General features: G+C 32.3%; 6 protein-coding genes across 11 annotated transcripts; 5 read left to right on the forward strand and 1 right to left on the reverse strand.

The window, feature by feature from the left end:
- The first annotated feature begins 59236 nt into the window (after nt 1–59236).
- Nucleotides 59237–457097, forward strand: LOC114338464 (zinc finger protein 252-like). 6 transcript variants are annotated; one of them, XM_050646922.1, is made up of 11 exons: nt 59237–59513; nt 138864–139978; nt 307777–308002; nt 383949–384142; nt 433510–433660; nt 440795–440962; nt 442974–443138; nt 445852–446007; nt 446612–446799; nt 449110–449428; nt 455363–457097. In XM_050646922.1, the coding sequence occupies exons 2-11, from the start codon at nt 139286–139288 to the stop codon at nt 455530–455532; spliced, it is 2430 nt and encodes an 809-aa protein (XP_050502879.1). In that variant the 5' UTR covers nt 59237–59513; nt 138864–139285; the 3' UTR covers nt 455533–457097. The 6 variants fall into 6 exon arrangements, with proteins under 6 accessions (XP_050502879.1, XP_050502881.1, XP_050502880.1 ...); XM_050646924.1 differs by having other exon boundaries at nt 445864–446007; XM_050646923.1 differs by having other exon boundaries at nt 383949–384133.
- Nucleotides 457098–489790: 32693 nt separating this feature from the next.
- On the reverse strand, nt 489791–494246 carry LOC126882579 (probable WRKY transcription factor protein 1). The gene is made up of 2 exons (XM_050647552.1): nt 494062–494246; nt 489791–490631 (listed from the first exon to the last, which is right to left on the reverse strand). Exons 1-2 carry the CDS (start codon nt 494244–494246, stop codon nt 489791–489793), a joined length of 1026 nt encoding a protein of 341 aa, XP_050503509.1.
- Nucleotides 494247–536408: 42162 nt separating this feature from the next.
- LOC126882580 (uncharacterized) lies at nt 536409–550637 on the forward strand. The gene is made up of 6 exons (XM_050647553.1): nt 536409–536488; nt 536766–536949; nt 540639–540968; nt 543601–543930; nt 546563–546837; nt 550619–550637. The coding sequence occupies exons 1-6, from the start codon at nt 536409–536411 to the stop codon at nt 550635–550637; spliced, it is 1218 nt and encodes a 405-aa protein (XP_050503510.1).
- A 6669-nt stretch (nt 550638–557306) lies between these two features.
- Nucleotides 557307–562561, forward strand: LOC126882091 (uncharacterized). The gene is made up of 2 exons (XM_050646930.1): nt 557307–557439; nt 561183–562561. Exon 2 carries the CDS (start codon nt 561183–561185, stop codon nt 561780–561782), a length of 600 nt encoding a protein of 199 aa, XP_050502887.1. The 5' UTR covers nt 557307–557439; the 3' UTR covers nt 561783–562561.
- Nucleotides 559204–561168, forward strand: LOC126882581 (uncharacterized). Its single transcript, XM_050647554.1, has 2 exons — nt 559204–560211; nt 560290–561168. Exons 1-2 carry the CDS (start codon nt 559204–559206, stop codon nt 561166–561168), a joined length of 1887 nt encoding a protein of 628 aa, XP_050503511.1.
- Nucleotides 562562–569316: 6755 nt separating the features above from the next.
- Nucleotides 569317–570579, forward strand: LOC126882582 (uncharacterized). Its single transcript, XM_050647555.1, has one exon. The coding sequence runs from the start codon at nt 569317–569319 to the stop codon at nt 570577–570579; it is 1263 nt and encodes a 420-aa protein (XP_050503512.1).
- Nucleotides 570580–576716: the final 6137 nt, after the last annotated feature.

Consider the following 576716-nt stretch of genomic DNA (forward strand, 5'->3'; position numbering starts at 1 on the left):
TGTACCGTAAATGTTTTATACCATCGTATAATCTCGGGCTTCTTATTAATACAATATTTCACAAAGTTCAGTTACTCCTCTCTCGCGCGTTCCCACTTTAAAAAAATGTAGATACGAGCTAGACTGCATAAGAACTATTTTATATATACTCATGCACTTATTGTGCATCCTTATCCCGAGCATTGCAATTTCAATGCAGCTCCTCCATGCAATTTCGCTGTTCTTACCCCCTCTCACTCACAGCCGCCTTCGTACATAGCTTTCTTATACATACTACTAAGATTCAACTGTTTGAAACTGAAATCATAGATATCTATGGGTTTAAAATGACCATAATAATCAAAGTTTTTTATTACCTACACGAAATATTGAAAATTATCTAACAGGAGTGGTAGCGATTGATGTCAGTATCAGAGTCAGTCAGTTTTGTGGATGATAACTTTAATTTTTGTGAGGTTAGAAGTGTTTGTGATTGTTTTGCCACCCCCGAAAAAGTGTGCGGTGCGCGTTCAGTGATCTCTTCAGTGCTTAAAAATAACCCCGAAAGTTCTTGCGCTTTCTTCCCAACCAAATAAATATCTACGATTGAATTCATATAAAATTTAATTCATGTTATACCCCATTAATTATCCACAAATTATTTAGGCAAAACTGTTTTAATTAAATATATTAAATTTAATTTAAATGAACAATTATCTAGACAGTCAAAAAATTAAAATGTTGCTTAAAAAATTAAGTATTTGCAAATAGTAAAACAGACAGATATTTTTATATAGTATACTCAAGTGTTTGCAGTAGTATATCGAGGTTTTCAGATAAAAATAGACTATTTGTACAGCCATCTTGTTTTTTATATCAACACCGAAAAAAAATATAGCCAACCATTTTTACGGATGATCTTTGTCGCCTCCCATTTATATTTTTGAAATGTTTACTTATCAGTTATCTATAAGCGAGTAAATTGTTAGATATAAATACTTCAGTCAAAATAAAAAAAAATACATAGACTTTTTATTTTTTAGTTTCTTGTTATTGCAATTTTTATAGATTTTTCCTTGGCAGAACACTTTGGGGTTATTTTTAGAAAAATTCTCGTTTACAATTTAAAATTTCGTTTATTTTCCCGAACTACACCAATAGTGTATTGGAGGAAGAATCGAGAAGGATTTTTTTGTATGGAAACTACTTCATTTTTCTGTAAGTTTTCTTTTGATTTTTATAAACTAAACTAAACTAAACTAAATTCATTATTTATTTACTTGCATGGTACCTATTACAACCATATACTAATTTGTTATCAAACAGCTAGGTTCATTTTAGAATATTTGTTGTAAACTAGAATAAATTATTTAATCATGAGTGATTGTGCGGGTATTCCCACATTTACCACAAACAAATTATTTAATATATCGTTTCTTGGACTAAAAGTTTAATGAACATAAATATAAAATATATAACAGTAGTTTAAAATATTATTTCTAATACTTTTTTCGTTAAAATCTATAGGAGTTAATAGGAAATAAAATTATATTATTATGTTAAAATACTTTTGCTAGAAGAAGTATCATAGTTTTTCATTTGATTATCTGTAATAGATCATTGACACAAAAGCATAACAGAAATTATCAAACTGACAGTCAAGAACGTAATAAAAAAGTATATTTTGTTGCTTACTTGAGTGAATACAAATGTAGGTATTTCTTTTTCTGCGTATTGTTCTTCATTCGTATCTATGTACTTTTGTTATACTTGGTATTATTTCCATTTTGTTCTTTAGTTTTTTAACTCCACCAATTTACTATTACTATTAGTATGAATTATTAATTATCGAATTATTAATAAACGTCATTTTGTATGCTTGATACATTAGTTTATATCTTTGTCTATTTTATCGATACATTCTTTGGTATTCATAGGGTACATGGTACATGTTGGTCAGCAGGATGGTCGGTTGTTTCTTGCACATAAGATACACAAGAAGATAACTAACAGTACCTACCTTGCTACCATTCAATCGTTCATTATTGTCCATGCTTTAACTCAAGATATTCATTTTACTCAGGCTGAGTAAACCAAGAATTTATTTTGTTTAATTGTCGGCCTTTGGGACTGATGCCAAAATTCCATCGAATCAGGAATTTCCAAGTGATAATCACATATACATCTCAGATTCCATCCTTGCACAGATAATTAGAAATTGAAATAAGTTCATTAATTTAGAGATAACATGAGAATATACTAGTTTAAATTATTAATTTTCTTGTTATGCGTTTGCTTCTTTATTTGATTTTGTTTCTTGTTCTCCAATCAAGTTTTTATTTGTTGTTGTCTGACATTGGTTGCCATGGATATATCTGAATAAACAAAGCGCACTAATCAGTCCAATGTTTTGATGATCGCCATTTTGTCTGTTAGCCATCCAACTTTTTATATGGCGCTTTTCTGTTGTACAATGTCTAAATATATTCATGAGATATGTATTCCCAGATTTCTTAAACTTTCGAGTCTCGTTATTTTACATACGTTTTCAAAAAATTTTTTCCCCCAACAATTTCAATATTCACAAAGTTTTAAACGATAAATCATGATCATCATCTTTCCCTTTGCCTTCATCCTTATGAGGGCTCGAATTCTCTAATTACATTCCTCCATACCTTTGTATCTTGGATCATATCCCCTTTATGTCCATATCCCCTACATGTCCTGCCCCTGCCTTATCGTCTCTCCCAGGTCTTCTTTAATCTTCCCCCATACTTGTCTGCGGGGACGACATATCATCAATGCATCATCAATTCTTCGTATTGGGTCAATACCGTCTCCAAGTTAAACATGACAAAACCATGCATCCGTTGTTTTGTTCCCCTTTATTTTTAACTGCCCAAAATTCAGTTTCATACATCATAGCTGGCTTTATGACAGTCTTATAGCAATTTTCCTTCAGCTTCATTAAATCTGTTAATCAGCCTTTCATAAAGCCAAACTGGTTATAGGGTATTTCTACTTTCCACTTTCACAATTCTATTAAATAAACCTGTTAGCCAACTTGTTCCTGGTTTTCCTAATGCTGTCCACACTTCATCAGGAATAAAATCTGATCCAATTACTTTTCCTTTCTTTATCATTTAAAGTGCTTGAATCACTTCCTCGTTTGTTATTTTGGTGAGTATTGCTGTTAACGTCTCCTCTAACTCAACTGCTTTTCTGCCAAATTCTTTTTCTTTCCCTTTTTGACACCCTTTTCGTGAACTTGTATTTTATTGTATTGTATTTCACTCGAGCACATATAATTTGATTAAAATCTTTTATTTTCTTTGCTTTATGGTATTTCCCTGGTATAAGTTGATTGTATAGACTTGTATACGCTTCTGCTTTAGCTTTTGCTACTACTGCTGCTGTTGCTTATTTTCTGACGACCATATTAGATTTGAAGATCTGTGTCTGACTTATTTCCTTGCCATTTTTATATAATTTTCTTTTCTCTTTTCGTTGAACTTCGTTTGAGCATTACGAGGTGTCTTTAGCTTCAAACTTTCATTTCTGACGTTTTTCCAATTATTTTCATAGCAGTATATCTAATAAAACTGGCATATTTAAAATCTGACATCTAAATCTAAATCTGAATCTAAAAGGCTGACATTTCAAAGCTTAAATTATTTTAGATGTTGTTTCGGTAAGAGTCCATGCTTCCATATCATAGAATATAATGCTGAAGATATAAAAACATAATAACCAAATTGTTAAGGGAATTCTTAGCGCTCTATTGGTTAATATATTATTCATCTTCTTAAAGGATGTTCTGGCTTATTCTATTCTGCTTTTAATTTCCTGAGATAAGTCCCATTTTTCATTTACCCAAGAGCTCAAATATTTTTATGTTTCCCTATTCATCGTGAGGTTAGTTAAATTAGCTAGATTTTTGTTTTTCTGATGACTAGCCACATGGGCTTCTTATTAAAAAGTGTATGTACATAAGTTATCTTTATTCTCGGCATCTCAGTATATACGAAACCGGATGCTAAATAACGTCTCCCTTGTATTGAAACCACTTTGGAAAATTGTGATTTTGCCAATATTTTCCTCACAATTAGTAAATCTTCTGGAGTGAATAATTTATAAAATGAACTTTAGTACTTACATTTTTAAACTAATTCTTCTGTATTATACTCCAGCTTTGAAAGTTTTGTAGATATGTTTCAAACGTAGTAGTATAAACTTCAAAGGGCAGATTAACAGAAACACATGACTTATAACAAAAGTTTTATAAATGTATTTACCGAAGAGAGAATCAACATAATTTTTATACTTTAAAATAATTAGGTACTTTTCTACATGCACATGACATAAGCAAAGATGAAGAAGAAAAAATAGACAGAAACATAAGGAAGCATACAATAAATTAAGGAAAGAATGCAAGGAAAAAATAAGGAAAATTAAACAAACTTGGTTAAATAATAAGATAATTTAAATAGGAAAAAAAAAGGACAAAACAGAAGCACAAAAGCATTCTGTAAGAAAATTAGAGAGCAGAACAAAATCTTTCGAATAAAGATAAAAAACATAAAGGATCTTCTTCTTCTAGTTTCATGACAGTTATCTAGCGTTGGGTATCATGTGACTTTATTGACAGCAGCTCTGAATAATGATGTAATCGATTTTCCGCATAAGGGATAGAAATGGAAAACTATGAGAAAATGACGGAGTTTAAAGAAATCTGAACTGGTAATTTTTAAAGAATTACAGAACAAGAGGACCAAAATCTAAATGAAAATGTGGAAGAAGAGATTTAGGAAACCTGCTGGAAAAACCAACAAAAGAAGAAGTTCAGAAAATTATAAATAGTAGCCGAAACGGTAAAAGCTCCAGGTACAGACGCCATAAATTCATATGGGACGAAGAAAAAATGGCTGAAGAATGGTGCAAACGAGAAATTATTCTTCTTCTTCTTTTGCCCTTTAATTCGTCCAATTTTGAACATAGGCTTCCCCCAGTTTCCTCCATTCGCTTCTGTTTAGTGCTTTCTGTTTCCAGTGCGTTCCTCCTATCTTTTTAATGTCGTCTCCCCATCTCATCTGGGGTCGTCCTCTTGCTCTCTTTCCTGTCCATGGTCTCCATTGTTGTATCATGCTATTCCACCTATTGTCCGTTTGTCTAGCGTTATGACCTGCGGAGCTCCATTTTAGCCTGGCTATATGTTGGCCTGCGTCTTTGACTTTTGTTCTATTTCTGACCCAGTTGTTTTGCTTTTTGTCTGTCAATTTTACTCTTAACATTGCTCTCTCCATGGCTCTTTGTGTCTTCATTATTTTATCCATGTTTGCCTTGGTCAAGGTCCATGTTTGGCATGCGTATGTGAGAATTGGGAGTATGCACTGGTCAAACACTCTTGTTTTTAAGTATTGTTGTATTTTTTTATTCTTTAGGACCCATTTTAATTTTCCAAATCCTGCCCAGGCCAATCTGACCCTTCTTTTTACCTCCGCTGTTTGGTTTTCCTTATTTATTTTTATCATCTGTCCCAAATATATATAATCATTAACCGCTTCTATTGTGGTGTCGTTTAGTATTACGTTTCTATTGTCTTGTGTGTTTGTCATTGTTTTTGTTTTGGCAAAATTCATTTTTAGACCTATTTGTTCGGATTCATTTGCTAGTTCGGTTAGCATGGTTTGTAGTTCTTCAAAACTTGATGCTATGACTACTACATCGTCTGCATATCTTAGGTGGTTTAGTTTCTTTCCATTTATGTTTATTCCCATGTTTGTCCATTCCATTGTTTTGAAAACATCTTCCAGTGCTAATGTAAATAGTTTAGGAGAAATAACATCTCCCTGTCGCACTCCTCTGTTAATTGGTATGGGTTTTGTGGTTTCTTCCAATTGTACTGTCATTGTTGCTTTCTTATATATATGAGAAATTATTACGATACATAAAAAGACCAAAATTGTGTAGTAGGTAATTACAGAGGACTAACACTAACACATCACATAAAATCGTGTCGCTCTTAATATAAGGAAAGCTGGCCGAAGAGACCTTAATATATTAATATAGTATCAATGCGGATTTATGCTGATTCAATGCTGATAAAAGAAATTAAAGAAGATAGGATTTGTTAGATAAAATAGCAAAAAACAAAATAAATGGAGATCAGAACCAACTACGTCAATATTCTCAATATTAGAATGGACATCAGCTAAAAAAACGTGGAATAGCAAGATCTACATTGTTGCAAGAAGTAACCAATGATCTCAACAGGGCGGATGTACGGCAATGGAGAGTAAAATCCAGACAGATAACTGTGGAGAAAAATAGCTGATAAATTTAAATAAAGAAAATGAGGACTGAACTAACTCAGAACACAGATCTAGAGGCAGCAGTGTAATCCCTAATGGGATGTTTAGCCGAGATCGTATTATTATGATTGTTACTCTTGCTTACCTATTACCTATCTAGTGGTACCTATTGTAGGGTGACCAAATCATAAACTTGAAAAAACTGAACACATCCAAAGAGAGTTTGGGGGCGATAGTCTTCAAGGGCCCCTATCGAGACGTAATCGTTGAAATATGCTCTTTTTAGCTAATTTGAGACATCAACCCTCTTCAATTTCATCTTCATCAATTTCATGCAATTTTTCAGCTTAAAAAACGGGATGTTGGTCAAAATAATACTGATTAACTTTTGGAGTACCTTCTTCTTCTAAAAGTGCCTATCTTCTGGAGATTTTGGCGACCACATTGACCCATCTTATTCTATTTACGGCAGCTCGAAATAGATCAGTTGACGTTAGACCAGTCCACTTCCTAAGATTGGCCAGCCAGGATATACGTCTACGTCCAGGGCCTCTCCTGCCCTCAATCTTGCCTTGTAGAATCAACTGCAGCAGTCGGTATTTTTCATTACGCATAATGTGGCCGAAGTAAGCCAATTTTCTGTTCTTTACGGTGTTAATTATTTCTTTGTCTTTTCCTAGCCTCTGGAGAATAGTTATATTAGTTGTGTGGTGTATATATGAGACCCTCAACATATGTCGGTAGCGCCACATTTCAAACGCCTCTAACCGTTTTATGGCATCTTCTGTCAGGCTCCAGCTTTCAACTCCGTATAGGAGGACACTAAAGACGTAGCATCTAAGATTTCTTATGCGTATATTGATACTTAGAGACAAGTTGCAGAGAATTTTCTTAAGACTGTTAAAAGAGCTTCTGGCTTTTTCAATACGAGTTTTTATTTCGTAGCTATGATCCCAAGTATCCTTAATGTTGCAGCCCAGGTAGCATATTTTCTGTACTCTCTCTAGAGGTGTATTGTTTACTGTAATTTGGGCGTTTATGTTGATGTTTTTACTAATAATCATTATTTTTGTCTTCTTACAGTTTAGTTTTAGGCCGTATTTGTTACATGCTTGTACAACATTATCCATGATCCTTTGGAGCACCTGCGCACTATCTGCCAGCAATACTGTATCGTCTGCATATCTAATATTATTTATAAGTTGTCCATTTACTGCACTACCATCTTCTGATTCGTCCAAGGCCTCTCTAAAGATGTTTTCAGAGTATATGTTAAATAATGTTGGTGACAGTATGCAACCCTGTCTGACTCCTTTTTCAACCGTGAAGATTTCGGACAGTTCATTTTCGAATCGAACTGTTGCTTTTTGTTGGAGATATAAGTTTGAAACGAGTCTTATATCCTTACCATCGAGTCCTGATGTTTTTAGGATATCGATTAATTTTCCATGTGGGACTTTATCAAATGTCTTCTCGAAATCTATGAAACATGCATACACATCGCAATTGACATCCCTGGCTCTCTGTATTAGAACTTGCAAGCTGAAAAGTGCTTCCCTCGTTCCGAGTACTGATCTAAATCCAAATTGAACTTCACTCAGCTGTTCTTCTAATTTGTTGTATATGCGCGAGTGAATGATAGTAAGGAGTACTTTAAGTACATGGCTCATCAAACTAATTAATCTATGTTCTTCACATTTTCTAGCGTTGGCTTTTTTGGGAAGTGGAATGAATATTGATAGTAGCCAGTCTTTTGGTAAGTAACCAGTCTCGTATATGTTGTTGAATAACTTCGTAAGAGCTGTAATTTGTTGTGCCTCTAATAGCTTTAAAATTTCACCATGTACCTCATCAGGTCCTGGTGATTTCCCATCTTTAATCCGCTTAATGGCCATAGTTCCTTCTTCGTTGGTTATTTCTGGGCCATAGGGATTGTCTATTTCATACGGACTTCGTGCAGAATCTTCGAATAATTCTTGCATATATTCTTTCCATCTTCTTAATTTATCTTCAATTGTAGTCAAAATTTGACCTTCGACGTCTACGACTATGCCTATATTGCGTTGTTTTCTGATGTTCTGTACTTCTTTAATCTTTTTGTGCATATGGAAATCGTCATGTTTGCGTTGTAGTGTTTCAATTTCTGTACATTTCTCCATCAGCCATGCTTCTTTTGCCCCTTTTATTTCTCTTAGTATACTCTAATGCAACTACTGGAGTACCTACTGAACATTAAGCAATAGGCAAATGACATAAATCATAATAAAATAAATAAAATCATAAATAAAAATAATCCCTTACATTTTTCGTTACTTGATAAACAACAATAATATAAATGTTGAATAGGTTGCATAATGCGAGTTCATTTTGAATGAAGTAAAAAACAGAGGTATTCGCAATCGTTTATTGTTTAATTCCGACGACCGGTTTGTATCTCTAAAATATTCAGATCATCATCAGGTCAACGGTTACAAGTAAAATAGATGCTACGAATAAAGAAAAACCCAGAGTTAGAACATTGTTTGGTATCAAGCCAATATTTGAAAAAATATAAATTAAAACCACAGACAATACATACAGTGTGTCAATTTGAAAAGTTGCCACCCCCTATAATTTGGTCCCTATAGAAAATCTAAAATTATGCAAAAACACGTCAAATTTATTTGTGAGGGGGACATTTTGTAGACCAGTTTTCAACTAAATTACATCGACCCTCTAGGGGAGGCGGACACTACCCCCAAAATCTTTAATGAAAAGGGGGGGCGTTGAGTGATACATCATTTTAAAGGTCATTCAATTACCTTTTCAAAAATACCACATACCTTATATTTCTTTTCAGTACTTTTGGAAAAATCTTAGACTCAATACTAAAATACTAAAATACAAATTTTGGAACTATGAACTCGATACTAATATCTTTACGGATTTACGTGATTTTCCCAAAAATACTCCAAAAAAATACTCTAAACACTCCAATACCCAAAAAAAATTCAATTTGGAGTTCAATACTCCAAAAAAAGTTTTGGAGTTCTGAAATCGATACTTAATATCTGTATGGTTTCACGATTTTTCCAAAAGTACTGAAAATATGTAAATAATATAATGTATGGTATTTTTGAAAAGGTAATCAAACCATCTTTAAAATTTCCCATTAAAGATTTTGGGGGTTGTGTCCGCCCCCGTTAGAGGGTTAGGGCCCCGGTGAATTCGTAACTATTTTAATCCCCCATCCTAATTACAGGCCAATTGGTAACTCTAACCCTCAGATAATTTTTCGGTAACCAATCAAGTACCGGTGAATTCGTAACCAAATTAAGGTATAATCTTTTAGACTTCAAATAAACATATGGAAAATCTCTTTGCTCTTAAATTATCAGATGGATTTAAATAATTTATCATTACTAAACATCTAAATATTGAATTTACAATTACTTGATAAAAACCAAGCTCGTGTAGAGCTATACTTGATGGAAATAATATTTATAACACGTGTTAATGAAACACTATAATACTGTTTCAATTATTTTATTAAGATATTTCAATTTTGGCTATTTTTTATATGTACATTTGTAATATAATACAAATACATATAATGTTTTTAAGCAAACCAAGAAACATTCGGTTTAGATTTAAGGTATTAGATTTAATCAATGGTTTCGAATTCACCTGAAGAAAGTTTTGAGTTGGCAGGTCAGGTAATAGAAAAGTTACAAATTGCCCGGTGTACATTTTGATTTGAAAATTTTTGTCATCAAAAGTTACGAGTTGGCGCGTGTCCGAGGGTTAATGTGATTAGCTGAAAACTAGTCCACAAAATGTCCCCCTCACAAATAAATTTGACGTGTTTTTTTATATTTTTAGATTTTCTATAGAGACCAAATTATAGGGGGTGACCACTTTTCAAATTGACACCCTATATGTATGCACACCTATCAGTAAAAACATAGATAGTGAATATGTGTATAGTGTTTTAGAAATAGTGTTCTAAAGTTGTAATAGTTGCAAGGAATGAGTTGTACATTCATCAATAACATGATTTCTTACTTAAATTATGCTTAAATAAAAACAGGACAAAAAAGGACTGGATAGACGGACAATGTTGTTTAGGTTAAAAAGGTAAATGAGCAGGTTCTTGAGGGTATAGAGAAACTATTTTGTTTCTCTCTACCCTCTATTATGTTTCTCTCTACCCTCAAGAACTTACCCATTTATCTTTTTAACCTAAACAGCATTGTCCGTCTATCCAGCCCTTTTTTGTCCTGTTAAGATAATTTGAGCAAGAAATCTTGTTATTAATGACTTTACAACTCATTCCTTGCAATTGCATGTAAGTAGAACACTATTTCATTACACAGTCATAGACCCCATACATTTGCATATGTTTGCGGGCCTGTAAGTATTTGTTTTTACTGATAGGGATAGGTGTGCATAATGTACTTGTCTGTGGTTTTATTTATATATTTTCGAATATTAGCTTAATTTTATAGCATCTTTTGTTAAAACCAGACAATGTTCTAACTCTAGTTTTTTCGTTATTTGTAGCATTTAGTTTACTTGTAACTGTTGACCTGATGATGATCTGAATATTGTAGAGATCGAAACCGATCGTCGGAATTAAGCAATAAATGATTGCGACTACTTCTGTGTTTTACTTCATTTAAACAATAATATAAATCGCTTTAAGCGTTGATATTGTTAAAAAACTGACAGAAATTTATTACTGCTGTTGAAGGGTAGATCATTAAACCATAATGTAGTTTATGCTCGCAATATGGCAACTTTCTAAAATTAAGTTCCTTTGACAATTAACCAATAGATCCTTAGTGATTTCCTGCAGCCATTGTTTTCTTTTTTTCATTTAAATGCTTCGTTAAGCTCATTATGTTATTACCATTTGGATTACATTTATTATATTGTCTCTAACGGATATAGAGTCTAGTTATATCGATTCTGAATTAGTAGCTACAATGCACAATACATTTATTGAATACTTTTTGATTTAAAAGGATAACACTCTGATTAAGAAAATAAGTTGCTTGGTTTGTTGTTATGTTATTGAATTTCTTATTACTGTTACATTTTAATTGAAAAATGTTTTCCAGTATTTTAAGAGGCCCATATTAAATTTGATGTATTCGACCGTTATTTGATGGAAATTCATTTTATTTAATAACAAAATACTGAAAATTTTATTCTCAATATTTCCACAAAATTTATTAAAAATTAATGTCACTACAGTTGTTTCGGCAAAGAGGGCCTTTCTCAAGTGATGAGTTTTTACAATGCGTCTACACTTTCAAGGGTCAAACTGAATAGGTTGAGGAGTGCAGGGCTGTTTGTCTCAAGTTGGTCATTCAGAATTATATCCGTATTTTTTAATTTATTAATTTCCATAGATTCTAATAAAGATAGCTTAAGGCCTTTATTTTGAATATGGAGAATTTGATACTATTCATTAGAAGAATGAATGATTATGATCTAGAAGGTGAAGTGCGTACGTATCTTCTAGTTTTTTATAATTGAAAGCCCTTTCGTGTTCTGTTATGCGTTTGTCAAAGGTTCTGCCAGTTTGACCGATGTAAGTTTTTGGACAGTCACCACGTGTCAGTTTGTATATGTTATAGTCAAAGCCCGAATTTCAGGCACTCCTAGGTTTGACTAGGCAATCCTCAGGTCTGACTGACGGTCTTAGTCAAAGCCCGAAATAAATTACAGTTTCGGCCTTTGACTAGTCAAACCTAGGAGAGACTAAGTTGGTCAGGCAAAGGTCGAAATTTAATTTTGTGAAATCGGCGTTTGACTAGTCACTAGTCAAACCCCGATTAGCTATTAAAATGTCGTAATTTGTTAGATTAGGTTTAACTAAACGTCATTTTTTAATTATAGTGTTTATTATTTTTATATTGTTGTAATTAAAATTAGTGTTTATTCTTACATGTTGATGCATTATGGCATTTAGAGTTGCTGAATACGTTAGACCTTTTACACTTACATAATTTTGAAGAGCATTTCTTATTGCAGTAGCGTTTTATAAAATCTTGACCTCCAAATTTAGGATCTTTTGTACTAATTTCTCTTAGAGACAGCTTAACGTCTGGAACATCTTCGAAATTAAGAAAATTCTCTTTGCATTCTCTTATTTGATTTCTCGAAAAAGTGTGTGTATTGTTCCGTATTTCGTACCAACTCTATATAAACCGTCAGTCAATTGTTTTATCTTGTATGATACCCAAAATACTTCAAGCATCTCCTTTGGATCTATCTAAATAAAGAAAGGAAAGGCGATTGAAGGTCTTCATGCCCAGGCTAATGCCACAGTATAAATAGGGACAGTAAAACCACTTCTCTGTCGGCACTTTGATCTCAAGAAGTAATACCGGCAGTACGCAATTGATAATTCACCAGAGGTGGATGTGGGTTTTCCCTGTTAAAACCCGTACGTTTCTATGCGACTAGCAATGTGAGAGTGGGGCAAAAGCGACTAAGAACATTGCGCGGTCGCCATGCGCGACTACAGATTTTACTTCCAATTTTTCGGAGAGTGGTTCTACTGTCCCTCTTTATACTGTGCTAATGCTATGAAACAATTAAGTGAAAAAAAATGTCCTCCAATTTCGATCGGAAAAACTGTAACAATACCTACTTATCCCCAGCTTTGATAGAGCCAAAGGAGATGCTCGAAATATTTTGGGAATCATACAAGATAAAATAATTGATGGTTTATATAGAGTTGATATGAAGTACGGAACAATAAACACACTTTTTTCAAGAAATCAAATAAGAGAATGTAAAGAGAATTTTCTTAATTTCGAAGATGCTCCAGACGTTAAGCTGCCTCTAAGAGAAATTAGTAGGTACAAAAGATTGTAAATTTGGAGGACACAGCTTTATAAAATGCTACTGCAATAAAAAAATGCTCTTGAAAATTATGTAAGTGTAAAAGTTCTAACGTATTGTGCAACTCTCTAAATGCCATAATGCCTCAACATGTGAGAATAAACACTATTTTTTTAATTTAATTACGACATATAAAAATAATTAATATTGAAATTAAAAAATGACGTTTTATTAATCCTAATATATCAAATTACAACATTTTAATAGCTGATCGAAGTTTGACTAGTCAAACCCCGATTTCATAAAATTAAATTTCGACCTTTGCCTGACCAACTTAGTCTCTCCTAGGTTTGACTATAGTCAAAGGCCGAAACTGTAATTTATTTCGGGCTTTGACTAAGACCGTCAGTCAGACCTGAGGATTGCCTAGTCAAACCTAGGAGTGCCTGAAATTCGGGCTTTGACTGTAACATATACACCACTCTGTAATTGTTTTTTTCTTATGGCTCTTATTGTTTTTAATGTATTTGCATAAGTTGTTATTATTTTGAAAAGCTGGTGTTATTCCTTTCTTTCTTATGTGTTTGGCTATTTTTGTTTAATGATCTTGCCTGTATATGTGATAGAGCAGATTTAAAATTTTGTTATGGTTTGTTCGTTGTACCCATTCATGTTCAGGCGTTCATTGAGGAGGCACATATTTATTTTTAATATTATGTTTCTTTTGTCCGACGAGTACACCTACGATGGCTTCTCATTGTCCTTTTATCACCATATCTTTCTATTGTTCTTTAGTTCTTAGCATCAATGTTTTTTTTATTTTTCGTTTATTACATCTGCTGTCGTAGGTGTTAGCTGCTAATGATATATCCAGAATTTTTCTTCTTTCCAACGGTATTTCATTATTTTATTTGGTATTTAATTCATTATCATGTATTTATACGCACACGGATTCTTATTAATCTTGGAGGAGAGGTAGATAAATATTGAGGAAAAAGTGCGTATTATTTTTTCAAGTGTTATTCGATAAAATTGAACAAAATTGAAAGAATAACAATCTGGATTCCTCGACAATATATTTATCATGGAGATAAGTCATCGAGTCATCGAGGAAAACAATAAAAAAACATTGAAAAAAAAAACGTAAAATTTATAATGTATCAATATAAAACAAGTAATGGAAATAAAATATTTTGGAATTACATTGTCCAGCTACGAAGACCTGGACAAAGAAGTGAAGAATCAAGTACAAAAAGTAAGTAGACTAGCAGAATGCCTAAATAATACCATATGGCGAAACCGATATATTATTAACAATGAGATGAAGTCAAGAATTTATAGAGCCAGTGTAAAACCAATAATGACATACGCATCAAAAGCAAGACCTTTTACAGCCACCACACAAAGACTACTGAAAGCAGCAGAGATTAGAATACAGAGAAGTATTACCGGAAATACGAAATACGCCTGAGAGATCGAAAGAGGGGTGAAGACATTAGAAGAAAATAAGAACGTAGAGTGTATAAACGAATGGACACTAAATAGAAAAAAGAATGGAGTAAGCAGGATGGTGAAGACCCATTTGGTCAAAATAGCAAAAGATAAATCACCAATCGGTAGAAGAAGTATCGGCAGGGCCGCCGAGAGGGATGAGCGGGCCCCGGTAAAAAGTGGAGGGCGGGCCCCAGGCAAAAAGTGAAGAGCGAAATGTTTCATTTTTATAGAAATAAAATTATTAATAATAAATAATAAGAAACATTTCAAATATACATTTTATTAAATTTTGGTTATATCTATAATAGAGAAATTATTTATAATACAGCTGCTTTTTCGAGTTTTCTGATTGGCAAAAATGTCTCTAATTTTCGAAAAATCGCATGATTTTGCCAAATGATTCTCAATTTACAAAGTTGATAGGCATCTAACAGATCCTGTTTCATCATTACCTCATAGTATTTTTTATGCGAAAAAGAAAACTAAAGGATCTTTCTGCTTCTGCGACTGTGACTGGTAATGTGCAAAATATTATTAACGCAATAACGATTCAAATTTGAGATATTTAATTTTATTAAGCAAAAATTTGATCTATTAATTCTTCACTGATGTCTTCTTTATAAAACTCGCGCTCTCGCGCAATACATAATTATATCAATATTTTTCTTAATATTGTCATCTTCATCTCGGAATATCCATAAAATGTTAAATAGCGAATGAATTTTATTTTCCGCATTAAATATTCTGGTTAAATTGCTTATTATATGACAATACTAAATATTTCCCAGCGAAATATTGAGTCGGGCTCAAAACTATCAGTCGCATCACTACTAGGTCCAGACAAATCATCAAAAAATCTCGCAGGCTTTTTGAGCCGTTTTTCTTTATTTGATGTAAATTCTGGATTTGTTCCATAATTTCTGGTAACTAATTTAGATTCTTCAACTTAGATTCTTCTGATTTTTTGTAAATCTTCTAGAAGCCCTGACATATTTTTAATCTCCATATCCATACCATACTTTTATCTTACTGCACTGTAGTATTTGACTCCTGTGATTTATTGCTGTTAAAATTTTAAACCAAATCGATTAAAGGTCATAATATTAAATATAGCCGAGTATTAATTAAACGCATTATGGACATAAAATAAAGAGCAAAAAAAAAACGGGAAAAATTACGTCTTTGGTCTGGTCGACGCCGGGCCCCTTACATCGCCGGGCCACGGTAAAATGTACCGGCTGTACCGCCCTCTCGGCGGCCCTGACTATCGGTACTTCTGAATATGTCACTCCATACCGCGCAAAAGATGGAGTGACACCCTTCCACAGAGGAATCAATCAGCAAATGAAGCAGCACAATTGACTATAAAGCGGAAGAAGAAGAATTAAACTGTACGAGATGTTTGCAAATTTCCAGAAGATACATAGTAATGACTGAGGAAATGTGGAACTAGATGGAAGTAGATTGCTTAATAGTAAAATTTAGAAAAAACACTGATACGTTCATGTTCCAAGAATGCCAGGTCATAGTTGACCAAAAATATTATTGGAATGAGAACCTCCATGAAGAAGACAGTAGCAGCAGTATGCAAAGTACAGATTGTCATGATGGTAGCCAACATCCGAAATGATAGGCACTACAAGAAGCTTAAGAAGAAGGAGAAGAAGACCAGCTCTGAGATGGAAAACATGTATGTATAGGAAATGCGATGATGGAGAGAGATCCCAGAGAAAGTGACTGGGAGGATAGGAAACTGTGAAATCTTAAAAAGGCAAACTTATAATGGTAGGAGATATAATTGATTAATGCTATACTTATTATAATCTCCTCCTCATCATGGTGTTTAATAACTCGCAATTGCTCATTTTAGGTATAAAACTTTACATATTTTTTATGTTTGACAATATTTCTAATAATTTCAGTACATCTAGTCATTTTTTGTATGGAAATGTTTCTATAATTCTGATAATACAGAAACGGGCAACCAATACAAAACAAAGGGAACCTATATTAGCGACATAGACATAGTTCATCAATACAAGTAATTTAAAATAGTTTCTCACTTGGGAATTTATTCTTCATCAACATTACACAGGTTGTAAAAACAGCCGCGTTAAGTACCTTTTTACGAGTATCTTTATTTTCTGTGTAATACAAAAAAGAATTATTATAATGATTTTACGTAAAAAAAGTGCTCTTCTCATAATTTCATAATGACTTAAACTGAATTAATAGGCTAGTTTTATTAAACACCAAAGTTTAATACGGGCGTATATTGGTGTTGATTAAGAAAAAAAAATATAGCTAGTGTTATTGGAGATACTATAATTGAAATTTTTGGAAAAACCTTAGAATAGAAGCTTGACTGACAACAATTCGTGGTTGTCCAACTTAGTTTCACAAATTTTAAAAAGGCGACTGTATAGAAGTATAGAGTATAGCAAAAAAGTAGATACGATACGTCTTCAAAACTATGAGGTCGCTATAAACTGAAAGTAGCAGTCGCAAAACCTTAAGCAGAATCGTATGAAGTAGTAGACAACACAATAAATGACTTTATTCAGAATAGATCTATTCGAGATAAAAATAATAACATGTCTTTCCACATTCTCTATTTCATCTGTTTTATTTTAGAATTGTAATGAAAAATTATATATTCTATTTGGAAAATGTAAAATGTTCGATTCACACAAGTTGATTTCCACGAAAATTTCCACCAATCTTTATCTAACTTTATCTAATGTTTTATTTTTTTCTCTATATTTTGTTGTATTTTAATATTTTAATTCCACAAAAATCAAACTAATTTGATTATTGTTTATTTAACATTATTTAAATAATTGCATATGTTTAAAAATAATAAAATTTTATTCTCTAAGTTAAAATACCGGGTGTCCACTTATATTTTCCCCCATTTTAACTGCCAATAACTTCTAAACGGCTCAAGATAGAAATATGCGGTTTTTGCTGAAATGTTTTATTTTAGTAAAAGTTTTGTCTGAATGGACTGAATTTTTTATATCGCTTTCAAATACGAAAAGAAAAATGGCGGATTTTTGAAAAAAAACGTTGTTGACTTTTTTTAATGGAACACCCAGTATATTTTTTGTAAATTGAAAGAAAGGTCATTCACCTATCCAGCGATATAAAGTTTTTCAAAATCGGTTGTCAAATCACTGAGTAATTAATTTTTAAAATGAAAGGTGCAACGTGGATATCACATACCTAAATAACATAACTAAGCAAATTGATATTATGTTATGTGATTTCCACATTGCATCTCTCATTTTAAAAATGAATTGCTCAGTCATTTGACCACCGATTTTAAAAAAATTTATATCGTTGGATAGAGAAATGACCGTTTTTTTCAAGTTTTTAGGTAAATGACCATTTTTTATGTCGCTTTTAAATAAAAAATGGCGGATTTTTGGAAAAAAAAAAATTGTTGACTTTTTTTATTGAAACACCCGGTATATTTTTTTGTAGCTTGAAAAAACGGTCATTTACCTATCCAGCGATATTAAATTTTTAAAAATCGGTTGTCAAATGACTGAGAAAATAATTTTTAAAATGAAAGATGCAATGTGGAAATCACATAACATAGTATCATTTTGCTTAGTTATGTTATTTAGGTATGTGATATCCACGTTGCACCGCTCATTTTAAAAATTAATTACTCAGTGATTTGACAACCGATTTTGAAAAGCTTTATATCGCTGGATAGGTGAATGACCTTTCTTTCAATTTACTGGGTGTTACATTAAAAAAAAGTCAACAACGTTTTTTTCAAAAATCCGCATTTTTCTTTTCGTATTTGAAAGCGATATAAAAAATGCAATCCATTCAGACAAAACTTTTACTAAAATAAAACATTTCATCGAAAACCGCATATTTCTATCTTAAGCCGTTTAGAAGTTGTAGGCAGTTAAAATGGGGGAAAATATAAGTGGACACCCGGTATATGAACAAAGAAAATTTTTGCTAGAAAAATAATTATTTCAAAGAACAAAGTATGTGTTTTTATGTTGGAATAAACAAATTTATTTATTTATAGCGAAATGTACTAAAAATTAAAATTTAAAAATTATTATCAAAGGTCATTGGAATGCCCAATCAGAGCAAACGTATCCGCTGTTCTGCTCGTAGCACCAAAAATTAATGTTTATTTTAAAAAATTCCTGACGCTGTGTTAGTTAACCGATTTTAATTTTGCAAATTGCAAACAGTATTTTTCTATATGTAAAAAAAATTCAACTTGCTATCTGCTCTATTTTCAGTTTTGCAACATTTTGAAAAAATGCATTTTTTTATGCGAAAGCTGTATTTCCAAATATTATTTTGCAAAATCTATTTTACCGATCGTGATGAAATTTACAGTATTTTTTATTATATCATAAAGTTTTTTTGGGCAAAAATATAAAGGTTCTAAATGTAGCATAAATGGTTAAAAAACGTAAAATGCAAATACTTGTTTTTTTATTTATGTTTTTTTCGCAATTATTGCTATTTTGCAACAAGGTTGACAATTATTAAAATTTTCAACCAACCCTATATTGTAGAAAATTTAATTACGCAACTTTTATGTTAGTGCAACTTTTCTTGTAAATGAATACTTTTAAAGTTATAATCAAAAAACGAAGAAAAAAATCGTATTTTTCCTTCAATTTTTGACATTTTCATCATTTAAACAATGTTCCGGATCTTTTTGAGTGGGAGAGTAACTCAATTATTATTATATGGGTTAATTCCAAGCAATTTCTGCAAAAAAATATGAGTCACCTCTCAACGTCCATCTCAAAACAGATGCGCCTTGGACTAATAATTGTTTTAAGTAACATTCTGTAGAATAATTATACCTACCTATACCTATGCATTAAAACATGATTTTTGTTGGCTCAACTTGAGCAAGTAAAAGTAAAGAAACGCATAATCAATTTCCGATGGGAAACATCATAATGTAACACCTTTACCTGATTGAGAATAATTATTAAATCAATGATATTATTTCAATAAACTTGCCATGTAAGGGTAAAAAGAAAGAAAGAATCAATTTCCGTTAGGAAACGATATAAGACACATTAAACTGATTAAGAAAAAGTAAATTGATGAATTTATTTCAATGAACTTGCTATATTAGTGGAGAAAGAACTGTAAAAATAGACCGGTTCCTAATGCCAAGTAGCTTAGAAATGCAGCCCTTTTGTCGTGGGAAAGAAACTTTCTTCTTCGCACAGTTATTCAGAGCGAATGCCATATAAAACAACAACTGAGTATCTTGCTAATTAATTAGATTTTATAATTTATTCAAATTAAAATTGCAATTTTCTCCGATAGAAATCTCTAATAAATAATCTCAAACCAAGCGTGGAATAAAAATGATTATATAACGCATGAGTAGTAGAAACACGAAACGAAAAAAAGCGAGAATAGGTAAAACTAGTTTGGCCAGTCGATGTTATCTTGCAAATTTCTGTTGGAGTCGAAAAGCTTTTATACGTATATGCTGATTTATTTAAATAAACTCGTAAAGAAACAGTTATCGGTTAGATTTGAAGTGGGATTTGAGCGTGACTCTCATTGGTTTATTGCGGAAAAACTGCAACAAATGTATTCTTTTAATTACTTCCTACAAAACCTTAAATAAATCAATTTTACGTTGTACTAAATCATCTATTTTGTGGTTGTAATTGCAGAAACGAATTGAGCACCTAAGGTGTCCATTACATATATCATAAACCTGCAATAGAGCAACAAAACATGTCGGGACATATACCAGATCTTTTAAATTTAAATTCTTTGAACTAGTTTGTGAAATTTCTTTAAAAATGTTCGCCATATGGTAAAAATTAATAAGCACCTATTTGTGACGATCAATAAGAAAATACAAGCATATTCCACGAATAATTCTATAAAAGTATGAAAGTTAAACTAATAAAAGTGTGGGATAAATACAAAGGCTAGAAAAAAGGTCAAGTAGAAAGGATACATTTTAAAATATGTATTTTTATTTTTTTACTTTTTATATAACATAATCATAAGATTAACTAGTTACCATTATTTTAAACAAAACTCAAACTTGTATACAGGGTGTTTCGTAAAGAATGGGCCATAGCTTAACCTTAGATTCCTGAGGTTAAAATAGGTCGATTTAAGCTAACTTACCTTAGTATGAAAGTTGATAATAACCGAAATACAGGGTGTCAAAGTTAAACTTTTATTTTATTTATTCTTGAATATTTCCTAACAGGCATGGGATAATAACACGAAAATTGGTAAGCAGGGGTTTTTTGGGACGAGAAATTTAAATTCGGTACCAAAAATGATGTATTACCCAGAGGGCGCCACATACGCCTTTCAGGGCTCATTTAATATATTCAATTTTTTTTATTACCCACTCTACGTTCTTTTTAAAACAAAATTTCTATTCTACTAATAATTTTACTTAAAAAAGGTATACCACATTCATTTCGCTAAACTTAACTGTTTTTGAGATAAACGCATTTTAAATCTGCGAGGCACCATAATTTTTTGCATAATATCATTGTAGTTACACCCGAAAAATAACTCAAAACCATAAAAATTTACAAAAATGTATCGCAAATTTCTTTAAATGGAATTTGCCATGCGATGACATAAACATGAGAACTGGCACAATGATTATGGTTTCAAGTTTATTTTTCGGGTCTAACTACAATGATATTATGCAAAAAATTATGTTGTATCGCAGATTTAAAATGCGTTTATCTCGAAAACTGTTGAGTTTAGCGAGATAAATGTGGTATACGCTGTGAGCTCGTACGTAGAGGGGATATTTACAAATTCGCGAACGCCAGTAGTGACAAGTTTGTAAACGTTTACCGGAAATTTGACATAAATGTCAAAGTGATTAATTTAAAATTAAAATTAAAAACATTAATTATAAACAATATTAGTTGGTCAAAGCTGTGGTATATATTTTTACCTTAAATATACTTACGTTTTAAATACTGAATTTAAGTTTTTTTAATATTCCGTAATATCTAATTATCAATAATCTATTATAATCTTAGCGCCATCTACACGATTATTGTCAAAGTATCCGAAGTAAGAAATTGATATTTTATCAATAGAACGTCAAAATGATTAGAAAAATCTTTAAAAAATCGATTACAATTTAATTACTTTTTTGCGTTGTAAATATTAAGCGATAACAATTAAATAATAAATTTAAAAATTACCAGTAAAAGTTGAATTAGTAACCGCTAGGAGCGACACCAGCGAAGCTCACAGCGTATACCTTTTTTAAGTAGAAATATTAAGATAATAAAAATTTTGATTCAAAAAGTATGTAGAGTGGGGATAAAAAATTTGAACGTATTAAATGACCGCTGAAAGACGTATGTGGCGCCCTCTGGGTAATACATAATTTTTGGTGGCCAATTTAGATTTCTCATCCAAAAAAACCCCCACTTACCAAATGTCGTGTTGTTATCCCATGCCTGTCAGGAAATATTCAAGAATAAATAAAATAAAAATTTATTTTGACACCCTGTATTTCGGTTATTATCAGTGGTGGATTTAGGGGGGGGCTAGAGGTGCTGTAGCACCGGGCCCCCAGGTTGAAGGGGCCCCCAGAAGACCTACACATTTGTCTAAAATTACGTATTTGGCATTCTGACGCGCCGTCGTACTTACCCTAACAAACTCCTCTTATTTATTGTAAAAATTACTTTGAAATTATTGTTGTATTGACAATTTCATATAATCTATTTTCTGAGAGAAAAGGAAAGGAACGACCGATAACCACCCTTTTATGACATGACATAAATGGCAACAGATTAGCAGGTATACTTTTACATCTCCTTTTCCGAAATCTTACAATACAATGCTTTTAAATCGCTCTGAAAGTTAAAGGTGTTTGACAAAAATAGATGTCTTTCAATGGGTGCCAGGTGCCATAAAGTTAAGAAATGAAATATAAAATATACCTACTTTACCCTTTAAGCTTAAGGTTACGGCTCCACGGGCGAGAAATTGACGCTAGCAGTAGCAGTAAAATGAACTTAAGGTTCCGCGGAACGGAATGGGAATAGCCGAACTGAACCGACTACGCACAAGTCCGGTAGTCGGTACAGTTCGGCTATTCCTATTTCGTTCCGCGGAACCTTAAGTTCATTTTACTGCTACTGCTAGCGTCAATTTCTCGCCCGTGGAGCCGTAGCCTAACAACAAGTAAAGCTTTTGTTTACAACCAAGTAAAGTACCGGAAGAACGTCAAAGACGACAATAATTAGTAATTCATACCTACTTGTGTTGACGTTAGCTTTTAGTCATTTATCATTAGACTGTGAATCGTGAGTTGATGCTGGTAAATTTGAAACTGCTTTTTTTACCGTATTTTGGAACGAAATTTTAAAACAACTTGGAACAGTTAGTACCATTCTTCAAAAACTTGGTCTGGATCTAAACACTGGCACACTTCTACTACAAGGACTACACAGTAATATACAAAAACACCGTGAAAATTTTGAATACTTTGAAGAAAAAGCAAAAAAATTGAGTGTATACGTTAAATTTGATTATTCAAAAAAACGAGTTGATTCAAAAAAAAATTTCCAGACGGGCCCTTTTCACATTTAGAAGGTTCAAACAAATTTAAAGTCGAAACATTTTATTTATCGATCGATACATTAGTGACAGAGTTAGACAAGCGACGTGAAGCATACGGTTATGTATCTAATCTTTTTGCATTTTTTGGAAATTTTCGCACTATTGAAGGTGAAACATTAAAAAAATATGCGCGAAATCTTATCGAAACGTACCCGCTTGATATAGATCAGGCATTTATCGAAGAGATTATATTTTTTCAAAATTTTATTTTATCTCTTCCTAATTCCGAGAATTCTGTAGTAACACCTAAAGACATATTGGATATTATTATCGAAAAAGACCTTGTTTCAGTGTTTGCAAATACCTATATTGTTTTAAGAATATATTTAACTATACCTATCACGAACTGCGAATCCGAAAGATCATTTTCAAAATTAAGCTTTATTAAAAATAAATTAAGGTCATCAATGGGCGAGAACAGATTAGTTTCGTTATCGATCTGCTCTATTGAGAATGACGTATTGGGGGAAATTGATTTTGAAATTGTCATAAAAGCATTTGTTGAAAATAAACAAAGAAAAAAAGCGTTACTTTGTCTTAGCCTTGTATCTTCTGCATAATTTTAAATGTAGGTACTGAAGTTTACATTGTTTTAATTTTTAAAGTGCCTTGTCAAAAAAGAGTTGGGTAGGGCCCTCTACAAGAATTAGCACCGGGCCCACTAATGAATAAATCCGCCCCTGGTTATTATCAACTTTCGTACTAAGGTAAGTTGGCTCAAATCCACCTATTTTAAGCTCAGGAATCTAAGGTTAAGCTATGGCCCATTCTTTACCAAACACACTGTACAGTGCTAGTCAAAAGTCCGTCCCATCCCCCCTCGTACCTTTTGACCGGTTATAAGTACTTAATATGATAGTGAAATTTGGAGGGAGGAAATAAGCGGAGGTAGGCTTTTCAACTAGTCATAACAGGTGACGTAATGGTTACAGATGACGTTACAGAGCCACTAATCAGTCAAAATACCTAATCAGTCATACTAATTTTTTGGGTCTAAGTTGATTTTGATTTTAGTGAATAAATTAAATAAATATAACAATGTAGTTTCGCATTTAATTAAAAAAAATGCAAATGTCCGCCTATGGTATTTTTGTCAAAAAAGTTAACGTTTTTCAGTTCTCTAGTAGTTTTTATGTCAACGTCAACCTTTTTGACTAGTAACCATAGGCGGAAGTTTGAATTTTTAGTTAGTAAATACGAAACTACAATTTAATATTTATTTTATTTATTCATTAAAATAAGCTTATTCTCAAACAAAATAAGTATGAATGAATAGGTATCTTGAATACCTTTCAAACGAGGTATCACTTGCCATAAGGTCCCATTTATAATTATCTGTCACAGTGGCGCTGTAAAGTCATCTGTCACTATTACGTCACCTGTCATGACTAGTTGAGAATCATACGTTCGTTTATTTCCTCCCTCCACATTTCACTATTATAAGTATAACCGTTCAAAAGATACGAGGGGGTGGGGACTTTTGACTAGCACTGTATACAAAATTCTTAACTACTCTGAAGGACCTAATGAACAAGATTTTTTTATTCACTTCTATTTTGTGCTTTTCTTTTTCATTTCCTCACCTTTATTCTCTTTTCCATTTTCATCGGATACTAAGTACACCCAGGTATTCAAAATTTTCCACCCTTTTAAAACTATAGCTTTTACCATCCTACAGACCTCACACCAAAGACTTCTTTTTTTTCTTCTGTCCCTCCCATGATCATATATTTGGTTTTCTCTTCATTTAGCTCTAATCCGAATTTCTATGCTTCTTCAATAATCTTTTTCACTACTTTTCTTAATTCTTTCGCGGTTCTTGCTAGAATCGTTAAGTCATCAGCAAATGCGAACCACCCGTGCTCATTTTTCATGATTGTTTCTTCCATCTTCTTGCCGCATTTTCTGATTACAGTTTCTAAGATTAAGTTGAATAAGGTATTGGATAAAGGATCTCCCTGTCTCAAGCCTTTCGCAACCGTAAATTGCTCCGAAATGCGACCCTGTTAAGCAATTTAACAAGTAGAGTAATTTCGAATTTCGTAATATGATAGAGTCGATAGAGTCAAAATGTATCGAGCAGTGAAACATTTGGATATACCAAAGAAACTGATCAGGCTAGTTAAAATGACACGAAATTACTGTGCTTGTTAAATTGCTTGGCAGGGTCGCATTTCAGAGCAATTTACGGTTGCAAAAGGCTTGAGACAGGAAAAAAGCATATTATGCTTGCCTAGAATCCGTACAAACTAAACATTCAGGGCAACATTACTTTCATAACACGTTTTCTGTATCTCCTTTCTTTCTCCTAACTTTGTTTTCTGATATGTGAAAGCAGTAAATTGTATTTTGAATTAAATAAATTACATATATTCTTCTTTTTTTGTCAAATAATTTAATTTAATGAAAATTTTTTGGACACCCTGTATAAATAATTATGTAAATGTTTACATTATTGAATAGAGAATTGAAGAACCTTTCAAATGAGCTAGCGCACGACCCCTATTCTCATTTAAAAAAATCATCGATTACGTCATCACGCCCAGATGGATGACGTCACTAGTATAACATATATGCAACAATATCATAAATTAAAAATAAAAATCGACCTGTTTCGGGATTTTTCCTTGAAGTCGCTGGTTTACGAAATAACGAATTTATTCCTTTCATTTGCACCACACTGTATACACAGGGTGGAACGAAAAAGGTCAAAAAAATAAAAGAAAAGAAAAATTCTTGTGGCTATCGTTTAAAAGTTGTGTCAGGTGATGAAAACAGTTGGTGCGAGAGCATTTTGATATAAAAAAATATCTTGAGGTTCCATATTGGATTTGAAAATTGAAAAAACAAAAAAAATATTTTTGTCGAAAAAATCAATATGGCTCTGATCAAATTTTAATGATCGTGTTTTACCATCTAAGTGTGACATTCTAAAGTGCTTTCTATTTATTCGTAATGAACTTAGTTGGCAAATAATAATAAAGATCCATGTATCGCCGACGTCTTGAATGCCGCTGCAACTAAAGTAGAACAAATATGAATAAAAGCTTCTATTCCAACATTATCGCATAAGTGCATTCAAGATATGATTAAAAATATTTATACAGAGTATCAAAATGTTAAGCGATAGGTACACAAAAACTCAGCAAAGCAGCTGATTCATAAATAGAAAAGTTTTGCCAGTTTCGAAAGGAATGTAAAAGTTATTTTATATCGCGGCTTGCAAGTGCAACATGACTGGAACTGTGTGTGTACTTGTGATAACAAATCAAGAAAGTACCACAAAATGAGCGAATTTTTCTTCAAGATCATCGATCCTGTCGAAAAATGGCAATTGGACCGGTGGATATTGCAGCATCTGCAGCAATAAGGAAGAAAATGGAAAGAACCATGAAGGCAAAGGCAAGTTCTCAAAAATATAATACTGACGAAATTGTTCTTAAAGCATGTACCGTTGATTCCTCTAATCCTTCCATTAGTAGCAGCTTGTCTGACTCAATTTCCTCTAATGCAGATGATCATGAAAAAGAATTCATTGCTCCTTTGTCAACAGTTACAGTCCAACCATCTACGTCACAAATACTGCGGCACTTCAATGGCTAGTATGCTTATTTCATTGCAATGAGCTACCTCTACGTCATTTAATTCAACAGTTAGATGGACGCACCAGTGGACCACTTCGTTTTTCAGGGCCAATAGGGAAACTTCTGGAACGCTGTGAAGAGAAGACTCTTGTCGATTTTGTCGCAATAGAAAATAACCTAGCAATATTATTAGAAACAACAGACCTTAGTACCGATTAGAAGTACTTGTACCAAATCAATCAAGCAGTTGCTGCGGGAAAATGTCCTAATGCTTTGAGCCTTAAAAAACCTGGGAAAATATCACACGCAAGGTGGCTGACAGTTGATAATCGGTTGCTTCGATTGTATGTTGGAACTGAATGTCCCAGCCCCCAATTAATTATGTTAGTAAGTTTCATTAAAAAAGTGTATGCACCAGTTTGGTTTTATATAAAACTGTATCCTAGCTGTTCTGATGGTTCAAAACATTTATGGCGAATGATCCATTATTCACGATTTCTGTCAGTTGACCAAAGAAAAATTGTCGATGCCATTATCCAAAGTAATGCTTATTTTGCCCATCCCGAAAATGGATTACTCGGTATGATGAAAGATGAACGAAAATATATTACGGGGTCTAGGACTACGCAGAGTGCCGAAAGCTAGAGAAAGTCAGAAAGAAAAAAAGATTCGGAGATTCAAAATATGTACCAACATTAAATTTTAGTGCTGCAGATTATAATGACTTAATTTCTATTTCTGGATTCAAAGTTACGGCTCCTCCTTTGCTAAAAGATATTTCCAATAAAGATGTAAGGGATATGGTTGCTTCTGGGAATTACAAAAACATAGAGGTCTTAAACTGCCCTTGTCATACAAAATCCGTGGAAAGAACTGTCAAGTTAGTAACTGAAGCATCAGCTGCTGTTTGTGGACCAGAATCAAGGGATGGCTTATTCGTTCAAGAATGCAGTCTAGAAATATTATGCCGTTTTTTAACACAACATCAGACTACCAATCTTAAAATTTATATTGTATCATAAAACAATTATTTAGATTCGAAGAACTGATAAAAAAGTAAATTTTTAAAATTTTATTTTTTTTTGTTATTCCCAAAAATTTAAATTGAATATGGAACCTGAAGATAGGGTCCAATACAAAAAAGATTTCTTACAGTTTTATTATACATCAAAACACAACTTTTTCGCACTAGCCCCATAAAGAATAATGACTTCGAATTTTTCGTTCCACCCTAAACACATGCAAGGCGAACAGTGGAAAATAGTGTCGCGCACGCTTGATTAGCAATTAAAAAACAAAGGAGTTTTGAATATTGTATAGCAAAAAACTCTTCGGGATTTCATCAATCGATGTTTAAAGAATATCTATCTACCTTGGCAACATTCAAATTTTCAGTTTTTCACATAGTTTTTGAGGGTTAAAAATGGCGAATTTTTCAATTTTTAATCGCTTATATGTCAAAAACTATCAACTTTAGAGAAAAGTCGCTAAAGACCTTTTCTGTTTGGAATGATCCAAAAAACCTAAAAAATACTTTATTCCATGCAAAAAAAAATAATTTTAGGAAAAAAACAAAAAAAAACATTTAAAAAATTTTTGACCCACTTTTGGTCCTGGCAACATGCAAATTTGTTAAAAGAGGTTCTTTTTGAGTAAGATTGTGCAAAAAATCCGAATCGGGATATTTTTCCTAGCGGATGCGCAGTGGCTTTCTGGACTAAATGTGTATCTGAATATTGTTATACTTTAATCTGTGCTCTTTGATATCAGAATATATTTAATAAGGATTATGTTTTGTGATTTAACTAATATTAATTAGTCTATGAGGTAAAAATAATTGTTTTTATTTTGGGTGCAAGAAATTCATTATTTATAGTCTAAGGTGCCACTTCAGAATCATTACGTTCATAAGTTAGTTAATTCAAATCATATTTTTATATAAATTTAGGAATAGGAGAATACATGGATAACAGGTTGCTAGACAAGAAAGGACTGCAAATAGTTTTAATTAAATTAATAGTACTTCATTTTTGAAAAAAATTCGTTCATGACGTAGATGCATATTTTTTATACCAAATTAAAATTAGGTTTTTTAATACGACGATATAAGATTGTCGGCAGGGTGGCCAGCTGTTAAAAACGCGAAGTATCAGAGATAAAATGAAAGAAATCTAGCACGCAACGCCACTAGTTTGATAAATTTGACAATATTTGATAGCGAGTGTGAGTTGTTAAAGCGGTCATCTTGTCAAACCAGTGGCGTCATGCGCTAACTTTCTTTTACTTTATCTCTGATACCTCGCAACCTCAAAACATTTAACAGTTGGCAACCCTAATTTGCGCCAATTTTTCACAGCAAACTTATATGTTCGTATTGGAAAAAATAGCTTTAATTTTATATAAATAAAACATGCACCTACGTCATGAACGAAATTTTGTTTTAAAAATGAATTAGTTAAGTAAATACTATTAATTTATCTATCAATTTACGGGTAAAATTATGTTACAATAAATATTTAATTGTTAACAGCATCTTGCCGTATTCCCGTCATCCTTTGCCAAACGTCTTTGTCCAAGGCATCGTCTGCTTGTAAATTGCGGTCATACATTAATCTCCTGACGCTCTCATTCCACGACCTTCGCTGTCTACCCCACTTTCTACTTCCTGGTGGTCTCCATTGAAATATTTGTTTAGGCCGAGGTTCTTCAGGCATTCTTAATAGGTGTCCAAACCATTTCAATGATCTTCTTTCTATTCTATCTACTACCGTTTACTCAGTGTTCATTCTTGTTCTTACTTCTTCGTTTTTCCTTTCCCATCTTGAAATTCTTGCACTTCTTCTTATATATTCCATTTCTGCAGCTAGTGGCTTTCTTTTTAGATCTACGTTGAAAGTCCATACTTCCTAGCCATTACAATACCGATTCCACAATTGCTCTGCCCTCCATTTTCTTGTTTTTATTAGAGATATTCTTATCCCACCAAAATGAATTCAAGCTTCCCACAATTTGCCTGCCTTTCCGGATTCTCTGCTTTATCTCTGCTCCCCCCAATCCGGTCTTATCAAACAATGCTCCCAGGTAGTTAAATGCTTCCACCTGATTAATGTTAACGTCATCATTGACAAGGACTTGAAACCGAGCCTCGCTGTTTACTACCAAATACCCTGTTTTTGTTAGACTCACTTGCAGTCCCCAGTTTTGATACTCATGGTTCAACCTTTTAGATCGAAAGCATCCTAAGCTATCACGACCTGATAATCTGCAAAACTAAGAGAGAAAATTAATTTAATTAAAACTATTTGCGGCCACTTTTTGACTGGCTACCTTTTATCAATGTATTCTTCTATTCTTAAATTTTTATAAAAATGATATTTTTAACTAACTTATGAACGCAGTAGTTCTGCAGTGGGATCTCGTACTATTATCTATCAAAATTTATTAAACCAAACTATTTTATTGTGAATGTTAAACTTAAAAACCGTAAACTTTCAATTAACACCAACATTCGAATAATAGATTATGACGTAATGTGAAAACGCATGTTCGGACGATAATATATGGATGATCATTTTTATAACAGTCAAATTCCCTGAACACACAATTGACTCACTGACTTAAATATTTTTGTTGTAAGGCATAAATTTTTTGGATGTGTAACGTTTGAACGATTGGTAAAGCATGGTATTAAGAAAAATATCAGTAGATACTAGTTTTATGGAAATAACTACATAAAAGGAGGAAGGCAATCGTAAATACATATTTCTGGCTATTTACTCGTCATCAGTAGGGTGCAGCCATGTTAGAATAGAAAAAAATCACTTGGGAAAGGATCAATACAGGAGCCATGTAAGCATTCTCTGGTATAACAAAACCGATTTTCTTAATGAAAAATTATCTTTGTATTAATAATTTACATTCTGCGTTTTTTTTATTGAAGAAAAAATGTTTGTCTCGTGAACAATACTACGTAGAAAAATTTGGATTCTGTTCAAATATTTTCTCATGTTTTCACAAAACACAATGTATTGTTATTTTTCTATATTTGATTATCCTGACTTGTAGGTACATCGTGATAGAGCCAATATCCGTTAATTATTCGTATTTCCTAAACGATCGTCAGTTTAGTCCTTGAAGGCGTATCACCTCAGCAACATACATAGTAAGGATTCTGGTGCCATCTACGCGACGGAGGTCGGGGAATCATCATAGCTATTCAGACTTTAGAGACGGCTGCTCTGAAAAATTCATTTGATGTATTTAAGATTTTCATTTCTTTATTCATCTTTCTCAGAACCTCTTTACGTGTTCTGTCCATGATATTTTCAGAATTCTTCTGAACACCCAGAATGATTCTAATTTTTTCATTTATGCTGCATTCAAGGTCCAAGCTTCCATTCCATAAAACAAAGTCGAGAAAACATAGCACCCAGCCAATCTAACTCTTAGCTAGTGTTGCCCAAATGCAAGACCAAGACGAGACTTGGACAGTCTTGGTCTTGGTCTTGCACCAGTACACCTGGTCTTGGTCTTGGTCTTGGTATTGCACTCCCAGTCTTGGTCTTGGTCTTGGTCTTGCAGCAAGAGTCTTGCAAGTCTCGCAGTTACCCACTAGCATATTGCTATTTATTAATAAACAACTCACATTAGGTGGGTTTGAACCCACGATCTAAACTATCCCTGCCTATACTCTAACTAACTGGGCTATCTACCGTGTCCCACGGGAGTCAGTCTGTTTCTTAATAAACGTTTGCATTTAATAACCTGACATGTGCTAAAACATGGTGAAAACACAAAAAATCAAACAAATGACATAAACTTATCTAGACTGTATTTTAAAGAACATTATCTGTCTAGAAAGGGATTGATGGACTCTCACATTAGGTATATGAAATGAAATGAAATAAAAGAGTTCTACAATTTTCCATTTATTCAAATAAAAAATAAAAAAAATACAAATTAAATTACAACACAGTACGCAATAGCTTTGACACTATTATTAGTTGAAAATTTTTGTTTGCTATTAGTTGAAAATTTTAAGATTGACTTTTTTTAACAAGAATTAATACAAAGTAATACACGCAGTTTAATTATATAACATTTATACAGAGTGAGTTTTATGTATGGAACGCCTCAAATATCTCGGAAACGACTTGAACGATTTTTATAGAATTTGGTGAGTAAAGGTCTTCTAATGCGGCCGATATTATAGTGGTAATTACAGATTGTTACCAGATCTTGCGTTTTTTTGAAAATATAATGAACTTTAGTATTTCGAATAGAACACCCAGTATATTTTTGCATTTTGAACCATAATAACTACTAATTAATTTTCATGTAATATTTCCTATACCGAAATGCCGTAATTTCTGAGTTATTTCTATATTTATTTAAAAAAAAATTAAACAAATTATAAAAATCAATTGTTTCAGCCCTGGCAGACTTATTTTAGGTTCTTTGAATCATATGGAACAAAAAAGGTCTTTTGTAGTTTTTGTCTACAGTTATTCGTTTCCGAGTTATAAACAATTTAAAACTGAAAAAAATCGACAAATGACGATATTCAAGGCTCAAAAACACAAGTAATAGCTATTTGTATAACAAGGGAGGAAAGTGCTACTTTTCCTCCCGAGAATGAAGTTTACTGCCCGACGCGTAGCGGAGGGCAGTAATCATCCAAGGGAGGAAAAGGCACTTTACTCCCATGTTATCCATATGGTTTTTCCACCTTCCTCAAATAACAAGTCATTTTTTCATTTTTACTTAATTTATTTTATGTAACCGGGGGCCGGCGTAGCCGAGTGGTAGTGTGCTAGGCTAGCGTGCCGGTGGTCCGGAGTTCAAATCCTACCGCCGGCAAGAACAACTAGGCATTTTTAAAATGTTTATAGGCCCCAGGTCGACTCAGCCTGAATAAAATGAGTACCTTGGGTAAAACCAGGGGTAATAATAGGCGGTTGAGCTGTTGCGTCAAGATCTTGAGGAATGGCAAGGTGGAGCAACAGTATTGTTCTTGTAGTGCTTATCCGTTTCGAATGTTGGCGACCATCATGGTAATCTGTACTACTGCTGTTCTGATTTGTGGATGTTGTGTTGATACACGTACGTACATTTTCCTCTTACCTTCCTTGTATACCGTAGGCCCTAGATATAGCAGACTACCCTGCTATACTCCCAAAGCCACGTGAGCGGTATAAAACGGGAGACTATTATTATTATAACTAACCAACAAAATTTATTAGAACTAAATCGAACAAGTAGGTACAATATAACTGTCAACTGTCAAATATAAGTCAAATTATTAATGTAAACATTGTTAAATCAAAATAACAATTTACTGTTTTTTACCATTCTGCAAAATACAGAGTGTTTTATAAATAAATGTTAAAATGTATAGATACTTACGTAATAGAAAATAGATATTATACGGGGCGTCAATAAGTTATATTTCATGAATGACATATGACGTTACTTTTACTTCTCCTCCCTAGGGAGGAAAAGTACAACTTTGCTCCCTACAATCAGATCCGGAAAAGTATACTTTCGGTAGAGGTAGGTGGAAAAAAATATTATTTTCAAAATCTCGAAGTGCCTAAACTGAAGTTTAAACTTTATGTATCAGTTGTCGATAAGTAATTTGTTTATTTCATTTTAAAAAACATTGTTTTTTAGTTTTTAATGCAGCCCGATCACCCATCCTCTCATAAGTTCTTCATTAACAATAAAAAAACAATGGCCAAATCACACAGCGGCCAATATCTCTTTTTATATAATAATAAGTATCTCTTTTTTTGAAATTTGAAGGATTTTTAACATTTTACCGTGCGCGAATGGGCTATACATGGTAGCCAGGCATTATCTTATCTAGAGCTTTTTCAGCAAAAAATTTTGTTTGGCCGATTGATCTAATATCTAATTGCACACCCTGCAAAAAGTAGGACGTTTAGTCTTTACGATATGGATAAGGAAAAACAATTGAGTGGTTGTCCGTAACAGTGAATATGGTATTCGTATTATATTTTTATCACCTTATAGGCGACATACTTCTTTAAAAGTTTCAATGCGATATTGTTATACACACAACACAAGAAGATTATTTTATGAAAGGTTGCTATTCTCAAAATCTAGACAATTACTCCATTGTAATTAATTTCGGAGCGAAGGCGTCGTCTGATATTAGGAAAGAATGAAATATTTTATTTTTACATTGCATAATAATTTATTATGACCTCTGAGTACGTATCCAATAAATAAGTGTTAATATTTTTAATTCGGTATGTATGTTCATCGTATTGTTCATAACGCGGATAAATCCATTTTTCCAAATTTTTGTTACATATTTTTTTGTATCTCATAGTCTCTAAGCATATACCCGAACTAATATACAGGGTTTAACAAAAATACAGGTCATAAATTAAATCACCTATTCTAGGACCAAAAATAGTTCTAATGGACCTAACTTACCTTAGTACAAATATGCATATAAAAAAGTTACAGCCCTTTGAAGTTACAAAATGAAAATCGATTTTTTCCAATATATCGAAAACTATTAGAGATTTTTTATTGAAAATGGACATGTGGCATTTTTATGGCAGGAATATCTTAAAGAAAAATTATAGTGAAATTTGTGCACCCCATAAAAATGTTACGGGGGTTTTATTCCCTTAAACCCACCCAAACTTTTGTGTACTTTCCAATTAAATTATTATTGTGATACTATTAGTTAAATTCAATATTTTTAAAACTTTTTTGGTTCTTAGTATTTTTTCGACAAGGCAGTTTTTATCGAGTTGCGGCTTCTTTTCTAATATATTTACGTAGAGATTTTATGGGGGTTTTGTTCCTTTAAACCTCCCAAATGGTTGTGTACGTTCCAATTAAACTATTACTGCGATACCATAGTTAAACACAGTGTTTTTAAAACTTTTTTGCTTCTGTGTATTTTTTCGATAAGGCACATTTTATCGAGATGTGACTTCTTTTTTAATATGGTTTAAAATATACCTAAATATGTAAATCATAAATAAATTTGCCTATTATTATCAAGTCTCCATAATCGTACTTAGCCATATCACAGATGAACATGAACATAACATATATGTGGCCATATACAAATGTGTGGTGGATTTGACAAATAATATGCAAATATTTCGACAAATACTGACTTTTCGAAAAAGTACCAAGAGGCAAAGAAGTTTTTAAAGCATTGTGTTTAACTAATGGTACTACAATTATAATCAAATTGAAACGTACACAAAAGTTTGGGGGGTTTAAAGGAACCAAACCCCCATAAAATTTTTATCGGGTGTCTAAATTTCACTATAATTTTTTCTTAAGATACTACTGCCTTAAGAATGCCACATGTTCATTTTCAATAAAAAATTTCCAATAGTTTTCGATATATTGGAAAAAATCGATTTTCATTTTGTAACTTCAAAGGGCTGTAACTTTTTTTATGTGCACATTTGTACTAAGGTAAGTTAGGTTCAATCGAACTAGTTTTGATCCCAAAATATGTGATTAAATTTATGACCCGTATTTTTGTTACACCCTGTATTATTCCATAAAACGACACTCAAACTGCAAGACGCAAGAGTCTCGCAGGCTTGGTCTTGTTCTTGCTCAAGTCTTGCACGGTCGGTCTTGGTCTTGGTCTTGCTAAAATAAGGCGGTCTTGGTCTTACTAAAACGCAAGAACAAGACCAAGACTGCAAGACCAAGACCGATTTTGGGCAACACTACTCTTAGCGCCAACTTCAAATCTCTCGTGCAGAGCACTTTTCTCATTTTCTTAAAATCTGCTGTAGCCTTTCCTATTCTGATTTTGATTTCCTGGAAGTAATCATCTGTGGAGTTGATCATTGTTCAATAATGCATGTTCTAATAACTGCATTCGAAGATGAAATGTCACGCCTGCCACAGCTAGTGGAAACCGAAAATAATATATGTGGTTTCGACATCTGATTTTTTTTTATTTAGCTTCGGCAACTAAGATCATTGCCACGGTACAGATGATTTATACAATTATTCAAAAATTACGAAACAAACGACGTAGGAAAATATGAATGACGACAAATGCTTTCAATCGATTATTAAAACTATGGAAAAAAGATCTCTGTTAAAGAACAGTAAAATGAGGTTCTTACGTGCCTTAATTTTTCCTGTATTCTGTTACAGGTCCAAAATGTAGACAATGAAATAGGACGGTATAACAGAAAATGAGGTCTTCATGATCTGGTGCTTGAAGAGAATGCTTCGGATCTCGTGGACAAAGCACAGAACAAATCACTCAATCCTCTAAAATCTTAACATTCAAATTCGACTTTCCCCTATTTGTCTGGCAAAGATTCTGTGTCTGGAAAGATTTATAATTTCGACAAACGTTGAAGTTTGCAAAGCAGAGGTCTCTTACCCACTCGATGGATATATCAAGTGTAGATAGACAGTGGCAAGGCATTCTTTGAGAGTTCATGAGGGCAACCCAGGATAGAATCCGATGGAAGGAGGTAGTTGCTCGTATAGTAGGAAATCACAACAGTCAGTGCCTAATAAAGAAATTAATAGAGAGAGAAAAAGAGAGCGGAAATACCTAATATTGGTGTCCTTTTATTTACTTCTTAAGTTTTAGTTAGTGTTAGTTTTATATTAGTAATCAACTATTTTTAATGGGAAATAAGCGACAATTTTACCAAAAAAATGATTTTATTAACCTTTTTATTGTATTGTTAATAGATTTTTCTTTATGTTTTATAACGCTTTTATATTTTGCACACTTTTATTGCTATGAATTTAAAAGGGTGTTAATAAATATACCTATTGTAATACAATATTAAATTTGTATATACTATTTAGGCCACCCTGTATAAAACAACCCAACACAAACGTAACCATTTTGCAGTGACTAGGTCAGTGCATTGAAGGTCCGATCTGACATTACAACTTTATTAAGAGAGATAAGTTCCCCAGCCATGTTTACATTAGCACATAAGGTAAATCAAATTTATAGACGAGAATGTACTATATTCACTAACAAACCACTTACGTAAGTAGGTACAGAGAGTTGTTTGTGCTATTTATTTCCTGATATTATTTAATATAGAGTGTAGTTCTTTAATGAGACTGATGGAAGCTCTCGAAGACACAATAATTTAAGGATGGTCAATAATAGAGGGAAAAGTAATTAGATTAGTAAAGATTCACATGGGGTTGAATAAATAATATGAATTGATAGCAGTATTTAATGACATACAGTGATGAACGCAACCGGCAAAATAACGCAACGACAACCGGCAAAATACCGCAAAAGATGGCAAACATCTTACATATTAAGTTGTGGGATAAAAAGAGACGAAACTAGTAGAGGTAGGAAATTTAGCGATAAAAACCTCTAAATGTAGATTAAATTGATTGTTTCCCACCTTTAGATGTATCAGAGGAGTATGTCAACTAAAACTGTCACTGTCACAGTGGTAGTTGCCAAACTCGTCTGATACGTCTAAAGGTGGGAAACAATCAACACAATGCAAATTTATAGGTTTCTATCGCTAGTTTCCTCATTTCTAATATTTTCGTCTTTCGTCTCTTTTTATCTCACCACTTAATATGGTTTCCATCTCTTTATTAAGTTAATAATTCAAAATGAAATGAGCAATTCAAAATCGCTAAGCTATATGCTTTTATCTTTTCTTTTTTAACTATAATATACTTCTTATTCTTCTTTTCGGCCTTCTATCGTCAATTTGTTCTGGCTATTCTTTTTATGTCATTTACCCATCACATCGTTGGTCTTCTTCTTGGTAGTCTACTTCTGTAAGGTCATCAATTTGTACTGTGGCATTCCAAAGTAGGTCTGTTTGTTTAGCAATATGGCCTGTGAAGCTCCATTTGAGTTTGGCAGTTTTTGTTGTTATATTCTCGACTTTTATTATTGATCTTAGCCAGTCGTTCCTCTTTTTATCTAACAGTCGTATTGCGAAAATTTCTCTTTCCATTGCCCTTTCTTTTTTTTTATTTAAAAAGACAAAGTGGCATCCACCCGAAGGTTTTTAGCGACATTCCTGTAACATGTGTAACAATATTAAATTTAACATTTGTAGCAATCAATCATTCTAACAATTAATAACAATTTGTGAACAATTAAACATTTGTAACAATTAATTAAGTTAAATTTTGCGTAATATATTTATACATTTAAGTAACCCAATAAATTGTCCGGAACTAAATTTTTGTTGAGGAGTGCTTTCAGGTTATTTGGAAAACTGTAAAACTGCCTTTGATTTACCTATTTAGGACAGTCCATCAAGAAGTGCTCTATACTTATACTGTCTACTGTATTGCATGTTTCGCCTTTTGGAGGTTGACTATTTGAGACGAGATAGACGTGATTATATCTACAGTGTCCAAGTCGTAGACGTGTAATAATAGTTTGGCATCTTCTACTTCCGGCAGTGGACTTCCATGAAAAAATGTCACTTTTGATGGGTCTGAGTTTAGAAATAGAATCATTCCACTCCCGATTCTACGCACCTTATTTTTGAAACACCTTATTTTTGAAATAAACTTTTAGATCGCCTGTGACACTCTGTTTCTGATGCCTATTCCACTGAAGTAGAGACTTGAATTTTAATGTTGGCTTAATTGATATGTGTCACTTTCCGCGTCCGATGCCTCACTGCCAAGATAATTATGAATTTTTTCCTTATGGACGTGAATTTACGTTTTATGGATCTTCCCTTTAAATGGGGGTAAACTTGACTGAGCATGTGGGACAAAGCTGATATGTCTGTGGTATATTCTTAAATCGTGCTTATAGGATCTGTTGATCCCGTGATATTCATTAGGAGCATGTTAAGTTGATCAAAGTTTAGAGGGAAAGGTAGAGGATGATTTTCTATGAAGTTTTTAGCAGGGTCAAGTAAGAGAGAAAATGAGTAATTTTAGCTTTTTGAGGTTTTGCTTGGACTTTAGGTGATGGAAAATATAACATTATTTTGAAGATAGATCTGCTTCAGGTGAAATAATTTCATCAAAGCTAGGTTTGGTTGATTAATTATGTGACTATCATTATTTGATGCATCTCCTTTGTTCGGTATCTCCGGGGCATTAGAAATAGACATTTGTTCACATTGAGAAGGGTTTGTATCATTGAGTTCTTGCAAAGATATCTTTGTTGCGCTGGATACCGATGTTTAATTGTTTTGGTTGGGGATTAATTGAGCTAGTGGTTCGGAGCACTATGATGCAATGTGACCTGACTTCTTGCAGCTAAAGCAAACTAAACTGTCTTGAGAAATGGATATTCTATATGGCGTGTTGTCAAAAACAAGAGTAAATGATTCTGGAAGTGTTAGACTGTGAGGGCTGATATAGATTTGTCTTCTAAAACTGTGACTGTACTCAGACATAGAAGCACTAATTTTGAAGAATGTCATGGGGGAGATAAGAGCTATGAAGATTCTCTGTAACTCATTGATTAGCAAGTCGTGTGGACATACGTTGGAGAGCACAAGTCGTTCTGCTGGTGTAACTAATCTTCTTGCTCTGACAATTTCACCTTGTATTTATATTTGACCATGATTATTCATAAAATCATCCACCATTTGTTTATTGGATAAATACATACATATGCGATTATTAAGTAAATACTATGGGCTAATTAGCAAAATACAAGGAAAAGTTATTTACCAGCAATTTTATTGCTGGAATCGAATCTTATTATTGTATGTATTAATAATATAGGTATGCAAAGTCCGCAGATAGTGTGCTACTTTTTTTATAAACAAAATGGCGCCCAAAAATCGTGTTTTTTTCAATTTTTGCTCTATAACTCCAAAGATTTTAACTTTACCCCAAAAACTCTCAAAATAAAATTGACCGCAATCAAATTCTGCACAGAGACGTGCTTTTCCCGATTTAGTTCGACGAAAACTTTCCCCGGAAAAAGCGGGTTTTTCCAACAAAATCTTTAATTTTCAACTACAATTTTAGATAAGTAATTGTTAATCAATATCTAAATAACTTGGTACTGGAAAAGCCCTTTTCGTATAGAATATAATTCCAGAAGCCCATAGAAATTGAATAAACAGTTTAGCAACAATTGAATTGTTAATTAAAAATTTACGGTCGCTATAATAACGACAATAATTATGATAATTAAGAATAGCTATGATTTTTTCATAAAAAGACACTATACCTATCTAATGTACTTTACAGAATTGAAATTGCGCTATTTAAGCGGCCTCAGGAATATTTTAAAATTATAAACAATTTTTTGGCTTATAAACAAATAGAATATCACGGGAAATGTTAAACTAAATTAAATTATGAAAACGGTATTCGAAAGACAGTGGCAGGACGGTTCTATAAAAGAAAAAACGTTTAATTATGACGAGTGGTTCCTGAGATACAACTGGTCAAAGTTGACCGACATTTACGGCAAAGATATAAACAATAGGATCATAATTTTCAAACCACCACCTTTTTATTTTTGTCCTCTTTCTCCACACCAATTTTCATATATTTAGAATGCTCATAACATATATTATTATAATAAAAACTATCGATAATACGTGTGAAAATTGCCAAACATAGCAAAATTCCAATCAAAAATTAGGTTGGAGAAAATGTAACCCTCAAAGTTCAAAATCGGTATACGTTAAAAAAAATACATTTTCTCGGCTTCCCATGGAGCAATTTCCTTCATTCTTTTTTTGTTCCCTAATAACTCGAGTAGAGCCATCGAACTAATGCATTATTAAATGTCAAACTTGCTTTTGTTTTGTTATAATAGATTAATTTATTTATAAGAACAGAAAACTACATATTTTTTCCAGTTGTAGGCTTTTTTTTAGATAAACTTACTACAAATGTACCTTTTAAAGTTAAAAACATAAATATTCTCATTTGAAAGCTGTATAATTATTTAAACAATTTTTATTTAAACAAATAAAAATTTTGTGTTATAATAAATAAATTAATTTATTATAACAAAAAAAGCAAGTTTGACATTTAATAATGCGTTAGTTCGATGGCTCTACTCGAATTACTTGGGAACAAAAAAAGAATGAAGGAAATTGCTCCATGAGAAGCCGAGAAAATGCATTTTTTTAACGTATACCGATTTTGAACTTTGAGGGTTACATTTTCTCCAACCTAATTTTTGATTGGAACTTTGCTATTTTTGGCAATTTTCACATGTATTATCGATAGTTTTTATTATAATAATATATGTTGTGAGTATTTTAAGGATATGAAAATTGGTGTAAAAAAATAGGACAAAAATAAAAAGGTGCTGATTTTAAAATTATGATCCTATTGTTTATATCTTTGCCGTAAATTCCGGTCAACTTTGACCAGTTGTATCTCAGGAACTATTCATCATAATTAAACGTTTTTTCTTTTAAAAGAAGTGTCCTGTCGCTGTTTTTCGAATACCGTTTTTATAATTTAATTTAGTTTAATATTTCCCAAGATATTCTATTTGTTTATAAGCCAAAAAATTCTTTATAATTTTAAAATATTCCTGAGGCCGCTTAAATAGTCCAATTTTAATTCTGTAAAGTACATTAGATAGGTATAGTGTCTTTTTATGAAAAAATCATAGTTATTCTTATGCATCATAATTATTGTCGTTATTATAGCGACCGTAAATTTTTAATTAACAATTCAATTGTTGCTAAACTGTTTGTTCAATTTCCATCGGCTTCTGAAATTATAATCTATACGAAAAGGGCTTTTACATTACCAAGTTATTTAATTATTGATTAACAATTACTTATCTAAAAGTTTAGTTGAAAATTAAAGATTTTGTTGGAGAAACCCGCTTTTTCCGGGGAAAGTTTTCATCGAAGTAAATCGAAAAAACACGTCTCTATGCAGAATGTAATTGCGGTGAATTTTTATTTGAGTGTTTTTGGTGTAAAGTTAAAATCTTTGGAGTTATAGAGCAAAAATTGAAAAAAACACGATTTTCAGGCGCCATTTTGTTTATAAAAAAAAGTAGCACACTATCTGCGGACTTTGTATACCTATATTATTAATATATATATATACAATCATAAGATTCGATTTCAGCAATAAAATTGCTGGTAAATAATTTTTCCCCAAAATGGCCTATTCTCCGATATTTTTCGGTTGAATTTTATTTCCAAGTAGGAGAAGGTAGTCTTGAAGTATGGTGTTTTCTAATGCACTAAAAATAATTGCCTGCTGTTTGCAAGGGAATTACATTTTCGACGCTGCCAAAGAATATGATTGTGATGAGTTTATTTGACTTTGATGGTCTTGAATTGTAGAACTGTTGTGTGATTTCATGTTTGAATTCGTTTCGATAAATGTTAAGTGAAAAGTAAGTCGACCCTGTACACCTGCTAAAACAGGTATATGGGTATTTACTAAAAGTGGATATTTTGCTGATAAAACTGGATTTGTTTATTGACAACAATAACATATAATTGCAATTAGCTGACTTTAATGTTAATTTAACTGGATATTATGTAAAGAGTTTGTACACTTACAGTTTATTTCATAATATCACTTAGAGTCACAATTTATAACTTATATTAAAACTTTGTAAATATTAAAAATTTCGGAGCCCACATTAAACAAAACATTATAGTTATCGATGCAGAACCTAACTCCCATTGCCCTTTCTGTTGCGGCATCCATATGTCATAATAGGAAGGATGCACTGGTGGAACACTCTGCTCCTTAAATATTGAGGTATTTTGCAGTTTTACTCTTTTAGGGATTCCCGCACTATGGTTCTCTTTGTCAAGTTTCGGAATTTGGCCTAGGTAGATATATTCATTGCCTGATTCTATCTCACTGCCATTTATAGTTATACATCTGGGTTGGTCATTTGTTTTGTTTTTGTCATATTCAGTTTTAGGCCGAGGCGATGTTTTGGGAGCGTTTCTCCGATCTGCGAGTTTCTCCATCGTATATGAATATCTTTCATAAATTGTGCTCCTGTGTACCAACTTTAGCAACTTCTATCACTATAATCATCAGCCAGATTGTTCTAGCACTGCTAAATACACCTAACCAGTTTTGAAGAATTTCAAATTTCTTCACAATTTTTTATGTTATTTCTTCTGACAATTCTGTTTCACTTAGCTCGGGCTATGTCTTTGGATCTATACAATTATTTTTACACCACTAGTATCCAATGACTTCACACATCATTTTTTTTTTAATTTTAGGTACTATTTTTGTAAAATATATTATCAATCTTTCAGTTTTCACCATATGCAAATTAATTTTGCTAATCTTTCCTATTTATTCTCTATCTTGCTTAATATTTTTTGTGTCTTTGCATCCTTTTATAATGTATTCGTTTATTATTTATTGAAATCTGTCAAAAATTCAAGTTTTTCTCATTATTTTTCTTCAATAAAAATCTATGCAATGTGTTCCATTATTTGAAAACTCTTGAGTGATATTCCTAAAATCATGTTCGATTTTGTGGCACTGTTTCAACATAGCGATCGTTGAAATGTTCGGTTTAAATCTAAATATATGTCCAAAACTCAAATTCTGCTATTTTCAAAGACACCAATATACATACATTTGTATGTCAAGGGACAAACTTTAGAACAAGTAAGTTATATAAATATTTTGGTCCAACTGCATTTCATTTCTTTAGTCTTTGAAGTGCTTGAACCACTTGAACTTGTTAGCCAACTTGCTCCTGTCTCTTCCCCAGGAATTACTCATATCATTTTATCCAACTGTGTTTCATTTCTTTATTTTTTGAAGTGCTTAAACCATATTTTGGTTGTTATTCTGGTGATCATTTTTGTTGCTCTCTCCTTTAACTTAACTGGTTTTCTGTCAAATTCTTTATTTAATAAACTATCAAAGTACTTTATATATCTCTTGTTGACGTCCTCTTTGTGAATTATTTAGTATTTTATTATTTTCATATCGGATACATTGAGTTGATCGTATAAATTTGTATCTATATGCTTCTGCTTTAGCTTTTGCTACTGTCACTTCCGCTTCCTTTTAATGACTGTGTAGTTCGAAGATCTGTGTTGGACCTATTTTCTTGCTACTATTTATATAATTATCAGTTTTTAAAAATGCCGTTTTATTTTCTGTTCTTTTTTTAACTCCGTTAGACCACCACCAGGTTTTTCTCTTTCTTTCCTAACGTTTTTCCAAGTAATTCAATAGAGTACCTACCTCTAATGATACTGGTATATTATTATATGTACAATGCCCATGACGTCAGCAACACTATAAGACACAAGTATGTACGTTGTGTTTATTACTTTTACATTCTTCATTAATTTTGAACACTCATAGGTATTACTACTGCAACCTGCAACATTAGGATCCTCCAATACTTCTTAGAATAAATATTCTACTCGTTTCGTGTCGTGATTCATATCGTTTATTGTAAATGTTTAAGTAAGATTTTTTGAATAGAGTTCTTTTTATTATTCTTATATGTTATTACATCCCATGTCGAAGTTCTTTGGATACTATTTTCATGGTGAATAATTTCATATTTTCTTTTTTTGCTCCTCATAGTCTTGTGTAATTTTAAAGTTATATTAATTTTTGCTCGTAATCGTAATTTGTTTTACATATTCATCGAAGTGATTCATATTCATCATGGACGATTTACGAAAAACAGCCAGACAGTATAGGATAGAGAACAGTGCAAGAAGATGGAGGTGTTAATCACGGATCTGCTCGCGCACATTGTAACGGTCCACCCGTTATATTATCATTTTTAGCGCTGTAATTATTTTTAAAAAAATAATTATTTTCTCTTGACCTCCCATTTAAATTCTTTAATTTATCGTAAAGGACTTCTCATGTGACGTCACACTGTACGGAACATAGTTGTTGAACCGTTCCTTGTCGTTTAATTCGTGTTCCGTGAGAGTTTGACGTTTTCCTCGCTGACTGTGGGAGGAATGAGAGGCACTTGGCCGGTGGCTGCGAGGTTGACAGGTTGGTGTTGGTGGTTAGTACCGTAAATGGCGGTTAATTTCTTCGAAATTAATTTTTATTTCAACTAAGTTTGGAAGTATAGTAAAAAGTTACCACCACTTGTTTCCTGGAGTACGGGTTTCCTGGAGTAAGGATGGGAGTACCATCAGTGGAAGAGGAATAAAAAATTAACCGCCATTTGGAAGAAAACTAACCCTCATGTGATGTCGTACCCACCTTGACTACCTAGGGAAGCCACCTTGACCTTATTGCAGCTACCGCCAAGTCAAACTGGGAGTATGTTTTGGGAACAAGCTTTTTGGGGGACATTCCAGCTCCTTTTCGTCCTGCCACCTGGGCCTACGGGGGGGCATGGAGGTGCATCATAGTGATGCTCATTTTCTAGGATGCAACCGCAACCTCGTTTGGGAACATTTAGTGAGGAGTTTTAGTAACTATTGGTTTTTTTTATATTTCAGACTATCTGTTAAATACACTATGTTTTTTTTCCAGATTTAGGTTACCTCTGTTTTTTTTTGACATATGTATTTGTATATTAGATTATTTGGTTCCCAAACTTTGTATCTACGGTAACTTCTTGTGCACAGGAATAAGCCTAGAGAAAATTAGGTTTTTAATACTTTATTATTGCTTTGATATTGGTTTATGTAATTCGGGTAAATTTATTTTGTAACATTACTTGCTTGTTTCCCAAATATTGTATTTATTCGCTTTATTTCGTTTGTTCGGTTACTTCGTCGTTACTTTATTTCATTGCATTTGCTCGGTTAATTTAGGTCATTTTGTCGGTATTTTTCTTAACTTCACTTCTATAACGTTTATTCATTTGTATATTTAATTTTGCTTTATTCAGTATTGTATTTTCTCTTAGTGAGGCTTGGGCCTATTTATTTGTATTATTTTCATCTTCGTCGGTTTCCTTTAGTTGTACGTAGCAGGCGTACTATAACCATTTGGTAGAAGACTTATGTAATTTTGTACCCTATATGTTAGTAAGAGGTACTTATATTTAAGTTTGTAACAGATAACATTATTGTTGTTATCTTTAAAATATATATATCTTCTTGTATAACTTATGTCATTTTAGAGTCACAGCATAATATGAACTTGCTTAACTCAGAGATTGTTAAAAATCTGGTAGTTATTTTTAATAAATATGTTTATGTATTTTGTATATCATTTATTTTTATTATTCCTTTATGTTCATTATTATAGGTTTGATATATTTAATATCTGACAGCAGTATAAGATACCTGGGAGAATGATCGAAGATCATTTTCATGGCGCCCATGATTTGTTAGATTTATTTATCTTGTTCGTCTTTAGAAATTATTCATCTTCATTCCTCTTCAGTACATTATTCTTATTTTATTATTTCATATTTTAGTCATTATTACTATCTACATAGAGCTACTGTTCTTCGACAGGCATGCAAACGAGCCGTATCCATCCTTGAGTGTCAAGTTGCTCTCTTGCATCTATAGCTAGCCAACTCTATTCAGTTTGCCTCTGTCTCTTCCCACGTCTACTTATTATCCCTTCTAATTCCCCTTTCTTCAGTACTACTGCAAAGTAGTATTTTTTTATTTTTCCTACTTCGGCTCAACCGCTGAAGTCCCTTCATTTTTATTTTCATAAGAGGCCCCAACTAGTTACCTTAGTCTTTTCTTTTCTTCTTTTTTTTCCTTACTTCTGTTGGAGTATATCTTTCTTTTTACTTTCACTCCAACAGAAGTTTTCTTATTTTTGTTACACTGGCGCCCAACGTGGGGCCAACCGTTTATGGTTCTAAGACAGTAGTTCTTTTAGTTCAATTTTCTTTTATTGGAATTTTCTGTTTTATTAACTTTTTGATATCTTTGTATACATGTTACTTCTGATTTATTTTTGGTCTTTAAAACTTTACGAATACTAAACAGGTAGACTTATGCTGCTTTTGGTTTTGATTAGTTTATTTCGATACCTCATTTTTAGTTTTAGTGGTACAGCTCATATGTTAGTTTGGATTTTGTATTTTTATTGGAAACTTATTTATGTATTTAGATTGAGTATACATAACTGACATTATGTTCTATTAGTTAAATTTTTATTCCTTCTACCAATGGTAGTACGTTTGCGCGTACAATTAATCGTTGAATATATGCATACATTTTTTTCTAGTATGGTTATATTTTATACATAACTAGAAATCATTTTCAGTATTTAGGTATTTTATTTACGCTATTGATTTGATTATTTATATATTTTGCTGGCATTTTGATTTGTTGGTGTGTCGCTAATATTTTCTCCATATGTATCTTTGTCTTATAAACTTTAGATTATATTTTATATTTGTTATTTTTGATATTTGGGTTGTTTGGTAAGACAGGCACACACCACAAAGCAATATCAGTCCAGACATTAGTTTCTATACATGATACGTTGAATTCGCATGGTTCGGATGGTTACAGATGGTCATCCAAACTATTTTTCTTTAATTGGTAGTGTTAAACATAACAATTATAATTATTGTATAGTAAAGTAGTTCCATTACCCATCTCAGTTTCTAGTTTTATTATTGTTGATAATAATATTATATCAATGTGGGTACCATAATATAATGCTCATAGAAATCAGATACTTTAGGTTGAGATTTAAATATAAATTCTTTATTAGTTAGGAAACATTGATACTATTTTCCTACTAAGTTATAGAACAGTCTTCAGAAGAAGATTACCTTAACAGTGTTGTTCAAGCTAATCTCTTCTTCTGTTTGTCTTTAGCTTAGCTCAATCTTTAGTATGGTTAGAACTTTTAGTCTGATATTTTTTTTGTCATCTGATAATGCAGGTACCTACATACATTGCTTGATTTCATCTTTGGCTTTGTTGTTGATGACTTTTAATTTATTACTTATTAATTTAATTATTATGTAGTACTTTATGTATGAGTTTAACTTTTTTTTTGGTATTAGGCATGGTGCATTGTAATTATTATTATGAGTCAATGTTATTAATTGCTAATCCTGTCAGTAGGATTATACAATTAATCAGAACTTCACTTGTATTTTTGTTTAGTTTTTGCACACCTAACCCCTTAAGTTAGAAGGGTTGTTGAATTATTATATATTTATATACTTATTTGGACAGGTAAGCTCATACAAGTAGGTACTCTTGTTTAATATGGATATTATTATGGAACTGTATGTTATGCACTACTTATCTCAGGTTATGTGTTATATTATTTGGAATATTTGATTACTTACTAATTTTTTTTTGATCATATTTATATCTTATTATTGAATTTGCCATATTGGAAAGATGTGGTTTTTAATTTGTTATTGGGTTACTCTATTAACATTATTTGTCTCCAATATCTTAAACACTTTATAATAATTTATATCCTTCTATCCTACACAGTATGATTCTGGAATTAGTTTGGAATTTTGATGTAAGTATGTATGAATTCTTGAGTCTTTCATATTTCTTCTTAGAAACTACTTAGTCTGTTGATGCTCAAAGTTGGTGAATACGTGGGTTCGAAATTCAGCAACTGATCACTGCTGTCCGGTTTCGTAATCTATGTCCTCATGGCAGAGTAGGCAGATGTCTTTTCATCATTACATTTCCTAAACATTTTTCTGTAATCAGTTTACTTATTTCAGTTTTTTTTACAATTTAATAGGGAAGTATTTAGTTCATATTAGGCCTTTTGCTTCATAGTATGTTTGTACTTTGAGTTGATGAGTAAACATGGATAAATATCTTGCGCACTTGTTTATAAATCAATGCTTAGGCCATCCCTATACATAGTAGGTTCGTTAAGTCAGTATTTGGAGTGTTTAGACAGATGAGTTGTTCATTTGAATATATTCCCACTTCTTTTCGTAGGCATTAGTTTTGTTATTCAGATTCTGGAATATTTCCTGAATAATTCTATGTACGTATGTGAGAACGCATGAATTTGCAGTTTTATTTAAAATTGTGCTCGTTCTCGTCAATTTTTTTTCCCTATCACTTATCATATTTTTTTTTTTTTTTTTTTCTTCCTATTATTTATCATAGTGCCATAGACCTTGTAAGTTCACTATTCATTCTGTTTTCTTTCTTACTTATTCTTATATTAGTACCTTATCTGTGTCTGGTTATTCTCATACATCTGTTGTAGCAACATGCTATAGTTCGCGAATACCAGCATGAATTAAGTTATGTATTTTCTAGAATACTTTAGTCAATACACTTTAGGTATTTATCTTACCTTTGATTTAGTTTGGTTACATCTCTGTTACTTAGTCTGTTAGTAATTTTTTTCTGACTTATTTTGGATTACTTAGTTCAGATAGGTTCATATTACCGGATGAGGGTGTATGTAGACCTAATTTATTTATTTTGTTCAGTATTAGTTACCATTGGATCCAATAATTTAGTTTATTTAGTATTAGTAAGAATTGGTCCATAAATTTGCCTGATCGTTCTTCTTTGGATATACTCCTATATAAATCTGGTGTCCATTGATAGTCCGATTCTGGATAAGTGTCCGATTCTTCATTTATTTTGTGTATTTAGTTGGATAGGTTCGTATTACCGGATGTGGGTGTACGTAGACCTGATCTGTTATATGGTTTAGTATTGGTGTGAATTGGTCCATAAATTTGCCTGGTCGTTCTTCTTTGGATATGCCTTTTATGAATCTGGTGTCCACTGATAGTTCGACTTTGGATTAAGTGTCCGATTCCACATTTATTTTGGTTATTGAGTTTTGGATTCCTTTGGTATGTTTATTATTGGTATTATTTGACATTAGTGAGAATTGTTCCATAAATCTTCCTGATTGTTCTTCTCTGGATATACTATTATGAATCTGGTGTCCATTGTTAGTTCAGTTTTGGATAAAGTGTTCAATTCTTTACCTATTTTAGTTACTGATTTTTTTTATTCACTTTGGTACATTTACTTTTGATATGGTTCGAATTGGCTCACACCTTTTCCTGGTTGTTCCGTTCTTGGATATACCCTTTATAAATCTGATGTCCATGGATAGTTCAATTTTGGTTTTAGTGCCCAATTCGACACTCAGTTATTATTATGAACTTAAGTACAATATTTAGTTTTGTTTTGACTTTTGAGCAATATATGTTAATATTTGGTAGCAGAGAGTAACATAGTAACATTTTAGTATGAGTTTGAGTCATGTATTGATTTATTTTTCCTTGACCATTAGTTTATATTTAGAAGTAATCTTGCGAATCAACGTGGATTGTTAGACTATTGTAAATTTAGTTGTTAATATTTTGAAGTTTAAAAAAAAAAATTTTTTTTGGTTAAAAAATTTTTTTTTCCCGAGTAGGAGGGGATTGTAACGGTCCACCCGTTATATTATCATTTTTAGCGCTGTAATTATTTTTAAAAAAATAATTATTTTCTCTTGACCTCCCATTTAAATTCTTTAATTTATCGTAAAGGACTTCTCATGTGACGTCACACTGTACGGAACATAGTTGTTGAACCGTTCCTTGTCGTTTAATTCGTGTTCCGTGAGAGTTTGACGTTTTCCTCGCTGACTGTGGGAGGAATGAGAGGCACTTGGCCGGTGGCTGCGAGGTTGACAGGTTGGTGTTGGTGGTTAGTACCGTAAATGGCGGTTAATTTCTTCGAAATTAATTTTTATTTCAACTAAGTTTGGAAGTATAGTAAAAAGTTACCACCACTTGTTTCCTGGAGTACGGGTTTCCTGGAGTAAGGATGGGAGTACCATCAGTGGAAGAGGAATAAAAAATTAACCGCCATTTGGAAGAAAACTAACCCTCATGTGATGTCGTACCCACCTTGACTACCTAGGGAAGCCACCTTGACCTTATTGCAGCTACCGCCAAGTCAAACTGGGAGTATGTTTTGGGAACAAGCTTTTTGGGGGACATTCCAGCTCCTTTTCGTCCTGCCACCTGGGCCTACGGGGGGGCATGGAGGTGCATCATAGTGATGCTCATTTTCTAGGATGCAACCGCAACCTCGTTTGGGAACATTTAGTGAGGAGTTTTAGTAACTATTGGTTTTTTTTATATTTCAGACTATCTGTTAAATACACTATGTTTTTTTTCCAGATTTAGGTTACCTCTGTTTTTTTTTTGACATATGTATTTGTATATTAGATTATTTGGTTCCCAAACTTTGTATCTACGGTAACTTCTTGTGCACAGGAATAAGCCTAGAGAAAATTAGGTTTTTAATACTTTATTATTGCTTTGATATTGGTTTATGTAATTCGGGTAAATTTATTTTGTAACATTACTTGCTTGTTTCCCAAATATTGTATTTATTCGCTTTATTTCGTTTGTTCGGTTACTTCGTCGTTACTTTATTTCATTGCATTTGCTCGGTTAATTTAGGTCATTTTGTCGGTATTTTTCTTAACTTCACTTCTATAACGTTTATTCATTTGTATATTTAATTTTGCTTTATTCAGTATTGTATTTTCTCTTAGTGAGGCTTGGGCCTATTTATTTGTATTATTTTCATCTTCGTCGGTTTCCTTTAGTTGTACGTAGCAGGCGTACTATAACCATTTGGTAGAAGACTTATGTAATTTTGTACCCTATATGTTAGTAAGAGGTACTTATATTTAAGTTTGTAACAGATAACATTATTGTTGTTATCTTTAAAATATATATATCTTCTTGTATAACTTATGTCATTTTAGAGTCACAGCATAATATGAACTTGCTTAACTCAGAGATTGTTAAAAATCTGGTAGTTATTTTTAATAAATATGTTTATGTATTTTGTATATCATTTATTTTTATTATTCCTTTATGTTCATTATTATAGGTTTGATATATTTAATATCTGACAGCAGTATAAGATACCTGGGAGAATGATCGAAGATCATTTTCATGGCGCCCATGATTTGTTAGATTTATTTATCTTGTTCGTCTTTAGAAATTATTCATCTTCATTCCTCTTCAGTACATTATTCTTATTTTATTATTTCATATTTTAGTCATTATTACTATCTACATAGAGCTACTGTTCTTCGACAGGCATGCAAACGAGCCGTATCCATCCTTGAGTGTCAAGTTGCTCTCTTGCATCTATAGCTAGCCAACTCTATTCAGTTTGCCTCTGTCTCTTCCCACGTCTACTTATTATCCCTTCTAATTCCCCTTTCTTCAGTACTACTGCAAAGTAGTATTTTTTTATTTTTCCTACTTCGGCTCAACCGCTGAAGTCCCTTCATTTTTATTTTCATAAGAGGCCCCAACTAGTTACCTTAGTCTTTTCTTTTCTTCTTTTTTTTCTTTACTTCTGTTGGAGTATATCTTTCTTTTTACTTTCACTCCAACAGAAGTTTTCTTATTTTTGTTACAACATGTGAAATTTTTTACATTTCTGTCCAAATAATAGCTGCTCCAATTCTGCATAGTCTCACTGATTTGAACCATACCATATAGCATGCGGTTTAACTGCATTTAAAAAAAATACAAATCTTTAATATTTTTAAATTAATTCCAATTGGCACATTCAAGTTATACCCTATTTCTTGAAAATATAGACATATTTAACCAATTCTTCGAAATTACAAAGTTTGTTTATCTACGGTTAATCGTAAAATACGCAGTTTGCAGACGTTAACTGCAATACAAACAAACACGAACGTTGAACTGAATACTCTCAATGTCAAGTTCATTTTTCGGAAAAAGATTCTATACTCGCTTATCAATAAAAGCCTAGAAATAAAATAACGGCAGGACTATTAGAAATTACTAATCTATTTATTGATTTTCTACGCAGGGCTTGAATGTAATTAGTATTAGACTTTTTTTATTAGATTTTTTAGTATTAGATTTTTTTTTTTTTTTTTTTTTTTTTTTTTATTTTTTTTTTTTTTTTTTTTTTTTTTTTTTTTTTTTTTTTTTTGTAATTAGTATTAGTTTAAGAGGAATGTTCTAATACCCTAACGTATTATATCGGTAAGTAAGTCCCGGTCCTCATTAGTTAAACGACATTTCTTTTACAAAATTTTTTCTTTATTCATCCAAATAATCTCCTTTAGCGGCCATTTAATCATCCCTACGCTGTTCTAATTTTTCGATGCCGATCTTGTAAAACGATACATGTTTGCCCTTCAAAAAAATAGACTTCAGTTTCGACAATGACTTCCTTATCGGAGCGATACCACTTGCAACGAAATATTTTTTAGATCGGAAAATATGTGGTAATCGCTGGGGGTCAGATCTGGAATATACGGTGGGTACGGAAGCAATTTAATGCGTAATTCGTGAATTTTGTTATTTTTTTTTCATCGACTTGTGACAAGAAACAACAATGACACAACATAAAACAACAATTTGGTTTCAATAAATGAGGCTTTTTCTGTGCGATTTCGGTCTTCCAACACTCCATTAAACTAGCTCCAATAACTCCTAAACTCCAAGCACATAAAAATCGCTGTTGATTGTTTCTCCATGTTTCAAATAGTCATCGAAAATAATTCCTTGTGAATTCCAAAATGGAGAGGCCTTTTCGCAAACTTCTCCCGCTGTTTGTTGCGTCTTTGGTCGCTTTGGGCGACTTTCTCCAGATGCTGTCCACTCAGATGACTGCGGATTTGATTTCGGAGTGAAGTCTTCTTTCATGACTCTCTATCTGGGACATTTTGCATCCATTTTGACCTGGCGTGTTTCTTTAGGTCATATGACCATCGCATTTGTGGATTTTTTCATCCTTTTGCCTTAGGGTATATCCAGCGAACTTCCATTTAAGCTTTGCTACTTGGGTTGAGACAACTCTCATTTTTATTTTGATACGTATCCATCCATTCGTTTTTTATTTGTCTGTTACACATCTGCTGTATCATAACGATGTAAAACTCCGACTTATTGATATTAAACATGTCCAAGGATAGCATCGAGATTCATCAATTCGTTGTTGATTGGTGTGAGAAAACGCGGCACCCTTTGGAAAACGCTACTCTTTGGTAACTTTAAAGTGTCAGTTATCTTTTGCAACTTCACTTATCGGTTGTCAATAATAATTTACGACCGTACGCGGTCGTATTTATCGTACGCGGTCCGTACGACCGCGTTTGAATTTAACAAAAAACAAACCATCGGTTAATGGTTCGATGTTGCAGAGTCATGGTAACATTTGTTGAGCTATTAGTTTGGACGGCAGTTTGTCTCATTAAAACACATTAATACATCAACACATGCATTGTTTGAATGAATCCATTTTTTTTTTATAAAACTCACAAAAATGTCACGTCACTTGAATCACTGTAACTCGGTACAAACAAATATGTAGCAGTACTTATACAACCTTATAATCTAACTCCCTGAAATTAAAAAAAACAAACGTAGAGTTTATATCTCGGTGTGGGAAAAGAAAACACAATACTAAATAAATGAGCAATTTTTCAGTTCGAATTTTCATTTCCGGAGAAATAAAACATCTAATGAGGCCAAGTTTCTGATTACGCCTTCGTGGTTTCTATTACTTGCAAACCAAGGAAATGCTGAATAAAAGAAGACACGGGGAGGTCTATAATTTGCGCCTCACTTCCCCCTTACTATTCAGTGTTAGAAAATTCCAACGAAAACTTGGCCTCGATACTTAGTTAGGAGTTAAACTAATATAGAAGAATTCGCCGTAAAACTCTTTAAAATTTACTCCTAACTGACAATCGATATCAAGTTTTCGTTGGAATTTTGTCACACTGAATATGCAGGTGAGGTGCAAATTAAAGACCTCCCCGTATCTTCTTTTATTCAGCATTCGTTTGGTTTGCAAGTAACAGAAACCAGGAAGGCGTAACCAGAAACTAAGAGATTTTATTTCTCCTGAAAAAAACTTCTAATTGTTTTAGGCAGATAGTACTGTCGCCAGGGGGGGGGTACAACGGCCTCCTTAATTCAGATGGACTTACCCAAGTTTTTTATGTATTTTGACCCGTAGAACACGAATTTTTTGGGTAACAGTTGATCCGGATGCCGATAAGATTTTTATAAACAAAGAACTTGAGGAATCACATAACAGCGATTTTTCGAAAACAGAACATTTTTTTGAATATTTTGGGTGATTCTCAGCAAAAAATGTTTTTACAAGTTTTTTCGTAGGATGCATAGTTTTCGAGATAAACGCGGTTGAACGTTCAAAAAATCGAAAAAGTGCAATTTTTGATCCCGAATAAGTTTTGATTAAAAATAAAATAGCAATTCTGCTTACTGCATTTGAAAGTTCAAGTCAAATTCTATCGGTTTTAATTATGTGCATTGCTAAAAATGAATTTCTTTATTGTTAAACAATGCTATAAACACATAGTGTTTCCCTTGCCCAATGCATGCGTTTTAATGTACATAATCTACATAGAAATTGTCTGTATGCCCGCCTACTCTTTCGATTTCAAATGAGAAACACTCAAAAAATTTAGTTCGTAATATTGATTAACAGTGATTATTGAATGGTATTTCGTTGTCACAACAATTTAATTTGTTGTTTCAACGAACTTTTATACATTGACGAATGTACTTGGTTATTGTGACAATGATTGAATAATAATTGTGAGAATAACTAGAGTACATTAATCAATAACACTCAATTTATTCAGCCAATAACTTAGTTTCGTATATTTAATAAATACTGTTAATTGTGGCAGCAACTCACGTTCTTGATTTCGTAGATGACAAGCAATTACCTTGGTTTATCGTGACAACGTACAGATTTCATTAAAACAATGTACAAAAGTTGTTAATATAGAGTAATATATGATTATTGAATAGATGTACACTGATTGTTGTGCCAACGAATGCATTAATCAATCTACTACTGCCTTTAATTCCCACAATCAATGCGTTAATTGTGACAATAATCGTGGTTGTTGAGACAATAAATGTTTTGCTTGACCATTTGAAATGTAACGGCTTTTCCTTATCGTGATACCCCTAGCTTCTCTGTGTTACCATTGTTTAAAAAAGAGTTCTTTGTTAAACAATGCTGTTACCTCTACCGAAGTGCCGAATAATAATTTTGCATTTTGTTTCCAAGTGTAGTCCGTAGTAGAAGGAAGATAAGGATAAGATATTAGTTATTTTTTATATTTGAATAAAAGTAAGTTTTTTCTGATAAGGTAAATACGGGAGAACATTCTAATTAAAAATAAACTTGTCAGTGTCTTATGTTTGTAAGTGTTTACTTTTAATATTGTCTTGTGATGTTATTTATAAGATGAACTGAAAATGAATTTTCGAATCCTGAATGAAAAAAATAATTAGTATTTTTGAAAATTTAAACGCAGAATAAAATATTACAGTATTAGCGAGGGTCTGACGTCCCTGAGAACTTCTATAATGATTATTTTAATAAGTCACAGGGGTGAAAAAGAGAAAATTTAGTATGACTTTTTTATTTCAAATATACTATTCAAAAGAAACTTTTTGTTTATTCTAAGGGACTTTCAGCCCTCAGTAATAATGTAGTCTTTTATTCTGCGGTTAAATTTTTCAAAAATACTTATTAGTTTTCTCAGGATTCCAAAAAAATGAATGCGTTTAAAAATAATTCGATCGAAATTTTGCCCCTGCGCTCTCAAAAATGATTAAAGTGTTATACATTTTTGAAATCACCATTTCAAACACTTTTAAATGAGCTGTCACATGATGTACTTTCCCATTAAAAAAAATCAAAGTTACGCCTGTCACCTGAAGAGGGATCGTGTAAAGTTCGAAAAATTGATGTTATAATATACTTTGATAATTTTAAAAATCGACTTGTCTGAGCGTTTTGCTTATGTGCTAAAAATAAATAAGTTAATAAAGGGGGGGGGGAGTGTAACACTTACTCCAGTGCACTGTATAAGCGATATAATAATTATGAGAAATCACACAGTGTAAAGGGGGGGGGGGGGGAGTGTAACACTTATTTCAGTGCACTGTATAAGCGATATAATAGTTATGAGAAATCACACAGTGTAAAGTCCTAAAGGTTAAGGACAAAAAAGGGGATTTAAAAAATTATTATTAATGTAAGAATAACCGTATTTATTGTACCAATGAACGGAATTATTTGTAACAATAAACGGAAATAATTGTAGAAATAAACGAAATACGTTAGGAGAAATGTTACAGGAGAAAAAACACTGTTATTGGCACAACGAATGGTCTTCGTCGGTCAATTAACGACGTTGTTGTTTCAATAAATAGTGTTCGTTGACTCAATGAACAGAGTTCGTAATATCAATAAAGTGAGATTATGGTATACATAATGAAAGTTCATTGTTTCAATAAATAGTGTTCGTTGACTCAATGAACTGAGTTCGTAATATCAATAAAGTAATATTATGGTATACATAATGAATGTTCCTCCATTCAATAAACGTAATACATTGGCTCAACTAACGAAAATAATGAATTGATGAACATCGCTTTGTTGTGCCAATAAAACCAAGAATTGGACAAATTTTAAGAATTGCGTTTGTTGTCTGAATTAACATTTTTATTGATATTACGTACCTTTTTCGTTGAGTGAATGCATTGAAAACATCATTCAAGCACTATGTGTTTATAGCTTTGTTTAACAATAAAAAATACATTTTTAGCAATGAAAATAATCAAGACCGATAGAATTTGACTTGAACTTTCAAATGCGGTAAGCAGAATTGCTATTTTATTTTTCAATCAAAAGTTATTTGGGTTCAAAAATTGCAATTTTTCGAAAGTTCAACCGCGTTTATGTCGAAAACTATGCATCCTACGAAAAAACTTGTAAAAGCATTTTTTGCTTAGAATGACTCAAAAAATACAAAAAAATGTTCTGTTTTGCGAAAAATCGCTGTTATGTGATTCCTCAAGTTCTTTGTTTATAACAATCTTATCGACATCCGGATCAACTGTTACCCAAAAAATTCGTGTTCTACGGGTCAAAATACATAAAAAAAACTTGGGTAAGTCCATCTGAATTAAGAAGGCCGTTGTACCCCCACTGGTGACAGGACTAAGATGTCGGCATCCATATCAACCTATTTTGTCGAGATTCGGTACTAGGAGGTTTGGTTTGTTTCAGTTCGTTCATATAGCAATAAATACACTCTCTGATGATCTTTAATAAGAGTGAAACTAGTAAGGGTGTTTATGGCACTCTCTGAACGCACTGAAATATAATACGTCTCTTGATTTTGTGTTACGGCGAATTCTTCTGATTTTGCATTTATTTTAAGCTTCATATACTTACAATTTATTGTGAAATTTTCACTAAATGTCTACACTGCAGCTAAATTTGCTGCTTGTCTTGTTTGAACAAGTATATTATTACATATCATGATAATATTAATCTTTTCACATTATATGATTCAACCTACGTATTCATAGATCCTCTTTTGTTTCATGTACTGAATATCTTCATACTCTTCAGCAAAACTAATGTCTTCATCAGCAAAGCTCAAAATCTTCGAAATTAAAATAATTATATAAACAGCGGGTCAAAAGCTGTAAGGCTCAACTGGCTGGCTGATTCACTTTGAGGTGTTAAGTTTATTAGGTTCATGGTAAAAATAATAGGCTAGAGAAAGAAATATTTCCGATACCCGTTCGCCACTCCTCTCTGTCCGCACATTGATCTACTTGCGGACCTCTTTCATCCATGGCTTTGTTTCCTTCCTCCCAACTTTTCGTCGGTCCAGCTCTTCTTCTTCTACCTTGCGGTTTCCAGTATTGTACTTGTTTTGGGATTCTGTCATCATTGCATTCTTTGTACGTGATGGTTTGGTCACGTACAAAAAATAAACAGCATAGCTACATATATTATACTCTGTGCTTCTGTATGACTTGACTATCATCATATTCAAATGTCTTCGATATACTGGTATTCAAAAAATATTGAATACCTATACCTATAAAAAAATTTTGCTGGTTTCAAAATTTTACGTAACTATAAACTTATATCGGATAAATGAATATCATCATTATTATCAATCAGTCTGTGATATCAACTCTTGGAGATCCGTCTTAGTTCGGGCCTTTTATTGAATCCCCTTTCTAATTGCCAATCGGGTGCAGAAAAATATGGCAAAATGAACTGCTGACCTTCATTTACATTCTGTTTCATTCATTTAAAAATATATCTTACCTCACATCTATAATCACGTATGTATCTTGAATTTTATCTTTCCTGTTTCGTCCAAAATTCTCAGCTAAATCAGCTAAATCAGCCATATCAGCTAAAATCCATAAATTTCCTGGAAATAAATATTTTTACCTAAAAAAGCGCTAGATCGTTGCCAATGAACACGGTAGTCTACTTGATAAAGGTCATGAAAGCCTTATCACCTCCTAGTTATCTAACAAAAATAGGGATGATTTTTATTCGCTGCCTTATCTCTGATAAGGCGGTACTAAGTTCAGCGATTCGATTACGAAAAATCACAAAAAAATTTAGTCTTAGTGCGAGTGTGTAACGAATAGGATTTTTTCCCATTGCTTCTATCTGGAAATTGTGTTGTTAGTTATTTTTTTTTGTATAAAAATATTTATTTCGTAATGTCTCAGGTTACACCAATACAAACTTATCAACCAGCTGCCTTCTCAGTGTGTAGGTCATGATTCGCTAAATGGATACTGGGGGATAACAATGACTTCAAAATATTTAAACAATATGGTTTTTTACGTAGATACAAATACGAGATAACCTATTAAGATTTTGGATATGGATATTTGGTAGTATATCAGGTGAGATATTTGATTCTACTCATTATTTTATAGATAAAATATCTTATATACAATAGTGTTTATTATCTATTTCTTACTTCTAATTGTAAGGCCTTTTATGTTCATTTATTTGGACATTTAGGGATTTGTGTGTTTCAACCAAATACCTTAGCTCAGGCCTCAGGGGCCCCTGTTCCGTTCCAATTGCATGTTAGTCGAAAAGACCAATTTCCCCAGTGAAAAATTAAAACTTTTTGTTGAGATCTAGGGTGCCCCTGTAAGGTCATTTTAAAATTGTGACATTTGAAAACAATTTCGTTTAGATCGACTTTTAAAATACATATTTTTATTTTCCTCGTCAAAAGTTATACACTGCCAACCAAACGTGGACCCTTGAGGGGCCCCCCTTGGTCGGGGGACCCGGTTGTCCCAATGGTAGTTACGTCCCTGAAAGGCGGGTTTTAAAGCTTTTACTCTGATAAATATAAAAATATAAAGCACAATTTTAACACAAAGTGTACAACCACAAAAAGATTCAAAATATAATACCGGTATTAAACTTATACTCGTAAATAACAAAATAATAGAACAAGCGATGGAAACGGAATACTTGGGAATAAAACTGTCACCCGCGGAAAAGTGGAAGAAGAAGTACAAAAATAAGTTAACATGACGAACAAAGCAGCAGGATGTCTCAACATCACAATCTGGAGAAATAAATACCTCACAACGAAAACGAAAACCATGATATATAAATTAACAATAAGACCGATAATGACGTTATTTATATTTTTATTAAGCGCAACAGGCCTTGCAGGCCTAGGGCCAAAATGTTTACATTTCTGATTACATAAATAATATAATAAATAACTTAATATAACTTACATAACTTATAAAACTTATACATTTTATTTAATTACACTTCAGTCTTTTTATACACTCCTTCACCACCTCTCTCCATCTCCTCCTGTCCAATGCTAGTTCTTTCCATCTCTCAAAGTTACTTTTCTTCAAGTCTTCATACACACTGTCCTTCCATCTTTTCCTTGGCCTGCCTTTCCTCCTCTTTTGTATTGGTCTTCGTGAGAGTACCATTTTTGGCATTCGTTTACTTCCCATTCTCTCGATGTGCCCCAAGTATCGTATTCTCTGTGCTTTGATCGTCGTCGTGATCGTTGGCTCTTGATATAGTTCTTCCAATTCTTTATTTGTTCTTCTTCTCCACTGACCTTCTATTTTCACACCTCCATATATTGCTCTTTGCATTTTTCTCTCCCATTTTTCTAAAAGGTCTGTTTCTGACTCTTTGAGCACCCATGTTTCGCATGCGTATGCTACTGTAGGTCTGATAACAGTCTTATAAATTCTTATTTTTGTTTTTCTTGATACGTATTTGGATTTCAATAATGTGCGTAATGCTCCATATTTTTTATTTCCTTTAGCTATTCTTGCCTTTATCTCCCCTTCTTCATGACCATTTTCATCTATTTTGGCTCCCAGGTCCGATAATGACGTACACAGCGAAAACAAGAGCAGATACGGCGAAAATATAAGGCGCGTTCCAAGTGACATGAAAACCGTCCTTCGTACTGCCCTCGTCATGCGCATTATAAAAAATGCGTTCCAAGCGAACATGAACGATGATTCGTATCGTACACTTACTGTGTTACTACTTAACTGTGTTGTTCCAAGCGATCCATGTACCGCTTCGAAATCGGTAACTGAACGGTCCTTTTGACTCATGGCTCCAGTACACGTTGGGCCAACTAGTTGGCCAATGAGTTGGGCCAATAAGTTGGGCCAAGTAAGAACAGTGAATACATGGTGATTACACGTTGGTGGAGTTATCAGTCTGCATTAACCTTTCTTAGTGGATAAACAAAAAACAAACTCTGATTATGGATATGGATGTGGAGACTGTAGCAGCTGCCGCAATTAATTTGTACAATGCGTTCAATGCTTATAGAAAAGTGTACCAAACAAGAGTGATTAAAAAACAATGGCGCAAACGACGGTGCTTTTACACCAAAAAAAGTATTCATATTAAAACACAACCTTTTGGCAGATCGCGCAAGTCCCAAAAATCCTTTGATTTGTGCACCAAATACCGACAAGATTCGGTTTGTAGACCAACGCTGACCGCCAATCGCAAACTCATGCCAAGTGGTCCTATACACGTTGGCCCAACTCCTTGGCCCAACTGATTGGCCCAACGTGTACTAGCCCCATTATACATGCCTTCAAACAGAAACTATTTGTACTGACTTGCGCAGTTAGGATTGTTTTCATTTTTAGTGGTCACTGCTATGAGATCAGCTGATGATTCAATAATATAATAATCCACAATTTACGCTATTAGTACCTGTGAATCTTGATTTCCGTTTAAATAATTATTAATTCTTTTTTTTTTTTCAAATTAATCTTAAAAATATGGATAATTTATTTTTTTTTCATAGAAGACAACGATTTTATGTAAGATATCGATTCTGAGGAAGATTTTGAAGTTGAAGTGATGTTTAATGAACATGTTAGAAATATTAATTTATAACCATCTAGCAAACTACTAATAGCGGTTCTGTGGTACTCGTACTGAAAATGGCTCAGGCGCAACTCGAACTTGAAATGGTACACAAATACGTTCCAAGAGGGTTACGTACCGGTAATCGGTTCGGGATCGAAAGAAAACCGTTCAAGGGCGATTCTGCGCATTAAAACAGTCCAATCGATTTCGTGGCGGTTCAAGGGATCGTACAGTACAAATGTGTCGTCTTGGAACGAACCTATAAACACTGCTATGGAAACAGCAGAAATGAGAGTCTTATGCCCGCACTTCACTCTCGCCGAAGTCGATCGAGGTTCAACAAGTACGAGAGTTTAGACGGCCACCTTGTGTAACTTTGCCTCACTTCGTTCTACTTCCATTCTCCGCTCTTTGTCGGTATCACACTTCCTCGCGAAGTAGAACGAGTGTGTAGAGAGGGTACTTCGGACTTCGGTCAACTTTGGCGAAGTAACTTCGCCGAGAGTGTGGAGCCAGCTTTACGAAAAATAACAAACCAAACTCTAAGAGACAGAGAAAGAATTGAGGAAATAGGAGCGAAATGTGGTATAGAATAAATAAACATGTGGACCAAAAGAAGAAAAACAGAATGGAATCATCACATAGTAAGAATGATAGAAAATAGAATAGTACGAATAACAAGACAAATCGCCAAATGGAAGAAGGTCATTGAGACGATCGAGAAAAAGATGGTCAGACAACGTCAATTGAGACTAAAAACCGAAGTAAAACATGCATTGAGCCTATTTATAAAGTAGGAAGAAGAAGAAGAACTTATACTCAAGCTATGAAATTATACACTGTGAGCTCGTAGGTAGAGGGGAGAATTACAAATTCGCGAGCGCCAGTAGTGACAAGTTTGTAAACCTTTACTGGAAATTTGCTTTTTGACGTTCTGCATTAAGAGTTGCATATTATAGCTTTCAAATGTCTCGCGAAAGTTGTGTATTAGAGAGTGTCGAAATACTGGTTACAATAGTAACTGTGTATTCTACAACTTTCCTGTCGCTAAGCATAAGGTGATTCAACGATAAAAATGGATTGATGCAATTAGAAAAAAGTAAGTAAACACAATTTTAATTTTAAAACGGTAGAAAAATTTGAGCTAAAGGATCAGTTAGCACACTCTCGAATTTTGACGGTTTCAATTTTACAATCCAATCCTGAAACAAAATTTGAATGCGTGAAGATAACGACCAATCACAGCAAACGTAGGATGCCGTTAACTGTCATTCATAAGTTAATATTTAAGAAGTATTTTACTATAATTATATTTTATATTAAACTATTATACTTTTTGGCAGAATAGATTTTTTCTAATATTAGTTGTCAACATAAACGTCAAAACGATAAGCAAAATCTTAAAAATAATCATAATGAATAATAAATTCTGTACTTACTGCTACAGGAGTTTACTCCTCCTCTACAAAACTTATTAGAACCTTTAAAAAATTAAAATTTAGTAGGTATCGTTAAAAACACATACTGAAAAAGAACTGATTTGTAAAGTTAAACCTAGAAAACTGTCATATTGGTCATTTAATAAGAAACCGTAGGTATCACATTCTTCATATAATCTAAGGTAAATTAAAATAAATAATCGGCTCAAATAGACGACGACTTTTGGGATTGAAAAATTACGAACAAACTTACGTGAATCAGAAAGTTTACCACTGTTGCTGGACGAAGTTGAGATTCTCCATAACAAAAACTATACTGAAATGATGTCATCTCCTGGTGTAAAGTGTTCTGGAAGCAAACACAGCCTCCGTTCGGTAGTAGTCTTAGAGACAGATTGTAGTTAGTAGATATGTTTAAAAGAAGTAGGATACAAATTGCTTGCATTCAAGAAACGAATTAAAGAGGAAAAAGGGCGAAAGAGCTAGGTGAAGAATACAAATTGCGATATACAGGAATAGCAATATTATGAACGGAGTTGGTGTAATTGCTGATAGTGGAAGGAAAGGTAACCAAGTATAATGAAATTTGTACTCAATAACGAATTTATTGAATGTGTGTATATGCTCCTTAAATCGGTTTGAGTAAGAATGAAAGCAAATATATGATCAATTTAGTATAAAATCAGTGGCGACCATAGCTCGGCGGCTAAGATACTGGCCTATAATATCTTCACTAATATAATTCAATTATTCTCGGCTCCAACAACGAAATTTTAAATTTTAAAAAATTATACGAGCTCTCACCGTGCTTCGGAGGGCAGGTAAAGACTTCAGTGCCGACTATGTAAGTGGTTTTTGGTATGTTAGAGGCGCTTTCGAGACTAAAAACCCTAACATCAGACCTTAGCCAAAAGTTCACACTAACTTTACTGTTTTTGTAATCAATTATGAGACACACTGAGCGAAATACTACCAGAAACGAGTCATTATATGAGGTGATGTTATTGCACGCGTGACCCAATCCAAGAGAGGGTATGAAGCAATACATGGGGGATTAGGCTTTGGAACTAGCAACAAAGCTGGAGAAGATATGCTGTAATTAGTAACAGCATTAATATGGCGATTTTTGACACATTCTTTCAAAAGAAAAAAGTAAACATCTAACATACAAAAATTGACAAAATCACTCTCAAATAGGTTATTTTGGGGTAAGAAAACAAAGAAATTTATTTGTGAATGTAAGGACTGCAAGATGCAATAGATGGTGAGATTGTGACAACACCATAATTTGCTTGTGCTGGACATTAACGCTAAGTGCGAAAGAAAACCAAAATATCGGAGAGAACCACAACAAATCAAGTGGACGATGGGAAACAAGGTCTATTGAGAAAAAAATAGTAGAACAAATGTCCTTAAAAATCAAACGGTGAAGCACTTCTTCACTATTACCGACGGGTTAGAAATTTCTTGAATGCGAATTTTCCAAAGTGATGGATGCATAGACTGGGGCCCGTTCTCCGCACCTTAATCGGTTAGATTATTTTCTTTGGGGTTATCTAAAATTACGTCTTTACATTAGGCGATCAACGTGTTTGTGGAATTTGAAGAAAAGAATTATTGATGAATGTTAAGTAACATGTGGAGAAGTCTTGGAAAGAGTGACTCAAGTAGAGTAGTAATCAAAAATATGGTGTCTGATGCATTATGTGTCATTGTACTCGCATGCAAAGTTTCATGAATGGCATCTTCAGATTTATTTTTAGATGGTTCCATAATTCATCACATCCCTGTATAATACATTTGTTTATTAAAACAGATAATTGTGAAGTTTGATTGAGAAAAGACAACATTCATATGTCCCTATTAATTTAATGACTCAGGATGTATTAACTTTTTTTACTGTAAAGAACTGGCCCTATATACTTTTTTTCTCAAAATCAATTAGCCTCAGGCCAAAACGAATCCACCGACGAACTGCAAATAATGAATTCAACAAACAGTATCAAAAGGTGTACACATGTGTGTACGTTTATATAAATGATCAAAATCGTGATATTTGATAAACATTACCCATTTCAAGTGTTAAAAGTTACGTAACCCGTGCAGGTGTTGGTTGAAAAATTTCAGATGGAATTTCTGGACTTATAAGCCTTCACTAATTATGACATTTTTAAAATAGCGTGATGAACAATATTATTTGTCGAGCACTCATTCTATAGGTGAAAATATTTTAACGGTTGTCGTGACTCATCCAACGCTAACAAAAATAGATTAATTACAATATTTGCACCTGTAATCATTAATTAATTGCATATTTTTTTGGTTATAAATTCACTTATGGTTTCTTAAAGAATTTGGTGTTGTCCTTTGCTTTATTTACCACTTATTTAAACAAGTTTTAACAGTTTCAAATTATTTTCAAAAGCTTACGAGTTATTGAAAAAGAAATAGAAAAATAAAAAAGAAACCAAGAAAGCGACTAATTACAAAAGAGGGACTAGACAAACCAGTGGCGGATCTACGGGGGGAAATGGAGAAATTCCCCACCAACAAGGTCCAAAAATGAAGAAAAACATTGTTGAAACATAAAAATATATTAGCCGACACGAAACTTAAACCATAGACAGATACATTCAACCATTGATTATAGACACCATCCGTGTCTATAATCAATGATTCAACTCACTATACCCGCTAGCTAGGAAAATTAAGGAACATTAAGGAAAATTACGGAAAATTAAGGAAAATTAAAGAAAATTAAGGAAAATCAAGGAAAATCAAGGAAAATTAAGACAGTAGAAGAGAATTTAAGAAAAATTAGAGAAAATTAAGGAACATTGGGAAAAATAATAAAAACAAGGAAATTTAGGAAAATTAATAAAATCTTTTGGTTGGTGTTTCACAGGAAATCTATCCTCACTCCCCCTCCGTTGTTTTGCTTCCGAGAATAAGTAACTAGTTATGTCCATTATTTGGTCTGACCATCGTGCTGGAGATCTTCTTCTGGATCAACTATCATTTTTTCCATGTCTTCAATAACACCTTCAATTAGTACACCACAACTACAATTATTACAAGTTTTCATCGATATAGCGTTAAGAAAAAATCCTTGGTATATTTGGCCTAATCGAATCTCGAATGAAAGCCTTTGGAACCACACCAACCAAGAAAATGTTATAAAGCAATACCTTAAGAAAGTCATATTTACGACAGCACCAGGAGGTCTGGGCGTCATGATTGTTAACTATCTTTACTTCCTCTCAATCTTTTCCAATTGACCTGGGATCACTTTCTAACAAACAGCGCAGATTTTAATGATTTATAAGGAAGCTACTTAGATATGATTAGTAACTTGGTTTTCTTTAACATTACTTCTAAACTATGTATTTAATTATAAGCCCCCCGCCATCTATAAGGTAAATAAAAGCTCTACAGTCTTTTTTATTTTTAAGTATATTAAAAAAGATTATAAGCCTCATTGTGTCATTCAATGAGTTCATTCCGCTGATTCAGCTAAAAAAATCGTTTATCACTTGTACTCAATAAATATTATTTAATCAGTTTTAAATAACATTCATTAAAGTGCCAGGCTCGTCAAATGACCAATTCATATCTCAATTAATAATTTTTATTAAGACGCAATTAAACAAAATGTCCGAGATAAAAATTCCGCCATTAGGGTTCTTGAAAATGTAAACAATTGATAGACGTTTCAACACGGCTTTATATTCAGTAGTAATAACCCAAGGACATTGATAATTGTTCGAAAAAATTTTATAACAGATTTCGAAAGCTTGTTGCTTGGAAACAGACCGACGCCGTAGGCGGAGGTCTGTTGCCTGTAAGCAACAAGCTTGAGAAAGTTGTTAAAAAATTTTTGAGCATTTATCAATGTTCGAGGGTTATTCGGATAGAAAATTTTTTGCTGGTTATGAAAAAAAAAATACAGAGCAGAAACAATTTATTTAAATGTGCAATTAACAAAGGAACAATTAGAAAAATTTAATGAAGATCCAGACATGTTAGTTTCATTGCAAAAATCCATAAACGCTTTCCATACAATTTTTTTTCTGTAAACAGTATTCTTTGGTATATTTGATTCGATAATTTCATTAACATTCTCATCAGTATTACAACCAAATCGTGACATTTTGAAATATTGAATATTTGAAATGTCAAAATCGAAATGAAACGAAATGTAGGTATCCATAGCTACATGATTGAGTGAAAACAGCCCATGGGATCTGTTTTCAGTATAATGTTGGTTTTATTGGTTGTATTCAACCAGATGACCACAAATTAATTGATTTCATTGGATTTCTAATTGAGCAAAAAATTTTCTATGAAATAAAATTTTATTGGAAATTTTAATGGAAGTTTATTAATATGTATGTAAATAGAATCGCAATAAGAAAGTTTAAATTAAAAGTCTTCTCTATTAACAACAATATGGCTTAGTTACTTGACGATAGAGGGGAAACCAAACACAAGGAAGAGTTAAACAGTTTACTTTGCACACTGCTACTCTGGAAAGATTGGTGGTTGTTGTATTGAACCACGTACGTAGATTTTTCTGCCAGGAAATCCTTCGCCTTCCTGGTCTTAGTTTTCCTTCTTATTTTTTCTGTAAGATTAGTTGCACCATTCCATATCTCTCGCTGTTTCTCAAGATGTGTCCGTGGTATTCGATTTTGGTTGTTTTTGTTGTGGTTAAAAGGTCTTTTTCTTTTTGCATTCTTAACAAAACTCCTTGATTAGTGATCGGTATGAGATATATTCAGAATTTGACGATAAAGCCATATTTTGAAAGCCTCTTTCTGCCTCTTTAGCCTATTTTTCTTGAAGGTGGCGTCTGTGAAAATCCACAACTCACCACTCCTTATAAGGGATCATCCATAAACTACGTCGTAACAATTTTGGAGTTTTTAATACCGTCCACCCCTACCGTCGTAAAGCGTCGTTTAGAGTTGACCTCCTCCCCTCATACCGACGTCGCAATTGCGACTCACAACCTTTTTAAATTTTGTTAAAATTCAATGTTATTTCTGGATTTTTTAAAGTTCGCTCTCCAAGTTTATTTGCGAATGTATCCAAATCAGTATTACTATGTAGCTCATTAATATCCGGGTACTTTTTCTCTCAATTAACTGTATCATATAAATCTTAATATTTATTTTGTTTTGATTTCAATGTCATTTCTTTTATTAAGTATAAATAGATACAATATACATACTAACTAAATAGAATAGAATATTTTATTTCTATTCATTCTTGTAGAATTGTTTCACACAGAGTATTCAGTAAATAATTGAACAGTTTAATATTTATTGCTTCCAGACGTTGTTCTGAAAAGAAGCGTTTGTGTAAAGACATAGAACAAAGTTTTATTGTTTGTTAGTCTGTATAAAACTGCTAACAATATTATTAAGGCTGTGATTGATAAAAACAAAATGAAAAGTATGCGATAAAAATAATATACTAATTTTTTTTAATTCTAAAATAGGATATATTTTTTATATTCGTGAACTTCAAACGACGTCGGATTTGCACTCATGGCCCCCTCCCCCCTGTCGTATACCGTCGTAATAAGCAAAATCCCCTCTCCCTCTTTTCAACGACGTAGTTTATGGATGTTCCCTAACAGTATAGAAAAGATATAACATAGCAGTAGCCTGATATCAGCTTAGCCATTTTTTAAAATGCAGGTGTTTTTACTCTTTCTATATTTTTTGACCGTTCTCGTTCACACTAATTCGTCCAAATTGCTGCTCCTTCTTAATGATCATCATACATTTTGTTTTCTTTGTATTTAGTGCAAGTCCATATCTCTGACTTTCTTCTGTGATTCTATTCATTAACACCTGGATGGCTTCAGAACTGTCAGCGAATACCAACGTGTCGTCTGCGGATTTAATGGTGTTAATACATTCTCCTTTCCGTTTCGTCGAATTCCGGCTTCAACATCACCCACTGCTTCTTAAAGGATTTCCTCAACGTAGGTATATGTATGTTGAACAGTGAACAATAGTTGTGATAGTATACATTCCTGACGGACCCCACGTTTGATTTTGATATCGTTGGATTCTCCTGCCTCGGTCCACATGGACGATGTTTGATTCCAGTACAGACTGCTAGTAATTCTTAGATCACAGGTCTTTATCTAAACAATGGTTCATATCTCTATCAGCTTGTCGTACTTTACTGTATGGAACGCTTTATGGTAATCAATGAAGCATGCATAAATATCGCGATTTACGTCTCTAATTCGTTGAAATAGCACTTAAAGTTGAAAATTAGTTAAACTTAATTAACATTTTATTATATTTATCTTCTTTTTATTCTTCCTATTTATAAGCAATTCTGCTTGTTTACCTATTGGCGGATTGATACCTCTATGGAAGGTTGTCATTCCATCTTTTGAGAGGTCGACCAATATTTCTTCTACCGATTGGTTATTACATTCTTTTTTTTTTCTAGTTAGTGGCCATTCGTTTATACACTGTACATTTTAATGTTTTAATATATTTTAATTTTAATATAATTTTAATGTACATTTTAACATTTTCTTATAATGTCTTCACTCCTCTTTCGATCTCACAGTGTATTTCCTGTAATTCTTCTTAGTACTCTCATCTCTGCTGTTTCCAGTAGTATTTGTGTATTTGTTGTACCGGGTCTGGTTTCTGATGCATATGTCATTATTAACATATTAAGAGGAAATTGTCATATCAAATTATTTTGTTCTTATATAAAATCTGTGGACTAATCTTTGAAAGAAAATCTTCATCTTGAGCTGTCAATATTGCGTCGTATGCGTAACAGAGTATTTTTACTTTTTTGTTTCCCATCTGTAGGTATCCTCTTAATTTGTTGACGCTTTTGATGACTTTTGTCATATTTATCAATTTTTGTGGAAAACCATACTCTTTCATTATCCTCAGTAATTTTTTTTTTGATAATGTTATAGGCTTGTTGAACGTCCACGAATACATTGAGGAAATGCAGTTTATAATCCCAAATTTTCTCCGAGATTTCCTTGATGTTAAATATTTTATGTGTGGTTTGCCTATTTTTCTGAAACCACATTGGTATTCGCCAATGTTTTCTTCGGCGTATGGTACTAATTTTTTAATAATGATTTGTGGAGGCTTTGTAAAGCTATTATGGAGTGATATTATGTTTCGTTGTCCTATATAACGCAGCATTTGCATCTCCTAATAGGTACTATATCGTGCTTTGGTGTTCTGTCCAATATCGTTTCCACTTCCATATAGAAATCTTCCTTGGAATTATCTTGATATAATGTAAGAATATTAATTAAAAATTAGGCATTCTCTACATTTTTCGGACATTTATAACACAAACCAAATTTTAAAATGAAAGTATGTGATAGGCAAATTTACTCCTATTCATTTTTATCAGTTAATATAACCCTATCAATGTTTAACCAATGAGCATTCATTTTTTTCGTCAAATCAACAAACAAGGTCAAATAATCTGACATCAAAATTTAAATATAGAAAAATGACTCCGCCTTATAGCCCAGTAAATAAAATAATATTAAGGAAACAATTTGATCTCATAGAACAAAAAGGCGTGGTCATGGCAAATTATTGTTTGTTCTCAAAGTAGGTACACTGATATATAGAATCTCTTGAGAGGTTATTATTTATCTACATAATATTACTAGACATTTTGATAACATATAAGATAAATATGTAAGATAAAGTAAATATAATTTTAAATACCACATATCGTCGGCTTACTGCCAAAACCAACTAACTCCACTTTTTAAAGTTTTGAGGAATCAATGTTTTAAACTTTAATTTGAAATGAAAAATCGTTTGAATTTAAAAATGATTTAATGACTGAAAAATATTAAAGTAAATAACATTATAAACGAAACATTTTGTTAAAAAATTATTAAAATGAAGTGAAAGTTAAAAAAAAAGTACAAAAAACATTTTTTTGGCACTTGTCGGATTTTGGCTGTACAAAGTTAGTCAACTTCTAGGTAACTTTGAACATCACTGTCCTCCATATCAGGCACTTGTCTTGTTTTGGCAGAACTAGAATATTGTAAATGATAAAATACTACTTTATTTAAACAGAGATGTGCAGACAACTGCACATATCTGTTTTTGGTTTTTCTGGTTTTTCCCACATTTAAAATCTGCTTTGAAGTGTCTGGTTTTATCAGTACATTCTTTGATAGTTATTAAGTACAAAGGAGTACTTAACTCAGAATCGACAAAAAGTGGAGTTAGTTGGTTTTGGCAGTAAGCCGACGATATGATTATTGTTATGTAGTTATGGTTTTTTGCATCATCAACTTCCACGTATCATGATATCTTTTGTTACAGTTTTTAGTCTGGAGCTTTTAAATTAATAGACCTGGATCCTGCGTACTGTACCAAAAAAAGTTTATTAATAGCAAGCTGAAAATTTGTTAATAGCTTAACGGTGTCTAGTCGGACAAACTTTGATGTACGGGAACACTGGAACAGGGGAAGTTTTAATTGTGGAACAGGTTACAGGTCTCGAACGTCAGACTACGAAAACGTGCCATGTATTTTGTCGGACAGAACTTCCAATTAATTTGTTACCTTGTCATTAAAATCTCATGCAAAAATCAGACTGCTATTTTTATCAGTAACATAATTCCTGTCATTTGACATGTTCTACGTGTCGGACTTATTAAAATGCCCAACATATTTGTCGGACAAACATTTGTTCATATATAATATAAAATTTACCATTGAATCAACTAAAAACAACCTGCTAGTTCTCACAATCATAAACTTGTCAGTATATCACGTTCCACAATTAAAATCACGTTCCACAATTAAAACTTTCCCTGTTCCAGTGTTCCCATATATCAAGGTTTGTTCGACTAGACACCTTTAAGCTATTAACAAATTTTGAGCGTGCTATTAATATACTTTTTTTGGTACACGAGGCCTATAACTATTTACAGTGTTACTTTCTGTAGTTAGCTGTAGGTTTTGTCTCGTATAACTTTTGGTTAGAATATGACTTTCCAAATTTCTAGTATCAACTAGATTTAATAAGCCAACTATGTACCTAGATTATCATCCATAATAATTGTATTTTCACTTCTTTGTTTGTGTTCACTTAAATTTTCTTTATTGCCGATTTCATTCTTAGTATCTTTATCAAACTTCTTATAAAACATCTTGACGCCACTGGAATGTACCTATTAGATCTGTCAATGTTTAAGAATTGACTTGAGTAGAATTGAAAGTACCTACTAATACTATCGGTACCAGATGATTGATCCATAAATTGTAGCCTTTTTTGAAGTATCAGTATTTTGTACTGAGGTTTGTTTCTTAAAGTTTGCAGTAAAGACGAATAAATTAAGAGAACATGATAAAGAAGGTAGCAAAACTAGAGAGGACATGGACTAGTCATCATTATATCTCTTTAGTGTATGCCATTCTCTGCCTTATTGTTTTCACCCATTTTACAAAATTTAAATGTGAAAAGCTTGAATTAACCATGTTTGTCTGTCCGTCCGTAAACACAACTTCTTCATTATTAGAACAGATAGAGTGAGAAATGAGCTGTCGAATGAAAGATTATAACCCAAAAATAATATAGCGATATATTATTCGACGTACCTCAGCAAGGCGAACACAAGTAGATATGTCCGGTTTCATGCCTGTTTGCCCGTGAACAAAACTACTCCGTTATTAGAACAGATAGAACTACAAATGAGGTATTGAATGAGGGCTTACAACCCCAATAATATGATATTAAAGGTAAGAAATTTGACCTCAGACTTTCTGTTCCAGAGTTGCAATCGGAAATACTGTTTTAAAGTCGCCGAAAAAGTACAAGTGCAATATATACGCTGCGATTAAAGGACGTGTTAGAAATAATGCGAGAAAAAGAGCTAAACCACAGGCTAGTTAACCTAGTACACGATATTAACAAACAATGTAAAACAAAAATAAGAGTAGGACATTTTACAACAGAAGACCTAGTTATAAACACAAGAATCCATTAAGGCAATTCACTGAGTCCTTTCATATTTAATTTAATAATGGACAAAATAATAGAATATCTTTCCAGAACAGCTGGATTTAAGATGGGCAATACATTCTTTAGAGTCCTTTGCTACGCTGACGATGCAGTCCTTATCGCCGATTGTGAAGACAATCTCCAAAAACTACTGCATGCATTTAATACTAAAGCTAAAGAACTAAATGTGCTCATCAACACCGAGAAGATTAAGTGCCAATTAACAAAGAACCGATAAGATACAAATTAGAAATTGACTCCAAAACGAAAATAACATGCTAGGTAAATCTCTCAAAAGAGATCAGAGAACAGTTGAAATGAGAACACTAAGGAAAATACAAGGCAACACCCTACGTGACAAAATACGAAGTGAAGACATCAGACAAAATTGTGGAATACAGGACATGGGAAGGTGGGTCAGATAGAGATGAAGATATTGGAACAAACGTATAAAGAAAAGCGCAAAAACGAATAGCCCAGTAGGTAAAAGACCACAGGGTAGACCACCAAAACTATGGCGAGAATGCTCGACCTCATCGTCCGGGGAAGACTTGATGGCAATGAACAGGCAGTAGCGTACTAGCACGATCGATCATGCTAGAAAGAAGAGGAAGAAGAAGATAATTTTGGTTTTTATATCACTTCCGCTTAAAAAGTTGCAACTGAAAGTGCCACATTATGGTTTATAGTAGCACTATGTATAATTTGTGTACGATTTCTGAGATGTGATATCATTTCAGGTTAAAAAGTTATGACCGAAATTTTGGCAAAAAGCACTGAAAATGAGTGAAATTGTATATCAATAGACGCAAAGTTACACGACGGGTTCAGCTATTAACTTCTGGTTCTACTTCTGGTTATGTTGGGAGGGAACTTAGGACTTACCGGCCTAGGCAGCAACTAGTGCTGAAGTCCAGCGATATGGACTGCAGATCATAGAGGAGTATGATAAACACAGTATTAGATAAACTAAAAAAGTGGATGCAATCGTTCATAAGTGTTTATACATAAATGTTTATATGTAAGGTACATAAATAATATGCAAGCGGAATTAAGTGATAAGGCATTTCTAAAAAGTTAAAATTTACAGTAAATTATAATAAAATACATAAATAAAAAGAAGGGGCATGCTTTCATATTCTATTTAGACAAGTAAACATTCTAAAATAGGGTATAACCAGTTTTAAATCGAGGGATAATTAACGTATTCGTTCGGAAAATTCATGTTTATAATATGTTTTAATTGAAGTGATTAAAAGTAAGATAATGTGCAGAATTAAAATTGATGTTATGAAACGAAAAAGGTGTGGTTTTGGCAAACATAAGTATCGCTAGTTACACTAATAAATATAATATATTAATTATTTATATAGGCCTTGATCCCGCGTACCAAAAAAAATTTGATTAATAGCAAGCTGAAAATTTGTTAATAGCCGAACTGTGTCTAGCCGGACAAACCTTGATGTACTGGAACGCTAGAAAAGGGGAAGCTTTAATTGTGGAACTGTGGAACAGGTTACAGGTTTCGAACGTCAGACTACGAAAACATCCCACGTATTGTCGGACAGAACTTACAATTTATTTGTTACCCGTTCATTAAACTGTCATACAAAAATCAGACTGCTATTTAGCACCAATATTATTCCTGTCATTTGACATGTTCTACGTGTCGGACTTATTAAAATCCCGACATGTTTGTCCGACAAACCCTTTTTTCATATATTATACATATAAAGTTTGCTATTGAATAAACTTAAAAACGACCTGCTAGTTTCCACAATCATAAACCTGTCAGAATGACACGTTCCACAATTAAAACTTCCCCTGTTCCAGTGTTCCCATACATAAAAGTTTGTCCGACTAGACACCGTTAAGCTATTAGCAAATTTTTAGCTTGCTATTAATCAAATTTTATTTGTACGCGGGATCCAGGCCTAATAGCACAGAAGTGCTATTATTATTATTCCGATTTATATAAAGATAAAAAATAGATAATAGTAGTTGTTATAGTAATGGTAATACTATTTATGTATGTTTGAACAATTTTTTAACGTGGAGATCTAAACCAATAAATTTTCACTAATCCTTCATCATATTCATCATTAATTTTATTACTCATTATTATTTAATAATTTTGCTTTATTTTCGTTCCGTTGTAGCCTCATTCTTTCTCCTATGGAAATCGCAGTTTCTTGAAGATTTTTCTTATACCTGTAGCTTTTTCCTTCTTTAGTTTTTAAAGTATGTTTTTACTTCATGCTGGGTTATGTAAACTTCTTCATTTTTAATACTTCATTTATATAATGTCAAATGTTTAAGTAAGTTTATTGTCAAATTCATAGTCAACTAGGTAGACCATTGTATGTTTTTATTAATATTTTACGCACCAACATTCTTAACTACGTAGGTATTTTAATATATACCTAATTTTATCAAAAAATTCTTTTTGATTAGAAATTTTCACGGCCACGTAAATTCATATTTATCCATATATGTTTTATCCAATATTAATAAATTAGGGATCAATATAAATCAATACAATATATTCTTTTTCTCATGATCATCTTTCAGTGCGTCACAGTTTTTCGATTTCTTTCTAACGCATTAAATTGTATGTGACAGAAAAAAAGGCACGTCAGTGATTACATTTCGTCGGTGACATTTATAACATTTATTCTAGTTATTCTAGTTGTCGATAGATGGCGCCATAATAAAAAAAATAATTTTTTTTTAATTAGATAATAATATTACAAATATAATCTGTAGAATTTATAAGACTATACAAATCAAAGAAAATACCATTTTATAAATGCAAGAAACACATTTGATTTGTTTTTATTCCAAATTGAAAATAAAATGTGACAACTGTCAGATTTAACTAAAATGTCATGTTAGAATAAATGTCATAAATGTATATTATCACGGACTTACCCTTTTTTCCTATCAGTTGTTACGCACTGAAAAATGCTCATGAAAAGGACAATACCTAATTTTATCAAAAAATGCTTTTTGATTAAAAATTTTCACGGCCATGTTCCAATTCCACGTCCACGTAACTTTTGGTTGCAATAAATCTTAACTCAAAAATTAAAGTATTTAGGTGAAGGGAATGCTTAATAAATAAAAAAAATACCATATATCATTTCATTATAATTAAAAATACACGGTGTTCTGTTTAAAGAAAAAACCAATTCAGAGCTTCGACTAACCTTGTATACTAAAATTAAACAATTCGCTATATTAATCATTTTTAACAATAGTAGACGATATTAAAATCATTTGTATAAATAGTATACATAAATATAGTACACATAGATATTTGATGACAAATCACTGCACTTCTACAGGGTGTGAATATTGCTAAGAAATTAATAAAAAAACGTAATTATTATTTATTAAACTATCTGGTATAACCTTACAAAACCTTATATTTTGAGAAAAAAAAAACATCGAAAAAAATCCAATATTGTAAAAATATTCTTTTTACGGGTGCCTGTCCGTTCCTAACGTTGGCGATCATTCTGGCTATGATGATTTTGTGTTGAGGTCTTTCTATACCATGCTCTCAGGTTAACAAGTCAGGATATTCTTATTCGTCCTGGGAACCCTTTTTCCTTAATTTTACCTTGCAAAATGCATTGAAGTAGCTCGCATCTGCCTTCATTTCTCATAAAATGTCCCAAGTACTGCAGCTTACGGCCCTTCACGATGTTGACCAAATCTGCGGTTGTGTTCATCCTCCGCAGTATTTCTTCATTGGTGATTTTGTCTGTCCATGGTATCTTCAGGATCCTTCTGTATAACCATACTCAAAAGCCTGAAGATTTGATAGAGTAAAAGTATACAGGTGAACAACCTGTAAAAAGCAACAAGCAAAAAACCAGTTTGTGTCACCCTGTCAATAGGGGTGGCCCTGTATATTTGCAAATTTCTAAAAATTATGTTCATATCTACACCCCAACTTTTACAATAATCTTCTTCAATGTTTGGATTTGATTAGAAGATATACCTTTATCCGAATACACTTCGCATGACGCCAACCCATCAAAAATTTCTTAATTTTTTATGCAACAAAATACCGTACGATGATTTCTAGCGTTTACCTTATCGGCCGACAACATGCTGCTACATATTAATACATTCATAAATCAAGTACCTATATGGCCATAAAAATTGAAAACCCAGCCCCAGACCGAACGAAAAAATATATCTGCATAGTAGTGCATAAAATAGGGCCGAAACCTTGTTATTATAAAATTATACAAACGTTTTTGCGTAGGGGTGATACTATCGCAAAGTAAGACATAAATTAGTTAGGTCTTTCGTTTTTTGGTAGAATACTTAGTTAGATATACAAAACAGATAGCGGTCTGATACCACACATTGCTAAACTGTATTAATTTTTGCTAATGGTGGATTTCCTGTTACCTTCAAAAGAAACAAAGATCTTAGATATCGTAGAAAATTTTACTCTATGCGTTATATTAATTGTCTTGTGTTTAAAAATAGAAACTCAACTATTAAATTTTTACATAACTATTTTTTAAAAATACATATGTTTTTATCCACTTATTCGTATTTCAAATCTCAAATTCACATTTTTAATAGGAAGAGTAGTACCTACCTACCACATTATATCCAAATAAATTTATATTCAGTGCTGCAGCAGTAATGTCGAATAAAAAATAAGGTCGGCAAAACTGACAGAAAAATATTGATATGATTAAAATCGATAAAAAAATATAGCAGCGATTGACTATGAACAAAACGTTCACAAATGTAAAAATACAATGACAATACCAACAACAAAAAACAAATATCGAACTAAAAATCCACGATTTGATTAATGTAACAGTAAAATTATTATATTTACACCTGCAGCATAATATATTAATATTATGTACAAAATAAGCTTTAAAACAAGTTGTTCCAATTGCTGAATATACACTGCTCCACAAAATTCCAAATTTTTCTCCTTTTAGTTTTGTTGCATTACGTTGTATAATAATTAAATAGACTTATCAAAATATAAGTTGACTTTGACAACTCATGAAGGGGCCTTTTTCCAGGAGTGGATACAAACAGGCTGAAGAATAAAAAGAAGAAAGTTGCCATAAAAAGGGGTTGAATCCCTCTAATTGGCTATATACCATAGTAAAAATTACTTAAGAAGTAAAAATCTTCCTCTGTAGATGGTATCTTTAGAGGAAAGACTTTATCCCTTCGTTTTTTAAAACTTTGTCATTATTTGCGGCTGAAAAGCCAGTTTATGTTAAGATGCTCTAGAGTCTAGAGAAATCGAGTATTTACTTTAGTGTTGCCTAAATGCAAGACAAAGACGAGACTTAGACAGTCTTGCTCTTGGTCTTGCACCAGTACACCTGGTCTTGGTCTTGGTCTTAATATTGCGCTCCAGGTCTTGGTCTTGGTCTTGGTCTTGGTTTTGCAGCAAGAGGCTTGCAAGTCCCGCAGTTTGCCCATTAGCCTATTACATATCTTAGAACAACGTAACAGAGTAGGTAAATTTTAAGCTTGAATTATTTATTCGTTAACAATATCGCTGTAATAATATTGTTGCTAGAAGGTAAATTGTCGTTGTACCTATAAGTACTGGATACCGTACCGGTACCAATGAGTGTACCAACCAAACTGTGTTTTTTTCTCAAAGTTCGCATCATCCTGTGGAATATTCTAGCCTTTATAAAATACTTAAATTAAAACCCTACTACAGTCTGATATTTTCTTAACATTCTGTTTTTTATTCATTCGCTTGGATAACAAAAAGTTAGGTATTTTAATAACTAGCCATGTTTTTCATCAATACACGCTGTTTTGAAATAAGTATGGCAAATTTTAAGGGGTAATTCTAAACAAACCGGTTACACGTAGGTATGCGCCACTGCTGAATATTAAAATCTTAATTGTATGTCAAAGATGCGTAAAACTACCTCTTAAAACCTACCAAATTTCATTCGCATATCTCAACCGGTTTTAGAGCAATAAATAAATCGTCAGTGTGTAAGAACAATTTTAACATCCCCTATTTCGGAAACGAAGCATTTGCGAACATACGTTTAAAAGTAAACTGTCATTACTTTTTCGTGCAGAGTAATTACCCCTTAAAGTTTGCCATACTTATTTAAAAACACGTAAAAAAGTACGTAACTTTTTATTCTCCAACATAAGCGAATGAATCAAAAAACAAAATGTTAAGAAAATATGAGGCTATAGTTGGGTTTTAATTTTAATATTTTATAAGCTAGATTCCATAGGGTGATGCGAACTTTGAGAAAAAAACACAGTTTCATTGTTACACCCGGTATACAATAACAATTTACCTGCCTAGCAATAGTATTATTAGAGCGATATTGTTAAAGAATAAGGCTATAACATATTAAAAAAAATCACTTCAATCTGACAACAGGTTTAGGAAATTCAAGACATAAAAAATGACCGGTTTTTAAGGTGGTGCGTTAATTTCTTGGAGTAGTGTATATCACCAAACAAAAAGAATAACAAAAAAAACGTCGATTGATAAAACAAATGACCAATTTAATTTAACTACAAAAAAAACTGCTATAAATGTGCTTTTGTCTTGCATACATTTCACTGTAATATTTCTTTGTTCAATGCCTCGTTAGACAGTATATCGTTATTAAATATTTCGTTATTTTGTTTACACGGTATGTATAGCCGACATTATCTGCATTAATGTGTCTCGTTATTAATACTTTTAACTATTAGCCGACATGCATAGCATGACAGTTTCAACCTCCACAAGAAACTTAAATATACCTCCGGAATTAGAAAACAGAAAAATGCTCACGTACTTAAAACCGCAGACGGAAAAATTTGTGATCACGAACAACAGTGCAAAGAATGGGAGAGACACATCAGTGACCTTTTTGACGATGCTTCTCGAGAAAATGCTCCAAATACTACCTGTGACAACCAATTAGACAGAGGTCCCAGTATACTGAAGTCAGAAGTCATAAAAGCAATACAACAAGCCAAAAACAATAAAGCACCTGGACCAGATCAAATCCCTGTTGAGCTACTTAAACTTTTGGATGAGGAAAACATTACCTACTTGACTACTTTCTCTAACAAAATTTACAACGAAGGAAAAATACCAGATGATTGGTTGGAGTCACTGTTTATAACATTACCAAAAAAAAGCAGGCCCACCAAATGCAGCGATTTTAGACTAATCAGTTTGATGAGTCACACACTTAAGATACTTTTACGTATTATACAAAATCGAGTATTCCTTCTGTGCGAAACTAGAATGGGTAATAAGCAATTTGGATTTAGAAATGGTCTAGGAACTAGAGAAGCACTATTTTGTATGCGCGTTCTATTACAAAAAGGTTGTGAATTCCGAAAGAACGTTTATGTTTGTTTCATCGACTTCGAGAAGGCATTCGACCGAGTACAACATGATACACTTTTCGATTGCCTGCAGGCAGCAGGACTTGAGCACTACGATATAAGACTGCTGAAATATTTATATTACAATCAAGTAGCCTCTATTAAAATTGGAGACAGTCGTATTGAAAAACTGCCGATAAAACGTGGAGTACGACAAGGTTGTGTTTTATCACCCACTCTTTTTAATCTGTACTCTGAAGAAATCTTTACGGAGGCTTTGGATGACAGACAAGAGGGAGTAAGGCTAGGCGGAGAAGTAATCAACAATATTAGATACGCTGACGATACAGCCATTCTTGCTGAAAATTTACAAGATCTTCAGACACTACTAAATCTAGTCAGTGAAGCAAGCTATCGGAGAGGCCTTAAAATCAACATTTCAAAAACAAAGTGGATGGCAGTTGGAAAGATTAATATAGATCAAGGTCAGCTTTCTCTTGATGGAGAGGAGTTAGAACGGGTAAATCATTTCAAGTACCTTGACAGCTGGTTAAATGTAAATTGTGACTCTGATGAAGAGATAATAACTAGGATCGAAATATCACGGAAGGCTTTTATGACCTGGAAACCAGTTTTATGTAATAGAAACCTGTCGATGAATATTCGAAAGAAGGTGCTGAAATGTTATGTGTGGTCTATCCTATTGTATGGTTGTGAGACATGGACGTTAAAAACCACAATGCTAAACAAAATAGAAGCATTCGAATAATTGTGGTGCTATTGACGAATCCTAAAGATATCGTGGGTTTCGCACACTTCCAGTGAAGATGTTCTTCAAATGATGAATTCGGAACGTCTGCTCATAAGCATCATAAAGAGGAGAAAAACAGAATACTTCGGCCATATAATTAGAGGACCTAAATACCATCTGCTTCGCCTTATAATACAAGGAAAAGTGGAGGGAAAGAGATGGATTGGTCGAAAGAAACTTTCATGGCTGCGTAATATTAGACAATGGTGTGGCTGCACAGTAGAAGAATTATTTCGCGCAGCAGCCGATAGAGAGATTTCAGGAAATTGTAAACATGATGACGGCCAACGTCTGAATACAGACACGGCACCTAAAAAAGAAGATTAGCCGCATTCTTTCAGCAAATTTTGTCTAACTGAATGAGGTCATTGCACAATCAACAGAAAAAATATACATAATAGTCTTACTATTCTATATACCGATAAGATGTAATAGGTATATTTTTTATCAACTACAGATTTTTAACGACATTATTGTAGGCATCGCAAGGTCGCAACGCAAGAATATTAATTTATGAATAAAGGCCGGCTATTCCCAAAACCTGGACAATTAATTTCAGAGCGAAGATGTCGTCTGCTGGGAAAGTATGTAAAAATATTTTATTTTTGTATTGTAATAATGATCTCTGAGTACGTGTCAAATGTGTCAAGTGTTATTTTAATCGATATTTTGATTCGCTATGTATGTTTGTGGTATTGTTCGTAATGCGCATAAGTAAATTTTCCAAATTTTTGTTAAAAATTTTTTTGCCTCTCAGAGTATCTAAGAATGTACCCGAACTAATTTAAACGACCCTCAGTTCTAACTGCAAGACGCAAGACCATCAAAAACGATCGACTAACCCACCCTAACAGCGTTGTGTGCTGTCACCTCTCTTCAATGCATACTCTGAAGAAATTTTGAGTAAGACTTTTGATGGAGACACTGTTGGAATCAAGGCCGATGAAAGACCAATTTACAACATTAGGTATAGGTATGCTGATAATACTGATATTTGGTCAAAATAAATTGAAGGAAAACAAATAAACTAACTTTTGCGTTCAAATACGAAACTTATCCTTATTTGGGGTTATCGTACGTGCAAAAGGGAATTTTTTTTTATTATTAGAAATAACCCGCATCAACCATAAAAGGTTATTAGCGGTGGTACAATGATACATATTAATTTGATACAAAATATAAACTATTTTACAAAGTTTTTTTTACAGAGTTTTTACAAAGTTGATTTTAATTTATGATCGTTCTGAAACGTAGCACTCATATTTGGTTATATAATTTAGTTTCCTATAAAAACCTAATGATGTTGTCACAATCCGCACTGTTTAACGCACACTTTATATCACATGGTAGTCCAGTAGCTTGTCTTTGCAGATGATATAATGGACAGTCTATAACAATGTGACCTACAGTTATATTGGTGTCACAGGCGTAGCACATTTATTGATTTTTTTAATTGAAGTTTTCTTGGGAAACATCTGTATCTTCGGAGTTATCATTTTCAGTTTGATCTAGATTTAGTTGACGACGTATTTTCCTCCTTATTCGTGTAATTCTAGATTTAATGCGTCTGTCTTCGAGTTTGGGGTAGATTTCTGTTAGCTTGGTAATAGTCCTGTTATGTTTTTCGTGTATTCTTGTGCGATACTTAATGGATTGGGGGAATCGTGTGCATCATCCAGAAAGCTGACTATCTCTGTATAGTTTAATTCAAACAGGGTTGAAGCTTCATCAATAAATTCCTTTGCAGGTTGGATAAGTGATTCAGTAGAAACTGTTTCTTCAGTTTTTGTATCAGATGTAGTGACTCTTGGCTTTTTTGTTGATCTTGCTTTAGGTTCTGTAAAATCTATTTCTGTGTTTTCTACCGGTGGTGTATTAACTGGAGACGATATTTAAGAATGAGAACGTTTCGGTATAGTAATTTCTGTAGGGAGTTCTTGGAAATCCATTACTTCACCAGTGTTTTCTATCTGATTCTGGACAGAGTGATTTTGTCTTCAGCTGTTGCATTACAGGAAGAAATAGAGTCTTGGTTAGTTTGGGATGTAGGTATGGACGGATTTGACTGGAAGGCCGTATAGGTACATGTTGAGGCGATGTGACTAGATTGATGACAAAGATAGCAAGTGGATCATCAGGATAGCATCAGAAAGAAAGATTCGGTAAGATGTATTATCGAAGTCAATGAGAATTGATTCAGGAATAACAAGATTGTCGACAGGTGTATAGTGTATAGTACACTTCGCGTCAAAAAAAACTGGTACACTTTTTTTTCCCAATGTAAACCTGTGTTCAGACTGGACACAATATTGGCTCGTGAATCACGGCGTTGTTGCCAGCGCAGATAATGGAATTGCACTAAATCTAAATACAAAAAATAACGTTCAAAAATCATGGCGGTGAATCGTAAAACGGGCCATAGGTAACTTAATGTAAAATTCTAAACTGTTAAATTACTGCTTCCCTAATCATTTTACAACAAAAATCATCAGAAGCTATTTGTATGGGATTAAAATCTGTATTAAAAACAAAAGCTAAAATTGTTCTAGGATTTAAACACATTCCAACATTTTGAAAAATACCTACATTTGCCACAGTAGGCATGTGTGTAAAAGTTAGGCCCACGTTATTATTTACCTTATTGTTCGCACACTATTGACTAAATAAAACATCTTTATTATTATTACTTTCTCCTCAACTGAGGCTATCTTATCAATTTTATTATTTTTTAAACAAGAAATGATAAAATAAAAATTTTGACAGTTCAAATTGTCAATATTTATAATAACTTCACTGTGACGGAACGCAACCGATACACATTATGGTAATGTGTGTGGCCTAACTTTGGCCTATTTCTGTAAAAAATTCTTATTATATTTCTCATGATTCGAAAAAAAAATGAATACATTTAATAAAACACATTGAACATTTTGACAGGCGACATTTTCCACCTATGTGCTTAATATTTCAGCAGTTTCGAATTTTATTGTAATACATAATATTTAAGTTCCACAATTATTCACTGTAAAAGTTATTCATTTTGTATTAATTTCAAATTTTAATTTTTCCAGTGTGTTTTATTTATTAGTATCCCACAACTTTACGAGAAACCCTTCACATTTCTCGATTTTAAATTAAACATAATAATTTAATGTCGAGTGAGGTATATTTAAATCCGCTCCGCAAAAAACTTCAAATACTGAAACTTTGCGAGCAGAAAAATCACCAAATTATTTGCAAAGTGTAAATAAGTGAGTTAAGAAACTTACAGTGTAAATTTAAAAAGAATATTGAAAGTAAGATCCATACATTATTAATCTAACCTAGTTTTAATAAAATTATATTTTAACTACTAACAGTAAAATAATTACAGTCATAGTCAAGTTTTTGGCACTGATAAGAAGTCAAGGTCCTATGGGTGGACTAGCCGAAGCTGCTTTCAGCAGTGGTAATTACTAATAAATTGATTTAATTATAATTAAGGTACTTCGGTATCTATCAATCGAAAAATACAGAGTCGGCTTTCTGAACGAAAACAAGAAGATATTGAAGAATAAGAAGATATTGAAGAATAAGAAGATATCGAAGAATAAGAAGATATTGAAGATAAGAAGAAGACATTGTTGATAAATCTAATTTATTCAAGTGAACATTAATTGTTGATATAAATAAATAAATAAGATATTAAATGGTATTTAAATAGTTTCATAATTAAAGTAAAAAATTGAATAATATATAAATATTTTGTAATTAAAGTAAAAAATTTAATTAATTTGATTTAATCAAGTAGGTTTAATTTGATTTAATATTTGTATTTATAAATACATACCTACTTTAATAATTTGAATAGGAAGAAAGATGGCGGATGGTAATGATAGCATTAATGAGGACGGTAAAAGAAAAAGCAAAGAGGAGCCAGATATATTTAGCAGGAGTAGAAAAGTGAACCGAACACCAGACAGGTCGAAACCATCAACGAATGAAACCAGCAGCCAGAACGAAATGATGGAACTAATGAGAAAATTAGCAAGCGATAACAAAAAGAAAAACAAGGACCTGGAAGATATAAAAAATACAATGGGTAATATGATTGAGGAACTAAAAGAAATTAGGAAGGAAAATAATGAATACAAATTGCAAATGAAAGAAATAATAAGAGAAAATGAAAATCTAAAGAAAGAAATGGCTACGATGAAACACAAAATAGATAAAATAGAAATAACCCTGGAAGCATGTCAGAAAGAAAAGAAGAAAAATAACCTAATAATGAGAGGCTTACCACTAGACACAATAGGAACAGAGCAAATAGAGAACTTCATAGAAGCAAAAATGGGAGTAAAATCAGAAATAAATAGGGTACAAAAGATAAATGAAACAATGTGTGTTATAGAATGTAAAAAATTCGAAGATAAAATGAAAATACTGAAAGCCAAGGGTAAACTAATGAGCTATAAACAACATAGAGTATATATAGAATGTGACCTAACATTAAAAGAGATAGAAATACAAAGAAACCTTAGGAAGATAGCAGCAGAGGAAAAGACTAATGGGAAAAGGACAAAAATTGGATATGGATTCATAATTATTGAAGGCATTAAGTGGAAATGGAACCAAAAAACAAGCCGGATAGAAAAAGTAACATACAATACAGAACCAACTTGTTCAAAAAACTAGCTGTAGAAAACACAATGATGGACCGAGAAACAAAACAGGCAAAGAACAGGGACATGACCAGATTTAAAGATAATAACACAAACGTAAGGAAAAACAAACTGAAGTACAACTTAAACATAGAAAAGAACAGAACAATTTTGAAAATGGCATCATGGAATGTAAGAGGTATAAATGGGAAAGAAATAGAACTGGGGGAAGAAATTAGAGATAAGAACATTGAAATAGTAGCTATAACAGAGACAAAGAAAAAAGGAAGAGGATCAATAATATTAGAAAACGGAATGTTACTAATATACAGTGGAGTGGAAGAAACGAAGAGAGCTCAGGCAGGAGTAGCGTGCCTGATTAAGAAGGAGAGTATCAACAAAGTAAAAAATTGGATATATTACAACGAACGTATACTAAGAGTAGACATATATATGGATACAGAGGAAACCAATACAAACCTAATCATATGCTATGGACCAGATGAAGACGCAACAAAAAACGAAAAGAATGAGTTCTGGGACAAATTACAAGAAGTGATAAATGATTGTACAGAGAAAATGGTGATCACAGGAGACATGAACAGTAGAGTGGGGAAAGAAGCAGAAAAATGGAACAATGTCATCGGACCGTATGGGGAGGAAAAAATAAACAAAAATGGAAAATTACTACTTGAATTCTGTCTAGACAATAACCTGGTGATTATGAACACACACTTCCAACATAAAAGGATACACAAGATCACAAGAGAAGTCAAATCAAGAGACGAACAATCAATTATAGACTATACTATAGTGCAAAAAACAGAGAAGAACTGGATAAGAGACGTAAGGGTGAAAAGGATTTATGAAATTGGTAGTGACCACTATCTACTAGAAACCACATTCAAAAGCAAAAGAAAAGAAATAAAAAGAAATGAGAACATAAACAGAGAACACAAAGAAATAATAAAAATTTATAAACTAAGGGAAGAAACAACGAAAATAAGATACACAGAAGGGCTAGAGAAAGAAATAGACAATGAACATATAATAACAGAAACAATAGAAGAAGAATGGGGAAAATTTAAAAATGCGATGATAAAAACAGCTAAATCAACATGTGGAACCACAAGAAATAACAACAGAGGGAAACGAACGTCTTGGTGGAACGATGAGGTGAAAAGAGAAATAAAAGAAAAGAAGAAATTATGGAGAAGAGGAAGGCCCATCAAAGAATGGAACAGTGACATTTCGCAGATACTGCAGAGTAAGGGTAAGACTTGGCAGGAAGCAACACAGATGGCATCCAATAGGAAGGAATGGAGAAAGTTCTTTAAGAGCTAGGACAATTCAGAAGATTGTAAAATATTGTAATTTATTGAATTGTAATTTAATGAATTGTATTATAAATGACCCTACACCGAAAGGTACTAATGGGTCTACTGATTAAGTAAGTATTTAATGTCATGTCTAGAGTTATTATCGGTCATTCATGTCATATCTGTCATAAATTATAATAGAACACGAATTAATTTATGGGTACTTAATTGAGATGATGGAACATTACAAAATTAATAAGAGAATTTTTTAGGATGCATGTTTAAATAAATGTGACTGACTAATTGAGAATGCTCGATGTTGTTTTAATTTTTAGTAAACCTACTAAAAACTTGCGGTCTGCCGCACAGCCCTGCTTTTACCTGGTTTGATATAATATTCTAGTTGAACTGGCAACGTTGCCTAGAAATAAGAATGACATATGTGACAAGACCAATTTACACAACTAGAAAAACACGATTTTCGGTTATAAGACTTGTACCAGTTTTTTTTGACGCGAAGTGTACAACTGCCTACGAAAGCTTAATACGTGACTATATTGAGGATCTTGAATTCCCGCTCTTAAGAAAGACATCGGTGAAAGAAGATGAAAGCCCTTCTCGGCAAGATATTTTTCGAGGATGTGATGAGGAATAGGCGGACAGACACTAGACAGGAGTAACCTATTAGCAGGAGTGACTAGTCTTCTTGCTCTGATAACATTATCTCCTATTTTTATACCTCCGTGGTCTTTTAAAAAAGTGTCAACAACTTCTTTGTTGGAAAGGTAGATGCAGATTCAGCCGTTAGAAATTAGTGATGAAAAAAGTACATTTTTGGGTTGTACTAGTAATCCTATTGCTGTAACGTAGTCTTCTAATTTTAGTGTGTCTACTGCTGGGATAATAATGGCTTGTAGTTTCGAAGGGAATGTAGCTGCTTTATGTTGGGTAATTGTAGAGTAAGATGGTGTTTTGTTGATCGGGTAACATTGGAGGACCCCTGTAGTCAGAAGTACCAGCCATCGGATAAAATTGTTAAATACTTTTTATTTTAATTTTCTTATTTCGTTTCATTATATTGTAATTGGGTCAGTACGACTCTGTCAATTACAAAGTATTTAACTTATCGAAGATAAGCCAAAAACAAGTTTTTGTTAAACACCTTTGAATTTACAAAACTGTATGACTGGATTGAAATTCTATAAGATTTTCATGTAGCCGTAAATATATTGACAAAAGTACTTACGGCAATCAAATCACAACTAATAACTAAACTACTGGTTATGTTTCTTATAATTAATTTAAAGATTTACTATGGTAAAGCGATGAAAAACTTCGAGACTAAATTTAGGTGTACTTAATCAACTATGTTCAGGACCGTACTCGCAAAAGGTAAATATTATTGGTCTTGTGAAGCATACAATGTCTGAGAGAGACATAGCTGCACTTTATAGGCTTAACACAGGGAGTTGGATCAGAAACCTATGCTAGGTATTAGGAATCAAGAAATCTTAAAAATGTGTGTGTGTCGAGAGAGAGAGAGAGAGAGAGAGAGAGAGAGAGAGAGAGAGAGAGAGAGAGAGAGAGAGAGAGAGAGAGAGAGAGAGAGAAAGATCTTACAAATAGAGTAAGACAAAGTCGCCAAAAAGTAACAACGGTTCGCCACGATCAACAAGCAACTTTAACAGCTCACAGGTATTTCAATTTGGTCCTATAGTCTGTAGTTAGGCTCGGGAGAAATGCAATGGAAGAGACTTTAATTATTTTCATACATGTAAATACACCTCCACATACTAGCAGAGTGACTAGACGTTCTTGAAGGAGAAGATAACACTGTTCTGGAGTGGCCTGCTTGCTCAACGAACCTTAACCCTATACAGCATTTGTGGCATATACACGGCTAGACAAGCTCCTTGAAGAATGGAACAACCTACCACAATAAAATGTTTGATTAGGACAAACATGACAATTTGATTAGGAGCGTACCCACCCAACTAAAGTTTGCATAAGGGCAGTGGCGAATCCGGGGGGGTCACGGCGGTTATGACCCCCCCCCTCTAGACAAAAATAAATATAAACTCAATATACCTAGAAAAAGAAAAACCGAGAGCCGTCAACCAAAAAAAAAATTAGGCACATCCAAAAAATAATTGAAAATCCACGTATCCTGGGGGGCGGGCGGGGGGTAAGACTAAGTGACCTTGCATCAGGCCAGATATAAGTAATTAAATCACCCACAAGATCCATGACATGACCCCATCCCTAAAAAAAATTTCCGCCACTGCATAAGGTCTAAGCGTGATAACACTGACTACTAAAGAAAAATTAATAAAAACCATTTAAGCATTACCTATTCGTCTTATATAGAAATTTTTTATCTATCGACTTTAAAACCAATCAATTTATTATTTCAAGACCCTATTGTTTTCTTTAATTTTTATGTATTGGTGATTAGGTTGCTTTAAAATAAATATTGGTTTGTAACGGTCCACCCGTTATAATATCATTTTTAGCGCTTTAATTATTTTTTTTAATTATTTTCTCGTGATCGCGCAATTAAATCCTCTAATTTTGTCGTAATTAAATATTTACGTGACGTCACATTCTATACGGAACATTCTACGCCTCTGTTTGTGAATTTAATTCGTGTTCCGTGGTCGTTGACGTTCTGATCGTTCTGAAAATTTGACAAAGCGATCTTCCGTTTTCCGTTACTTGGCTGTGAAGTGTGCTAGGATTCGGTCGACGAACTTGGTTCCATAATGGCGGAAGGTTTCATTTCTTAAGCCATTCTATTTGAAAAAAAATGCAGTCCCACTGAAGTAAAAATGGTATCCCGTGGTTTTCCCAGAATCCATCCAGAGTTTCTAGAGGGACAGTAAATGAACAACTGACCTATCCGGTAAATAACTTTTTGACATATAAAGGTTAGGGGATATTACATAAATTTTCTTTTAAAATATTCTTTCTCAATTTGGTTTCTCTTAATCACTCCACTGTATGTAATATGTGTTCGGAGAAAATTCTCATAGTCGTAATTTTTTGGAGTAGTGTTAGTCCACACCCAATATTTCATAAATTGTGAATAAAAAAATATAATGCTATGCTCATATCACACTGGCAATATAATTATCCTATAATCTTTTGTTCTCAATATCATATTCTGTACTTAAATACTACATCAAGGTCACACACAGTATCTTCTTACATCTGATAAGCCTTGCTAATTGATGTTTTTTATTGCTGTTCATTCTAAAAACCTCTTCTTCATTACTTCTTCTGTTGTTTTTTTATTCACACATGCTCGAGTGAAAAAAATAAACTAAAACTGGGAATGTTTTTTAGCCATTTGGGGAGAAATATTAGAACCTACCATGTAAATCCTTCAACCACCTGGAAGGCGTCGATTCCAGCCACGACCACAGCCAAGTCACTATTGGGGTTTTGGGAACAAGCTTTTTGGGGGACATTCCAGCTCCTTTTCTTCCTGCCACCTGGGCCTACGGAGGGCATGGGGCGCATCATCGTGATGCTCATTTTCTAGGATGCAACCGCAATCTCGTTTGGGAACGTTTAGTGTTGTGCATTAAGTAACTTTTGGTTTTTATATTTCAGACATTTGATTTAATGCACTATGTTAATTAATTTTTTTTTTCCAGATTTAGTTTACCTCTGGTTTTTTTTTAATATGACATATTTGTATATTATTGTATTTGGTTCCCAAACTTTGTATCTACGGTAACTTCTTGTGCACAGGAATAAGCCTAGAGAAAATTAGGTTTTTAATACTTTATTATTGCTTTGATACTGGTTTATGTAATTCGGGTAAATTTATTTTGTAATATTACTTGCTTGTTTCCCAAATATTTTCTTGTTATTCGCTTTATTTCGATTGTTCGGTTAATTCGTCGTTACTTTATTTCATTGCATTTTCTCGGTTAATTTAGGTCATCGTTTCGGTATTAATTACTTCATTACTATAACTTTATTCATTTGTATATTTAACTTTATTTATTCATTATGGTATTTTCTCTTAGTGAGGCTTGGGCCTATTTATTTGTAGTATTTTCATCTTTGTCAGTTTCATTTAGTTGTACGTAGCAAGCGTACTATAACCATTTGGTAGAAGACTTATGTGAGTTGTACCCTCTATGTTACTGATAGGTACTTATACCTGTAATTTTGTAACAGATAACAGATAATAATGTTGTTATCTTAGATAACTTCTGTATAACTTTTGTCATGTTAGAGTCACGGTATATGTTTTGTGTAACTCAGAGATTGTCAAAAATCTAGTAGTTATTTTTAATAAATATTTATTTATTTTGTATATCAATTATTTTATTACTCTTTTATGTTCATTATTACAGATTTAATATAATTTAATATTTGACAGCAGTATAAGATACCTGGGAAAATGATCGAAGATCATTTTCATGGCGCCCATGATTTGTTAGATTGATTCATCTTGTTTGTCTTTAGAAATTATTCATCTTCATTCCTTTTCAATACATTATTCTTATTTTATTATTTCACCTTTTAGTCATCATTACTATCTACATAGAGCTACTGTTCTTCGACAGGCATGCAAACGAGCCGTATCCATCCTTGAGTGTCAAGTGGTTTTCTTGCATCTCTTGCTAGCCAACTCTATTCAGTTTGCCTCTGTCTCTTCCCACTTCTACTTCTATCCCTTCTAATTCCCCTTTCTTCAGTAATACTGCAAAGTAGTATTTTTTATTTTTTCCCTACTTCGGCTTCAATGGAGAAGCCCCTTTTATTTTCATAAGAGCCCCAACTATTTAACTATTTAGTTATATTTAGTTACCTTTTCTTTTTTTTCCTTACTTCTGTTGGAGTATATCTTTCTTTTTACTTTCACTCCAACAGAAGTTTTTTTTATTTTTGTTGCAGCTTGATTTCGGATGTTTTTTTTTAATTCGCTTGAAATAATAACAACTATCAGATGATTCCTTATAAGTTTGATAGTGTGTATATTCATGCCGTAGGACTAGAAAAACACAAATGTGATTAATTTAAACTACTAATAGTCTAAGAGCTACTGAGCCATCCGAGAAACGGTCTTCCTGTAAGGCTAGAAATGTGTATAGTGATAATTCAGCACACAGTAAAATGTGTATATAGCACACCAAGGTTAAAAACCAGAGGCGTAACAGAGGGCCTCGCATCATGAAGTTTGCGGGGGGGCCCCAATCGCTTAAGGGCCCCATCTTGTCATCTGATATTATGTAAAAATCTGTTATTGTTATATTATTTTTACGTTGTCTATTTAAATTTAAAAACGTAAAAATTTCTAACTAGACGTATTTTCCAAGTGAATCATCTCATAATATCTAGAAATTTATTCCCTTCCGGCCTACCGAAATTTTATGACAGCGACAATAAACTATATAATGGTTTGTACGTGACTATTGAAAGATATTAGAATTGCAATTTGCCGAATTTAAGAACAATATTTTTAAATCCAAAAATGGGTTTTCTTTCTCTCTGTTCTTTACCTGCTTTTAGTATTTCGATACAATATTATCGCCAGTAATTTCATATTGGTTGTTTGCATTGAATGTTATTTATGTTTGTGTTGTTTTACGGTTATAGTTGCATCAGTTTGGTACGCATTTATTTAACAATTATTGACGACTTTTCTTGAGTAATCATTGGACAATCTCTTAACAGATAAACGGTAAGATAAGGAAATTATAACACTTACGCTTTAGGGAAGTCAATGTAGAAAAACTTGCATTGTTTCGGTTTCGGAAAAAATCAAACAAGCTTATATTTTTCTAAAACATTTTTTGTTAGTTTATAATATATCTTATCTTAAAGTGAAAAGTTCTACTCACAGATGCCTCTAATTGTTTATTAATTATTTAAACAATAAAATTGTTTTATATTAAATAATTTTAAAAGATATCGGTGAATTCATCATTTTACTTTGTTCAAAAATGTTTCTATTTGCTTTTTGATTATGCTGAATTCGAATATGTCATTAAATCAGGGCCATAAGTACGATGTTGGGGGCCCCGGGGCAAACGTGATCTGGGGCCCCCTACCGGGGGGTCTGGGGTTAATCACCCAGCAGAAGGAGTCCGGGAAAATTGATATTTGACCACTTGAAAACGCATTTTAATGTACTCTATGACTGAAGTTTCCTACATATTGCTATTTTAGTTGACCAACACAAAAAAAATTTGAAATCACATTATTTTAAGCTAAATATTTACCATCAATGTAACATCTTTTCTGTTTTCATAAAAAATATAATGGCTTCGGCTATAATGTAGGTTTTTAATCGCGTTATATTGCCTATAGGCAGTATAACGCGATTACAATCGCGGAGCCCCCTTCGCCGGGGGTCCCGAGGCACTGCCCCGGTTGCCCCAATGGTAGTTACGGCCCTGTCAGACATTATAATTTGAAAATTCAAAATAAATTTTTTTGAGCACTTATACAGTATGTCTGCGTGGCTTCGAACCATATGGGAAACATTTTAATTATCAATTTTACAAAAAAAGTTATTCTTCATGAAATGCTCTGAATGGTCTTAATTAAATCTGAGATACAAAATAAGCCAGATAAACCATCAGATATCAAAGCTTATCAATTTTATACGAGGTAAGTCAAAAAATAGGAATTTAACTCAAGGATAAAGTACTTTTATATTTAACAGTATACGATTTTAATTTTAATATGTAATTACATCCTTGTAAATAAAAAATTTATTTTTTCAAATATTTCTCTAATTACCGATAACCAAGATCATTTTATTACAATTATAATAACTATTTTATTATTAATTTTTTAATTTTACGAAAAAATTCTTTATAAAATTCTTATCAGATTCTTTATAAAAAGCTCTGCATTATCTCAAAACGAAGATTCAATCGTAATATATCACATTTTACCAACTTTATACGAGGTATGTGTTCATAGTTCACAATATTTCAACTGGAATGATATAATTGCATATTTAAAAATAGTTTTTAATTGCGAAGAAGTTTTTATAATAAAATTTTTCAATATTGTAAAATATAAAGGTGGTACCTATAGATACTATTGAGCAAAATTAATATTTTTTGATATCCCTCGTATAAAATCAATAAAATTTAATATATGATTATTGCAACTTAAGTTTTATACCATGCAGAGCATTTTATGAAGAATAACTTTTTTTTCGTAATATAGATAGGTATGTAATAAAAAAAGTTTCCCATAGTTTCCAAGCTACGCAAACACACTGTATAAGAAATCAAGAAAGAATTGCTTTAACATTTACTATTTTTAAAGCTGGTTATTAAATGTATTGTAGGTAAGTTGTACAGAAAACAACAAAAGAAGTTGTTTATTTGGAATGGGTCTGTATACCAATAAAGATGAGAAATGTAAGTTGTTGTGAACAGTGAATGATAACGCTAACACAAAAAAGTTTTTGTTAAATAAGTCGTATTTAGTAATTGTTTAACGCGGGAGCAGTCGCGCTCACTTCTGTCACGTAAGCAGTCGCGCGTAGAACAAAATCTAACAATACGAATTTAAAACAAAGTTTAATCTTATAATATTTTTGTTTGCTTGTTATGTTAAATATCTATTTCTAACAATTTTAAAACTAATTGGTTCCCACCAAAGCCATAAATTCCACAAAAAAAAAATAAAAATAAAATTAAAAAATTAAAAAAAAAATCCTACGCATTACTACAATCTTCTTCGAGGCACTTACAAGTGGAAAGTTATGTTGCAAAATTTTTCATTAAGTTATCACGGAAAATGATAAAAAGTCGGATTTTTTCTAACGGCCCGACTGCTCCCGGGTTAAAAGGGGCCCCATTTCAAATTCTGCGGGGGGCCCCGACGGAGTTTGTTACGCCACTGTTAAAAACCATGACCTGACAGGCATCAGTCCTGCACGTGTACCTACCAGGTGAATCGAAAAGTGCAAAGTTTAGGGGTAAAATAAACTTTCTCCTGTAAAGTTTAAATGTAAGTACCTATGTGTTTGAGTAAGTCATTTAGAAGAAATGTGTACAATGACAGGCGATTCTGAACAGCATAAGACCTTGCCAGGCGGGGGGAAAGATTAGGGCTTTTTCCTAAAATTATTATTTTTTGCATCCAACAAAGTTTTTTTAGGTTTTTTGAATCATACCAAACAGAAAAGGTCTCCAGTGACTTTTCTCTTAGATTAATAGTTTTTGACATATAAGCGATTAGAAATTTAAAAATTGCGAAATTGGCCATTTTTAACCCTGAATCGGACATTTAACTGAAAATTTCAATGTTGCCAAGGTAGGTAGATATTCTTTAAACATCGATTGATGAAATCCCAAAGAGTTTTTTATATTAATGTTTATATTACTGAATAGAAAATTAAATTACCTTTCAAATGAGCTATCACACAACCCATACTCTCATTTAAAAAAATCATCGATTACGTCATCACACCCAGATGGATGACGTCACTAGTATTATATATCTGCCAAAAAGTCCTAATTTAAAAATAAAAATCGACCTATCTGAGAATTTCTCTTCAAATTGACCCATTCTCGAGATAATGAGTTATACTACATTCTGCATTCACTTATACTACAGTGTCGCGCCCGCTTGATTAGCAATTAAAAAACAAAGGAGTTTTCGATATTGTATTGCAAAAAACTCTTTCGGATTTCATCAATCGATTTAAAGAATATCTACCTACCTTGGCAACATTGAAATTTTCAGTTAAATGTCCGATTAAGGGTTAAAAATGGCTAATTTCGCAATTTTTAATCGCTTATATGTCAATAACTATTAACCTAAGAGGAAAGTCATTAAAGACCTTTTCTTTTTGGAATGATTCAAAAAACCTAAAAAAAACTTTGTTCGATGCAAAAAAATAATTTTAGGAAAAAAAACAAAAAAAACCCTAATCTTTCCCCTCGCCTGGCAAAGTCTTATGCTGTTCAGAACCGCCTATTATTGTACACATTTTTTCTTTTAAATAATAATAATAATAATAATAATATAATAAAGGACTTTATTTAGGGGAAAAAATTACAATCAGTTACAATAAAAAAATGTTCCCTATCATGTCCTGGTTTGGCACAAGTCTAGCTCAAGGCTACTCAACTGAACCAAACCAGAACCCTAATGCATTTCTATTTTTTGTCACTTAAAAGATAGGTTACACAAAGGCTTTTATGTTAATTTATACTGATAAAAGGAAATTACGGATTTACAATTAATAATAATATTGAATAAATATTTTATTTGGTCTACAAATTAGCAAATAAATTATAATTTAATAATTTAGTTGATTTTTTAAGATTTAAGAACTGTTTACTTATTATGACGTATTTAACAGGTATTTTTTATATTTTACTTTAAAGGTATTTATATTTAATTGGAGGAAATGATTAGGAATAGAATTAAAAATTTTAACAGCATTTTTGAGAAAGATATCTGAAATATAGCGGTGCTATGTTGAGGCATTGTTAGTTAGTTAGTTTAATCCTGTTTCTGATGTTAAGGTTATGTATATCGTTACGAAATATATAAGGCGTTCCTTAAGCGTAATTGGTGAAGTAGGATTATTTATTATATTTAATAAAAAGGTAGCAAAATGAAGAGTCCTTCGGTCATTCATTTTAAGCCAATTAACATCCTTATATAAATGTGATATATGATCAAATTTGCGCAAACCATAAACAAGCCTGATACACACATTCTGGACTTTCTGTATACGGTTTCTACTGTCACTGTCTAAACAAAAACCATAAATAAAATCACAGTAATTAGAATTAGATAAGACGAGAGCTTCACATAAATTTTTTCTTAATTTTTTGTTTAGGACATGTCTATTATTATATAATATTTTCAGAGAACAAAATTATTTTTAAACTAATTTTTTTACATGTTCTTTAAATCTAAGCTGTTCATCTAAAATAACGCCCAAGTTTTTGTTTTTCTCTACAAAGTTTAGTTTGGATTTAATAATTGAAATTTTTTTTAAGAAACTCTGTTTTACTTTGATTACCAAAAATCATAACGCACGATTTGTCAGGATTTAGCTTTAAATTATGATCCAAAGAAAGCTGATAAATCGTTTGAAGATCCTGATTAAGGATGACTTAAATGACTTACTCAAACACATACTTAAATTTAAACTTTACAGAAGAAAGTTTATTTTACCCCTAAACTATGCACTTTTCGATTCACCTGGTAGATACACGTGCAGGGCTGATGCCTGCCAGGTTATGGTTTTTAGCCTTAGTGTGCTATGAATTATCACTATACAAACTGGTTGGATAGGTAAGGGATGCATGGAAGTATAGATACCATCTAGTGTTGGAATATAACTATTAGACTCATGACATTCTATTCGTTTTCTTCGTGTATTGTGCCTCTTCACCAGTTCTTAACCGATTTTGAGCTTGTATTCACGACATTCTAATAGGTAAAATTTAATCTATACTTATCAATTAATGAGTGACCTTTTATTATTTATTAAATCTTAATTAATATTTAATTGAATTGTGTTTAATATGTTTATTTTAGTACATAATACTTTATAAAATTTCATTATGTATTCTGGTGCCTGGTGTAAGCTTATCCCAGCTAAGGAATTTCACTGGAAACTAAGATAGTTATAATTTTTTTCATAGTCATTAGTTATATTCTTTATTAATTATTGTTAATTTTATTGTTATTTATAGAAAAAAAAATGTTGATTTATATTTTGGCCAACCCCCCAGACGACCAATGGTCATGGGGGAAAATGTTTTATTAGGAGAGCATTACTTTAAGCATTACTGTATTTAAAAGCAATAAACATTTCTGAATCGAAATCTGAATCTAAATACAAATTTCTATCCTTACAACTGGAAGACCGTTACTCGAACGGTTCAATAGCTCTTAGACTATAATTCTATTGCATTTTATTTATAAAATACTTTTCTTTTTGGTTATTCTTTTAAGCCTATTTTTATTAACAAAAGTATTTTTAACGATGTAAAATTATATTTAAATCGTATCTATTTAATTTAAATACATATATATGTGTGCATAATTTTGGTTCTCGGTTTACATAGTTTACATTGACATACATATTTTTGAGTGCATATTTTAAAATTTTATAAATAATTTAAGAATTTACTTCCTTCAGGTATAATAAATAATAAAATATGAAATATAAAAAAGTAATGAAAGTAATGATTAAAACATAAAACAAACATTATAATAATTATAAATAAATTTTACCTGCATTCACAGCAATAAAACAGTTTATAATTACAGAGATAATGTAGTGGTAACATAGCCTGACCTATCCCAACTTAACCATTATTGTATCTTACAACCTCGCTTCTGACGTTGTTATATGCCTACCAATAAAAAATATGTGAAATGTATTTCTTTCTTCCCCATTAACATTTTGACCACATTGTTAAGACAATTTAAATACAAAGCTCAGACCATATGGTGCAGTTTCTTCCTCAGACTGTACCTACTACTCGAAAAAGGCCTCTAGTATAGGGCACATTCCTATTTAGTCACCCTATTAGAAGCAGCTGGAAAAAAGCGGGCAGGCCATTCTCTTTATTAGGGAGGGATTTAAAAAAGTTTCCGGGAGGGGTGGGTGGTACATTTTTCTAAAAGATAAGACGATAGGGGCGGTAGGAGGAATTAGGGCAAAGTGGGGACAAGGTCAAGGGTGGGAGAAAAAAGGAAAAAAAATGGCGGGGAAGTTGTTGAGGTGATTCATGAAAACAGTTAGGGGGTGTAGTGGGTCGTGTGGTGAGTGTATGTGTTCGTTATTTTTTTAAAGAGGGTGGATTATTTTTTAGGGAGTTTTTGGCATAGGGTAAGTTGTGAAGAGTTTTGCTTTAGGTATATTTCAGTTTTTTAATAAGTTCATGCATTTTAGCACACATTGAAAATATCTATTACGCAGTAAATTAACTTATTCATACTTTCATGAATTTGTTGTATTTTATAATTTACCTACAATATTTAATGTTTTTCCATATTGATCCTTTAATTATTTACGATTTAGTGTGAAGGGGGAGCCATGCGTTATAATCTAGCATGTTTGCAAAGTAGATAGTTTTCCATGTTTGGGCAGTTGTTGATGAAATCATGTCTTTGACATTTTCTTTTCAAGTGTTTTTTAATACTTTTTATCTTTATGTACTTCGTGTAGGAGCTACCTACCTTGGAGCTATTTATTAATTCTGAAACAAATTCCCTCTCATTTGTCATTTTTTTCTTAGAGAGTTTTCTGGTTATATCTTGGGTTTCTTTAATTTTATTTTATCGACCACCGTGTGGAGTTTAGGTTATTGTGGTATTGTTTCCTTCGTTTGTTCTATTTCCTTTTAAATTTCTGTATCCCAATAATAAAGCTTATTGGTGTTTTTTAGTTTTTTTGACCTACGGTTTCTTCTGCTGCTGTAGGTATGAGATATATGATGTATTAGTATTGTTCTTCTATACTTCCAAATTATATTCTACTTAATTTGTCATCTAACCTGTTTTGATAATTTCATTACATTATATTACTCAGTAATTTTGCTCATACCACACGGCTTCTCAGCATGCAGTCTATCTATCTGCAGTCGTTTATTCCTTTTTGATGAATCGCCTTTTTGGTTGCTTTGTATGAGGTTGGCGAATTTGTGCAATGCGGTCAAACTTATCAGCCATAGGGCCGGTATTTCCAACCTCACTTAAGCCAAACCTTACTTTAAGCATTTGCTTAAGCTTAGATGCCTGTATTTCCACTTCAATTTGAGGCTTAAGCCTAGGCTTAAACCAAATAATTTTTAGCTCGCGCGGGAGTTGGTTTAAGCCTTTGCTTAAAATTTGTTTTCTGTTTTTTGAGGTTATTCCTATAGATTATTAATTATAGAGTTGTTTTGAAAACCAACTTTTAAGTAATAACGTTATTATTGAATTATTAAATAATCTATTAATTTATGAATCGTAATAACGATTATTAAAATTCTTACTACTTTTGGAAGGTGTAGGCACATGAAAATTGTTTATTTCTACAATGCTTGGTAGGTATATTTATTTTACAAAAATAAACTTACATTCCAATTTGACATTTTAAGGAATATATGCAATAAACAAAATTACAAAGACGGATCTATTGCTTATGCAAAATAAGAATAAAAATATAACCAGAGAAAATATAGACAATAAACTAAAACCACATGTACCATATACATAAAATTAAGTGAAGTAAAAATAACATTGATACAGATGACAAGATAAAATTAAATGTCAACAGTAGTGGTTTTTACATCAGAACAGTTAACTCTGGCACTTTGACGTATTCAGAGGTACCAAACCAATTAACTTTACAGCTGAGCATCAGTTTAGTTAAGAGAATGATGGAAATACGGCACCCAGCTTAAGCTTCTCCTTAACTTTTGACACAGGCTTAGCTAAGCAAAAGCTTAAGTAGCTATTGAATTACCGGCCCTTAGAGGTAAGTCGGTTTGTCTCTTGCGAGCCGAGCTTCGAGCCTAGCCGAGCTTTCCTTATCGAGCTTGTCAGTATTTTAACTAATAGGTACTCTAATACCTACTTTTTTAATTCATTTATTTCTACTGTACCTGATACTTTTGTTTGATTATAAGTAATTCAAGCTATAAATATGTATTTCCAATAGGTATACAGTGTGGCCGTAAAATATGGAATAAATTCCAGCCGAGTCCGGCTCGGCTCGGCTCGAAATATTCGAGTCAAGCCGACACGAGCTAAGCGCTCAACCTGCAGCTCGAAGTTCAAGCCGAGCTTTTATCTCGAACTCAACTCGAAATTTCAGAAATAGCTTCAGAACAATGTTAATGATAATTTACATATAGTCCAGTTTGCTTCTATGTAATAAATATAATATTATTTACATAGTATCAGTTTTGTTTTAGTTTCGGAAATGTTTTTCTTATTGAGTGGCTTTAAAACTCGGGGTGAGTCTTCTCTGCATCCACTAGGGCCCTCCATCTTCTACTATTTTGAGCTTCCATTTCCCATTATTGTGTCCCAATCCTAGATAAATCCTTCTATAAAAATAAACATCATCCTTCTATATTTTTCTGGGAGGCATATCTTCTACCGTCTGGTCTCTCAAAAAATATTGTCTTTAACACTTTGTCTTCCTCTGATCTTACCAGATGACATGGCCCTCTTATCCGGTTAGCTTTTATATAATATGTCTAACGATGTTTTCAGTACCGTACTGTCACCAATTCAGATTTACGGCGCGTGGCGTCTTCTCCACTCTTCTGCCACTGCATCTCTTTCAGGTTCAAATATCATTATAAAATCCTTTCTTTCAACTGCCAGCAGCTTATTTATTTTCCGCTGATGTTTCGCCACCATATGTAACAACTGGGCCAATATTGACATGTACAGACTTAATTTATCTTTTTTTGTCAGCTTAGATCTTAATAATGATGATTATAAGGGACAGTATAAATGACAATAAGGGAGTACCTATAATGCTCTATTCCCCGCAACTAAACTTGCTGAGACCTCTTTTTTCTATATAGATGTCTCTGTGATTACCGCCCTGTGATTAATAGTTATGTTATGCCTAATTCTTTGTCTTGGATTTTTTGTTACGAGCATGTATTTTGTCTTCTCTCCATTTACTCGAAGGTCCAAACTACCTGTTTCTTCCTCTAGTTCCGAAAACACCTCTCTCACGTCTCTTGTAGAATGAGCGACTGCTTCTAGATCATCAGCAAAGACCAACAATAGTTTTGATTCTCAAAAAAGCCCAGACAATATTGATATCGCAGAGATCTCAAAAAAAATACATTTCGAAAAAAAAATTTAAATAGGTAAAAAATTCCAACGTAAATGGATGTAATTGCATATAGTCCTATCGCCAGGGGGGGGGGTACAACGGCCTCCTGTATTCAGATGGACTTACCCAAGTTTTTATTATGTATTTTGGCCCTTAGAACACGAATTTTTTGGGTAACAGTTGATCCGGATGTCGATAAGATTGTTATAAACAAAGAAGTTGAGGAATTACATAACAGCGATTTCTCGCAAAACAAAACCTGTTTTTGTATTTTTTGGGCCATTCTAACCAAAAAATGTTCCTACAAGTTTTTTGGTAGGATGCATAGTTTTCAAGAAAAACGCGGTTGAACTTTCAAAAAATCGAAAAATTGCAATTTTTGAACCCGAATAACTTTTGATTAAAAAATAAAATAGCAATTCTGCTTACCGCATTTGAAAGTTCAAGTCAAATTCTATCGGTTTCTAATATATACATTGCTAAAAATTTATGTGTTTATTGCTAAAAAAGCTATAAACACATAGTGTTTCCCGTGCCTAATACATGCGTTTACATGCATGCTACGTAGAAATAGCCTCGCTTGCACTTGTACCTACTCTATCTACTCGTTCGATTTTAAATGAGAAATCATTGAAAACATCACTCCAGCACTAGATGTTTATACTTTTGTTTAACAATAACTTAATAAATATATAAATATATAATAAAATAATAAATTTTTAGCAATGCAAATAACTAAAACCGATATACTTTGACTTGAACTTTCAAATGCGGTAAGCAGAATTTCTATTTTATTTTTTAATCAAAAGTTATTCGGGTACAAAAATTGCAATTTTTCGATTTTTTGAAAGTTCCACCGCGTTTATCTCGAAAACTATGCATCCTACAAAAAAATTTGTAGGAACACTTTTTGGTTAGAATGGCCCAAAAAATACAAAAACATGTTTTGTTTTGCGAGAAATCGCTGTTATGTAATTCCTCAACTTCTTTGTTTATAACAATCTTATCGACATCCGGATCAACTGTTACCCAAAAAATTCGTGTTCTACGGGTCAAAATACATAAAAAAAACTTGGGTAAGTCCATCTGAATACAGGAGGCCGTTGTACCCCCCCCCTGGCGACAGGACTAATATTTCGATTTCGAAGTAATTATTGGTTATGCCATCATTGTTAATAACTATTTTCGACATTAAAAAAACATTACTTCATTTTGCGGAGCCTTCTAACATTATTTTTTCTTAAATTAATAAAGAATTTATTATATACAAAACTACACACAACCAAACGCATATGGAATCATCTGATATTTCTTATTATTTCGTGCGAATTTAAAAAAACGAACACACGAAGTCAAACATAATTTATTTTAAAGCAGTTTAATAACAAATACGTAACAATTAAATAAAACAATAAAGTACTTAACAAACAAATTGAAACTGGTTTCAATGTTAATGTTACAATTTAACACCACATTGTACACTGTATATTTCTTGTACTGATACTGATAATGTTTAAATTGTTATTATTTATTTTTTTATTTTTTTAGAGTCAGTGTTATATCCTCTAGTCCTATGCAAGCTTCAGTTTGCGTAGTCAAGCTCTTAATCAAATTATCAACATTTTGTTGTTGTAGGGTAGGCTGCATTCTTCAAGAGCACCTTATATTAACCGCGAGGTGTTTTGTGGATTATCCCGGCGAGCTCTAATTTTTCTTTTAAGCATATCCGACAATTACTCTATAGTAGTCTATAGGGCTGAGCAAGCAGTCCACTCCAAACAAGGGATACCTTCTGCTTCAATGATGTCTCTAGTTACTCTTAGGCAAGCCGCACACCAACGAAACATGAAACGAAAAACATGAAACATGAAACGTAAAACACGTTTCATGAAAATTAAACACGGCTAAACAAATCTTGAAGTCCGCCTACCAATGAAACGAGTGTGATTCATGCTCATAACACATTTTTATTTTCGGAAAGTTTCATAAATGGCCGGACGTCTATTTGTTTAGCAGTGTTTTATTTCCATGAAACGCGATTTACGTTTCATGTTTCTTTGATGTGCGGCCTGCCTAATGGTATGTGGAGGTCCATTATCATGCATGAGAATTAAATTTTCTGTATCTAATACAGATAAAACAAAATACCTGCCAATAGGTACCGAACTATCGAACATCACATTAGAAAATAATGAAATCATCATGCCCTGCGACCATTACACATATATAGGAATCGTTTTTGACACAACGGGGAAAGATGATGAAGAAATAAAGAGAAGAATAACACAATCCAGAAAAACAATAGGTTGTCTAAACAGCGTACTGTGGAATCATGAAATAGGAAAAAGAAGAAAACACAATATCTACGAATCTCTTATTAAAAGCAGTCTATTGTACGGAGCAGAAACTTGGCGGATAACCGAAAACAACAGAAGAAAACTGGAGGCAGTAGAAATGGACGCTTTTAGAAGATCAGTAGGAGTGTCACGCAGAGAGAGAATACGTAATGATGAGATAAGACAGCGAATGGGGGTTGACGGCTCTCTAACAACAGACATAGAAAGAAAACAGCTGATATGGTACGGACACGTCCAGAGGATGGATAACTCAAGACTCCCTAAAATAATTATGCAATGGGTACCACCAAACCGCAGAAAGAGAGGAAGACCCAAGAAATCTTGGAGAGAGGGAGTAACGAAGGCGATGAGCGCAAGAGATCTTAGAGAGGGCCAATGGGATGATAGAGTGTCATGGAAATTAGGCATCGGACAACGTCGCAAGACGTTTTAAAACCGATTGATAGATAGAATTAAATTTTCTCCTGTTGCATCTCTCCAGAGCCTAACTACAGGTTATCAATAGACATGTGAGCAGTTAAAAGTTGATTGGATAAAAATTAAAAGAGTTTTTTTACGGATCACAGTTTCTCTCCAGAACATTATACTTCTTGTATATCTGTGAATAGCTCTGACAGTTTTCGTTCTTACTTGTCTTCTTCGACCTCTAAGTACACGATTTCGTGGGTCATCTGATTTTACACCAATCCTGACTTTTTCTGAAAATAGCACATTCTTCAAGCGCTCCTTATATTAACCGTGAGGTGTTTTGTGGATTATCCCGGCGAGCTCTAATTTTTCTTTTAAGCATATCCGACAAATACTCTATAGTAGTCTATAGGGCTGAGCAAGCAGTCCACTCCAAACAAGGGATACCTTCTGCTTCAATGATGTCTCTAGTTACTCTTAGGCCTGCCTAATGGTATGTGGAGGTCCATTATCATGCATGAGAATTAAATTTTCTCCTGTTGCATCTCTCCAGAGCATAACTACAGGTTATCAATAGACCTGTGAGCAGTTAAAAGTTGATTGGATAAAAATTAAAAGAGTTTTTTACGGATCACAGTTTCTCTCCAGAACATTATACTTCTTGTATATTTGTGAATAGCTCTGACAGTTTTCGTTCTTACTTGTCTTCTTCGACCTCTAAGTACACGATTTCGTGGGTCATCTGATTTTACACCAATCCTGACTTTTTCTGAAAATAGCACATTTTGTCAATTCCCAATGTTCCAGTTTTGGTGGTGAAGACACCAATTTAGGCGATCAATCTAGTGCTGCCTGGATAACTCGGGAACTCATAACTATTTCCTACTGTATACTTCGTGGCACGAACTCTTCTTCTTATCGTTTCAACTGAAACAGTTACACCTGTTTCAATTAAAGATCGTGGTGAGCCGGTATTACTTTTTGGCGACTTGCCCTTGCTTAATTTTTAAGCTTTCCTAGTTCGTGTTACCTAGCATAGGTTTGGGACAGAACGCACTGTTTTACGCATAGCTCTATAGCTATGTCCCTCTGAGAACATTACTTTCTTCACAAGACCAATATCTTTCCCCTTTGTCAGTTCTATAACCCCACATGAGGCATATTTTCGTTTTTGGACGCAAAAGTTAGTTTATTTATTTTCTTTCAATTTTAAACTCAAGCAAATAACCTATAGCGTATCGAGCTGTACTATCTGATTGTCTTATCGATTTGTTTATTTTCGATCAAAACCTTTATTCTTCGCAACAATAACAAGTTTTTTCAAAAGAAATAAATATTGTTTTGAGATACATGGTGATTCCATATAAGTTTGGTTGTGTGTATTTAATGGCTCCAACATATTGCCGAATATCAGTCGGTCGAAAGGCATTTTACATATTTATGGTTGCCTTCCGTCTTTTTCCATCAACACTTAAATTATTTTTGCTCATATAAGTATAAGTGTCTTGTATACAAACAAATAATACTATGCACAAAATGACTACAAAAAATATTTATATCAAAACACCATGGTTATTAAAAGAGGTAACGAACCAAGAAGTAGCATGTTTACCGTAAAAAAACAGATAAGTATTTTAATTGCTACGTTATAGCCTTGATTATTTTACATAGTTTCAGAAATTATTATTTGCTTATCTCCCTTCACACTTTTGCGTATCATTATCAGATTTTTAACAAAACAACTGTTCTTTGTAACAATCTAAATTAACAGCTTACACCAAAAATAAAATCTTCACATTTTTCGTTTCTGCTACATCTATCTCGGCGGAAAAACGACGAGAGCACTTAAATTATTTCTGAAATAAAGCTCATAATGCAAAAACTGCATTTTTAATTTAAATTGGCAATAGACGTTTTTATATTTTTAGTACTTTTCAGATTTGAAATTCTGCCAAGAAAAATATATAAGAGGAGGATAAACCGTTGTCTTCCTAGTAAATATTAGAGCATTATTATACATGTTGTCCTATATTCTTGTCTCATGTTTACGTGATGTTTAAGTGATCTTACGATCAGTGCGATTAATTATTGTAAAGAATTTGTCGTTTTAAAATTTTGACTTGTTTATTGTTGAATTAGTAGGGAAAATTACCCTTGAAGGATAGCTGACGATTTAAAACTTACGACACTGATTATTTCATTCCTAGGATATTCTGACCAATAGAAAGCTACAGAAATAAAAATTAAAGTGATAATTTTTGATAATATCCCGTCATCAAGTATATTACGTCAGATGCAGGCGCGGATCCAGAGGGGGGTCAACGTGTCCATGGACCCCCCTATTGTATTTAGTCTATAACTATTTTTTTTATTATTTATTATTTTTTTCTGTCAACCAGAGCTCAATTCTTTTGATACCGTAGGTACCTATATGACTGAATTTTATCCTTAGAGTAAGCGTGAGTCGTATGGCTAAATCTGAACAATAAAATATTTGCGGTACGTCTGATTATCCCCCTATTATGAATTTCCAGATCCGCTCCTGGTCAGATGCCTCTCGTTGCTACGAAAAAATACATTCAGTGACATTAATGAAAATTACTGTTTTAAAAGTTATAAAAGTGATGACTTTCAACCGTCAAATATTTATAACAACTGTGTGTTTAATTGTACTAATTTGTACTTACATAAATAAATTACAATAAAATTTTGGTTTTGAACACTTTTATTCATGAAATAATCGCAGCAAATTGCACTCGATCTCTAAAATTATTATCGAATTCTTTCCCTCGTGCCACTTTGACATAATTTCACTCCCCTTCGGGTCGTGAAATTAAAATTGTCAAAGTGTCACTCGGGAAAAATTCGATAATTTTAGAGCTCTTGTGCAATTACTACTGATAACATCATTATATTATAGGTAAGGCAATGAAGCAATACACCTACCAATTTTTTACAGTTTAATGAATCTCAATGAAGCTTTTTTCATTCGATCTGTAAGAGCGTCAGGAAATTTTGTGAACTAAAGTGATGATATGAAAATAAAAACTGTATCTATTATTGAACAAGGAAATAAATTTTTCAAAGTGCATTTAGAAGTGATGAAATATAATAAATTTGTAATTCGGAAATACTTGACGGAAATAAGTTCAGTAGTACTACTCAGGGGGTACTACCTTATGGGGTTTTTGGGGTCGCTGAATACGAATATCGTGACGGGGTTAGTCTCCGAGGCACGTGGTGCCCAGGATGGGAGTCTGGAGTTTTATCGGAATTCGATACAAAATCAATGCAAACTACATGTTTACTCAGAAGTTTTTAAGGGTCGCTGTTCACGAATATTATGTTGACGATGGTCTCAAAAGGATCTTTTGCCCAGGAGAGGACTGGTTTCCTGAATTTTTATGGAAATTTGATTATATGTGTGAATTGAAAATTAGTTCCTACTGGGTACCAGGTGCTTCGGAGGCCATCGCCGACATGATATTCATATTCAGCGATCCCAAAAACCCCGTTGTAACGAGCTTGCACTGATTTTGCATCGAATTTCCACGAAACTCCAGCAGACGAGACCCGTTCTGTCGCCAGGTAGCTCGTAGATCGTCGCCGTCATTATATTCGTATTCAGCGGCTTCAAAAACCCTTGATTAAGGAGCTTGCACTGATTTTGAATTGAATTTTATAAAACTCTAGCAAACCAGTCACGTTCTCATCACCGAGTGGCACTGAGACTATCGCCGTCATGATATTCGTGATCAGCGACCCCAAAGACCCCACGAGTAAGGAGTTTGCAATCCTTAAGAAGATTGCATTGCACTGTAAAAATTTGACCCATTAGCGAACTGTAGGTGTTCAAAGAGACAACAAAATATTTAACAAAACAATAATTTGTGGATAATAGGTTCCACATTTATATCTTTTCGGAAAGATGTATTCATTCAAAAGTTGACATAGTTGAAAAGTTCCATGGTACTATTTCCGTCAACTGGCTGACCATTCAACTGAGGTTGCCTAAACTTAATAATATTATTATTAATGCAATGTATGTCTTATGGAAGAACATAAAATGACTAGCGCTACATAATTATCAGGAGCGGTTGGTGATCATTTTTTCAGGAGGGACTAATTCGAGGATACATGCAATTAAATAGGTATTTACCAAAAGCCTACTTCTTAAAATAAAACTCAATTCTTCTGGGTTTTTTTGAGATGAACCTTTCCATTACTTGTTTGATGAAGTTAACAAAATTTCCAACTAAAGTGTTTTCGATGGATAACATGGCAAGTGCCGTCACGTCAGTCTAGTCTCTCTTTCGACATTGTATTCCTTAAAAAAGTCTTGATCAATTTCAAAGTAGAGAAATATTTTTCAGTTACTACAGCTGCCATTTGCATCGTTTTTAGAACCATCAAAATTTTACGTATTACATCTCTAATTTCAATTATCATACTGAATGACTGAGAAAAGTATTTTTGAAGGGTGTAAAATTTATTAATTCCTAGCTGAGCGCTTTTAGCTTACAAGCCATCTTTAGAGTTATGGTCAAATAAGTAGGTACCATTAAAAAAAGGGATTCCACTTTTTGTGTTGAAAAATTTTTTGAAAAAAATGCCTTATGTATTTTTAAGCAAAGGAGGTGGAATTTGTCTATTAAAAATTATTAAAAAAAGGTTAAAAACATTTATAACAGCACATGTGACTTTCACAAACACACATTCAATTTTTTTATCAATCCCACACAAAACCCACCATCTTGAGATTAGGCAACTAGCAGAATTCTGCCACAATTCAGAATAAAGTTTCAGCAGAATAATAAATGAAGTTTTAACAATAAAGAGTAAATATAAAATGTGAAATACAATGAATTATTTGTACATAATTTTTCTAGGGAGAGTACGACCCCTAGCCCTCCCTTACCAGCTCACAATGATTATTGTTATAGAGGATCGCTGATTACTTAGATATTATGAGGAAGAGATAAATTAAAACATCACTGTTTTTATAATTGTCCTATTGTTTGTATATCTTACCATTTCTTAGAATAGAAATAAACCATATCTTTTTTTCGATTCAAATCTGCCAGCATTTTGGTCTCGTATCAAGAAGATGAATGAATAAAAAAATTGTAATTAAAGTCCTAGGTTTTCACCCAAAGTGACCTAAAGTAGAACCGGAAGTCGATATTTGAACTCTTCGTGTAACTTTGCGTCGATTGATGTACGATTTCACTAATTTTGAGTAATTTTTACTAAGCTTTCGGTCATAACTGTTTAAAAGGAAATGACTTCAAAATAGGAACTAAAGATTCAAGCTTGACTTTTCAATACGCTTCGATTGATATGTCACATGTGCTATTTCTGCGACTATAATATGGCACTTCTGGTAAGAACTTTTTAACCAGAAATATAAAAATCAAAAGTATACATTTGTTCTCATTTTGTTAGGGAGCGTCGACTAATATATCGTTTATACTATTTTGGTGACTTTGAAACGGTGCTTCCGATTGCAAATCTAAAACCGAAAGTCCAAGGTCAAATTTCTGATCTTTAATACCATCTTTGGGTTATAAGCTTTCATTCGACACTTCATTTGTGATTATATCTGTATTATTAACGGAAAAGTTATATTCGCGGACAGACGGACCGACAGGCACGAAAACGGAAGTATATATCTATTTGCTCTCGTCTTTCTAAGGCGCGTCGAATAATATATCGTTTGTATTATTCCGGCGACTTTAAAACAGTACTTTCGCTTCCTACTCTAAAACCGAAAGTTCTAGATCAAATTTAATACCATCCTTGGATCACAAGCTCTCATTCGACACCTCATTTGTCATTCTATCTGGTATACTTACGGAGGAGTTGTGTTTGCGGACTGACAGACAGATGTAGATAATTCAACGTTTTCACATTTTTTCAAAATTGGGTGAAAACAAAATCGTTTAACTTATTTTCGAGCTACTCTTCAAGGTGTTGGTTATACAAGTCATAATTTCTTTTCGAAATAAAAGACAGAAAGGTCAAAGAAATAAAATTCTAAATTTTGATCAAATATTTTACAATTATTTTGATTGCATCCTTGTACCAGAAATAGAAAATACCTATCAAAAAGCACTTTGATTAACGTGTAGTAAATAAGTAAAATACTTTTGTTACTTAATTTTGTCTAGGTAATAAAAACATAAGAAATGTAACTATAAAACCGTGCACTACATAATTTTAATGTGTTTATGTATTTACTATTTTGAGAACCGCAATTGTTTGGTCGAATAAATATAACCAGGTGAATTGGGACATTTTGGCATTTAATATAGGTAATACAAAAAAAAAACGATACGTAAAAAATTTGAAATAATTAAAATCATGGCATAGAAGTAGTTACGTTCTAAGGAGTATCTTACAGGTCTTTCCACTTTATACAATATTTATTAATCCTATAACCACTAGTTATTGGAAATGTGAGGCTAAAGTCATATTGTATCACCATGCAATCACATATTATCACTTATTGGAATACCATGGAAATAAAAAGACAAAACGAAACAAACAAAACTGAAACAGTAGTCAAATACAATAGTCAATAATTGCTAGGGAAAGAATTTCATTATGGGAAAATTAAAAAAAGCTGATGTTCATCGATATAGGCGGCAATCTGTATTAACAAATAAATCAATACAGATTGCCGTCTATGCCGATGACATCAGCATTATATCTCGGAGAGCGGAAGAGGCAACAAAAATATATTCACAATTAAAAATGGTGACAAAAGAGACAGGAATCTAAATAAATATTCAAAAGTTAAAAAGGTAACACAGGCAAGAGCTAAGAGAAACAGACTCGCAGTTGAATTAGAAGTCGATATTGAAACGAGAACTTGAATTAAGCTCGTACGAGACGGAAGAACCAGGAATTCAGAGAAGAATAATAAAGGGAAACAAAGCTCATTATTTTCTCGCCAGGCTGTACAAAACTACTATCACACCAATAGTAGGTATGTTATGGAGGCAAGGCATGAGTGATGACAGAAAACACAAAAAGAAAGCTAAAAATCTTAGAAAGAAAAGTCCTAGATAACTCTACCAATTGTTCAAGGAGCCGGATGGGCTTGTAGTAAGAATGGAGCCAAAAGATTTCCGAAAAGTGCCCTACACAGTAAAATACAAGGAGCAGGACCAAAAGGAAGAGCACGGAAAATGTGGAAGGATGAAGTGGCATTTGAAGAAGAAAAATAGGCGTGAAAACTTAAAAAAGATCAGTGCGGAACCGACAAGGTTAGAGGTATAATTTGAATTAAGGCTCGATTTGAGCTGGAGTTGCATTTGAGAGAGAGAGAGAGAGAGAGAGAGAGAGAGAGAGAGAGAGAGAGAAAATCTGAATGGTCGCTGTGTGCAAGTACTTGGAGGGGATACGAGAAACGATCGTGCGCAAGTAGCTGAAACATCATGCAACTTTCTTAACATATTTCTTAAATAATTCATATTGTTAATTGAAATTGTCAAATTGAGGTTTATTTCATACCTACTGTCATTGAAGAAAACGGGATTTCATAAATGATGTGTTATACATTGGAAAAATTATATGTTGCTCCACAATATTGACATGATATGAAAAGTGAATTTAATTAATGGTATTTTGCTTGTAATAGGTACAATGTTTACCTTTTAATAACAAAACCCCAATCCTATTTTTTTTCTTATTATTTTTTAGGCCATGGTCTTGACAATTATCCAGTAACCAGGACTAATATAATTGGTTAATATAATTAAAAGTGCTAAAAATGTTGCTGAGCTATGAAATCAGGTGTCTTTCTTCCAAACTTGCATGGTCCCAATTCGTGCTGTGACTTAACAGTATCGCCACACTTTTAAACTAGTACTACTAATGGATATTAATTTTTTACAGTACTAATTTTTTTTCAATTTCTATCGTTATTTTATCCCTATATAAGATAAAACCTTTGTATCCAAAAGATTAATAGAGATAAAACTGTGTTCCCAGTTTCTGTTAGTAGTTAACAGTAGCAGTAGTACTTTTACCATTTTGTATTGATATTAGTTAAACGTTTGTGCTTTTTTATTACCTGTTTATAACTTTGGTTAATTTCTGTACATTTTCTGCATTCTAGGTGTACCTACTAGGTATCAGTCTCCTAGTAAATCTTATATCACATTGCCCTTTTTGTGGCTGCTATTGTCCGTCTTGTTACTATTTAGAGCTCCAGAGAGTTACCTATATCTATCTTTGGTTGACTGCATATTTATCTAATATACCTACGTTTTCATTTATTCCAGTAATATTTTTGTTCTTCTTTCTCTGTTGAAATGACTGTCTCTGTATTTCAATGTGACTTAAGTGAGTTGTGGTTCCATCATTTTCGAGATCTTCCCACTGATCATCTTGCTATTGCAGAACCGTCTTTACTTCTTTATTTGTTGTCATTGTAACAACTAACACTTACATCGATCATATATTTGAAGAGTTCAGCCAGTCTCGTAAACCAAATGACTTAACACTTATTTAAGTAGGAAAAGAAGAGAATATCTTGAATGTTCATATAAAGCGAGTTACTTACTATAAAAAATAAGATGGCAACGTTATATGGGAAAATAATTGTAAAAATAGCATTAGGTATCTGGCAATCGGTAGATAGCAATAGAAAAAAAGGAGAGAGTATAAGTTAACATGGTTAGGGCATCTTAAGCATCGAAATGAGATCTCAACTGTCGAGGGCATCTCAAGCATCGAAATGAGACGTGTGTCCAAAACACGATATGTTTTAGACATATAATGTTTTGGATTTATTTTTTAATATTATTATTGTTTGTATGAATCAATGTAGAAACTTATGGAAAACTGTAATTAGCGAGAAGAATCCATTTAGAGATAATCAGTAGTAATTGTACAAGAGCAATAAAATTATCGAACTTTTCCCGAGTGACACTTTGACAGTTTTAATTTCACGACCCGAAGGGGAAATTATGTCAAAGTGTCACGAGGGCAAAAATTCGATAATAATTTTAGAGATCGAGTGCAATTTGTTGCGATTATGTCATGAATAAAACTGTTCAAAACCAAAATTTTATTGTAATTTATTTATGTAAGTACAAATTAGTACAATTAAACACACAGTTGTTATAAATATTTGACGGTTGAAAGTCATCACTTTTATAATTTTTAAAACATTAATTGCCATTAATGTCACTGAATGTATTTTTTCGTAGCAACGAAGGGCATCTGACGTAATATACTTGACGACGGTATATTATCAAAAATTATCGGGTATAATATCACAAGAGAGTGAGAATAAATTGAAAATATTGCGACAGTTTTTCGAAAATTTGTTGTCTGGCAATAGACACGAGAGCCCGCAGGGCTCGAGTGGTTATTGCCCAATGACAACAAATTTGAGTAAAAATGAAGCATTATTTTCTTACTTATTCTTACTGTCGTGTGATATTCGTAAGATTATTTTTTAATACGTATATTATGGATCTTTTCTTAAATGTGACAGTTGTCAAAATTAGGAAACTGGTTGCCATTAAACAGAAACAATCTACTTAAAAAAATTCTATCGGTAATTTTCTACAGTAGATAATTCTCAGTATAATTTTAATCTGATTGGACAGAATTAAATGATCAAATATTTTACTATACGATTGGAAGTTAAAATCAATAAAAAATAATCGTGTATAATATCACAAGAGAGTGAGAATAAATTGAAAATAATGCGACAGTTTTTCGAAAATTTGTTGTCTGGCAATAAACAAGAGAGCCCGCAGGGCTCGAGTGGCTATTGCCCAATGACAACAAATTTGAGTAAAAATGAAGCAATAATTTCTTATTTATTCTTACTGTCGTGTGATATTTGTAAGATTATTTTTTAATACGTATATTATGGATATTTTCTTAAATGTGACAGTTGTCAAAACTAGGAAACTGGTTGCCATTAAACAGAAACAATCTACTTAAAACAATCTACAATGACAAGAAATTTGAGTAAAAATGAAGCATTATTTTCTTACTTATTCTTACTGTCGTGTGATATTCGTTATATTATTTTTTAATACGTATATTATGTATATTTTCTTAAATGTGACAGTTGTCAAATCTAGGAAACTGGTTGCCATTAAACAGAAACAATCTACTTAAAAAGATTCTATCGGTAATTTTCTACACTAGACAATTCTCAGTATAATTTTAATCTGATTGGACAGAATTAAACACGTGATCAAATATCTTACTATTCGATTGGAAGTTAAAATCATTAAAAAAATCAGTAATTTTTATTTCTATAGCTTTCTATTGGTCAGAATCTCCTATGAATGAAATAATCAAAAGAAATTCCTAGGGTATTAAAGAATCTTGAAAAAGAAATTGCTTAAGAAAAACATAAAATATTCGCTATAAAATCACTAAAACTATATTTGACAATTATTCAGGAACAAAGAGTGTGCAACACAAAAGATTCACACAAAGAATAATTATATATTTTTAGACTTATAGACTCGTATCTCCTATTACATCAAAAATAATATTAATTCACCTTTTATCTTATCACACTCTCAAAATAACTTAAAGTATTGTATTAAATCATAATTTTAGAAATATAATTTTCTGTAGGTATGTATAATCTTGTAGATGAACTAGGAAAATGTTATATTAAAAACTTCGTATTATATTAGGCCACTTGGGACATGTTCTTCACCGAATTTGAGCTTGTATTCATTGCTGTGATTTTGACTGCGTGCTATATTGCCAGCTTTTAAAGGGTCTTCCTGTTGGTCTTTTGTCTGTTGGTTTTGAATCTTTTGCTATTCGGGCTATTCTCTCACTGTCCATTCTCGTGGTCTCCACAATTCTATGACTGATGAATATCTTTTTCGCAGTATATGACTAGAAAACCTTGGTATTTTGAGAAGCTCCTTCTTCTATTTACCAGTAAAAACTTAAAAGAAAACTCGTCTGTTTTAAAAAATTTTAATACAGTCGAACCCGCTTATTGGAATAACCTTGGCTCCAAGCCAAAGTATTCCTATAATCGGGTTATTCTAATAACCGATCATTGCTTGCTAGTAGAAACGTTTGGGGACCTCAAATTTCTATTCCTTAAACCGGGATATTCCTATAACAGGTATTCTAATAAGCGGGTTCGACTGTATTAAGTTAAAAACAGTGTTAATATTAGATATTGTTGAATATTCTATTATATTTCTCTATCAGAAATTACAAACAAGCTCTAAATGTTACTCATTCCCTTATATCGAAAGTAGTCATTCATCTTCTTCTTTAAGTGCTGTCTGCCAATCGGAGGTTGGATATCATCATCGATATCGTAACTCTATGTACCGCTGCTCTGAAGAGTTTTATGGAATTGTATTTAAACCTTCCTAGGAAGGCGTTCTATATCCTACTCAGAGAAAATTGTGGGTAATAGTACCTATATATACATATAATAGTAACAGAAATAGTAGAAAACACGAATTGGCAAAGCACAGACAGCACGCTATACGTTAAATATTATATGGAAATCTAATGAGATAAAACTGGACACCAAACTAATAATCTTCAATAGTAGTATAAAGGTAATACTATTATATGGATCACAAATTTGGAGAATAACAAAACACAACATTGGAAAGATGCAATCCTTCATTACTATTAGTAAATGCTTAAGAAAAATTCTAAGAATATTTTTGCCTAACCGGATCACACACTCAAACTTATGGAAAATAAAATACACAAGAACCAATACATAAAGAAATAAGAAAGAGAACATCGACATGGTTGTGCCATACTCTGCAGAAACTGGAAACAGATATAACAAAACAAGCATTGGACTGCCAACCTCCAGAAATACTGAAGCAAGCGAGGCCGAAATACATGGAAAAAAACAATTATTAAAGACGTAGATAGCGTCGTCATAACCTGGAAAGAAGTCAGAGAAAAAGCACAAGATAGGCAAAAATGGACATTGACAGTAGATGTCCTATGTTCCAGTGAGAACGAAGAGGATAAGTAAGTAAGTATTTAAACCAGTCCCTTAAATTCTTCAATCGTGACACTGTCCTTGTTCCCTTACTCTTTCCTTCTCTTATCTTTTCACGCTATTCTAATCTTCCTTATGTAACACCACATTTCAAATAACTGTAGCTTGTTTATGTGTTCTTGCTGCAGTGTCCAGTTTACAAGTCCAAGTTGTAACATCTGAGAGCTTTTACTTTCAATTCTAGTCTAAGGTCTAATTTCTTCCTCTAACAGTAAACATTCTTTCGTACGAGGTAATACGAGAATATGAGATAATGACCGAAACTTAAGTGTAATAAACTCTATTGATTAAAGAGTTATTTTCATTCCTTTTTAATAATTTTATTAACACTTGTTAATGTAATACTTCTAATGGTGTAATACTTCTTCTTCTTCCAGTGACGACTTCACTAATGAAGGTTGGCTATAACCATTGGGAATTCGTCTCTATCTTTTGCTTTTCTAAAAAGCATTTGTGTGTTTAACCCGGTCTAGTCGCGAATGTTTTTCAGACAAGATATTTGTCGACTACCAGGACAATTTTTTCCTTCGATTTTACCCTTCATAATCAGCTGTAATAACTCGTACTTCTCATTTCTAAGTATGTGCCCAAATATGCTGTTTTTCTCTTTTTAATGGTGGTCAAAAGTTCTCTTTCTCTCCCCATTCTGTGTAACACCATTTCGTTCGTAATGTAATCGGTCCACGATATTTTCAAAATTCTTTAACTAAAAAGCCACATCCCAAGAGCTTCTAGCTTTCTCTTTTTCATTAAGTCAACAAGTCCAAGCTACATCATAAAGAAGACCATACAATTATATAGGGTGAGGCAGATAACTGGCCTATTAGAAATATATCGAGAACTAATGGCAACAGAATTATGAAAATTGGAGTGAAGGGGTTTTGAAGAGTGATCTATTTAATGAAAATATTTTCACCTATTTGCTACTTCCGGTCATACAGGAAGTTGCTTATAACTTCGTTTTTTTAAATTGGACACCCTGTATATTTTTACATTTTTTCGATTCTTCTCGATGTCTTCTTTCTTAAAATATGAGGTTTTGTAATATGTATTATACACACAGGGTAGTTTAAAAGATAATTACATTTTTTTCTAAATTTCGTAGCAACATTCACACCCTGTAGAATATTAGCAGTTTGACAACAAAAACTCTGTTTATGTTTAAATGGTTTTTAAAAATAACCGAGATAGAAACGTTTAAATCTTAAATTTTGCTGTGGGAACCATGCAACCGGGGTCATTTAACCTTTTATTTTTTAAAAAGTGAGGGGTTTAAAAGATTAAGTTTAAGGTGCTTAAATAGCACTTGTAATTAGCTTTCAAACAGTTTTTAGATGGACCTGATATCGTAAACACTAACGAAGTTATTAAAAAAAAAAACAATAACATTTTTTGGAAAAAATTTTAAAAGATTTTTGAAAAAATTTTGGAGCATAAATTTTAACGCTATCAACATGTTCGGGGGCTCATTTGATAGATATTTTTAAGTACTTTAACAAATGTTTAATAAGTTTATGTTATAAAATGCATCGAGTTCCCGTTATTTCAGCTTGAATACTTAGGCTAAGGCTCCACGGGCGACAAATTTATGCTAGCAGTAGCCGTAAAACGAACTTAAGGTTCAGCGGAACGGAATAGGAATAGCCGAACTAAACGGACTACAGGACTTGTGCGTAGTCGGTTCAGTTCGGCTATTCCTATTCCGTTCCGCGGAACCTTAAGTTCATTTTACGGCTACTGCTAGCGTAAAATTTTTTGCTCGCCGAAAAAATATACATTTAATTCATACCTATAACTCACTTTTATTTAACATTAAAAGGTTTTTCTAGTAAGGGGTTTATTTCATTTTTTATTACCTTTAATTTTGATACTAATAACTTTTTTGTAAAAACTTACACTTTTTGAGTTATTGATGAAAAATTGGTTAAAAACATGCATTTTTCTCAAGAAAAATTAAAATCTTTGATCTTTAATAACTCAAAAAGTTTTGATTTATTTTAATAACTTTATATAACAAAGTTTGCTTGAAATTTGTCCCTCTATCGAATTATGGGGTTAGTTTTAATAAAAATAATTTTCACCTCCGAGAAGTGTGGCATCCACCCCCAGCGTAAAAGAGCAAGTTGGCACCATGTCACCTTTGTTCCTTGAGATATCCTCTAACCACTCACCAATTTTCATGCAAATCGATGGAGGTTCAACGAAATCGGAGGTAATAGCTCATACCCACCTTCAGTGACTCCACTAATTGTTAAGAACTGTTAGTATAGCTAATTTTTTAATTTTAGTATACAGGGTTGGTCGAAACTCGGAAAGAGTATTCTCTGAGTTTTCTTAAATGGAACACCCTATATTTTAGTATTGTAATGAAATGATATTTTATGATACTTTTTTATTTATTAAGCATTCCCTATAGGTACCTAACTTCTTTTATTCGTGCTTAATTGTTAATTGAACCAAGAATCTTAATTACGTAGTTATTTTGATAGCTCAACCATTATTGCTAATTTTAACCCGGCACCTGCCACGTGGCTTTGCAAGGCGCCAACTGCCACGTGGGGTGCTCACAGCACCCCATAAAAATTTTCTGTGATCTACTTATTTAAAAAACAAAATAATGTGTTGAGCAACACAAGAATATAAAAAACATGTTTTATTGACTTATTAGCCACTAATATGTTACAAAAGTTAAAAAATAAAATGAAAAAGGTGTTGTAAGAAAATTAGCAAGTATCAAGTCATAATAAATGAAGTCAAGTAAAATATCTAAAAAAATTAAGATTTAGTGAGTATGGAGTCTATATTAATAATTTAAATCAGTTATTTCAATAAAACATGTAAATTTGACATGTTTATCAAAAATACAAAAAAAATTTAAAACTTAGAGTGCCAGATGATGACACCCCAATTCGATTTTAGAGCTATAAGTTCAGAGTGACACTAAATAACCACTTCAAACACTAACACATCTATGCTATATAATATTATAGAAAGCTACTATGACACACAGCTCCGTTACCAAACTTGAAATACCAAATATTTGATAAAAATATGTTATGGGGTGCTGGTAGCACCCCACGTGGCAGGTGCCGCGTTCAAGATCAGTCTAGATTAATATGTATTCATTTCCGAAAAATTATTTGTGATTGAATATTTTCACCGCCAACCTAATAAAATTTCACGTATTTTTTGTTACAATTAATATTTGGCTTGAATCACCCATAACTCACAATTTAAACCAGTTAGGTATAGGGAATGCTTAAGAAATAAAAAAGTACCATAAAATATAATTCCCTTACAATACTAAAATACAGGGTGTTCCATTTAAGAAGACTCAGAAAATACTCATTCCGAGTTTCGCCCAACCCTGTATACTAAAAGTAAAAAATTAGCTATACTAACAATTAATAACAATAATAGACTATTATTAAAAACCATTTGAACGTAAATAGAGTTTTTGATGTCAAACTAATACAATTCTACAGGTTGTGAATATTGCTACGAAATTAAGAGAAAAACGTAATTATCTTTTAAACTAGCCTGTATAATATTACAAAACCCAACATTTTAAGAAAGAAGACATCGAGGAGAATCCAAAAATGTAAAAATATACAGGGTGCCCCATTTAAAAAAAACGAAGTTATAAGCAACTTCCAGTATAACAGGAAATAGCAAATAAATGACAATATTTTCATTGAATAGATCACTTTTCAAAACCCCTTTATTCCAATTTTCATAATCCCGTTGCCTTTAGTTATTGAGATATTTCTAATAGGACTTTTATCTGCCTCACCCTCTATATCCAGTGGATATATCATTTTACCATGCGATATCGGATTTGCAGATTTAGTCTTTGATTACTCAGAAATTTCCTCATCTTCAAAAACGCTGTTCTTGATGTTTAATACTTGGATGGCAATAATCCAGTGTTCAAAATTTATTATAGGATTGACATAAAGTTAAAAATTCTCTTAATGAAATATAAATGAACACGTTACATAAAACAAGAATATCTTATTCAGCACCAAACAAAAATAATAAACGAAATGTTGAAAACCTGACGTAATCTGACCACCCAACCTCGTATAGTTATCCTCCCGCACTCCACCTCGCATTTTCTCCTCAACCGGTTCTCTGTTTACCTTATTCCAATACAATCAATTTAATCGCGAAATAAAACAAACAGTCCGATTGAAATGCAACGTAAACTCGTGTGCATTTTGTCCCTTCCAAACACACCTTCGAAATCCGAATCCATAACCATGATCGTTTTTGTGAGTTAAATAAAAACGGTATTTACCTTGAAAATCCCAAAACGACAAGCAAAATACATTTTCACAAAAAACCTATTATTATAATTCAACGTCTCTAACAAAAAAAATTTTTAGTGTACAGGATGTTATACCATATTGGTAAAGGTCTGAATAAAAAAAAATAGTACGCCACTGATACATTTCAATTTAAACATAATTTTTGAATTCCCGTTCAATTTTTGACAAAAAAATCTATCTTTTTTTTTCATATGATGCGACGTTTTTATACAAAAAATAAAACATCTTACAAAGTATCTTTGAAATAAGTACCTATCATCATCATTCTCTTTGCCTTATCCCTATGCGGGGTCGACTTCCCTAATTGCATTTCTCCATACAATTCTATCTTGGGTCATATCAATATTAATCCCCTTTACGCACATGTCCGGCCTAATCGTCTCCCCCCAGGTCTTCTTTGGTCTTCCTCTCCTACTCCTTCCAGGAATTTGCACTTCAGCAATTCTTCGTATTGGGTGATGACCAAACCATCTCAACCTATGCTCTCTCATTTTGGTATCTGCCGCACCTGGACTTCTCCTAATATACTCATTTTTAATTTTATCCTATTTTGTCACTCCATTCATCCATCTAAGCATTCTCATTTCCGCCACATGCATTCGTTGTTTATATATTTTTTTACACTGGCCAACATTCAGTTCCGTACATCGTAGCCGGTCTTATGGCTGTTTTATAGAATTTTCCCTTCAGCCTCACTGGATTTTTTCTGTCTAACAACACACTACTTGCTTTCTTCCACTTCATCCATCCAGCCCTAATTCTACTGCATGCATCTCCATCCATTTCTCCATTACTCTCAATACCGATCCCAAGTACTTAAACTATTGCTTTTCACAATCATTTCACCATCCAAAGATACCATTTTATTTGTAGTAACTCCATCTTTAAATGAACATTGAAAGTAGAAATAGAAATAAGTTTATATATGTATAGAATATACAGGGTGTAACAAAAAGACAGGTCATAAATTAAATCACATATTCTGGGACTAAAAATAGTTTGTTGAACCTAACTTACCTTAGTACAAATGTGCACATAAAAAAAGTTGAAGTTACAAAATGAAGATCGATTTTTTTCCAATACATAATATCGAAAACTTATTAAGATATTTTTTTATTGAAATGGACATATCGCATTCTTATGGCAGGAACATCTTAAAAAAATTGAAAATTGAAACTGTGAAATTTTTGCAACCCATAAAATGTGAGAAAATTTTATGTGAGTTCTGTTCCCATAAATGCCCCGCCCCCCTCCCCCCCGAAGATATGTGTACGTTCCAATTAAATAATTATTTATTTATTTTAATTAATTACTTATTTTAAATAAGTAGATCACAGAAAATTTTTATGGGGTGCTGTGAGCACCCCACGTGGCAGTTGGCGCCTTGCAAAGCCACGTGGCAGGTGCCGGGTTAAAATTAGCAATAATGGTTGAGCTATCAAAATAACTACGTAATTAAGATTCTTGGTTCAATTAACAATTAAGCACGAATAAAAGAAGTTAGATACCTATAGGGAATGCTTAAGAAATAAAAAAGTACCATAAAATATAATTCCCTTACAATACTAAAATACAGGGTGTTCCATTTAAGAAGACTCAGAAAATACTCATTCCGAGTTTCGCCCAACCCTGTATACTAAAAGTAAAAAATTAGCTATACTAACAATTAATAACAATAATAGACTATTATTAAAAACCATTTGAACGTAAATAGAGTTTTTGATGTCAAACTAATACAATTCTACAGGTTGTGAATATTGCTACGAAATTAAGAGAAAAACGTAATTATCTTTTAAACTAGCCTGTATAATATTACAAAACCCAACATTTTAAGAAAGAAGACATCGAGGAGAATCCAAAAATGTAAAAATATACAGGGTGCCCCATTTAAAAAAACGAAGTTATAAGCAACTTCCAGTATAACAGGAAATAGCAAATAAATGACAATATTTTCATTGAATAGATCACTTTTCAAAACCCCTTTATTCCAATTTTCATAATCCCGTTGCCTTTAGTTATTGAGATATTTCTAATAGGACTTTTATCTGCCTCACCCTCTATATCCAGTGGATATATCATTTTACCATGCGATATCGGATTTGCAGATTTAGTCTTTGATTACTCAGAAATTTCCTCATCTTCAAAAACGCTGTTCTTGATGTTTAATACTTGGATGGCAATAATCCAGTGTTCAAAATTTATTATAGGATTGACATAAAGTTAAAAATTCTCTTAATGAAATATAAATGAACACGTTACATAAAACAAGAATATCTTATTCAGCACCAAACAAAAATAATAAACGAAATGTTGAAAACCTGACGTAATCTGACCACCCAACCTCGTATAGTTATCCTCCCGCACTCCACCTCGCATTTTCTCCTCAACCGGTTCTCTGTTTACCTTATTCCAATACAATCAATTTAATCGCGAAATAAAACAAACAGTCCGATTGAAATGCAACGTAAACTCGTGTGCATTTTGTCCCTTCCAAACACACCTTCGAAATCCGAATCCATAACCATGATCGTTTTTGTGAGTTAAATAAAAACGGTATTTACCTTGAAAATCCCAAAACGACAAGCAAAATACATTTTCACAAAAAACCTATTATTATAATTCAACGTCTCTAACAAAAAAAATTTTTAGTGTACAGGATGTTATACCATATTGGTAAAGGTCTGAATAAAAAAAAATAGTACGCCACTGATACATTTCAATTTAAACATAATTTTTGAATTCCCGTTCAATTTTTGACAAAAAAATCTATCTTTTTTTTTCATATGATGCGACGTTTTTATACAAAAAATAAAACATCTTACAAAGTATCTTTGAAATAAGTACCTATCATCATCATTCTCTTTGCCTTATCCCTATGAGGGGTCGACTTCCCTAATTGCATTTCTCCATACAATTCTATCTTGGGTCATATCAATATTAATCCCCTTTACGCACATGTCCGGCCTAATCGTCTCCCCCCAGGTCTTCTTTGGTCTTCCTCTCCTACTCCTTCCAGGAATTTGCACTTCAGCAATTCTTCGTATTGGGTGATGACCAAACCATCTCAACCTATGCTCTCTCATTTTGGTATCTGCCGCACCTGGACTTCTCCTAATATACTCATTTTTAATTTTATCCTATTTTGTCACTCCATTCATCCATCTAAGCATTCTCATTTCCGCCACATGCATTCGTTGTTTATATATTTCTTTACACTGGCCAACATTCAGTTCCGTACATCGTAGCCGGTCTTATGGCTGTTTTATAGAATTTTCCCTTCAGCCTCACTGGATTTTTTCTGTCTAACAACACACTACTTGCTTTCTTCCACTTCATCCATCCAGCCCTAATTCTACTGCATGCATCTCCATCCATTTCTCCATTACTCTCAATACCGATCCCAAGTACTTAAACTATTGCTTTTCACAATCATTTCACCATCCAAAGATACCATTTTATTTGTAGTAACTCCATCTTTAAATGAACATTGAAAGTAGAAATAGAAATAAGTTTATATATGTATAGAATATACAGGGTGTAACAAAAAGACAGGTCATAAATTAAATCACATATTCTGGGACTAAAAATAGTTTGTTGAACCTAACTTACCTTAGTACAAATGTGCACATAAAAAAAGTTGAAGTTACAAAATGAAGATCGATTTTTTCCAATACATAATATCGAAAACTTATTAAGATATTTTTTTATTGAAATGGACATATCGCATTCTTATGGCAGGAACATCTTAAAAAAATTGAAAATTGAAACTGTGAAATTTTTGCAACCCATAAAATGTGAGAAAATTTTATGTGAGTTCTGTTCCCATAAATGCCCCGCCCCCTCCCCCCCGAAGATATGTGTACGTTCCAATTAAATTATTATTGAGGCACCATGAGTGAAACACAGTGTTTTAAAAAAATTTTGCCTGTTAGTATTTTTTCTATAAGTCACTTTTTATCGAGATGCGGCTGCTTTTTTTATAGGTTTCAAAATATACCTAAAAAATGTAAATTATAAATAAATTTTCATATTATTATATTATTATCAGGTCTCTATAATCTTACTTAACCATTATGGATATTAAAAATGTTTAAAAAATTCGCCAAAAACTAGCTTATCCAAAACGTACTAAGAGATAAAACAGTTTAAAAATCATTATGTTTAACTAATGGTACCACAAAAAAAATTTAATTGGAACGTACACAAAAGTTTAGGGGAGTTTAAAGGAACAAAAAAATTTCACTATTATTTTTTTAAGATGTTCCTGCCATAAGAACGCCATGAGTCCATTCTGAATAAAAAATCTCTAATAGTCTTCGATATATTGGAAAAAATCGATTTTTATTTTGTAACTTCAAAGGGCTGTAACTTTTTTTATGTGCATACTTGTACTAAGGTAAGTTAGGTTTATTAGAACTATTTTTGATCTTAAAATATGTGATTTAATTTATGACCTGTCTTTTTGTTATACTCTGTACATATATTGAATAATTTGTAAGCGTTCAGGTGTTTTATTTTTAGCATAAAACGGGCGCCTCATATTAAAAAAGGGAAGTTAAATTTTGTTTACAAATTGAACGAGGAATTCAAAAATCATTTTTAATTTAAAATCTCTTAGTGGTCTTATAATTTTTTTTTAATTTAGATCACATTACCCGTATGAGCGCCAATGCTGAATACAAAATTCTTAATTGTATGTCAAAAAATGCGCAATAACTACCTTTTAAGACCCACCAAATTTCATTTCCATATATCAACGAGTTTTAGGTAATATACAGGGTGATTCATTAAGATTGTCCAATCTCTGAGTTGTAGATTCTAGACCTCAAAGTATTAAGAATTAACCCAAATCACTTAAATAAAATGTGGCTCGTTACTGAGTTACAGGGTGGTGTTTTATTTAAAAATTTAATAACTATTTTTACCCATTACTTTAAAACTATTTCACGTATCCTTATCATACTTGGCAGAAATTGAAGGTACTATACACCCTATTAAATTATGATAAACAAACGTTTCTGCCTACTACCAGAGGCGTACGACAGGGGATATTGAATGGTTGACCCTTCCCAAATTCTAAGCCACTGGCGGAATTGCTATTTTAGCGCAATATTTAGATACTCTATTACTTTCTATATAAATAATATACTTTTCATTAGTAACGATGAAGCCATTAGTTTTCGAGATATTTGAAGTTGAAAATGAAACGGCATAGCTATTTTGATTTAATATGTTGTGCCTCTTCATTTTTAACTTAAAATATCTCGAAAACTAAGGATATTATCGTTACAAATGAAAAGTATATTATTTACATGGAAAGTATTGGAGAATCTAAAAATTATGCTAAAATAGCAATACCATCAGTGGCGTGGAATTTGGGAAGGGTCAACAGTTCACTTCCCCCTGTCGTACGCATCTGGTAGTAGCGAGAAACATCTATTTAACATAATTTAGCAGGGTGCACAGTGCTTACACTTATTGTCAAGTATGATAAGGAAATGTCAAATACTTTTAAAGTACTGGGTACAAACGAGTAATTTTTAAACTTTTAAATCAAACATCCTGTTACTGAGGAAGGAGCCACATTTTATTTAAGTGATTTGGATTAAATATTAACTATTTGTAGGTAGTCTACCCACTACTACATTATGTTAAATAAACGTTTCTGGCTATTACCAGTGGTGTACGACAGGGGAGATTGAATTGTTGACCCTTCCCACATTCTACGCCACTGACGGAATGACTATTTTAGCGTAATTTTTCGATTCGTGAATACTTTATATGAAAAGAATGTACTGTTCATTCGTAATGATAAAATCATTAGTTTTCGAGATATTTGAAGTTAAAAATGAAGGGGCTCAATGCATAGCACACAATTGCTGTGCCGTTTCATTTTCAACTTCAAATATCTCGAAAACTAATGACTTTATCGTTACGAATGAAGAGTATGTGTTATTTACATATAAAGTATTGGAGAATCCCAATATTGCCTTAAATATTAATTCCGCCAGTGGCGTAGAATTTGGGAAGATCAACCATTCACTATCCCCTGTCGTACGCCTCTGATAGTAGCCAAAAACGTTTGTTTATCACAATTTCGTAGGGTGTGCAGAACCTACACTTTCTGCTAAGTATGGCGAGGATATTTCAAATAGTTTTAAAGTTCTGGGTAAAAATATCTAGTTATTAAAGTTTTAAATAAAACACCCTGTAACTCACTGACGAGCCACATTTTATTTAAGTGATTTGGGTTAAATCCTAATATTTTAAGGTATAAAATCTACAACTCAGAGATTGGACATTCTTAATGAATCACCCTGTATAAATCGTCAATTTGTGGAAAACATTTCAGTACCCGGTATCACGGAAACGAAACATTTGCAGACATACGTTTATAAAGCAAACTGTCAATATTTTTTCATGCAGAATTACCCCTTAAAGTTTGTCACACGTAGTTACGAACACCCTGTATATTTTACAAGCATTTGATTGAATTACCCTTACTAGCTTACATAATAATTTATGAAAAATATTGTTAATACTATTTTCTTGTCATATTTTGGTTTTTAAATGAATTATGAATATTAATGTTATGTAAATTTGATTTACTATTGTTATTGGGAATTAACAACAATTCCAGTTCAAATACGTTTCTTTTACGTTTTGAATTTCACTTCGGATATCGTTCTCAAAATATAAATTAAACAAATTTTGTTTTGCTATTTGGTAATACAAAAAATGAAAATAACAATTTAGTACTTATGTACATCGAATATACACTACATCAAGTCAAGTATACGACTACCGGAATAAACAGAAAAAATCAGCTTAGATTTAGGACTAAGACAAGGAGACAATATTTCACCAAAATTGTTCACGGCAGCTCTATAGTCAATATTTAAGAGCACTCAGTGGCAAGATATGGGCATCAATATAGATGAAGAAAGATTCAAAATCATCTGAGGTTTGCGGATGATGTATTAATCACAGATAACTTACAGGATACAGTTTCTATTACACATTCGCTTAAAGCTCTGTCTGAGAGAGCAGGATTAAAAATAAACTTTGAGAACACTAAAATTATGACAAATCTCGTAATGAATGGAAACATAATACCAATTACAACAAACAGAAATTTACAAATATCTGGGACACGAGATCAAAATAAGCAGAGACAATCAAACACATGAAATACAGAGGCGAATGGCCTGAAATGGGCAGCATTAGACAAACTAAGCCATATTTTAAAAAGTTTCCAAGCCAATTCCCATGTGTCTTAAGCGAAAGGTTTACAACCAATGTGTTTTTCCTGTACAAACTTATGGAGCAGAGACTATAACACTGAAAAAATCCGCAAATAAACTCAGAGTTACACAACGACCAGTGGAACGTGCAATGCTGTACGTTCGCCTTCGAGATCACATAACAAATAAACAAATCAGGCAACGATCAGGAGTTCAAGAAGTCATCGAAAGAGCTACGACGCTTAAGTGGAACTGGGCGGGACACTTAGCTAGAACACAAGATGGACGGTGGACAAGACGAATCATGGAATGGAGGCCCAGAAACTACAAAAGAAGCCGAGGACGACCACCGACTAGATGGACCGACGATATAAAAAGAGTAGCGGGAAACTGAGGGAGGCCTATTTTCAGCAGTGGACGCGATTGGCTGATTGATGATGATGTACATTGAAAACAGACTTTAAAAATCTACATTAAAAATGATTTAAACATTTGATTACCACAAATTATTTTTTATATGTAGATACTTCAAATGTTCGTAATTCGTCATATCCTCATATCTTTAAGAATACCTCTTAACAAAACACATAGTCATCAAGGTGGATGCGGCTGTACTTTCTAAATAAAAAAAAAATAAATATTAAAACAAACATAAGTGAAGTTATGACGTCCAGACTAAACAAGTGGGAAAACAAAAAAGATGTTAGACAAATGCTAAACGTAATGGGATATTAGAAACAAGCTAGGACAAGCAAAAAGCAAGGATACTGAAATCGAAAATATACGTAACCACAATTCATAAGAAGGGAAGTAAGATAAGGGAGATTTATCTTCTTCTTTTGCCATCTCCGCGACGAAGGTTGGCACTCATCATTGCTATTCTAACTTTTGACACTACAGCCCGAAAGAGTTCAGTTGAGCTGCATCCAAATCATTCTCTGAGATTTCTCAGCCAGCACATTTTTCTTCTACCTATGCTGCGCCTTCCTTAAATCTTTCCCTGCATTATTAATTTTAGTTCATATCTGTCACTACGTGTTATATGACCCAAGTATTGCAGATTTCTAATTTTGATGGAATCCAGTATCTCCCTGCTGTTCTCTATTCTTCTCTAGAGATTTATAGAACAACTGAAATTCTTAGTACAATTTCAATAGTATATGGGGATTTTTTTAAATAAACCTATAAATATGGAGTTTCTTGAAAAGAAAACAATGGAACAAGCAGGATTTGGAGAGGGACGGTCAACAATATATCGTTTATTTTCCATATCCCAAATAATAGATAAAAGTATGAAAAGAAAACAGGAATCTCAGTTTGTGTGGATATGTGGACCTCAAAAAAGTATATGGCCTAAGCCATCAATAAAAACTTCGAGAATCGCTCCACAAAACGTATATAAATACCACCTTATAATAGTTGTCAATAAACAAAAAACTAAAGCAAGAATGTTGTTTGACATCGAGCATCTTCATCTATCTAGAAAAAACTTTAAAAATTTGGAAACAGAAATGTAAAAATATGTGTTAATACACCGGTGTACAGTGTACACATTAGACTTTGCAGATGACCAGAAAGTACTTGAATATGATTATGATGATGCTGAATATATGATGCGAAAATTAATAGAACAATACAAAAATTGGGACTGAGGTAAATATCGAAATCAAAATCGGGGCATGTATATTACGAATGATTATGTGAATCTATTAAATACAGAAATACCGAAGGAAGAAGAGGAATGAATAAGACAGCTGAAAGCATATTGAGTAATAGAAATATCACAAAAGAAAATAAACACAAAATAAATAATATATAAAAACGTTATAATATTAGTGGGGTGTGGCCGATGGAAGAAAGACCTTAAAACCTTAAAGGCAAACGATGGATTTTTGGAGATGTGCCGCTGGTTAGATAGGGTTTGGAATAATAAAATTCGAGAAATTATGAATATCAGGCATACAATTACCAAAGAAATTAGAATGAACCAACTAAGATGGTGCGGTCACGAGCAGAGAATGAGAGAGGATCGTTTATTTTATGTTTGGGATCGGTTAAACAGATCCTATATTGGGCACCACAAGATAAAAGGAAGAGAGGAAGACCTAGACTAAGTTGTAGACAAGGTATTAACAGACAGATAAGAGAAATAGACGTCAACTTGTGAAAGGTGTCGTTATCGGAATACGTTAAAGAACGTTTTAACTCGAGAACTTATTGCAGTGATATCGAACAAGCACAACCACAGTTTTCAGACAAGGTTTAGACGAAGTCCATCATATGGCAATGGTGATTTCCAATGTTCAATACAACATAACACGCAAAGAATAATAGGAAAAAAATTATTAAACCCATAATAAAAATCAAATAATATAGCCCGAATTTTAGCGATGATTATTATTTAATATGATTGTTATCAGTCAATTTAAAATTTCGTCTTGTAATTAACTGATTTTTATTTTAAAATTAAAAATGTATTTATAACAGTTTACTTAAAATAGAAGAACTTTGCATTATGACAAATAAGACAAAATATGAAAAGTATTGAACAATGTGCGTACAAACAATTAAAATAATCTTTTATACTATACTATTTTAATAGAAAGTAAATAATTAATAATGTAAATGTTTAATAATTTATATTTAACGAATGCAAAAGCATCACAAATTGATTTATAATTAAATTTAAATTGTTACTTCATAAATAATGTCAAATCTTATTTTTAATTCCTTACTTCTAATTTATATAATTTTAAGACACAGAAGACATAAGTTTAAAAACCGAGACATAAGGCTAGATAGAACATTCCATAATTTTCTTCCGTTTAGATAATATTTTGGGCATTATTGTATGTACCTATATAAAATAATAAATTGTTCAAGACAGATGTTTCTCTCAATTTATATATTATTTAAATTGCAAAATACTCTAAAACAACAATAAAAAACACCAATTTAAAATCTTGAATAGGTCCTTAGTATAGTTAGGTCCTATAATAAATAATCAGACAATAAAAATTTCAATAAATGTCAGTACATGACAAACAGTATTAAATATAATAATGAAAATGTAAATACCACTAGCTGGATAGATTTCAACTCTAATAATAAATGTTAGAAGCCACATGTGTACTAGATTTACATAATAGTAAAAGTTTTATAAGTAGCTGAAAATGTAATTCATTCATTAATTATATTATCTATTTATAAAACTGTCTTTATATATTAAATGTTAATACCAAGTTTCATATATAAAAATAAAAAAACAACAAAAATGTATTTAATTTTTTTTAATAAACAAACAAACAAAGAAAGATTTATAAAGAAATGTGTGTTGACCACCCGACCACGTGTTTATTGTCAGTGCACTGAGCGCGCCGAGCGAACCCCCTCAACCGGTCCTCGACCTACCTACATCAAACACAATAACGATAACCGCTTGAACAAAGTGAATCACCCCGTAGAAACGCAACAATCAAACGCACGCATAAAAACCCAAACAAACCATGTGCATCTTGCACGTAACTCACCCTCGCCTCCTAACAACTCCAAACTGGCACGCTGTCCACTCGAACCGTCCAACTCCCGCTAGAAAAACTCCCTCGCACACACTAGCCGGTACTCCCCTAGGTGGAGGGGCGCGCGAAAAAATGACAAGGAGCATTTTTTCTCAACCCTCCTGGTGGGGATAGAAAACGCTACTCCTTACAAGCCAACGCATGCGTGGCAATAAGATGAAGTTCTAAGGTTCTCCGTTCTCACTCCCCCACGTTCTTCTTGTGTAAACTTCTCTCGCTTTCAACCCTTGCGAGTGTTTCCTTTCTCGCTTCGAAATATTAAACTTGCATATTTAGGTCTTTGTCTTATTTCGCGACTATTTTTCCTCGCTCTCCTTCGCTCCCGTTGCACTTGTATAAGTCTGTCCCTCTCGGCGAGATTTTACCCTTATATTCTTAGTAACAAGGCGTCGCTTTTAGACGCTGGACGTCTTTTGGAGACGGCGACGCGTTTCTTAGTTATCTACGGACTTTCTTATAGCTAGGACGCTCGCGACGAACATAACTCTAACGCGGAGTGCCGGTTTTTATATCTGATCCAAAAAAAAAATCAAATTGTTCCCAAACATCTTAAAAATAATTAATAAAAATTGTAAACGCGCGACATATCCTTGTGCTTATCGGCGACATTCTTTTTTGAAACTTTTGGCGCGAACTTGGCAGTGATAAGAGTCCTTGGCTCAGGTGTTGAGTATTGGGCAAGTGCAATATTTTATCGAAATATGTGAGTAGAATTCTTTGTTTACATAGTTAATCAGGATCATTTCGTTCAACTATACCATTCCCTCAATATTATTTACGACTGTCACATTAAAAATACCACATTTGTCAACAACTTATAAACTTTTTTATATTCTTTTCTAAACTTTCTTGAATGCACATACAACTTCTGACAAAATATCTGTTTAAATATCATAGATATACTAAAAATTAGTTTAGAACATTAAAACTTTAAAATCATTCATTCAGGATAGGTTAAAATAATAACGTGGAACTGGATCATCTGGTTTTAACTTTTGTTTATCAAATAACTAAACTACCAAGCCTAAAATTGTTCTCAAAATAATCCTTAAACATGTCACAAATAGTGATATTGCTATCTATGAAAGAAATTATTAGGTTAGAATGGAACCACAATTTCAAGTAGTGTCATTGGTCTAATATATCTATTTTGTATGCTATTTCTTTATATGCTATATGATATTGGTATTTAATCTACTGTGTACATTAGTTAAAAAACAAATAATAAAAACATCCAAGACCATAATTATAATTATTCAAACAACAACCAAATATAAATACATCTTCATTGACAGGCAAAGAAAGTATTAAAAATTGTTGTAACATCATGTAATAACATCATGTTTTCATAAAACAAATAGAGTAGTTATTGTTATTATGTAAGTTAAAAATTATTTTTGCAAAGGTTGTCATTTTTGGCGGAAGTAATAAGAATCATCTATGGCCTATGGAACACATTAAAATATATAGTAACTTTTAACTGATACTTCAATATATTTAATATTGTTTTGTTTTGAAGTATATAAACTGAACACATATGTTCGGTATTGAAAATACCATTCTATATTTTGACCAGATAACTTTAATGTCCTGTTTTGAAAATCAAAACGCAACAGAAAAAATATTTTTTACTATTTTTTTATTTTTCGGAAAAATCATGTTACACTAAATTGTTTATGTTGGTGGCCCTTTTTAAATCTAGTTGTATTTATAACATTACAAGTGACACATTTTCTTTATAGAGATACAATAATATACAGGGTGTTCCGTTAAACTTTTCTAATTTCTTTTAGAAAGTAACAATTTTCATTGCCAAAAACTAACAAGTAATCATTCATTCGGAGCAAAGTATTTGAATGCTGTTTTGATTTTCTCGATATATTTATAAAATGTTAACATTACCTTTACTTCATGCTTCAGTTTTTAAATAATCTGTTTTTTAATTTATTCCAATTTGTTGAGCTCAAAATCTAACATTTCTTGATGTAAAATTGGCTTGGATACTCTGCTAAATTCGTTAGCTAACATTTTGGTTCTAAATATTGAAAATTGTACTTGTTTATCTTGGAGAAAATTACACAAAGAATATGCAAAATGTTAAATTGGTTTGCAACATCATCATTTTGAACTATTTACCGATTGTAGAATTCAAATTTGTATAAAAATCGTTCATTTTAAAAACCCAATGTTAAAAATGGCTAATAATAATATATATAACATATTCTTCAAAAACTATTTTTTTAATGGTGGTGGCTTAGCATGTCAAGCCTGTAAGAATAACCTAACCTTGTTTTTTATCTTTGTCAACATTTAAATTTTAACTTTGTCTTCACTAATTATGGTTTTATGTACTTATTTTACTGTGAAAACATTCTGTTATATTTGTAGCCCCTTTTTAGGGTTTTTTTCAAATAAATATATCTTTTATAAGGAACATTTTTCATCAATTTTTTTTATTTTTTTAATATTTTCCAAAACAAACTCAGGAATTTTTGATTTACTGATCGGCTTTTGGAATATTTTTATTTCCACACAATTTTTTTTAACAAACTATTGTTGTGAAAATTGATTTTTGTAATCAACTATTCTATGGGAAATAAGCCACAATTTAACTAAAAAAAATATTTTATTAACGTTTCGACGTCCAAATCGGATGTCGTTGTGAAAATAAAAAATATTATAATATTTTGTATTTTGTAATATTATAATTATATATTTGTAATATTAAAATTATATTAAATTTTGTACAAATGTTAATAAAATCATTTTTTAGTTAAATTATGGCGTATTACCCATAGAAAAGTTAATTACAAAAATGCCACAAGGAAATAGCTTCAGAACAACAATAGATTTTTGAGCTCATTCTTTTTGGATTTGTTCTTAATGGGGGATTTTGCTCTGTCAGACCAATATAGGTTTTTTTTACTAAGGAAGTAAAACTTCACTTGTAGGCAGATGGTATATAAATTTATTAAAATTTTTTTATATATAAATTTATATACCTACAAGTGAAGTTTTACTTCCTTAGTAAGTTTTTTATTATGGTATGCAGCCAATGAGAGGAATCTTTTCCTTTATATAATATAGGTTTTGTTGTAATATTTTTGCAGTCTATTATATTTTATGTTATTTCTGTTTTATAATATTATATTTCAAAATGACATTTTACATGTAATATCCCCGGATACAAGTATATCTAATAGATATGATTGATTTTCAAATATTGTCTATTATTATTGTGTATTTGTCATCATCTGTCATAATTTGTCATCCATTATTTTATATTTGTCATTTTATTTTTGGGAAGGTCTACATTTTTTGTTAGTAATAATTTGAGAATGTCGTATTCATATTATATGTTTTTTGTTACTTAAGAAGGTGACATTATTTGGATTACATTACGTTTTTTCTTTACTTTTTCTGCTTTTCACTACTTCTTGTATTCTACCTGATCATCGTAGCAACTTTTGTATTTTCTCGACGTAGTCTTTTGTTTTTTCTATTGTATTTCTTCTTTTTATTATTGCATAGATACCTACTATAAAAACACATATAACTAGTGTAAAATGTTGTTACCTATATCTTTTTAATACTTATACATAATATTATGTTTTGAAAACCTGATGAAATTCTGCATTATTAATGTGAAAATTGGGAAAAATTCTTATTTTATGGTGTTTTTGAGTTCATAAATGTTGAATTTTTTGTAACTTGGTTTTGCACATACCTCTTCTATATTCTTCTTTGCTTTATGAAAATTTCCCTCCACAAGCCTAATATTGACCAATTATTATTCATGTAATGAAATATTTACTTCTAAAATAAAACAAATATTGTCTTCTTCTTATGGTGCCATGCACTTATAAGTGTGTTGGCAAATTATCTTAAGGTCAGATGGCATGCAAAAGTTCGCCAGTGTTATTTATGCCTGTCCAGTTCTTTATATTTCGCATCCACGACATTTGTTTGCGACCTGTTCCTCTCTTACCCTCAATCTTTCCTTGGATTATTAGTTCAGGGATTGCGTGATTTTTCCCTCTCGGGGTATGGACCAGATATCCAATTTTTCGTGTCTTGATCGAATTGACCAATTATCTCTCAGTACTTGCTCTTCTTAAGAGTTTCTCGTTTCTCACCCTATCTCTCCATGTTATGCGGAACATTCTTCGCAAGGTGCACATTTCGAAGGCCTCCAACTTATTACTGGAAGATATTTTCAACGCCCATGTCTCCATGCTGTATAAAAATATGGAACATACATAGTACTTATCCATTTTGTAACGGAGATTGAAGGAAAGATTGCGGTTACAAAGTCGCGGTTTAAGTTTAATATAAGCTTGTCTTGCTTGTTCGGTACGGCATTTTATTTCTTGTTGAGGATCTCATTGGTGTATTTTTCTCTACAGTTGTATATATAAGTGATAGTTTTGTTATACCAAGATTATACCAAATTAGGAGAGTTATACGACTCTTGATTTCTGAAATTAAAAAAATCACTCTTTCAAATACTTACGATTAAAAGAATAGCCAACAAATTTTCTAACGCCTTTAAACGTCTTGTGAATTAGTTCTTTTTGTATGGCTTTATGAAAATGTTTACTAAGAGCTCTGGTTGATGTTCTCGAGGTGGATCTTCGGAATAGCACTAGTGGTTAAGGGGATCATAGGTACGCTTGAGTACCTTTCTAACGCCTTTAAACGTCTTGTGAATTAGTTCTTTTTGTATGGCTTTATGAAAATGTTTACTAAGAGCTCTGGTTGATGTTCTCGAGGTGGATCTTCGGAATAGCACTAGTGGTTAAGGGGATCATAGGTACTCTTGAGTACCTTTTATTCTCCATTCGCTCCATAATTTTATCTCGAGATCCCTATAATGGGCGATTTTTCGTTGTAACTAACGCGCATGTTGTTGTCGTTTTGTTGTTAGGTATCACGATAAAGGGGAGTTGTTTGTCTGCTGTTTTTTTGCAGTAGTGACATATTTTTATAATTGAGGATATGGTTTGTTTATCGAAGTCCTCGTATATTAGCTAGCTCTTCATTAAGTCTCTTTCTACGCACCACACACTGATACTATTTAGCTGACTCTCGGTAGTCTATGATTCAGACTTTTATTATTTATAAAGTTATAAACATTTGTCATACATGAGCATTTAACATTTGCTTTACCATTATTACTGTAAACTTCTTTTCTAACTGTGATATTTCCTTATTTTGACCTTGTTCTAGAGTAGGTATTTTGTCTTTCTATTTTTCTGTATCCTCTGTTTTATCATTTTCTTCAGCTTTATTTACAGAAATATCAAATAAATTATACCGATTATTTCATTCATAGGAGATTCTGACCAATAGAAAGCTACAAAAATCTGAATTAAATCGACAATTTTTGATAAATGCCCGTCGTTGAGTATATTACTTCAGATGCCCTTCGTTGCTACGAAAAAATACATTCAGTGACATTAATGACAATTAATGTTTTAAAAATTATAAAAGTGATGACTTTCAATCGTCAAATATTTATAAAAACTCTGTGTTTAATTGTACTAATTTGTACTTACATCAATAAATTACAATAAAATTTTGGTTTTGAACAGTTTTATTCATGAAATAATCGCAACAAATTGCACTGGAACTCTAAAATTAATATAGAATTTTAGAGCTCTTGTGCAATTAGGTACTACTGATAATTTTAAGGCTACATTTTCGTGGATAATTTCTCAATATCATAGTATACTACTTCATACTAGTATATTACTTCATTTATTAATTATTTAAAAATAAGTCTCTGCATTTTCAATGATACTTCATAGGTAAAATTTTTCATTGTTTTTACAGCTAAGATAAACACAAAACTACAAAACAACAATATATTTTGCTGTACATTCTGATATTCTATACTTATTCACGTTAAGATTAGTAATAAGTATTTGGCTGAAGAATTTGCTACAATAATAAATTTATCTTAAAATAAATCTATATTTAATTGAATTGTCAGCAATTATTAAGAAGATTTTCAACAACTTAACAATAGTCCAGATCAAAAGAAATATTTTTCTAACACTTAATAAATTACAATGCTATTAAATTTGCAAATAATCGAAATGTGTGATTAATGTATAAGTTTAAATTTTCTATAAAAGTAATATGTTTTCACGAAAAACAAAGTTTTTTGCTAAAAAATATATTTAGATAAAAATTCTGTTTATTTTTCATCGTATTGAAAGACATTAAAAGTGTTTTTAAAATTGGCCAGAGTTGCATTTGTTTTAAATCAAACAATTTATTTTTAATAAGATATTTTAAAATCACCTTTCCATCTACACTTCAATATTTAAAACGAATCAGTTGCATGCACACACGATCCTCAATTTCAAATCTAATTTAAAATGAACGTAGTGTCGACATAAAACGCATGTTGAAATATCATTTTACTTACGAGCGTATTGTTTTCAGATCTATCTACAATTATACTAACCTACGAAGGGTCAACCATAGAACATCTGCTAGTTAACAATCGAAACAAGAGAAACGAGAGAGAAAAAAGATCAACCCTTCGCTGCTTTACACAGTATTTACTCACACATATCTCAGTCGATTTTCAGTAAAGTAATCGCTGAGATTGAGGTGCAATAATTACAAGAAAAATTAGTACAAATATCAACGACGTGACGTTAGCCGTTCAAGTAACGGCATTTTTTACAATCGGTTTTAAATAACCTGTCAAAATTTTCACAACGGAGGAACAAAACATACTTAGTAATTTAAAAGTTGAACATGAGAATCTTGTAGCAAAGTGGCTGCAAAATTCTTTCAAATTACAAGAAAATACCGCCCTTGACCTCAGGGCGACACCGCTAACACCTCTTCAAATACCAATGGCGGAGGTAAACAATAGACCAGTCTTTAAGATGAACAATGACTTCTGGAACCAGGCGCGAGGACCACCTCAGAATCTGCCTCAGAATCTATCTAATTCGAATCAAAATTCGCCAGTACCAGGGTCTACCAATTCCATACCTGCACATTCACCGAGTCAACAAAGTAACAGTAGTCAGATTCACGTTGTTACGCCAGGAGCTTTGGCTCTGCAACAAGCCAATCAGCAAACGCAACAAAATAATCAAGCACATGCGCAGCAACAAGCACAACAACAACAGCAGCAAGCGCAGCACAATGCGCAACAGCAAGCGCAACAACAACAAAACGCACAACAGGTGCAGCAACAAGCTCAACAGCAAGCGCAGCAACAGGCTCAGCAACAGGCGCAGCAGCAACAACAGCAGCAACAACAGCAGCAACAGCAACAGAATGCACAGATGAACCAACAACAACAACTTAATCCACAGCAACAACCACAAACTAATGGACCTAACCAGCAACAAAATCAGCAGTCTCAATTATCACCGCATATGGGGAGTCCTAACCCACACGCACAAGCAGCTCATGCTCATGCATTGGCTCAAGTCGCTCAGCAGCAGCAGCAAATGGTCAACATGCACCAGCAATTGACCAGTGGTCAATCATCTCCTGACAAACTGATGACAGAGAAGATCGTGAATGAATTACAGGTAGGTTTTGGAAACTTTTATTCTTTGGCATGTTGTGAATGTGTTTTAATAAAATGGAGAATTTGCTTGTTTGATAATAAAAGAAACCGACTCTTATTACAGCTATAATAAAAGAATAAGTACACAATTAATTTATATACAACTTGGACAAGTAATAACGAATTTTGTTCATAAAGATTTTAATTGCTTCTTTTTAGATATCTAAGCGACGAAAATTTTATAATTTTTAATTACTATCAATGCGATTTTATGAATATTACATGAATAAATGAGATATTACGTGCAATATTTCTATCATAGTAGATTTTCTGTCAAATATTTTTATGATCAATTAAAGATATTGTAGTCGTTTGCATTTAGACAGTTTGTGTACAGTTTTCTATAAAGTTTACATTATTTTGTAACATCATTTCAATTTTTTTATATTCCACTAATAAATTGTAATAATTTTACTGATTTCATGTACCTAATTATGTGGGTTTTTTATGTCTTCCTATTAAATAGTTTCCGTTATCACCAGTCTCTCTAATATATTTCTTCAGATTTAATTTTTTAAAGGGTTTAAAAAAACTGAAGCTTTTCTTTTTGCGTTCATTTTTCAGCATTATTTGTAATCATTGTCATCATAAAAATTTGTATTTTTTATTATTTATAAACATGTGAACTCAAGAGCAAAATAAAAGGTTTATTGAATTCTCCGAATTCTTTAAATCAATAAACAAACCAGCAAAACTCCTGTTACTGTTTATTTTATTTTATTTTATTTTGTTTTATTTCGTTTGTTACATGAATATACCAGGAACTGTTTAGCATTTGATAAGACAATATTGCATTTCTAACCTCAACCTTGCCAATGAAATCATAAAATCAATTTGGCACCTATCTAACCAGGTAAACATTTATATTGTGTAATTGAACTAGACGAGTTAAGATAAAGTGTGCTAAGGTAATGGTACATAAAAAGTACATACAGTGTGTCCCCCAATTAATTAATGAATTATAGGATGTAATTTCTACAAATTTAAAAATTTGTAGATCTATTTGTCCTTTCGGATTCTTAAATCTGTTTGACGTTTTATTTTGAATTTTGTTTTGGATTTTTAGCTATGAATATTTGGTTTTGAATGATTTCATTTATAAAGCTTTGTGAGAATTTAAACCATATCAATTTTGGCAAATAAATGTAAGTAATATTTATTTATTATCTACATTATCTACATATACAGGTCTTTCACGAAAAAACTACTTTTATTTAAAAAATATAGTTGGTGGGAATTTTTAAAGGTTTTAAAGCTTAGTTTAAAGTTTCAGTTAAGCTTAAGAGTTGCTTTAAGCTCAGCTTACGAAACATACGCGTTGCACCATTGAGTCTTAGATCAATTTTCAGCTTGCCACAATGGATTGCCACGTGGATTTCTTAGATAAGAATCGAAAATTATGGTGCAATATAAGTGAAAAATTATGGCGGCTCTATCTATAAGCTGATCTGGGCTAACCTCGAGCTTAAGATTTGTTGGTGCAACCCGGCATTAGTTCATATTGAAAACATTATTTCTAAACATTTATTGAAAATATCTTTTTTAATTTTATCAGCTTTCCCCACAAGGTATTCCTAAATGGCTTTCTTTTTTTTTCATTTAACTAATATTATTGTTACATACTGGTACACAGGTATACAAACTTACAATACCACATATATTTAACCATAAAAGTGTCTTCCTACAATTTACCCTGGTGTCTTCTTCCTGGTTGTCTGCAATATACGTGATATTCTTATAGCATTTGCATGGTTTTCTTAATAAATGTCCATAAACCTCCAAATACTTTAAGGAAAATTGTTCTTGTTTCCACCATTGTTTCTTCTGCTTTCATTTAAGTTCTTACCTCCTCATTACCTATCCTTTTTATTTTTAATATTCTTACTCTTCTTCTTATGCCATTCAACACTGCAGACATTTTCATGTCTACATTAAGAGTCCACATTTGTAATATATATTTATAACTAATAGCGCGAAACTGATTCCACCATGTCTATGTCACTGTTTTTATTTTCATTTAACATATTTTTATCTTACCAGAATGACATAAGACTTCCAGAATGAATAATGTATTACTGTTTTTCTCAATCTGTTCATATCAAAATATGCTCTACTTGAATTATTTATAGTTCTCTACTAGATTTATGTTTAGAGCATTGTTAATGAGTAGTTGAAATCTAGAGTAGCTGTTTACTACCAGGGACTTTGTTTTCCTCAGAGTCATTTGAGTCCTGAATTAACACAACTGAAAAAATCGTATTATTGTTATTTGTAAGTAATCCTATTCCACCACATCGTGTTTTTCAATCTTTAAGCGCAACTTCTATATAATCTATTATTCATATTAAATAGGAAATGAGACATACTACAGCCCTTTCAATCTCTTGGTGATATTTATGGATTGTGAGATTACTAATCCTTTTTTATTTATAGTTGCTGTCCCTTTATATTTATCTAATAATCAGTAACAGATTCCCATTAATGTTCAGTTTTTTAAGGCTTCCCACAACTTTAATATCTAAATATTATCGTAAGCTTTTAAGTCCATATAGGCCAAATGTAATTCCTTGTGGTACGTTGTAAGTAAATAAGGTGACTATATACTGCATCTACAGCTGTAAAACCGTTTTGGTCTTCACCACTTCTATGACCGACGTTCCGTCTTATTTTATCATTAATAACGTTACTGAAGAGTCTGAATTGTAATAATTGGTATTTATTCTGTTTATTTCTTAAAAAAATTCTCTTTGATCTAGTTCTATCTGATCTTTGAGTAGTTCTATCTGATCTGGTTCTAAAAACACAATCTGCAAAAAGAATTGGAGGCATTCGAAATGTGGCTATATAGGCGTATTCTGAAAATTCCTTGGACTGCAAAAGTGTCAAACGAAGAAGTGTTAAGAAGAATTGGACACGGCAGGAAGCTTATGAACACAATTAAAATAAGAAAAACATTGTATCTGCGCCACATACTTCGTAACGACAAATACTCTCTGCTACACGTCATCACGCAAGGAGGGGTAGAGGGGGAAAAAGGCTTGGGAAGAAAGAAGAAATCTTGGCTGAGGAATATCAGAGATTGGACTAACCTCAGTGTTGAACAGATATTTCACGTTGCAAAAGACAGAGAAGCGTTTAAAAAAGTGATCGCCAACCTTCGTTAGAAGACGGCATAAGAAGAAGAAGAATCTGATCTGGTTTCAGACTGGTTTCTCCTCCATTGTCTTACATTCACAGTTTGGAGGTCGTCTTCCACGTCATATAACCCTCTCGTTTTGGGTCTTCCTTTTTTCGTCTTACTGTTGGTATCCATTGTAATATTGTTATGCTGTTTTTGCATCTTCTTGTCTCTGGACATGTCCCAGACCCCAGACATGGCCGTCTTTGACTTATAACCTCATCATTTCTCCGGATTCTCCATGTGCCGTCTTCCTCTTGCACCCGGGCCATATATTTTTCTCGAAATTTTTCTCTCGAATGTCCTGAGTTGGGTTTTATCTTTTTGGTGATTACTCAGGTTTTACAACCATAGGTTACTACGGGTCTAATCAATGTTCTATAGATAGCCATTTTGGTTTTTTGTCTAAAATTTCGATGTCATCAATCCTTTATTAGCATACTATATATGATTCCCAATGGAAATACGTGCATTAATTTAGCTACTTGCGGAATTCTTCTGATTAATTTATATGCCCAGATATGTAAAGGCATCCACACGTCCAATGGTATAGTTGTCTATAGCTCAATCATTTGAGATTCGCAGATGATATCGTCCTTATAGCCGATCGTATGGATGATGCAATAATGTTGAACAAATTATATCACGCTTCCTTAGAGGTCGGAATAAAGGTTAACATCAATAAGACACAAATAATGAGTAATTTGGTGCTAAATCGTAATATTGTTGTTGATGGAATGAATATTGAGCAGACTGCATCTTATAAGTACTTGAGACATGAAATTCGGTTGGGAAGAGAATTAGCCTGGGTAGCGTTTGGTAAACTGAACTATGTATTTAAATCGGATTTACCCATATACCCGAAACGGAAATTCTTTGACCAGTGTGTGTTGCCTGTACTCACTTATGGAGCGGAAACAAAAAAGCTAGTGAACAAGATTCGCGTAACTCAGAGGGTTATGGAGAGCCAAATGTTGGGTGTCTCCCTAAGGGATCGAATTCCAAACGAAGAAGTACGTTGTAGAACAAAAACAACAGACGCGGTCTAAAAAATCGCTTCGCTAAAGTGGAATTGGGCAGGACACGTCGCCAGATTGTCACACAACCGATGGACAAAACGTATTGTCGAGTGGAGGCCTCGAGAAGAAGCACTACGGAGCAGAGGACGCCCACCAACCAGATGGGCCGACGATCTGAAGCATTTTATCGGTAACTGGATGCAAGCCGTACAAAATAGAGACAGATGGAAAAAACTGAGGGAGACCTATGTCCAGCGTACGGGTTGATGATGGTGATGATGACGATGAGACTGTATTAATATATTTGTCAAAGATCCACTGTCTATCAAAAGCAATATTTTATTTTATTGAAATCATTATTACCATTTTTTAACAGATTGTTGGTTTCGTTAAGTAGAAAAATAATTTTTGTTGCCGAAAAAAAACTGACCCCAAGTAGAACCCCCAAAATGCGTAGGAAGTTGTACATTTTTTGAAACAGGAAATGCAAATGTAACAAAATTATCGACATTATGCGGCAAGCCATTTGTCACAGGAACAAACCTGATACCATAATGTATGGCTTTCGTCAAACTAAATATACGTTCAAGTTGTGCACTGTATGTAAAAAGATGCTACGGTCGAAAGCGATCATTACCCGAAGATTAATTGTAGGTAATATGAAGATAATAACGTTTAGAAATAAGAAAAAATTCAGTTAATTCCAAACAAGCCGCCACCGACATCTGGCCATAACATATGCGGTTAAAAAAGTTTAAATCTAATCGTCGTCCGACCAAGGAGGCAGTACAGAAGGCAGTGTAAAAAAATAATATAACCCTTTTTTCAAGTAATTTTTTCACAATTTACTGTAATAGCGGTTATTAATATCACGATATGCCTGAACGAACGGTGAATAGAAAATCTTTTATATTAAGCAAAAAAACTAATAAAAATGTTGAGGAAAATTATTAAATAATTCTCTTAAATTAAAAAAAATACAGTACCTACGTAGATTGATTTTTATCATTTAACCTCTTTTAACGCATTATTTATAACAAAACAACAATGAGTATGTAAATTTATTCATAATAAATACACTATCAAACTAGTCCAACAGAATCAAACGGGAGAAATAATTAGAAGAATCCCAATGACTTAGTAGGCATCAGTAGGAAGACTCAGTGATATGTTTAAAAACAAAAAGAGGCCAATAAATCTAAAGAAAAGAGTATTCAACAGTTGTATTTTACCAGTTAGGACCTATGGAATGAAGATGATGACACTTACAGAGGTATCAGCCAATAGATTGAGAATGACACAGAGGGCGATCGAACGAGCTATGTTGGAATATCTCTGAGGGAACATATACGAAATGAGGACATGCGAAGCAGGACGAAGGTGGAAGATGTAAATGGAAGAATTGCGCAAATAAAATGGAACTGGTTATGACAAGTGGTACGACAAAACATAGAAAGGTGGACGAGAAACCAGGGCCGTAACTACCATTAGGGCAACCGGGGCAAAGCCCCGGGGCCCCCGACCAAGAGGGGCCCTGAAGGGGCCCCTTTTGGTTGGCCGTGCATAGATTTTAACAAGTAAAATAAAAAAGTTTGTATGTTAAAATCCGATCCCAACGAAATATTTTCAAATGACACAATTTTAAAAAGACCTTACAGGGGCACCCTAGACCTCAATATAAAGTTTTAATTCTTCACCGGGAAAATTAGTCTTTTCGACTAAAATGCAATTGGAATATATCAGTACCCAGTCCCCCGTGACCTTACCAAAAAAAATTTTCACTAGTAATACCACTAGAGGTCAAATTATTTCCGGAAATTTTTTTGAGATCATGAATATTTTGAAAATTTCCCGAGTCGCAGACGAGGGAAATTTTCTAAAAATATTCATGATCAAAAAAAAATTTCCGGATATTAATTTGACTTCGCGTGGTATTCGGTAAGAAAATTCCACACCAAATTTGCATTTGAAAATCCAAAGCTGCATGAACAGATTAATAGCGCGCCATAGCTTTGTCAGCAATTATTTAGGCTTTCAAATTCGTAATTTCTACTCATTGTAGTTGCATGGGAATACCATTTCAAGATAGAAAATAGTATATTCTTCAATTTTACATAAGTTTTGAGTAACTACAAGTGATAGAAAATGAATCAAAACTAAATTATGTAAACAAATAAAAACCAGTCTGTCAAAAATGTTCTGTTATTGTAAACGTCAAAAAATTTCCACTATAATTCGCTGTTGGGTACCCCACGAGCAAAAAATTTCCGATAAAATACCTCCGTTGCCATGGTGATCTGTCAAAATAACGTATTTTGATTGGTTCAAAATTACAGGTGTGGAATTTTCATTATTATTTACGAAATTAGTTATTTCGGCGTAATAAAACCTAAAATGCCATTGGAAGAAGGGGACCGGGCTAAGATGGGGCCCCGATACATTTCGTAAATATATAAATTGTTACTGAGGAAAATAGTTATTTGGGCGAAATAAAAATTAAAATGCAACCGGAATAGGGGACCCCGATACCAGCTACTTTGTCTTAAGCAATTTACCCCAGACCACATCTTGGTACTTATGTGAAAGGAACCACATGTTACCAAATATTGAAAAGAAAGGTAAGAATAAGATGGAATCAGCACATTAGGATCAGTCCCATCAGGGACCAGCCACACATTAGGATCAATTTTTCTTCCACCTTTTCAATTTTCTGTATCTTCTCAGCAATCTGTTTACCTCTTCCTGCATTTTCTTCAAATAAACCTTCATATCATCAAATTTTCCATTCGGTTTTGAAGTTTCAAGAAATTTTCTTCTTATTGTTACTTTATAATATGATGTATCACATTTTGTTTTATCATCTGTTCATTTTGTTGTTTTTCTTTTAAATTCTTTAAAGCAGTTTCTTGTCTTTCTCCTAATAGCCTTTATCTTCCATTTGTCGTTTATTTTATTCTTTTATTGCTTGTATTTGACTTGTTTGTCTTCAATCCGTTATACTGTCTATAGTCAATATAACGCGATCATAAATCTAGATTGAAGCCGAACAATATACAGTTGAGTCCGGGAAATTGAAATTTACTAAACGCAACAGCAAGTCACTTACTGTCACTTGCTGCTGCGTTTAGTAAATTTCAATTTCTGACTTATCATCGACTTATTTCGTATGCTTTAAATGATGATGCACGGGTAAAGATTCCCGGACTCAACTGTAATTAACTTGCAAAATTATTTAGCTTAAAATAAGGTGATATCAATTTTTTTTTGTATCGGTCAACTAAAATAGCAAGATGTAGATGCAAGAAACTTCAGTCATGGAATGCATTAAAACGCTTTTTCAAGGGGTTAAATATTAAATATTTTTCAGGACCCCCTTCCCAGACCCCCGGCAGGGGGCCCCAGATCACGTTTGCCCCGGGGGCCCCAACATCGTACTTACGGCCCTGCGAGAAACATTGTACATTGGAGACCCCGCGAGCACAGTCATAGTAGAGGAAGACCACAAAAACGAAGGCTCTCCACAAAATAAACTCCTAAAAACGAAGCAAAAATGGGGAAAAACTGGCACCAAATAGCACAAAACAGAGAGGAATAGAGAACTGCCTTTGTCTACTCTGAACTTACTACAGGTTGAACAGATTCTTGAATTTCACTGATAATTATAATAATACACACAGTAAATTACATACCATTCATAACTCTTTTGAATATATACTTATGCGGGACTAGATTTATAAACACAATTATTATAAGACAGTAACGTGAAAGGTCTAGGAACAAAATAGATGCCCTATTCAGTATGCAAGTGCTATTCCAGAGATATGAAATGTATATGCCTGCTTCATTGATTATCAAAAGTTATTTGACAAAGTTCAACATAACAAAATGATGAAAGTCCTGCAAAATAGTGGAATTGACGGCAAGGATCTGCTTGTAATAAGAAATTTATACCTGAATTAATCAGCTTATTTTAAAGTCAACAACAGATAAAACAAAGAAAGTAAAAATGAAACAACTTGCCTTGATAAGGTAAGTTGGTCATCCAACATAATCGTTCCAAACAGTTGAGGAGGTGTTGTTAAGATCTTTTTTTCGTCTACTACACCTTTTTTTATACTTTGTGTCTCCATTTAGTGTTGAATTTTGCCGAAGGCTTTCTCAAACTCATCTAGACATAGGGATACGAAACAACTGACATCTCGACACCGTTGTATGAGTGTTTCTACAGTACCTAAATAATACCTACATCTCTAGTGCCAATGCCTTTTCCAAATCCCAGTTGGTTGTTTGTTGTTATATCGTCTAGATTTTTATAGACACGCTCATATATCACTCGCAAGAAGACTTTTAAAACATGGTTCATCAAGCTGACCGTTCTACATCCTTCACATTTCATTGTGTTGAGTTGTTTGTCAGGAAGTTGTTTCTATTTCTCTGTTTCTATCCACAACAATTTCCTGAAGTTGTTCCCACGTTATGTGTCCTCAATATGAATGAAGTCTATAGATGTTGATTTTCATTCTTATAATGATAAACCTTTCTAAATCCATAATATATTTACATAATAATATAGGCACTGGTGGATCCAGGGAGGTGTCACGGGGGTCATGACACTCATGACCCCCCTCATAATTGTAAATCACCTTATCCTAGAGATGGTAAGACTAAGTGATCTTGCATCAGAGAGAAGTAATTAAATCACTATCAAGACCCATGACCCACCCCCAAAAATTTCTGGATTCGCCACTGAATATTGGTACGTTTTTAGTTTAATCCCTTTTTTTTAAATTTTTTTAAAGTTTTTTAAATTTTCAATAGTATCTTCAATTGCCTTTCTACATCCATTAGTTTAAAAATAATTAAAGTTGTTAATCCAGACTCCACGTTTATAATAAATAAGGAGGCATAAAAGTGATTTATTGTTAACAGAAATATTGGCTTTTTATGATCTAAGTCAGCTTTAACGACCATTTCACTTTGATGGGAATATACGTCTCCGACTGATGAAATGGACAAAATAAGCAATATAAAAACGAACTAATTACTTTTTATTTGCTAAAACAATTCTCTTACAAATTGGTTAAAAGGTATAATTTTACTTACGATGAGAAATTCAGTAGCACTGCAAAGCAACACAAAAAGATATTGTTACTCTACGGTAATTATGGTATGTTAATAAGATTCAGTAAAATTACTTTATAATTAACCAGAGATATGACTCATATTGTTCTTACAATGGTAAGAAAATCTTAATATTGATTTAAATATGCTGCGAAATATGTCAAGTAATAAGACAGAAAACATAAGATCAGATTTTACTAGTATAAACAAGACTATTAATAAAATTAGAAATAATTATAATTACATACGAAACAGGATACTAAATGAAGAAAACTAAAATTTAGATCAAATAAGGCATTTAAAGAAAGTCATGAGCGAGATGTAACAGTTATGTTAGCAAATAGACTAAGGACTAACTGGTCAAAATATAAATAAAGAAGACCTAAAAGAAATAGACGCATACTGGACTACAGTAAAAGAAGTGATTTTATTAGCAGCAGAAGATCATCATCAGTAGCTCGACAACCTTTTTTGGGTCCTGGGTTGTTCTAGGATTTTCCTCCATTCTGTTCTGTTCCTTGCTTTCTTTTTCCAGTTGATAATCTTAAGTGTTTTCAGATCTTGTTCCACTTGTTCCATGTATCTAAGTTTGGGTCTTCCCTTTGACCTTCTCAGCGGCAGAAGATAAGATATGAATAAAAACTTATGCCCGAAAAAACTAGTCGTTTGACGATTAATGCAAGAATGCAACGCAGAAAAAAAGATGAAGCAAACCGAAAAATGCTCATCAAATAAATTAGAATCACAGTCTAGAATCTAGAAATCAATGAAAAATAGATAAAAAGAAGCAAAACGAAACCGATCTTAAATATCTGTAATTATTCACGTGTAAGAGGGCTTTTTATGCACAGTCATTTGTTTCGAGCTTCTGTCATTAAGATATCTACGTCATACGTCTTTTGTTTGTATCATTGGTATATACCAATAACGTATGAATGACGTAGATATATTTATATTAGACGACACATGACAGAAAGCTCGATACAAATGGCAATCGATGAAAAACCCTATATATTCGATATATTTCATTTTTAAATATCTATAAAAAAATGAATTCAGAACATTCTATGGACGTTTCACCAACCGAACAGGAATCAAGGCAGCGTCAACGAAAGACGTATTAAATGTATCATGAGTACCTTAGATAAAATAAAAAACTTAAAGAACTATGTAGAGACAAATGTTGCTGATATAATTATGAGACAAAATGAAAAAATAAATGAGCAAGGAGCAAAACTAAAACAGCACACGCAATCGAGGAAGTCGATATGATGAAAGAAATGAAGAGGAATCAAGGAAATTTTATGCTAGAGGTCAAAAACTGTAGAAGGATTAGAAGAAGATAATTAGAAGACTAACAAAAAAAAGTAGAAAAATAAATAGCTTGAATGACGGAAAATATAAAAAGCAAGGAAAATTATCGCAATTCATCAGCCCAGCCAAAAAAACACTCCTGATTGTAATAACTCATACGCCAGAAATCAACCATTCTCATTGATGTGACTTGGATTAATCAGTTTCCAGTCTTTCCATAGTTTCTTCATCAAATATAAATTTGAGAGGTTCTTAACATTTCTAGGTTGAGATAAGGAACATCTATTTTACACACCAATACCGATACCTTTTTGAGTATCTAGGCTTTCTATCCTTCTTTGCACAGAATTAAAAATACAAAGTGTAGTGATCCAGTATTTACCATGCATCTTTATCCTACTGGAATTTTCACTCTAAATTTGATTTTTTCTGAGTATTTAAAGTACTTTTCTATTCTAGACATCAAAACATTGTGCTATTGAGTATACAGGGTGTCCCGGAAAATAGTGCGCTCCTTTAAGGTATGGATAGTATACACAATTTAGAACAAAAAAGTCCTATACCATTTTTTTCTAAAGTTAACCGTTTCCAAAAAAAAGATTACATTGGTTTCGATATACCAATATACAAAATTAAATAATCTGGCAACATGTTACGCACTGGTGAATAAGAACTCGTTTGTGTCTTACAGTATTTAAAATAATCCAACCTAATACTTACTATTTTTGTTTACTATAATTTTTTTAAAATGTAGTTGAAATATGACATAATTTTAAACGAATTATACTTACATATTTTAAGATGAAAACACATGTTTTAAATGAACCACCACTTTTGCGAACACATGAATTCATAGAGTAACATGCACTCATACGACGAGAAATTCCAGCAAAACATTTTGAAAGAATTTTAGTAGGTATTATGCCTCTCCATTTATTGATCTGCCATAAATAAACAACATAATATCATAATATTACTCATGAACACACGATTCAAAAACATTTTCGGCGTTGACACTAAACAGGATTCTTCCAAATTATCTGTTTACTAAACATGGGACTATTTACGTTTAGATTTTTGTACTTCACAGAGTTGCCAGATTTGAATTTGCGTTCCAAAATGTTTTATAGTTTTTTGGTCAAACGGTTGAATTTAGAAAAAAATGTTATAAGAGTTTTTTGTTCTACATGGTGCCTTCTACCTATACCTTTAAGGAACGCACTATTTTCCGGGACACCCTGAATAAATTGTAGGGGAGCAAAGTATGCTAAATGTGCAGTCACTCGAGCGCTTTAGGGACGTATTGGGTTGTGAAGAGTAGGTTCTAAAACCAAAAAAAGTTAAGTAAAGTTTTCCTTTTTAGTGGGGACTTTCCATTTTTTAATTTAATTTTCCATTTCGAGCAATCGTTTATTCCGATTATAGCGCTATCTATCCATAATTCGAATAAATGTCTCAAATAAAAGTTAATTATTTTTACGTAAGGAATCTAAATCTGCTATAAAAAAATGGGGGTTCTCATTTAAGATTTTAAAGTAACTCCCACCCCGCCTCCTTGGGGGGTCGTGTTTAGTGCAATTCGATAGATTTTTCAAAAATATTGAATAAGTGTATTTTGCAGTTTTTCGATCTGATGTTCATTTCGCGAAATATTGCTGGATTCGTATTTAAAATATTAAATTTACCCCCCAGCCCTCTACGTGGGCAGTCATGTTTGTTATCATTCGATAGATTTTTGAAAAATATTTAAATATTTAAGTATTTTTTATCTTTTTGATCTGTCATTCATCTCGCGAAATATTCGCTTTTTTCTTGTGAAACTTTGGGACTCACTCATTTCCTTACGCCCCGCTCAAATCGTCAGATTTTTGAAATATACACTGTTTTGCATGTATTTAACTAACCCTATCTAAATCTGACGATTTCGAGTTTTTCTAAGGATAGATTTTTTTTCGGCCCTCCTCCTTAACCAACTCCCTAACTGCATTTAGAGCCAATATATGGTAGAGGTACATTTTCAGGTACAAGGTTTCTCCCATGTTACCATGTAATAATCTGACGTGCTCGAGTAACTGCAAAAATCCCCGCTTGGGCTTCCCTACCATAATGAAAATGAACAATTTTTTATTCCTCTTCCAAATTTTATTATTTTTTTTAATTCTATAAATTTCGACACATGAATTAAGAGGAAACAGTAGCAATCAACAGGTAGCAAAAACGCGTTCCAAGATTGCGGCTGTAATTTTGAATATTTTTTCGAGATATTTGGCACACGTATTCGTAATATAATAAAGAATGGCGGTACAGAGCCCAATTTGAAAAATATATTAATATGTGGAAATTACTCTGAAATTAAATACAATATTAAAAAAACGAGCCTGTACCGCCATTAAGAAGAACAAAAAAATACACTTTCTTCAAATAAACTTTTTTATCCGATGCCTAGATTTTGTGTCATTTTGGAACTACTAAAATTTTTTATTTCATTAGTAGTTCCAAAATGACACAAAATCTAGGCATCGCATAAAAACGTTTATTTGAAGAAAGTGTATTTTTTGTTCTTCTTAATGGCGGTACAGACTCGTTTTTTTAATATTGTATTTAGTTACAGAGTAATTTCCACATATTAATATATTTTTCAAATTGGGCTCTGTACCGCCATTCTTTATTATATTACGAATACGTGTGCCAAATATCTCGAAAAAATATTCAAAATTACAGCCGCAATCTTGGAACGCGTTTTCGCTACCTGTTGATCGCTACTGTTTCACCGTAAGTAATACGTGACGGTAATTACCAATGATCTCTGTTCTTTTTCTAAATTTTCTTACGCCTGCGATTTTTATTAACAGTTTTCAAAGTAGACTATTAGATATTTACCCCTAATAGTCGTCACCGTTTAAGAAAATCATCCCAACATGATAATTTAATCTTCGCTACGTGTTAAGTATCAACAGAAAACTTCGTCAACTCCGGAAGTTTCCCAAACCACTTTTTCACTTAGCAATTAAAAAATTAAAGTGATTAGGTAAATTTTCTTTTTTTACCTTTTCAACGATTTCATAAATAATTCCTCTCTTTAGCATCTCACGCCATCTATCAGGGAACGCCTTGAACTACAGACAGCGACGGAGACCTTCAGCTGTTACGAGACGTCTCGACCAACCTCAGGACGCTAGGTGTGCGTCTAAGATCTAAAAATTCGTGGGGGTGATCGGAGTCAAATATCGGTGAGGTTCGAGAAGTTATAAATTGGCATAAAAATATTTTCAATGACAACTGACAACTCTCGTTTACAAATGCAATATTTCAGTATTATAGGAAAAAATGTATTAAGACAAAAATTTGTGAGTGGTTAGAAAAAAATTAACATGTAATATACAATTTTATAATTTACCTTTGCACCAATACTAAATAATCTTCTAAAATATTTTTTTATTAATTAATTATGTTATAATTACTATAATGTATTAAAATACTAATATTTCACTTTCCATTTAAACTTTTTCCCGTAGGGGACATTACATGAAATAGCTAAGCGATAGAATATTGATATATTTTTCTCCTAACTTTGAAAAGCAGAATTTCCTCTCTAATAAAATAAATAAAAATTAAACAATAAGCATTGGACATATTACAATAAACATATTTTGTACCAAAAACAGGTTCTAAAGTAAAAAGCACCTCAAATTACTTACGAAAACGTTTTCGGTTTATTCTATTATTACTGCAACTTTAGAGGGTTGTTGGACTACTTCTTTTGTTTTTTTGCTATTTTTTGAATACATTTTAATTCACCATTTTTAATGTTAGCCTCTAGCTTGGCCTGGAGCTTAGGTAATTGAGGGATTGTTTCCTTTTTTGTTCTATTTCCTTTTCATAGTTCAATAATACTTATTGGTATTTTTTTGTTTTTCATTTTCATATATAGAATTTTTGACGCATTCGCGTTGTTCTTCTAAACTCCTAAATTCTGTTTTATTTACATAATTTATTATCTAACCTGTTGTGATGTAATTTCCGCATTCTTGTTATAAGTTTTTTATACTGTATCTATTTACTCTTTTCAGCTCTTTAGTGCTGTCTTGTTTGTCAGATACTTTTTTTTCCATTGTCTTCTAGTTATTGGCGTCATTATTTTTGCCTTCAGAAAATAATGGTCACTTTCATATGACATACCTCTATATGGACTCCTGGAATGGGATGCGAAAATATTGTCTACTTCTTATTAGGTCTATATTGGTTTTATAACCTCTTGCTGGTTGTGTCCATGTATATTTCTTATGTCTGAAGAACCCATTTAAGTCAGTTGGTTCTGTTTAATGTATTAGTCTTTGGCTATTTGTCATTCAAGGTAGCTTCTTTAAATTTTCCAACCACCGTGTCGTTTGTTCTTTTTATTATTATTATTGAATTAAAATCACTGCACAAAATGATTTCTCTTCTCATAACAATTCTTCATATTTCTATAACTTAAAGAAAGTATCCCTGTGGTGTACCAATCCATTATCATTTATGTCATATATTCCTAATGGACTAACTGTATCCAATATTGATAGGTTAGTTTTTATTACACGCTCACTGATTAGTTCCCAAGTTGTTATGTATTTTCTAAACTCCACTATATAAGTAATAATATTTTTAAACTTTCTGATCTTCTATCTTGTTTCTCTGATCTTCTATCTTGTTTCTCTTGGTTTTTGGGTTTTCTCACTTTATTTATGTTCTTTGGGATGCCGTGTACATTCCATGTTCCATATTTCCTATTACCTTTTCGTAGTTTAGTATGTAGTGTTAAAGTTTCCTGTCTGGTCCGAGGCTTTTGATTAGATTGTTTAGCAATTTTTTTACACAGAACAGGGATGGCCTATCGATATAACCATTCTTCTTTATCCGAACTTGATCCACACAAAAACAATTCCAGTTGGTGTTGTATTACTTTCTAACAACATCGATTGAGTCCTCTTCCTCTTATAACTATGTTTGGTTTCTTATTTATTTTTGTAGCGTCGTATAAATATAAATTGTACATTATTTCTCTTACATACAACATATCTTTTTTTGGAAAAACCATTAAACTAATACCACAAGTATATCTTGTTTAGCTTGTGGTATTCAGCAGTAAAATAATAAAAAATTTAGCAGTTTCCCACAGGTTTAAATAAAAGTTATAGATTCTGAGACCAGTTTAATATGTAATATATGTACTAAATGTATGTAGATAAAAATAAAATGTATTATATTTTAAAATTAAAGATAACCTAGTTTACACATCTGATGATAATTAACGGATTTACAACAGAATGATTGTTATGTGGATTATTATTATTAAACAAATGTGAAAAAGCGATATCATACCACAGAACTGCGTGACTTGGAGATATACAGTGCGTCCATAAAGTAACGCATAAATTCGTTATTTCGTAAACCGGCGCCTTTAAGGAAAAATCCCGAAACAGGTCGATTTTTGTTTTTAAATTACGATTTTTTGGCATATATATTATACTAGTTATGTCATCCATCTGGGCGTGATGACGTAATCGATGATTTTTTTAAATGAGAATAGGGGTTATATGATAGCTCATTTGAAAGGGTATTCAATTCTCTATCCAATAATATAAACATTAGCATAATTATTTATACAAGGTGTTCATTTTTTAATTAAAATAAGTGAGACAAAAAGAAGAATATATGTAATTTATTTAATTCACAATACATTTTACTACTGTCAGAAAACAGAAAGAAAATTATTTGACAAATAAACATTGATTTTCGCTTAAACGAAATGTTCAAACTGCCAAGAGACAGGTGGGTGGCAGCTTTAACATTGAATTTAAGCGAAAAACATATTTATTTGTCAAATAAACATTTTTTTCCTGTTTTGTGACAACCGTAAAACGTATTTTGAATTAAGTAAATTACATAGGTACATTCTTCTTTTTGTCTCAATTATTTTAATTTAAAAAATGTTTTTTGAACACCTTGTATAAATAATTATGTTAATGTTTATATTATTGAATAGAGAATTGAATACCCTTTCAAATGAGCTATCACATGACCCCTATTCTCATTTAAAAAAATCATCGATTACGTCATCATGCCCAGATGGATGACGTCACTGGCATGATATATATGCCAAAAAATCGGAATTTAAAAATAAAAATCGAACTGTTTCGGGATTTTTCCTTAATGTCGCTGGTTTATGAAATAATGAATTTATGCGTTACTTTATGGACGCACTGTAGTTTAGAGTTTATTAGCAAGTATTGGGATTTAGATAAGAATAACTCCAAAAAGGTAATTAAAAACTACAGTTTACCCACGATACACTAAACACCGGTATGTGCAGGCGCATATCGAGTGTGACGTCACTTGCGAAGTAGAATTTGAAACTGACTGTAACGTGAATGTTAATTATTGTAAATACAAATTAATAATACGAGTTTAAACTCATGTGTAATCTGTAAAAATTGTATTTGTATTTACCGAAAGTAATGAATTTGTTAAATATTTCCTGTAGGTATGTTATGAATTTCTAAGAAAAACGTAAATATAATCAAATACTATGGACTGTCCACAAATACAAATGTAAATAAATATAATCAAATACAGTCCATAGTATAATGCATAATGCACCTAAAGCTGTCAACATGGCATTAAATAAAAATAATAACGAATTAACACAAATATCACATCACAATCTATGTAAACAGAACGTAAATAAAGCGAATTGCTTCGCACGTTACGCCATGCGCAAAACTGACCAGTTTTTGATGGGCTATCGAGCATACCGGTGTTAGTGTATCGTGAGTTTACCTGTAATAACCAAACAAGAAATAGATAGCTAAACAGAAATACTGAATTAATCGTTAAATTCCATTTTTATGAGATAGAAGAAATCATAAAAGCAACCAAAATTCAAGTAATGTAAAATTTCAATAAGATAAGTTTTATAATATCAGCTCGAACCAATGAACTGTCAATACGGATGGAATAGGTACGAAGAAAATTAATGCGGCCCCGATACAAGAGAGAGGTCCTAGAGAGAGACAGAAAATGTGCTGGAAAATTTGACAGGCCGTGTAATTTCAGTTGCCTATATCAACTTAAATCGGGGAAATGGACCTCATATTTTTTAAATTTTATTAACTTAACTTAATTTTTAAATACTGCCTATCAGCCCTGATACCAAGTTAAAAAAAATGAGGTCCATTTCCCCGATTTAAGTTGATATAGGCAACTGAAATTACACTGCCTGTCAAATTTTCCAGCACATTCTCTGTCTCTCTCTAGGACCTCTCTCTTATATGTTGGTGGCAATCTCGCTTCACTATTTGAATGGGACAGGGCCATTCTATCCGTATTGACAGTTTATTGGCTCGAACACACTGAATACTTTGATATGACAGTTGGTGACCTTTATCCCACGTCATTCAGATTAAAATTTAGACATTTGGGACTTTTTATTTTATGGCTTTGACCATACAACTAATCACTGTTACCAATTTAGTGTTGTAGTTGGTTAAAATAGGACATCGTTAAGATAGGATTTTGGTAAATAGAGGAGCACACTGTATAGTATAATAAAGCTACCGTAATATTTCCAGATAATTGATAAACTCTTTTATAACATCACCCGGGATATAAGTTGTTCCATGCTGTTCCAAGGTTAGGTTAGAATAATCACTGTTACCAATTTAGTGTTGTAGTTGGTTAAGATAGGACATCATTAAGATAGGATTTTGATAAAAGGAGGAGCACACTGTATAGTATAATAAAGCTACGATAATATTTCCAGATAATTGATAAACTCTTTATAATAACATACCCGGGATTTAAGTTGTTCCAGGCTGTTCCAAGGTTAGGTTAGGTTAGTACCCCACAAATGGTGACGGTCAATTCATGACGCCGTCAACGGCGACACTTCGTAACTATACCTATTCGTAACGCTATAATTCGTAACGTAGCAATTGAATTTTTATGTTTATTTTTGTTCACGTAGAAACCAACTTTTATTACAGTTCCAATTAAAATTACGTTTATCAATTCAACGAACCCTCATCAGGATAAACATTTTTAGCACATTTCATACTTCGTGAAGAAATATATTTTGAAATTTGTGTAAACTAAATAATATATTCTACTTGTAACAGTAGTTTTACTACTTTAAAGTGATAATTCAAGTTAAAATATTTTAAAATATATAATATATTTAAATAAATACAATAATTTTAAACATATTTACAAAAATATATTCAAAAATATGTGTGAAATGTATTAATTAAAGAGAAGTGGTCTTAAAAAAAGTATTAAGTACTACTTTTAGTGTAGGAAAGTATACAAAATACATTCATTGTATGCATTGAGTCATGCTAAATTTGCTAAAAAAACTAATTTTTGACGTTACGAATTATACCGTTACGAATAGGTAAGTTACAAACTGTTGCCGTTACGAATTGTCGGCGTTACGAACTGACGGCGTTACGAATTGACGTTACCATTTGTGGGGTTACAAACTGTCGCGTTACGAGATGTTATGGAACCATATTAATCCTAAACTTTTATACATTTCAAATGGTCAAATGGAATTGTTAGATTTTGTCCCATGCGTTCCTTTAGTTGTTAACTTGTTGCAGTTGTTAACTGACTAAAATTTGTATCATTTTGTTGATCTTAGGTAATACTTTGCTAGCCTAATGATTATACATATAATATAACTTATTGATCTTTTAGCATGGATCACTTGACCAAAGTATGTTTTCATTGAAATACAATGTTCTCATGGGTCAATAATGACCTACGGTAATAATGGGTAAAAATTTAGGACTCTTTGTTGTTCTCTATTTAGTGTTGTAGTTAGTTAGGACATTATAATATTTAGATAGGATTTTGATAAAAAGGGGATCACACTGTATAGAATAAACAAAGCTACCATAATATTTCGAGATAGTTGACTAGCTCTTCATAATAACATCACCCGGGGTATATAAAAATCCTCGGCCAATAAACAATAATCAAATAATAAATTATTGGTACATGTTTAAAAGGAAAAGTTACGTTAACGAAATAGCGTACCTATTATTAGTACGGAAACAATTGCTTGGAGCACTCCGAGGATAAATTATTTATAGAAAATAATAAAACATTGATTTATACTGACTTTTTAATGAGCGCAAGTGTCAACTTTCGAAATAATTCGTCCGCACAGAGATTTTCAATAAAATTACAACACGAAGCAAACGTTATGTTCCTGCGTATATGAAACGGTTTATGTGCACTTTTTCGTTTTGGATTCCTTTATTTTACTGTTTGAATTTTCAGCATGTGACGTGACCATAAATCATTCCAGGGATTCTCAAAAACGGTGTATGTCTAAAATATTTCAACCTTTATACACATAGTTTCTAAAGTTATGCATCACCCAAAAAGTATGGTCATTTTCATAGTTGATTTTTTCGTGAACAAATTAACGCATACCGCGAATTTACGTTGGGCAAACGTTGGCAAACAAACGTCGGGCAACAAACGTTGGGCAAACGTTTACTCAAACTTCTTTTTTGAACTTAGAGGTCTGGATCCCGCATAAGAAAAAGAAGTTGATTAATAGCAAGCTGAAAATTTGTTAATAGTTTAATGGTGTCTAGTCCGACAAACTTTGATATAATGGAACACTAGAACAGGAGAAGTTTTAATGGTGGAACAGGTTAAAAATTTGGAACGTCAGACTACGAAAACGTCAGATGTATTTTGTCTGACAGAACATCAAATTAAGTTGTTGCCCATTCATTAAACTCTCATGCCAAAATCAGACTGGTGTGTATCACTAACTGGGCATTTTAATGAGTGGAACACGAAGAACATGTCAAATGACAGAAATCATGTTGGTTAGTAATAGCAGTCTGATTTTTGCATGAGAGTTTAATGAAAGGGTAATAAATCAATTGGAAGTTCTGTCGGACAAAATACATCTGACTATCTAACGTTTTCGTAGTCTGACGTTCCAAATTTTTAACCTGTTCCACAATTAAAACTTCCCCTGTTCCAGTGTTCCAATATATCAAAGTTTGTTCGACTAGACACCCTTAAGCTTTTAACAAATTTTCAGCTTGCTCTTAATCAACTTTTTTTTGGTACGCGGGATCCAGACCTATATACCGGGTGGAAGAAAAAAATTTTTTTCTTATGTTAAGATTGAGACCTTCTTATGTTAAGTTCCTGTAAGGAGGACGAGGTATAAGAATGGGTATACATCGAAATAATACTGTAGTCTTATGTTTTGTGAACATTTTGTTTTTTGAATGTCCCTGATATCTTTAGAAACAAAGAAAATGTACGCTTTTATTCGTTAACATAAAGTGTTTTAACTGAGTTAAAAATTAAATTAATAATAAAAAAAAACAGTTAACAATACTTTAAAAACGAAAAGGCATATAACGTTAACATTCTTTTCGACACCTTAAGAGTTATTGTTGACCAAGTCAGTGGTATGCACAGCGCAACATAATAGAGACGAGATTGTATAATGGATGCTAAGTGATGTTTTGGGGTGGAATTTACTTGAGAGTAAGTACGGATTTGGTGTCTACGTAGAGGCTCCTTAACCTTCGTCAGGCGGCATAGGTATAATTGTAACTTTTGAGTTTTTAAATTGTAATAACTTTTTTTTGTTAAGGATATAGAGACTTGAACTTTTGTGACATCTCTACATTTATCCAATAGATAATGTGAGCCAAATATAACAAAGAAATCTTCATTCAGTTCCCAGCAGGGGGCTTAAATTTTTCCTACCCCCATAAACGACGGTATAAGTACATTTGTACCTTGTATTTTTTTAATAAATGTTCTAAAAAATCAGTACATTTTGTATTTAAATGATAGTTTATTTGAAACAAAAATCAAAAGTGAACGTGAGTGTGTATTTTCGCAACATACATGTCGTTTTAGACAAAGAATGTTCGTCACACACAGGTAGAAAACATGCTACACAACTTTTTCTCGTTTTAAGGCGGAAATACATATCCGCGCCGCGAACTCCGCGCCGTGTGAGCGCCGCGCGTTCGTGGCGCGGTTAATGTTCGTTAAAATTTTTCATTTTGACGAACCTTCCGCGATCCAGAGGAAACTTACGAACATTTAGTAATTGTAGATAATTAGTACTAAATGTGGGTGCCTACATTGGATCTGATTTCCTCCGATCAGATCAGATCCGATATCGGCCGACGCCGACGTCGGGAGTAGCTTCTCCTATTCTCATCGAGAAGTGTTTGGTTTCATTCTGATTGGTTGCAAGTTGAGTTGCAAGTTGGTTGCAAGTTGGTTGCAAATTGGTTGCAAGTTGGTTGCAAATTGGTTGCAAGTTGGTTGCAAGTTGGTTGCAAATTGGTTGCAAGATGGTTGCAAGTTGGTTACAAGTTGGGGGTTGCAAGCTTACATGTTTAAATATATTTAATGTCATCATCTCATTTTCACTTTCCACGGTAAACATCAATAAGTTTGATATTTCGTTCCTAACACTCCATTACTAACAAATATTCAACTCAGGCGCCCCAAAACCAACAAACCACTCGCAAACCCGTCCAAATACGTATTGCGAACCATCAAAGCATTTGTTGAAAAGCCGACAGAAGTTAGATCGTGGTGCGCCGTGTGCGAGCCGTTTGTGTGCCACTTGAAAACACGTACTAATCTAACAAATATGCTGCGCGCGAGGGGTTCGCACACCGAGCAGAGCGCATATGTATACCCGCCTTTAGGCTCTTTTTTCCGTTCGTTTCGACAAACATGGTAATTTTAGGTTACTGAAGTAGATCCACGAATGCTGTGAGATACTTGAGGAGGAGTATCTACAGCAAGACAAAGATCTTTAGAAAGATCCTTTAAAAACTTGCGTTGTTCCTTTTTTGTAATTGATTGTGGTCTCGATATAATGTAGGATGCTAAGCCAGTGACGTCAATCATATTACAAAAAAGGTCAAGTATCAACTCAATGTTCGAAGCTTGAGCGTACATTTAACCAGCATTTTATCCATCGTGTTAACCTCCCTTTAGTTTTACTCTAATTCTTAATCATTTCAGGCTATTTGTCCTGTCATATTATGCATGGACGAGAGTAACACTACTGCTTTGTTTTTCTTTAGCAAATAACAACATATGGCAGCACCATGATTGTATGCCAGATTTGTGGGAAAACAGCTCTTTCCTTGCTTGCTTTCATATTGGTGAGCAAAAATCTCTTATTTTTTTTTAAATGGGACCACGAGCGTCATATGACACGAATTCTAAACTTTAGCGAGTTCAAAACTGGTAAAAAGATATCTGTGGTAACCTTTCGCCCAGAACCTTTATAAGATGTGACCAGATCCAAAACTGTTCGTTTGCCAACGGTAACTTGTCGGGAACCATATTCTGTTTTTGAAATATACAGATGAATTTGTATGGAATAAGGTGTTTGATGCATTACAAACCCAAAATACCATGTTTAGTGTGTTTGGAAGATATATGTTGTGTACATTTTGTAGGTATGGCCTCTAAACGGAAACAATTGTTCATCTATGGTTATGCATTGGGATGAATTGTAGTCTTGTTGCACATTTTTATTCAGCATTGTCCAGATATCTCATATGTGTGCAGCCTTACCAGCTTTTTCGCGTTATTGACGGGTATTTTCTTTGTCAAATCTTAAAAATATTAGCATAGTGTTGAGATGATCACGAGACATAGCTGCACGTATGAGTGGCAGAGGCTCCATATTCCCCGTCTCACACAAGTTGTCTTCGTTGATTCTATTTATACCTCTTTTGTCGGCATTTTGGTAAACTAGATGTAGAATCATTAATACTAATGATAATTTTCAGGTATACATATATTGACAAACACCAAACAACTAAATGTGGATGAAATCTATGGTTCCAGTTGAAATACAATACAATGCTACTCTTCCTAGAATTTGTTTACGACCACTATTTCCAAAAGTTTATTGTTGCAGTAATTTCAATAATTTATGATAGATAACAGGGATCACTTAAAAGCAGCTTTCAATCTTTGTTTGTAAATCCATACAAGAACAAATTACCGAATATTATTATTTATTTATTGCAATATTAATCAATTTTTTACCAGTTATGCTAGCAATCAATAATATTATCTTAAAACTAACAAATATTACCTTTAGATTAAGGAATTTTTAAGAAAATAAATGTTATTGATACAATTGTACCCATGCCGTCTGTTACCGGTATAAAATTATGCCGCTCGACAAAGGTTAAATAGCCAGAGGTAGAGGTACATTGCGCAGATTTTCTTTCTTTGAACACTTTGTTCCTTTCGCACTATGATATATGATATAATTTCTTCTTAGTGTATGATAAGACATGCAATCCTCAGGTATCGCATGTTGTCAGTTAAAATACAAATTATAGAGTAAAACCCTCTAAAAGTTTAGTTTCTTTGTTATTTAAGATATCAGAGAAACTAAAAAAATAAAATGTTCACAAAATATGAGATTATTTCGATGTATTAGGTACTATACCTTTGTACCAGTTCCTCCCTACAAGGTGTCTTAAAATTTTGTTTCAATTAAAACACAGACAAAGAAAAAAAGGAAATGTTCACAAAATTTAAGACTATAATACGATTTCGATGTATACTCACACCTGTACCTTGTCGTTCCTACAGAGTGTCTCAAACTTAACATAAGAAAAACATTTCTTTCCTTTCACCCGGCATAAGCACAAAAAAGAAGTTTGAGTAAACATTTGCCAAAGTGTGGAAACACCAAACGAAAATCTAAAACAATAAAAAAAATTAGCAGAATTTGTTCATTTGTTCATGAAAAAATCAACTATGAAAATGAGCATATTTTAGGTGATGCATAACTTATGAAACTATGTTTATATGTACATGTTAAAACTTTAAAAATAATATCCCAAACCATAATAATAAAAATGAAAATTAACTCTGATAAAATTTGATACCAATATACTCTCATGGTCAAAAAATCTGGACACTTGCATTTTGTATGTTTTAATTTCGTCAGTGTATTTGGGGTTTAATAGAGAGAAAGCAAACATTAATAAAAAATGTTCATTTATTTAATATTTTTAAATGATTGAGGTCACCATAGAAACAAAATCTTTACATTTGGCAAAAAATGATACTTTATCTTGTTTACTAGATTTATTAGATACTAGATAATGCATATTGTTTGCATTTTTTTTATTGCATTTAGGATAAGTTTCACGTTTATTCTGATAAATTCAGATCACTGTTCATTAGTGTTTTCAAATCGTATTATGATCTGTTTTTAAACTAAGAGGAATAATTCAAATTTACCGGGCCGTAATGCTTGTTTGCAATTGGTCCAGCCTCAGACAACCTTACTTCACTGTTATGACATGTTAACACTACTGGCATTTCATAGGTTCTATTCAGTTATATCATAAAGGTAATGAGAAAAGTAATCGCTGATCGAACAGGTATCAGGTGGAACCTATTCAAGCAGTTGGAAGATCTCGAATTTGCAGACGACATCTGCCTGTTAACTGAACACCGAAATCATATGCAAGCTAAAATTCACAAATTGGCATAGTACTCTGACACGAGAGAGAGAGAGAGAGAGAGAGAGAGAGAGAGAGAGAGAGAGAGAGAGAGAGAGAGAGAGAGAGAGAGAGAGAGAGAGAGAGAGAGAGAGAGAGAGAGAGACAGAGAGAGAGAGAGAGAGAGAGAGACAGAGAGAGAGAGAGAGAGAGAGAGAGAGAGAGAGAGAGAGAGAGAGAGAGAGAGATTAAGTTATATCGGTGATTTTTGTGTTTTCTGTATCATTCCTTTAATTTTTACTACATAAATAAAGTCGGTATTCCCATTTTGGATTGGTCCGCTTGTAGTACTGACATGAATCCATTAGAATATTTATGGGACATTTTAGGGAAAAAATATTAAAAAGAGGCAAGCAAGAGCTGAAAATGGAATTGAATGAAGAATGTGAACGTATACTCTAAGAACAGATTCAGCAACTTATTGCTGGTATGACTAGGTGTATTGAAATCCTCGGCAGACGTACTGAAGGAAATATCCGATACTAAACCTCTAAAGCACAGCCAACCGTGGGCAATTAAAATTTTATTTTTTTTTCTTTTGTTTAATTTTTGAAACATGCCAATGGCCATTACTTGTTTGGCAATAAACTAAATAAAAAAATATGGAACAATATTAATTTCTTGCCATATCTACTTTATTGTGCGTTACTTATTTTTCCTATTATTACTTTTTTAAATAAACAATTTCTGTTATTAATGTTTACTTCCTCCTCATTTAAACCACCTAACATCTATAGAATTTAACACATTGCAAGGAAGACATTTCGTTTCTTCTCCCTAATAAAATATCCACATCAATAAGTGATCCACATCACTAAGTAATCAAGTCTTGATTTGTTAAAATATAATTGTTACTTATATTTTAATGATGAATAATTGTGCCAGGTACGATCAGTATTAAGAAATATATCATACCACAGAATATAAAAATTTTTTTCTGAGAAACTGGTAACCTGATCACAGACTCGTTTATCGTGTCTTAAGTTTACTAGAAAATTGAGAAAAAACATTTTGGTAGGGGAGCCCAAGCGGGGATTTTTGCAGTTAATCGAGCGCGTCAGATTATCACATGGGGGTACCTTGTACCCTGTAAATGTACCTATACCGTATATTGGCTCTTAATACAGGGGAGTTCGTTAAGGGGGGTCCGAAAAAAAATCTATCCTTAGAAAAACTCGAAATCATCAGATTAAGATAAGGTAAGTTAAGTACATGCAAAACAGTGTATATTTTAAAAATCTGACTATTTGAGTAAGGAAATGGGTGAGTCACAAATTTTCACAAAAAAAGCGAATATTTCGCGAAATGAACGTCAGGTCCAAAAACAAAAAAATACGTGTTCAATATTTTTTAAAAATCTATCGAATGATACCATACACGACCCCATACGGAGAGGGGTGGAGTATAAATTAAAAATTTTAAATACGAACCCCGCGATATTTCGCAAAATAGACATCGTATCGAAATATCGACCCCCCACGGAGATGGGGGGTTACTTCTTTACGTAAAAATAAGCAACTTTTATTCGAGACATTTTTTCGAATTAAGTATGAATAGATGGCGCTATAATAAAATGACTGTTGGAAATGGAAAATTAAATTTAAAAAATCCCCACTAAAATGGAAAACTACTTAACTTTTTTTGGTTTTAGGACCTACTCTTTACAACTCAACAGGTCCCCATAACGCTCGAGTAACTGCAAATTTAGCATACTTGACTCCCCTACTATTTTGAATTATTTAAAATATCGAAGACTGTAGTATCAATAGTGAAAGTCGCATTCTAATAATTTGAACATGAACACAAAGGGTGAAATTTTAGCCATACAATTGTTGAGTTAATTACTTTTGATTTAATATATTATTATGTAACAGTACTATTGGTAAAAAGGTAAAAACATAATAACATACATTGTTTCATTTATTAGTAAAGAGGTCTTTCGCATCTGTCCAATATTTACTCGTTCGTCAAAATAAGGTTATTAATATTTCTGTGTTTAATTAGTTTCGCGTTATTGTCTGCTTTTTTCATTTCCTCTATTTAAATTCTTGTTCATCTAGAGTCACTTTGGCGTTATAGCCGTAATATCTCAAATCTTTAATTTTGTATGGTTTCTGTTCAAGTCGTCCTTATTTGAATATGACTAAAAATATAATATATCCACTCAAACTTCAGCCTACAAAGCTTTCTAGTTCCCATTGAATGCATCGGCCCTAATGTTACACCATTTCAGCTTTTTGTAATTTCCCTCTTCAAAGCCTTTCGTATTTTTGTTCTAATTATTATTATGTCGATAATTAATCAGTCAAATCATTTCGAAAAGATTTTTCAATGTGAATATATTATTTCCATATCTTTTTCAAGAGTTTTTTCAAGTAATTCCTTTTACTTTTTTAACATATTTTGTGATCTTATTCAATTATTATCAACCTTATTATTAACTGTTATAAACATAAACTCTTATAATCTATAATTCTACTATTGTTTATTGTTTATTATATTTCTACGCCTACCTATATATACGCTCTATATCTTTTACCAATATTTTGTTTATATTATGTACCTATATCCCTTTTGTAATTTGTCTAATAGTTGTCGTAAAGGAAAATGAAAAAGATAGGCAAGTTGCCCTCACACCCAGAAATCATTTTTTTTTTATTTTTTTGCATTTTATGCGATTAAAAATTAAGAATTAATGCAATGTCAGCCCACCACCCACCTTCCCCTTCCCCCTGTAGAGGAAAATGCCATTTTTGGTTTCATTTTTTTGGGTTGCAGTCAAGTTAAACATTTCGAAAAATTTACACGCATAGATGAGGCTTTTACAAGACATGCCTAATCTCTATTAATCCTTGAATTGAGTGTACATAACCTTAAAATGCATTTTTTATTTGATGGCACACCTTAGGGAAAATCAGTAAAAAATCAGAGATATATTTTTTAACAAAATACACAAAATAAAAAATAATTGGGCCTGCAGCCCCCTCCAAAAAAAACTATGGATCCATAAAAGTAGGCTCACTAGGATTTGTAACCTCACCCATGGGTGTGAAATTTTTGAAATTTTCAAATTGATTACAACCCATCGAAATAAAAAGAAAACAAAAAAATAACAAAATGACGTTTTAGGGGTAGAGGGGTGGCCGGCTAAAATTGCGGTGAGTCTTATTTTTTATTCACATAGAATGTAAAAAAATAAAAAAAAATAATTATGGGAGTGAAGGCATCTCGCCGGAGAGGATTATAACGGAGGGTACCTACTTTTTGATATAGTTGATGATCTCGTATGGATCAACAGGTATTATTTGTATTATAAATACCTAAATTTATCTTAAATATATTGTAACATAATAGATTCTCTCTGTTTTATTTTGTTTAGTAAATACATTTCAAACATCATTTTAATACTTTAACTGGAGGAAATACCGTAATTTTTTTTCTATTATTTTCGTTTCTTTTGTTTGGTAGCCTATTGCATGTTAAGTGTCTCATAAATTTTCTTGTTCGAAATGTTACTAATCCATACTAAACAGTTACTTTCCCAACTAACGCTGCCGGATTTCCAACTGCAGAGGAACTCTTCCGCAATCTCCGAAAGGACTTTGGAGGAATGCTGGACGACGCTGCAGCGTGTGAGTTGGCTTCTTTTCAACCGTGTATAGTACTCTTCCATGCTTTCGTATAAATGACACCCTGCTAAGCAGTATCCTTAAAGACCGCTTTTGCTAAATCTTGGTTTTTAGAGTTAAAAGTATTTCTTTTCCGGTAACGATTACTAAACTTGTAAAATGATTATTTGTGGAACTGAAATTTAACTTTAAAAATTAATTGATTTTTGAAGATAGGTCTTCAAGTAAATAGAATTTTTAAGTTTGATGTTACAGTTAATACAAAATAAAAAACTAAAAAATTTATAAAAATATGATTATACTTACGTTGAAGAAAATAATAGAAATATATATAACAAGAGACTCATAAAAGCACAGGAATGCTTATTTACAGTAGGTATAGAGTTTAATGAACAAAACATTATTAAAATTTATTGCAAAGGATTTATTTCAAAAGTCTTCCAACCGAGTGACAGAAACAAAGATTAGATAGTATCTTGCTTGAGCCAAGAAGAAGGAGAATATAACATACTTCTGAACCTATTTATTCTGATTTATAAACGTACCTATACAGTGAAGACCAAGCTAACCTTAAACGGGGCGATTTAGGTATTTTGCCGGTTTGAACTCTGAGGATCGTGATTTCTTTCAATATTCCTAACAATGTTTCTCCATTGATCTCTATCTTCAGCTGCTCTAAGAGCTTCGCAGAATGAGTTTCCAACTGAATGCCTTATTTGGTCAGACCATCTAGTTGGTGATCGTCCTCTTGATCTTCTCCCCGGAAGGTTTTCTCCCCAGAAACAATTAATCTCTCCAAACTTTCGTCACCTCTGCGAACCACGTGATCAAATAATTGCAGAATTCGTTGCAGACATATCGTGGACAGCCTTTTTTTAATATTGAGTTGGTTTAGAATGGAAACGTTTGCCCTATGAGCTGTCCAAGGTATGCGCAGCATTCTTCTCCAGCACCACATCTCAAAGGCATCAATTTTTTAGCGCTCGCATGCTCGAAGAGTCCAAGTCTCTGCTCCGTATAGAAATATTGAGAATACAAGAGCATTCACCAGTCTCATCTTGATATTTTGAGAGATAGATCTGTCTTTCCAAACTAGTTAGGCGACTCATCGCATTTTTTGCCATACCAATACGTCTCCGGACTTCTGTTACCATCGTTAGTTATACTAGGCCCGAGATAGATAAAGGTGTTTACTATCTGGTATTCCTGTAACATGTTAGTCAGTTGAATAGTGTCGAATCTGTCGACCACCATTATTCTTGTCTTAGCTTTATTGATTTTCAGACCAACTTTATTGCTTTCGTACTCAACTCTTCGCAGGAGATCAAACATTTCTTGATAATTTGCTGCTATTATAAGTATAGTGTCATCAGCAAATCTTAAATTGGAGATTTTCCTACCAGCTACTGTTACTCCACCGGCCCATCCTTCTAAAACCGAGTAATCTAAAAGCGAGTAATAATACATACTAACTTCTAAACAACAAGGGAAAATATATTCATTTGCTCTTACTTGCTAAAATCGAGTTACAGGATATATTTCCCAAAAAATAATTAAAACTTCTAAGGAACCAGAGCAGACAATGGTGTGATCCAGTTTTGATGTAAAGCATAATAGACCGTCAGATTTTCGACGAAGCTCAAACCCAATTTTATCCCTTATGCCTTTGAGAGTAGCGAAAGATGAAATCGTATCATCCTAGGGAATTTTCCTAGGAAAATTGAATTTTTTTGTAAAGAAAATCACATGTGCTGCTTTAATTTTCTCGCTTATACCAGTTTAACGAATCGATAGATGAATATGCATCCCATTTTAAACATTTTTACATCAGGGCCACTGGTGCCCTAAGAGTGTTAATTGCGACCTAAACATGTAATGTTAATAGGTCAGTGGTATCGTTCATGCCACTTGAGAATTTGCTAGTTTTTACGATAGGAAACCTGCAAAAATGGCTTGACGACATGTGAAGACACAAAATGATATCTTGGAAAAGTTGCGGAAAATAAAGAATAGGAAAACGCACCCTGGTTCAATCTACATTTCCTCTTTTTGGTGTGTCATATATGACATTTCCAGTACACAAAAGTACATCACGGAAAAATCGTTGTTGAACTTCGTATTAAAATCCGACTATCCTATTCTTCGACAATATCTCAGTTAACATTACCCAGTATTGTTAACTTCGAGTGGGTACTTGAACATTTATATAAAAAACTAAATATATTTCTATGATTGCAATTTAAATTTTTGAGTATTTGTTTAAACAGTATTATCATTATATAAAAGAGAAAACAATGCTAAAAAAGGAGACTGTGTCAAATAGTTATTCGAATTCACATGCCTATTGAGACTAAGACAGAAACAGACAGAAATTATTTAATTATCAATGAGTTTAATCTATTACCTCTTCTATTTTAAAGAATAATATACCAGAATATCCAACCAATGAGTAACATTAAAATAAAAATACTATTTACTGTAGTTTTTTACGTCATAGTTTTTTTTGTTTTTTTTTATACCATAGTTTAACATGCCAGATCAATTATTGGCATACTATATAGTATTATATCATATAACATTCAATTTAAAACCCTATTAATATTTATTAATATCTTCATAAAAGTTGATCGTGTAAGAAACAAAAGATTTTAAATTTAATGATTTTTAAAGTGATTTTACATTTTATAGGTTAACTACTAAATTAATTGCTATCAAAATTAATTTTTGAACATTTTTAAATACGTACACCTAATTTTTAAAATATGCCTTTTTATTTCATTTCGTTTCTATATTTTTGTCTGCATAGATGTCCACAAAACCACACCATCTTATTTTATTTTTGCATGACTACCTTAGAAATTTCCCAATATCTTGTGCATGTATGAATACGTGATGCATTTATTATATTTAAATTAATTGAACGACATGATCTGGGGTATTGGAAATAACATGTCAATAGTTTTGGTAAGTATTTTTTTAAATTTTCCAACAATACACTCAAACACTATATACTCTATTTTTATGTTATAAAAAATTAATTTTAACTAATATTTAAATAACTGAATATATTGGGTATTATATAATTACAAGAGCAATTTTTATCTACTCTATCTCTATGTATAAGTTTTTAGTTTGTGAAAACTCTCATTATAGATAGCAGTACGTGAAGGATTTAAAGTGAGCGTGTAGTAACAATGTATTTTAAATGGGATTTACTTTTTCGCACTGTTTTTGACACACTTTCATATATAATTAAATATCCGAAATAACTTTCGCGTTGTCATGGTGATGACATGTGAGCAAGAAATTACAACAAAAGTTTTGACAGTTTTGTGGTTTGAAAGAAGTTTGAATTTTTAAATGTCAAAGTTCTAAAAATTGTAGAATAGAAATGTATTCCAGTGAAGAAGAGTTGCAGATTTTTATTTGTTTATCGTAGAAAAAAATATTGTATGAAACTGTGTGTGAAGTACTTTTGCGCACTTACGCGATATATAGCACTCGCGCCGCTCGTGTTCTAAACATCGCGTGCGTGCGCAAAAAGCATACTTCACGAATTGTTTCATAATAGTTATTTATGAAACAGTTCGTGAAGTATGCTTTTTGCGAACGCATGCGATTTTTAGAGCACGAGCGACAACGGAGCGAGTGCTATACACCTCGTAAGTTTGCAAAAAGTACTTCACGCACAGTTTTATACAATATTTTATCTACGATAACCAAATAAAAAAACTATAACTTTTCGTCACTTGAATTCATTTCTATTCTACAATTTTTAGAACTTTGACATTGAAAAATCCTAACTACTTTCAAACCACAAAACTGTCAAAAATTTTGTTGTAAGTCATTGCTCATATTGTCATCACCATGACAACGCAAAAGTTAAGGATATTTGATTATATGAAAGTGTGCCAAAAAAACCCATTGAAAGTGTGCGAAAAAGTAAATCCCATTTAAAATACATTGTTACTTCACGCACACTTTAAACCCTTCACGCACTGCTATCTATAATAACAGTTTTCACAAACTAAAAACTTATACATAATATGACATAGAGTAGATAAATAACTATTTTTGACAATGAAATAAATTAATAAAGAAAATATTTTATTCATCGCTTTTAAATAATCATAAAACAGGGAAATATTTTGTCGCATATGATTGAGTCACATATATTATTATTGGCCTGACCCCCAACTTCGTGTAAGGAATCATTTAACTCCTAGAAAGCTTTAAACATATATGCAGCACCACAAAAAAGTGCCCTTCTCTTAGATCAATTCTAAAAAGTCACGTAACGTACTATTCTGATTATTATTCTTTATTATTCTAGAAGTCTATTCAATATTCATAATAAAAACATTAACAATGATACAGAAAGTGCTTGTAATCCCGAAAAAACTTCACCCCTTTATTAGCTTTTAAACAGGGGGAGTTTTTACAGCTTCTCGGCCCGATTTAAACGGCTACAATACCTTACAAATTTTATTAAACCAAATTAAATTAATACGCGATTTTTCCCGCCGAGCATTTTTTTTTAAAATCACTTCTATCTGGATTAGACGAGACGCGACGGTGCGAAAAATAAACAAAACGGGTTTTGAAAAATAATTTTACGCCCTTTATTTGAACTGGAACAAAATTAAAAAGCATTCGAGTGCGAAAATATTGGATTTTATTCCGAGAATATTATTCGGCTGTTTTTTGTATTCTTTTGCGTCTCGAGATACACTGCTTTAAGAATATAAAGTCCATTATGTTGTCCAAGTTGCTTATTCATATTTCATTCTGTGTGCTAAATATATATGTGTTGAAAAACGTACTCCAAGAAAATGGTATTTAAAAAAAATAGGAATCGACGAAATAACAAAAAATTAGAAAGCAGTACGGGACACAAGTGTTAGTCATCACGTGGAAACATGCACGATACTAGCTAAAATTGTTCTAAAATATATACTAACCATTAACGACATATAACCGTCATACTAATCGTCAAAATTGCAGATATTGATCTAGGGAAAGTCCTCCCCATTACCGAGGCGACGATCGATGAAATTGCCAGCACGATCCCCTGAACTGATTTTATTAGATTTGTGGATATTGGGTCATGTCAAAAGTACTATATACCAATCTAAACCCGTTAATTAGCTGACTTAAGACAAATAACAGTTCAGTTACTCCTGAGATGTTAACACGCCACATTTATTTGTAATCGAATTTATTCCATTTGGCTGATACACCTCCTATTCTATATTTTCTCATTCGTAAAGATGTAGTAGCTTCATGTAATTTGTTTGACTATTTACTGTTCTCTCTCCTGTGCGTGTCGCTTTGCTTCGGAGAATAAATAACCAGTTATGTTCTTTATTTGGTCTGACCAGCATACTGGAGATCTTCCTTTTGTCCGATACCATTCGCAATCATTCGTTCCATGCTTTCTGTTCTCCTAGTTATGTGTCCAAAATAGCTTAGTACCTGCTTATACCTATATTTTGATTGATATGTGTGGTGAGTCTAGTTTTTATGTTATTCTAGTATTGAATTTTTGGTGCGAGTTGCGGTCCATGGTATGCGCAAAATTCCACTGTAGACCCACATTTCAAATGGCATTATACGCTTCGAATTGGCTTTTTTGATGGTCCATATTTCTGAAGCGACTATAGAATACTAATGCACGAACAGTGCGTAATTTAGTGTTTTTTGTAAGGTCAGTGTTCGTCCATATTTTTGTGAGTTTGACTGCTGCCTATTGAATTTCATATAGTCGGAAAAATTAAAGAATGCTCATGAACGAACATATAAAACACGCTGTATTTTCCTGTCACCGTGTCACAAAGAAAATTGCCCAGCGCAAGTAGGTACGTGTAATAATAATTATTACATGTACTTGCGCTGGCCAATTTTTTGTATGACACGGTGACAGGAAAATACAGCGTATTTTATATGTTCGTTCATGGGTATTCTTTCATTTTTCCTACTGTAATTGACTTACATTACATGCTTATGGAAGATAGCTGCCATATAGACTGTTATGAAATAATTGAACCTGAGACCAGCTTTGACATCTTTATCACTGTTACTGGAACTTAGTTATTAAAAAACATTAATGTACTGATGTGATCTTGATTATTGATATGAGATAATAATTTTATATGTCATTTAATTTAATCAATGCTTTAATAATAATCTAATTAATTTACCAGATCATATATCAATATGTTTTCAATCTCAGGGCTTTTTATAAAATTAAGTACTTACATACGTGGCTTCTAAGTATTTCTTAATGGTTCCTAATCGGGATAGGAAAGAAAAGAGTAAAATAATAACACATATGGGTTACAATTGTAATCAAAATATTGTTTATTTTATTTAAATGGCAATCACTGCTTAATATTTGCTATATCTTATTATTCTTAAACATAACATTTACACATGGGAATCTTATTTCCTTTTTGTTTCCAATTGAAAGTTTTTATTAACATTTAACTATTATGATTTATTAGCAACAATGCTGTTTAAGTTTGATGAAGCTTTTCTGATATTATTGATTATGTTTCTTCAATTTTAAATGTGGTATTTAATACGCAAAACCCATACATTCATGTCCAAACAAATGAGACTGACCTTTTTCTGGTGAACTGAGAATGTCTTCACACAAGACCCGTTTCCTGCTATCCTTGGCTGCAATCAAAACCTCGTCCTGGCTTCCAGTAATGTTCTCCTCTGAAACTAGCTCGTATAGCTCTCGCTTCCTGCTTCTGTCGTGATGCTGTGTTCTACCTTTTTCGAAACTGCAATCAGCTACCGGGAACTCTTGGCTCAAGGAGGTTCTTTTACTCTCAACCTGGCCTACCTCTCGTTCTACGATAGATACTCCACACTCACGGAACTACACCGGCTTTATCACTCTCCGTACACTACCGTCTACTACTCGACTTCACTTCTCGACAGCTCAAAACATTCTGATCTCTATTTGTCATTCATTCCCCTACTTTCTAAATATCCCTTCCAGATTCACAAATCAAACTTCCACCACCAACTCTCATTCGCAGTATTCCTCAAAACCAATTTTTAAACTTTCTAAATATGCTTAATGGATTTCAAAGAAAATAGTTAATTCCCATTCTAAAATTACTTTCTACTATATACAAATTTTAATGACCTATTCTCTATTTCCACTTAGTCTTATTTAGCATCGGCTAATGACCGATCCTTCCGCGAACAACGATAATGACCTATTCTCGATTTCACTTGAGTCTTATTTAATCACTTCTTAAAATTAAATATAACAATTTGTTGTATACAGGTTGTTCTAAATTTATATGCCCGTGGTTGAGAAAATTGAAAATATTTTATATTAAATTGAATTCTGTTTATAATTATCACAATTTAATTTTCATATCAAATAGAAATATAACAAATCCCCGCCTTGTATTCGATAAAATTTATCTGCATTTTTAAATAAATTTTCTCGAGGCAAAACCAACTCCCTGTATATTTCCTTACTTTAATCTACGTCTTATACCCCTTCTTCTTGTATTACTCTAATTAGTCCCACCTGTAGAGTAATTGTTTCCTTATTTTCAGTGTCCTCATCCTGTGTTAGAGTGTCGGCTATTATGTTGTCTTTCCCTTTTTCCCATATCAATCTTCTGTCTTTTTCCTCAGATTTTTCACATACTTTTACCGTGTATTCTGCATCCTCGTTTTCATATGCCTCCTCTTCAAATGCCACTGTTTCGATCATATCTTTTTCGCTTTCATTTGTTAGCTTTATTTCTTCTTCTCCTGAGCTCATCTCTTCTTTTGAGGAATCCCAGTTTTCTTTTGCTTTTGATACTCTCAATTTTTCTTCTTCTGGGCTCAACTCTTCTTTTGAGGAGCCACAGGTTTCATTTTCTTTTGTCTTTTTCTGACTTTTTCTCCCTTTTCTTCTTTGTCCTTGCTTCGTTGCCAAATTCATTTCCACTGTTTGTTCTTTACCTGATTCGTCCGTATTTTGTTTCTCCTGTTCCTTGTTCTGTTCTTCTTCTTTTTCTTCTGTTAGATTCATCGTATTATTTTTAAAATCTATCACTACATATTTTTCTGCCAATTCGTCAACTCCTACTATCATGTCATGTGACATGTTTGGCATTATTACACATTGTAGTGCATACATCTTCTTACCCAGTCGTACCATTACTCGTATGCCTTCATTTATAGTTGCCAATGTCCGTTTGTTTGCGCCCACTAAATTTACCCTAGGTATTTTGTAAATTAAATTTGTTAAGTTAACTTCTTCTATTAGTTTTCTGTTGACCAATGTTATTTCAGATCCAGTGTCTATCATAATTTTAATTGGTTTCTCGTTGATAAATCCATCCACAAATTTTAAATTAACTCCATTTTTCTTTTCGTTGTTTCTTGCCAATTTAATAAACTCCTTGGGGTTACAAAAGATTCCTGTTTGATTTTTGGTTTTTAGTGAGCGCCGTCGTGAAAAAACGCCGGTTGCTCATCGTAGTTTATATTTTCGTCATAATGTCTCTCTCCGTCATATTCATCTGTCTGGGTATTATTTACTTCTCTTCTATTTTCTCTTGGTCTGTCGGATCTGTTTCGGTTTTCTCGATATCCCTGTTCATTTTGTCTACCATTATTTCTGTTTTCTTGATTTGCGAGTGTGGTGTTTCTATTCTGGTATTCTCGATTTCTGTCCTCATTCCATTGCCTATTTCTTTGTTCATAATTTCCTCTTCCGTTGTCTCTATTTTCGTTTTCCCTTCTGGGATTAAATTCTCGTCTTGTATAGTCCCTCCTATTTTGATTTCTATCTCTGTAATCCTGTGTTTCTCGGAGCCTGTAATCTTCTCGCGACCTTCTTGATTTTCTTTCTCTTAAACGTGATTCTCTTATTTGTAGGAATTGGCATAAACTATCTATGTCTTTGTAGTTTTGCAATGTGATATGGTCTTCCAGCGTTTCTTCGAAATGTCTTGCAATCAGTTCGACTAATTGTTCCGATGAGTAATTATATTGTAGATGTTTTGCGTTATAGTAAATTTGTAATGCATATGTCCTTTCTGATATACCCATCCTATCATTGTATTTCCCATTTTGCAATTCCTTGTTAATTTCCAATTGTTGGACTTTTCCCCAGAAATAATTCAAAAATTTTTGTTCAAATTGTTGCCAACTGTCAAATTCTTCTTCTTTGCAATCGAACCATAGGCTTGCTTCATATTTTAGATGGTTTCTGATAGTTTCTTTTGCTGTTTCGAAATTTCCGATGTGCTGTATTTTCTTTTTCAGGCTATTTATGAACGGCACTGGGTGTAATCTTCTTACATCCCCGCCAAACCTTATCTTCACGTCATCTGTGCTATGTATAACATTTTCTCTTCTTTCTCCGACATTCTGTTGCGTCCTGTTTTCGGTGACTTGTTTTTCTATTTCTGTGATTCTTTTTTCCACTTCTTCTCTGTCTACTTGAATAGCATTTTCTAACGTATTTTCCAAATTTTCTAGTTCCTTTTTCTGACCATTCGTTAACTCCTCCATTTTGTTTTGAATTATCATTTCTTGTTCTTTCATGTGGTCCTTCATTCTAATTTCTTGTTCTTGCATGTGATCTTTAATTTTCATTTCTTGCTGTTCTATCTCGTTTTTCATTGTTGTCAAACATCCTTTTATTTCCTTTTCATACTTTTCTATGCGTTCCTCTATTTTCTTATTGTTCTCTTCTATTGCTTGTTTTGTTTCCTTTTGATTGTCATCCATTTTTTGCTGTGTTTCATCCATTTTTTGATCCACTTTATCCATTTTCTTTGATGTTTCTTCCTGATTTTTCTCCATTGTCCTTTTTGCTTCATCCATTGCTAGTTTTGTTTCTCTTTGATTGTCATCCAGTTTTTGTGACTGGAGTTGCATCAGTTGTAATAGTTTATCTATTCCTGATAATTCTTGCTGTTCTGATGCCATGATTGTCGTGTCTAAAATATCTTCTTGGTCTGAATGTTCTTTTTGTTTTTTGTTGTCCTTGCTTTGGCTTCTTGTCACAGACATTTGTTTTCAAGAAGTACTGTCCCCGCCAAATATGAAATTTTACTAGTATGTTACCAAGACGACTTTTTCTCACCCAAATATTATAAATTGTCAATAAATATATCAAATGTAAATATCGTAAAAATAAAATATTAAATCAGTTATGTAAAATTTGTACCTAAAGAGATCTAAAATTTTATGTTATCAAATGTAAGTATCTCACTTTTTACCACAGGCATATAAATTTTCAAATACCGGCTTTACTCTTTCTATCCTTCAAATTTGCCACTAGAAATACTTAACAATGCTTTCCACGTTGGACGACAGTTGATGTGATCTTGATTATTGATATGAGATAATAATTTTATATGTCATTTAATTTAATCAATGCTTTAATAATAATCTAATTAATTTACCAGATCATATATCAATATGTTTTCAATCTCAGGGCTTTTTATAAAATTAAGTACTTACATACGTGGCTTCTAAGTATTTCTTAATGGTTCCTAATCGGGATAGGAAAGAAAAGAGTAAAATAATAACACATATGGGTTACAATTGTAATCAAAATATTGTTTATTTTATTTAAATGGCAATCACTGCTTAATATTTGCTATATCTTATTATTCTTAAACATAACATTTACACATGGGAATCTTATTTCCTTTTTGTTTCCAATTGAAAGTTTTTATTAACATTTAACTATTATGATTTATTAGCAACAATGCTGTTTAAGCTTGATGAAGCTTTTCTGATATTATTGATTATGTTTCTTCAATTTTAAATGTGGTATTTAATACGCAAAACCCATACATTCATGTCCAAACAAATGAGACTGACCTTTTTCTGGTGAACTGAGAATGTCTTCACACAAGACCCGTTTCCTGCTATCCTTGGCTGCAATCAAAACCTCGTCCTGGCTTCCAGTAATGTTCTCCTCTGAAACTAGCTCGTATATCTCTCGCTTCCTGCTTCTGTCGTGATGCTGTGTTCTACCTTTTTCGAAACTGCAATCAGCTACCTGGAACTCTTGGCTCAAGGAGGTTCTTTTACTCTCAACCTGGCCTACCTCTCGTTCTACGATAGATACTCCACACTCACGGAACTACACCGGCTTTATCACTCTCCGTACACTACCGTCTACTACTCGACTTCACTTCTCGACAGCTCAAAACATTCTGATCTCTATTTGTCATTCATTCCCCTACTTTCTAAATATCCCTTCCAGATTCACAAATCAAACTTCCACCACCAACTCTCATTCGCAGTATTCCTCAAAACCAATTTTTAAACTTTCTAAATATGCTTAATGGATTTCAAAGAAAATAGTTAATTCCCATTCTAAAATTACTTTCTACTATATACAAATTTTAATGACCTATTCTCTATTTCCACTTAGTCTTATTTAGCATCGGCTAATGACCGATCCTTCCGCGAACAACGATAATGACCTATTCTCGATTTCACTTGAGTCTTATTTAATCACTTCTTAAAATTAAATATAACAATTTGTTGTATACAGGTTGTTCTAAATTTATATGCCCGTGGTTGAGAAAATTGAAAATATTTTATATTAAATTGAATTCTGTTTATAATTATCACAATTTAATTTTCATATCAAATAGAAATATAACAGTACATACAGTATGCGGTAAAATAAACAGTACTGGAATGTTTATAATTATTTATATTTTTAGTAGGTATACATGACATTATGACATAGACCTGCAAACATTATTCACGACGACGTTCCCGGTAAAACACATGTTAAAGATCTTTAATTCTAGTCCGCAATTCCAGAATGTCAGAGGTGGATCAGTCTACCTCCTTCAGCATTCCACATATGTAAGCATCAGGTGACGTTAGATCTGGTGAGTGCGCTGGGTATGGAAAATCACTGCCAAGAGAAATAAAGGGCTCCCTGGCCGTGTGACAGGTTGCAGTGAAATCCTGCTGAAACCATTGTGGATTTTAAGTATGGACCACTCTCGCGGCCTCTTCCGTATGACCCAAAATAGTACTCCACGATAATTTTTTTTGCAAAACTGAGAACCATCTTGAAGCAATTAACATTAACACGATATTCACATATATGTTATAACGACGTTCGAAAATCACTCAGTATGTTTCGGTTCATGACACATACAAGTTTGAGACATCCGCGTTTTAGTACCTACTGTTTATTTTGCCACATATCGTACTTCAGTAGTTGACAATACTGAAGTCAAAAGCTTAGGGTAACAATTACATGGGCAAAAAGAAATAAGTAAATGGTAGATTAACAACAAATAAAGAGTATTTAAATAAGAGGAGGGATCTGAGAAAAGCTTGCACTAACAAAATTAGTGTTGCACAAAGTAAGAGGAAGAGATTACAAAAAAGATAAGAAACGATGAAAGATAGAGAGGTTAAGTAGTAAAATTGTACCAAAACTTTTAGATGATTAATAATTTTTTCTTAAAATAAATAACGGAAATGTTTAACTACTAAATCAATTTTGCACGATATTATTTATATTTTATATTATCAATATGCGACATCCGGAGATACAATAATTATAGTCTTATTGTATTTTACATTTAAAGCTTAATACCTAAATGAAAGATTAAAAAAATATTTCGTTTCTGTAATGATCTTATAGAAACGAATCTAAAATTACACTAAACGCTTTAAAGACGGTTTAAAACATCTCTACTAATTATTTGCCTCATTTTGGAAACTTATTCCAGTCTTAAATTTCGGCGTGTAGTGTACGCCACCTCAAGACCCCGCGACTTTGTATATTTATGTTCTGAGATGTAACGTGTTGATCCGAACTGAAAGGGTAAAATACGACCGGAAGCGGAAGTTTGGCGGGAAAGACACCCCAAAAACCGAGGATGAAAATTCTTATGAATTCCTTAAAGCCATTTATTAAGTAATAAGGACACCCCGGTTACCTTTATCTTTCTAATGTGTGTCGTCCTCGTTGTTGTAGTCGCATACCTATTTGTATTTATTCTTTTGTCTAATTTTCTATTTGTTTTTTGTACAAATGTTAGTAATTTATAACCAGACTTTGGTACTTTTGTGAGTAAGCGAGATTGCTTTTACTAATTAGTGTTTTATTTTCAATAAAATGGCTTTCCCTAGTATAATATAATTAAATCGTTCAAACAATAATTAAATATTATCCTTGACTTACTAAATAGCCACTATGTACTTACAAGAGGGTACCAATGCTTAAAATGAGAATATAATTACTGTTGAAAGATTCAGTAAAAGTTAGCATTAAAAAGGATACCCTCCAAGGTTCAGTGGTAAGAGAGCCTACCTTTGGATCCAAGGGTTGTGAGTTATGAAGGTTGGCTATAACCATTGCAAATTCGTCTCTATCTTCTGCTTCTCTCTTACCACTGAACCTCCTCCTTCCTTTGGATCCAAGGGATCTGTGTTATGAAGGTTGGCTATAACCTTTGCAAGTTCATATATATATCTTCTGCTTTTCTTAAAAGCGTTTGTGTATTTAAGCCGGTTCAGTCGCTAGCAATTTAATATATAAAAGAATTTCTATGTTTGTGGGATCGGTACTCTCCGAAGGGAGTACCCCACAAGTTTTTTATGAAAATATTGCATTTTCGCATATATGTGACAACATCGTATGTGAGTACATTTTTGTGAGATATAACTGGTGACGAACAGTTTGGTTTACGAAACGGTATAGGTACTTGGGAAGTTTGTATGCGAATAATTCTGCAAAGAGCACTGAGTTTATGAAAAATATTTACGTATCCTTTAGATTTCGAAAAAGCTTTTGATAGAGTACCACATACAACACTATTTCAATGCTTGGACTTCGTTGGCTTGGACAAGTACGACATTTGATTGCAACAATATTTACTACAATGAGACCGCTTGTATTAAGGTGGATCAAGAAATTTCAGGTTAAGTTTCCATTAAATGTGGTGTCAAATAGGGACGTGATATGTCATCAACATTGTTTAATGTCTACACTGAACCAATTTTGTGGGAAAGCATTAAATATTCGTCGCAAAGGTGTTAAAATCGGTGGTGAAATTACTAATAACATCAGATACGCAGATGATACTGTCATAATGGCAGAGAGCCTATAGAAGGCCTTCAAATCCTGTTGAACACTGTAAACAACGAAATTACTGCAGGGTTTAACAATCAACGAAAAGAAAACAAAATGAATGGTGGTCGGAAAAATTAATATCGAAAACTCAGTACTAAAACTAGATAACAAAAACCTGGAGAGGGTGGAATAGCTGGCGTTCTGTATTGCACAGGAGAAATCTATCAGTGACTACACGTCTAAGAGTATTGAGGTGCTACGTCTGGTCCATTTTGTTCTATAGATGTGAAACCTGGACAACAAAAATAAAAGATCTTAACAAATTAGAACCGTTCCAGTTGTGGTGTTATCGTCGCATGCTCAGAATCCCATGAAGAGCACACATATCTAACAACGTGTACTAGAGACCATGCACAAAACGCAAGAATTTATCAACATCATAAAAATAGGGGTTCAATACTTCAGTCATATAATGAGAGGACCTAAATATCGCTTACACGGGTTGATCACTGAGAACAAAATCGAAAGAAAATGCTGGATCGGAAAAAACAACTATCCTGGCTACGTAACATTAAACGACGGACCGGTCGAACTGTCGAAGAATTGTTTTATATAGCTGTAGGCAGAGAAACATTTCATCAGCTTAGCCAACGCTTGATAGAAAACGCTTGAAAGCAAGCACGGTACACAAAGAAGATCTATTATATATTGGTCACGTAAATAACAATGAAGGAAATAATTGAATTGACGATAATAAGATGGTAAAAAAATCAGCTATTTTAATGGTCCCCGAGACTATTGTGCATATTTTTAACTTAATTTATTCGTACCAATACTAATTACTGCATAAATTTGTTAGACCAGGCGCAAATCACGGCCCATTTTGGCACTCCATTAAACAAAACTTCTAAAGACAGTAATCGAGTGAATTCGTCCATATTTTTTCCCTATACAAATTGAACACAATTCAATAACTCTTATACTTTCGGCGAATGGGGTGTTACCGATTGCTAGGGGTGAATATTAAGGGTGTCAATAAGTATCGGTTCGGAATATGGGGGAAAAAATCACCCTTCACACGTTTCGGATGAAGATGAAAATTCGTGAATGAAATGTGTTCTCGTTCGGAGTTCGTTATTAAAAGGTGAAAAAACTTTCATATTTGCTAAGACTTGCGAAAGTACGGGTGAACATAAAAACTAGACTTTTTAAATAAGGTCTTAACTTTTTCTTATTGAAAACCACTTCTTAAATAATAATATTTATAAGTCGGTAGAGTTTTATAAAACTTCTTTATCACTCACGCAGAGTTGTATAAAACAAAAAACTTGCTGAACTACCTTAAAGGTTTCTCAACCTGAAAATATTTTTTCTGCTTTTGTCAAATTTTTCCCCTTATCTATAAATGTTTATAATATTTTTAAGAATATATTTGTATTTTACTGTTGCTATCTATTGCATCTGTAATTTGATTTATTGTGTTGTATGTCAGATTTCAAATCTTTTTTCTTCTCTCAAACATATTATTTAGACGAAACTCTGCAGAAGGTTTTTCTTTTGAAGTAAAATAACAAATAGAATATAGTCATTCATTAATATCTCTGTTTAAGAAAGGAGCCGTCAATAATTATTATAAATTGGAGTGTTTAGACGTAGTGTTATTGTCGTATCTGTATGGTCTATAGATTGTAAGACTATCAAAGCACCCAGTCTAAAATCTCTACATCAAATCTAGAAATCTTTATGCCAACAAGTAACTAGCTTGAAAAATCTAGGTTATGTCGGATGCAACAAACCACGACAGGAATTGTTCAAATGATTCGATCAAGAATTGTTAGAAGAAAAGTATTTCCCTGCCTTTAAAAACTTGACAATATCAAGCAAAAGAAGTGACAAATTAATTGATTAACATAATCATTACCTAGTCGTTTATGTTTTGTGGCATATTTATCTTTCATAGACCTTAAAAAGGCATTTGACAGAAACGTTCGAAAATATCTACCAGAAAAATACAATAAAAGTAAAAGTAGAAGAAGAACTGACCCAATTGAAGCCAGTGGCGGATCCAGAATTTTTTTGTGGCGATAATGGATCTTGAGGGGAATTTAATTACTTTTCTCTGATGCAAGGTCACTTAGTTTTACCACTCCTAGGATAAGTGGATTTTCAATTATTTTTTGGATGGGTTTAATTTTTTTTTTTTTTTGTTTGGCAGCTCTCGGATTTTTTTAGAATTATTGAATTGATAATTATTTACGTTTGGGGGGTCATGACAATGGGATAAGACAGAGGTATTCCCTGAGTCCTCTATTGTGCAACCTGATTATCGATAAAATACTGAATAAAAAAATCCGAACTAAAAAAGGATACCAAATGGGAGCAAAACAACTTAAAATAATCTGCTACGCAGACGACGCAATATCATCTGAATTTCAAAGTGAAGATGATTTACAACGTATGCTGCACCAATTTAATATAACCGCCAGAAAATTGGTTAATTTCCCCAAAAAAGACCAAATGCATAGTCATAACAGCAAGATGTAAATTAGAGCTGGACAGTCAGATAATACAAGTTATGGAGTTTAAATATCTAGGCATCACACTATCTAGCTACGGACCGCTCGAAATAAAAGTGAAAGATCAAGTTAATAAAGAAAACAGAGACGCGTTGCCTGAATGAAACAATAGGGAGATATAAAAACATCGGAAAAGAAATGAAAGGCAGAATTTCAACATCCAGATGACATGTAAGCAGCCTATTAAAGTCTATTAAAATGTAGCCAGAATATGAACGACATGAATAATGAAATATCAAATTTAATTTTATATATTATTTTAACCCTTCGTACAGGTTCTTATAATAAAAATTTCGTTAATAGTAGTGCCATATTAAACCACTGCAGATAAAACTGAAGGACAACAAAAGCTTCTGTAAAAAAATTATACTTGCTTTTAGCCCGACAATAAAAATCCCATTCTCATTTTATATCCATTCATTAAACTAGTCATTGGAAACTGGTCCAACCACTTTATACAGTGACACATCCAAAACTATCATTTCGACAAAAAAGATTCACACGGAAGTAAACTAAAACAAAAAACTCTTAAAATATGCGTATCATTCCATAGCCCCTTCGGAAGTGTTGAAGGGTTGGGAGACCCCGTTGGCACTCAATTGTTTCAAGCAAAAAATTAACCCCAAATTATTTCCCTATGTAAATTAGGACAGGTAAAAATAGCTCTCCGTGTAAAGAATAATATCGTGTAAGGAGAGACTATACCTGTGCTACTGCTGAGGATGCTGTGTCGCATTCTCACGAAAAAAATTCTTTAAACTTTTTTTATTGAGAGAGTTGGATCTTTTAATTGTGTCTTAGAACAAACAAAAGATGTTTTGATGGGTAAATGTATGTGAGAAAGAGCTCTAGTTTCATCCCCATATAGCCAGACGATCGTTAGCAATTTTATAATATCACGAGTAGTAATAATACTCTCAAGACATATTATGATGAGAGATTGTTTATTGTCACACTCATTACATAATATTTTTGTAAATTCCAAGTTTTCTTTTTTCTGTTTTGGTAGAAAAAAGAGAATATATTTACTAAAAAGGGGTAGTTCCCTGGATTGGCTGTATACCTTATAGTTAAGCAAACTGGAACATGAAGTAAAAACCACTTCTATGTAAAAGGTATATTTACTAAAAATTTTTTAGAATCCCAATGGATTCAATAAAATGAGTTCATCAGAACGTTTTCAAACCTATCGGTCCATCATCAGTGAATCTAAAATCAAATAAGTAATCCCACTATTAAAATTGAAAAGATGGTTGAAATTGTGAAAGTTAAAAATGTGGTTATGATTACTTACTTGAATACTTGCAAAATAGCCCCAGAACCAAACAATGGTTGTGATTATAAATAAATCTACATTATGTTGAAATAAATTTAAAATGGCTAAACGCCGATGTTCAGGGATTAAACCTCTGGGAACATGGTGAAACTCTACCCGAGGACCCAATCAACCATCTTCGGTCAACGATGACTACTAAGTGTCAAAGCTATGTAAGGAAATGCTTGATGTGACATCAGAATATATTTGTTTACTCCAATCAAATTAAATATATAAAATATGCTCTAATGGTTTTATGTTTAACAAAATATTAGGTATGTCATAAAGTCAATCAATTTTGAGACATCATCGTAATGTATGTCCCTTTGAAAATAATATCGGAAATGAAGTTACGAACATGTTAAGTATTGTGTAGTCGGATGAAGAGACACTCGCACTAAGCACACTCACACATAACAGCGGAGTGGGGGCATGACGACATTACAAAGGTTATGTTATTTGCCGTCACTGCATATGACTTGGTGGTACCTTTGAACTGTCGCTTTAATCTATATGTCGGTTTTAAGTGTACAAGCTCGTCCGATAGGGATCTGTGGAGTGAGCTACACCGAGCCGCAAGCCCCCATATCTTTTCGTACTGCTCATCCTCAAGTCGATCCGATTCACCAGCATATTCTAGTTCAAGTAGCAGATCAATTTAGAATTGTTAACTACTATATTAGAATTTTTGTTTTCTAGCCAGTTTTCCGAAACATCGACATCTGGATCATTCACAGTGAACTGAATTTGGCTGTAAAGCATCGATACATTATAAGCTTATTTGGTCTGGTTCTATATTTTTTTATTCTTGTGAAATATTGTGTATCCAGATTCATACCCAACTCAATTGTATTTGAAAATATATTCCGTTTCAACCTAATTGCCTTCGGGGTTTGCTGTCCTTTTGGCCCACCCGTATCTGGAACTATCTCAACGTTTCAATACACTTTCAGTATCTTCTTTAGATAAAGAGCAGGGTCTTGGTCACGAAAACCCAAGAATTTAACTTTCTCATGGGCAAAAATCAACAGCTAAGATGGGCATTAACGCAGAGTAACGCATCATATTATAGGTCTTTTTATTTAAGTGTCATCTCCGCGACGGAGGTCGGCAATCATCATAGCTATTCGGATTTCATAGACGGCTGCTCTGAAAAGTTCATTTGATTATTTGATGTACATTCGTACCATTCTCTAAGGTTGCGCACCCACGATATTCTGCGTCTCCCTATGCTTCTTTTTTCTTTAATATTTCCCTGTATAATCAATTGGAGCAAATTGTATCTCTCTCCACGTGTAATATGTCCCAAATATTCCAATGTTCTTGTTTTGATGGTATTTAAAATTTCCATTTCTTTATTCACTTTTCGCAGAACCTCTTTGTTTGTGACGTGTTCTGTCCACGATATTTTCAAAATTCTTCTGTACACCCAGAATGATTCTAATTTTTTAATTGATGCAGCATTCAAGGTCCAAGCTTCCCTTCCATAAAACAAAGTCGAGAAAACGTAGCACCTAGCCAACCTATCTTTTAGCTCCAACTTCAAATCTCTTATGTAGAACATAATATAGAAGTGAAAATGTGAATCAGATGATATTCTGTTTTTTATTGTTACTCCATTAAAATGTTACATTTTTTAAGCCGTACCTTGCATTTGTTAGAGGAGTCAATTTTACTTCTTTAATGTGTAGGGGGATCAGTAGAAACTTAAGTTTAAGTTTTTCGGGTCGCCACCCTTGTCCCCCGGCCGCCATCTTGGAAATGGTGTGCAAAGGGGTTTCGCGCTATATCTGGTAAACTACCAACCCTACGGAAAATCTAATGAAACATAAAATGTAGCAAATTAAATTTTCTACAATTTTATTTATATTACTTTTTACCGTCAAGTGACGAACAAAAAATATAGGTATAAACAAAAATATGTAAAAAATTTTTAACAAGATTCCTTTTGGAGGTTATAACTTTTTTTCAGTTCATTTTAAAAGAAAATAACGTAATAGCAATTTTGTAGAGGGTTTTTCATCGAACAATTTCCACTATAAATTTGTTTAATTCTATTTATTTATATAGGTGTTACAGCGCTCCAAACTTGACCAGATTCTCGGATGCTCATAGGGATATAATAAAACCAAAAGTTAGGCTTACTTTTCTATCTATATATATTTTTTATTCATACAATTTATTATGATTTTAACATTCCTATGCTATTATTAATCTGTTTTTGACCTTTCTCCCCACTATAAAACTTATAACCCGAAGCATATATAGAAACGGCCCAAGAAGTTGTTTGAGGACAAATTCGCCGGTTCAGAAGAAGAATGACGCAACCGCATATTGTAAAATTCTTAAGAAGAGCAAAAAACGAATTTTTGGTATCAAAATCATAAAGTATGATCAAGATATAAGCGTTTTTTGGGGTGTGCCGCTTGTTTATGAAGTAACATAACTTTTTTCCTATTGTATATTTTGACTTAAAATTTTCCAAAAAACTTCTTCATGAATTATATTTTATTGTTGTGTTGGTTAAAATTATAAACTAAAAAGTTTGTCACTCAACTTTTTTAAGTAAACATGAAACTAACGAAATATGATGACAACATGTTTAAAAACTAACAACTCCTTTTTTAATGTATTTAAATATTTAGGACAAATTCCATTGTTCTCTACATACTTCAGAGATTAAACAGTAAAATTTTCAAAAGGAAATATTTACAGCGACCAAAGATACAGCGAGGTAAATCTGAAAAATCATCAAAATTGATTTTCGGCATTATTGTATAAAATTTGATTTTTGAACATGTTCCACCAAATCTAGATAAAAATAAACTTCATATTCGGATTCAGCGACCTCGAAAACATAAAAGCAGACCAAAATTGGCCATTCACCTTAAATTTAATTTTCGTGGTCGGCATAAAGATTGCTGCCGCTCGACTAATAGAAAAGTATTTTGTTTTTATTGTATTCCTATGAGAATTCGAGAATCTGGTCAAGATTGGAGCGCTGTAAAACCTAGATAATAAATAAAATTAAACAACTTTATAGCGAAAATTATTCATTGAAAAATCCTCTACAAAATCGCTATGATGGTATTTTATTGTGAAATGAACGGAAAAAAAGTTATAACCTCCAAAAGGAAACTTCTTACAAAATTTTCTCATATTTTTATTTATAACTTTTTTGTTGGTCACTTGACGATAAAAAGTAATAGATATAAAAATGTATAAAATTTAATTTGCTACATTTTATGTGTAATTAAATTTTCTGTAGGATTGCTAGTTTAGAAGATACAGTGAGAAAACCTTTTGCACCCCTTTTTCCAATATGGCGGCCGGGAGGCAAGGGTGGCGACCCCAAAAACTTGAACTTAAGCTTCTACTGAACCCCCCTACACATTAAAAAAAAATAAAATTGACTCCTCTAAGAAATGCAACCTAAATGTAACATTTTAATGGACTATGTAGGATATTGAGAAACTTTTTAAACTAAATTACAAAATATATGAGAAATTGTGACATTGGTAGTCTGTAGTTGCTGTAAAAATATAAAGTATGGTAAAAAGTTGATTATAATGATAAACAGTGAAAAATATAAACAAAAATAAATGTATATTTATCATATTTTCACAAGAACGTAAACTCTTCCATCGACCCACCCAACTCTCTTTAAAATTTTAATAATATTCGTGATTTGAAGTAATTTTCGAGTGGTTTCAAATAATTTCGAATGATTATGAACCCAAATTTACACCAAGCTCAGCAATTTTCTAAATAATTCCGTAGTAAAACAAACTTTAATGTTGGATTAATGCTACTCTTCAAACCACCCAAAAGCACGACACAGCAGCGGAGTGGATGCATAAAAAAACAGAAAACAATTTGTAGGTGTGCGCAAATTCCACAATGCGTGTTGAGAGGTCGATTGTGAATGATCATTACAAGCAATGGGGTATTTCGAAGGATTTTTATACTGGTTTTAAAACAAAAAAGGAAATGACTCAATTTGAAGTGTTTTGTCCTTTGGTATAGTATGGTTAAAGTAGTACAAACTTATTATACGTTTTGTGAATAAGCGGATTTAATTTTTTTGATTCGACAAGACGTACGTTTTGCTGTTTTCACGCTACGTCTTATTGTACGTTTTGTGTGATAGGACAAATCCTATCACACAAAACGTACAATAAGACGTAGCGTGAAAACAAGCCTTTTGTTTCTTATTTTGAATATTTTTTAAGACCATATATAAGTATGTTGTTACAAATATAGAGAGTTAATAAATATGCAAGGCAATAATTTATATATAAAAAAACATTTTAAAACATAATGGAATTACAATATAAAAAGCATAAGCTTAGGTTCCTCACATAATACAAATACACGGATTTTTTACCTTCCTTTGCCATTGGATTGATTTTATGTCTGCCACATTTAGATCAGTGTTTACTTTAATCATCATTCACGTCTCTCGATAATATTGCATTAAGCATAAGTATAAAACAGAAATTGAAACTTCAAAACAAAGACGTTTTGATTCAGCAAAAACGTTATAAAAAGGTCGTGTGAGGAAAACAGCTTTATTTGAGACACAAATCATTGTTAGTAAGAAAAACAAAGGTAGATCCGTAGGAGGCATCCACAAAAAGATCAAAGTCACTTCTAAAGCCAACAAAAAAATATGGACGTTTATAAGATAAAAGAAAAGTGATGTGACATAAAAAAAGATGAGTGTATCTATAATTCACAAATATGTTCAAAAAAGAACCGGAAAATATTTGCCTAAAATATCAAATTTATAACTACTGGTGAAAGAACATAATGTAATAGAGCAAGAGAAAATTTATAAAATTGTGATTAGAGAAGGATGTCTGAAAGGAAATATATTATCAGGATGCCTTAACAACACTATATTATGACGTTACCGACACATTAACTGTGAGTTGCAATCAACAATCTATAAGGCCAGTATAGGACTAATAATGACGTACGCATCAGACACAAGACCCAACAGCCAAAACACAGACTATGTATGTGCAAATAGCAGAAATGTAATACTCAGAAAGAATAATTGCAGGAAACACGTTGAGAGACCAAATAAGGAGTGACGAGATCAGAGCAAAATGTAATGGACCGGGTATAAAATAGTCGAAACTAAATAGAAAAAAAGAATAGAACGTCTTCTTCTTCTTCTTCTTCTTCCTTCCTTCCTTATGTGGGCTTTAAAGCCTGTTTCTTTTTCAACATTAGCCTCCTAAATTATTTAAGTTATCGCACCATCAGAAACGTCCAATTCAGGATATGAAATTTTCATCATTTGCACCCTACAGTCATTTTTCCAAAAAAAGGACTTAAACGCAAAGGGTTTTAAATTCTGTAATGGGCGGAGTGCGTTTAGAATTTAATTTAATGCGAACAAAAAAAGGACAAAAATCACAAAGAAAGTGCTGGGGTGCAGGTGCACCCCGCACCGCCTTACGAAGGTTAAGGGATCCCGCCGCTTTACTTGCTTTTAAGCTTTGTTGTCCGTACTTCATCTTCAACATCTCCGTAACTGGTTATATCTATTCCCAGATATCTAAACCTTGCTTCCTGCTTTATTATTTTCCCATCAATTTCGATTTTACATCGTAGTGGGTATTTAGATGTTGTCATACATTTGGTTTTTTTTTTGCTGATATTATCATAATGTATTTCTTGGCACGTTATTGATTAAATTAGCAAGGGGCAAATCACCACGCGACAGAAGAAGTATCGACCGACCGCATAAGAGATTGAATGACAATTTTCCATAAGGGTCACCACCAGCCAATGAACAAGCAAAATTGTTTATGTAAAGGAAGAAGAAAATGATGAACTTGTATTTATGCCTGAAGATTAAAATAGGAAGAAGACGAGTCTTTCTGTACCTAGATAATATCTTTGTCTTTCTCTTCTATTCTAGTTTTGGTACTTAATAAAATTTGCTTTTTCTAATGAAGACTTCTTCTGGGCATAAGACTGTGTATGCTCTAACCTTTGTTTAATAAAGATACTGCACTATATTATATTCTATTATTGTTGGCATACTTATTATTGGCATACAACATATTATTGTTGTTACTTTTGCTAGGTTTCACTATCCTTCGCGTTTCCTTTAACCGTATTAACATTTCAGGCCCGTGCAAATGACTTTATTTGCTCTTTATTTAAGATTGGTGTGCTATTGGAAATTTTATATTTTGAGATTTTAGACTTTATTTCTTGTGATATTTGCTAGTTGGTTTTACATGCTTGGCATATATCTTTTCGCGTTGTAAAGGGCATTTTTTTATTTGGATCCGACTATCTTAATGCGTTATCTCAATAGCCAATTTTTGATTTTATATAAATATTCATAATTTCAAGTGCGATGAAGAGGAAAGTGGATAATTATTAGATAGCAGAATGACAGGATGGTAAGAAATGAATGCAACTATTTAGGACTTTTAAGTTGATAGATCTGCGGTGTAGTTATTGAAGTCACTAGTAAATATCATGAAACCTATTTTCTAATTTGTCAGTAATATACCTAATATCTATTTAATAATTTCTATATAAATTGAGATTAGAAAATTAAAAACGAATATCAGCGAACAGTTTATGTTAATTTATTAAATTACTGTTATAGTATCTAAATAATAGACATACGTTCTCCATGTGTGTATTTCCTATTTCCAGTTTCATGTAGGTCAGGGAAACGCTTTGCATGTTGCCAATTTTCGTTTGTCATAAAACAAAACACACGTATTAAAACTTTTGCTATGTTCCCATACAATAAAGTTTTAAAGGGCGATTAAAACATTCGATTGAGCATTTCGTTACAAAAATGATAAAAGGCGATATGGGTTTATGTCAAAAGAGCAAGAAGAAACGTTCACGCACAAATCTAGTTGGCACAGTGAAGAGAGAGAAGGCAAATGTAGGGTAAAAACGTATCGAAAAGAGATCTAAAAGATGCAATGGTTTTATCGTCGAGTGATACGCATGTTTCTCTTGTACCACTTCGTACCAACGTGTAAGGTAAAACAAATGCAGAGCGTTCGATATGTACAAAATTTTACATAAGGGTTTGTTTTCAAGTGACAAGTCGTACACATCCCCTAGCACGAAACCCTGTATTACACAATCATTTTTATTACATGTATTTAAACCTCCTACCATATACAGATAGTTTCAAAAATTACAGATACTTAATCGTTTTTATTTTAGACTTTGGTAATGTAACCTGCTTTGCGAAATAATAATCCATTCTGAAAGCAGATCTGTTTTCTAATCATACAGGGTGATTGATTGGTGGGCTAAAGCTCAATAGATCCGCTATAGTATTAGATAGCAATAAAAGTTAATAACAAAAATTGTAGCCAACTTTGAGCTTCACATTACAAAATTAGTTACAATGTTAGAGGTTGTTCGATAACACAGTGGCAGACCAAACTTATGTTTTTTTTAATGGAACACCCTATATTTTATTTTATATTAGAAATCCTGTTAACTTCTCCATCAGAAAAATATAAATGTTTGTTATGTTATACAGGGTATTTACAAAGTTATAACCAATTTTGTATGAAAATCATAACAAGTTCAACTCCCTGTATAAATAAAAATAAGCACAACAACAATGGTTTATTAATGCCATATTTTGTTATTTATTGTCTTTTAAAAATCATTGACATTGCTAATTTTCTTTATAACAAATACAGGGTGAGTCAAAACGCAAGTACATTATTTTCTCAGTAATGTTAAATGGAACACCCTGTATTTTATATCATTATTGAAAAGTAACATTACCGTACTTCAATTTTTATATAAGACTCCCAATGTACAAATTTACTAGTTTTCGAGATATTTTCATTTTTCAGAGCAAATTATTATTATTATAAATTTAGGTGTCTAAATTTATCTAAATTCTAAGTAAGCCATGACTGAATTGACAATAATTGACGATTACTGATTATAAATCCGGTAATCAATGTTACAATGTAGCAAATAAGGAAATAAAAATAATTTATTAGTAATACATTTTACAAAGAAAACATAACTACAACATGCAACATTTTTGAAACAATTAAAAACTACTTTTTTATGTAAATGTAACAAATAAAGAAAGAAAATTAGTAATAAATTTTACAAAAAAACACACAAACACAAAATACAACATTTTGTGAAGACAATTAAACCCTACTTTTGTATATAAATATAACAATGTAACAAATAAAGAACAAAAAATAATTTATCAGTTATACATTTTGCAAAAATACATGTTTGAAAAAATTAGAAGCTACTTTTAATAAAATATTTTATTTATTTAATTATATAAGGTGTTCAAAATTACCTCCTAACACATTTATAAACGCCTAAAAACGATCATTGAATGAGCTACTTACTCTACGAAGCATTTGTAAATTAACACATCGAAATACACTTTGTATTCTAGTTTTCATCTCATCCCTTGTTGTTGGAGGTATTTTATTAACTTCATTATTCACGTAACCCCAAAAAAATCAGTCCAGTTTATTAAATTCTGATGATTTGGGTGGTCACGCTACTGGTCCATTTAAAAATGAAAATATCTTGAAAACTAATAAATTTAGACAGGGAATGTTATCTAAAAATTAAAGTACGGTAATGTTACTTTTTAATAATGATATAAAATACAGGGTGTTCCATTTAACATTACTGAGAAAATAATGTAATTGCGTTTTGATTCACCCTGTATTTGATATAAAGAAAATTAGCAATATCAAACATTCTTGAAAATTTTGACAATTCCCCAAAAAAATATGGCATTAATAAACCGTTGGCTTATTTTTATTTATACAGGGAGTTGAACTTGTTACGATTTTCATATAAAATTGGTTATAACTTTGTAAATACGCTGTATAACATAACAAACCTTTACATTTTTGTGATGGAGGAGTTAACAGGATTTCGAATTTAAAATAAAATATAGGGTGTTCTTTAAAAAAAAACATAAGTTTGGTCTGACATTGTGTTATCGAACACCCTGTAACATTGTGTGTGTGTGTGTGTGTGTGTGTGTGTGTGTGTGTGTGTGTGTGTGTGTGTGTGTGTGTGTGTGTGTGGTTGAAAAAAAAATGACTGCGGATTACTGGATCCATTCGCCTAACCAGTTTTTATATTTTGAGCTCATGAATTGCTGCTCTTCATAATTTCTTTTTCATTTTTTTTGTGGTTAACCAAAGGTGTTTGGTTTTATATATATTTTTTTATGTATATATTTGTTTTAATCAATTGGCGCCAAAAGTATCCACAAGTCAACCTTTCAGATGGATAACTTCTACCTATTGATATATTTTTTTTAATTCTATTTTTTTGTAATTCTATTTTTTTTATTATTCTATTTTTTTTATTCTATTTTTTTTCTATTTTTTTATTCTACTTTTTTTTATTCTTTTTCCCCAAATATATACATATATTTTACAATTTTAAACCTATATTACAAATGTGTTTATACAGCGTTTTATGTAACACCCTGTAACATTCTAACTAATTTTGTAATGTGAAGCTCAAAGGTGGCTAAAATTTTTGTTATCAACTTTTATTGCTATCTATTACTATAGCGGATCTATTGGGCTTTACCCCACTAATTAATCACCCTGTATAATAAAAGATTTTTCGAAAATCAATATAAATCTAAAACGGGATAGTTCTTAGGAGTTGGAGGTATACCATATAGTTAAAAAACTTTAACATCGAAGTAAAAGCTCCTGTTGTAATTGGTATAATTTAATTAAAAATTAAAAATCCAAATGGATTACATTAATGTTCAGAACAAACGTTTTTGAACATATCAGACCATCTTCAGTGAACCTAAATATATGTGAACAGCTTTTCGGCAACACAAGGTCCCTACTCAAAAAGTCAGTTTACATGTATATCTTGTATTCTTGTTCTCATGATCATTTTTCAGTGCGTCACAGTTTTTCGATTTCTCTCTAATGCATTAAGTTAGATGAGACGGAAAAAGCGGTAGCTCCGTGATTAAACACAAAAATAATGCAGCATTACAATGGTTATATACATAAGATGTCTATTCCTAACCTACGTTTGATTCGTTGATATTTAGAATGCGCGTTTTTTCTAGCCAATCAAATACACGTATTACGAACATTTGACGAAAACTTCGTCCATTTTGGCCATTTTTAGAAGTGTCAAAGAGTCAAGTGACGGTTATTATTCAGGTCAGTATTTTGTGTACCTGTCATTTTGAAATTTCGAATTCGACTTCACTTGTGTTTCACAACGTCTTTGTGCATTATTTTGTGTTTTGGTTTAGAATTTAGTTCGTTAAAAGTTAGTCATTGGCGTGAGGAGACTAGAGACATTCGAGATGTACCGAAGAGTGCTAAATATCTCGTGAGTAGATAGAATAGCCAACGTGGAGGTAATGAGACTTACGCATAAGGAACGAGAACTAACAAATAAGAAGAAAACTGAGATATATGGGACATGTGATGAGAGATGGATATCTAATACTCCAGGTCATTATGCAAGTAAGGAGACGTAACTCATGGCTGAAGAACCTTAGGAACTGGTTTGGATGTAATACCAATGAATTATTTAGAGCCGCGGTTTCAGAAATAAAGATCGCTCTGATGATTACCGACTTTTGAAGCGGAGACAGCACCTAGAGAAGAAGATAAAAACACAGTTTATGGATAGTTTTGTGTCATTTTTTAATGTTTCCATATTTATAAATTTAATTAACAATATTGTTTACTTTTTAATTTTATTCCCCTTTATAAAAAATACCTACATGTTAACATATTGTGTAAAAATCAAATCTACTAAATTACTAATTAGTTTAATTCCACAAGCTTTTCACCTATGGCTAAGTACGATTGTGGCATCTGTCAGATTCGTCAATAATTACATGAAATAAGTCTCGACCCACCCAATACAGTATATGACGTCATAATTAATGACGCACTGAAAAATGATCATGAGAACAAGAATACCTGGAAAGCCAGCCAACTGAGTCTAAACGCCAAAAGGCCGAGCGACGTGATATTCCAGCAAAGAAGATCCAGAAGTTCATTTCCGTGCCTAGAATTGTTTTTCTGTTTTGATTTTTAGCTTCTGAACCATATGTGATAATACCTTAGTCTAGTATATCCTTTTTCTTTTCTTTTCTTTTCTTTGGAGATATTTTTGTCCCATAGAACTCCGTTTATTATATTTTAGGGAAGTGCATATAGATTTTCACTTCGGAAAAATCAAGCAAGATAGATAGAACTTTTTGTAATTTCATTAAGAAATGTTTAATAAACAACATATCAAAAAGTTCTACTCGAGAAGTGGGTGCTTCATTTTTTATTAAACAAATGAACTACGAAGTTTGATGTTTTTTTTAAATAACTCCGCAAATATAAATTTTAGAACAAAATTGACAATTGAGAATTGAAAAATTCAGAAAATTTTACAAAAAAACCTTATATAAAGAATTTTCTAAAGTTAAATCTCACAAACATTGGCGCACTGTAAACTAGCGTACGGTGAAGTGGACGGTTGAGTTATTTTAATGAAATTCTTTAACTAATGGATTAAATGAAAATTTACAAATTGAACCTAAAAGAAGAATAATTAAGCTATCTTATGGTTATAATAAAAAAAATAAAATGTTTGGGCATAAGTACGGTGGGGGCGGAAAGTTAGCCTTACATGAATTTTGTTTAAAAATTATTTAAAAATGTGTAACTAATACAATTTTTCTTATAAAACCCTCAATTTTGCACAACTTACCTTTCAAACATCGTACTAAATGATGTTTCATTAAAAAAAAAATTTCGAAAATTTAATTCAAATGATATGACGTCTTAAAAAATGTAATTTTGAAATCTTCGTAGTTTTATAGAATTACCACCACATTAAGACGATATTACTCAAGTTTAAACAGATATATTACAATTTTATAAGTGCTTTTTTAAAGCTTAGGATGTAGTCTTTAAAATTCACGATTTTACTTTAGAAATAAACTAGACTATTTCTTTTTGAGAAAATTAAGAAAGATAACAAAATTTGAGAAAATTAAGAAAGATAACAAAAATGCAATACAAAAACCGAAAATTACCAGCTAAAAAAATGTTTATTTAAAGTGATCAAACCTTTTTTCTGTAAAACTTACCTAAAATACGTTTAATATTAAACTTCAACAATAATAAATGTTCAGCAAAAAATTTTTTTAGCTCTTATACAGTATGTCTGCGTAACGTGGAGATTTTTTATTATCAGTTTTACGAAAAAAAGTTATTTTTTAGAAAATACTCTGCATCGTATATAATCTAAGATGCAATCATCTAATATTAAATTTAATAAATTTTATACGAGGTATGTCAAAAACTATGAATTTAACTCAAGAATAAAGTATCGTTAAATTTCACAATACCGAAAATTGTTATTAAGAAAAGTTGTTTGGAATAAAAAAATTTGTTTTAGTGTTCAATTACATCCTTCTAATTAAAATATTGTGAATAATAAAGGCACTTACAGTCGGAAAAATGAAAAAATACCCATGAACAATCACATCAATCACTTTTGTATTTGCTGTCTTTTTTTATAAATAACAAAGGTTTGTTATAGAAAAAGATAGCAAATACAAAATTCCCGATTGATGTGATCGTTCATGCGTATTCTTTCATTTTTCCGACTGTAGCTCTTAAGAAAAATTTATATTTTTACATACGTCGTATAAAATTAAAAAAGTTTAATACCTGATGGTTGTATCTTAGATTTTAGACCAGGGAGAGCATTTTATGAAGAATAACTTTTTTTCGTAATAGTGATAACAAATAGTTATCATAATTGTAATAAAATGATGATGAGTATCCGTAATTTGAGAAAAAATTGAAAAAATTTTTTCGATTAGAATAATGTAATTGTATTTTTAAACATAGTTTTTAATTTCAAACAACTTTTCCTAATAGAATTTTTTGATATTCTGAAATATAAAGGTACTTTACTCTTTTAACGAAATTCATATTTTTGACATAACTCGTATAAAATTGATAAAATTTGATATCTGATGGTTGAGTTTTAGATTTTTGACTATCCAGAGCATTTTATGAAGAATAACTTTTTTTCGTAAGTTTGATAATAAAAATGTTTTCTATGTGGTACCTAGCTACACAGACATACTGTATAAGAGCTTATGTATAAGAATTTTCAAATTGCAATGCCATATTCGGATTCAGTTTAATCAAAAACAAAATAGAAACATATTTGATCAAAGTAAAATGATGAATTTAACGATATTTTTTAAATTATTAATACAAAACAATTGTTATTGTTTAAACAATTAATAAACAATTAGCGGCCAAATCCGCGAGTAGAACTTTTTACTTTAACATGTATATAAACTAACAAAAAAGGTTTTAGAAAAATATAAGCTTGTTTGAATTTTTCCGAAACAATACATGTTTTCGTTCTAATTGCACTCCCCTATTTATGACTTTGTTCTTGCATATTTCTGTCTCTTACTTTTTAATCCAGGGTTCCATCATCTGTCAATTTCACGCAGGGGCGTCATTTGGGCTTCCAGGGGGGGGGGCATTTGCCCCCCCCCTGGCCCTGAAAATGATTGAAATTTACAGAAAATACATCAATATTCATCATAACATCATATATAATGCATTGTATATATAGTGCTTGCCCCCCCCCCAAACAAAATTTCAAATGAAGCTCCTGATTTCACGCCTACATATTTATACGTTTGGTTATATTGTACCTATAATGTTCTTTATCATTAATTATCAGGTCTTCTCTTCTTTCACCTACACAAATATATTCAGTTTTGTTCATTATTACCTCCGGTACCATTTTTTTTGTATTCTGCGACTAGTTTGCGTCCTGGTCAGATATTCTAGGTCCTAATGCTCTTGGGATAATACCACTTTCCATCCACTAAACATAGTGTATATATGTAGTATATTGTTTTCTGTTAATGGAATTATCATACTTTTACAATCCGTTTTCCAGAGTTTTAAGGTATTTTCCAAATATATTTTAAATGGAGTAGGTGATAGGCAACATCCTCGTTTCAGACCTTTGTTTAGATAACTTAAATAGATTTTGACAAGCTATTTGTCTTTTTTATTTTTATAATGGTGTTTCTGGTAAAACTCTTTACGGAATTTATTAGCATAATCGTTACTTCGTACTTTATAAGACTTTCCACAGTTTTGTTTGAAGGCAACCTCATCTTCGGATAAACAAATAAAATGTGTATTTCTTGATTAAATGCTCTTTTCTTTTTCACTGTTTGGGTAATATGTAGTAAAAAAGGAGATCGACATTTAAATCTTCCTGATCTAAAATCTGACTATTATGCATTCATGACCTTATATTCTACTTGTATCTTATTTTTCAAAAATTTGCCATATATTTTGCGGATCGTACCTCGTTCCTCGATAGTTTCGAGATATCGACATTAGGTCTTCCTGCTCCAAAACCTGCCTGTTATTCTGCTTCCATGTCCATATATTCTGCTTCTATCTTATTTTTCAAAACCTTATCACATTTCTGCTGATAGTACTTGATCCTGTAATTCCTCGATAGTTCTGACAATCTGCTTCGCTTTCCTTTTTATGAATGGTTGATGGATATAACATGATAGATGATATACTTATAGGAGATAAATAAGAAAGCTTTATTTTTACTCAATGATTTTTAATTATTGAAAAGTCATTATTTTACTAAGTAATAAAAACGTGCGTCTATTAATTACAAATAATGTCCATATTCCGTAGTTATAGTCAACCCTTGCGGATAGTGAAAAAAATGAAGCAAAGAAAATTTTATAGGTACCCACCTGGTCATAAACTAAATAATAAATGTCATAGAGAGAATGTTTGCTAATAAACAACGCACTATCAGAACATGATTTGAAATTCAAAGATTTTTATTGCATATTCGTTCTGTGCGGTTTTACTTTCAATCTACAATCTTCGGACGTAAATTTCAGCGTGTCTTCTTAGAATTTTATATTTTTATTTTATGGCTTTGAGTGTTTGATTATTAATTGCATTTCGCTCGGACATTTTGGCAAAGAAAATCACAAATATAATTTTCATGATCAGAAAAATTATCCACTGTATTACTAGTTGGTCTGATTAGTAACCTTTGAAATAAAAAAACATGTTGTCCTGCAAATTTTTTTATTTTATTTGACGTTCTTTCCTGTTAGCACAATACAACGATTAGAGTGATTTTTCAACTTCTTTATGCCGTTAGAATAATACGATTCGGGAAGCTCTGCAAAATATGTGTTTTGTTTGGTCAATTTTCTCTTTGTTCGAGTTGAATTTTTAATTTATGAGCTATCTCTTCAGAGTTGGGAACACGTCATAATCTTAGGGGGTCAAATTAGAAGAATAAGTCGGATGAGAAAGCAATTCTAGGCTCAACTCATGAATTTTTGCCATTGTCATAAAGCTTTTGCATTGCTCAGTCTGTATGGGTGAATTTTCTTGGAAAAACAATACTATTTCTTCTGCATATGGGGCCGTTTCTCACTAAGTTCGTGCTTCAGTTTGTCTAATGATGCACAATAATGTTGCCTTTTGATAGTTTTACCTGTTTCAAGTTAATCAATAAAAATTATGCCTATTTGCACTCCCGAAATATAGTCGCTATGATCCTTTCAACCATTGATTGACTCTTGGCTGCTTTGGAGCTCTTTTACTCCGCATGTGTGTAGTGATGGATCCATGTTTCATCAACGGTTACCAATCGATGCCAAAAGTCCAACGAATTGCGCTTCATAAAATCCAAACACTGTTAAGAAATAGTCACACGACCATATTTTTGGTCAATGTTAAGCATAAAATCCAAACACTGCTGAGAAGTAGTCACACGATCATGTTTTTGGTCAATGGTCAGCAGACGCGGCACCCATCGGCAGAATATCTTTTTCATATTCAAAACTTCGTTCAAAATATGAGAGTGCGCTCTTTATTAATTCTTGTGGCCTCTAACAATTCACGCACCTTCACTTTACTACCAGTTAGAATCATTTCGTGGGCTATCTTCACATTTTCTGGTGTAACTGCATTGGTGCTCCGTCTAGTACGTGGTTTTCCCATATATTTCCCCATATAGGTAATTTTTGCAAACACGCCAACTTTATGCAGCTGTCAAAATACACTAATGACCGCATCGCGCTAAACTTGAGATATGTCTAAAAAAGGTTAGACTTTAGCACTAAAGTTTTTTTGAAATCGCAGCATCCTATTCCATGAAGAAGGTTGCGTATCAGACTACCAGATATATGTGGATAACAAAGTATATATATACACCGGTATTTATGCGTCAACGCCCTTCCGGAAGGGATCTATGGAGGAGTATCACTGAGCCGCAAAGCTTTATCCCTTGTCGTACTGTTCCGTCATAGGCCGATCAGATGCCCGCATATTTCAGCCGAAGCTTCAAATTCTTATGAATTTTAAACTGACGCGTTAACCTTTTTCTTTCCTGTTCACCGGCTGGGGATTGAACTCGCATTCATTAGGGCGAAGTGACGTGTGGCCAACCGCTCGTCCCACTAGGCTATCCGATCGACATACGATGCGACATCCAATAACAAAGAAATTTAAAAAATAGCATGGAGCATAATTCGTCACAGAGATTATACACATGGCGCAGCCCAGATGGACGAACAAGAAATCAAATAGACTACATCCTAATATGTAAAATCAAGATGGAAGTCGTCGTCCATCAACTGTAAAACATATCCTGACGCAGACTGTGGAAGCGATTATCAACTCCTTGTATTGAACGTTCGACTTCGTTTTAAAGTCCCCAAAAGAAGACCCCAGAGAAAATTCATATCTCTAAATCTATCAAAAATCAATGACTTCCAACAAAACCTAGAAGAAGCTCTTTCTTTAGACCAAGTAGATAGTGACCCTGAAAGAACTTGGATCTATCTCAAAGATAAGGTAATCGAGATTGCAAAAGACTGTGAGGCAGCGGTTTCTACTGGCCGTAAGCAATGAATATCCGATAATACGTGGACTATAATTCAACGCAGAAAATAACATAAAACTAGATATGGAACAAACGATGAATACAGAGCGTTATCGAGAGAAATCAGAAAACAGTGCCGCAAAGATAAAGCTAATGACATCTCTCAAATATGCAGAGAGACAGAGGAACATAGCTGTCAAAATGAACCGAGGGACTTATTCCAGAAGATCAAACTCCTTACCAGAGAATTTAAACCTCAGACGTGGTCTGTAATAGATAAGGAAGGTAATTTAAAGGCCGATACTGATGAAATATTGGAAACATGGCGAAACTACTGTGGCGAGCTATATAAAAATAACGAGGTATCAGCAGAAAATCAGTGGCCTTCCGACTACCCTAGAGAACCAACTAGATGGTCTGACCAAATAAAGCATTCAGCTGGAAACTCATTCTGCGAAGCTTTTAGATCAGCTGAAGATAGAGACCAATGGAGAAACATTGATAGGAATATTGGAATAAATCACGATCCTCAGTAATAAGGAAACGACAAGAGAGAGAGAGAGAGAGAGAGAGAGAGAGAGAGAGAGAGAGAGAGAGAGAGATAATTCGTCAAACCTTCCGGGTCTGAATCGGTATGAATAGATTGCTATAACGTTATTTCTGCATCCCCGCTTCGTCAGACACACCGGCTGATATAAATTCACAAACGGACCGGCCAGCGAATGTCTCCTGCTTATTTCCACTTTAAGTGGTTAGCCACAAAAAAAGGCCATCTACACTAATAGCTGTAAACGAGAACTATTTGATAATATCCTAATTTTTGCAAATTTTGTATAGCTCCAAAGAGAGAAAAATCAAATCGTTTCCGAATATGGCCATCAAAGTTGATGGCACTTTTGTAGCTTTAAGAAGACATTCGCTGGCCGTTACGTTTGTCGATGTGTATCAGCCCAAGTTTCTGACGAAGCAGGGATACAGAAATAATGTTATAACACTCTATTGATATCGATTCAAATCAAGAAAGTTTGACGAATTGTGCTCCACGGGCCATATAAAGCACCACGTTTTGGCCATATTGCAAACCGTTGTTCAGAGCTATTTGAAAAAACTGAGACACCACAAGCAAGCAGTTTTGAGCAATATTTTTCACACTTTGCGTTAAATATATTCTCATTTTACAGTTGACAAAATACATAAGTGATTGACTGGTTTTGTAATAGTTTTATAATCTTTATTTAACGGAAAAATAAAATATTTGTTTTCGATTAGAGCTTGAGATTCGGTCAGAATGGACAGCTAACGTGAAAACGAATACATAAAGTTTATAAATATATAAACTAAATATAAATAAAATTTTATTTTTCATAATTTTGTGGTGTCGTTCTTTACAAAAACTATAGGAAGAGATAAAGAAAAGAAATAAATTCAAAAAAGACTGCTAGAGCATGATTGGACGATGACTCAGTATATAATTTCTTACCACTTCGTATTTCCCTTTAACGTGAGCTTTCCTTAGAAGTAATCGGAACTTAATTGCAAGATATAAAAAGAATAGTAAGAAAAAGAAGTAGTTTCGAAATAGGCCACTATTTAAAATAGGTATACAGATATAGACCAGGGCGCATCTGTAAAAATATTAGTACATTTGGACGTTGAGAGGTGACTCAAATTTTTTTGCAGAAATTGCTTGAAAATAACTCAAATAATAATATTTGAGTTATCCTCCCTCTCAAAAAGGTCCGGAACATTGTTTGAATAATCAAAATGTCAAAAAATTAAAGAAAAATTCGATTTTTTATTATTATTATATTTTTTTCTTCGTTTTTTGATTATAATTTTAAAAGTATTCATTTTTGAGAAAAGTTGTACTAACATAAAAGTTGCGTAATTAAATTTACTACAATATGTAATTGGTTGAAAATTTAAAAAATTGTCACCATTGTTGCAAAATAGCAATAATTGCGAAAAAACCATACAAAAACAAGTATTCGCATTTTACGTTTTTATGCTATACTTAGGACCTTCATATTTCACTCAGAAAAACTTTATGATACAGTACAACAAAACTGTAAATTTCATTAAGATCAGTTTAATAGATTTTGCAAAATAAATTTTGCATTCCAGCTTTCGCAAAAAAAATTTATTTTTTCAAAATGTTACAGTACTGAAAATAAAGCAGATATCAAATTGAATTTTTTTTGCGAATAGAAATGTACTGTACCTTTTATTTGCAATTTGCAAAATTTAAATCAATTAACTAAAACGGTGTCAGTTTTTTTTTTAAATAAACATTAATTATTGGTGCTACGCGCAGGACAGCGGATAGTTTGCTCTGATTGGGCATGCCAATGACCTTTGATAATGATTGATACATTTTAAGTTTTATTACATTTCGATATAAATAAATAAATTTGTTTATTGCAACAGAAATACACATACTCTATCCTTTGAACTAACACTTTATTTAGCAAAAACTTTCTTTGTTCATATATTTTAACTAAGAGAATAAAAATTTATTATTTTTAAACATATGCAATTGTTTAAACAATATTTCACAAACAATAATAAAATTAGTTTGAGTTTTTTGGAATTAAAATATTAAAATACAACAAAATATAGTGTAAGAAAATAATATATTAGATAAAGATTGGAAGAAATTTTGATGGAAATCAACTTGTGTGAATCGAACACCGCTGTCCTGCGCGTAGCACCAACAATTAATGTTTATTTAAAAAATTTCCTGACGCCGTGGTAATTAATCGATTTTAATTTTGCAAATTGCAAATTAAAGGTACAGTACACTTCTATAAGCAAAAAAAATTCAACTTGCTATCTGCTTTATTTTCAGTCCTGCTACATTTTAAAAAAATAAATTTTTTTGCGAAAGCTGGATTGCAAAATTTATTTTGCAAAATATATTAAACCGATCTTAATGAAAATTACACTGTTGTTTTACTATATCATAAAGTTTTTCTGGGTAAAATATGAAGGTCCTAAGTGTAGCATATATGGTTGAAAAACGTAAAATGCGAATACTTGTTTTTGTATGTTTTTTTTTTCGCAATTATTGCTATTTTGCAACAACGGTGACTATTTTTTAAACTTTTAACCAATTCTATATTGTAGTAAATTTAATTACGCAACTTTTATTTTAGTACAACTTTTCTCAGAAATAATTAGTTTTAAAGTTATAATCAAAAAACCAATAAAAAAATCTAATTTTTCCTTCATATTTTGATATTTTAATTATTTAAACAATGTTCCGGACCATTTTGAGTAGGAGGATAACTCAAATATTATTATTTGAGTTATTTTTAAGCAATTTCTGCAAAAAAAATTGAGTCATCTCTCAACGTCCATCTGAAAACAGATGCGCCATGGACTAATAGGTACCTACCAGCCTGCTATTGACAAGGACATCATATACGTATTGATAAAAGTGTGTAAATAATGAGTGACTGACTTCAAAAGTTACTAAAATTGATTTTATTTTCTTACGCTTCGATGTAAAATGTTGGTTTTTATAGTAGCTGACTTCTTTCATGACTTCAAAGATATGTTTTATAGTTAATAAAGTGAGTGGTTTATTTTAAAAAAGCAGCCGTATACTCCAACGACGACCTAGGATAACCTCATAAAACGCGCGAAAGTTAAACAAAATACAATCCAAGCAACACAACTCGGGCCTACTGTACTGTGAGCTCAATGACTCCAAATATAAACATTCGCCGCATAAAGAAATACCGAAGTGGTGCATGCAGACTTTTTTAACGTGAATAGTAGAGCGGTTGATAAAAATAATAAAACATTACTGACCTGCACAATATAAAATTGCTAGGCCGAGTCGCTAAAGTCAATGTCTGAACTGAAAAAGCCAGCAGTAAAAAACCGGTTGGTACACAGTGCACACACTAAAAATCAGTCTCTTCTACCTACGGCTGAAAAAAAGAGAATCGAAAATCTTGAATATATGTGCGGGGCACCGCCAACCATGGTCGGGTACCATGGTTTGTGGTTCCATTTTTTTATTATAAAAAAATAGCTGAAACTTTAATTCACAAAGAATCAGAATCACAATCCCATAGTACTGTTGAGAAATCTGCCAAAATGGTTCGAAAAGTGAACATGAAATCCAATTGCAAGAAAAAATTTATTGGATCTCATATTAACAAGAATAATTTCCGCACACAAGTAGGAGAGAAGATTGTTTGCCATAAAACACGAAGTTGTTTCAAAAAGCAAACCAAAAGAGCATTTTATGGCCAAAAATGCATTCTTCATATTCCAGTTTATAGCCATTCTACATCGACTGCTGATTTCTAATCTCCATTGCTCATTATGTTTCCCCATGGTTCCTTTATCGTATCTCTTTGTCGGCAAATTCTCTCCACAGTTAGTTAGGTCTTCCTCTTCCTCTTCCTCGAGTTTCATGTGTTTCCATTTTAGAAATTGTTTTGGTAGTCATTCCCTCACCATTTTTATCAATGGCCAAACTAGAGTTATTATAAGATAAATGCAGATTTTTGTTTATAGTCGGTTCAGATTTGGACCACCATCTCCATATAGCCATTTCAGCATCCTCATGCCTCATCAGTGAAGCTATGCAGTCACAAATTCCTCTTAATAGTTATTATCTTCTATTAGTTTTTGATGCCCTGTACCTGTCTTAGGTTGCGCTTTTTCACTCACTTTGGCGTAGATTTTTCAACAATATCATGGGAATCTCTTTAGGTTAATATATAAGGTAAATCAATACGCTCCTTGACTTGTTTGGTTTGGTCTATATTTAATATTATCTACGCTCCCAAGAATTTATAGATATCCATCCACAAAATTATAACATTTTCAATGACCAATTGGATATTTACAACTTCTGATTTAGTAATGAACATACTTACACGTAGTTTTCTTTAAGTTAATCTTAAGAATATGCGACAGTATAAACTGAGATGTTGCATTGCTTCTGTAACTCATTAATGGTATCCGTTATTATTACTGCATGGTCTCCAAAACTGACATTGTTGAAACTGCATCCTGTGATAAATATATTGAATCTGACGACGCTTCTTCAATCTACTAAGTGGACTTCTGTCTAAATTTCGACGTCTACAGCGGTCCAGAATTGCAAACTATCTATTTTATTTTTAACACGTCTACAGGCTTTTTATTTTGACCTTTAAAAAATGTAATTTCAAGTCTACGAAACAATGGGCCAATACATTCATACCAAATAAACCAAAGTAAAAAACATTTTTGTGCTCTTATGAATATGTATTTACCTAAGCCCCTTCTAACCTTTTTAAAGAACTAAAATAGTCAAACTTTATTACATTAGATTTGACATTAAATTTTTCGTTTTTTTTTTAGATTGTATTTCCAGTTATTTAATGTTATCACTCCAACTTTTCCGCATATATACAAAACCTTTGATACTATCAATCTAACAATAAATTTATCTATCCTTATGTAATTCATTTTCTTGTCTCTATCTTCTTTTATCTTATTTGAACCAGAAAATACATTTTTACTTGAGAAGCAAGGTGTTCAACCAGTGTATCCTTCCTATCATGACATAAGGATACCAAATCTGGACCCTACCCAAGGCTAATCTGAACAAATTAGACACAATAGAAAGAGTAACGAAAAGAGCAATGCTAGGTAGACGACTGTCAGATAAAAAAAAAGAATGAATGGGTAAGATCAAAAACGGAGGTCGAAGATATCACAACAATAATTGCCAAACTCAAATTAAGCTTTGCAGGTGACACTGCTGTCACTGCTAGACAAAAAGACCAACGTTGAAACGCCACAATACAACATTGGAGACCTTACACAGATAAACGACAAAGAGAAAGACCACAAGAAAATGGGTAGTTGACATAAAAACATTAGCCGGAAAAAATTGGAGGTATGTTGCTCAGGATAGAGATTGATAGAAGGATTTGGGAGAGGCCTATGTCCAAAATTAGACGATAGAAAGCTAAGAAAAAGAAGAAGATATTATTTATCGTCTTTATCATGTTGAAATTAAAGAGAGGTGGGCTTAAGTAATCGTCCTATGTGTCATCTACTTGCATCGATTTATTGATTTTAGACTTACATTATTTTTTGGTGAATGATAAATTTGTTATTTCCATCTTTAGCTATTTAATAGCTTAAAGGACCAATCCATTACTGTCTGTTTGTTGTCAAACCACAAATCTCAACTTTGTTTTAAATAAAAAATCGAATATTTTGCGTGGGTGGTCAACTAACATTTCCCTTTTTATCGACTGAAGTACGACCATGTCTTTAACTTAACCTGACAATTCTTACATGCGTTGATCATCTTACAACAGGTCGTTCTCTGCTTTCTTACCAGCTACATACATATTTTCTTTGACTTATTCTCTATGTAATTTATCTTAAATCAAAAGCAGTACATAATTACGTTTAATGAATATTAGAAAAGTGTACAGTTTTGAATGGCCGGTTATGACGATGGTGTTTTCGTACGAAATAATTGGTTTTGGATATATGAACACGGTGTTTGGTTCTTCCTTAAAATATTATAAATTATTGTTATGAAAGATTATAACTTTCATAAAAATAGATAGGAAATCATTTTTTTGGACGAGCTAAGAAAAATGATCTCTTTACAGCATTCAAATTTACTAGTAAGACCGGATGTATATGAACATTAAACGAGGAAAAACAAAATTATGTGTCTATCATCTAAGTTTAAGACTGTAATAAAATATAGCTTTTTAATGTCACTTAAAAACTATTTTGCATGCAAGCCGTGTTTTTCACTTATTTTCATATATTTTCAATTCACTATAAAGTTATGTTATGAAGTATTGAATACAACTTTGCGTTTTGTTACGCACTGCGTATTCCTGTTCAATGGCGACTGTTTTTGAGCCACGACATCTGCTCCTTCCAATTCCTCTGCGCCTCCGATTTTACCTTTCATAAGAAACTAGAGTTTCACGATATTCGATAAAAATATCGATATTGTATTGATATCCTATCGAAAACCAATACGATACCGATACAATACATACCTTAGCAATATTAATGTCGATACAATACTCATTATCTGAAATCAATACAATACTCTTGTATTGTCGATACGCTTGCCTCGATATTATTGAAAATATCGATATCCAGAAAAAAAAAATAAAACGCCACAGTTGTTTGATTATATTTTGTGGAATAGGTATTTAGATCATAATTATTTATTACATAAAAGTTGAAGTGATCTGCAACCCAAACATCAGCTGTTATAATATTTTACACTTGAGTGCAAGAACTTTAATTTCTTGAGAGTGAGTAAATGTCTGTTATGATTGCACTGTTTATATCATGTGGCATTTGTGACAATATTATGGAAGTAAGTGATGATGACTCAAAAATAATTTTTAACAAATACTGAATTGCGATTTATTCCGAATTTCCCTATATTTTCAAAAGTAGTTTTTAAACAATACAGAATTAGTAAGTATTTGTCGACTTTCAAAGAAGCATTCAGCCATATTCAATCTTTATAAAAATATACGTATAAGTTATAAGCAAATTCGTAATATTTTTAGAATAATGTCCATTTGCCAAGCATGCAAAAGTGGGCTTAAAGGGCCTACACGGCTCAGATGTATAATCCTTTTTATGTCGATATTTTATCGAGTATTGCATCGATATCGTATCGAAATCAATATCAATACGATATTTTTATAAGAAAGTATTGCCGATATTGATACTAGATACGATACTTCATTGGCATACAATTCTCAATACTTAAAAAGTATCGATATTGTATCGTATCGTGAAAGCTCTATAATAAACTGAAGCTGAAATGCATGAATGGTGTCTTCAACCAGTGTATCCTTCCTATCATTGCATATGGATGTCAAACATGGACCATAACCAAGGACAATATGAAGAAAATAGCCACAACAGAAAGGGCAATGGAAAGAGCAATGCTGGATATCCAACTGTGAGATATAAAATGAATGACTGGGTAAGATCGTAAACAAATTCAAAGATATCACAATAAAAATTGTCAAACTCAAATAGAGCTTCGCAGGCCACACTGCTAGACAAAAAATCAACGTTGGAAGGCGGAATATAACATTGAAGACCTTACCAAGGTAGACGATCAAGAACAAGACCACAGATGAGATGGGTAGATGACATAAAATCAGTAGCCGGACCAAATTGGAATTATGTTGCTCTGGATAGAGATTAATGGAAATATTCGGGGAGGTCTATGTCCATAAATGTATGATAGGCTAATAAAAATAAGCTGAAGGATTCTGTACCTACCGGTTTCCTCTAAGAACGTGTCCTAAGCATATATTTTTTGTTTTAATAGGTTTCAATAACTTACAAAGGGCATTTGTCCTATTTAACTCAGCTTAATACGTGTTCTATTTAGAGCATTCTTCTATGCAATGACATCTCAAATGCTTCTAGGTGATTAATCGTTCCCAGCCTTCAGAATCCAATCTCGGTACCATGTAATAATACTGACCTAATATAGCCTTTGATTTTTCTCTAATGTAATTTCGGTTTAAGCTGTGGTTACCGAAGAGAATAATTTTATTTTTAGAAACGTGCGAGCTGCTTCAATTCTGCATTTGATCTCTTTACTTGGGTCTAGTAGGTCTGTAATGTCTGTAATATATCTCAGATATTTAAAGTGAGTAACTCTCTCAATATTTTGTTGATCTATCTATAGGTAGGTTAGCGATTACACTCATCACAATCTGTCTCTGCCCAATGCGGTTCTCAACAAAGTCTCGTGATATTTTTAAGCTAATGATCGGTGGCGCGAGGCGGTGTTTTCGTTTCTCATTATGTGTCCTAGGTAGCTAACTTTTCTAACTTTAATGATATTTAGCAGTCTATCTGTACCTATTCTCTTCAGGACATTTTCGTTAATGGTCTGGGTTGTCAAAGGTATTTTCCAGATCCCAAAACCAGAACTCAAATGGTTCTAACTTGTTCAGACTAACTTGTTCTAACTAATCAGAGTTATGTTGAGCGTCCGGGCTTCCGTTTCATACAATATTATTGACCATAAAATGATGTAGAAAACGACATCTAAAGTTGGTGACTAAATATCATAAATTTTGTCACAGCAGCATTTATTTTTAGACCGATTTCTCTTGCTGTCACGTTTAGGCAATTCAATAACTCTTGAAAAGCCTGGAGACTATCGCTTAAGAGAGTAACAGTGTCGTCAGCGTATATTTGCTTTTAATATTTGCTTATTAAATCAACAGATATTTTATATTTTCAGTCCTGTAAAGTATATTAGAGTCAGTGACAAAACCGAGACCAATTTGTAATAAAGAAAGATTTAACGACCTAGTATGTGTAACTATAATCTTTAAAATAATCGTTTCATTAAAGAATTACACGTGAGAAATTGATTTTTCTCCACATGTAATTAACTAATACCGACCACTGAGAAAGTACTCGTACACTTATGCATAATGAGATAAGACGAGCTCATCACATCAAAGTAAATGGCGCAGGATCGACTTCCTTTTCATTTTTTATTTATTACGGCATTCCTATTTTATAGCCATTGAGTTTTAATATTTAATTAATCATATTCAGCCGTGCCTGTCATGGTTGACCTCTCCTGCGTTTAGAATATGTACCATTATTTTTGTTGTTTCTGGAAATAAATTAAAGAAACGAACGATTAAGACTATAGGGAGTGTAGAAATATAAACATAATTACAAAATAAACAATATTCAGTTTATTTATTTATCCAGTAGTTATCCAGTTTCATCGGTTTAAGACGTTTCAATTTTACAAATTAATAACGTAAATTTCATATCAAATCCAATCACTCTTGGTTCTGGGGCTATTTAGCAAGTAACATAAGTTCACTGAGGATGGAGTCATTGTCATGATCATCATACAGCCTCTTCTGTCCACTGCTGGACATAGGGATCTCCCATTTTTCGCCACTCTCCACGGTTTTGTGCGTTTTGTTGCCATTTCTTCTGAGACTGGACTGATGAGCCCGAAAACGTTTTGAATATTTATGTAATCCATTTGGATTTTTTTTAAATTTTGATTCTTAAATCTTTGAAAGCTGATGACGCCTAAGAACGTCATACCGTTATTACTGTCGAGTGCCCATGATGTCTTCAGGCGTCATATGCAGATATGCAAAACAATCGTTTAGTTATAGGATAGTATTTGAAGGATGAAGGAATTCCAGGGCCATCTCGACCAAAACAGTAAAATGTAAATGCAGCGAAACATCGACTTAGCACCCAGGTCAGATTAAGTATATTTCGTCAGCAATGAAAGGGTTAATTAAAATGATACCTATTACAAAAAGAGTTTTTACTTGGATGTTAAAAGTTACTTATATTTAAAAAACGTACATTTAAATTTAAAAGTTGACGTGTCCCCCAGCGTTTTTATAATTTTCTAAAACAAGGAAACAAACAAGTTTAGTCCAAAAGTGTTTTCAACAATTTTAATTTCAAAATTTCACCGTGTAATATTCATAATACACCCCACGTGATATAGTTCGTCGGGGTTGGGTTATTAAGGACCTTTTAAAATTATAAAAATATACAGGGTGTTCCATTAAAAATAAATCTTATGAACCATGTTAGGCTTACATGGATCACCATGTACATTTAGAGTTATGTTTAAAAAACGCATATTTACTTATGAAAACCGACGCGCTTCAGCGTTTTTTTATAATTAAAAAAAGGATAGAAATAATTATATTCCATGAGTTCCACCCTGTATATCGTATATAACAATGTTTAAATTCCTCTGTTTATTCGATATTTATTCCGCTAATTAAATAATAGTAGTAATTATTTTTATTTAATACACAGATATTAAATAATAATATATCTGGTATAAAATAATCAAATAAAAATATTTAAAAACTTAAAAATCTTACTTTAAATAAATAGAAATATCAGCAAGTTTTCTTAAGGATCTTAATCAGCCAACAATGCTTTGATAAAAAAAATAACCTAATAAACGATCCCGAGCTTGAGGTTTGAAATATTCAAAACTTTCGTTTATCTTCCACTTAAAGAAAGAAAACTCGGATTAAAAACAAAAGAAGTATTTAAGTGGCAAGTCCAAAGAATAAAAGAAAGAGCACTTAAGGTAATTCAATTACAAAACATTTCTGTGGCTCTCGCTCTTCTTTTAGTCTGCGTTTTTGAAAGCCATCGAAGTTGTCGATAGAAAAAAGGCCAACATGAAATTGCGGCAGTGACAATTTACCTAAACAACTGTTCAGGCTTAGGCTTACATAAAAATATTTGAATTATTTACTTACATTAAGTTATTAGTACGTGTGTTTTATTCAATTACTCTAATGCTCATACATAATCATAACTATAAGAAATGATCAGATACAGTTGATACATTATTTATTTTGTCTTTGCTAATTTGCTAATTTACTTTAAAGAGTTCTTAAACTGATTTCTTCTGTAAAACAACAATTTTAAAATTACATTTTCTAAATTGTTTGACGTTTCGATTTCCAATCAGGAAATATAAAAAGAATATTTTAAAAAATAGTGAGCTGTTATCTTTTAGGCAAATAGCTATGTTATTAATAGAAAATTCTGAGTGTGGTGTGTGTACTATTATCAGTTCTGAATTATTTGTAATTTTAAAAAAATTGACTCGGAAATTTTGAAATTTTTTTCTGTTGTTTAACTTGGATTGATACAGATTTTATTTTTTGTTTATCTATCTTAGTATTGTATACCATGATATTAAAAAAATTGTAATAGAGGTATTAAAGTCACTTTGATTCATTTCCGCTGTCACATTTTTGATTACATAATATATCAAAAAAATTAGAATCGCTCGAACTGTTGTTTTCACGTCATTCCAGAATAAATCGTAAGTTATGAACTAAAATTAGAATGACATGATTATAATTGAAACTATATGTATAAAAAGCCATCAATAACGAGCAAACTTCAAATATCTACATCCGTGAGCTCACGCAACGAAACTTTTTCGTAAACCAGGAACACGAATCGTGAAAATACTTTTCGTTCTTCATTTTTGTAAAACAACTAAAATTAAAATATAACTGGTAATAAAAACGAATTTATGATTGTTTCCAGGTCCGGACCTATGCGCTTTCTTGTAGGCGTCGCGTCGTGTTGATTTTGTACTTTTGTATATTGATAAAAAACTCTCAGACAATTTGATTAGGGATGGACTCGAGCCCAGCCCAGCCGCGCTTTTGACAAGCTTGATAGACCAAGAGGCAGCGCTGAAAAATCTCTTTGAATTTACTAAAGCTAGATTTTTCACAGTTGATTACTGTGAGTGTGTAGAGAAACATACTGCGGTCTGTCAAGCGAAACGTAGAACAGGGTTTACTGAGAGGGTATCAAAGTTGCTTTTCTACGAAGGTAATTAAATCCATTTACTAAGACTGAAAATCAGTACACACATTCTAAATTAAATATAAATTAAAGTTATTATAGTCGGTCAGCTGTATGACGTGACAGAGCCGGTCGGTCGGCCCCAATAGTCGATTGAGGAAATTAAGTATTTTGGCTCGCAATTTTTTCATCCAGCATGGACTTACTTGAAATTTTCACAGAAGGTATGGAATAGTCCCAGGATCATTTTCTATATTATGCCGCTATCATACGCTAAAACCTTGGGGGTGATTGCCACCCCATCTCAGGGGTGAGAATTTTTTATTACATTTTAATCATGTAAGTCGATGGAAAAAGTGATTCTAAGAAAAAAATGTTTTTTACATTTTCTTTGTAAAACTAATATTTTTCGAGTTATTCGCGCTTGAAAATAACAGTTTTTCGACGAAAAATCCACTTTTTAAGAGGGTTTTTTGAGAATACCTCGAAAAATATGCATTTAATCAAAAAAACTGTAGAAATCAAAATTATTTTCTTTAGTAACACAAATCAAATTCTTTTCCAATAATGTCTTTAAGGCCAATACAAACCGAGATATGACATGTTAAAGGTTATCTTTTTTCGTCAAATGCATATTTTGAAATATTCAAAGCCAAATTATGGGAACAATTTGCATTTTTCAAGGAAAACTTAAATAATATTTTTTCAAGTCTACAACTAGACCCTTCAAAAAAATAATAAAAAGTTTCTAGCATGAAAACTAAGCAACTTATAATTAAAAAAAGTCGGTACCTGCTTTTCTCTACGAAAAAATCAGTGAAAACAACCCCTTAACTACCTTCCTAATTCAAAATTGGTCTTCACCTGTCTGTAGTTCATTTTATATTTATATTATCAATACACTCAAGGAGTTTGACCTATTTAAAAGGCCTAATTTTAGAAAAATTGGAGTTTAAAAAAAATTGATTTTTTGCAATTTGGTATTTTTTACCTTTTACTTCAAAATATCTCGGAAAATACTGAAGATACGAAAAAATTACACACTACTAAATTGTAGCTTTTTTAATGACTAAAGTTAACCTGTACATAGATTTTTATTACAGTGAATAGTTAGCCAGATATAGCTGTTTAAATCCTCTATTTACCAGCAAACACCCCCTTATTCGATCCCTTTAAACCCGTCCCAATTAAAATCTAAGGGATCTTACGGAATTTAATTTACACGGTTTTATAGCTCTTTAAAAATCCTATAAAATCATTGTTGAAGAAACTTTTTATCGCCAAAAATATATAGAATAATTGTCGAGGTATTCTCAAAAAACCCTCTAAAAAGTCGTTTTTTTTTGTCGAAAAACTGTTATTTTCAAGCGCAAATAACTCGGAAAATATTAGTTTTGAGAAGAAAATGTAAAAACGATTTTTTTTCACTTTTTTCATCGAATTACATGGTTAAAATGTAATAAAAAATTCCCATCCCCGAGGTATGGTGGCAACCACCCCCAAGGTTTTAGCGTATGATAGCGGCATGATATAGAAAATGATCCTTGGACTATTCCCTACCTTCTGTGAAAATTTCAAGTAAATCCATGCTGGACGAAAAAATTGCGAGCCAAAATGCTTCATTTCCTCAATCGACTATTGGGGCCGACCGACCGGCTCTGTCCCGTCCTATAGCTGACCGACTATAATAACTTTTATTTATATTTAATTTAGAATGTGTGTACTGATTTTCAGCCTTAGTAAATGGAAATAATTACCTTCGTAGGAAAGCAACTTTGATTCCCTCTCAGTAACCCCTGTTCTACGTTTCGCTTAACCGACCGCAGTTATGTTTTTCTAAACACTCACAGTAATCAACTGTGAAAAATCTAGCTTTAGTAAATTCAAAGAGATTTTTCAGCGCTGCCTCTCCGTCTATGAGCTTGGCTCGAAATTTCGAGCGTAGCTTGAGATAGAAGCTCGGCTTGAACTTCTAACTGCAGGTTGAGCTCGTGGCTCGTGTCGGCTCGGCTCGAATATTTTGAGCCGTGCCGAGCCGGACTCGGCTGGAATTTATTCCATATTTTACAGACACACTATGTATTGAAAATATATATTTGTAGTCTGAATTACTTATTCTCAATCAAAAGTATGAGCATTTCTAAAATATTGACAAGCTCGTTAAGGAAAGCTCGGCTCGTCAAACAGAAAAAAACAAACAGCCTTGAGCTCGAAGCTCGGCTCGTCAAACGAGTCGAGCCGAGCTAAGCTCGAGCTTGTGACCATCCCTAAATTTGATGAACGTCAATAGACGAGATATTAAAACAGTCCCCTAAATGGTGACTGGACATTGCCGTTTAAGAACACATCTATACAAACTAGATAAGGTGAAGAAAGAATGGTGCAGAGAATGCGGAATGGAAGAATAGATTGCCATAAGGAATTCACTGGTCAACTGAGATTTCCTCTTAGCATCTCGCTCTAAGGATTCCAAAAGGATGAAATGCGCCAAAGCGAATGGTTTCACTATTACTACTACTATCGGTTTACAGCGTTCTCCGACGCCTTCCGACTCCTAACCGCCATTCTTCTCTGTTTAACCATAGACCTGGAGGGATTTCTCTTTCCTCTAGTTCTTTTTCAATTCCCTCCCTCCAGCTTCTTCTCGGCCTTCCTCTTTTACTTCTCCCTTGTGGTGTCCATGCCAAAATCTGTTTAGGGATCCTCTCATCTGGCATTCTCTGTACATGTCCGTACCATACCAGTTGTTTTGTTTTTATGTCATCAGTTATTGTATGTGTTACTCCCATCGTTTCTCGTATTCTCTCGTTCGGTATCCGATCTTTTCTTGATTTGCCTGCTGCTCTTCTCCAAAAGTCCATTTCTGTTACTAGTAAAATTTTCTGCGCTCTTTGTTTCAGTGGCCAAACTTCACTGCCATATGTGATTATACTTTTAAGTATGCTATTGTATATGAGCTGTTTGTTTGCTTTAGATATTGTCTGGTCCCACAAAATGCCGTTCATCATGGATATGGCTTTTCTACCCTGTATGTTTCTGTCTTTTATAGCAGCATCGAGTGTTCCATCTTGAGTGATCTTCATGCCCAGGTACTTGTATTCATCGCAGTGTTTAATTTCTACCCCATCGTCTAATGTAATGGACTGCTTTGTTCCTCCAATACACATGGCTTCAGTTTTCTTAATGTTGACTTCGAGACCCCATTTGTTATATTCTTCTATTAGCTTCCGCGTCATGTAACTTAAGTCGTCATGATCTTGAGCAATCAGAATTTGGTCATCAGCGAAACATAAAGTGTATAGTGTTGTGTCGTCATTGAGAGGGATTCCCATGCTATTACATTTGCTTTTCCACAGCTTGAGTGCTTGTTCCAGATAAATTTTAAAAAGGGTAGGCGAAATACAACAGCCCTGCTTCAATCCTTTCGTGACCTTAAATCCCTCAGACATCCTTGATCCAGTTTGGTCCAGAATGGATCCAGAATGGTTTCACTCTGTATCAAAATTAAATCTTAACAACTGTCTTTCTTTATTGTCGTTTCCACACACAATTGAATACTTGGAATCAAATTCGCCGGAGTTTTTGCCTAGATAGATTGAGATTTCTCACGTAAGTTCATTTATCGATTGTTGGATTTGTATATTATAGAAAGCACCGACTTAGACTGTTACCTGAATTGATTTTAAACGCAGGAAATCTTCGGATCTTCGGATTTTATTTGGTGGTAATACCAAAAATATTCAAGCTGAGAGGTATAGATAAGAATTGGGTCTTTAATGCATGATATCAGAATTATAAAATGTATCTAGAGAAATTCAAAATGCACTAACTAAAAAAATCTATGATATCTAAAATTTAATTATGTATCTATCACCCCAGATTCACAGAATAGGTTATAAATGGTTGTTCTTTTACACCGTTACAACAGTTTTTCACCAGAAGATAATTCAACCTGATCTGATTAATATCATAATTTATTTTGATGGATTCGACCGTTACTTGATGGAAGTTCATTTTATCTAACAATAAAACACTGAAAACGTTTGTTTTCTAACTTCCACAAAATTTATTATAACTAAGTGACTACAGCTGTTTCGGCGGAGTGCCTTTCTCAAGTGATATAGTTTACAATATGTTTGCCTTTTTAAGTCTTCAACTGAAGAGGTTGAGGAGTGGGGAGCTGTTTGTCTCGAGTTGGTCATTCAGAATTATATCTGTATTTTTCAGTTTATTTATTTCCATAGATTCTAAAAAAGATAGCTTAAGGCCTTTATTTTGAATATGTAGAATTTGAAACTCTTCATTGAAAGAATGATTATGATCTAGAAGGTGAAGTGCGTATGTAGAAGTGTCTGTTTTTCTATTGTTGAATGCCCTTTTGTGTTCTGCTATCCGTTTGTCAAAAGTTCTGCCAGTTTGACCGATGTACGTTTTCGGACAGTCACCACAAGTTAGTTTGTACACACCACTCTGTAGTTGCTTTCTCTTTCGACTTTTATTGTTCTTAATATATTTGCTTAAGTTGTTGTTAGTTCTGAAAGCTGGTGTTATTCCTTTCTTTTTTATGTATCTGGCTATTTTTGTTGTTATCTTGCCAGTATATGTGAGAGAGCAGAAGGTACTGGGTTCTTTCTGTGGTGGTGGATACACTAATTTCAGGGCTTTCTTATGGTGTTTTTGGTTTAAAATTTTGTTAACTGTTTGTTCGTTATAGCCGTTGTTTACTGCTATTTGTTTAATGATGTTTAGTTCTATCTCGAAGTTATTTTTTGTCATGGGAATTTCTGTCAGTCTATGTATCATGCTATGGTAGGCTGCTAATTTGTGTTGTGTAGGATGGGATGATGAATTGTGTATAGTTGTGTCAGTATGGGTAGGTTTATGATATACGGAGAACTCATGTTTGTTGTGTAGTCTGGAAATCGTTACATCTAGAAAGTTTATGGAGTTATTCTGTTCTGTTTCTATTGTAAACTCAATATTATTATGAAGTGAATTAATATATGATAGAAATTGGTCAAGTTGTCTGTTAGTTCCTGTTAGTTACAGGAACTAACAGACAACTTGACCAATTTCTATCATATATTAATTCACTTCATAATAATATTGAGTTTACAATAGAAACAGAACAGAATAACTCCATAAACTTTCTAGATGTAACGATTTCCAGACTACACAACAAACATGAGTTCTCCGTATATCATAAACCTACCCATACTGACACAACTATACACAATTCATCATCCCATCCTACACAACACAAATTAGCAGCCTACCATAGCATGATACATAGACTGACAGAAATTCCCATGACAAAAAATAACTTCGAGATAGAACTAAACATCATTAAACAAATAGCAGTAAACAACGGCTATAACGAACAAACAGTTAACAAAATTTTAAACCAAAAACACCATAAGAAAGCCCTGAAATTAGTGTATCCACCACCACAGAAAGAACCCAGTACCTTCTGCTCTCTCACATATACTGGCAAGATAACAACAAAAATAGCCAGATACATAAAAAAGAAAGGAATAACACCAGCTTTCAGAACTAACAACAACTTAAGCAAATATATTAAGAACAATAAAAGTCGAAAGAGAAAGCAACTACAGAGTGGTGTGTACAAACTAACTTGTGGTGACTGTCCGAAAACGTACATCGGTCAAACTGGCAGAACTTTTGACAAACGGATAGCAGAACACAAAAGGGCATTCAACAATAGAAAAACAGACACTTCTACATACGCACTTCACCTTCTAGATCATAATCATTCTTTCAATGAAGAGTTTCAAATTCTACATATTCAAAATAAAGGCCTTAAGCTATCTTTTTTAGAATCTATGGAAATTAATAAACTGAAAAATACAGATATAATTCTGAATGACCAACTCGAGACAAACAGCTCCCCACTCCTCAACCTCTTCAGTTGAAGACTTAAAAAGGCAAACACATTGTAAACTATATCACTTGAGAAAGGCACTCCGCCGAAACAGCTGTAGTCACTTAGTTATAATAAATTTTGTGGAAGTTAGAAAACAAACGTTTTCAGTGTTTTATTGTTAGATAATTTATTTTTAAAATCATATTTTTATATCTAAGGTTTAAATTTCTCAGACCTTTATCACTCTATTATTTAATTCCCACTATGTTTCTATTGTCCAATATAGTCAACCTATTAAATCCGTCTCTGTGGAAAATTATATTTATGGCTATCTGCATGAAAGAAGTGTGTTTGCAGTTTATAAATTTTAATACAAAAGGAGAAAAAGCTAAATCCGTAAAGGGGAAAAATGTCGAGATTGTGGCGTGTTTAGAAACCATTATTACAAAAATTTTCAAATTATAAGTTTGAAATATAATTTTATAATATCGCATGTCAATATCTTCTATATTAGAAACGGAATTATCATCTTTCGAACTTCAGAACAAACAAATACGAAACATAAAAGTTGCTACACAAAGAAATAATCTAAATTTATATAAAAAACAATCGGTAAAATGACATTCATAATTTATACATAAGAAATATCGGTCTTATATAGATTGGTAAAATATTCATAGACCAATTTATAGTATTTGCTCACGATTTATAGACGACGCCGATGCAACAAAAACTACAGAATAAGCAAAATAATTATTTTTATTGATACTATTTTCAACTATGAATAATAAACTATGAAAGTATAATTAGGGAAACTTCATCGTTTGATACAATATTCAAATTAGTGTTTCATGAAATGTATTATAGGTACTTTATTAAACGGGTCATCCCATCCTTCCATCTCTTCCAGGCCATCAAGAATTTCACATGGTGGCGACAAATAACTTTTTCCAATTATCATCTCCTAAACTATATACATCTCACCTTCAGATACTAAAGGGAGGATTATAAGAAACCAAGTAGATTACACTAATCAACAAAAGATGCCGTAGTTCGATTAAATCTTTAAAAACATCCTGAATCAGCGGTAATGGCAGGTCACAATCCAGTAATACTAAAATTTGAAGTGCGTTTAAAGAAAATAAAAGCAAAATAACAAACACAAAATCTCTTCTAAAACATCCAACGATAAAAGAAGGGTTGAGCAATAACGAACACTAAACAAGAAAAAGCTCACATAATGGAAGATTAAAGAGAAGGGGAAAGAGTTACAAAGAAACCATGACAACCTCAAAATACAAAAAAAAAAATTTGAGTGCTAACAGACAAAAAACCATTAAACAATATTAATGACCTTTTAATCTAGTTGATAAAAATGGAAAAATAGTACCTGATATCAAAGACAAACTAATAAATAAGGTGGACGGAATGCATTCATATCAAGAATTATTGTTCGAACCCGAGAGACAAGAAAATATGGACAGTTATGTACAAAGAACGAGAGAGGTCCAAACATAACAAAGGCGACAGAATTCCAACAGAAATAATTATTAAATGAATATCAGATTATCAGGATTAGTAGATCTACATAATATTTTATATAATGAGGCAATCATATAACTGCATAGTCAAACATGTTTCAGAAACAAAAAAGGCATAAAAATTAATAAAAATATTGGAAATTTATTAAGATGATGAAATGATATTATATTGTCGTCAGAAAAAACCTGTTTATTTACATCAATGCTTCATGCCAAAGGAAAAATAATACAATGTTCTCCTATCCAGTACGGTATACTCCTTTTGTTCTCTTTTATGTGGTCTAAACCGTGTAATAGACATTGCTTCCGACTACGAATAATGGTTGTTTGACCAACAGGTTGGAAACCGGTTCCTATTTCTACAAATTTTAAATGCTCCTTTCATAACAGGTTTTTGTATATACATAGTTGTATTAGGATAAAATTGATATAGGATCTGCTTTCTACGTGTCAGTAATAGTACTCTGCATGCTCAATAACGTGACACTCTTGGTTTGGCATGTCAATGTAGATTGGTTTTGGCCACACGGGCGATTTTTTACTGCGCGATAATTTACGGTGCACTTTGATTTGACTACCTCCTCCACCAATTTTAGATGAAATCATTTCATCTAAAATTGGTGGAGGAGGTAGTCAAACCAATGGGCGCCGTAAAAAATCGCCCGTGTGACCAAAGCCGGCCAATATTTTTAACAAATCATTTTTGGGAAGAGCAAATTATAGATCGTATTCCTCGAGGCAAATATTTAACGATTATTACTTGTTAATACTACCACAATGAGATAACATATCAAACTTTATTTGACTCAAATAAAGTCTTCACATTATACTACCCCATGGTGTCACAATACATATAGAAATATACACCACGATTTATGACTAAATAAATTAATATTTATGTGGAATTATAAGATGGATGAATTTACTAAATTTTATAGCTGTATTATTTTGGTGCAGTATATGAACTGCCATCCACCTAATTTCAGAAACCTTAGGTGGTTTATACATATATAAGTTCAAAATATTCACATATTTCTCAGTTATGTAGTTACATTCATAGATTTTTGGCTAGATGAAGATGAAAACATATGTGTACGTCTTCTAAATTTATTTCGTCTGCTAAATTCTCATTTTGGAGTAAATTTCTTTAGTGTTTTCTTGTAAATAGTCGTGTACGTACAATTTTACAATTTTATTTTGTGATTTAAGATTCAATTTAGGCTGTCCTAGAAACTATTTAAGTAAACTCAGTTTTATAGGTAGTCACTGCTTCGCCACAAACACCAATGATTGATGGTATGATTGGAATTCTTGATTATAAAGTATTTAATTCCTTATCTTTTTTTACACGACTATCTAACATATTTTTTGTGATTTTCATAATTAAATGCTTAAGTTGTGAAAACACAACACAACACACATCCAAGTAATGTTTAATTTTTAATGACTTTTTTTATGAAATGTATTACATTCCTGATAAATAGGTCCATATATATGTGACAAAAGTAACAAAAATGGCTTAAAAGTATTTGAGATCACTTTATTTACTTTAGATTTGTGTTTAAAAATCAAATCAGTTTCTCTACAAGTAAGGTTATGTTTAGGAGTGAACTACAGGAGGCCTACGTTTAGCAGTTGACAAGTATAGGCTGAATGATGAAGTATATGTTTATATTTATTTTGAATTTATTGTGTGGAAGTGACTAACCATCCACTAATATGTAGATGCTTTTTCCATGACCTATCTTAACTACGATGTTTTTTCAATGGTTTATTAACCATTATTTTAAGTTTATAATGTATTTAGTTGGTAATATGAAGACAAGAGTTATGTTCTGAGAAAATACATTTTCTTAAATGGGGTTATGTATTTTATTTTTTTATTTCTTAAAAGCATAATTCTTAATCAATAAAAAAAATATATTTTTATATTACGTCTTTCCACCAAGAAAAAGTAAATACGTATCGCAAAGATAAGAATTATCAAGGTTTTATATTACCTTGGTGAATGAATGAATATCAATATTACCATTGTATGCGTTTTTGTGAAATTATAATATCAACCGTCAAGCTTACAGTACATGGTTAAAAAGGTGAGACTATTATTTGATATCGGATGTTAACTCTGGACAAGTGTGGAAAATAAGAATGGTTATAGATAAATTAAATTTCAGGAATAGACGAAGATTTAAAAGGGATATTAACAGTAGTAATAACAATACTGGTAATATCAGCAAATAATAAACAATTAAATCGACCGCGATATATACGTAAAAATGGTTGATTTAATATTTTAAAAATACAGAAAAATCGACGAGAGGTAGTGGTGGGAATAGCAATTTCAGCCGTCTCAAAAATGAAAACTGGCGTTCAAAATAGCGACTCGCTTAAAAATTTCAATTATCTCCACTAGCTTCTAGTGGACCAATTAAAATATGATACCTGCTTTTAAAAGCACATGATTATTTTTCATGTTTTTACCTATAAACGAATATTCACTTGCAAAGTTACGTCATTTCTTCCTTTTTTCGTTCATTGTTACAATTTCAATGCTACCTGTAGTATTTTTTATTAGTTAATGATAATAAATAATATAAGTACACTCACGGACAAAGATATTGCATATTTTGAAATTATCATGTGAAGTGAAATTGTTTGTGCTGCGATCCTTAATCCTACCCGTGTCACAGGTTTAGGATTAATTATCCGAATGCAATGTTTTAAAGTGTAATATACAGGGTGTTTCATTAATAATTGTCCATATAGTAACTGGAGAAACCTTAGCACAAAATACGAAGATTTAACCTAAAACACTTAAATAAAATGTGGTTCGTTACTGAGTTACAGGGTGTTTTATCTAAAAATTTAAAAAATTTTTGCTCAACATTTTAAAACTATTCGACGTATCATTTTCATACTTTTCAGGAAGTATAGGTACTGTACAAACTACTAAATTATGTTAAACAAACGTTTCTGTCTATTACCAGGGGCGTACGACGGGGGAAGTGAATGATTGTTCAATTATGTTCTATGAACTATATATTCTATGAACTAGTTCAATTTTGGAATTCTCCAATACTTTCTATGAAAATAAGATACTCTTCATTCGTAACGATAAAATCATTAGTTTTCGAGGTCTTTGAAGTTAAAAATGAAACGACACGGTTATTTTGATTAATGTAGTGTGTCGCGTCATTTTTAATTTCAAATATCTCGAAAACTTACCATTTTATCGTTATGAATGAATAGTATATTATTTACATAAAAAGTATTGAAAAATTAAAAAATTACACTAAAATAGCAATTTCGTCAGTGGCGTAGAATTTGGGAAGGGTCAACCAGCCACTATCCCCTGTCGTACGTCTCCGGTAGTAACTAGAAACGTTTATTTATCTTAATCTAGTAGGGTGTACTGTACCTACACTTTATGCCAAGTATGATAAAGATACGCCAAATAGTTTTGAAGTACTGGGTACAAATAATTTTTAAATTTTAATCATAATATGAATCATATCATAAATTAATCAAAATAACTGTGCCGTTTCATATTTTACTTCAAATATCTCGAAAACTAATGACTTTATCGTTACCAATGAAGAGTATATTATTTACGTAGAAAGTATTGGAGAATCTAAAAATGGCACTAAAATAGTATTTCCTCCAGTGGCGTAGAATTTGAAAAAAGTCAACCATTCACTATCCCCAGTCGTACGCCTCTGGTAGTAGCTAGTAACGTTTGTTTATCATAATTTAGTAGGGTGTATAGTATTCGCACTTTCTGCCAAGTATGAAAAGGATACGTCGAATAGTTTTAAAATGCTGAACAAAAATTTTTTAAATTTTTAGATAAAACACCCTGTAACTCTGTAAGGAACCACATTTTTATTTAAGTGTTTTAGGTTAAACCTTCGTATTTTGTGCTAAGGTTTCTCCAGTTACTATATGGACAATTATTAATGAAACACCCTGTATATGTTCGATCGGATTTTAATCTGATATGGCCTATATGGTGGCTAATATAATTTTTAAATTGAATCTCATCAAGGTAAGTATTCACTACCCTAACTAAATAATAAAGACGTGCGTTAACGTGCATTAGCACGTATCTGTTACATCCAATATGGCTGGTAAATGGCAAACCATGATCTTGTAAAATGCTTTTAATGTACATGCCAGCTGTCATCCATCCAATTGCCTCCATAAGTTCGGTATGTCCTTTCTAGGAAATGTTATTCCATAGCACTATGGCGCCTTCACCAAAATTAACGTTGTGTATGAGGTTGCAACTGGAATAACGTTCGCCAACTCTTCTGTAGACGAAGTTATTTCAATCATGCTTCCATATGGTGAACTGTATGTCAGTTATAACCTCATACAGAGCGTTAATTTTGATGGTGTCGTCATATTACTATGGAGTGGTATTTCTTGGTAAGGACATCCAGAAGTTGTGGAGGCGATTGGGTGAATGACAGCTGACATGTACATTAAAAACAATAAAAACATTTTAGAAGATCATGTCTTGCCATTTGCCACTTTACAAGCCATATTGGATATGACAGATTCGTGCTAATGCACGATGACGCACTATTACAATAGTGAATACTTACCTTGATGAGATTCAGTTTAAGAATTATATTGGCCACCACATACCTCATATCACATTTAAATCTGATCTAGCATGTATATGACACTTTAAAACATCGCATTGGGAAAATAAATCATATTCCTATAACACTGGGACGCTACGGATTTTAGCACAAAAAATATCACTTCACATAATAATTTCAAAATACATATGCAATATTTTTTTCAAAAATTTATTTTATTCTGAAAAAAATCTATTCCCAAAATTCTATAGGTCCTCCTATTCAACAGATTTCAATGATTCGATTGGCTAATTTTATTTAAAAGCTTGAATACCCTTTTGTATGTAAAAAAATGAGTATGTTCATTTGTTTTTGTTGGCTCTGAAGAGCAAGAAGATTTTCTATATAAATTCTGAAGGTTTCATGTGATTTTTAAATACCTGAAAATTATTATTAAAAAACATTGATTTTTAACCCTACTTGCATGGTTTTTGCTAATTTTGCAATAATAATAATAATTATTTGCAATTATCAATTTGCAATCGATAATTCTATCTTCTATTAAATTTAATTGCAAAACTATTTTATCTTCACAAAAATTTTCTAAAATGCATAGCCGGCCAGATATAGCAACGAAAAGGAAAACAAATTTTGATTTTTGAAATGATTTTTTCTTATTTTTTTGCATATTTTTAAATAAAAAATGTAGATCGCCTTTTGAAGTATCCGCATGGCGTAATTATCATTGCTGATTTAAAGCAAAAAATAGGAGCATATAATATATAATATACGATCATATAATATATGATTATAAAATATATTATGGTTTATCTCACTCAAAACAGATGCCTCCTTTAGATTTATTTTCTCCAAAATAAATCCATATAACCACCTTCAACAGTTCTTTAAACTAGTCTCTCTAGTACTCGAATTAAAAATGCATCTATTCAAACTAGTTTGATTTTACTCAACAAACTTGACTTGACTTGAAAATCAAACTTTTTGTATAAAATAGTTTGACTTGACTTGATTTCGATATCTTTAGGTTTGGCTTGACTTCAAACATCTTCAAACAGTTTGAAAAGTTTGAATATTACGCAAGTATTTATTTTCAATTTTAAATGAGACCACCTCGCCTTTTATTTGTCTACTGGCGGATCAACGGGGAGTGGGGGTAGGGGAAATTCCCCCCCTCCCAACAAGGTCCAAAAAAATTTTTTTGACAAATTTCAATAAACATAGAAATGTATTGGCTGCTACGATATTTAAACCGCAGACAGACAAATAAAACCCAATAAACGCGCCACTTAGGATAATTATTAATAAAGTTTAATGCATATTTATACATTAATTTTTTTTAAATTTAAACCCAACATTTGTAGCCTGTATCCGAAAAAAATTGAAATTGTAGATATAAAACCATATAGACCTGGATCGCGCGTACCAAAAAAAAAGTTGATTATTAGCAAGCTGAAAATTCGTTAATAGCTTAACGGTGTCTAGTCAGACAAACTTTGATGTAGGGGAACACTGGAACAGAAGAAGTTTTAATTGTGGAAAAGGTTAAAAATTTGGAACGTCAGATTACGTAAACGTTCCATGTATTTTGTCGGACAGAACTTCCAATTGATTTGTTACCATTTCATTAAACTCTCATGCAAAAATCAGACTGGTGTTTATCACCAACTGGGCACTTTAATGAGTGGAACACGAAGAACATGTCAAATGATAGGAATCATGTTGGTTAGTAATAGCAGTCTGATTTTTGCATGAGAGTTTAATGAAAGGGTAACAAATCAATTGGATGTTCTGATCGACAAAATACATGGGACGTTTTTCGTAATCTGACGTTCCAAATTTTTAAACTGTTCCACAATTAAAACTTCCACTGTTCCAGTGTTCCCGTACATCAAAGTGTGTCCTACTAGGCTAGTCACTAGACACCGTTAAGCTTTTAACAAATTTTCAGCTTGCTATTAATCAACTTTTTTTTGGTGCGCGGGATCCAGGTCTAATAACCCTATGGTTAGTTTTGAATAGAAATACCAACGAATATACAGCAATACCGACCAGAGCAATACCACGACCACTGTTCTCTGACAATACTAACTTTTGTATTGTGGTACTATTTTCGAGTGAACTAGCAGCTTGATACCACATGTTTTTTCGAACTGGTCCTAAGATAAATAAATGCCTTTTTTAATAAAAGAAAGTCGTAAAAATTTCAAATAAGTTTATTTTGAGCTGTCCATTGGAAAACAAAATAGTCTTATTTTATTGTAACCCTTAAGGGCATAGGCGTAACATGTCGCTTATCAAAATATTCAATTTGTTTTAAATGTATTAATTTTTTTCAAATCCTGAGAAAACTAATAAGAATTTAAAAAAAAATTAAACGCAGCATGAAAGATTACATTATTTCTGAGGGAAGAACATCCCTGAAAACTTCTATGTATAATGTTTATTTTAATAAGTTACAGGGGTGAACATATAAAGGAAAATTTAGTGTTGTTATTAATTGCAAATATTTCATTCAAAACAAACTTTTATTTATTCTAAGAGACTTTCGGCCCTCGGTAATAACGCAATCTTTCAATCTGCGCGTTTAAATTTTTCAAAAATACTTATTAGTTTTCTCAGGATTCGAAAAACATAAATATCTACATTTAAAAGTTTTAAATTAAAACACATTGAAAATTTTGACTTTTATGTGGCACTCATTGTATTATTAATTTTCTTATCTTAATTGGCAACTAACATGTTTATCTCGACAAAAAAGTATATCTACTAAATAAATTATTATTCAAACTCTTTCAAACTAGTTTGACAAACAGTTTGAATTTTCAAACCTGTACGATTGACCAGTTTGACTCGACTTGAAATATTTGTCAGAAGGATTGACTTGAGTTTGACTTGAAATTAAGTCAAACTCAAGTCAAGTTCAAACATTCAAGTCAAACTTGTGCAACTCTAACTCTAATCACATCTGGATTCCTAATATTGCTGTCATACCCAAAAATAATACATACATAATAATTGCGAGCCACCACAAACTATAATAATATCGATTAATAGAATGATCAAATTTTCTATATTCTGTAGCTTGGGCCAGAAAGATTATTTATCATATCTTTATTTATTATTATCATAAAAATGTCCTTTATTCATTTCACGTAAAATAGTAAACACAAATAAAACAAATATATATAATACAAAGTTCTTTGTTCACTTTTTTTACAATAAATCTTAATATTAGTAGCTCAAGGAATTAACTAATTTTTGAAATCGACAAAGAAATATTAATTTTTCTATTTATATACCGAAGCATTAACTAATCAAGTACGTTTGCAACGCAACTTGTACAAAAACAACTGTCGGTCAGCGCTCAATATAACTTTACAAGGAAATAATTGTGGTTAGCATTTCTTCCTTTAATTTAATAAATGAAAATAATCATATTCAGTACCAATCTCACATTTTACCCTTGAAGTTCCCCCTCTTATAAAAAAACGCCTTTTATCCAGGGTTTTGTATACACCAGGCAAGGCAAGGCCGACTTGATGTACATGCACTTCTAGCCGCTCATTGCAATTTTAAACTGCACTGTTGTAGTTACGTACCGATTCTTTTAAAAAAATCTCTTTTACATTCGCATCTCTCTCTTAAAAATAATAATATATCGAGTGAGTGAGATTTTCGGTAATGTGCAGCGCAATAAGTAGGCCATGGTGGAGAACTGTCAAATCGAAACATTTGAATATAAAACAATCGAGACTCTCGGAAGGCCATCTATGATCTCTCGCCGGGAATTACAGCAAACTTTGTGATTTTATACTATTATTTTTATTTTGTGATGTTATTTGTTTTTTAAAAGGAAGACTTCTAATTAGGTGATCACAAATGATTATGGAGACTGATGCAGCGGTTAGTATTAACTTTTATGCTTTAAACCTAGAATAAACATAGAATATTGACATGGTGTTTAAGCAGTTTTCATCGATTTTCATCGATTTTTAGTTATTTAATAAGAATTTTATTACTTAGGAAAAGGAATATTCAATTCACTTATTGAAAATATTTTTGTGCCTTTAATATGTTTCTATTTTTTTCTTATTTTTCATTAGTTTCCATTCAAAGTTTAACAAAAATAGAGTAGCATTGATTTGTACTCCGTTATTAACTAAAAAATAGAAATTTTTAAAAAGTTGTGAAAGAGAAATTTGGTTTTCTTTTAGAACATTGCGTAAAATATAGTCGAAAACCCTTTAAAGAGATACACCATTTGAATGCCACTATGTCCTAGGTATTTTCCTTCCATATATTAGAAAATATCACTCATTGTTCTTTAATAATTCAATAATTATTTAGAAACAATTTACTTTAATTTAAAACCAAGTTTTACTCAGTTAAAATTATTATATCTTATATTAATTTTGAATAATTTCACTTCTTATGAAGTTTCCTCCAAAAGAAAACTCAACTCTAGAGTAGGAGCCAAAAAATAATTTAAGTTTTTTGGTCTTTATTCGACATCAAAAAGTACATGAATGGAGTTATAGCTAAATTAAGCAAGTGTATTTAGGGCAGATAGATACTGCCTGAAAAATTAAGTAGGTACATTTGAAGATATTATGTTGATGTTTATCGAATGATAACTTTCCACAATTACTTCTTAACCATTGGTATTAATTCTATACGTATAATTATTTTGGTGTTTTTTCTCATCCAAAAAGTCTGCAATGATCATTAAAAAATTTAATTACCGAAAACAAAAACATTAAACTATGGTGTTAACTTATTAATCCAAAACAGCTGCCTGAAACAGTTGAACATAATATGTAGTATCATTCAGCTATCAAGAAAGAATAGGACTTTTCAACGCTTCTCGTTTGTTTCGAGCTTCTGTCATATGCCATATATTAATATTATACACGGATTATACGACATATGACAGAAGCTCGAAACAAATGAGGATCGTTGAAAAGTCCTATTTGATGATTTTGTTCAAATCAAATTGCTTTTAGTTTATATACTAAAATAATAAGACCGAATTTCATGGAAATTTACACAATATGTATTTATGGAAACTCATTCTGTTATATCTTACTAATCTTAACATCTGTCACAGCCCTGTATTTAACCACTGTAGATCTCTTTTATTGATTATAGTGTGAGTTTCTTGCTGTTTTAACCACAAAGACCACATACATTTACCAAAAAGAAATTTTTATATTTCCTATTGCACCACTGGTATATGAAGTTTTTTTTTAATAATTGACTTATATAATAGGTCTGGATCCCGCGTATGAAAAAAAAGTTGATTAATAGCAAGCTGAAAATTTGTTAATAGCTTAAGGGTGTCTAGTCGGACAAACTTTGATATATGGGAACACTGGAACAGGAGAAGTTTTAATTATGGAACAGGATAAAAATTTGGAACGGTCAGACCACGAAAACGGCACATGTATTTTGTCCGACAGATCAGACTTAAACTCTCCGAACAGAGATTAAACTCTCATGCAAAAATCAGACTGCTATTTTTCACCAAATGGGCGTTTTAATGAGCGGAACATGTAGAATATGTGAAATGACAGGAATTATGACAGGTGATAAATAGCAGTCTGATTTTTGCATGAGAGTTTAATTTCTGTTCGGAGAGTTTAAATCTGTTTTGTCGGACAAAATAAATGTGCCGTTTTCATGGTCTGACCGTTCCAAATTTTTAACCTGTTCCACAATTAAAACTGCCCCTCTTCCAGTGTTCCCATATATCAAAGTTTATCCGACTAGACACCCTTAAGCTATTAACAAATTTTCAGCTTGCTATTAATCAACTTTTTTTTATTCGCGGGATCCAGACCTAAAAGGTAGGTCAGAAAATATCTGGTATATTTGGGATATTTGGTAGACTGATTGGGATTGTCAGAATATTTTTTAAGAACAAAGAAATTATTAATCAACTCTTAAGTTATAACTAAGTAAGAGTATAAGTATTGGCGAGTCTTCATCTGAATTCATAACTATTAACGATTTGCTATACTTGAAAATCTTGGTTATGTACTTAAAAACAAAAGAAAAAATTTTGTATAGGAAAAGTTCTATTAGAACGTTATAATATATTAGTATGAAGTGACAGTAAGACTACTTCATGTAAGAATAGTTTTTGTGTGCCACAAGAAAAATTGTATAGGTTATGATTCACTCTTTAGTCCGTTATTCTAACACTGGTTAGTCTTCACTTAAAAATTTGGCCTCCTCAATCGGTTTCCAATTCATAATTCTTAATAGCCAGAGACAGAATAACTAACAGATATACATTATAGGCGTTATCGTAGTCTTCTTTAATATTTTATCATGATGAGAAACTAAAACATTTTTTTTTCTTTTCTTATTGGCTTTGGATTTTGGATTGATTGATCCATTCAGTCACGATAGATAATAAATTACTGTTTGCTACAATATCTCAAATATAATACCATTATGTATAGGTACATGTGCGCACATACAGTCTGTTCCAACGAAAATTTGACCCACCCCTCAGAAACTCAGAAACAAAGAACTTCTTCAAAATTAAAAAAAAAAACACGTGAATTTATATTGGGAGGGGAGCGAATTTTCATGCAAGCGGCACATCAGTTGAAAGATTATATTTTTTCTCTACACGACACTCTATTTCTTTAAATTTAAATAATAAATTTAAAGATAATTTTGAACTTGACAAGTTTACTATAAATTAGTTAAATCCAAAATTGTCTTTAAAGTTATTTCGCAAATTAAAAAACATAGAGGGTCGTGTAGAGAAGAAAAATTCCTTTCAAATGATGTGCCACTCGACTACATCTGTTATTTAAAAAAACTGGGGGGCAGTAGGGGATTATATTTGAGGGCATAAATTTTGCATGAATATTCGACCCTTTTTCAATACAAATTTACGTATTTTTTTTAATTGTGAAGAAACTCGTGGTTTCTGACTTTCTGGGGGGGGGAGTCAAATTTTAGTTGGAACACACTGTATAATACTTATGCACGAGCATGCATACATACATAGGTAGATACTAATAAATATAAAGCCAAAAAACTAAAACTATTAATATTTTATAAATTAACTGTTAAATATATTTTGTGCCAAGGGGTTCTGAAACTGATTTCTTGTGGCATGTTCAATTTAAATATTATATTAACATGGGACTAACCCATAATTGATTGTAATGAAAATTACAGTTTACATTTGTTTTTGACGTTTGGATTTCCACTCCGGAACTCGTTTTCAAAAAGATTATTTAAATTAAGGACTTGTTACAAACTATCGTTTATTAATTGACGCTTTGATGTGTTAGACAGGGTCATGTAAGAAATGAGGATGTTAGATAAAAAATGTTTCTTCTTCTTTAAGTACCGTGCCTAAATTTTAGGCGTGTTTAGCTTCCATGACAATTTGCCTGTATCGTTCTCGATCTTGCGCGGCATGTAATAGTTGATTTACTGATAAGCCTGTCCATTGACGAAGGCTTTGTAGCCATGGATATTTCTTCCTGCCAATTCTTCTTTTTCCGTCGATCTTCCCATTGAGTATTAACTGATTATCCTGTATCTGCTACCTCTCATTATACGCCCAGATATTCAAGTTTTTTTTATCATCTTCATTAAGTCACCTTTCCATTAACCTACTCTGTTTAAGACTTCTCTGTTTGAAATGCGTTGAACCCATGATATTCTGAGCATTCTACAATACGACCACATGTCGAAGGCTTCTAATTTGTTCATCATGATCCAGGTTTCACATTCATATAGTAATATAGGATATACATACCTAACATTTTAGGAACTTGATTCTTAGTTGTAAGTTCAGCGGAGAATTGCTCGGAATAGATCTAAGTTTCTAAGATAAAGAGTGTAGTAAAAAATTCGATAATATATGATATAGCTGAAAATCAATTACAGTGGTATAGCCACCTGGAACAAATCAACTAAGAGAGAATACCTTTAAAGGTTTGGAAATGCAAAAGAAATAAACGAGGGAGGCCAAGAAAAAAATGGATTTTACACATCCACGCCTAAATGGAACGTAGGGAGCTATCCGAAGAAGAACAATAGGAAATGATGGCCACTGAGATGTCAGAAGTGAAATGGGCAAGTTAAAAAAACTTACCATGAATATACACAGATACCAAGAAACTTAGAATTTAATATACAAGAAAATATTGAACAAGCAGCGTTTACGAATAAAATATTTATATCAATCAAGTTTCTAAAATAAAATATTTATTTTTAAACATTTTTTTACAACGAACTAGAGACAAATAAATAATTTCCAGAGAGAGTAAGTCCAGAGACTTACTAACAATATTTAAGAAAAACAAAGTAGCGAATACGGGAACTTAATTGAAAAGATAACTACGAAATCATCATTCTCTTTGCCCTATCCCTATGCGGGGTCGGCTTCCATAATTGCATTTCTCCACACAATTCTATCTTGGGTCATATCAATGTTAATCCCCTTTACCAACATGTCCAGCCTTATCGTCTCCCCCCAGGTCTTTTTTGGTCTTCCTCTCCTACTCCTTCCAGGAATCTGCACTTCAGTTATTCTTCGTATTGGGTGATTAACTTCGCGACGTTGAACATGACCAAACCATCTTAACCTATGCTCTCTCATTTTGGCATCAATTGGTGCCACACCTAGACTTCCCCTTTTATACTCATTTCTAATTTTATCCTTCTTTGTCACTCCACTCAGCCACTCATCCATCTAAGTATTCTCATTTCCGCCACATGTATTCGTTGTTCCTCTTTCTTTTTCACTGCCCAACATTCAGTTCCTTGCATCATAGCCGGTCTTATGGCTGTTTTATAGAATTTTCCCTTCAGTTTCATTGGAATTTTTCTGTCACACAACACACCACTCGCTTCTTTCCACTTCATCCATCCAGCCCTAATTCTACTGCATGCATCTCCATTACTCTGTAATACCGATCCTAGGTACTTAAAACTATTGCTTTTCATAATTATTTCACCATCCACAGATACCATTTTATTTGTAGTAATTCCATCTTTAAATGAACATTCCAAATACTCTGTTTTTGTCCTACTAAGTTTTAAACTTTTTCCTCCAGAGCTTGTCTCCACTGTTCCAGTTTTTGTTTTAAGTTTCTTTCACTATTTCCTATTAACACTACATCATCAGCATACATTAAGCACCATGGAATACTACCCTGTAGTTTCGCTGTTATCTGGTCCAAAACTAATGAGAATAGATAAGGACTAAGCACCGATCCTTGGTGCAATCCTACTTTCACCTGAAATTTATCAGTCTCTCCCACACCTGTCCTAACACTAATCGTTACTCCCTCATACATATCTCTCACAATCTTTACATATTCGCCAGGGACTCATTTCTTATTGAGTGTCCACCACAGGATCTCTCGAGGAACTCTATTATATGCTTTCTCAAGATCAATGAATACCATATGAGCTCTTTATTCCTGTATTTTTGCATCAGTTGCCTTACAATGAAAATTGCATCTGTTGTTGATCTGCCTTGCATAAAACCAAATTGATTATCAGATATTTCGGTTTCTTCACGTATCCGCCTATCAATTACTCTCTCCCATATTTTCATGGTGTGGCTAAGTAGTTTTATAGCCCTGTACTTTGTGCATAGTTGTATGTATGTTTTTGTAGACAGGTACTAATACTGCTTCTCCATTCGTCTGGCATTTGTCCAACTTCCATAATTCTATTAAATAGACCTGCTAGCCATCTTATTCCTGTCTCTCCCAATGCTATCCATACTTCCCCAGGAATATCATCTGGTCCGACTGCTTTTCCTTTCTTTATTTTTTGAAGCGCTTGAGCCACTTCCTCGTTTGTTATTCTGGTAACCATTGCTGTTACTGTCTCCGTTAACTCCACAGGCTGTCTGTCAAATTCTTCATTTAATAAACAACTCTCAAAATACTTTCTCCATCTCTTCTTGACATGCTTTTCTTGAATTAGTATTTTATTATTTTCATCTCGGATACATCTAATCTGATTAAAATCTCTTGCTTTCTTTGCTCTCTGTTTGGCTATTTTATATATCTTTGCTTCGCCTTCCCTGGTATCAAGACGATTGTATAGGTTTGACTACGCTTCTGCTTTAGCTTTTGCTACTGCTACTATCGCTTTCTATTTGGCGACCATATAGTTTTGAAGATCTATGTCCGATCTGGTTTCTTGCCACTTTTTATATAATTTTAACTTCTCTTTTATTTTTCCTTGTTCTTCATTTGACCACCACCAAGTCTCTTTATCCTCAAACTTCTTTCCTGACGTTTTCCCAAGTATTTCAATAGCCGTCTCTCTAATAATATTGGCCGTTTTTCTCCAAATTGTGTGAGGGCTTCCTTTCATGTTTCAACATATTTTTTCTACTATTCTTTCCCTGAATAGACTTTCCTTCTCATCTTTTAGCATCCACCACTTGATTTTTTGTGGTCCTCTCCGATATTTTTGTTTAGTTTTGCTTTTTACATCGATGTCCAGAACAAGCAGCTTATGTTGTTGGCTTACTGTCTCACTAACTATTACCTTGCAGTCCTTGCATTCACGTATGTCTTCTTTCCTTATCATGAAGTAGTCTATTTGGGATCGATGTTGTCCACTTTTGTAGGTAATAAGTTGAGTTTCTCTCTTTTTAAAGAATGTGTTAACAATCGCCATATCCAATGCTGTTGCTAATTCTAGCATGTCATCTCTAGCTTCATTTCTAGTTCCAAAGATAACTAGGAAAATAGTAGAAAAAAAGTTAAACCAAAAAAAAGGTTAAAAATTCATAAGAATATATTGTATGTTCATTAGCGCAGGTACATTGCGGGAAATATAAATCATAATAATATTAATGTTTTCAACAAATAAAATATTTACATACGCAAAAGTTGCAATAAAGAAAATAGCATGAAGAATATAATATATGCAGTTCTGTGATTCTATCTAAAATATGCATAGACTGTTACGCATACCATTTAAGATAAGCGCAAGTGTGTTTAGAATGAAAAAATTGAGAACCTTTATAAGAAAATAATATAATATTTGTAATGTATTTTTGTTCATGCTATTCTTAAAAAATATTCCTACGATTGCTAAAGTTATTGAATTTTTTTTGGAAACAATCGAATTTAATATATTGTTTTTATAAATTAGCATACAAAACCTATTAAAGAAAGTATTAAGTTGTTTATACATACTCGCTTAAGCTTTTTCTAATTATTTTCTGATTGGGATTAAAAAACACTTGAAGTGTCTTAGTGTGAATTAAAATATAAAATTTAATAATCATATTACTGAAGAAGTAAAAAGACTTCCTTTGAAACTGTTTTATGAATTTTATTAAAAAAGCTCTTTTAAAATCCAAATTCGACTATTAAATACATCACAGAACGAAGTTTTTCGGTCTTATCTTACCATCATCAGGTTACACTCTAACTCTAAGTCATCGTAGTTGAAACTAGCCACAGAAATTGGTCACATGACCTTTAAATTAAATATTTAAACCTTTTAAATTTAATCAAAATGCAACAATCAGTCGATGTTGACAGAATAAAATTATTAAGGAAAAGTCTTCATCTTTGTCCAAGATTGCACGTACTTGCTGAGCATTCCATTCGTTTCATTTATTAAGGCAGCAGATCTTCTTCTTTTAACTGATATAATAACTTAGATGTTAACATATTAGCGGATGTCTCTTGATACCTCGCTCAGAGATTTCAGAGCCAGAATGTTCTTCTTCAGGACTGTTAAATGCAAGAATGCAAGGAAAAAGACCTGTTGGAAGACCAAAAAAGAGATGGGAAGACGAAGTAGATGAGGATGCCAACAATCTCCTAAAAATCCGTTCAAGGTAAAGAATAGCAGTAAATCTAAATGATTGGAGAAACTTGCTGAAGGAGGCTCTTCCGCCTCTTCTCTATGACATTAATTCCGTTGATTTTATTGCATGCCTCTTCATCCAAGGCTTCTTTGGATATAAATTCGGAGTACATATTATAAAGAAGGGGCGATAAAATACACCCTTGCCTCACACCACGGAGGATCTCCATTGTTCTAGTCATATTCTGACCAATGTTTTGGTTTTGATTTATGGTTTAGTTCGATTGTATTTCCATACGTTTTTCATATCTCAACTCAATCATATTGTTCTTAGCGTGTCAAATATTATTTTTATTCATCATAAAACCAATCTATGATTTTTTTGGTTGTGGTGTATTACTTTTTGTTGATCTTATCGTGAGGTATTTAATGTTAAACTACAACCATATTATGATTCTGTGATATTAAATTATAGTATTTTTACTACAAAAACGTTATTACGTAGGTCAAAATTTTGGACGTAAGAGAACTGTCAAAACATTAGAATGTGACTTTTCATTATTGTCATATTAATATAAAGTCACATTCTACTATTTTGACAGTTCTCTTACGTCAAAAATTTTGACCTACGTAATAACGTTTTTGTAGTAAAAATACTATATATTATAATCCACATTCAAAATCTTATTGGAAAGATTGAAGCCGGAACTAGATAAAAAACTGAGAAGCAACCAAGTAGGCTTCCGTGCCAAATTAGAGATGCATCAAGTCAAACTAGTTTGATTTTACTCAACAAACTTGACTTGACTTGAAAATCAAACTTTTTATATAAAAAAGTTTGACTTGACTTGATTTAGATATCTTTAGGTTTGACTTGAATTCAAACATCTTCAAACAGTTTGAAAAAGTTGAATATTACGCAACGTGTTTATTTTCAATTTTAAACGAGACCGCCTACTCCTATATTTGTTCAGTGGCGGATCAAGGGGGAGGGGGAGGGGTAGGGGAAATTCCCCCCTCTCCCAACAAGGTCAAAAATATTTTTTTGACAAATTTTAATAAACATAGAAATGTATTGGCTGATACTATATTTAAACCGCAGACAGACAAATAAAACCCAATAAACGCGCCAGTTAGGATAATTATTAAGAAAGCTTAATGCATATTTATATTTTAATTTTTTTTTTAATTTAAACCCAACATTTGTAGCCTGTATTCGAAAAAAATTTAAATTGTAGATATAAAACCATATAGACCTGGATCCCGCGTACCAAAAAAAGTTGATTAATAGCAAGCTGAAAATTTGTTAATAGCTTAACGGTGTCTAGTCAGACAAGCTTTGATGTATGGGAACACTGGAACAGAAGAAGTTTTAATTGTGGAAAAGGTTAAAAATTTGAAACATCAGACTACGTAAACGTTCCATGTATTTTGTCGGACAGAACTTCCAATTAATTTGTTACCATTTCATTAAACTCTCATGCAAAAATCAGACTGGTGTTTATCACCAACTGGGCATTTTAATGAGTGGAACACGAAGAACATGTCAAATGACAGGAATCATGTTGGTTAGTAATAGCAGTCTGATTTTTGCATGAGAGTTTAATGAAGGGTAACAAATCAATTGGATGTTCTGACCGACAAAATACATGTGACGTTTTCGTAATCTGACGTTCCAAATTTTTAGGTACGCGGGATCCAGGTCTAATAACCCTATGGTTAGTTTTGAATTTTAAAGAAATACCAACGAATATACAGCAATACTAACTTTTGCATTGTGGTACATATTTTCGAGTGACCTAATAGCAGCTTGGTACCACATGTTTTTTCGAACTGGCCCTAAGATAAATAAATGCCTTTTTTAATAAAAGAAAGTCATAAAAATTCCAAATAATTTTATTTTGAGCTGTCCATTAAAAAGCCAAATAGTCTTATTTTATTGTAACCCTTAAGGACATAGGCGTAACATGTCGCTTATCAAAATGTGTTTTAAAGGTATTAAAATCCCGAGAAAACTAATAACAATTTTAAAAACAATTTAAACGCAGCATGAAAGATTACATTATTTCTGAGGGGCGAACATCCCTGAAAACATCTATAATTAATGTTTATTTTAATAAGTTACGGGGGTGAACATAAAAAGGAAAATTTAGTGTTATTGTTAATTGCAAATATTTCATTCAAAAGAAACTTTTTATTTATTCTAAGAGACTTTCGGCCCTCGGTAATAAGGGACCGTTCAAATATTACGTAACGCAGGTTGGGGGGGGGGGTGTCAAAAATCTTCAAAAATTGCGTTACGTAATAGTTAAACGCCCATTACAGTGCGTTACGTAGGGGGGAGGGGGTCAAAAATCTTCAAAAATCGCGTTACGTAATACTTGAACGCTCTCTAACGCAATCTTTCATTCTGCGTTTAAATTTTTCAAAAATACTTATTAGTTTTCTCAGGATTCGAAAAAAATAAATATCTACATTTAAAAGTTTTAAATTAAAACACATTGAAAATTTTGACTTTTATGTGGCACTCATTGTATTATTAATGTTCTTATCTTAATTGGCAACTAACATGTCTATCTCGACAAAAAAGTATATCTACTAAATAAATTATTTTTCAAATTCTTTCAAACTAGTTTTACAAACAGTTTGAATTTTTAAACCTGTACGATTGACCAGTTTGACTTGCCTTGAAATATTTGTCAAAAGGGTTGACTTGAATTTGACTTGAAATTAAGTCAAACTCAAGTCAAGTTCAAACATTCAAGTCAAACTTGTGCAACTCTATGCCAAATGTTCCACCATTGACCACATTTGCACCCTTAGAATTATCTTGGAACAAGCAAATGAGTCGAATAAAGATATAGATGTGAGAGAAGAGGAAAAGGCGTTTGACCGTGTAAATATAGAACAGATGTGGAAAATCTTAAGATTATAATATGAGATACCACTAAAAATCATAAACTTTATTAAACTTTTCTACGAATGATACAAAGCCAAACTGGAAAATTCAGGAGAAGTAACAGAAGAAATATCCATAGAGAGTGAAGTCAAACAGGGTTTTGTACTGTCCCCTACCCTATTCCTTATTACGATAGATTGGGTAATGAGGAAAGTACTTGACGGTCGAACAGGCATCAGATGGAACCTATTCAAACAGTTAGAAGATCTCGAATTTGCAGATAACATCTGCCTGACAACTGAACATGGAAATCATATGCAAATAAAAATTGACAAATTGGCACAGTACTACGACACGATTGGACTCAGAATAAATACAGAGAAAACCCAACTTTAAAAAAATAATAACCATCCAAATAATAAAATAATGATAAACGATAAGGAACTAGAAGAGGTACACCAGTTCACATATCTGGGATCAGTTATGGAAAGGAGCGGGGGTGTAAAAAAGATATACAGACGAGAATAATAAAGGCTCAACACTTATTCAACGCTTTAAATAGAATTTGACTAACAAACGAAATACCTATCGGAAACAACAAAAATTAAAATCTTTAATAGTTGAATTAAAAGTTTAGAAACATGGAAACAGGACGAAAATACAATTAAAACTCCAAATTTTTTAAACAAATATGTAAGAAAAATCCTGAAAATATACTGGTCCAACAACATAAGTAATAAAGAACTATGGGAAAAAACAAAGCAAACTAATTTATCTACTACAGTCAAGAAAAAAAATGGAAATGGATTGGCTACACTCTGAGGAAAGATCAAAGCAACATAGCAAGACAAGCATTTGAATACCAAATAGAGGGAAAGAGAAAGAGACGAAGACCAGACAACAGCTGGAAAAGAACAACGACGAGAGAACACGACAAAATTGGATTAAGATGGGTGAAGTCAAAAAGAAAGCAAGAACTAGAAGAGAATTGGGGGAACTAGTACACAGTTTATCCAGAGAATAAAAACAAAAGAAGATGCGCTGTCCTGGCCAGACAGTAATATTACACTTTTGGTCAACAAACGCATAAGCGCCCAATACTCCACAAGGAGGGATGGAACTAGAGAGAGATATTATGATTCTAATTATTATGATGATATATCTACCTATTTATTTGTTTATAGATTGCTAGCACCGGATATGTTCTTTCTATTATCTTCTCAATTTGTTGTTAAATATATGAATATTCATGTCCTTTTTAAGCCATATGGCTTTTAAGAGTACGTCTATCACATTTCTATTTCTTCTTGTCAAATTTTGATTGAGCGTATGATGTACATACATCCCGAAGCAAATAAGCATGTTAAATAATGTGCAACATTGAAGTGATTTAATATTTTCCCACAACATATCATCCGAAGAAAACCTGCTTATGTAGATCAAGAAAGGTGTATGTGGAAGTAGTCAACCGGACAACTTTTTTGTAACTGGTTTAATAAGACCTTTTACTTATATCGCGTGCAATTAGTAGATTTTTGATTTTTAGATGGTCATTATTATGTTGTGTGGAATAAATGAGAGTTTCTCTCGAATATTTATTGCTCAAACGTTTATCAGTTCGTGTGAATTGTCAGTGTTAAATAGAACATAGGAGATTCATTATGGTGTTTGAAATATCAATGAAAAATAGAAAACGAATATGTAGTAGGTACAACGAACATGAGACGACCTATTTACCATGAATGAGATAAGTAGAGGTTATTTTGATTTACAATTAAATTTAATAAACAGTTAAATATTCCACAAACTTTAAACAAGGTTTATTCATCATCATCATCATGCAACCTCTTCCGTCCACTGCTGGGCATAGGTCTCTCCCATTTTTCGCCACTCTCCATGGTTCTGTACTTCTTGTTGCCATTTCTTGGACATTCGTTTAATTTCGTCCATCCAGCGTATTGGTGGTCTTCCTATGCTGCGTTTGTCTTCTTTTGGGCGCCAGTCAATTAGTTTTCTGTCTCATCTTATTTCTTTTAGTCTTGCTACGTAACCTGCCCAATTCCATTTTAGCTTGGTTATGCAGTCGACGACATCAGTGATTCCTGTTCTTTTCCTCAGGTCTTGGTTTTCTAATTTGCCTTTTTTTGTCACGCCGAGGATCGATATTTCTAGTCTTGTTGTTTTTGTGAGCTTGAGAGTTTCTTCTCTGTATGTCATAATATGAAGAACGCATTGGTCAAACGTCTTCCGTTTCATAGCTATCGGGATGTTGCTCTTAAAGATGTCTCTTAGTGAACCACATGCCGCCTGAGCAAGTATTTATATTCGCTGACATTCACTCCCTGATTATCCTTGTTTATTCTGATTTCATGACCGAGATATAGTAGGTACTTGTCTGCCAATTAGATAACTTGATTTTCAACAACTAAATTTGTCATTTGTCATTGTCAAACAAAACTAGATTTATTAATAAAAAATTATTTAATAGTTAAGTAAATGATGGTTTTGCTTGTTTTTGATTCAGTGGGATGCACAATCGCCGGACAGCTGTTTCCACCGTTTCAGGCTTTTTCAACAGCGCTAGCGTGCACTCCACTGAATCGAAAAACAGCTCAACGATCAATTTAAGGGGAATTTAAAAGATCATTCAAATTCCCATTGGGACGCCATCCAGCGACATCTCCTAACAAATTGAAGAGTCTCAGATGCAGAATCCACCATTAAAATGGTAAATAGTAATTTAAATCTGAGACTTTTCATGTTGAAAGTTCTTTCTGGTACATCCTTAATCTGCGACTTTAACAATTTATAAGACCGCAGACGACGAATATAGAAAACAAAAAGGATTCCTTGCAATCACATTCCGTTTTCATTCGTCTCGGAAAAGGACAGAAGAGGAACTTTCTAGTACTCAAATCTGAGTAAAGATAAAAAAGTAAATGATGGTTTTGCTTGTTTTTGATTCAGAGGGATGCACAATCGCCGGACAGCTGTTTCCACCATTTCAGGCTTTTTCAACAGAGCTAGTGTGCACTCCTCTGAATCGAAAAACAGCTCAACCATCAATTTAAGGGGAATTTGAAAGATCATTCAAATTCCCATTGGGACGCGATCCAGCGACATCTCCCAACAAATTGAAGAGTCTCAGATGCAGAATCCACCATTAAAATGGTAAATAGTAATTTAAATCTGAGACTTTTGCTCCGTGTACAATACTATATTTTTCTCCATAATTCCTCAGAAACACCAAAAGTTTCAACAATTTTGCTGTAAAAAATAAAAATAAATAGAATATTAAGAAATATTCATGAAAGTAAGGGATGTTGCCTAGGTAACAACTAAAATAACAAAAAAATTGGGTTACAGTGTGATCAAAGTTTAGCAGAACCTGGAAACATCTGAGAGAAATGGACAGTGATTCCTTATTTTCCTACACGCAGTCAGAATTAGTAGAGGCTGCAAAAGAGGCTTTACGAAATTATATGAGTGAGCGTATGCAAAATTCATTGATTGGCACTCCAGGAAGAAATGTAATTCGTTCTTCGTATTGTCTTCAACCTTGTTCAATTTCTACTAGGAAGAAGTAATTAAAAAAGGCTTTGAAACAAAAAAGCCGGTATAAAGATAAATAGTCATCCCATTTGAAATATCCGATACGCTGATGATATCTAGCTCTTGAAGTCAGTATAAACTGTAAACCTGGTATTTGTAATAAATATTATCCTGGCATAATTGTATTTGTGTTAATTTTTTAAACATATTGTTTTCACATATTTTGAAATAATGTGAAAACCTTGAATTATTATCCATTCCTGTTTGTCCCAGAGAATTTGTAAACACAACTCCTCCGGCATTAGACCGGATAGAATGACAAATGAGATATCGTATGAAAGCTTATAACCCAGGGATCGATTTAAAGGTGAGGTGTTTAACGTAGGACTTCCGGTTTAAGAGTGGCAACCGGAAGTACGGTTTTAAAGTCGTCGAAAGCTTACAAGCGATATATTATTCGACGCGCCGTAGAAAGAGGAAAACGGATCTATATTTCCGGTTTCATTCCTGTCCGTCCGTCCGTCTGTCTCTCCACGAATATAACTCCTACGTTATTATAAATGAGACAATGATAAACGAGAATAAATTATAATATATACTTCTGGTTTTTAAAAGTTTAAAAAGGTGTAATCGGAATTGCCACATTATAGTCGCAGAAATAGTACATGTAATATTATATCAATGATCGCGTATTTAAAAGTAGAGCTAGCATATCTAGTTTTAATTTTGCCGATTTTGATATCATTTCCGGTTAACAAGTTATGACCGGAAGTTTGGCAAAAATTACTCAAAATTAGTGAAATCGTATATCAATCGACGCAAAGTTACACGAAATATCAAATATCGACTTTCAGATCTACTTCCGATCACATTGAGTGAAAACCTAGGACTTACGAAGTCCAATTGCTTATATTTTTACTATTTTGTTTGTGCTAGAACTACGGTCAGATTTGATATTCTCTGTTACATATTTCCTCTTTTTTTGTATCTGAAGCTTTATTAAAACTCTTTTATTAAATTTTACTGCCAAAGTTATTTTATTTTGGCAGCTGTTGCTGTATACTTACAATTTAATACATACTTACTGATAATATGTATTAGGTCTGGATCCGGCGTATGAAAAAAAAGTTGATTAATAGCAAGCTGAAAATTTGTTAATAGCTTAAGGGTGTCTAGTCGGACAAACTTTGATATATGGGAACACTGGAACAGGGGAAGTTTTAATTGTGGAACAGGTTAAAAATTTGGAACGGTCAGACCACGAAAACGGCACATGTATTTTGTCCGACAGAACAGACTTAAACTCTCCGAACCGAGATTAAACTCTCATGCAAAAATCAGTTTGCTATTCATCACCAAATGGGCGTTTTAATGAGTGGAACATATAGAATATGTCAAATGACAGGAATTATGACAAGTGATAAATAGCAGTCTGATCTTTGCATGAGAGTTTAATCTCTGTTCGGAGAGATTAAGTCTATTCTGTCGGACAAAATAAATGTGCCGTTTTCGTGGTCTGACCGTTCCAAATTTTTAACCTGTTCCACAATTAAAACTGCCCCTGTTCCAATGTTCCCATATATCAAAGTTTATCCGACTAGACACCCTTAAGCTATTAACAAATGTTGAGCTTGCTATTAATTAATTTTTTTTTCATACGCGGGATCCAGACCTATATAATATGTTAAACTGATGTTAATCTGTAATCCGCTAGTTAGTATATTAATACAAATGATAACATGGTATACCGTTTTTCAATGCAAAAATTAAATGTCTACTGAAGGCTAAAATTTTAGTCATGAAATATTAATTTTGTTTTCCATAGTTTTGCTATTTAAAAATCATGAATTTACAATTACCAAAAGACTAGCAAATTATACCCAACATTTAAACACAATAGAAAAATTTAATATGAAAAAATATGTTAATATAGACAAATTTTTAAAAGGTCACCCTACTTTTACATACTTTTTGCAATGTTTGCATCTAACATATTATACTTTTCTGTCGGATACTCAATAAACATTTTTAGATATTTGCTTTTTCCAGCACATGCTCTACTTATATCTTCTTTCTATTTTTTCTCACCATTTTGATTTGTTTTCTTGTATATTTTATTACAATAATATGTTTAAACTTTGAGTCTTATTTTGTATTACAAATAATAAACATTGTTGTTTGTTTTTCTACCAAAACAACAAACTAGAAGTAAGAATAGATGGGCAGTTTAGATAACCTATAGACATAGGGAGCTGAATAAGACAGAGGGACTTGAGCCCTATGCTCTTCAATTTAATCATGAATAAAATCATCTAAATCTAAAATGTCAACAAAGGAAGAGGATACAGAATGCGAAAAAAAGAAATAAAAATACTCTGTTATGCAGACAACGCAACACTGATAGACCAAGATGAAGACAGTCTGCAAAGATTAGCTCAGAGTTCTGACATGCGAGGAAAGGAGTATGACAAATTCATCTCAGAAAACTAAAACAATAGTAATCAGTAAAGAACTAATCAGATGTAAAATAGAAATTTATGGCACCAGTATTGAACAAGTAATGGTAATAAAATATCTTGGAATTACACTGTTCGGCTACGGCGACCTGGACAAAGAAGTGAGAAATTGAGACAAAAAAGCAAACAGACTGGCAGGATACCTTAATATCACTATATGGCGAAACCGACATATTAACAGTGAGATGAAGACAATAATTTATAAAGCCAGTCTAAGACCAATAATGACAAATGCATAAGAAACAAGACCCGATATAGCCACAACACAAAGACTAGGTATGTACTAGAAACCCCAGAAATGAGAGTACTGAGAAGAATTACAGGAAATACGCTGAGAGATCGAAAAGGAGTGAAGACATTAGAAGAAAATATAACGTACAGTGTATATATACTAATGGATAGTAAATAGAAAAAAATGGAATAACGACATAAGCAGAATGAAAAAGACACGTATGGACCAAATTTCAAGAGATAAATCACCAATCGGTAGGTGCCTTCCATAGAAGGAACAAGTAGAATTACTTATAAAGAGGAAGAATAAGAAGCATTGTTTGGTATTACATAATTTTGAATTATATTAAGTTAAATAAACAAGCTTAGATACTAAATAGTACTGTATTTAATTATGTAATAAAGATGGTAAAAAATAAGCCGTAATCACTTTCTCAGAAAAGAAGACGGAAAATAGAAAATCAAAATGTTTCAGAAAATATGAGAAATCTATCATGAGCATACAAGACATAGTATGCTATCTTGAAGTTATCAATCAACAATCTATATCTGTATTCTGAGAAATCAGAATCTTCTTTGTAACATAAAGCTTTGTAAGAGTATTTGCTAAGCTTAAAGAGAAGGGAAAACTTTATCTCTCTCTCTTATTTTTATTATTATCCTAGTTAAAAATATTTCTTCATTAACAAGCAAGAGCATTTCAGTAGCTTTTCAGTTGCTTAATTATTGTCAATGAATTGTAGATGCCATTACCTTTATGTGCAGTTAAAAACTAATTAAAAATAATAATGACTACTTGATGTTATGTGCAATTACTCGAAGTGGGAAAATAAATTTTTATGTCTTCAAATACTTCGAAAAAAGTATTCTACCTACTAAAGCTCTGTTAAATGCTTTAGATATTTACTTGTCTAAGATAAAAACCCAAACTAATGATTCAGCTCGTTTTAAATATAGCCTTAACAACCTTATACAACGTTGTATGGAACTGTAAAAATTAAATTTTTCAAATGTGTTTGTTGTTATTTCGTCAAATATAAACGAACACAAACTTATTTGTATAAATATTAAAACTTAATTAATAGCTAAGAAATAAAATTTAATTTATTTATTCACCAAATGATTAGTATCATGATCACTATTACGATTAACACCTTCATCCACAAGATGATTATCATCATTTTTAATTTTATCGTCAAAAATCAGAACTTAACCACAGCGTAAAAGAGATTAATAGGATAATATAAAGTGCATATATTTGATATAAATCACACAAATCCTGATAACTCATGATAATTAGTTTATATACCAAAGTTTTTATTATTTCTTTTAGAAAAAGTTCTAGAGTGCTCAAACTTGGTACATAGGGTCTACTTGGTCCAAGGAACAACTTCAATGAATTTGAACCAATTCAGTCTTCTTATCTTTATAGGATCACGCTTTTTTTTCGTAACTGCTTCTAAATGTGAAGAAGAAGTGAACTGTACGGAAGAAGGGATCCAAGAAGTCCTAAAGTCTTAAAACTTAGTATACAGGTTCCTCTTGGTTCACCATAATTGAACTTGAAATTAAAAGTTTTTTTTTCTCGTATTCTTATATCTTTTCAAACATCTAACTTTAGTCTGGACCATCTTTTAGCCACTATTTTTAATTTTAGCTCTCGAACTTGGTACATAGGTTCTTGGTGGTCCAAGGAACAACCCAGTGAATTTAGGGCAATACATATCTTTCTTGTTGTGATATTTCCATGCCCTTTATTTTTGTAAAGTTGTCAAATTATTGTTCCTCATATATATTTTTTCCTTGGTTTAACAAAGGAATTACTCTACTGAACTTGGAGCAATAAATCTTCTTATTTTCTTAGTATCATGCTCCTTTTCGTAGTTTCTACATCTTTCGTAGCTTTAAGTCATAATACAAGGCAAGGTGTACCGAAAAAGGGGTCCAGAAAGTCCTAGCGTCTTAAAACTTAGTAGGAATACAGATTCCTCTAGGTCCAACCTGACTGAAGTTGAAGTTGAAGATTGTTTGTTTTTTTCGTATTCTTATACCTTTTCAGGTATCCGACTTTAGTCTGGACCATCTTTTAGCCACTCGCTCTGGCACTGGAAATATTTTAGCATGATATCTTTTGTTTAAATTGTTTGAATGCTTTTCAGTTTCTATTGCTTCTCTGATTATACGTTAATTTTTGTTTTCATTATTAACTATAAATATTGTTTAGGTTTATTGTGGTCTTACTTAAGAAGTGTTGTGTAAGGTTATACGTTTTCCTTTCTTTCGATAACATTTCGATGTCCTCTCGTTTTACTTGGATTCCTCAATTGGTTTCTTCGGTGTCCGGTTTGTCACAGTCATCACAATTGATTGATAGATTGATTTTTTAAATACAGCACCTATCGACTTGTACCTTTTGCGTTGTGTTTGGGATAACCTCAGGAAAAAATTTACAATAGAAAAATAGGTTAAAATGAAAAAAATTGCATTTAAAGTGCATAAACGTGTCAAAATCAGTAATTTTATTACTCGGGGGTGTTTGGGTCGCTGAACATAAATACGCCATCAGAGCCGATCCCCGGAGCACTTGGTGCCAGGGTTACTTCTAAAACACGTCATCTTCTGGAGTTTGGAGGGTTTTCTCACTAAATTGATGGCAAACAGATTACTCGGAGGTTTTAGTGGTTGCTGAATATGAATACGCCATCAAAGCCGGTACTCGGAGCACCTGGTGTCCAGAGTCAATGCTAAGGCACGTCATCTTCTGAATTCGAGGATTTTCGTCACTAATTTGATGAAAATAGACTACTCAGAGGTTTTTGGGGTCGCTGAATACGAATACACTATCAGAACCAACCCCGGAGCATCTGGTGCCCGGGACGTACATAGCAGCCACACTTCGTTCAAGCTGTCAAGGTCCTTTGATGGTATCGAATTATTAAAATAAAGTTTCTTACATTATTATTAACTATTCACATACATTTTTATTATTTATACCAATAATAAATACATATTTTGTTAATGTATTTCATTGACATATCAATTTTTTGATTTAAACTATGTTCGGTTAATTCTATTCTCCAATTATTGTACGAGAAATAGTTATTTTAAAAATCTCTGTACTGCCGTATACAATTCGATAAATAATTTCCGCTGTGAATATTTCCGAGCACGATAACAAAACTTGCAATATAATTTAAAATTTATTGAGGTGTGTCCTACATTTTTATCGGCAACGACCAAAGTTTGAGAACCACAGTCGACAGAAAAATGCGTATATACGCGCATAATGCAAGATAAAAATAACATTGATAAAAGTTCCATGACCTACCCCTACTACGACCGTCACAAAGAAATACTGTAATGTAAATATTTATGAAAAGTAATAAAAAAATAAGGTTTTTCTTTTGTTTAAACGGTCGTCCATGAATATTCATCAATATTTCAGGCCGATATGAGTAATGAGTAAGTAATTTCGACACGTAGCGTAGGTTACACATTGTATCAAAAAGCCATAAAAATAATTATTTGCTTTTGATTGATGTGTTTTTGTATTATTTATTTTACCAAATATGCAATTGTCGTTTCGCAGTTAATTGGTTTATTATACATTGTGTATGTTGTAGTGTTGTGTTGAGTAATGTATTGTTAGTGAGTTAAGTCGAATTTTGACAAAAAAGAAGTTTTAAGTAAAAATTTCCATCCCTTATCCCTTCAGGACTCAAACTCATGACCACTGAGTTTTTACATTTAATAAAATCGGGAACACTAAAAAATTATTAAATTACTGGTGTAAGTTCACTGTTTCTATATATGAAAATAGTATAGCCAAATATCCAGTGATACTCTCCTGATTATCTATGAGGGACTAAAATCGATAATATTTTTAAAGATAAACACGATACACTTCGCTGAAGACCAAGCCATTCTAGAGGAAGACCATATGCTGATAAGAGAAACTATAAGAGAAAACTGAGAGTAGTACATCAAGTAAGGCCTTCCAATTATTTGTTTAATGTCTTTGGAGGACATCAACAATAAAGACGAATTATCATCAACATCAAATTCACCATGGAACAAGAAAACAATAATTCACTTCATTTTTCTCGATGTACTAATTACAAAAGAAAACAAGAATATGCAAATAAAGTCTACAGAAAACTGACTCTTAATTACTCAAACCATAACATAAACATCAACATCATTTGAAATTAGAACAGCTATAGAAACAAATACCATACCAACACAAAAGACCCAGAGGCAGACCTCCTATGAGATACACAGATGATCTGAAACGAACTGCCGGGAAAAATTGGCTACAAGTAGCGTACAACAAAAAACAATGAAAAGGAAGACCTGAAGAGGCTTATGTTCAGATGTGGACGTGAATGGCTAGACGAAGAATAAGAAGAAGAACGTAAACATCGAGCAAATAATTATCAAATCCTTATAATGATAGAGCCCGAAACACCTGCTTCAACGAAAGTGCATTTCAGAAAAAAAAAACCTGCTAACAAAAGTTTTGAGTAAAAACTACTAAGCGTTTTTATCTATAAACAAGGAATTCTATAATATTAAAAAAAATAAACAACAAAACACCACAAACACTCCAAAGACACTCACAATAACACACTCAAACACGAAAACACGACAACAATACCATATCTAAAGGGGTTATCAGAAAAATTGCAAATAATAAAAAACAAGTACCTACAACATCACAACATTCAAAAAAACCAACACTCTGAGATCTATCCTGTCCAAAATCATATCCATCAACATACAATAAAGATTAAAAACTGCATCTATAAAATACTCTATGAATTCAACAATTTCTACGTGGGAGAAACTGCAAGATAACTAGGTGGCAGGGTAAACGAGAATGAACGTCAAGAACAGAGACTTCGAGAAATCCCAAATATGCAAACATGCCTGGAACAACGAGCACATAGTATAATGGGTAGATGCATCAATAATCATGATTGAAACAGACATGAAAAATAGAAAAGTTTCTAGAAACAGGCTGTTTCAAACAGCCCTCATCCTACTTAACGAAGAAAAATGTGCAGCCAACCCATCAGCAGAGCAAAAGGCTTTGGCTGACAATACTAAAAGAAGAGGTCAACACGAAGAATATACAACGATATAATATTTTAGAGATTTTAGAAAAAATCTTTTTTAAGAACGATTTCCGGAGTGGAAATCGAAACGACAAACATTAGTTAACTAAAAATGTAATATTCATTAAACCAATAATTGTGGCTCAATCTCACATAAACATAATACATACTTAAATTAAACCTGCCACAAGAAAACAGTTTCAGATCCTAAAGAATATACCTCTAAACTTAGGGTTCAAACGCAATAATTAGATAATAAATGATGGTTTTGCTTGTTTATTATTTTATTTCCTTTACTCGGTTTGAGTCCTGAAAGTTTCTCTGCTGTCCTTTTCCTAGACAAATGAAGGCGGAATGTGATCGTTTCCCTTTCGTTTTCTATATTCGTCGTTTGCTGTCTTATTAATTGAAAAAGTCGCAGATTAAGGATGTACCAGTAAGAACTTTCAACGCGAAAAGTCTCAGGTTTAAATCACTATTTACCATTTTAATTTTTATTAAATTGGTGGATTCTGCATCTGAGACTCTCCAATTTGCAATAATTAGAGTTGACAATCAATAAACGCCAGTTGTTTAAAAGTTATGCAGCAGATTTTTACAAGAAATTAGCAATAGATAACATGTATACAAAAGGAACCAATATATCCCTATATCAGGAATATTTAAATAAAGATATTAATATGAATACTCTACCTGAAAATTTTCAAAAATACATAAAAATTATTATAGGGATTATTTCATTCATAAACCTACAAGAATAAAAGTTACAGCGATTATTTCATTCATAGAGATTCGGACCAATAGAATTTCTTTTTCTGTGCTTATTGGCTTTGGATTACTTGATCCATTCAGCCACGATAGATACTAAATTACTGTTTGCTACAATATTCCAAATATAATAAGATTTCGTACATACGCGCACATATAATACTTATGCACGCACATACATACATAGATAGAAATAGAAATCTACAAGAGTAAAAATTACATCGTCAAGTATTTTACGTCAGATGCCCTTTGTTGCTACGCAAAAATACATTCAGTGACATTAATGACAATTAATGTTTTACAACTTGTCACAGAGAACACCAAGAAACAGGTTTAGCAAATATCCAAGCGAAGATATTAATATAATATTAGCTAAAATGATTTAAAAGATAGTTTTATTCATGAAATAATCTTACCGAATTACTCTCGAGCTCGAATTATCGGCTTGTTTTGCTCTCGTGACACTTTGACATAATTAAAACTGCCAAAGTGTCACTCGGGATACAAATCCATAATTTTAGAGTTCTCGTGTAATTACTACTGAAAATAACAGAGTATAAAAATAGAATGGAAAATGTTGAAGTAGATATTAGTCAGACAAGAGACACAGCGAAACTTAATTCGACAATAGGGCATATTTCTAAAGACAAAAAAATATACGGCAAAAACAAATGTAAAATATTGTAATATGAAGCACGATATACCCTTATTAGGTATTTGACAGTACGTATTCATTAAGGTAGAGGAGCAAAGTATGCTAAATGTGCAGTCACTCGAGCGCTTTGGGGACATATTGGGTTGTGATTATTAGGTCCTAAAAAAAAAGTTTAGTAAAATATTTTAGTGGGGACTACTTCCCATTTTTTAAATTAATTTTCCATTTCCAACAATCGTTTTTTCAGATATAGCGTCCATCTATCCATAATTCTAAAAAATGTTTCGAATAAAATTTGCTTATTTTTATGCAAAGAATCCAAATCTGCAATAAAAAATGGGGGCTCCCATTTAAGATTTTAAAGTAACCCCCACCCCACCTCAGTGGGGGGTCGTGTTTAGTATCATTCGATAGATTTGTTAAAAATATTGAATAAGTGTATTTTCAGCTTTTCGATCTGATGTTTATTTTGGGAAATATCGTGGGATATGTAATTAAAATTTTAAATTTACCCCCCATCCCTCTCCGTGGGGGGTCATGTTTGGCATCTTTCGATAGATTTTTGAAAAATATTGAACACGTAGTTCTTAGTTTTTCGATCTGACCTTCATTTCGCGAAATATTCGCTTTTTTTTGTGAAACTTTTTGACTCGCCCATTTCCGTACGCCCCGCTCAAATCGTCAGATTTTTGAAATATACACTCTTTTGCATGTACTTAACTTACCTTATCTGATAATTTCGAATATTTTTGATGATATATTTTTTTTCGAACTCCCCTGTGTTAAGAACCAATATATGGTAGAGGTACATCTGCAGGGTATCAGGTTTCTCCCCATATGAGAATCTGACGCGCTCGAGTAACTGCAAAAATCCCCGCTTGGGCTCCCCTACCATTACGTTGGTGCTCCGTGCTCCGTGTATCTACTCCAATGAATACGGCATGCGCTCCTCTACACATATAAACCGTAAACCGGTTGAATCACCGAGGGTGAGCGCCGACCGGGAGCACCAACGTATCCACTATATGGAGCAGCTACACGGAGCACGGAGCACCAACCTAATGGATACGCTCCTTTACATACCTGCACAGTATATAAAAATAGCAGATTTGTACGGGTTTTATTACACCATAAAGATCTCCCGATAAAAATGAGAATTAGAGAAACTTATTTTAATAGAAACCACGCCTAGAACCGATGAGGGGGGAAATAATTGGCCCGCGTAGTCTCTTAAGAAGTAATAACCAGACTTGCGACTTCTATTATTCAGATTTAGGATTAGATTAGTCGATTCAATCTTGAGACACATACTGCAGACACACCCAGTACATTCGTTTAATTATCAACATCGTATCAGCAGCTCATTTTTAGGTCACAATAAAGATATAAAAACAGAAGTAGTCAATAAAGCGCGTTGGAATTAAAATTTTTTAATGGTCATTACACTTTCAGACGGGAGTAGGGGAGAAAGAGATGAAAGACGGGCGCGTTTCTATAAAGTTTATATAATCGCCATATTTAACAACGGCAGGTCAATCTTGATACGGCAAATCGCCAGGCAATTTTAATAGAAAAAGAAGAAAAAGAAATAACTACTAACATAACTCATTTCCATTGGTAGCGAGTCTCGGCCTTACGGTACTACCGTGTTGGTACCATAATTACGTGTAAGGGGTCTAATAAGAAAATATGAAACGTTACCTGTATTTACCGAGATAGACGCATATACTTCCTTAATATAATCCTTCTATTTTTGTTGTGTCGCAATTAAATTTTTCGTTAATATTACCAGCTTTATTACTATCTTGTGTTTAAAACTTTTATTAAAAATATATACCTACAAATACAGCTAATCTCGTTTTGTTATAACAAATAGAGGTATAACGGTATTAATAATTGAGTTCATCAACATAGTTGGATAATTTTCCAATTTGAATGTATGGAGAAGAATTTATTTTGTGTACATGGTAATCAAACCAATGGGAAAAAAATATCAGTATTTTATGAAATTCCAAATTTTTATTTATAAATCCATTCCAATTCATCCAATCCAACTGATCTATTTTACTGTTTGTCTGCAATTTAATGTTTTTAACTGAACAGGTTGAGAAGTGGGGAGCTCTTTGTCTCACTTTGATCATTCCGAATTATATCTGTATTTTTTAGTTTATTAATTTCCATATATTCTAATAAAGATAGCTTAAGGCCTTTATTTTGAACATGAAGAATTTGAAACTGCTCATCAAAAGAATGATTATGATTATGATCTAGAATCTAGAAGGTGAAGTGCATACGTAGAATCTGATTTTTCTATTATTTAAAGCCCTTTTGTGTTCTACTATACGTTTATTAAAGGTTCTGCCAGTTTGACCGATGTAAGTTTATGAAAACTTACCACATGTCAGTTTGTATATGCTTTATACCACTCTATAATTGCTTTTTCTTTTGGCTCTTATTGTTCTTAATATACTTGCTTAAGTTGTTGATGGTTCTGAAAACTGGTGTTATTCCTTTCTTTTTTATTTGTTTGGCTATTTTTGTTGACAATATAGTAATATAGTAGTGACAAAAACTTAAAATAAATTTTGTGAAAATATGGAAAACAAGATTTTTTCAATGTTTTATTGTTAGAAAAAATCGAACCATTTATTTACCAGGAAATCAGGTACTATATTGCATAGTAATTACATTGCTTTTCGTTCTATAAAAAAGATATAGTAAAATTATAAAGATGTTCTAAAACCTCAAATATTTCAAGCTGTTTCCATCAAATAAATAAAGAATGTTTCATTTCGTAAAAACCTACCTTCTCCTTCTCCTTCTCTTTGATATAGTTATAGGGTTAAAATAAATTAAAAAATAGTTAATGGAAATGTCAAACTTTAACTACACAACAGACTCTTTTCATGAACTTCCGCTGTCGAACAAACAAATCGACGGAAAAAATGGAAAAGCGCCGAGTTGAATACTTTATCGAAATAACTTGGAAGTTATTGATACCATCGTTATGTTAAATATGTTATCGATATATCAACCAATATTGATATCTTTTTTAAGAACGTATTATTATATATTTACAACGTTATAAAACATATTTTGTACTACATTTTTGGTATACATCCGTATTCGAAAGAAGACACAAGTGTATAAAGCAACGAACTAGAGTGACATAAACTTACAAAGAGTTAAAAAACTTCGAAGGTATGATGGTATAATTTATTTAAAAAAAATTAAATTTCATCCAAATGGATTACAATTCCTGAGAACATTTTCGGCTCAGTCGGACCATCATCAGTGAAACATTCTACTAGTAATTTAAACTAGCCCACATATTGTTTAATAAAACCTTCATGTTACATGTTGATTATAATACATTGTAAAATTAATATGAAACTATGTCCATGTTAAACTATTCACTTTAAGGTGATACAGTAGCGATCAACAGGTAGCCAAAACGCGTTCCAAGATTGCGACTGTAATTTTAAATATTTTTTTGAGATATTTGGCACACGTATTCGTAATATAATAAAGAATGGCGGTACAAAGCCCAATTTGAAAAATATATTAATATGTGGAAATTACTCTGTAATTAAGTACAATATTAAAAAAACCAGCAGGTACCGCCATTAAGAAGAACAAAAAAATTCACTTTCTTCAAATAAACTTTTTTATCCGATGCCTAGATTTTGTGTAATTTTGGAACTACTAAAATTTTTTATTTCATTAGTAGTTCCAAAATGACACAAAATCTAGGCATCGGATAAAAAAGTTTATGTGAAGAAAGTGTATTTTTTTGTTCTTCTTAATGCCGGTACAGGCATCTTTTTTTTAATATTGTATTTAATTACAGAGTAATTTCCACATATTAATATATTTTTCAAATTGGGCTCTGCACCGCCATTCTTTATTATATTACGAATACGTGTGCCAAATATCTCGAAAAAAGATTCTAAATTACAGCCGCAATCTTGGAACGCGTTTTCGCTACCTGTTGATCGCTACTGTTTCCTCTTAAGAGAATACAGATTGCTCGAGAAAAGGGCAGTTCGCCTGGCGAGTGATACAAACCAACTCTAAGTTGGTTTGGCAACACTTACACTTGTATGGCAGATACTAAAAGAGGCAGACGTGCCACAACACTTAATTTCGCTTATAACTGACAATTCTATCCAGACCAGAACAAGGTGTCCGACAAGGATGTATACTATGTATCTCCACAATTATTTAACATAAATGGGGAGCATATTATGAGAAGAGCGCATGGAAGATGGGAAAAAGGTATCTCAATAAATGGTTGAAAAATAAACAACCTACGTTTTGCAGATGCCACTTTGAAATAGTCAAGAAGAATTAATAAATCTTATGACTGGTTGAAAACGAAATAATATATTTGGTCTGCAGTTAAACATATCAAAGACCAAGATCATGATACATAGTGCAAAAACTACATAACAATCGTCCACACATAACTACGATTGACCGGTTTGAGGTTGTGAGCTCATACTTATCTAGGATCATTGATCACAAACAGGGGGTCACTTCAGGATGAAATAAAGATCCGTAAAGGACGAAATACCGTCACGTAGATGTGACGGTAGCAAAAGTCGCTCTAGGAAAGATGACCAAAATGGGAAAAGACTCTAAAATTTCACTATAAACGCTAAAAATGAGGTTTATTAACTGCTTAATATTGATTAATAATCCGATACTGACATACGGATGTAAACCTTGGACCCTAAGACAAGCGGAAAGAAGAAAGATACATACATGCCACTGAAATGTTTTGCTGGAGAAGAATGTTACGAATTCCGTGAACTGACAACAGGACAAATAATTCAATAAATGAGCTAAACGTCAGTAAGCAGCTCTCCAGCAAAGTCCATTTCCAACAATCAAAACACTTTGAGTATATTATGAGATTAGACACAGAAAACATGGAAACACTTATTATCCAAGGAAAGGTAGAATGCCGAAGGATATGAGGAAGATGCACAAAAACCGGATCGACCAAATTATAGGAATATACAAAAGACCTATGCATGAGTTAAAATAATTGACCAGAGACAGAGATCTTTGAAGACGGACAACACACGACATCACGATGAGCACTACACTTCTTCTGGGCGGTCAGGACTGAAGAGACTACAGTACAAAAATGAAATTATCTAGTAATTAGTAAATGGTGAATGAATGCAATAAGACGAAATAATCTACAATAACCAATATTAAACAAGGAAGTTGATGTTTAATTTCGTAATTAATTAAACAACCAATTTGTCGGTAAATAATAACAAAGTATCAATTATAAAAATTTGTAAGAACTGTTACCACAATTAGACAATTTCTATTGTATGTTAGACACATCTTAATAAACTTAATAACTATAAATAAATTGACGACTTTTTCTTCTTCTTCATGTACCATGTCCTTTCAGAACCATGGTTACTATCATCATAGCTATACTGATTTTTTTCACTGCCACGCTAAATAGCATGCTTGTATCAACACCATACCAATCTCGCAAATTCTTCAACCATGAAGTTTTTCTTCGTCCTGGACTGCATTTTCCTGCTATTTTCCCTTGCATAATATTTTGTAGCAGCCCATATTTGGGATATCTTATTACATGTCCGAAATACTCCAATATCTCCAAATTGACGACGCCCGCGCCCCTTTAAATTTAAGCTAAAACATATTTACAGAAACCCAAAAACAAAAGCACATTATAGTGTATTGATTTATTGTTTGTTTTAAGAAAGAATGCAAGAATTTCAAGTAGAAAATGTTATGCAACCTGCAAGTTGGAGTAATTAAAAATACTTCCAATTTCAGGTATAATTAATTTTCCGATACCTATATATTAGAACTATGTAATGAATTGCCGATTATCAACAATCGTTTGAAATTGTTACCTTACAATAAAACTAACAGTAATAAAACGATTTATTAGCAATCGCCAACGTAAAAACCGTCAGTTCTGAAACAATATCTCTCTGTTATAATGAACATAGCCTGCATTCTTTTTGTTTTTTCTTTCTCTATACCAGATTAAAGGCTATTTTTAAAACTGCGAGCAACATTTTCAAAGTTGAGTTAGGTTATGGTTTTACAGTCGACCGACTATACCGCGTTCATGTTGAATATACTTCGAGGCGAATACAGAACTGGTCTCCCGCAGGTTAATATACTTTGAAAAAGCAAGTCGTTTAAAATAAATAAAAATAACAAAAAAGGCTTAGTTGTTTTGCTTGCCATGTAGAGGGCGTTCTATTCTATAAGATGTGTGAGCTCTGGCTTGATATATAGCGGAGGAATTAATCTTTTTTTATTTTACTCTTTGGGATTGTCGTTATAGAAGATTTGAATTCTGTTTTGTGACGAGTAGGTGGGCTCTTGCTGTAATAAATTACTGTTCTGTGACAAAAAGGAAATTGTTTTTGGTAAATAATCCCCGTTATCGTTTTGCTTTATTGCTAGAAAGACATTAATTATATTACATACTTTAAAAATTGAATCCGAAACAGATTTTTCCATATCCCAGTTACAATGTTCACAAATGATCTTATATTTTTTGATGCCAATACTTTGTCTGGTTTAATAGTTTTTATTAGTTTCTTTTGTTTGTTTTAGTATTTGTTTATTAGTTAAGTAGGTACAATATCTCTATTGTTTTCTAAAAGAAATAATTTTATCAAAAAATTTTTCTCAAAATTATTTGTGAACAAAGATTAAGTCTCTACTGTTCTTCGTTCTTGGTGTTCTTACTTTTCTTTATGGTTGCATTCTCTTAATTAACACTTCTTTCTAGCAATATGAGTCTCTATTGAACTTTGTTTATATCCATTCTTGGTCAAAAAAATCTGGGCAGATTGTACTTGTATGTCCTTTTTAAATTCTGTTGGTATTAATACTTAGGTATGGATAGGAAGTTAAACGTTAATAATATACAGGGTGTTTCATTAAGAATTATCCATATAATAACTGGAGAAATCTTAGCACAAAATACGAAGTTTTAACGTAAAAGACATAAAAAAAATATTCGTCTGTATCGAGGTACAGGGTGTTTTATTTCAAATATTCTAAAATGAATTTAGCCCATTGCTTCAACAACTTTCAATATTTTTTGTTCAAACTTGACAGTTTACACATGTTAAGATACTTTAACTAGTGTTAAAAGATAGTTCTCCCTCACAATATACGCCACTGTCGTAATAATCATTTCAGCATGTTTTTTATTCTTCGTTACTTTTTACGTAAATATCATTCTTTATCTCAATGCGAGAGAGTAAGTAATTTTCAAGTAGGTATTAAGTGGTAGGGGTAGGAAATTAAACATTAATAATAGAAATCGTTTATTTAAAACACTAAAAAAACTAATTTTTTATTTCTTTTATTGCCGACTCCACTAATAAAGGTTGGCTATAACAATTGCAATTCGTTTATATCTTCTGCTTTTCTGAAAAGCGTCTGTGTGTTTAACCCGGTCCAGTCACGAATGTTTTTCAGCCAGGGTAAAAGCTAATAATAAGAGAAATAAGGAACGCAAAAAAAGTAATATGTAACGCAAAAAAATTAACATTGTTCTAAAAATTGAACAAAAGAGAAAATAAAATTATTTTTAATAGCCCACAGCTGTTCTTTAGTTTAGTAGCGGGTATTGTCTCCCAACAACTGCGGAGGATTTCAATTTGCATGGGCATAGTTGCAAAAAGTTGGTGAATCTGTTGTTCCGGTATATGTTCCAATTCTTCATTCAACGCTATTTTCAGCTCTTGAAGTGTTTCTGGTAATGGTTGCCTCATTTTAATCTTTTCCCTAAAATGTCCCTCACATATTCGAATAGATTCATGTCAGATCTACAAGCGGACCAAGCTAAATCTGGGTGAAATGCAGTAAGGTGCAAATTGTTCGAGTCCGTCTGGAGATCGTAAGAAAAAACGAAACTCGCCAGAAAACACTCCATTCCTGAATACTCCAGTTTCTGGGATCATTCGTAAATCTCATTCTGTTAGCTCGATGAGCTGCTATTAACTAAAGGCATTCTACTGGCTTATGAGAACGTAAACCACTTTCATACAGGACTGTTTTTACATCTCGTGCAGAAATATGAATTCCTCTAGCTTCTAACAAACGAGTAGTGAGATCATGGACGGTACTTTTGGCAATATTCAGATGATATAACGTACCTATCCTGCAACCATCTCCATCTAATGCCACAACTTTTGTATTATTTTCGGGAGTAATGCTAACAAGATTTGAAAACACTAACAGTGATTTGAATTTATCAAAATAAACGTGAATCAATCGAACCCATCGCAAATCAATAGAAAATGCAAAAAATTATTTTTTGCCAAAGGTCAAAATTTTTTTTCTACGGTGGCCACAAAACCGTTTTTGTTGTTATGAATGAACGTTTTTTATTATTAATGTTTACTTCCTTCTAACTGTGTTCTACGAAACGAAAAGAATTAATTCGACAATATACTTTGGGAAAAATTGTTTTTTTTTAATAATTATTACATTTATGTAATTTCATATTTTTTAATAGCACTTAGATTATCTATGATGAAATTAAAAGGATGACGATTTTACGAAAATTCTACTTAGCTTTTACCACTCATGATCCCAATCGGTTATTGACAACGAGGTGCGGCGAGTGGTAGGCGTAAGATACATCACTGCAAAAACTTAAAGCTCATTTATATCGGTACTAATATATTGATATCTATATTTGCAATAAAATATAAATTTCCAACATTTCTACGCCTCTATTTAGAGTTGTAGAGTTTATAATGTGAATGAAATGGAAATACTGAATAACAGGAAACAAAAAAACTGTGTTTATGATAGTTGGAACGAAACAAAAAATAGAAACAGTTGTTCTACTTTGTAAAATTTTTGTATAAAAACATTCAGGTTTTCGATGCCAGTATTTTGCAACATTAGGTACACTGTTTTTGGAGTTTATAGCCCATCGTGTGCAATTATTTATTCTTGACGTTTCGTCTGGTATTATCAAAGGTAATGCGGCCAAGGTTATAATTATCTCTCTTGTTTTTACTAGTTCGAAGATATTAATTAGTCCAATTACTGCCCCTTCTTCTTAGGAGCAGCAGTTTTTCTAGCTTTTGGTGAACTTGCGGCAGCCTTGGCGGTATTAAGCTTAGGTGCCTTTGGATTTTTCGTAGGACTGCCTTTATTTGACTTTTCCACCTTGGTTGATAGTTTTGTTTTGGCCTCTGCGGAAGTCGGAACTTCAGATGAACTCTGTTTTGATGCGGCTTTTTTAGCGTTAGTCACTTTATTTATAGATTTGGCTTTTTGCTGGTAGTAGAACGTTTGGCAGCGTCGCTAGTTCTTTTAGTTGTTTGTGCAGCTTTACTGTTTCTCCTCAACTGGCAGATCCTGAAGACGAGGATGTGGTAGACGCTAACTTAAAATATCTGATACTATAGAAAAAAAATTAAAAATATGTCTTGCATTCATGAGGTTGCCTTTTTGTTACATCTCTGATCATTATTTTTGAACTATTTTGTTAGGTTTTTGAATACTTGTTCCAGTTGGAAGCAGCAAGCTTTCTTACGTACTGAAATTGTCATGCTCGATTAGATTAGGCCTGTTAAACACTTTAATTCCACCGATTATCCAATGCTTTATTTTGTACTCTACATATCTCTATCAGTGTATTATTACAGGTATTATATACAAATACCGTAATTGGGGGTTTAAGTAACCTATCTTAACCTAACGTAACTAAGATATAGTCAACAAAAGCAAACTCAATAAAAACAAAATAAATACAAAAGAAAATTCAATATAAGCTAATTTATTACAAAAAAATTTGTTATAGTGCGTCCACTAATAACAAAAAAACTCAAACTAAATTAACTATAAATATATAAAAATACCATGGAATCTTTCATCCAGGACTTACCCAATTCCTAATAAACTCTACCTTATCGTTGGATATCCGATACCAATTGTAAAAACATTCATTTATTTCATATTGCTAAACGGAGTGGAAACATGGACTCTAGGAATTACAAGTCAGAGGCGTAAAGAAGCCTTTAAGATGGGGGTTTTTTGAAGGATGCTGAAGATCTATTGGACAGATCACGTGACCAACAACGAGGTGCTGATAAGAATGGGGACTGAGAGAACTCCTAATTATAAAAAAAAAGAAGAACAAGTTATCTAGGACATATTTACAGAGGAGAAAGATACAACTTTTTACGACTCATAATGGAAGGGAAAGTGGATGGAAGAAGAGGTGCAGGAAAAAGAAAATGATCCGGTTGAAGAACGTAAGAGACTGGACAGGCATGGACACACATTTGATAATAAGAACCGCTCAAGATATAGAGCAATTTGCTGTAGTTATAGCCAACCTTCAGTAATTGAGAAGGCGCCTTAAGAAGAATGAGATTTAAGAGTTTAACATAAATAATATATTTCTCAATTTCTCTCTTTGCAATTTATTATTATTTAGTATTATTAACCTTATATTAAAGTCCTTAGTAGATCTGCAAATCTGCATGTCTAAACTGTTAGTTACGAGAGTATGAAGTCGCCCAGTGGATGAGCAGTATGATGAGAAAAAGGGCTTACGTCTCAGTGATAGCTGATTCCGGTCAGAGTCTTCACTAGGTCCTTAATTTATATTCCTCACCGTAGTACCCATCGGTTGACTTAAATACACTCGTAACTTCAAATCCATAGTTACAGATCCATTTTTGATTTCAAACTCATACGTATGAAAAGATAGATATATTAAACCTGGCTCTATCCACCAGCCTCATAGAATACGTAGGTATTTTTAAGCCCCTACCAACGACGGCTGCCCTACGGACAACGAAGGCTAAGCTCCGTGGTAGCCTACCGTGATATTGACAATTACTTATTTTTATAAATAATACTTATTCAGATATTTTAATACTTAATCTTTAGATAAGAAAGTTACAGTATCTCGGCCACGTTATGAGAGGGGATAAACATTTGTTGCTACAAACCATAATTCAGGGAAAATACAGGGAAAACGAAGTATTGGAAGAAGACGCATCTCCTGGCTCAACCATCTGAGAAAGTGGTGTAATTATTGCAGTTCCATCGACTTATTCAGAGCTGCAATCTCAAAAGTGGAAATAGCTGTGATGATTACCAACCTCCTTAGAGGATATGGTACCTAACGAAGAAGAATATATAAATAATATCAAATTTTTATGATGTTTACAACTGAGAAATAAATATAATTGAAGAAATATATTTATCACATTACTATTATCATAAAAGGAGAGATAATATTTGTCCTGAAATATCGATAATAATATATATATAGGTAGTGTATTGAAGACAACAACACAATTTATATAATGAAGTAGCTGTTTTTCTTAAAAGCCCAAACTTTCTGTGTTGTTTTGTTTACCATGTGTAAACTTTTATAGTTTCTGTAGAATAATGATTATTTGTGTAGTTTTGTTGGAAGTGTCAAAGAAGCCAACGACTAGTTTTTAATTAATGATTAATTTTTAATGCACGGTCGATATTAATTGGTGTAAAGAAATTATACTTGAATTTGTTTTTAGACAAAACTCAAGAAGCGTTAACGTTTACATTTCGTTTAGTTGTCAATAAATAGAAAGACATCCGTAATATTGTCAATATCATTAATAATTTATGTAGAAAATGAGGTCTTGGAAAGAAAAATAAAATTGATGGGTAACGGAAATCATTTTATCAATAATTTTGATTAAAAGGGTTATTTTAAGTTTGTCGTTTGGAGCTAAAAAACTTGTTTTCCTTTTGCAAACACTTAGTTTTTATAATGACTTGTATAAGTTATCTCTCCGTTAGATCCGTTAGAAATATGTACTGAAGAGAAGAGTCAGTCCTGGTTGGGCAGCACATGTAAAACTTTTAAAAGTAAGCTGCCCACCTGCTGCGAGGCAAAATAAAAAACGAAGAGATCAGGAGAAGAACTAAAGCAACTAATGCCATCGAAAGGATTACCAGATGGGCAATGGACATAGAAGTTATTGAAACGGAGACCAAAGGAAGTCAAGAGAAGCGTTGTACTAACGTTGTACCACCTACACGTTGTACTAACGATTTAGGAAGGCTAAATAAAAACTGGATAAGAGCAGTGCAAGATAGACGGGGTTGGAAACACGAGGAGGAGGCCTATGTTCAGCAGTGGGTTTTCGCATTGCTGTTTGTGTTTTTTATTTATTATAAAAGCAAAAACCGATACATCTTTAACATTACCGTCAAAATATATGTATATATTTTCAACAATTATCAATTAAAAAGTTGAGACTCAAAGAAGATTTCGCCTATCAATTGATTTCATTACTTTAAAATAAACTAAAATAAAAGGCACGACCATGGGGCACTCGAAGTTCATGTTAATATATTTCCGCATTTTAAACGTAAGAGTTGAAAATTTTCCCAGTAAACTTTCTTTGCAACCAATCACAGCGAGACCCTACCTACATAAATCCCCGTCCGAATCAGTCATTAAAAAACCGTGCAAATAAAGACATAAATATCCCACCAAACACAAGAAATTAAGAATGAACTAATTGAATGGCCTTTAATTCTTTGTATAGAATAGAAATCGTCATATTAAGGAACTGGACACGGCATCAATCGGACGTTACGTGAGACCGTGTCTCTGTCCGACAACTCTCAAGACCATAAACAGAGGGAGACGGCCAGATACCGACACATGTTTCATCGTGTATCAGTGCAGTGTTAGTTATTGCCTATATAAATTGCTAGATACTGCGAAAAAAGAAGTCTCGGTATTTTAATGGGGTTTTACGAGAACGAGCGATGGAAAAAATCGCAATTAGATAAAAATTCTACTGTAATGATACACCAAACTTGGACAAGTTATGTTTTTTCATTTAATTAAGTTACAAGAATCTATTTGAAAACTTTTCAAGCTGATTTTAAAGAATAAATTTATATATTTTATTATCATCCTTTGTCTTCATCTTCACTTTATCTATTTCTTCATAAGTTTCTATTTTGTGTCCTACGAATATAAATACCACTTACAGATATATATCCAGTCTAAGCGTCTTTCATTAATGCCTGGTTGCACCAACAAATCTTAAGCATAAGACGTGCTTTAAGCTCAGCTTATGATAACTACGCATTGCACCATTGAGTCTTAGATCAATTTTCAGCTTGCCACAATGGATTGTCAGAATGATATGAATGATAAGGACCGAAAATTATGGTGCAACGTAAGTGAGATCTAAAGCGGCCCTATCTACAAGCTGAGCTGGGCCAAGCTGGAGCTTGAGATTTGTTGGTGCAACCAGGCATAAGTCTCCTGTGGTTATCGTATCCATCTGCCTCCAGAAAATTGCATGTAAACTATTGTTCATAGTGGAAGTTTATCCTTTCGACGGTAACCATTACCTAACCATCTTACTGTATGTCCTCTCATTTTTTTAATAATTGGTGCCACCCCTAAACTTCTCAAAATATATACATTCTTAATATATTCATATTTGTCGTTTCACTCTTCCATATAAACGTTCTTATTTTCACCACTTAGATTCGTTGTTCTTTTTTCGTTTTATCTGCCCAATTATCCAGTGTCGTGCATCATAGCTGGGCTTATTGCAGTTTTATAGGATTTTTCTTTCCATTTCTTGAAAGATCGAAAATATCGAAGAGTCACATACCTAGGTCACACGATCAAACTAGGCAAGCAAAATCAAAAGGCAGATATAACTAGAAGAAACGTAACGACTTGGGTAGGAGTAGGAACACTCAGTGCTGTATCCAAAAACAAAAAGGGACCAATAAATCTAAAGAAAATTGTATTCAACAGTTGTATTCTACCAGTTATGACATAAAATGAAGACCGTGAGACTTACAGAGTTATCAGCCAGAAGATCAATAAAGACACAGCTCTGCATGAGAGAACATATACAAAATGAGGACAAGCGAAGCAGTACGAAGGAGGAAGATATAATTGGAAGAATTGCGTAAATGAAATGGAGTTGGGTAGGATAGAACAATGAAAGAGAGACGAGAAACATTGTATACTGGAGACCACGCGAATCCAGTCGTAGTAGAGGAATATCACAAAAACGGTTGCTAGACCCAATGCAAGCAAATGTAGGAAGAAACTAAATGGCATAACATACAGAAATTATATACTAAAGATATACATAAACTAATATATACATGAACATAAATGGAAAGAAACTAAACGATGTAAGGTATGCAGACTCCTAAAAGCCCGACTTAGTCCTTTCTCGTTGATAACAAGATTTTATCACAAAATCAGTTTGGATTTTTAAATAATAAATGTACCACCGATGCCATGTTTTCTGTACTACATGAGGTTTATCAAGCATTAAACAATAATCTCCACACTGCCACTGTTTTTTGTGATTATGCCAAAGCTTTTGATTGTGTAAATCACGACATTTTGATAAAAAAACTAGATTTCTATGGAATTCGAGGTATTTCTTTGAACTGGTTTCAATCTTACTTGGAAAATAGGAAACAACTGGTTAGAGCAAATGATACAGACTCTAGTCTCAAAAATGTTGTATGTGGGGTACCGCAAGGTTCAGTATTGGGTCCTCTACTTTTCCTTATCTTTATTAATGACATCACTAGTTTAAAAATCGATGGAAAAGTTTTTCTTTTTGCTGACGATACCAGTATCACTTGGAGCAACTCAAATATCGCAACTCTTCATGCTACTATAACTTCTGATCTACTCACAATAAAATCCTAGTCAGATTCTAATTTACTCTCTTTTAACGTAGATAAAACAGTAGCATTACCCTATAAAGGAACTCCTCAACCCTTACCTCTTCATAACAGCCAGATCAGTATCGTTGATTCTGTAAAGTTTCTTGGTATTTTCTTAGATAGCAACCTTAAATGGTCCCTTCATATCGATGTGTTAGGCAAGAAACTATCCTCAGCTTGCTTTGCAATAAGATCTGTCTCTAAGCAAATGGATTTAGCCTCCTCCAAAATAACATACTTTTCATTGTTCGAGTCCCATCTTCGATATGGTCTGCCTTTTTGGGGTTTTGGTACAGCTGCCCAATCCGATGTTATTTTTAAATTGCAAAAAAGAGCAATCAGATATCTGTTTGGCCTCAGAAGAACAACACATTGCAGAAGCTACTTCAAAGATCACAGAATTCTAACATTACCTTTTTTATATACTTTAGAAACTGCTTGCTTAATTCGTAGACATCTACAAGTTTTTCCAGAAAGACCTAGACATGACTATTCCACCAGAAATTCTACTTTTAACATCTATTTGCCGATCCCGTCCAGTGAGTTAGTAAAGAAATCTATATTATATTCTGCAAAAAAACTATACAACCATCTCCCTCTACAACTAAAATCTGCAACATCTTTCCCCAAGTTCCGTAAAATGACTAAAGCCTATTTATCTGAAAGACCATATTATTCAATAGCAGAGTTTCTTAACCAATAACTAAGAAATTACAGTATTGTTATGTATAAGTAGAATCTTAATCTATATTTGAGTGTCATATGCAGCAGCATAACTTATTAAATTACTTATTAAATTTCTTAAGGTAGATTACGCAATTTGCAATTTTTTTTTAATTTTGCAATAGATTGTTACTGATGTTTATTTGACTTTATTATGTTTTATTTATATTGACGATTTGTATAATTTTAGTAAATTGTATTTGTTATTGTTTTTATTTATGATTCTTGTAAGCTTTGTCTATAAAATTGTTAAATTTTTCATGACAATAAAGCATATTTCAATTCTATTCTAAACGACACCACAATAGAACGGGTTAATGATTATATATATTTGGGACAAATAATAAAAAAATAAATAAGGAAAACCAAACAGCGGATGTAAAAAGAAGGGTCAGATTAGCCTGGGCAGGATTTGGGAAATTAAAATGGGTCCTAAAGAATAAAAAAATACAACAATATTTAAAAACAAGAGTGTTTGACCAGTGTATACTCCCAATTCTCACATACGCATGCCAAACATGGATATTGGCCAAAGCAAACATGGATAAAATAATGAAGACACAAAGAGCCATGGAGAGGGCAATGTTAGGAGTAAAATTAACAGACAAAAAGCAAAACAACTGGTTGAGAAATAAAACAAAAGTCAAGCACGCAGGACAACATATAGCCAGGCTAAAATGGAGCTTCGCAGGTCATAACGCTAGACAAACGGACAATAGGTGGAATACCACAATACAACAATGGAGACCATGGACAGGAAAGAGAGCAAGAGGACGACTCCAGATGAGATGGGGAGACGACATTAAAAATATAGGAGGAACGCACTGGAAACAGAAAGCACTAAACAGAAGCGAATGGAGGAAACTGGGGGAAGCCTATCTTCAAAATTGGACAAATTAAAGGGCAAAAGGTGAAGAGAACTTATAGTAGGGATGGACTCGAGCCGAGCAGAGCCGAGCTTTTGACAAGCAAGATTTTTGAAATTTCGAGCCGAGCTCGGGATAGAAGCTCGGTTTGAAATTCGAGCTGCAGGTTGACCTCGTGGCTCGTGTCGGCTCGGCTCGACTAGTTCGAGCCGAGCCAAGCAGAGCTCGAAAACATAATAATGAATGTAAAATGTAACATTCGGACACACTGTATATTGGAAAGACACATTTGTAGTCTGAATTACTTATTGCAGACAAATGTATCAGTCGTAGCAGAAATAAATTAATTCGAAAACATAGTGCAAGTGCAAGTGAAGAAAGAGGACTTAACCTCAACATAAATAAAACAAAATGGATGGTGGTCAGCAAAACTCAAAAACCTGCCAGACAATTGAAAATAAAAAACCAACTAATTGAACGCGTTGACTCGTATATATACCTTGGAACAGTCGTCAACTCGAAATGGGATCAAACAACCGAAATACAATCTAGAATTGAAAAGGCCAGAGCAACATTTAACAACATGAAAAATATATTCACCCATTCCGACATATCTCTCCCACTAAAAGTACGGCTGCTAAAGTGCTATGTATTTCCAGTCTTGCTGTATGGCGCAGAGGCATGGACACTGACGGAAACATTAATGAGAAAGCTGGAAGCATTCGAAATGTGGGTGTATCGACGTATCCTCAAAATATCCTGGACGACTCACACCACCAACGTAGAGCTACTGCGCCGAATGGGAAAACAAAAAGAAATCTCTTTCACAATTAATAAACGGAAACTTGAATACCTCGGTTATATTATGAGACATGATAAATATCATATACTCCAACTGATAATACAGGGTAAAATACAAAGCAAACGCGGACCCGGAAGAAGAAGACACTTATGGCTTCAAAACTTACGCCAATGGTTTGGACTAACATCAATCGAGTTATTCAGAAACACGGCAAACAAAATTAAAATTGCTATGATGATAGCCAACGTCCGCAACGAACAAGGCACATGAAGAAGAAGAATTAGCTAAAATATTGACAAGTTTGTTACGGAAAGCTCGGCTAGTTTCGAATTCAGCTCGGCTCCGCTCCAAAAAAAAGGTTAATTCGGCTCGAAGCTTGGCTAGCAAGAAACAAACCGGCTTGAGCTCGAAGCTCGGCTCGTCCGAGCTAAGCTCGAGTTTGTGACCATCCCTAACTTATGAGGAGGTCTTTGTCTAGAAGTGAATGCAAACAGGCTGAATAAGAAGATTATATGTGTTATTATGTGAAGATTATATATGAACTATTGAATCGCCTTGTATATATGATACAATTAAATTATCTTAAATAGAAGTCATCCCTGCACAAAGGATAAAAATTTAAAAATAGATATGCAGAATGCAGGTGATTCACACCAAAACGATTAAAAAATGTTGACGATCCCAGTATTGATTTTGATTCATATTTCCTTGACGCATGATAATTTTATTACGATGCACATTTATAAATTGATTTTGTTGTGCATATGCACTTTTTACAAACAAGGCCATGGTGGGTTTGTTGCCATTGGTATACTTGAATGTGTTTATTTTTAAAGTCTGGATTTTTCAAGAACGTTTTGTACGTTGCATTTTATTTATTTTTACGATTAATTTGTCAAGGTGGTTTTTATACATATACAACGGCTTATCTCAATTTAATATCGGTTAAAAACACTAGATCCGCTTTCATTGTTTCTCTAATGATGTCATCATCATACTCATTGTTAAAATCTTTGTTTACAGAAATTCCGCCTGTAAGTATATAGAGTGTAATAAAATAATTTACCTATTTAATTATCTTAGGTCGGTATGTAACCTCAAGAAAGCAAACAATATAAATTAACCGAGACTGATGAGGCTTGCACATGCACACCCCTAAAGTGACATTCAGATATTCAATTTATTGGCTTTCTTTCAAATATTTTAAAGATTTGTTCATAATTTTATTTCATAATTTTTTGGTGACCAAAGATTAAACCAATTATAGAGAGGGGAAAATGTAGAAGAAAATAAATGGATCACTTTAAAGACTAATGACACAGAGTATAAATTTGAGAAAGTAACAGAATTTAAGTACTTTGGAGTAACAATTACAAATAGAGCAGACGAAGAAAGAGAAATAGTTAAACGGTTGTAGCAGTAGAATCAATAAACGCACTGTTGAAGGCAAAAATCGTGTCTATGGCAGACAAGATTCGAACTTATGAAACAATAATGAGACCAACGCACGGCGTTGAATGCAGACATTGACATTGAATAAAAAAGAAGAAAAAAAGCTAGAGATTTGGGACCGGGAAATCTTAAGAAAAGTTGTTGGTGGTATAAAGGAGGCTAACGAGAAATGGCGCAGAAGAACATACCAGCAGCTAATGGATATGTATAAGAGACCCAAAATAACACACAAAATCAGGGCGCAGAGAGTTAGATGGTTGTGAAATGTTTCACGAATACCACAAGAATGAAACGTCTTAAGATTTTTACAAGCAGGAAAACAAAGCAATAAAAAAATAGGAAGACCACGAAGTAAATGTTTTGATGCCGCCTGGACTGACATAGAAGAAATGGATACAAGGGACTGCAGAGAATAAAAGAAGGATCGCAAAAAGTAGAAGAATGTAGTCAAGACCTTCAAAGCCAAGAGCCTCCAAGGCGTGTGTAGTGCTGTTATATATATATATATATATATATATATATATATATATATATATATATATATATATATATATATATAATTTTTTGAAAACGAATATAAAACGTAATTTTCATTAAAATCAATTTTGGTTTAATACCAGTCTAAGTTAAAAAAAATATTTTTTTCAATTCATTTCAATTTTTTCGGTATCATTTGAGTCGGATGTCGATAAGATTGATGTAAACAAAGAACTTTCAGAATTGCATAACAGCCATTTTTCGCAAAACAAAATACTGTTTTGTATTTTTTGGGTCATTCTAAGTAAAAAATCTTCTTACAAGTTTTTTCGTAGGATGCACAGTTTTCAAGATACACGCGGTTGAACTTTCAAAAAAATCGAAAAATTTCAATATTTGAACCCGAAAAATTTTTGATTAAAAAATAAAATAGCAATTATGCTTGCAGCATTTGAAAGTTTAAGTCAAATTATACCGATTCTGATTATTTTCATTGCTCAAAATTATTTTTTTTATTGTTAAACAATGCTATAAACACATAGTGCTTGAGTGATGTTTTTTTCAATGCATCTCTCATTTAAAATCGAACGAGGAGGTATAAAAACAAGCGCCTGCAAACAGGCACTATCTACTAGCACGCATGCATTAAGTATTATTTAACAATAAAAAAGCTTTGTTTAACAATAAAAAAATTTATTTTCAGCAATACAAATAATCAAAACCGTTATAATTTGACTTGAACTTTCAAATGCGGTAAGCAGAATTGCTATTTTATTTGTTAATCAAAAGTTATTCGGGTTCAAAAATTGCAATTTTTCGATTTTTTTAAAGTTCAACCGCGTTTAGCTCGAAAAGTGTGCATCCTACGAAAAAACTTGCAAGAACATTTTTTTGCTTAGAATGATCCAAAAAATACAAAAAAAGTCTTGTGTTTGCGAAAAATCGCTGTTATGTAATTCTGCAAGTTCTTTGTTTATAACACTCTTATCGACATCCGGATCAACTGTTATTCAAAAAATTCATGTTCTACGGGTCAAAATACATAAAAAAACTTGGGTAAGTCCATCTAAATAAAGGATGCCGTTGTACCCCCGTGGCGAAAGCACTATATCACAAGAAAACCATTTTAATTATTATTTAGCGATGTTTTGCGATGTACTTATTCTTATATTTATTCCGTTAAATATCTAAAAATAGGTTAATTTCACATTATCGATAGCTTATTTATATTAATTACTATCTATTACATAATATATTAACCAAAATAATATAATTTGTATAAATATCTGTATTGCCGAACGAGAGGAAAAACCAAAAATATTTTCAAACTCTTAACAAAAATATTATTTTATTTGTAAACTTTTAATAAACCCAGTTCAAAGATTATATGCAGACGTTTGGTACAATACACCAATAAATAACAATAACAATAATCGGTTTATACAATTGTGTGTAATATTAAGTTCAGCATTTTTGAAAACAAGTTTTCCTTGAGACTCTTATCTTATAGAGTCATATATGACGCAACACAGTTAGTCTACTAAGGGAAAAAATACCTTTCAGACTAAATCAGATACATCTAAGCGTAGGTCACGTTTTTGTTTACGTCTATAAAACAGTTTTCTTGCATTTACATCACTCTTACATAAACTGTTAAATGTTTCCATGAGAGATATCATTATGTAGAATTTGGATTTTGCTCTTTTATGTTATTTGTAACTGCATGGGGAAGGTGGTTACTTTTGTTTATTTTATTTATTTCACTATTTTTATTATAATTTTAATCATACTCTCGAACCACATGTTTAGAGACTTGGTGTTTTTATATTATAATAACTTCTAAAATATATTTTTAAACCCTAAAATTTTTCTCTAATAAGCATTCCTTACAAACTGTATTACTGGAAACGGCAAAACTATTAACTTGTCCTTTTATTGCTTTTACTCCCTCATTTATATTTTGTTCCTTTGCTCACTTCTTTAGAAGGCCCATCCTACAAGGCACAAGGTCCAGGCAATAACCCAGCAAAGTTAATTGAAAATGGAACAAACAAACTTTACCAATATTGACTAAAACCGTTTCAAAACTCTTTTAACTGGAACTAACTTTCAAAAAATGGAAACTGTCACATCTATTAATCATTCATAAAAAGAGAAGCTAAGAAGATTGTCAGAAATATCGAAGAATTTCAGTATCAAATATTATCAACAGAATATATGGTAAACTTGAAAAATAAAATTGAAGCAGAGTATAGGGGCATACAAATTTTTCTGAAGGTAATACATGGTCGTATCTACAATAAATGCGAGGAATACCTGGATGACACACAGTTTGGTTTCCGTAACGGGTTTGGAACGAGAGAGGCACTGTTCGGAATGAACGTACTTGCTCAAAGATGTCGAGATATATCTGTAGACATATACTGTTGTTTTATTGACTTCCAAAAGGCATTTGATCGTGTTAAGCACTCTATATTGATCGAGGCTCTAAAAGACATTGGCTTGGACGGCAGAGATTTTCGAATAATTGAAAATTTATATTGGAATCAAACAACATCAGTTTTAGTAGATGGTGTGGAATCACAGGCTCTTAATATTAAAAAAGGAGTACGGCAGGGATGCCTCTTGTCACCCCTGCTTTTCAACGTTTACTTCGAAAGAATTTTCAGAAAAGCACTTTCTGAAAAACAAGAAGGAATACTTGTGAACGGTGAAGTCATCAATTATTTGCGATATGCGGACGATACAGTGCTCCTAGCTTCTAGACAAGAAGATCTGCAAACACTACTTGATAGTGTCGTTGAGAGTTGTAGGGAGGCAGGTCTGGCTCTGAACATACGGGAAACCAAAATACTCGTAATAAGTAAACAACAGCATATAAAACCGTCTATATATGTAAATAATACCAAACTTGAGCAAGTTGATAAAATCGTTTACCTTGGACAGCAATTAAATTGTAACGCAGAAAGTCACGGCGAAATTAGATCTAGGATAGAGCAGGCTAGAGCCGCTTTTAGAAGGATGTCCAAGGTGTTATGTAACAGAGACCTAAAATTGGCATTGAGGATCCGCCTACTTCGCTGCTACGTGTTCTCGGTCTTACTTTATGGTGTCGAGTCCTGGACTATGAATAAAGTCGATCTAAATCGCCTTAAGGCTTTCGAAATGTGGTGCTATAGAAGAATTTTAAAAGTTTCCTGGGTGGAGAAGATTCGAAACTCCACAATACTAGAACGTCTCAGCAAGACTACTGAGATCATAAAAAGCATCAAGCAGAGAAAGCTGGAATATTTCGGGCATGTAATGAGAGGTCCCAAATATAGGTTGCTACAAAATATCATGCAAGGAAAAATAGCAGGCAAACGCAGTCCAGGACGAAGAAGAATCTCATGGTTGAAGAACTTGCGAGATTGGTATGGTGTTGATATAAGAATGCTATTTAGGGTGGCAGTGAATAAAATTAAGATAGATATGATGGTAACCAACGTTCTGAAAGGACATGGTACCTGCAGAAGAAGAATAGGGGCATAGAAGCAGGAAGCAGGTTTTAGATCAGGGAGATCTACTATAGATAATCTTTTTCAAATCACCAAAACAACGAACGGAAAAGAAAAGGGTATTTAATTAAGAAATTTTGGCATTTTCCATGTTATTTGACGATCTGAAGAAATCCTGTGACAATAACTCTCAAACAAAATACAGGATATCCTGACATATAGAAGACTGAAAATCACAGGCAAGACGTAAAAGGAAGATCAAGAACAAGTTGGAGAGAGGATATCGACAGTGAAATGGAAGGAAGAGGGCTGAATGTGGACAAAACAGATATCAGTGGGTTAGGAATCGAACGACGAATCGAACGTTATATACCATTATTTATATAGTTGCGTTACGTACATTAGATAAAAAACTAGAACTGCAATAGAATTTTGTATTGAAAAAAAAAATAAAATAAATTGATTTTTAGCGACCAATAGAAGAAAACGAATTAAGGAAATAATGAATAAATATACACGATTCTAGTGGACAATTTAATATGGTTTTAGAAAAATTATGTACCAATGGTAGATCAACAAATGTTTTATTAGAGATTATGTATGTCCAGACACCTACTCATTCCAGTAAAATAAGTATGACATTCTAGGATTTCAATTTGGCTCATTTCGATTGGCGTGCAATTGTAGATCAATTGACTCTCAGGCAACAATAATTACCTGAACATACCTAATTACACACTTACAATAATAATTAAGAACAGCATCTTCATGTAAAATATTGAGTATAATATAATATAAATAGTAAATTCACCAATTTTTTAAATAATAATTATCTAATCGTGTTTGACGCATGTTATTAGGCGAATTCACCAAAAAATGGACAAAAGTCCAACTATTCAACTTTTTATAGGATAATATATTATTATTAAAGTAAAAGTCACAATTGTTGAATAGCACACATATGGATTAGTTATTTCTTTATTATTTACAATATTTTGCTAATACATTTCCATGAAATTACATAGTATCACTTTCCTATTTTTTTTGTCTTCTTGTTCTGTAAGTATGTATAATCAGCTTTTCTTTAAATTCTAGTCATTGTGGATTATATAAAATGCAAAAATCTAAAACAGATTAAAGATGTGCTAAAACGGATTAAAAATAAATTAGGGCAACTTTTTAAAAATGTAATAAAACTCAATAGCAAAGTTGTTTAAGGTTAAATTTCATATTTTTTGTCTGCCTGGTCAACTTAGAACCTTGGACTCTCTTTGTAAATGAAATTATTCAAATAAATAATTATAATCAAATCCTGAATCAAATAATACATTTATGAAATTTAAATCGACCATCAAAGACGCCACCCAGAATATCTTGGCCATGTTATGAGGAATAAACAGATTGAACAGCAAGAATGAACGGCTTGGGACCAGGGAGAAGAAGAAGAATATCTTGGCTTCAAACCGTGCAACACCTAAGAAAATGGTTTAATACATAGATAACCGGACTATTCCGAATAGCAGCAAGCAAAGTTAGGATAGGCACCAAAAGGAGAAGGAGAAATTGAAATAAAAACGATTTGCAAGAACAATTTAACAACACAATCAATAAGTTAATAATGTGACTAATGCAGAATGTAGGTATGCACATGGTTTTTTAGTTCTATCTAACCAAAGATCCATTAATGAATAATACCAAGACTATGAACGTTTTAACATCAGTTAAACCAAATAAAGTTTAAGACTCAAGAATAAGTTGACAGGCTATTGCAGATCAAGGCTGATGTAATTGCTATTGTAGTAGGGACATAATATCTTCCGGAATAGTTATGTCCATTTTTATCGACTTTTTATTGTTTAATTTAATCAACATTTATATGTAATGAACATTTTACTCAACCACTGTTTCGCTTTGCGGTTATTAGCGCAAATTCCTCTAAGTTCACTGAAGATGGACTGATGCGAAATCAGAAAACGTGGGTTCTGAACAACAATCAACAATAATTAATATCCATTTGGATTTTTAATTTAATTTTTTAATTAAATGTGTAGCAATTACAACAGAAGTTTTTACTGCGATTTATAGTTTTTATCACTAATATGGTATACAGCCAACCACCGGAAGCTATACCATTTTAAGCAATTAATATTAACTAATTAGTTAACTATTAATTTTTTTGTGTAATTCCCATATAATATATAAGAACAATATACAGATTACGGATAACTGTAAGCTTCAGTAAACTTGTAGCTTATAACTAAGGCATAATGAGTAAACGCTAAATATTTACACTGATACATTTTTTGATGACATAAGGTACTTAACTATGTGGTGTGCAATGGTCAAAATTTTCTTGTTTCGTGTTTCTATCGGACTACATCGAAAAAATTACGTCATCCGATATCTGAAATGCATTTTATTGAATTAGATTTTGCACTTGTTATCTGTTCGTTTAGATTGACCTAATTACTATCGAACAAATAATTATCGATATGTCTTAACAGTCGATACACTATCAATATTTATACGGTCCACTCGAGGCAGGCTAAACTATTTTCAACTAAATGACAATTAGTATAAGATCGAATTTTGCGTAAATATGAATAAACTAAAACAAGAAATTTATTTATGTATAGACTCGACAAATCTATATTAATTTGTTATAAATATGAAAATCATTTTGATTGTTGTTTAGTTGGAGTATGACAACATTTGTTTTAACAACTTCGTGGTTAGACGGTTTTTGCGAAAGTGGTTGTGAGTATGTGCGAAAAATTGTTAGTAATTCCAAAAGTGATTGTGCAGTATAGATGGTTTTTTTAGCAGTGAAAAGTGTGTCAGTTATGATGTTGAGATATGGTAGTCTTAATTGCCAATAAGAAACGCAGCTTCGGGGTTTTTTTTATTTTTAAATAGCCTCGCGCAGGAAATCGTGGTTACACCATTCTTGCTGGTATAAATTAAATAATTACATCAAACAGATTAAGGTTTAATTGAAGAGTATACGTAAAAATAGCAGGATTTTGATATTACAGAATGATCTGCAAGTTTTCTGTTGTTGGTCTGAACTATTATTTCCTTTCTTTTATTTTGTAATAATATTTAATTCATTTTATGAAAGTTAATACTATTTATTTAGTTAAACATTTTCCATTAACTAAAAATTTGATAAAAAACAAAAGGTTAATAAAAACATAAAATTAAAATATGCTAATAAAAAATATTCGGAGGGCGAATATATTATAACAAAAATTATATTTTTTTTCTTTGGTGTAATTGATATTATGCATAGTAGATCTCTTATTCCCGAAGTATTTTGAATTTCATTTAACGTCTCGCTCTGCAAATGATAAAAGAATGATTTATTTTCTTTAGTTTTCTTGAATACTGTTTGATCTATGATTAGCACTGTTCAAAGCTGTACAATTTAAAACTCTCTATACTTTCTTTTTTACTTTGTCAGTTAAATATTCCAATATTACGATTAATAATGTTTTAATTTATCTACGACACCCTCGGCAACTCTATATCCTGCCAAATTTTAAACCAATATTTCAGTATTTTCTGTCATCAGCAGTAAGTAGCATCTTTGACCATCAATGATTAATGAGGAATAATTACAAAGATATTCCATAAAATTTAGAAAAATTTCAGTTTTTGAACGTTTTTTGAACGCCCTCTGCTGGTCGATAAAACAATATTGAAGGTGGTTTCCTTCTTTCTTTCTTAGCTACGCTTGCGGAGACACGAAATTTTAAGTCATCCTACGCTTCTTCTGCGTTTGATTTTTCCCTGCATTATATTCCTTAATAGTTAGTGTTTTTCAGCTCCCACGATATGTTCTATTTATTCCAGTTTCCTGATTTTTATTAGGTTGTTAGATTGACCCGTATCTTGTGTGATCAATGCTCCAAGCTATTTGTCGAGGATATTTGTTCAATTTCTGTATTGTCTAAGACTAATTTATTTCTGATGTTTTATGCTTTCGTAATTACTTCGGATTTATATTTAATCCATAATTGTTGCAAAGCATATTACATAATATTTTTTAGTGTTCGCGCCAAAAAGATGGTATCGTAAGCATATATCATGTTACTAAGTGACCCACCGTTTTTATTAGGTCCTCCCTTACTTCGGCCATTGCTAATTTACTGATGGCTTCACTATATAAATTATAAAACAATGGAAATAACATACTTCCTTGGCGCACCATGCGGCGAATCTGGAACTACTCAGTCAGTACATCTTTAACTTTCACTTTCGCTGATTGACTCCAACATAGGTTACATATAATTCTAATGTCTCTGTTGTCTATATTTAACAAAACGTCTTTAAGATTTTAAGCTTTAAGCAATCCGTCAAAAGCTGTTTAGAAATCAATAAAACAGACTTATACCACGTGTCCATTTATATTTTCCCCCATTTTAACTGCCTATAACTTCTAAACGACTCAAGATAGAAATATCCGGTTTTCGCTGAAATGTTTTATTTTAGTAAAAGTTTTGTTTGAATGGATTGAATTTTTTATATCGTTTTTAAATAAAAAATGGCGGATTTTTGAAAAAAAAAAACGTTGTTGACTTTTTTTATTGAAACACCCACTATATTTTTTTGTAAATTGAGAGAACGGTCATTTACCTATCCAGCGATATAAAGTTTTTTAAAATCAGTTATCAAATTACTGAGCAATTAATTTTTAAAATGAGAGATGCAATGTGGAAATCACATAACATAATATCAATTTGTTTAGTTATGTTATTTAGTTATGTGATATCCACATTGCACCTCTCATTTTAAAAATTAATTACTCAGTCATTTGACAACCGAATTTAAAAAACTTTATATCACTGGATAGGTGAATGACTGTTCTTAAAATTTGCAAAAAAATATACTGTGTGTTCCATTAGAAAAAAGACAACAAAGTTTTTTCAAAAATCCGCCATTTTTACTTTGTAATTGAAAGCGATATAAAAAACTCAATCCATTCAGACAAAACTTTTACTAAAATATAACATTTTAGCGAAAACCGCATATTTCTATCTTGAGCCGCTTAGAAGTTATAGGCAGTTAAAATGGTGGAAAATATAAGTGGACTTCCTGATTTATATCTACTAGTAGGAATCTCTGTTTTTCTCTGAATTTTCTTATGTATTTATTTTATTGTCAATTACCTTTAAACATAATTTCAAGATATAACTCATTAAGCTTATGGAGCGATGTTCATTGCACTCCTTTGAATTGGCTTTTTGGGAAGCAGTCGGGAAACAGTTTCAGTAAACCGCAAATACTATAAATAAAAATTGTACTAGAATGTCAGATTATTTATTTTAAGACAAATGTAATTCAAATAACATATATTGAAATGATACATTATTTTCGAGATTTATAGGCGATGGTCTGGAATTGATGATGCCTGTAACAGTTGCAGACGAAACACCGGAAAGACTTTAAGCCCCTAAAACAAAGTATCATTAAAAACAGCGGGATTAAAAATAGCGAAAACCTCCACTCTTTGATATACATACTTAACATATTTATAACGTTAATTAAATAATTTTTATCATACGCAGTTATAAAAAAATACACGCTGATAGAGAGAAAATGGCAAGAGAAAATGATAGTAAAAAGAAACATAAAACTGTGTTATCTAAAAAAGCAAAGCACTAACAGATTTTTACAACAAATAAACACAACTGGTGAAATAATACTCTGCCTGAAGATACACTTGGAAAGTGATATAGGAAACAAGCTGTAAATACTGATAAATTGTAAGATTTTATAAGTTTTTAATAATTACAAAATTTTTGAAAATAGATTCAATTCGAGTTATATTTACGCGAGTTGTATAAGACAAGAGCAGTCAAAAATGGGAAGATGTATGAGCACTGTATAAAAAAAAAGGTTCGTACAAGCTAACTGAAACTCTGAAATTGGAATTAACCTGTCCTTAGGATGTAATAAGATCTAATCTTTTCATCATTATAAAGCCAACTTTACTTATTCACAAGGCAGTTACCTACTCAACACGGATACTATAATGTAATATAAGACATAGGGATCTGGATATCTAACTACTGGTTCAAGTCATAAAATAAAAAAAGCCAACCTCTCTCAACCTTTAAAAATTTATGACAATATTTTTTATGCCAATATTTATTAGTACCTATTAATAAGGCCATAGATAAATGCGTGTTTATGATTGCATATTTTAGTTTAACTTATCTATTTGGTTGACATTTAATTAATATAGACTAAAATTTTAGCGGAAAACATTTTTCAATGTCATTCCAGGACAATTTTGTCTCAACAATATTACTTATTAATAATACCAATGCGGTCACTCTTTTACAATGTGCCAGTTTAAACATGGAAAAATAACGTATTTTCAAACATATAAATAAACTATTGATCAATTTTTAGTGTTATCAGCTTCAACTGATTTTTTATTTACAGAGTTCAACGAAAATGCTCTTTTTGTTTGATTTAAAACATTTATCTAATTATGTTTGTTGGATTTATCGACATTTTTTCTGCATTTAAATTGGTTTGTTATTAAGAATGTTTAAAATAACATACTTATTTTCCAGTAATTACTGTTAAAAATAATTTAATCAAAGCTTCAGAATTAGAGAAGGATAAAGAATTCTACAGATCTTTCTCTCTGACTAAATATTATGGTTTGAAGAAGGGTATAACTAGAAGGCCGTCAAATTATTATAATTATAATTATTATAATAAAATAAACGCACTTGAATTGAATACTCTAAAGACGGTGAAAAAACTTATGGTGTTATAATAAAAGCTGTCCCTAAAATTCACACAAGATTTGAATTTGTCGCCATTTGCGCATTAAAGCGTTGGCAATAAAAAATGAAAGTAGTTTGACAGCTGACAGTTTAGGGTTATTAAAAATGGAGCTTAAATGACAGAACAAATCGTTTTCATTATTAAATAATATTTTCTTCTTTTTTAAGTACTGTCTCCCAATCGGAGGATGGATATCATCATCTCTATCTTTACTCTATCTACTGCTGCTCTGAAGAGTTCTATAGAACTACATTTAACTTCAACCAGGAGACTCTCCTTCTTTCTATACTCCTTCCTCCTCTTATCTTTCCCTGTATTATCAGTCTTAGCAGTTCATATCGCTGTCCCCTCATTACGTGTCAATATTTCGTATTCTCTGTCCATTTCTCGCAATATTTCCGTGTCAGTTTTCTTCTGTGTTCATGCTTTTCTAAGCATCCTCCTGTAACACCACATTTCAAAGGACTGTAGCTTATTTATGTGTTCTTGCTTCAACGTCCATCTTTCAAGTCCATATTCCGGAATCGAAAACACGTAGCATCTCAGAGCTTTTACTCTCGGTTCTAATCTAAGGTCTTTGTTGCAGAGAATTTTTTTTCAATTTTACAAACGCATTTCTTGCTATTTCTATCCTGATCCTTATTTCTGTTGATTGATAATTATTGTCTGAAATCCAGGTTCCTAGGTGTTTGTATTTATTAATCCTTTCTATCGGTAAATATCCCAAAATTATTTTAAAAATAATGAAAGTTTGGCGGATAGAAATAGAAAATTTCGTACAATATATTTTGTTGGAAAATTGATTTAATTTCGCCAACTTTTGCCAACTTTGAAACGCCAACAAAGAAATTAAAAAATTCGAGGCGACTGGATTAAAATTAAAAATTAAAAAGTTCGATAAAAAAACACACTAGTCGTCCAAAAACAAGAAACTTAAATGTTAATATCGAAACGGTGTTGATGAAAGCACATGAACAACAATGCAACGAGACAACAGAGGTAAAACGAGAAGTAATCACAAAAAATAAGACCTGAAAAAAAAGTGCGAACACACTGACCACCATATAAGAGTCACAAAGAGTTTATAAGCATGAAGAGCCACACAAACTGTTACAACAATTAATAAAAACAACGTTAGAATTAATATCCGACGAATAAGTCGACGAATAAGCCGATTGAAATAAGAGAAAATTTCCTACAAACAAATGAACAAATAGAAGATGAAGAAAGGATAGTGCTCAAAATAGAACAAGTGAAAAATGCATATTTTAGGGAATTCAATTTAAAAAAAATAAATCTCAGGCCCAGGTGGAGTACAACCAGAGCTAATAAAATGTGTTTGGCAGGCGAAAAGGTTCCAAGAGGATTGAAACAGTGCTACATATCTCCAATACATGAGAAGAGCACAAAACTGATCCATCAGATTATAGGGGAATATAAGTAATGCCAACAATAGTCAGATTATTTTCCAAAATATTACAAAACCTAGTGACTGTAGACATTACAGGCAAACAACCTGTGGAACCAGCAGGGTTCAAAGCTGGACGATCCACCGTAGATAATTTGTTTCCATTGAAAATCGCCATAGAAAAAAAGGTACAGAGAAATGGGGAACCTCATATAACCCTAATATATTTGGAAAAAGCATATGATAGAGTGCGGATTTCATAGTTGTGGAAGGAATTGACGAATATTAAACTAAATCCAGTTTTTAAGTGGATTAAAAATATTATGAGAGCTATGCAAGAATTAAAATAGGAATAGAAATTACCTCTGCGTTTAAAACAACTAAAGGTTTGAAACAAGGATATGGTTTCTCACCCACCCTATTTAAAATCTATCTAGAAAGAAACTGCAATTTTTCTACAGTAATGTGTGACGACATGTTAAAGTATGGGAATAACGGTGAAAGAACGGCTTTTGACAGAACACTTCTTTACTGATAACTAGATATTGACCGCGGAAGATGAAGGCGATGATTAGATGATAGGGAAATTAAAAAATGAATATGAAGCGGCGGGCCTAAAATAAATATGACAAATGATGAATAGCTAATAGTGGGAAATGACGAAACACCCGGTTTAGATGTAGGAAATAAAAAAATCAAGTGTATAAAAACCTACAATTATATTTGAGGATAGTTTTCAATACGAAAGGGAATATAATAAATGAAAACATTAAGAATAAATAGGGATACAGCCAGGCGCGGATCTAGAAATTCATAATAGGGGGTCAGACATACCGTAAATATTTTATTGTCCAGATTTAGCCATACGAATCGCACTTACTCTAAGGATAAAATTCAGTCATCTCAGATATCTATGGTCTCAAAAGAATTGAACTCTGGTTGACAGAAAAAAATAATAAATAATAATAACAATACTTATAGACTAAATACAATAGAGGGGTCCATGGACCCCTTGACCCCCTCTGTATCCGCGCCTGGATACAGCAGTGGCACAGGCGTTTTTTTTCTCTGGCAAAAGTTAATCAAAAGGGGATATCTACGGAATGATTACAGAAAGTACTAGCAAAGCTAATAAAAACAAACTTGTGACGACTGGAATGGACCATTTAAGACAAAGTTGTGGTAAAACAAAACTAAAAAAAGTCAGAAATTGACAAATACCAGAGATGGCTCCGAGGAATATTACAATGGATTCCTCCTAAGAAAAAAATAGAGGACGTTCTCGAAAAGTTCGCGTGACGATATAGCAAGAGACCTAGAAGAGTTAATTTCCAATGAATATCTAGTGCAAAAACTACGTAATTACTTGGTCATTTTAAAAATTCCGCACATCATTTAAAATGGCACTTACGAGAATCACGTCAAATTGTTAAAAAATACGCACACAATGCACCTCGCTACTCTAGTATTTCTCAAATAATTACATTAATTTCACGCATTGCAACTCACGTCCGTCCAAAATGCATTTATTTGTTTTAACCGGTGATCTTTGTACAACGTACAACTTATCATCATTTTTTGCATTATATTTATCAACGGGCTATGTTTAATTTATTTTCATGTTGCGGTTTAGACCAACAAAAGGAAAGAAAAATGTATTATTAGGCCTACATATAATTAGCAATGTTTAATGTAATTTTATTTTCACATGTGAGCGGTTTTTAATATTTTTTCTTGAATTTCCGTCAATATTGATAGTATGCGCGAGTTGCAAAGATAATAATCATTAATTTATATAATCAAAAAATAAACCTTTGTAGATATTATCCCACATACATTGTGTCCACATACTGAAACTAGTCTTTTTTATAATTTGACAACATAAGTTTGAAACTAACTAGCTGCAGCGTTCTTGCTTTTAAAATATAAAATAATTTATTTTTTAAAATTCACGAGGAAAATAAACTTCCTGTAGCTGGCTGTATACCATAAATCACATAAATACTAGATTTGTTGTAAAAGTATTATTTTAAAATACTCTAAATAAGAAAAATACCAAGTTTCTTGTAAAAGGTATATATTAAAATACCCTAAATAAGGGTCATAATACAAAACGTTTTCGGATTAAGGAATCCATCATCAGTGTTTAAAAGCCAAAATTTGCATGCCTGAGCCACCAAAATGTATCGGGTAAAAACCCTTTAAATGTAAATAATAAGGATGTTTTACATATTTATATAAAATTCATTGGATGGTATAGATAAACCTGGATGTTACCCAGGGCAACACAGGACTCTCTCCACGTGGTTGGAACTTTTTTTGGAGAAAACCTCACATATTGGATTTCAATGGCCAACTGACCATTGTCAGTCTGTGTTGCCCTGGGTAACATCCAGGTTTATCTATACCATCCAATGAATTTTATATAAATATGTAAAACATCCTTATTATTTACATTTAAAGGGTTTTTACCCGATACATTTTGGTGGCTCAGGCATGCAAATTTTGGCTTTTAAACACTGATGATGGATTCCTTAATCCGAAAACGTTTTGTATTATGACCCTTATTTAGGGTATTTTAATATATACCTTTTACAAGAAACTTGGTATTTTTGTGATTTATGGTATACAGCCAGCTACAGGAAGTTTATTTTCCTCCTGGATTTTTTACTCTAAATAAGGGTCACAAGACAAAACGTTTTCGGATTAAGAAATCCATCATCAGTGTTCTAAAAGCCCTAAAATTAAGTATAACCTAATTAATTGAGAAAAAAGTTAAAAAATTGACAGAGGTTTTAAAAAACAAGATACTCCATACTTACAAAAAATAGCATGCCTGAGCCACCAAAATGTGTTGGATAAAAACCCTTTAAATTCAAAAGATTATGTTGCGTTACATATTTATATAAATTGCAAATTTTTTTCTTTTTTCTTACGTACGTCTACTAAATTTTGCTTTTTTCATTTCTAAAAGTTCTTATGCACATTAACCTAATTTAATAATAAAAATTTAATAGTCGTTATAATATCTAACAGTATTGAAGAATACATAAATACTAATTACAAAAACCAATAGTTATACCTATCAAGAATGTTGTAACCTCTCGATTTTTAATAATCAGAATCTGCAGGAAATGTAAAAGTTATCTCAATAAACGACAATGTACGGTTCCTACAACGATACGACGGGCAATACCTCAGTGGCAACGTCTAGCAACACCACCACCACCTGGTCAAATCCAGCAACATCGATGTCGACTATGTCTTCGATGTACGCTGCATCCGCAGCAGCTGCACATCATCTTTCACTCCCATATCCTGGCTTCGAGCATGGACCTGGTACATCTTCGGTGTATGCACAGCCTTCAATGTTCCAGTTTCCTCCATACCCAGCTATGCCCGTGCCGTTTGATTATCAACAGGTATAATAATATAATGGGGAAATAATACCTAGGTTGTATTGATTACTTATTACTGGACATTATATTAATGTTCGAACGTATTTATAGAAAAAAAAATTAATTCCTATCATCAAGTTAATGATAATAATAATTTTATAAATAGATCCTTTCATTCATTCAATTCACTCTACACTTTCAATGTTTTTTTCAAACTCTTAATAAAAATTAAGCACAATGTCAGAGTCAAAATTACCACAAAATTGATTTTGCTGATATTAATAGGTGCTTATAAAAGTATAAATCAGTTTGCTATTTAAAAGTTTCTAGTCTCTTTTCAAGACTTAAATAAAAATCTTACAGGTTGAATCTTTTTAGCATCCAGTTTAAACGCTAATACGAATGCTCTCCTTAAAATTCTTTTAAATCTATCTAAAGAGGGTTGTTTTTCGTAGAAATCCTTCCTCGAAAATTTCATTCCCTCCTCAGATATTGGAATTAGAACGTCCTTCAATTTCTTCGAAAGTTTTTAACCCACTCTTCCCGTTTTTCCTTTTGGCTCTCGTTTTTAATCACAGCTTTCTAGATTTCGACTCTTTACCTGCCGTTTTAATTTGTCATTATTAAAATAATGTTCCACTTTTAATATTTCATTATGATTTCAAGCTTTTTTTATTCTAGTCTCTCAGTCGACTGACGATTTCTCGCCCTTACGAAATGTACTTCAGAAGTCGAAGACGGTTCCAGCCAAACTTCATTAAATTTAATAAATCTGATTATTATAGAAGTTTTTAATATGGGCTCTGTTTAGTCCTTAAATATATTTCACTTGTGAAAGTGATTTATCTGATCATGGAAAGAAATAGTAAAAATATAGTTCAGATATAAAAAATATAGTTCATATGTATTACATTCAGAAAACTGCAATAGGTCATATCATTTCCGTTTATATATTTGTTAAAGTATTTCTCAGTATATCCTGGATTTTATTAATGTATGTACAATCTTTGTCTTCATCTAAAAGTGCCCTCTCCTCAGTGGAGGTTGGCTGCTACAATTGCAAACGCTTCTCTGTCTTCAGCTGTTCTTATTAGCTGTTTAAAGTTTAGACTTGTTTAGGCCCTGTGTTTCTTAACCACGATAGCCTTTTCCTTCCTAGGCCTCTCCTTCCCTCGATATTTCCTTTCACGATTAGTTGCGCATATTGCTACTTATTATTTCTCGGTATGTGGCCTAGGTATGATGTTTTTCTAACTTTCACCGTATTGATGTAAAATAGGAAGAAATGAAGATGAAGGGGCAAAGAGATGAAGATGACGATGAAATAGGACTACATTCGATAATATAAAGAGTTAAAATATTTAAAAAATGTAAAAATGTTGTAAGAATACATCTACAGAATTATTACTCATATCCCGTTAAATTTCGCATCTGATATAAGCAAATTATAAGCAAATATCCCGTCATATTTCGCATCTCTCGAATACCTATATGCAGTTATCATCATCGGAGAAGACTTGCAAAGAAAAGAGAATTTTACAAAGAATCAGAATATACTTTTAATAAAGGAATAAGTTACGAATTATTTGTATGCCGGGTATTTTGAACAATTTAACAAAAATATCTGATGTCATCTAGTAAACCTATAGGAAAATTATTGATAATGGTATTGTGGTAGGTTTGCTTGTGTAATTTATTTGATGAAATATTACGCAATATTAATTTGAACATTATTAACAACACTGCACTGCCCGAGTCGAAAGTAATACTTATGAATTATAAATGTCTACAAGAATGCTAAATATATCATGAATATATGAATATATAATATCTAAGGCTAGATATGTTGAAAAATTGGACTAATCGCTATAATACCAGCAGTTCGGGGAATAAGGAATCAAAAGAAGAAGAATGCCGATAGACAAACAAAATATGTAGTATGTACTTATGAACAGAAATCTTGAAATTTTTAATTTTTTTTTAAATGTTGGGACAATAATATGAAAGCAACTATTGCCGACGTCGTTGGAAATAAGATCACAATTAAAAATTCTTCTTGATTAAGTATACCTCATTTCTGTACCCCAATCTTAGATACATCAGCTTCAACATCATCCTTCCATCTTTTTCTTGGACAGCCTGCTGATCTTCTACCATCTGATCTCTCAAAAACTGTTTTTAACACTCTGTCTTCCTCTCATCTTACCACATGATCTGCCCATCTTATCTGGTTAGCTTTTATATGTCTGATGATTTTTTCAGTACCATGCAGAGACACCAATTCAGCATTGCGTCGCCTTCTCCACTCTCCTGTTAATTCATGTCTTTGATGGCCAAATATCATTCTCTCTTACTCTCTTACTACTTCGAAGTTGTGGACGTTATGTGCTTCCTAAATCCTGGTCTTGGATTTTTTATTATTAAATTAAAAATATCCTTTTGTAAAAATCACAGGTAACTAAATTGTACATTGTAATGAAAAAAAAAATGCAAAATTATAAATAAAACAATACGAAACACATACGAAACAACAACGAAAATAAAACAATATGAAAAAATTTTTTTTAAGAAACGCTTTTATTTAGTTATTAGTGACTAAAAGTTAAAATATAAAAAAAACAACTAAAAAGCAAAAAATAAAAAAAATTAAACTCGACGGAATATTCGAAAAAAGTTCTTTAAAAAAATTAAAAAGTCTAACACATTCGTTAAAGAAAAGCATGGGGCGAAAACCGTTTATTCGATGAAGACGCTTTTTAGTTGATTATTTTTTGCTTTTTAGTTGATTTTTTTATATTTTAACTTTTAGTCACTCATAACTAAATAAAAGCGTTTCTTAAAAAAAATTTTTCATATTGTTTTATTTTTTACTTTTTAGTCTTACACTTTTCAAACATTAAATTATATCGTCATGTTTAAAAAAAGGATGTAGGTATATGACAGATACCTTTTTTGCATTTATTTTAACTTTTGATACATACATTGTACATTTTCTGTAATTTCTTCATACATTTCTTAAATCAAAATCATTATTTACGACTATTACAGTTTTCGCAGTACATATTTCCATCTCTTGTAATACTTTACTATTGCACGGTGTAGACGCTGTTAATTTCTCGCAATCCAGTTCTTCGATGCGCGACCCGTCTAAAGGTACGTATCCATACAAGAGTAAACATCGCTCGGTGTAGTAGCTCCACTTAGTGGATACGTCGGTGATCGCCGCTTGGCGCGTACACTCTTCGTTTCAACCGGTTTGCGGTTTATATGTAAGGGAGCGCATGCTGTATCCATTTGAGCAGCTACACCGAGCGGGGTTCACCCTTGTATGGATACGTACCTTAATGATCGCACTCGGCTCAATGAAACGTAAGCTTTGCAGGCTCAATGCAGGCTTTTAAGCCTGTCATTACGCCAACACATTCGGGCCCAAGTTCACGACAGCGCAACGTAGTCAACAGTCGAACCTTGCGTTTTATGGACAGACAGTCGAAGTCCACGGCAATACTAAGGGCAGCATTCGTTTCTCTGCGGTGCCATAACTTTTTTTCGCTGAAAACTGGATAGAAATCGGACAGAAACTGGATAAATTTGAAACTTTATTGTTTATATATGAAGCATAACGTAAACAAATAACATAAAAAGTGAAATTATGTATAATTCATATAATTAGCTACAATCTGTAAAAGTTTCAAGTTTCTAATTTGTAAAAAACAAGAGAATTTAAGCAGTGGCGGCCCGTGAGGTAGTGCCATAGAGCCATGGCACTACCTTGCTAACTATCCATAAACATATTTTTTATCTTCAAAACTTTTTAATTCCTATTAATTTTTTTGTGTGTATTTCTTTTGATCTTCATAAATTATATAAAATATGGCAACTATGGGCGCAATACAATCCCTGCCGACAGCGTATTCGACAGGAGAATCCCGAAGTCAGTACTGGCACGAGTAAAGAGAGAAAGATTTTACGAGCATTATATGTAAGTGACGGAGAAAGAGCTATATTGGACTATTAGTATACCTTAACATTAGAATCTCTGTGCCAGGCACGAGGGTATGAAGCCAGGTCTATTTATTTTGAGTTTCTTTACGTGCTGGTTTGTCGCTTTTATTATGTATATTTTCTGTTAAAAAGTTTTTGTATTTATAATTAAACTTTTAGTACATCATGATCGTGGGTATTTTGATAATATTTTGATTATTTATTAAGTTTAATTTATTAATTGACAATAAAGATTAGTATTTTAAAAAATTTTTTGATGGTTTTTCGCTAGAAAAAAAAACTACAAATGTTATAAGGTGTTGTGGAGCTTTCGAGTTAGCTTTAAGAGGTCACGACGAAAAGGAAAATTCAGAAAATAGAGGCATATTTAAGGAACTGGTCAATTTTAGCGCCGAATTAGACAACGACTTAAAGGTTCATATTATTCAAAGTACCAGATCTTTCAAAGGTCTACCTTCTCCGGACATTTAGTTGCTTCTAATTTATTTATGTCGGAGAAGTTTTCTGCTTATAAGCATCAGTTCTCCGAATCATTTCTTAATGAACCATGGAGACAATTTTAATTTTTAAGCAAAACTCGGTTTAAAACTGAATTAGATGTAGATAGGTACTGTATTAGCGAGACGAATTAAGTACTACCTCTGGGGCTGTTTCGCTATCGGTTTTATTGTAGAGGGAAGGTTTAAAAAGCACATTTGAAGAAACTATTAAACTTTTAAGTATTTTAGTTACCATTCCTATATCAACATCTGAAGCAGAACGCTGTTTTTCGATGTTTACATCGAAACCTAGTGCTTTAGGTATGCTATCTGCAGAAAAGCATTTTGTAAATTGTATTGATAATTTTAATTATAAAGTCATTGAAAACTTTGCAACCAAAAATAAGAGAATGAACTTTATATATCGTAAACTTTAAAAGTGACATTACAAAAATTTGTGCATGTGTGTGAATAATGAAATAGTATCATTTTTATAAATTGGTAAATAGAGACTAAATCGTAATAACAATTTTCAAGCACTATCAGCAGTAAATGCTGGTGGTAGGTTAAGAGGTTTTTATTATTAATTAATTTACGGAACTGTTTTGATCAATGTTGGACAATTGCTTGGCACCTCAGATCAATAAACTTAAGATATAAAAGTATCTGCGCATATTTTTTTTTAGTTTTTGTTGTCAGTATACCTTTTTTTGACAATATCGTGAATCCGTCACTAAAAATTTTGGCGGCTGCCCGAGTTGTGGCACTACCTTCTTAAAGTGGTACGAGCCGCCACTGAATTTAAGCATTTTCCATTAAAATCGTTTTTTATTTAAACAATTCATAAACATAAAAAAATTTTGATCGACTATTCGTGTATTGTTCCCGCGAATCCATATGTCTGATGTCTGCAAAATTTCATTTATTTCCATTGAAGAAAAGGCAGTCAAATTAACGTCTAAAGATTTAACGCAAACGATTGAACTAAATAAAAGCGTTTAAAAACAGATTAAATATATTTTAAATTGTTACCGATATTGTCACTTTCTTAGCTGATCGGTTGATACTTAGGCAATTTATACAAGAGCGCATGTTAAATGTATACAACCACGAAGTAAGGATATCTCCAATAAATAACCTAAATAGATGATGTTAGTATTTCAACAATGAAACATCTGCCTTTTCAGTTTTTTACGGGACCGCACAATTAAAGTGAAAACGCATATTGATCAATGTAGTACACCTACACACGTTTGCCTATACGCGTCGTGAACTCAATTACTGTACTTCCTGTTCGATTCACTTCTCTGTAAAGGTAAATTTTAATCAAAACCCCAACAGAAAATGTTGTCGATCATACAGAAACGGACTACTGGATGGTCTTAAAAATCTCAAACTCTGATAAAAAATATTTTTTATACATGTAAGATATTTGATAAATAGTGTTTTCATCCAGATTATACCGTTAAAAAATCTTGCCCTTAATATTTTTTGTTCCAACTAGACGTAATTCCCTCCGTCGAAGAATTAAAAATATTATTATCTAATCTAACAACTATGCAGATTAATAACAGTGTTGAAGATGATAAAAGCGAATATTATTGGTCTTAAACATCATGCAAACTAGATCAGTTGGCAAAAGACAGCATTTTCAAAGTAGAGTGAACAGTGAGCATCAAGAATGCATAACCATAAATAAAGCGAAGCTACACGATAACTAAAAAACTTCAATGGAATCAATATTGTCTAAATCTTTCGACAAGGTAGACTCTTTTTCCTAAAAAACCCGACAGATTATTGGCATAAAAATTTAGCTATTTCAAAATAAGATGTTGTTAAACTGGTATGTATGTTCTACTATCTGTCGACTAAAATTCAGTCACGCCTACGCATATTTATATACTACAATCAATTTACTATAGTCGGATTTGTGCGAAAATTACAATATAATAAGTGACTTGATAATATATTTTTTGCATTTGACAAATATGTGATGCAAAGAACTATACTAAATATTCAGCTATTGCAAGTAAAAGTTTATTCCCCGTATAATCTTATGAATTTACCACCTTGTCAGTCCCACCTTGACTTTACAGTATAGGGAACATAGTAAATGCAGTCCTTATGATAGTTTTTAGCGCGGTACAATTTTAGGATTCATATGCGTAATAACTATAGTATATCAAATAAGCTTAAACGCATACGAATCCTCAAATTGTAGATTGTCTTTCTAAAATAGTTTTAATTTAATCTCTCTAATGTTCGATTACAAATTCTTTTTGATAAAATCGGCATCACCGCGCTAAAAACTCTCATAATGACTGAATTGCCTATGTTTCCTGTACTGTAAAGTCAAGGTGGGACAGACTATAGCTCTGAACAAACTGTCAATTTTTAGAATTCTTCTAGGTTTTGCTAAATTTGGTAAATTGTAACTTGAGCTTAAATCTAGCTTTAAGTTCACTTTGTTTTTTCCCTGGTAATAATACCCCTTATCCCGTGGTCTAAGTACTTAGTCTGTGGTTAATCACCAAGAACGACACCAGGGTGTGAAAAGTTTTTTTCTTCGCTCTCCTTGATTGTTTAAATATATTAGTAATAGTCTTGGTGTATGGTAAGTTTAGTTTGGCGTTCATTTTAAGAAATGTTGCTGGCTAAATGGGAATAGCTTCCAAAGACTATAAAAGAGTAAATCATTATTTTAAATATTACTAACTCTTAAAACTGACATCAAGAAAAGACGTATTAATTTTTCGAACATCTAAAAAGACTACAAGGAATAAGAAATAGGTTAACAAAAACAATACTGAAGTACATAACTACAATTATACAATCAACATCATTATTACCATCATCATCTTTGGCTTTTACAACTCTTCCTGAGTTTTTGCCGCGTTTACTATTGTCTTCTATTGGTTCCAGTCCTGTGCTACTATTCCCATGGCCTCACTTCCATCTTCTTCAGCTCTTCCCTGACTGCATCTTTCCACCTTTTTCTAGGCCGTCCTGCCGCTCTTCTACCATCTGGTCTTTTCCAAAACACATTGCTAATCAGTCTGTCGTCATCACTCCGTACCACGTGGCCTGCCCATCTTAGTATATTGGCTTTTATGTATCTCACGATGTTTCCATACCCGAAGATAGTATCTTCCTCCATTCATTTGTCGCACTGTCCCTGCAAAGACCATATTTATATAAGTCGCAGGATTTTGAGTTCCCATACTTTATTATACATTGAGTATACAATCAACACCCTAGAAAATTGAAATTCGAAAAGAACTCAAAGGCGCAATATAAACAATACTGACGTTACAGACAAAACACCTTCACAGACAAATTAGTGGGACCTAACGCCAGAGCAAACTAAGTAGTAACAGTAATCTAGCAATACTGGGCAAAAAAAGAACCACTAAAAGGAACTGATTCACGTTACATAACTTTATTTTTAATTCTATTCACAATTTCTTATTGATTGATTGTCTTCTGCGTAATATTACTCGTTATTATTCTTTATGATATTGTTTTTTTTATGATTGATAATTTTAATTGTTTTTTGCTATAATATAAGCCTTCAATCTTTACAAATATGGCGGATTCGACTGCTATAAATCTGCTGTATCTACCATAAATTCTGAAAGAACACATCAAACGTTTAAAACACGCTCGTTTCCACTAAAAGTAAGCTAATACCTCCCTGGTATAGTTAACTATTAACCATTAAACGGGTTTAGTTCACCCAATCGACCATGCGTCACGAAAAAAATTGAAGAATGTTGTTTCTTCTAGGTAAATTTCATATTTGCATTCAATGAACGCTCTTAATGACAAGACGTTATGTACAACATATACAAAAGATTGAGATTATAATTATTAATAAACCTACTTTTAGAGTATCTGCGAACTACTTTGTTTCATTCGTTCTATTACGAGTAGTATCTTAGTGTGAATTATTATTTTAAACGATGTCATAAACTAAGCTAATAATATTTAAATTAAATTATTGAGTATATAAATTATTTCTGGACTCATGAAAAATTTGGTAAAAAAGAAAAAAAAAATAGGAAAAAAGCAAATATTAACTCATATACATACAGTGCGCTGGAATAAGTGTTACCCCCCTTATTAACCTATTTATTTTAAGCACATAAGCAAAACGCTCGGACAGGTCGATTTTTAAAATAATCATTGTATATTATAGCATCAATGTTTCGAACTTTACGCGATCCCTCTTCAGGTGACAGGCATAACTTTGATTTTTTTAAACGGGAAAGTACATCATGTGACACCTCATTTGAAAGCTTCTGAAATACTGATTACAAAAATGTATAATACTTTAATCCTTTTTAAGAGCGTAGGCGCAAAATTTCGTTTGAATTATTTTTAAACGCCGAATCCTGAGAAAACTAATAAGTATTTTTGAAAAATTTAAACGCAGAATGAAATATTACAGTATTATCGAGGGTCAAAAATCCCTGAGAGCTTCTGTAATGATTATTTTTATAATTCTCAGGGGTGAAAAAAAGGAAAAAATTAGTTTGATTTTTAATTTCAAATATATCATCCAAAAGAACCTTTTTGTTTATTCTAAGGGACTTTCAGCCCTCGGTTGTAGTCTTTCATTCTGCGTTTAAGTATTTAAAAAATACTTATTAATTTTCTCAAGATTCGAAAAAAATAAATGCGTTTAAAAATAATTTGAACGAAATTTTGCGCCTAGGCTCCTAAAAAAGATTAAAGTATTATACATTATTGTAATCAGTATTTCAAAAGCTTTTAAATGAGGTGTCACATGATATACTTTCCCATTTAAAAAAATCAAAGTTATGCCCGTCATCTGAAGAGGGATCGCGTAGAAATCGAAACATTGATGCTATAGTAATAGTATACTATGGCTGGTTTAAAAATTGACCTGTCTGAGCTTTTTTCTTATGTGCTAAAAGTAAATAAGTTAATAAGGGAAGTAACACTTATTCCAGCTCACTAATATAACTTTAAATAAATAAATAAAAACTTTTGCCAACGATTAATAAACAAAATAAATTCACAGGGCAAAAAAGCGGTAAACATTCTAAGCTCTCTACTGTGGTCTAAAGATATAAGACAGAAAACGAAATTGACAATCTATCGTACCTTGGTAGAGCCTATTATGACTTATGAGACAGAAGTTTGGCAGATGACAACAAAAGATAGAATAAGAATAGAAGTAGTAGAAATGGATTATCTAAGGAGAGCGTGTGGTATATATAAAAAAGATCACATCAGGAATGAAGATATTAGAAGGAGGATACATACTGTATATTCCAGTGTAGAGAGAATTGAAACTAGACAACTAATGTGGTATGGTCACGTGAAACGAATGAGTGAAGATAGATGGCCAAAGAAAGCTTTGAATTACATACCATACCAAAGAAGAAGAAGGGGAAGACCTTCAGTTGCCTGGGAAGAAAATGTACGGCACATCATGAAAGATAGAGCCATCAAAGAAGACGAATGAATGGACAGAAAACGATGGCGGTCGAAATGCGAGAAGCGGCAGAGGCTGTAGGAACCTCGCTTATAGATAGATAGAAATTCACAGTCCTAAAATCATACATATACTAGTATTAAAGAGCTAGGGTGCGATTGAAAAAAAAATAGCTAGAATCGAATGAACAGAACATGAAACAACTCGGTCGGCTCTGAACCGAATATATTGTAGGTAGTCTTCTGGTAAGTTCATCAGTTCTTTCATTGCCGTGCATTCGCTGGTGATCTGGAACCCATACCAGTGGGGCAGTGTTAAGTACGTCCTACCAGTCAGTGGTGTTCTTCTCTATCTAGCACTAGCCTCTTAGAATCCATCTTAGGGTTTCTGAGAGCATACATGGCCGCTTGACTATCTGTACATATATTGATCTGCTTAATCCGATTACAATGGAAGCTGATCATCATCATCATCATCATCATTGGCTCGACAGCCCTTTCTGGGTCTTAGCCTGTTCCAGGATTCTTCTCCACTCTGATCTGTTTCGTGCTTTTTTTCTCCAGTTTTTTATTTTTAAGGTTTTTATATCATTTTCTATTTGTTCTAAATATCTCAGCTTCGGTCTTCCTCTTGTTCTTTTTCCTACTGGCATCTGTTTGAATATTATGTTTGGTATTTCGCCTTCTTCCATTCTTTCTACATGTCCCATCCAACGCAGCCGTCCTATTTTAATGAATGTTATGATATCTGGATCCTGGTATATTTCGTATAGTTCAAAGTTGTACCTTCTTCGCCAAATTCCATTTTCTTTTGTGCCCTTATATATGTGTCGCAAGATTTTTCTTTCAAAGGTGGCTAACAATGTTTCCTCTCTTTTAGTGAGTGTCCAGGTTTCTGAGCCGTATGTGAGTACCGGTCTTATTAGGGTTTTGTATATTTGGCATTTTGTTTTCCTTGCGACGTTGTCTGATTTTAGTTGCCGAATTAAGCCATGATAACTTTTATTGGCAATAAATATTCGCCTCTTCACTTCCTCTGCTACGTTATTATCAGATGTGACTAGGGATCCCAAGTATGTAAAGTTTTTTACCCCCTCAATGTTGTATTCTCCTATTGTTATATTTTGTGGCTGCCTTATTTCTGTGTTTTTACTTACCTGCATATATTTTGTTTTGTTCTGGTTGATTTTCAGGCCACTATTTTGTGCAGCTCGTTCTATTTGATTGAATGCCTCTATCATTTCTCTTCTTGATCTTGCGATTATGTCAACATCATCTGCAAATGCTAGTATTTGCACGCTTTTATTAATTATTGTTCCTCGAGTATTGACTGTTGTGTCCCTCATTATTTTCTCGAGTACAATGTTGAACAAGATGCATGATAGAGCGTCTCCCTGGCGTAGTCCCTTTTTCACATCTATTGTTTCCGTTAGTTCGTTTTGTATCCGGATTTTACTTACTACTTTTAGAGATTATTTTATCAGTTCTATTAGTTGTGTTGGTATATTAAATTCTTTCATTGCTTTTATTAAGAATTCTCGGTTTATATTGTCATATGCGCTTTCGAAGTCTATGAAGAGATGATGTGTGTCGATGTTATGTTCACTTGTTTTTTCAAGGATCTGTCGCAGAACAAATATCTGGTCTATGTTGACTTCTGTATACAGAAGCCACTTTGGTACCTGCCAACTATTTTTTCAGCGTGTGGTCTAAGTCTTTCATAAATGACGTTGGACATTATTTTGTATGCTGCATTCAGCAGCGTGATTCCACGGTAGTTTCCACATTCTAACTGATTCCCTTTTTTATGTAATGGTACAATAATACCACTATTCCACTCCGCTGGTAGCTGTTTATTTGACCATATCTTTGTTATCAATACATGTATTGTTTTCTGTAGTGCGTCTCCTCCTTCCTTCAGTAATTCCGATGCTACTTGATCCGATCCCGGTGATTTATTGTTCATTAATGTGTCTACTGCTTTTCTAATCTCGGCTATTGTTGGTGGACTCTTTTCTCTGTTGTCTGCTTGGTCTAATGGTATATCAGGGTTCGTCTCACTCCCATCTCCTTCAAGCTTTTCCGTAAAATGTTCTGTCCATCTTCTTAGTATCTCTTGCTGTTCTGTCAATATATTACCTTCCTTATCTCTACACATCGTCGTTCTCGGTTTGAAGTCTTTTCTGCTTTTGTTCAGTTTCTGATAAAATTTTCTTGTCTCTGTCGATCTACTTAGTTCTTGCAGTTCCTGAAGTTCTTTGTTCATATATTCTCTCTTTTTTCTTCGGTGAGTTTTCTTTTCTTCTCTGCGTAGTTGTTTATATTCTTCCTCTGCTTGTCGGGTTCTGTGCCCCTGTTGCATCAGTAAATATGCTCTGTTTTTTCTGTCTGTTATAATCTGACATTCTTCGTCAAACCAGTCATTCGTTCTTGTTCTTCTTTCTTTACCGTCTATGCCTAACACTTCTTTAGCTGTCTCTTTTATGATTTTTCTGCACTCTTCCCACTCCTTATTTGGGTTTTCATGTTTTGGTCTGTTTTCTAGTTTGATGCTTATCTTTTCTTTATACTCTTTATTTTTGTTTGTTTCTTTGAGTCCTTCTACCTTGTATCGTTCTGTAATGGAAGCTGATAGGAAGGCGAAAAAAAGGAAGGCCCAGAACGAGATTGTTCGATGGTTGGATGACGTGGAAGACGACCTGAAAACCATGAATATAAGACATTGGAGAACGACACAAGAGAGATTTGAATGGAAGGACATAGCCAGACAGGCAAATACCCATCCAGAGTTATGAGACCAAAAGAAGACGAAGACTGATCCGCTTCAGTTCGAAATTCGTTATGTCAATTTCTCTTGCAAAACTGCATAATTCTGTATATTCTTCTAGTGAAATAGAAATGTTTAAATTTCTACCAGTAATGAATAATTTCCTGCACTAAACTCTTCTGAAGTTTTATAGCCGTCTGTGTACCAGGTAAAACCCTGAAATCTGGGTAGAGCTTCACGATACGATACAATATTGATACTTTTTAATTATTGAGTATTGTATTGGTTATGCCAATGAAGTATCGTATCGTGTATCGATATCGGCAATACTTCATTAAAAAAATATCGAATTGATATTGATTTCGATACGATATCGATATAATATTCGATAAAATATCGACATAAAAAGGATTAAATTAATAAAAAAAGACGATTTTTTATTCATTTATTAAAAAAATCTCTTAAAAATACAAGAAATAGGATAAATTGCTTTGTAACCTTACAAATATTATCCTTTAAAGAGCTGTTCATCCATCTGTTCACACAAATGAGTTCTTTGATACTTTTATCTTTTAACCCTTTGTTTTCTACTGGTTTCACTGTGAAACCACATACAAATAAATTTTTTGCTACGTTCTCAGTGGTATTTTGCTGAAACCACTCACGTTATAATAATATGACATATTAAGGCATAAAACATATCGCGCACCACCATTTACGTTCTCGTTATTCAGTTATTAGTTGGTAATAACACGTGTTTTGAAGCCAGATAGTGGTATTATAGCAATTTTGGTGGTTTTTAAATTATTTCGCTATGGCAGATAACTTTATGTTTTATTTACAATATTAGAGACATTTGTATCTATGAATAATACTTCTTATTACTAAAAGTTTTCAATTTATAATAAGTATATTGATGACATAAAAAATGCCGGTTTCAACCTGAAACCGCTAGGAAACTGGATATGTACCTACTTGTTTTTTTATTTCAGGAAAAAAAGTGTATTCCTTCAGAGAGCTAAACAATATGTCGTCCGGTGGTCTATTCACATTATTAGAGAGCATTCCTTTAGATAGCTTCATTGTATCATAAAAAGTAACCTACATTTTATATTATTTAGTTATCAGTTTTTTGCTTGAAAAAAAAAATCTCTAGTTTCCTAGTGGTATCATGCCGAAACCATAGCCAATAAAAAAAGTACGTAAAAAAATTAATATTTTTCACTTTTTTGTCTTTTAGGAACCCAATAGAATAAGATTATTTAATTTTTAACTCAATTTTTGATTGTAAAAGTTTTCAGGAAACAAAGAGTTAAAGAGCATCTTTTATTCGTTAGTACCAGCGCTGCTTCAGAAAAAAGCCGCTCGACTGATACTATTTTGGGCCCACAAAATACCCCTAACCAACCCAGGTACAACGGGGAAACACTACTAATATACAAAAACTAATTTCTAGCTAATTTAACACTAAAAAATATAAATTGTATAATTTATGATTTCCGCCATAATAAAATATTTGTGTCTGGTCCAGGACTTGGAGATTGCAGCTAGTATTCAATTTCCTTTTCAAGAACATCGATATTATTTGATGATTTTAAAAACAAAATATCGAAATTGATTGACTTATTGGGTTCATCGTCCTTCTCTCTAGCATTATGGGAGAGCATACGCACTTGTGCGTCTTATAAGTCTTAAAATATTTTAACTGTATAATAGGCCTTATGAAGCACTCACGTGGCGTTTTATTTTTTTTTTCTCGATATCGATATTCTCAATAATATCGAGGCAAGCGTATCGACAATACAAGAGTATTGTATTGATTTCAGGTAATGAGTATCGTATCGACATTAATACTGCTAAGGTTTATATTGTATCGGTATCGTATTGGTTTTCGATACGATATCAATACAGTACAGATATTTTTATCGAATATCGTGAAACTCTAATATCTGGATCGAATATAAGCTACTAAAGTATTGTATCTGGATTCTGGGTACCATAGGGTCAAAAAATATCATCCCTCAAGTTCCATTTCAGAATGTTTTAGGAGCCTTCATTCTTCTAATCTTTCTACGAATCATAATAGTTGTCAAATTACATATGTTTTTATTTCTGATAGTATTGTATAGTCGAATTATTTCTTTACATTATTCTCTTATTTACTTCTATTTTTTAGGCTTTGTTCTCTTAGATATTTACAGTTTCAGTGCCTTTCTATTATATTTACTGTCTCTCTAAATCTATACCATGCATCAATAAATGTCCAAGTACCGTTTTTGATAATCTCTCCTCCTGCATTTTACTTTCTTTATTAATATTGTTATTACTGCTCTCGTTTTATGATTTTCTTTAAGAAGTCATATAGAATCGTTCCAATAATTATATCTACTTATGACAAGCAGATAAAAGTGAAAAAAAAACTAGACAATAAATAAAATATAAATGGGCAGAACATTGGATGGAACAAAGAGATTAGACGTTGAAGACCACATAAATATACTGTAACTATATTAACCACATTGCCAGTCTAATATGGAAAGGACTAAAAGGATATAGTGGTAAATAGAGACGAGTTGTATATGAGATATATATTCATAATATGAAGAGATATTAAAGTATAGCATGATAACTAAGTACTAGTAATCACCTTCCGCTGCAAAATTTTTTTAATATTAAGGTTACTTATAGAAACAGTTATCTAAGTTCGAAATGTTTGCAACAATCGGAAATCATTTAACCTAACCTCTATGTTATGTTACTTAACAGCTTACTCTGTGTAAACCTAATCTTCACCTGAGATTATATCATGAAAGATTTCTCTTTATTGACGATGCCTGCCTCTACTACTGTGTAATATAACGTTCACATTATTACTACTAAAAGCTAATAATATTAGTCTCTACTACTAATAAGTAACAGTGTCTTTCTACTAACTCAACAAACCTGAGTATAAATTATTTATACAAATTTAAAAAACTTACAAAACCTAACCTTCCTTTATAATTTAAGAATATGAGCAATAAGTATAAGAAAATAAATGACGGTATTCTTAAAACTTCTGTTCGTTATTCATTACTTTAGTTTTTTGAAAAACAAAATTTTAATGTCTTTCACGTATGAATTGCATTTTTTCACACTGCCAAAACATTTTTATCCTGCAAACTTTCTTCGCTGATAAATCGTCACCTTAATGAACAAGTCCGAGCGAATTAAAAATATGATTTATACTTCAACCCTTTTTCTTTCCCCGTCCCAAGAGATAAAAAAGACATTATACTTCTGTTTCGTACTAAATGAAAAAAGCAATATCTAAAACCACTACAGATATATATCACGCGCGACATTTTAAATGTCTCCGAACAGTTTTCTGCTACTTTAATTTTCAGTTTTGTTATTAATGACGGTTTCGTTTTAGGTTTTACGAATATAATTGCAAGGTTTTAATGCCATAACTCGAAAGTTTTTGTAATTGTTTAGTTTTCCGAAAAAGCGTAATTATTTATATAATTAATCAAAAATAAAAATATTCACATGGATACGCAAATATGCGAAAGAAAAAACTTTTTGGTTATTGACTGCTATTTTCTTTAGAAATATTTTTAAGTCGGTCACCAGGTCAACATTATGGGAGAAAACGTTAAAAATTTTATTTAGAGATCAATGGGAAAGGGGTCAATTAATTTGTTTTTGTATATTTATTTATCTTAGTAACTTTGTTTTTACTTATTTATCGATTTGTTTTAGGTGTATTGATTTCGAACCATTCCAATGAATATAGGTTGTCAATAAGAATTTTTTCTACGTTCAAATTAAAATAATGTTTATAATATGGTTGTTCTAAATAAGGTGTGATATACTTGCTCTCTCTCTGCCACTTGATCATAGAACCTGTTCTATCAAACTCTGTCCTTTAATAACTTAGACCACGAAATCCTGTCAAATGACATATTATATGGCAGTATCATTGTTGTATCATAATTCTCAAATATCGTTTATTACGCTTTTTATACTTATTATAATTTTCTTTGTATTATGTTCATAATAACTAAATTGTACTTTTTTTTACTTCCCAGTATTTTCCCTGTACGTTGCAGATTTAAGTTTTCTATTCTTTATTTAGGAGGTTTATTCTTTTGCTAGTACTATCATGGCTTCTGCTACTACTCCAATTTTGCGTATTACATACTTGTCTCCCATTGATTAATCTGAATTCTAATCTTTGGATAATTTGTCTCTATGCTGTTTACCTAGTTATACACTATTATTTAGTCGAGTACCTCTTCTTTAACTAATATTCGTATTCCATATCTCACCTACTCATTTGTAACATTTTTCATCACTCTCATATATAAAACTTAGACTAGTTTTCTTCGTCGTCTATATTTTTCTGTTTCCAAAAATATATTCTATTTTGCTCTGTATAAGCCATTAACAAATTTTTTTGTTTAATTATAATTTGGTAACACCTTTGAATCAATCAATTGATAATAAACAAATATTTATATAAACAAATAAATAGATAAATCAATAGATTTATAATAATCTTGATTTTACATAACTCTCTAATCAATATTATCTACATTTTATAAGTATTTTGTAAAATATATTATATATGCATTTTATTCGATTAAACTGCCAATTGGCAAATGCTTTATATTTAATAAGACTAATCTAAATACGATTCTGTGTGAAGTAGAGCAATACGGTAATATTGTAAAACTTTATGAATGTAATAGAATAATAAGTAAATATTATTTACATAGAATGTTTATAGGAATCACCTGTAGAAAATTATATCAAATAAATTAACTATAAGGATTTGTTAAATAATTTCTCAAGATTATATATCTCGTCTAAATAAATAATCGCCAAAAAAATATTAAAAAATTTTTTTAATTTTAATTTTCTGTTTTGTCCAGCACTACACATTCACTACACTACATCGATCTTACTCACAACTCTCAATATTCCACAATCACTAATCTTCTCGGTATTCTCTTTCAGATCTTCATGCACAAATCTGCTATGCAGATGCATGCTAGGGACCTCGCCGGACGATCGGAAGTAAAACCTCATCAATGTCAGCAGTGTCTCAAGTCCTTCAGTAGCAACCATCAACTTGTACAGCACATCCGAGTCCACACTGGCGAAAAGCCCTATAAATGTTCCTATTGTGACAGGCGGTTCAAGCAGCTGAGTCACGTTCAACAACACACAAGACTTCACACGGGTGAGTAGTAAACTAGTCATTATGTTTTTGTGTTTTTTACAATTTTAAAACAGTTTGTATTAGATAGATTAATTGAGGTAGCTTTTGGCCTATTCCACAGCGACCTTTTCAGATCTATTACGGTCCACTAGTCCTAGATTACATTCTCTAGCCTAACTCTTTTTAAATGTCGAATAACTTTGAGACTGAAAATTCCATGTAGCTCTTTGCCGGTGGTTTTTTTTTTTCGAATAATAAAAAGAACTTTACATTTGCCCGGCTGTTACACTAACATAGAATGTGCTCTACTGTTTCTTCATCTAGGTGACAGAATCTGCATAGAGCATAGGTCATAATCTGTCAATCCCATCAGTTGCAACTGCCTATTTAGCTTACAGTCCTTTTTAGCAGACCTACTAAAGCTTTGACGATTTTTATGTCTTCATTTATTACGTCGGTTATCTGTTACTCTGCCAGGACTTTCCAGGATCAGGCTGGAATATCTATAATCTCCTCATAAACCTCTCCTGAATTCCTTTTGGCTTTCCGATTTTTTTTAATCTATAGCGTTAGCTTATACATGTAGGAATCCCAGTCTTGGATACTTTTGTTATACGCTGAGGGAAGGTTAAAAAATGAGAAAAAGATTAGGAAGACAAAAATAGATCTGGTTTCAGTGAAAGTGAAAGACAGTTTATGTCCCCTTTCGATTAAGAGGCGGTACACAATCTCCAGACAGTTGTTTCTGTCTTACGACGTCCTCGGTGGAGCTGCGTGCACACCTCTGAAGCAAAACGAAACCAAACTGTCTATTTAGATGAAATTTCAAAAAAAGTTTAAAATCCACTTTTAAGAAGCTGTAGCGACATCTCTTATAGAAAAGAAAAAAGTCCCAAACACAAAAATTATCATAAAACTTTTCTTATTGGAATCGCTTTCTGGTAACATCCTTAATCTCTGACTTTTACAATTTATAAGACAAGAGACGACGAGATCTGGTTTCGTTAATAAATTATGGATAAACGCACCAAAGAACAAAACTGCACATCTCACAAAACATCATAAAAATTTTCGGACATTAAGGGAAAAGGAATCAATAGTATTAAAGAGGGGAAAAAATGAACTATTCTAAATGGGAAATAAGCCACAATTTAACTACAAATGATTTTATTAACGTTTCGATGTACAAATCAAATTAACGCGAGAATTTTACTGTCACCGTTGCATGTGGTTGTCTTTTTAAAGACAGATCACATGCTATGATTTTTTGTGATGGATATTTTTGAGTTAATGTTAATTTCATGTAATCGAACGAACGATTTTTCAGTAAAGTCGTCCCAGGACGCAACTCATAAATATTTGCAATAATATTTTAAAGTCTTACACTTTAAAATGTATAATATATGTCTGAATTGCCGACATAAATGAGTCAGATTAAATTAAATTATTAGAAGGATTTTTTACTAAGCAACAACATTTTTGTTTAATTTATTAATATTTTGTTTTTTGACAACGACGTCCGATTTGGACGTCGGCACGTTAATAAAATCATTTTTTAGTTAAATTATGGTTTAATCCCATTTAGAGTAGTTAATTACAAAAATTCCAATAGGAAATAGCTTCAGAACAACAAGAGGAAAAATGTGTCTAAGAAGAAATATAGAGCCTTAAAACATCATTTCTATAGAATTTAGAAAACATTAGAGTCAAACTCACATTAAACACCGATATTATATTTTGCAGACCTATTGTTTCCCAATTAATTAATTACCCAATATTTTGTGTTATCAAAAATATTGATATCACATTGTATATTATTATCAAAGAGATTATCAATTTAACAATTCATTTAAAAACCTAAAATTCTTTCAAACAAACAACAAAATGTTTTGACCCCGTTAATAATCGGACAATAAAAAAGTGAAACAAAAAGAGAGTCAAAGAACGAAAGGATTAAAAGGATTCCAGACTAATAAAATAAGTTTCGTAAAGCTGCGTCGCAACTTTTTTATTCCAGAGTTTTTAATCCTTGGTGAAAAAAGATTGTGGGAATATGTCTATATTGTGAACTTTATAGCCGACAATAAAATAAAAATGGATTATTTGCGTAACTATTGGTTAGTATATAATAATTTTAACCTTTTGATTTTTATATGTTAATGTTACGTGCCATTTGTTAATAAAAACGAATAATATTATTAAAAGGTAATATAAAAAGGAAATAAGAGACCTAGGTCGTAATATATAAGAATTTGTAAAAAAATTATAAAAATACTAAGCACAAAAAAAGGCAATTCGAAGTGTATAATGGCATTTGAAATGTGGGCCTACCGTCTACCGAAGAATGTTGCACATACCATTGACCGCAGATGGCACAAATAATTCAATGTAAGGAGAACTTAACAGTACAGTTAACCAAAATATACTAAGATATTTTGGATATACATATAACTAAAACAAGGGAAGGCATGGAACGGATGAGGATGTTAGTCGAAGACAGCGTAGAGGGCAAAAGATCCAGAGTCTTCAGAAAATCTGCAGAACGATTGCTGGATCAAATAAAGGACATGACGATATAGGAAAGATATTTACATCTTTATTTACATATATTTTATTTATTTGCATTTAAAAAATCCGACATAAAAGAACAAGAATAAAATAATTCAAGAAAGAAAAGTGTTATTAAAAACGTAATAATCTTATTAAAAGCAATTTACCTTGGGACACGTGCGTTTCTTTCCTTTTTTTACCGCAGTCTTACATTTGTCGGAGATATTCATTTTACTATAATATTCGTTGTTTGTGTAGTGATCGAAGTGTTTTACCATTTTGTTCAATAATTATTCACTTCTTTTAAAATATAAATCTAAATTATAATTTAAAAAAATTTAATGAGCAAGGTATTGTATTCTCATATATTTTAAGACATAAATAAACAAAGGCATTGCAGGTGGCATTTGTTATGACCACAATATTTTTCAGAATCACCTTCGAGTATCTTAAAATTATCCATAATTGGGACAAGGTCAGTAATCGCAATGTACTGCATTCACATTCGATGACTGGTGGGACTGGTCCGCTGAATATTGTGGTATTGAGCCAAATGAGATATGCATGTATAAATAAGTGTATTTTCGCCAGTTTGCCGATTTTATTCACAGATGAACTGAAAGTAACAGAAAAGTAAAAGAAAATACTCGTAAGAAATAAAGCAATATGTTGCAAATAAATAAATTAGTTAAATATATAAAGTCAGAAATCCCAGGCCTATTTTCACCATTTACTAGTAAGAAGCTAATTTTTCGTGAGTAGCTTCATTTTGACAAGACGCCCAACTTTTTTCCTTATAACAATAGTTTCCGTATGTGGTAGATAACAAAGATAGCAGGGATAGTCCAGTCGGGTTAGACGAATAACAAGCCTAACCTTGCATGCCGAGCTGCCCAAAATTTTATTTTTCTAATCTTTAGTAAAGGTCAATAGTAGTATTAATTTAAAATCTCGACTGAATTCCGCCGTTGCGTTAGCCGTTATTTTGATTTTAAAGGGGAACTGTTCTTGCTCAATATCTCCGCCATTTTCAGCTTCTCGACCAAAAGTATGAGAACTAAAATTATTGAAAATATGATTTTCTATAATTTATTTTATTACAATTTTTTTCGTGCGGTCGATATTTTCCGAGTTATGGGGGAAAATAATGACAGTGATTACATCCCCCATAACTCTGAAAATATCGACCGCACGAAAAAAATTGTAATTGTAGAAATGATAGAAAATCACATTTTCAACAATTTTAGTTCTCATACTTTTTGTCGATAAGTCGAAAATGGCGGAGATATTGAGTATAAACGGTTCCCGTTTAAAATCAAAATGATGGCTAACGCAACGGTGGAATTCAGTCGAGATTTTAAATTTACAGTACTATTGACCCTCAAAACTATATAGTGGCGAAAATGGAAGCGAAAGTAGCAGTAGCAAAAGCCAAAGCAGAAGCGTATTTAAACCTATACGATCAATTTGATACCAGGGAAAGCGAAACGAAGATATATAAAATAGCCAAACAAAGGGCAAAGAAAGCAAAAATTTTTAATCAGATTAGATGTATCCGAGATGAAAATAATAAAATACTAGTTCACGAAAGGCATGTCAAAAAGAGATGGAGAAAGTACTTTGACAGCTTATTAAATGAAGAATTTGACAGACAGCCTGTAGAGTCAACGGAGACAGTAGCAGCAATGGTCACCAAAATAACAAACGAGGAAGTGTCTCAAGCGCTTCAAAAATAAAGAAAGGAAGAGCATTGAGAGAGACAGGAACAAGGTTGCTAGCAGGTCTTTTTAATAGAATTATGGAAGTTGGACAAATGCCAGACTAATGGAGAAGCAGTATACTGGTACCTGTTTACAAAAACAAGGGAGATATACAACAATGTACAAACTACAGGGCTATAAAACTACTTAGCCACACCATGAAAATATGAGAAAGAGTAATTGATAGACGGATACGTGAAGAGACCGAAATATCCGAGAATCAATTTGGCTTTATGCAGGGCAGATCAACAACAGATGCAATTTTCATTATAAGGCAGCTGATGGAAAAATACAGGAGTAGAGAAACAAACGCTCATATGGTATTCATTGATCTTGAGAAAGCATATAATAGAGTTCCTCGAGAGATTCTGTGGTGGGCACTCAATAAGAAAGGAGTCCCTGGGGAGTATATAAAGATTGTGAGGGATATGTATGAGGAAATAAAGACTAGTGTTAGGACAGGTGTGGGAGAGACTGATAAATTTCATGTGAAAGTAGGATTGCACCAAGGCTCTGTGCTTAGTCCGTATTTATTCTCATTAGTTTTGGACTAGATAACACCGAAACTACAGGGTAACATTCCATGGTTCTTAATGTATGCTGATGATATCGTGTTAGTAGGAAATAGTGAAAGAGACTTAGAACAAAAACTGGAACAGTGGAGGCAAGCTCTGGAGGAAAAAGGTTTAAAACTTAGGAGGACAAAAACAGAGTATTTGGAATGTTCATTTAAATATGGAGTTACTACAAATAAAATGGTATCTTTGGATGGTAAACTGATTGTAAAAAGCAATAGTTTTAAGTACCTGGGATCGGTATTACAGAGTAATGGAGAAATATATGGAGATGCATGCAGTAGAATTAGGGCTGGATGGATGAAGTGGAAAGAAGCGAGTGGTGTGTTGTGCGACAGAAAAGTTCCAATGAAGCTGAAGTGAAAATTCTATAAAACAGCCATAAGACCGGCTATGATGTACGGAACTGAATGTTGGGCAGTAAAGAAGAAAGAGGAACAACGAATGCATGTGGCGGAAAAAAGAATGCTTAGATGGATGAGTGGAGTGACAAAGAAGGAAAAAAATAGAAATGAGTATATTAGGGGTGGCACGAATTGATGCCAAAATGAGAGAGCATAGGTTAAGATGGTTTGGTCATGTTCAACGTCGAGACGTTAATCACCCAATACGAAGAATAGCTGAAGTGCAGATTCCTGGAAGGAGTAGGAGAGGAAGACCAAAGAAGACCTATGGGGAGACGATAAGGCAGGGCATGTTGGTAAACGAGATTGACATTGGTATGACCCAAGATAGAACTGGACTTTGGACTCAAGATAAGGCAAAGAGAATGATGATGATGATTGACTCTCCCTAAAGATTAGAAAAATAAAATTTGGGGCAGCTCGGCATGCAAGGTTTGGCCTGTTATTCGTCTTATCCGACTGGACTATCCCTGCTATATTTGTTATCTACCACATACAGAAATTGTTCTAAGGAAGAAAGTTGGGCGTCTCGTCAAAATGAAGGTACTCACGAAAAATTAGCTTGTTAGTAGTAAATGGTGAAAATAGGCCTGGGATCCCTGACTAATATGATTAGGTCTATAAAAAAATATAATGAAATATTTTACTGGAAATACAACTTTACCATAAATGTTTATATAAATACACCGAAGGTTAAAATTCTGCAAGAAAGAATGTCATAAATCCTATAAATAGCAACTTCTCTGAATCATTACCAGAATTTAAAAAATATACTTGTACCTATATGTAATTATACAATTTAATATAAATAATTAATATTTATTTGTCTCCACGATTGGCAGTTAAATGTCTGGATTTTTTTGAGAATAGATCATGAAATGTTCCGCAATTTTATCGGCCTTTTATCATAAAGTTATTTATCATCCTATAAGTTGTTTTTATCTAGTTCATCAATATTTTCCTTTTCTGATCTAGTAATTTTCAATTTTTCCTTTTAGGAAACCTGAAGGGGAAGCTGAGTCTTACTGCAGTTAATGTTAGTTAAATAGTATATGCTTTCACGGTCTGTGTTTTGTGATGCTTATACTCGGGGTTTATAGGCCGAACACTGGAATTATTGCTTCCTGACGTTACGTCTGCAATAATTCTTGACTGGTTTTACAACTCGGGGCGAGTTTACACATCCATTTTAGCCCTCCACCTTCTAGGGACCTTGCGATTTCATTTCCCATTGGTGTACCCCAATTCCTAGATAAATCGGCTTCAACATTATTCTTCCATTTTTTCTAGGACGCCATACTGATCATCTACTGTCTCGTCTCAAAAATCACTGTCTTTAACACTCTTTCTTTCTCTGATCTTACTACATAACCTACCAATCTTAGCCTTTTAGCTTTTATATGTCTGACGATGTTTTCAGTTCCATACAGAGTCACCAATTCAGCATTGCGGCGCCTTCTCCACTCTCTTGTCAACTCACTCCTCGGGGTGCCAAATCTCATTATGAGAACCTTTCTTTTAAATACCAGCACCTTATTTATATCCCGCTAATATATAGTCCATGTTTCACTTCCATATGTAACAACTGGGCGAATAATTGACATATACAGTTCTAATTTAGCTTATCTTTTTGCAGCTTTGACTACTTTGAAGTTGTGGCCATTAGTAGTTATGTTCTGCCTAATTATTGGTCTTTGATTTCTTGTTACTAGCATATTATTCTTTTATTTTTTATGATAATTGCAATAAGCCAAGCTTAGCAATAAGCTTGGCTTATTGCCAAGAAATGAGGCCATATCATTATTTGTACTGTTTTTCATTTAAATAACCAATGCTTAGCTTCTGCTCTTAAGAATTAAATATAGTTTGTTGAAACTGTCCAACTAATTTTTGAATTTTTACCACCTTGTATATCAAAAACTACTAATTTTTGTTAGGTTTTTAAATTTTAAAATGTAATTTAAGTTTTTAAACTTCCATTGTCTATTAAATTTTGACAGAAAACATATACTTTTAGATTCCCATTTAAAACACAAATGGATGACGTCATAACGACATCATGGTGAAGTCATCATAGTGACAGTTATCCAAAATAAAAGCAGAACTAAATTTAAAAATTGGCCTGTCTCGGCGTTTTTTGCTTAAATGTTACATCTAATGGAAATATTTTAGTTTTCAGGCCAAACGTTGGCACTACACATAGACCTGGATCATGCGTACCAAAAAAAAGTAGGTTAATAGCAAGCTGAAAATTTGTTAATAGCGTAACGGTGTCTAATCGGACAAACTTTGATGTACGGAAACACTGGAACAGGTGAAGTTTTAATTGTGGAACAGGTTAAAAATTTGGAACGTCAGACTACGAAAACGTACCATGTATTTTGTCGCACAGAACTTCCAATTGATTTGTTCTCCTTTGTTATCCAATGGCTTCGGCAGTTTGCCATACAGCCAGTTTCATGATCGTTTAATCACCTGTCATAATTCCTGTCATTTGACATATTCTACGTGTCGCACTTATTAAAATGCCCAGTTGGTGATAAATACCAGTCTGATATTTGCATGAGAGTGCAATGAAAGGGTAACAAATGAATTGGAAGTTCTGTCCGACAAAATACATGGGACGTTTTCGTAGTCTGACGTTTCAGATTTTTAACCTGTTCCACGAATAAAACTTCCCTGTTCCAGTGTTCCCATACATCAAAGTGTGTCCGACGAGACACCGTTACGCTATTAACAAATTTTCAGCTTGCTATTAATCAACTTTATAATATCTAAATAAAATAATTCTAATGTGTGCACTCAGAAAAGCAATTTACGATGAGTCCCAAGTGCAATGTTAAAAATTATGATGATAGATGGCACTAAGATATCCCATGACGTTGATATCACAAAATATTATGAGTTTAAAAAAACATATTATAGTCGGTTCGCTAAACTCAGACATAACTGGCTAGTGATTTTAGTAGGTGATTTTTTATTTTTTGCCCATTTTGAAAAAATTGGCAAAATTACTAGATAATAGTTTAATAGTAATTATTAACTCTTTAGTAATTATTTTTTTGCCAATTTTAAAAAATTGGCAAAATTACTTACTAAAATCTCTAGCCAGTTGTGTCTGAGTTTAGCGAACCGACTATACATGATTTAAGACATGCCGGCCCTGAACAATCATGAAATAAATATATTTAGATATATGTATATTATTTTAAACACAATAAACAAATGAAAAACAGAGGGGCAAATATAGGTACACTCAATATTGGATGAAACAGGATAAAGCCAAATAGAAATACATTACCATAAAGTTTGCTTTAGAATTCAATTAATTAGTTTTATGGCAGATAGAATTTATAATTATCCAATCAAACATATTTAACGGAAAAGTAAAAAATATCTTTCCAATATATGACTAAATTACATTTAACGATGGCACATACTCATTACACGTAATTTATGCAAATATGCACTCATAAATAATATATTGAATTTGTTGGCCGACTAATAAATTATCTTTATTATTAAGGGTTATGTTTCTGTCAAAATTGCACCCGAATAACGTTTCGATTCCAATGCATTAGTTCGTTGGGTGGTCGCGATTTTCAACCTAAAGTGCGTTTTACAATCGCACAATCCATTTTCCGATGTAAATCAAGCAATTCGGTAAAATAACGCGTCGGGCGCGTGTATTGCATAAAATCGAACAGCATCAGTGGACGCTGGGGTCCAATTTTCACATATATGCGTACAAATCGAATCAGAAATCATTGCCTGTTTATACCTTCGGCTGGAAATATTGTATAATATGGCCCCGAAACTTCGTACGTTAATATGATACGACTATTAGTTGGTTTTCCCCTCGTACTTCGATTAGACAGAATAATGACCAGTTTTTTTAACATCAAGATATAAAAAAATATTCTGAGAACGATTTTCCGACGTGAAAATAGAAACGCCAATCTAATCCTATTTTTAATTAGAATTATGTATGATTTATTAATAAATATAATAGATCACAACCAACAAAAGTTAACATAAAACTAAATAACACGGTTTTAAAGACAATTTTACTTTAATAAAGATAAAGCGATAAAGATAAAATATCATCATCATCGTTTAGCCTAGCGCGTTCACTACTGGACATAGGCCTCCCTCAGTGTCTTCCAATGTTCTCTACACCATTTCCTGCTACTATTTTCACTTCATCGGTCCATCTAGTCGGTGGTTATTCTCGACTTCTTCTGTAGTTCCCGGGCCTCCATTCCATGATTCGGCTTATCCACCATATATCTTGTGTTCTCGCTAATGTGCTGCTCACTTCCACATTAGCATCACGATTATTTAGATGACGTCTTAAACGTTTGATATTTCCTGATTTGTTGGTTTGGTACTGGGCTTTAGCCTCGAAGGCTCAAGCCCAGTATTGCAAGTTCCATGGCTCGTTGTGTAACTTTAAGTTTATTTGCGGATATTTGCGTCACCGTTAAAGTTTCTGTTCCATAATTTTGTACGGACAAAACAAGTGGGATTCAAACTCACAACCCTTGTATCCAAAGGTAGACTCTCTTACCACTGAGCCACAGTGGGGGCTTTGTGATTTAAAAACGCCAAGAAAATACTACGGAATTGTGAAAAACGTTTATCTATCATACTTTGGATCTACACTTAATGATCAGGGCGCCGCATATGGTTTGTTATGTATGTGTTGAAGATCTTCGAAAATGTTCAAAAAAATCAGAAAAAATCATATATGGGTCGGATAACGGAAAAACTAACATTTTCTCCGTTATTCGACCCATAGAGCACTTTATAGATTTTCCGGTACCTAAACCTATTGATAGTTTAAATTATATTCAAAATGAACTATTTTCTGATTTACAATCGATGGAGCAGGGTGATCATATTAACCAGGACAATAAATGTACGTAAAACGCTACCAGAATGGCTAGAACACTATAATATGATTGGGTACTACTGTTGGTACTATTACCGAAAAGTTCAGCAAGCAACTGATCATCATAGAAAAAGCTGTAAAACACCTTCAAGAAAAAAAAATAAAAATAAGACTATTTTAGCTGATTGGTAAAACTTATATTACTACATTATATCACTGTTTTAAGTAGCCTGGTAGATTTAGATTCAGCACATAAGAATTAGACAAGTCTGCTACAACCCTTTGACTGCGGTAACCTCATCCCGCTCGAGGCACTTTAGGTGGGCGGTTCACGCCCATTCATTCAGAAACCATCTGATGACATTATATATTTTATATTTTGTTTACGTTATATTTTGTCTATACGCAAATAATCGCTAACCGCAGCGAAGCGGTTAGCCCTGTTGCATATGTGCGTTTCCCGCACATCTCGTGCACTACTGAAATTACGCAAATATGCGGTTCCCGCAGTCAAAGGGTTAAGTAAACAAAGTTAAAAAAATTGTATTGTTCCATTTATTACTAACTTACCTATTAGAAACCCAAAACAAAAACATTATGACTAAATAAGTTTCTGATGAATACTAAAATATAGATTTCAGATTTCAAAGTGGTCGTTTGGCCTCGCAGACAATATTTAGTCCTACAGATCTAGACTTTAAGTTCAGGTTAGCTACGTCTTAGTAAGACTTGTTCCAGTTATTAGTGGCGTTGAAAAACGTTGAGTCCGACCATTTCCTCTATTTTTCACAAAATCTGTATGTTGCTCTGCTCCTTTACTTACTTTTCAGAGATATGTTAGGGAGCAGTTTTCAGTGAGGTAAGAACACCGATTATGATTTTGGGTTCAGTCTTCTAAAGATCTAACTTGCCTTTGTCCTGGAATGTCGTTGCAGTAAGCTACAATTATTATTACATTTTCCTATTTTCGTACGTCCTATATTATACTGCTTTTTGGTATACTGCGGAATAGCCTCTGAAGTAATAAAAGAAATATTGATAAAATACTACTTTTTAAAAAAGTAAGAAAAGTTTTAAAAGAAAACAAAAGAAAACAACACAAAAATAGCATAATTATCTAAGTGGAGTGAAAAATTCTAGAAATGCTACAAAGTTAAAATTAACAAATCGAATATCTAATAACTATAACAGGAAATGAAAAAAGTATAGTTACTATTCATACCTGAAAAGTACAGAAATCAAAGAAAAGATCCAGACTAATGAATTTAAACCTTAGTTAAGCTGACATACAGTATTATCACAACGTGCCATTCACTCGTCCAATAAAATAACATTTTAAAACGTAAAAGTTGAAAAACCGCTAAACAATTAAACCGAATACACACTTAATAAAAATGCGATAAAGAGTTGTAAAAAGTCAATTTCCTGAGTTTTCGTACGTTCGGCGCTGTGAAAAATGATCAGCCACCCATTAAGCTTTTTTTCGCAATGTCGATTAACCTATTTACTCGGCGAAAAATCACTGAACGTTTATGTATCGGCGTTTTTAATCTGAGAGGGAAGTCGAGACTGATAGCGGCAAAAAATGCGGCAAAAAACTCGCCCCGCTATAAATTGATTTCAAATAAACAGGGCCCTCTAATCGTTTTATTAAAAGAGAAAATTAAATATTTTCTTTTTCAATCAAGCTGGACTTAGCAAACGAGCAACCGTATGATCGCCGAGATTTGATTTTATAGACGGCCAGTTTTTGGCTGGACCGATGGATCCACTGGACAGACTATTTTTTTGTGATCTAATTATTGGATGAATTTGTGATTATGAAACATATTGCTCTCAGGAAATTAGGACAGTTAAAAGGAGATTAAAAAGTATACGCCATGGATTTTATGAGATATTTTCTAATTTAAATGTTTCAGAAAATTCCATATCTTAATCTTTCTTCTCGTTCTTAAGATATTATATTATACGCTTGAACTATTACATAAATAAAATATTTTGTAATAAAAGGTTTTAAAATATAAACAAGGAAGCCTTGGATGGAGAAAAGTAAGTCAATATTGGTAATTGATCAAACAAAAATATCTAATCTGATTCAAAAAGACACTAAGCTGCTACAATAAATAAATAAATTGAAACTCCTAGATCTAGATCAAAGACAAAATCTTGAACACCTACAGTATGATGCAAATGTTTGGAATAAATTCGTTATTTCGTAAACCGGTGACTTCAAGGAAAAATCCAGAAACAGGTCGATTTTTACTTTAAAATTATGATATTGTGGTATATATATATAAAGTAGTTTGGTAATATTGACTGATACTATATATAATAGTTTTGTTTTGGGGTTGCAGTCACTTATTTTTTAGGGGCAGGATAAGTAAAACTCTTTGTTATTATCGAGCTTTCGCAAAATTTATTTGCTTTTTCAAGATAAGCTAAAATAAGTATATGATAAATACAATGAAATTAGAGATAAAGTACATTGTATATAAAAGCATAAAAAACTTACAACTTGAGGTTATAATTTAATTTATAATTTAATTTTTTATTAACTAAAGAATAATTGGCAAAATTCATATATCTAGATATACCTACTCTAATTTAAAGTATACTAATATTGAATAATCTAATACTAGTTTTTAACAACTTCAAATAAACAGATATTGGTATTCTTTTTGACATTACTTGAAATGTCTTTCTGGCATTAGTCAAATTTAAAACTAAATTAAATCAGATCTTTCCTTATATTTTTTTACAAATTGGAACATTGTTATTTGGATTATATAAAATAGAAATTTATATACATTATGTTTTGTAAAAATGTTTACTTTATGGAATAACCTCAAGTTGTAAGTTTTTTATGCTTTTATATACAATGTACTTTATCTCAAATTTCATTGTACTTATCATATACTTATTTTAGCTTATCTTGAAAAAGCAAATAAATTTTGCGAAAGCTCGATAATAACAAAGAGTTTTACTTATCCTGCCCCTAAAAAATAAGTGACTGCAACCCCAAAACAAAACTATCATATATATATATATATATATATATATATATATATATATATATATATATATATAGGCGTAGATTTACGCTCCTGTTATGTCTATGTCTCGGATGTTGTTTTTTGATGGAATGTGTCTAAAGATATTCAACCTCTCATCTTTACCGATGAGCCCACGGAGGTTGAAGAGGGCGAAACACATTTCTAAGAACTGGTGTTTGGATCTTTGATTATATTCGAAAAATTTTTCCCAGCCAGAAATAGTGGATGTGTGAGTTATTCGTAAGGGGATTTTTCCACATTCTCTATTTCATTTGTTTTATATATATATATATATATATATATATATATATATATATATATATATATATATATATATATATATATATATATATATATATATATCCTACGAGTGACGTCATCCGTATGGGCTTGATGACGTAATCGATGATTTTTTTAAATGAGACTATGGGTCGTGTGATGCCTCATTTGAAAGGTTGTTCAATTCTGTATTCAGTAATGTAAATATAGACATAATCATTTGTAAGGGGTATCCAAAAAATTTTTTTACATATTATGGAATTTTTTATTCAAAATAAATTTAACTGCTGTCAGAAAACAGAAAAAACATGTTTAATTGACAAATAAGCATCGCTTTCTTAAATTAAATGTTCAAACTTCCAAGAGGCAGGTGGTTGGCGGGAGCTGGTTTGAAAAAGCAATGTTTATTTATGAAATTAACATTTTTTTCTGTTTTCTGACAAGAGTAAAATGTATTTTGAATTAAAGTAATTGCATACATTCTCCTTTTTTGTCAATTAATTTAATTTAAAAAAGTTTTTTTGGATACCCTGTACACATAATTATGTTTTTATATTACTGAATACAGAATTGAATAACCTTTATAGAAGAATAATAAAAATCAGATGCTAGGACTATTAGAAAAATCTTATGACAGAGTAAGGAACATGGCACATCTTAGGGCAACTTGAGCTCAAAGTGTAGTGACATGGATATTCGCCCTAAAACTTAAATGGAAAGTTAGGAGTCGTCTTATTCACGAATTAGACTTTATGACCTGTTTCTGCTCAAATGCCTATATTTTTCGGAAGCGTTCTACGCAACGACTTCCTCGTGGGTCCTCGCCTTTATTTGCTCTTTTGTTATGCTGTGTTCCCTCATTATACTTACATGGGAATACCAGTTGTTACGGCAATGGTGAATTTTTGCTTTTTCAAGATTTAAAGTTATTGATTTATTACAAGCCGGGAGTATCAATATATATTTTAGATATGGCGGTTTCCTTGCCTTGTAAGACCATGTCTTTTTTTTTGGTTTTGGAAATTTGACAGTTGTATTTTTGGGCATAAGGGTATAAAAGGTGAATGTCTTTTTGTATCCCATCTTTGGAGGTTGCAAGAACTGCTTGCGTCAGTGAAAAGCAGAGTATTAATCGAGGTTCTTGGAGATGGTGACTAATAATTCCCTTGATTATTTTTATTTTTCATGTTCTAATCAAGTCATCCAAATATATATTAAAAAGTATTGAAGATAGGAAGCATCCTTGTACTATGCCTTAATTTATTATGATTGATCCTGCTACTTTGTCAGAACTATCGTCAATAACTATAGCGGTGCACCTATATAAACTTTTAACAACATCGATTAGATATTTTGGGAAGACTTTTCTAATTTCTAATATTTCCCTGAGTTTATTTATTAGAATTTATTACTCTATCGAAAACTTTCGTGAAAGTACTAAAGATACAGCCCAAAAGTGTGATATGAGATCTGGAGCTCATCATTATCTGTTGGGATAACATCTTAGAAAGCTGACCGTGAGCATATTATAAGATACATGTAAATCAAAAAAGAAATATATTTTCAAAAAATATTTTTTGTATGCTGATATTCCGAGTGTTAGAATAACAGATAAGGTACTAGTAGTAGAATAGAGTAGTACAGGTTTAACAAAAATTGCATGCATTAGTATATCATCAAACACAAATAGGTTAATTAAAATACCCAAGCAAGAAAGAAATTTCTTTTGCGTAATATGTTCAATATCCTATAGGTATGAATAAATGAAGTAAAAAAATACCAACTGGTTACCACAACAATTGAATTAATGCCACATTTCAAAGAAATATTGCAAACAAAAACAAAATTTGTTTAATTTATTACTGTTTTGTATTTTGAGAACGATTTTCGAGAAAAAGTGGAAATCGAAACGCCAAATAAACTTTTTATAATGTAAAATTTTTGCTTATTCCCAATACAAACACTAAGTTCTTATTTTTATTTTTAGATTTTTTATTTAAATTGTATTTTTTCCTTAATTTTTTTTTTATTTTTGGCTATATTTTTTATTTTTTGTTTAATATTTTAATTTTTTATTTGTTTTTTATATTTTTGTTCTTTTTTTAATTTTTTTAATATTTTGTTGTATTTTATGTTTTCTAATTTTAATTTTTTTATAAAAATAGTAACGTTCAATGTACCAAATTTTCCAGTCTTCCCTAAGTTGGTTTTTAACATGTTTAAATCTGAAGGTATACAATATACAATCACTGATGTAATTTGCATTTAGGACCTCATAAAGCTAAATTCTCGATTATTTCATTACATTTTAAGCCGCAGTGCGTTTTGATTGATTTTTAATTAATTGCAACTGTTTTATTGATTTTTATTCAAACACATTCTCTTTTTAAAAAAACTCGAACATTCATAGTACTAAAGTTTTAGCGTCCTGTAACGCTTTTGTCCTTATTTTTGGTTATTAGGTCCCTAAGTCGGCAATAATGTATTCAATACTCTCGAAGAGAAAAAGCAAACTTTCATCCCCTCATTTTTTCGGACCTCATCCACCCTAAATGCCCTCATAAAGAATTGGGATTAAAATTAAGCAGTGCATACCCCAGTTTGTCAACCCTTTGACTTAGATATTGATCTTTAGGCCTATATATACAGAGTAATTAAAACTAACTCCAACGTGGCTAATAAAATTTTAAAAAATCATTATAATAAGAAATGTGAAATGTAAACTTTCAAATGTAGATTAGTATGATTGACACATTGGTATGATTGACAGCCGATGCATTGATTTTAAGTAATTAGAAGTCTTTATCATTAAAAAATTAAAAAGCAGAAAAAATAAAAAAAAATAATAAGAAATATTAAAATAAAATAAAATAAAATAAATAAAATAAATAAAATAAATAAAATAAATAAAATAAATAAAATAAATAAAATAAATAAAATAAATAAAATAAATAAAATAAATAAAATAAATAAAATAAATAAAATAAATAAAATAAATAAACTGTGGACTCTCATTATAATAAGAAATGTGAAATATAAACTTTCAAATGTAGATTGGTATGATTGACACATTGGTATGATTGACAGCCGATGCATTGATTTTAAGTAATTAGAAGTCTTTATCATTAAAAAATTAAAAAGCAAAAAAATAAAAAAATAATAAGTAATATTAAAATAAAATAAAATAAATAAAATAAATAAAATAAATAAAATAAATAAAATAAATAAAATAAATAAAATAAATAAAATAAATAAAATAAATAAAGTAAATAAAATAAATAAAATAAATAAAACAAATAAAATAAATAAACTGTGGATAAATAATAGTGGATAGACTACATATAACAATCCTGCACACATGACCCCAATTGACCGGTTTTGAGATTATGAGCTCATACTTATATCTGGGATCATTGATCACAAACAAAGGATCATTACAGTAAGAGATTAAACGCAGATGTGATCTAGCAAAAGTTGCCACAGTAAAAATGACCAAAATATGGAGAATGTCCAATATTAAGAGCGTTAAATCAACTGCTACTTAAGATCAACTGCTTATTATTCCCAATGCTTACCTACGGATGTGAATCTTGGTCTCTGAGATAATTGGAAAGAAGAAAGATAGACGCCGCTGAAATGTTCTGATGGAGACGAATATTACGAATTGCTTGGACCGGCCGTAGGATAAATAATTCGATTTTAAGAGTGCTAAAAGTTAACCAACGACTCTCCAGTAAAGTCCATCTCCGACAATTAGAATACTTTGAACATGTTATGAGAGAAAACACAGAAACATGGAAAGACTCAATATACAAGGAAAGGCCGAAAATCACAAGAATGATCCCCAACAAGATGGATCAATCAAATTACATGAGTATACAAAAGCCGTATGCATGAGTTCTATAAATATACAAATGATCAGAGACAGAGATCTTTGGATACGGACAATACACATCATCACGTCAGGATTGAACAGACAGAGAGAGAGAGAGAAAGAGAGAGAGAGAGAGACAGAGAGAGAGAGATAGAGAGAGAGAGAGAGAGAGATCATTAAATACAATTTCAGGAGAAGAAAATCCTGACTTAAGGATAGAACTGTTCAGAACAGTGGTCAAAAAAGTTAGAATCGCCATATTAATTTCCAACCTCCAACGGGAACCTGAAGAAAAAGTATAATTTGAACTAACTTAATGTAATTTATCTACTTAATTCTTGTTCAATTTAGTATAGAGCAGTTTTGTTAAAAAAGAACGCTTATTGTAGGTGCTTTTAAGAAAAAAAAATGTCATGTTCTATTTTTTTATAATAAGTTGAGAGAAAGTTCTACGAAAAAAGTGAGCAGGACTATTTAAACCTTTAAAATCTCGTCACAACTCAATCATTCCACGTGGTTTGAATTCTTTTACGCCACGAGTCGTAGGTACACTTCAAAAAAAAAGGATGACCTCATTTTTGTAATCGTTATCGTAATAATTAGAGTACAAGCTAACTTGATGTTACTAAATAATAATAAAATAATTGAAAACGAATATAAAAAATGTGTATAGAAATTAAATACAGACTTACTTACAATCTGTATTATTGAGTCGAAAAGACGTCCAGACTAGTTTTGGACACTACAATTTACTGTCCATCTTCAGGTCTTCGACAAAGGCCAACTCAAGACGATGTTGTGTCAAGGAAAATAATAAAATAGACGCGTACTAAGCACTTATTTTTTTACGCTAATGTGTTGTCTGGTAGTTTTCAACTTCATTCCTCCTCCTCCTCAGTCGTTTCCTCATTGCTGAGTGTCGTGATTCCCTAAAATACGAGCAACTATCTCTTTCCATCGGCTTCTGTCCTGAGCTTCCCTCATGGATTCAGAGAATGTTTTCGAGTAGGTGAGCGACCTCTACTTCTGCGCCCTTCAACGTTTCCCGAAATTATAAATCTCTCAAGATTATCATCACTTCTTCTTGCAATATGGTCGGAAAATTGTAAGACGGTGGAGAGGCAAATAGAGGAAAGTGGAGTCTGAATATTAAGCTCTTGGAGGATTGAGTGATTTGTTCTGTGTTCCGTCCATGAGATCCGAAGCATTCTTCTCCAGCACCACATTTCAAAGGCGTCAATCCTGTTTCTGTCGTCCGATTTCATTGTCCATGTTTCGTATCCGTAATTAAATACGGGAACAATTAAGGCACGTACTAATCTTATTTTGGTGTTCTTCGACAAGGAGCGATCTTTCCAGATTTTCGATAATCGACTCATAGCGTTTTTGGCCATACCCATTCTCCTACGTATTTCTGTTTCACAATATCCTGTATTACTGATGTAGGATCCTAGATAATTGAACTCAACCACTTCAAACTGGTCTAAGGCTCCTGTTGTCTGAAGTGAATTTGAATAATCTACTACCATAATTTTTGTTTTTTGTTTATTGATCTTTAGACCACATCTATTGCTTTCGGCTTCCACTAGCAACTCAACTTCAACTTCATTACAAATGGACAAAGTGGAATGTATCTTGAGGTGGTTGGGAAGCAAACTATTGCTTTTAAATTTTAAGAAAATCAGCTTATCTTACGTACAGTTGTGAGCAATGAGTTTGAAAGAGACAAATAAAAGATTACATTAACTAATCATATTTATTAAACATAAAAAAATTAATTTTAATATTAGTACATGCAAATCTTACCTAAACCTTTACAAACAAGATATATAGGTAGTTTTTAAGCTTCTTGATGTGCATAATCTTCATTATGGTAGCAGCCAGGTTATTTTAGTCGCAATAAGTGGTGGACCAAGTGGTTTGGGTGTCCCACCAAAAAATCCAAAAAAGAAATGAATATAAATTTTTATTAAAATAAATTACTTTTATTAAGGCTATGGGTACATAATTCGCAAATATTTTACGTGTATCCCTACTTTTTCTGTCTTTACACGGCAAATTACGTGTAGTAAAATTCACACTGGTATTGATATGTAAACATTACTAGAATGTCATTCTACTTGAAAATGTCATCATTAATTTAAAGAGATGGGTTTTGAATGTTCTTAGATACCTGTTATTTTTATAATTGGAAATTATTAATTCAGTTAATAAATGTGATAATTTTTTCACTAACTATGTATTCAGTGATTGTAATAATTTATTTGTACAACAAAGACTAATACTTAATCGAGAAAAGAAGAAAATTGTTTAAGTGATTTTTTAATAATATATTGTTATGGAACGCTTACAATTTTGAACATCTTTAACAACAAAATACTTGGATCACAGAATATATTATCCTGATGTATTCTCTGCTTGGATCTTCCACAAATAATACACAATAAATAACTTTTTATTAAGTTCACGTCTTAAATCAATTATTTATCAAATACACTATATTTCAATAATATTTAATCAATAACTCAACACATTCCCGATGCCATGTCAAATATTTAAAATTGTCATTGATTGTCAGTGTCTGACTGAAAATATATGGTGACAATATTATATTCGGTTGAGTGCGTTGTAAGACAAAGATAGATTTGGAAAATATTACCACGGCATTGTGTTTATTTTTTTCGAATCCTGAAAAAACCAATAAATATTTTTGAAAAATTTAAACGCAGAATGAAAGACTAAATTATTACCGAGGGCCGAAAGTCCCTTAGAATAAATAAAAAGTTTATTTTGAATAATATATTTGAAATTAAAAATCACACTAAATTTTCTCTTAGTTTTTCACCCCTGTAACTTATTAAAATAAACATTATAGAAGTTCTCAGGGACTTTCGGCCCTCGCTAATAACGTGATCTTTCATTCTGCGTTTAAATTTTTCAAAAATACTTTAGTTTTCTCAGGATTCGAAAAAAATGAATCCCCATTTGAATAGCATTGCAGCGGAAAATACGTACCGATCCTCTTAAATAAAATATCCTATATACATACATATACTTACCATTAATAAGGTTGAAAACAAACGTGGCAAAGTCAAGAATAGGAAATTATAAGAAAATCTAAATAGTATTAAATATAAAAATTAAATATAAATTAAATTATTAACTTAAAAATTTAAACAATATAAATGAATTTTGAAACTAAAACACAACTTTAAATAGATAATAGGTAGATATTATATAAAAAAACCTATATACTGTTATGATCTGCTTGTTATTACTTTTATATTAATTATTATTTACTTGATCAAGTATTTAATTAACGCAAATCATACATAAAAATTAAGAAAGGTGCCTATATACAGGTATATATAGGTTATATCAGGGTGCCTTTTTATAATATAAAAAAATGTCTAAATTTTCTTATGTTATACTTATCTTCTCTCGTGGTTTCAGTATCTCTTAGTTGATCCTTATCGGGATAAAATAGTAAAAGGAAATAAATAGAAAAATTATAAATAAAAATATACAATTACCTTTATTATCAAAAGCAATGTTCTGTAAATTTATCAATTAAATTCTGTGGGCATAACTGTCCAAAGAATCTTTTACCATATAAATTAATCTAATTCAAACAAATATTTATCGCTTTGTTCTTGATACCATTAATAAACCCAGCTAAACAAACAAATTTGGTATTCGCAAAATTACTTATACTTCCTATTAAATTTTTGAAATGTTGGAATCTTAAATTCATATGCTTTTATGTAAAAAAATTAACTTCTGATTATAAAAAAAATCTATCACATAGGTTATTTTGATTCACACACAATGATGTCTCCTCTTGACCCAAACAGCTCCTCCTTGTTGATTATGTTAAGCTACCAATCAAAGCCCTCTCCGTTCTCAGCAAACAATCCAGCAGGATACCAGCAACTATTTCTCCAAAACACAAGCCAGGCCTCTTTTTGCCAGTACTCGTTCAATAAACTCCAAAACTCTCTCCTTTCTTTCTCTCAACAATAATCTCCTGAGACCCAACTATCTTTTTTACTTGGTGTCACAAATAATTTTTATAATGATAATTCTTGTAACTTACTCTCTTGGACTGCACATAATCAAAGAGGTATTTCTTCTCGATTTGATTTGTCTCTCGTACCACTTTTCGGCTACTCCCACTATCAAAACAAAACACTAGTACTTGCTGCTGAACTACTCACGAAAACTTTTGACTGCCCCTTTCGGATGCCGGTAACACAATGAATTCCTCTTTCCAAAACTATCTCAACATTCAAACAAAACTTTCCCCATTCCAAATTTCCAAACCAATCAGAAACATTTCTCTCTCCCCATTCTATTTTTCATTCGAAAACCCACTCATACTTTCAAAATTATTTCTACCATCATACTAATTACTTTTGGGAAATTCTACAAAATTTACTCGGGGTTAAACACAAAGGTTAAAATTCCAAACTTTCTTTACCTTAATTTTCTAAGAACTAATTACCTATGGCTTCTATCTTTCCCGTAATAAACAATCGGTTTAAAATACTAATCCTAAATAACTTTCACCTTACTTTTATTTACAAAAATGTTTTTAATATTCTTCATGGAAAAATTCATTAATGAGAAACCACTGTGCGTTGAAAGCTAACTTCTAATAAATATTTACAAATCAATATACAGGGTGTATCAAATTTATGTGCCCGCGTTATATTAAAAAAAATTAAAATTTTTATTCTATCTTTGATTGATAAATTTAAACACAATAATACATACATATACTTACCATTAATAAGGTTGAAAACAAACGTGGCTTAAATAGCAGGTATAAAAACAAGTCAAAAATAGGAAATTATAAGAAAATCTGAATAGTGGTTAAATTAAATATAAATTAAATTATTAACTTAAAGATTTAAACCATATAAATGAATTTTGAAACTAAAACACAACTTTAAATAGATAATAGGTAGATATTATATAAAAAAAATTCCACTTTTCTGCATCTTGAACTAAAATTTTACATATCCGATCGGAAGTCAGACTTGAAGTAGATACAGGAGATATATCAAGGGTAAACGGGAATAAAACTGAAATAAATGTAAATTGAAATTGAAAAATTAAGATTAAACAAAATATTTGGTTGTTAGTAAAGTTGAGCGTCAACTATTTCTATATGAAAAATAGTAAAAACAGAAGAAAATTAATAAATGAATAAAATTACAGAAATTTAAATAAAATAAATATGTAAAAAAAGTAACAAACATATTATGACGTTCATACCGTTGCAAATTACAAGAAGTAAAATAATAAATCAATAAAAAACAAAAAAAATACTGAAATAAACAAAAATATTGAAATAAAATTAATATTGTTTACTGTTCAACTATGTAAAACCGATATTATGTACTGTTAAAAATCCAAAAGAATTCGAATTTAAAAACTATTCAAATAATATCAATTTCTTTCAGAGAAAGGGAACTAAGGTCTAACTTCTATTAGCAGGAAGGAATTTACAAATGTTTTTATTTAATAAGTTTTCTGGTTGCATTTTTGCAGTGTAGGGTCTAATCAAAAAAGAAATAACGACTTTCATTAACTCAAGCCCTCTATGTATATTAAAATAGGTTCGAGCGCCTAATTTTTGCAGTTTTTCACACTTAAAATTCTTCCGCTTCTTGACCTGTCATTAGACGGCTTAACAACTTCATATTGGACATAACCGGCATATTTAAATTTTTACGACTTTTTAATTTATCATCGTTTCCTAAAAAGAACCGTGTCGGCAGGAGAATATTAATTGTGTAAAATCGGGAATAAACATAACTAAAATATTTCAAAGAGGCGAGAGTATAAATTTTAATATATTTTACGGATTATTTTCTTTTTGCAAGCTTTTGCAAATCAGATAATTTGATATGGGTAAATATTTTTTCAAACTACTCAATAGTAAACAGAAATACCACAAAAATTTCTTTCTGAAGAGAATACTTTATCCTCCACTTTACATCTCCACTTTTCACCCTCCGTAACTCTGGAACCGTTGATTTTATAACAATTATGTATAGAAGCTTTTTAGTTTAAATTTTATGTAGAATATTTTTGTATAGAACATTGTCTACGCTAAAGCACAGTTTTAGAAATATTGACGTAAAACGTAAAAAAAACTACTAATTTTCCGACTTCTCCCCCATCTCCCCTCCAAACCGGACGCTCAAACTGGTGTAACTTTTTACTGAACAACATGTGGACCATATAAAACAATTTGGTGTTGGAGGAAAACTTTTACTTTAGATGTTTGGGTTAGGCTTTTTTGGACCAATTAATACTATACTACCTCCGTAACTTTGGAATCGTTCATTTTAGAAGGATTGTGCATAGAGCATTTTTTATTTCAAATTTAATGAAACTCAATCTAACTCAAGCAAAACTGTTTCAAATTTTTGTATAGAGGGTTGTTCATGCTAAACCGCATAGTTTTAGAAATATTGACGAAAAACCTAAAAAACCACGAATTTACCAATTTATCCCCCCTCTCCCCCCCCCCCCCAAACCCGACGCTCAAAATGGTGTGACTTTTTTCTGAACATTATGTGGACCATATAGAACAATTTGGTGTTGGAGGATAACTTTCACTTTGGATGTCTGGGTTTGGGTCTAGTTATACCATACTACATAATAACGTTTTGAAAATAAAATGTTTAGCAACATGAGGCGATTATTCTTCTTCAAGTGCCATTTTCGTTACGGAGATTGAGATTGGCGACCTAACTTCCAAAGTAACTGTTGTTTAAAAAGTTGTTTTGAGCTGCAATCATACCCTTTTAGATTATTTAAATCATGTATTATTGCTTTTATTTAAGTATTACAGATAGATAAAAATGAACAAAAAAAGAAATATTGATTATATGTGTTTTTAGTTTGTATGTTGCACTATTTCTCTTGTTCTGGCCGAGCTTATGTTATTATATAATATAGATTAAGTTTCTGCGTTGATTGATAAATATAATATAAGTAAGTATTTATACTTTTCGAGTTTCGGTGGGTTGGAGTCAATAAAAAGAATAAAAAAATAGTTAGAATACTATTTTTTATTACTCGATCGTTCAAATGTGGTTACATATTTTTTTAAGAGCTAAAAAGTAACTGATAAAGTGGAAACTAAGATCATGTAAAATATAACTCACCAGATAAATCTAGATTAGTTATTAAACTTGCTAACGTAAATACATAAAAATAGAGGATAACTGTTAGATACTAATAATAAAATTAATTCTTCCCAGACGGCGTAATAAAATTAATGGCCAAAAGATTTAAAAATTTTTGAATTTTTAATTTGAATTATCGAAAATTGGAATGAAGTTTTTCATAAAATATCAAAGTAAATGTCAGTGAAAAAGTCAGCCTACATCGAAAAGTAGCTAAAAGTGGGATACTTTTTTTTAAGAGCTAAAAAGTAACTGATAAAGTGGAAACTGCTAAGATCATGTAAAATATACCTCACCAGATAAATCTAGATTGCTTATTAAAACTTGCTAACGTAAATACATAAAAATAAAGGATAACTGTTAGATACTAATAATAAAATTAATTCTTCCCAGACTGCATAATAAAATTAATGGCCAAAAGATTTAAAAATTTTTTGAATTTTTAATTTGAATTATCGAAAATTGGAATGAAGTTTTTTATAAAATATCAAAGAAAAGTAGCTAAAAGTGGGATATATTTAAAACTATGACTGTGATATAATTTATTAAAAAAAAAGAACATATAAATAAGTAGAAAACATTTTTTCTGAATTTCTGATCTTTTATTTAAACTATGATGACTTTTGCTTATAGAAAATATTATTTATTATAATATGTATATTTATCAATCAACGCTTTCTGTATTAATTTTTGCTTGTCTATATTTACGTTAATATTTTACTTTTCCATAATTTTTTTAATTCGTTTATTATTGTTTGTATCTAAGTGAATATTTCGATATGAATTTGCACTGTCCGGTTTGATTTTTTTTTTAACCGTTAGTATTATTTTTCGTATGAAACTATATTCGATTCATCTGAGAAAAATATGAATACTTAAGAAACTTAAGAGCGTAGGCGAAAAACTTCGGGACAATATATTTCAATGCATTCATTCTTTTTGAAAAAATTAATACATTTAAAAAGAATTGGAGCCGAAATTTTGCGCCTGCGCTCTTACGAAAATTATATATTTTCATCTCTAATTTCCTTTGAGGTCATTTGTCCAATGAAATACGACTATTTTCAAAGTATTGCCAGGTGCAACGTTAGTTTGTCAGTAAGTCGATGCTACATAAACATTCCAACATCCTCCGTACGCATTCTAGTGCAAAAGAGTTCACACCAACTGCCTATTCCATCCCCATGGAAACTTCCTATGCGTGATCCTGCTGCATTTTGCACAATATTGCACATGCACTCTGTGCGTTTCACAATTGCCTGGCCTTCCAATTTCAAATATAGATTTTATTGGGAAAAGAGGGGTGGAGGGTAATGAAAAAAAGGTTTCACGTATATAATATAATTTAATGTGTGCGCTGCTGCACTCTGCCTACAAAAATGCATTCTGCGGATGCATATGTTGCGGGGGAAAGTTACGGGGATGATATTGATGTTTTTTACTGTCTGTTTGAAAATTCCGATAATTAAAATCGAGTTTGGCATGTATGGGTTTTATTTTAGGGTGAGATTTGGTTAGATGGTTTCACTTTACTGTTTATTTTTTTTGCAAAAAAATGATGCTGGTGGCGGATTTCAATTGGAAAACAAAAGGCTTGCGTGATTTAAAAATAAAAAACGTCTAACTGACATCAGATGTGTTTTTCGAGCATTTCAATGTTTTGTGTGCAGAGATAATTGCATGGCATTTAAAACCAATATGTCCTTTTAAACTGTATAAAACATGACATAAATGAATACAAGAAAACTATTTCACATATTTATATATTATCGAAATGATACTTATATCATTTAGTGATAATATAGATATTACCCAATGTAAAAATGATAAAGTTTTGCAATAAAGGTACTAAGATAAATAATAATAAATATACTAGAATATTAAAACCAGAAGTGTAAATATACTATAAAATTATTTTTGTGCATTTTCATTACTTGTAGAAAGTAATTAGTATACACATTACACATTCTAATTAAACTACATGTAACTCTTCTCTGAGTATATATTACCGAAATATAAGCATAATTTATTTAAAAAATATTGCCATTCAGCTTTTGTCCTATCTAAATTCCTGCCAAACTTTTTATTACTTTTTTTCCTATTATCCCTTATGATTGTATTTTTGTTAAATTATTCTTTACACACAGACACAGAAGAAAACGAACACGGAAGTATTGTGAGAAATGGGCAAAAAGTACGAAGTAATAAACACAATAAAAATAAGAAATTTACAATATCTGGAACACGTAATGAGGGGGCAGCGATATGAAATGCTAAAACTGATAATACAGGGAAATGTAATCTAAGATAATATAATATAACAGGAGGAATGAGTATAGGAAGAAGGATAGTGTCATTGAAAATTTTGAGGAACTGGTTTAAATGCAGCTCTATAAAACTCTTCAGAGCAGCGGTAGATAGAGTCAAGATAGTGATAATGATATCCAGCCTTCGATTGGGAGACGACACTAAAAGAGCAATGAATTCAAAAAATATATGACGAAGTAGTAGGACGAAGTAGTAGGACGAAGTAGTTTTCAATCCTAATAGTAAATTATTAATATTGAAAATATTAAAAATATTACTAAAAGATTTTTAAATTGAAAACTTATTGGTACACTTTCCTGGTGACACCTCCAAGAATTCTACAATTTGCAAGTCAAATGGATGCTGCAGTGAAGACGAGAGGGAAGGAATTCTACACTATGCAATTCACATCCCCCGTCTGCAGCTGGTAAAGTTCCAACGGAAAATGCACCTAGTTACTCTACGGAGTAATACGACTATAAAATAAAAATGTATACCATTTTTATTCAGTTGCAATGCGAAGGCAAAACAATCTTACTTTTCAATTAGAATACGGAGTGCAGTCCAGTCCCTTGAACCGCGATTTTCGGCTCTTATTGGAGCCTTCATCGGAAGGAACGTAGGCTCTGTTCTCCATATTTTAACTGGTTCGTATCGAGAGGTTTTCCCACCCATTGCAACTGAAGTGATGATAGTAGGTGGCTAGCGCCATCTGGCATTGAAAGACGAAGTAGTTTTCAATCCTAATAGTAAATTATTAATATTGAAAATATTAAAAATATTACTAAAAGATTTTTAAATTGAAAACTTATTGGTACACTTTCCTGGTGACACCTCCAAGACTTCTACAATTTGCAAGTCAAATGGATCCTGCAGTGAAGACGAGAGGGAAGGAATTCTACACTATGCAATTCACATCCCCCGTCTGCAGCTGGTAAAGTTCCAACGGAAAATTGCACCTAGTTACTCTACGGAGTAATACGACTATAAAAAATATATATTTAAAAAAAATGTAGTCTGATTTGCCCTTTGGTTATTTGGAACTTAATCTCAACCACTAAGAAGTCTAACTAATTAAAATAACTAGTAAGACTAATTTATTCAAAAATTTCTTATTTTTTTGTCGATGACGGTGATGTTACCTTCACAGCTATTGGAATTATTTTTTGTATGTTTTTTAAGAAATATCTGTTCAATACCTAATTTTTTTCTATACTGATATTTACTGTCTATACTTTTCCCATGATTATGTATATAATATTAGATACTTGTTTCCTAGGATAGTTTTCATCACTAAGAACTTAGTCATACAATGGGACAAATACCCTCAAATTTTATACAGGTTTATTTACATACAGCCTGCAATTTCCTAAAACTTCCCATAACGGTACATCGATTTGCACCATACTGTAACTATCCATTCGACCAGAAATACCTCATTAGTACGCAAAAATCTTCTAATACATCGAACACCTAGTGCCTCCCTTGATAGGGGTCATAGGTACCTTGCCTCCTGCTGCGATCAAGTATATACCTGCGCTTAAATGGTACCTGTATACGTACTCCATTAAAAAGCCAACAAGTAATTTAATATATAAATCTTAACTCTTTTATTTGTGTATAAACCATGTTGCTATTAAATTCAGAGGCGTAGCGATAGATAAAAAACTTGTTAGATTTATTCTCCGTCAAGATATATAACATATTTATTAAACAATAATATGTTATTATTTATTACTAATAAGGAAAAATGTGCTACAGTTTGCTGACGGAATAACTAGGACAAAAATGAACGCTTTGTAAAATAGAATCTAGTTTAGAATTATTTCGTTAATTGGACAATCATGATTATCTAAGTTAATTTTGCCATCATTAAAATGATTTACTTATTATAAAATATTTTACTTAAAAATAGAGACCAGATTCTTAACCAGATTCCACATCTCCCTTCGATTTGGAATAAATAAATGGCGCAAAAGCTTAATTCTTTAAACCCTCTGTATATGAATCGGTATTTATAGGATCTTATATGTTTCGGTATGCCCTACCTTATCAGAGATCCGGGTAGAATACGACTTCATAAGCAGAAAAGTAAACGAATGTATCTTGGAACTTCACAATTTAAGTGAATAGCTACAAACACTCTACTTCTTTCATAGCCATCTATTCTGAGGGCGACACAACACAACTCAGATCGAGTTGGTTTCTATCTTTTGTGCTGTATAAAATGTGGTTGCATAAATGTGAGGATAATGTTGTGAAAACACAATGGTACAGAACACCCATATGTAGCAACATATTTATAAGCTACCATTCGTACCAGCCTCCTAGGATAAAACTAATTTAGTCCTAGCAATGAAAGAACGTGTCAAAAGTTTGTCTGATCCTGACTATCTCCATGATCTTAATATTCTACGCAACATTTTTGTTGAAAATTCATATCCTCTAAAACTGATTAATAAATTAATTTTTACTGTTCCTTTTCCCAATAGAAATAACATTCTTACTAACAACACCCATATCACAAACAGTGCCTTCAGCACAAAATAACTCGGTGCAGACAAGAGTATATTTCTATTCCCTTCCGTACATTTACAAACTAACCATTGAACTCACCAAGATTTTAAAAACATCAAAATAGCTAATAAAAACATCAAAACTATACGTCAGCTATATAGTAAAATCAAACAACCCTTAACTACATTAGAGAGTACAGATGTGGTTTACTGCATTGAATGTACTGATAGTCAAGCAACCTACATTGGTGAAACTGGAAGAAATTTGTCTAGTCGTATCACTTCTCATAAGAATGATTGCAGATTAAATAAACATAGGTTTGCTTTGGCAGAACATACAATCAATCTAAACCACAAAATAGATTTTAACATTGCTAATATATTAGCCAGAGAGAAGAACAATTTCAAAAGATCTTTTTTGGAGATGGTATATATATCAACAAAAGTGATAATAACAATCTTAACAAGAGATCTGAGATCCAGTCTTAGCAAAATTTACAACTACATTTTGACTTTCGACTAATCTGATTTTGCATCTTAGTTATCTACCTTAACGTTCTCTTTTCTAATTTTTTTATCAAATTAACTATATCAGTATGTTTTTCTGAACCTATTTGCTAAATAATATTTTCTTTTTGATAAATATTTTTGAATTTTCCCCATAACTTAAGTTGGTATTACAGTTGGTAGTAGATACCTACTTATAATTTCCCTATAGGGCTTTTCTACGATTGTCATTTGTGTCGAGTTTCTGTCATATGTTGTATAATCTGTGTTCAATATTAATATACACGGATTATACGACATATGACAAAAGCTCGAAAAAATTGACTGTGAATGAAAGGCCCTATTACAGTAATTTACATACAGTCGGAAAAATGAAAGATTACCCATGGATCACCTCAATCACTTATTTTGTATTTGCTCTCTTTTTCTATAACAAACATTTGTTATTTATAGAAAAAGACAGCAAATACAAAATAAGTGGTTGATGTGATCGTTCATGGGAAATCTTTAATTTTTTCGACTGTATAAAACTTTCAAGAGTTTTTTTCTTAATTTTCAAACTATTTATACAGTAAATTTCTCGTCTTTTTCTCTTTCTGTTTCGTGAAATGGTTTGATTCAGACTTAGAACGACAGTCATTATGTCGTTTTATGTTTCATATTTTAATTGTACAAATATTTATGTGTTTTAAATCTTTATTTTTTATTTACTATAAGTTCGTTTTTAACGTATGTCAGTTTTTTGCGATAACCTAAATTTCTGGTAAGCTTAAAACTTTTTGTAACTCATTCAAAATTCTTAGCAAGTAATTTCTTTGTAGAACCTTGAAAAAAGGCAATCGCTCCCGTAAGCTTGGAATAGAATAAATAGTATGCTCTAGCAAAACCCTATTTTTAGTTGACTACCAAACCCAAAAAGAAAAAAATATTCTTATATATTATATAGATGTATATAATATATTTATTTACAAAAAAAATATAGTATTTATATTGTTGGAACTTGTGCATGTTAATTAATGAATGCGTATAATTTAATATCAAATTTGCAAAGCATTTGAAAACTGTGTTTGTACATGTATTTCTCTCTGTCTGCATTTTTTAAATATCCGTTTTTAAAATTCAATTTATATTTGAAATACAAACATTTTAAATTATATTTCCCCTATTGGATGTTTCCACCACGGTTTCGCATTTTGTCCGCTGTAATATTTTTCCCGAATTGCAACATTGCAATTTGATGTGAAAACCTCCCCTATCTAGTCAGGTACATAAGCTAACGTGGTGTGGAAACTACTCAAAATGCACATGTGTGGAATTCAACGCAAAACTATATTCCTCTGTTATATACATCGTCCAAACCCCGCCTTCACCAATATATCACATGTACGGGGAGTGCGCACCCTCGCCCTCCCACAGTACGTACCCCCTCGCAGAGTCAGACTAGGCTTGGGCAAGCCAACTCGGAATATTTTTGTGGTGACAAAATACAATGTTTTTGTTTTCTAAAATGTTGTATCAAGGAACATACCGGGTAGTAAAGAAATATATCCATTTTATCATCTATTATACTTAATTGCCTGTTACCAATATTATTTATTTTGTAAATAATTTTAAAATAATTGTAAATGGGTTAAAATTAAAATGATGAAAAGCTGCTGGTATAAATTATAACGTACAAAATAACAACCAAAAACTTTTTCATAATACAAAATAACATGTAAAACAATTGTAAGTTATCAAAAAAACCTAAAAGCTATCAATTAATTTTTAATATCATTAAATATTTACAATTATTTACTGTTTCGTTATACTTGAAAGTGTTATATATTATAGTGAATTGGTCTGGAGTGGTGACTAATAACAACATAGTTTATAAAAAAACACCACGCATATATTATTATATGGATGCCTCAGAAGTCAAACGGTGTCACATTCTCCCTAAAAATGACTTATGAGATATATAACACTTATAATAGGTATAATAATATCATTATTTCCTTGTTTGTATTTATGAATATGTTACCCATATTATGATAAATAAAGACAGTTTTTTTTGTTTTTAATAACTACTTATATTTCTGCAATTATTGTCAGAAACATCTTAGTATCTCATTTTAAACACTTATTGACTTACACCGATTGGCTTCTGAGGCATCGATATTATAAAATTATTAAAACAATTAAAAAAATAAATAAAAAAAATCTAAAAACATTTAAATATTACTTTTGTGCAGTAAAGACACATCAACATGCGATCTTCGCTTGTCCATTGCTGGACATAAATATTTTACATAATTTTCTGTCTGCTTCGATCTTATGCCCTTTGCATTCAATTCCTATGGCAGCGTTTTAGGTAGTCAGTCCAACGTATTGGTGGACATCTGCTTCGGTAGGCATCATATCTTAGTCTCCATTCCAGTATCCGCTTTGTCAATCTGTTATCTGTCCAGTTCCACTTCAGTGTTGAGTGTTGCTGTTCTCTCCACAGCATCAGCCACTTCGTCGTAGCTGGCGGTTTTGAATCTTATCTGGTAGTTAAACGCCCAACATAGTACACTTCATCGCTATTTGAGCCACACGGATTTTTTGCACTGTTGTCCTTGTCATGGTCAACGGTTCCGCTCCGTAAGAGAACGCTAACAAAACACACTGATAAGAACAATTTAAGTAAAAAAGGGAAATAAAGTAGAGAAACTTTGACCGATAAGGAGATGTTGAGCGGTGTCGTATTACCAATAGCTTATAAAATGCAATCAAATTATACGTGTTGATGAAATGAAGCAAAAAAGTATATAAAAGGTATGGGTTATAATTTAAACTAAAGTAAAATATGGTAAAATATCAAAAGTTTGAAGAACACATAACAAACATACAATTATTCGGCTTCAGGGATGCATTGGTTGCTCGAGAGGCACTTTGTGCAATACAAAATCTCTTTTAATGATGCAAATACGTGAATTGTGATATTTATAATGTTTGTTTTGTTCTATCAGAAAAAGTTCGATATAATAAAACATGACAAACTGATGGAAATATTTAAGAAAAAATTCACTTAAAAAAGAGGTGTACGGCAGGAATATATCCCGTCCCCAATATTATTCAATATTATGAACAGCACATTATGAACCTAGCGCTAAATGATATAGAATATTGACAAGAGAATATGTACTTATAAATGAAGAACGACTGGCAGTCCAGAAATCAAAGCTTTTCACCTCGCAATTTTTACAGAATGGATCGATTTGCTTGAAAATTTGAGAATAAGTAGTGGATAGTCCATGGATCAAAATCTATATCATGCCAAAAGGCGCTTTTACCATGGGGGTGGAAATATATTTTGACAGCGAAAGTTAATAAAAACATTCATTCTAAGAAAAAAATGTTCTATACATTTTTTTGATAATATTAATAGTTTTTGATTTATTCGCTATCGAAAGTGTTAGTTTTATATCTAAAAAATCAATGTTTTTCGATGGTATACTCATTTACGATTCACTCAATTTTTGCCGTAGAACAAATTTTATCAAACCAAGTTTTTGGGAATTAAATTACCTACAATTTTATATTTAAAAATTTTTTCGTATCTCTGCTGCTAATATTTATATTCTGAAGAAAATGGCATTTTTTACCAAATTGCAAACATTCGTTATTCGCTTTAAACTTCAGTTTTTTTAAAAACTAATCATTCTAAGCCAGTCAAACTTCTAGAATCTATTAAAAATACATAAATAAAGAAGAAAAAATAATTCCAATGACTAACAATACCGCTAACTTACATTATTATGCTTCCAATTGGATTTCTCCTTTTTTTTTTTTCAAAAAAATATATTGATTTTTTAACCGTAATTTTTTTATTTTTACCTAAGAAAGTTCGTTAAAAAAGAATTTTGTACGTTTTTACAAGATCTATAAGGTTAGTAATATTAAATCCTTTTAGAGTTCTCAGTCACAAAAAAAGTGACATTGAAAGTGTTGATAAAGGTGGTTTTTGCATGATATTTGCCGTAAGAACAATTTTTGCAAACCAAGTTCTTGGAAATTAAATTGCCTACAATTTCATATTTAAATATTTTTTCGTATATCTGATGCTAATCTTCCTACTCTGAAGAAAAGGGCATTTTTTACCAAACTACAAAAACTTGTTATTCGCTTTTAACTCCATTTTATTAAAACTAATCATTCTAAGCCGATCAAACTTCTAGAACCTATTAACAATACATAAATCAAGAAAACCAAATCAGGTCAATGAAAAATATTATGTAAGGTGGAGATTAATAGGTTTTTTGCTGAAAAACATAGGGACTGACATTATTTTCATTATAAGTCACTTAATTTTTTTAGCTAGAGATTTTTTTTATTTCTGGAGATACATATTTTTAAATACTTTAAATTGGTTTCAACAAGTTATCCTCGATGAATGCATGGTTTTCCCGTCCTTTGACTTTGAAACTACAATATTTAGCATTTGACGAAGAAAAGCCAACATATAATACAGTATAGCTCGATTACTATTGGTCTTAAAGAAAATAAAAAAAAAACGGTTTTGTTTATTTTTTTAAAAGGTACATTTTTTGTTAAGTAAAGTTGTTTTGATATTTATCAATTGTTTTAAAACAAAAACTTTTTGACTTATTAGCAGAAAACTGATTAAAAACATTGATTTTTTCGATATAAAGCTAACATTTTCGATAGCGAATAAATCGAAAACTTAATTTTATCAAAAAAATGTATAGAACGTTTGTTACTTACAACGAATGTAAGAAAATTAAAAAAAAAACGGTTTTGTTTATTTTTTTAAAAGGTACATTTTTTCTTAAGTAAAGTTGTTTTGATAAAACAAAAACTTTTTGAGTTATTAGCAGAAAACTGATTAAAAACATTGATTTTTTCGATATAAAGCTAACATTTTCGATAGCGAATAAATCGAAAACTTAATTTTATCAAAAAAATGTATAGAACGTTTGTTACTTACAATGAATGTTTTTACCAACTCTTGCGGTCAAAATATAATAAAAATTTCCACCCCCCGAGATGGGGTGGCAACCACCTCGGCCACCACCTCCATTTCTGTAAAAATTGCGAGGTTTGGTCCTATTTTAAGCTTCATTACTTGGACTATGAACGAAATAAAATATATCATTTCTGTAAACAGTATCGAAGGACTGCAGACGATTACCTCCAAGGTACCAGAAGTAAGTGGCAGGTTTCGGCTTAATTTTGAAATCAAATAAACAAAATACATGTTTATAATCAAAAATAGGATAATGATAATGCCGGAACAGTTAGTAGCTAATTAAACACATATGCCACAAATCATTAACATTTGCTATTTTGATGCAAATTTAAACGAACAGTGGGAACACTCAATGGAATTTAAGATAAGGATCGAGAAGGCAAAATCATCTTTCATCAAAATGAAAAAAATCTTTAACAGTTACTTTACAAAATTGGAAATAAAACTTCGTTTACCGAAATGGTACTCATTCTCCCTTCTTTTATATGAAGTTAAGTCATAAACCTTAACTAAAGAATCTCTGAAGAGACTCGAAGCATTTGAAATGTGGTGTTAAAGACACGTGTTGGGAATTTCTGGATAGACGAAGCTATACAAATAAAGTTCTACCAAAATGGGTGTAAAGAGCGCGAACAAATTATATCTAATCATAACATGTCCCAAACTGCAATACCTGGGCCATATAATGCGTAATGAACAACGATACAAATTATTTCAGACTATACTTCAAAGTATGGACAATCAGGTATGAATCAGGAGAATAATCATGAATGACGTCATCGAAAGGATAGCCTGTCCAAAATGGAGAACAAGGGAAGACAAGAAAAGTGTCGGTCGACCACGTGCAATATGGACTGACGATTAAAGAAGGCTAAATAAATGATGAGAGCGGCGTAAGATAGACGGGTTTGGAAACACGATGATATCTACTTCAAAATAAGGTGCACGGAAAAAAGATCCAGGAAGAAGAAGAATATCCTGGCTTCATAACCTACAACAATTGTTTAACTTACCCACTACCGGACTTATTAAGGCAGCAGTTAATAAAGTCAAAATACCCATGTTAGTCTTCAACATCCATGAGGAGTCACCATAAGAAAAAGACGAAAATAGGGTAACACATATCGTGAAAAACTGTGATTATGGGTAATGACAGATCGCAAACTGTACTAGACTAAAACTGGAGTATAATTATTTCCACTTGTGTGTGTGCGTGTGGAGAGAAAGAGATGCCATTAGACAAAGAGTCTTTTTGCCACAGAATTTTCCACTTGCTTAAAAATATTTATATTCATTTGATACCGTTTGTTACCATTTGTTACCATTTCAAAAAATATATAATTTTAAAAACATCCCTTTTGTTTTAAAAATAAAAGGTAGGTACTCTATTTAGTTTGATTATTTGTATGAATATAATTTAAATTTTAAGCCGGCTCTGGCTCTACGCCGTAGATAGGCACCCACAGCAATCTGGGATACACACACACATACAGTTTGCAATGATTGCAGTGGCGCCATTTTGGAATCGGAAAATTATTGTAAAAATCTCTCACATTTGATTGATTTTGTTTGTTGCTAGGCAATTCTGATGTCGGCTGCGACAGTAGGTTCATATTTTGTTTTCGATGATTGATTTCGGAGTAACATTGACATAAATGGCCTAAAACCCTTTATAATTATAATTGTAAAGTAAAAACTTAAAAATTTAATAGATATCATTTGCTCCTCCATCATATGAGTTCGAGTTTCTTCTTGTAGATTTTCCTAAATTATATCTGGCTAACAGATTAAATTAGTTAACCCTAATATTCTACATTTATTTATTTTTTAATTTCCTTATGAAATATTACGAAAAATGGTCATCCGTGTTTTTTTTTTCGGTTTCTTTTTATTATATAATAAAAAATGTTTCATTTTATTATTGATAGTGTTCGTTTATTTAAATTATATTTATTTTCTCTTCTTTTGGGGTAATATTTATAAAACTCTGTAGCTTTAGTGTTAATAAACGTTTTAAGAAACTCTTAAACGTAAATGTCAAACTTTGGGTTCATATTAAATATGACATCTTTGATTTTGGACAATTGAAGATATTTATTTTCTGATTCTACTAGCAAATAGTCTAGGCGCCAAATAGAGGTCACCGTGTCCTTTTCAATTCTGATGGACAAACTCAACGGTTTCTTATGGATTTTTGGCTGCTGATTACGAATTTTGAGGGTGGAATTCGATCCGAGTGGTCAAAAAATTGTTGTAGACAATTTAATTGTTTATAAATTTTTTATAAGGCTCTGGCTAATAAACTAAAAGAGATAAAAAAGAATGTTTAAAATAAAATTTGTTCGTTAATAGAAAACGAAGAGAAAAACGTTTACTAAACTTAAATCCAACAATTAGAACTCAAGATATTGTAAAATTAGTGCACAATTCAAATTGCAAATTGCAAAATAAGTATTTTTCGAAGCTTTATCAATCATAACTTGGCTTCTACGCATGGAAATGAGCCTTAGAAGGCTCATAGGAGGTCATTTTAAAGTTTAATGAATATGCTTCCAAAAAAAGTTTGTTAAATTATTTTGTTATCATTTGTTTTAAAGTTATATCCGTTTGAAGTTAAAATTTTCTTAAAAAAATTGTACATTAATTTGTTTATAAGGGTTTCAAGCAAATTTGAGCTATAAACGTTTATACTTTAATTAACAATAATCATAGAAGAACTCAAAAGGAATATTTTGAGCTTAAGAAAATGTTCGTATGTTTATTTTTGGCCAAGATATCGATATTTTAATAGCGCGCTCTGAGGCGCGAGATTGGCCAACCGCATAAAGGTTCACGCGCTAACTTCTCGATGCAAATTATAATTTATATGTATGTATACGTTATCTTCATTTTTCATTTATGAAGATCCTAATAAAATATTATCATATAATTCTTATAATTAAATCATCATGCTGTACCTCGTACCACCTTTCATTCTATTTACTTTGTCTTCTATTTTTTGTACTAAATGAGAAAAAAAAAACAATTAAAACTAATATTTCAGAAATATAACTAAAAAGTAAGTTGATATTATTGATTAATACTATTTTTACAAATATTATCTTTCATGCATCTGCATCGAGATATACAGAGAGTCTCAGCTTTTTTACATCTGCATAAGTTCTTAGAGCAATTTTTACAGTTACATGGTGGTACTAAGTCTGTTCTTGTAGCCAGTAAAACTAAAACTGTCTGGGGCTTCAGAGTCTAATTATCTATATGATATCCATATAAAGTGGATCTAGTTCTTTTGCAACATCATCAAAGCACGTCAATGCCACTACAACATAAATGCTCGTTTTATATGCAATGATGATGCTGTAAAGATTCATTTTTATATCACATATTGGCTCATTGGCTACATACTTGACTGAGCCGATTTTGCGCCTCAGAGCGCGCAATTAAAATATCGATATCTTGACCAAAAATAAACTTACGAACATTTTAAAAAGCTTAAAATGTTACTTTTGAGTTTTTCTCTCATCATTGTTAATTAAAAAATAAATATTTACAGCTCAAATTTACTTGAAACCCTTATAAACAAATTATTGCAAATTTTTTTTAAGAAAATTATAACTTCAAACCGGTATAACTTTAAAACAAATGAAGATAAAATAAGTTAACAAACTTTGTTTGGAAGCCTATTCATGAAGCTTTTAAATGAGACCTACTGGGGCTCATTCGTATGCGTAGAAGCTGAGTTACTATCGATAAAGCTTCGAAAAATACTTATTTTGCAATATGCAATTTGTATTGTGCACTAATTTTACAATATCTTGAGTTATAACTATTGGATTTCAGTTTAGTAAACGTTTTTTTCTTCGTTTTTTATTAGCGAACAAATTTTATTTAAAACATTCTTTTTTATCTCTCTTAGTTTATGAGCCAGAGCCTTATAAACAATTTATAAACAATTAAATTATTTATAACAATTTTTTGACCACTCGGATCTAAATCCACCCTCGAAATTCGTAATCAGCAGCCAAAAATCCATAAGAAACCGTTGAGACTGTCCATCAGAATTGAAAAGGCACGGTGACCCCTCTGGCGCCTAGACTAAAAGCTTTTTTCTCTAAAGCATTACGATTAATAATAGATAATTTATGTAATAAAAACTTTTGACCTTTATTGAATGTATGAAAATTTGGGCGGGACTTTCTTTTACAAATAGCTGTCAGGTAACTAACTTATTCTTGCAGCTCCACGACCGTTATCGATCGTTGGATATCATGTTGGCTACTATATTTGCTATCGTGACTTTATTAACAGCAGCTTTGAATATTGATGTAGTCATTTTCCGTACCATTGCCTTAGATGTTTCAAACATGATATTTCTTCTTGTACCATTACCACGTTTACCTTGGATCTTTTCCTGAATGATCAGATGCAAAAGTTCATATTTTTCAGACTGTCTCATAACGGCACCGAAGTACCTATTCCAGCTTGCGACTCTTTATTATATTGTCCAGTTGTATTGTCTAGTTTAGCCATCTTAATACGACCTACTCGTTTCTAACTCTGTCGACCCAGCTTATTCTTAGTAGTAGTCCTTATATCCGCATCTCAAAGGCTTCCAAGCATTTCCACTTCATACAGTAGGACTGAAAAAAAAATAGCAATAATTCATTCGAACGCGAAAGTCAATACGTGGCTGCAGAGTACGTTTATCATTTTTACAAAAGTAGCTCAGGCTTCGGCTTTTAATTTCTGCGGTTGGATCCAAGCTCTCATTGATATTACTGCCAAGATATACGAGTTTCTCTACTCTGTCCAGTATGACATCTCCGAGTTTTATTCGTCACCTTGTATACAGGGTATCCAGAAACTCCCCCGACAAACGAAGACCGGAGATTCTTCAGATAATTTTAAGACAATTTAACCCAATTCACCCAGTCTGAAAATGCTTCCTAAAGGAGCTAGAGCTCTTTAAAGTTGGCGTCTTGTAATTAGTTTTTTTTTAATAACTCCAGAACGTTCTATTTAGATAAAACGAAAACTAATACGTCTATTTATTTTACAAAGATAAATCCATTCCATCAATAGGGAATATTACTAGTACCGGTCATAGGCGTCCGTTTTGGGTAGGGCAAGGGTTATTTTATCACATAACTTTTTTGTTTTTAACTGTTAAACATTTCTGATACTGGATTATTAAATTGTAAGGTATTGTTGTACTAAAAGGTACACTTGCTTTAAGTCGGTAGGATGCACCGTTTTCTAGACAAATCGATTTGAAAATTTTTCGTTAGTTTAATTTGAAAAAAAATCTTAAACGAAAACTGGTACGTTTATTTACCTTCTAGAGATAATTCCTCAATTGCGAGACTCTAGTATCGGTGACATGCATCTGTTTTGGGTAGGTCAACGGTTATTTTATCGCATAACTTTTTTGTCTTTGATTTTAAGCATTTTTGACACTTGATGATTAAATTATGAGGTATTTTAGTACTAGAACTTACTCTTGCAGTAAGTCAGTAAAATACACCGAATTTTTTGAAAAAATTTTAAAATTTTTTTTCGAATTGAAAAAACGAAAAATTTTTAAATCGATTTTTCTAGATAACTGTGCATTCTACCCACTTAAAACAAGAGTACCTTTTAGTACTACAATACCTCACAATTTAATAATCCAGTGTCAAAAATGCTTAAAGGTTAAAGACAAAAAAATTATGCGATAAAATATCCGTTGCCCTACCCAAGACGGGCACCTATGACCGGTACTAGAAATTTGTATTTGACGGAATCGATTTATCTCTGATAAATAGAAACGTTCGGGAGATATTTAAGAAAAACTAATTCCAAAACGCCATTTTCAAAGAGCTCTAGTTCATGTAGAAAGCATTTTCTGACTAGATGAATTGGGTTAAATTATCTTAAAATTATGCGAAGAATCTCCGGTCTTCGTTTCTCGGAAGAGTTTCTGGACATCTTGTATAATTTTGTAACTACTAACTAGGTGTCTATCACATTATGGAAAAAAATCAAAGTAATTTATTTTATAGAGGGTTATTTACTTTATACTCTATAAATGCGAACACTTTAAATTTTGTTGGGCATTTATTTATTTGTCAACCGTATATTTCTAGTAACTATCGTAGTTTTTCAATATTATTAATTTAAGTTATCGGATATCCTACTAACTGCGCCAATTTAAAGTTACATGATTTTCTATATAATTACTATTGGAAAAGATCCTAAAAATATTCATAAAACTTTCAGGCTGGGTAAACGGAAATATTATTTTATTATACACAATATATTTTGTACAGTAAAAATGTCTACTTTCCACTTTAATAAACAATAAATTTTATCATGGTAATATTATTTGTGAATTGTATAGAGGCAGTTGGTTTGAACTGGCTATTTAATTTAATTTACAACAACATTTGCAACATGTATTAGCCAGCGCAAATGTAGATAGAATTGTAACCAAATTCAATTCTATTTTCCAGAAAATCAATACTGCACACACTGCAGTAATATTTTAAAATAAAAATAACAATTATACAACTCTCTAAAATATTTTAGTGCGTAAATATATTTCGAATTTACCCATCATATTATAGTAAAATACGAAATTCGCCTAGTTTGTTACAACTTAAACATTGTTATGTAGATAAAAATAAGCAAACTTCTACAAACCCCTTAAAATAAACAATCATATCATATTTTTCTGTAGGGAATAGTATACAGTTCCTTTTAAAATCAATATATTTGCCTATAATGGCGTATATAGATAGGTATTCAATCTGTCAATTATCTCAACAAATTGAGGAGTAAAGCTTGTGTGTATGAATAGTTTATGGTAATTTAAAGCATAAATTATCAGTTAAAATTCCTATATGTATATCTATTTTTGTCTTATATTAAATGTAATTTGGACATAGGTCTTATAGCTCTTGTCTTGCCCCTTCCAGTGGTCTCAACCAATAATTTTGTTCATAAATATCCATCACCACAGCCGTAAAGCTCTTTTCTCATTTCTCTTTTAGTGGCCTTAACTTACTACTAATACGATACCATACTCTTTTTCCTGCTACTTCCTTATCGAGTGCACTTGCCCTATCGAGTGTATGATCATAATATATTCAGTCTCTAATATCGGTAACCGTTAATTTGATATATGTGTTGTCCGGTTAGAATCCTCCTGTTGGAATCCTACTACAAGTGTGCAGGTAGCAAAGCACAGCGTATATTATATGCTTCTTTTCATGAGAATTTTTCAGTGCGTCACAAATGATAGAAAAAAAGGTAAGTTCGTGATAATATACATTTATAACATTTATTCTAACATGACATTTTAGTTAAATCTGACAGTTGTCACATTATATTTGCAATTTGGCATAAAAACAAATCAATTGTGTTTATTGCATTTATAAAATGGTATTTTCTTTGATTTGTATAGTCTTATAAATTGTACAGATTATATTAGTAGATATATTATATAATTCGTAATTTTTTTTTCGATTATAGCGCCATCTATCGACAACTAGAATAAATGTTATAAATGTCTGTAATCACAGAGGTGCCTTTTATTCTGTCACATACAATTTAATACGTTACAAATAAATCTAAACACTGTGACGCACTGAAAGTTGTCTATGAAAAAAGAATACCATATTTTTACCTAGTATATGTACTAAGGTTTATTCACATAAAATCTGCAGGAGATGTAACCATTAGGATTATTTTTTCACTATAATATCTATGCAATCAGCGCAATCAATTTGGGACATTCTTAAAATCCTATATGACGTCAAAATTAATGACACACGAAAAAAAGGGTTGGGCTCTACTATACTATGGTTATTTTATGATTGCTTGCTGTAATTGGGTGTATGGTGTTTATCAATTTAAATACAACTGATAAGTATTGCTCCTTTGATATTACTGATTTAAATATATAGAAAGCTTTAATTAATTAATGGGTTTTATTTTTATGGCCATCAGAGTAGATAGCATCTTTATATGCTGCCACTTAGGTGGGAACTATGTAGAAAAATCTTGTTGGTCATTGGATTTGAGTTCATCCCAACTATATATCTATGCACAAAGACAAATACAAAGACTGACAAATGCTCTTTCGATAAATAGAAATAAATATTCCATATGAAATTGTGCCTTCTTTGTTGAATTTTAAGTTTTTCTATGGCTATACTTTGAAATTGTGGAAAAATAAAATAACAGAATATCACAGAAATAAAACGTTTAAAAATATGTCCAAAATTAGTTTACTTTCAACCCTTGTCCCAAAGTTGTTTTTTGTGTATATTATTCTAATGAACATTCTCCCTCCTTACATTTTTAAACCCTTTTGTTCGAATCAAAATCTTAATATGTACTTTGTAAGTACACCAGTTTTAATTTGTTATGTATTTGATGAATTTGTATTTAAATGGGTAATTAATTTCCTTTTTTATCGCTGTAAATGTATTAGATATACCTGTAATTTTAATTTATTGTTTCATTGGTTCCTTGCTAACCCACCATGGGTTCAACCGTCATTAATTTATTTTATTTTTTGTTCATGTCTTACAGAGCATGAGGTCATTGATTCGAGCAGTATTCTATATATAAATAATTTTTTTGTTGTACATGTGCACATGGTCAACGGGAGTATGGCCCTTGATTCGTACCATATACATCTATAGTTATAGAACATCTGCTTTAAAAGGGTCATCACATAAAAAAGCGGCAGTGTCTATCGCTCGTTAATCTGAAACAGAATAAAATAGTACGTGGTTTCAAAATGTATTTTGAACATCAGCTTAAACAGAGCTTTAGTTCTATTAAAAAATTGAATGTTTGAAAAAAAATTATTAAGACCATAAGCTGTTGTCACTATATAGAAATAGAAGACTTATATGAAACAGAAAGTGTAAAAACAAAATAAATCTATCAAACAAATATAAGAGTAGCAAATATAACACATACTTTTTGAAACAATTTTATTCTCTTAATATTTTTACTTTAAAGGAGATACTACATTAATCTCGCTAAATTCAACCGTTTTCGAAATAAACGTATTTTAATCTGCGATGCAATATAATTTTTTGAATATCATTGTAGTTACACCAGAAAAATACACTTAAAATAATAAAAATTGTGCAGGTTGTCATATTTATGACATTGCATCGCAAATTCCATTTGAAGGAATTTGCGATACATTTTTCGAAATTATTATCGTTTTTTATTTTTCGGGTATAACTACAAGGATATTACACAAAAAATGATTTTTCATCGCTGATTTAAAATGCGTTTATCTCCAAAACGGTTGAGTTTAGCGAGATGAATGTAGTATTATACCTTTTTTAAGTAGAAACAATAGGGAACTAACAGTCTTGATTCAAAAACTATGTAGAGTGCGTAATAAAAAAAATTGAACATATTAAATGAGCGCTGAAAGACGTGTGTGATGCCCCCTGGGTAATACATCATTTTTGGTAACGAATTTAGATTTCTCGTCCCAAAAAACTCCCATTTACCAAATTTTGTGTTGTTATCCCATGCCTGTCAAGAAATATTCAAGAATAAATAAAATAAAAATTCAACTTTGACACCCTGTATTTAGGTTATTATCACCTTTCGTGCTAAAGTAAGTTAGTTTAAATGAACCTATTTTAAGCTCAGGATTCTAAAGTTAAGCTATGGCCCATTCGTTACCAAACACCCTGTATATTATTGTGTTTATTCGTTTTGACATAATAAAAATTGTACATTTTTCTGCTTTAAATGTTTTTTACTATTTTTTTTTTATTTAACCACCATTTTACTCTAAGATTAAGTGTTTTTGAAATTTCGAGTTGCCCTTCGGAAATTGTTCTCAAAATAAAAAGCTTTAATACATTAAATAAATTTTGTTTTTGTTCCTTAATTTAATATTGTTGCTTAATAATTTAATTTTATCTAACTCATTCATATTTATAATTCACACATATACTACGTATACATTTTAAAGTAGATGACTTTAAAATGATATTGCCAATATTTTTGAGTTGAGTTCCTCGGACGACTTTATTAGGAGATGTTCATTCAATTACATGAAATCAACTTTAGCTTAACAGTATCCATCAGAAATGTCATAGCATGTGATTTATCTTTAGCAACCACATACCATATGCAATGATGATAGACAAATATTCCTTGGTAGAATGCAGTAGAATCTAGTTAACAATTTTAAAAGAGGAAATCGATAGAAAGAAAATACAACTATTAGTGAGTCAATAACATATCGAGGATACATGATTTATGTTTTAACATAACATATAAAATCAGAGTTTGGTGTTAATCTTCAGAGTAAGCTAAATTTAAAACCAAATACTTACTTTGTTGGGATGGTATCACCAGGTTTTTTGTTGGTTTTGTCCTCATGATTAACTATGGGATCTTTAACAAAAAAATTTTACTGTCATCTTTGCATGTGGTTTTTCTTTTTAGAGACAAATCAAATGCTATGATTTTTCTGACAAATGTTTTTAAGTTAAAATTTATTTGATGTAAAATGAACTATATTCTCTATATCAAAAAGTCATCAATAAGTCAATAATTTTCCATATAAAAAAGTCATCTAGTTTAAGATATCTACTAATCTAGTCAAAATGAATCAGTCAGCTAAAATGTTTCTTTCCAAGCATCAAGAACAAAATTTGTTTAATTTATTAAGGCTTTGTATTTTGAAAACGATTTTCGAAGTGGAACTCGAAACGTCAAACAATCTTAATTTTATAAGGCAATATTATGAATTATGACCAAGGAAGTTGGTCTTAAGGTCAACGAGGACAAGACCAAGTACATGGTGGTTACGAAGAGCCCAAGACCAAGGGTTAGACAAAACGTAACAATTAATGAATACAACTTTGAAGTCGTCAAAGAATTTAAGTACCTGGGAGCGATCATAATATCTGAAAATAAATATGAAGAGGACGTGGCAGCCAGGATAATTGCAGGAAACAGGGCATATTACTCATTAATGGCCCTACTTAAATCAAAAATACTCTCAAGACCAGCAAAAATAAGAATTTATAAGACAATAATTCGCCCCACAATAACATATGGAAGCGAAACATGGACTCTGAATCAGCGGGAAACGACAAAATTACTGGTACTTGAAAGAAAGATACTGCGGACTATCTATGGGCCTTGCAGAGAAGAGACAACAGGAGAATGGAGAAGAAGACACAATGATGAACTCCAGACAATATATGGAGATGAAAACATAGTACGCTACATTAAAGCAAACAGAATATGATGGGCGGGTCACGTGCTAAGATCAAGTGACGAAAGACTTCTGAACGCCACATTCTGGGAAAGGCCCGATGGAAAAAGGTCAGTTGGTCGCCCAAGAAAAAGATGGAAGGACGCAGTAGCCAGTGATCTACGCACAATGGGAGTACAGCAATGGGAAATAGCTGCTCAGTACCGACAACAATGGAGGGAAATAGACTCACATAGAGTTGTAGAGCTAAATGATGATAATGATGATGATGATTATGGCCTATTCCCCACAAAAATAGTAACTTGCATTTAGATACCACAATAAAATAGCTTCAAAACAATAATGTTTTGTAAAGTCCTCTGAAGACAATGCTTCATCAATAAGACAATAACAAATTTTAACTAACGTGTTTATTAAAGAGAGTAAAACAAGTACATAGTAATAAATAGAGTTCGGGATATATGCACTTAAAAAAACCTTAAATATGCATACAAATATGCACAAAAACAGTTGAAATATGCACTAAAATATGCTTTTATGCATTTAATGCATATAAATAAAAAACGCAGTAATCCTTATAATGAAGGTATCCAATATATTTTATGCTAAAGTCACAAAAAATATTTATTGAAATTTCCATTACCTACATCATTATATTCATTTATTCTTTATATTCATCATTATCATCATCATCATCATTCTTGATTTATTATTATTACATTTAAAACTATATTATATTATTAAATGTTTTTCTAAATTTTCTAAAAAAAACTGTGCCGTCTATCTGATAATAATTTTTTATACGCGGAATAACTTCTTTCTACTTCATAAATATGAAGTTAAAGGAGCAAACTTAAAATATTGTATAATTGACGGTTCTATCCGTAAAATTAAATTATCTTCACAATTCCCCATCTTAATAATATTATTTATTTAAATTATTTTTGGATATCCCTCATTTTTCTTTAACACCGTGCAGAATTTTTGATACACTTTATTGGTTTCCCCAAGTTGTTTAATTTTTTCACTTTGAATTGATAATTTCAATACTTTCGTCTAATGAAATGTTTCGCTTTTATAATTCAGTAATTGATTCAGCAAATTTAGAAAATTGGTTTGGATATGCGCCAAATTATAATAATAACTGTTTTTTTAAACATCCACACATTTTTTAATAGCACCAATAGCATACATTGAAACTACAAATGACGTCTCTAATTCCCTCAAAATTATCGATTATGAAATTTACAGAATTTAACCATGTTCCCCATCTAGTTATTACAGGTTCAGATGGTAAAGTTGCATTAGGTAAACGATCTTTATACACCTGTACTCGCAGAGGGGCTTTAAAGTGCCACTAACAATAATTAAGAAAATAAAACTGACATATATGGCACATGTGATGAGAGGAGATAAATCTCTAATACTCAAGGTGGCATTACTGTCCATTAGGGTCTATTGTCATATTACGTTATAATATGACAATTTCAATACCAATGAGGGGTATTTCTGAGGAATATTTTTACCTACCTCGCTAAATTTCATTATTTTGTCCTCTGATCCATATTGTGATATATCTGAAAATATGCACTTTTAATAAATGCATATGCACTTATACAATTTATTCAAAATATGCAAATATGCTCTTAATAAGCATTTTGCATATTTCCCGAGCTCTAGTAATAAAGGTTAAAAAACGTGCTCGGTATTTCGGTAACCCCCTCATGTGTATCTAATCTACCATTACTGGTACTATTAGTCACTTCCAAAATGCACAGTTGAAGTTAAATGGTCGGCTAAGTTAGTAGATAGCGTGTCAAATTTGGTAATGAAATTTTATTGTAGTATCACTTGCAACTACTTCCCGTACATATGTAAAACGCTGTGAGTGTGGAAATTACCACCTTGAAACGGTCCATTCTTTAGGTAATTGATGCTTTTGGTTTTATTACATATCTAATTAATAAAAATTACGTTAACTATGCTATTCCCTTTTTCTACACTGAATAAAAAATGACGTAAACCAGGTGGCTCCAAAGAATTATTGTTGAGGAGCGGAGGAAACACAGACGAAAAACATTAATCACAAAATTAATTGTTGTTATTTAAAAGCGATTACGTTAGTACCAATTATTATTAATGTTAACTTCGTCTTGCTTTTTTAGGTTTTGTATGAAGTTTGCTAATCCTATTTGCTTTATCCTGTATGTTGTATATGTATGTGTATATAAGTCGATCTTCTAATCATTTGAACAATACTTGATTTTGTTAACATTGTATTTGCGGTTTCATTTCGTAATACATTTAATTTCTTGTTGTTTCCGTAAGTGTCTTATTGTATTATCAGAAACACGGCGAGGAGAAAAGAGAGCTACATTTTGGTGTTTATAGATCTTGAGAAGGCGAAAGACACAGATCCTAAACAAGAGCTATGGTGATCTAAGATAGAGAAATGGGTTCCTTAGAAGTATGTAAGACTCGTGAAGGATATGTATATGAGGAAGCTTATACCATAGAGCGTAAGGATTTGTGCTGGATTCACCGAAACTTCACTGAGTTGGCTTGCACCAAGGGTCTTCACTGAGTTCCCACCAGTTTAATCTTGTTATGGACGTACAAAATATGAAGATTACAGAAAAGATAAAGAAGAAGGCTTCTTTAAGAAGAGAAGTTGGAGAAGGGCTATTTAACACGTTCGGTGCCCATGTTGAACAAGCGCCACTTGGCTGGTACCACGTACTTAAATTGTTCATTTTCCAACACAGTACTACTGACGCCATTTATGCATTATCGGTACCTTTGATAAAACCTTCGTGGCGCTACTCGTGCGTCATGGGCACCGAACGTGTTTTTGGTAGCACTTGAGTTTAGCAGGTCGAAAACAGAGTAGGATGTTTTTGGGAGGAACAGAAGTGGTTAAGGAAATCGAATTTCTTAGGGAAAAACTGAGACGAGTAGGAGAATTTAAACATTCGTCTTTTTCTTAAGGTGCCGAGACCGCTTGTCGATCGTGGGGTCTCATGTTGCCCAGCATATTAACAATCATTGTCTTATTTACAGCCGCACGAAATGGTTCAGTGCTAGTTTTCCCAAACCATTGGCGTAGGTTTTTAAGTCAAGAAGTTGTACGGCGGCTCACACTTTTTTTCCCATTATTTTACCTTGCAAGACAAGGTGAAGTATGTCATATTTTTCTGGGTGACGCATTATATGACCAAATTATAACAATTTACTCCTCTAACCGTGTTCACTATTTCACAACTTTTATTCAAACGTTGCAAAACCCTTTCTACCAAACTGATCTTCAGAATACGGCAGCTGACCCACATTTCAAATGCTTCTAGGTTCTTCAAAAACGATTCTGTCAGGGTCCATACTTCAACCCCGTAAAGTAGTACTGGGAATATTTAACATCGAACCATTCTTATGCGAAGTTCCAAATTGAGATCATGACTGCAAATGATTTTCTTTAATTTCATAAAACTTTTACTCTGCTTCTACAAAACATAAAACTCTACTTTTTATTTCTGTACTGGGGTTCCAGCTTTCATTAATATGAGTATCCAGACATACAAGATAAAATCAAACACCTAAACACCTTTGCGCCTAATAAGGGAAAATTGGACAATAGATCGAGAAACGCCTACAGAATAGTTTTATTCCACTGAAGGCGTATGAGCGGGGTGCTCGGTGATCAAAAAATCGATAAAGGGCTGAAAAGAAAGATATAACAATAGTGTATTAAGACCTGCGTTGGTTTACTGCGTCGAAGTGTAGCCTGTAAAGAAGGTTCACGAGAAGAAGATAGAGAAGTTGGTAAGACTAGGATAGACAAGATCAAAACGACATGATTAGGGAAAAATTCATGGTGGCTACAGTCTCAAAAAAGGTTCAGGAACAAGGAATGCAATGGAAGGACTGTGTGGCAGAGGACTTGAGAAAGAAAAGTTTAAATGAAGAAGAAACAATATGAGTGGTAAAGAAGAGTAAGGAGCAGCTAGAGATGCATCAAGTCAAACTAGTTTGATTTTATTGAAAAAACTTGACTTGACTTGATAATCAAACTTTTTTTGTAAAAAAGTTTGACTTGACTTGATTTCGATATCTTTAGGATGACTTGAAATCAAACTTCTTCAAACCGTTTGAAGTTTGAATGTCATATTGGCAACGTGTTTATTTCCAATTCTAATTGAGAGCGTACGGATTTTGTTGTGACTTATTTGGATAGGTCTGAATCTGTATTCTGCTACTCCGCAAATTAGTTTGTAGTTCATATTTAGACGTCCATGTTTGGCTTGTTTATTACGTTCGTTTTGAAGTGTGTGGCTTTGGGAGATAATATCTGAATGTGGATATTTTTCGGTTCAGAATAAGTAACAGAACAAATTGAATCTGATATTGAAGGTATTCCCACTGCAAAAATTAAGAGAAAAAATCTGTAGTCGAAGCAGTATTAATTAAGAAAAATAAATATACTGATTTATTTGATGTTGCGGCAGGTGATTTCAAAACAATGAAAATTGCAAAGTGCATACATACTTCTATTATGTAAAAATAAAGAACAGCGTTATAAAATCACAAACAGTGAACTAATTATTTAAAAGGACAGCGTTATGCATAACTCGACCAAGCGCCATTTCTTTAAAATCGAGATAACAGAGGATTCTGTTGACACATAGCTAAAACTATCTTGGAAAAATCCCTGTAATTGTCACGTTAACGGTAAGAAAAACAAAATTAAACCAAGCGACATTCTGTCTATTAAGGGTTTTTAGTTTTGCATAACAAGACTATATTCATAACTGCCATTCTTAACTGCCATTCATAACTGCCATATATCCATAACTGCCATTCATAACAGTTTCGCAATTATTGTAGACTAAGCGCCGACTTTGGTCTGTTTATGCTAAACTAAGCGTTTGGCCATAATAACAGTTTTGTACCCATTAATGTATTAATATTAATATTAATATTAATTTTGAAGTTTCCGTCAAAAAATGATGGAATTTTTTTAAAGTGAAAATGTTGTGTTTAGATATAATTAAATTGAAAAATACAAATAATCTATATAAAATCTTTATATTATGTCTAACGTGCTATGTACTAAGAATATAGTATAAATCATAAAATGGACCTTTCGGGATTCTTCTATATTTTGAATTTTGAATGTTTATTAATCATTTCTGTACTAAGAGTATAAATCAATAGCCTGTTTTTCATATATAAATATTGATTTTATTCCAACAGTACAACTTTTAATTTCAAAAGTCTGCTTTGTAAGGTACAGGTCAACTTATACTGTTAGTACCTTCTGCTTTCACTTACGCAGCTTGACTTATACTTTTAGTACACACCACATGTTATGAGATTCTGGGGCGTTTGTATTGAAAAAATGTAGATAATCCAAATTTGACCATAAAATTTCAAGGAATTAACATGCTTAAAAAGGGTTTGGTACGAAAACAAATTTTTGAGGTTCTTTGTTTTCTTCCTTTTTAACTTTCCTAATCCTTTTTTTATGACTTTCGTTCTGTCGTTGAAGACGGTGCCGGTGTTTATTGTTATCGGTTATAAAAGCAGAAAATTATAAAAATAGCTAGATCCCATTTAAACCAAAAACTGTTCATTTAGTATTTTTTTATTTAATTTTGTTGTGCGTGCTAAAAAATAGTTTACTGTGAAAGTGTCAGTGTTCTATTGTACATGATTTTTAAAAATGAGTAGAGGGAAACAAATACTAAAATTATTGGAACTAAAGGATGATTTATATGGCACTCAATGTATTATTAAATTTTTTATCTTAATTGGCAACTGACATGTCTATCTCAACAAAAAAGTATATAAAAAAATAAAAAAAAATAAAATACAGGATCCTTTGTAAAAGGTATATTTAAAAGACCCTAATAATGCTTACATCACAAAACAAAACGTTTTCAGATTAACAAGTAATCCATCATCAGTGTTAAGCCAGTAACATGCACGCGTGAGCCACCAAAAGTTATGGGTAAAAACCCTTTAAAAGATATAGTTGACACTCAATTTTCAATATGTGAGGTTCATCCCTCTCATATCACATCCACGTGGGTTAGAGTCCTGTGTTGCCCTGGGTAATATCCAGGAATATTTGCAACATCTAACTATTTTAAACATAATATGTAGTATAATATAAGATCTTATACCTTTTAAAGGTTTTTTACCCATAACTTTTTGGTGGCTCACGCATGCATGTTATTGGCTTAACACTGATGATGGATTACTTGTTAATCCGAAAACGTTTTGTTTTGTGATGCAACCCTTATTAGGGTCTTTTAAATATACCTTTTACGAGGGATCCTGTATTTTTTGTGATTTATGTTATACAGCCAGCTACAGGAATTTTATTTTCCTCGTGGATTGTTAAAAAGTATATCTACGAAATAAATTATTTTTCAAACTCTTTCAAACTAGTTTGACAAACAGTTTGAATTTTTAAACCTGTACGATTTACCAGTTTGACTTGACTTGAATTATTTGTCAGAAGGATTGACTTGAGTTTGACTTGAAATTAAGTCAAACTCAAGTCAAGTTCAAACATTCAAGTCAAACTTGTGCAACTCTAGGAGCAGCTACCCCTGAAAAAGGAAAAGTTAAGGATCACGAAGAAGAATTTTATTGTTAATATTTGTAATAATTGTAATAATTTGTAATATTGTTAATAAATGTAGTTTCTTTGGTCTTTAATGTTTTATGTTTTATGACTATCTTTTAAATATTTATTGACGTAGTTTGTATGCTTATACAGGGTGTCCAGAAACTCTACCGACAAACGAAGACAGAAGATTCTTCAAATAATTCTAAGACAATTTAACTCTATTCACTTAGTCCGAAAATGCTTCCTAAGGGAGCTAGAGCTCTTTGAAGATTGCGTCTTGTAATGAGTTTTTCTTAAATACCTCCAGAACGCTTCTATTTAGAAAAACAAAAATTGGTACGCGTATTTATCTTCCAGAGATAAATCTATTACATCCTTTGCGAATTTTTAGTACCGATCATAGGCGTCCGTTTTGGGCAGGGCAACGGTTATTTTATCGCATAACTATTTTGTCTTTAATTTTTAAGCATTTTTGACACTGCATTATTAAATTGTGAGGTATTCTAGTGGTAAAAGGTACTCTTGTTTTAAGCCGGTAGGACACACCGTTTTCTAGAAAAATCAATTTGAAAATTTTTCGTTCTTTAAATTTCAAAAAAAAATTCCAAAAAAACCTTTTTAGAAAGACGAAAACTGGTACATTTATTTATATTCCAGAGATAAATCGATTTCATTAATTGCGAATTTCTAGTACCGGTCATAGGCGTCCGTTTTGGGTAAGTCAACAGTTATTTTATAGCGTAACTTTTTTGTCCTTAATTTTTAAGCATTTTTGACACTAGATTATTAAATTATGAGGTATTCGAGTACTAAAAGTTACTCTTGCTTTAAGTTAGTAAAATACATCGTTTTTTTTTTAATTGTTTTCAATTTTTTTCAAATTCCCAAAACGAAAAACTTTCAAATCCATTTTTCTAGAAAACGGTGTGTCCTACCGACTTAAAGCAAGAGTACCTTTTAGTACTAGAATACCTCACAATTTAATAATCCAGTGTCAAAAATGCTTAAAAGTTAAAGATAAAAAAGTTACGCGATAAAATAACCGTTGCCCTACCCAAAACGGACGCCTATGACCGGTACTAGAAATTCACAATACATGGAATGAATTCATTTCTGGAAAGTAAATATTCATACCAATTTTCGTTTTCTATATAGAAGCGTTCTGGAGTTATTTAAGAAAAACTAATTACATGACGCCATCTTCAAAGAGCTCTAGCTCCCTTAGGAAGCATTTTCGGACTAGGTGAAATGGGTTAAATTATCTTAAAATGATCTAAAAAATTTCCTGTATTCGTTTGTCGGTAGAGTTTCTGGACACCCTGTATATTATATTCTAGCTGACTTTCTTACATGCATTTCAATTCTCCTTAAATTGATTACTATGATTCAATTCCCTTTTTGTTTTCCCTTAACGAAAAAAAAATGTGATTATATAAAAAGAATAATAATTACTTCTTTTAATAAGGGTAAAATCATTCAAATTGTTCCTATAGATATATTAAACCAATGTAGACACGTCTCCCCTGTAGACAAACTTTCTCCAGACTGCATTCCATATTAAAAATTTTTGTCGGGGTCCTCCCGGATTCCGTCTTCCGGATTGAAGAAAAAAAGTCGGAAAGTTGAATATTAAAATCACTAAAAGTTATCAATAGATGCAAACGAGCCCTTTATTAAAAATATGTCACAGTTCAGTTCTGAAAGAGTACGCCGAAACGAAAAGTTTTCTTTATATTAGTTCGATTAAATTGGACGAAAAATTCTTTGTGATTTTTAATTTCCCCGCTTTGGAATTAATAGCCGTTTTGGCAGCGATTTACTGTTTAAAAATGAATTCAATGCGTGGTAGAAATGTGAAAAATTCAAGGTTGAATTAAATTTATTGGAACTATTTTAAAAGGTGTCTCCCTCTATATGTCATTGTTTAAAAAATAAAATAAAATATTGTCTATTTGTATTATGTGTAATTTTGCCAACACTAACATACGCCTCAGCCGCATGGGGCACACGTGTAAAACCAACAAGAAAAAAATACAAACCATCCAAAACCACATGATCAGGGAAGCTCTGAATATACCTACATATGTCCCATTAAGATACGTATTTGGACATACGCAACAAAAGAAAGTCCTGAGAATGATAGACGAAAGAGCACATGAAATATTATTTAACAATATCAGGAACCATCCTAGCAGATTATTAAGAGAATTGACTAACTACGACGAAAACCAAAGAACGGTACATAGACGGCCTAGACAGCAGTTAGCTGGATATAGAGGAAACCCTTAAGAATGAAAAATTGAGATAACCACAGAATATCGAAACACAAATGTCGCCCTTCAGGCACTAAGTACCCTTCAGGTAGGTCAAATGGACCATAGCCGCGGAATGTGAGCATCAAGGTCACGTACCGACAGATGTGGGCTTGATGGCCACACCTTTCGGGAGCTCAGCCGTCGAGGAGAACAAAAATTATTTTGACAATTCGCCGGCTGAGTGACCGAGCACACACGGTCTGTGTGTGCAATAAAATGTGGTTCCTTACTGAGTTACAGGGTGTTTTATCTTAAAATTTAAAAACTATTTTTGCTCAGCATTTTAAAACTATTCCACGTATCCTTTTCATACTTGGCAGAAAGTGCGACTACTAGACACCCTACTAAATTATGATAAACAAACGTTTCTAGCTACTACCAGAGGCGTACGACAGGGGATGGTTAATGGTTGACCCTTCTCAAATTCTACGCCGCTGGAGGAATTACTATTTTAGTACAATTTTTAGATTCTCCAATACTTTCTACGTAAATAATATTGTCTTTATTGGTAACGATAAAGTCATTAGTTTTCGAGATATTTGAAGTTAAATATGAAACGGCACAGTTATTTTGATTAATGTATGATATGATTCAGATGATTAAAATTTAAAAATTATTTGTACCCAGTACTTTCAAACTATTTGGCGTATCCTTATCATACTTGTCAGAAAGTGTATTTACTGTACATCCTACTAAATTAAGATAAATAAACGTTTCTAGCTACTACCAGAGGCGTACGACAGGGTATAGTGGCTGGTTGACCCTTCCCAAATTCTACGCCACTGACTAAATTGCTATTTTAGTGTAATTTTTTGATTTTGCAATACTTTTTATGTAAATAATATACTCTTCAATCGTAACGATAAAATGATTAGTTTTCGAGATATTTGAAATTAAAAATGAAGCGACAATACATTAATCAAAATAACCGTGTCGTTTTATTTTTAACTTCAAAAATCTCGAAAAATAATGATTTTATCGTTACGAATGAAGAGTATATTATTTTCATATAAACTATTGGAGAATCCAAAAATTGAACTAAAATAGCAATTTCGGCAGTGGCGTAGAATTTGGAAAGGGTCAACCATTCACTTTCCCCCGTCGTACGCCGCTGGTAATAGCCAGAAACGATTGTTTACCATAATTTAGTAACTTGTACAGTGACTATACTTCCTGCCAATCATGAAAAGAATACGTCGAATAGTTTTAAAATGCTGGGCAAAAATAGTTTTTAAATTTTTAGATAAAACACCCTGTAACTCAGTAAGGAACCACATTTTATTTAAGTATTTTAGGTTAAATCTTCGTATTTTGTGCTAAGGTTTCTCCAGTTACTATATGGACAATTATTAATGAAACACCCTGTATAAACCACAAACCGGTTAAATCGAAGAGGGTGAGCGCCGAGCGGCGATCACCAACGTATCCACTATGTGGAGCTGCTACACCGAGCGCGGATAACCCTTGTATGGATACGTGTCTTTACATATTATACAGACAACCTCATAATGTGCTAGAATGGATTAAAAGCAATGGGGAAAAATTATGAAACCGGAAGATTTTACTGCAGATTCCGGTTTCAAGAAAAATAAACGTATTTACTCGTAAAGTATTGTAGCTGGAGCAATTTTATAACAAATTCATCATCTAACCATATCTCATCACCACCTCATCCTTAACCATAACATGATCTTAAAGTTCTCGTGGGGGTACAAGTAGCATGTTTTGTTAGAAATAGTGTTAAAAATTCATCTAAATTCTACATTACTGTCTTAACACAAAATAGTAATCAATTGACAAATATATCTGTAATGTAAGGTGTACTTCCAAAGACGATTTAATCAGTTTTATCTATACTTTGTTTCACGTTAAGAATAGAACGTTACGCTTACGGAGATCAGTGTTGTCAAACCTCTCGCGCACGGGTGAATACTTGACTGCAGATATACGATTGCTTCTAGTCAGTACGGCGCGTGGCATCGGCGCGCTTTTATCGTACATAAGAAATACATGGCTATCTCCGCAATGTTCTATTCTTAACGTGAAACGCTCTATAGATAAACAGGTAAAATGTTCGGTTTGTTTGCTTTTCTGTTTATTGATTGATCTCATTAGAAAAATTGATGGCACCCATTACCACTGGATTTGTAGATATTGACTTACGATCTAAATAAACATGAAAATAACCATGAACAATCAAATTTTTAATTTACTCTTTTAAAAACAAGATATAAAAGTACATAATGTATAAACCACATTAACTATTAAAAAATTTGACATAAAAGATATTAATTGTGGAACTATAAACCAGTTTTCGAATGGTTGCATTTCAAGATTTTTGTAATTATCCACTGAGTTGTGCTGTAATCATCAATTGGTTAGATAGCGAAAAACCTTGTATCAGGATACTAGCTTCTAATTGCATTATAAAGGCAAATAAACAAAACTACGGTGATCATTAGTCTAGATATTCGATACAGGGATAGCTTTAAATTATTTAACAATATACTGCTAGATTTATTACTGAAAGTATTTCATTAGAAATTCTTAAATTTTTCTGCTGCAATACATATTTCTCTTATATTTCGAAATTCGGAATTTGTCGAAAATCAGACCATAATGGACATTTTCCATAGGAGTTTTTTGTTTTGCTGAAATTACTTCAAGATGTAGCTTGTATCAATAATCACAATATGGGCCAGACACCGTGTGCTTATGTTTCTAAAAAAAACAGAAAAAAAATCGAAAATTTTTGCATTTTGTGCCCATATTTTCGTCTATAACTTGTGAGATATGGCTCCTACAAAATAAATATACGAAATAAAAGTTTTCGTTTTTCAATTTTACATAATATTTCAAAATTTCAAATTGTATGTACATTGTTTAAAAATAGCAATAATTGAGAAAAAAAAGTGCAACAAAATTGAGTTTTTCCTTAAAGTTTTTCGACCCTTTAAACATAACTTATAGCCTTTATATTCCGCCTAGAAAAACTTTATAATACGACTGAAACATGTGCTAAATTTTTATTAGAATACGTTTAATAGTTATTGCATATTAATTTTGCAATCTTGAGTCCGCAAAACTATTCAAATATGAAAAATTATACAGATAATTATAATAATAAATATAATAAATTTTAGATTATTGAAAGAAATTCTAACTTTTTAAAATAATTTACATTCTAAAATTACATAATTTATTTTGGCAGTTTTATTTTATTTTATTTATTTTCAATTATTTCATTTATTTATAAACCAAAAATTGTTTACAACTTTGAAAAATTCCCTAGGCACTTCTAGTTGTCGATTTCAGTTTTTCAAAATGGATTTGAAAGCTTGAGCCTTTATTTATAATATAAGAAAAACAAGTACTATTAAAAGTGACATTTTGGGCCCAGCATAATTTTGCAAAATTGAATTTTTTGTGCGGAGCCATTTAGCAAACAAAAATCAATTGTACTATTGTACTATCAAACTAGAACTGATTTCTAATAAAAAAATACTAGATTTGTTGTAAAAGGTATATCTAATATATACTAGGTCTGGATCCCGTGTATGAAAAAAAAGTTGATTAAGAGCAAGCTGAAAATTTGTTAATAGCTTAAGGGTGTCTAGTCGGATAAACTTTGATATATGGGAACACTGGAACAGGGGCAGTTTTAATTGTGGAACAGGTTAAAAATGTGGAACGGTCAGACCACGAAAACGGCACATTTATTTTGTCCGACAGAATAGACTTAAACTCTCCGAACAGAGATTAAACTCTCATGCAAAAATCAGACTGCTATTTATTACCTGTCATAATTCCTGTCATTTGACATATTCTACATGTTCCACTCATTAAAACGCCCATTTGGTGATAAATAGCAGTCTGATTTTTGCATGAGAGTTTAATCTCTGTTCGGAGAGTTAAGTCTGCTCTGTCGGACAAAATACATGTGCCGTTTTCGTGGTCTGACCGTTCGAAAAATTTTAACCTGTTCCACAATTAAAACTTCCCCTGTTCCAGTGTTCCCATATATCAAAGCTTGTCCGACTAGACACCCTTAAGCTATTAACAAATTTTCAGATTGCTATTAATCAATTTTTTTTCATACGCGGGATCCAGACCTATACCTTTTACAGCAAATCTAGTATTTTTGTGATTTATGGTACTATACAGCCAGCTACAGGAAGTTTTTTTTCCTCGTGAATTTCTAATAATCTAAATAAACAAAACATTAAAATGTGTAAGTTTATTTTGATGGATTAAAATTATTTATGGAGCAATTTGACAACAAATTTGTTGATATTCTTTTGCTTTTATTAATACATGAAACCAAATAATAAATTGCCGAGCTACATTTTTCATATAATTATTCAGATCTTTATCCACCGATGATAGTCCAAAGAGTTAAATGTTCCGAAAATGATCGCAGCCAATAAGACCTCCATGCTATGAACATGGCTGAACTTGAAGACAAAAACCAAGTCATAATTCAAAGAGGCAATAAACGCATCGTTACAAAATAAAATTTCGAAAACAACGCAGTCGGGAAACATAAAAACGCACCCAACTACCACTAAACTATTTGAATCAACCCTTTCTAAAAGGAAATGTATAAATTTCTTTGCAGTTCAATTCATGTATATGTAAATCAACTATAACAACGTGTTCTACAAATACTGAAATAAATTTCGGCCTGCCAACGGCAGAGCCGTATCAGGAAGAGTCCTTTATAAAAATAAGGTTGTGCACAAAAACAGGATACATCTATTCTACAATTTTTTGCCAGATCCGCATTTTGTTCCCTTATTCTAAAACGAAGTTTTTTTAAGTTTAAAGTGTTTATTTGTTATTTTAACAATCATTAGAGATCAATGAGGCGTGAAGTAGATATGTGGCTAGTAATATTTTTCATTGCATTATCAAGAAAAGTCTATTGAATATGGAAAACCAGCATACATGTGCTTTGTAGATTTAAAAAGTGCTGTTGACAGGGTGAGGCGAAATGACATCTTAAATTGATTACAAGCTGAACAAATAGACCACCAAATAATAAGGCTAATTAATGAATTTAACAAGAACAACAATACCAGAGTTATAATGTCAACAGAAGAAACAGAACTCATAGAACTAAAAGGAGGAATCCGAAAAGGAGACTCGCTCAGCCCATTGTGATTCAATATGGTGATGAATCAAATAATTCACGAAGTAAGAAAACAGCATATATAACACATGGGAGCGCATAAAATTACGATAATATGCTATGCCGATGATGCAGTACTAATTGCTGATAACGAGGATGACCTACAAAGGCAGCTCCATACTTTGAATATTACAGCAAATAAATTTAATATGAGAATATCAGTAGAAAAACTAAATGTATAGTGATAAGTAAAGAGCCGCGTAGATGCAAGTTAGAAATAGACGGCAAAATTGTAGAACAAGTAATGAAATTCAATTACCTACGAGTAGAGATCACTAGTGACAGGAATATAAGAACAGAGACCGTAACACAAGCAATAAAAGCGGCAAGAGTAAGTGGTTGCCTCCGAAAAATCATATGGAGAAACAAATATCTGACCACGAAAAGCAAAATAAAAGTATACAAGACAACAGTTAGACCTATCCTAACATATGCAGCGGAGGTAAGGACCGATACAAGAAAACCATAGCCGTAATAACAATTTTGAAGTGAAAGTATTAAGATCAATAGCGGGCATATCATTAAGAGACAGACAAAGCAACAGAAGTATACGAGGACGATGCAAAATTCAAAATATTAACTGGTCGATATAAACAAGAAAGAAAAACTGGAACGAACATGTACACCGAATGGAGCCAGACAGATTAGCGAACATCTGTAAAAATAACAAGCCGTATAGCAGAAGACCCTTTGGAAGGCCGCCGAAAAGGTGGAAAGAGAATGTCAACAACAACTGAAATATAATAAGAGGCAGACAAACAGGAGTATTCCTAGTCCCACGAAGAAGAAGAAGCATTGTCAAGATTGAACAATAAAATTTTCAATATTAATGATGTAGTCGCTTTAGGATATTTTGAAGAGAACTTTATGTAAATAGCAACGTACAGTAGTCAAGTAAATGGATAAAGAGTTTTGATACCGACTAAAATGATCTTGCATTCTAAAGACAATAAAGTGTCTTTAATATGGGTGCCGGGTCATAAAGGTTTGCATGGGAACGAACGAGCAGATATGCTGGCAAAACAAGGTTCGAGAGAAATCTAAAAAATTCTCGAACAATTTGACGAACCTCAACAAACGAGAGATCAAAATAGTCACAAAAATGGTGACTGAACATTGGACTGGACATTGTAAGGTGGAACAACATACTTCCAATTTGTTCCGGCTATTCTTTTTATATCATGAACCCACCTCATCTGTGGTCTTCATCTTGTTCGTTTACTTTCGTAAGGTCTCCAATGTTGTATTGTGGCGTTCCAATGTTGGTTATTTATTATATGTCTACCAGTGTAGTCTGCGAAGCTCCATTTGAGTTTGAAATTTTTGCTGTTATATCCTCAACTTTTGTTTTTGATCTTATCCAGTCGTTCCTCTCTTTATCTGACAGTCGTGTACCTAACATTGCTCTTTCCATTGCCCTTTAGATGAAGACAATTAATTAACTAAGAAACATTAAAGACAATTAATTACAAAGTTAGTAATTTTTTGCAAACATTTAGTTTTAGATAGCAAACCGGCAGCAATAAGGAAGCTTTTAAATATCGAAGACATTACACCTAAATGTTATTTTCACACATTTCTTTAATTGGTTCTCGGCTTTACGTTGAAGATAATATTTTGTACGGTATCACGTAATTTTTCTCTTTTTGTATATTATTGAGAATAAACCACAAGTATCATTAACACTATTTTATTTTCTAAAAAAACATTTCTACATACATATTAAACTCTAAAATTTTAATAACTATATTAAACATCATAGTGTAAATAATATATATAATAACTGATAAAAGAACAGATACCCCAGAAGAAGACCTTAAAAAGCAGTAGAAAGGAAGAGAAATCCCAGGAATGTAATAAACCGGCAGTTATACAGTGCGTCCATAAAGTAACGCATAAGTTCATTATTTCGTAAACCGGCGTCATTAAGGAAAAATTCCGAAACAGGTCGATTTTTATTTTTAAATTCCGATTTTTTGGCATATATATCATACTAGTGACGTCATCCATCTGGGCATGATGACGTAATCGATGATTTTTTTAAATGAGAATAGGGGTCATGTGATAGCTCATTTGAAAGGGTATTCAATTCTCTATTCACTAATATAAACATTAACATATTTATTTATACAGGGTGTTCAAAAAAACATTTTTTAAATTAAAATAATTGAGACAAAAAGAAGAATGTATGTAATTTATTTAATTCAAAATACGTTTTACTGTTGTCAGAAAACAGGAAAAACATGTTTATTTGACAAATAAATATTGTTTTTCGCTTAAATTCAATGTTAAAGCTGCCACCCACCTGTCTCTTGGCAGTTTGAACATTTCGTATAAACGAAAATCAAATGTTTATTTGTCAAATAAAATTTTTTTCTCTTTACTGACAGTAGTAAAATGCATTTTGATTTAAAATAAATTACATATATTCTTCTTTTTGTTTCACTTATTTTAATTAAAAAAATGTTTTTTGAACACCCTGTATAAATAATTATGTGAATGTTTATATTATTGGATAGAGAATTAAATGCCCTTTCAAATGAGCTATCACATGACCCCTATTCCCATTTAAAAAAATCATCGATTACGTCATCACGCCCAGATGCATGACGTCACGAGGATAATGTATATGCCAAAAAATCGTAATTTAAAAATAAAAATCGACCTGTTTCGGGATTTTTCCTTAAAGTCGCCGGTTTACGAAATAACGAATTTATGCGTTACTTTATGGACGCACTGTATGCCTTATAGATTTAACTAAATCCTTTGACTGAGTCGAAATACAAGTCGTAATACATTTATTATATGACAAATACCAGTGGATATTTTGCGGAACACAAGAAAACATAAAGTCATGTTTAGCTAGAGGACGAAATTATGGAACCAACTCCATATGAAATAGACGTAAAGCAATAAAATTACTGGATCCTCCCCTATTATAACGAACTCAAAATTATGATAAAGCAACACTCAAAATAGAAAGTTAAGATTTAGCTGTACTAGATGTAGCTGGACTAGTTTTACTCCACCGCTTTACAGTATAACATAAGAATATTCATAGAAAACCGCAAAAATATAGTAATTTCCAAAGTGCCCCAAATGTCCTAAGCGGGGAAAAGTAATTGAAGAGGTGATGGGATCAAAATATATAGAAATTAAATTGTTTAACGAATAAAAAATAAAAGAAGGGATAAAACCAAAAACCAGCAATCAGAATAACTGTATACCTGAGAGACTCTAAAGAAATTAGTCTTGTCAACAAAAGCAAAGAATTTATTAAGACCAGTTGTCAGACCGGTAAAAAATTACGTTGTTAAATTAGCGCAAGATAGTGAAGTGGAAAGAAGCAAGTGGTGCGATAGAAAAATATTCCAATGAAACTGAAAGGCAAATTATATAAAACTGCTATAAGACCAACTATTATGTACAGAGCTGAATGTTGGTGTAAGGTCAACGAGGACAAGACCAAGTACATGGTGGTTACGAAGAACCCAAGACCAAGGGTTAGACAAAACGTAACAATTAATGAATACAATTTTGAAGTCGTCAAAGAATTTAAGTACTTGGGAGCGATCATAATATCTGAAAATAACTATGAAAAGGACGTGGCAGCCAGGATTATTGCAGGAAACAGGGCATATTACTCGTTAAGGACCCTACTTAAATCAAAAATACTCTCAAGACCAGCAAAAATAAGAGTATATAAGACAATAATTCGTCCCACAATAACGTATGTAAGCGAAACCTGGACTCTGAATCAGCGGGAAACAACAAAATTACTGGTACTTGAAAGAAAGATACTTCGGACTATCTATGGGCCTTGCAGAGAAGAGACAACAGGAGAATGGAGAAGAAGACACAATGATGAACTCCAGACAATATACGGAGATGAAAACATAGTACGCTACATTAAATCAAACAGAACACGATGGGCAGGTCACGTACTAAGATCAAGTGACGAAAGACTTCTAAACGCCACCTTCTGGGAAAGGCCCGATGGAAAAAGGTCAGTTGGTCGCCCAAGAAAGAGATGGAAGGACGCAGTAGCCAGCGATCTACGCAAAATGGGAGTACAGCAATGGGAAAGAGCTGCTCAGGACCGACAACAATGGAGGGAAATAGTAAACGCGGCCAAGACTCACATAGAGTTGTAGAGCCAAATGATGATGAATGTTAAGAAGTTAAAAAGGAAGAGGATCGCGAATGCATGTGGTGTAGATGAAAATGCTTGGATGGATGAGTGGAGTCAAAAAAAAAGGATAAAATTAAAAAACAGATTTGCAAGTTCCTAGAATTCTGGAAGGAGTAGGAGAGGAAGACCAAAGAAGACCTGAACGGAAGAGACACTTTGGCAGGACATTTCGGTAACGGGGATTGATACCAAGTTAGAATCTTGGAAAGAAATAGAAGGCAAAGAGAAGTAGCAACGATACAAATGTACCATCTATTCCGATGATCATAAACGATAACATTTTATTAATAATCCTTTGCTGTCATTTGCGCTAGACGAAATTTACAAAATACATCTTCCACAAAAGCTTTCCGTTTTCTGAAAACGACTTTAAGAAATCGCAATGGTGCTTACAAATTTTAATTTTACTAAAATACACAAAAATACTGTTTGTCCTTTTAATATTTAATCCATGTTTATATTTAACTGCATAATCATGTTGATCACTAACTTTTTAATTTTTGCAAGTTCTATTAAGCGATTGGTTAACGTTATTTAAAATTACCATAAAATTTAATAATATCGTGATAAAGAAATAATGGGATTTTGTGGCAGCGAAATATAGGTCACCTACTTGGATCCCATCGCAATACGGGACCTAATAAAAAAATCCGTCGAATCCGTTAAAGTCAGGTAAGGGTTAAACGTTCCTATTTAACATATGGTTTCTCTTGCTGTCAGCATAAAAAAACAAAAACAAAAAAAAAGAGAAAGTGAGCGTACGTTAATCCACTCCATAATGACCATATGTGGGTGATGAGTTTCAATTGTTTTCTTATAAAACTTATTTAGACTTGGCCCAATATATAATTAAGCTGTTATGAAAGGATGTAAAGGATAATCGAAGGAAGTTACCTTTTGTTCTCTTTTCGGGTGCTTAATTCAATAACGCATATGTTGGTAAAGTAATTTTTATTAAATTAACCCATTATTTCATTGAAATAATTAGTCTGTTGCCGATGCTTGCTGTCAGCTTACTCAAAAATCACTGATTGTTTCAAACCAGTCGACCTAATCATTGCTTGGGCCATGTTTGTTAGAAAAGCTATTTGGTTGTTGAAGGTACTACACAATTAGGTAATTATGTTAGTTTTAAAGGGTGTTGACAATTTTTATACAAATTTTTTAAGACTTTTTTGTTATCTTTGATTATGTATTCTTGGTCTTCTATTTTTTTAGGTATTTTTTGGTAGGTTTCTACCATTACACAATTTAATATCTTCTTATATGTTATGTTTTATGTTTTAATTATTTCCGCATTTTGAATTCTTCTGTATCTTTTCTTTATGTGAAATATGGTTTTTATTATTAGTTGGTTCACCAACGAAATGTTAAATCACAAGATCAACACTTTCAAAAACATCGTGAACATGTTAATCGCCATTGTTGTCATTCGACTTTAATCTTAATCCAAAGTAGCAAAATTTATTTAAAGAAAATATTATCTTTACTAATAAAATAATGAATAGTTTTCGTATTCATAAGTTGTTCGTGTTATTTCAAATCATTGGCAAGTACCACAGTATGATCTACGTACATTTCACTGTTTGGCCACAAAACATTGACTGCTTTACCAATATCTTTCTCGTTCATTGATGGTTTCTCATTTGGAAACTCACTTTTGCATTTGTTCTGCTTAGTTATACCTGTTTGTGTAACAGTTACAGTGGTAATAAGGATTTTTTCTATGGATGCTATACAATGTGCAACTTATGTCTTCTTTTCTTCTTCTTTTGCCCTTTAATTCGTCCAATTCTGAACATAGGCTTCCCCCAGTTTCCTCCATTCGCTTCTGTTTAGTGCTTTCTGTTTCCAGTGCGTTCCTCCTATCTTTTTAATGTCGTCTCCACTACTTCTCTCACTACGTACATAATACATTCAAAACCAACAATTTCTCGGGCAGTGAGGAAGGTCGGACATTGCAGTGAGAAATATTTTTTCTCACGGGAGCTCCGCCGGTTTCAATACATGATCGTCGTTTCCATGGTAACATGCACAATACAAACACAATTAATGTTATCAAATGAAATGTGTTGAAACCAGGAATAACCTTTCAAGACTATTCAAAAATAACTGTTAATTAGAATTTTAAATAAATAACGTATATAAATTATAAGAATATTAAATACCTATATAATATTTATGCATATAATACACCTAAAAACGCCTAAATTATTTAATTTTGAAATTTGAACTCTTGACAAAACCGCATCCATAGAAAAAGTACAGTGCACATGAGAAAATGACATATTTCTCTCTCGCTTGATTTGCGACCAACAAACTTCTGCGCTTGCGAGAAATATGTCTTTTTTCTCACGTGTTGTACAATATACTATTTCTCATTTTAGAAAAACAATTTCTAGTCAAATTCTGCTTTGATGAAAGAAAAAATGTGTATGCAAGCTTTGTGGATTTCGAAACGGCATTCGATTAAGTAAGGCATGTAAAATTAATGCAAATGCTAAAAAATATAGGAATCGCTGACAAAGATATTCGTGTCATTAAAAATTTATACTGGAATCAACTTATTATCGTTTGGAGATAACTACACCGACGAAATCTCCATACAACGAGGAGTTAGACAAGGTTGAATTTTGTCCTCAACATTGTTTAATGGTCACTGGGACAAGTTATTTAAAAATGCACTCGAAAGACAGCCATATGGAATAAAAATCAATAGAGAACTATGTATATAATGCAACTAAAATATAGATACGCGGACGATACAGTAATTTTATCAGGAAATATTGATGGGCTCCAAATTCTGCTTGATCATATTCACGAAGTAGAAAACGAAATGGAATTACAATAAATTCAAACAAAACCAACTTTTTAGTCTTTAATCGTAGCTGTTTAGAACTAATACAAATAATGGTTAAGTCCTAGTTTTGGTCTGTAGATTTGTATGGTGCAGAAGTGTGGATACTAAAAGTATTAAGCATGAACAGAATTGAAGCATTGGAAATGTGGATTCATAGATGGATGCTGAAGATGCCTTGGATAGCAAGAAAAGCTAATTAGAAAGGGAGGGTTAACAAAAATAGAGAATTACTAAAGGGTATTAAATGCCGGCTGATGGAGTGGAGACCAAGAGAAGATAAACGAAGTAGAGGAAGGCCGCCTACACGATGGACAGATGATATCAGGCGGATTAGTAAAAACTGGCAAAAATCAGCACAAAACCGTGAAGTGTGGAAACAATTGGGGGAGACCTATGTCCAGCAGTGGACGTAAATTGGTTGGATGATGATGATTATTAAATGCCGGAAAATGTCTTAAATTGGACATATGGTGAGCGTGAGGAAATCGATATAGAATACTACAACTGATCTTTAAAGGCGAAATAGAGGGCCGTAGAAATGTAGCAAGAAAAAGTTCCCTGGTTAAAAAACATTCGTGAATGGACTCATATATCAAATGCAGGGCAATTATCCCATGTTACAGAAGATCAAGAATCCCTCGCAACATTAACTATTACGAAGGATTCTTGATCTTGCTTGATCTTGATTCTTGATTCTTGATCTTGGTGACAACTGTTGTCGCCAACCTCGCATAATTCTGATATAACACGTAAAGAAGATCTAAAAATACTGTCAGATATTTAATGAACAAGTCATATAAAAATAGCATATCTTCAATGTGTAAAGTTAATTTAATTACTATAGCTACACTGTTTTTAAACTAGGAGGAGTAATTCAAATTTACCGCGGCGTAATGCTTGTTTGTAGGTAAATAGTCCAACCTCAGGCAAGTTTACTGCATTAACTTATGAAATTTTGACACTATTGACATTTATCAAATTTTGACACTAACGGTATTTAAGATTGATAGGTTAATTAAGTTATATCTACAATGTTTTTGTGTTTTCTGCGTTATTCCTTTAATTTTTAGATATTTATTCTGTATAAAAAACAGTTTTTTTTATAACTTTTTAGCAGCCTGTATCTAATAATTATGGATTACCGTCAAAGGCCGACATGAACAACCAAAAAAGAAGAAGAATCTCCTGATTTTTAGTATCAGTTGCAACTCCAAACCAAACTAATTTTGCACTTCAATTTGTACTGTTTGAGATCAAAATTATTCGCAAAAAAATACACAAATAGTATCTAATTTGTAATGACTGTGATTAACAACACATAACATCATCATCATTAGCTCCATAACTTTGGTTGAGTTGGTTTTGAACTGTTCAATTAATCCTCTTCATTCAATCTTATTTCTCGAATTCACTCACTAGTTACTATCTTCCCATGCTTAGTCCATATATCTTATTTTTTGGTCATCCCTTAGATAATTTTCCTTTCATGTTTGATTGAACTTTGATTTCTGTTAGTTTATAGGCTTTTATACGTTCCACATGAACCATCAATCTCAGTTTTCTAAGCTTAATTTCGCAAAAATTATTGTCTAAAATAGCCATTTTTACGAATTAAATCGAAATTTTACATTGTCTTTTTATAATGAACTAAATGATAAAAAAGAAGTTTTTAATTCCAAGAAAATTACTGATTGAACGATTATAACTGAAGAAGTTACGAAGGCGGGAGCATTATAAAATTGTTCCTCGGCGAGACTCTTCTTCTTTTTTTCCTAATTGCATCATTTAATGTTCCGTTTACTCGGTAACAGTAACAGCATATGGTAAATAAGAATAATTATTATTTTTTCTTGAAGTACACCTTTTCTTGAATTTTTAACGTACATACATCACCCACCCACAAGGATCCTATCTTCTTTAACCCTGTGTATACACATTGTTTCAAGTCGTTCTCCACCTGCTCCGACTACCCAAATAATTCGTACAGGTCGGCACTCAGAGAATATCCTTCACTTTGAGATAGTACTAATGGTGGCATTTACATATATTTTAGATTAACTGTCAGTAAAGCTGGTAAACAGATAAAGAATTAACAATGTGATAATATTTAAATGTGTTCATAATCAGCCTAATTATAGTATTATATTCATTGTACGTAATAATACCTACGTAATAATTTTTAATTCTCCAAATGACACTTGTATACGAGGAAACTAAATTAAGTCTTGTTTATATATTCAAAGTAAGGAAGTCTCCTATAAATAGTAAAATTTAAAATTAAGAAGCGAATTAAAGAACGCATGTTATTACATTAGATGAGTTCATATAGTGAAAAATTTACCTATTTAAAGCAATTTTAATAACTCCTAACTCTTAACTCTAAAATTATATGATAATGGCAGATTAACCAACTTGATATGTTGCAACCAATGTTATGTTGTAAACCAATGCTACTTATGACATATATCATATATTTTTTTAAATGTTATGTATTTTATTTTTTTATATAATCTTTAAATTTACTTGAAAATAGAGAAGCAGCCTATACACAAAATCTCTTTGCCTTTATCCCTTTTATCGACATATCCTGCTTAAGCCTCTCCCCCAGGTATCTTTTGGTCTGCTACTCTAAATCCCCCAAAAACTTGCAGATCAGCAAGTCTTCGTACGTGATGATAACCGTTTGACGTTGAATATACCGGGACCATCTTAACCTATGCTCTCTCATCTTGGCATCAATTTGTGCTACCCCTAAACTTCCCCTAATATATTCATTCTTAATTTTATCCTTTTTTGTAAATACTTATATATCTAAGTATTCTCATTTCCACCACATTCATTAATTGTCCCTATTTTTAAGTGCCCAACATTCAGTTCCGTGCATCATAACTGGTCTTATGGCAATTTTATGAAAATCTCTATTGAAAATTAACCCATTCTAACTTTTCAGTTAATTTGCAGTAACTCAATATTTAAAGGTACATTCAAAGTTATCTTTTTTGTCCTACCAAGCTTTAAATCTTTTTTCTCTGGAGTTTGTCACCACTGTTCCAGTTTTTATTCTAAATCTCCTGCACTTTTTCCTACTAATATTGTATCATTAATATACATTAAGCACAATAGAGCAGCAAACATTAAACACCAGGTCTACACAATAAATACATCGATAGAAAAATTAACGAAAGTATTTTTTATGATCACTGGCGAGATGAATAAATAAAGTTATTTAACCAATACATGGCACTGAAAGTGTCTTCTTGTGACATGTGACATGTGACGCGTGACAGAATTAAACCACAATGGATTGTAATCCGAATTACATTTTAAATTTGTTTGTGACGTTTCGATTTCCAATGCAAATATCGTTTTCAAAAGCATTTTTATAAAATGAAAAATTGTGTGAACCTGAAAATATTTTTATCTACTCTATGTCATATTATAAGTTTTTAGTTCGTGAAAACTTTCATTATAGATAGCAGTTGGTGAAGTGTTTAAAGTATGCGTGAAGTAACAATGTATTTTAAATGGGACTTACTTTTTCCCACTGTTTTTGGCACACTTTCATATAATCAAATATCTTTAACTTTCGCGTTGTCATGGTGATGACATAATGAGCAATAAATTACGACAAAAGTTTTGACAGTTTTGTGGTTTAAAAGAAGTTAGAATTTTTAAATGTCAAAATTCTAAAAAATAAATTCCAGTGACGAAGGTTCACACGAAGTTACAGTTTTTTTATTTGTTCATCATAGATAAAATATTGTATGAAACTGTGCGTGAAGTACTTTTTGCGAACTTACGCGATGTATAGCACTCGCACCGTTATCGCTCGTGCTCTAAACATCGCGTGCGTTCGTAAAAAAGCATACTTCACGAACTGTTTCATAAATAACTATTTTTTTTTCAATTGGCGCTTTGTAGCAGCCAATTTGAAAGTAAGTAACTGTTGTCTTTACGAAACATCAGAGAACATTATGTGAACTTGAAGAAAATGCGAAGCAAATATGTCTAGCCGTGAACATAAATAATCCTAAAACACTAACGAGGAAACAGCAAACCTTGCAAAATTTGACAATAGACGACAAAAATATTGAAGTTCACATATCTGGAAGTACAGATAATTAAGGCAGGCAGCGAGGAGGAGAAAATATAAGAAAAGGATAATGAGGGCCAACAAAGTATATTTCCCTCTGTCGTGTTTGTAAAATTCAAAGTATTTAAAACCATCATACGATCACAGCCGAATATGGCATAGAAACATGGATCATGACAGAAATAGCTATTTGTATAACAAGGGAGCAAACTGCTACTTTTCCTACCGAGAATGAAGTTTACTGGGCCGTAATCATTCAAGGGAGGAAAAGGCACTTTACTCCCACGTTATACATATGGTTTTTCCACCTTCCTCAAATAACAAGATACAGTATAACTGTCCACTGTCAAATGTAAGTCAAAATATTAATGTAAACATTGTTAAATCAAAATATTAATTTACTGTTTTTTACCATTCTGCAAAATACAGGGTGTTCTATAAATAAACGTTAAAATGTATAGATACTTACGTAATAGAAAATAGAATATTATTTAGGGCGTCAATAAGTTATTTCATCAATGACATACCATGACGTCACTTTTACTTTTACTCCCTAGGGAGTAAAAGTATTTTGTTTCACTATGGAGGAAAAGTACGACTTTGCTCCCTACAATCAGGTCAGGAAATGTATACTTTCGGTAGAGGTAGGTGGAAAAATAGTTTAGTCAACGTTTTGTTAAAAAATGTATCTGATAGGTACATTGAACTTAACACAGCTGGATAATCTCTAATAATTTTCTATTTTTCTTTCAATTCAGCCCTGCGCTCATCGCTCTCCTCGGTCCAAATACAATTTTTACGCAATAATTCTACAAGCAGGTGCGTCTTGTTTTATCCGTCCTCTAAGGCTATGATTATATACATAAGTCCTTATTGGCCTCACAGATTTAAATACCTATAATTTACTCGTATTCTTTTCTCGTTAGATTTTTTGCCAAATTTTATCAGGTGTTTTAATGCGATATAATAATCTAAACAACGGAATAATTAGTAAATAATATTTAAATACTTATAGAAAAGGATGTATGCCCGTTCATTATTGTATTTATTTAGTGATATATTTAATGATAATGACATTTATATTGTCTGATTTTTCTTCCCTTTCCACGTTAATTTTAAATTTAATTCAGTATTAATTTGTTTTACAAATAAATCAACTGATTAACTGATACACTATCATTAAAGTATGAAAACATTTTTATTTAAACCAACAATAAATTAGAATAATCTTCTTCTTTTAGTGCCGTGTCACTCCAGATGGGTCCAAGACAGAAGATGGTTCGGATTTCGGAGTATATAGTGAGGATAGGGACTAGAACGGGAGAATATCCATCACACTAGGAGAATATACCTCTGAATTTCAGGCAGAGGTATATGCAATCCTGCACTGTGCACAGATAAACAGATTGAGGACTTTTAATTATTAATCTCAATGATTGTATGGGAATTCCACGAAGAACTTGACACCCTGGCAGAACATAATGAGCTAAAACTCATTTGGGGGCCTGCACATCCAGGAATCGCTGGCAATGAGAAAGCTGACGAACTTGCTAGACGAGGATCAGCAACAAGATACTTCGGTGCAGAACCGGCACTGGGAGTGCCCAAAAGCACAATCAGAGACCGATTAAGAGGCTGAATACGAAGAAAACACAAAGAATACTGGGAAAAAATTCCCACGCAAAAGGATGCGACGAGATTTATACCTCAGACATGCGCAAAAAGAGCTGAAGAACTGCTCAAAATGAACAGAAATTGGCTCAAGGACAATCATCGTGGGTTCCTAACTGGACACTCTCACTATAGGTTTCTACTAGTTCCTAACTGGACACTCTCACTATAGGTTTCTAACTATCACTATAGGTTTCCTAACTGGACACTCTCCAGTAAAAGGACACCTACAGAAGTTAGGACTATACAATGAAGATCTCAGCTGCAGACTTTGCAATAGAGAGGCCGATACAGTCAGACATACATTGTGCTATTGCAAGGCTCTGGACCTCAAAAGACAAACAATACATATATGGAGACTGCAGAGAAATATATGGCACTAACCCAATAGACCTTTACAGGCTAGTGAAGTGCGCTACTATAGTGCATTGGATGTCATGAGAACAAATCGAAGATAGCACAATAAGCCAAAAGGCTGCAGTGCTACCGGGTGCATGCACGGACGGCTTCAGAAGGAAAAAAATCCGTGTTCCTACTGACACGTTTACAATTTCCTGAAACTTTTCTCTATCGGCTACTACGCGAAATAATTCTTCTATTGTAGAACCACACCATTACCTAATATTAAATAGCCATGAAAGTTTCGATCAATCCATCTCTTTTCCTACACTTTTCCTTGCATTATAAGGCAAAGTAGATGGTATTTAGGTCATCTAATTATATGGCCGAAGTATTCTGTTTTTCTCCTCTTTATGATGTTTATGAGCAGACGTTCTAAATACATCATTTTCACAACATATTCATTGGAAGTGTGCGAAAAATGCGATATTTCTATGATCCATTGATAACACCACAATTGGAATGCTTGTAATTTGTTTAACATTGTGGTTTTTAATGTCCATGTCTCACAACCATATAATAGGCTAGACCACACGTAATTTTTCAGAACTTTCGACTTCGAATATGGATCGACAGGTTTTTGTTACATTCTGTTCTGGTTTCCAAGTCATACCTTACGTGATATATTGATCCTGGTTAAATACCAGAGTCGCAATAAATGGATTACACGTTTTATCTCCTCTCCATTAGGAGAAAGCAGACCTTGATCTATATTAATATTTCCAACTGTCATCCACGTTGTATTTAAAATTTTAATTTTAATCACACTGGTTTACAAATATAATATTTTAAGTATGTCTCCTTTTTATGACCTGCCCATATCCTATAAAGATTTTTCCCAGTTTTACTTCTTGACTAATCAATTTCAAAGTTAATCGAAAAATTTATTTACGAGACGTAAATCCGGTAATATATCGGAATATCTTACATAAAAGGGCAACCTTTTAGCCATATTTATTACTTCTTGACTTTTTTCGTCACGATCAGTGATTTCACATTCGGAAGTCCAATTTCCTTACTCCGCTGGTAACTTAAGTTTATAATCGTAAAATTGTACAAATAGGTCGGTATTTCCTTTGTAACTGGTCTGCGGAGTAGGTAATTTTAGAAAAAATTGCTATGGCTTGCAACTATATAATTCAATTTTTTGCTAAACCTAAACTTTTACTTTCAATTATGAAATAAAATCAACTGCTTCTGTTCGCGTTGAACAGACGCATGCAGGCACTTATGTACTTATTTTAAAAAAATTAAAAGTCATGAACTATATGTATTCAGTGAGATCCCAGCTCGATTTTTCTTCTCATTGCCCCATCTGCCTTCGAAGATTAGCTATCTATTGGCAATAGTTAAACGTGAATGGGGGCTCTAAACATTTCGGAGAATGATTTCCCAAGACATTGGCGCAAAATTCTTGAGCCAGAAATTATGTCTTTTTTCTATTGACCTCGTTCTCTGAATTTTGGCTTCGATGATTAACCGAAATATTTCATATTTATCTCCTCGCATTAGGTGTACAATGTACAATAACTAAAGCTCTTTGATCGTTGGTATCAGCCCGTTGTCCTTTTGAATTCTTAAGAATTTCGTCATTTGTTATTCTAGTCCAAGAAATGAGTAATATTCTCTATGCGTTTCTCTAACGAATAATTGTAGATTGTAGGTTCAGCTCTCGTAGCTGGAGAGAAGGATTTAATAAGGTTATATAAGTTTACTTCTCCAGTGTGAGTAAATTTTTCCAGCTTTGTAAATGGCATTGAATAGAACTGTTAAAACGCTAAATCCCAAACTATATTTGTGGATTAAGAGTTTCAGCGTTTCGGTATGTATCTTATTGTCCCTATGTCTTTGCCATTTTTCTATAATTAATATAAAGATAGTATGTCGTATCTATTCCTTGGTGATGATATGGCTCTTCTTATTGATCTCATTGGCATGTGTGGTTCTCTCTGGCCGCGCGTTCAGCTCGATAAGTCCATATAATTTTCATGTCTGTGTGACTACTTTTAACTCAAAATTCAATTAGAATAATATGCTCTGTATTACCTCAACATGTTACCTATACCATACATACTCAAGACAATTTTCTACCGTTGTTGTTAGGATTAAACTTAGGTAGTAAAAGTGAAATATAGTTAAACTAGAAGTAATACTAACATTAGGGTTTTTAAAATCATTTTATTTTCTATTTTTTTGGCCTCCAGTTCTTCTCTTTCTTTTTGTTTATTGAACCTCGGGAAATATAATAATAATTAAGCTCTTTTTTTCTAATCTAGGCGGAATCAGTCAAGTATCTAGATCACGTTGACGTCATCGTGATTTGCTCCGATCAAGATCATCACTATGACTTATTGTATTGTCTTTTTTCATTTATAAACTATATAATAATTAAGTTTACTATAATTTGAAGTGTTTTGTTTTAGGCGAACGTCCTTACAAGTGCCACCTTCCAGACTGTGGTCGAGCCTTTATTCAACTGTCCAACCTCCAGCAACACCTCAGAAACCACGATGCTCAAGTAGAAAGGGCGAAGAACAGGCCCTTCCATTGCAACATCTGCGGCAAAGGTTTTGCGACGGAATCCAGTCTGAGAACGCACACGTCCAAAGTAAGCCATGTACGTACACGAAGTTTTCTTTTTAGTTTTTTTATTAAGTTAGTTTTAGTTTTTTGTGATTTGGTTCGGGGAAAATCTGCAACTTTTAGTGCAACATAATGCAACACAAAAACAGGGCCTATTTTACCACTAGGCCCATGAGGCACCTGCCTCGGGCCCGAATTTCAAAGGGGCCCGGAAAGATCACTAAAAAAATAATTTACTGCAATAATAAAATAAATTTTCAAAATTCTTTCGTTTCATTCATTTAAAATAGCGTTCAAATAATCAAGCGAAGATTCAAACCAAAACAGGATAACGTCAGTTGAAGCAAATGATTTGTTAGAGAAAATGAATACCTACGTTAGAGTTTATTCTTATGACAACGATTTGGAATAAAATTTTGGACCGCATAAATACAACCAGCAAAAGTTACAGTAGTGTGTGAACTTTACAATAGTTTAATTAAATAAGTATACAGAAAACAAGACAAAAATTTTCAGAAATTGGAAATGAAGCTAAAAAATTATAGCCGATAAGCGTTTCATATATAAATATGAGCTTTCCTGAGGGCGGAAAACAATTTTTTGATGAAAATTCAAGAGTTCTTGAAACGATTTTTTAATGAAACTTCTAAAATAAATAGTTTTTGCCTGTTTGTGATATTTCACTTACGCAACTATCTATACGAAAAGATGCTTTTAATTATGTAAACGATATTTTTAACATCTAGTTCACAGACAATAGTGAAACAGGAAACTTGTAAACTATTACCGAATATTATAAGAACGATATCGATGTTGATGATTTAGTGGAGGAAGTGGCACATTTTAAAAACTTTGCAGCAGGATCACATCTAATATCTTACAAAATCCACAATGATGACCTTTTTGATTGAAAATAACATCATATCGACGTTTACACATGTAGAAACGTTGCTTACAATACCTACTCATTAGCAGTAACAACGCTTGAGGTTAAAGATCTTTTTCGGTAAAAAGTATTTACTACTGAAAAGAGTAACGTCGTCGTATTTAAAAAATTCTCTAAATCGACAAGGTCTGCGGTCTTTGGCTATTTTAAATATAGAAAATGATATACCTACCTATTAAAAAAATTGATACAAATCGTGGTTGCTAAATTTGCAGTTACTAAAGCATCATGGGGACCTATTAGGTTGTGAAGATTTGGTTCTAAAACCAAAAAAGTTAAGTTAAGTTTTTCATTTTAGTGGGGGTTTTCAATTTTTTAATTTGATTTTCCATTTCCAACAATCGTTTTTTCCGATTATAGCGCCATCTATCCAGAATTCTAAAAAATGTCTCGAATAAAAGTTACTTATTTTTACGCAAGGAATCCAAATCTGCAATAAAAAATGTGGGTTCCTATTTTAGATTTTAAAGTAACTCCCAACAGGGAGGGGGTCGTGTTTGGTGTCATTCGATAGATTTTTTAAAAATATTAAAAACGCATTTCGTTTCATTTCGTTTATATTTAGAGGCCCGAAAATGTAGTGCCTCAGGCGTGATTTGAAGTAAAACAGGATCTGCACACAAATTTATACATTTCTAAAATCACATTTTTATTAACAGGAAAAAACAAAAAAATCTCGGCTAAACAAAAATTTACTTTCGTTTAAATAACTGTAGGATCCATTGTTTAATTAGTTCTAAAACTATTTTCTTCCAACACTTGCTTATTTTTTTTTTGGAATAGTTGCACTGTTGAAATTAATCAGAAGTACGAAAAAAATCAGTTTTTGTCCTTTCGGTCTGCAAATATATGACTTCGATTTATTTTTGATCTTTTAGAATTTAACTAAATTTCTCCTTTCCCCATATTTAAATGCGTTTTAGGCCGCCGTACATAAATGTTTTTATATTCACTATTTGTCTTCACCAACAGAAAGCGCTACATTAGTGCCTAGATATCTTTGGAATTGTAAACTCGACTTTATATAAGTGGAAAAACGTGAAAGCATCAAAATTTGCGTTGTCCTGTTGTAGTAAAATGGTGCATAAGATATTTGTATTACGTCCATTTAATCAAATTTTCTGTTTAATTAGACAAAAAAATTTTAAAACAATCATTAGAACGGTCTACCTGTGAAAATGAAAATAATAAAAAGAAATGGTTTTACAATTATTTTGGATAGTCCAGTTTGGATAGTCCATTATTATGAAGTTTTGTGACGAGAAAGTGTGAAGTACTCGAAACTACTTCGGCATTTAAATAGCAAACTTCTTCTTTGTTTTCTTTTAGTGAAAAACTAAAGTAAAGTAAAGGGTAAAGTGTTTTTTAGTTTATTAAATCTTGTTTACATACTATTTCTTCATTATTTAAAGAAGAGTTAATGAAAAATAATTATTTCCCCAATAAGAGTGCCCCAAATCTGTTGGCAATTGACCTTGCGTTAGTTTGAAGAACTTTATAAAGTAGTCTTCTAAAGCAGCAATGGACACTATCTCATTGCATCTGATTCCTATGTCACGGGACTCTATGTTTTTTTTTTAGAAAATATCTTATAATTAATGTTACAATACATAACATGACGGTCATTAATCAATGAAATGTCAAGAATTAGGTTTCACTTTTTGGATCTTTTATCCAAAATAATTTTATTAGATTTACTGAAATTTATAATGACTGCAATTTAAAGCAATTTGTTTTGATTTCTATTGTTAAAGAAACACTGTTTGTACTATTTTCTATTTTATTCCCATTTTATTAGATCACAGAGGTCAAATTTTATCTAAAAGTTCTTTATTTTTAAATTTGTTCCAAGAATTCCTTTGTTATGAGAAAATGTTTAGAAACTTATAAAAATATCTTATCTATAGAGGACAGATGGACATTAATATTTTTTATTCAAAAAAAATGTCATAACATGCGGGTGATTATTGCTAACATTCCAGGGATATTATGCTCTGAAAATATAATAATGGGTACTAGTGTCACTCATTTAAATTTTATTAAATAAAATGTGTATCAAGTATTATTCTACGAGTATCTTTTACGTATAAAGTACTTTTTATGTTCCTTTACTCCCCTTTAACTTCTGTTCATTTTTTTTTATTGAAAAATGCTCCTATTCTTATAACCCTTAGGGTACGAACATGCCGAAGATACATGGATGACCGCGGTGTAGGTCGCGATCGCAGTCGAGGTTTACATCGATGACGGGCAGAATATACCGAAGATACCTTCCTTTAAGTGTTCTTTGCGGTTTCCATATAACCAAAACTTGTCGCAACCTGATTACAACAAGAAATGAATAAATACACAGCCGTATCTCCAGCGAATGTCACGTGGTTTAAAAACCACTAATAAATTTTACTTTACCACGCGATCAGCAGCTCGATCGCGATGTAGAACAAACTATTTTGTTTTGGGATCGACATCGCTGTAAACCGCAATGATAGGTCGTGAGGATGAACGGGTGACACATTCTTGGTATGTGCGATCTCATAAGAAAATGAAGGTTTGTTTTGACGTAGATGTAGCGACCGCGATCGCCACCTACACCGCTCACATCCATGTATCTTCGGCATGTTCGTACTCTAAGTAAGTTTGAACAGTAGTAGCCAATTTTACAACATTAAAATTAAATTTGAATAAATTTAAATGAAATTTGAATTTGAACTTAAATTATTAATGTATGTCTGTCCGTCCGTAAACACAACTCCTCTGTGATTAGAACAAATAAGGTATCAAATGAAAGCTTATAAGCTAAATATGGAATTAAATGTGACCAATTTGACCTCGGACTTCCGGTTCCAGAGTTGCAATCGGAAGTACTGTTTGAAAGTCGCCGAAATGCAAAAATTACTCAAAAATTGATAAAATCCTATATTAGTTGACGCAAAGTTACACAAAGAGTTCAACTATCGACTTCCGGTTTTACTTCCGGTCATGTTGGGTGAAAACCTAGGACTTACGAAGTCCAATTGCTTGTTTTTATAGAAAACAGTTGCAATACACGATATAAAAACAAGTTGCAGATTTTCCTGAAATATTAATTTATATTATGATTGAAGTTACATTACTTTAAACAAATTATGCACTACCTATTTATTTATTTATTTCGTTATAATTTACTTTTTATGTTTCAGATTTTATTTGTTTAATTTTTTACTGTTCACTTACATGCAATATTTGAATGGTCATTATGGTTCACTTACCCACAAAATCGTATCTCCTTTGTCTATCTATTCAAATCATTGTTTTATAAACCCCAATTGAAGTACATGTACCTTTAGATTATTATTATATTTTGCTCTTCTTCAAAATATTACATGTAAAAGGTAAAAACAAAATTCTATATTTTTTACTGTTGGAATTATTTGAATCGATTTAATTATCTTATAGAAAAACAGGTATATGATTATTAATTCAGCATTTTTATTGATAACATATTTATAGACCAAAATTTTTATTCTAATATACAACTATTCGTGACAAAACGTTTGCTTGGATGTGATTATAATATTTTAACAATACTTACCTCTTACCTGATCATGTCGAGATCAGCTCTGAATATTTTGCTTTTATTCTTAAAATCTTTTAATTACATATTTCTTAAGTTTAACCACTCTCAACATTCCTCACGAAACATTATGTCTATTAGGAGTAAACATTCGTCTTTGATTACTCTTGTACTGTATTCCATTTGGATGGAATTTCCTAATACAAACCATGGGAATTAACAAATTGGTGAGATGTAGAAACATTATTTGCTAATGAAAAGCACAAGTCTGCGTTGTTGGTACTATGTTTAGGGAATATGTAAGATATATCCTGACAGCACTATCTACTTAATGTAAATTTTAAGATTGGCCTAATAAAGACACTACAAACTACATCGCGCCAATTAAAGTATGACAAGTATTTATACAATTCTATCAACCCACTTCCAGAAAAAATAAGGGAATACTTATAACAAACCGTTCGTCTAGTATTCGTGGAATACGAGATAGGGTTTGACTTGGTCGACCAAAACAAAATAAATGCAGTCCAAGAGTTGTATAATAATATGATATATAATTCAGTTCATGTATATAATAAGCGAGCCTTCTACAGCTGTAATCGCTTCTCCCATCCTAATTTCCAGCGTTTTCTGTCGAAGCAATCTTCAGTTTTTAGATCTCTAGCGGTCATGACATCTTCGACATCTTCTCTCCAGGATCCTCTTGGTCTACCACGTTTTCTTCTAGTGGGCGGAGTCCATATTTTTTTGACATCTATTTTCAGGTATTCTCTGAATGTGCCCATATCAGTTAAGTCTTTTGACTTCCAAGAATTGTTGAGTGACCAAACTCTGGGTCAACCGGAATACGTTTAAAAATGACGTTAGGTGAACTAGATGGTGTCCAAGATTTCGGGCATACAGAGGTAAGAGTACGATGGACGGAAAATAATATAGAGTTTCAACATATGTACTGAAATTGAGGCACTGAAGACAAATCAGAAAGGCATAAGTGCAGCAACGGACTAAACGACAAGAAAAGAAACGAAGACTGAAACAAATTATTTGGGAATATATTGATTGTTTGAGACTCAAGATAATGGGCATAGCATATTATCGCTAATACCAGTACTTCAATGCATTAATTATATACACCAGCCAAATTATTGGGTAAAATTTTGACGATACTAAGATACTATTGGCCGTCCAATATGTGCTAAGTGGTCCGTTTGATTAACTTGCCCAACCAGTTGCAAACATCGACCATATTGACATAATAATAAAAGACTCATCTGTGTCCTTAATTAACTTTTATGCATATGTTGCGATATTCCTTCTTTTTCAGTTCATTCTTCTTCTTCTTCTTCGGATCTTCTTCTAAGAGAATTTAAATCTACTGAGATTGAATTGAACAATCTTCTCAGATTTTATTCTTGATAGGCCACATTTTTTATTCGGTTTCTTGATTTACATTTTTGGCCTTAACAAGGTATATTAAGATTCTCCGGAATCCAGAACCATCGTGTTTTTAACTTCTTTGTATTTCTTTGTTTAAATTAAACATGTTTTGTCAGAACCAAATTCGAATTTCTTCATTGTTCTGATCTTCTACATTTATATTTTAAATCGATGCTGTAGATTTGGACAAATGAATTCCTCCTTTATTCCTTATTCTTCTTTGATCGTTATCCTATTATTCTATAAATACATGTGCTTTAAGTTTGGTCATTGTCTTAGTTTCTTATCTTTCCTTTCTGATTCCTGTATTCTCATTTATTTTCTTATGTATTAGTTTTCTCGGTTTTTTTCTTATCTAGTCTTTTCACTCTGGTCTGTTTTTTTCTCTTAACCCCTTCTTTTCCTGTGTTTCTTGTTTCATTTACTATTTCTTGTTATCATTTCTGTTCACTACTATTTTCTTATCCAGTTTTATTTGGTCTAACTTGGTCCAATCTTACCATGTCATTTTTTTTATAATAAACTCTATCTTTGCTAAACTACTAAACAACCAAATATACAGGGTGTAACAAAAATACAGGTCATAAATTTAATCACATATTCTGGGACCAAAAATAATTCGATTGAACATAACTTACATTAGTACAAATGTGCACATAAAAAAAGTTACAGCCCTTTTAAGTTACAAAATGAAAATCGATTTGTTCGAATCTATTGAAAACTATTTGAGATTTTTTATTGAAAATGGACATATGGCATTCTTATGGCAGTAGCGTCTTAAGAAAAAATTATAGTGAAATTTGGACACCCCATAAAAATTTTATGCCGGTTTTGTTCTTTAAACCCCCCAAACTTTTGTGTACGTTCCAATTAAATTATTATTGTAGTACCATTAGTTAAACACAATGTTTTTAAAACTTTTTTGCCTCTTAGTACTTTTTCGAAAAGTCAGTTTTTATCGAGATATTTCGAATATTTGTCAAATCCACCACATATTTGTATATGGTTAAGTACGATTATGGAGACTTTGTAATAATATGAACATTTATTTATGATTTACATTTTTAGGGATATTTTGAACCATATTAAAAAAGAAGTCACATCTCGATAAAATGTGCCTTTTCGAAAAAATACAAAGAGGCAAAAAAGTTTTAAAAACACTGTGTTTAACTAATGGTACCGCAGTAATATTTTAATTGGAACGTACACAAACATTTAGGGGGTTTAAAATAACAAAGCCCCCATAACATTTTTATGTAAACATATTGAAAAATAAGCCTCAACTCGATAAAAACTGCCTTATCGAAAAAATACTAAGAGGCAAAAAAGTTTTAATAATATTGAATTTAACTAATGGTACTACAATAATAATTTAATTGAGACGTACACCAAAGTTTGGGGGGGTTTAAGGGAACAAAATCCCCATAAAATTTTTATGGGGTGCACAAATTTCACTATAATTTTCCTTCAAGATGTTCCTACCATAAGAATGCCACATGTCCATTTTCAATAAAAAATCTCCAATAGTTTTCGATATATTCGAAAAAATCGATTTTCATTTTGTAACTTCAAAGGGCTGTAACTTTTTTTATGTGCATATTTGTACTAAGGTAAGTTAGGTTCATTGGAACTATTTTTGGTCCCAGAATATGCGATTTAATTTATTACCTGTATTTTTGTTACATCCTGTATAATGTATAAGAAGCAGAAATCCTATGTAATTTGAAATGCTTCGTTTAAGAAACGTATACGAAACACTATTTGATTTTTACATACCCATCTTATTTAGAGTCTTCTTTTTTACGTGCCGTCTCCCAGTCGGAGGTTGGATATCATTATCACTATGTTTCCTCTATCTACAGCTGCTCTGAAAAGTTCTACAGAACTGGCGTTTAAATCATTCCCTTAAATTCTTCAACCATGACACTCTCCTTCTTCCTATACTCCTTCCTCCTCTTATCTTTCATATCCAAGACCTCTCCTGCAACCACGATAGCCTGAAGGTGAATCATTTTTTCCACTGTATTTTTTTGTACCTCTTTCATCTCACATGCACAACACAATTTTCTCAACCACGGTCGTTCAGTCTTTCTTTATTTTTCATCCTTTCTGGATTCACTCTTATTTCTTCTTTTTTTATAACACGTCTCTATGAAATACTATTCTGCTCATTAGAGTAAATCTTAATAAATATTAAATTATAAACCAAATTAATGAATTCAAGCGAATCGAACATTAAAATTCTGAAACCTAAATGTTGGAATTCTACACAGAGCCATTTCTGCCGTTGATAACGATATCGAAGGCAATTAACAACTTCATTTGCTTAATATTAAGAGGTAGTTTATTAACATCGTACACGAGCAAGGAATGAGCTTATGTTATTCTCTAGGTTTACACACGCATTAATAAAATAATTTGAGGCACTGAAACAGAACCCCATAAAATTGTCGACACATTTCTTATCGTATCTTTTAATCTCATCTGAATTCTTTAATAAATATTGTTGCTTTTCAGCTAAGTAATCCCTTAGTATGTACGAAAAAGAAACAGGGGCGGAGGTTGAAAATAGTACGATAGTAAAATAAGCCCATATAAAGATTAAAAAATTATTTTGTAGAAATATTCATTGTGTAAAAAATAAACACATAGATAAAGTACAAGAAGAGGTGATAATAAGCGCTTGAAACATAGCACTGGTCCTGGTACCTTCTTTAAAATATTCAAGAGCTTTATATCTTCATTCGAGCATTCTTCTCCATAGGAATTATCTCACCTGCTACCGCGGTGACCTGGGGATGGATCTATATCTTTATAATATCCAATGTATTCTTTTGTACCTCTTGCACAAAACACTTTCCTCACAATCACCTTCGTTCAGTCTTTCTTTAATTTTCATCATTTCTAGATTTAAATTAGGAAATGGATAATAATTTCTGGATTTAACCTTATTTCGTCTTCTTTTCTAACGGGTCCAAATTACAATATTTTGCTTAACGTATACTTAGCTCTTCTCCGTTGGTAGTTTAACAGATTATTAGAAAAAAAATACTGTCACTCATTACTAACTATGTAGAAAAACTTTGTTTCATGTTTACCGCAAACGCTTGATTAATTCTATAGGTACACAAAAGATACCTAGGAGTAGAAGTTGATAGGATCATAGAATCAAATATTTTGTCATACCTAACTTGATTAAATGCTGTTTCAAAATCAATAAAGCACCCGTCTCGATTACTATAAAGACACCTATGCAATGGCCCATTCATACCCAATATCTCCCCACCTCGTTCCAGCTCTACTTCTGAAGCCTACTTTACTTAGTTATTGTGAGTTATTTACTATCTTTAATAGAAGTAATTTATACAAAGTAGATATAAACTTTGATATTAGTCATCGTTGAGGTATTATGCCCGTCGAATAAATCTAACGTGCTATGTACTAAGAGTATAAGTCATAAAAAAGATTTTTCGGAATTCTTCTATATTTTGAATTATATAATTAATAAGGTATTACCAAAGTAGAAACTAAAATAGTTATTTACTAATTTATTAATCATATTTCGTCACCATTTTCATATTTAGTTGTAATAGTTATTTCATCAGTGATAAAAAGTCCTAATAAAAATTTTTCATTTTTGACTTACACTCTTAATACATAGCACTCTAGAAATATTGTACAGTTGGTGTATCTAGTGTTTCACCATCAACCATCATCATTAGTAGTTTTATGTAACTATAAGTACCTACTTCGTCGGTTCCTATATTTTTTTTCTTTAGTTTGTTTTATTACGAAAGTTACTTTTACCAGCCAATATTTCTGATTTTATGCGTTTTTTTATTATCGTTTATCTATTATCGTCAAATAATTCTCCAATATATTCGTTCTATCTCTGTGGCTCATTATTGGCATCAGAATAAAATTTTCCATCGGAATCATTATTTATAGTATTTAGTTTTTGTGTTCTACTTATTTCTGTCCGTTGTTTCACTGTATTGAATCTTTCAAATTGGAATTCATGTACATACAGATATTTCCTCACATTGTTTTTTACCTAGATTAAGAACATAAAAATATGCTACTGGACGAACTAGAAAAAACCTTTAATATTGAAATAATTATTTGATCAGTTGTCATGAAATATCCAACACAAAGCGTTGTCAAAATTTATAAAAGATTAATCCAATATTTTGCGCAGGTATGACTTAAAGCCATTATAGTTCTAGAAAAGCAGAATGAACCCAAAAAGTATAAATACTCGCCTTTAGATACTAATACTATTAAAACTATTCGTAGAAACTGTTTAATTAAAAAAATTCCCCGTCTATGGGAATATTGGGTATGAAAAGAACATCAACCGCGTTTTGAATATTTAAGAAATAATTGAGGATTAAGACAGAGATTTTTCGATTAAAGCAGCACCTGATACCGCACTTTGCTCGAATACTTTTCACCCCTTTTCTTTTTTACCCTTCGGTTACTCACAGACGAAACGAAAAAAGGAATTCTCGCTATTAGCGATTATCCTAAGTGGCGAAAAGTTGTTTTGGAAAAAAATTTAGAGGTTAAGGGCTAAATTTACGGGATTTTTTAAATACCATTGTCGGCTCTTCCCGATTTCCGTATTAGTGAGTAAGAGTACAATTCTGCTATAAAACAACAAATAAACATATAAATTAAAAGATAAGGTGAATATAAATATAATCAAATGGGTCACATGTATCAGTATAAAAAAAATAAAATAAAAAAAAAATAGTAAATCCTTTATAAAAGGTATATATTTAAAATCCCTAAAAAGGGCTACATCACAATCACATAACTAGTTTTCGACTGCTTTACCAGTCATCATCAGTGCTTACGTAAAGTTTACATTCTAACCACCAAGATATAGTTTAACAAAAATATGTGGATCAAAGCCCTGTATAAGTGATCCGTTAAGGAAACATCAGTTAAAAATGCCAATTAAAGCATGGATGTTTAAACTATTTTAATATTATGCCCTAGGTAACACCTGAGCTGTGGTGTGACTTGATTACATGGTGAAAGTCTGGTAGCAAATGACCAAATTTTATGTATCAGTATAGTATAATATGCTAATTATAGTATAGTATAGTATACTTTGGATAACATTTATCCAAATGTGAATATTATCCAAGAGAAATCATTAGAATACACCAAACCGGCATATCAATGTTTCGTGAACCTTAAGAAGGCATTTGACAGGGTCACATTAAAGGACGTTAAAACGCTATCGAAAATATCCACCAGACCAACATAACAAAAGTAAAAGTAGGAGATAAACTAACTGACCCAATTGAAGTTAGCAATGGGATAAAACAGGGGGAATCCCTGAGTTATGTATTGTTCAACCTGATCATGAATGAAATAATAAAAAAAGTAAGAACTCTAAAAGATACCAATTATCTGCTAGGCAGACAATGCAATACTAATCTCTCAAAGTGAAGATGATTTACAACGTATGCTGGCTGCATCACTTTAATATAACCGCCAGAAAATTTAACATGTTAATTTCCCCAAAAAAAGACAAAATGCAAGGCTGTAACAGCAAATCCAATAAGATGTAACTTAGAGCAGGAGGACCACATAATAGAACTAGTGATTGAGTTTAACTATGTAGGCATCACACTATCTAGCTAAGGAGAGCTCGAAACAGAAGTGGAAGATAAAGTGAATAAATCAAGGAGAGCCGCACGCTGCTTGAATGAAACAATATGGATAAATAATATGGAGAAAGGCAGAATTTACAAAACAGTCATCAGACCAATAATGAGACACTCGGCAGAAACTCGACCTAACACAGATAGGACAAAAAGAATGCTAGAAACAGCAGATAGGAAAACCCTTCGAAAAATATACGGTAAGACACTAAGGGACATACTAAAGCCAGGCAAACCCGCCGACAACCTAAAAAAACTACAGACCAATTGCGCTTCTCTCTGCCATCTACAAACTATTAGAGAGGCTTATATATAATAGAATCAGCACAGAACTGTTCCAGGTGATCCCAGTCGAACAAGCAGGTTTTCGACCAGAACGAAGCTGCGCGGACCAGGTAATGTCACTCACTACCTACATCGAAGCAGGTTTTTAAACAAGACTTAAAACTTCAGCGGCATTTATTGATCTCTCTGCAGCTTACGATACAGTATGGGGAGAGGGCCTCATATACAAAATTCTCCGTGCAATCCCCTGTGAACCAATAGCACCCCTAATAGATAGCATGCTCAACGACCGAATGTTTCAAGTAGTGATGGGCACAGATATCAGCCCACCAAAGAAACTCAAGAATGGCCTACCACAGGGGTCAGTGCTCTCTCCACTACTATTTAGCTTATACTTAGCAGATATGCCGGAAACATAATCAAAAAAGTTCGGATACGCCGATGACTGGGCCCTCACTACACGATGCAGAACACTAAATAGAAACGTCTGAAAAAGTTCGGACGGCAGACTTATATATATTGGGCAAATATTTTCGCAAGTGGCGACTTCAACCAAATGCATCCAAAACAGAAGTTAGTTGCTTTCACCTAAACAATAAACTTGCTGGAAAGGAACTCAACATACGGTTTGAAAATACCACACTTACCCACAACAAAACACCTAAGTGCCTGGGCGTAACACTAGACAGAACGCTATCATTTAAAGAGCATCTAACAAAAACTGCCCAAAAGTTGAGTACAAGAAGTAACATCATACAGAAGCTCTGCGGTATCAACTGGGGAGCATCTGCTTCCACTTTCCGCTCTACTGCCTTAGCCCTTGTTTTCTCGACCCTGAATATTGTGCTCCAGTTTGGCTACACAGCCCACACGTAAAAAAGGTCGACACTCAGCTGCACAGCATTATGATTATGATAGCTGGTTGGTACAATTAAATCAACTCCCACTCAATGGCTTCCAGTATTAAGTCACATCCCACCTCCACATTTACGATGAGTTGACGCACTTACACGTGAATACAAAAAAAAAATGAACAATATAAATCTGCCGATCCACCAAGATACCGAGGATGCACGAAATACCCGTCTCCGCTCTAGAAAACCACCAATAACAAAGGCAATAATGACACATGAGGAGTTCAACATCACGAATGCATGGTCCCAAGAATGGAACGCATGGCAAAATAACATGCCCTGCATTACCCACAAGCCACCAGGCTTTGATCTTTCACGTAAAACATGGTCCACTCTAAATAGGATCCGAACCAGACATGGCAGATGTGCATACATGCTACATAAATGGGGAAAAAACCCGTCTCCTCAATGTGACTGTGGGGAGAACCAAACCATTGACCACATTATTGAAGAGTGTCCCTCAAGATCCTAGCCAAGTGTAGCCCTGAAGACTTCCTGTTTGCAACTTCAGAGTCAATTGATTATATTAATACACTTAATGTTTGTAACTATTTAAAGTTTGTCATATACCTATATTACTAGTGTTTGTAATTTTGTTCTAAATGTGTTGTAATTGCCATACGATAAATAAATAAAATAAATACTAAGGGACAAAGCTAGAAGTATAAATATACGACAATTACGACAGTGATATAAGGAGGACAACATTTATAACTGCATAAGAAATAAAAGAGGCGAATGGAATGACCACATTAATCTTATTATTATAACAAATAAAGTAGTACGGATAGCGAGAAACGGTTCCCCAATAGGAAGACGATCAGTGGGAAGACCAAACAATAGAACGACAACTTACTGGAGGCACATTGAAAAAACAGACAGAGTCATGTTTACACAAAAAGAAGAAGAAGGATATAATTTATGATGAAACAAAAAATAATTTGAATTGGTGACATTTTAAAATAATTGTTTAAACATTTTAGGTTTTTAAATCTTTTAACCCAAGTGTTTTGAGCACACAGTTAAGTTAAAATAGGTGGTTTTAACTGAGCAGTGTTCACCACCCCGTATAATTTCTTCGGGGATATTATTAAAAACGAAGGACTAGTATAAAGGATATAAGGAACACAACTAACTACAAAAGGGTTAGAGAAATAGAATGGATCTTGGCATGCAACCGTTTTTTAATGTCTGGTATACACGCATGTTTTTAAGTTTTCCTTAATTACTGTATCTCATATTTATGTTACGGTTTCAATTATTGTTTTATAAAATTTGGCGGACGCTATAAGTAATTGGATTTTCACGTGTTGATCGCCAGAAGAGTTTCATGAGACGAAAACGTTTCGCAAAAACGAGCCTCGAGTTATTAATCTTAGCCACAAGACATCCGAAAACGAAATATAAAAAAATTGATTATACGAATTTGTTATTTAGAGCTTTAGGGGAGTCAATGTATGGTTTCGGAAAAAAATCAAACAAGCTTAGATTTGTGTAAAACCTTTTTTGTTAGTTTATGAATATATTAAAATAAAAAGTTCTACCCACAGATTTAGGTGTTAATTGTTTAAACAATAAAAGCTGTTTTGTATAAATATTTTTAAAACTATCGATGAATATTGTTTCTATTTTGTTTTGATTACGCTGAATCCGAATCTGATATTACAATTTGAAAATTAAAAATTATGAAAATTTAATAATGTTGGGGTGTAACTAATTTGAAACAATATTAAAAAAATGTTTTCAATAAGAAGTATTTAATGGCAAATTAAAACACAGTTTTTAATTACAAACAACTCATCATAATAACAATTTTCGATAGTGTAGAATATAGAGGTACTTTACTCTTGAGCGAAATTCATTATTTTAAAATACCTCATGGGAAATTGATAAAATTTGATATCTGATGGTTGTTACATCTTAGATCTCAGACCAAATAGACAATTTTATGAAAAATAACCTTTTTCATAAAATTGATAATAAAAATGTTTTCCATATAATATGGTTCCACGCTACGCAGATATACCTACTGTATAACAGCCCAATTTTTTTTAACATTTATAAGTTTGTCATTAAATATATTTTAGTTAAATTGTACAGAGAAAAATTTTATGACTTTGTATAAATATTTTTTTAATTAATATTTTTCGGTTTTCACATTACATTTTTTTATTTTTCTTAATTTTCTCAACAAGAAGTTGTTTATTTGGTTTTCAAAGTAAAATAATTTAGTGCATTGTATGCACTATTCATTTAAGATTACATCTTAAGCTTTAAAAGAATACCTGTAAAATTGTAATGTAGTTCTTTAAACTTAAGTAATATCCTCTTAAAAGTAGTAATATTAAATTTGAATTAAATTTTTGAGACTTTGTTTGAGACGTTAAGCACCTACGATGTTTGAAAAACAATTGGTGTAAATTTGAGATTTTTATAGGTAAAATTTTATTATTATTTTTAAATAATTTTCAACAAAATTCATGTAAGTCCCACTTTTTGCTCACACTTATGCACATATGTTTTGTCTTATTGTCTTTGAAATATAACTAAAAAACCGCTTTAATATTCTTCTTTCAGTCCATTTTGAAAAAATTTAATTCAATAAATTCATTAAAAACTTATGTTAAATTTAGTCAACCGCGCACTTAGCCGAACGCTGCCAATATGGTGCAAATGGGAGGAATAAATTTGTTATTTCGTAAATCGGCGACTTTCAGAAAAAAATCCCGAAACAGGTCGATTTTTATTTTTAAATTATGATTATTTGTAATATATAAATACTAGTCGTCACGAAGGTGTTATAACCGGTGGTGAAATTATTAATTTCATCGCAGAAACATCAGATACGCAGATGACACCGCCTTAATGGCAGAGAGTCTAAGACCTTCAAACCCTGTTGAACGCTGTAAACAACAAATGTACTGCAAAAGGCTTAACAATCAACGCAAAGAAAGCAAAACGTATCATGGTCGGAAAAATTAATATCGAAGAGTCAGTACTAAAATTTGATAACAAAATCCTGCAAAGGGTGAAACACTTTAGATATCTGGATAGCTCCTGCAGGGTTAAAAGTAATGAGGAAATTTCGACTAGAATAGAACTTGCACGAAAAAGCTTTATTAGCTGGCGATATGTATTGTGCAGTAGAAGTCTCTTATTGACCTCACGTCTAAGAGTATTGAAGGTACGTCTGGTCCGTTTTGTTCTATGAATGTAAAACATGGAAAACAAAAATAAAGAATCTTAACAAATTAGAAGCGTTTAAGTTGTGGTATTACCGTTGCATGCTCAAAATCCTGTGGACAGCACACATATCTAACGAACTTGTGCTGGAGACCATTCACAAAGAACGAGAATTGATCAACATCATAAAAATGAGAAAGGTTTAATACTTCGGTAATATAATGAGAGGACCTAAATATCGCTTACTCCGGTTGATCATTCAGGGCAAAATCGAGGGAAAACGCTTGGTTGGAAGAAAGCAATTGTCCTGTCCGCGTAACATTAGACAATGGACAGGTCGAACGATATAGCTGCCACACGAGAAACATTTCATGAGCTTGTTAATACGACGATAGCCAACGCTTGAAAATAAGCACGACACACAAAGAAGATCATACTAGTGATGTCTTCATCTGGGTGTAATGACGTAATCAATGATTTTTTTTTTGAAATTAGAACAGTAGTCGTGTGGTAGCTTATTTGAAAGGTTATCCAATTCTCTATTCAGTAATAAAAACTAATAAATAATTAAACTCATACAAAAGTAAAAACTTCAAGTTGTATACCTACTGGTATAAAAATTGTTTATTAAAACTTCATAAAATGTCGTGCAAAACGTTTTCGTTCTAATTCAGAACATCTTCAGTGTCTAGAATGAAGTATTTCCACGTTAGATTAAGGCAAAAGGTTAAAATTGTGACTGTTAATAAGAAAAACATGTGGAGAAAACTTAAATTCTGCTAAGTAATTGAAACTAGCACACTATTTAAAGTGGTAACTTCATGATACATGGTTTACATTTTAAATTTTGTAAAAATACGATGACTACCAGTCGATGTTACAAGATTAAATTAAGAACATGCTTAAAGGGCACCATGCTTCCCTGCTCGAAAAAACTAGGTACTTGCCAGTTCAATGGGCACAGACCAACTAATAAAATAGGAAATGGACTTTCAATATGACAAAGAGTGACATGACAACATGACACGTTTTGCACGACATTTTATGAAGTTTTAATAAACAATTTTTATACCAGATACAACTTGAAGTTTTTACTTCTGTATGAGTTTTTTAAACTAAGGTATACAGCCAACTATTGGGATTTTCCCATTGATTTTATACTGGGATTTTCCCATTGATTTTGATAAATAATTGTCGTTTTAGCTTCTTCAGTAATCCTAAAACTAAATAATTAGTTATTGTAATAGTAAGCTAATGCACCATAGGCGTAACCAGGGGGGTTTTGGGGGTTGTAACCCCTCCCCCCCATTGGGATGTACTTTGAGCTCTATACGCTTAACACCATAGCCCTCATAGACCTTCCAGTAGTTGTAACCCCCCCCTTCAGGTAGTTGTAACCCCCCCTTAGGATCATCCTGGTTACGCCTATGTAATGCACTAAAATATTTTCATCTACTCTATCTCATATTATGCATAAGTTTTTAGTTTGTGAAAACTGTCATTTTAGATAGCAGTGCGTGAAGGATTTAAAGTATGCGTGAAGTAACAATGTATTTTAATTGGGGTTTACTTTTTCGCACTGTTTTTGGCACACTTTCATAACGAGCGATCCACAATTATTGGGATCAAAGCTAGCCGTGCAAAAAAGTACGTATGTCTTGTTTTAATTTGAATTAATATCATTGGTTTATCAATTAATTTTGATTAACATGATAAAACATAAAAAATTAGTCAAAACCTTTAACATAGCACTTTAATCAAAAATAAAAATAATTAACAAAATTATAAGTAGGTAACAATAATAAATAAAATCAAACAATATGATGTACTTATAATATATCCACCACCAACATCTGTACATAACCTAACTTTTGTTGTTAAATTGACGTACACTGGAAAGGTGAGGTAAACTGTAAAGTGGAGAGTATATCTGAATTAAGAATCTAGACATGTACTGTAAGCTATCTCTGTCGTTATAATCAAATATCCTTAACTCGTGTTGTCATGGTGATGACATTTGAGCAACAAAAGTTTTGACAGTTTTGTGGTTTGAAAGAACTTAGAATTTTTAAATGTCAAAGTTCTAAAAATTGTAGAATAGAAATGAATTCTAGTGATGAAGAGTTACAGTTTTTGTATTTGTTTGGGAGCGTTCAAGTATTACGTAACGCGGTTTTTGAAGATTTTTAAGCCCCCCCTCCCCTCCTACGTAACGCACCTTAATAGGGCGTTCACGTATTACGTAACGCAATTTTTGAAGATTTTTAGCCCCCCCCCCCCAACCTGCGTTACGTAATACTTGAACGGCCCCTTGTCGTAGATAAAATATTGTATGAAACTGTACGTGAAGTACTTTTTGCGAACTTACGCGATATATAGCACTCGCCCCGCTGTCGCTCGTGCTCTAAACATCGCGGGCGTTCGCAAAAAGCAACGAACTGTTTTATAAATAACTACTTTGCAAAAATACCCGGAAAACTAAAATATATCGTTTCTACATACAGAAATGTATGCTTCGGTATACCTAGTATAGCAAGAGTTATTTTTTGTAGTTAAAGTTAAAATAGACCAGAAATCACTGAGGAATATCCTTTAATTGGAACAAGCAGTTGACAGACACTTAGGGGTTCTTTGCAATAATAATAATCGTGCACTTAAGCCTTGGAGGCTACTAAAATATATAGAGAGGATCCGGTGGAGGAAAGATGCCGATAGCGCAAAACCCCCTGTACAACTAAACTACCGAACCTTCAACCATTAACTAGTAATTAATTTCGGGAATAGAGGTCGTCGCCTGAAAACGTTCGTCATATGACCGCATAGCGGATAGCAGTTAAAGAGGGTGTATCCGATTTTTTTCGGATTCTCCCCTTTCCTAGCCAACTTTTTTCTCGTCACAGGAAGTAGGCGGCGATGGAAATCGCGTGCGTAAAAAAATTACGAATAAAAAATGCACTCCGTTCGCTAGGCAATTGTTTGGGTGGGGCCGATAATGCGAACAACAAATAGGCGCATAGATTTTGAGATTGTTTTTGTGGTACGTAGGAAATTGCGGTTTGTGAGTGTACGTATGTATGTATGTGTGCGGTGAGAAAATTCACATTGTCTGCAATTACAGATCGCATAGATGCAACTACGATAAAATGTAATTATACGGAAGATCTCCGTACGATATTTTCTGAGGCCGTGAATAAAATGGCGGTTGGTCGGTTTAATAATAAATAATTTATATATACGGGTCTTCGGCGCGTCAAGCATTCTAATAGGCTTTAGAAATTTTATTTCTTACCTTATAAATACATGCTACTGAAATTATCGAGACCATTATGAGATTTTAAATATAATTTATTAAATGTTTAAACGAGACAATTTTTATCAATTTTCATACCAACAGTCAATAATTTATTATACTATACAATTAACCTCAATATAAAGAAACCTTCAGTAACCAGAAAAATATTATTTTATTATCAGCATCAATTTATTCCCAACATAATCTACATTATGATGTAATATGACTGACTTGTACATACTACTGGATAGGCCTCAAATGGAAGAAAAATGACTGAAAAATAAAAAATGAAAAATGAGAAGAGTGGCCCAAAAAGTCATATAAAATCCTATTGACAACTTAGAAAACTAGTTATGTAACTAATCACAAAGCTAAAAGATTAAAGCTTAAGTTCGGTTTTAAAGGACTAAATGCAAAGATATTTAGCAATGTAACTGTACATTACGTAAAATAACCTGTTCCGATTAAAATAGAAACAAAAAAAGCAACACAATGTATCTATGTATCATAAAAATAATATTGTAATACCTACTTACATTATGAAATAAGAAATATATGAACCCTCTCTGTGGTTCAGTGGTAAGAGCGCCTACCGTTGGATCGAAAGGTCCGAATGGTCGTGAGTTGGAATCTCACCAGGGACAGAAATGTTTCTCAACACACACACTACAGTAGTGTGTACACTACACATATGACACTAGGTACCTAACTGCAAAAATTCACCGTACCTACCATGCCAATGGCCATTAGTTGTCGAGGCATTAGCTAAATAAAAAAAAAAAGAAATTTATGACTATGAATCTGCAATCAATCACAGACAAGTCTGGCTAATTGGCTCTGCCAAAACCATTTTTCAGGAAAAAAATACCTGTTCCGATTTAGCCCGAATCATAAGTGTACCTACTTCTTTGGCATTATAAAACGCATTCACCCAAGTATGATACGAGCAAAAAATGTTTGGTCTAAGACCAGATATAAACGTAAGACATAAAGGACGAAATAGAAAGAGAAATATCTACTTTTTTCGAAGGAAGTCGTTAATTGTAAACAGGTCATACTGCAGCCAGGGCTTATTGTATATTTTCTATTTTCTCATGATACTCATTCCAAGATCCTGGAACGCTTTACTAACTTATATAGATCTGGAGGATAGTACCATATGCTTTGGAGTCACTCAATAATCTCTGAAAACTGATTGCTGCATGTGCGCTAATAATAATAATAATATTTTATAGTACTTTTGTCGGAGGGATTTTCGGATTGCTTCGGCGCCAATTACATCTTTAACTCTATTTCAAGTAGGTAGTGTTGATGTGTTAACCTAGGGGAATCGATGGATTCACGTGCCCTCCGAAGCCGGTGAACGGCTCGTATCATTTTTAGAAATTAAAATGTCGTTACTGATGCTAATCTGATGATTATTGCTATCTGATCATTTACTACGATCAATAAGAAGTTATGTCTCCCTACAAAATACTACAAAAAACTTATCTAAAGTCATATTCAAAAATAATCCTTAGGCTCTAATACAAAATAGCACTGCAAACTAACGGTAAACTTTTTTTTTTCATCCTTATTGGCTTTGGATTACTTGATCCATTCAGCCACGATAGATAATAAATTACTGTTTGCTACAATATTCCAAATATAATACATTGCATTACATAATACATTAGGTACATGTGCGCACATATAATACTTATGCACGCACATACATACATACATACATATGTAGAAGTGGAAACATTTAATTGACCAGTAGGTATACTCCTCATTCAAACGGTAAACTTATTTATTGTCTAGCTAACCGTATCCATCTGGAAGTCTCGATGAAGATTACATTTTCTGAAGTACCATGGAGCGTTGACGGTGCTACTTAACACTTTATTGATATCGTTGTATAATTTGGATGTTACTTTCTTTTGTACAACCCCATAGCTGTATCCCATATGTCTATATCGGTTTAAGGACTTGCTTATACAATAACAATTTGTTGTAAGTAGATAGAGTGGATTTTTTTCCATCAACCAGTACCTACATATTTCTGAACCTAATTTCTAATTCTCTCTTTTTTTTTCTTAATATGCGCTTTCCAGCGTAGCTTTGCGTAAGGTATTTGGTTTCTATTTATACTGACTGGGATATGTTGTCCTCTTTTTGTTTGTAAAATTTACATGAACAGATTTTGTTTCATTCAATTTGATCGCCATCGCCTGGCCCAGTTGTTAATTTGTTCAACAGAATTGTGTAGCATGGTTTCCGTGGTGGTTTTTTCCGACTGCTAGAATGCATGTGTCATCTGCAAATGTAGCAATTGTGTTAGGTTCTAATGATGAGATATCGCTGGTATAGAGCAGGTATACCACTTGCACCAGGCCGCTTCCTTGTGGAACTCCAGCTGTAAAATATCTGCAACGCTCATTTGCATGTCAATTTCATGAGTCAATGCCCCAATACTTAATTCCGTGACTGATTTTACATTCTGTTTTACTGAATTAAGATTTTAGATATGCCTTGAATATAATTCAAAATTTTTGACGATCGACGATATCGGTTTTGAAAATCTAAACTCCTGTTTTGTTTAATAATTGTTACCTATTATTCCTGCATAATTATAAATATATGTGCTGTTCTGAAGTCTCAATCTTGAAAATCATTTAGTTTTCGGTATAGTTATTTCAGGAACTTCATGTTTTGAAATATTAATTATCTCTTATATTCCTACTGATATGTTTCCCGTACTTTACCTTCCAATATGGTTCGGAGTAATTCATATTTCTCTCAACTCATGACCCAAGTATTCTATTTTCTTCTCTTTGAACATGCTTAGTAACTCTTTTTGTTTACTCATGCGCCGAACTACCTTATCATTGCTAACTTTTTGTATCCATGAAATTCTCAGCATCCGTCTGTATACAGTGGAACTTGGTTATAGCGTCATTGAAGGGTCCAGTAAAAAAATGACGCTATATCAGAGTGACGTTATAAAAGAGGTAAAAAAAAATGAAATTTTAACCAGGCAAAATTTGATGGATTCGACCGTTACTTGATGGAAGTTCATTTTATCTAACAATAAAACACTGAAAACGTTTGTTTTCTATACTTCCACAAAATTTATTATATCTAAGTGACTACAGCTGTTTCGGCGGAGTGCCTTTCTCAAGTAATGAGAAAATTACTTGAGAAAGGCACTCCGCCGAAACAGCTGTAGTCACTTAGATATAATAAATTTTGTGGAAGTATAGAAAACAAACGTTTTCAGTGTTTTATTGTCAGGCAAAATTTGATTACAGCATTATTTGCACTATTTTATTACAGCAGAAAATTTGACTCTTTATGATGGCACTGACAAAGAATAAGAAATCATAAACTGCCAAGCTCACATAACTGTACACAAAGGGATAATGGGCCTTTCTCACATTCTTGGAAGGAGCAATGTCGCAAAGCTGGAAACGCATTGCACTTTATTTTTCATAAAATGAAAAAACAACAACCTACTCTAAAATTTTATAACGCTATAGACGAGGGTTACTTTATTTTTACCGCTAAAACCGGGTTTTTAATAATGTTATCGAATAGTTTTTGGCCGGACCTATTAAAAATTGACGTTACAACCGAGGTGACGTAACTACCGAGGCCGTAATATCCAAGTTCCACGTATATACTTTACATCTCGAAGGTATCTATTCTTTTTCTGAGACAGAGTCTATTGTCCAACTTTTACAGCCATATAGCAAAACAGAGAAAACGTAACATTTGATCATTCGGATTCTGAGCTCTAGACTAATGTCTGATATTAAATAAAATATTTTCATGCCCATGGGTGTTTTTCGCGCTTGTTCGATTCTTGATATGATTTATTTTTTGGGTTACACTGACTGTTGGTAGTTGCTCCCAAATCGCAAATATTTTATGGAAGTTACTTGTTCTATTATTTATCCCCTGATAATATACAAATGTGAGTTTATTGGTATCTTTAAAAATACTAGAATTTTAGTTTTGGAAACATTTAGATTTAAGCCGAACATTTCGCTATGATGAACTACCGCATTGATTATATTTTGTAGTTTTTGTGCATTGCTTGCTAATTTCGTAAATTTTGATTTACTTTGGACCTCGTCTAATGCTTCTCTGAATATAGGTTCACATAGATTCCAAATACAAACCGGTGACAAGAGGCAACCGTGTCGCACTCCTAGTCGGATGTTGTGTGCCCTATTTAAATTATTGCCGTTGGGTGCTAATATAGTTCTGAGATAATTCGCAAGTTTTGTTTGCAAATTCGAGTTGTTCTCAAAATTTCGATCACATTTTGATACGTTAGGAAGTCAAATGATTTTCGATAATTTATGTAAAGTTGTTAATATTTAGGTATTATTTTGCCCAGACGGTAACCCTGTAAGCTCTGCGGAAAGCCGAGTGGATTCTGTATTATATCGAATAAGAGAAAGAATAAAAGTGTGAACGACAACATTTAACAATTTTTTTCACACCTATCGAGCACTTTAACCTCTTCGATTTACAAGCGACTTGTCATTTTCTTCAATAATTTATACAATCTGAACAATTAATAACCTCATGAAATTTGTTGCCATTTATTGTTATAGTATATTATAGTATAGTATATTGTTATAGTATAATAATATTTATAGTTATTATTGTAATAAATCCAAAAAATCTTAAAAATTTCAGACCAATATAGTCTAAGGTTGTTTTTTTTTTTCGATAGATAATTTGCTGGTTTAATTGCTTCACCGCGAGACGACAAACTAAGACAGGGGGAAAACAAATCGTTAAGCCGCTGTACGTTTCGGAGAGTATCTTTTTTTATTTCACCCTTTTCTTTTTTGTATTGTGATGAGTCATCACGATGTAGGTCAATTTTTACCCCTTTAGTTTTCTGTCATCATACATAATAAATGGTTCAGATCCAATAAACCGAATGGTAAGTACTTTGACCATAGAAAATGTATCGATCATTTTTTTAATGATAGTTCTTTATTGGGCAAAGACGGGAACGAAGATATACGGGATATTAATTATAATCATGTAGATTAATTATAATTAAGTAGTGTTAGGTTATATATAATGGGCAATGAAAGCTTATCCATTCAACGTTCAAAGCTTCGTTGAATATGCTTAAATATCTAAAGAGTATTAATATTCTCATGGAATATCTAAAATATATCTTCTTCTTGTTATCCTCCTCTTTAATGTCATAACTATTTGTGTTCTTATTAAAAAACAGCTTATGACGACGTCTGGAGAGACAGAAACCTACGTATGGGGATGGTGCGTCACCTCTGAACTTAATTGAAACATAAGCTGTTTTTTTATTTTTCATTTTACTCATTTTTTGAGTACAAGGAAGCAACTTTTGTTGGAATTTTTCCTAGACGAATAGACGGAATGTGACTGCATATTGTAGAGTCCCTTTCGTCTTCTTGATTCGTCGTTTCCTTGATTTTTGATTGGTAAAAGGCAGAGATTAAGGATGTTACGAGAAGTCCACGAGAAGATTCAGATTTATTTTTTAGATCTGGGACTTCTCACTTCTCTGTTTGTGTTCTGTTTGTAGTTGCTCTAAAAGGTTGATTTGAGGAACACTTGAACTATTATCTAAGGTTATAGAGCAAAGAGCTTCCAACGCTAAGTTTTCCTACAATCTTTACCCGAATGAAAACTTGCATAAGCTTGTATTTTGTCCCTTTCATCACATTGTCTAGATATTGTAATTAGATACATCTTTAGTTCATGGTTCTGTTTCTTTCCAGTCTTTTCTTTCTTTATTTCTCCCAGTCCTTTATCCTACCAGGGTGTCGGATTTAGGCTAACTATTTTAATTTCCATTGACCCATTTCTTGCATTCTGTTCTATTTCCTGTAATTATTTTCAATTCTTCGAGTGATTCTTGTTTAACTGCTCTGCTACTTGCTAGGTCGATTTTTTTCTTGGTATGCCTCTTTTCCATTTTACGATGTTCTTTGCTTCGTGGACTTTTCTTGTAATTATGTTGGGTTCTTCTTCTTCTTGCAGTACCATCTCCTATCGGAGGTTCACTACCATCACAACAATCTTAACTTTGTTGGCTGCAGCTTTAAACAATTGTATTGAACTGCACCCGTACCACTCCCTTAAATTTCGCAACCAAGAAATCCTCCTACGTCCTCCCACATTTCTCTTTCCCGAGATTTTTCCTTGGATTATGAGCCTTAGCAGGGAGTAGTAAATGATGTTGGGTTGCATCCTCTTAAATGCCCATACCAGTTCATTTGTCTCTTTGCTACCATATTCATTATTGGTTCTTGGATGGCCATTCTTCTAATAATCTCGTTGCTTAATCTTTCCCATTTTATTTTTCCAATTTGCCTTCTAATCTTTCGAGTCTTCGCAAAACCTTTTTATTAGTAACTCGTCTAAAGCTTCATTTACATTTGGCAAGTTTACTGGCTGACAATACTTGCGGCCACAAAACTTGCCATGTGAAGTGCAATTGTTAGCTCATTCCTGTTGTTTATATGTAGCAAGTTTAGTGGCCGCAAGTACTTTCAGCCAGTAAACTTGCCAAATGCAAATGAAGCTGAAGTAAGATATTTTTATAGTATTCTTCTTAAAGTCACATCTCAAAAAGTTCCATTTTTTCTTCATCACTTTAGTCAGCGTGGCTACATCTATGTCACATCTTCTTCTAGTTTCATGACCTTTATCAATCGTTGGATACCATGTTGGCTACCATATTCGCTATCGTGATTTTATTGACAGCAGCATCAAATCACTCAGAGCGCTATAAGCACTCAGAGTGCTTATAGCCCACTCTAAGCGAACTGAAATATAGTACGGCTTTGGCTTCGTGTTGCAACGAAATAAAAATGGTTATTCATTTTTATAACATTATTTCAATTTTAAGAAATATTTGACCAATCAAGTAGTTCTATAAAAATAAGATAAACTTACTTGATATTTAAGAAAAACTGACTTTTATTGACAATTTTATTATCATACTATGACAATAAATTAATTATTATTTTCATTTTCCAGATGCTACCGTACTTTTACAGTGAAACCGCTCCTCTAAAGTTATTCTTTCTGCATAATTTTCCATAAACTTTTCATTTTACGATTTTTAATTTCCTGATTCAAAAAGAAAACGAATATTCTTTTGGTCGCTAAGTTGGCACAAAATTATTTCTTTCGTTATTTGGTAGCGTGTGAGAAATGCGCACCTGGGACTATCTATAGAAAGAATAAGATTAAAAATTCTTGGAGTAGAAATGTAATTCGCCGGGGAGAAAAAGTTTTCCGGGACGGTAGGAGAAAGTTGGAAAGTTTTCTTGTTTTCGGAAACTGGTTATTTTATATAAATCATACGCAATATAGATAATCGTTAAAAATGTTTGGGTAATGTATAAAATACAGAAAAGTTATGTATCACGGTCAAGACTCTTTCAATTGGTCATAATATAAATATAACATATTATAATATGATAGGGATTTCGCGTAATCATTCTTCAATACTTTTAAACCTTGTTAAGGCATATAATAGAAATTTGAGGTCCCGAAACGTTTCTACTAGCCACCAATGATCGGTTATTAGAATATCTCGGTTATAGGAATGCTTTTCGAAGGCATGAAGGCTATTCCAATAAGTGGGTTCGACTGTATTATTACAGACGTAAGTCATACAATCATATTTTTTCAGTAGCTATACTTGAAACAAATAGTTCTTGGTATTTATATTTAGATCTCCTTAATATAAAATCCATTATCTCCTCAACTTTAAAATTCTTTATACGTGTTTAGACCATAGAATGTTCTTTTAAGCTTTCCTTTATACATACTATAAGCCTTACATAACCATTTTAGGTCCCAATATTTCATTGTCACCTGTATTTTGTCCACTAGATCGTATTCACTTTTTTTCACTAATTGTAAGAGTCATATGTCTTATTGATAAACCAAAAACGGTAGATACATGAACAGGATAGTTGATTCTGCAAAAAATAGTCTTTCAATAAATATCTTCTTCTTCCTCTTCTCTTCTTCTTTTTATACAGACATTACTCTGTCTGTTATTCAATGTGCCTCCAGTAAGTTGTCATTCCATCTTTTTCGTGGTCTTCCCACTGATCGTCTTCCTATTGGGGAACCGTCTCTCGCCGTCCTTACTACTCTATTTGTTGTCATTCGGCTTATGTGGTCGTTCCATTCTACTCTTCTGCTTTTCACCCAGTTATTAATGTTGTCCACCTTGCATCTCCTTCGTATATCTGCACTTCTAGCTCTATTCCACAGCGTCTTGCCATCGATTTTTCGCAATGTTTTCATCTCTGCTGTTTCTAGCATTCTTTTTGTCCTTTCTGTATCAGGTCGTGTTTCTGTCGCGTATGTCATTATTGGTCTGATGACTGTTTTGTAAATTCTGCCTTTCACTTCTTTTCCGATGTTTTTATTTCTCCATATTGTTTCATTCAGGCAACCTGCGGCTCTGTTTGCTTTATTCACCTGATCTTCCACTTCTGTTTCAAGCTTTCCGTAACTGCATAGTGTGATGCCTAGATATTTAAACTCCATGACTTGTTCTATTATTTGACCCTCCAGCTCTAATTTACACCTTATTAGATCTGCTGTTATAACCATGCATTTAGTCTTTTTTGGGGAAATTAATATGTTAAATTTTCTGGCGGTTATATTAAATTAGTGCAGCATACGTTGTAAATCATCTTCACTTTGAGAGATTAGTATTGCGTCGTCTGCATAGCAGATTATTTTAAGTTGTTTTTCTCCCATTTGGTATCCTTTTTTTGTTCTTACTTTTTTTATTATTTCGTCCATGATCATGTTGAACAACAGAGGACTCAGGGAATCTCCCTGTCTTATCCCATTACCAGCTTCAATTGAGTCAGTTAGTTCTTCATCCACTTTTACTTTTATTGTGTTGTTCTGGTAGATATCTTCGATCGTTTTAATTATTCCTAGAGGTACCTCTCTTGCGTACAATAAATGGATAACGTCCTTTAATTTTACCCTTTAAAGAAGGCATTTGTTCTTGAGGTCCACGAAACATAAATATGCCGGTTTGTTGTATTCTAGCGATTTTTCTTGAATCTATCTCATTATAAATATAGCGTCGGTGCATGATCTTCCCGATCTAAAACCTTGTTGTTCTTCTGCTAATGTTATAATTTTATTCAGTTTGTTTGTTATCACTTTGGTCGTTAATTTTAGTGTTGTGTTTAATAAATTAATTCCTCTGTAATTCTCCGGGTCCGATTTTTCTCCCTTTTTGAAGAGAGGTATTAGGATGCGGATGCTTGATCTCCATTCTTGTGGTATTCTGTTTTGTTCTATTATTTTTTGGATTAGTTTTAATAATTGTTTGGTCAGGTCTTGTCCTCTCTAATTTAGGAGTTCATTCGATATTCTGTCCTCTCCTGGTGATTTTCTATTTTTTAATTTCCTTAATGCTTCCGTTACCTCTGCTTCTTCAATATGTATTTCTTCGTTTGTTGTCACTTCAGGTGTTGGTGGTTCGTTATCGTTATCATTATCAATAAATATCAAGAAAACAAATTTCATGAAACTTTTAAAATCGTCACAAAATAATGATGGAACAGTCAACGTGAGAACTCTTGAAAAATGAAACTAATCTACTTACCACCATAGTCAATCGCAGGAATGATTATCAGTGGCGGACCCCCCCCCCCCCCCCAGATGAAAATAAATATCAATTTAATTATCCTAAAAAAAGAAAAACCAAGGGCCGTCAAACAAAATAAATTTTAAGCCCATCCAAAAAAACTTTAAAACTCACTAATTAAATCACCCTCAATATCCATGACACCCCCTCCCCAAATAATATCTGGATCCGCCACTGATGATTACTCCAAAGAAATTAGAGAAAAAACAAATTTTAACAAACTGAAAAAACAGCTTTGTATAAGGGATCTGATGCTGAATTTATGAGTTAGGTTGGCATTGTGTTATATTTTATCGACACTAATACATTAAATGGAGGCGTGAACTCTGAATGCGGCATCAATTAAGAAACTGGCAGCACTTGAATTGCGGTATTCCTGAAAATATGATTTATTTTATAACAAACAATGAGAAGAATACATGAGTATAAGAAAATCATTGAGACCATCAAAACCAGAAAGCTGCAGTACCATGTTAAGCGTGGCAAAGGAGTCATTTGCGATAGTTATGCAAGGAAAATCTGGGAAAGGAGAAGTGTCAAAAGGAGAACTATTCAAGATAGCTGCATTTAAGATCAGAATAGCTATGATGGTTGCCAATCTTCGCAGTGGTCAAGATCTTCTCACGTAAAGAAGAAGATATGTCTTACCATAACATTTATTTTTCAGTAATATCAGCTTTCTTGGTCGGTCTTTATTTATTGACATTTTTATACTACAATAAGTAAGCTTAATAAGGTTAAAATGAAATCACACCACGCAAAAGTCAAGTTTAACTTTAGTGATAACGTGATATACAAAGCTTTGTAAGTATATCACACTGTTTTATACGAAGCTTTGAAAATAATATACAAAGATGCGCATCTAAACGATATAATATGAACAATTTAGAATTTTGTAGCTTCAACAGTAAACCTGACTTTATATTAATATGATCCATCAAATAAACACGCAACAATATAGAGAAAAGACCATATCGAGAAAATGAATGAGACGAAACATCAAAACACGTATATAACCATATATCGGCTAGAACAAGAAAAAAAATGTTACCCCAGAATCAGATTTAAATACCAAGTTGAGAAAAATCTAAAAAGATTAGCAGTGTGAAACTGGAATATTAGAACAATAGGAAGGAATGAAAAGTGATATGGAACAGGTCAAGAGTCATAGTTGATTATAGATCCAATGATGATGCTGTTGCCATGATGTGATCTGGGTGTCTTATATGAGATATTGTATACCTTGACTTATTTCGACTTCTACTTTTTTTACAGTAAAAGCTATTTAAGAGCAAACAGTAGCGATCAACAGGTAGCAAAAACGCGGTCCAAGATTGCGGCTGTAATTTTGAATATTTTTTCGAGATATTTGGCACACGTATTCGTAATATAATAAAGAATGGCGGTACAGAGCCCAATTTGAAAAATATATTAGTATGTGGAAATTACTGTGTAAATAAATACAATATTTAAAAACGAGCCTGTACCGCCATTAAGAAGAACAAAAAAATACACTTTCTTCAAATAAACTTTTTTATCCGATGCCTAGATTTTGTGTCATTTTGGAACTACTAATGAAATAAAAAATTTTAGTAGTTCCAAAATGACAGAAAATCTAGGCATCGGATAAAAAAGTTTATTTGAAGAAAGTGTATTTTTTTTGTTCTTCTTAATGGCGGTAGAGGCTCGTTTTTTTAATATGGTATTTAATTGCAGAGTAATTTCCATATAATAATATATTTTTCAAATTTAGCTCTGTACCGCCATTCTTTATTATATTACGAATACGTGTGCCAAATATCTCGAAAAAATATTCAAAATTACAGCCGCAATCTTGGAACGCGTTTTTGCTACCTGTTAATCGCTACTGTTCCGTCTTAAGACCGTCAATTGGAGAGAGTGTCCAAAATAGCATATTATTTTTTGTGTCCTTAACGTTGTTGCAAGAAAAACATAAATTCAAAATAAAATATTTAAAAATATATGGAATAATATCAAAAATACCAGACCACGATTTACTATTATAACAGGAACAATTATTTATTCTGCAGAATAAAGAAAAGTAGAAATATCTTAAAATAATACAGAACGAGCTGTTAAAAAAAATAAAAAAAAAATAAGACAACAAGTAAAGAGAAGAACAAGAACTATTTGGTTTAATTTTTATTATTGCTCAATATTTGCTATTTGGTTGGCCAAATTTTAATGTTCCTATCTTTTGTCCGCTTAAAAGTTTCTAATGCTCGCCCCTCTCAACCCTACACAATATTTCTTTTGTTTCTTCTTTAGAGACTGGTTTTTATAATAAATTACTGTTTATTTGCGGTCTCAATTGTTCCAAGAAATAATATGATCAAATTAATAGGTATACAAATGGACTCCTCCCATTTCTTTTAAAAATTCTCTACGTAATATCGCTGTTCAATAATGTAACAGACAAATGTCTATGTAGTTATTATTTATACTGACTTTAGTAAAGGTCACGTGATTATTTAAAAATATTTTCCCAAGAACACTACTTTTTTTATTACTATAAAAATGTGGAAAAATTATTATAGTGGCAGTATATTTTAGTTCTCTATTTTTGTCCACTCAGGTTCGGCGATAACGGGCCTGCAAGAGATGCACGGGCACCCGTTTTGGTGGGTTCCAAAATGCGCTTTTTTGTGCTGGTGTTACTGTATCTGTAGAGCAGGGAGGGCGAATCAAGTCCCACAGCACAGTCCCCCTTGGCTACGTGCCTGATTATCACTATTGAAGTCTCAGTGTCTACTCAAAACTCAAAAACAAGAATTACAAATCCTTTAAAAACAAAGTTAAAAAATCTTTAATACTGTTTCTTACGAGATTTCTTAGAATGTCGATATTTTTTTACCTGTGTGACATTACCGCTACTTTACATGAATTATGTAAGATTTACTTTACGGTGTCCGTATTTCCTAAATTCTAGATTGACGTAGATATTAAATGGTAAAATGCTATTATAATACGGTCCTGAGTGCATCTCCCACGCGTTTAAGATACCACTTTAGACTTGCAATCAGATTGTACATAAGATTTCTCTTACTTCACTTCCTTGACATTCATATACACTATATCAATTCAATAAACAGTTAAAAACGCCTGTTCTTATCTCACTAATAAATAATAGAAAATTATAACTACTAAATCTACAATCGATGACACTTTACACAAAGATATTCTTTATTTTCCGTAATGAAACACCAATAAGGAAAAAATAAATAGGTGTGAGTGGCTTTTAATACAAATACCGTTAAAATTAAATGTGTGCGGTATTTGATCATACTGTATGCCGGCATCTTCCATTTCTATATTCATTTTATTTTATTTAACATCGTTAATTGTTTAAAATTAAAGTTCTGAAAAAAAAAGAATAAAAAAAATTATAATAAAAAAAAATAATAAAATAAAATAAAAAGTTACTAAGAAGATCTAAAACTTCGAGAGGTTGAATCGGGTTTAGGTTTTGGCGTAGTAAAAAAATATACAAAAAAATACATAAAAAACAAAAGAAAAAAAAAACTAAATAAAAAAAATAAAAAATATAATAAAAAAAAGTGTTAAAAAATATATTAAAAAAAAATATATTAAAAAAAATATATTAAAAAAATATATTAAAAAAAATAAAAAAAACAGAATAACAAAAACTTAGTACTAGTAATAGTTTTAAATTTAGATACTAAGCATATATTTTGTAAAAGAGAGAATTCAAAACACATTGACTGGCCAGTTGGTTGCTTAAACCAGTGCCAATAAAACATAAACACACACACACACACACACACAAACCTAAAAGTTAACGTAAATTTCAGAATTTAAAATATTTCGGGAAAAATAGGGAAAATAGACAGCAGAAGGGGTCCAGGGAGAAGGAGATAATCATGGCTCCAAAACTTGCGACAATAGTTCGGATTATCATCTACCGAACAATTCAGATCTGCCGTAAAGTCAGAATAGCCATGCTAATTTCAAACGTTCGGAACGGACAAGGCACACAAAGCGGTATGAGTTATGAGACACAACGCCAAGCCAAGTGTCAACTAGCAAATCTCAAAAACTGTTTTCGATGATTAAATAAAAAACAGCCCAGAAACGGAAAATAAAGAAAATCTGGCAAAGAACTCGTGCTCCTGCAGACAAAACTAAATTAAATCAAGCTACTTTAGAACTCAAGACATCACTAAATATGTACTGATAAAAACAATGAAATTCAAAATACATATCTTAAAAGCACTTAACTGCTTCAAAAGCTACTGACTATTATTTATGGAAAGCTGTAAAAAATTTAAGAAGACCTCAATTTAGAAACCCAATGAGGACAAAGCCAACGTTTTTGCTGTGCACTTAGAAAAAGTCTTCCAAGTCTTCCCGCTGAAAATAACTTCGACATTGAAGATAAAGGCAGGTTTACATGTATCCAGTAACTGGCGCCAGTCACACTGGAACGACAGTGCTGGCATGGTAGTGGCATCATGTAAACGCTATTTTGCTCCAGTCCAGCGCTGTCTGCCAGCGCTGTCTCTAATAGAAAGCTGGTCTATTTTTCATGCCAGTGGCCCTCGTCCGCATCCCCTTTAACCCCGTGCCAGTGGTTGTAGACACGTGTAAACACAGCGTTCCAGTCGCTGGCGCTGTCGTACCTGTAGTTTCAGTGGCAGTATTAGGATTTTTAATAAGAGTGCCAGTGAGATTGGCGCCAGTTACTGGATACGTGTAAACATTACTTAAAGTGAAAGCATTTCTGCAAACCCCATATCAACTGGAACTACCTATTCAAAATTTTACCTTTAGGTAACCATGTCAGAAGATCGATGTATATGTTGATTCCAAAAAAATCTGCAAGATACGACTGGTGCTAAAATTCTGAAAGAACTTTCGTATGAGGGACTCAGATATTTAACATAAAATATACTTACAATGCTGTTTTAAGGACGGGATACTTTCTACTTTTGTGGAATATAGACCAAATTATACTAATCCCTAAGCCAGGAAAACCTTCTGAGTAAACAACATCCTACAGACCTATTATCCTCGCTACCATGGCAAAGTTACTGGAGAAATTATTTGGAAAAAAATAGAATAAATTCTGAAAGCAACTTGGTTAATTCCTAACCATCAATCCTCCTACAGGGTGTCTCAAACTTAACATAAGAAATACATTTTCTTTCTTTCACCCGTATAAACCCAAAAGAAAAGTTTTGGTTAACCTTTGTCTAACGCTGTAAATATCAACTAAAAATTCTAAAATACTAAAAAAAATAGCGGTACTGTTAATTTGTTCACGAGAATATCAACTCTCAAAATGAGCATAATTTTTATAGTGCAAAACTTTTACAGTTATTTTGTTGAAATAATGATATGCAGTAGTTAAAAATAATAATCCTTGCGTTTTTTTTTTCAAAAATATTCGTTCCTTTCTGTATTTTTGAATTAGCCCTATATTCATTATTAAGTCAATTTACATGAAAATACCAAATACCTGACTAAGTAGATACTTTTTTGCGTCTGTAAAAAATGCGAGAACGAAATGAGAATTCTACTTCGAAAAATTAACAACCTTTTAACAGTAATTTAAGTCGTTTTTAATTCAAGATTTATGCATCACGTTGAAAATTATGTTTTAGTAATTAACCTTTTGCTCTTAATGTCCGGGTAAGAAAAAAACAGCTTATACTTGTTCTACCTTGCATCTTCCCTGAGACTACACTTTAAAAAGAAATTAAGAAATACAGAAATAAAATCAGTGTGAATATTGATAAATTTTAGAATTAGGCTATTGATTATGTACTATAGAAAGGAACTACAACGTTAACGGGGTTTTATTATTTTATATGGTCAATGAATCTCTATATATGAAAAAACCGCGGAGTGCTACCATGTAAAGGGGTGCGCTTTTGAGAAATGGGTGAATTAGTCCCTGGGCACAGGTTACATTAGGGTGAGTTCTACGCACTTTTGGTACAAACACGTCTACATAAAAATTGTTCCTGGTTAAATTTCCTATCTAAATATAACTTTTTTAAATCAAAGATACTTTTTTTTACAAAAATACATTCAAAAGAAAAAGCACAAAGAAACTCAAAAGAAAGAAATTTTGTTTTTTGTCCCATAACTTTTGTCCACGGGGATATAGGTATAAACATTGTTTTACAGAAAAAAAAAATATTTTCTCTTTAAAATGATGTTTGGTAGAGGTCATTAGGATTTACAGTTTTCGAAAAATGATTTTTCAAAGTTCGCCGCTCACAGCAATTTTGGGCAATTTTCCTTGTTATTTCGCAAATATTGTTCTGTAACTTTTTTCTACGCAACTTTAGGCATATCCAATGGTACATGTAAGAGGAATAGAAATCAATTACCTTTAAAATGTTCTACTGTATAATGTTGTACGACTTCTTTTAAAGAGGTTATCTTTTTCAAGATTTTATACTTTTAATGAGTTTTTATATTTTTTTCGATTATTTTTTAAATTTCCCATTATTACTTTTTTTTCTACATTTAGGTATATATTATATAATAAAAAAGAAAGCTTATTCTGTTTACTTTAAAATAGTGTAGATATTATAAAAAATTCTAGGATTATTTTTGAATAAGATATGCTTTTTCAAAATGTAATAAGTAATTGCAACGATTTTTGATTTTAGGATTATTTTTTAAATTTCTCATTATAACTTTTTTATGTGATTGTGTGTTATGATTGAATCTTATTTTTCATAGGTAATACTTTGGATCCACTTGACTCGGCCGGGTAAACTTCAAAATATGGATTAATTCCAATATTTACTGTCAAAGCTCCTGCACCACAAGCTTTGCTTGAAAAAATAGCATGTAAATGTACCAAAGGATGTACAAAAAACTGCGGTTGTAGGAAGATAGGAATTAGCTGTTCAATATTCTGCAAAGGGTGCATGTGCACGGGTACTAATTGTGGGATCTCTAAGATAACTGAGGTGTCAGAGGAAGATATTGAAGCTAATGCTAACGAAGAGATGGACTTTGATTTTGAAAAAATTTTAAATGTCAAAGTTTAAATAATTTTGACTAAAGTGATGTTTTCTAAGACTAATGTTTATGTAATTTTTGTAACAGAAATAATTTTAAATAATACACGTAAAAAAATATCAAAGAATAACTCGGTTTCCATTACTTAAATATAGATATTACACCATTTTAAAGAACAGAAAGTAAGCCTTCCTTATTGAGCAATATATAGTATATTCATGTACAAGAAAAAAAAGTTATAATGAGAAATTTAAAAAATAATCCTAAAATCAAAAATCGTTGCAAGTACTTATTACATTTTGAAAAATAATATCTTATTCAAAAATAATCCTAGAATTTTTTGTAATACACCATTTTAAAGTAAACAAAATAAGCTTTTTTTATTATATACATAATATAATATATACCTAAATGTAGAAGAAAAAAAATTATAATGAGAAATTTCAAAAATAATCGTAAAAACTGTAAAAAATAATATTTTCTTATATTAGGTATTATATAATATATAATATAATATTATATAATATATTGTATAATAATATTATTTTATTTTTATATTATATTATAAAAAATCGTTAAAAGTATAAAACTTTGAAAAATCACAATCTCTTTAAAAAAAAGTCGTACAACGTTATACAGTAGACCATTTTAAAGGTAATTGATTTCTATTTCTATTACGTGTACCATTGCATATACCTAAAGTTATGTAGAAAAAAGTTACAGAACAATATTTGCGAAATAACAAGGAAAATTGCCCAAAATTGCTGTGAGTGGCGAAATTTGAAAAATCATATTTCGAAAACTATAAATCCTAATTATCTCTACTATACAACATTTTAAAGAAGAAATATGTAGGTTTTCTTTCTGTAAAGCAATGTCTATACCTATATCCTCGTGGACAAAAGTTATGGGACAAAAAACAATATTTCTTTCTTTTGGGTTTCTTTGTGCTTTTTCTTTTGAATATATTTTTGTAAAAAAAGTATCATTGACTTTAAAAAGTGATATTTTGATAGGAAATTTAACCAGGAACAATTTTTATGTAGGTATGTTTGTACCAAAAGTGCATAGAACTCACCCTAATGTAACCTGTGCCCAGGGACTAATTCACCCATTTCTCAAAAACGCACCCCTTTAAATGGTAGCACTCCTCGGTTTTTTCGTATCTAGATGTCCATTGACCGTATGAAATAATAAAACCCCGTTAACGTTGTAGTTCCTTTTAGCTATCGTATTTTGAATATAATCAATAGCCTAAATAGGTGTATTTTCTATTTGGAATGATTTTACAATGTTACAAATACATCAAGACTGCTTTTCTGTAATAATACCAATATTGACAAATTCAGTCATAAACGTTATAAACAGTCAATCAAAAGTCAAAAAGTCTCTTATAGAGGAAAAATTGTTAATCTGTTGCTTTGTATGTTCTAGCCAGCTATTTATTAATTTTTTTGAAATGTTTAACCTGTTAGCCCTGCAGGCTCTCGTGTCTATTGCCAGACAACAAATTTTCGAAAAACTGTCGCAATATTTTCAATTTATTCTCACTCTCTTGTGATATTATACTCGATAATTTTAAATAATTTCCCGTCATCAAGTATATTACTTCAGATGCCCTTCGTTCAATAAATTTGGTCAAGATCGAAGGAGATTACAGTTTTTATTTTAGTCCATGTGGTGAGACCGCTCCCGTCTGGAAAAAATTCTAATTCGGTTTCTTTGTGGATTCCTATTCAAAAATGTCCCCTTTAAACAAATCTGAAGGGTGCCGGGCGGAATTTTTGGGCAGAAATTGTTTAAACAATTTTTTTTAACAAATACAAAAGATCACGTTTTTTGGCTCCGGAACATATATTTTTAAGTTTTGTCGGTCATTCTGAACAAGAAAGGTATCTTGTAAATTTTCCCAAAAATTGATAGTTTTCGAGTTATAGGCGATTTAAAATCTGAAAAATGCGAAAATACGCATTTTCGAGGTTTTTGTTTTTTTGTCATTTTTCGGATTTTAAATCGCTTATAACTTAAAAACTATTAACTTTTGAAAAAAATGTCAAGAAACTTATTTTATTTAGAATGTCCCAAAGAATCTAGGAAAAATATTTTTTCGGAAGAAAATAGGAGATTTTTGAAATTGAGCGCGCCGCACCAGCAAAAAACTCGGATAAACACGCATATTTAACAATTAAAAAACAACGGTATAAATTAAAGTTAGACGCGATCACTCTTCAGAATCTTGAAGCTTAATGTTCAGTCTTCAATCTAAGTATCTGGCAACCTCAAAAATACTAATTTAAATATGAGTTTTTAAGCCTCGAAAATGCGTATTTTCGCATTTTTCAGATTTTGAATCGCCTATAACTGCAAAACTGTCAATTTCTGAGAAAAATTACAAGATACCTTTCTTGTTTAGATTGACCCAAAAAGTCTAAAAATATATGTTCCAGAGCAAAAAACGTGATTTTTTGTATTTGTTTAAAAAAATTGTTTAAACAATTTCTGCCCAAAAATTCCGCTTGGCACCCTTCAGATTTGTTTACAGTTGACATTTTTTAATAGGAATCCACAAAGAAACCGAATCAGAAATTTTTTTCAGACTGGAGCGGTCGCACCACATTGACTATTTACCGATGAATCTTTTTTTGTATTACATATGATTATTAAAATATAAATTTTTCTTGTTCTTTCATTCATTTCTAGAATAGAAAAGCGACTTAAAGATTTTGGCCCTACCTAATTTTTTTATGGCGGCGGCCCTGTATAACAACTGTGTGTTTAATTGTACTAATTTGTACTTACATAAATAAATTACAATAAAATTTTGGTTTTGAACAGTTTTATTCATGAAATAATCGCAACAGATTGCACTCGATCTCTAAAATTAATATAGAATTTTAGAGCTCTTGTGCAATTACTACTGATAATTTCACATTAGATCCAGAACTAAAAGTTTATTATGGTTCATTCTTAAATGTGACAGTTGTCAAAACTAGGAGACTCGTTATAAATAAACAGAAACAATCTACCTAAAAATATTCCCAGTATAATAATCTAGGTAGAAAATTCCCGATATAATTAAAATCTGATTGGACAAAAGTAAATACTTGATGAAAAATCTGACTACACCATTGGAAATTAAAATCATTAAAAAACAATGAATAAAAAATTTCATTGCACTTGGAATATTAAGTTTAAAAAATACATTTGAATTTTTAAAAATATATAGAATCGAATAAAAAAAGATTCGCGCAGTAGAAATGCAAAAAGTTGGTCAATTCCGATTCTAATCTCGTAACCATAATGTGTAACCAAAATTGATTTAACCAAAACATGCGATTCATTGTCTAATTTTAACGAATTATCCAACTTTACTAATAAATAATTTAAAGATATTAAACTTTTAGAACATTAATCGGTATCGTATCTAATATACCTATGACTCTCAACCTCTAAATTAAGATTACTCCACATTTCTAAAAAGGTCAAATATTTAACCCTTAACATTTCCAAGAGAACTTTTTGTAGTGTAGCTTTGTAATTACTGTGTATTCTTTATCACATTTTGACTTCATTTGCTTGATTTTTTGCCAAGGATTTTTCCCTCCAAATTAACGTTGCTTGCTACTGTACGAGTGAGGGAGCGAGAGGGACGATAATTAAATATTAAAAAGAGAAAATATAAGATCATTTGCAGTTCTAATGTTCTTTTTCGGTACAAAATTGTTCGTCTAATATTCGCTGAGTTATCTCTACTCCTACTCTGTCGGTAGGACGAGAATGGTATCACAAGTTTAGTAGCAGAAAAAAAGTTACCAATACGATATCATTATGATATTAAGAACAATACAGTGGTTAGTTATCTAATTTGAAATCAGAACATACATACTTTAAAATTATTATACCAAAAATTACTAGGATTTTTTTTATTCTTCTTCCTCTTGTTTTTTTTTCGATTAACGAAAACCGACGTCACTTGAATAGAAACGTCACATTACTTAATTCAGTAATGATTTTAAAAACAAAAATTATTTCTTGATCCGAAATACATATAAGTAAAAAACAAGTACATACTTTATAGGTCTGGATCCTGCGTATGAAAAAAAAGTTGATTAATAGCAAGCTGAAAATTTTTTAATAGCTTAAGGGTGTCTAGTCGGATAAACTTTGATATATGGGAACATTGGAACAGGGGCAGTTTTAATTGTGGAACAGGATAAAAATTTGAAACAGTCAGACCACGAAAACGGCACATTTATTTTGTCCGACAGAATAGACTTAAACTCTCCGAACAGAGATTAAACTCTCATGCAAAAATCAAACTGCTATTTATCACCTGTCATAATTCCTGTCATTTGACATATTCTACATGTTCCACTCATTAAAACGCCCATTTGGTGATAAATAGCAGTCTGATTTTTGCATGAGAGTTTAACTCTCTCTTTTACTCTCTGTTCGGAGAGTTTAAGTCTGTTCTGTCGGACAAAATACATGTGCCGTTTTCGTGGTCTGACCGTTCCAAATTTTTAACCTGTTCCACAATTAAAACTTCCCCTGTTCCAGTGTTCCCTTATATCAAAGTTTGTCCGACTAGACACCCTTAAGCTATTAACAAATTTTCAGCTTGCTCTTAATCAACTTTTTTTTCATACGCGGGATCCAGACCTATTATTAATCATAAAATTTTAATACAGTGGAACCTCCATAACTCGGATTAATCGAGACCACGGCCGATCCGGGTTATCGAAAATCCGGGTTAGCCGGAGTATATGGTAAAAATTAATAAAATACGGTATACTTACAGATAAACTCCGTTATAATTAAAATACGACTGTACTACACACAATACGGTCACAATCGGAATGATGTTATATTATTTAAGAAAAGTGGAGACTAAGACCATAGTTTAAAAAAGAATTTTCTTTTTTAATGTTTAATTTAAATTTACTCATTTAAATTAATTAATGTTTAATTTAAATTTAATCATTTTGACGTTCTATTGATAAAATATGAATTTCTTACTTCGGATACTTTCACAATTATCGTGTAGATGGCGCTAAGATTAATAGATTAATTTATAATTAGATATTACGGAACATTAGAAAAACTTAAATTCAGTATTTAAAACGTAAGTATATTTAAGGTAAAAATATATACCACAGCTTTGACCAACTAATTTTTTTTTAATTAATGTTTTTAATTTTAATTTTAAATTAATCACTTTGACATTTATGTCAAATTTCTGGTAAACGTTTACAGACTTGTCACTACTGGCGCTCGCGAATTTGTAAATATCCCCTCTACGTACGAGCTCACAGCGTATAGGGCTTTTCATTCACAGTCATTTGTTTCGAGCTTCTGTCATGTGTCACATAATATTAATATATCTACATCATTCGTTATTGATATATAACAATGATACAAACCAAAGACGTATGACGTAGATATATTAATATTATGTGACACATGACAGAAGCTCGGAACAAATGACAATCGATGAAAAGGTCTATTAACGTTATTTCCAGTGGCCCAAAGATGTGAGCATCGTAAAGGGATAAATCGAAACTATAGCGTGAATACTCGAATATCATTTATTTCTTTCGTTGTAGATTTTTTCACTTCTTCTGTGACATAAAGCAAAGCATTGCCGTGCAGAAGAATGATAAGCTTTTCTGGACGTTTTTGTCATGTTGCTTTGATAAACCTTGTTTAAAGTTTCCCTATAAAGACTTTCCTTAATATGCACTCTAGGTTCCGAAAACTCCATGAGCAAAGATCCTTCATGGTTGAAAAAACGCAGAAGGTATGGCCGCACGCGATTATATTTGGACCGATTGTTAACAACAGAGGTCATTTTTGAAGTCACTATACTTAAAAATAGTAGTCAAATACAAATGATAGGAACTTATAAGAGTGTCAAACATAACTAACATTTCAGAACGTCAGTTGGGTGATTACAATTATTGTTTCCAAGGCTAACCTGACAAAGATATGTTTCAATTGAACAAGCTTATAATATTTACATAGATATATTGTAATTATAATTTGAGTTAATAAACAAAATAAAGGAAAATAAAAGTAAAGCTCATTGGTAAAAAAATTCTAAAGCAGAGAAGTGTAAGACCAATGTATGGTGCAAAAACATATGCCAAAGTATATTTATGCTACTACTACAGTGTGGACCAGTATATTAAAGAGAAATTACGAGTGATTTTATGCAATGGAAATACTTATATACATAAATTGCAGATTCCAATGTCTAAAAAACATATAAATAAAGAAAAAAAAATATTTAAATTATTGAAATCGAAATTAAGGTATCGCATAACAATTTTTTTCATTGTAAAAAATAGAAACAAAATATATTACCCAGTAGCTGGGTATTTAGATCTAAATTTTGTGCAAAAACCTGTATCTATTCTTTAAAACGAACTGAATCGTGTGTTTCTATTTATACCTCAGCATATGCACATACGATAATGATATTTCAGTTACGTAAGTGCATTTTGCTCGAAATAATATAAATCAGGAAACATTACCATAAAAACCGATGCAATTCGCAGACCAAAGAAGCGTACGCCAGTGGTCCGGCCATTGTTTATTCTATCAACAAACTACATCTAGAAATCTTATCGTATTCAAACATTTTGCGTCCAGCAACGTAAATTGTAAAATCCGTAATATAAATAATTCATTTTTATTCATTTAACCCGGCCCAAGTACGACTCTGAGCATGAAAAGAATTGAGATAGGTTAGGAAGGTTATAATAAATATCGAGTGAACGAACTGCGATTTTTTCATTCGCTTCGAAAGTAGTTAGTTATGTATTTCTTGCATTTTTATTTATTTATAATGCCCGAGAAGCCAAAGGCGGGGTCGCATCTGTTTGAAAATGTACTTGAACAGATAGATTTTTAATGCTGTTGGTAAAATACATAGATTAAATCATCTTATTATTATTTGTCTAAGTTTATCATCTCAATCTACCATAGATACACTGCTGATTTAATTAGGATATTATTAGTGGTATTGCATAATTTTTTAAGAATGTCCCTCGTTTATATTGATCCTTATTCAAGTACTTTTTCTGACGTTACAACTTGTACTGATTCATAATTTTATCTTTCGTAATATCTTCCAAGTACATTAGTTTTCATTTTTAATACCCACTAAAATCTTCTTCTTTCTTTTGGTTGTATTACTATAGTATTCCGATTTCCTCTGCCCTTGAAATCCATTAGATCCTACTATATATCCAGAGTTCAAATTATTTCGTCATTTACACCTCTTTGAACTTCAAAGTCTATAATTCCATCTTATTCACGTACCATATCAGAATTATCCGTCGTTGGTAGTCACCTTTGCAAAAGCTTCTCTATCTTCTACCACATGGAATAATTCTGCTGCATTCGGTTTCACGAATGTTTTTTATCCAAGAAATATGTTTTTCCTACCCTTTTCGGACCTTCTATTTTGCCTTTCAGAATTATTTGTCGTATTCCATATCATGTTTCCCTCGATATAGGTCCTAAATAAGAAATTTTCCTTTGTTTAACATGATCATCATCATCATCATCATCATCTTGGTGCTACAGCCCTTAGAGGGCCTCGACCTTCTCAAGCTTTCTACGCCATTCTGTTCTGTTCCTTGCTTGCATTTTCCAGTTGCCGACTCCTTTGTTTAACAGTCTTTAGTAATTCTCTATCATTGTTGACTCGCCTTAGTGCTACCTCATTAGATTTACTTGCCTTCAAAGGTATCTTCAACATCCATCAAGGAATTCACATTTCTAATGTTTCAATTCGATTCATGCTTGATACTTTTAGAGCCCACAATTCTGTTCCATACAAGAATACAGACCAAACATAGCACTTAAGCATTCTTTGTCTTGGTTCTAAACTAAGATGGTTATTGTAAAGAAATGACTTCATTTTCAGAGAAGAGATTTTAGTCATTGCTATTCTGCATTTTATTTCTGTTTGGATCTAGTTGGTCAATTATGACTTAATAAATTCCAAAATATTTAATTTTTGTGAACTTTTTTAACTTGGACTCCATTTAATTGAAGATTTGCATATGGATGTGGGTTACGGCTAAATACAAAAAATTGGCTTGTGTTTGAATTTATTGTAATGTCCATTCTTCTCCTGGTACATTTTTAAATAAATGATCTGAGTAGACATTGAACGGTGTTAGGGCAAAATGCAGCCTTGTCCGACTCAGTGGCTGTTTGATTTCAGTACAGACACTTAATGACACGAATATATTTATCATCTATTTTTTAGCATCTGCATTAATTTTATACACTGTAGTTTATCGAATGCCTTTTCGAAATCCACGAAGCATGCGCAAAGACCTTCTTTAATCACGGTATTTTTGTAGTTGGATATTTACTGCAAAAAGTTCCCATACCATATTTAAAAGCAAATTGGGTTTCATCGAAATCTTCTTCGTATTTGTACCTAATTGTGTTGTATAGTATTCTTAGGAAAATCTATAAATCCATCCCGTAAATAGAACATCTGATTGGCCATACCGCCAGTCCTAAGCTGAGGTGCCCCCGCAGAATCATGGGTTATCTTCATAAATGCGGTTTGGACTTTTAAATTTCTTGTTTTAGTTTTTCCCGGTTTTAGACGGGATAAATAACATTGTGGTTTCTATATTATCTACTATACTATACAATGGAAATAAACCGTACTTTTACTTAACAATACATTATATTTAACAAGGTGGAAATCGAAAAGTCAAAATAATTTTGACGTTTAAAATTTAAAATTTGACGTTATTGCAACTGGCTGAATGAGTAATGTCTAGGCCATTAAATAAAAACATTATTGAGATTAGATATTTGTAAACATAATAAAAATGCTGAAATAAAAATAATCCTGCCAATAGATTGATGCTAACAAAAATTTGAAAAAGAGCAAAGTTGCTAATAGGTACATTCTAATTCCCTTTTGTCATTAAACATTTTACACAACACCAATATCCTCTGTATCGTTCAAAAAATAAACACTGTACACTGCTTTGATCTAGTATCTCCCGTTAATCCCCCATTCAATCATCAGTTGACAAATGTTTGATTTCAAAACAGTAGACCAGCCAAGAAAAGTAGAATATAATTTCAATACAGAAGTATGTTTTTGAAAAAAGTATACCTCCAGACAAAGTTTTTTGTATTCTTATAAAGGACACAAACAACTCTCAGTCTATTTTAATAAGAACATACACAGTCTAAAAACACAAAAAGTCAAAATATACAGGGTGTTTCATTAATAATTGTCCATATAGTAACTGGAGAAACCTTAGCACAAAATATGAAGATTTAACCTAAAACACTTAACTAAAATGTGGTTCCTTACTGAGTTACAGGGTGTTTTATCTAAAATATTAAAAACTATTTTTGCTCAGCATTTTATAACTATTCAAAGTATCCTTTTCATACTTGGCAGAAAGTGCGACTACTAGACACCCTACTAAATTATGATAAACAAACGTTTCTAGCTACTACCAGCGGCGTACGACAGGGGATGGTGAATGGTTGGCCCTTCTCAAATTCTACGCCACTGAAGGAATTACTATTTTAGTGCCATTTTTAGATTCTCCAATATTTTCTACGTAAATAATATATTCTTCATTGGTAACGATAAAGTAATTAGTTTTCGAAATATTTGAAGTTAAATATGAAACGGTACAGTTATTTTGATTAATTTATGATATAATTCATATGATTAAAATTTAAAAATTATTTGTACCCAGTCCTTTCAAAGTATTTGGCGTATCCTTATCATACTTGGCAGAAAGTGTAGGTACTGTACACCCTACTAAATAATATAAATAAACGTTTCTAGCTACTACCAGAGGCGTACGACAGGGGATAGTGGCTGGTTGACCCTTCCCAAATTCTACGCCACTGACAAAATTGCTATTTTAGTGTAATTTTTTGATTTTGCAATACTTTTTATATAAATAATATACTCTTCATTCGTAACGATAAACTGATTAATTTTCGAGATATTTGAAAATAAAAATGAAGCGACACAATACATTAATCAAAATAACTCTGTCGTTTCATTTTTAACTTCAAAGATCTCGAAAACTAATGACTTTATTGTTACGAATGAAGAGTATATTATTTTCATAGAAAGTATTGGAGAATCCAAAAATTCAACTAAAATGGTAATTTCGCCAGTGGCGTAGAATTTGGAAAGGGTCAACCATTCACTTTGCCCCGTCGTACGCCTCTGGTAATAGCCACAAACGTTTGTTTAACATAATTTAGTAGTTTGTACAGTACCTATACTTTCTGCCAAGTATGAAAAGGATACGTCAAATAGTTTTAAAATGCTGAGCAAAAATAGTTTTTAAATTTTAAGATAAAACACCCTGTAACTCAGTAAGGAACAACATTTTATTTAAGTGTTTTAGGTTTAATCTTCGTATTTTGTGCTAAGGTTTCTCCAGTAACTATATGGACAATTATTAATGAAACACCCTGTATACTCAATACTCACATACGCATTCAAATTTGCAACAAAAATGTTTTAATAATTATTATAATATATAATTTTGAATTATTGAACTTAACTTAAACTATGCTGTACAAAATACAAAGATCTAAGTTAAAATATACCTACAATTTAAGCTATACATATATTTATTATACAGGGTGTCCCGAAAAGATTGGTCATAAATTATACCACACATTCTGGGGTCAAAAATAGTTCGATTGAACCTGACTTACCTATATACTATAGTGCACACAAAAAAAGTCACAGCCCTTTGAAGTTACAAAATGAAAATCGATTTTTTTTCATATATCGAAAATTCTTAGAGATTTTTTATTGAAAATGGATATGTGGCATTCTTATGGCAGCAACATCTTCAAAAAAAAAATTAAAGTGAAATTTTTGCACCCCATAAAAATTTTATGGGGGTTTTGTTCCTTTAAACCTCCCCAAAGTTTTGTGTACGTTCCAATTAAATTATTATTGTGGCACCATTAGTTAAACACAATGTTTTTAAAACTTTTTTGCCTCCTAGTATTTTTCGATAAGCCAGTGTTTATCGACATATTTTGAATATTTGTCAAATCCATCACATATTTGTATATGGTTAAGTACGATTATAGAGACCTGTTAATAATCTGAAAATGTATTAGGTCTGGATCCCGCGTATGAAAAAAGAGTTGATTAATAGCAAGCTGAAAATTTGTTAATAGTTTAAGGGTGTCTAGTCGGATAACCTTTGATATATGGGAACACTGGAAGAGGGGCAGTTTTAATTGTGGAACAGGTTAAAAATTTGGAACGGTCACACCACGAAAACGGCACATTTATTTTGTCCGACAGAACAGACTTAAACTCTCCGAACAGAGATTAAACTCTAATGCAAAAATCAGACTGCTATTTGTCACCTGTCATAATTCCTGCCATTTGACATATTCTACATGTTCCACTCATTAAAACGCCCATTTGGTGATAAATAGCAGTCTGATTTTTGCATGAGAGTTTAATCTCTGTTCGAAGAGTTTAAGTCTGTTCTGTCGGACAAAATACATGTGCCGTTTTCGTGGTCTGACCGTTCCAAATTTTTAACCTGTTCCACAATTAAAACTTCCCCTGTTCCAGTCTTCCCATATACCAAAATTTGTCCGACTAGACACCCTTAAGCTATTAACAAATTTTCAGCTTGCTATTAATCATTTTTTTTTCATACGCGGGATCCAGACCTATATTTATAATTAACATTTTTAGGTATATTTTGAAAAAGAAGCCACATCTCGATAGAAGGTGACTTGTCAAAAAAATACTAAGAGGCAAAAAAGTTTTAAAAACACTGTGTTTAACTAATGGTACCACAATAATAGTTTAGTTGGAACGTACACAAACATCTGGGGGGTTTAAAGGAACAAAACCCCCATAAAAATTTTATGTAAATATATTAAAAAGAAGCCGCATCTCGATAAAAACTGGCTTATCGAAAAAATACTATGAGACTAAAAAGTTTTAAAAATGTTGTGTCTAATTAAGGGTACCACAATAATGAATTAATTGGAACGTACACAAAAGTTTAGGGGGGTTTAAGGGAACAAAACCCCCATAAAATTTTTATGGGGTGAACAAACTTCGCTATAATTTTGTTTTAAGATGACCCTGCCATAAGAATAATACATGCCCATTTTCAATAAAAAATCTCTAGTAGTTTTCGATATATTGAAAAAAATCGATTTTCATTTTGTAACTTCAAAGGGCTGTAACTATTTTTATGGACACATTTGTACTAAGGTAAGATAGGTTCAATCGAACTATTTTTGACCCCAAAATGTGTGGTATAATTTATGACCAATCTTTTCGGGACACCCTGTATATTTCATAGTAGAGATATACATATTATACAATATTATAATGCAAAATTATATTTTGTTGTTTTCTAGTTATAAATACTGGAATAAATAAAAAGATAAAATAAAGTATATGAGACTTTAAAAAAGGATACACGCATAAGAATAGAAATAAAGAAAATACATTATGTGATCGTCAACTAAAACAGTAAAAGACGCTGTAAATAATAGTTACAATATTCGTTTAAAATCTCTTCGATTTGGGTATCTACCATTGGACAACAATATGTACATTTAAATCAAAACTATAGATGCACTGTAGGTATGCAAAAAGAATTGTATGAAAATGGGAATAAAAGAAGACTGCCTGTACACCTTACTGCTTGTAGATCACCAGGTAGTAATAGCGAATGATGAAGAAGACATAGCATTCATTAACAGGAAGCTAATCGAAGAATATACCAAATCCGGGTTGAAGATAAAGATAGAAAAAACCTAGCAACTTGTATTTGTGAACAGCCAAAAGATATTACACTTGAAAATGGGATGGACACATCATACAAATGACCGATGAACGATAACCTAAGAGATCTTAGCAAATCCGAGAAGTGGAAGAAAATAACTGGCAAGACCAACGATTATGGAGATTGAAGTGCGGGAAGCATCACGTAGCAAGTGCATACATAAAAATCAACATTATCTTTAAAGAAATGTGTAATTTCTGTAGTTTCTTACTACTTGAAGTTAACGAAACAGAGGAAGGTAGAGATATTTTTCAAATCATGAAAAACCATGAAAAATAAATAATAGAAAACAATAAAATATAATTGGAATTTTTATAGACACATTATTAGTTGTTACGGCTTACTTGGCTACTCGGTCTACACTTTCTGGTTTACCCTACAGTCCACAAGAATCAGAAAAAGTTCAAATCAAACCAATCATTTCAGCATTTGTCTCTCTTGCAATCACATGTATATCATCAAGGAGAAGAACCGTCTCCATTGGTTTGATTAAACTTTCAATTAACGCGAAGTTTTGTCAACAGTGTATTGGTCGTTTGCAGCAACATGCAGCTCTGATCGGCGGACCCAACGCCACGTCATGTCCGCTCTGCCACAAGATGTTCCTCGGAGGCGAAGCTCTGATGGAGCACATGAAGCACACTCACAAGGATCCCAATGCTTCGGGGGTAGCAAGTAAGTACCTAATTTTGGTAAAGGTGTCTAGTATTTTATGCATGTTTATACTGTTTTGTAGTATTTTTGTTTTGACCAACTGCAAGTTTTCTTAAAAGAAAAATAATTGTGTCCTATGTGTAAGAATAGATTTAAATTCCAATGGAATAATTTTACCATTCCTTGCATTGATATTCACCACCAACTAAAAAAACACGCCGTTCAAAAATACAACAGCAATAATGAAGTTTAATTAGAAAAAAACGAAAGAATATTATTATTTATTACAAGGAGATAGTTTTAAAATAAATATATAAACTAATACCACTTATGCTTCCTTCAATTGCTGGTAAAATTTAAGAATTTAAGATTAATACAATATTGACAGAAAATGTGGCAAGAATACAAAGATTGCGCTGGTCAGGTCACCTTATAAGAATTGATAATGACAGAACACCTACTAGAACGCTTAACAGAAATATGGTGGGACCCCGGCCAAGGAAGAGGTGGATAACCGAAGTGAGAACCGATGCTAAAGAAATATTGAGGGTGGACAACTGGAAGCAAGCAGGACAAAGATACTTGGAGGCGGATGCTGGGGGAGGCCATTGCACGACTTGGGCTGTAGCGCCATAGGAGAGAGAGAGACAAAAAATGTCGACAACTTTCCAAATTGACTGGTATCCTGAACATCTCACCTAGAACACTTCAACAAAAATCTATACGAAGGATTTGCACTATGAATTATTCTAAAAAACTACAAATCCTTTAAAATTCAAGATGTTTATATATTTTGCTGTAAAAATTCCAATAAAAATTGTGTGTAGCTGTATGTGCTCGTGCATTTGTAGGGAGGAGTTGGCCATCATATATTAGCCACCTCAAATACTCACAAAGATGTATAACAGAGCCGAAAACACTTAAAATATTATGGATACCTACAACGAATGAACGAATAAAGAACATTCAAAAGTTAAAATGGGACATTAGCATAACGAAATAAATTATAAAGTCCAAGAAAAATGAAAATAGATGACTACGAAAAGGACTCTGGAACAACAGGAATCTATGACACTAATGGCACGAGAAACAAGATTAAATTTGCAAAACACACCTGTATATTTCCGGAGCGATTTCCGTGGTTAACATAATTAAACCTAAAACTAAGAGTAGTATTACAACAAAAATGAATATTAAACTCAACAGACTTCCGGGTTGAACCTCGTCGATTGTCACAGTGCCGAGCTTTCGGCATCCTCTCTGATGTCTTCTTAAGTTCTTGTGGGGTCTTAGTCTCGCGAGCCCCCAGACCCCCCTATGTTTGTTAAATTAGTACCAGTTTAAAACAATAAAGGTGTAACGCAAGGTTTTATTCTCTCTTCAACGCTATTTATTTTTAGATTACCATTACATAGACGCTAGGTATACTACACAAAAAATAGAAAGTTATAAATATTCGACTTTATACTAATGGAACATGACTATTTTCTTTTCTGCTGATGGAGCTGTGGAGCAAACTGCTCCAGGGACAGAACCAGAAACACTGCAACCATTATAAGAATATAATTGGATTATTAAAAGATGAGATAAAGTATTGTAAAAAGTGACTAAATTATTAGAGAAATTAAAAGAACGAAAAGTGTTTGTTGACAAACTATGTAAGTGGTAGTTTTACATTTAAAGGAATATGTATTTTCTGCAATTATTTGAGAACAATAAGGCCCTTGTACTAATGAGATTTTGAAAATATAGTATTTGTAAGTTTCTGTTAATTTATTGTAACAAAAAAGTTGCAGTTGGTCCGCTTTGGTATTCATTTATTTGCTTTTCTAACTTTTAATTTGCTCGGGCTGCTGGAATAATGAAAACTGATAAATATCATTCGAATACTTTCAACATCAAAGAACAAGGCAAAGTTTCCTTCCAAAGATACTTGTTAAAACACTTTGTTAGTTGTCTTGTTTTAAAAACTTGGAAATCTGTAAATTCGGTATGATGAAAGGCGTATCAAAAATGAAAAGAAGCCAGACCTTAATCTGAATACAATTAAAAAATAAATAGAACAGAGGGGAACAAAAATCCTTTTAACTCTAATCGATTCCTACAAAAAAGCCTTTTACAATTTTTAAGTGGATCTAGACATTGATTTATTATTTATACCATCGAATTAACTTTGAATTCATATTTTTCAAACTCTTTCGAGCTTTTTATTCTAATCCTCCACCCTCAAACGAAATTCGCAATATCAAAATAACGCTTTAATCGCACGAAATAAATAAGAAGGTAATGCAGTGCTTAAAAAGAACCAATTCATCCCTGAAAAATTGAGCAATAACTTGGTGATTTTTTTACTTCATTCAGAAGTAATAAATTTACGAACTTTTTGTGTTTACGAAGTACCATCAGAAATGATTGGTAAGAAGTCACTTTACGAAGAATTTATTATGCACTGTTTCCTTTGCTCTTTTTCTGATACATTCTGAATGATGATAGTAGATGATTTAGACCTATTGCTTTCATTTTATAGTATTGTGAAATATAATTAATTGAATGATGATTGTTTCAAAGTCCAAAATGGTAGGGAGCCCAAGCGGGGATTTTTGCAGTTACTCGAGCGCGTCAGATTATCAGATGGGGAGAAACCTTGTACCCTGTAAATGTACCTCTGCCATATATGGGCTCTTAATACAGTGAAGGTCGTTAAGGGGGGGCGGAAAAAAATCTATCCTTAGAAAAAGTCGAAATCGTCAGATTAAGATAAGGTAAGTTAAGTACATGCAAAACAGTGTATATTTAAAAAATCTAATGATTTGAGCGGGGCGTAAGGAAATAGGTGAATCACAAAATTTTACAAAAAAAAGCGAATATTTCGCGAAATGAACGACAGATCGAAAAACTAAAAATACGTGCTCAATATTTTTCAAAAATCTATCGAATGATACCAAACACGACCCTCCACGGAGAGGGGTGGGAGGTAAATTTTAAATTTTAAATACTAATCTTGCGATATTTCGCGAAATGAACATCAGATCGAAAAACTGAAAAATACACGTATTCAATATTTTTGAAAAATCTGTCGAATGGCACCAAACACGACCCCCCACGGAATTGGGGTGGGGGGTTACTTTAAAATCTTAAAGGGAGCCCCCAGAAACGAGTGTTGGGAATGGAAAATTGTATTAAAAAATGGAAAGTCCCTCCTAAAATGGAAAATTTAACTTAAGTTTTTTTGGTTTTAGAACCTAATCTTCACAACCCAATAGGCACCCATAACGCTCGAGTGACTGCAAATTTAGCATACTTTCCTCCTCTACTAAAATGAGTATTGATTAATCGTCATGATCCACAGCTTCAGATCCACACTTTTTAACATTTTTCACAAAAGTTTTTAGGTTTTATAAATGATAAATAGTTCTTTTATAAATAATAAATATATTATTCATCATTTAATCATATATTAATGATAAAATAAATAGTGTTTTCCTGGTTCAGATATCAGTTCGGCTTAATTTATTGGTATCTATGCTATCTCTACTATGGTATCTTCTTAAAACTCTGCCACCTTAAAAAAATAAATATAAATGCGAATACAATAAAAAATAATACTATGTAAAAAACATAATTTTACTAATGCTATAACCTCATTATATCAGTTTAGTTGACACATTACTAATTTTTATTTAAAACATCATCATTTCCCCACACAAGAAAATGTTGAAAGTATATAAAAGAAATGAAAGTTATGAAATAGAATCAAATATTTCAAATTAACACCAATTTTTTGGTAATTTAACTGGAGCTTCGCGGGTCCCTGTCCTTTTGTATGCTGTTTATTTATTTTGCTGTATTAACATTGTTTAGTGTATCATCTGTAAAAGACTCAAGCAACTTTTATATCATTGTAAAGGTTGGTCGGGTTCAAAATGTTTTCATGGTGGTTTCGTGAAAACTACGTATCGACATTTATATTGAACCTTACTTCAGAAAAATTGAATATAAATTTATAAGCAGATAGTTTAGTACAATAACTCAAAATGTATGAAAGATTAAAGAGATATTTTTACGTTTTTTTTTGCACTTTCAAAAGAGAACATAGAGTTTATATAGAAAATATGGCTTGTTAAGTACATAATGATATTTAAAAAATAGATACACTACAAATTATAAAGAATTGAGTTAGGTACGAGTTATACAATATTTTTTCTTTAAGCGAAAACACACTGTTACACATCTTCTTCATGTGTCACCTCCTTATCGAAGGTTGGCGACCGTCAACCAGAATTCTTCTCTATCTTGTGCTAATTGTAGAATTGTTCTGACCTCCCTGATGTTGAACCATTGGCGTAAATATAGCAGCCAAAAGAGCTTCTTTAGTCCGATGCCTCATCTTGCTTCCATATTTCTCTCAACGATAAAATGCAGAAAACCATACTTATCATTTCTAAAGATATGGCGACAATAAGCTGATCTTTTTGCTTAACTGTTGACAATAGTTTCTTTATATTTATTCATTCTTTTTAACACTCGATCATTTGATACTCTCTCGGTCCATGGTATTTTCAATAACTGCCAGTGCAACACATCTCACAACATACCAATTGAGTAGCCAAACTCAGGTCTCTATTGCAAAATATCAGTTTCCTTTGGAGGAACGTACTCCTGGCTATTTCGATTTTGACTTTGACTTCATTATCAGGATTTTATCTAAATATATTCCACTTCTCGCGAGATGCCTACATGAACCTCATCCAAAAGTAATTCTGCAAGTACAATGAAATTATTTTAATATCCTGAGGGTCGATTTAGTTTTTTCTCCCATCATCTCTAAGGAAATGTCTTTTTCTGGAGCGTCTATTGTTGTAAGCCACGATTTGTAATCAGCTTCTTTTAAAGCCCCAGTGACATCAATTGGTGTTAAATTACTGAAAACCAAAATTAAATATTTACCTAAGACATTTTTCAGACAATATGACTAGGTCATGTTTAATCCGTTATGATAAGCCTTTTTTCTGGGTGTTGTATGAGATGCTGAGCTCCAAAACTACTTCGATTTTTGGTGGTGTTCCTGCATTTCTACATGTAATATATGTGTCTTAGCTCTTACCCATCTCTTTTCTGGCATCCTATTAACATGATCTCTTCAACATCGCTAGCATGATCTAGTCCACCTGACAACATCATGTAGCTTTAGTTCGTCACCTGATTTAAAATGTTATCAATAGCTTTTTTCTTTTAAATTTGAGAAAGTATTTATATTAAATAGTAGTCATTAATTTACTAAAATAATACTGAAAGCGTATACAAAGAGATGTCCGACAAAGCAGCGTCATATCTCTGTTGCTATTTAACTTGTACTCTGGATGCATACAATGCATGCAATGGATGAATGAATGCAAACAAACAATAAACGACGCCGAAATTGGTATAAAAATAAATACAGTGAGCACGTAAAGGTTGGAATAAATTCATTCTCTCGAGAATGGACGATTTTGGAAAAAAATCCCGAAACAGGTCATTTTTTATTTTTAAATTACGACTTTTTGGCATATATATATATATATATATATATATATATATATATATATATATATATATATATATATCATACTAGTGACGTCACCCATCTATGCGTGATGACTTCATCGATGATTTTTTTAAATGAGAATGGGGGTCGTGTGATAGCTCATTTGAAAGGTAATTGAATTCTCTATTCAGTATTATAAACAACATAATTATTTATACAAGGTTTCCAAAAAAATTATTATGAATTAAATTTATTGACATAAACAGAAGAATGTATGTAATTTATTTAATTCAAAATACATTTTACTGCTCTCAGAAAACAGAAAAAAATGTTTATTTAACAAATAAATATTGTTTTTTGCTTAAATTCAATATTAATGCAGCCACCCACCTGCCTCTTGACAGTTTGAACATTTAATTTAAGCGAAGAGCGATGATTATTTTTTAAACAAACATTTTTTCTGTTTTCTGAGAGCAGTAAAATGTATTTTGAATTAAATAAATTACATGCATTCTTCTTTTTATGTCAATAAATTTATTGCCAAAAAAAAAAATTTTTAGAACCCTGTATAAATAATTATGTTAATGTTTATACTACTGAATAGAGGATTGAATTACCTTTCAAATAAATTACCCACTAGTATGATATATATGCCAAAAAGTGGCAATTTAAAAATAAAAAATGACCAGTTTCGGGAAAATTTTCCATTTTCGAGAAAATGAATTAACTCCAACCTTTACGTGCTCACTGTATATTAACAACGACAGATATGTAGATGATACCGTTCTGATAGCAGAAAAGATAGAAACCTTACAAAATATACTAGACAGAGTTAATAATGCAAAAAAGCACTGACAAAAAATCTTCAAATAACTTAAGTAATGTTTATTAGTAAAACAGATGAAAACTGTCGCATTGACCTAAATAACACCAACTTAGAACAAGTTCACTAATTTAGATTCTTAGGAGTAGTGCTAAATGATAATCCCTTTTATCCAAAACCTGATTACAAAGGGTATAGTGTGTCCTTTTGTATGAAGTTAAAACTTGGACATTAAAATTAAACGACACAACACAACGAATCGAGCAGTATTAAATACCATAAACAGAATAAGACCCTATAACAACCTAGGCCGTATATTGACAAATGACACATATAACCTGCTACGAATAATAATTGAAGGGAAGATAGAAGGCCGACGTGGACTAGGCAGAAGAACATTGTATGTCTTTACAACATCAAAACTTGGATGGGTATGATCTTTCAACACTTACTAAGAGCGGAATAGAGAGTAGAATAGAGAAGATTTTGATGTAGTGATCGCAAACCTCTAGTAATGGAGTGCACTAGAAGAAGAAGAAGTGACTATATAACTCATATACTTAATTATTTAAGTTAATTGTTAAAAAATTATTTTTATTATTTCCAGAATTATACAAAATAAGTTAATAGTGGTTACGTTTAGTATGCTTCTAAAATTTATATTTTTGATTAAATTACAATATAGTAATTAATATGATGTCGATACAATAGTACTATATTATATATAATGCTTTTACAAAGATTCCCGGGGTGCTTCGCTTTATATCTTTTTTCTCTCTTTCTGTTGACGTCATCGATCCTTATTTAGCGAAAAGGAGAACTGCCAATCATCCATGTCCCGTTTGTGGGAAGCACTATGTCAACGAAGGCTCTTTGAGAAAGCATTTAGCTTGTCACCCCGAAACGTCACAATTGTCGAGTTCCTTGAGAATGTGGCCATGTTCTGTATGTCAAGCCGTATTTACTCATGAATCAGGTACAAACTATATAAAAAGTACAATTAAATGTGTTTTCATTTAGAGGAATAGAGCAGACGCAACATTTGAAAATAAATCGAAAAATAATAAAATAATTGATCAAATAGGAAGAAAACGCTAAATATTATTTTGCTCAAAAGCTTTCACTAAATTTATTACCTGAAGTATCACCAGTTAGTTATGAGGAAAATTATAAATATTTAATACACTCGTTTAGTAGTATCATTTGTGCTAAGTTACCACTTTTTTAAAAAGCTTTCCTGTCTGTCCGATCTACACATAGACAACACGAAGACATATTTTAGAAATATAATACGGTTTCTCTATTTTTATTAAAAGTCGTATTGGTAAAAATATTGCCTGCTACTCAAACAAATAATAATCATGATAGGAAAGGATGACAAAAAAGATTCTGTTAAGAAAAGTAAACAATAAAACCTTTTTACAAATTCTAGTAAAAATCAAAGTAAATAAAGCATTTACATGCATCTGAATAAAGATTAATGTAAAAATTCTTATATTTTGGAATATATGATTCCTTATGAAGTATAATATCGAGGAGAAAATAGATCTCCCCTTCCATATAACTGCCTCACTTTGGGTAATAAGTTTTATGAAAGAGCATTTGATAATAATATTTTTAGTCTTTTGAAATAACGGATAATAATGTTCGAGCAGTATAAAAAGATAATTAATAACATAGATAAATTATTGTCCTCAATAATCATTTAATTTATAAACTAAATTAAATTATCCGTTTTTTTTTTCATCGCCTAACAATAAACTCTTCGGTTATAATATTATGAATAATAAACCTAGAAATAAATATAATAAAATACAACGCAGAGTCAGTAGAGCCTTTTCGTTATTTTTAATAGAGCGATAATATTGAGAAGTTGAAAATGTTAAAAATGCGCTGTCAAAATAACCAAAAAAAAAATAAAATAATATAAACTCTAAAGATGTACGGTTAAAGTCTTCCTGCAAGGAAGAATTAGTGAAAGTAAGACTGAGAGTTATAATATGTATTTAAAAAAATAAGATTAAAACTGATTTGATCTTAGACAACCTCAATGCGAGGAGCATAACAAGATGGCTTTGCAGACAATCCAATAGAAAAGAATTTTTTTTCCTCAATATATAATATAGATGAGGAATAAATAAAATTAAGTAATCGATACCAAGTAAACTTTGGTTTGTTAAAAGCAAAAGAAAATGTTTTTGCACAAGTTTTCCAGAACTTAAATCCAGCAGGTAGTTTATATCTTTCACCACACACAAGTGTGCGTATGACTAGAACAGTACGTCCTTATTATTATATTGCAAAAGGATTAGAAGAAACATTTGTTTTAAACCAAAGAAATTTGAGCAGGAAGCACAGGTGGTTTGTTTGAAAAAGATTTGTATGACGTAGAGTTGAACGTAAATAAATGGACAAAACCAGTGTCATACTGGTAATACGATCATTCCATATATAGAGACGGAGAGTTTGAAGAAATATGAAACAATGACAATGGCCTATCGACAGTTTTGTGATTCTTTTTAAGAAGAAATCGGCGTGCCTTTAAGTTATTGATCGCCGAACCGGAAATTAGGCTTTTTGAGAAATATTAAGATACTTAGATATTGCTTAACGATAATCAAAGTATTATATGTTGTGGCAGGTTCTATTCCTCTATTTAAATAATATTCTCACCAGTAAGTCCACATATGTAACTCGTGACATTTAAAAAACCGATATTTTTTTTTATTTTCTTTGACAAACATGAGTAACAGAACAGAAGCAAAAATATGATTAATAAGTAAAAAGGATGTATCCATGGCAATTTCATTGGTTTTAGTCTTTTTATTTTGTTTTTTTTTGCATATGTGGACTGAAACTGATGAGAATATTAGCCCCATGCTTAACATTTGCTTTCAACCTCATAAGATGTCGTTTTTTGTTTTTCATGTGCTTAGTTTTGTGAATGTATTTTTAGTTTCAATGTTGTAACTAACTTACTTTGATAGGACTTCTTACGCATATGGAGCATATGAGGATGGATCCCAAACATCAATTCGCTGCTCAATATGTGCTCTCGAGAGCGGCCGCAGAAAGAAGAGAACGGGAAAGTATCCTAGCCGCTGTAACATCTGCCTCTGGAAGCGGTTTACTCGGCTTAGGAATGGGTCCAGGTAAGTTAAATAAAAATTTCTTTTTACTTCTTATAAAAATACTAGAAATTTACCGAATACAAATTTACTATACTAAAGGTGATTTATAATCCTTCGTTGATTTTTGTCTGATGGTGTTATTGCGTATTCTGTCTCTTTTAGCGATTCCAATGCCGGTACATGCTTTGTTTATATAGTTTTCTCTTGAGACATATATTATTGTTGACACATATCTATTATTGAGACATAATATTGTTAAATTTCTCCCGTAATTTTTCAATAGCAGCAAAACCTATTCTACGCTCTACCTCATGCGTTGGGTTGTTCTTTCCAATTTGTATTTTTTGCCCAAGGTACAAATGTGTTTTTTTATGTGGACGTCACCTATTCTGATGTTTTATGCGAGCACTAGATTTGTACAATACCATATCTCTCTAAATCACCAATATCTTTCTTAAGAGCTGGTATTCCAGACACCCAATATAATCACGTCTTTACCTTGGAAGACATCAACTTTTAGACTTACCTGTCCGAGCAACCTACTCCATATCGTCAGATCAGATAGCCAGCAGGATAGTAACTTTATCTAGAGTCCCGCGTGATAAACAGCTTAAAGATCAACTTAAACAAAAGAAATTAACACCAAACAGTACCATGTCACACAAAATTTGGTCGCGAGTTTACTACTGAAGAATTAATTGAAGCTCTTAGAGATGTGAAGACTGACAAGGCACATACATCCCGAATTCCTGCTCTACCGCTTAAAAAAGAAAAGAAATTGCTGACCATATTTTACTCGCATATCACCTCTGGAGTATTGTCAAAAGCTTTTAAAGTGAGTAAAATGACTGCTGTAGTAAAACCCAATAAAACACGAGACAAAGCCGAGAATTACTTCTTAGCTACTCTTATAAACTTTTAGAACGACTTTTCCTCAACAGAATAGGCACACGAATTCTGGAAAATATCCCACCCGAACAATGCTTCAGACCTAATCGAAGCTGCATAGCTTAAGTGCTCAACCTGACTATACATATTGAAGTGAGCATCCAAAAACAACAAAAAACAGTCGTATTTTGCGTGAACCTAACAGCTGCCTACGATACAGTGTGGAAAGAAGGGCTTCTACACATCTTGGCGAAACGGATCCCTTTATAACACGGCGACTGATAAAACAACATGCTATCTGAGAATGAGGGGTGATTACCAAGTGATCTACAGTAATAACTTAAGCAAACAAAGATAACTAAACAATGGTTTACCTCAAAGATTAGTTCTGACCTCTTTGTTATTTAATCTATATGTCTAAGATCTTCCTGAACGCAACACTAGAAAGTTTGAATATGCTGACGAACGATATAGCCTTAGCTATGTGGCACAAACGGTTTGAACTTACCAAAAACGCTGATCAACGACCTTCATAAATTATACACATATTTCACCAAGTAATGGATAATATCCAACCTGAATAAAATTAAAGTCAGCTGATGCCACCTTAACAATAATAAGGCATACTACGAACTAAAGGTCCAGTTGAATAACAGTACCTACCACCCTATCAATGGTATCTAAAATATCTCGGGGTAATCTTAGACAGAACTATATCGTTCGAAAAAAAAAATCGAAAGAGCAACTCAAAAAATCATCATCATCATCATCCAGTCTCAAAGGTCCACTGCTGAACATAGACCTCTTCCTCCTGTTTCCAACCCCATCTATCTTGCACCGCTCTCATCCAGTTTTTATTTAGCCTTCTTAAATCGTCGGTCCATCTTGGAGGTGGTCGACCGACGCTTCTCTTATATTCCCTTGGTCTCCAATCCAATAACCTCTTTGTCCATCGCCCATCTGTCATTCTGCCTATGTGTCCTGCCCATCTCCGTTTTAGTCTGGCTATCCTTTTAAAAAGTAATTATCAGAAATAACTTTATTCAGAGCTAGCTGTGGAGCATCAGCCAATACATTGCGAACATCTGTCATTAGTTTAGTATATTCTGTGTCCGAGTATTTTGCACCGGTATGGATAAACAGCGTACATACAATGAAATTGAACAGTCAACTTACCATAGGAATGAGAACTATTAGTGGATGCATCAGAACTACTCTATCTTATTGGCTACCAACACTCAGCCACATACCCCCACCTGAACTAAGAAGAAAAAACGCCCTGGCTATGAAACCGCCTATGTATTACAACATTGTATTAGTACTATACAAATAACTTCAACATCAACTCCGTATGACAGACGCAGAGGACTGAAAATGCCCTACCAAGGTATGAAATGTAATTCACCCAGTCGTAAAGCCCGATGGCTTCAACCAACCACTGCATTTCTGGAGACCTTAAAGCGCATCAGAACAGGACATGTGTGCTCATAACCTCCATAAATGGGGAAAACAACCTAACCCATGTTGCTCGGTCTGTTCTATTCGAGGGACTAAACCAGAGAGAGGGAGCTTTTTGTTTTCAATATCGAAGAATGTCTGTACTTTGGTATGGATAAAACTAGGCACGAGGAATTATTCCTCAGGGTTAGTCTAAGTAATCATTTAAATTAAGGGTGGAAATTATTGAATGATGATAGCTAAAAATGTAAGATTATGTTTCTCATGTGAAAAATTGAACACACATATTTGTATAAATATAAGAGGGATATTTGTAAAATTTCTGGTATTTTAAATATATTTAAACTCTTTTAAAATAAGAAAAGAATCATAGACTTATTAATTTTAGTTGATTTTTCAGCGAGTGGCAGTCCAATGTGTGCGTCTCCCAGCGCTCATAGCGATAGTTCCTCTGGTAATGGAAGATTATCTTCAGCAGGCTCGGAAGGTGGACTCAACAACAACAACAATAACTGCAATACTAAATTAGGTGATATCTTACGAAGTGAGTTGAGAATTTCTCGTTTAAAATAATGAAGTTTCACAGAGAATCTAAAGCTTAATCTTAACATTACTTACATTACATTAAAGTTATTATTACTTAAGTTTTCTTTTGCCTTCTAGAATTTTGGCATTGATAAGGATATTTTAAAAATCTTAGTAGTCATCATATTTAGTTGGTGGAGCTCATTTTACCAAGCTCATTCATTAGTTAGATGATCATATTCACATTATGTACCGATTATATTATATTCTTTTACCTTTTACCTTTTTCCTTTTACTTTTTACCTTTTACCTTTTACCTTTTACTTTTTACCTTTTACCTTTTACCTTTTACCTTTTACCTTTTACCTTTTACCTTTTACCTTTTACCTTTTACCTTTTATCTTTTACCTTTTACGTTTTATCTTTTACCTTTTACCTTTTACCTTTTACCTTTTATTTTTTACCGTTTACCTCTTACCTTTTTTTTAGTTTTTTTATAGTCACTCGATAAATCTCTGCGAGTTGTATATAATATGATGTACAAAATCTAAAAGTACAACGAATAATATTAAATTATCCTAATTGACAAGTCTTCAAAACTAAATTATATTCTTGCTCTACAGGCAACAATGGACTCCATCAACAATATAATGTAGAAGATCAATTACACACGGCGAACCGAATGGCCGTTTTAGCGAATATGGTTGGCCAAGGTGGAGTACCACCTGGTTTAGGTTCGGATTCATCTGCTGCTGCCAATATAACTGCCGCAAATCTTGCCAATTTAGCGATGAGACTTGGTGTAACACAGGTAAATGTTAGCAAAAGTTTCTAAATACAGCTATTTTCGCTATATGTTTCAATAAAGTTCTTCATTTGATGGTTAATATTATTTCTAATTACTTCCATGTTTGACATTCTTTCCATCAATGATAATTATAAGAATCAAATTGATTTATATATACCTGCTTCGTGCTTCATTATTTACACCATTCTTTCTTAAATAAGAGTAGTGAACACGTAGCACAGAACCTTTTGGTCAAAGCTTTCTTGCTATATCACGTCACGACAACCTCGAAGATTAATAAATGATGTACATGTACATTTCAATACACGTCTTAATGTTTTGGTTTGTCCTGTATTAATTTGGCCACTGAGTTTCGTTATTTGTTTCTATAAATTTATTTGAAAACAATATCCGTGACAGCGCGCATTCAGGAATTAGATTGTCTTCTATATAAGATTGTTATTATTCGTCATTATTATTGTATTGTCGGCTATTGAATCCCCTATTGAGTCTAGGAACGATTATCATTGAATATCTCTTCACCACAGACATTATAAGGGGATAATTCTGCTACTTCTGCTTTGGTAGACCTCCTCTTTGTATTTTGATGTCTCCTTGTTTCTGGCTGCCAACTGTTACCTTATCATTAAAATTAGAATGCAGATGAGAATTAATTTTTTTATCATAAATTTACTACGTAGGTTATTGTTGTTAGGTATCGCCACATCAATTAGTGTTGTTTGTCTTGTTAATTTATTAACTAGTACGAGATCTGGTCTATTATGTGCCACTGTTTGTTCTGTGAGCACAGTGCGGTCCCAGTATAGCTTGTAGTTGCCATCCTCAAGCATACTCTCAGGGACGCGGACGTATTGATAATACGGGAGATGGTCTGTTTGGAGAAGTCCCAGCTTGATAGCTATCTCTTGATGAAGGATTTTTCCCACTGCGTCATGCCGTTCCTTGTATTCAGTTGCAGCAAATGCCTGGCAGCCCCCTGTAAGATGTTGGATGGTTTCTTGGGCTTGACATCCATATCGGCATCTGTCGTTTTGAACCTGAGGGTCTTTGATGATATATTTCAGGTAATTTCTGGTTGGTATAACCTGATCCTGAATGGCCAGTAATGAACCCTCCGTTTCAGGGAACATCTTTCCTGATGTCAACCAGTAGTTCGACGCTATATTGTCTACATAATCTTGGCTGACCTCATTGGGATGTCGCCCGTGCAGAGGTTTACCCATCCAGGCGCGCACTTTTTCGTCCTTAGTAAGGTGGTTTATGCGCATTTCTGGTTCCCTCAATTTGCGCGATGTAGAGTAGATGTCTCAGCCTGCATCTGAAAATAAGTTCTTAAATTAGCAATTTGTTTATCTAATTGCTCACCTATATCCATAAGTCCTCTTCCTCCTAGATTCCGTGGTAATGTTGTTCTTTCTACTGCACTTTTAGGATGGTGTTTTTGTGCCTTTGTGAGGTGTGTTCGTACTTTTCGCTGAAGAGCTTCTATGTCTGTTTTTGTCCACTTAACAATACCAAATGAGTAGCTAAGCGCGGAACATGCGTAGGTGTTTAGTGCCTTAAACAAATTTCTACTGTTAAGGTGTGAGCGAAGCAGCTGTTTTACCCTTCGTATAAACTCAGTAGTTATCTCTGTTTTCATTTGTTTATGGTCAATTATCCGCGCTTGCTTTACTCCAAGATATTTATACATGTCATTTTCACCCATGGCCTCGATGTTCTGGCCATTTTGCATATCGAATCCTCCGGGCTGTACTTTTCCTCTGACTATATTTAAAATACGGCATTTATCTAGTCCGAAATGCATACTAATATCATTAGAAAAAGTTTCTACAGTTTTTAGCATCTCGTCGAGTTGGTTTCGAGTGGAAGCCATTAATTTCAAATCATCCATGTACAATAAATGATTAAGCTTCGCCACCACATTGTTGTTATTTTTGATGCTAAAACCTGCATCTGTGGAGTTCAATAGCTGAGATAGTGGGTTCATAGCTAGACAGAACCACAGAGGACTCAACGAATCTCCTTGAAACAGGCCCCGGCTGATTACGATATTTTCAGTTTCGATGTTACTATCACCAGGTATTTGAAGGTGAATTCTAGTTTTCCACTCTGTCATTATATGTTGTAAAAAGGTCACTATATTACCATCGACTTTATATATTCTCAATATATCTATAAGCCATTCATGCGGCACTGAATCAGAGGCCTTCTTGTAATCAATAAAAGCAGTAAATAGATTCTTTTTTTGGAATATGCTTGATATAGATTCACTATTATTATTATTTTATTAGTAATTAACTTCCGTTTTAGGCAAACCAAGTAAACAACTCTAGTAATCCATCGACGCCTCCTATCACCAACGACACCTTATCGCTTTCTATGAACGCAATGAATGCCATGCGCGCCTCTATGGACAGCATTCGAAATATGGACGTGATGAGGTCATCCGTAATGGATATGTCCTCGTCTCAGCAATCGCAACAACAACAAGAAGCTTTTAGAATGCAACACGCTGAAGCGCTAATTAGGTCACAAGCAGAGACAGCTCTACGACTGGCTATGAGCCAAGCGCTGCCTCAGCTTAGTCAACACCAACAGGAGAGCAGTCATAGTCCGCTACGCCATAATGGTAAATCATTTTAAAATCATTTAAGGTCTTTTATATAAAAATACTGCATTTATTTTTAAAAATTATTATGGTAATCTAAATTCTACAGACTAGTTACTGAATTAGTGAGTTCTAAAAACAGCAATTATAGATAGGGGAGAGTTGGACAAAACCGGGTACCAGTCCAAAAACCGTCTGTATCTTGTGCTATGTTAGAGTAGCAAACATTTGCTTCAGATTGAAATATTCTCAAATGGCTTAAGTTTGATATATCAATGTCAATTTTTTTTATTTTTATGAAAATATTGCAAAATACCCGGTTTTGTCCAACCGGTATGATAAAACCGGGTAGTAACTTAATTACCATGTAAAAAGACTAATGGGCAGAAAATAAAATATTTATTAATAGTATGTGAACAAAAATCGAAAATCTATTAACAAAAGTCACAAATAAAAACTTCATCTACATCATCATAGGCACTACAGGCTTCATGAGCCCATTTGGTGCAACACACACATTTTATCCAGCCTTCCTTCGCCTTAGAATTTGAAAATAGTTTATTGAAACAATAGACACACATCGTAATTATTATCTTCTTTCTCCAAACTCTCAGAATCTGCAATCGGTAATTTCAGAACCAATTTTGTTTTTGGTGAAGCCTTTTTTATCACGTTTTTTTCCTTTTTTGTCTAGTTCATTTAGTTTTAATTTTTTTATCTTCTAGTGTATTCGCGGTCAAGTGGATTGCGGAACATTAAAACTTTGAGAAGCTTTTTTGTATATATACCATCCTATGTTCTAGCACTTCAACTATTGCATTTTGCATGCTCTCTTGATCCCATGACTGACGAGTAGTTTTTCTTTTATAATGTTACATGTTGTAGTTAACTGAAAGCAAAAAAAACACTGCATAAACTGGAAGTAACAACAGGTCTGATAAAATCGGGTACCCGGTTATTATTGATTTTTGGATTACCCGGTTTTGTCAAACTCGTAAAGAAGACATTAAATATTATTTAAATTTTTAAGTTATGAAATAATATTCAAAATTCTTGGTCAAATTAAAGGTAATATGATAGGTTACAACATGTATTAAATTTTGAAATGGCTATTAGTTATTCAGTAGAGGAAAAAACAACTATAAACTTACCTTAAAAATCGAGTTTACTGCATCAAAAACAAAAAACAGGTGAAATCTTACTGCTCCGGCACAGATTACTCAAATGGAGTAGAAATGAATACATGCGACTGTTTGCGGTTTAGGGACACTAATTTTAACATTGTCTGACAGAGACAGTTAGAAAGTTAGAAGAATTAAGGGGTACCCGGTTTAATCAACTTACCCGGTTTTTTCCAACTCTCCCCTACTATTTTTGGTCATCTTGAATCAGGTGCCTAAATTTTTGGCAGATAAATACATGATGCAGGGCCGTAACTACCATTGGGGCAACGGCCCGGCCAAGGGGGGCCCCGCAGGTGCGCTTTTTTTGACCGTGCATAGAGTTTAACGAGGAAAATAATTATATGTATTTTTGAAGCCGATCCCAACGAAATATTTTCAAATGACACAATTTTAAAAAGACCTTACAGGGGCACCCTAGAACTGAACATTAAGTTTTAATTTTTCACTGGAGAAATTAGTATTTTCGACTAAAGTGCAATTGGAACAGAACCCTTAAAAATGGCCCCTGAGGCCTGAGCTGTGGCTCCCTAGACCTTAACATAAAAATTTAAATTAATACTTAGGAAATTAGTTATTTCGGCGTAATAAAACCTAAAATGCCATTGTAAGAGGAGCCCGGGCTAAGCTGGGGCCCCCGAGACCTTTCGTAAAGATATAAATAAAACTAAAATGCAACCGGAATAGCGGCCTCCGGTTCCAGCTACTTTGTTTTAACCAATTTACCCCAGACCACATCTTGGTACGTGAACGAAACCACATTGTACCACATATTGAAAAGGAAGGTAAGGGTAAAATGGAATGATCACATTGGAATCAGCTCTACCAGTACCACAACATAATAAATCTAACAGCAGTGACGGTATTCGCATTCGAGAGTGTCACTGCTGAAGGTACCGGATATCGTTTTCTAATATCCTCGTCAAATAGGATTCTGCTCTCATTAGAGCTGTATACAATTAGTTCTCGACGGTCTCCTCCTTTTTGACATTTTTCTATCTCCGTCAATTTTTCTTCCACTTTTTCCATATCGAATTTTTCTTTCACCTTTTCAATTTTCTGTATCTCCTCAGCAATCTGATTTACCTCTTCCTGCATTTTCTCTAAATAAACCTTCATATCTTCATATTTTTCCATTAGGTTTTGAAGTTTCAAGAAATTTTCTTTTTATTGTTTCATTATATTATCTTATTTTGTTTTACTATCTGTTCATTTTGTTGTTTTCTTTTAAATTTTTTAAAGCGAATAAAAACTGTGATTTCAAAATGTTTTTGTGTTGGTCAACTAAAATGGCAATATGTAGGTTCAAGAAACGTCAGTCATATAATCCATTAAAATGCGTTTTCAAGGGGTTAAATATCAAACATTTTTCCGGACCCCGCCTTCCGCTGGGGGTAGCCCCCAGGGAAAAAGCAGGGGGCCCCCAGATCACATTTGCCCCGGGGCCCCTAAAATCGTAGTTACGGCCCTGACATGATGATGAACATGTTTGCATTGTAGTATTCTTTTATAGAACTAAAAAAAGTAACTTGTGGAGTAAGATGGAACTAAGCAATAGCAATAGCAAAAAGCAGATGAGCTTGGAAGAAGCTGATCCGTGGGATTATCAGCGTAGCTATCCAATGCTGGACATAAGTCTTCTCCATACACATCCAAGAAATTATTTTTTGCTCAAGTTGTATCCAGTTATACCCGATTATCCGTTAGTCGTCTGTCCATCGCATCGATGGTCTTTCCCGACTTCTCTTATCTTCATGGCGATCTCCATTCCAACAATATTCAATCTTCAATAAATCATTTCCTTTAATCACAATTAAGCCAAAACATCACAAATCCTGGACTACCAAAGGTGTCCGCATATCAGCCAAAAATATGCGTTCACTACTGTACATCAAGAAATTTACTACCAACGTCTCTGTTACTGAATATATCACCAAGTACAGGGCAATATATTTAAAACTTATAAAATCAGCTAAAAAATTGTACTATCAAAATCGTCTGAGAAGCTCTAAAAGTGTTGCAAAAGAAACTTGGTCCATAATAAACGAACTTCGAAATAAAACTCACACAGCTCAAACATTTTCCCTTCCAGACCCAGAAAATCTAAATGAATACTTGGTCCATAATAAACGAACTTCGAAATAAAACTCACACAGCTCAAACATTTTCCCTTCCAGACCCAGAAAATCTAAATGAATACTTTATTAATGTGAGTAAAAATATAACATCAACTAGTGTGTCACAACAAGATCCCATTTCCTATCTCCCTAATTCAAGAAACGTCTCGAATTCATTCTTTATAAGACCGGTTGATGAATCTGAACTAATCCAAACAATCAATAGTATCAAAAGCAAATCTTCCTGTAGTACCGATGGACTATCCATAAAAAGTTTCTCAAATCTCCCAGACAGACGGCCAGAGTGCCTTAAGACGGCCATCATTATTCCTCTTCATAAGGGTGGTGAAAAATCTAATGCCTGCAATTACAGACCTATTGCATTATTACCGGTACTCTCCAAAATTATTGAGAGACTCATAAAAGACCGACTTAATTATGTCCTTTCTCGTTGATAACAATATTTAATCACAAAATCAGTTTGGCTTTTTAAATAATAAATGTACCACAGATGCCATGTTTTCTGTACTACATGAGGTTTATCAAGCATTAAACAATAATCTTCACATTGCCACTGTTTTTTTTTGTGATTATGCCAAAGCTTTTGATTGTGTAAATCACGACATTTTGATGAAAAAAACTATATTTCTATAGAAATCGAGGTATTTCTTCGAACTGGTTTCAATTTTACTTGGATAATAGGAAACAACTGGTTAGAGCAAATGATACAGACTCTAGTCTCAAAAATGTTGCATGTGGTGTACCACAAGGTTCAGTATTGGGTCCTCTACTTTTCCTTATCTTTTTTAATGACATCACTAGCTTAAAAATCGAGGGAAAAGTTTTCTTTTTGCTGATGATACTAGTATCACTTGGAGCAACTCAAATACCGCAACTTTTCATGCTACTATAACTTCTGATCTACTCACAATAAAATCCTGGTCTGATTTAAATGTACTCTCTTTTAACGTAGATAAAACAGTAGCATTATCCTATAAAGGAGCTCTTCAACCCTTACCTCTTCATAACAGCCAGATCAGTATCGTTGATTCTTGGCATTTTTTTAGATAGCAACCTTAAATGGTGCCTTCATATTGATGTGTTAAGCAAGAAACTATCCTCAGCTTGCTTTGCAATAAGATCTGTTTCGAAGGAAATGAATTTAACCTCTTCCAAAATAACATATTTTTCTTTGTTTCGAGTCCCATCTTCGATATGATCTCCTTTTTTGGGGTTCTGGTATGGCTGCCCAATCCGATGTTATTTTTAAATTACAAAAAAGAGCAATAAGATATCTGTTTGGCCTCAGAAGAACAACACATTGCAGAAGCTACTTCAAAGATCACAGGATTCTAACACTACCTTCTTTATATATTTTAGAAACTGTTTGCTTAATTCGTAAACAACTACATGTCTTTCCAGCAAGACCTAGACATGACTATTCCACCAGAAATTCTACCTTTGACATCTATTTACCGATCCCGTCCAGTGAGTTAGTAAAGAAATCTATATTATATTCTACAAAAAAAACAACCATCTCCCTCTACAACTTAAATCTGCAACATATTTCCCCAAGTTCCGTAAAATGACTAAAGCCTATTTATCTGAAAGACTATATTATTCAATAGCAGAGTTTCTTAACCAATAACTAAAAAAGTACAGTATTCTTATTTATAAGTAGAATCTTATATGCAGCAGCTTAACTTAACTTACTAAATTTCTTAAGGTAGATTATGCAATTTGCAAATTTTTTTAAATTTTGCAATAGAATATTATTGTTTTTTGTTTCACTTCATTATATTTTATTTATATTTATTGACGATGTATATCATTTCAGTAAATTGTATTTGTTATTTGTTATTGTTCTTATTTATGATTCTTGTAAGCTTTGTCTATAAAATTGTTAAATTTTTCATGACAATAAAGCATATTTCTATTCTATTATATTCTAATCTTTTAGTCCATTTATCATCGCTCAGCCGTGCTACATTTCCAACAAATCTCCATGTTTTCCTATTATTCTCTTCGTTTTTAATGCAGACTGTAAGTTTCTTCCTAATATTGATCTTTCCATTTTCCTGTGTGCAATTGTCAGTTTATTGACACTTTTGGTTTATCTTCTTTTAAGTGATCGTTGTTGTTTCAGATCCATATGTTATTGTTAACTGGAAGCACGCATTGACTGTATGTCTTTCTCTTAAGGCTCATAGCGATTTCACTATTGAATTTTTCCTTCAATCTGCCGTATGTAGCTCAACCTAGACAGTTCTTCTATGTATTTCTTGTGTCTGTTTGTCTCTGGTAATTTTTAAGATATCTGTATCTGTATCTGACCAAGATATCTCTATTGTGTAAACTCTTTTATGCTGTTGTTTTCTAATATTATTGAATCTCCGATTACTAAGTTTATCATAAAATTTGTTTTACTTTTGTTAATTTACAATCCCATTGCTTTGGCTGCGTTTCAAAGTTCGCACAGCTACCATAACCGAGCCAGGTACCTTGGATACCATTGCTAAAACTAGGCATATATTTTATATACTCGAACGTTGCCTTTTGAACGTATATACTCGCCTTTTGAAAATAAAAGTTACTTTTATCAATAGATCGACATGTTTAATGTAAACTTTACTAATATATTATGCTTGTGTTTTTAGGAAATTACCAGGGTCATCAAGGTCAATCGTCGCAACAACTAAGTCCTGATCTAACTGAAGCCTTAAGGCTGCAAGAGCAAAGGTTAGAACAAGCCTTAAGGCTACACGGTAGCGATCCGAGAACGTTAGGGTTTCCGCTATCGACCCAACAACAAAATCAACAACCATGAAATTTTAGCTACTACTGAACGCATAATACGTAAGGATACCTTTTAAAAAAATGTCTCATTTTTTCGTTACGCTGTACATACTTTTGAAAGCTAAAACCTGCTACCTATATTTGGACATTTACGAAAAAGTTTAACCGAAGTTTTTTATAAGTATTTTACATATTAATGAGACAACTAAACAATAAGTGGATGAAAACTAAAAAATCTATTTTAATATATTCTAAAAAAGTTTTAACATCTTTAGAAATAAAATTGGTCGTAATAATTATGGTAGATGGGGCTTTTAGCTTTTAATTGTAACATAAAAAGTAGAAGTAAAAGGCGGGCAGTCGTGTTGGTATCAGTTGTAGTTGTAGCTTTTCTTTTTGTTAAAATATTTTTTATCAAATGAAAAAGGTGCTTTTTATATAAGCACGAATCTGTCCGCCTTTTAAAATTATGAGAAATAGTACAAAGTTGTTGTGTTTTTAGTTTTAATTTAGCAGAACAGGAAAACAGTGACATGGTAAACCTAAAAAAATCGTTTACTGTTCGAACAAGTTCCATATAAATCCGATAAAAAAGTGGATACTATTGTTGAAACTTCTATTTATAGACGAATCCATATACTTTTACAAATCAAATATACTTTTATAGAAATTTTTATACAATCTTGGAGTTTTACATAACTTGAGTAATCCCAGTTTAATAAATTCTACACACCGGTTGTTTTATGAAATAAGTATGTATAAAATAATCTGGCAGAAATATAGACTATAAAAATAATAAGCTACTGCTATAATTTAACGCAGTTTTTTTCTGATTTACGCTAATATTAATATTTTATTACCCGTAGCCCATAATTAGAAATAAATCTAAATTTAAAATCTGAATTTATTTAAATTGTTTTAAAAAACATATAAATATAAACATATATAAATATAAACCTAGGTTTAATACTTAAAATTCATAAGAAAAACCTGTATCTGTAGAGCCAACTACTAGCTCAAACCAGTGGCGGATCTGGCAGTGCCTTGGTCGGGGAAATTTGCATTAGGGGGGGGGGACTTCCAATGAAACACCAACCAAAAGACATAAAAAGATAAACCCAAACTACTTACATAAAAAACATAAATAATAACTTATATTCATTAAGTTCCTTTAATGTTCCTAACTAGCGTGTTTATTGAGTTCAATTTGTCAGTCTGTGGTTTAAATTCCATATCAGCTAATATATTTTTATGTTTCAACAATTTTTTTTCTTTAATTTTTGACCTTGTTAGGGGGAAATATCCCCTTTTCCCTCCCGGTAGATCCGCCAGTAGCTTAAACATAAAACTAAATCCACAAGAAAATTTTCCTGTAAATTTCATATAAAAATTTATTAGAAAAACCTTTATAAAAGGTATATTTATTAAAAAGGTACTTGCGGGCTACATCACCAACGTTTTTGGAATGACAATTCTATCATCAGTGCTGCTTGCAAAATGTACATACATGCTTGAGCCACTAAAAATAAATGGGGAAAACCCTTTGAACGGTGTAAAGTTATTATACATTGTTGTAGATAATTAATTATTTATATGGGAAATAAGCCACAATTAAAATGAAAAAAATAATTTTATTAACGTTTCGACGCCCAAATCGGGTGCCGTTGTCAAAATACAAAATATTACTAAAATAAACTAAAGTGTTGTTGCTAAGCAAAAAAATTCTTCTAATAATTTATTTAATCTCACTCATTTATATTGGCAATTCAGACATATATTATACATTTTAAAGTAGAAGACTTTAAAATGATATTGCCAATATTTATGAGTTGCGTTCCTGGAATTTTACTGTCGTTGCATTTGGTTGTCTTTTTAAAGACATATCACATGCTATAATTTTTTATGACGGATATTCTTGAGTTGGGGTTAATTTCATGTAATCGAATGAACTATCTTTCAGTAAGTCGTCCCAGGAACGCAACTCATAAATATTGGCAATATCATTTTAAAGTCTTCTACTTTAAAATGTATAATATATGTCTGAATTGCCAATATAAATGAGTGAGATTAAATAAATTATTAGAAGAATTTTTTTGCTTAGCAACAACACTTTAGTTTATTTTAGTAATATTTTGTATTTTGACAACGGCACCCGATTTGGGCGTCGAAACGTTAATAAAATTATTTTTTTCATTTTAATTGTGGCTTATTTCCCATATAAATAATTAATCAAAAAAATGCCACAAGGAAATAGCTTCAGAACAACGTTGTAGATAATATTATGTTTTGTTTGAATTTTTACTTGATTTCACATCATGGCAACGCAGTACTTCCAACTATGTGGGTTGGTGGCCCTGAGGGAAACCTCTATAAATGAACTCTATATAGCAACTGGTTGCTAACGACTTAGTTGCTATCTATAGTTAATTTAGAGGGGTTTTTCTCAGGGACAGCAACCCACATAGTTGGGAATACTGCGTTGCCATGATGTAAAATCAAGAAAAAAGTTGAAACATCGCATAATTATTATCTACAACAATGTAATATAATAATAACTTTACACCATTAAAGCGGTTTCATCTATATATTTTAGTTGCTCGATCATGTACACCTTGCAAGCTGCACTGATGATGGAATTATCATTTCTAAAACGTTCTGTAATGTAGCCCGAAAAGATCCAATTCGAGTTTCCCGTATTCAAATTAAGCTCTGGCTTTTAGTATTTTATTTTGGAAATAATTTTTAAAGCTTTTTTCCCCCATTTAGTGGCTTACTAAGATTCAGGGTAATACTGTTTTGGTATTTCTGTCGTATTATTATTTCTATTCTAAGTACAGTAGAACCCCGATTATCCGTGTGCGGATTATCCGGGCTGCAGATTATCCGTGCTATGATTTTCTATAACTCAAATTGCATTTTTGAGGTTTTATCAAAATAGCATCACCGTAAATCACTCGTAAGAAACTCTATACGCCGAGAGGAAGACTCATAATGAAAGATTTATTTTTTCTGTTATCTTCTTATGGTAGGTACATATGTATGTATATACGTACATATGTATTATATATAAGAAATAAATGTTCGGATTATCCATGCTTTTCAATTATCCGTGACACCGTCCGGTCCCAAGAAGCACGGATAATCGGGGTTCTACTGTATTACCTTTTCTTTTTTTCCATCGTCATTCGATGTTTATACTTTTTTTTTTCTTTTTTTAACTAACATCATCTGAAAATCTTCCATACCAGCTATTTTTTTAATTCTTTAATAAGTCAGATATTAGTTAGGCTTGTAGTAAACAAAATATTTAATATTTATTCAGGGCTATAATTTTGTGTTTGCATACGTTTAACTCATTCTCTTGTAAATAAATTGAAACTTTAAATGAAGAATAAAATATGTCGATTTTAAAATAATAATTAACATCATCATCATCATTCTTTTTGCCTTATCCCTATGCGGGGTCGGCTTCCCTAATTGCATTTCTCCACACAATTCTATCTTGGGTCATATCAATGTTAATCAAAATAATAATTAACATTGACAAGAATTTAATCTTATGCTCTTCCCACTAACGGGTTGTGTTTGATGTGAGATTGGGGTGATATGTAGTCACAAACGTAGTCGTAATAATAGACATCAAAATATACTACAGGTTTAAATACAATCACCGTATATACAGGGTGGTTCATCTTATTCGCCTCGGTGTCTGTACGGAAAACCACTTGATATTTTAAAAAAATTTCTTCACAGAAATATACAGGGCTATTAATACTACAATCTAAAAATAATGTGAATTATACAGGGTGCTCCAAAAAAGAGTGGTGTATCAAAGATTTATTTTTTCTTACGGAATGCCCTATATCTGATGACATTATTGAATTGACTTTAAAAAATAAGCTATACTTTCATAAGGATTCCCTATACCTAAATACAGGGTGTTTTGATTTATTTCGATTTTTATAAAAATGTAAGGTTTTAGAAAAAAATAAATATCTACGAATCTAAGAATCAGTAACAAATTCTTTCTTGGATCCTAATAATAGATTATTTATCATACTTAAACTGATGCTTACTGCAACTAAGTTTCTTATAGGGTGGTCAAAATATGAGATTGTTCTATTAACAAATTCAAGCTGTAATATCTTACTTATTTTAAATTGAACACCCTGTATCTTACTATACTATCGCGTAGAAAATTTACTTAGCTTTCAATTTGTATTAGTGTTTCCTATACCTATCTTTTTACAGGATGGTCAAAATATTAGATTGTTCTATTAACAAATTCAAGCCGTAATAACTTACTTATTTTAAATGGAATACCCTGTATTCTCTAGTCTATCGCGTAGAAAATTTATTTAGCTTTCAATTCTTATTAGGGTTTCCTATACCTAACTCCATTGATTTTTTAAATATTTAAAGATTTCCTAATTTTTAAGCTTTAAAAATTAGAATTAAGTACCTATGTCGTGGTTATGTACAACAAACACATCACCAACACCGGCAGCTAGATACTGTCATTAATAAAATTTTCATTGTTATCATGTAATCACACAGAGTGTTGTATTATTTTAGTTGATTTTGGCCTACCTACAGATGACATTGAAAAATATGTTTATAATAAACTGTATACTTTATTAGATGCCGTATTCTGAAAAAATATTTAAATTGTATTTCATTCCGTATAACTATTTTCCATATCTTAGACTAACGGACTAACGAAAACGAGCCTATTGTACAAAAATATGTAAAAATGGGTATTTACAGAATAACATGGGAATTTATATTTACAGAATAACATGTGTATTGAGAATGTTTACATGGAATTGAAGAGATTTTAAATATCTTCCATTATAAAGAATAGAATATCGAGTATGTCATTTAAAATAAGAACACTCTGTGTGATTAAATGATAAAAATGTGAATTTTATTAACGAAAGTATCTTGACTAAGATATTTACGTATATTGCCGGTGTTGGTGATGTGTTGTACATAACCACGACATACATAGGTACTTAATTCTAATTTTTAAAGCTTACAAATTAGGAAATCTTTAAATATTTAAAAAATGAAGGGAGATAGGTATAGGAAACTCTAATAAAAATTGAAAGCTAAGTAAATTTTCTACGCGATAGACTAGTAAGAGACAGGGTGTTCCCTTTAAAATAAGTAAGTTATTACAGCTTGAATTTGTTAATAGAACAACCTAATATTTTGACCACCCTGTAAAAAGATAGGTATAGGAAACCCTAATATAAATTGAAAGCTAAGTAAATTTTCTACGCGATAGACTAGTAAGATACAAGGCGTTCCATTTAAAATAAGTAAGTTATTAGAGCCTGAATTTGTTAATAGAACAATCTCTAATTTTGACCACCCTGTAAAAATTTTTGTTGCAGTAAGCATTTGTTTAAGTAAACTAAATAGTCTATTATTTAGATCCAAGAAAGAATTTGTTACTGATTCTTAGATTCGTAGATATTTAATTTTTTCTAAAACCTTACATTTTTATAAAAATCGAAATAAATCAAAACACCCTGTATTTAGGTATAGGGAACCCTTATGAAAGTATAGCTTATTTTTTAAGGTTAATTCGGTAATGTCATCAGATATAGGGCATTTCATAAGAAAAAATAAAAGTTTGATATACCACTCTTTTTTGGAGCACCCTGTATAATTCGCATTATTTTTAGACTGTAGTATTAAAGGCCCTGTATATTTCTGTGAAGAAATTTTTTTTAAATATCAAGTGGTTTTCCGTACAGAGACCGAGGCGAATAAGATGAACCACCCTGTATATGAAGTAAAATATTTACAGATACAGCAAATTGTATGTTAAGTTGGGGAAACTGTTCAAAGTCAACCTGGGTTTTTCTACATATTTTCCCCAATCAGGAACCTCACAAATATTGGAATTATACATTTTAATTGAATTTACAGATACTACAGACAATCCTCTGAACGAATATATTAATTTCAAAAACTCAAAATTTACAAAAAAATACACAAAATTGCATAAATATAATATTCAATAAAAACCTTTTTTTCGGTTTTTCGTGTTACTGTTTCCTCCTGGATAGAATACTTGACGTACTGAGTTTGATCTTTAAAATCAATAATGTGCCAAATAGTCTTTTGTTTTTGTTCAATTGCGTTTATTGCGCTCAGTATAATAATTTGATGGCTAGGCCATAATAATGATAATATTAATGCACTTTAAAAGTGCCCACCTACAAAAATCATTAAACAATGTATAGTTATAAGTGTTATGAAGAAGTATCGAAATGACAGTTTCGGTATTTCAAAATTACTTAAATTTAGGTTGTATATAAATATATATCTAATTGTTTTTAGAGTAAAAATTGTATGAATGATATATAGAGAATATGCAAACAATCTTTTCTAAAAAAAATTAAAAAGATAAATTTTTCGAAAATTTATACTTACTTTTTTGTTTTGCTGTGATTATTTTTGTTTGGCCGGTTTAATGTAACATACCTAGCAATAACGTAATAATTTTTTGCAATTTACACTGTGATTTTACGATATAAATCTTATTTTTTTATTTTTAAGAAAAGAAAAATCGGCTTTAATTTTATATCTATCGTGCATTCTTTATATCGTATCTTTATTGCTGTCTTGGAAACGTACAGCGGTATCAAATCAGCTTTTTAGAACAAAAAATTGGATATTTTAAGAACGTAGTAAAATATGCCAAAAAATAAAATATATAGGAAACTATTGGTATTTCTGAACCATAATTGAAGATGAAAAACTTTTTGTTTTTAATCATCTAACGTATACAAATTAAGAAAAATAATTATCAAATTAGCAAAGAGAAACTATCATGGAAAAACTTAGTCTAGGAATAATGAATGAAAACGGACAGCGATAACAGAATTTTGTTCCAACCATAGTTTAGTTATTGGTGGAACCATCTTGTCACATAGAAATATCCACAAGGTTACACGGACTGCAGCTGGTAATACCATATAGATCACATTGCCATATAAAAATGGTCGACATCATCTCTGCTTAATGTACGTAATAAAAGTGGAGCAGACATCGCAAGTGACCATCATCTCCTAATTGGAACTGTTAAGATCAAGATGACAAGGGAAAGAATTACGCTTAACACCAACAGGCCCAGATATAATTTAGACTTTAGACCAACTAAAAACGTCCAGAAGTAGACACATATTTAAACAGAAACTTCAACATAAATAAGAGAAGACCAGAGAAATAGCTGGGAAGCTTTGGAATATTATCATCCAAAGGAAAGAGTAAAAAAGAATATATCTTGTCAAGTAGAAACTGTGAAAGAAAGAATGGAGAGACAACGGGAATATGAAGAAGCGGGTATAAGAGTTAAAAGGAGTGCAAGAAGAACATTGAGTTTTTTGTTTCCTCTAAGAACTTCATTGTTGCCTTCTTTATGACTAATTTTTTTACATTTTTTACGTAAATTTGTAAATAGATATCTTTTGTAGTAATTAACTGACTTTATATCTCTTAGTTTTTACAAGATAGAAATACCGAGATACAATACAAACAAGGCACGGTATATTATTAAAAAAAGTACAAATACTTAATTTTATCTGAAAAGAAGAAAAGCTATAATTTTTATTCAGAAATATCAGAACTATCTAAAGAGTAAATGTCGAGTAAGTGTGAGAGACCAAAATTATTTTGTATATTTTCGAAAAGAATCGTACTTAATATTTTCAAAAGGAATTCATTGTCAGGAGATATTTATAATTTCAAAAATAAAATGTGGTTTTATATAATTTGTAAATAATTATTTTTAAATAGGAGCCTCTGTACATAAGCATTCCCGAATTTCTGGAAGCATTTCGAAAAATTTCAGTTTAACACACTTTAATTTTTCGAAAAAAGTTAGCACCCTCTCTCCTCTACAAAAAATTATCCTCAGCGAATATTACATACTAAAATATTATATACTCTGAAATTCAATTATTAACATTCATTTTAAAAAGAGAAACATTACATATTATAAAAGAGTGTAAATTAAACTCCTAACCTAAAAAAGTAACTTTTAATACCTATTAAAGCGTTTGCACATAATAAATCTTAATATATTTCTGAACAAAAGAAATGAAAAAGCACCTTTCAAACTTATTAATATCTAATATAATGAAATATTCTATACATTTGTCGATTGTTTGTCAATAAATTACCATCTCGGCTAGTTTTTCTAGTAATTGTGTTATGTTTCTGCCAATATAAAAAACCTATTTTATTGGATTTAATTTGCTTCCAAATCTTGAAGATCGTATTAGTGCTGCAGATAAACCATCGGTTCGTTGATCGGAAATTTTAATTTGTTTATTCCATTTATCTTTCTTTCAAGTAAATGTCCTTTAAATTCTATAGGTACTGCCGATAAACGATCGGTTTGTTAATTTATTCCATTTATCTCTGCCTTGAGCATTTAATGCTAATAAAAATCAATCTTTCCTATAATATACGTTGTTTAATAAAAGGAATTAAAATTCTAAGCTTGCCCTCTATTCCTTTTGTATAAACTACAATGTTTTGGAAAATATTCGATTAATCAAAGACATTTAACCAAAAACACTTAAATTATTCTTCTTACGTTTATGTTAGGCTCCTGCGATGTTATATCTTCTCAATATTATACTATGGAGTTGAATCCTGGACACTCCTGAAGCGATGAAAAAAAAACTTAAAGCCTTTAAGATGTGGCAACACATGCGAATCTTAAAGATATCATGGACAGACAAGATAATTAACGAGACAGTACTTCGAAGAATATGGAAAGAAAGAGAAGTGATGTAAACGATTAAAGGGAGAAAATTAGAATATCTACGACATTTAATGAGAAACGGCACTAAATATAGATTATTAAAAATAATCCTCCAAGGCAAAGTATTCGGAAAGCGAGGAATTAGGAGAATATCATAGTTAAAAAAACTGGGGAAATGGTTCTCCAAAACAACTAATATATTTATAGCATCAGTGAATAAAATAATTATAGCCAGAATGGTCGCTAATTTTCGAAACGAATTGGCACCAAAAGAAGAAGACGTTTATGAACGCAGATGTAGGAATAAAAGCATCTCCCAAAAATATATAGAGCATCTAATTTTATTCTTTGTTCTAGAGCTTCTTAGCCTTATTTTTCAGTGACATTGGCTCGTTCTCTACATATTTTGCTTTTTCAATGTAGGACACATCATTATCTTTATCTTTTGGGTATGGATTTTCACCGTTTTAACTTTCATACAGCATGATATCGACTTTTGTATTTGGGTTTTTCAATGTGCGGTACGAATATATCTTTCTTGTACAGTTTATGAAAACTGTCGATCTATTTAAACGAGAAAATTTCTACCATATTATGCAGTACTTTGATTTGATTGTTTGGTTTGGTTGGTATAACAAAATTTTGCTTGTTTTTGTTGAACTTTATATTTAGTCCTCTCTAGTTCGTTTCTAGAATTAATGGCAACAATAGCTATTTGTATAACAAGGGAGGAAAGTGCTACTTTTCCTCCCGAGAATGAAGTTTACTGCCCGACGCGTAGCGGAGGGCAGTAATCATTCAAGGGAGGAAAAGGCACTTTACTCCCATGTTATACATATGGTTTTTCCACCTTCCTCAAATAACAAGTAATTTTTTCATTTTTACTTAATTTATTTATGTAACTAACCAACAAAATTTATTAGAACTAAAACTAACAAGTAGGTACAATATAACTGTCAACTGTCAAAATATAAGTCAAATTATTAATGTAAACATTGTTAAATCAGAGTAACAATTTACTGTTTTTTTTACCATTCTGCAAAATACAGAGTGTTTTTAAATAAACGTTAAAATGTATAGATACTTACGTAATAGAAAATAGGTATTGTACAGGGCGTCAATAAGTTATATTTCATGAATGAAATACCATGACGTCACTTTTACTTTTCCTCCCTAGGGAGGAAAAATATTTTCCTCCCTAGGGAGGAAAAGTACAACTTTGCTCCCTACAATCAGGTCCGGAAAAGTATACTTTCGGTAGAGGTAGGTGGAAAACATTTTACCAAGTTACTATTTTAGATTTGGTAGGTGCAGTAATTTTTTTATAATATATCTAATGATTTTCTTAAATATTTTATTGACTTTTTTTAAAAGTCCACGGTGAATTTGTTAAAATCTGAAAATCTTGTTTTACTTAAGTAAATAAATAACTAAAGTAAATAAATCTTGTTACTTATCTTTTACATAGAGTTTAATTTTAAGATTTTAAATTGTAAAATAAATATATTTACCACCGAAAATATTAGGATTTTTAGGAACTATTATATTTTAAGGGTAAATATTAGCTGAGGATGATTTATTGTACAAATGCAAGAGGTTTTTACTGACCAACTGTATTTTTTAATGTAAATAGTTCCAATACAATTTTTGATTTTTCCATATCACTTGTTTTCTCCACATCTATCAATAGCCACATATAGTCAATAGTTGCTAAAATATTACAATAGTTAACAGCACCCAGTGCTGCCATATCTTCCCCAAAAAGTGACATATTCAAGACATTTTACACACAATGTACTCACACAAACTGTGTAAAATTTCATGCATAAAAGTTAATTTCGCAACACCCCCGTATAGATTTTGGTTTTACTAAACTATTAGAACTTTTGGTACGCAAAATTATCACCAAATTTTAAAATAAAACAAAATTATGAACAATCTTTCAAAAATCTTGTTTCAAAAATTAACGATTTGTGAGAAAAGCGAAAAATTTGCAAAAAGAATGATTGTTCGACTGGTAGCCAATACCAGGGTGTATTTTTTTGGCAATTTGTTTCAAAACAGCTGTAGTCTTTTTGAAAGAAATTGTCACCTTTTATGCAATACTTACCGATTGTGACGCGCGGCATCGTCCGCTATAGAGAGTTAATTTGATACGACAATGTTAAAATACAGTTTAAAATAATGAAATAGCCCGGTTGCACTAAGTGCTTCAAAATATTTTGCCCACTATAATTACTTAGGTAATTATCACATTAAAAATTTTACAATAGCCCAATCAAAAATTGATTTTGAAAATTTTTTCGCATTATACTTATCCCGGTGCGTTTTTATTTTTCAAAAACAATTATTGAATTCAACATTTTAGTCACCCTAGGCAGACAGAACCTCCATTCTGTCTGCCCTTTAGTGTATTTTACATAAATATTCCAGTCTAACTGCCCGAATGGACAAATATTTATTGTAAAATTACCAAAAAAATCTTTTATTTGCAATAGCCCATAATACAAGTGCGACTCCGCACACCAGTTTTTCAATTTCTAACCATATTCAGTTAAAGAGTTTTGTTACAGTTTTTTAGATCTATTTTGTCGCGTCCGACTACCACAGAGGCCCAAAAAAATACGTTGTAGAGCTTCCCAGACCTTTGCATCACGCGGTTTTTACAATCACTTTATTAGTAATCCACCTCTTAGTTGTAGAACAAACAAATTTGCATGCCTTAGACACTACATAATATTTGCTTCAGACACCAAAATTCCAGACTGGCCATTTGTAACATTTGATAGTAACTTAACTGTTAAAAATCGAGATATTAGAACACACTGCCACATTTTCTATCATAATTTGAGCTATTTTATGTTTCAACGAGCAAACGATATTTACATAGCTATTATTATTTGATTTAGCTAGAGATTCCTGCTTATAGAACGAAATAAACAACAAAAGCTCTGTGTTTTGTATGCGACAAAATAGGTTTGGTTAAATTTTTAGTTAAATGCAATAGTCTAAACGCATAAAGAACTACTTCTTATGCTATACAAAAATTCAGATATACCATACCTTGGTTCAAGTTTTTTAGTAGCCGAATTTTCAAAAACATTCTACTGACTGCGGTGCTTTCCGAGGCGAGAAGAATGTTTTTGCCAATAAGGTTACCTTTAATTTATTTTACAATAACATATTCAGAATTTACAAATATTACTACTACACTAATACACGAATTTAGACGGAAATTTTATCAAAAAAATTACACCTTTAATTTTTAATAAAAAGTTTTTCAGCGACCATTTTAAATTTTTGTTTTCGTTTATTTCCATTTCTAAAAAAAGTATAAACTTTTAGGCGGGTGTTTTATACATATATAGTTTTCAAAATTACACATTATACACTTTTTAATATACAGTCTAAAGTCACTTTTGGGAGACACAAATTTTTCGGCCTTACAAAATGATGAAAAATTGAAAAATTCAACATTGTTCAATAAAACCACATATAATAAATATTGTAGTTTACGATGAATGTTAGTTAAAATTGTTAAGTTATGTTACGTTTTGTATACGTCATGTTAAATATTAAGTTCAGCGAGTTTAAAAGTATTCTTAAGATCAATGATTTCGGCACATACATATATTACCACTAGGCCTTATAATTATTAATTATTTCATACCAAAAAATTTCAATATACCTATATTTTACATATTTACTGCATATGTATAGTCAGAAAAATGAAAGAATACCCATGAACGAACATATAAAACACGCTGTATTTTCCTATCACCGTGTCACAAAGAAAATTGCCCAGCGCAAGTACCTACATGTAATAATAGTTATTACATGTACTTGCACTGGCCAATTTTTTGTGTGACACGGTGATAGGAAAATACAGCGTGTTTTATATGTTCGTTCATGGGTATTCTTTCATTTTTCCTACTGTATCTATACAAATTCTCACCATTGTCAATGACAAAAGTCGACCAATAGGGCTATTAATTGCTGCTCATTTGTTTCGAACACTTGATCTATGACATATATTTATTATATACGTCATACGTCATTGGTATATCCCAATTATATAGACCAATGACATATGACGTATGACGTATATCATGTCATAGATCAAGTGTTCGAAACAAATGAGAAGTGACGAATAGCCCTATATCATCCTTGTGTCAACGTCGCAATAGGACTTTTCATCGATTATCATTTGTGTCGAGCTTCTGTCATCTGTCATCTAATATTAATATATCTACGTCAAACGTTATTTGTATATACCAATGATACAAACCAAAGACGTATGACGTAGATATCTTAATATTATACGACACTTGACAGAAGCTCGAAACAAATGACTGTGAATGAAAAGCCCTATTGTGTCATTGTCATAGTTTTAAACTTTAACGGTTTGTGTATGGTGGTTCGCTAAACTCAGACACAACTGGCTAGTGATTTTAGTAAGTAATTTTGCCAATTTGGTAAAGTTGGCAAAAAAATAATTACTAAAAAGTTAATAATTACTAAATTGTTAGTAATTTTGCCAATTTTGGCAAAATTGGTCAAAAGCAAAAAAATTACCGACTAAAATCACTAGCCAGTTGTGTCTGAGTTTAGTGAAGCGATAAACAAAATTGTGTTCCAAAAAACTGCTCATCGGCAGATGAGATTCTTTTATTGATTTTTTTTTTTAATCTGGTCATCCGAACTGTATTTTTTCGTAAATATTGTATTTATATGGGTTTAAAATACAACTGATTCTACTGAGAATTATATTTTACATTTGTTTTGACGTTTAAATTTCCAAACCGGAAATGGATTTTAAAAAATTTGTAAATTAAAAAATTGTTGACCATACCTAAAACTAACCTAAATATTTATAAATTGGATTTACTTGGCCAAAATCTTTTAGGCAAATATCCATATTCTGATTGAAATTCTAAGGATGTTTTATTCTCGAATTAATATCTATCAAATCCTGATCTTTATATGCTTATGCAGGTAATTTTAGACGATGTGTTGCTTTATATGAACTTATTAATGTTGGTTATTGGATAATTTGACCTAATCAAATTTAGCATTTAACAAATCAGCAATGAGAATATACATGTCAGAGACAGATCATCTACAATTAACTGCATAATCACAGAAATATCAGAATTTGGTAAAACATCACCCTCATAATTTCTCTCAAAATATTGCTATTTTCCTACAAGATCGAGGCTAAGTATGCCAATTGTCAAGTTATTTGCCACAAAGAAACTATTTTTGGATTTGAAATCGGAACATTAAAACAAGTGTTAAAGGTTCAATCAGCTTTAATCCCATATAAATACAATATTTTACTTAAACATACCAAAGAAGATATTTTCAGACCCTCTATATATTTTTTCTAATGATAATACTTAAATATCATATAAATTAACAATTTAATCATGAAAATTTAAAAAATTATAATGTTTTTGAGAAAAATAATAATACTTTTGTTTAAATTTGACGATAATGTTAATAATTCGGCAATTTTTAAATTACCTAAACGAATCAACCCTCTTTCAAGTATTTCTTTTACTTTTCTGCAACGAGTATTACATTAACTTCAACATATATTACATGTAAGCATTACAATTGAATGATGAATTCTCAATAAAAAAATATTATAGCTAATAAAAAATAAAAAAAACTTCAACATGCTGATATTGATGAGTTTTTCTTATAATTCAGTAAAACAAAAAAATTAAATACATTTTATATCAATGTTTAGGAGCATCCCTTGTATTAATTTATTTTTTGAATTCAATTTCATGCATTTAAAAATGGATACTTTCTTCCCTACAATTTATTTTTTCAGTCGTTCAGATAGTTATGACAATGGCTTACAACCTAAACATCATAAATCGCAGTAGTGATCCAAAGAAATTATGAACCTTTGAAGCTATGCACTTTTTGGTCATTTTCTTATTTACCACATTTTCGTAATCTTCATTTATTTGTGAATTGTTATACAAATATGATCTGCTTAGTCGAATGATGGTAGAAACGTAAGGGTAATTTAAAAATCAACCTATTTTCTCAATTATTGGTTTACTTACTAAAGGCCTATACCTACATAAAGCAACAAATAGTTAAATTAAAGATTTATATAGACGATAGAGTTGATAATTCGTCAGCATTTTCTGCCATAATAACTGCACTAGGACGATATAGTTAAGTGTTTTATTGTTAAACAACGTAGTTCAATAGTTAACAGATATACATGTTTTTTATATTAGTTTTTTAAGAGCTCGACGAAATGTCAACATGAAAAAACGGAAAATGGTCTTAAGGGTACTTTGGGTTGATAATGTCTGATTATCACTGTCTAAATTTTTAAAACGATTTTACAGGATTTCTTTGTTTTTAGGAGATGTATAAAGATATAACTTTCTTTAGCAAAAAGTTCAATACGTATTAAACTTTCGTTATAATTTCAGAATTAGTTATTTTTTTAAATAATTAATTTATCATTATATTATGTTAGCATTGCGAATTTCTATTGGTACTTTTATTACAGTTTGTTTTAGTTTGAAATTAATCGAAAGCACTAGCCTCGTTTAGTGGTAATTTTGCTAGTAGTATTTTTGGTAAAACTGGATCATCAATTTGATCCTATACGCTCTGAGCTTCGCTGGTGTCGCTCCTAGCGGCTTACTAATGCAACTTTCACCGGTAATTTTTAAATTTATTATTTAATTGTTATCGCTTAATATTTACAACGCAAAAAAGTAATTAAATTATAATCGATTTTTTAAAGATTTTGCTAATCATTTTAACGTTCTATTAATGAAATATTAATTTCTTACTTCAGATACTTTCACAATTATCGTGTAGATGGCGCTTAGATTAATTTATAATTACATATTACGAAGTATTAAAAAAACTTAAATTCAGTATTTAAAACGTAAGTATATTTAAGGTAAAAATATACACCACAGCTTTGACCAATTAATATTATTTCCTATTAATGTTTTTAATTTCAATGTTTTAAATTAACCACTTCGACATTTATGTCAAATTTCCAGTAAAAGCTTACATACTTGTCACTACTGGCTCTCGCGAATTTTTAATTATCCCCTCTACCTACGAGCTCATAGCGTATACTATCAGCCAAAAAATTGAGTATTTTGTAAGTATTTGAAATTTTCCCAAACCAAGAAGTTTTAGAAAACAAATATTTGTAGAAATCAACATCTGGCATATTATTCTGCACACTCGTCTTTATTGTTGTTGATTTCACCTTTTGTTCTTCTGTACTTTCAAGATTTATGTAAAAATGTTATGTATGTGTGTTATGTCACCTACATTGTTTAATACCTATACCGAACCAATTTTTGAGAAAACTCGTGAAATCAGATACGCTGATGACACCGTTTAGAATACCTTCAAATCCTATTGAACGCTGTAAACAACGAATGTACTGTAAAGTGCTTAACAGTCAACGCAAAGAAAACAAAATGGATGTTGGTAGGAAAAATTAATATTGAAGACTTAGCACTAACATTAGCTAACAAAATCCTGAAAAGGGTGGAACACTTCAGATATCTGGGTAGCTGTATTGACTGCAGTGTTGAAAAGATGAGGAAATTTTGACCAGAATAGAACTTGCTGGCTTTATTAGCTGGCGTTCTGTACCTATTGTACAGTAGAAGTATGTAATTGATCACGCGCCTAAGAGTATTGGAGTGCTACGTCTGGTCCGTTTTGTTCTATGGATGTGAAACCTGGACAACAAAAATAAAAAGTCTTAACAAATTAGAAGCATTCGAGTTGTGGTGTTACTGCCGTATGCTCAGAATCCCGTGAACAGCACACATATCTAACGAACGTGTGCTAGAGACCATGCACAAACAGCGAGAATTGATCAACATCATAAATATGAGAAAGATTCAATACTTCATATAGGTCATATAATGAGACGACCTAAATATCGCTTACTCCGGTTGATCATTCTGGGCAAAATCGAAAGAAAAAGGAAAACGATGGATTGGAAAAAACAACAACTGTTCTGGCTGCGTAACGACAATGGACAGGTCGAACAGTCGAGGAATTGTTTCATATAGCTGCCAACGGAGAATCATGTCATCAGCTTGTTATACGACGATAGCCAATGCTTGAAAACAAGCACGGCATACAAAGAAAATTGTCTTCAAAATTCGTTCCACCATTTTCTGAGGTTAACAATATTTGGTTTGTAGTAGCTCCGAATGGAGCTCTCTTTAAATGTTATTGGCATGTTCCTTTATAATTTGATATATTTTCTTGAATTTCGACATCGAGATTATATATAACTTTGTTGTTTTTACCTTATATTTTACTAAAATTTTGACTATTTGATAACCTTTTTTTCATAGAATTATACTTTTTGTCGTCTACAATATTTGTCTACTTACATTTCGTTCTACCGATAATCAAATGCAAGCGGATCACCTTATCGTACTGTTAGTATTTAGTATAATAAATTGTACTTCACATAAAAATGCAACAATAACTTTATACATCTCTTTTATACAAAAATCCGAATTTTGAATTAATTACTGTTCTATTCGCGATTATTCTCGTAATTCTTAAAACATTTCTTCCAGATTCGACCGACCAAAAAATACGACTTAACTGCTAAAAATTCACAAATTATTGTAAATGTGTTAAGTCGTATCGAAATGAAGGTGATAATAGCGACATTATCAATTTTCAATCGAAAACTATCTCATATGTGTGAACTTCTATATTAACATATAAGCAGTTTTTGGATGTATTATTTTTAAATATTCAGTTACAATAGTTATGTTAAATGCTTGTGCTATTATTATAAAATAACAGTACGTCTTTTACCGGAATTTGGTTAGATTCGTAGCCAGAACTGAGGATAAAACAAGCCAAAAGATTATATCTACTTCATTACTTACCGATCAATTTTTGAAAACTTTGGCTCACAAAATTTTAAAAAATCACGACGGTTTGTCAATTTGGTGCATTTTTTTTGGACATTGAACCGTTTGTTTAAATGACGGTGGTTAATTACCATAATGAAAATTGTCATACGTTTTAATAATTCCTATTAAAGAAAGTTATTTTGATCGATTGTGGGGTTTCCTACACTTCTTTGTTTATAAAGTTGTGTTTTGGAAACTCCTCTATAAAATTAGGAGTTGTTAGCCGATTTTAACCATTTTTCTTTAAATGTAATGTAAGAAAAGGTCTACTTCGGAGCATGATTTAAAATGTTTATTTAAATTTCGGAGGCATATTTTTCCGCACGATACTTTTCCTTAGTAAAAAAATTAGGAAATTATGTTAGCAATCTTTTATTGAAAAAATTGTATGCCACTGATTTTAGAGCGGCTTCAAAAAGTTATGAAAAAAATTTCATTAAAATATATTTTTATTAGTAACAAAGGTATTACAACTTAAAATTTTAAAAGCCACAATATTCATGTCTTTATTTTATAATAAAATTTAACCCTTTCAAACATTATACAAGATTCCGGAACTGTAACCTGTCACATGTATATACATAGCAGAACATCTGAAACAAGGTATGCTACAGAAATCTCACGATATTAGTAGAACTACCTTGAAAGGTAAGTGCAAGAAAAGTCACTATAATACAACAAACCAGCATATTTATGTTTCGTGGATCTGAAGAAGGTATTTGAGAGGGACAAGTTAAAGAATGTCATCCACTTATTGTAGGCAAGAAAGATATCCCTTATGAATCCCAATTGAGGCTAGCATTGAGATAAGACAAGGGGGTTCTCTGAGCCTCCCATTGTAAAGATATGATCTTGGATGAAATAATAAAAATGCATCTACTAAGATGTTAATTGGATCTGGAGGAACCGATAATAGAACAAGTGAAGAGAAAGCTTAACAAAGCTACGAATAGCTAATATCACCATACATTTTAGAATGTTTACACACAGTTGTGGAATGAAATTCACCCTCGGTGTCCTATTTTGGAGTTCATTTTAGCAGTAGGTACTATCAATTGGAACATTGACATCAAAAACACTCTAGTCAGGGTAAGAAAAAACAAATCTCCTGGGCGTATTGTATCGAAAGTTTGGAAATATGTACCTCATTTACAACTCTGCTGCACACTTACAAAACATTTGCTAGGCCAGTTACCTCACTCAAACTCACTCCATCTTGGCTACTGAAAGAAAAATCCTGAGAAAATGTTTGAAGAAACAACCGCACTATTTGTCAGCATTAATCCACCCCTTTGCTAATTTCCCAACATAGAGAACATAATTCATTATCATAATACGCTCTCTCAGCACAAGGTATGTCTTACGTACGATGGACAGCTCCAACACCAGAGCTAAATAGTCCTTGAAAATTCCGTGCCATCGTCTAAAGCACGTACTCACTAAACGCCCCAAGAAAAAGGTACCATTTCCTCCGGCCAAACTTCTACACTTGGCTGGTAACGAACTTCCTGATGATTACTTCGACGTCCTAGAAAAAACTCCCCTTATATATCGCAGACAACACTAAGCTGCAAGCCAAAAATGATTATTAAGAGCCATTCCAATCTATAGCTGATAATATTTGAGATGCTTTCTCAGTTTTATCTCACGGTTTGGGTGGTACCTCCTTTCCTCCAAAATCAACAACCCAATTATCTTCTTGCTATTGTATCCCACCTTCAACTTCCTCGCTACAATAGCGGTTCTGCCACTCCACCATTTGCAAATAACGTTGCTCGTTCCCATTCTAAGCTTTCGTAAAAAAAGGAAGCAAACCTACCTTGAAAAGGCGAAAGTCTAACCGAGGTACCATAACATTCTAAATTCGATTGATAGAGTACCTACCTATGTTCTTTGATAAATATGTAGTAGCTTAGTGTGTCTTAAAATTTTAAGTCGTCATAACTTCGTTATTAATAAATATATTTTAATAAAATGTTGGTCATACCTCTTGAAGTCACTCCATATCCATTATAGTGAAATTGTTTCAATAAAAAAATTGTAAATACAATTTCTCCATTTTGACTAAAGGAAACTATTGTAGTATCTATTCGCTGAAAGTTTAAATAAATATATTAAATTATGTCTCGAAGTAGAACTTTTATTAAATAAAAATGCTTAAAATTGGTAAATAAATTCAAATGTTATTCAGGTGTTTCCAATCTAAATGGTCAGAGTGTATAAAATATACAATTTCCATTATTATGAAAATATGTATATGAGAAACCTAGGATAACTGACGTTTTATGTCTTCCTAATTAAATTACTACTTTCTATTATAGATGGTTAAACCAATTGAGTAGCCTTACTGCATTATTTCAAGAACCCGTTACTCTTTAAATATTTCCAAATCTCACTTTTTTGGTATTTTATTAATCTTGGTGTCCATTGTTATAGTCTATCTTTAAATTTGTTATTTTTGAAAGATATAACACCCACCATCTTATGGAATATTTTGAGACTCCCAAAAAAAAGAACTACCACATAGTATTTTTATAAGAAGGCAGCTATTAAAAAAAAATTATTGTTCGTATAAATAAAATAAACGTTTTTATCCATCAATCTGGCCTAGAGTCTACTATGGTCTCTGTGCGTTTCGGCGACTCACTTCAAAATTGCATTTGTCTAGTTTAAGAAACTACGTACTGAAGACGATTCTCTCGACCTCGCACGAAACGTAGAGAGCCCTACTTTTGCTAAAGTTAAACAAATCCTATGACTTGTGAATGTATCTACAGTGTTAATATTATTTAAAAAATAACTTATTGTTTATTGTATCACAATTATTGTATACGTTATAATAAAATTTATTTGATGTTTAAAAAAGTTTAAAAAAATATTTTATAATACTTTTATATAATATATTTTTACTAACTTATGTAAAAAAATTTCAAAACTCAGCGAAATACTGACTGCAGCTGTTGGTTTTGAGGTTTTTGTTTTGATATGTCTTTTGTCCGTTTAAATCCCATTTTCATTTGACCATGTTCATTTAAAATCATCTTAATACTGACTGAAGTCAGAGATGTTTACAGAATAATATATAATATTATATAATTAAAAAATAAGTATGTAGGAAGGAACTTTTTAGCAAAAATTGCTTTTTTAAGACGGTATGGTTAACAACTCATTTAAAAATTACTTTGTTAAAAATAGGTAAAACAACAATTTTATTTTCAAAAAACAAACTATTGCAAATTTTTTGATATTTTTATTATTTGCATGTAAATGCATGTAAATTAATAAAGTTATAACTTATACTGTTTCGCAAAAGACATTGGTGTTCATAATAAAAAGCATACAGCCTACATACAACATAATCATAAAGAAAAAAAAATGGGGTTTAGATGATATGTAGTCCAAGACCAGGCAAAATCTTGTGACAAAAGTCGTAAACTGTTTGTAAACACTGAACTTTTTACCAACAAAGGGAGTTTAAACTCCATTTCTAAGGACCTATTCCTAATATTTTTCATCAAAAGTAGCAAAACTTAAAATAACATTACTTTGTTTATTAACCTTGTCCTTATTTTTTTTTTTTTTTTTCGTTCAATTTATCTGTTTTTCAGGTCCAATTCAGGATGCCTGAAGTTTTCATTTTATTTGACTTTAGCGTTTTTGTCGCTATCTCCTTTCGCTATTTTCAACTGGTATGCTTTTGATTTTAATATTTTTTTAATTTGTTTTAATTTAATTTTTTTTTGCTATTTCCAAAATTGAACGAGCCTGGGCTTTATATAAATCGATATATTATTATTCGGTAAATAAATACCAGTTATGATTAAAAATAGTATTAAAATTGATATTAATATTTCCTTTTAATTATTTGAGTCTTGCTGAAATTCTCTTTTATGTACTACGTAATTCCTTAACATCCAAGCAACACTTTTATCTTTAACGTTTGCTTTCTATATCTCCTTTTCCTCTATCATTTAATTTGTTTGACTATTTCTGTCCAATTATCTCTATCCTGTGCTTGTTGTTTTGCTTCGGAGAATGAGTAACCAGTCATGTTCTTTATTTGGTTCGACCATCGTACTGGAAATCTTCCTCTGGATCTTTTGCCTGCTAAGTTGCCTTCAACTATCATTTGTTCCCTGCCTTCTCTTTTTCTAGTTAGTCTTCTAAATATTTGACAAATATTGGTGGGTAGGTACGCTAAGTTTTCCCAGTGATGCAAATTTTATTTTATCCTCAATTAACTTTAAACGGTCCTAATTCAAATAAAGGATAAATCAGTCAACAACAAAATATCAATAAATATATCCCTGAAGACCGGATTACAGACTAGACATATCTTTTAGATTTAAGGGTTATACTTTTACAGTCTTTGCCATTTTTATTTCAAATTGACTGCCATTTGATTTAACTTATATTTGCTTTTGTAGTTATTATTAAGTTCCTATATTATAATTTTGTGTGAGCTGTAGAACATCGCAGTGAATTTTGTGTATGAGAGAATGTGCGTGTGGGAAATTTGTTCGTTGTATTTTGGAGATGATTCGATATTATCTGGTGAAAAATTGAAGTTTGATTACATTTGTTTGACAAAGATTTCGAAAAAATAAATAACTACACCTAACGATATTTTTGCTTTGATTACTTAAGCAAAATCGGTTAATTTTTAATAAAATAAAGCTTAAATTAACCAAGAAAATCTTTAAAAGTAGAAAATTTTTGGTTTATCGAGTGTTTTCGGAGTTTAGTATTTGATTTAATGATTCTTCTTGATAAATGTTTTCATGATTTTTTAATATCAGAAATTTATTATTTGATAAAATAAATAAAAGAGATGATAATTCTTTATGATAATAATTAATTTGGTTTCTATAAATTGAAAATGTTATCATATTTTCATGAGTCTAAATATTTTCTAGGTGTGTGTGGTTATTTATTTTTTTCGATTAATTATAAAATGATTATTAATTAGGTTTAGTGTAAAATTATCTGTGAAATTCAAGGCATTACGAAAATTAAAATTATTTGTAAGATATAGATATAAAGTTGTGAATTTAGAAGAAGAAAATTGTTGCAATGTTTTTTGTTTTCTCCAAATCAAATTGATGTATGAAACTGTATGTGTGACATGTAATAATTCAATTTACTGGAATAGCAAATATTGAAAAATATTTTTGTGTTTTATTTATTACTACCTATAGGAAAGATAAATACTGGAAGTTATTAAAATATAGGTATTCTGGCAGATACTGAAGATATCATAGACAGAATAAATCCTGAACAGAATAGTCTAAACGCGCAATTTCATTGAGGCAATATGAGGCATGCGTCATTGTCGCATGCTACACAAAGTCTTTCCATTGAAGAGTAAGGCAAGCCGCACATTGGGACGCAGGTGACATAGGCGACGCAGTGCAGAGCAGGTTACACAGGTCAGAAAATATACGTGTCACGCAGTGTGAGCGCATATTTGGAAGCAGTCCTCTCGAAAATTTGGAGGTGCGATTATCAAAAATATATTATGTGAACATAGAAAGAGATTTTATAATTTAAATAATGGCGTTATTTCTGGACAGTTCCGAGTCAGAGTCAGACGCTGAATTTAAAGAAACAATTTTATTATTCAACACGTCAAAGAGAAAAAAATCATTTTGGAAAAGCAACTATAATATGAAAAAGAGAAATATTATATACATCATTCCATAATTCATCCTTCAATTTTGCTTTTAAATAATTGGGATCGTTGGTATCGTAAAGAATTGTCTGGCTTCTCACCAATTCAATTAATTGTTCATTCATTTCGAATATAACCACACAAAATTTTACTAAAAACAAACAAACTACTCTACACGTGGCACAGGAATCTGTGTCCGGACGACTGCGCTGGCAGGTTTTCTTCAGTTCTGTGTTGCACCACCCTGCGTTCCAATTCGCGCGGGGTAATTTACAGAAAACAGAAACCTGTGCTGTCCTACGCTGCGTTGCCTGCGTCACCTGCGTCTCAATGTGCGGCGCGCCTACTGCTACACGGGCGAGAAATTGACGCTAGCAGTAGCAGTAAAATGAACTTAAGCTTCCGCGGAACGGAATGGGAATAGCCGAACTGTACCGACTACAGGACTTGTGCATAGTCGGTTCAGTTCGGCTATTCCCATTCCGTTCCGTTCGTTTTACGGCAACTGCTAGCGTCAATTTCTCGCCCGTGGAGCCGTTCGGTAAGTATCAAGCATCGAAACTAAACGGACATGTTTACTCTCCGTATTTACACTCAGTTTTTCAGTGCTGTAAATAAATGTTATTAATAAACAATTAAAGTTGATAAAAGGTTGATCTCTTTCGAACCGTTGCTTGAGGTGATAGACAGCTTTTTTTCTCGTGTCTTTAATAAAATTAAAAAGTAATAAAATAGCAATTAGTGATATTGCCAGCATTTTAGGTGAGAAATAAAAATTATATTTTAAATAATATAAAACAAAAATAATGATCATTTTTATTGTGTAGGTATACAGTGATGAGCGCGCTAATAACCGGCAAAATAGCGCAAAAGATGGAAAACATATTGTTTAAATTGTGAGATAAAACGAGATGAACCTAGTGGAGATGTTAAATTTAGCAATGGTAACATTTATAGATTGACATTATATTGATTGTTGCCCACCTTTAGACGTATCAGAGGAATATGTCAACTAAAACTCTCTGTGTGACAGTGGCATTTCTCAAACTCGTCCGATACGTCTAAAGGTGGGAAACAATCAATATAATGTCAATCTATAAATGTTACTATCGCTAAATTTAACACCTCCACTAGGTTCTTCTCGTTTTATCTCACAACTTAATAAATATGTTTTCCATCTTTTGTCCTATATTGACGGTTATTGTGCGCTCATCACTGTATAATTAATAAGCCATAAAATGCAAGAAACCAGTGGTGGCGGTTACCAAGCAAATTATATTATTCCAAATGTAACTACAAACCAAAATCAACCCTTACCCCAGGCTGTGGGTGAAAAATAGGTCGATTTCAGGATATAATTCAGGAATTTTTGAAACCTATCAGGTGTTGTAAAGGACGATGCCAGAAATAACTTCTACTAAAATGTAACCAAAAATATTGTGTGCTTTTTTTTATTGCGATTTTCATTTGTTAAATTAGCAATTTTTAATGATTTTTAATTTTGCCGCTTAGGATATTCGAGAAATGCAGGTGATTTTAAAGAAAAACTTTTTAATAGACAGTTGTAGTAAATTAAAAAACCTACAATTTGAGGTATGGTAAGTTTAATTTCGTTAATTGCTTATTGCAAAACAGCCTGCGAAAGGTCCAAAATGGCCGTTTTTTACAATTGCATTATTTATTGTACAAATAATTTTTTTTATTTTTTGAAGCTTTAAAATGAAGATCTTTCAATTCCAAACATAAAAAAATTGTAAAGCCAGATTAACGAATCTGTTGCTTAGATATTATAAATTGTTTATCTCAAGAGGTCAAATGTCGAAGGCTATAACTTTTTGAAAAAAAATCGTAGAGAGTTGGCGAAACATCCAATCGCCTTCTAAATAGCTATATTTTCATATTCTGGTATAAATAAATGCGTAAAACATTTTTAAACCTCTAATTTTTGGGTTTGAAAATAAGGGGGCAAATTTCGTTATAAACATTTAGAGCTGAAGCGGCCCTGTACATCCTATGAGTTTCTAACTTACAGATTATTGTTGCTGAAGACGAAACGAAGATTTATAAAAAAATAAAAATTTTCTACAACCAACTGAAGCCGAGATAATTGTTTTTTTTTTTTCTTAAATGGTAGTGCCTTTATTTATAACAATTAAGAAATTATTTTAAAGTCATTGACTAAAGAAATACTTATATTATCTTAAAATAAAAATTATTATAAAATATGATTACATTTAATTATTAAAAATTATTTTTAAAATCGGTGCTTTTGCAAGCGGCCGAATTTTGCAAATCGCCCGGGCCTCGATTTTTGACACTTCGCTTCGTTATCGAACGTATTCGCTTCGTATCTGTTTAGTATACGTAGCGAATACGTTCGATAACGAAGCGAAGGGTCAAAAATCGAGGCCCCGGCTCGCTTCAAATCCGCGGCTCGGAAAATTTTTACGTAACTTGTATTAAATTTTGACAGAAAACAATTTAATAATATTACCATTATAATATACAGTCTATTTACCACTGTATTTGTTTTTCTTGATAAACTTTTATATGTGAAATCCAAAACGAATAGTCACTACAAGAAGAAAAAGTTTTATATTGTATAATATACATAATATATATAATATTATCATAGTAAGAAGTAACATTATTATTATTTTTATATAACAATGAGAAAATTAAAAATATATATATTGCATATACATATATGTATCATTTTTGTTATATTATTTCTTCAGAAATGAAATTTCACATATAAAAGTTTATCAAGAAAAACAAATACAGTGGTAAATAGACTGATATTATAATGGTAATATTATTAAATTGTTTTCGGTCAAAATTTAATACAAGTTACGTAAAAATTTTCCGAGCGCGCGGATATGCAAAATTCGGCCGCTTGCAAAAGCACCGATTTTAAAAATAATTTGTAATAATTAAATGTAATTATATTTTATAATAATTTTTATTTTAAGATAATATAAGTCTTTCTTTAGTCAATGACTTTAAAACAATTTCTTAATTGTTATAAATAAAGGCACTACGATTTAAGAAAAAAAAACAATTACCTCGGCTTCAGTTGATTGTAGAAAATTTTTATTTTTTTATAAATCTTCGTTTCGTCTTCAGCAGCAATAATCTGTAAGTTAGAAACTCATTTGATGTACAGGGCCGCTTCAGCTCTAAATGTTTATAACGAAATTTGCCCCCTTATTTTCAAACCCAAAAATTATCTCGGCTTCAGTTGGTCGTAGAAATTTTTTATTTTTTTATAAATCTTCGTTTCATCTTTAGCAACAATAATCTGTAAGTTAGAAACCCATAGGATGTACAGGGCCGCTTCAGCTCTAAATGTTTATAACGAAATTTGTCCCCTTATTTTTCAAACAAGCCGAGAGGCTTCAGTTGGTTGTAGAAAATTTTTATTTTTTTATAAATCTTCGTTTCGTCTTCAGCAACAATAATCTGTAAGTTAGAAACTCATTGGATGTACAGGGCCGCTTCAGCTCTAAATGTTTATAACAAAATTGGCCCCCTTCTTTTCAAACCCAAAAATTATCTCGGCTTCAGTTGGTCGTAGAAATTTTTTATTTTTTTATAAATCTTTGTTTCATCTTTAGCAACAATAATCTGTAAGTTAGAAACTCATAGGATGTACAGGGCCGCTTCAGCTCTAAATGTTTATAACGAAATTTGCCCCCTTATTTTCAAACCCAAAAATTAGAGATTTAAAAATGTTTTACGCATTTATTTACATCAGAATATGAAAATATAATTCTTTAGAAGGAGATTGGATGTTTGACCAACTCTCTACGATATTTTTTTTTTTCAAAAAGTTATAGCCTTCAACATTTGACCTCTTGGGATAAACAATTTATAATATCTAAGCAACAAATTCGCTAATCTGGCTTTACATTTTTTTTTATGTTTGGAATTGAAAGATCTTCATTTTAAAACTTTAAAAACTAAAAAAAATTATTTGTACAATAAATAATGCAATTATAAAAAACGGCCATTTTGGACTTTTCGCAGGCTGTTTTGCAATAAGCAATTAACGAAATTAAACTTACCATACCTCAAATTGTAGGTTTTTTAATATACTACAACTTTCTATTAAAAAGTTTTTCTCTAAAATCAAAATCCTAAGCTGCAAAATTAAAAATCATTAAAAATTGCAAATTTAAAAAATGAAAATCGCAATAAAAAAAAGCGCACAATATTTTTGGTTACATTTTAGTAGAAGTTATTCCTGGCATCGTCCTTTACAACACCTGATAGGTTTCAAAAATTCCTGAACTATATCACGTTTTTTCACCCACAGCCTGGGGTACTACTTGAATAATGGATATACCCAGCAGTTTCAAATACATCCAGTGGCGGCTGGTCCTATGAGGTAGGTGAGGCAGTGCCTCACCAGTATATCAATCCACTATTTACGTTATCTCTTTATCCCATCATCAATTCACTAAATACAATTTAACTTTTTGAAATTTGTTAAAACTTTATTTTTATGAAAAAATAAATAAAAATAGGTACGACCCTGATCTCTGTAGTCCACGTGCGAGTAAGCATCTTATTTTCACTTTTTCAAATAATGGTTACAGGAGAGGCATGCCTGGGCCAGCCTCTCATGGGTTCTATATCTAGCTTACGGTTTCGTAAAAGGGACTAGACCGAGCAGCAACAAAATTCAACTTCTGAGAACAATTTCGAACGCTGATTCAAATATCCTGCCTGAAGCATGCCTCAGTAGTGTAAAATACGATATATATATATATATATATATATATATATATATATATATATATATATATATATATATATATATATATATATATATATATATATATATATATATTTTTATATATATATATATATATATATATATATATATAATACATATACATATATATATATATATATATATATATATATATATATATATATATATATATATATATATTGTAATGATATATTATTTTTGATATTTATAATGGATATTACTGTGAAATAGGGTTTTTGTCGCGGTTCTGAAAGAATTAGTTTGTTAAATAGTTTTTTAAATGTTTTTATTATAATCTAAATTGAACATAAAATTGAATGTTTAAATGTGATAACAAAAAAAAAATATAGAAATCTAAATTTGAAAAACAATAACTTTAACTTGAAAAACTTCCTACAATTAAATAAAACAAATTCCAGTACCTTATAATTACTATCACTGAATGCCTTCTTATTAATATTTTATAAAATTTGAATTGTTGGATGGCTGAAAAATTAATGGATGTAAGACCACGTCAATTGTCAGTGTCAAAACTGTCAAATAAAATATTTCTTTTCTTTCTTCTCAATTTTAATTCAACTTTCAACTCCAGGATCAGGAAACAGGATACTATTATTAATATATTGTTTCAAAAATTATTAATATTTACAATTATGGATACTTCACAAATTCTTCTTTATATTTCTAATAAATTATCCACACTATGCTGGTTCAAATTCAGGATACATAGTATTTTTATATATTAAAGGATACTTTACCAAATTATAAGTAAGTTTTCTTCAAATATTTATCTAATTTCTTTTCGATTATACCAAATTTATCATGTTTATGCTAAATTATTATATTTTCTGTTAATTTTCAAATCTTTTTCTCTATCAAATTTATAGCTTCATTTCTAATTTCTTGACTGACTCCTTTTGTCATTGTGACACCTCTTTTTATCAAATTTTTTATTCCAGGGCCCGGATTACGTACACTCGATACGCATCGTATCCGCCATGTTTTCCCATAAGGCGCTACAGTAAAACATGGCGGATACGATGCGTATCGAGTGTACGTAATCCGGGCCCAGAACATTCCAAACGAAAAACAAAAAACATTATGACAAATAGAAAACTTCAATTCCTTCTTTTTTTAACATGCTATGTCAAATTAGTATGTCATCCACCATCCTATAGAGTTATTTTTGTTTTATTATTTATTTTAATTGATTTTAAGGCATTTCAGATCAGAATTATTACTTCTGTATAAAATTAACATCTTAAATGTTAAATATTATTATTTTAACCTATAATTATTGTTTGAAATGTCCATTTATCTATTTACATTATCTCAATTATTAAAAAAAAAACAAATATAAGTCCCTACATAAGGTTTTAATAAATTTCTTATGCTAATTTTGAATGTCCTCATATAAATGATATGATCTTTAATAATTTTTATACTATTCTATGGTATATTTTCTATAAATTACATCTATAATCGCCATTTCAGTCCATTTTGGTTTCTAAACACTTTAATCGGATACTACGTTCTCTGATCTTCGACATACTCTGTTTTATGGACATAGTCATATCGTTACAATTACCCCAAAATAATGTTAAAAAAATTGAATGTAATTAAAATTTTTTCAAACATTAATTTTCCTTTATTCTATGCAAATTCTTAAATCTAATATTAATCTAATAAAATAACTCAAAAAAATTCATAAACAAACTAATACATTCATCCCATTCATCTGCTATCATCTAATACTCTTTTATGTAAAAAAATGCCTCATGACGTAACACAAATAACCTGACTACTAACTGTCACTCATGGAACATACTGAACATACCTTAAATTTATCTATGTCAAAATTGTCAATGTCAATTCAGATGCCATTTTGTGTTTAGTGTTTACATGTTTACATTTAAATTTTGTATGTATTTACATCTTCTAATGCTTCTAACTACAGTGGAACCTCGATAACTCGGATTAATCGGGACCGCAGCCGATCCGGGTTATCGAAAATCCGGGTTAGCCGGAGAGCAAGGTAAAAATTAATAAAATACGGTATGCTTATAGATAAAGTCCCTTATAAGCAAAATAATATGAAATATATATGCACAGTTACCTATGGTTGTATAGAGTTTAGTATAGACAATAATATAGAGTATTATTAATTTCTAGGTAAAAAAACTCAGTCAGTTTGGTTGTGTCAATAATTTCGTCTGGTCTGCTTATGTAATTTAAGAACAGTGACTCTTTCATTGTTTAAAAGACCATTGTTTAAAAAACAATTTTTTAAAAGACAGTTGAAAATAAATAAAGGAATAACAGGTGCCTATGTTGTTTGCGATAATGAATGTCGCTCTGCCGCCGCCGTGTGCATGAGTCATTTTTACTATCATAATAGTTCAAATTACACAGATACCCATTATCTCTCAAATATTATATTATGATTGAAGGGAAGTTTTATCAATGAAATTCGATATTTTTAAGACATTCCAGAAGCGGCTGCAGATAAAATGTTTTAACATAATACATACATTTTTATTGTTGAAATGTTTGTCCGATGGAAATCGGTCCGGGTTAGCCGGATTTCCGGGTTATCGGGGGCCGACTTATCGAGGTTCCACTGTACTGTATTTTTATATTTATATCAATGCAAAAATGTGATATTTTAAAACCTATACCATTCTGTGTTTTTTTAAACGCTAGACTGTGTCGTTCTTAGCAGTTGGAATTACAAATTTTATACAGAAAATCTCTGGCAAACAATGTGATTTATAGTAAGTATTACATACTTTTAAAAGTTATTCAGTCTCATCATGATAATATTTGAAAATATCATTAATGTGGAATATGCCTCTAATTTTATTATCTGCATCCATCAACACATAACTATTTATTGCATTCTGATTTGTTATGATATAAGGACCTTCAAATAAGGGTTGAAATTTTTTACATAGATTTTCTCTCAAATTTCCTCTTCTGAGATTTCTGACTAGTACTTGTTCTCCTCTTTGAAATGTTATTGGTTTCTTTATTTTTCGATTATGTTTTCTCACATATTTTTCAGCTTTCCTCATGATTCTTTGATTTACTTTTTGTAACACTGCTTCATACTTATCTTTATTATATTCACTAATCCATTTTCTGTTTCCTATATGTCCAAACATTAAATATTCTGGTATTTCTTCTGTATTTAAATTATGGGTATTATTTAAAAAATATTCTACTTCATGTACATGCTGCTCCCAAGTTAGATGATTTTCATAACATACAATCCTTAAATATTTAATTACTTCTTTAATATATCTTTCTGCTGGGTTTGCCTGTGGATGCGTTATACTTGTAAAATGCATCTTGATACCCTTTTTCTCACAAAATGTTCGAAGATTTTGGTTGTTAAAATAGGTAGCGTTATCAATGATACAATTTCTAAATGGTCCTATTTCTTCAGAAAATTGATTAATATATATCTTTAATGTTTTAACATTTGTTCTTGAGCATGGATATAGCTTAATAAATTTTGTATATAAATCAACTATCACTAGTATATGCTTTTTTCCTGTTGGACTGGGAATTAAATTTGAAATAAAATCCATGGAAACTGTGTTTAGTTTTTCATATATGAAACATTAGACTTATATGTGTTTTTATTTTTGAAATTCTTTTCTTTATTTAATTGACATACATGACACTGTGTAGTGATTTCTTTTGCTATGCTCAGATCATTCTTTGTAAAATAATTATCCCTAAAGAGCATCCAAAGCTTTCTTGATCCTATATGCATGTAATTGTTATGTAAATCTTTCATTATTTCCTTGGTCAAACTTCTACTGATTACATATACTTCTATTCCATTGATTATTTTATAATACACCCCATCTTTACTAAGTTGCTTTTCCTTTTCCTCAAGATTGATTTGATCTCTCATTATCTGTTCTTTAGAGTATAACCCTGTGCTTTCTACTAATTGATTTATTCCAACTTTTAGTGTTCTTTGTCCATTTTGTGGTATATTTTCTAACCTTGACAAAGCATCTGCCACTATGTTTGATTTTCCTGAAGTGTATTTGATTTCAAAACTATATTCACTTAGTAGTAGGCTCCAACGGTGGACTCGACTGTTTCCATATTTGTTTTTTAATATAGATGTTAATGCTTGATGATCTGTTTCGATGGTAAAATCATTACCCAATAAATAAAATCTTAATTTTGTCACACAGTGTATGATACTTGCTAATTCTAATTCTGATACTGAGTACCCCTTTTCGTGTGGCTTTGTAATTCTTGAAATAAATTGTATCGGGTAATCTACTCCATTATATGTTTGTAATAATACCCCCGATAATCTCTCAATTGATGCATCTGTTCTTAACGTGAATGGTTTTGTATAGTCAGGATGGTATACTTGTAAATTTGTCAGAAAAATATTTTTTATTTCTTGGAATGCTAGTTCTCTCCTCTCGTTCCATTTCCATCGTACATCTTTTCTTAATAGTTCAAGTAATGGAATTTCTTTTTTACTTAGGTCTGGTATCATCCTTTTATAATAATTAACTATACCAATAAATCCTCTTAAAGTTCTTAAATTGTGTGGTGTTTTATATTCTTGAATAACCTGTATTCGTTCTGGATCCATCTCTATTCCTTTAGTGTTAAGTTTATATCCTAGATATATTACTTCTTTTTGAAAAAATTTACATTTTTCTTGATTTATTTTTAGTCCAACTTCATCTAATCTGTCAATTATAATTTTTAGGTGTTTTTCGTGATCCTCAGCCGTTTTAGAAAAAATTAATATATCATCAATGTAGTGAATTACAAAATGTTCATATTGATCCAAGATATCATGAAGACATCTACATAAAGCACTGCAAGATGATTGAAGTCCAAATGGTACTACTTTGAACTGATAGACAACTCCATATATCTGAAATCCTGTATACTGTCTACTTTTCCTTTCTAGGGGAATTAACCAGAAACTATGCCGCAAATCGATTTTTGTGAAAAAAGACATTCCTGTAATTCTTCCTAATATTCCATCTATACTCATTGGTGCTTCAAATTGCTTTTCGGTGATATTGTTAATATTCCTTGCATCTAGACATAATCTGATTTCACCTGATGTTTTACGTACCACTACTATTGGGTTTATAAAACATGTATCTGCCTTTTCAATGATGCCATCTTTTAGCATGTTCTTAATTTCTCTGTTTACTTCTTCTCTATATTTATATGGTATTGGGTATGATTTTATTTTAAAGTCTTTTTCTTCCTTAACCTTTATACTATGGGTATAATTTTGTGCAATTCTATTTTCTTTATTAATAAGCCCCTTGTGTTGCCGCAATATGGAAACGACTATTAATTTATATTGTTCAGGACAACTTAAACTTTCTATAACTTCTTCTTCTTTACAAATAAAATTATTTTTCATTATAAAATCATTAGTCCTTCCTTCCAATTTTACGCACTCCGCTCCGTAGGCATCCTTCTGCTCAAATTTACCATTCCTTAAATATTCATTATAATTATTATTCTTTTTAATATTATTGGACATTTCCCTATCATAATACATTTTCTCTTCATCAACATAATTATTTTCTTGTAATATTCTACCATCAACACTTATTCCTTGTTCCACCTCTTCTCTCTCCATAAACCCTATTTTTTTTTCCTTCCAAAGTTACCATTTTTTCTTCAAAATCTATCTTTACTTTATTCTTTTCCAGTTCGTCATTTCCCATTAAAATGTCAACACATAAGTCCTTGACAATAAATCCTTGCATACTAATTTGTTTATTAAGAATATCAATTTTAAATTTAACCAGTTTATTAATTTCTCCCAGCTTCTTATTATTTTAATTTTTGGAATCTTGATTATATCTGTTAATTTTAATGTATTAAAAATAAAATTTTCCGAGACTAGAGTACTTTCTGAACCAGTATCAATCATAACCTTAATCATGTTATTTTGGGCCATAGCATTTATATAAATTAAATTAATAGATTCAAAATTTTTATATTCATCTAAAGAAATAAATTCCGAAGGTTTTTCATAATGACAATGGCCCAACTTGAAATTCAGAAAGTCCTCTACATAAAATTTGGATTATTAGGATTGTCAGATTGTGTCTGATCATTTGGATCTAATTCTCGATGTCTTTCACTGCTTTCACTTCTACTATTCATATTTTCTTGCCATGTACTATTCCGTTGACTGTCTTCGCAGCTCTGACCCCTTACATAATTTATCTGTCTGTTGTAATTATATCTTTGTGCATTTCTCCTGGTGTTAAAATCTTGCCTATTATAATTATTATTATTATTAAAATTCTCTCTATTACCTTGTCTCTCTTGTCTATTATCATTAGTATTATTATTAAAATTCTCTCTATTACCTTGTCTCTCATAACTAGTATTATTGTTGTTATTAAAATTTTGAGAATTACTACCATACCTATTATTGTTATATGATTGTCTATTTTTACTATTATTACTTGTAATATAACCTCTTTGTACTCTTTGAATAAAGTTAATAAAACTGTCTACTGTTTGAATGTTTTGTACTGTGACTGTTTGCACAACGTCCGCATCAAAGTGTCTAGAAACGTTCAAAACTGTTTCGTCTTCTCTAAGTGGTGGTTCTAAATATTTTGCAACAGTTATTAATTTTAAAGCATAATCTACCGTATTTAAACTTAAATTGCGATTATACTTTCCAAAATATAAAACTTCCCTAAATCCAGCTTGTTCTAATTCACCCCAATAATAATTTAAGAATTTATTTTCAAATGTTTGCAGATTATCTAAATCGTTTTCAATGCTGGCAAACCAGGTTGCTGCATTGTCACTTAATGTCATTCTAATATAATCTTTTATATCATTAATATTATTCACTGATCTTAATTTATGTTTGAAACTATTTATGTATACTCTAGGATGTAAATTTTTTATGTTACCAGAGAATTTTATACCTGTCTCATTTGTTAAATTCAAATAAGGTCTTACACCAGTTAATAGGGACAAAAATCATCGATTTCAGGTAAAAATGTTAAGCAGGGTTTTGAAGGTTTTAAGCGATAGATGAGGTAGAAATGATGATAATTCCATGAAGACGTACAGCTAATTCTTCTTCTTCTTTTTTTAAAACAGTTACAAAGAATGAAAAACTAAGTTTTTTGACTATAAAACGTGTCGTATCCATTTTAGAGAAAAATGTTTTAAATAAATATTGTAGACCTTAAAAAGTTCTTCAATTTGGTTGGACACATATTGTAATATATAAACAATTGACCGAGATAATTGTAAAAAACTCTCATTTTTGCATTCATTTATAAATATTAATAACTGTATTTTATGCAAAACGATATTTAATTTAATTACTTTAAATTATTCCAATTAATGGGTTATTTTAGTGTGCTAAATTTCAACCAGATCGACCAAACATTTTTTAAGTTATTCAATTGGTTTATCCCAGCGAGCAATTGTTTAAACAACTGTTCTTGCCCTAACAGTGACTCTAGAGATATTTTACAAATTGCAATTAATTATTTGAGGTTTTAGTTTTAAGATGTATTAAAAACGTTTTAAAATTTTATCAAAATTGTTATTAAAAAAACCGTCTGAAAAAGACCCTACTTTTTAGGTTATAAACAATTAGAATAACTTTGACAGTTTTTATGTTACACGCTTGTATGTAGGCTCACTGAAAAGCTGGTGAAAAAATACACATTAAAATAGTAAAAAGGATTTTATATGACCAATAGAAATCAAGTTAGATTTTTTTTTTCAATAAATCATATTTCCTTTGTTTATGAACATTAAGAGCTGAAAATTGAATAAGTTGTTTAAGAAAATCTATGTTTTATGATCCACTTCATAGATTGCATATGCAGTGAAAAAATAAAATGTGATGATCCGTTAAACTGATGGTACTCGTGAAACACCGCCAACGAATCTGAAGGTGAGAATAGCTTCGTTTTATTTTTTAGAATGGAATCCCAATTTAAAGCACGTTGAAAAAATTTGCAGTTTGCTATTACTTACTTTAATTTGACAGTAATTTCGTAAAAATTACTTATATTTTACTAATTAAAGTACAAGATGTGGCTGTAAAAAATATGGTATAAACTGTACGGATCTTTGTATAAACTGTGCAGTGGAAGAAGAGGAGAAAAATGTTATAATCGCGCTGCAGTGGTTCCTTGACGATGTCGAGTCAGACTTTGTAGAGGATGAACTGTAACTTGCCGAGAAGCGATTTAGAAGTTATAGACGTTCACTAGAATAATCAAATTAAAATTCATAAAAAATATTTTACTTTTTTATTTTTATAATTAATTATATGATTAAAAAATATATATTACTATCAAAACAAATATATAAATTTTATTCTAATTATTGAACTTATACATACATAATTAAATAGTGCAAACATATTACATATTTATCCTTATTAGATGCCTACCTAAACAAATATTAATAGCTTCATTAAATTAAATAACATTTCATAACAATTCAAAAACAAATAAAAACAAAAATTAGTTTTTTAAAAACTATTAAGGACTTTTAAATACTGTTTAATTATTTCAAATAAAAAAAAAAATAATGTATTGTACTAATTTATAATTATTTTATATTTATATAAAAATATACTTTACTTAATAATTTAAAGAATTTTTAAGAAATACTTGTAAAATTCAATAACTTTTATAGTAAAATTGAATCAATTGATTTTCACGGGATTTTCTTATTTTCCAATTGTGCAAGGTGAAATTTGCACAATTTTTAGTATTTTCTTGAGCTACTCCAGTTAAAAAAGGAGGTTGTGCGTGCTATGGAAGGTGATAATATATTGCAGTTTTTTTTCCAAAAAACGAAGCGAAGCTCGAACAGTTTCCCACCTTCACTTTCGTTGGTGGTGTTTCACGAGTACCATCAGTTTAACAGGTCATAAGTTTTTATTATTTCACTGCATATGCAATCTATAAACTGGATCGTAAAATACAGATTTTTAGTAATACAATATGTTAAATTTTCAGATTTTAATGTTTATAAACAATGCAAAATTTGATTTATAAAAAATACTAACTTGATTCCTATTTGTTATATAACATTATTTTTTCTTTTTTAATATGTATTTTTTCACCAGCTTTTCAGTGAGCCTTCATGCAAGCGTGTGACATAAAAACTGTCAAAGTTATTCAAATTGTTTATAGCCTAGAAAGTAGGGTCTTTTTCAAACGGGTTTTTTAATAATAATTTTAATAAAATATTAATGTTTTCTTAATGCATCTTAAAAGTAGAGTCTCGAGTAATTGATTGCGATTTGCTATATATCTCTAGATTCATTGTTAGGGCAAGAACAGTTGTATAAACAATTGCTCTCTGGGATAAACAAATTGAATAACTTTTAAACTATTTGGTCAATCTGGTTGAAATTTAGTGCACTTAAATAAACCATTAAATAGCATAATTTAAAGTACCTAGTTAAATTATATATCATCATGTAAAAAGTAAAGTTATTAATATTTAAACATTAGTGCAAAAATGAGAGTTGTTTGCAATTATCTAGGTCAATTGTTTATGTATATTAATATGAATACTATCAAAATAAAGAACTTTTTAAGATCTACAACACCTATTTAAAACATTTTTCTCTAAAATTAACAAGAAAAGTTTTATAGTAAAAAAACTGAGTTTTTCATTCTTTGCACCTGTTTAAAAAAAAGAAGAAGAAAAATTAGCTGTACGTCTTCACGGAATTATCATCAGTTATCTCTCATCTACCGTTTAGCACCTTCAAAACCCTGCTTAACATTTTTTCATGTTTTTTTCCCTATTAACTGGGGTATCTCCCTATGTCTCTTATTTGTGAAATGTCTTCTATTCTCTGTTCTACATTCCTTATTTGATGGTTGTTTGTTTGGATATTTTGTAGCATATCATCTAATTTTTCTTCAGTTTTTCTCCTTTCTTCGTAAATTTTTGCTTCTAAGTTATATTTTTGGATTTCTATGTTCCGTTCCATATCTATATTATTATCTTTAATAATCATATTTATTTCTTTCTTTTCATTTTCTATTATTTTCTTGTAGTCATTACGTATATCTTTTATTTCACTTGCTAATTTTTTTTCTAAAGAATCAAATTTTTCATCCATCTGTTTTTCTAATCGTTTCACAATTTTAGCATTATTTTCTTCCATTTTTCTGGAATTCTCTTCCAATTTTTGTTCCATTTTTTTCATATCTTCTTTGATTTCTTTAGAATTCTCTTCCATGTTATATTTCATTTTTTTCATATCTTCTTTGATTTCTTTAGAATTTTCTTCCAGTGTTTTGTTGATCTGCATCATTAAAGACATCAATGCTGTCATATTGACATTTTCCTCTTGTTCTTGTGTTATTCCTGTTGTCTCTTGTAGAACTGGAGCTACACTCTGCTCTTGTTCCGCCTGCTGAGTTTCTCCGTCCACTTCCACATTTTCTTCCACTTCCACATCTTCTTCGTTCTTTTTGTTTCTTAAACCTTTCCTTCCTTGAGACATTTTTGAGATCTTACTTGTTAAAATCCAATTTAAAATAAAATATAAAATTGATTCTAATCAAAATTATTTCAATTATATGAGAGCATTTATTTTAACAAACTAATTCTTTTAATTAGGAGGTCCTACGTTGTGACGCCATCTTTGTAATGATATATTATTTTTGATATTTATAATGGATATTATTGTGAAATAGGGTTTTTGTCGCGGTTCTGAAAGAATTAGTTTGTTAAATAGTTTTTTAAATGTTTTTATTATAATCTAAATTGAACATAAAATTGAATGTTTAAATGTGATAACAAAAAAAAATATAGAAATCTAAATTTGAAAAACAATAACTTTAACTTGAAAAACTTCCTACAATTAAATAAAACAAATTCCAGTACCTTATAATTACTATCACTGAATGCCTTCTTATTAATATTTTATAAAATTTGAATTGTTGGATGGCTGAAAAGGATGTAAGACCACGTCAATTGTCAGTGTCAAAACTGTCAAATAAAATATTTCTTTTCTTTCTTCTCAATTTTAATTCAACTTTCAACTCCAGGATCAGGAAACAGGATACTATTATTAATACATTGTTTCAAAAATTATTAATATTTACAATTATGGATACTTCACAAATTCTTCTTTATATTTCTAATAAATTATCCACACTATGCTGGTTCAAATTCAGGATACATAGTATTTTTATATATTAAAGGATACTTTACCAAATTATAAGTAAGTTTTCTTCAAATATTTATCTAATTTCTTTTCGATTATACCAAATTTATCATGTTTATGCTAAATTATTATATTTTCTGTTAATTTTCAAATCTTTTTCTCTATCAAATTTATAGCTTCATTTCTAATTTCTTGACTGACTCCTTTTGTCATTGTGACACCTCTTTTTATCAAATTTTTTATTCCAGAACATTCCAAACGAAAAACAAAAAACATTATGACAAATAGAAAACTTCAATTCCTTCTTTTTTTAACATGCTATGTCAAATTAGTATGTCATCCACCATCCTATAGAGTTATTTTTGTTTTATTATTTATTTTAATTGATTTTAAGGCATTTCAGATCAGAATTATTACTTCTGTATAAAATTAACATCTTAAATGTTAAATATTATTATTTTAACCTATAATTATTGTTTGAAATGTCCATTTATCTATTTACATTATCTCAATTATTAAAAAAAAACAAATATAAGTCCTACATAAGGTTTTAATAAATTTCTTATGCTAATTTTGAATGTCCTCATATAAATGATATGATCTTTAATAATTTTTATACTATTCTATGGTATATTTTCTATAAATAACATCTATAATCGCCATTTCAGTCCATTTTGGTTTCTAAACACTTTAATCGGATACTACGTTCTCTGATCTTCGACATACTCTGTTTTATGGACATAGTCATATCGTTGCATATAGTTTGTTATTCCCTAACCGTGAATTTTTAAATAGAAATATTTTTATTCCTGGATTTTTCGGTCTGATAAATGAAACACTATTTTTGCTTAAACGTTTCAGCTATTTGCCATTTTCAATAACACTTTAATGATTATAACATTACACTTTTAACAATATATTTTCACATACACGTTCTATATTTTAATATTCACAAAAATGTATGCTTTATTCTCGAGATGTTAACGGAGAAACGTTTAAGCAAAAATAGTGTTTCATTTATCAGACCGAAAAACCCAGGAATAAAAATATTTCTATTTATATATATATATATATATATATATATATATATATATATATATATATATATATATATATATATTGTTAAGATATGTAAAATTTGAATTAATATGGTTTCGATCTTAATATTTTAGAAAAGTTAAAACATATAATAAAAATATACCAAAATTCATTTCGAAGAAATGAAAGTCAATTATCTTTGGATGGCCGTAGGTAAACAAAATTTAAATAGGGATTAAGTATTTTCTTTGTACAGTTAGTATGATAAGAAAGTGGTTATGTGTTTGGACAATGAGACCGGGTTTCCCAAATGGACTTTTGCGGCGAGGGAACAATTGTATTTAGAAATTTAAATGAATGTAATCTTTGTTTAGATATTAAGAAAGGAAAAAAAAAACCGATTGGCATGTAATTAGTTTTAGGAAATTTCTAATGGTAGGGAAAATTGGTGTTTGTTATCTGAAAGGTAGATGGGGATAAAATTGAGGAACTCGGATTGGTGAAGAAGGAAAAAGGAGGGGCTAGGTATGAAGAATGGGAGTTTAGCGAAATGTTAGAGGGTGGAAGAAGAGTCAGTTGTTAAATGATCGTTAAGTCGACTAGTGGTGATCTCTAAGAGTCTCCTGAAGTAGTAAGGCAGATAAGTGAATAGTTGTGAGTTTGTTGAAATAAGTGTCCTGACGGAAGCTCATCACGTAAAGCATTGTAAGTTATATTGTTCTACTTATATTCCAAGAGTCACCGTTGCATGTCGGAACGAGAAATAGATTCAGTTTATCGAGAGGAGAAAAGGCTAGCATTGTTTTTTGAGAGATACGTGCATCTGTAGGGGGTCATTAATGACAATAGGCTTGCAATAATTTGTTGCGAGATTGCTGACTACATAGGGGGCTGCTAAGAGTAAATTGTTGGCGACCAGAGACAAGAATTTGGACAACTCATCATCCGAGAGACAGTTTTATTTTTTTTGTAGAATTATTCATAACGCAAATTTCAATAAGTACTTTAGATAGTGGTAGGGTTATTTCAATAATCAGAATAGGAGATATTATTTTTAGAGGATATTTTGAGGGTGAATTTATTTCAATAGATGCTTTTGTACCATATATGTGTTTTATTCCGTTAATCTTTGACCTTATTTATCATATGTAAAGCAAAGGAGATATTGAAGCACGAGAATATAAAACCCTGAGATTAGAGCATTAAATAGTGTGATTAAATCATAAGTGCATCATTAAAATTAAATTTAATTAATTAGTTAATTATCTAATCAAGTGCTTTGAGCACACCGATCTTTGAATATCACATTAACTGGCGCCCAACGTGGGGCTTAAAAAATATCGCAGCTTTGCATTTGATGGTAGGGAAAGAGATAAGGAATAACTACAGGTGATCCAGAGATAATTTGACAACTTTCCAGGTGTAAAAATATTTTTGATTTATGGATTGATCGTAGGTAGTTGATATTTACTGCTATTGAATTATTTAATATTTTTACCAATCGTACATTTGATATTTATTTTGAAATTTACTGATTGCATATTTGATATTTGTGGCGAAAATTTATTAAATTTGGGGAGAAATATTTGTCGTGTTCTGCAACTTATAGAGTGTTGTAAAATTTCACATTTGGCGGGGACAAAGAAAACAGTAACAAAAAGAAACAACATGTCGACCACAAGGAGGCAAAGCAAAATGCAAGAAAGCAGAGAGAATAACAGAGAAGAGGAAAAAATTGTTGAAGAAGGATTGGGTAATGAAGGAGATACAACGATTATGGAGAGAAAAGAACAGGAATTAACAGGAATAGAGAAACTATTGCAACTGATGCAACTCCAATCACAACAAATGGATAGAAATCAACAGGAAACAAAAAGGACAATGCAAGAAAATCAACAGGAATCAAAACGAGCCATGGAAGAAACACAACAAAAAAATAGAGAAAAATCAACAGGAAGCAAAACGAGCCATGGAAATAACACAACAAAAAATGGAAGAAACGCAAAGAGAAATATCACAGAGAATAGAACAGAAATTGGAAGAGAATGATGGCAAATTGGAAAAGCATTTGGAAAAATATGAAAATGAAGTGAAAGCCTGTTTAGAAAAAGTTAGAGAAGAAACAGAAAGGAAACTGAAGATGCAACGAGAAGAAATAGAAACTAAAATGAAGGATATTAAGACTGTGCAGAAGATGGAATTAGAACAGTTAGAAAGCAAATTTGAAAATGCAATACAAGAAGACAGGCGAGAAATAGAAGAAAAATTTAAGCAAAACGAAAAACAAATTGCGGAACTCAAGAATCAACAGAATTGTGGAGAAAGAAGGGAAATGATTATCCTTGGTACAAGCGACGCGAAAATACAATTTGGAGGGGATATTAGAAAAACACACCCAGTACCATTTGTTAAAAATTTGAAAACCAAATTGCAACATATTAGATATTTTGACGACTGCAAAGAAACAATTAGAAACCATCTGAAAGAAGGAGCAGCGTTATGGTATGAAAGTAAAGAAGATGAGTTTGAAAATTGGACAGATTTCGAAAATAAATTTCTCAACTATTTCTGGGGGAAAGTTAAACAGAGGGAAATCAACCAAGAGCTACAGAATGGAAGATATCACGAGAAAATGGGAATATCGGAAGAAAGATATGCTTTGCAGATATATAACAATTCCAAATATCTAGACTACAAATACTCTACCGAACAACTGGTAGAAATGATAAGCAGACATTTCGAAGAAACGCTGGAGGACCACGTGATTTTGAGAAACTATCAAGATATTGATAGTTTGTGCCAATTCCTTCAAGTAAGGGAAGCAAAAAGAAGAGAAATGCGAAACAGAAGACAACATGAACAATATAATGGACCGGCAAGAAGGTATCAATCAAATTATGACCAGAGAAACCGACATGCCCAATCAACAAACGAAGATAGGCCGAGAGAATACCAAAATTACAATAGACAACAAAATTATGATAACAGGAATCACGCAAAAAATAGAACATATGAAAATCACAACAGAAACAGAGATGCACAAAATCCTCCGACTAGGAATACGAACGAACAAAGGGACGGTAGAAACAATCAGAATTTCCAACGACAAAATAGAAGGGAGATGAATCATGTAACAATAGAAAACGAGGAAGAAGATGTATGCAATGAATCCAGACAGGATTTTCAATAAAGCATCCACTGAACAAACATAAACAACTCTCCGGTATATTTTGTCATCCGAGAGAGTTTATACAGTTGGCGGGAAATGAAAGACAAAGTTCTAATTCAAATTTAATATTCTTAGATGCATTTATAAAACATAAAGCGATTAAAATTTTGATTGATTCTGGATCGGAGATATCGTTAATCAATAAGAAACTAGTAAAAGAATTAAATTTGGACAGATTTGTGTATAAAATTCCTAGGGTTGCTTTAGTGGGTGCAAACAACAAAAAATTGACGACAGTAAATGAAGGTTTGGGAGTGCGGATCAGAGTGGGAGACAAATACTATATTATGCAATGTGTGGTGATCGAAGATTTAAACCATGATATGATAGCGGGAATTGATGAATTGAGTGAAAAACATATCACCATAAATTTTTCGGAGAATAAACTGGAAATCAGAGCAGAACCAGACAACATAGAAGAAGAAACGGAAATAGAGAGGAAAATAATTGTTGAAAAGATAAATGAACAGGAAAAACATAAAGAAATCAATATGACTGTAGAGGAAAAACCGAAAGTACAAGAAAAAAATCAACCAGAAAAAAAAAGAAGGAAGAAAAAGAAGAAGAGTTCAAAAAGAAAGAAGGAAAACACGGTGGATACAAGAGAAAGACAGGAAATCGAAGATACGGAAGAATTGTCGGCAATCGACGATAAAACAGAAAGGAAGCAGGAAGAAAAGGAAGTTCTCATAAGAGAAATGAAAGCAGTAGAAACATGGTGCTCGGGATACCAAATGGAAATTGAAGATAAAAAAAAAACAGAAGAAGAAATAAAGGATGAGGACAGAGAAGAAATGGCAATAATGGACGAGAATCCAGAATTTTATGAAGAAATATTATGGACAGTGAACACATGCGAACAAAATGAGGATGAAAGAAAATTAAAATGTGGAGAAAACATGGAAAAGGAAGTAGAGAAGATTCTAGAAAATTATGGAGATTTGATTAATGAAGAAAGCCGAGTGGCTAAAAATTATGAACATTCTTTTAAAGTTAAAAACTTAGAAAATTTTAAATCCAAGACATATCCAATCCCGTATAAATACAGGCAAAGCGTCGGACAGGAAATTGAAAAAATGATCGAAGACAAGGTGATAGAAAGATGTGACTCTCCATATATCAACCCGATAGTATGCGTTAAAAAATCGAGTGGTGATTTGCGATTATGTTTAGATGCAAGAAACATTAATTCACACACAATCGCGCAATACGAAGCGCCTTTGAACATCGAAGCCATATTTGGACGAATCACAGGGTCACACATTTTTTCCAAAATCGATTTGAAACATAGTTTTTGGTTAATACCTTTGGCAGAGAAATGTCGAAATTATACCGCTTTTTCGATCGACGGAGTGGTATACCGATTTAGGGTGGTACCATTTGGCCTACAGAGTGCATGCGCTGCTTTGGTTCGCGCATTGAACACAATCTTAAATAGGCATGAAGAATTTGTTGTACATTACATAGATGATTTATTAATTTTCTCACCAGATATAACAAGCCATCTACGACATATTCACACTGTGCTAGAAGAACTGGATCAAGCGGGATTGAAATTAAATATTCAAAAGTGTCAGTTTTTCCAAAAGGAAATACTGTATTTAGGATTCAAATTAGACACAAAAGGGATTAGTCTTGCAGAAGATAGAATCGAAATTATAAATAGCTACGCTAGGCCAACCAATTTAAAAACATTGCGGGGATTTTTGGGAATGGTAAACTATTTCAAAAAACTAATACCAGACATCAGCACAAAAGAAATACCGTTGATAGCATTACTTAAGAAAAATGTTAGGTGGAAATGGGGAACGGAACAAGAAATGGCTTTCAAAAATTTAAAAGGAGCTTTCTCCACAGCTGTAAGAGTACACCACCCAAGATATGATCAACCTTTCATTCTCCGGACCGATGCTTCCATAACAAAATTCGCAGGGGTGTTATCACAGATCCAAGACGATGTAGAGGTGCCAATCTGTTTTGTCTCCCGTGTAACCAAAACATATGAGAGAAAGTACAGCGTTACTGAATTAGAGTTCGCCAGTGTGTTATTTTGTGTAAATAAATTACGGTTTTACCTACTAGGGGCAAAATTCACCGTTGAAACAGACCATGCAGCTTTGGTACATATAATGAAAAATAGGCTGGTAAATAATAGAATTCATAGGGGCATTCTTTTACTTCAAGAGTATGATTTTGAATTTAAATATATCAAAGGAACTGACAATATCTTGGCTGATGCGTTGACGAGAGATGAACAATTCCTCAAAGAGGACCACAAAACTCTCCACGTTGGCATGAACATAATGAGAGAAGAAGCAGGCTTATTTTCTTTGGCTCAGATCAGGGAAAATCAGGAACAACTGGATGAAAGAGAAAAGCAAAGGGCCGAACAAGAAGATAACTTATATTTTAAGAGGGTCGATGGTAAAGAACTATATGTAATCACGGAACAGATGGCAAAAGAAGTTTTAGCAAAATTACACTGTGACAACGGACACATTGGAAGCAGGAAGGTGTGGCTTATGTTCAGGGAGAACTACATTTGTCGACAGGACTATACAATAGCCAAAGAGATGACTCGAAATTGCGAGACATGCCAAAAGTGTAAAAGTAAGAATTTCAAAAACGAAAACATCACAAAAAACGTCATAGCTCGGAAGAAACTGGATATTGTCGCCATTGATATGTTGAGCGATTTAATAACAACAACACAGAGGAATAAACACATATTAGTTATGGTGGATGTTTTCTCAAAGTATTTAAAACTGTACCCATGTAGAACCACGAAAGGAGCTGAAATACTTCGGAAGATAGACGATTTTATCGAAACAGTGGGAAGACCAGACAATATTTTGTTGGACAATGCGACATACTTTAGGAATGACCGTTTTAAAGGGGAATTAAGAGAGAGAGGCATAAATACAAAATTTGTAAGCATCCGACATCCACAGAGCAACCCATCAGAGCGTTTTATACAAGAAGTCACAAAATTTCTAAGAATTGCTGCGGAAGAACATCATCGACATTGGGACAGAAAAGTGTTTGAAATAGAGACGTATTTGAACTGTGCACCAAATACGGTTACCAAGGAGACGCCTTTATATGTAATGAAAGGAACAATGCCTACGAGACCGTGGGAAGACACCGCCCCCAGACAATACGAAGAAGTGATCGAGGTGGTTCAACGAAGATTGAGACGAAGTGGAGAGAAATATCTCCAAAGGCAAGAGAGGACCCGAAGAAGAAGGCCGGTTACATTCCAGAAAGGGGATAAAGTTTTAGTGAGGGCACTGAGGATGTCCAATTTACAAAATGGTATTTGTGCTAAATTGATGCCGGTATTTGAAGGTCCATATAGGGTCAATACGGAAAATGGGGTAAATAGTTATGAATTAGCGCATATAGAGACAGGCAAGATACGGGGTATTTTTAACATTCACGACATTTATAAGTATCATGAGTAGAGTTTGGTAACATAATGGAATAATTTGATCCTAAAAAAACTTGTGTCATTTAAATAAATAACAGAATTTTTTCGGCAAATCAAATGGCGGGGAGTTGTTAAGATATGTAAAATTTGAATTAATATGGTTTCGATCTTAATATTTTAGAAAAGTTAAAACATATAATAAAAATATACCAAAATTCATTTCGAAGAAATGAAAGTCAATTATCTTTGGATGGCCGTAGGTAAACACAAAAGTAGTAATCCCTATTTAAATTTTAAGTATTTTCTTTGTACAGTTAGTATGATAAGAAAGTGGTTATGTGTTTGGACAATGAGACCGGGTTTCCCAAATGGACTTTTGCGGCGAGGGAACAATTGTATTTAGAAATTTAAATGAATGTAATCTTTGTTTAGATATTAAGAAAGGAAAAAAAACCGATTGGCATGTAATTAGTTTTAGGAAATTTCTAATGGTAGGGAAAATTGGTGTTTGTTATCTGAAAGGTAGATGGGGATAAAATTGAGGAACTCGGATTGGTGAAGAAGGAAAAAGGAGGGGCTAGGTATGAAGAATGGGAGTTTAGCGAAATGTTAGAGGGTGGAAGAAGAGTCAGTTGTTAAATGATCGTTAAGTCGACTAGTGGTGATCTCTAAGAGTCTCCTGAAGTAGTAAGGCAGATAAGTGAATAGTTGTGAGTTTGTTGAAATAAGTGTCCTGACGGAAGCTCATCACGTAAAGCATTGTAAGTTATATTGTTCTACTTATATTCCAAGAGTCACCGTTGCATGTCGGAACGAGAAATAGATTCAGTTTATCGAGAGGAGAAAAGGCTAGCATTGTTTTTTGAGAGATACGTGCATCTGTAGGGGGTCATTAATGACAATAGGCTTGCAATAATTTGTTGCGAGATTGCTGACTACATAGGGGGCTGCTAAGAGTAAATTGTTGGCGACCAGAGACAAGAATTTGGACAACTCATCATCCGAGAGACAGTTTTATTTTTTTTGTAGAATTATTCATAACGCAAATTTCAATAAGTACTTTAGATAGTGGTAGGGTTATTTCAATAATCAGAATAGGAGATATTATTTTTAGAGGATATTTTGAGGGTGAATTTATTTCAATAGATGCTTTTGTACCATATATGTGTTTTATTCCGTTAATCTTTGACCTTATTTATCATATGTAAAGCAAAGGAGATATTGAAGCACGAGAATATAAAACCCTGAGATTAGAGCATTAAATAGTGTGATTAAATCATAAGTGCATCATTAAAATTAAATTTAATTAATTAGTTAATTATCTAATCAAGTGCTTTGAGCACACCGATCTTTGAATATCACATTAATATATATATATATATATAAAAACATGAGATGTAGATCCTTGAAACACACTCAGTGATCAAAAGATCCAAGCTTAATGGTGTGACGACCACTCGTACGAAATCAAACAGATGAAATAGAGAATGTGGAAAAATCCCCTTACGAACAATTCACACATCCACCATTTCGTGTTTGGATCTTTGATTCTATTCGAAAAATTTTTCCCAACCCGAAATGGTGGATGTGTGAATTGTTCGTAAGGGGATTTTTCCACATTCTCTATTTCATCTATATATATATATATATATATATATATATATATATATATATATATATATATATATATATATAAAGAAGTTTGGTATTATTGACTGACAATATGTAGACTTTAGTTTTTTATTGAGGTTGCAGTCATTTATTTCTAAGGGGCAGGGTAAGAGAAACTCTGTGTTATAATCAAGCTTTCGCAAAATTTATTTGCTTCGTCAGGATTAGCTAAAATTATTATATAGTTATAAATAAATACAACGAAATGAAAGAACATTGCATAAAAATTAGTACAAAAACTTACAACGTGAGGCTTGTTCCTTAATTTGACATTTCTACAAAACATAAAATATCTAAAAAAATCTTTATCCTAATGGTTTTCAAGTTCCAATGTTTTAATTTTTACAATTCATGATAAAAAATATGATTTATTAATTTAGTTCTAAATTTGACTAATGCCAGAAAGACACTTAAATAATGTCAAAAAGACACTCGTAGGTATTTGTTTATTTGATTTTAAGTTGTTAAGAACTAGATTTTTGATTATTACTTGCTTGTGCATTTTAAAATTTTAGAAGTTATAGATGTATATACATATATATATATCGAATACCAAATACCCAATAACCAAAAATATATTAAATACCAAATGAATATGTAAATGAATGAATGAATACCAAATACCCATATATATGGCATTTATAGATTTTGAAAAGGCATTCGACTCTACAGAACACTGGGCAGTGAAACAATCACTACACAATAGCAGAGTAGATTACAGGTATACAGAACTAATCTCTAATATATATAGTAAGGTCACAACTACGATCCAACATTTTGGTATTCATTCATTCATTTACATATTCATTTGGTATTTAATATATTTTTGGTTATTGGGTATTTGGTATTCGATATATATATGTATATACATCTATAACTTCTAAAATTTTAAAATGCACAAGCAAGTAATAATCAAAAATCTAGTTCTTAACAACTTAAAATCAAATAAACAAATACCTACGAGTGTCTTTTTGACATTATTTAAGTGTCTTTCTGGCATTAGTCAAATTTAGAACTAAATTAATAAATCATATTTTTTATCATGAATTGTAAAAATTAAAACATTGGAACTTGAAAACCATTAGGATAAAGATTTTTTTAGATATTTTATGTTTTGTAGAAATGTCAAATTAAGGAACAAGCCTCACGTTGTAAGTTTTTGTACTAATTTTTATGCAATGTTCTTTCATTTCGTTGTATTTATTTATAACTATATAATAATTTTAGCTAATCCTGACGAAGCAAATAAATTTTGCGAAAGCTTGATTATAACACAGAGTTTCTCTTACCCTGCCCCTTAGAAATAAATGACTGCAACCTCAATAAAAAACTAAAGTCTATATATATATATATATATATATATATATATATATATATATATATATATATATATATTGTATATATATATATATATTACTCCTGTAGTAATCCTTTTACAAGTTAACAAACAACTTTTTTAACTTGCTACACTATACTGACGAAGCCCAAATAGGCCGAAACACCGGTGTATATAGTTGCACAGAAATGTATGGAATAATGACCCTTCATCATTTTATATATTTCCAACTAAATTCGCATTCACTTTACAAGTATTAGCCAATGATTTTGCTTATTTATTTTTATATTTGCACTCGATTATCCAACATCATTTTATATATATATATATATATATATATATATATATATATATATATATATATATATATATATATAGATTATAGTTTTTGTTTTGGGGTTGCAGTCATTTATTTTTTAGGGGCAGGATAAGTAAAACTCTGTGTATCTACATTATATCAGTCAATATTACCTAATTACTTTATATATATATATATATATATATATATATATATATATATATATATATATATTATTGTGTTTTCAATTTATCAATCAAAGGCAAAATGAAAATTAAATTAAATTTTTTTATTTTACAACGCGGGCACATAAATTTGATACACCCTGTATATTGAGCTGTAAATATTTATTAGAATTTAGTTTGGAGGTAAGTGGATTTCTCTTTTTAATGAGCTTTCCGATGAACCATTAAAGACTTTTGTGAATAATTAAAGTGAACAGGACGATGTATTTAGATTTAAAATGGAAATAGATTGTTTATTACGAGAACTATAGAATCCACAGGTAGAGTTAATTATCAATTTCTAGAAAAGGTGATTTAAAAAGAAAGTTTGGAATGTTAATATCTTTGTTCAACACGAGTAAATGTTGTAGAGTTTACCCGAAAGTAATTAGGATGGTCGGAATAATTTTGAAAATGACTGTTGTTTGTCGAATGGAAAAGTCGATGTTTCTGATTATTGGCAACTTGGAAGGGGAAAAGTAGTTTGAATGATTGAGAGAGTTTGAAAAAGAAGTCAGTATGTTATTTGGCAGCGCTGAGGAGCGGTCGACGTTTTGGTGGATAAGTAGTTAGCAAATACCAGTGGTTGTTTGATAGTGGAGAATAATGTTGAAAAGTGGAACGAGATACAGATCAAATTGAGCCGAAATACCTCTTTGATTCTGTATTATTGTGAGAAGGGGAGCAGAGAATTTTTGGAGTTTTGTTTGAATCGAGTACGTGTCAAAAGAGGCTCGGCTTGTTGGAGAATTGGTGCTGGTATGCTGATAGTTTTGAAGCTGAAGAACGGAGAGGGCTTTGATGAGTAGCCTTTAACATAGTCAACGAGGGAATGTGAAAGATATTTTTATGTTCGGAAACTAAAATTTTGAGTAAAAGGCATATGAATTAAAATTCCAATATTTCTAAAAGTAAATAGGAAGTATAGAGCTAATCTTGCGAATACATAAATTTGTTTTGTTTAGTTTGTTTTACCAAAGTCATCGGGAACAAACCGATAAATTGTTTTTTTTTTTAACTATAATAAATTTAAGTGGTAAAGATTTCATTCGGACATCTGTGTCCACAGGTTTTAGATTTGATAGATTTTAGAGTATTGATTTTGACAAATAAAAGACAATTCTGTATGTTTATTTTAATGTTTTGCTTTATTTCTTTTCCCTATTTTATCCCGATTAGGATCAACTAAGAGATACTGAACCCACGAGAGAAGATAAGTATAACGTGAGATAATTTAGATTTTTTTTAATAGTATAAAAAGGCACCATGAGATTTTTTTATTCATTTTTATGTATGATTTGCGACAATTAAATAATTAATCAGATAAATAATAATTAATATAAAATTAATAAAAAGCAGATCTTAACAACATGGCGAACCAACGTAGGACATTAAAGTATCTCTGGTTGTGAATTTGAAGGGAATAGGAAATGGAAAAACAGGTGAAGGAAAATTTATTTGCCCGTCGGAAAAAGTTGATATATTTAAAATTTTTGAAATATTTGTTTGACTTAATTTTTTTATCTAGGTACAGTTTTTACATATTTATTTTATTTTTGATTTATTTGAATTTTGAAATATTTAAAAATTTGTGGGATAAATTGATTATATTTGGGGAGAGAAAAATTTTCGTCTCGACAGCATACAAGGTATTTTCGAATTTCATATTAGGCGGGGATAAAATTTAAATACATGTCGATAACAACCAGAAGCAAAAGCAAAGAAAACAAAAAACAAGAAGAACATTTGGAACAAGAAGAACATATAGAACAAGAAGACATTTTCGAAACAACAATCATGGCATCAGAAAATCAGGAATTATCAGGAATAGATAAATTATTACAACTGATGCAACTCCAGTCACAAAAAATGGAACAAAAAATGGATGAAACACAACAAAAAATGGGTCAAAAAATGGACAAAAATCAGGAAGAAACATAACGAGGAATGGAAGAAACATCAAACAAAATGGATAAAGTGGATCAAAAAATGGATGAGACACAACAAAAAATGGATGAAACACAACAAAAATTGGATCAAAAAATGGATGAAACACAACAAAAAATGAAACAAGCAATAGAAGAGAACAACAAGAAAATGGAGGAACGCATAGGAAAGTATGAAATGAAAATTAAAGAGCACATGCAAGAACAAGAGATAGAGATTAAAGAAATCAAAATCAAAATGAAGGAGATAAACAATTACCAGAAAAAGGAACTAGAGAATTTGGAAACCAAATTTGAAAACGCATTAAAAGAAGACAGGCGAGAAATAGAAAGACAAATGGAGGAAATCAATAATCAACAGAATTTCGGAGAAAGAAGAGAAACGATTATCCATAGTACAGAGGATGTGAAAATAAGATTTGGCGGGGATGTAAAAAAATTACACCCAGTAATTTTCATAAACAATTTGAAAAAGAAAATACGACACATCGGTAACTTCGAGACAGCCAAAGAAACGATAAGGAACCATCTTAAAGATGAGGCAAGTTTATGGTTCGATAGCAAAGAAGAAGAATTGGACAATTGGCATAAATTCGAACAAAAGTTCCTGAGTTATTTCTGGGGAAAAATACAACAGCTAGAAATAAACAAGGAATTGCAAAATGGGAGGTACCATGATAGAATGGGTATTTCAGAGAAAACATATGCACTACAATTATACAGGGTGTCCCGAAAAGAGTGGTCATAAATTATACCATAGATTCTGGGGTCAAAAATATGTTGATTTAATCAAACTTACCTTAGTACAAATGTGCACATAAAAAAAGTTATAGCCCTTTGAAGTTACAAAATTTAAATCAATTTTTTTCAATATTTCGAAAACTATTAGAGATTTTTTATTGAAAATAGACGTGTGGCATTCTTATAGCAGGAACATCTTAACAAAAAATTATAGTGAAATTTGTGCACCCCATAAAAATTTTATGGGGGTTTTGTTCCCTTAAACCCCCCTAAACTTTTGTGTATGTTCGTATTAAGTTATTGTTAAAGTATTATTAGTTAAACACAGGGTTTTTAAAACTTTTTTGCCTCTTAGTACTTTCTCGAAAAGCCAGTTTTTATCGAGATATTTTGAATATTTGTCAAATCCACTACCTATTTGTATATGGTTAAGTACGATTATAGAGACCTGGTAATAATATGAAAAATCTATAATTTACATTTTTATAATATGAAAATATATTAAGAGGCAAAAAAGTTTTTAAAACACTGTGTTTAACTAATGGTACTGCAATAAAAGTTTAATTTGAACGTACACAAACATTTGGGGGGTTTAAAGGAACGAAACCCCAATACAATGTGTATGTAAACATATAAAAAAGAAGTCGCATCTCGGTAAAAACTGGTTTATCGAAAAAAGACTAGGAGACAAAAAATTTTAAAAATACTGTGTCTAACTATTGGTACCGCAATAATAATTTAATTGGAACGTACACAAAAGTTTGGGAGGAGTTTAAGGGAACAAAACCCCACAAAATTTTTATGGGGTGCAAAAATTTTACTATAATTTTTTGTCAAGATGCTCCTGCCATAAGAATGCCACATGCCTATTTTCAATAATAAATCTCTAATATTTTTCGAAATATTGAAAAAAATTGATTTAAATTTTGTAATTTCAAAGGGCTATAACTTCTTTTATGTGCACATTTGTATTAAGGTAAGTTAGGTTCAATCAACATATTTTTGACCCCAGAATCTATGGTATAATTTATGACCATTATTTTCGGGACACCCTGTATAATAATGCAAAACATCTACAGTACAATTATTCATCCGAACAGCTAGTAGAACTGATAGCCAGACATTTTGAAGATACCTTAGAAGATCACATAACTCTACAAAACTACAAAGATATCGACAGTTTGTGCCAATTCTTACAAATACGAGAAGCAAAAATGAGAGAAAGAGAAATAAGAAGATCGCAAGTAGATATAAAGATAATTATAGACAACGCGAAAATCGAGACTATAGAGATAGAAGACAGAACTTTAGGAGAGATTATACAAGAAGAGAAAACGAAAATAGAGACAATGAAAGAGGAAACTATGAACAAAGAAATCGGCAATGGAACGAAGACAGATATCGAGAAAACCAGAATAGAAATAACACCCGCACAAATCAAGAGGACAGAAATGATAATAGAAGGAATGAACAGGAAAAGCGTGGAAACCGATACGGTTCCGACAGACAAAGAGAAAACAGAAGAGCGGTAAACAACACGCAAATATATGAATATAAGGATGAGAGACAAAGCGACGGAAGAAGAAGCGAAGAAGAACAGCAAGCGTCTTTTCACGAAAGCGCTCACTAAAAACAAAAGAGCAAACAGGAATTTTTTGTCACCCGAAGGAATTTATTAAATTAGCAGGAAATAATGATAAAGGAAGTGGATCTAATTTAAAATTGGTAGATGGTTTTATAAATGAGAAACCGATTAAAATTATGATTGATACTGGTTCAGAAATTACTTTGATTAACAGGAAATTAATAGAAGAGGTTGATTTGACGAATTTGATTTACAAAATTCCCAGGGTAAATTTAGTGGGCGCAAATAAACGGACTTTGGCAACAATAAATGAAGGAATACGAATAAGGGTTCGATTGGGGAAGAAATTTTATGCACTACAATGTGTTATAATGCCAAACATGATGCATGATATGATCGTAGGAGTGGATGAATTGTCAGAAAAACATGTGGTGATAGATTTCAAAAATAACACGATGAAAATCACAGATGGAAAAGAAGAAGAACTTAACATTCTGGAAATGGACAAGGAACATGAGAAACGGAAAAAGGATAATGCAGACAAAAAACAAACGGTGGAAATGAATTTGGCAATTAAGCAAGGACAGAAAAAGAAGAAAAGAAAGCAGGAGAAGATAAGTAAAAACAATGAAGCTCGGGATTCCTCGAAAAAAGAGATGAGCCCAGAAGAAGAAAAAGAAGAAAAAAGATTGACAAATGAAAATGAAGCTTGGGATTCCTCAAAAGAAGAGAAAGAAGAAGAAAGATTGACACAAGAAAATGAAGATTGGGATTCCTCGAAAAAAGAGATGAGCCCAGAAGAAAAAGAGATCAGATTAGAAAAAGAGAGCGAAAAAGATACCATGGAAACTGTGGTATTTGACGAAGAAGTATGCAAAATGGAGGAGGCAGAATACACAATAAACATGTGTAAAGAATCGGAGGAGAAAGAAATAAAATTGATATGTGGAGAAGAAAAGGAGAAGGAACTGCGTGAAATATTGAGGGAGTATGAAAATTTAATAAATGAAGAAAACAGAGTAGCCAAAAAGTATGAACATTCATTTGAGGTGAAAGACTTAGAAAATTTTCGATCGAAAACTTACCCCATCCCATATAAGTACCGACAGGAGGTGAAAGGAGAAATCAATGAAATGTTAAAAAATCAAATCATAGAGAGATGTGACTCTCCGTATATCAACCCAATCGTGATTGTTAAAAAAAGCAGTGGAGAATTGAGGTTATGTTTGGATGCCCGGAATATAAATCAACACACGGTGTCTCAATATGAATCACCTCTCAACATCGAGGCTATTTTTGGGAGAATTACATGATCACATATTTTTTCTAAAATTGACTTAAAACATAGTTTTTGGTTGATACCTTTAGCAGAAAAATGTAGAAACTACACCGCTTTTTCGATGGATGGTATTGTGTACCGATTTAAAGTAGTGCCTTTTGGGTTACAAAGTGCTTGTGCAGCACTGGTAAGAGCTCTCCATACAATATTAAAGAGGTATGAAGATTTTATAGTACACTACATTGACGACTTACTAATTTCTTCACCAGATACATCAAGTCATTTAAAACACATAAAAATTATATTAGAAGAGCTGGACAAGGCCGGATTAAAATTGAATATTGAAAAATGTCAATTTTTTCAAAAAGAAGTGACATATTTGGGTTTTAAATTGGAAACAAAAACAGTTAGTTTAGCCGAGGACCGGATAAAACTCATAGATGAATACCCAAGGCCAACGAATTTAAAAACATTGAGAGGTTTTCTTGGTACGATCAACTATTTCAAAAAACTAATTCCTGATTTGAGCCAGAAGGAGATTCCATTGATAAAATTACTGAAAAAAGGTGTTAAATGGAATTGGAAAGAAGAACAAGAGAAGGCTTTCCAAATATTAAAAGAAGAATTCTCGAAAGGAACTAAAATATATCATCCCATGTACAATTTACCTTTCATATTACGAACTGATGCGTCCATCCAAAAATTTGCGGGAGTTTTGTCGCAGATACAAAACAATCAAGAAGTGCAAATTTGTTTTATTTCCCGGGTGACAAAAACACACGAAAGAAAATACAGTGTGACTGAATTAGTTTGCTAGCGTACTTTTTTGTGTAAATAAGTTAAGGTTTTATCTATTGGGAGCAAAATTTACAATTGAAACAGATCATGCAGCTTTAGTGCATATCATGAAAAATCGACTGGTTAACAATCGTATACATCGAGGAATTTTGTTGCTGCAGGAGTATGATTTTGAGTTTCGATACATAAAAGGAAAAGACAACATTATAGCCGACGCTCTCACTGGAAAAAAGGAAGGAATTGTTTTTCAGGTGGGACTAAATATCTTGACACAAGAGGAAGGTGTATTTTCGTTAAACGAAATAAGAATAAATCAAGAAGAGCTGGAGGAAAAAGAAAAAAGAAGAGCGGGGAGAGAAAATGACATATTCTTCAAAAGAATCAATGGAAAGGAACTATATTTGGTAACACAGACATTGGCAGAGAGGATCATACAAAAATTACACAATGACAATGGGCATATCGGTAGCAGGAAGGTTTTGCTGGTTTTTCGAGAAAACTATATCTGCCGAAAGGATTACCGGATTGCCAAAGAAGTGACCCAAAAATGCGAAATATGTCAAAAATATAAAAGCGGAAATTTCAGAAATGAAAATATTGCTAAAAATATTGTATCCCGTCAAAAATTGGATATTGTGGCAATAGATAATGATCTGCAATGTGATCTGATAATGACCATGCAATGATGGTTGATATATTTTCAAAATACGTAAAGTTATACAGTTGCCGTACAACAAAGGGGGAAGAAATAATGAGAAAGATTGACAATTTTATAGCCACCGTAGGAACACCAAGAAGAATTCTTTTAGACAATGCGACGTATTTCCGGAGTGAGCGTTTCAAGGGACAGCTTCAAGACAGGGGAATAGGGACAAATTTCGTCAGTATCCGACATCCTCAAAGTAATCCTTCAGAGCGTTTTATACAGGAGACTACGAAATTCCTTCGCATTACTGCAAATGGACAACATAGACGATGGGACAGGAAAGTGGCAGAAATAGAAAACTACTTAAACACCATTCCAAGCACGGTGACAAAAGAGACTCCGGAATATATCATGAAGGGTGTTATGCCATTACGGCCATGGGAAGAACCTGAGCAGAGGGAATACCAACGAGTTTTGGAAACTGTGCAGAGAAGGCTGCAGCGCAGTAATGAAAAATATCTCCAAAGACAAAATCATAATAGGAGACGACGTCCAGTGACTTTTCAGAAGGGAGTAAAGGTGCTTGTAAGGGCATTACGAGTATCAAATCTCACTGGGGACGTTTGTGCAAAACTAATGCCTATTTTCGAGGGTCCATACATCGTGCACAATGAAAATGGAATAAACAGTTATGTCCTGAGGCATGTGGATTCAGAAAAGATACGAGGAGTTTACAATATCCATGATGTGTACAAATACCACGAATAAAGACAAATGCATAAAATTTAAGGTAGGATAAGAGAATTAGATTAGGATAATATGATAGCAAGAGAAAAGTGTTGTTGTCGAGAGAAAATCATATTTTTGTTGCACTTATTAATACTGATTTTATCTCAAAACAAGGCGGGGATGTTATTGTGTTTTCAATTTATCAATCAAAGGCAAAATGAAAATTAAAATAATTTTTTTTATTTTATAACGCGGGCACATAAATTTGATACACCCTGTATATTGAGTTGTAAATATTTATTAGAATTTAGTTTGGATGTAAGTGGATTTCTCTTTTTAATGAGCTTTCCGATGAACCATTAAAGACTTTTGTGAATAATTAAAGTGAAAAGGACGATGTATTTAGATTTAAAATGAAAATAGATTGTTTATTACGAGAACTATAGAATCCACAGGTAGAGGTAATTATCAATTTCTAGAAAAGGTGATTTAAAAAGAAAGTTTGGAATGTTAATATCTTTGTTCAACACGAGTAAATGTTGTAGAGTTTCCCCGAAAGTAATTAGGATGGTCGGAATAATTTTGAAAATGACTGTTGTTTGTCGAATGGAAAAGTCGATGTTTCTGATTATTGGCAACTTGGAAGGGGAAAAGTAGTTTGAATGATTGAGAGAGTTTGAAAAAGAAGTCAGTATGTTATTTGGCAGCGCTGAGGAGCGGTCGACGTTTTGGTGGATAAGTAGTTAGCAAATACCAGTGGTTGTTTGATAGTGGAGAATAATGTTGAAAAGTGGAACGAGAGACAGATCAAATTGAGACGAAATACCTCTTTGATTCTGTATTATTGTGAGAAGGGGAGCAGAGAATTTTTGGAGTTTTGTTTGAATCGAGTACGTGTCAAAAGAGGCCCGGCTTGTTGGAGAATTGGTGCTGGTATGCTGATAGTTTTGAAGCTGGAGAACGGAGAGGGCTTTGATGAGTAGCCTTTAACATAGTCAACGAGGGAGAGCTCTTTTGGGTCACGAGAAGACATCAGAGTGAGTGAAGCAAAAGGTCAGTCAACTTATGTGAAAGATATTTTTATGTTCGGAAACTAAAATTTTGAGTAAAAGGCATATGAATTAAAATTCCAATATTTCTAAAAGTAAATAGGAAGTATGAGTCGAAACTAGTCGGGGCACCGGTGGGGTTCGAATCTAACTGAAATGCAATTATCTATTTTTCATTTTACTGTATTCTCCAGTAAGAGACGAATTGGTTAGCCCAAACGGTGTTTGCATGATGTATTGTCGGAAAAAGGATTCCGTTACATCGCCTTTCATAGCTTTATTGTTATAAAGCTTGATTTTGCTATTCGCCGGACTACCAAGAGAATAATTATTTTCTCTTTTCACATATAGAGGTCGTACTAAGTATACTCTGGTGGATTTAGTTTATAAATTCACGAAGTAATAGCGGCAAATCAGTTAGCTTCGAACACCTACCTAGTGTCTCCTGATGATGACTTGACATGAGTCGAAACTAGTCGGGGCACCGGTGGGGTTCGAATCTAACTGAAATGCAATTATCTATTTTTCATTTTACTGTATTCTCCAGTAAGAGACGAATTGGTTAGCCCAAACGGTGTTTGCATGATGTATTGTCGGAAAAAGGATTCCGTTACATCGCCTTTCATAGCTTTATTGTTATAAAGCTTGATTTTGCTATTCGCCGGGCTACCAAGAGAATAATTATTTTCTCTTTTCACACATATATATATATATATATATATATATATATATATATATATATATATATATATATATATATATAATTTCGCGCCAATCCAAATCCCGCTCCGAATAGTCTTCGCGCTAATTCCCACTCCGCCACGTCAGTCACGCCAGTTCACGGTATAAATAACCGCCCCAGCGTCAACAACAACAGTAGTGCAGTGAGTAGTGAGTGTAGTGTCTGGAGCCTCAGGAGACTGAGACCCCGGAAGCCCTGAAGATGACGTCAGAGAGGACGTCGAAAGCTCGGCCTAGAAATCAACGACGCGGTTCAACCCGGAAGCCTGGTGAGTTTATTTTTAATATTAATTCTTTTATTGATATTGATTTTAGCTTTAAGTTTCATATATACAGGGTGTAACGAAAATACAGGTCATAAATTTAATCAGATATTCTGGGGCCAAAAATAGTTTGATTGAACCTAACTTACCTTAGTCGAAATGTGCATATAAAAAAAGTTACAACCCTTTGAAATTACAAAATGAAAATCGATTTTTTCCAATGTATCGAAAACTATTAAAGATTTTTGATTGAAAATGGACATATGACATTCTTATGACAGTAGCATCTTAAGAACAAATTATAGTGAAATTTGGACACCCTATAAAAATTTTATGGGGGTTAAGTTCCTTTAAACCCCCCCCCCCAAACTTTTGTGTACGTTCTAATTAAATTATTATTGTAGTACCATTACTTAAACACAATATTTTTAAAACTTTTTTGGCTCTTAGTACTTTTTCGAAAAGGCAGTTTTTATCAAGATATTTTTAATATTTGTCAAATCCACCACACATTTGTATATGGTTAAGTCCGATTATGGAGATTTGGTAATAATATGAAAATTTATGTATGATTTACATTTTTAGGTATATTTTGAACCGTATTAAAAAATAAGCCATATCTCGATAAAAGTTGCCTTCTCGAAAAAATACAAAGAGGCAAAAAAGTTTTAAAAACATTTTGTTTAACTAATGGTATTGCAGTAATAGTTTAATTGGAGCGTACACAAACATTTGGGGGGTTTAAAGTAACAAAAACTCCATACAATTTTTATGTAAACATATTAAAAAAGAAGCCGCAACTCGATAAAAACTGCCTTATAGAAAAAATACTAAGAGCCAAAAAAGTTTTACAAATATTGAATTTAACTAATGGTACCACAATAATAATTTAATTGGAACGTACAGAAAAGTTAGGGGGGGTTTAAGGGAACAAAACCCCCATAAAATTTTTATGGGGAGCACAAATTTCACTATAATTTTTCTTTAAGATGCTCCTGCCATAAGAATGCCACACATCCATTTTGAATAAAAATTCTATAATAGTTTTCGATATTTTCGAAAAAATCGATTTTCATTTTGTAACTTTAAAGGGCTATAACTTTTTTATGTGCATATTTGTACTAAGGTAAGTTAGGTTCATTCGAACTATTTTTGGTCCCAGAATATGTGATTTAAGTTATGACCTGCATTTTTGTTACACCCTGTATATATATATATATATATATATATATATATATATATATATATATATATATATATGGGCGAATATATATATGAAGAGGGCGAAACACATTTCTAAGAGCTGGTGTTTGAATCTTCGATTCTATTCAAAAAATTTTTCCCAGCCCGAAGTAGTGGATGTGTGAATTGTTCGTAAGGGGATTTTTCCGCATTCTCTATTTCATTTGTTTATATATATATATATATATATATATATATATATATATATATATATATATTTGTTTATATATAGATATATATATATATATATATATATATATATATATATATGTTCGGAAAGATTTCCGCGGTCAGGTAAATGAAAATTACTAAGTTCTCGGGAAGAACCGCCTTGAGAATTTATAACTCGACGTTTCGGCACCCTTTTTGGAGCCATTATCAAGAGGGGTATGGTTCCGTTCGAGTTCGGGGTCTCAATCTGCCTACTCCCCTCACTCGTGACGTACCAGTAGTGTCTTGTTCTCTAGGAGAACGGTCAAGCGGCACTGAGGTCTCAATCTGCCTACTCCTCCGAATCCAAAACCGTATCTACGAACATTCCATATCTGTAAAACATTCCGACACTACTTCAGCCCTTGCCCAACATCATATTCAGACAGGTCACCAAATAGATTTCGAGAAAGCAAAAACCATCGCCCCTGTCCGCTCCTTAAAATCGAGAATCATCAGTGAAGCCATCGAAATTGAAAAACGCCCTCACAGCCTAAACACACGCGATGACGCCAAAAGACTGCCGGCAACATGGCGACCGCTGCTTCGGCGAATCCCCACGTCAGTCGATCCCACTCAGGCCTCTCCCGCGCATACAGTTCCCGCGCGCACTGAGAGTATAAAAGGAGCTACACAGGCGAAGACAGGTCGTCACTCGACACTGAGGAGTAGGCAGATTGAGACCTCAGTGCCGCTTGACCGTTCTCCTAGAGAACAAGACACTACTGGTACGTCACGAGTGAGGGGAGTAGGCAGATTGAGACCCCGAACTCGAACGGAACCATACCCCTCTTGATAATGGCTCCAAAAAGGGTGCCGAAACGTCGAGTTATAAATTCTCAACGCGGTTCTTCCCGAGAACTTAGTAATTTTCATATATATATATATATATATATATATATATATATATATATATATATATATATATATATACAGATATATTCTGTCAATCTGGCACCATTTTTAAGCAAAACATGTCAATGTCGCACCCAATTTGACGATGTGGCACCCGAGTTTGGGTGCCAGTACGACAGCGTGTATGTTTTCGTCCTAGGAGAGTACAAGTGTTCCTAATGCAGAATATGTAAAAAACGTAATGGTGCCAGATTGAGACTTTTTCTAAACGGACATATTGATTTGTTCAGTCATTTTTCGATAGAGGGCGCTCTACTATATACAACTGTATGTAACTATATAATTTTAGTCAATTTGGCACCAACAAAAAAAGTGGCATAGTGGCACCATAAATCTGACAACCCCGCCTTTCCCTAATATATCCTAACTCATGTTAGGCGCCGATTTGTTATACCGCTTAATCAATGGAGATATACGAGTATATCCGATTCTATGTAACAAAGTATTTTTAAAGGAGCTCTTTGTGTGCAGTAAATCAAAGTAAGTGCAATAAACAATAAATTGGATGTTAACATGAGAGACAGAACGAAAAGAATTTTTAAATTATTAGACGACAAAGTACAAGATATCTAACCTAACCTAATTAAAATAATAGTAATAAAGTATTAACCCTTTAACGTTTAGTGTTTATATTTGAAGCCTCTAATGGTAGGCGAGCCCTAGCGGGGATTTTTGCAGTTACTCGAGCGCGTCAGATTATCATATGGGGAGAAACCTGGTACCCTGCAGATGTACGTCTACCATATAATGGCTCTTACAGGGAGGTTCGTTAAGGGGGGCCCGAAAAAAAAATCTATCCTTAAAAAAACTATAAATTGTCAGATTAAAAGGTACGTCAAATAAAAGAAAAAGAGTGTATATTTCAAAAATCTGACGAAAAAAGCAAATATTTCGCGAAATAAATGAAATATCGAAAAACTAAAAAATTTGTGCTCAATATTTTTTAAACATCTATCGAATGATACTATACACGACTTCCCACGGAGAGGGATGGGGGGTAAATTTAATATTTTAAATAAGAATCCCGCGATATTTCGCGAAATAAACATCAGATCAAAAAACTGTAAAATACACTTATTCAATATTTTTGAAAAGCTATAGAATGGCACCACAGACGACCTCCCACGGAGGTGGGGTGGGGGGTTACTTTAAAATCCTAAATAGGAGCCCCCATTTTTTATTGCAGATGTGGATTCCATACATAAAAATAAGTAACTTTTATGGGAAACATTTTTTCGAATTATGGATAGATGGCGTTGTAATCGGAAAAAACGATTGTTGGAAATGGAAAATTAAATTAAAAAATGGCAAGCGCCTACTAAAATTGAAAACTTTACTTAACTTTTTTTGGTTTTGGGACCTACTCTTCACAACCCAATATCCCAAAGCGCTCGAGTTACTGCAAATTTAGCATACTCTGCTCCCCTTCCACAAAGAATACTCTAAAAGCATGAATTTTTTTCTTGTAAGAACTGAGTCATTCTACTGTGGAATGAAGTGGAGAAACTAACGAGGTTTTTATCTAATTAAATTTTTTATTTATTTGATGAAATAGAATCGCCAAGATAAATGTACAGATCTAAAATCAATATACAGAGAGATTCTAAATTATGGAATAAATTCATTTTATGGCCACTTTGGAGAAAAATCCCAGGACAGGTCGATTTTTAATTTTAAAGTATGATTTTTTGACATATATGCCATAATAGTAACGTCATCCATTAGGGCATGATGACGTAATCGATGATTTTTTTAAATGGGAATACTGGTCGTGTAGTAGCTCATTTAAAAGGTTATTTAATTCTCTATTCGGTAATATAAACATAATCCTTATTTATAAAGATTGGCCAAAAAAATATTTTTGAATTAAATTATTTGCTGCAAAAAGAAGAATGTATGTATTTTATTTAACTCAAAATAAATTCTACTACTGTGAGAAAAGAGAAAAAATAATTTATTAAGCTACTTCAAATGTATAGCTGTAATTCTGCACCAAAATTTTAAAGCAAAACTTACATTTGCCATTTTATTTATTTGATAACGTCATATTTTAACCCGTGATTGGAACAGTAGCTACTTACTGTCACGTGCTGTTACGTTTAGTAAATTTCCGACTTATTTCGTATGCTCTAACTTTAAAGGATGACGCACGGGTAAAGACTCGTGGACTCACCTGTATAGAGATGTTTAAAATAATGGAATAAATTCAATTTATCGAAAACAGTCCACTTTGGAGAAAAATCCCGAGACAGGTCGATTTTTATTTCTAAATTATGATTTTTTTTGACATATATTAATGTGATATTCAAAGATCGGTATGCTCAAAGCACTTGATTAGATAATTAACTAATTAATTAAATTTAATTTTAATGATGCACTTATGATTTAATCACACTATTTAATGCTCTAATCTCAGGGTTTTATATTCTCGTGCTTCAATATCTCCTTTGCTTTACATATGATAAATAAGGTCAAAGATTAACGGAATAAAACACATATATGGTACAAAAGCATCTATTGAAATAAATTCACCCTCAAAATATCCTCTAAAAATAATATCTCCTATTCTGATTATTGAAATAACCCTACCACTATCTAAAGTACTTATTGAAATTTGCGTTATGAATAATTCTACAAAAAAAATAAAACTGTCTCTCGGATGATGAGTTGTCCAAATTCTTGTCTCTGGTCGCCTACAATTTACTCTTAGCAGCCCCCTATGTAGTCAGCAATCTCGCAACAAATTATTGCAAGCCTATTGTCATTAATGACCCCCTACAGATGCACGTATCTTTCAAAAAACAATGCTAGCCTTTTCTCCTCTCGATAAACTGAATCTATTTCTCGTTCCGGCATGCAACGGTGACTCTTGGAATATAAGTAGAACAATATAACTTACAATGCTTTACGTGATGAGCTTCCGTCAGGACACTTATTTCAATAAACTCACAACTATTCACTTATCTGCCTTACTACTTCAGGAGACTCTTAGAGATCACCACTAGTCGACTTAACGATCATTTAACAACTGACTCTTCTTCCACCCTCTAACATTTCGCTAAACTCCCATTCTTCATACCTAGCCCCTCCTTTTTCCTTCTTCACCAATCCGAGTTCCTCAATTTTATCCCCATCTACCTTTCAGATAACCAACACCAATTTTCCCTACCATTAGAAATTTCCTAAAACTAATTACATGCCAATCGGTTTTTTTTTTCCTTTCTTAATATCTAAACAAAGATTACATTCATTTAAATTTCTAAATACAATTATTCCCTCGCCGCAAAAGTCCATTTGGGAAACCCGGTCTCATTGTCCAAACACATAACCACTTTCTTATCATACTAACTGTACAAAGAAAATACTTAATCCCTATTTAAATTTTGTTTACCTACGGCCATCCAAAGATAATTGACTTTCATTTCTTCGAAATGAATTTTGGTATATTTTTATTATATGTTTTAACTTTTCTAAAATATTAAGATCGAAACCATATTAATTCAAATTTTACATATCTTAACAACCCCCGCCATTTGATTTGCCGAAAAAATTCTGTTATTTATTTAAATGACACAAGTTTTTTTTTAGGATCAAATTATTCCATTATGTTACCAAACTCTACTCATGATACTTATAAATGTCGTGAATGTTAAAAATACCCCGTATCTTGCCTGTCTCTATATGCGCTAATTCATAACTATTTACCCCATTTTCCGTATTGACCCTATATGGACCTTCAAATACCGGCATCAATTTAGCACAAATACCATTTTGTAAATTGGACACCCTCAGTGCCCTCACTAAAACTTTATCCCCTTTCTGGAATGTAACCGGCCTTCTTCTTCGGGTCCTCTCTTGCCTTTGGAGATATTTCTCTCCACTTCGTCTCAATCTTCGTTGAACCACCTCGATCACTTCTTCGTATTGTCTGGGGGCGGTGTCTTCCCACGGTCTCGTAGGCATTGTTCCTTTCATTACATATAAAGGCGTCTCCTTGGTAACCGTATTTGGTGCACAGTTCAAATACGTCTCTATTTCAAACACTTTTCTGTCCCAATGTCGATGATGTTCTTCCGCAGCAATTCTTAGAAATTTTGTGACTTCTTGTATAAAACGCTCTGATGGGTTGCTCTGTGGATGTCGGATGCTTACAAATTTTGTATTTATGCCTCTCTCTCTTAATTCCCCTTTAAAACGGTCATTCCTAAAGTATGTCGCATTGTCCAACAAAATATTGTCTGGTCTTCCCACTGTTTCGATAAAATCGTCTATCTTCCGAAGTATTTCAGCTCCTTTCGTGGTTCTACATGGGTACAGTTTTAAATACTTTGAGAAAACATCCACCATAACTAATATGTGTTTATTCCTCTGTGTTGTTGTTATTAAATCGCTCAACATATCAATGGCGACAATATCCAGTTTCTTCCGAGCTATGACGTTTTTTGTGATGTTTTCGTTTTTGAAATTCTTACTTTTACACTTTTGGCATGTCTCGCAATTTCGAGTCATCTCTTTGGCTATTGTATAGTCCTGTCGACAAATGTAGTTCTCCCTGAACATAAGCCACACCTTCCTGCTTCCAATGTGTCCGTTGTCACAGTGTAATTTTGCTAAAACTTCTTTTGCCATCTGTTCCGTGATTACATATAGTTCTTTACCATCGACCCTCTTAAAATATAAGTTATCTTCTTGTTCGGCCCTTTGCTTTTCTCTTTCATCCAGTTGTTCCTGATTTTCCCTGATCTGAGCCAAAGAAAATAAGCCTGCTTCTTCTCTCATTATGTTCATGCCAACGTGGAGAGTTTTGTGGTCCTCTTTGCGGAATTGTTCATCTCTCGTCAACGCATCAGCCAAGATATTGTCAGTTCCTTTGATATATTTAAATTCAAAATCATACTCTTGAAGTAAAAGAATGCCCCTATGAATTCTATTATTTACCAGCCTATTTTTCATTATATGTACCAAAGCTGCATGGTCTGTTTCAACGGTGAATTTTGCCCCTAGTAGGTAAAACCGTAATTTATTTACACAAAATAACACACTGGCGAACTCTAATTCAGTAACGCTGTACTTTCTCTCATATGTTTTGGTTACACGGGAGACAAAACAGATTGGCACCTCTACATCGTCTTGGATCTGTGATAACACCCCTGCGAATTTTGTTATGGAAGCATCGGTCCGGAGAATGAAAGGTTGATCATATCTTGGGTGGTGTACTCTTACAGCTGTGGAGAAAGCTCCTTTTAAATTTTTGAAAGCCATTTCTTGTTCCGTTCCCCATTTCCACCTAACATTTTTCTTAAGTAATGCTATCAACGGTATTTCTTTTGTGCTGATGTCTGGTATTAGTTTTTTGAAATAGTTTACCATTCCCAAAAATCCCCGCAATGTTTTTAAATTGGTTGGCCTAGCGTAGTTATTTATAATTTCGATTCTATCTTCTGCAAGACTAATCCCTTTTGTGTCTAATTTGAATCCTAAATACAGTATTTCCTTTTGGAAAAACTGACACTTTTGAATATTTAATTTCAATCCCGCTTGATCCAGTTCTTCTAGCACAGTGTGAATATGTCGTAGATGGCTTGTTATATCCGGTGAGAAAATTAATAAATCATCTATGTAATGTACAACAAATTCTTCATGCCTATTTAAGATTGTGTTCAATGCGCGAACCAAAGCAGCGCATGCACTCTGTAGGCCAAATGGTACCACCCTAAATCGGTATACCACTCCGTCGATCGAAAAAGCGGTATAATTTCGACATTTCTCTGCCAAAGGTATTAACCAAAAACTATGTTTCAAATCGATTTTGGAAAAAATGTGTGACCCTGTGATTCGTCCAAATATGGCTTCGATGTTCAAAGGCGCTTCGTATTGCGCGATTGTGTGTGAATTAATGTTTCTTGCATCTAAACATAATCGCAAATCACCACTCGATTTTTTAACGCATACTATCGGGTTGATATATGGAGAGTCACATCTTTCTATCACCTTGTCTTCGATCATTTTTTCAATTTCCTGTCCGACGCTTTGCCTGTATTTATACGGGATTGGATATGTCTTGGATTTAAAATTTTCTAAGTTTTTAACTTTAAAAGAATGTTCATAATTTTTAGCCACTCGGCTTTCTTCATTAATCAAATCTCCATAATTTTCTAGAATCTTCTCTACTTCCTTTTCCATGTTTTCTCCACATTTTAATTTTCTTTCATCCTCATTTTGTTCGCATGTGTTCACTGTCCATAATATTTCTTCATAAAATTCTGGATTCTCGTCCATTATTGCCATTTCTTCTCTGTCCTCATCCTTTATTTCTTCTTCTGTTTTTTTTTTATCTTCAATTTCCATTTGGTATCCCGAGCACCATGTTTCTACTGCTTTCATTTCTCTTATGAGAACTTCCTTTTCTTCCTGCTTCCTTTCTGTTTTATCGTCGATTGCCGACAATTCTTCCGTATCTTCGATTTCCTGTCTTTCTCTTGTATCCACCGTGTTTTCCTTCTTTCTTTTTGAAATCTTCTTCTTTTTCTTCCTTCTTTTTTTTTTTGGTTGATTTTTTTCTTGTACTTTCGGTTTTTCCTCTACAGTCATATTGATTTCTTTATGTTTTTCCTGTTCATTTATCTTTTCAACAATTATTTTCCTCTCTATTTCCGTTTCTTCTTCTATGTTGTCTGGTTCTGCTCTGATTTCCAGTTTATTCTCCGAAAAATTTATGGTGATGTGTTTTTCACTCAATTCATCAATTCCCGCTATCATATCATGGTTTAAATCTTCGATCACCACACATTGCATAATATAGTATTTGTCTCCCACTCTGATCCGCACTCCCAAACCTTCATTTACTGTCGTCAATTTTTTGTTGTTTGCACCCACTAAAACAACCCTAGGAATTTTGTACACAAATCTGTCCAAATTTAATTCTTTTACTAGTTTCTTATTGATTAACGATATCTCCGATCCAGAATCAATCAAAATTTTAATCGCTTTATGTTTTATAAATGCATCTAAGAATATTAAATTGGAATTAGAACTTTGTCTTTCATTTCCCGCCAACTGTATAAACTCTCTCGGATGACAAAATATACCGGAGAGTTGTTTATGTTTGTTCAGTGGATGCTTTATTGAAAATCCTGTCTGGATTCATTGCATATATCTTCTTCCTCGTTTTCTATTGTTACATGATTCATCTCCCTTCTATTTTGTCGTTGGAAATTCTGATTGTTTCTACCGTCCCTTTGTTCGTTCGTATTCCTAGTCGGAGGATTTTGTGCATCTCTGTTTCTGTTGTGATTTTCATATGTTCTATTTTTTGCGTGATTCCTGTTATCATAATTTTGTTGTCTATTGTAATTTTGGTATTCTCTCGGCCTATCTTCGTTTGTTGATTGGGCATGTCGGTTTCTCTGGTCATAATTTGATTGATACCTTCTTGCCGGTCCATTATATTGTTCATGTTGTCTTCTGTTTCGCATTTCTCTTCGTTTTGCTTCCCTTACTTGAAGGAATTGGCACAAACTATCAATATCTTGATAGTTTCTCAAAATCACGTGGTCCTCCAGCGTTTCTTCGAAATGTCTGCTTATCATTTCTACCAGTTGTTCGGTAGAGTATTTGTAGTCTAGATATTTGGAATTGTTATATATCTGCAAAGCATATCTTTCCTCCGATATTCCCATTTTCTCGTGATATCTTCCATTCTGTAGCTCTTGGTTGATTTCCCTCTGTTTAACTTTCCCCCAGAAATAGTTGAGAAATTTATTTTCGAAATCTGTCCAATTTTCAAACTCATCTTCTTTACTTTCATACCATAACGCTGCTCCTTCTTTCAGATGGTTTCTAATTGTTTCTTTGCAGTCATCAAAATATCTAATATGTTGCAATTTGGTTCTCAAATTTTTAACAAATGGTACTGGGTGTGTTTTTCTAATATCCCCGCCAAATTGTATTTTCGCGTCGCTTGTACCATGGATAATCATTTCCCTTCTTTCTCCACAATTCTGTTGATTCTTGAGTTCCGCAATTTGTTTTTCGTTTTGCTTAAATTTTTCTTCTATTTCTCGCCTGTCTTCTTGTATTGCATTTTCAAATTTGCTTTCTAACTGTTCTAATTCCATCTTCTGCACATTCTTAATATCCTTCATTTTAGTTTCTATTTCTTCTCGTTGCATCTCCAGTTTCCTTTCTGTTTCTTCTCTAACTTTTTCTAAACAGGCTTTCATTTCATTTTCATATTTTTCCAAACGCTTTTTCAATTTGCCATCATTCTCTTCCAATTTCTGTTCTATTCTCTGTGATATTTCTCTTTGTGTTTCTTCCATGGCTCGTTTTGATTCCTGTTGATTTTCTTGCATTGTCCTTTTTGTTTCCTGTTGATTTCTATCCATTTGTTGTGACTGGAGTTGCATCAGTTGCAATAGTTTCTCTATTCCTGTTAATTCCTGTTCTTTTCTCTCCATAATCGTTGTATCTCCTTCATTATCCAATCCTTCTTCAACAATTTTTTCCTCTTCTCTGTTTTCTTGCATTTTGCTTTGCCTCCTTGTGGTCGACATGTTGTTTCTTTTCGTTACTGTTTTCTTTGTCCCCGCCAAATGTGAAATTTTACAACACTCTATAAGTTGCAGAACACGACAAATATTTCTCCCCAAATTTAATAAATTTTCGCCACAAATATCAAATATGCAATCAGTAAATTTCAAAATAAATATCAAATGTACGATTGGTAAAAAAAAATCAAATAATTCAATGGCAGTAAATATCCAATACCTACGATCAATCCATAAATCAAAATTATTTTTACACCTGGAAAAATTGTCAAATTATCTCTGGATCACCTGTAGTTATTCCTTATCTGTTTCCCTACCATCAAATGCAAAGCTGCGATATTTTTAAGCCACCACGTTCTGGGCTCCAGTTAATGTGATATTCAAAGATCGGTGTGCTCAAAGCACTTGATTAGATAATTAACTAATTAATTAAATTTAATTTTAATGATGCACTTATGATTTAATCACACTATTTAATGCTCTAATCTCAGGGTTTTATATTCTCGTGCTTCAATATCTCCTTTGCTTTACATATGATAAATAAGGTCAAAGATTAACGGAATAAAACACATATATGGTACAAAAGCATCTATTGAAATAAATTCACCCTCAAAATATCCTCTAAAAATAATATCTCCTATTCTGATTATTGAAATAACCCTACCACTATCTAAAGTACTTATTGAAATTTGCGTTATGAATAAGTCTACAAAAAAAATAAAACTGTCTCTCGGATGATGAGTTGTCCAAATTCTTGTCTCTGGTCGCCTACAATTTACTCTTAGCAGCCCCCTATGTAGTCAGCAATCTCGCAACAAATTATTGCAAGCCTATTGTCATTAATGACCCCCTACAGATGCACGTATCTTTCAAAAAACAATGCTAGCCTTTTCTCCTCTCGATAAACTGAATCTATTTCTCGTTCCGGCATGCAACGGTGACTCTTGGAATATAAGTAGAACAATATAACTTACAATGCTTTACGTGATGAGCTTCCGTCAGGACACTTATTTCAACAAACTCACAACTATTCACTTATCTGCCTTACTACTTCAGGAGACTCTTAGAGATCACCACTAGTCGACTTAACGATCATTTAACAACTGACTCTTCTTCCACCCTCTAACATTTCGCTAAACTCCCATTCTTCATACCTAGCCCCTCCTTTTTCCTTCTTCACCAATCCGAGTTCCTCAATTTTATCCCCATCTACCTTTCAGATAACCAACACCAATTTTCCCTACCATTAGAAATTTCCTAAAACTAATTACATGCCAATCGGTTTTTTTTTTCCTTTCTTAATATCTAAACAAAGATTACATTCATTTAAATTTCTAAATACAATTATTCCCTCGCCGCAAAAGTCCATTTGGGAAACCCGGTCTCATTGTCCAAACACATAACCACTTTCTTATCATACTAACTGTACAAAGAAAATACTTAATCCCTATTTAAATTTTGTTTACCTACGGCCATCCAAAGATAATTGACTTTCATTTCTTCGAAATGAATTTTGGTATATTTTTATTATATGTTTTAACTTTTCTAAAATATTAAGATCGAAACCATATTAATTCAAATTTTACATATCTTAACAATATACTATAATAGTGACTTCATTCATTTGGGCGTTTGATGTAATCGATGATTTTTTTAAAATGGAAACGGGGGTCTTGTGGTACCTCATTTAAAAGGGTAGTCAATTCTCTAGTCAGTAATATAAACAGTAACATTACAAAATATATTTTTTTGAAATAAATTAATTGGCGCAAAAAGAAGAACATAATTAGATATGTAATTTATTTAACTCAAAATACATTTTACTGATGTAAGAAAATATAAAAAAAATGTAGCCACTCACCTACTTGTTGGCAGTTTGAACATTTAATTTAAGCGAAAAGCAATGTTTATTTATGAAATAAACATATTTATTATCATTGATTAATAAATAAATAAGCAATTTATAAAAATTTAATAACATATTTTCTTTTTGATATTTTATTCACTTTGGCGGAACATTGAACACAAGCAACACTTAACTGTGTCAATGAGGTTAGTTGTCAAAATTAATCGTAAAATAACAGAAACTTATCATAAAATTTCAAACTCCAATATAAAATTAGTTGGGAAAACAACTGTTTGTATACTACAAAAAAACTTCAACAAACTGACAGCCATAAATGTAAACAAACCAAAAGGTCAGAAATTGTACTTAAAATATTTGAAAACATCCCCAATCGTCTCTTTTGTATCTCTTTTCATTGTACTGAGCGTAGACCGTTTATAAAAATAACATGTGTTTTTACTTAATAAGAGGCGGTAACTGGTTTGTCATTAATTTCATGCGTGGAACAGAATAATGCTAGATAAAAAGTATGTGTTTTATAAAAGGCATAAGGCTCATAAGGCACGGGTAAAGGCTCGTGGACTCAAGTGTATATACAGTGATGAACGCGCTAATAACCGGAAAAATCACGTAAAAGATGGAAAACATATTAAGTTATTAGATAAAAAAATGAAACTAGTAGATGTGGGAAGTTTAGCGACAATAACCTATAAATTTACATTATATTTACTGTTTCCCACCTTTAGACGTATCGCACGAGTTTAGCAACTGCCACTGTGAGAGTGACTGTTTTAGTTGACATTCTCCTCTGATATATCTAAAGGTGGGAAACAATAAATAGAATTTAAATTTATACGTTTTTATCGCAAAATTTCCCAACTCTACTAGTTTCATTTCATTCTATCTCACAACTTAATATGTTTTCCATCTTTTGCGTTATTTTGCCGATTATTAGCGCGCTCATCAATGTATACAAAAGTGACTATATATTAGGTACAGTTATTATTGTTGGAGTGGAAATGATAGCTTTTTTTTTTAGCTTTGAAATTTACAAGACGTCAAAAATTGTCCTGTGGATAAGATCAGTATATCAAAAACATATAGTTTTTATATACTTGGAAAGCAAAAATTCTATAGAAAATCATATTAAAAAATAAAATTTTTGTCTTCAAAGAAAAACAAACACCAGCGCATTAAAAAACAACAAACCATGGTTTTGTCAAGAAGTCAAAGAACTCGCAGAACAAAAGAGAAAATGCTATATGTGTTACAAAAGCACCGGAACGCAGGAACAACGCGCCATCTATATAGAAAAAACAAACAGAATAAATTCGCTAATAAGAACAATAAAAAGAGAGCATTTAATCAAGTTCACAAGTGACATGGATCACTACATCTACGGCGCACAGAGGAAAGTTTGGAAAATGCTAAAAAAACAGAAAAAAAAAACAATAAATGAATTTCTAAAGACAATAGGGATACCAACTGAGACATGGGAAAATATTTCAAAGAACCCTACGAAGGTGAAGAAGCCAATGACGAACACGATTACAAAACAGAAGACAGGTATATCACTAAAGAAACTGAAAGAGAAGCGAGAATGAAGATCTTAAAGAATAGGCGGTCGCCAGGTACTGATGCAATACCGAACGAACTGCTGAAATACAGCGGCCAGAAAGTCACTAATTATTGTCTCACAACATTGCTTGACAACATTTTAGACAGAGCAGAGATACCACAAGATTGGCACACCAGTATCACAATACCCATTTTTAAGAAAGGACAAAGATCATATCCGGACAACTATAGAGGAATAACTCTCTTAAGTAAGACAATAAAGTTATTCACAGGCATATTCAAGGATAAATTGGATTCACAGACAAAGAGCAGAGAAGAACAGGAAGGATTCAGAAAACACAGGTCTACGACAGATGCAATATTTGTTATGAAACAAGTGAAAGAGAAGTATATAAAATACAACAAACCCGCATATATTTGTTTCGTAGACCTAACGAAAGCATTTGACAGTCATAAAACAAATGAACAATAACAGCACGACAAAAATTAAAACAGACGACACCACTACGGCCAACATACCAACACCAGGGGGAATCAGACAGGGAGACAGCCTCAGTCCATTTCTATTCAATATACTAATGGATGAAATAATAGAAGATGTGGAATTGCTACAACTAGGATACAGACTTGGTCACAGTAGAATCAGTGTAGTATGCTATCCGGATGATGCAACCCTGATTTCAGAGGATGAGGATGACCTACAAAGACAGCTTTATAGATTCTACCAAGCATGTCGACGACTCACATGAACATATCCACGCAGAAAACAAAATGCATTACCATTGCGAAACGTTAAATTAGGTGCAAGCTCGTGGTAAAGAGAAACCCATAGAAAAGCTAAACCAGTTTAAATATCTAGGTGTAGACTTATCAAGTTATGCCCCAACCAGAGACCTAAGAGGACAAATTAACAAGGCCGCCGTCTTGTCCGGATGTTTGAGAGATGTGGTCTGGAATAACCCATATATGACAATGGACAGCAAAGTTAGAATTTATAAAACTTGCATCAGACCTGTTATGAGCTATGGCATTGAATCAAGAGAAGACACCAATGAAACCAAAAGTATGCTACGGACAGCCGAAATGAAGACACTAAGAGCAATAGCAGGAAAGACAAGAAGAGATATAATACGAAACAACTTCATCAGGGAACAATGTGGTGTGCAAGATGTAGTCAGATGGGGTAGGCAAAAATGAAGAAAATGGTTCAGTCATGTATAAAGAATGGAGGAGCATAGACTACAAAGAATTGCACTAGAAGGAAAGCCAGCAGGCAAGCGTCCACCGGAGAGAGCACCAAAAAGATGGAGTGATAGCTGGTAGTCTACCTCTCAAGAAATACTTCAACGCCGGAATTAAGAAATCGACAGATCTACAACAAGTATAAGAAGAAGATATTCCGTAGTTTATTATTATTTATTTTGTCTTTAGTGTATATTTTGTTTGTTGAGCAAGTATGTCTTTCTGTTATGCAGTTTTGATAGTTTATTTTTGATGAACATATTGTATACGCACAAATTTAAAATAAAATAAAGTTTAATGAGTTTGAGGTCTTTCTTCATTCGAATAAAATTGCATATTTTTTTTATTACGATAATTAGTGGCACCCACTTTTACATACATATTTTATGAACACGTAAAATCAGTGTTGAGTTTAAATAACTAATATACACTTTAATCAGAAAAACAGTCAACGTGACCCCCATAAATGTGGCAATGCTGCGTGGTGCTTGTTTGTAATATATTATCAAAATTTTATACAGATTGGGTGCCTATTTATCAAATTGTTTCTGGGTGCCTAAATATCAATATTTACTATATACAATATACACCGGGAGCTACATTGACGTCGGTTTACTGGGTGCCTGTAGCTACAGTTAATATCTATATATATATATATATATATATATATATATATATATATATATATATATATATATATATATATATATATACATAGTAACTGTAGCTACAGGCACCCAGTAAACCGACGTCAATGTAGCTCCCGGTGTATATTGTATATAATAAATATTGATATTTCGGCACCCCGAAAATATCTGATAAAGAGGCATCCAAGTTGTATAAAATTTTGATAATAAATTACAAACAGGCACCACGCAGCGTTGCCACATTTATGGGGTCACATTAACTGTTTTTCTGCTTAAAATGTATATTAGTTATTTAAACTTGACACTGAGTTTACATGTTCATCTTATGTATGTAAAGGTGGGTGCAAGTAATTATCGCAATAAAAAAATATGCAATTTTATTCGAGTGAAGAAAGACCTCAAACGTTTTAAACTTTATTTTATTTTAAATTTGTGCTTATATTTTTATCAAAAATAAACTATCAAAACTGCATAATAGAAAGACATACTTGCTGAACAAACAAAAAGTATCTTTTACTTTATAATATTCTACGAAAAAATATATTTGTTTGCTTATTTAACAAATCTCTGATTAAAAGATTTAAACAAAGGTCTTATAAAATGAAAACTAATATTAAAAAATCCTCGTTGGGAGCACGAACAATAAAATTAACGAATATTTTTCAAAGCCTGTATTTAATAATTACAAGTTAAAAATATACAGTGTGTCTGCGTAACTTATGGGAAACTTTTTTTATATCAATTTTACGAAAAAAAGTTATTCTTTATAAAGTACTCTGCATAGTCTACAACCTAAGAAGCAATCATCAGATATCAAATTTTATCAACAGTATACGAGGTATGTAAAAAAGTATGAATTTCGCACAAGAGTAAAGTGCTTTTATATTTCACAATATCGAAAATTGTCATTGAGGAAAGTTGTTTGTAATTAAAAATTATGTTATAATCTGCATTTACACTCTTCTAATTAAACAAAAATGTTTTTGAATATTTTTCTCAAATCGCGGACACCCAGCATCATTTTTATTTATGATAGCTCCGTTATTATTAACTTTACGAAAAAAGTTAATCTTTATAAAACGTTCTGCATAGTCTAGCAACTAAGATAAAATTATAAGATATTAAATTTTGTCAATTTTATACAAGTTATGTCAAAAAATATGAATTTCGTTGAAGAGTAAAGTACCTTTATTTTTCACAATATTGCAATCTGTTGTTCTAAAAAGTTGTTCAGAATTAAAAACTATGTTTCAATATGCAATTGCATCATTCTAGTTGAAATATTGTGAACTACAAAGGTATTTTACTCTTGAGCGAAATTCATATTTTTTGACATACCTCGTATAAAATTGAAAAAAAATTGATATCTTATGATTGCATCTTAGTTTTTTGACTATTCAGAGATTTTTATAAAGAATAACTTTTTTTCGTGAAATTAATAATAACGGAGTTATCTTAAATGAAAATGATGTTGGGCATCCGTAATTTTAGGAAAATTTTCATTTTTTTTTTAATTAGAAGATTGTAAATGCATATTATAACATAATTTTTAATTACAAACATATTTTCTTAATAACAATTTTCGATATTGTGAAATATAAAAGCACTTTACTCCTGAGCGAAATTCATATTTTTGGACATACCTCGTATATTGTTGATAAAATTTGATATCTGATGATTGCATCTTAGGTTTTGGACTATGCAGAGCACTTTATAGAGAATAACTTTTCTTCGTAAAATTGATATTAAAAAAGTTTCCCATATTACGCGTTACCCAAGTTACGCAGACACACTGTATAAAAAATATAAAACAAAAATGTCTTTTTTAACAAAAGTCCATTTAATGTTGAATTTTAGATTAATTAAGAATCCTCCTTTCTCATTCTTGACTCATTGAAAATAAATGTCTTAACCTTTAACCAAGAAATATTTTCGAAATTAGGTTGATGTTTCTTAATAAAATCTTCGCATTCAACTTTTCTTAATGCTTTCTTCGATGCTATTTGGTTTGAAAAAAATCTTCGCATAATACGTTTTTGGTTACAAGTCCATTTTAGTCTTTCACCTAAAAACAACAAATTCAATAACACATGAACACAATACTTTACAAAAGAGCTACCATTTTTTTTTGTGAAAAGTTGTCATCGGATTGTTGTATTTCTGGTACATTAACAATTTGGTGTATATCTACTTTATCTAAAAAAAAAAAACAAACAAACAACAATTAGTTTCTAGTATATTTTAGAGACATAAATAATATACCAAAATATTTTTCTTTTTCGTCTTTTTGATACATTTTCTTTGATTGTATTTTCATTGATTCCTCTTGTCCTTTTTCTTTATTTTCTATATATTCTGTTTGCGACTCAAAGAATTCAGTTTTGGATTGCATAGATTCGTTAAATTCCATATGGCGTGGTTCATTCCCTATATCTAGTTCATCCATATTAATATCTACCTCTTCCAGTGTTTTATTTTTAAATTCAGCTGCATTTCCCTTTTCCATTATCTGCAAAATCTTTAACACTTTTTTAGAAATAAAAAGAATAAGTTTTTTTGATTAGACTCATAATTTACGCAAAAAAGCCGTGTATAACTTTGAAAACTGTAAAAACCGCTAATTTTTTTCAACTTTGAAACTGAGATAATTCAATTTTTATTTATAATTAATTACTGCTAGGCCACAATGTTAATTGAAAACTTGTTTACTTTATTGTACCTAAACAGCTAAAGACAAAAATTTGATTATTAAATATGATTTTCTAAAAAATTTTTGCTTTCCAAGTATATTATAGTCCAATCAACAGCCATTTTCTCGTGGAATTTTGAGAACCAAGGTCGATTTCCTTGAAAATTTGGATTTAGGTAGTAATTATAACCTTTGTCAAAATCTACTCTATGCCGAAGTGTGCTTTTGCCCTGGGGGTGTAAACAACCCTATCTAGGGGATGAAATTTTTTTAATCAAAATGACTATGGAAATCGGTAGAGTGACCAATTCTGAGTAAATTTTGTTTTATAAAATTTCTTTGGAAAATTGACACTTTCGAAGTTATTTGCGATTGAAACTATGCATTTTTCTCACGTAAAGCTATGACAAAAGCTCACGTTTTATAACCGTTTTTTAGGAATAACTTAAAAAAAATTAATTTTATAGAAAAAAAAAACATAAAAAACAAAATTGTAGCTAATAAAAAACAAAGAGATGCGCGTCTGAAAGACCTATATGTACACCCAATAACAACTGAGGTTGTTATTTAATCTTTAAAGGATGGTTATTTTTTCGAAGAACATCGAAATGGAGAACCTTTAATCTCAAATATGTAACTCGAATTTCGTGCAATTTTTTGGAAAAACTTAACAGAAATCTTTTAAAGTTCATTAAAATACCTTTGCAAATAAAAAGCTCTGACAAGTTTTTTTGCATAAGAACTGACTGACTTATGACGAAAATAAAGTCACTTTCCACCCATTAAACACTAATAACTACTTAATATGTATAGCCACTGTTGCTATATAATATGGATTATAAATCTGTACATTTACCTTAGCTATGCAATTTAATCAAATAAAAAATTTCAGTAAATAAAAAACCTCGTTTTTTCCTCTATTTCACTCCACAATAGAATTACTCAGTTCTTACAAGAAAAAAATTAATGCTTTCAGAGTATTCTCTAGTGACTCCAAATATAACTACTAAACGTTAAAGGGTTAATACTTTATAATTATTATTATTATTATAGTTAAATTAGGATACTTACCTTGTACATTGTCGTCTAATAATTTAAGTATTCTTTTCGTTCTGTCTCTCATGGTAATGTTAACACCCAATTTATTGTTTATTGCACACACTTTGACTTATTGCACACAAAGATCACCTTTGAAAATATTTTATTATTATAGAACCGGAGATATAATCTGCATCGATCGCAGCGATTTTAACGGTATTACAAATCGGCGCTAAATAATACAAGTGAGGTTATATTAGGGAAAGGCGGTGTTGTCAGATTTATGGTGCCACTATGCCACTTTTTCTATTGGTGCCACATTGACTACAATTATATAGTTACATACCAGTGATGTGGGAGGGAGAGGATGTGACATGTGCCGAGAATATGGGATCGGTTCGGCCATGTTACCTTTCTTATTGACACTATTGACAGGTCGTGTTGTTTGGTGAATTTGTGCATTTAAAGAATTTATTTTATACATTATTTTGAACTTATTTTTGTTGTGTGTTTCAGTGATTTTGTAGTGACAATAATATGCCGTCGTGTGCGTACCCATTGTGTGATTATAATGCCGGAAATAAGAAAAAATTCTCCTCCAAAGTCACTTTACATGGGTTAGTATGTAAACGTAAACAGTGTACAGGGCGGTATTGGGTCTATTGAATAAAAATAAGTATTTGCTTTTACTTCCTCGTATTTAAGTATTTACCTAATAGTAATTAAATAAAGCATTAAAGAAATGATTTTATTCAATTAATATTAAGTAATTACTTAAATACTTGTAAGTAAAAGCAAATACTTCTTTTTATTCAATAGACCCATTATCCATTTTAGTGATAATGCATGTAAAAAGAACAGGTAATTTTTTAAACTTGGTTTATATGGTTGTAGTTTTCCTAAAGATGTTAAAAGGAGAGAGGCCTGGATTCAGTTCGTAAATAAAGAGAACTGGGAACCCAGGAAAGGTAGCAAATTATGTACAAGACATTTTGAAGAGAGGCATGTAGATAGGACTTCCTTAGCTCATCCTATTCGTTTGCGAGAAAATGCAATCCCTACAATTGGTGAATCTCAGGTAACAATTATTATAAATATTAATAAATTATATAAATAAGTAATTAATTAAAATAATATAAGTAATATTCTGAAATAGGTACACCTTGAACCTGAATATTACACAACATACAATAATTTCAGTAATACATTTTAGGTCTGGATCAAGCGTATGAAAAAAAAGTTGATTAATAGCAACCTGAAAATTTGTTAATAGCTTAAGGGTGTCTAGTCGGATAAACTTTGATATATGGGAACACTGGAACGGGGGAAATTTTAATTGTGGAACAGGTTAAAAATTTGAAACAGTCAGATCACGAAAACGTCAAATGTATTTTGTCCGACAGGGCTTCCAATTGATTTGTTACCCTTTCATGAAACTCTCATGCAAAAATCAGACTGAGATTTATCACCTGTCATAATTCCTGTCATTTGACATCTTCTGTGTGTTCCACTCATTATAATTCCCATTTGGTGATAAATAGCAGCCTGATTTTTGCATGAGATTTTAATGAAAGGGTAACAAATCAATTGGAAGTTCTGTTGGACAAAATACATGTGACATTTTCGTGGTCTGACCGCTACAAATTTTTAACCTGTTCCAAAATTAAAACTTCCCTGTTCCAGTGTTCCTATATATCAAAGTTTGTCCGACTAGGCACACTTAAGCTATTAACAAATTTTCAGCTTGCTATTAATCATGTTTTTTTTCATATGCGGGATCCAGACCTATTTCACTTGCTTTCATTGGCAAATAAGTTTGTATAGGTAATAGGTGTGTACGGGCAGATTTCAACTAGGTTCTTGATATTATTTTTATAATTTTGTATATTATGTACTAAGTAAATTATAAAATACTAATTAATTAAATTAAGAGGTCTCCTATCAAGGTTCAAATTTTTATAATATTTTGTAGGAATAACTCATTTATGAATTCTTTATTAAGCACTTATACAATCTAAACTTACCTTTAGCCTTTTAGAATGGTGTGGAATACGGAATAATTACTTGCATTCTACATATAAATACATTCACAAAATGAGACATCGGAAAACATAGGGAGTAATATTCATGTCCATGATACTGCTTTAAAATGATCAAAATATTCACTAACAGAGTAAAAAGCAAAACTCAGAAGATATTTTTTCAGAATTACTTTAAATTTATTGATTGTAAGGTTTTTATTGTTGTAAGGTTTAATAAATTTCTTAGGTGACAGGAAGAGTGTTGTGAAAATTAAAGAATCAAGCTCAGAACCATACATGACAAACAAAGGAGTACCACAGGGATCCGTGCTGGGACCATTATTATTCCTAATTTTTATTAACGATCTACCAGATCACATAAGGGCACTTATAATATCAATGTTTGCTGACGATACCTCGTTAATAGTCTCTGCACGTACACTCGAGGAATTACAAATGGCAATGAAGACTGTTGTTGACTGCTTTAGATGCTGGTGTAATACCAACAGACTCATTTTAAACATTGACAAGACAGAAATTATTTATTTTCATTCATACAACTCATCAACCAATGACTATAACTTAACCATCCATGATAGAAACAATATGTTATCTTCCACTCAGTCTACAAAGTTTTTGGGTGTGTTCATTGATTGTAATCTGAAATGGTCAGAGCAAGTGAATTCAGTGAACATGAAATTGAATAAAGCTTTTTATGCTACATCTAGAATTAAAAACACACTACCCATATCGGCATTAATAAACGTTTATTATAGCCTTGCTTACAGCCACATGTGCTATAATGTAATTTTATGGGGGAACTCAGTAGATAGTGCCAAAGTGTTCATTACCCAAAAAAAAATTATCCGTAAAATTTTTAATTTGGATTATCAACAATCTTGTAAACCAATTTTTATTAAACATCAAATTTTAACTTTCTACTGCCTATATATCTATAAATGTTTACTCTATGTAAAACAGGAAATAAATACATTTCCAGTAAATGCAGATAATCACTATTACAATACAAGAAGTGCTGAATCTTTACGAGTTCCTAAACACAGAACATACAAATTTCAAAATAGCTTCAGATATATGGGTCTGACCTTATACAACCATTTGCCAAAAGCTGTGAAAGAAATACCACTCTCCACTACATTTAAAAAAAATGTTAAAGATTTACTCATAACAGAAGCATATTATTCGATAAATGAATATCTGGAGGACAAACTGCAGTAGCTTCATATTTTACTTGTAAGAATGTTATTTTTATATATTTTATGTTTTGTCAATTTTTGTTACACTGTCAATATTGTATTATACACATTGATGTTTTTTTTATATACTGAATTGTGTATTGACGTATCCTATACATTTATTTTGAATGTCTTAAAGGATCAATAAAGTATGACGATGGCTATGACTATGTGGCACATGACAGAGGCTCGAAACAAATGACTGTGAATGAAAAGTCCTATACCCATGAACGATCACATCAATCACTTATTTTGTATTTAATATCTTTTTTGACGTCAACTTTACAAAGTAACAAGGCACTTACGCAACACACACACTACACATTACTCCCCTGACTTAGTAATAAGTTATACAATTACGTGGCTAAAGGTTCTAGTTCTAAACCAAAGCCAGAATCAGAGGAAAAAAAATCTTTTTCTATAACAAACGTTTGTTATTTATAGAAAAAGACAGCAAATACAAAATAAGTGATTGATGTGATCGTTCATGGGTATTCTTTCATTTTTCCGACTGTATATTACTGTTTATTTATATTTTTTTATATTCATAATATTATACAGTGAGGATGTTTGAGTTTGCATAAATTCATTATCTTGAGAATGGGCAAATTTGAAGAGAAATCCTCAGACAGGTCGATTTTTGTTTTTAATTTAGGACTTTTTGGCTTATATATAATACTAGTGACGTCATCCATCTGGACGTGATGATAGCTCATGTGAAATGGTATTTTATTCTCTATGCAGTAATATAAACAATAACCTAATTAATTATTCATACAGGGTAGCAAAAAAAATGTTTTTGAATTAAATTAATTGAGATAATAAAAATGTACCTATGTAATTTATTTAATTCAAAATACATTTTACTGTGGTCCGAAAACAGGAAAAAAATGTTTATTTAATACATAAATATTGTTTTTCGCTTAAATTGTCTGCCTCTTACCAGTTTGAACATTTAATTTAAGAGAAAAGCAATGTTTATTTTCGAAATTAACATTTTTTTCTGTTTTCTGACAGCAGTAAAATGTATTTTGCATTAAATAAGTACATACATTCTTCTTTTTGTCTCAATTAATTTAATTCAAAAAAATTTTTTGGCCCCCTGTATAAATAATTAGGTTATTGTTTATATTACTGAATAGAGAATTAAATAGCCTTTCAAATGAGCTGTCCCACAACCCCTACTCCCATGTAAAAAAATCATCGATTCCGTCATCCACGATGGATGACGTCACTAGTATATATATGCCAAAAAGCCCTAATTTAAAAATAAAAATCGACCTGTCAGGATTTTTCTTCAAATTGGCCCATTCTCGAGATAATGAATTTATGCAAACTCAAACGTCCCTCACTACATATTCATATATATTGGTTTTATGTTTATTTAATACTTATTCAGTATGCTTTTTTATTTCTTGTAAATCTATATTACATATTTTATTATTATCTCTTTGATATTGTGATATTTAGCGTTTGTTTTTTTCTTTTAGGTGCTACAAATGCAGGAGAATTCAAAAGTGAGGATATTATCTAATATCAGTATAATGTCAGAAAGGAACGTAATTTCCAATGTATCTCCAGATATTCCTAGTACATCATGTGAGTTAACTCCTAGGAAGTGGAAGATATCTAAAGAATTAGGTCGTTCGCAGAAAATTAGTAGTGAACGAAAACGAAGATTAAGGAATGTTCGTCGAAGACTACAAAGAAGTGAGAAACAAGTAGCTAACATGAAGAATGTAATTGAGAAACTCAAGAAAACAAGGTTGGTTCAAGAAGAAACATTGGATCTTCTTGAAAAATTAGGAGCACCTAAAGAAGTTCTTCTGAGGCAGTTAAAAAAAGTTGAAAAAAAAGCGCTACCTAAGCAATATTCAGAGCAATTGCGGACATTTGCTCTGACACTACATTATTACTCACCTGCGGCGTATAAATATGTTAGACGAACATTTGATACATGTTACCTCATCCTAGAACTCTAAGTAGATGGTATACAGCCATTGATGGTGAACCTGGTTTTACGAAGGAATCTTTCGATGCCTTAAGACTGAAAGTCAACTCATGTAATGACAAAGTAATATGTGGTCTAATATTTGATGAAATGTCTATCCGGCAACAGGAAGAATGGGTTCCAGGCAAAAAATGTTATGGGTATGTTGACATAGGTACTGGTGTACAGGAACTGGTGTTAGCCAAAAACGTCCTTGTATTTATGGTTAACTGTATTAATGCGCATTAATTAACAAGCAACCCTCCTATTCGCGCAGAAAACGGCGAATGGGCCAAAAGCAATAAAGAAAAATCAGAAGTGTTTGCAAAATATCTCACAGACGTCTTTCAACCTTTCCCTGCTGAGAATAATCAAAACTTTGAAGCATCCATCCAACAATTTTTAGAATTTCCATACCAGTTAGAACTTCCACCGGAAAAGTTTAAGGTAAATGAAGTGATCAAAATAATACAAAATCTTAAATCGAAAAAGTCCCCAGGCTTCGATCTTATATCCAGTAAAATTATTAAACAACTACCCAGGAAAGGAATTGTGTACCTCACTCAATTATTCAATGCAGTATTAAGAACCGCATATTTCCCTCTCCTCTGGAAAGTCGCAAAAATTATACTAATTCCCAAACCAGGAAAGCCGCTGGAAAATGTCAAATCATATCGACCCATAAGCTTACTGCCGATAGTGTCAAAGATCCTAGAAAAACTGATACTCTCAAGAATTCAACCACTCCTATCAGATCGAGAACTAATCCCTGCACACCAGTTTGGATTCAGATCCCAACACGCAACCATAGAACAGGTTCATCGGATATGCAGAACTGTTAATCAAGCATTGGAAGACAAAATGTACTGCACTGCCGCTTTTCTAGACATCTCGCAAGCATTCGATAAAGTCTGGCACACAGGCCTTCTATACAAATTAAAAAATATGCTTCCTCTCACTCACTTCCTAATTTTAAAATCCTACCTCCATAACCGTTACTTTTTTGTACAACATAGAGATGAGTGCACGTCTCTATTTCCAGTTGGATCTGGAGTTCCACAGGGCAGTGTTCTGGGGCCAGTGTTATACCTATTGTACACAGCAGACTTACCAACAAACTTTCAAACCACTACAGCTACATATGCAGACGACACAGCAGTGATGTCAGTACATCAGGACCCACGGATAGCTTCTCAACTTCTGCAAACCAGCCTCAACAAAATGCAAACTTGGTTAAAACGGTGGCGTTTTCAAACAAATGAAACAAAGTCGGTTCATATTACCTTCACAAACCGTAAAGGTCACTGCCCGCCTGTATATATCAACAACCACCAACTAAAACAGCAAGCAACAGTCAAATACCTTGGAATGCATCTAGACCAAAGATTAAACTGGAGAACACACATTTTTATGAAGCGTAAACAACTTGGTCTCAAATTACACAATCTTTACTGGCTGATTGGTCACAAATCATCACTTTCGATGAAAAATAAAGTACTTGTCTACAAAGCAATTTTGAAGCCAATATGGACTTACGGGATCCAACTTTGGGGTACTGCATCAAACTCCAATATCGAAATCTTGGAGAGGTTCCAGTCGAAGGTTCTTCGAATAATCACAAATGCCCCATGGTATGTTGCAAATATTATTATTAGACGCGATCTAGAAATTTCAACAGTAAAAGAAGAAATTACCAACTTTGCACAGAAATACGAAGACAGACTGGCACAACATCCAAATGTACTAGCCAGAAACCTGATGAGCCAACCAGTCAGACGGAGACTTAGACGAAATACACCTAGTGATTTACCATCGCGATTTTAGTTATATGTGCCGTAATTCCCAGAGACAAACAATTTTATATCTATGTAAAATATTTGTAAAGAAAATGATTATTGAATCATTTTCTCCAAGTCACCTACACTAGTGGTCACAACATTTACTTATTGTAACTTGTTTTACAGATTGTAAATAAATTAGGACGTTAAATAAAAAAAAAAAAAAAAAAAAAAATAAGTACATACATTCTTCTTTTTGTCTCAATTAATTTAATTCAAAAAAATTTTTTGGCCCCCTGTATAAATAATTAGGTTATTGTTTATATTACTGAATAGAGAATTAAATAGCCTTTCAAATGAGCTGTCCCACAACCCCTACTCCCATGTAAAAAAATCATCGATTCCGTCATCCACGATGGATGACGTCACTAGTATATATATGCCAAAAAGCCCTAATTTAAAAATAAAAATCGACCTGTCAGGATTTTTCTTCAAATTGGCCCATTCTCGAGATAATGAATTTATGCAAACTCAAACGTCCCTCACTACATATTCATATATATTGGTTTTATGTTTATTTAATACTTATTCAGTATGCTTTTTTATTTCTTGTAAATCTATATTACATATTTTATTATTATCTCTTTGATATTGTGATATTTAGCGTTTGTTTTTTTCTTTTAGGTGCTACAAATGCAGGAGAATTCAAAAGTGAGGATATTATCTAATATCAGTATAATGTCAGAAAGGAACGTAATTTCCAATGTATCTCCAGATATTCCTAGTACATCATGTGAGTTAACTCCTAGGAAGTGGAAGATATCTAAAGAATTAGGTCGTTCGCAGAAAATTAGTAGTGAACGAAAACGAAGATTAAGGAATGTTCGTCGAAGACTACAAAGAAGTGAGAAACAAGTAGCTAACATGAAGAATGTAATTGAGAAACTCAAGAAAACAAGGTTGGTTCAAGAAGAAACATTGGATCTTCTTGAAAAATTAGGAGCACCTAAAGAAGTTCTTCTGAGGCAGTTAAAAAAAGTTGAAAAAAAAGCGCTACCTAAGCAATATTCAGAGCAATTGCGGACATTTGCTCTGACACTACATTATTACTCACCTGCGGCGTATAAATATGTTAGACGAACATTTGATACATGTTACCTCATCCTAGAACTCTAAGTAGATGGTATACAGCCATTGATGGTGAACCTGGTTTTACGAAGGAATCTTTCGATGCCTTAAGACTGAAAGTCAACTCATGTAATGACAAAGTAATATGTGGTCTAATATTTGATGAAATGTCTATCCGGCAACAGGAAGAATGGGTTCCAGGCAAAAAATGTTATGGGTATGTTGACATAGGTACTGGTGTACAGGAACTGGTGTTAGCCAAAAACGTCCTTGTATTTATGGTTAACTGTATTAATGCGCATTAATTAACAAGCAACCCTCCTATTCGCGCAGAAAACGGCGAATGGGCCAAAAGCAATAAAGAAAAATCAGAAGTGTTTGCAAAATATCTCACAGACGTCTTTCAACCTTTCCCTGCTGAGAATAATCAAAACTTTGAAGCATCCATCCAACAATTTTTAGAATTTCCATACCAGTTAGAACTTCCACCGGAAAAGTTTAAGGTAAATGAAGTGATCAAAATAATACAAAATCTTAAATCGAAAAAGTCCCCAGGCTTCGATCTTATATCCAGTAAAATTATTAAACAACTACCCAGGAAAGGAATTGTGTACCTCACTCAATTATTCAATGCAGTATTAAGAACCGCATATTTCCCTCTCCTCTGGAAAGTCGCAAAAATTATACTAATTCCCAAACCAGGAAAGCCGCTGGAAAATGTCAAATCATATCGACCCATAAGCTTACTGCCGATAGTGTCAAAGATCCTAGAAAAACTGATACTCTCAAGAATTCAACCACTCCTATCAGATCGAGAACTAATCCCTGCACACCAGTTTGGATTCAGATCCCAACACGCAACCATAGAACAGGTTCATCGGATATGCAGAACTGTTAATCAAGCATTGGAAGACAAAATGTACTGCACTGCCGCTTTTCTAGACATCTCGCAAGCATTCGATAAAGTCTGGCACACAGGCCTTCTATACAAATTAAAAAATATGCTTCCTCTCACTCACTTCCTAATTTTAAAATCCTACCTCCATAACCGTTACTTTTTTGTACAACATAGAGATGAGTGCACGTCTCTATTTCCAGTTGGATCTGGAGTTCCACAGGGCAGTGTTCTGGGGCCAGTGTTATACCTATTGTACACAGCAGACTTACCAACAAACTTTCAAACCACTACAGCTACATATGCAGACGACACAGCAGTGATGTCAGTACATCAGGACCCACGGATAGCTTCTCAACTTCTGCAAACCAGCCTCAACAAAATGCAAACTTGGTTAAAACGGTGGCGTTTTCAAACAAATGAAACAAAGTCGGTTCATATTACCTTCACAAACCGTAAAGGTCACTGCCCGCCTGTATATATCAACAACCACCAACTAAAACAGCAAGCAACAGTCAAATACCTTGGAATGCATCTAGACCAAAGATTAAACTGGAGAACACACATTTTTATGAAGCGTAAACAACTTGGTCTCAAATTACACAATCTTTACTGGCTGATTGGTCACAAATCATCACTTTCGATGAAAAATAAAGTACTTGTCTACAAAGCAATTTTGAAGCCAATATGGACTTACGGGATCCAACTTTGGGGTACTGCATCAAACTCCAATATCGAAATCTTGGAGAGGTTCCAGTCGAAGGTTCTTCGAATAATCACAAATGCCCCATGGTATGTTGCAAATATTATTATTAGACGCGATCTAGAAATTTCAACAGTAAAAGAAGAAATTACCAACTTTGCACAGAAATACGAAGACAGACTGGCACAACATCCAAATGTACTAGCCAGAAACCTGATGAGCCAACCAGTCAGACGGAGACTTAGACGAAATACACCTAGTGATTTACCATCGCGATTTTAGTTATATGTGCCGTAATTCCCAGAGACAAACAATTTTATATCTATGTAAAATATTTGTAAAGAAAATGATTATTGAATCATTTTCTCCAAGTCACCTACACTAGTGGTCACAACATTTACTTATTGTAACTTGTTTTACAGATTGTAAATAAATTAGGACGTTAAATAAAAAAAAAAAAAAAAAAAAAAATAAGTACATACATTCTTCTTTTTGTCTCAATTAATTTAATTCAAAAAAATTTTTTGGCCCCCTGTATAAATAATTAGGTTATTGTTTATATTACTGAATAGAGAATTAAATAGCCTTTCAAATGAGCTGTCCCACAACCCCTACTCCCATGTAAAAAAATCATCGATTCCGTCATCCACGATGGATGACGTCACTAGTATATATATGCCAAAAAGCCCTAATTTAAAAATAAAAATCGACCTGTCAGGATTTTTCTTCAAATTGGCCCATTCTCGAGATAATGAATTTATGCAAACTCAAACGTCCCTCACTACATATTCATATATATTGGTTTTATGTTTATTTAATACTTATTCAGTATGCTTTTTTATTTCTTGTAAATCTATATTACATATTTTATTATTATCTCTTTGATATTGTGATATTTAGCGTTTGTTTTTTTCTTTTAGGTGCTACAAATGCAGGAGAATTCAAAAGTGAGGATATTATCTAATATCAGTATAATGTCAGAAAGGAACGTAATTTCCAATGTATCTCCAGATATTCCTAGTACATCATGTGAGTTAACTCCTAGGAAGTGGAAGATATCTAAAGAATTAGGTCGTTCGCAGAAAATTAGTAGTGAACGAAAACGAAGATTAAGGAATGTTCGTCGAAGACTACAAAGAAGTGAGAAACAAGTAGCTAACATGAAGAATGTAATTGAGAAACTCAAGAAAACAAGGTTGGTTCAAGAAGAAACATTGGATCTTCTTGAAAAATTAGGAGCACCTAAAGAAGTTCTTCTGAGGCAGTTAAAAAAAGTTGAAAAAAAAGCGCTACCTAAGCAATATTCAGAGCAATTGCGGACATTTGCTCTGACACTACATTATTACTCACCTGCGGCGTATAAATATGTTAGACGAACATTTGATACATGTTACCTCATCCTAGAACTCTAAGTAGATGGTATACAGCCATTGATGGTGAACCTGGTTTTACGAAGGAATCTTTCGATGCCTTAAGACTGAAAGTCAACTCATGTAATGACAAAGTAATATGTGGTCTAATATTTGATGAAATGTCTATCCGGCAACAGGAAGAATGGGTTCCAGGCAAAAAATGTTATGGGTATGTTGACATAGGTACTGGTGTACAGGAACTGGTGTTAGCCAAAAACGTCCTTGTATTTATGGTTAACTGTATTAATGGTGCCTGGAAAATGCCTGTAGGATATTTTTTGATAGCTGGCTGCACTGGAGAACAGAAAAAAGGTTTGGTTCTGGAGTGTCTGCGAAAGTGCCATGAAGTAGGTGTAGATGTTGTAAGTGTTACTTTTGATGGGGCTCCTGTTAATCTTACGATGGCTAAGCTATTAGGATGTAATTTGAATCATTCATCCCTACAAACTTTTTTTAAACATCCTTGTACAGACAAGGATGTAGTTATAGTTTTAGATCCTAGTCATATGATTAAGTTAATTCGTAACACTTTAGGTAATAAATCTAGTTTTGTAGATGACAAGAATAGATTTATTGATTGGAGGTATTTTAAGGAGTTGCATCATCTTCAACAGAGTGAATCTTTTCATTTAGCCAATAAATTAAAGGCCCAACATGTTTATTTTCGTAGACAAAAAATGAAAGTGTCACTGGCTACTCAGGTATTAAGCGAAAGTGTTGCAGTAGCTTTAGACTTTTGCAATAAAGAGTTAGGTTTGTCACAATTTTCTGGAGTTGAAGCAACTGTTAGATTTGTAACAATCATGAACAAATTGTTTGATATACTTAATTCCAGAAGTTTGTTGCAGCATGGCTTTAAAAAGCCTTTAAGTTTAATTAATTATGATAACACTGTCAATTTTTTAAATGAAGCAGACAAATATATTAGTGAGTTAAAAGCAGCTCCAGGTCAGGACCTCTTAATGTTAGATACAGATTGTTTTACTGGATTTCTTGGATTAAAAGTATGCATATCCAGTATAAAAGTTCTTTTTAACCAGTTAGTTGTTTCTTCTACATTAAAGTATTTACCATTTTATAAGGTATCACAAGACCACATAGAATTATTTTTTAGTTCAGTTCGAGCACAAGGCGGTTACAATAATAACCCAAAGACATTTTCAGTCAGCTTATAAAAAAATTTTGGTACATGTTGAACTAAAAAATAAATTTAGTGGTAACTGCTTTCCTTTGGAAGATTTAACTATTTTAAAATGCAATCCCACCGATCACATTAATATCACTTCCAGAGATTATAGGTTGAGTGGTAGTTGCACTACTGACGTGCCAGTAGATATAAGTGATCATGATCACAGCTATATTAATCCCTTTTCTGTTTATTCAAAAAGCATAATTACATATATAGCTGGTTATGTTGTGTTTTACTTACAAAAAAGAATAGTCTGTAATGAATGTTTAAGTGCCTTAGTAAGTGTCACTCGTAACAACTTTTTATTTTCATTTATTGATAAAAAAATAAAAAAGGATTGCAATATCCATCTGAGAGTGTGATCGATATATGCTTTATGGCTGAGAAAATTTTAAAAGAGGTCCCTTCTCCAACTCGTATGAATACTGATGAGTTAGTTACAAACGTTTTGCGGAGGTACATAAACAACGACATCTTTTTAAATTTACTTAGTCATAGCATGGATCAACAATTCTCAGATAATCACAGAATGCTCCTAATAAAGGCTGTAGCTAGTCGCTATATTGATATTAGGATGTTCTATATGTGCAGGACTAGGACTGACAAATCCCGCACCACGAGACCTCTAATTAATAAAGTAGTAGTATTTAGTGGACACTAAATAATTTGTTGTGGTCAATACAATTTACTATTTTATTTGGCAATAGGCCACAATTTTAAGTTTGCCATTGTCAAGTCCGCAGTTCCGGTCTGTTGAGGGATATTCCAAACCATTTTTTTTTGTTTATAAATGAAAAAAAGTATAGATTTTTTCTTGTACTAATTAATGCATTAGAACATTCGGCACAAACTATTTTTAGTTTCAATGAGTGAACAAAATGACCTGCTCTATATATGCAATCATAATGCCTACTTCATTAAAAGCTGGATCTTGCGATAAGATTTTTAAAATCTCTTGAAGATTTATTTATGTGCACGATGGGATTACATTTTAAAATGGACACTATGTAATAATATGCAGTTGCCTCTAAAGCTATCACTTAGTTCAACATGAACTAATAACTTTTTGTAAGCTGAAATGAACTGGCGAGCTGTCGTGTCATAATTAAGCCACCTCCCAGATAGCACAAGTACGTTTTATGGACATCCAATGGACGTACATCTGTGTACATTGGAACGTCCAATGGACGTCCCGCTAAGGTACAATGGACATCCGATGGACGTCCAACGAATGTCCAGAGTTCACAAAATTGGACGTCCATAGAACGTCCGCTACAAACGTACATTGTACGTTGTATTGGAGCTTTCAGTGTACACCTTTTGTACATTCAATGTACGTCTTATGGACATTTGTAGGGCACTTTTCAGAAAGCAATCTAGTATCCATAATTTTGTGAATACATAGCAAAAAGCCTTTATAGGAAATAGTTCCTTATAATACTAAACTTATACTTAAAAATATTACACAAAAGACCTTTTTTATTACTCTTTACTATAACTTCATTATAATATATACTTTATTATAAGAACTAGGAACTTCATTAATGCACGACTGCACTTGCACGATAAACAGAAAACACAAATATATCACAGGATGTATTTTCATAAAGACGAGATTCAGATAATGACGCCCTAGGAAGCATGCACATTAAAAGAGGTTTAATCTCTGTTCTGTTTCTGTTCCAAACTATTTTTAGAGTCAGTACCGTTGTTGTATATTACAAGCGCGTTTGCCATTCTGTGAATTATCATAAATAAACCATCCTTCAGTATTCCACAACAATTAACAGCGATAATCCCCTAAAAGTACCTGCCTAATACTATCTTTCACGACCGATAGCGCGAAGAGCGACAACGTTGTCAAGAAGATTCTCATTTAGTTTGTATTGGGACTTAATATAATAGTCGCGTTTTGTGTAAAATATCCATGTACCACAAATGGATGTCCAATGTACGTTGAAATCAAACGTCCAATGGACGTCCCGTAATGTACGTACATAGTATGTCCAGTTTTGGTCCATGGACGTTTGGACTTTAAATGTACGTTATATGGACGTACATCGGACGTTGTGTGCTATATGGGCTTGTGATCTAATACTTTCAAAAAATAGCTATATATGATCCTGGGAGAACTTATAGAATGGTAAATAAGTTAATATGCCAGAAGTTACAAATGATTTGTATAAAAGATGTAAACTTTTTATGTCTACTTTAAGACCTCAAAATCCTATGTGACGAAGAGTGTCTAACAAAAGAGCACCACCAACATTAGTTTTTAACACACTAAGGTATTTTTCAGTGGACTATAGAAAACTACTTATTTCTGAATAATTTTGAATACTTTCTTTTATAACTAAACTGTAACAAATTTCTAGATTTAAGGACGTCAAATAAATTATTCATTATCATAACAAATCTAGCTGTGGCTTCAATTTACGTTAATTGCTATAACTGCAGTTCCTTTGAACAAAAGACCAAAGCGGATGCAACGCTTTAGTTAAATAAATGAGTAGCAAGACGAACTGTTTTTTTTTGGTTATAAAAAGCTACATACTGAAATGATTCTTGTTCTTGCAAATTTGCGAAATAAGCTCTTGTAGGTAATTCCACAATATAACTTCATTGTTATCATCGAACATGATACACATCCCTCCTAAGGTATTATACGAACTAATTTTAACATATCGCACACCTAGTTCATTTGTGCCACAGCTGCAAAAAATTCGAATTTTGGGTTAAGTCTGTAAAATATTGCCTATATAATGGCCCATCTAATGCAATACAGCCTGAACTAAAATATTGTTTTGGATACGTATAAAGTAAGTTACTTCGGTATTTCACTGTAGGGTTTTTGGAGGTTTTGAAAATGCAATACGGTCATAACTGGGAGATGTGACGATAATATACACTGCCACAATACAACCGATGTAATTCAATACGTTCAATACGGCCACAACTGCAAAAATCAAGAGAGATGTGGCGATAATATACACTGCCACAATACAACCGGTATAGTTCAATACGGCCACAACTGCAAAAATCAATTGATTTTTTCATTATATTGCCGCCGTATCTCCTAAGTATTGTTTTATAAATGACTTTCTTCACAATGCAATATCGCCATAACTATCAAAACAATAATAACGTTTTATTTTTAATAAATTGTAATAAGATCCAGCCAATAAGTGTATAATTTACTACCTAAATTGTAATTTTGAAGCCAGTCACTCTCAAAATAAATTATTTACAGGGCATAACGCATTTACTACAGAACGTTTTGCTCATTTCTCGAGAATATTGTGTTTTGCACTTGTGGCACTATTGAAGTAGGTGTGAGATATGGCAAGGATCCAAAAACAGTACATCATCACCATTTAAAGGATGTTTGAAGCTCGTTTTTAAATTATTATGGTTTAGGTTACAGCCAAGATGAGCTGCCATTGTGAAATTTACTTGGCGGCCCTTTACAAGTTATACTTACTACCTTTATGTCAATGTTATGGGATTTGTGTAGGCACTATTGGACTACACCTTTTGTTTTTTGCTCTCCTGTAATTCCTTCTATTAAAAAATATCCAACTGGAACCGTGAAATGGCCATTGATACAGTTCAGCAAGAAAACAAAGGCGTTAGTGGCCTCTTGAGATCCTGTTCCCATATCGATATAACCATAGCATTTGTCTCTTTCAGCAACCCATTCCTCATGTTGTCGGATAGAAATTTCATCTAATTAAACTGCATAATTTATCAGGATCTAACAATGCTTTTGTTTCCAAAGATCTAAAAGACTGCAGTAAAGCCAGGTTTACCATCAATACTTTGATACCATCTGTTCCATGTTCTTGGGTGCAACAAGTAAGTTTAAAAAACTCTCCTTACATAATTATATGCAGCAAGTGAATAATAATGTAGGGTCAAAGCAAAGACTTTAAATTGCTCCGAATATTATCGAGGTAGTGATTGATTTTTACATTTTCTATTGCCTTAGAATAATTTCTTCTGGTCCATCTATTTTTGAAATAATATCCAGAACTTCTTCCTCTGAATAATTATGTTTCCTAAGTTCCGACTCAATATTCTTCATGACTGCTAGCTTTTTCTCTCTTCGTAGCAGTTTTTTATATCGAGGAAAATTTTCTTCTTCTTCGGCTACTGATTAATCTGCTGCGATTTAATTGTACCATTATAGTTCTTCTATTATATTATACTTTGAATTACTTTTTATACTAGGTCTCTTTTTTTACTCACAGAAACTAGTATAGCAAAATTAAGCCGCTTGTCCATAGAAACCACAATGAGTTGTAAACAAGAATAAACGGTACGGCATGTTGTTGATACCTTGTTTACTATAAATTTAGACGTTTATCATTTTCAGTGACAGTCACATTAGTGCATTTGTTGTATTTCTTGGTTTATTTATTTGGATTTATTGTTTCATTTGGATTTTCATATTATTTAAACTTTTAATTTTTGTAGATGTCATTGTTTTTATTTTCAAACATAATTGTTAGAACGACTAACTGTTGCTCTTTTAATTTGATTACTTCCGGAAGTATTTATTTTTACGCTACTAAGACAACTAATATTTTCTAACTTATAAATTGTCATTACATTGAGAGATATCAATGATATTACATATCGACGTACGTTTTACTTAATGTTTTGATTTAAATTGTTTACAAATGAATCATGACGTTTGTGCAAAGATATAATGGAACAACTATAATTTCCGTTTTCTTGGTGTAACATCAATATTCATATCGTCGCCTTAGTACCATAACTTGATAACTCCAAAATTGATGTTTTTGAGATAACTAGTTCACAAGATGTATTTTATTTGCCTCCATATTGCGTAAAAACTTGATAACTCTCTCCAAGCGAGTTATAACTATTTATTTATGATTGACGAAGGTTGATAAAACTCAAATGCCCCTAATATTCAGCGCTACAACTTGACAAGATAAGTTATCAAGTTATTGTTTAATCGGAATAATCGTTAATGCAACATATGTACACTGAATGCTACAACTAGCTAATTAGAGTTATCTAGTTGTAGCACGTGTTTTTCTGAAACCATTGAGCTTACCGCTTAATTGCTATCTCTTTATTCGGTTCATGTTAATGCAAAAATTGAAGTGCGAGAATTGTTAGTAGATCTGGCAACGCCCATGGCAGAGGGCTAATTTTTACCAAAATAAAGCTTAAAAAATCAGTTTTGTTATAAAGTTCACTAAGATGCAACTTGGCACGGCATGCGACATTACCAAATGTTAACATTATGGTAGTGCTAAAAGTTGATATAATTTTTCGTTATTTTCCATATTGTAAAACAAATTTGCACCGTACTCCTAAATAGATCAGTAGCCAAAAAGTTAAGGAACAGTATTTTAGAGCTGCAGAATGAATCACGTATTTACCAACATCATGGTAGCAGCACAAATATCTTTAAAATCTTTAAACCCGTTTATCTCAAAACTACTAATTTCGAGTTATCAAGTTATAGTATTAAGTTTAGGTGGTTATAGTTATGGTAGTTATAGGTGGTTTATATATATGGTATGGTTTATGTTTATTAGTATATGGTAGTTATGATACTTATGGTGGTTTAGGTAGTTATAGTATTAAAATTAGGTTTAGGTTATAGTATTAAGGCGACGATATGAGAAATGGGTTCTGTAGATTCAGTTGATGTACTGGGCATATCTTAATATGGAAGTTCAATTTGGTCTATAACATATTTTTTCTATGCTCATACTTTAATATAGGTTCACTACCTGTATCATAATGAGCTTCATTATGATACAGCTTTTCATTACGCTGCAGATTTTTAACTAATAGAATCGCGATATGGCATTAGCGATGAAGGTGGCACACGCGCAATGACCAATGGCGAGTGAAATACATACGCTTTGACAGTTCTTAATATGTAAACAAACTGACTAATTTAAAAATTAAATCTTTTTAAGAAAATGTCTGAAGACGGTAGGGATATTAAAAATTTATCCTCCAAATTCATTTTAATAATTGTAATATTGAAAATATAAATGTATCAACAAAATAATTAATTAAACCATACAACTACTTAATTTCTTTGCGTTACAAAATTAATAAATTTGAATATATTTTTTGTTGTGAATGATCATAGAAAAAATCGTGTATACAACTTGCATTTAATTATTATCATTATGAAGCTCGTATGCTATAAAGTAGATGATCTAAACGGGTGTCACTACAGATATAGGGAATTCTGTGTGTTAGAGAGAGAGGTATGTGATGTCACAGCTGATATAGGAAAGTATGTGTGTTAGAGAGAGAAACATGGTATCTCTGCTGCTATTGGTCCGATTTAAACGTACGACGGCTCGTTGGAATGGGCGGGAGATAACGAATACAAAAAAACATGGCGGCATAGTGTCAAAAGGGCGCTTTCCGATGTGACGACGTCCGATGGGGCGCGTTCCGGCGTTCTAGCGCTGATCGATCGGTGCGCGATACCAGATGTGCGATCGGTACCTTAATTTTTCGCGGAACGCGAAGCAGATGCGCGGTCGGTACCTTAAGTTTTTCGCGGATCTCGTAGATACGAAGCGCGCGGTAATTTTGGAATTTAAATAAAACAACAACATAATGCAATTTTTTTATTAAAAGAACTAAAAAGGAACACAGCGGCGCAGCGGTGCGCGATACCAGATGTGCGATCGGTACCTTAATTTTTCGCGGAACGCGAAGCAGATGCGCGGTCGGTACCTTAAGTTTTTCGCGGATCTCGTAGATACGAAGCGCGCGGCTGGTAATTTTGGAATTTAAATAAAATAAAAAAACATAATGCAATTTTTTTATTAAAAGAACTTAAAAGGAACACAGCACGTCAACGCGTCACGTAAAAACGTCACATCAAAACGTCACGTAGTCTTGTGAAATGTCGCGTAGGCCTTATTGTCACGTAAAATCATCACGTCAAAACACGTCAACGCGTCACGTAAAACGTCACATCAAAACGTCACGTGGGCTTGTGAAATGTCGCGTAGGCCTTATTGTCACGTGAAAGCGTCAGGTAAAACGTTACATCAAACCGTCACGTGGGCTCGTGAAATGTCGCGTAGGCCTTATTGTCATGGGGAGCTCAGTCGCAAGAACTTATTGTCACAGCGCGACGTGAGGTAGTAACATCATGTCTTTGAATGAGTATAGACGTAAATTAGCAGAATTTAGAGAAAAACTGACACAGTTAAGAAGTCAGGTTTTATTTTATGAGGATAAAAATAAGGTTATAAAACAAATAGAGAACCTAACACTGGGAAGCAGCATAGACTGGACACCTAAGGAATTTAGCCAGCAGCTGCGACAAGAATATTCAAGTGCTGCGGATTACTTATTTAGGGAAACTCCAACAAGGCGAATTCATCCAATTACTATTAATGATGTTATCGACGCCGGCGCCAACAACGATGAACAAAGAAAGCATGAAAAGTGAAATAGATAATGTTTTTGCAATGACTTGTGTAATATTAGCTTCAGTGTTTATTTTAATTATAAAGATTATATTTAAAATTGTTAAGAGAAAATTTGAATCATCATGTAATATAAGACTTGAACAATAAATAAGGCGTTTAAATAAAAAACCCATAACTCTAAAAAAATATTTAGTTGAAAATAATGAAAATAAATGTTAGCAGATAATTTACATATCGCATAGGAAATAGCGGTTGAGGGTCTAATCGCATTACTATGCAATTTTCGTTATCATACCCACATTTTGTTATTGAGTTATATTTCTTATCATGTGCATAGAAAATGTTGGAATTTTTAAAACCAATGACAATGATAAAACTGAATATAATTTTGCACACGCACACTTTCTACAACACGTCATAGGGTGGGGCACGCAACCGTATAAATTTCAAAATCCACCTCAGGACGGTCTATTCCATAGTCTATTCCTTACTGTTAGTGTACTGTTGTGGTTCAACTAGTTTTGCAAGGTAAGTGTTCTCTTAATTATTTTTTGTTAAATATTTTTTATTTTTCTTGTTTGATTTTGAATAAAACTTAGTGTTTTCTGCTCTGCTATTTATAAAATCTCTTCATTCCAGCTGAGATTTATTATTTCGACATTAAATAATTATCTAATTGTCGACATTTTGAATGACTTTTATTTTCTCGTAATTATTCGTTGTTAAAATCTTTTCGGTTTTTCAAGTTTTTGGTTAGCTATTTATAAAATTCCTTCATTCCAGATGAGATTTATTATTTTAGCACCTGATTGTCTACAAGACCTCATGTCAGCATGACAATTATTTTTTATTTTCTCGTAATTATTATTTGTTAAATCTGTTCGGTTTTTTCAAGTTTTTGGTCAGCTATTTATAAAATTCCTTCATTTCAGATGAGATTTATTATTTTAGCACCTGATTGTCTACAAAAAAGACATGCTAGCATAACAATTATTTTTTTATTTTCTCGTAATTATTCGTTGTTAAATCTGTTCGGTTTTTTGGTCAGCTATTTATAAAATTCCTTTATTCCAGATGAGATTTATTATTTTAGCACCTGATTGTCTACAAGACCTCATGCCAGCATGACAATTATTCTTTTTTATTTTCTCGTAATTATTCTTTGTTAAATCTGTTCTGTTTTTCTTTGATTTTTTTAATTAATGTTTTCTACTCTGCTATTTATCCCTTTATTCCAGATGAGAGTTATTATTTCGACATCTGATTGTCTACAAACAAAAAAGACTTACTGTTAGCATGCTGAATGTCAATTATTCGTCATTCTTCGTAATTATTCTTTGTTAAATCTTTTCGTGTTTTGATTTTGAATACAACTCAATGTTTTTTGCTTGGTTATTTATATCACTCCTTCATTTCAGATGGATTTATCAAAAATTAATGCCTCATCTGTCGTAGCGAGGAAACCCGTGAAGAAACTCAAAGAATTACCGATCGACATTCCAGTACCCATTACGGGAGCCAAAATTGTGAAGACAAAGTTTGGGCAAGCTGTTCTGTTAGATTTGGGGGAAGAGGTGGTGTTTCTACCGCCTAGAGTCACAGATACCTACAGCCCCGTCATTGAGGAGTTTTCGAGCGGGAAGTATTCGATAGTTTATCACGGCCTGGTGGACTGCGGCCAACAGTACCAGCCCATGACATCATTTAAAATTATCTAAGCGAAAATACTGAGAGAAAGAGAGGTAAGCAATATGGATATTGTTAAACAATGTAAAAATTTACTGTTATTCATCAAAAGAATCAGAAAGATAGTTTTTGATAAATTCACAGCTAAAGACAAAGAAATTTGGGTGAAACGCTTAACGAAACAAATCAAAACTTGTAATAAAGTAATAAAAAAACGCACTTTGCCTATAGGTACAATTAGAAAACTGCAAACGCATGTAGGACATTTTAAACATTTTAAACAGATTATTTTCAATAGACATGTCGGTATGGGGCTAGACAACAAACTAAAACATAGAGTTAAATGGGAAAATGTAGTTTCCGCGTTTAAAAGTCGAATTAAAACTGGAGTTATAGTTAATTTATGGCATAAGGACTTAGCACATTTCCTAAATGATTGTTATATTATTTTTAAAAATAAAATCAGAAAAATTTTAAAAGCAGATAAAGTTGTTAAAGTTAATGTTTGTTTTTGTGGAGAATTTATTAAAAAATCGGGGGAGGAGGAAATTGTAAATTTTAAATATTTTAATACAAAAAATGCTGTACTAGACGTATCTACCGATACAGAGCGGTGGTTTTTTGAGAATGTTAAAGATAAAATAAATCTTAAATTATCCGAGTTTCAGGAAAGGGACTCCGGTTTTGCATTAAATAGAATTGTATCTTTAGAAGTAAATATTAATCGATATGAAATTGGAAATGGTTCCTCGTATATTAAACTTCCTGAGAGTATTCAAAAAAAGCGTGCTTGTATTAATGTAAAAAATTCTGATCAAGCATGTTTTTATTGGGCAATAGTTAGTGCCCTCTATCCAGCTAAAGCACATAAAGAACTCCCATCCTCATACCCATGGTACAGTACAGTACTAAAAACAGAAGACCTAGAGGCACCAATGCCGTTACATCAAATTTCAAAATTTGAAAAATTAAATAATATATCAGTCAATGTATTTGCTTTAGAATTAATAGAAAATAATGAAAAGTCATTTTTCACAGTATATCCAGCTAGATTAACTAAAACAGTCGTTGCCAAACATGTAAATCTTCTTTTAATTCAGAATCACTATTTTCCTAAATTAAACGATTATGAAGCACCTCCAGTGGATAATGATAATTCAGAAATTAAGTACCACTACTGTCACATTACGGATATGTCTAAATTAGTTGCTGGTCAATTAAATAAAAGAAAGACCAAATTATTTCTTTGCAATAGATGCTTAAATTATTTTTCAACTGAAGGGAAATTGTCGGAACATGAAAAAATGTGTGCAGATATGAATAATTGTAAAATGTCTTTTCCTAAATATGATGCTGTTAGTTTTAAAAATTATACTTATAAACAAACAACGCCATTTGTCATATATGCAGATTTTGAGTGCATGTTAGAAAAAGTTACAGACCTCCAAACATCCTGTTGTACTAAAAAATATCAAAAACATATTCCGTATAGTGCTGGATACTATGTAAAATGTAGCTATGATGAAAAGTTGTCTTTTTTTAAGAGTTATAGAGGCATTGACTGCATGGAGTGGTTTGCTAATGAATTACCAAATTTAGCTCAAAGTATTCATTCGAAAATTAAGAAAATTATACCAATGCAGGAAAACCCGAGTACCAGTAAAGCCACAAGGTGTCACATATGCGAAAAATGTTTTTCTCCTACAGATATCATTGTTAAAGACCACGACCATTTTACGGGGGAGTTCAGAAATTTCGCCCACCAAGCCTGTAATTTAAATTTCAAAAAATTGTTTGTCGTCCCAGTTATTTTTCACAATATGAGTGGCTACGACAGTCATTTTATAATTTCAGAGTTAAGCAAAAAAGGAGATATTAGTCTACTTCCAGTCAATAAAGAAAAATACATTTCATTTACACTTAACGATGCTGTTACTAATATAAAATTTCGATTTATTGATTCATTAAGATTTTTAGGAGCCTCTTTAGATGAATTGGTCTCAACATTAAATAAAAATGACTTTAAAATTTGCAAGCGAGAATTTAGCAGGTTAAGTGACGATGAATTTAAATTAATAACTAAAAAAGGGGTATTTTGCTATGATTTTATTGATTCTTGGGAAAAATTAAACATTACCGATTTACCTCCAATAGAGGCATTTTATAATAAGCTAAACGATACGAATCTTACAGATGAGAAGTATGCTCATGCTAAAATAGTTTGGGATACCTTTAACATTGAAAATTTAGGTCAATATTCAGATTTGTACTTAAAAACCGATATTGTGCTTTTAGCAGATGTTTTTGAAACTTTCCGCAAAAAATGTTTTATAACTTATGGGTTAGATCCAGCCTGGTACTACACAATGCCCGGTTATTCTTGGGATTGTATGTTGAAATACGTGGGGTGTAACCTCGAGTTATTGCGTGACGTTGACATGATACTATTTATGGAGAAAGCAATTCGTGGAGGAATTTCAGTATGTAGCGGTAGAATGTCGGAGGCCAATAATAAGTACATGTCTAATTATGACCCCGCACAGCCCTCAAAATACTTAATGTATTTTGATGTCAATAATTTATATGGGTGGGCTATGGGAGAACCCTTACCCTACGGAGGGTTCGAATGGATGGATGCCAAAGACATTGATGTTATGTCTGTACCTGATGACTCTCCCGTAGGGTACATGTTACAAGTTGACTTGGACTATCCTCGCCAATTACATGATCTGCACTCAGATTTTCCATTCGCTGCCGAACACCGCAAAGCTTTGGGTTCAAATCATACTAAACTAATGACAACACTTTATAATAAAAAAGAATATATCGTTCATTATAGAAATTTAAAACAAATGCTGGCTAATGGGTTAGTTTTAAAAAAGATTCATAAAATTTTGAAATTTAAGCAGTCTGCGTGGCTGCGACCCTACATAGAATTAAATACTCGACTTAGAGCTGCAGCTACGAACGATTTTGGAAGAAATTTATACAAATTGGCCAATAATAGTGTATTTGGAAAGACTATGGAGAATATAAGGAAACATAGAATAGTAAAACTAGTCAGATCATGGAATGGGCGATATGGTGCTAAAAATTTAATTTCTAGTGCCAGGTTTCATAGCAGAAAGATATTTAATGAAAATTTAGTAGCTATAGAACTGATTAAATCAGATCTAGTTTTTAATAAACCCTTATACATTGGCATGACTGTTTTAGATATATCAAAATTATGTATGTACCAATTTCATTACGACTATATGCTTCCAAAATTGGGCGCAGATAAATGTAATTTAATGTATATGGATACCGATAGCTTTATTTATGAACTGTACTGTCATGATGCATATGAGGAAGTAATAAAACAAGATCTATCAAAATTTGATACATCCGATTACGCTGTAGATAATATCTATAATATTCCTCGCGTAAATAAAAAAGTTTTAGGAGTAATGAAAGATGAAAATAAAGGAGAAATTATGACAAAATTTGTGGGATTACGATCAAAAATGTATACTTTTAAAGTTCAATCTGGTCGAATCACTAAAAAAGCAAAAGGGACTAAATATAATATAGTAAAAAATGTTATAAAATTCGATGATTATGTAAACTGTTTAAATGATTTTAAGGAACAAACTGCTACTCAACACTCCATTCGGTCATATAGCCATAACGTCTATAGTATAGAACAAACAAAAATTGCGCTAAGTCCTTATGACGATAAAAGATATTTAATTCCAAATAGTTTTAGAACCCTACCATTGGGACATTACAGTATTTTAGAATAGATTTTTTTTTGTAGATGAATGTTCCATCATTGACCGACCTGTCTATCAAAAAAATCTGTGAAACAACAGTATCAGCATCATATTTCATCGAGCAGTCCCCCTTGCCGTGGACATTAACAAAAATAATATTAAAAAAATTTCCTTTATATAAATGGGAAACGATGATAAGCAGTGCTAAAAATGATCCTATTCCTTCATATAAAGGAATAGAATTTATTGCTTGCTCTAAACACATACCGTCACATTTAAGAAATGTCGTATTAGGAAAGTCAGATTGGGGGAGTATATTTGAAGATGAACACTCCAGTTATTGTGTATGGGCTAATGGATATTATCTTAAGCAGCATCGCCTAAACGTATGTAAATCATGTTTTTTTGCATTCAAAAATGCTCATGAGACCTTAAATAAATTTTTACTGGTGCGTTACGACCATACTCACGAAGTTTATGATGCTGATGATATCGTTGAATGCGTATATCAGCAACCATATTATTGGTGCAATAGTTGCTTTACTCAAGTTTTATTCGATTTAAAAGATTACGAGTCTTGCGTTAATGCATTACATGAAATGCCTAGAAATAACAGGTTTGATGATTCTGAACCAGAAGTCTGAAGTAGGCAGTAATATTGATTCTTTTTTAAGGAACAAACTGCTACTCAACACTCCATTCGGTCATATAGCCATAACGTCTATAGTATAGAACAAACAAAAATTGCGCTAAGTCCTTATGACGATAAAAGATATTTAATTCCAAATAGTTTTAGAACCCTACCATTGGGACATTACAGTATTTTAGAATAGATTTTTATTGCAGAAGAACGTTGAAATGTCTCACAGATGTGTTACACCAGACCTATGGACTCCCGCTAATCTGCAACAAATAGCAGCCAATAAAATTTATTGGGATGTAGTTGATGCTAATACAAAGACATTTACGCTTCCAAGTGGAGAGCAACATCCTCTCCCTCAAGATGTGATTGGTATTGAACGATGGTACAGCAAGCAAGGATGTACCGCGAATTTTAAGATTCCCAAGCAAATACGATTCAGTTTAAACGTAAATTGTATAAGAGAATTAAAACTACAAATTGTGAAGAACTGTGAAAAAGTGATGTCATGCGGGTGTCGAAGATGCGGGGCTCCCTATGGATTCCCCCCAATTTACAAAAAATAGCGAATACAATCCTAAGTAAATTGTCTAAGAGAATTAAAACTACAAATTGCAAATATATAAAAATTGATTTTTGAGACGAATTATGTTCATAAGCTACTATCTCTCTTTTGTACTAAACGCATAACAATATCCACTTGCTATCTCTCTCTTTCTTGTATATATATTGTAAAATAGTGTGTAATATATATATTATGGTAAAATAAAAACTCTAAATTGGTATTTTTTTTTTATTTATTCAAATCATTAATTACCCTAATTTTATAAAAATAAATGAACTCCCTAAGAGCATTGTTTGTCATATCATCTGACATTATAGAACAAAAAGCATACAATATTTGCAAGGGGTTTAAACTATCTGCAGCATTTTTACAAAAATCTAAAACATTATAATAATATTCACAAAAGTTCAAATTTTCTAACAACTGCATACGAGGCGATAGCACACTAGTGTTAAGTTCAACAATTTGCTTCACTTCTTCTTCATCCATATAGTACTCCACACCATGCTTCTTAACAATAATGAATTTACAATCATCGTAAACTATCGGGGTAACAGTGCAGTATTCTTCGCATGGAAAAGTTGGGTGCATGAGGTCATCAGTTGATTGGAAAAAATCAATTAGTTGTTGTGTAATGATTGAAATAAAGGAATACCATTCGTATGCGCTGAGTGATATTCTGGTTGGTTTATATTGCTGAGATAAAATCACTGCAGGCGAAAATGATCTTGCAGGGCTTATACCACATTGTACTTCATAGCCCGATAACGTGTATTTTGTTGCAAGCAGGTAGAAAACTTCTGATTTGGCGGCAGCCTCATAATTTTCCAAAGCTCTATCTAATTCTTGATTATAGTCTTCGTTGCTAGGCATATCGATGCTAAATTCACAACCACCTGAGGAATACCCACTATCTTGAGAGCCACCTGAAGAATACCCACTATCTTGAGAGCTCATGTTCACTTGTACTGACATTGATACTGAAGCATGAGTTCTTTTATATTCCCCTACTCCTTGTGGTAAAAACAACCTCTTTGCAAAAAATGTATTGCTACGCGGCGGATTAAAAGATAGATCCTCCTAAACTACGTCATTAACGTTAATCCAGCTGTTATGTTTGCTGTCCATACCGAGCCATTTCACATACATCTTATTGCCTTTTCGTCTAAGTACTTTTTCAACCAAGTAAATGTCAGGGTTTAATGTTTTCTGTAATTCTTCTTCGTAAAACCCCCCGCTAATCGGTATACCTTGCATGTCTTCAAGCAAATACGTTATAGGATTTGTTATCTTAACTTTTACAATTTTAAATAATTCCGTCGTCCAATTGGGCGTGTAGGCCTTTTCAAATAAATGTTTTGTCTTTGAGACACGCACAATGTCACCAATTTTATATTTTCTTGGACCAGCAATTTTTAAATGACTATAACTCTTGTTTAAAATAGCTTTTTCGTTGGATTTGTTGACCTGAGATGGTGTGTATCCCGTTTTACTGTGCCTTGTATTGTTGTATTCCTCGGTAATTACAGGTAGAGCTTCTAACCATTTGTATGATCCATGTAAACTGAAATACTTGTACAACTTTGCTTTTAACGTTCTAATGACTCTTTCACAAATGGCGGCTTTTTTAATCGTGTAGGTGCTGTAATGATTAATTTCGTGTTTTTTCATTAAATTTTGAAATTTTCTGTTATAAAATTCTGTTCCCTGATCGGATTGGAGGTTCTTCGGAAGTCGTCGAGTATGGGCGAGAATATCCGAAAATGCTTGAGTAATTTCCTCGCCAGTCTTGGTCTTTAGAGGGCGTGTCCAAACATATTTTGAAAAACAATCAATTACGACTAGTATTAGTTTAAAATTTTTATTTTGGTGTGCGTAAGGACGCATTTCGGCCAAATCCATTTGCCACAAGTCATCGATTCCTTTGATTATTGTTCGTCGACGAGGATAGATTTTTCGTGCTGGTTTATGCAATTCGTTCACCACCTGTTCCTTTTCTGTAGACATTTTCTTATTAACGACCAGCATCTACATCTACAACATGTGTGCGCAATAGATCAATATTACGTACTATATCCTGTAATGTTTGCTCCACTTGTTTTAACCTCTGTTCCATCTTCATATCGTGCATCGTATGGTTTGCAAGTGTTTCTGCAGCTTCTTTTATGCTTTTATCCGCATCCTTTTTTAGTGTATTCACATCATCTTTGATTATTTTTTTCAATTTTTGCTCGAGAAGTGGAACTGTGGTTTTATGAAGCTCTTCTCTTACTTGATTTAGTTCGATCGCTAAATGTGGAACTGTGGTTTTATGAATTTCTTTTTGTACTTCGTTTAGTCCGACGGCTAAATCCTGTATATCATTAGTTTTTTGTTGCAACAACTTATTTATATTGTTCTCCGTATCCTTTTTTAGTGTATTCATAGCATCTGCGATTATTTTTTGTAGCTTTTGCTCGAGCAGTGGAACTTCTTTTCTTACTTCGTTTAGTCCGATTGTTAAATCTTTTATATTAATGGATTTTTGATCTAATATCGCATCATGGGCTTTAATTATTGGAAAGTATACGCTACGCATCTCATTTATTAGATTATCAACGTATTTTTTCGTTGCAGCATCACTATATTCTGATGGGTCCTTAACATTACAAATTTTCACATTTTCGGCATTAATGTTTCCGGCAGGAGTATGTGGAAATGTAACTCGTACTGCCTTTTGGGTGATACTGTTACGAGAGTGATGACCGAATTTGTCGACACTCATAATGGAAATGATGCCATCATTCTCAGTTACTCTATTATATTGGCTTCTTTTAGTTCATTGATGATAGCCACGATTTCGTTGTCGTGAGATGTGTTGCCGGCGTCTTTCGAAGCCACCAAGAGTTTAAGACGATCAACTAACTCATTGACGTCATCCCAATAAATATACTCTAAGGGTGCAGCGTTGTATGTTAAACGAGAGTCATCCAACCCCGTTCCTTTGACCGTAGATGAAGATGCTGACCGAGCTGTTTTCGTTCTGTGGTCGAGTTCTTTTTGTGATCGAGTTGCATGCTTTTTCATTGTTGCATCAGATGGTTTGAATAGAGGTTTAATAATAGAATGATATTTTTCTCCGCTGGAACCTTTAAGGCGTCCTAAGGTATCCAGATGAATCTCTGTGTTAATCAGCAGTGTTTTATACTTTTGTAAATCCTCATCATTATACTGTTCTGGGTTTGGGTTGGCATAAAATAAAAGGTGATATAGGCCTGGCGTACCACTTAACCTACGTTCTTCAAAATCCCGTTCTCGAATTATTACTATGTCTCCATTGTCTTTGTCAAAGTTTATTCGACGTTTTCCCAATATCCAGCCACTAATACTATCGTAAAATGGACCATAGTTTTTATCGATTTTATCGTCTTTTATCAAATATTCTTTTATGTACTTGTGACTTATTGGAGGATAGTGGTCGATATATTCGTCTGTGGCGTCCATCGGAATCTCGTTAGAACCGGAGATTGGCTCTTGAATGTTTTCATCAGATGCCTCGGGTGCATCAAGAAATACATCCTCATCCTCCTCCTTTTTCACCTCTTCTTTTTTAACATGTCCAAACTTGTTAGTGATAGTATGATGTAACGTTTTTGATGATTGAGCAATATCCTTGAGAGGCTTCGAGATTGGTTTAAAAAGTTTATTTAGTGACTCATCTTGATCTGTTCTACCTAACTTCAATGCCAAATATTTTTTGCGAATTGATCTAGCCAATTCGGTAACTTTCTTCTTGCGAAGGGCAATGGCGACCGTATCATCTGGCATTTTGCTGGCGACTAAACAAACACCTTACAATTTTATATATTTATCAAATCCTTTGCGATATCGTCCATTGTTGAGAGCAAAATCTTTCATAATTACCACAGTACCATACCTATCTCTCCAACATTCTGAACACATTTTTTTAAATTCATCAAATGACATGTCTGGCGATACGTGTTCATCAAATATATGTTTCAAATTTATCTCGTCTTGCTTGAACAGCACAATCATGTTACAATTGTCTCTTATTAGCTGCTTAGGTATTTTTGAATATGTTTGGCATAAGTAAGCCGCATCGATATCTTTATGTCTGCACATGGAATAATACTCACGAATCTTGTGTTGGCCATCACATGCGACATCGTCAAATAAAAACACAGAGTTTGGTTGAGCTTTGTTGGGATCAATAATTTCTTCATTGTCTTTAAATGGAAAATACCCTACACCTTTGACTTGCGCTAATGCATCTCGCAATAGTTGGTATTTCGGTTGAAAGAGGGATTTTGAATAAACATAGACATTTTTAAACTTGACGCCATTTGGACTAAATAAAAGTGATAGCATGGCGTTAGTTTTTCCACATCCACTTGGACCACAAATAATGGCTCTGAATGAGTTTGGTAATAATTTTCCATGTTTACTGTTGGTTGCTTTCTGTACAATATCTAGATTATCAATTGGTAACGTCTGCTCTTGTTGAATGACTCTCATCGTGTGTTAAACATAGTAAAAATATGAACAATATATTACCAATGTCACCAAATGCATGACCATCAGTCCAATGTTGGTGTTCAAAGGGGAAGGTCTTTTGAACTCTCTAATTAATAAACTTCCAGTTGAGCTTCATATTCCTGGTTATCAGTATTGTGGACCTGGAACAAAACTAAAAAAACGTCTTGCACGCGGAGATCCGGGAATTAATCCTTTAGACGCAGCTTGTAAACAACACGATATCGCTTATTCGCATCATACATCTCTCGAAGAACGTCACAAGGCCGATAAAGAATTGGAAGATAGGGCTTGGGAGCGATTCAAGTCTAAGGACGCTAGCTTTGGCGAAAAAAGTGCTGCTTTACTTGTAACCGGTGGAATGAAAACGAAAAGAAAGTTGGGAATGGGATGTCCTCGTCGTCGTGGAAGAAAGGGACGTTATTCTTTCAATCGGGATGTGGTACCTAAAATTGCAAAGTCCATGAAGAGAGGAGCATCGTTAAGAGATACTGCTTTGACAGCTGTACGAATAGCAAAATCGGTAATTAAAAAACTTGGTGGACGAAAAACAGTTGATCTTCCACGAGTGTTGCCACTAAAATCTGGAGGTTTCCTACCCCTCATACCCCTATTTGCAGGTCTTTCTGCATTGGGGGCTTTAGCCGGTGGTGCAGCAGGGGTGGCGAAGACTGTGGTTGACGCAAAGAACGCCCAAAAGAAATTGGAAGAGGATATGCGCCATAATAAGGCGATGGAACACATCGGCTCAGGTCTGTACTTGCGTAAGAAACCAAGAGGCGGATTCGGTTTGTATCTGAAAAAAAACTTCCAATAAAGCTACCCAATCGTCCGCTGTACGACTTAGAGATTGCGCATTACGCGAAAACACTTAAAATCCCACATTTTCGAGGTGTTTTCATGAATGACACTCTGCCTAGACACGGTCCTCGAAAACGTGAATGCGCAATAGTTAATCTAGATGCATCATCACACAGCGGAACACATTGGGTAGCATATAGAAAGATAAACAACGACGTAGAGTATTTCGATTCATTTGGTAATTTGAAGCCGACCAAAGAACTTGTTAAATATCTAGGTACACATACAAAAATTTTCTATAATAACCATCAGTATCAAACCTACAATCAAATCATTTGTGGACATTTATGCCTAAAGTTTTTATATAATGGAGCATATTAAAGGCATGGAACTGCTTCTGGACCATATGTTTCACAAAAAACGTTTTGAAGGATTCAGTGAAGAAGAACTAAAATTAATACCGCTAGATTATATTATACGAACTGTAGAACCTATAGAATTGTTATATATATGGCATAAATTGCCTGGGGAATATCGACAAGAATTTAACCTGCAGATACTACTTCCCTGCTTCGTGCATTACAACAGACCTGATTGGAGGACTCATTGTGATGGCCCACCCGGTTCTCAAGCATCTTGTCATTTATGTAAACTTGCTTTAGAACAAATAAAAAAAATGTGAATAAATTTGTTTTTTTACTGTATATAAACCTATTAATCTCTTGACCTGAATCAGTCATCATGTCGCAGTTGTTGAGAGTAAACAGCACGAATAACATATTCTCGTTTCAACCTCCCACACCGATCGTATTAGATCCGAAAAAAGATTACGAAATAGCTCTTCGATTTTTCCATTCTTACAACAGTATACCAAACATCGAAAATTGCAAGTTTTATTACTACGATGTCAATAACCGAGTGCAACATTTTGATTTCCCCGATGGATGTTATGAAATTATCGATATTGAGGAATACATACAAAAGAAATTGGGGGCTGCCAATACATCTAAACCTGACATGATATTTAGTCTAAAACCTAACCACAATACGTTGCAGTGCGAAATCTTCAGTCAATTTAAAATTTCATTTCAACCAAATGACAGTCTTGGTACAATATTAGGGTTTTCTCCCGTAATACTAAATCCTAGACAGACACATTCTTCAGATCTACCTGTTAGGATTATTAAAGTATCTAGCATACGCTTTGAATGCAACATTAGTACCGGAGCCTTTGACGGTAACAGACCTGCTCACACGCTCTACGAATTTGTCATACAATCAAATCCTGGGTACGCAATTGACGAAACCCCTCACAATTTGTTGTATTTACCTGTTGTGCCACAGCGTGAAATTACCAATATCACTGTGTTGGCTGTCGATCAAGAAGGACGACCTGTGAACTTTAGAGGAGAAGAGAGCACATTGGTGCTGGAACTTAGATCAAAAAGCAGATGGGATTAGTAATAGAACAATCTACCCAGAGAACGCCATTAGTTGTGCAACCATCTCAGCAGCAATATCTTAAACAATCTGCCTACAGAACACCATTAGTTGTGCAACCATCTAAGCAGCAACATCTTACGTCCGCAAACAAATTGTTTTTACAAACGTTGGGTTTTAAACTGAAAAAATGACTACAATGTATGGAAAGAGAGCGCGTTCAAACAACATCACAATGCCTCCAATATTTGATATTTATCGTAAGCCAATATTTGATGAATCGATTCGAAAGGCTGAATACCGAACTTATGCACCATTCATCAAATCATTCAACTGCAATGATATTGTCGAATTTAGCATTAATCAAGTTGACTCGTTTTTTGCAATGAGCGAAACCTTGTTATGCATTAAAGGATCACTCGAAATAACTGGAAATGGTGGCGTCAAACTAGCAAATAATGTGGGTGCCTTCCTTTTCGATTCGTGTACGTACAGCGAAAGCGCAAGGGAGATGGAAACAGTGCGGGATCCTGGCATCGTAAGTGCTGTACGTGCCATGACATGTTATACGCAAGAAGATTCTAATTATATGGTTATGGCTGGATGGAATTACCCTAAGGATCCAATTCTAAACGCTGCAGATCATTCATTCAGCATACAGATGCCTCTTAAGCATGTTTTCAACATTTTTAATGATTATCCATTGATTACGTGTGGTCGTCAAACAATAAGACTAGTTCGAGCTCGAAATGATAACGATTGCATAGTTATTACAGAAAAACAAAACGCTGACAAAACTACAACTGTTACAACCGCTAAGATTAACATTACCAATATTGAGCTTAGAGTGAAGCACATATTCCCCAATGATGATATTAAATTGGAACTCATGAAATCTATTCAACAAGATCAACCTATAGTTATTCCGTTTAGAAAGTGGGAATTACATGAATTACCTGCTATTACGAGAGGTGCCAGACGTGAAGTTTGGGCTGTTAAAACTAGCACATCAGTTGAAAGACCTCGTTATGTCATTGTTTTCTTTCAAACCAACAAACGCGACAAGATTACAGCTGATCCTACTTTATTTGACAATGTCAACATCCAAAGTATTAGATTATCGTTAAATGGAGAATACTGGCCAAACGAGAGAATGCAATTGGATTTTAGCAAAACCGATTACAATGAAGCCTATTTTAACTATACCGAATTTTATCCTAGCTACATACATTCCCAACAAAAACGACCTCTACTCGATTTCTCAGCTTTTAAGAATCGTGCATTGTTCGTTATCGATTGTTCGAAACAAGAAGAAAGCATGAAAGCATCCACCGTTGACGTAAAACTCGATATTGAAGCGAATAACGGTTTTCCCGACAATACCAAGGCCTATTGTATTATTATTCACGACTGTGTAATGGAGTACTTCCCTCTCACCGAAATTGTAAAAAGTCTAAATTAGATGCATGAGGTGTCAGTAGTACACGAGCAATCATCATGAGAATAGCATTCGTAGATATTCAGGGATTCGTTGTGGATGGGTGGTTTGTTCCTAAAGAACTTTCCATTGAAATAGGTTATAAACGAAGTCATTACATCTTTTTGCCTCCGAAACCATTCAATGCGCTAAGTAATGTGGATAAGAAGACCGCATCATACGTGGAGAAGAATCTGCTAGGCATCCGGTACTCTGATGGAGAAGTTGAACTATCTGAAATAAATAAGATACTGCAAACCGAGTTGTTATATACAGCTGACTGTATCTACGTTCGAGGGAAACAAAAAGCAGAATATTTGGATAAGAAACGCCACGTTTTTGGAATTTTTCCTCATATTATTGATGTTTGCAAGTTCGATGGTACGCCTCGTGCTGCTGGAAATCTTGGTTTTACTGCAAACCCCCCATGTCATGCCGCTGGATTATTTTCATGTGCAGAAACAAATGTGAATCGCCTGCGTGACTGGTTTGTCAATAAAATAATGCCAATGTAATTTTTCTGTGTACAAAATAAATATTTTTTAAAGTTATGGGTTTTTTATTTAAACGCCTTATTTATTGATCAAGTCTTATATTACATGATGATTCAACCATGACAATAAGGCCTACGCGACATTTCACGAGCCCACGTGACGTTTTGACGTGACGTTTTTACGTGCTTTGACGTGACGTTTTACGTGACGTGCTTTGACGTGACGTTTTACGTGACGTGCTTTGACGTGACGTTTTCACGTGCTTTGACGTGACGTTTTACGTGACGTGCTTTGACGTGACGTTTTCACGTGACATTTCACAAGCCTACGTGACGTTTTGATGTGACGTTTTTACGTGACGCGTTGACGTGCTGTGTTCCTTTTAAGTTCTTTTAATAAAAAAATTGCATTATGTTGTTGTTTTATTTAAATTCCAAAATTACCAGCCGCGCGCTTCGTATCTACGAGATCCGCGAAAAACTTAAGGTACCGACCGCGCATCTGCTTCGCGTTCCGCGAAAAATTAAGGTACCGATCGCACATCTGGTATCGCGCACCGCTGCGCCGCTGTGTTCCTTTTAAGTTCTTTTAAAAAATTGCATTATGTTGTTGTTTTATTTAAATTCCACAATTACCGCGCGCTTCGTATCTACGAGATCCGCGAAAAAGGTACCGACCGCGCATCTGCTTCGCGTTCCGCGAAAAATTAAGGTACCGATCGCACATCTGGTATCGCGCACCGATCGATCAGCGCTAGAACGCCGTCACATCGGAACGCGCCCCATCGGACGTCGTCACATCGGAAAGCGCCCTTTTGACACTATGCCGCCATGTTTTTTTGTATTCGTTATCTCCCGCCCATTCCAACGAGCCGTCGTACGTTTAAATCGGACCAATAGCAGCAGAGATACCATGTTTCTCTCTCTAACACACATACTTTCCTATATCAGCTGTGACATCACATACCTCTCTCTCTAACACACAGAATTCCCTATATCTGTAGTGACACCCGTTTAGATCATCTACTCTATAAGAAAGTCGCCGCTGGGCGGCTCGTTTCGTATCCGTCATACTCGCTTCATAGTGACCATCATTAAATGCTCGTTGCATAATATACTAACATGTCATAAAAAAGAAAAATGTTATTATCTATAAATTCATATAAAATCTACAATGAAAATATTAAGGTATCTTTTTCGAGAGTTTCAATGCTGTCATTCTGTAAACTTTACACTCTTTAGGTAAGACCGATTCTGGAATATGCTGGTGGAACGTGGTATCTTGATTTGGTTCGAGACAAAACTTTGTTGGAAAACATTCAAAGAAAAACCACTTGAATTTCATTGGAACTGAGAAGACCCCCCTATGCAGAGAGACTTAGTATGACCAACCTAACTTCTTTTGAACTTTGCCGACAACGTGGAGACTTAATTATCACATTTAAAAGATTAAAATTCAATTTCAGAAATCTCAACCATATGTTTACCATAAATCAAGATGAATGCCTCAGAGGTCACCAGTTTAAACTTAAAAAAGAGAACTTCTCTACAAGATCAAGACAGAACTTTTCACTAAATAGATTTTTCGAGAGCTGGAATAACCTTAGTGGTAACATTGTCTCGGCCTCTTCTACCAACATGTCAGAGTGGACCATTTTCTATAACAGTCGAAATATTGTTTTTTATTTCAACCGAATTGTATCTTTTTTTTGTTTTTTTTTTTTTATTATATCTACTAGTAAGTTACTTATTATATAATTTCATTGTTTGTGTGCATAATAGGGACTTGCCCCTCCGTCCTTGCTTATGAATAATAATAAAAAAGTATTTGTACCTACTTTGTACGCAACTAACAAGTTATCTTCTATTATTCTGATTTCAGCGAAATAAATATACTTTAAGCAGTTTAGTTGTATTTTATTTAAATATTAAACCAATTTTAATACTTACTACTTTCAAAAATTTTCTATTAAAACAATACCAACAATTAAAAAAAAAGGAATATGCTTCCGGATTTAAATCCGGGACCTCTCGACCTGTAGTCGAATGCTCTACCAATCACCCATAATCGCTTTATTTACCTACATGATTTCTCGGACATAATTACAAATCACGGTGACAAATAGATCAAGTGAAGTATAAATATAAAAATGTTTTAATAATACCTACTTATTATCTTACTCCCGAGGAAGACAGATCCAAAGACATAAAAATTATATAAATATAACTAAACACACTAATATATTATTTTCACATCTTATTTGTGCTGATACATACATAACTTGAAAGATTTAACAACTAACTCCATACTGTATGTGTGAGCATGTGCGTGGCATAATAAAAATGCCCTCAATCGCACCTAAAGAAGTATAACTTGAAATTGGTTCTTAAATTCAAGACTAGTTATGAACCTTGAAAAAACTAAAGCCGTATTGTATACCTGACAATATTTAACTAAATGAACATCTGATACCCTTCTCTGAATATGTCAAATGCTTAGGGGTTTGGATTGATCAAAACTTATATTTCACATATTCTTTATTTTAGTTTAATAAATTTTATTGTTATTATTATTATTAAAAGTGTACTTGAAAAGTACTAAAAATTAAACTTTTTTTATTTCAAATAACTTATTAATCTAACTCGATGCGTATTCTCAAATAAAATCGTAAATACATATTGAATTAATTTGAATCCGGACCTGCCCGTCGCCATATTGGTTGCCTTGGCGAGTGGTCCCATTTAGTAAGTACAGGCAGGATTGCTCGGGTCCTATCCACTCCCTCCCACATCACTGTTACATACAGTTGTATATAGTAGAGCGCCCTCTATCGAAAAATGCCTGAACAAATCAATATGTCCGTTTGGAAAAAGTGTCAATCTGGCACCATTACGTTTTTTACATATTCTGCATTAGGAACACTCGTACTCTCCTAGGACGAAAATATACACGCTGTCGTACTGGCACCCAAAATCGGGTGCCACATCGTCAAATTGGGTGCGACATTGACATGTTTTGCATAAAAATGGTGCCAGATTGACAGAATATATCTGTATATATATATATATATATATATATATATATATATATATATATATATATATATATATATTTATATATATTTTATATATATTATATTTATATATATATATATATATATATATTTATATATATATATATATATATATATACAGATATATTCTGTCAATCTGGCACCATTTTTAAGCAAAACATGTCAATGTCGCACCCAATTTGACGATGTGGCACCCGATTTTGGGTGCCAGTACGACAGCGTGTATGTTTTCGTCCTAGGAGAGTACAAGTGTTCCTAATGCAGAATATGTAAAAAACGTAATGGTGCCAGATTGAGACTTTTTCTAAACAGACATATTGATTTGTTCAGGCATTTTTCGATAGAGGGCGCTCTACTATATACAACTGTATGTAACTATATAATTTTAGTCAATTTGGCACCAACAAAAAAAGTGGCATAGTGGCACCATAAATCTGACAACCCCGCCTTCCCCTAATATATCCTAACTCATGTTAGGCACCGATTTGTTATACCGCTTAAATCGCTGCGATCAATGGAGATATACGAGTATATCCGATTCTATGTAACAAAGTATTTTTAAAGGTGCTCTTTGTGTGCAGTAAATCAAAGTAAGTGCAATAAGCAATAAATTGGATGTTAACATGAGAGACAGAACGAGAAGAATACTTAAATTATTAGACAACAAAGTACAAGATAACTAACCTAACCTAATTAAAATAATAGTAATAAAGTATTAACCCTTTAACGTTTAGTGTTTATATTTGAAGCCACTAATGGTAGGCGAGCCCTAGCGGGGATTTTTGCAGTTACTGGAGCGCGTCAGATTATCATATGGGGAGAAACTTGGTACCCTGCAGATGTACGTCTACCATATATTGGCTCTTACAGGGGGGTTCGTTAAGGGGGGCCCGAAAAAAAAATCTATCCTTAAAACAACTCCAAATTGTCAGATTAAAAGGTAAGCTAAATAAAAGAAAAAGAGTGTATATTTCAAAAATCTGACGATTTGGGCCGGGCGTAAGGAAATGGGCGAGTTCCAAAGTTTCACAAGAAAAAAGCAAATATTTCGCGAAATAAATGAAAGATCGAAAAACTAAAAAATTTGTGCTAAATATTTTTGAAACATCTATCGAATGATACTATACACGACTTCCCACGGAGAGGGGTGGGGGGTATATTTAATATTTTAAATAAGAATCCTGCGATATTTCGCGAAATGAACATCAGATCAAAAAACTGTAAAATACACTTATTCAATATTTTTGAAAAGCTATAGAATGGCACCACACACGACCTCCCACGGAGGTGGGGTGGGGGGTTACTTTAAAATCCTAAATAGGAGCCCCCATTTTTTATTGCAGATTTGGATTCCATACATAAAAATAAGTAACTTTTATGCGAAACATTTTTTCGAATTATGGATAGATGGCGTTGTAATCGGAAAAAACGATTGTTGGAAATGGAAAATTAAATTAAAAAATGGCAAGCGCCTACTAAAATTGAAAACTTTACTTAACTTTTTTTGGTTTTGGGACCTTCTCTTCACAACCCAATACCCCAAAGCGCTTGAGTGACTGCAAATTTAGCATACTTTGCTCCCCTTCCACAAAGAATACTCTAAAAGTATTAATTTTTTTCTTGTAAGAACTGAGTCATTCTAATGTGGAATGAAGTGGAGAAACTAACGAGGTTTTTATCTAATGAAATTTTTTATTTATTTGATGAAATAGAATCGCCAAGATAAATATACATATTTAAAATCAATATACAGAGAGATTCTAAATTATGGAATAAATTCATTTTATGGCCACTTTGGAGAAAAATCCAAAGACAGGTCGATTTTTAATTTTAAAGTATGATTTTTTGACATATATGCCATAATAGTAACGTCATTAATTAGGGCATGATGACGTAATCGATGATTTTTTTAAATGGGAATACTGGTTGTGTAGTAGTTCATTTAAAAGGTTATTTAATTCTCTATTCGGTAATATAAACATAATCCTTATTTATAAAGGGTGGCCAAAAAAAAAATTTTTGAATTAAATTATTTGCTGCAAAAAGAAGAATGTATGTATTTTATTTAACTCAAAATACATTCTACTACTGTGAGAAAAGAGAAAAAATAATTTATTAAGCTACTTCCAATGTAGCTGTAATTCTGCACCAAAATTTTAAAGCAAAACTTACATTTGCCATTTTATTTATTTGATAACGTCATATTTTAACCAGTGATTGGAACAGTAGCTACTTACTGCCACTTGCTGTTGCGTTTAGTAAATTTCCGACTTATTTCGTATGCTTTAACTTTAAAGGATGGCGCACGGGTAAAGACTCGTGGACTCACAGAGGACTCATCTGTATAGAGATGTTTAAAATAATGGAATAAATTCAATTTATCGAAAACAGTCCACTTTGGAGAAAAATCCCGAGACAGGTCGAGATTATTTCTAAATTATGATTTTTTTGACATATTATGTACTATAATAGTGACTTCATTCATTTGGGCGTTTGATGTAATCGATGATTTTTTTAAAATGGAAACGAGGGTCGTGTGGTACCTCATTTAAAAG

Source organism: Diabrotica virgifera, chromosome 3, assembly GCF_917563875.1.
Source record: "Diabrotica virgifera virgifera chromosome 3, PGI_DIABVI_V3a".
NCBI classification, from domain to species: domain Eukaryota; kingdom Metazoa; phylum Arthropoda; class Insecta; order Coleoptera; family Chrysomelidae; genus Diabrotica; species Diabrotica virgifera.

Bases quoted from the DNA above. Each gene is read 5' to 3' on its own strand.
- LOC126882580 (XM_050647553.1), top strand. From the start codon at position 536,409: ATGCCGTCGTGTGCGTACCCATTGTGTGATTATAATGCCGGAAATAAG. The intron at 536,489-536,765 runs GTTAGTATGTAA...ATATGGTTGTAG, and splicing joins TCCAAAGTCACTTTACATGG to TTTTCCTAAAGATGTTAAAA. The intron at 536,950-540,638 runs GTAACAATTATT...TTTTTCTTTTAG, and splicing joins CTACAATTGGTGAATCTCAG to GTGCTACAAATGCAGGAGAA.
- LOC126882582 (XM_050647555.1), top strand. From the start codon at position 569,317: ATGTATGGAAAGAGAGCGCGTTCAAACAACATCACAATGCCTCCAATA.
- LOC126882581 (XM_050647554.1), top strand. From the start codon at position 559,204: ATGAGTGGCTACGACAGTCATTTTATAATTTCAGAGTTAAGCAAAAAA. The intron at 560,212-560,289 runs GTTCATTATAGA...TTGAAATTTAAG, and splicing joins ATAATAAAAAAGAATATATC to CAGTCTGCGTGGCTGCGACC.
- LOC126882579 (XM_050647552.1), bottom strand. From the start codon at position 494,246: ATGTCTCAAGGAAGGAAAGGTTTAAGAAACAAAAAGAACGAAGAAGAT. The intron at 490,632-494,061 runs GTCTTTAATGAT...TTTACATCCTAG, and splicing joins GTCAATATGACAGCATTGAT to AGTATACATAAATAGTTTCA.
- LOC126882091 (XM_050646930.1), top strand. From the start codon at position 561,183: ATGAATGTTCCATCATTGACCGACCTGTCTATCAAAAAAATCTGTGAA.
- LOC114338464 (XM_050646922.1), top strand. From the start codon at position 139,286: ATGGCGGAGGTAAACAATAGACCAGTCTTTAAGATGAACAATGACTTC. The intron at 308,003-383,948 runs GTGAGTAGTAAA...GTTTTGTTTTAG, and splicing joins ACACACAAGACTTCACACGG to GCGAACGTCCTTACAAGTGC. The intron at 440,963-442,973 runs GTACAAACTATA...TTACTTTGATAG, and splicing joins CGTATTTACTCATGAATCAG to GACTTCTTACGCATATGGAG.